This window comes from Thermobia domestica, chromosome 4, assembly GCF_964235325.1.
Source record: "Thermobia domestica chromosome 4, izTheDome1.hap1.1, whole genome shotgun sequence".
NCBI classification, from domain to species: domain Eukaryota; kingdom Metazoa; phylum Arthropoda; class Insecta; order Zygentoma; family Lepismatidae; genus Thermobia; species Thermobia domestica.
Window position 1 is genome coordinate 189,423,665 of NC_137457.1, and position 576,716 is coordinate 190,000,380.

General features: G+C 34.3%; 1 long non-coding RNA gene across 1 annotated transcript; it reads left to right on the forward strand.

The window, feature by feature from the left end:
• The first annotated feature begins 124,953 nt into the window (after nt 1–124,953).
• LOC145683418 (uncharacterized) lies at nt 124,954–460,855 on the forward strand. Its single transcript, XR_014131085.1, has 4 exons — nt 124,954–125,020; nt 263,438–263,522; nt 366,270–366,293; nt 460,835–460,855. It is a non-coding gene; the product is annotated as an uncharacterized LOC145683418 (long non-coding RNA).
• Nucleotides 460,856–576,716: the final 115,861 nt, after the last annotated feature.

The following is a 576,716-nucleotide window of genomic DNA, read 5'->3' on the forward strand; positions in this document are numbered from 1 at the left end:
CGCATTTCTGGTGATGCTCAAAACGTGGAAGTAGGCGAACAGAACGGTACAAAATACACACTAAACGATGCGAAAGAACCAACCCCGAAATTCGATAGTGGCGGAACAGTGAGCCATTTAACTCCCACTTTAAAGCCCCGTTTAACTCACCTCGGGTGATGCACAAGACGAGAAATAGGCGCAGAAAACTTAAAAAAAGGGCACTAAACGATGCAAAAGTAACGATCTAGAAATTCGATAGTGTCGGAACAGTGGGTCATTTTCGTCACACATTGGAGACTCATCTTGGCACACTTCTGGTGACGAACAAAACGTGGAAATAAGGGCACGAAACAGCACGAAACATTCACTAGTCGATGCGAAAGGAAGGACCACGAAATTCGGTAGTGACGGAGAAGTGGGTCATTTTCGTCACACTTTGGAAGCCCATTTTGACACACTTCTGGTGACGCACAAAACGTACAAAACAGGCACTAAACGATGCGAAAGAACCGACCCCAAAATTCGATAGTGGCGGAACAGTGAGCCATTTAACTCCCACTTTAAAGGTCTGTTTAACTCACTTCCGGTGACGCACAAGACGAGGAAGTAGGTATAGAAAACTTTTTTTAAAAAATAGGCACTAAACGATGCAAAAGAAACGACCTAGAAATTCCATAGTGTCGGAACAATGGGTCATTTTGGTCACACTTTGGAGGCCCATTTTGACACACTTCTGGTGACGCGCAAAACGTGGAAATAAGGGCACGAAACGGCACGAAACATTCACTAGTCGATGCGAAAGGAAGGACCACGAAATTTGGTAGTGGCGGAGGAGCGGGTCATTTTCGTCCCGCATTCGAGGCCCATTTTGACCGTCTTCCAGTGACGCAAAAACGTCGAAATAGGCGCACAAAAGGGTACGCGGTGTGAAATTAACGACCTCGAAATTCGATAGTAGCAGAACTCTTGGTTATTTTCATCCCATCTTGGAAGCCCATTTTGACCCACTTCCGGTGACGCACAAAACGTGGAAATAAGGGCACGAAACGGCACGAAACATTCACTAGTCGTTGCGAAAGGAAGAACCTCAAAATTCGGTAGTGGCGGAGCAGTGGGTCAATTTTGTCCCACCTTTGAGGCCCATTTTGACCATCTTCCAGTGACGCACAAAACGTCGACATAGACGCACAAAAGGGTACGCGATGTGAAATTAACGACCTCGAGATTTAATAGTGGCGGAACTCTTGGTCATTTTCGTCCCACCTTGGGACTCATTTTAACCTACTTCCCATGACGCACAAAACGAAAGTAGACGCACAAAACGAAAGTAGACGCACAAAACGGCACAAAATGATGTGAAGGAAACGACCTCAAAATTCATTGGTGCCGGAAGAGCAATAATTTGTTCCGTCATATTTGTAGACCCATTTTGACCCACTTCCGGTGATGCACAAAATGTGGGAATAGGCGCACAAAGCGACACAAAACACGCACAAAAGATGCAAAACAAAGTACCTCGAAATTTGTTGGTGGTGGAACAAGTTAATGACGCCGTGAGCACCAATATAAGTATATACTGTAGTTCTTACCAGGGGGCGCGGTGGGTCAGTGGTAGAACGTTCACCTCCGGTGCTTGAGGTCCCTGGTTCGATCCCAGCTCGCGCAGTTTGAACTTTGTGGTTGACAAACACCGTGCTCGTGGATTTTCTCGGAGTTCTCCTGTTTCCTCCCACTTTCTTCCTTTCATTCATTTCCCACCATCACCGTCTCCTTTAGCCTAACCGGCATAATCGTGGGACGTAAAACTAAAGATTTCATATCATTTTTTGTAGCTCTTACTACCAAGGCTGAGCCGACTGCACGGTCCAATTTTTTAGCCAAAGTAGAAGCCCAACCGGAATAGTGATGTCAACCGGCCTGGCTCGGTTCAACTGAGCGTACAGCTTGAGCTGGCTTGGTTGGGATTACTCATCGACTGGGCTCAATTGAGCCAATGGCTTGAACCGGCTCGGTAAAGACGAGTTATCGACTCGGCTCGATTGGAGCCAATGGCTCGAACCAGCTCCGTTGAAACGAGTCCATAGGCTGCGTTCGAGTTAGCTTAACTGAGCCAATGGCTCGAACCGGCTCGGTTGGGGTAAGCAATCAGCTCGTTTCGGTTCGGCTAGTGTGAGCCTTCGGCTCGAGCTGGCTCGGTTGGATGAGCTGTTGGCTCGGCTCACTTTTCGGTTCGGCTCGATAAGTGAATGAGCTGTGAGCGAGCCGCTTGAGTCGTTGACAACCCTAACCCCGGGTCGAGCAGTTTTAAACATGTTTGGCTGGAGTCCCATAACTTCTAACAATTTTTGGCTCGAGCCCGAATACTTGCTCCTCCTGAACTCAAACCAAGAACCTCGTGACCGATGTCCTTGCCTCCTGAAGATTTCTTGACTACCGAGATCGATAGTTATCTAATTTTACAAACCGCCTATATTCCATGTTTATACAGGTACACGGTGTTATAATAATAATTAGTTATAGTAGTAGTAGTAGTATCATTGATAATTATATTGTCTATGTAGGATACTTGAAGATAGTAGTACTTGGAACTACACAAAGGATTTAGCTCGAATTGGCTCGACTCGACTGGAAACTCGATCCGAATTCGAGTCGAGTGGGGAAATTTTTCGAGCCAAGATCTCGAGTGGAACTCAAAGATGTCTGCTTCGAGTCGAATCGAGTTTTAAAGAAAACTCGCTCGAACTCGCTCGTGCTCATTCCTATTGTATGCATGACGAGCATATAGAGTTCTTTCGAGGGGGATAGAACCATAAACATAATATATTTAAAAAATACTTAGTTTCACGGCTTTCTTCCCAGAAGGGGGGGAAGGGATGGTAGGTATGCAGCATTTCTTATAAGTACCTTATTTAAAATATGTAAAACAGTAACAAGTGGACAATACAATATACACACATCTTCTTATCTTCAGTTTTAATTGCAGATTTCAATTGCAATTAACAATTACAATTAACAATTACAAGTTTCAATTGTCAATTGCAATTAACAATTGAATGTTTCAATTGCACCCTTTGCAATTGACAATTAGCAATTAAAAGTTTCAATTGCATGGTGACCAATTAACAATTAACAATTGACGAAAATTTAATTGCAAATTTTATGATTGAATTCAATTGCAATTGAAATTATTTGTCAATTACAAATTGAAATCAATTGCAATTGATTTTCAGAGCAATTACTTTCAATTGATTGATGAATTGCAATTGATTTCAATTGATTTTGCCCAACACTGCTTAAAATTATAAGTTTGGATACTGACAATGGAATCTCCTGCTAACTTCGTTCTCTATGGGAAAAAAAGATTTCTTAAACTCTGTCTTCTGATCAAAATTCAAGCTGAATAGACAGCCGTTAATATCAAAAACTACTTCCGTTTAGGTTTGTTCATTTCTCACAATTACATTAAAATTATTAGTAAGAATGAACTTCTTTTCGGGATCCATACTAACCACTCAATTTTTTAATTTAGAAAAAAATAATCATTTTTGTTATTTTTGGATTCATTTCTGAAGTAAAACCGATGTATTTTATATCCATTATCTAAATCTTTCAAACCTTCATACTTACCAAACAGCTTATATTTTTTCATGCCCTTCAACACTTGCCTAGTATCATCATTATATCTTTGTGGTAATAACGTCTTATATTTCTCATCTAAATGTACTAAAACTCTTTGACCATTACTTGCGTTTGAATCAAATTCCATAATGTTATCTCGTACGATTTACCTTTTTCTAACTCATCTAGGCGAAGGAATCTCAATGCTTTAACGTCATTTTTCTTATTCAAATAAATAGCCATACCTTATTTGTTATAAGGAAAATGTTCGTTTAATGAAAAATTCATAAAACCGTTTTCCATTTGAAATTTACGTGCAGAACTCAAAATTTGGATAATTATCTTTTAGACCAGTGTATTTGATTTTTATTCCATTTTAATGATCTCATCAATCATTTTATCTGTTAAGTGTTTTGTAAATCTAGGTGGAAGAAAGACCTCAAAAAATTCGCATTCAACTAAAATGCTCTTACCAAACTTAGTTTTAATATTTTCCATTTTCACAATCTTATATTCTGTATCTAATTCTAATTCCCTTAATCGAATAATTTGTTCCATTTTCACAATCTTATATTCTGTATCTAATTCTAATTCCGTTAATCCAATAACTTGTTTTTGCTCAAGACTTCCAAGTTTACTTAAAAGCTCGATATGACTCGCCATCGTATTTAATACATGAAAATCAATGATCACTCTTCAATTTTTATCTTTAACAAAACACTTTTTAATCATTTTTGCTAATTTTAGAATAACGTTTATGGAAAACCTCAATAAACATTACAAAATACATTTAACTATCTAAAACTCTTCTATTACTTTCTCATTCTTAGGACCATATGTAAAGTTGTTTTGTCCAATTAAAATAGCATAGCATATAGTATTATCAGCCACAGCTTCTGCAAAGTCTACTACAATCTTTATGATTGTTCTCTCATTTACCGATACATTCTTCCTTTTACTACAATAAATCACATACATTGGCCTGTTATCTATAAACTCTTTAGGACCATAGTACATTTCGGTATTACCACATGTTATTCTCTAAAATGCAGTATAATCTTCGTACATCTTAAAATAATCTTTTTTAACAATGTCTAAGTTTCTTGATTCTTTTGGAAATATCTCATTCCTTCCATTGTTAAGATAGATATTCTTTACCTTACAATGATCGAACTTACTTGCATCTGCTGTTTGTTTACCACTTCTATCAGTTTGGAATATTACGACTACGAAATCAGGCATATCAAATTGTCTAGAATTAAATTGAGTAGTAACATCGAACTCCAAGAAAGAACCTACGACAGTCTTCTGAACGCACTGATAAGTGTGGAATGAAAACATGATTTTAGGTTCTTTAAGAATATTCAACTTTAAGTGGCTTTCGTAATTAAATTCGTATTCAATAATATGCATTCTTATCTCAATATTCTTTATTGTTTTTTTCATCATGAGTAGCTGTTGCACCTGCTCCTGTTTCAGCCCATTTGTACAAGACATCGTTATTGTTATTAGCTTTTGTAAATGTTATTCTCAATCCACCTTTCCACATAACCTCTTTATAATCACTTAAAAAGCCTGGAATTAATCTTAATGGATACAAAACGCTAAAGTTCTTTCGTAGACCAAGTGTATCATCTCTTTCAAATCCTGCTTGTTTTAGATATTCAACTTCTGCTTTGGAAATGTTTAGTGTTCCAATAGCTGTAGATGTTATTCCAGGTAGTTCAATTTTATCTAGGACAACTCCATGCTTTCTAACCTCAATTTGGGAAAAGAAGAATGGTAAGAATTTATCTACAAGTTTTATAGTATCATTTGCATCAAATGTTCCTCCAGCTTATGCACCAACAACTTCAAAAGTCAAATGACAATCTGCTTTGTATTGATGTTTAAACCCATCCTCCACCTAAAAATCAAACTCAATATCCTTGTTAGCTTCATTCAAATTATTAAAAGTTCTTGTGTTAGGTTTAAAACTCTGTAACTCATAAATCTCAATACTATCCATTTATTACAAAGAAAATCTTCAAACAACTGTTTTATGAAATGTACCCATAAAAGAACTATGCATAATAAAATTTAAAATAACATTTAAACTTATAATTCCTATCCTAACTTAACGTTAGCAGTCATAGCAATACCAACTCCAAAAGCAGCTAATCGTTCACCAACGGATGCATAACTACTAAATGCTTTATTCCGTGCTTTAGTTTCTAGTTCCTTATCTGTAATATGACATGACTCTGTATCTTTATCGTCTCTTTAGTTTATATCGTGTTCTTTACAAGCCTCATCTAATGTGTTAATACTTTTATCTTCTCTTTCTAACCTTTCTTGTAGCTTAGTGCCCGGACCACATTACGAAAATACAGGAATTTTTAGCTCAACCGGTAATTTATTAATTAAGTCATTTACTAACCTTTTTACAAGTTTCTCATCATTCCAGAATCGTGCTGGTAATGTATTTAAGATCTTAATATAATAACCTATACCCTTCGGATCATTAGGAATAATTTGCGAAAGTTTATTATTAATCATACTCACAATACCTACCTTCTCATTATAAAAGTTTTTATTACCAACCTTTTCTTCTCCATCTATAACTATTAACCGATCAATTAACTTTCTCACATCGTAGATCCATATATATTCTTTAGGTAAGTCGTTATATATTTTTATTCCTTCTCCAGACTTTGTGTTTTCTTTCTTGTTGGTGTTGGAGGTAAATATAGCTTAATATAATCATCCCAAAATATGCTTGATAATATTATTATACTTATCACCTCTATTAGAAACTACTTTTTATCTCGATTATATTTTTGGACGGGAGCATCTGATTCTATTATTATTTAATTGTACTGTTCAAAATCGACATCATCATAATCTTCAATGGTTTTATAGGTATTCATCGTTAACAATTCCCATAGACCCTCTGTTCCTTTATGAGTATTACCATTAATTATCAAATCGTCACCACTCACTTTAACTTCAGAATTTCTTATCTTATTTATTATTTTCCCATGTTCTTCAACAGCTCTTGTTCCAAGTACACTATCAATTCTTTTACTACCAAATTTTGTTGCAATCTTACCAAATGATTGTGTTGCTGTTAAAGGCTCTATTCCTTCCACTTTGTCTTTAATTTGTTTTCTAATTTGTTTTATTTCTCCTGTTATAGGTGTATCACTGCTACTTGGAGAACTATCATAAGTTATCTTTTAGGTGTTTCTAGTAGACTAGGATCTATTGAAGCCATCTTATGTACAGCTGGAACAAATCCAGTTATTATAATTTTGTTCTGCTACTTCCTTGATCTTGCTAGAAAACGAACAAACGTCAATAAACGTCAAAGAACATCAATAAACATGAAAAAAGTCAAACGTTTATAAAGTGTTTTATTTTGTTCCTATACTTACCATTGTTTACCTTCCTTGTCATATCAATTACTATAAAACCATAATCTTCTTGCCAACATTTTGTACATATCTCTTTAAATTTATCATAAGGTATATCTCTTCCAACAAACTAATTATACACATGTTTAAGATTAGTATCATCTTGTCTAAATACGCATAGGAAGTTAACGTTATCTCTTATAAGCTGTCTAGGTACTTTTGAATATGTCTGTGCAGGATAGAAACAGTCTAAATGTCTATGTCAACCTCTCGTAAAGTGATTTCTAACAGTATCTTGGTTCTCTAAAATGTAATCGTCAAACACAACAACAGAGTATTTTTCACATTCATCAATAGGTACAATACAATAATTACTGCTTAAGAACGTTGCTATTTGCTCCTTGAACTTTAGTTCGGTTTTTTTTCAAATCGTTCTTTTAATCGTTCATACTTTGGCTGATTCATGCTTTTAGAATATATGTAGAAGTAATTATTGTTTAACAAACCTGGCTGTAATAAGAAGTTAAGTAACAGAAAAGACTTACCACAACCAGATGGACCCACAATAGGACATCGAGTGTCATCAGGTATAAGTTCTCCATTTCTTTTCTTAGCTGTTGTTTCTTTTATCATCTCCTTTACATCCCAATTAATAGTTTTCTTACTCATTTATTATAGACAAAATCGTTAAATCACTTAATGCCAATACCTTTTATGATCTTATGTCTTTAATTTGTTCTCTGATCTGATGCAACGTATCTTTTATATATTCTTCATCCATTTCGCCATTTAATATTATTATCATCTCTAACTGTTCTTTAAATGTGTTAATACAAGTGTCAATGGCGTTATTCATCTTTTTCTTTGCTTACGTTTAACTTAGAAGACAAACCTGTTATAGTAAAACTTCCAGTTGCAAGAGACGTTTTAATATTGAATAAATTGTTAGAGGTATAAAAATATTAATAAATCCAGTTGTTGCAGAAAGCATAACTGATAACGTAATCAAAGTGTAGTATGCATATCTAACAATTCGTAGTTTTCTCTTTTTCTTCTTTAAACTGTATTCTAACTTTTGAATGATATCTTCTATTAACTTGATTACTTTCTCTCTTGGAATATCTCTAGGTAAATCGAATTCGTTCATTTATTATATAATAAGTGGCTAAGATATTAATGTTAACTAGTGATACTTCTGTTTTAAAGAAGAAACTCCATTACCAATTAGACAACAGTAACAACTATTTAAGTATAGGACTAGTTGGGTTTTACACAACATACTTAACTCCAAACATTACACAAAGAAATAATAAATTAACATTTTGTAGCGATGATAATATACTTTCAGAGCTGGACTCTCTTATGGTTCAACCTGGTCAATATAATTTAAAAGTATTAGAAGAATAAATTCAATCAAATCTTCCATACTCCACCGATTCTTTTAAAGATATTAAATTTACTGAGGACAGAAAGAACAATATAGTTAAAATATTTAACAGACATTGTGACATAATTTTAGATACCATTAATACTGTATTAGGTTTTAGTGAGAAAAACTTAGCTAGTAACATAGAAAATGTTGGAGATAAGGTACCAAAGTTTCATCTGTTCGATACAATTAATGTTCACTCTAATATAGCAAATGGTATGTTTGTTAAAGATAAGGAGTACACACATAGAGAAACAGGCATAATAGCATCATTTAAAACAGATACTGAGTATAAAAATAGTATTATTTACGAGCCTGCTTATCCATTATTTTTCCCTGTATCTAAAGACAAGGTTGATAATTTTGAGATAAGGATAACAGATGAGAATGATTCCTTAATTGATTTTGGTGGAGCTGCATCAACTGTACTTTTACAAACTAAGATTTTCTCTTAAATAAATAGGAAGATGTGTTCTATTAAAGGTTGTATGTTTAGTGTTCCTTACAACGAACTAAAGGATTTAAATATTGATCATGTATTAACAAAGAAACAACGATAAATCTAAGAAAATTAAAGAAGGTAAAGGAATGGATTTAACTCTAACTACAGCACAAATGAAAGAGATTAAGAAAGAGCATGTGGGTGGTTTTATCTTTACAATTCCAGCCATTCTAGCAGTTTAGAAGCAGTTGGTTGATTAGCAGATGGTGCAGCAGCGATTACTAAAACTTTACTTGATGCTAAGAAAAATAAACAAGAATTTGAAGAACAAAAAAGACACAATAAGGCTATAGAAGAAAAACAAGGAACAGGTAAACAGAAACAGGTAGAAGTACTAAAGAAAATCAAATACATAGAATATTATGATGATGTCTTTCTAATACACTATCATCTTACCGATCAAAAATCATTAAAATTACAACATATGGGAGAAACACTTATAAACGAGTTCGAAAACTTACACGAGGTCTTTAAAGAACTGTTTCCGAAAAGAGTATTGTTTATTAACTTAAAATGTGTTTTTACTATCTGTTGAAAAAGCATGATGTTCATGTTGATATTGATTTTAAACACTCACCTAAACAATTAGAGATGTTAAAGAAATGTTTTGAAAAATTAGGATGGACATTTCCTTTATAATAAAATGAGCATGGATATATTTGGTAATGTTGCAGATAGAAAAGGTGATGTTAATATTAGTGAAGAAAAAATAAAATTGTTGGAGAATTTATATGATATTGTAACCGTAAGTCAACTTAGATAATAGAAGCTCAATTAGAGAACAATAGAAAACGATTTTAAAATGTATTAGAAACGTTTCAAGACACATACATAAAGAACGATTTTCAAAAGATCAGGATGGATACTACTAAGCTGATTATGCAGAAAGAAACCATATCTCTTTTATATCGATTGAGAGCTAAAAACGTTTAGGAACCAATCTTTAGAATGTTTAATCTCTCTAATGGCTACAAATTTCTCTATAATGGCGCGATAATAAACATGGAATTATGTTTGGATAAATACTTTTTAGAGATATATTTGAGTGATGCTTTGATTGAACAGTTTCCTTTTAGCTTTAAAAAGAACGATATAATTACAATTAAACCAAATAAAAATTCTGCTATGGAAGAAGGACAATTATTCTTTATTGTAATGTACATAGAAAGAGAGCTTTCGTAAAAACATTTGCTATACAATAAATATGGATATTTTTGGTAACATTAAAAGCAGAGACAAACATTTGCTACAAAAAAGAGCTTAAATTTAAAATAGAAAAAATTTTTACATCAAATAACACATCCTGGTTTGATTTTAAGAACAAAAGATTGGTTAATGTATCTAATGCTATTGATAAACAAGATGTTGTAACATTAGAACAGCTTGAATCAGCAAGACAAGAATTTAATTTACATACGCGAAAAGAAATTGTAGAATTACCATATCGATTGGCTGAAAATGTTGTTGGGAAACCAGCCTTTTTTGTATATAATTTAGCTGCCGCCTACCAATTTCTTTATAAAGGTAGGATAATGTATATAGAATCAAGTTTTAATAAATATCTTCAAGATCTATTTTTAAAAGAGACACTAGTTGAAAGTTTTCCATTAGATTTTAATATGTATGATCAGTTAAGAATTAGGCCATCCAAATATTCTAAATTGAAAGAAGGTAAATTATTATTGATTATTATGTATATAGAAAGAGAAGATGAAGATGAAAAGCGAATCAAGTGATGATGACGATAATGTTAAGAGTTTAGTATTAGGTAATGGTGATGAATATTGATTTTTTGTTGATTTTCTATACAATAAATAATAACGTTAATGTATTGTGTTAAATGTGAGAAATCAACAGATACGAAGAAAGATAACATTAGAATTGAACAAACAAAGAATGGAAGATATCTAAAGAAAGGTATATGTAGTATATATGGAATTAATAAAACTCAATTCGTTAAAAAGAAAGATTGACTATTTGAAGGTAAAGGTGTTAGAGAAGACATTATAGAAGAACTTCAGAAATCATCTAAAAAAAGTTTGAAAGACTAAGTGTGGTTGTAAAAGGTATCAATCATCTTTGGCAATGTCGATCATCTTTGGCGATCTTGTAGAAATGGATAGCGGAATATTAAAATGTGTTTCCAGATTAAATAAAGACTATATGTATTTGCTAACGATTATAGATGTGTTTTCGAAATATGCGTTTGCTATTCCTGTTCAAGATAAGAGTGGTAAGAATGTTACAAAAGCATTTGAATCCATATTAAGAACGAGAAAACCTAGTAACTTACAAACTGATCAAGGCAAAGAGTTTTACAATAAAGAATTTAAGAAGTTGATGGGGGAAAATAAGATTAATCATTACTCAACCTATAGTGGTAAGAAAGCTTCTGTGGTTGAAAGAGTCAATAGAACACTTAAACAAAACATGTGGAAGAACTTTACAACACAAAGAAATTATAAATGGATAGAGATATTACCAACATTGGTTAGTGAGTATAATAATAGAGTAATAGAACAATTGGCTTAAAGCCTATAGAAGTTAACAAGAAAATGAGCGAACAATAGTGGAAAAAGTATATAACAAAGAATATAAGCGTGTTAAACCCAAATATATATTAGGTGATCATGTTCGTATAAGTAAATCCAAAGGGTTATTTGAAAAAGGATATACACCTAATTGGTCAAAAGAAGTATTTGTTATTAGCGAAGTTATTCCATCTAATCCACCTACGTATAGTTTTAAAGATTTAGAAGAAGATGTGCAAGGGAGATTTTACGAACCAGAACTATTAAAAGACGAATCATAAAGATGAATACTTGGTGGAAAAGGTGTTGAGAAAGAAACGTCCCAAAGTATACGTTAAATGGTTAGGATTTGATGATTCACATAATAGCTGGATAGATAAAAGTTGTGTTGTAATGTAAATATAAATGTCTTCTATGGATTAATAATCATAAAAGGCTAGTTTGAATGAGATAAGGGTAACGAAACGTTACTCTTCAAACAACAAAGGGGGAGATTCGTTCTTATTAAACAAATTATTCCAGCCATCTAGCTGAAACACAAGTGGAACAATTCGTTCCTATTAAACAAATTATTCTAGCTTAAACAATCATTCATTCTAGCTTCATTTAAACACAACCATCATTCATTCTTGCTTAAACACAAGTGGAAAGCTTCGTTCCTATTAAACAAATTATTCTAGCTTAGACAATCATTCATTCTAGCTTCATTTAAACACAACCATCATCCATTGTAGCTTAAACAGATGTGGAACAATCGTTCCTATTAAACAAATTATTCCAGTCATCTAGCTTAAACACAAGTGGAACGATTCGTTCCTGTTAAACAAATTATTCCAGTCATCTAGCTTAAACACAAGTGGAACAATTCGTTCCTATTTAACATACAAAGGGTATTCTTACATTCGATAAATCTAACTGGTAACGAAATAAAGTTAAAAATAATGATTTTCTATATAACAAATATGAGTACTATTGATAGTTCTCCTAGTTTAAACGATATTTGCTACGAACAGATTAAAGACAATTACTGGTATGGCATTTTTGGTGATTTCAAATTGGTTATAGATAAGAGTAGAGGATACTTTAATGCCACAAAACTATGTAATGATGGAGGTAAGAGATTTCAAGATTGGATAATAAATAAAGAATCAAAAGAACTAATACAATACTATAATGAAAAAATTAACAACACAACGGAAAAGAGCAATGGAGCACTTTTGCTCTGTTGCTCTACATATTTGGTAAAAAAAATGAGATAAAGAAACAACATCGATCATCCCAGGAACATATGTATATAAGAAAATAGTTCTCGCTATAGCTTTATGGATATCACAAGACATCTATGACAAATGCTATGATATTATCGAAGACTATTTTGTTTCTAGTTTTGAACAGATTCAAGAAGACCAAAAAGAGCTGCAAATAAGAGTAGGGAAAATAGAAAAAACAATGGAGAGATTGAGAATTCAAAACGAGGGTTTAAAAGAAATTGTAGCACAATATACAGACGATAATTCAAAAGATAATTGCCTAATCATATTCAAGAAGAACAAACTTAATGATCCTTTCCCTTATTATGCTATCAGATGCCAAAAGAGAAGTTTATATAAGCCTCTTAATGAAGCAGAAGAAGAATATCCGAATCATGTAATAATATACGAAAAGTTTAGAGATACTAACAGTATTAAGCTATTCAACCTAATGCAGCAAGAACTAGATATTCGTAAAGATAAGGGTAATGAGTTTTGGACATCCTTATCAGAAGAAGATTTGGTTAAAGAATTTGTTATTTTATATGATCAGTTAATATATGATAATGAAGGTTACGACTTTTATGGTACATTAGCCATAAAAGGTAATTAGTTAAGCATTAAACAAACCATCTGTTGTAACAACGTATTCTAAATTGAATATACTATCTAAATCGGAATTATCATGATATCTTCTTATTATAACTCTCCAATCCACGAAATGTCTAAATAAATATATAAACTCTACAGAGAGGTTTTGACAAATTGAAATGTTATGCCAATGAACACTGTCTTTGAACTCTGCAATAAATCCTTCTATTAAATTCTGAAACATTGTAATCATTGTCCAATCTACTTTGTTAGAGTAATCTCTTATAAGGTTTTCTGTTAATTGTTATTTACTACATAAGCAACACAATAAAGTTTATCTGCATGTTTTCGTATAAAGGCTTCAGAGAGTTTGCTTTCATAAGATATACCACCAAAATCAAATTTATCTATAAACTCATTAATAAAATCTTCAGATAGGTTTTGATTTAACGATACTTCTTTCTAATGAACTCTATCTGCACATTCTCTTGTAAAGTCTTCTGATAAGTCTTGGCTTTCCGAAATAATCTCCCAATCAACTTTATCAGCCAATTCTCTTATGAACCCTTCTGATAAATTTTTCCATGAACATATTTCACTCAAATTAACTTTCTCCTGATATTAACATATGAAGTTTTCTGTAATGTGATCATAGTTATATTCCTCCTCATAATCATCTTAACCTGTAGATAACCATTGTTCGTCAGTCAGTGTATCTAGCATCTCATTGGCAAGTTCATAACGTTTGCATAGAGAATGTTTTGTATAAGATACGAGTTCTTTTCTTTATTAGCTTTCTTCAACAAATGATCTAACATACCTATGGACATGCTAAAATTTATTTTGTTTTTACATTATAACCACCAATATCTAAATGTTTACATACAGAATCAAATATAGGTTTGTAAGATAATATTTCCTTAGCACTAGTTATATTCACCTGGTCGTTTTTATTCTTAGATTTTTCAAATTTATTTCATTTTTGGTTTTCTATATAATAAATATGGGGAAACATTTTGATTTATTACATGATAGACTTAAACTAATTCCCGAAGATCTTAAACTCTTAGCAGCACTACTAGAGAAGCAAGCACTGTTAATAGAAAAGCAAATACTGTTAAAGGAAAAAGAATTATTAATAACACTACAAAAAACACCTGATTTGAGTAGTGATGAATACGAATATAATAGTGATGATTATGACGATGAGTAAGTTTACAAAAATGATTCAGTTGTAAAATATGTATATGTAACTTTGATGGGTTATTCCCATGAAAACTCTATAGTAACATATCAAGGAAGCATAGGTAAGTAATGGCAGTCGCGTGCAGATGTTTAAATGATGTGTTAGAAAAAATGAATGAAAATGATTAAAAGTATTTTGGTGAAGATAAAAAATTGAAGAGTGATACTAAGATTTTCTACAGAATAAATAAGATGAGTAATTATAATAAATTTTCTGTAATAGAGTTAAGACGACAATGTAAAGAAAAGGGAATCAAAAGATATTCACGATTACGAAACCATGAACTAATAAACCTTCTTAAACAACATGACATTGAACAAACCAGAAGACAGATTAGAAATATATTCCCATTTGAACAAGAAGTAACTGAAGAACCGAAACATTGCACCAAATTAAATACTTACAAACTAATTAAACAAGTATGTACCATTAAGAGCTTCTTCCTATATTGAACTTCCTAAACCAATTAAAAGTAAAAAAGCAATAATTAATGTTAAAAATAAAGATAATAGATGTTCCTTGTATTCTATTGCAAGCTATTTAAATCCAGTTGAAATACATCCTGAAAGATCTTCGCATTATAAAAGGATCGTTAAAAAATTACAAAAGAAATATTGTAATGATATTGATTTTCCTGTACAATTAAAAGATATAGTTAAGTTTGAAAGAAGAAATAACATTTCAATTAACGTGTATAGCTATGTTAAAAATTTTAAGATCTACCCACTTCAAATCACAAAAAATAAGCAGGAAACTCATATCAATTTATTATATGTAAAAGATGAAAAAACAATCATTTTTGTCAGAAGAAACCTTGTCAAGACTAATAAGAAGTCAAGTAACAAAACACGAGGAAAACCTATACTTCTGTGACAGACGTTTAACGAAACACTTTCGAAATGAGAAATAGCTACAAAACCATGAGCTGCATTGCAAAGAGCATGAGGCTGTTAGAATAGAACTTCCAAAATTATACGACAATGAAATAGAATTTCAAAACTATAATCGATCATTAAGAATTCCATTTGTGATAATTGCTGACTTTGAATTTATCTTATGTAAGTTAAAAATAGAGCATAATTGTAGTAAAACAGTAAAATATCAAAAGCATCAACCAATGAGTTTTTGTTACTATGTCAAATATTCAAATGGAAACTATAAAGCCCCTGTTATTTATATAGGTCCAGATACTGCAAAAGTATTTATTGAAATGTTACAAAAAGAAGCAATGAAAATTATGGAAATATATAAAAGGATAGTTAATATGAATCCGATTACCGAGGAAGAAATAGAAGCTTATAACAATTCGGATACGTGTCATATATGTAAGAAAAACTTGAGTGACTTACCACCAGCCGTTGAGAAAATATATATATATTAAAGAAGAAAATACAGTTCTACAAGGATAGAGATGATATGATTGAAAAACTAAAAGAATGGAAATATGAATTAAGAAAATGTTCGTATAAGATAAATAAAAATAAAGCAAAAGTAAGAGATCATGATCATTTAAATGGAAAGTTTAGAGGTGCAGCTCACAGTTATTTCGATTTAAACTATAAAAATCTTAATTTTGTTCAAGTATTTCTTCACAACTTAACTGGCTATGATACACATTCGTTCATTAAGGAATTAGCTTATGATACGCACAAAATTAAACTTATCGCAAATAATGAAGAAAGGTACATAACATATGAAAAATGTATGAAAGCAGGACCAAAAGATGGAATACATTTAAGATTTGTTGATTCATTTAAATTTATGTCAAAGAGTTTAGCAGAGTTAACTAGTAATTTAAAGTTACAACAAATTCGAGAAACGTTAAAGATTTTTCCGATTGATAAACTTGATCTAGTTATTATTAAAGGTGATTATCCATATGAGTTTGTTGATTCATTTCAAAAATTGAAAGAACCTGTTCCGTTTTCTCCATACAAATTTACAAACAGATTAACAGGAGAAAAAATGAGTCCTGAACGCCATAACCTTCATGTACGAGTTTGTAAAGAATTCGATCTGAAGTTAACGGAAGACTTAACTGAACATTATAACAAAACAGATGTCCTTCAATTAGCAGATATATTTGAAAACTTTAGAGATGTGTGTTTAAAGGCATATGGATTAGATTCTGCATGGTATTATACAGCTCCTGCCTTATCGTGGGCTGCAATGTTGAAGCTGACGAAAATTAAGTTAGAAATATTAACTGATTATGATAAAATACTAATGTTAGAAAAAGGTATAAGAGGAGGAATCTCACAATGCAGTAAAAGATATGTAAAAGCAAATAACATATAAATGACGAATTATAATAAAGATGAGAGCTCAACATATTTAACATATCTAGATGCAAATAACTTGTATGGTTGAGCAATTTGTCAATACATGCCTTTTAAAGAGTTTAAGTGGGTTAAATCTTACATAGATATAATGAACATTCCAGATGATTCGGAAACAGGTTACATACTAGAAGTAGAGTTAGAATATCCGAAGTATTTACACAACAAACATTCTGATTTACCATTAATTCCAGAAAACTTGTGTCCATCAAAATCTAAACAATCAAAACTACCAACGACACTTTACAAAAGGAAAGATATGTAATACACTATAGGAACTTACAACTATATATGTCACTTGGGATGAAATTAAAAAAAGTGCATAGAGTATTAGACTTCAAACAATGAGACTGGTTAAAGAAATACATTGATTTAAATACAAATATGAGAACGCAAGCTAAAAATGAGTTTGAAAAATATTTTTATAAGCTTATGAATAACTCAGTATTTGGAAAAACAATGGAAAATATTAGAAAGAGACTGCCCATACAATTAGAATGTGATCCTGAAAGACTAGAAAAATTAATTGCAAAACCAAATTTGATTACAGAACAATATTTACAGAGAATTTGTGTGCTATACATACGAAAAAAGAGCGATTGATATTTAATAAGCAAATATATGTTGGTATGAGCGTATTAGAACCATCAAAACTATTAATGTATGATTTTCACTATAACAGGATGAAGCCGAAATATGGAAACAATATAGATTTATGTTACATGGATACTGATAGCTTTATATATGAGATTGAGACTGATGACTTTTACAAAGATATGGCATAAATAATTGACCAATTACACACGAGATAATACGAGGATAATAACGTATATGGACTACCACTAATAATCAAGAAAGTAATAGGTAAGATGAAAGATGAGAATAAAGGTAAGATAATGACAGAGTTTATTGCGCTCAGAGCGAAGATGTATGCTTATAGAGTAGAAAATAAAGAAAAGCAAAAGGGTAAAGGAGTAACTAAAGCTGTAACATCAAAGGAGTTGCAGTTAATGATTATAAAGAAAGCTTATTTAAAAATATAAAAACATATAAAGATATAAACCGCATTAGAAGTTATAAACATGATATATATAGTATAACCATTCATAAGCTAGCATTAGATTCTCCAGACGATAAAAGATGTATATTACGATATAGCGTAAATACATTACATTGGGGGCATTGTAAGATAAAGTAAAGATGTAATTACGTATATAGTATAGTGTAGTTTTAGATATAAGTTTTTTGATATAAGTTTTTATGATTTTAAGTGTAGTGTAGTGCAGCTTTAGATGTAATTTTTTTATGGTTTTAAATGTCATAAAAAGCCTACTCATTCTCACTTTAACATTGCAGTTATGGAAATACTTTGCGCTCTTTAACTTTATATAATTAGTTAGGTCCTTCTGTGCTGGTCAAACTACTGGGAGGAGGAAAAGTGTCTGCAGAACCTATTCTTCTTACATAAACAAAGGGAAACAATTCGTTACTCTTACATAAACAAAGGGGAAAAATTCGTTACTCTTACATAATTATGTATAGTTTAGTGTAGTTTTAGATGAAAGTTTTTATGATTTTAAATGTCATAAAAGCCTATTCAATCTCACTTTAGCATTGTTGTTAAGGAAATACTTTTCGTTATGTATAGTTAGTTGGACCCCTTATGTAAAATGCTTTTGTGCTATTCTTCTGTTCTGATCAAAAATTATAGAAAAATTAAAAAGTGTCCTAGAACATACATACATACATTACTTATATATATAAAAAGAACATTATAATAAATCAGAATATGAGGGCAGATAATAAATAATATGAATTTCAGTAACTCTCGGGTGAACCTAAGTAGACGATAGTTTTCTGAAAATAAAATACGAAATTTTTCAACCCTCTAGTTTTAAACCAGATAACGTTCTAGTATCGGGATACCAGCTTCAGTAATGCAGACAAAAGCACATGCACGAACACCAGGGGCCAGATTAAGGGAGGAGCTTAAGGAGGCTATAGCTCGGGTCTTCCAGTTGAATATGAGCCTGCAATCTGATCAAAATCTCAACTGGTTTTCTAAAAAGAATCATGAAGATATAATCATCATCATAAAGTAAAATATGACCAAAAATATTAATCATATTACCTTAACTTTCCTACTGTACTTTGAAAGAAAGTTATTAGGTGAAGTCAGCAGGGGGCACATATTTTTTCTAGCCCCGGTCCTACAGCTAAGTTAATCCAGCACTGACTAAACCTTACGTACTACGGAAAAGCATTAGAAAACTAAAAATATTTCTATTCTTTTCACAGTTAATCTATATTAAAATAGACTCTTAATGTGTTATCGCGATACACGGAAACTGAAATAACGCTCCATTAAAACAAAAATTTTTCTTCTGTTGTGAACTTTAAAATTCCTTACATATAGCACTAGTGCGCAAAAATCCGAACAGTGGGGTGAGTGCATTAAATTGATTTGGCTATGTATTCTTATGGCTGTGTGGAACCTGGGTACATCATTGCGGTCCAGAGTCCAATCAACATAGCGTGCAGTGGCGGCACCATGATATCCACCCCCAAGAAATTCAAGATAATGCAATCAGCTGGCAAGCATATGGCAACATTCCTTTTCCTAGGAAGGAGTATAGTAAGGGCATATACTTCATTGAATATCTCGAGGTTCCAACGACAATTACAAGTGACTATTATTCAGAACTGATTCCAAAAGTTAGGCAGGCAATCAAGGGGAAACGCAGAGGAATGCTACACACGAAAGTGCTGCTGCAGCAGGACAATGCTCCTACTCACAAAAGTCAGCTTTCCACCACCGCTATTGCCGATGTCAGGTAGGAAATACTTGAACACCCTTCATACTCTCCAGATATTGTCCCAAGAGACTTTCACCTGTTCCGCAAGATTAAGTATCACTCGAGAGGAAGAAAATGTGTAAAAGATGAGCATGTTACGCAGGCTGTCCGCCAAAGTGTTTTTTTTTTTTTTGCCCTTTCCTAAGTAAATTTTCTCATCACTGGAATAACACCCATGCCCTGTACAAAACAATTTCGTGGTTCACCTCTCTTCCAGGGGTCTGGAGGATCGTTCCTACCACTTGCTTTCTTGATAATATTATTAGTTCTGTGGGTTCACTTAATAGTATGCATGCTTGCGATAGAAGAACACAAATTTATCGAATTAAAAATTTTCGGATTTAAAAAAAAAGGTTGAATCATTATATAACAATTAAGAAGCAGTTCTTATCAACAAACACAAAGAGAACCATTACGGGAACCAAGTTTTGCTTCTCATCGTTCTCTCTAAGTAGACCCGATACAAAGAATGTATAAATTTTATTACATTTAAGTCAGATATACGACTAGTGTTCAAATGGAAAAGTGAAACATGACACTGAGTTTATAATCGAAGTTTTTGTTCAAAAGAAATTACCAGACGCTTAGGCACAACTATCTCACTGTATTATGAGTCGAACGATATCCTGTTCCCAGGCCGGTAGCCTGCCTAAAATATGTAGGAGGCCCGGTCGAAGTTACGGGGCGGATCTAACCATATCATATTTCGTCATAATATTAGAGTTCATTTACAACAAAATTGTAGGTTATCCCATAAAAAATTAGGGCGACCACCATGACCCCCTTGGATACTGGTCTGCCTGTGACTGTGACAGCAACCAGTACTCCACTGTATCCTTCAGTTCGTCGTCCGATTTTAAGCGCTGGCCTTCGAGATGTCTTCTTTACCGGAACAAACAAATGAAAGTCGCAGCAAGATATGTTTAAACTGTATGGCAGATGCTCAAGCTGCTCCCACTTCAGGTTGTTCATTACATTTCGTGTGACCTACAAGCCGTGTGGACAAGCGTAATCGTGGAGCAGAATTACTCCACTTTCTCACTGAGTTGTTGGACATACAGTCTCTCACCCTTATACAGTCATCATCCGGCGATGAATATAGACCAATTAAACCCATTCTCCAGTCAGAAATCGGATAATCCCCCGCTGCTTTTCAATCGTCGATTTTTTCATTGTCAACTATTATTTCCTCACACGCACTGCCGAGTCAATTCGACTTGGACGGAACACATAATTACCTGATTCTCTCCTGCATCATGTGAGAGGTGCCCACGCAATGACGCAACCAGGTCGGACATTAAATTTTCTCCTTAGATGTAGCAGTACTTTATTCCAAAGCGATATATTCCTATTTCAACATACGGTGTTTGGTATTTACTACGTTTTGTACCTTCACATTTGAAAATTCCTTGTATATATAGCTTTGAAATACGGAACTTAACAATGAGACCGCGAATGCATTTTTGGTGTACGTGGTCCAACACACATTGTATGTCCTTCGCGACAGATTGTGATTGTGGGTTCAAGTCAGTTTTGCTAACTTCAAAGGTTATAAAATCCCATTTCGCGGTGTAAAAATTCCCATTCTGCTCATGAATTTCCCACATTATACTAATTATAAATTTACGAAACTTGCAAAGGAAAAAACTAGAACTGAATGATATTTTCTGCGACATATAATTATCCACAAATATGATTTTATACGTTTGTGAAATAGCTTTAAAGAACGATTTTCCTTAAATAAAGCAATTTAACATGTTGACTAAAACAAATATATTTTGTTTTCAAAACTTATTATTTCTGCCACTCCTTTGTGTCATCATCTTCTACTGGATGTAACGACAAAAGATATGAAAATAACAAGAAAAAAATAGAAAAATATCTTCACTTCCCAGTATAACTAAAAAAACTAGCTAATTCTATGGCCTATGGAACCCGGAGGTTCAATCCCGCGTTCACAAATACTCTCCACTGACTTATATCTTCAGCTAACTGCATCCAGTTTCTACTTTGTATTCCAATCACTGTGAGATCCATCTTAATATTGTCCTCCCATCTGCGCCTAGGTATTCCTAATGGTCGTTTTCCGAATGGTCTTCCAGTCAAAACTTTGAAAGCGTTTCTACTTTCTTCCATTCTAGCTTCATGACGTGCCCAACTAAAAATAGCACAATAAAGAGAAGAAAGATACAAGCGTTAGCCATCATCTATACCTATACTTCCGTATTTATGCGTAATAATTGTGCAGGATTGATTTATATAATTTACGATTGATTATATGTAAATAGATTCTTGCAATATAATGACGTTTAATGTACATTGTATCATAAAGAAAAGTGAGCATTGTAAATATCTTAATTAGTCTGTTCTTTTTTCTCTATGAAAACCTAAAGCAACAAATTGGGAAAATATTTTACTGACATGTTGTAATAGATTCAATCTTTTTGTGAGTTGACACATGACTCTGAAGATACTTTCTGTGTCATATTTCTATTTCTTTCCACTAAATTTCCGATGATTCCACTAAGTTATTTAAAATTCTAGGTCTTTTTAGTGGACGATGGAAATTTGTTTATTAATTTCCCGTTTTTAGAGGGGAGTGACTACTATTTGAAAAAATATAAAATAAAAAATAATTATATCCCTGTAACTTTCAAAAGAAAATATTTGTAGATAACCTCAACACTGTCTCGATTTACAGATTATATTTGGGAAGTTATTGCATTTTTTTCGTTTCTGATATACTCATAATCAAATATCACTGGTATGTTGCCGCTGTAGTACAGTCCTGTCTTGCATTGTCATAATTTTGTTTACGTCCCAGATATAATATAGTAACATCGATCATCCCTAACTCCATTTGTTTCAAGTCGTCCTTCTAAGTATTTCAATTTCATTGATAGTTAAATTAGTGTTTATAGCGTTATTATAGTTAACGCCGTCAGAAAAAACACTCTTTAACGTCGAAATACTTTCTTTGATAAATTGTTTTCTAAAATCTACCTAACAAGTGGGTTACTTTAGTTAATTGGCATTACGACTATAATAAGTTTAAAGATAAATATATGTTGCCTGTATCTTTGTGGACGAATGGCAGAGTGGCTAGAATGATTGCACAGTAGTCTGGGTATAGAATCTCCTTAGGTATTATTGTATCTTATGAGAAGTTAGATTTCGCATACGGTATTTATAATGTCAATCTAAAGTGTTTGATTCGATTGAATTTCGGTTAATATGGGAGTCATTACAAAAATATAAAACGGTGATATGATTCTCATGCCTCCACGTATTATTATGACAAATATATCATCATATTATAGCTACGGCAACCAGTGAATTGCTGCCAAAATATCTATTCTGAGCTTGAAACATAACGGAAATTGAAGGTATTATTTGTAACTTTGCATTTCATATAGAATCCTACACTCTCAGTTAATCTTGTTTTGTTTACAATTTGGGCACCACATTTCTTCCAGGGTCGTACTGTACAATTATCAGAAATTATCAGGAACACGGTATACTCTTACCCAAGATTTCTTATATTCAAGTAAGAGCCTTACTGGGTGTAGCCATGAAAATAAGTGCCACTGACTAGCAGCTGAATGACCGCTGTAAGCGTAATTTAAACTTCTGTACCGTTGAGTTACACCTGTAGGATGTGTGATGTATCTACTTGTTAATGGAAACTGTTCGCGAAGAAAATGAGTCTCACCCAATGGATAAAATTATGTTTTCCAATATACGATAACTTTCTAAGCTGACTTTAAAATCCCAAACTCCCTGGCTTTCTAAGTTTTTGATCATGTTTGAGACCCGAACCTACTCTTTTGATGACGATTTCACAGGTATTTAAAATATTTAACTGACAGTTATCGCTAAAATTAGAAAACAGCTGACAAATTTGGGTTTATTAGATATAATATTTCCCAGTCATTTGTCCATAGCTATTATTTTACCAGACTAATTACAATCGTTTGCTTTTCTCTTTTTTGATAATACTACCACTTTTACTGATTGAGTGAGACTCAAATCTTTACATCCAGAATACTCTAAACTATCAAACATTTTCTAATCAGATTGTCGAAGATTCTGCAGGTGGTTATAATGATAAGCCCCTCAGAGTACGACATTCATTGATGTCGATTAACGATGATAATTGTAGTGAGAGTATATTAAAGTATAAATTTTGACGCTACTACTATAATAATCGAACGTAATTTATTAAAGATCTTTCAACGATGGTGTTCGTCCCTACCACCTGCTACAGCAATGGTGCCAAATTAGAATATATATATTTAAGTAAACAAAACTATAAAGTATGATTTAACAGAAAAAACGTACTTGAAACTACACCTGGGTACTACTTTAGCAACTAATCATTACTCGGAGTGAATTCTTGATCACCGATCACTTATTGTGAATTGTGTTACATGTTTCCTAATGCACATCGTTCACTACAATATTAGTAAGGTTTTAAAGTTATGAATATTGTTAAATTTATAATAGAAATGCATCACTATCTGATGATATATGTTGACGATGTTTATGATATATGTATCTCTAGACGTCATTATGGTATAATACTTGGCTTCTATGTCTCCGTTCCGTATCTAGCAATACGAATACTAACATTATTTGAATTCGAGAAAAATATGTGTTTAAGCTACAGTAGCCTCTTTTAATAGCCTTGCTACTATGAGAAAAATTTCCTGTCAAGAATGATTTTGGTGTATTAGATGTTAGACCAACACTCTTATTTAACAAATACCGAATACCAGAAGTCGTGTTACATGATTACATTGTTTACAAAACTTGAGTTACAATGTCATATTTTTAAATTAAACATCATTTGCCATGTAATCGGAACACAAAATTTATAGTTACAAAATATAACAATTTCAAGAGAAGTAAATATAACAATTAGTGTTGTAAATAGAAAAAAAACCGTTCGTATCTTTTCAGAAATGTACGTTTTTTTAGAAAAAAAAACATTGCTACTCGTTTTTTTCTAAATTTCGTTTTTTTTTTCAAATAGTCATTTGTAATGCATCTTACGTCTATTTCAGTACTAAATATGTTTATGTAGGTATAATCACCATAAAATGCAACATAAATTAAACGCTAAATACTGATACGCTACAAATATTTTACAATTTACATGAATACCATACCTATTAACAATTCGGGTTTCAGCAGTTTTCATCAATATCTACTAAGAAATAAAAGTAGAAATGAAATTTTGTGTTTTCGTGAAAGCAGGCCTTTAATAACTACGAAACTAATGTCACGAACAGTATAAAATTCAAATAACTTGTCTAATTGTAATAACTAATACTAATTTGCCATAGTATTTTTCTAAATGTCATATATAAATAATTTGTCGACTAGATATATATGATATGCAGAGCCGGTGTAACGGGATAGACGTACCTCCCGCAAAACATACCCCCCGGTAAAAAAGTACTAGGATAGATATACCCCCGGTAAAACAGTCCTGGGACAAAAGTACCCCCGGCAAAAAAATCCTAGGACAAATGTACCTCCCCGGTAAAATAGTCCCGCAGATAAACATACTCCCCGGTAAAACTGTCCTAGGACAGATATACCCCCCGATAAATCTATCCTAGGATAGATATACCCTCCGGTAAAACTATCCTATGACAGATATACCTCCCGGTAAAACATCGCCAAAAGAGACAACAATCAAATTTTTCGATGAATCTTATTCACAAAAGGAAAAATTGTTCACTCACAATAGGGGGTAAATCTATCCTAGGATATTCTTACCCCCCTGTCGGTTTTCCTTAAACTCAAAGAAAATGAAGACAAAAGATATAATATTAATACCATATTGAAGTGTACATCTACATCAGTGAACATATACCGGGGGTAAATCTATTATAGGATATTCTTACCCCCCTGTCGGTTTTCCTTAAACTCAAAGAAAATGAAGACAAAAGATATAATATTAATACCATATTGAAGTGTACATCTACATCAGTGAACATATACCGGGGGGTAAATGTATCCTAGGATATTCTTACCCCCCTGTCGGTTTTCCTTAAACGCAAAGAAAATGAAGGCAAAAGATATAATATTAATACCATATTGAAGTGTACATCTACATCAGTGAACATATACCGGGGGGTAAATCTATCCTAGGATATTCTTACCCCCCTGTCGGTTTTCCTTAAACTCAAAGAAAATCAAGACAAAAGATATAATATTAATACCATATTGAAGTGTACATCTACATCAGTGGACATATACCGGGGGGTAAATCTATCCTAGGATATTCTTACCCCCCTGTCGGTTTTCCTTAAACTGAAAGAAAATCAAGACAAAAGATATAATATTAATACCATATTGAAGTGTACATCTACATCAGTGAACATATACCGGCGGGTAAATCTATCCTAGGATATTCTTACCCCCCTGTCGGTTTTCCTTAAACTCAAAGAAAATGAAGACAAAAGATATAATATTAATACCATATTGAAGTGTACATCTACATCAGTGAACATATACCGGGGGGTAAATCTACCCTAGGATATTTTACCCCCCTGTCGGTTTTCCTTAAACTCAAAGAAAATGAAGACAAAAGATATAATATTAATACCATATTGAAGTGTACATCTACAGCAGTGAACATATACCGGGGGTAAATCTATCCTAGGATATTCTTACCCCCCTGTCGGTTTTCCTTAAACTCAAAGAAAATGAAGACAAAAGATATAATATTAATACCATATTGAAGTGTACATCTACATCAGTGAACATATACCGGGGGGTAAATCTATCCTAGGATATTCTTACCCCCCCGTCGGTTTTCCTTAAACTCAAAGAAAATGAAGACAAAAGATATAATATTAATACCATATTGAAGTGTACATCTACATCAGTGAACATATACCGGGGGGTAAATCTATCCTAGGATATTCTTACCCCCCTGTCGGTTTTCCTTAAACTCAAAGAAAATGAAGACAAAAGATATAATATTAATACCATATTGAAGTGTACATCTACATCAGTGAACATATACCGGGGGGTAAATCTATCCTAGGATATTCTTACCCCCCTGTCGGTTTTCCTTAAACTCAAAGAAAATCAAGACAAAAGATATAATATTAATACTATATTGAAATGTACATCTACAGCGGTGAACATATACCGGGGGGTAAATCTATCCTAGGATATTTTTACCCCCCTGTCGGTTTTCCTTAAACTCAAAGAAAATGAAGACAAAAGATATAATATTAATACCATATTGAAGTGTACATCTACAGCAGTGAACATATACCGGGGGTAAATCTATCCTAGGATATTCTTACCCCCCTGTCGGTTTACCTTAAACTCAAAGAAAATGAAGACAAAAGATATAATATTAATACCATATTGAAGTGTACATCTACATCAGTGAACATATACCGGGGGGTAAATCTATCCTAGGATATTCTTACCCCCCTGTCGGTTTTCCTTAAACTCAAAGAAAATGAAGACAAAAGATATAATATTAATACCATATTGAAGTGTACATCTACATCAGTGAACATATACCGGGGGGTAAATCTATCCTAGGATATTCTTACCCCCCTGTCGGTTTTCCTTAAACTCAAAGAAAATGAAGACAAAAGATATAATATTAATACCATATTGAAGTGTACATCTACAGCAGTGAACATATACCGGGGGGTAAATCTATCCTAGGATATTTTTAACCCCCTGTCGGTTTTCCTTAAACTCAAAGAAAATGAAGACAAAAGATATAATATTAATACCATATTGAAGTGTACATCTACATCAGTGAACATATACCGGGGGGTAAATCTATCCTAGGATATTCTTACCCCCCTGTCGGTTTTCCTTAAACTAAAAGAAAATGAAGACAAAAGATATAATATTAATACCATATTGAAGTGTACATCTACATCAGTGAACATATACCGGGGGGTAAATCTACCCTAGGATATTTTTACCCCCCTGTCGGTTTTCCTTAAACTCAAAGAAAATGAAGACAAAAGATATAATATTAATACCATATTGAAGTGTACATCTACAGCAGTGAACATATACCGGGGGTAAATCTATCCTAGGATATTCTTACCCCCCTGTCGGTTTTCCTTAAACTCAAAGAAAATGAAGACAAAAGATATAATATTAATACTATATTGAAGTGTACATCTACATCAGTGAACATATACCGGGGGGTAAATCTATCCTAGGATATTCTTACCCCCCTGTCGGTTTTCCTTAAACTCAAAGAAAATGAAGACAAAAGATATAATATTAATACCATATTGAAGTGTACATCTACATCAGTGAACATATACCGGGGGGTAAATCTATCCTTGGATATTCTTACCCCCCTGTCAGTTTTCCTTAAACTCAAAGAAAATGAAGACAAAAGATATAATATTAATACCATATTGAAGTGTACATCTACATCAGTGAACATATACCGGGGGGTAAATCTATCCTAGGATATTCTTACCCCCCTGTCGGTTTTCCTTAAACTCAAAGAAAATGAAGACAAAATATATAATATTAATACCATTTTGAAGTGTACATCTACATCAGTGAACATATACCGGGGGGATATCGGTCCTAAGATATTCTTACCGCCCTGTCGGTTTTTCTTGAACTCAAAGAAAATAAAACAAATCTCATTTTTTCTTTGAGTATCATGTGGTGTTGTTTGATTCCTTGGACGTTTGTATTTCCTATACACTGGAAAATTTGACATCCAACTAGGTGTTCTTTTCGTGATTTTGGTTTCTTTAGTTCAGGTGCATAGTCAAGTGGACGTCATTCCAGCAGGGTCATACGTACACTGTCCAGCTAGAGTAATGTATCCGATTGTTTGAACAATTCTTTCAACAGTTCTCTCGCCGTTTGAACAAGTCTAATATATTATTTTATGTTTCCTCTCACGCTAGTGAACTCCTATAGTTATTGCTTATGAGATGTGTTGTCGTTGCTTGTCAGTTGATTGCCTTCTCTTGGCATTCGTCGTGTTGCAGGTTTTCTGAAAGCAAATGCTTTGCTCACACGTTATTAACTTTTAGCAATTCTGCTTCACTGTGGTTATCTTGTACTAATTATACTAAGCGGATACTGTAATATTTTAATGAAATCTTAATTTATCTGTCTTCTAAGTTTGGGCTGCTATCTTGTCTTCTTCTTAATGTAACGTTTGTAATGACGAGCAGTGCATATTACAATTATAATACATTTAAATGTTCTTCTGTGTAATGTAGCTACGTGATACTTATTCAGTTCTTGTAAACTTATCTCCGTGAATGATGATTTTCAATGTCCTGAATCAGAGGTGGACTCTTCCGCCGGGCAACCAGGCAAACGCCCTTTTCGTTTCCCACTTTATGGTACCCATTTCTCACGAGAAATGTTTAATAATGAAAACCAAATGAATAAATTTTCCTGATATATTTAAACTATTTTTCTGTATTAAAACAAAATAATTCGCGTATCTCGTGAATCTGTTGATAATAACTTTTCAAGGCGCGAGAAAAAATGAAATGAAATCTTTGAGTTTTACGTCCCACGGTTATGCCGCGCGAGAAAGATTAACTGATCTGAAGTTACAAATGTATTAGAAGCTTTAGTGCGTTCTTAATCGAGCATCAAAACGAAATAGCACTTTTCTTTCAAGTATCTTTATTTCAAACATGCAAAGTATGTAAAATACCGTTCCTCACACGGGAAGAATACGTTTACAGAAAAATATTTGGAAGGTATTATGAAAACTTTTCTCCCAGTATTGTGTAAAATGTAAAAAAAAAAAATCAACTTTATTAATTGACCCATATGATACAAATGTAACAACCGGTGCAGCGAATATTCCTTGAAAAAAATTGTTCTGTCTTTCTCGCTTAGGATACACATTTCAGTCAAAAAGAGCCGAAAAAATCCCAGGTCGACCCAAGTACTTTGGTCAAAACTTTATTTTAAACGGTTAAATCACTTCCTCGCTTTAGCCATTTCGTATGTATAAAATGAGAATATATTAGAAATTGTCCAGGTTTCCCCTTTCGAAACATAATTACCGAATACTTCGAATGAGTTAACCAATATTTAGAAAATAGTTTTTAAGCAAATCCATATATTTGTTATTCTGTGAATAAATACAGGGAAATTTTAATATTATAAATACTGCTCACTTTCCTCCACTTACGAGCCGAAGTATCAAAAATGCCAAAATACATATTACATTTTTTTTAGCTAACTTTTTAGTTGCCAAATTTCGCACTTACGCTTTAAGGAAATTTTTACATTTTTACATTTTTCTCGATACATAATGGGAACGTTACCATAGAAAGACCGAGGTGTAATCTGACACATGGAAGACCAAGAGGGTCAATTTTTTGCCCGAGGTTGTAGAAACCATTTTAACCATTACTAATATAATTTCAAGTTGTTTAATGACCTACTAATAAGTATGAGTTTTAAAATTATATTGAATCTTCTGAAGTTTTATTTTAATACGAAATATTTCAAATATATATCTTAGTACAGGCTACAGACATTTGTTTAGCAGATATGAAGTGCCATTAAATACATTATCATTTGTGGACAAATTACAATACTAAATCTGCCAGTGTTATGTTTGATCAATATCTGAAAGTAGATTTTATTAGCTTAACCATGAATTCAATGAACATACAAGATTACATAGATATTACTGGAGTAATACCGTAGTTCTCTAATCAATTCTATGTTGCTTACAAATGTATTGACCAATCACCCGCGCTACATTTTTTTTCGTAAATTACCATGATAGTATACATTCGAGTACAGCGGGGAACACTTCTAAATGGTACACCTTAGCCGTAAATCTCCATATGGCTGTACCATTTAGAAGTGTCCCCCGCTGTACAACTAAATTTAAGTTAGGACTAACAGAAGAAAACAAAAAATAATCAAACATGTTCAAAAATTGATTTGTTCAGAGCAAAGAGAAATAGGAAGTGCGGGCAAATTTGACCCGCCTTGGTCCTCCTAGAGTTAATATGATAGGAATTGTACACCTTTTCCCCTTAGGAGTGGAACTTCGAAAACGCTGCACACGTATTCCATTTTTTTCTTTTTGGTAAGAGTTCAAACGAATTACACACCTCCAGCTTAAGTAAATCCTTATATTTGTTATTTTCTGAGCGGATAGAGGGCAACTTGCTTAAATGCAAACATTCACATGTCCAACTTTAATCAATGCTATTACTTGATATTTTTTGAATACATAGTGGGTAATTTTAATATTCAAAAAAATATTCCCTTTCTTCCCATAGGCTCGAAATTTCCATAAATGCTTAAACACGTATGCCACAATTTTTAGATAGTTCAAATACCAAATTTAATACTTCCAAATTAAACGAATTCTCACATTTGGTATTTTCTGATTAAATAATGAGAAACTTTAATATTCAAGAAATTGCCCCTTCTTTTAGGAGCGAAACTTTTTAAAACGCTGAAACACGGATTTCATTATTTTCAGTTAAGAGATTAAATGCGAACTTTTTCACCCACAATTTTCACGAATCCTTACGTTTGATGTTTTCTGAATAAATAGTGGCTAATTTTAATATTCAAGAAAATATATGCTTTATAATTTTAGGTGCGACACCTTAAAAAATGTTGAAACTATAATTTTAGGTAAGAGAGTAAATGCCTAATTTCACATCTGCAACTTAAATGAATCCTTACATTATTTATTTATTTATACATATTTATGAGCATTACTCTCATCTACGGCCTTAAGCCCGTCAAGTATGAGAGAGGACGCCTCTAGGCGAGCGCAATATCCGGGGGAAAGGAAGAAAGGATTGAGGAAGGAAGGAAGCAGCCAGGGACCTGAATGTTAGGTATTATCCAGCTATTTGCCTTGTGTAAATGAGGAAAAACCAGGAAAAACGTCCATCATGATGGCTGGCCCGACAAAGCTGTTATAAACCAACCCTATGAACATCAAACCCGTGACCTTCGCACCAAAGGCGAGAGAGTTAGTAACTACGCTACGCGGGACCACACGAATCCTTACAGTTTACATTATCTGAATAAAGAGTGGTAAATTCTACTGTACTTACAGTAATTTTGCCTGGACGATAATGGGTCATTCAATTGTCCTCTTTTATATCTACGTACGGATGGAAGAGTTCTTATGCTATAGTTACTACTAGTAAAATCAAAAGTAGTTGCAAACATAATATGAGAGGTCTATAGCAGCAAATGTCTATGAATGGCGCAATACAGCCCCTCTGACCAACTGGTATGGCTCACTCAAAATACCTGTGCTATCTCCCTTTCCGTGGAAATGGTCCAACTCTGTCCACAATAAAATTAAACCACTTCAACCGTTTAGAAATAAAAACTAATCTCAAGTGTGCTCAGTGCCGGATTTAGGATTCATGGGGCCCTAAGCTGTTGAAAGTAATGAGGCCCTTTATACAGGTATATCTAGTCTTTCTTTTTCAGCGATAAATATCGCCATGTTGGGGACTTTGAATATATGCTATATGGTTATTTATGAACCTAATATATATATATATATATATATATATATATATATATATATATATATATATACATTATAAATTTCTGAAACAAAATCCATCATTTTGACTTTCCCTGTACATAACATTATTAACAAGACACTATGTGAAGAATGAGTCAAGAGGATGACGGCTGATTTGAATCTTATTCGGGGCTCTTTTATTTTGTTTACCAAGTCCTTACTATAGTGCTTTACCTCCCAACCTTTTTATATCAACATTTTATACCAATCCCAGCGCTCCTTTCTCTCTTCGTGCTATATATACGAAAATAAAATCACAGAATAAGGAAAGAATGGGTACGATATGAAGAGAAAATACGTCATTAATAATTATGCCACAAAAATATCACGAGAACGCGGTTTATTAATTAGAACAATTAGGTTGAGCAAATGAAGAAACAAATTTTCTTCGAAAATCAAAAATCTTTGCTCTTAAGACTTTTATTTCCGAAAAATAAACAGAGAAAGCAAATAATTCAATGCACGTGTATTGATATCCTAGGGGGGCTCAGCCCCATATATAAAGCGCCGATTTCTCTGTAAATTTGGGGGGGGGGGCATTCAGATGTAGAAGATATATATATATATATATATATATATATATATATATATATATATATATATATATATATATATATATATATATATATCAAGATTTAAAGACAAATTCGAGATATAAAAAGTATTTTGCCGCTTAGAGTTGTCCAAAAGACAATTGGTACAAAGGATATTTCGTACAAAAGACAATTGGTCCAAAGGACATTTCGTCGAAAAGACAATTGGTCCAAAGGACATTTCGTCTAAAAGACAATTGGACCAAAGGACATTTTATCCAAAGGACAATTGGTCCAAAGGACATTTCGTCCAAAGACATTTGGTCCAAAAGACATTTGGTCCAAATGACATTTCGTCCAAAAGACAATTCGCCCAAAGAACATTTCGCCTAAAGACAATTGGTCCAAAGGACATTTCAACCAAAGACATTTGCTCCAAAAGGCAATTGGTCCAAATGACATTTCGCCCAAAAGGCAATTGGTCCAAAGAACATTTCGTCCAAAGGACAATTGGTAATTGGGGGGATGCGGCACAGGATCGACACGGCACAGGATCGACACGGCATACGACCGACAATTCAGCTCAGAAACCTGTTTCGGTCCTGTGCCGTGTCGATCCTGTGCCGTTTCGGTCCTATGCCGTGTCGATCCTATGCCGTTTCGGTCCTGTGCCGTTTTGCTCTCACGCCGCTGCTCTGAAATAATTTAACTTTTAATCATGTGCCTAAAAAAATAATATTTTTATTATCTGTTTAATCTTTGCTCTTACAAATTATAAACTCATGTCGATTCTATGCCTGTGCAAGTTATATGCATAGAATACGTACGATCGAAACGGCATAGAGCCGACACGGTATAGGATCGAAACGGCACAGGATCGACACGGCATAGGACCGAAACAGCACAGGATCGACACGGCATAGGAACGAAACGGCACAGGATCGACACGGCACAGGATCGACACGGCGCAGGACCGAAACGGCATAGGACCGAAACGACGCACGATCATCGCCACTGCGTAGGATCTATAAAACCAAACATTTATTTCTCATAAAAGCAATCAGAGCCCTGTCAATTGATTTTAGAATATAAGAATTTTAAGATATTTACTATATGAATATTAATAATTGTGAGTGACAAAAGAATGATAGTGCTAAACGGACAAAATATAATTTCTTGTGTGCTTGGTCAAAAGCATTTCTATATGTATGGAATACTTATATTTATTTTTATTATTATTATTATTATTATTATTATTATTATTATATTATTATTATTATTATATTATTATTATTATTATTATTATTATTATTATTATTATTATTATTATTATTATTATTATTACGTTTTAACTCGTTTTGAAATCATGGCCTGATTACACTAGAAAGCGAAAGCCATGAGAAATGTTAGCTAAGTATTAATATGGAATACTTTTAATGTTGCTCATTAGAGGGAACACTGCTCGCATGTCTTCTCGTCTCGATATCGAGAATACAAGAGATTTTTTAATAAGAACCTCAGTTGGGAAGTAATAACTGAGCCGATGGCTCGAGCCGGCTCGCTTGGGGTGAACCATCGGCTCGAGCTGGCTTGGTTGGGATGAGCCATCTGCTCGGTTCGGCTCATCTGGGCCGAAGGCTCTAGCTGACTCGGTTCGGTGAGCTGTTGGCTCGGCTCAGTTCTCGGTTCGGGTCGATAGTGAGTGCGCTGTGAGCCGAGCTGCTCAAGTTGTTGACAATTGTATACTCGGGGCGAACAGTTTTGAAGATATTTGGCCAGTGCCCTATAACTTTTAACAATGTTTGGCTTGAGCCCGAATACTCAACCTAAACCCTCAACCCAAATTCATAAGCTCGTAAACAATATCCTTGACTCCTAGAATTCACGACTACCGAGGTTAGCAATCAACTAGTTTTTCAGTATTCAAATACAGACCGCGTATCTTTCATGTTTATTCACAGTGTTGTTATAATTATAATTATAATTATTATTTATTATTATTATTAATAATAATAAAAGTTGTACTAGTAGTAGTACTAGTATCATTGATAACCTATATTGTCTATGCAAGATACTTGAAGAGAATACTCAAAACTACACACCAGATTTGGCTCGACTCGACCCTAACGCTGGTATAAACGAGAAACCAAGCTCTCTTGAAGCAAAGGAAAAGAATTCTAGGTGTAAATAGAGGAACCGGGCTCTATGTACCGCCTGCACACTTGATTATAAAGAATTCTCCATATGACCCCAGGGATTCCAAATATTGCGTGAATACATTTGGGGCAAAAGTAAGCTGCATTAAACGGTTTCCTCCTCGTAATATGTAATTCCGTGGAATATGGTACTTCTGTGCAGAGAAGCAACAAAAGTGGAGAAACAAGGGATGTTGTACACGTTGCATAAGGATACCAAGAAGTGCGCTGGAACAGTATACTTGATTTATCCGTTAGGTGAATCTTCTCCCAGGAATACTTTTGATGGCGTTTTCCCCTTCCTTCGAGTTGGCAAACCTCCACTTTTCCCTGAGCTATGAAAAACTTCATTGCTATTTTGAATATACCAAAATACTATCCTAGTGTAGACCACTTACATTTTGATTTTGTCATTGCTGGAGAAATTTTCTAAAAGGAAGCTCGTTGAAAGTACATTTAAAAAAAGGATAGTCTTTTTTCGACATTCTAATGTACAGATGGTGATCAGAAAAATGGAAACACTTGTAGTTGGCAACACGTCAGATGTATGGGTTGGCAGTGGTGTCGTGCGCCCGCAGCGCCGGACCGCTGATGGTGGTGTGTTAGGTCGGTCTCCATACTACGTCAGGCGCAGTGGAACAGCAGTGTCCAGTGGCTGCAGCAGACGGAGGTAGTGTAAAATGTGAGACCTCTCAGATTTTCAAAGAGGGCAAATTATTGGTGCGCGGTTATGTGGAGTGAGTATGACGGCAGTGGCTACTGTGTTAGGTGTGTCGCGTGGGACAGTGTCGAAGGTGATGACAGCCTACACACCACACGGGAAAACTACATCGGATAGGGATGGTATCGAGACGAGACGAGACTTTGTACAGTCTCGGTCTCGTCTCGGTAGATAAGTAGCGGTCTCGGTCTCGATCTCGTCTCGAGTCAAAAATCGCCGTCTCGGTCTCGTCTCGGTCAGCAGATGCTTGTCTCGATCTCGGTCTCGGTCTCGGTTTCGTCTCGGGTCTTGTCTCGAAAGTCTCGAAATAAATAGTGTGAAATTAAAATTGTGAAAGAATTATTATCGTACATTCTGTCGTTTTCGCTTCTTATTTTTTTGCCTTCATTCTTGATTTAGAATTATGGTATGATGTACCTCTTCGTAGCTAATTTGCTATCGCTAATGCTTTCCATGCGTGTGTTCCAGGTTCAATCATCAGTGTGGGTATAACATACCTGGGATAAAACCCTAATAGTATCCATATTTCACTTTCAGTAATAGACTGTCTCATATAGCCTCAGTACTGCCTATACAGTTAAAATATATTAAATTAACTCCAGTACTATACAGTAGTTTATTTCCTTCCTTTGAAACAGAGTTGTTCAATACCTCCTAACGGATAACGCAACACATAGCAACACGAATGTATTTAATTGTACCAAAATTGAAATATTACAATTTCTCAGTTACTATCCAATACATTCTGCTTTGACTGTCATTTTAAAAACAGAATATAACGGTCTTTATCTTAACAAATAGAGTAAATTATTACTACAATATATTTTGTTTCAAATTGATCAAATGCTTTATTACCGTTTCACAACTCAGTGTTTAATTGACACTTTAAAACAGGCACTTCCTTAACCTTGTGGTGGAAGCTACGACACTCATCTTTGCTGTCTGTGGTCTCTGGTTGGATCACCAAACAAATTAGATTCAAAGTCCGATGCTTCGTATAGTATGCGTCTCGTATAGTATGCGTATAAGTACATTCTGTTTTCTTATACAAGTTCATAATGTCGTAATGTATTACATAAGCATATATTCAGTGTCGTAACATAGATTAAGCTTATTCCTGAGCTCTCAGCGCTGCATGTTATCTTTATTAGAGAAAACTAATCATGCGTTCATTACGCTGAAATTTTATATTGATTGAAAATTACTTGCGAAACATGGACACACGTATTATATAAGTATATAGGTAATTCGAGCTATCTGTATCTATTTTCTCTGTCCCGGCAAAAGAAGTGATTCTTAACTTTCTAGATTTCTTTTCTATTAATTTTCGTAGTTTTGCTGCAATATGAAGGATCAACAATATATTTTTTTTTCGCTGTACGAATTTCGTTAAATTTTGGATCCGTTTTTACCCTACCTTACCTAGTAAAAGTATATATATATATATATATATATATATATATATATATATATATATATATATATATATATATATATATATATATATATATATGAATTTTAAATTTTAGAGGAAGACTATGCTAAGTCACTTTTTGGTCGAAATTGAGTTAACTATACTTTTTTTTAATATACTATGTTCTTTCCAGTGGTGTAATAATGTAAGCCTAAAAGCAACCTATTACTTTGTAACTGCTTAGTATAGTTTGAAAACAGTACTATAGGTCTTAGTTAAGGAACCGGATTTTCGCTTCTCCTGTAAAATTGCGAAATTGTGACTTGGTTTAGTTTACCTCTGAGGTCCAGATATAATAAAGTCATAGCCATAATCATAATCAACCATTATCAATCCACTGCTGGATGAAGGTCTTTCCAAGTCTTCTCTACAACTATCTATCTTGACCAATTCTTTTTCAGGTCACTCCCCAGTTGTTCTTGATTTCGTCAAACCTTCTTGTATAAGGACGTTTCCTAGGCTGTTTCTATCTCGTGGTATCCTGTCTAGAATTGTTTTCGTCCATCGATCATAATTTCTTGCAATATGTCCAGCACATTTTCCAGCCCATGCTAAAAATAATTTTATTAGTACCAGTCATTAATTGCCAAATAATTCTTTCTATTTTATACATTTGGCCTACAAATAGTTCAAATCCGCTACTCTTTGAGCACTGAAACGCTAGTTTTTGATCTTTGTGTTGAATCTGACAATACTGACTCAATGATTTAAATCAACACAATATGAGGACCTCTATTTGGTCTAGCGGCTAGCACGCTTGACTTCGTTTCGCGTGGTCCCGAATTCGATTTCCGGTGGGGGTACAGTTGAACGACCGAAGTGGTTCGGATTCCATTATAATCATTAGCTCCACGTCTGCTTTAGACGCTCTAGCATAATCGTGGAACGTTAAACTAAAACAATCCAAACCAAAAATCAACACAGTGTGTATTACTAACTGTAAGTCCTTAAATAATTTGCATATAGCTATATGGTATGGATCGAGTTTGAGGTGGTCGGTAGTCAAACAAAAAAACAAGTGAAATGTAAGTAGGGTGTAATTAGAACTTTTAATTAAATATGGTTTTGTGTATATCAGGCCTAAGGCTAAGGGGAACAACTAGGGTTACTAAAAAGTTATCAGTTACATTTAATTTCAGTTACAATTTGCATTTACATGTATTGCTGGAACCAAAACTTTGACATTAACATTAACATTATAAAGACTGTGAAAAACATCGTCTTTTGAAAACATTCTTGTACCATAAAACAAATTACGTGTAATTTTAAAATATTTTGCAGTTTAGCTACGTTATTTTCACTGTATTTAGAATAATATCTAGCATTTATTTAAGATGGCAACACTGCTTAAAATAATGGAACTGCGACTTGTAATTAAAACCACCAGAAACTATTGTTGTAATGTTATAGAAGCAAACTAAAGCACCAATCATTATAAAAATTTAACATAAATACGATATTTTAAGCAGTATAACAATCACTATCCAAGTGTTTGGTATCTCTGAAACGGTTTGAAATAACAATTGTTGTAAATGACATTATGATCACTTAACTTTTTCTGAAGACTTTACTTCGAAAACGTGCTGACATATCACGTCTCATCATGTAGATTCTTCCAAAAGACTTATTTTTTTCATTTCTTATAACTTTGTTCCTTCATTCATTCGAAATGCATTATGCCATGATCATAGTATTTGACGCTAAGATACAAATAATGAGCATTGCACCATTCCATTTGAGTTATTAGTCATCTCAAAAATGTTGATGTTAGTGATACTGTATTGTCCTTTGTTACACGGAATAATGTATGTGGTATTGTGGTTTTATTTAATATCTAAATTAGAAATAGGTAATATTTACGTAATGCAATTTGAGAAAATAAAACTTTATTTTGCGTTAGCAACACTGCTTCTTTATCTAGTGGTATTGAAGGGTATCTAGAAGAATTTTTCCTTCAATATTTCACACAACATGGTACAAAATTTCAGCATTTTGAATATATATATATACACGTGGATCCAAGGGGCTATATTCCCCCTTAACGCCCAGTTATACACTGAATAAAATGAGCTTCATTCCTGCTTTAAACTGGATAAAGAGGCAAAGTATGGTCCCTCCTCTCCCCTCCCGGCCCTCAAGCCCCTCCCTTTATCATATCCTAGATCTGCGCCTATATATATATATATATATATATATATATATATATATATATATATATACAGAGAGAGAGAGAGAGAGAGAGAGAGAGAGAGAGGAGAGGAGATTATGTACAACAGCAGTGGATTTTATTTCGGGAGAGGCTTGAGGAACGGGTAAGAAACCTTTGTGTTATACGTGTAATGCGAAAAAATGATCATAAATATATTTCGAGAGGGGCTTGAGCCCCATACCTACCCCCTAAATACGCCACTGTACATCAGTCAACCGTTCCCATATTAGCTCACACAGCAACGAAACAAATTTTGAGTAAAGGCAAAATAACTATCAATATTCGAGACGAGACCGAGACTTTCGAGACTGACCAAGGTCTCCTCTCGATTTATAGAGGTCTGTCTCGATCTCGGTCTCGTCTCGGTATGTAAAAGTCCGTCTCGGTCTCGGTCTCGTCTTGGTATATAAAAGTCCGTCTCGGTCTCGGTCTCGGTACCATCTATAACATCGGGGAAGCGGTACAGTGGGCGGAAGAAAATCATGAGTAACAGGTCACGCCGGGTATTAAAGCGCATTGTCACGCAGAACCTTCGTGCCACTGCGGAGCAAGTGACGGAGGAACTCAATAAGCATCTCCCCCAGCCTGTTTCGACAATCACAGTCCGCCGCGAATTACATGACATAAACTTACGGGGTCGTGTTGCACGGGCCAAACCGCTCATCAGGGACCATAACGCTTTCGCACGCCGCAAATGGTGCCGCGACCATGCAACTTGGACCGTTGAGGACTGGAAACGTGTGATATGGTCGGATGAGTCATCCTTCACCCTATTCCCAACCACGGGCCGTGTTTATGTGTGGAGAACGCCCAAAGAAGCTTATGATCTGCAGTGTCTCCGCCCAACTGTGAAACATGGCGAAGGCTCGGTGATGCTGTGGGCTGCCATATCATGGTTTTCATTGGGTCCTGTGGTCACACTTAGCGGACGAATCACTGCCAACAATTATGTCGCAATTTTAGGAGTCCACTTGCATCCTATGGTCCGGATGTTGTTCCCGGACAATGACGCCATCTTCCAGGATGATAATGCACCCATTCACTCAGCTGGCGTTGTTGCAGCGTGGTTTGAGGAACATCGGGATGAAATTCAACACCTCCCCTGGCCCGCCCAATCCCCAGATCTCAACATAATTGAACATCTGTGGTCCGTCTTGGAAACACGACTCCAGCGATGATTTCCCCTCCATCCTCTCTCACAGAACTGACTGATGCCCTGCACGAGGAATGGTGTAAAATTCCACTTGCTACCATTCACGACCTCTATGCCTCCATCCCCCGTCGCATCAAGGCTGTTCTGAAGGCGAAAGGTGGCCCGACACCATATTAATCTGGTAAGTTGCAATTTCGTTCAGGTGTTTCCATTTTTCTGATCACCATTTGTACCTTAGAGCTGTATGGAATACCTACACGGAGGAATACCTACGGTACTATCGTCCCTTGTGTGTCAATTGCGAGTGGCTTGCAGAAGGCTGTTTTGCAGTTTTATTGTGGAATGGCATCAATTAGCATGGCTGAGTTGTAATAAGCATCTACGCAACTTGTGAGTGATATACATAGTCAGATGCTCTACTGTTACACGTGTAATTGCTGTATAACAGAATGGGAAGTGCTGCGTTCAACGGTAGAGGGTTGTGTCCAGGTATTTAAGGTCGTGTAAAAGTGTAGACGTTGGTGTTTAAGTAAAATTGATTGTGTTAACCTGTACACGCCTGCGCAATGGAAGATTACAATGTCCACGAGCTGGCAGATATGCAACTCATTTATGGAGTAGCAAGGGGCAATAGCCCAGAGGCGAGGCGTTTATATCGAGACCGTCGCCCTCAAAAGAGAGTAACTTTCCTTGTATTTTTCCACGCCTCCATATTCGACTTCGAGAGAGGGGTCCCTTCAGTTTCTCGTACGTGAAATCGGAGGAAATAGCCCCATATGGACAGCTGAACTTGAAGACAGCGTACGTCGAATGATCAGAGACCGTCTTCAAACTATCATGTGTATGGCGTAAAAATCCACATGCAACTCTAGTAAACGATCAGCAGCAGAAATTTGGTGTGGTATGGTGGATAATTTTGTGGTAGGATTTTATTTATTACCGGCCTGCCTGTGTGGGAGTACGTATCTTTTATTTTTACGTAATTTTCTCCCAAAATTGATAGAACATGTGCCCTTGAACATAAGACAGCAGATGTGATTTCATTATGACAGTGCACCTGCACATTTTAGTCGAAGAACTTGTAGCTCGATTTAATATAGCTGCGGCAATCATCTACGAAATTTCAGATGTGCTTGACCACACGCGGAAAAATTTGCTTCGCCGATGTCATCTTTGCAATGCGGTCAACGGTCGACAATATCAGACTGTGAACTGTTATTCTTCATAGCTGTCTCGTGTACACATACTGCATTGCACAAATACTGTACAAGGTACCTCTGAGTTTTTCACAGTTATCCTACCTTGTACGAAACAGAATAAATCGATAATTTGAAATTGTATTTCTTTCTTTCCTTCTGCAACACGCGCAACACCTTGCGTATCGTCGAGTTTCATTCCTTCTGTACTCGTAGTTATCTTCCACGGATTTACGCATTACGGGAGAAACTCTTTTAATGCAGCTTACTTTGGCTCAAATTATATTCACATAATTTGTGGGAATCACTGTTGTTATGTGAAGAATCCTTTATACTCTAGTTCATCATACATAATCTTTTGCCCCTGACTGTCTTATGCACAGTCGTTATAAACCGACTCTGGATCAAAGTTATTTTTTCCATTTTTACACACTCTTAAGTTGAACAGGAAGCCGTTCATTGATCATCCGTTACCATTAGCATAGAAGTTATAATTGTGATAAGCTAAAGACTTCGTTTCATTTAAATTCTTCTTCCGAGTCCAGGAATCACCTCCAGACGTTCATTACATTAATTAAGTTACACCCTATATATATATAATGATAAAAAATAATACCGATATTAGTGTCGATGAAATATTATTTGGAGTCACTCAGACGAACAGTAACACTTCCAATGCAATTTAAATCCATACTCAGATACCATTGCCCTTTATGCTCAAAATGAAACTATTCTCCCCGTGCGAGGAACGGGTATTCTGTTAATAATTTATTATTAAACATCACACCATAAAATACAAAGTGTATCACGTAATGTACACGTTATATTGTTACTTGCTTAATGTATAAATGGAGGATGAAGGACTATTATTGGATCAAAAGATCTAATATATTTCAGACAAAAAATTTCTTGAAGGCTTTATATCTGGAGAACAACATATAGTGTACCCAAACCTAAACTATGACTGAACTCACAAGGAAGGGTCACGCAGTGGTTCTGCTGAGATCCGAACGAGACAATTCTTTGCATTTGAAATGCTATAACTAGATGAATCCCAAAGTTATACGTGCCACCGGGAGGAATATCGTCAGTTACAACATATTTTGTAATGTAAGAACTACAAAAAAAATTACATGGCAGAATAGTTTGAAACGAGTCATTTGTTCGGAAACGGTTGGGTAAGTGGAAAGGTCAACACGTATCCCATCATTTTCAACGACAATATTTTTGGGGTAAAAAAAACTTTGTCCCAGGGTCCCCCGCAGGGTCCCAGACGGGGTCCAACTCAAAATTTTCAAATGGCAAGGGGGGTTAAGTGGCACATCATTTGAAAGCTGTTGTAAAATGAAAGAAAACGCAGCAGGTCTCGACTCTCTACAACAACCCTGTGCAAAATGGTCAAAGTGTAAACAAAAACTTAATTGAAAAGTCCATGGTCACCCCTATAAATCGGAAATGGTGAGACAAATGTGAAAACAGAAAAGGATGTTTGGTATTATTTTCAAAGTATAACGATTTAAGTGAAAACGTCTTGTCCCAGGATCCCCACATGGTCCCAGGTGGGGTCCAACTAAAAAATTTCAAATGGCAAGAGAGGTAGGACATCGTTTGAAAGCTCTTGTTAAGTGAAAGAAGATGGAGCACGTCTCGACTTTCTACGACAACCCTGTCCAAAATTGCGGTGGGTCAAAATGTAAACCAATTGGAAAACAATCCAAGATGGCCGCTTAAAACCTATATCGAAAGGATAAGCATACCAAACTGCTGAAGCTAGGAAAACAAATTTGGCATTAATGTTGATTAGTAAGTGACTAAAATATGCAAAATGTTCAAAAACGCGACATCTTGAGTTCAAAATGCCGCACTATGTATCGAACGCATATCCAGCTCACACCACTGGTGTTGGAGAAGTGAACGATTATGGTTAATAGTCCACAAAATATCAAAGAGTATAATCGGTAATCCAATATGGCTGCCAGCGTGAAAAATGAGTTTGTATATAAACATGTTATTTCTTGGAATACTGTGATCAAGCCAACAAAGTTTGACGCAGTTCGATGTACTGAAATGACTTACATATGTTTGGTACTACTTGCCAATCTTGCAAATGATTTTTTTTTATTTGGTATTGTTTGAAGTATTGAGATCAAACCAACGAATGACATACAAATGTAACCATCACGAATACGTTACAATAGAGCCAACAACTTACTGGTGCAGCAAGTTCTTTCTCTATGAACTACGTATGACAAAATTAGAAAAATACCCGAAGGTATTCAACTTTTTTTTTTTTTTTTTTTTTTTTACTATGAGTAGGAAGTCATAGTTGTGTGTTCATCGCATATTCGTTATATTCAAGTAAATAATGCCGAGAGAACCGTGACGAACGTGCATTAAGAAGAAACCATATATGTGTTGTTACCGAATGAAATAACAGTTGAAGTGAATCGAAATTCAATTGTTCTTTAGTCTTCCTAGTATTTCTAAATACATAATAGAGAAAAATAGAGATTTAGATTTGTACTGTTATGAATGGCATAGGTTTTAAGCGGCCATCTTGGATTCAAGGTGGCCATAGTTTTTCAATTAAGCTTTTATTTACATTTTGACCGCCACAATTTTGGACAGGGTTGTCGTAGAAAGTCAAGACTTGCTCCATCTACTTTCATTTAACAAGATCTTGCAAACGATGAGCTTCTTAACCTCTCTTGCCATTTGAAACTTTTTAGTTGGACCCCACCTGGGACCCTGTGAGTACCCTGGGACAAGACGTTTTCACTTAAATTGTTGTACTTTGAACATAATGCCAGACCCCCTTCCTATTTTCAAGTCTCACCATTTCCGATTTATAGGGGTGACCATGGACTTTTCAATTAAGTTTTTGTTTACATTTTGACCCTCCGTCATTTTGCACAGTGTTGTTATAGAGAGTCGAAACTTGCTGCATTTTCTTTCATTTTACAACAGCTTTCAAATGATGTGCCACTTAACCCCCCTTGCCATTTGAAAATTTTGAGTTGGACCCCGTCTGGGACCCTGGGACAAAGTTTTTTACCCCAAAAAGGTTGTCGTTGAAAATGATGGGATACGTGTTGGTCGAGTTTTCCACTTACCCAACCGTTTCCGAACAAATGACTCGGTTCAAACTATTCTGCCATGTAATTTCTTTGTAGTTCTTACATTACAAAATATGTTGTAACTCTCAATATTCCTCCCGGTGGCACGTATGACTTTGGGATTCATCTAGTTATAACATTTCAAATGCAAACACAATTGTCTCGTTCGGATCTCAGCGGAGCCACTGCGTGACCCTTCCTTGTCAGTATGATGTGCTTAGTGCCTGAAAAATACGAAAACTCGATTTAGGGGCCATTCAAAAATTCTGTTGCCCTTGATCCAAAAAATCTAATATATTTCATTCAATAAAAAATAAATCTTGTACGTCTTATATCTGAAGAACTACATATAGTGCAGCCAAACCAAAACTATCACTTAACTCAGCATGATGTGCTTATTCCGAAAGAAATACGAAACCTTGGCCGTGTCCAAAAGTACATAGTGCACACTTCGAGGATGCACACTAAATAGTGTACACTTCGTCAAATTAGCTTTTGATCCGCACTTGATTCCAACGCCTCATAGTGGCGGAACATGGAACATTGATAAAAAAAGAAGGGAGAACTTCGCGTACTAGAAAAAATAAGCATGCTTTTTTTAGATGAATGATTTTCCAGTTATATTAAATATAAATATATCGTACAGATTGACAATATGGGATAACCGTACCTGCAAACATTTGTCATTTCGGATCTTTCAAGTGCAGATTAACAAGAGCGGAGCGTAAATTATATATATATATATATATATATATATGTGTGTGTGTGTGTGTGTGTGTGTGTGTTGTCTTATGTGCACAATAAACTCGTAACAACATAGAAACCACTAAATTATTGGCGATGTTCTATTTATTAATTCCCGGAAGAACAGTAGCACTGGTGGTTAGGGCGCTGACAACACTATTGCGAAGTAGCTTAGGAATTTTATTGCAAGCGAAAGTAGGCAATTTGCAAGAGCGTTAGGACACCAAAAGTACTGAGATAGCGCTATTTATAACAATATGGCTCAAAACTATTTGGGAGAAAGTTCATATTGGGTATAAATGCTTCTTGTGCGAAATATGACACATACTGTAGTTGTCGTAGTTCTAGTGTATTGCTCCAGTTACAGATATACTGATTGGACTATTTCTACCATACTGCGCTAGTAATGAAGTTCCTTAGATTTACTTTTAGATGTTGTGAAAATTAAGAGACAGTTTTATGAAAAAATACAGTATGTCTTATGTAATTGCTCTCATTGTTCAACTATACGGAAGTAATTATTTGTTCATAATCGTTTCATAGTGGGTACAGTAATGGGATTATATGAATTAAGAGGAAGGCTAGTCTTTACTTTGGCCATTTCATTCAATGAATCGTTCAATAAACCGATTCGTAACGAAGACAGAAAATAACGTGCTCTCCGGGGCTCTAACCCGCCTTCACTTGCTAACGCTCACTAGGCAATACTATGTGAATTAAATATTAAACTTTGGTACAGAAGGAACCAACCTATAGCTATAGCTACTAACTTATATGTATGGGCTAACAGACAAATTCTCAAAACTGGTACCGGAAGATCAAATCACTGAATCGAAGAATCGAAAAAATGAATGAAATGGCCAAAGTAAAAACCTATCAAGAGGAATTTGTGAAATTTTTGATAAATGTATGGAAAGAAATTTTTGATATGTATTTCACTTTTGGGCAGCTGTCAGAAATGCAAAATGTACGATAATTGGCATATTAGTCTCTCACAAGTGCAAGGAAATATGAATGGAATTTGGAATTTGCTTTGAATGGAATTTGTTTAGAATAAAAACTAGAAAATTAGGCCTATCTACCTACAAGATTCACATTGCAGCTGCAGCTGTAACTGTAGCTATAGAGAAATGAAAAATCTAGGTTATCATTATTCTATACTAGAGCTTAATATTTTAATTCATACGGAATTAATATTTTTCATTTGCGTGCAAATAGCTTTATTACCGATAGTCTAATTATCTCAATTAAGCTACATAAACCATGTAATATTTGAACACAAATGTCTTTATAGCATTATTAAAGAAACTCTTTGGTTGCTTTCCCTTTGCATGCTGAGAACAACGTAAATAGGTTTGTTATTTGTGTAACATTTTTATATTTCACTTGTAATATCACTAAATTGTATATTTGTCAAGTAAATTATTATTATATCAGCTCACAAATAAATTCAACTCAACAAAAATATTAAAGATATGGCTTTTAAAATTTTAATAGGTTATTTTATTAGATATCGCCATGTTAAGCACACAAGTATACTAACATAGTGTACATCCTCGCACACTACGCACTATGCACTCGCAGACTTGTGAACTTGGACCTTTTGACTCACACTAGGTGACGTCAGTTCCGGAAATAAGCGTACTTCAAATGTGCACTTGTATCTTTTGGACACGGCCCTTGATTGAGGGACCGTCCAAACGTTTGTAGCCCCTGATCCAAAAAGTCCAATATATTTCATTCAATCAATAATTTTATTGTATGTCTTATATATGGAGAACTACATATACTGTAACCCAACCCAAGATATCACTTAACTCAGTGTGATATGCTTATTGCGTAAAATATATGAAAAGTCGATTTAGGGACCGTCCAAAAATTTTGTGACCCGTTATAAAAAAAAATCCAAAATATTTCATTAATCGAAATTTTTCTTGTGCTCCTTATACCTGGAGAACTACATATCTGGAGAAAACTCGATTTAGAGACCGTTCGAATATTTTATGGTAACTGATCCAAAAATTAATATTAGCCAAGATCATAATATTTTGATCCATTTTTTAGATCATTCCTAAAATTCTTGTTTTTATCCAATCTTTCTTTTAAACAGTATCACTCTCTTTGTTCTCAATTTGAAATGTATCAAGCAATTATAAAGCATTGCTTATTATCCAATTTGTATTCGGTGTAGAGCTTCAATTTTCTCAAAGTTTCAAATAAGATAATGAAATATGATTTACTATCGGAATTCGTGTCAGGTATTATTATTACTTTTATTGGTGTTTTCCTTTCTTTCAATTGTTAAATCAAGAAACTTCCTTGCACTGTCATAAAATATGTGCTCTTTTCCAATAGCATAATAAGTGCTCATATAATTTTAAACTTTGAAATTAAGAATTGAATCAGTACAAGAAGTACAATTTGGATAACGAATGATTTATAATTGATGTTTAGTGGCGTACTGAAGGAAAGGGATTAGGGACTTTGAAACCCCCCTTGAGCAAGGTATTATGCAAAATTAAGTACGTTTATCATATTAGCACGTTTATATATATAAACACTTGATATATAAACTTGTGTTCCTAAAGCCCCTGAACCCCCTAAACATTTGCGTAGAGTACTGATTGTGTTTCTCTTATTATTTTAACCGTTTTATGCTTTGAACGAAATTTGAAGTGCAGGGACTCTGTGAAGGTGACCACCTTTACGATCAAAATTTCTTTAATGGTTCTCAGTTTTTCTTCAAAACAATCAATAACGAACGTAAAATAAATGATTGAGTTTGATTTAGAATCGAAATTTGAAATACCACCAAAAAGTTGGCCCACCCAACCTTATTTTGCAAATGCCTCTTAATAATTTTCAAAACAAACTATTTTCTCTTCAAATCAATCAATAAGAAAGGAAAACACGTTATTAGCTTGAGTATTGAATCGATATTTAAGAGCAGAAAAACAGTATGAAGTTGACCAGCAAATGTATCTTGCAAATAGATATATTTTACTGGTTGTTTTGAAACAAGTGATTTTTTCTTCAAAATAAGCAACCCGCCCCGAAACAAATTACCTACATCAACATTATTTCTTAATTATATTCTTATGTTTTTCGAATCAAATTACTTTTCTTCCAAACAAGCAAAAACAAATCCATATCAAACGATTGATTTTGGTCTTGAATCGAAATTTGTACGTAAAGGAATCAGATTGAATTTGATCACATTCTGAATTTATTTTGTAAATCTCTTTCTCTATTTTTTCGAAACAAGCGATTTGCTCTTAAAAACAACCAATAAGAAACGCTTGGCTTCGGTTTTGATCCGAGATTTTAAAGTGGAGCCAATATGAAATTCCATCACCCATTTTTCTTGAAAAGACTCTTTATGTTTTTCGAAACAGACTATTCTTTTTCAAAATAATTAATAGCATACGCATATCAAACAATTGATTTTGATTTTCAATCAAAATTTTAAGTGGGGAACAAGGGTAAATTTGGCCATATACCAACTTTATTTTGTAAACATCTCTTTATGTTTTAAGAAAGATACGATTTTTACTATTTTTTCTTCAAAAAAGTCAATAACAAACGAAAAACAAACGATTGGCATCCGATTTCATTTCGAAATTTGAAAGGAGGCAACTTCACATAGGTGCATTGATTCCCTTAAAAAAATCCAAATTTCAAAACGCAAATTCTAAGCCTACAGTTTTAAAATTGCAGTTACATGTACATACTTCAACTTAGTATACATAAAAAATTACAGCATTATAAAAATATCAGACAAATAATATTATTTATTCGGTATTGAAAACCTCGAATCAACTATTGGAGTTATTTAGCGTCATTTTTTTTTAATATCACAAAATTAAAGGTGTGGGACATGGATATATTACGAACAGTATTTTTATACAATTTGTATATATATATACATAATTTTTTAAAAATAGACCATTTAGAATTATTTATCCTTACAATTTTTTATATCCACAAATTCAAGGTGAGGGATATGCGATATTGATATATTCAGAAAGTGTTGACCACCCTACAGAATGTCGATCCTATGCCGTTTCGGTCCTGTGTCGTGTCGATCCTGTGCCGTTTCGGTCCTACGCCGTGTCGATCCTATGCCGTGTCGGCCCTACGCCGTGTCGGTCCTGTGCATGTAACCCGGTAATTGGTCCAAAGGCCAATTCGTCCAAAAACATTTGCTCCAAAGGATATTTCGTCCAAAAGATAATTGGTCCAAGGGACATTTCGTCCAGAGATGTTTCGTTCAAAGCACATTTCGTCCAAAGGACATTTGGTCCGGTAACGCTTGGGGGTCTGGGGTTTCTTTCTATTAGAAAAGTAAAAAAGTGATGCCTATAACATTATGACTCAGTAGCTTCTTATTTCTAAAGGAAATTTGAAATAGAGATTTATCCCGCAATTTTCATTTCGATAGAACAAATATAATCTGAGATATTCACAAAAACGTAAACGCCTGAGTTCAAATGTCCGAACAACAGAAATGAGGAAAAGGTTGGAGTGTGAAGTATGTTGCTGCAATAAGTGCTAATATGACATCTAAAGTTTTAATGTTGTGAACAGTGATGAAAACTTTCCGATTCATAAAAAACATACTGCACTTATTCCTACATCGTTGTTTAGCCGTGATGTGAGCTGGAAAGCTTTCTTCCATATTTTTCCGGAAAATTTTCCGTTCTAAAAAGTAGCAGTGATCAAGTAACGATTCCTCAGTAATCATAAAATTGATAGAATTCATGAGTAGAAATGGTAAAAAGTGAAAGATCGTTTAAAGAATCTGAAAATTTTCATGGCTCAGAGAATATTCAGTACTATGTAGGGACAAGTGAAACAATTTTTCATGAATAGAAAAATTGGTAGCCTATATGAAAAAATTGTAAAACCTTTTATGAGTCGGAAAATTGTCATCATTTTGAAGCAAAAAGTAAATCGAAAAGTTTTATTGCTTTGAAGTAACAAGTGAAAGGAATTTTCATAGATCGGAAAATTTTAATTCTGATATACAAACAACTGAAAAAACTCTTCACAAGCCGGACAATTTTGGACATTTTGTACAGTGATGTTAGGTAGAAAATTTTCCACTATATTTAACTGCACATTCAGCTAGAAATTTGAATTTTTGTACAGTAAAGTTAGTTAGCAAGAAATTATAATTCACCAATAAGATTTCGGGGACCGGAACATGTTCTAAAATTTCAAGTTGGGAAGGAAAAATTTACATAGTGTTTCTCATTTTCTCTCTCTCTCTCTCTCGTCTTCCTCTCTCTCTCTCCCTCTGTGTATGTGTGTGTGAGTGTTTTGTGCGTGTGTGTGTAAAGTACAGGGAAAACACACCGAGTTCGTAGAGTACAAATATCACGCTCTATTATTTAAAATTTAAATTTATTAAAAGTGATCAATATTTAACGATTCATAAAAAAAATATCTATTTATTCAAACAACGTTGTTTAGCCGTAAAATTAAATGGTAATAAATATTTCCAATTGGGCTGGTACACCTTACTATGCTATTAATATTATATGTTTTGTCTTCATTTTCTTTGAGCTGAAGAAAATCAGACAAGGGGGTAAAAATATCCTAGGATAGATTTACCCCCCGGTATATGTTCACTAATGTAGATGTACACTTCAATATGGTATTAATATTATATCTTTTGTCCTCATTTTCTTTGAGTCTAAGGAAAACCGACAGGGGGGTAAGAATATCCTAGGGTAGATTTACCCCCCGGTATGTACATTGAGGTAGATGTACACTTCAATATGGTATTAATATTATATCTTTTGTCTTCATTTTCTTTGAGTTTAAGGAAAACCGACAGGGGGGTAAGAATATCCTAGGATAGATTTACCTACCGGTATATGTTCACTGATGTATATGTACACTTCAATATGGTATTAATATTATATCTTTTGTCCTCATTTTCTTTGAGTCTAAGGAAAACCGACAGGGGGGTAAGAATATCCTAGGGTAGATTTACCCCCCGGTATATGTTCACTGATGTATATGTACACTTCAATATGGTATTAATATTATATCTTTTGTCTTCATTTTCTTTGAGTTTAAGGAAAACCGACAAAGGGGTAAGAATATCCTAGGATAGATTTACCCCCCGGTATATGTTCACTGATGTATATGTACACTTCAATATGGTATTAATATTATATCTTTTGTCTTCATTTTCTTTGAGTTTAAGGAAAACCGACAGGGAGGTAAGAATATCCTAGGATAGATTTACCCCCCGGTATATGTTCACTGATGTATATGTACACTTCAATATGGTATTAATATTATATCTTTTGTCTTCATTTTCTTTGAGTTTAAGGAAAACCGACAGGGAGGTAAGAATATCCTAGGATAGATTTACCCGCCGGTATATGTTCACTGATGTAGATGTACACTTCAATATGGTATTAATATTATATCTTTTGTCTTCAGTTTCTTTGAGTTTAAGGAAAACCGACAGGGGGGTAATAATATCCTAGGATAGATTTACCCCCCGGTATATGTTCACTGATGTAGATGTACACTTCAATATGGTATTAATATGATATCTTTTGTCTTCATTTTCTTTGCGTTTAAGGAAAACCGACAGGGGGGTAAGAATATCCTAGGATAGATTTATCCCCCGGTATATGTTCACTGATGTAGATGTACACTTCAATATGGTATTAATAATATATCTTTTGTCTTCATTTTCTTTGAGTTTAAGGAAAACCGACAGGGGGGTAAGAATATACTAGGTTAGATTTACCCCCGGTATATGTTCACTGATGTAGATGTACACTTCAATATGGTATTAATATTATATCATTTGTCTTCATTTTCTTTGACTTTAAGGAAAACCGACAGGGGGGTAAGAACATCCTAGGATAGATTTACACCCCGGTATATGTTCACTGATGTAGATGTACACTTCAATATGGTATTAATATTATATCTTTTGTCTTCATTTTCTTTGAGTTTAAGGAAAACCGACAAAGGGGTAAGAATATCCTAAAATAGATTTACCCCCGGTATATGTTCACTGATGTAGATGTACACTTCAAAATGGTATTAATAATATATCTTTTGTCTTCATTTCTTTGAGTATAAGGAAAACCGACAGGGGGGTAAGAATATCCTAGAATAGATTTACCCCCCGGTATATGTTCACTGATATACATGTACACTTCAATATGGTATTAATATTATATATTTTGTTTTCATTTTCTTTGAGTTTAAGGAAAACCGACAGGGGGGTAAGAATATCCTAAAATAGATTTACCCCCCGGTATATGTTCACTGATGCACATGTACACTTCAATATGGTATTAATATTATATCTTTTGTCTTTATTTTCTTTGAGTTTAAGGAAAACCGACAGGGGGGTAAGAATATCCTAGGATAGATTTACCCCCCGGTATATGTTCACTGATGTAGATGTACACTTCAATATGATATTAATATTATATCTTTTGTCTTCATTTTCTTTGAGTTTAAGGAAAACCGACAGGGGGGTAAGAATATCCTAGGATAGATTTACCCCCCGGTATATGTTCACTGATGTAGATGTACACTTCAATATGGTATTATTATTATATATTTTGTCTTCATTTTCTTTGAGTTTAAGGAAAACCGACAGGGGGATAAGAATATCCTAGGATAGATTTACCCCCCGGTATATGTTCACTGATGTAGATGTACACTTCAATATGGTATTAATATTATATCTTTTGTCTTCATTTTCTTTGAGTTTAAGGAAAACTGACAGGGGGGTAAGAATATCCTAAAATAGATTTACCCCCCGGTATATGTTCACTGATGCACATGTACACTTCAATATGGTATTAATATTATATCTTTTGTCTTTATTTTCTTTGAGTTTAAGGAAAACCGACAGGGGGGTAAGAATATCCTAAAATAGATTTACCCCCCGGTATATGTTCACTGATGTACATGTACACTTCAATATGGTATTAATATTATATCTTTTGTCTTCATTTTCTTTGAGTTTAAGGAAAACCGACAGGGGGTAAGAATATCCTAGGATAGATTTACCCCCGGTATATGTTCACTGATGTAGATGTACACTTCAATATGGTATTAATATTATATCTTTTGTCTTCATTTTCTTTGAGTTTAAGGAAAACCGACAGGGGGGTAAGAATATCGTAGGTAGATTTACCCCCCGGTATATGTTCACTGATGTATATGTACACTTCAATATGGTATTAATAATATATCTTTTGTCTTCATTTTCTTTGAGTTTAAGGAAAACCGACAAGGGGGTAAGAATATCCTAGGATAGATTTACCCCCCGGTATATGTTCACTGATGTAGATATACACTTCAATATGATATTAATATTATTTCTTTTGTCTTCATTTTCTTTGAGTTTAAGGAAAACCGACAGGGGTGTAAGAATATCCTAGGATAGATTTACCCCCCGGTATATGTTCACTGATGTAGATGTACACTTCAATATGGTATTAATATGATATCTTTTGTCTTCATTTTCTTTGAGTTTAAGGAAAACCGACAGGGGGGTAAGAATATCCTAGGATAGATTTACCCCCCGGTATATGTTCACTGATGTAGATGTACACTTCAATATGGTATTAATATTATATCTTTTGTCTTCAGTTTCTTTGAGTTTAAGGAAAACCGACAGGGGGTAAGAATATCCTAGGATAGATTTACCCCCCGGTATATGTTCACTGATGTAGATGTACACTTCAATATGGTATTAATATTATATCTTTTGTCTTCAGTTTCTTTGAGTTTAAGGAAAACCGACAGGGGGGTAAGAATATCCTAGGATAGATTTACCCCCCGGTATATGTTCACTGATGTACATGTACACTTCAATATGGTATTAATATTATATATTTTGTCTTCATTTTCTTTGAGTTTAAGGAAAACCGACAGGGGGGTAAGAATATCCTAGGATAGATTTACCCCCGGTATATGTTCACTGATGTACATGTACACTTCAATATGTTATTAATATTATATCTTTTGTCTTCATTTTCTTTGAGTATAAGGAAAACCGACAGGGGGGTAAGAATATACTAGGATAGATTTACCCCCCGGTATATGTTCACTGATGTAGATGTACACTTCAATATGGTATTAATATTATATCTTTTGTCTTCATTTTCTTTGAGTTTAAGGAAAACCGAGAAGGGGGTAAGAATATACTAGGATAGATTTACCCCCCGGTATATGTTCACTGATGTAGATGTACACTTCAATATGGTATTAATATTATATCTTTTGTCTTCATTTTCTTTGAGTTTAAGGAAAACCGACAGGGGGGTAAGAATATCCTAGGATAGATTTACCCCCCGGTATATGTTCTCTGATGTAGATGTACACTTCAATATGATATTAATATTATATTTTTTGTCTTCATTTTCTTTGAGTTTAAGGAAAACCGACAGGGGGGTAAGAATATCCTAGGATAGATTTACCCCCCGGTATATGTTCACTGATGTAGATGTACACTTCAATATGATATTAATATTATATCTTTTGTCTTCATTTTCTTTGAGTTTAAGGAAAACCGAGAGGGGGGTAAGAATATCCTAGGATAGATTTACCCCCCGGTATATGTTCACTGATGTAGATGTACACTTCAATATGGTATTAATATTATATCTTTTGTCTTCATTTTCTTTGAGTTTAAGGAAAACCGACTGGGGGGTAAGAATATCCTAGGATAGATTTACCCCCCGGTATGTGTTCACTGACGTACATGTACACTTCAATATGGTATTAATATTATATCTTTTGTCTTCATTTTCTTTGATTTTAAGGAAAACCGAAAGGGGGGTAAGAATATCCTAGGATAGATTTACCCCCTATTGTGAGTGAACAATTTTTCCTTTTGTGAATGAGATTCATCGAAAAATTTGATTGTTGTCTCTTTTGGTGATGTTTTACCGGGGGGTATATCTGTCCTAGGATAGTTTTACCGGGGGGTATATCTATCCTAGGATAGATTTACCGGGGGGTATATCTGTCCTAGGACAGTTTTACCGGGGAGTATGTTTATCTGTGGGACTATTTTACCGGGGAGGTACATTTGTCCTAGGATTTTTTTTACCGGAGGTACGTTTGTCCCAGGACTGTTTTACCGGGGGGTATATCTATCCTAGTACTTTTTTACCGGGGGGTATGTTTTACGGGAGGTACATCTATCCCGTTACACCGGCTCTGCCATACTTGCAACACGTGCATTTGCGTGCAGCGGCAAGTTTGGATGGTCCGGCAAAAATCTGTCATAAATATATTATTTAAATTAAATATTTCTTGTTGGAAACAGACTTCATGATGATGGTAGTTACATTTACTAAGCTGATCTTCTATTTGAATACTACATTCATAAATTATGTTTAGGTTGCATTAGTTTAAGGCCACATGGACAATGCTAAAGCAAATGGTCGAATAAATCCGAGCACAAATTGCTTGATTGTTGTCAAATGCAAGAATTCAATTCTCGAATAGTAGTGAATATCTGTTCCATTTAGTAAGTTATCAAAGTTTTGATATGACAACTAGTCTTGTTTTTGTCAGAAACAAGTTCCTTATCATTGAAGATAGAAACAACTTTTTTAAAAAAATGTTAACAAATATAGAAGAGAATTCAAGAAATAAAGATAAAAGAGCTAGTTGCACTGGAATTGCAAACTGATACATTGAGATTGAAGCTCGATAGTGAATTCTATAAAAAGGATTACCATCTTTCCTCTGCAGGTGTGTTTGCTTTATCTTTCACTAACATAATACCGGTAGATTAATATTTAAAAAAACAGACACAACGGGATTGCATTTTTAGTAAGTATTTAAGCCTTTCTGAGTGCAACTTCACTTACCCTCACCTTTGTTGTTCATGCTGGAGTAGCATAATTAAAATCATGACTTTTAAGATTTGTTCTTTCTGGAGAAAGAGGGAGGCGGCAAATTATGCTATTGCACGAGGCGACAAATTGACTAGGACCGACCCTGATGATATGTATATAAAAGACATGAATATAGGATTACACAATTTTAAGTAATGCAGGGTGTTTCAAAATTAATATTAGGGTTTTGAAACTTTGTAGTATCTATTACAATTAACTTACAATTATAAATATTATATCAAATGAAAGAGCAACTCAAACAGTTTTGTACGCACGCATGTACATGCATTGTTTCTTCTGTCTGCCGTTAGAAAGAGCAAGCAGCAAAGATGTAGACTAGAGAGCAGAATGTTTTTTGTGTTTTAATAAAAACTGAATCTGTACAATGCAACGGTCTGCGTGAAGAATATTAAGGAGACACTTGCAATTACGTCCTTATCGTTTGCAGTTGCTACAGGTCTAAAGCCTACAGACTACGGTTTACGTGCTAATTTCGCAAGTGAAATATTGTTGCATAACAATGAAGATTTTCTGGATCGTGTCGTCTTCAGTGATAAATCGACATTCCACCTAAGAGCTAATGTGCACTCATAATGTTTGTATCTGGCCGTCAGCAAATCCTCAGGAGATGGTACACTTGAAACGAGACTCCCCTAAATTGAATGTGTTTTGTACCGTATGGCGGAAAGTTTATGGGCCTTTCTCGCCTATCGACTAGATGTGTGCCGTGTGACGAATGAATATCACATTGAACACTAGTAGCAAAGAGGTGCTCTTTTACTTGATGCATTGCTTTGAGGTGCTCTTTTACTTGATGCATTGCTTATAATTGTATGTAAAATGTAATAAGTACTACGAAGACTTAAAACCCCAAAATTCATTTTGAAACACCCTGCATTTCTCACCAACAGTGTTGGAACTCAGATGTAAAAAGGAGTGAAAATTTTCCTTATAAAGTTATTGTTTACAACAACGATATTATTATTAGTCGAGACTAACAACGATATTATTATTAGTCGAGACTATAACTACAACAACAACACGAGTTAGTAGTCAAAAAAATGTAATCTAATGTATACTCGATGGCCCAGGTGGCCAAAGTGGCACACACGGGTGCGTCATTTGTTTAATCCGCTCCTGTGTGGACATTAATTAAGATATCGGGATATTATTCTTGCAAAATATGGTTGCACTATAGTTTATCATATTAATTTTTTTCTTCTGGTGTCGAATTTCCTTCTCAAATTTCACCCCAGTCAAAAATTCAAGAATTTTCTAATTTCGAATTTCCTTTACTTCTTTTTTCCCTGTAGCTTCCTTCAGGCCCGTAGCCAGCCCAATAATTTAGAGGGGGCCCGGTAAAAGTTAGGGGGGGCCCGACACAATAATATTATACTTCATCACCATATTATAGTTCATTTGCAAGCCTACCGTGAAATTTTATGGGGACCAGCCAAAATTTAGGGGGGGCCCGGCCCACTCTTGCCCCCCCATGGATACGGGCCAGGCTTCCTTCCTTGTAGAAAGACCTCCTTAAGATTTGCCAGGTAGATACCTCGGATGGATACCTAACTGTTGACATTAATTGGACGGGCCTGCGCGCAGTGTTGCCAATTAGGGAAATTAAATTTTTCCTAAGTTTGGGCAAAAAATTAGAAATTTTTGTTTATTAATCCGTACCTACACGTCCGAGTGCAAGTCAACTTACGCCAATCGAACATTTGTCCTTACTTAACAAATGCAAATACAGATTGTTACAACGGGTTAATTAGGGAACGCACGAAAATTTCGTATTTAGGTTTTAACACTTAATTTTTCTAGTTTTTCCTTACTTTTCTGTTTACCGTAATATATTTTTGGTAATTAGAAGTTTTGTTCCTTAAATATCGTCATAATACTTGTAGGATATATTAGTGGTGCACCAATGTTTAATTTAAGATAGTTTGCATCTGTCTGGTCGCAGTGTTACCAGGTACAGAAAATTTTAATTCCAGATTTTAGGGGGAAATTTTGGAAAAATTATCTGTTTTGTCTCTATTATTTCCCTCTTGTTGGCTATATCGGACCAAACGTACCAATATCTGGAAGTCTCGTCTTTGCTCTACACAACGCACTATAGAAAGTTTCAATAGGATAATTAGAGGAAGTACAGTTGAGGTTTACAGTACACCTTGTTCTCTAATTGGGAAGATGACTGTGATTTTTTAAAGGTAGAATGAGATATTTTTTATTGACATGCCTACTTTATTAGATATCGTCACAATACTTGTAGGAGGGATATATTAGAGGGATACCAAAACTTATTTTAAGATAGTTTGTGTGTGTCTGATAGTAAGTAGTGTTGCGAGCTACAGAAAATTTTAATTCCAGATTTTAGGGGCAAATTTTGGAAAAAAAATTCCCTTTTTTATTTCTATTATTTCCTTCTTGTTGGCTACATTCGAACAAACGTACCAGTATCTAACAGCCACATCCTTAGCCTACATAGCGCACCATAAAAAGTTTCACTAGAATAATTAGAGAAAGTACAGTTGAGGTTTATAATAAACCATGTTCTGTAAATGGTAAGAAACTGGAGAATTTCTGAGGTAGAATGATATTTTTTTTAAATTTTCTTGCTTACTTTGTTAGATATCGCCATGATACTTGTAGGATATATTCTTGGAGTACTGAGGTTTAGTTTTAGATAGTTTTCGTCTGTCTGATGGCAGTGTTTCCAGGCAAAACAATTAATTCCCGCTTTTAGGTAAAAAATTTGGAAAATTTCCCTTTTCCCCTCTATTATTACCTTCTTACTGGCTACATTGAAACAAACGTACCACTACCTGAAAGCTTTCTTTTTGCCCTACAGAACGCACCATAAAAAGTTTCAATAGGATAATTAGAGAAGCTGTAACCCCGGCATATTTGATTTTTGCTTGTGAGGCGTAAAAAGTGTCAAAATTTAATGTGATGGCAGAATTTTTTCTTTCCCTCTTTGGATGCAAGCAAGCGACTTCAGGATTTCACTGTACTTTGTCAACACACCAAAGATTTTTTTAGGTGACTTGAACCCATATAGCAGCAGTGGTACTAGATACAAAAAAATTTGAAATTCGGTTAGGGAATTTTTTGTAAATTTTCACCCCTACATTTCCCTCAATAATTTCCCACCCATTGGCAACACTGCAATGCAACTTATAGCAAAAAATAACCACATCCATTTTCTAAAAAATGAAGACTTAACCATATCAATCGAATGAATGGTTTTTGAGCAATAAGTCACTAACTGGAAATGTAGGAAAACGCCAAAAATGACCTGGGGCCGAAAGGAATAATCACACAATTTTGCTAGTATATATGTACAAAGAAACAAAAAATTTGTAAGTTACGAGGGCTTCGAATCAAGTTCTGTTGATTATTTCAATAATCTGCAACGTAAATCAATAAATAATAGTTGCCAGAAAAAAAACAGAGATTTGAAAAAAAACATGAAAAAGAACGATGTTTTTTATTAAAAAAAACTTCACAGAAAAAAAACGTTTTTTTACAACACTAATAACAATAGAACTGAATTGATGTTTTGTCATTTATTTTCAAAACAACAGTGTGCTAGAAGAGTTAATGTTTATAATTGTCATTCTCAAGCATATCAAAGAATTCCTTAAATAAACACAACAGTTGTTTGTTCGGCAGAGAGACTTCTAGTAGCATTTTACATTATCACTTGTGTTCTGTGAGTATGGCAATGCATTATTTTATACTTTATTTCATTAAACGTTTCATATTCTTAAAGTAACTAATAATTTTTTCATCATTGATATGGATTACTTGCGTGAAATATTATATATATAGGTTCTAGTTCACTCGTTGAAAATTGTTCAGGATAAGTAGGTGCTCTTGAATATTGTTTTAGTTTAGCCAATAGTCTTCATAGTGTTATTCAAAAAGTATAAGATTTCTGCGTTTCGTTTATTGACTTACTAAATAAGGGATTAATTTCGCCTCTTGAGAGTGTCTGGTGTAAAGAAAAGTCACTTAACTGAAATCACGCTTTCTTTCGACTTCACATTTAGGTTTATCCTTTACGTTTTACCCTTCGTTGGAGTTATTTTGTAATTGTTTCCTTCCTGAAAATTTGCTTGATTTAGCGATACATTCATTGTTTTGTGAACAAGGTAGAAAATAAAAAAGAACCAAGTGTGTACTCAGAAATATTCAAAGTTCTTTATCAACGTGAAATTATAATTTTACGTGTCCATTTATACTTAATGGTCTTTATCAATATGAAACTACAATTATTTTGATATTTTTCACTTTTTCTGAGAATAACCAAACGAAACTTTTATTATTCATACTTTTTATAATGATGATTAATAAGAAAATTTAGGTTTGTGTACTTTGTTTGTTCCTCTTGTAAATCATAAGCGTTATTTTACCTGCAATCTCATATCAATGTTCAATATTCCCAATATACATAATCTTTAATATGTGAGATATATGTGGTATAATGTTTTATGCTTATATGTAGACATTATGTTGTAAATAAATAAATTTTATCCAACTATATTTATTATGAAAATAAAATATGCACTTTCACTTAATTACTTCACTACTCGCGCACAAATAACTTTGTAGCTTATTAAACACTAGCAGCGTTCACCCCGCTTCGCTGCGGTCACCCCGGAACGCAATAAACGTTGTTACTTAGATAATTTTTACAGCGCCTGTCATTTATGTTAACCCGCCGAGTCACATGGTCATGCGGGTTGCATATAAATACGTTTATTTTTACCTATGATGAACTAATAACAAAGGATTTGTACGTATGGACACTTGAATGGTCAATTATCTCAAGACACTGGTAATTAAAAATTAAAGTGATATGATAAAAACCATCTAGGGTCCAAATCTTAATAACCCTCCAAAAATGAAAGAAATTGGTTCAGCCGTATTAGCGTGATGAGTTCACAAAGGATTTGTGCGTTCTCTTTTATATATATAGATATTATATCAGGCTGTCATAATTTGCTTTTATTTTCTTACTTCTGAATTCAGTTTACTATACTGATTATAAATATTTCATCTATACAGGTTGCAAGCTGGTCAAAATGGCTGTTAACCATAATATCATATAATTTGTTACTATGTTTGATTTACGTAATAGTGTCAGTTACGCCGGTCAAATCTTGTGCACTTTCCAGCACTCAAAATTATTTTTATGACTGTCCCAAGAAGACAATTCACCATTTACTAAGGCCAACTTGTATGTCTCTAGGTTTGCGTATGATGTGCAATCAATTGAAACATCAAATTCAAACACAGCTGTGGCAGTACATTTCTTGTTTTTCAAATGGATACTTAGGTAACGACATCGTTCCCAACTCCGCAACTTGAAAGTGCTGCATCTAATGTTCACGAAGTTCGTAACGTACATCCTTCCAGTTATGAAACTCAAATACTATGGAAACTCAAGTACTCATCTACTTCCATTTCTGAGTTTATGTATATAGTATGTTTATAAACAAGACAAAAAATCTTAAATAGGTGATTCTTCACTTCAAAATAAGCAAAACGTTCATTTGGACATGTGGTCAAAAGTGCATAGTTTCAGAGCTATGACCGTCTACGCCGTACAAAGATGAACTTTGGGAGCGAACAGGTCCAAAATTATTAGCTATTGAGATCAGGCGGCATTTTATATTTTTAGACTTGTAATCTCTAGCCCGCGGATTCTTCAGTGGTGGTGCAAGAGTATCCAAGTTAGGAAATAAGAGATCCTTTATATTCCGTTAGAACACAGGAGTCCCATACATGACAGAAAGAAGAACGTACCACCAAGTAACAAATGTCATTGAAAGACCGTCAATAGTTTGATCCAAGTCAAGACAACAAAAGAGTTTCGGTGTGTGTTGTGTGAAGTTGGGTTACTACAATTGGAGCTGAATGTAGTGGATAATATGAATGAAACGTTATCAATATCTGCACGTACATGACCAAAAGTCATTGATTTGTGTGCTAAAGGAGACTGACATTAATAACACGGTTAATTGATTCAATGAGGATTTGCGAGAAAATGCTAGTATCTCAGCAAAAAAGGAGCAATAGGTGCAATGTTCTTCACCACAAACTCACTTGGCCGTTCCTTGGCACGTAACGAACACCTTATTGTTTACAACGTATGGGAACTGATGACGCATGTATTGACTTCGTAATTGCTGGTTTGCGCCACTATGTGTGTGAAGGAAAAAATTCAGCTTCTAACTGAAAGAGAGAATTGTGCATTTAAGGTTACATCCGGTGGGTATAGATTCATTGACAAATATGGTATTCAGCTGCTACGATATCTTGTCTGTTATGTCATGTTGTCGTTGTAATGATGCTCCTCGCCTCTTCTAATTGGAACGACATTTGTTTCACAGTATATAATGCTCTCAAAAAATATGATATCTGTTTGTTGTAAAAGAAACTCTCGTTGAAATGTATGAAGTTGGATTACTCTAGAAGCTTTCAGGAACAGAATGACAAAGTAGTGAAAGTATGATATGAGCTTTTACTAATAGCTAAGAAAATAATCTCATACTATTGGTGAGACTATGTATACTGACTACTAAATTCTCCCCAAACTGACTATTGAAAGCACCCACTATTGTACTTGGTAATAAACGATAGGCAAAATTGGCAAAATATAACCTTCAACAACACTGTGAAACTTAAAGGTAATGAAATTACATTGGGTAATTTCAGGTAGTTGATAAAATAAAAAAATCTCCATTGATTGGCCTCCACTGTGATTATTCCACGGATACATCTCAATGTTTTGTTTTAGTATTTTACTATTGGTCCGTAAATAACAAGTGGTTAATAGAAGAAATTCGGAAACATTGGAGATAATATACGTAGGTTCTGTTGTCTTCTCTGCTATTAGTATATTCTTGTTGAAAATAATTTAACTTGAGACAGGTTTGTAGCAATATGAAAAGTTGGAGTACCACCAATGTTACTGTTACACGTTCCTTATCTGTATTTATAAATCTAGCAAAGCACAGAAATCTCGCAATTGCTGGTGCGTACTGCCTAAACTAACTGCAATCGTTAGTTGCAAGAATACTACCAGAGAACCTCAAGAAAATACTATCATTAACTATTAATGTTGCTAATTATGTTAAACGAAGTTCTCTGAATTCTCCTGTCCGCAATGTTTTATTTGACAACCTGAGTGGTGAACATAAACGTTTACTTCACCGAAGTTTGTTTGTTATTGAAATGTATATGATAGATATGCCGTAAAGAGTTAAATAGTTATGAGTTTAGGAAAAGATTACCATTATTCTTCTTTTACTGATGACATAGTTGTACTTTCTCTTTCGATTCTTACGAACTTCTTTTAAATTATTAAATTATATCCATCACAAACTCAAACGTAGAAACATGAATGTATTTAATTTTCTGTAACTTAACACCAAATATCAGCAAATTATGAAGGAAAAGCATTCTAAGAAATTACAATGAGATTTTCCTCTGATCGTGGGAGGTACATTTGAGATTTCATCCTAAGCACTGAAAAGTCTTTCTGTACTAATTTGTGATGATTTTCCTTAGAAAGGTTTACTTAATTATTAATGTTCTATAAGTTAAAATCTTTAAATGGAAAAGGAAAGACAAAATACTATTGTATCATTCTGAAGTTTGCTAAGTCTAAAGTGTAAAATTTATTATTTTTTCATAATATTGCCTTTATTTCAGTAACATTTTCGTAAATCCTGCCTTGCTCTTCATGCCTCGTCAGTACTTGCTTTCGGTTTGAAACAATTAGACTAATGCATCATCATAGTCAGACACAGTAAATCGAACTATTTATTGTAAATTTTAGAAAAGCGTTCAGGTTGTGAATTTATTAGTATTTCACACCACGCTGTAACACAAAGACTTAAACATTGTTAATTGTATAACGTTAAACACTTTTAAACAGAGGTTTTGTGACAAGAACCAACTTTGGTTGAAGAGTTAGCATTATAAAATCATTAATGCAGATATCGAGTTCCGGAATACAAAACTTTTGAATTTGGAGATTTCCCAATTGAAGAAAATAAATATTCCATAGCCAAACATATTAAAAATATCAAATATGATACAGAAATTTTATAAGTCTCTGGAAAGAAACTGTATATGTTCTCAAGGACTAGAAAATGATAAATTGGAATACCAAAATTGAGTATCTTCAGAATTTATTTCACGCTTCCTTCCTCTAGGAGTTCAATCCATTAGATGACTATCAAATCTACCTCCTACTCCTACTTCAAGCTGTGTGTAAGATACAAGCTCCAAAAAATCTTCTGGAGTTTTTGTCGGATCTATCTCAAGCCAACTGTCTCTTACAGCACACATCAACTCTGGTCATATGTTTTCCATGGGATTGGAACTCTGCTCCACGAGACTGCCAGTCAATTGAGTTGAATTTAAGCTGTCCGACGAACCATTACTCAACCACAATCGAAAGTATATATTGCATAGTAGTCTTGCTACAACTGAATTACACCATGATGCTGAATATACTCGAACAGATGTCTCGATGATTTTACTCATAATTTCTAACAACCGAGGACAATCCAGATGTCCATCTATAAGTACAATCATTTATAGACTTGGTCGAATAAATAAAAGATATTGATTTCCCACTAAAGCTAAGTGATACTTCAAAAATTGAAAGACGAATCGATATATCCATTAACGTATACATACAACGAAAATCATATGGTGTACATTTTGTATGGTACTCAAAAGAAGAAAGTCACCCCTGTGATTCTATTATGTGTAAAAGAAGGAAATAGAATACACTAATGATGGATCAGACTTAAGTAGATAAGTTAGTAATCAGACAACTAAATGGAGAGCTCGAAAACACTTATGTGATATATTCTTGTTATACTTTTACTCAAAACATGCAATAGATAAACATTAGGAAGATTGTTGTACTCACGAATCTGTTAAAACAGAAATTCCAGCAGAAAATACATATTTTGAATTTTAGAACTACCAATATACGATGAAAATTCCATTTGCGATTTAAGCTGCTTTTGAATGTTTCCTGAGTAAGACTATGGAGTATCAAGAATGTTATGCAGAAGACGTACCATTTACGAAAAATGTCAACAGCATAAGCTATCCGGATTAAGTTATTACATTGTAGAAACTGATGGAACAAAAACAGATAAGTTTGTGCCTGAGATTGTACATAATCTGACTGGACATGCTTCTCACTTGTTTATAAATGAGCTAAGGTGTATTAAGGAACAAATATTTTAAATATCTGATAAAGAGCAATGATACATATCGTTCAGTAAAAAAGGTTGCAGCTATCAAATTAAAATTCATAGATTCCTTTAGATTTCTAGCATGTAGTTTAGACAAGTTATGATGAAACGTAACAAAGAAACAAATGGTTAACACCGAACGCTTCTATCCTGACGAAGAACATTTTTAACTTGTAATAAAGAATGATGTTTATCCATATGATTTGCAAGTGATTGGAGAAGTTTAGAAATAGGAAATAACCACTAAAGGAAGCATTTTTCACCAAGCTTACTAACACACATATATTAGTGAGAATGCAAAGAATGTGTGGGAGACAATTAAAGTTAATAATCACGGACACTATCATAATCTATATATAAAAACGCATATGTTGTCATTAGCAGATGTGTTTGAGAACTTTATAGAAACATGTCATAAAGCTTATGGTTTTGATCCTTCTTCGTACCACCGGGTTTAGGTGTTGATGCGATGTTAAAAATGACAGATATAAAATTATAGTTATTAAGAGAGTACGATATGGTGTTAATGATAGCGAAAAGAATAAGTGGCAGTATGAGTCAATGTTCAAAAAGATATATAAGGGCAAACAATAAATATATGGAAGATTATGAAGAGAATAAAAGATGGTTTTACCTAAAGTATTTAGACGCAAACAGTTTGGATTTAAGGGCTATGAATCAATATGTACTGTGTAAAAGATTTAGACGGTTAAGTGGGGAAGAAATAGAATAGATTTGACAAAGATTATATATAATTCCGATACTGGTTATATATCAGAAATAGATCTTGAGTATCCAAAAGAATTACATGACTATCAAAAAAACTATCCATTAGCTCCTCTAAATATATCTCTACCTGCTTCAAAACAATCAAAGGTATTAACAAGCCCCTCCGTTCAAAAATATGTGAATCACTATCGAAATCTAGGACAAGGTTTTTCACTTGGAATAAAGTTAAAGAAAATACATCGGGTAGCAGAAATTGAGTAATCAGATTAGATAAAGAATTATATAGATTGAAAAGCACATATGATAACTATAGCAACAAACGCGTTTCAGAAAATAGTTCTATAATCTCATGAATAACAGTGTATTCGGGAATACATTGGAAAGTATTAGAAAGATATGTAAGCCTATAAAAGTAGAATGTGGTTTAGCAAAAGTGGAAAAACTAATTGCTCATCCGAATTCTAAAGATTGAATTTTATACATATGGAAGCTATGTGCGGTTATGATGAATAAAACGAAATTTACTTTTAATAATCCTATATATAGTGCAAAGGGTATCTTATAGCTACCAAAGTTTATAATGTATAACTTTCATTATAATGTAATAAAGCTAAAAATGAAAACAAGATCGTAGTATATTATACAGATCCAAAAATATTATATTTACCATATTCATACAAAAATATACAAAAAATGTGAAATATTTCTTGATTACTTCGACACAAGTGATTAATCTCAACATAATAGATACAAGAAACAACATATGAATAACAAAATACTTGGTAACATCAAGGATGAGGTTAGAGGCACAATAATATAAGAGTTTTTTTTTACGTTTGGGAAGTAAAATGTACTCAATTAAAGCACCTCAATAGATCTAACAGACAATGACGTTATGATAAATCCCATAAGGAAAAATCTTAGAATGCGGAAGGTATTAAGAAGAGTGCTATATATAGAGAAGGAATAGAAATACTGTTTGTTCAATAAAATGTAAATTTAATTTTGAACATTGATCAAATAGAACCTATTTTATTAAGGATTTTTAATTAAAAGAATGTTAATTTAATTAAAAGTTATAGGCATGATATATTAAGCGTAGAATAAATAAGTTAGCATTAAGTTGTATAGGTTATAAGGAATATGTTTCAAAGGATGCGGTATCTACTATATGGTGGCGACTTTATAGTAGAGAAGTACATATAGATTAGTTATAGTTTTAGATATTAGTATTTATTGATATCATAAAATATGTTCTCCAGTGATATAGTATCTGTTAATATATTATGGAGCTTAACCCTTCATTCAATGGCGTTTTAAATTTGTTCTAGCTCAATAAATAACAATGCTATAATGAATCAGAAATTTTGGAAATTTTTGGCTCTTAAATTTGTAATAAGTCGGAAAAGTGCAATTATTTCTGTCTTAAAATTGTATGTCGTTTATGATAGAATTTTTTAAAAAAAAATTTCGACTAGGGTAAAAAATAAAGATTTTAACAATATGTCATTTACACATTAGGTTATGAAATTTGTTAATCCATACAACAAAATCATTCCAAATATAAGAATCCCTGTTAGTTTTTAATGTTGAACATTGACCAAATAGAACCTATTTTATTAAGGATTTTTTTAAATGTGTACATATATGCAACTCATATTTTTCTCAGAAAATGCCATAATCTTTATTTAAGGAGATATCACATTGAAACTTAGGGGTTAGAAATACCTATCTTGAAAATATTTGGGATATATGTGACATTTTCTAAAGTGAGTTGATAACACTAACATTTTTTATAAGATCGCGATGTATGTTTTCACAATGTATACGTTGCTATTAGCAATTGTATAGGAATGATGTTCATTCTTAAGTAAGTATAGACATCGTGATTAATCGATGTTGCATGATTACTAGTACAGCTTCCATATAAAAGAAAGAAGGTGAGATTATTTAAGATATTACTTTGTTTATTATTGTAATACTGCTTCGCTGAAAGCGCTATCTGGTAGCTGCTTCGGTTGACTGAGAAAGTTTACGTAAGCTCTGATGTTTTTATTCTGGTTAGTTGCTTCATGTGTTTTAGCTGGTTCGAAGAGACTGATTACGTAAGAGACGATGTTGTCTAATCTTATTAGACTGCCTCATTAATAGAACCATCTGGCGATTGCTCTGTAGCGAATGAAGGGGAAAAAATGTGTTCGCGGTTTGCGTGAAATATTTTGCTTGTAGCAAATCACATTCTGCTCATAAGTTGTTTGAGAGTCAGGATTGCAACGAAATATATATGTTCTCTTGCTTTCCTCTTCAAGCAAACTGAATTATAAGTGTGTGTATCTGTTAGCATTAGCATATGAGATTCCTTCAAAACTCAGGGAAATATTATGATATTTAGATCAAATGAAAACTCTTTAAAAACAAAAATGTATTTTCTTTGTGATTTTATTAACTACAAAGTAATAATTGAATTCTCTATTTCCAGTGATCTTTAGTGGCAATTTAACAAATTATGTTGAACAATTTAATTGTTTACATCAGCAATATCAGAGACGTATTTAATAAAGAGTATACATTAGAAATCTTCAAAAGCATGAATGAGGGACATATATCATACAAGTCTATGCACAGAACATTTAACTTCGTTGCACATTAGGAATTGTAATCATGTAAATGCTTTTACATTATCCTTCTGTGTTGAATATTATTAGTCAAATTGCTTTGAGGGGGTAAGTTCGGTTAGTTATAGCGCCAGCACTGAGCTTGATGTGCAGTTTGCCTTCTAGTTCTATAATTTGTCTTGAGTCTTACATTTACTATTATTTAAACTAAGATATTAGGATTTAACAACTTATTCTGATATGTTCACATCTACTGAAGCAAACTTATGTAAAAGTCAATAGATTTTTTTTTTCAATATTTTATCAGTTCCGGAATTAGATATTCCTCGTTCAATCTTATCATTGACTTTCACTTCTCGCACAAGATCTCGCAATTGTCTTAAATTATCATCACTAAGAGAACTAATCTGCAAAAATTTTTTTCTAACCATCTTCTAAAAATATCTCATATTGAACAACTACACTTTGGAAACAATTGAAGTATTTTTCTAAACGAAGGTATAAAGAAACAATTTCTTCCAAGTAATCAAAGCAACATGGATAAAAATGGAAAAGACTATCGCTATCTAGGGACATCGTTTCTTCAAAACACCTTTATCTTCTTCATATTTCGTCAGACGGGATAAAGGTTTGCCTAACTGGTCTCCATCTTAAACTCCTTATTGAATCGCAACTGCAGTATTACTTAGACTAATATTATCCTCTTGAATTTGCCAATCTTTTTTCTTCACGTTCCGGGACTTAAAAAGTAGTTTTTTGAAAATAATCTTGGTACTGTCCCGAACGACCACGAACGGTCATTCTTGATAAACACCCTATTAATTGTTTATGATTAATAGATCATCCAAAAAGATTGTTTGTGCATAAGTCTGACATTTTTTCTATAGAGTCTGAAGATTTAAATCTCGAATAATGACACAACTATTTGGATCAATTAACAATCCGAATCGCTTAAAAATTTCGCCTTCTTTGATTACTTGATATAAATATAGAGTAGGTATGACTAGACATTTAACCACAATCCTTGATCGAACACACTCATTATTTAAACGATTTTGTTCAAATCTGCTATGATTAGAGATGCAAGGGCTCGGAAAAAAACCGGCTTTTTTGAAAAAAAACTCGGTTTTTTCTGCTTTGCTTTTTTGCTTGGGAAATTTTAGGCTTTTTTCAAAATACTGCTTTAAATTGATAAAAAAGACTTTGTACCGCTCCTCTATAACACAAAAAATAATTTAATTAGTGGTTGATGCTGATAATAATATAAAACATCGAAAATAAACTATGAATTTCGAAAAAATATTTCAAACAATTTTTCTTCAACATATTTACATTGTGAATTCCACAGGATTAACCAATGTATATAATAAGAATTTTTTAACTTCCTATATACAAAAGTAAGCAGAGTTGGCAAGAACCGTGGTTGTTTTAGAAAATGCCAAAAACCCGTTTTGGGGGGGATGTTTAAACCAGACTTTTTTGGTTTAAACCAGGCTTTTTTGACTTAGATTTTTTGCTTTATGTATTTATATTACATATTCACAGAAATAGCCTAAGTTTGTTTCGCCTTGATGTTATTATGCAACAGGGGGGTTATGCCGGAAGAACTCCCATAAGCTTAAAGAAGTGCGGTCAGTAAATTTCATAAATTTCTTAAGTTGAGAATCTCCCGCCCTAGTCATTGGGAAAATCCCGTCATTACCTGACATGTAAGACAATAACGGGAAAATCCTGTTATTGCTTTGCATGTAAAATTTAAAGGTCAACGTACCATAATCAGTACGCTAAAACTGAGGTATTAAATTACAAATTTAGTACCGGTACGTAGATATCATTGAAAGTCCAATCCAAGCTAATGTTGGAAAGTACGTAGGCAATCGATAAATTTTGCCAATTTCTATCAATATATTTAAGCAATATTGGCTTCTTTATAAAACAACACGCATTTAGGCATGCAGAAATATACAATTTGGTTTGTTTCGTATATTTAGGCTTAACATCCTTACGAAATACCGAGGTTATCAAGGAGAAGACTTCTGCTTAAACTAACATCCGAACCGCTACTTGGGTTACGCATGAAAGAAGGTTTGTGGTTCGACCGAGAATTGAACATGGGACACCTTGATTAAAAGGTGAAAGGGAAATTAAACTATTGCAGGTGGTTTGATATCTGGAAACGTCACCATGAAGTTCACACGATTCGCATTTTTCATTCTTTTTATTTTTGTGGTTTAAACCAGTTATTAAAAAAAAAAGTTGGTGTAAACCAGCCAACCCTAAAAGTAAACACTTCTTTTTAAAGAATACACAAATAACTAGCAAAATAGTATGTAGTATTTTTACTTCAAAATATTCCATACCCTCTTTTTGAAACAAAATAAAATTAAAATAAAACATAAGAGAAATACTTAGATTTATATGGTACACTTAAAGGCTGCACATCTAGAGCTTTTGGTTCTGTATATTCTTGAAATTCTACAGTTAAGTTTTATAGAACCATCATCACAGTTTACCCAATCCTAAAGTTTTCTGAATTTTTAACAAGAGGGATTCAACATATCATTACGGAACTCCCCCCCCCCCAAAAAAAGACTACGGAATATATTTAAGTTAAGCTAAATACAACTGCACAACAAACATAACTGAGTGATTAGCTTTTGCGCTTCTATCGGAAAGTCCGGGATTCAACCAGTATTCGGCCATTCTGACAAAGCTTTTCTTCATTCCATCTGTGAATGTAGAAATAGTGCGTGTACTGTGAGTTGGGCGACTTCCTTTTTTATTCTTTTTAAATCGTTATTATTACTAATTACCAGCAGTGACGGGTTTGCGAAGGTTAGGGGGGCGGTCTTTTGGACTGAAGCCCGTTCCCCAAAGTTACGGAATGTCTGCAACAAACGAAATATCAATTATTTATGCCTTTACTCATAAACTTTAAGCTCCCGTCAAATAAAAATTACAAATGTTTAAAAAAAACTAAACATTAGTAAGAAACCCTTCCCAAAATACTTTTCTAAATCCGCCACTGATTCTCAGTAGAAAATGATTTTTAAAGTTGTATCCGGAAGATTATTGCTAAACATATAAACGAAACGAAATATTAGTTATGCCTGTACTCATAAACTTCAAGCACTTCCCAATTAAAATTAGAACTTTTTAGGAAACGAAACAATCAGAAAAACCTCTCCTAAAGTACTTTTCTAAATCCGCTGCTGATTATTTGTATAAATTGGTATTCAAGTTTGTGTCCGGAAAATTATTGCTAAATCACTTCACAGCTACAGTATAACAGAAATGTGGAAGTACGGTTTGACGGATATATTGAAAAAACGTACACTTTGACGGATAAATAGAAAAACGGGCAAGTTTAACTTTTGCGCTAGAAGCTAAAGTTCTAAAAGCTCTTAGAAATGAAACACGGATGACAAACTAGAGAAGAAAAAAGATGTCGATAACTCAAAAGTTAAAATAAAGTTAAATAGCCTCTAAAATTACCCTCAAATACTACATTCTTCATGTTATCTTTAATTCGTAAAACATGTGCTCCATCCATCTTGATGGTGAATTTCAGAGCGAAATATCACATTCAGGTCATGGAATTCTTATCTAACTATAGAATATACTATAAGAAAGCTGTTTAGATAGAAAAATCATGAAGTTGAAAAAAGCCAAAATTTCCAAAATTCTCGTTTTTTTTCCCAAAAAAGCCGGCTTTTTATGTGAAAAAACCATCGGTTCAAAAAAGCCGGCTTTTTTGCATCTCTAGCTATGATTTAATCGAACGCTTTTAATTCCCAGTCTGAGTAATGAACAATGCGCTGTACAATCTAAAGATAACTGAGTCGTTAGCAGAAACAATGTTCTCACAATACAGTTACATGGTAAAATGTCAGCAATTTAAATTTTCACAGAGCAAGTTAAATTTATTATCATTATAGTTTCATCATTCGTAGAAAATCGTACCACGAATGTCGGTCCAGAGATTTTCCCTTAAACTCTCTTACAAACAACTGTCAAACATACTTTTTGACCAGACAGTATGTTGTCGGGTTAAATTACAACATAATATCCAAACAAAAAAACCTCCCTACTATTTAGAAACCTATAGGGAAGGACGAAACAGTATCAGTAATTTCAGAAGGGAAAACTTTATGTCCTGGATAATTCGATAGACAAGATATGATCCCCTGTTCCTGAGGTTTTAAAATATTTTTGTTAATTCCCGACAAATTACTCTGAAATGATATACTATGCCTGAAAACGTTCCAAAAATTAAAACCAAGAGATGACTTAACTATTTTATGATTTTGAGTTTTATCATCCCGTAAAATTCCAATTTACTACTTGTCTTAAATAAATCTTTTCAATATATCTAACAATTATATTCGACTTTTGGAATATAATAATCGAGCAATCTATATCGCATTGAGGAGTTCATGCCACTCAGGGAGTTTATGCCACTCAGATTCAAACCCAACTAACCATAAAATATGAACGGAATACATTATTGACCTACGAAATGGCCTACTAAATTAGTAAGGCCGTGTCTACGATACATTTTCTGATATTAACGCATGTTTACAAACTGGCATAATAAATAGTGATACAAATCTTTTAAAAATCTTTTCCCAAATCATAGAAATTTCAAGTGTTTTATTTGCTTTGAAATATAACCTGTAGGGATCATCAGCACAGAAAAGGTAGTACGATTCAAAAGATCTCCAATAGTCTTCTTTTCTGGAAATATTTCTGCTAAAATTTCGCTAAATTTGTTAAATGTATATTTGAGAGTTATATTACTTTCAACTCTAATGATGTATCATTTAAACGACAAGTTGTTTAGTATACATCAAATAATTGGCTTTTGGAGCAGAAAATTTATTGCATTCTGAAAATGTGGGATTCAAAGAGTTAACCACATTGTACAATAAACGAGATGTTTAAGTGTTTAACTAATTATTGTAGCAACTTGTTGAAAACAGTTACGCATTCCTAAATATCAATGACAATTAGCTTGCCTTCTATTATCATAAGCATACTGTCTCTGCTCCTCAAACCCAACAGGAATAGAAAATTGGTCAACATTTTTTACAGTATTGACATATACCTGCTAACTTGTTTTCGATAAGTTAGAACAACCTATGTTATTATGAGAATGTTTACCTAGATTCCCAACCTTGAATAATTTTAAACTCTAACATTAGAAAAATAGGACAGACTCATTGGTACATCACCAAAGCTTAATTATCGGGAAACGCTGTAGATCTATAGTTCAATATTCATTAAGGTCTTCCAGGGTATCAATCACAAAATCATTATTCTTTGAAGAAGATATGAATAATACCGTAATTATAAATTTACTCATGTAAAAACCAATAACTAAATACCATAGGAAGCTACAAAAACAACAAGTTTTAGTAGTATGGAAATAGATGTACTGCCGAACCAATTTACATGGTATTAATCAAAACAATCACTACATTTCTAAAACAATTTTCCAATCCCATCACCCCACAATATTCAACGCATACCAAAAATCCTGTAGAACATACTTTGTATTAATACACATAATCTATATCAATTAATATTACAGCTCCTAGCCAGTATTTACAATCTACTGCTCTTATCATAGCAATAAAAATCGATTTAAATATGAAAATGAAAATTGATAGATATTCCAAATTTTTGCAAACTCAAACCCATCAAAAGGTAGTTGAAGGACGAGGAGGATTCGTCTGTTGGATATACTTGAATGCGACTGTAAAGATTCTAGTTCACAAATGTCTTACCTCTATACTTCGTAGGCCTATTACCTTGACAACACAAATTAGCAACATTTTCCTTTACTCAAAGTCATCTAAATAGAATTATGTATCATATTGGGCAATGCGAAAAACTCTCTCTCTCTCTCACACACGCACACACACACCTATACACGTATTTGTGTACTTGTTAGCTCCGAGTTGGGAACCGCCTTTTTGGAACCAAATGTGCATAAAAAAAGTAAAGGTGATACAAAAACGAGAGTCAGATCAAAATCAAGATTAAACAGTTTCGAAGGAAAAATGCTAACACATATAAATAAATAAGACTTGCTGAGCATGTTAACGCGTAGCAGTTTTATGTATTTTCCTGCTAAGTACTTAGACGTTCAAATAGGCGCATTTCAAATTGAGTTTCGGATAAATAAACCGGACTTATGATTTGGCTCTTGTACTTACCAGATCCAACATGAATTTAAATGTATGCCACATTTGATACTTTGAAAAACAACTTAATTACATTGAAACATGAGCACTCAGTGAAAAATTTGCACATTAAAAATGACTGTTACAACTTTGTTTCCAAAGTTTGTATGTAAGTTCTAGAAATTGAAAATGTTCTTATTATCCTGGTCACTGTGTAAAATAATTCTTGTGGCCATCATTCTTACATTACTGAATGTGTCTCTAACAAGGAAACTTACGGAAGTGTAAGCCACAGATTTGAATGAAACTTTGCAGATCTGTAGAACATCGAAAAATAATCAACATGTATTTTTTTTATTTGGGCAATGGTGCGAGTTTGAGGATATAAACAACCCTTAGAACGTTAGAGAAGGTCTTGAAGCACAGAGAGTAAAAATCATTTAATGTAGAAGAAAACATACTCCCGGGAGGGGGTTAGGACAACTGATTCAGAATCTGACGTCAAAATTAGGAAATTCAAATTGGCGGATCAAATATGGTGATTACAATTACAAAATCTTCTGGTTTGAAAAGGTTTGCGGTAAGCCAAGAACAATCATAGTTGGGAGGAGTTAGTGCGAGAAGGTTGCAGACTGATTTGAAACACCTTTCCGTACTTATTGTTTCCGCTGGAAATGTTTTTGATTTCAGTTTAGAGTCCCTTTCACCAGCGAGGCTATATGAGACGTGAACCTACTGATTAAGGTGAAAATCGAGTCACATGAGGTCAATAGAATAGAACCCGCGTCTTGCGCCGAACGTGCATATGCCTTCTATATAATAATAAGGAAAGCGTGTGTATGTCCAGCGTTTCTCTTGGAAAATTGCCAACATGTGAGGTGGAAGTGGTCGAATCAGAATCACAATCTAAATGGTCTATTTTTAAAATTTTTATCCGAGAACTAGAATTGAATCTAAATTATAGATATAGTTCTTTTGATTACAGCGTGCTAATAGATAAGTAGTCCCCCATCTCTTTCTGGCTTTTGAATCATATCAATATAGGTAAATGAAATGTACAGGTAACATACCGAAATAGAACATTTCTATTTAATCACAGATAATTTCAGTAAAATTAGAGTTGCCATCCTTTCGGCGTTTGCCGGGCATGTCGGGCATCTTGTGATCTTTCGATATGCCCAGATGTCATTTCAATTATTTTTGTATAGTGCAACATTTAATCGTCCTTCTCTTTGTTAAATAATTTGCTTTAAAAACTAGTATGTTTCTCAATTGCCTTAGAAAGCTGTCCTTAATTGCTTTTTAATCAAATCTTTATTAAAATTAATTCTCGAAAATGTGTCGAAGTCTAAACTTCAAATTTGATCTCCTCTAACTTGGAAACTAAAACCCTGCACGTAGCTGCGTGGCCCAGTGTTAGAGCATCCACCTCTGGTGCTTGGGGTCCCGGGTTGAATCCCAGCCCCGACCAAGTAAACTTTGTAGTGGACAAACACCATGTGCGTGGATTTCCTCCCACTTTCCTTATTCCACCATTTCATACATTACTCATTACTGTAAACTTTAGCCTAACCGGCATAACCGTTGGACATAAAACTAGGGATAGGCACGAGCGAGTTTGAGCGAGTTTTCATTGAAATTCGAATCGACTCGAAAGAGACATCTTTAAGCTCGACTCGAGAACTATTGTAGAAAAATTTCCTCCAACTCGACTCCAAACTTAACTCGAATTCGATTCGAGTTTCGAGTCGAGTCGAGCCAAAACGAGCCAAATCCAGCCAAATGCTAAGTGTGTTTTCAAGTACTTTCTTTAAGTGTCCTACGTACTGAATATAATATCAATGAAACTTCTACTAATATAACATAATAATAATAATAATAATAATAATAATAATAATAATAATAATAATAATAATAATAATAATAATAATAATAACAGTAACACGATGCATAAACATGAAAAATAGATGGTTTGTATCTGAATATTAAAAACTAGTTGACTGCTGACCTCGGTAGTCGTGAAGTCTAAGAAGCAAGGACATTGTTCACGAGGTTCTGGGTTTGAGTTCCGGAGGAACAAGTAACCCAGCTTCAATCAAAAATCGTTGAAAATAAGAGGGGGCCAGCCACACATGTTCAAAACTGCATGGTCCGGGTTTACGGTTCTCAACGACTCGAGCTGCACGGCTCACAGCCCATTCCCTATCGAGCCGAGCCAATAGCTCACCCATACAAACCAACATGAGCCGAAACAAACCGAGCTGATAGCTCACTTGAGCCGAGATAGTGCCTCATCTCAACCAAGCAGGCTCAAGCTGTTCGCTCAGTTGAGCCGAGCTAAGCCGGTTAACGTCACTACACGGGTTGGGCTTCTGCTTCTGCTCAAAACTATCACTGTATATATCTGAGCCTTGGTGGTGAAAACTACAGTATATACTTACATTAGTGCTCGCGATATTTGACGCTGTCTCGTTATAAAAATCCATTGTCGTTTTGTTAATGAAGACGAGGCGAGATGCGAGCAGTATTTCATCTCGTGAGCAACACTAAAAATATTCAACATTACTTCTTACATTTCTTATAGCTTTCGCTTTTCAGTCTAATCAGGCAATGATTTGAAAACGAGTTAAAACGAGCTAAACGAGCGAGCCATTTTGCAAACTCGACTCGACTCAAATTCGCTTCGAATCGAGTCGAGTTTTAGCTCGACTCTTGGCCATCTCTACGTAAAACTCAAAGATTTCATTTCTAAAAGCGAACACATCATAATATTTCATATGAGTACAACATTGACAAGATTTATAACCATGTCAAGTTAGATTCAGGTCGATGAGTTTGGCTGAATTCGCACCCTTGATCTTTTAGAAAATAATCAATGAAAGACGCAACGATAAATAGAAGTTTTTAAACTGTTTGCGTTATTTAAGTACTTAAGCATATAGAGTAGGCTTAATAACTCATTACATGTGATAGTTCTTTGTGTAGAATGAAAATTTAAAACTTGGTGATGAGTGGTGATGGACATTTTTTTTTAGAAATAACAATAGCGTTGAAATCTCCAGTGAGCTTTATCAACTTATCAACTTTATTTTGCGATTTTAGCAGTATTGTAATACAGCGAGTAAAGAGTGTGTTCTTTAATCAATGCTTAGTGAGAAAGAAAGCTCATTAACACAGTCAGTTACGGGATCAGTCATTGTACTAAAATGTAAGTAGTTTCATGCACATGACTTATAAAGAATTTTACAAATATTTGTTGCTGCAACATAATGCAATACTACGGTCAAAAACTGCTGCCTGAGGCAACTACAATTTTGATCCAAGAACCAATGAAGATTCAACATAATCCACACGATTATAAGGGAAAAGGTTTTTAAATTTACATGTGAAATTATCCATCTTTTTAATAAGAAGTCAACTATTTTCTGAAAGAATGTCCACTGTTCGACCATTTCATGGAATAATCTTACAAAATGGAAGAAGAAAGAATGAAATTGACCAGTTGGTAAGTGTATTTATATCGTATAGTCCAATCAAAACATCCAAAAGGGTCATTATAATAAATCAAAATATGAGGGCAGATAATAAATAACAGGAATTTCAGTAACTCTCGGGATGAACCTAAATAGGCGATATTTTTCTGAAAATCAGATACGAAATTTTTCAACCCCTCTAGTTTTAAACCAGATAACGTTCTAGTATCGGGATAGCAGCTTAAGTAATGCACACAAAAGCGCATGCACGAATACCAGGGGACAGACTAAGGGAGTGGCTTAGGGAGGCTATAGCCCCGGTCTTCCAGTTGAATATGAGCCGGCAATCTGATCAAAATCTCAACTGTTTTTTAGAAAGAATCATGAAGATATAATCATCATCATAAAGTAAAAAATGACCAAAAATATTTTATTTATTGAACAAATTCCCAGATATAGCATAACTTTGCCATTTTACACAGGGACATGCTAACAAAAGAAAGAAAAAAGAACAACAATAACAACAACATAGAAAAAAGTGTGTAAAAGTAAAAGTATTCCGTTAAATCTCGTTTAATTGCTCTTTCAAACACTGGGTAGCTCGAAAAAAATGTCCACATAAGTTGTTACTTGATTATAACAGTTTGGTATTCTAGGTATTCTATAAAAATGAGACCTCTGTATAACAGCCAACCTAGGACGGGCAAGATGGAATAGGTGGGTATTCCGGGTGATGCGGGAAGGGACACGTAAGGATAGTTCCTGAAGTAATATTTCCGATCTTAAGCTTCCATTAACTATTTTATGTAGATATTTCAGGTGAGAGATAATTCTGCGTACTTCAGGAGTCTGAATATTAAGATGTCGCAAGAGCTCCTTCTTAGATAATATTCGAAGTGCAGGAACACGAAAACGGACTATAGCGATGAAGAAATTGAGAACAGAATCAAGTCTGGAGAGATGTGTAGGTGCTGGCATGGCCCATATGGGACAGCAGTATTCGATCTTGGGCGCTATTAAAGTCTTATAAAAATTTGCTAATGATGAAACAGTGCGTAGTTCGGTGAATCGATAGAGAAGTCCCAACATGCGCATTGAATTCTTTAGAATTGAGGAGATGTGGTCAGAGAAGGTGAGTTTTGAATGAAAGATTACACCAAGATCGTTATGACTAGCAGAATGTGTGATAGGGGAATCGTTGATATGGTATGTGGAGGGAACAGGAGACTTTTTCAAAGTAATAGTAATACTGTCACATTTCTTACTGTTGAGTTTCAAGTGCACACATTTCACACCAACCTGTAAGGTGATTTATGTCTTCCTGTAGAGCAATTGTGTCATGGAGACACGATATTTCTCTGTATAATTTACAATCGTCAGCAAAAAGCAGAACGCCACTAGTTTGAGCTGATAAGTGCATATAGAGATCATCCATATACAGGACAAACAGCAGAGGCCCAAGTACACTCCCGTGAGGCACCCCTGAGATCACAGGTTGGGGGTTAGAAGTCGCCCCTGAAAAAGCAACTCTCTGTTTGCGATTAGAAAGAGAAATTTGCCATGTACATTAAATCTATTGGAGAGTTTATGAAGAAGATGAATGTGACTGACAGAATCAAAGGCCTTCGAAAGATCAAAGTAGATAACATCTAATTGAGCATTGTTATTCATATATTTGACTGCACATGAAAGAAGAGTAATTATGTTTGAGATACTTTAGCGTTTCGGTAAAAAGCCGTGCTGAGAACTATGGATGTAAGGTGAGGTGAATTTAAGTAGCCTGTCTTTGATTATTTTTTCGCAGATAATTGATATTACAGAAAGAAGAGATATTGGCCTATAGGAGGATACATGATCTTTAAGTCCTGATTTATATATTGGGGTCAAGTGAGCTAGTTTCCAACTGGTGGGATAAGACCCTTCCTTGAAGCATCTATTGAATAAGATAGATAGAGCAACCGCAATAACTGAAGCAGTTTTGTTGAGAAAGAGAGGATTAATTTTATCAGGTCCAAGTGATCTATGTGGAGATAACGATAGCAAGAGAGCCAGAGCTTCGCCTGGGGTGATAGAGAGAATGCATAAGGTGTCCGAACAGACGGGGTGGAGAGGGAGGAGATGGGTTTTAGAGGGAAGGGAAGTAAAAGTTTTCAGAAATAGTTATTGAAGAGGTCGGGTCTTTGATCATCACCCGCTTCAGTATTTTCATCTTGAACTGTTGCCGGTATGCCCGGAGATTTTGTTCTAGATTTAATTACAGACCAAAAGACTTTAGGGTTACAAACAGTAAAATCACCAATTGAGTCCATGTATTCAAAATATTTACGCCGCTGTACCTTCTTGGCAAGACTTCTAATTCTAGTAAATATTAAACACATTCCCATAACTTTCCTACTGTAATTTGAAAGAAATTTATTAGGTGAAGTCAGCAGGGGGCACATATTTTTTCTAGCCCCGGTCCTACAGCAAGGTTAATCCAGCCCTGACTAATACCTTACGTACTGCGGAAAAGCATTAGAAAACTAAAAATATTTCTATTCTTTTCACAGTTAATTTATCTTAAAACAGACTCTTAATGTGTTATCGTAAAATACGGAAACTGAAGCAACGTTTCTTAAAGAAAAAATTTGATTCTCTTGTATACTTACGCAAAAATCCGAACAGTGGAGAGAGTGCATTAAATTGATTTGGCTTTGCATTTTATGGCTCTGTGGAACCTGGGTACATCATTGCGGTCCAGAGTCCAATCAAAATAGCATGCAATGGCGGCATCATGATATCCACTCCTCAATAAATTCAAGATAATGCAATCAGCTGGCAAGCTTATGGCAACATTCTTTTTTCCAGGAACGGGTATAGTAAGGGCATACAAATCATCGAATATCTCGAGGTAGCAAAGACAATTATTCAACAGACAACAAGTGACTATTATTCACAACTGATTCCAAAAGTTAGGCAGGTAATCAAGGAGAAACGCAGGGGAATGCTACACATGAAAGTGCTGCTGCAGCAGGAAAATGCTTCTACTCACAAAAGTCACTTTTTCTCCACTGCTATTGCCGCTTTCGGGTATGAAATACTTGAGCACCCTTCCTACTCACCAGATCTTGTCCCAAGCGACTTTCACCTGTTCCCCAAAATTAAGTAGCACTCTCGTGAAGAAAATTTCCCCTAAGATGAGCATGTTATGCAGAAGGTAAACCAAAGTGTTTTCTTGTTTTCTTTTGGTCCTTCCCTAAGTAAGATTTCTCATTACTGGAATAACACTCAAGCCCTGTGCGAAACAGTTTCTTGGTTCAACTTTCCTCCAGTTGTCTGGAGGATCGTTCCTACCACTTGCTTGCTTGATAATATTATTAGTACTGTGGGTTCACTTAATAATACGCATACTTGCGATAGAAGAACACAAATTAAAATTTTACGGATTTAAAAAAAGGTTGGATCAATATATAACAATTAAAAAGCAGTTCTTATCAACAAACACAACAGAGAACTTGTAGAAATAACTTCCCAAGATTAACAACAAAACAATTAGCCCTTGGGTGTGTTTGTATCCCACTTCGTAAAAAGAAGATGAATCGAGGATCGAACCACCTTCCTTACCACATGCTCTTACATAGGTCTGAGCCTACATAAAAACTAAACTTATTTATATTTGTAGTTAAATTTCACAAAATATACTGCAAATTGTATCATTAGCTCAATATATTTCTGTTCTTTTTCAATACATAATTTCAGCTTTAACGTTTGTAAATACGTAGATGCAAGATTCATTACTCATAAATTATTTCACGTAAAATAATCGAATAATATAGTATTATTTACTCTGTTCCTTTTTAGTATCAAATTTTAGTATCAAATAATAACGAAATATGTATGTTTCTATATCACATTAACACAATTACTTAACACTAGATTAACCGAAAAAAATACAAACACTAAGGACCAAGCGGTAAACATTAACTCTTCATTATTTTTGAAGATGGAAGCTGATTATTGAAGTTTCATTGTATATTTTGCGTGCTATTATTTGTGGCATCCGATGTTCAAATTGGCAATCATAATTTTAATGGTTAAACTACATCATAATAAGTAACCAGTAAATAATTTTCTACATAGTATAGTCGAATTTCCTTTTCCTACAGTGTTTTAAGTATGTAACATATACAAATGTATATTTTTACGATAAGGAAAATAAATTGAAAACATCTTAAATCTGTTTATTGATTTTAAACTTGTAGCAGTTTTAGAAGTTTATACTTCGAAAGAGAAAAAATGCTCTTAGAAACCATAGTGGTGGCGGAATGACGGAAAGCATGGAAATAGCTGTAAATTAATACTATATAAGTTTATTCCTAGTTTTATTGTAACTAGTTACAAAATGTATATGAAACAACAACAAGTTAGATATGAAATATTCATGAAGTATTTTCCTTTGGCTCTAGTCCACTTTCAATTCAATTTCAACAAGTTCAATTTCAAATTTCGCTTTACTAAAGTATAAAGTATTTTACTTTATTTTACTAAAGTTCCTTTGCATCAGTCCAATTAACAGCCATTATAGGTTACGTGAGATGACGACCCATTAGCACATGTTCGAACACGTATTACGAAAGAATTTGAAGTTGCCGAAAATCACTTTCATAGTGTTACTAGCACAAAAAGAAATATATAAACACAAGACATATAATAATAAGTATTTTAAACATCAATAAATACAAGTTATAGAATAGAGGACTAAGATACGTAATTTTAAAAATATGTCATGGCACAAATACGAAGTGAAAAATTCCCACGAGATTTCTTTTCTCTCCTTTTTCAAATAGCCAAACGCATAGCCTAAAAATTAATTTCTACTTATTAAGCCAAACCTGTTCTTAACAATTTATATCTTTTAGTTAAGTTTATAGCCGAAATAAAGTGACCTAATTCACATTTTTTTTATGGAGAGGAAAGCCCACCACTCTTGAATGTGTAGATTCTCATTCAGCAATGGCTGACGTTCTTTCCGCATCGAGCAAGAAGGTTTCTTAGTTCCGAGAATCGCCACTAGAGGCGGACGCATTACAACTAGGAGTAAGCGTCCTCATTCTATAACCAAATCTTATACACTCTTTCTCTCTTCTTCTTATTATACAATTTTATCCATTTATGTGTCGATTACGTTACATAAAAATCCCCTGTCCCTGTTTAAAATATATATGCATAAATACATATATATTTTGACTACAGTAAGTTAATCGGCACATAAATGACAATAAACTAAGACCATTGCCAAAAAACAAGAAAATTATACATACAGTAAATCCAGCGACGACCACTTACAACTTATGCACATACAATACTTAGATGAAATCATATGCCGCGGTATTATGACAGGGTGATACAGTATTTCACTTCTGACAATCACTAAGACACTAAACACTTTACTCCCAGATATCTGCAAAATACAAAAATAAGAAACACATAAAATACTGCGCAATAATTTACTATTACATTTTAAAATAATTATCCAACGAATTACATTTTATGTTTGGCTTGCTTAATTATAAGGTTTGACATGATTTACATTTCGTTGAATGACACGTTTAGGATTAGCAACATCTTGTAACTAAAATGTGTTCAAATTGGGTTTACTTAGAACTTTAAAAAGACCTTCGAATGAAGGACTTAACTTAGGCGTAAAATGTTTAATAATTGAGTCCTTTTGGAACTTCTTTAATAAGACTAACTGATTTCTATGGTAATTTGGCAAATCTCTGGTTTTAGAGTAACATCTCTGTTTCCTCTGCCAAGATCGATCAACATTCTCTACAAGTTTCCACATTTTCCCTTCTTTGTCAGGAGTACCATCTAGTTCTTCTAAATTTAATTCCCGTAGAGCATCCAAAGCTGAAGACAACTTACACCCAAGATAGATCTCGGCCGTCTCAAATCCAGTTTATTCTGAGACACACATGTTGAGTTTATACTGTATTTTCCTGATGTATTGGGCCCAATCTCATTGATGCTCATTAACATACGTTGTCAAAGTGTTTTTAATCTATCGAACTTGCCTTTCCGCCTGGTTGCTACTAGGTGAGTAAGGAGCTGTAGTTGTGTCCTGAATACCAAGACTAAAAAGCTGATGCTTCATGTAGAAACTTGTGAAGATCTGCGCGCAATCGTGGACGACTTTATTAGGGATTCCCAAAAGAAATTAAAAGTTTTCTAACTTACTGCAAATAAACGTTGAGCTTACAGACGTCAATGGCTCTATCATTACAAACCTAGACGCAGCATCACAAACGATAAATAAATGCCGAAACGGTCCCGAGTTTCGGAGAGCCCCAGCGGTATCAAAATACCAGCAATGGTTAGGTTTGGTTGTTTTCCGGGAGTAATAAACACCCTGTTTCTTCCTATTACCATCTTTACAAGTTTGACATCACAAGCATCCCTGGACATACTTCCGAACGTCGAGGAATTAATTTTTCCAACTGCATCGTTAGGCAATCTTGGCTGCTGTCCGAGAAAATCCGGTGTTACATCCGCCCACTTCATCTTCGTGAAAGAATTTCATAATGCTATGTTTCATGGCTTCCGGCACCAAAATCCTCCATACTTGATTCTTACGTCCTTTGGTTTTGACAAAAAGAATACCGTCATTTATTTTGTATTTATCAGCAAGTTGACCTTGTTTAACTTGTTCCATAATTCGCTTTATTTCTTGATCTTCACTTTGTAAGTCCTTGAGAGGACGACTAAACACAGGTGCGTTCCAAAAAGTGGCTAAAGATAAATTTACGGTTCGTCCTTTAAAGTCTTGAATTTCATGATATTGATCATCAAAATTATGAAATTCCACTCCATTGTTAACTCTAGACCAGAAATCTGCCAAAAAGTTTTAAGACGTCCTTAAATAAATAATTTTGAATTGAAATCGCGATATTTTTAGATTAAAGTTCCATATTTCCTCATTCTTTTATGATTGCGCAATAACCATGTTAAAGAAGAGTTGTCAGAGAAAATAGTACAAGGTTTAATTAAACACATCTCAAATTTCTGAGGCGCCATACATAAGGATTTAAATTCACACTCGAAAATATTTTAAGACCAGTCTGACTCGGGAACAGTTTTAGAAAATAATGCTACAGGTCGCAAACATTTTTCCTCATCATATTGTGAGAGAATAGCAGAAAATCTTTTAAATCAGCTGTCAAAGTGAATAACAAAAGGCTTATACATATCAGGCACACGCAAAATTACATGATCTACAAAAGCCTGTTTTACTCGTTGCAAAGATTCCTCTTCTTGTGGTCCCCAATGAAATTTTATTTTCACAGAACGTAACTTATGTAAAGAAGCCATAATTTCGGAGTAATCTGGTATATACTTTCTATAATAATCGAAGTGACCACAAATACGATTAACGCCCCTCCTAATTTTAGGCTGAGGTAATTTTTGAACCGCTTCTACACGCTCAGGATCTATTTTAGTAAAACCGCCTTCATTCCCTAAAAATTTTATCCCTAAACAAATTCATACCCTAAAATTTTATCTTAGTTTGAAATAAAGATAATTTCTTTTTTGACACTATTATACTCCATTTACGCAATCTTTCTAAAACTTCTAATATTTGCTTGTGAGTTTCTACATCTTTGGCGTGTATAAGAAAATCGTAATAAAACACTTCGCAATTATTACCTATCATATCACCAAATATTTTATGCATAAAGCTCGTTAAAACGAATTTACTACATCCAAACCCCATCGGAAGTTTGCGATGAACAAACAAAGGTGTGGGAGTGCAAATGGAAGTATATTTCTTGCTATTTTCTGAAATATTAATTTGAAAAAAAAAACTTTTCCGTATATCAAGCCGGGAAAACAGGGTATCTTGGCCTAAATTGGCTATAGTAGCCTCTACGTGTGGACTAGGAAAGCTGGTCATCCTAACCTTTTTGTTAATTTCCTAGAAGGCAACAACTAAACGTTTAGATTTATCATAATTCGTCACCAAAAAACATGGAGACGAATAAGGAGAATAGGGGACCTCTTCTAAAACACGCTCCTTTATTAACGCATCAATATGGGCTTCAAGTTCTTTCAATTTACTCCCTGTAACTTGATAAGGTTTAAGTCTAACGGGGGTGGGATCCTTCATCTCAATTTCATAAGTAGAATCCTTAATTTCGCCCAAAGAATTCGAAATAACATCAGGATAAGAACTATATAAATTTTGAACATATTCTACCAATTCAGGATATTTATTTTTCAAACTACATGAAATTTCAATATTATCTACCTCATTATTCTCATCCTTAACTAAATTATTATTTTTATTAGTATCCTTATATAACTCCCTGGAATTAAAAACATTATTGTAACAACATAACTAATTATGAATGGTGCTACCTGCGGTTTGTCCTTGGACCTGCTCCTTCTCCCTCCTTCCTTCCTTGCAATGGTCCTCATTTAAACTCAGTATGGTGTGACTAGCATTGTTCCTTTTCCCTTGGACAGGCGCCTTGGTTTTGGAATGGGTGGATCTTGATTGATTATGCACAACTTTGGACTTACTGGAAGAAATATCTGAATGCACAATTTTAGAAGGCACTAAATCTTCCCTCCAGTGTAAAGGCACTGTAAGGTTCAACGTAGTTGTAACAAGTATCTTTTGAGATATGTCTATAATAACTTTGTTATCTAAGATGAACTGATTTCCCAATAGAAGATCGAAATGCGTTGAGTTTGTCACATAAAACCACAAGTGAAAGTCAGTATTAATAATTTTGATTGTAATTTTAACCTTTGGGTGAAGCGTTACCACTGTCTCACCTATTCCCACTGTAGTGAAGTTGCTGAGTATAATGTTTACCTGTACCCTATTACGTATAAGGTTTAAAAAATTTTTTACTAATCAAATTGACACAAGACGCCGAGTCTATTATACAGGAGTTCGAAACACCATCCACTGTAACAGGAATAAAGAACACTTGTTTGTCCCTTTCAAGATGATTTATTAAAGTTCCAGGCATACGTTTCTCTTGAGACGTGAATTTAGATAAGGAAGGACAGGAGTTCTGAAAATGTCCGACTTGATTACACCGGAAGCACTTAACATTTCTTTCTGAGCGTGATTTTTGAGTTTGAAAATTTCTATCCGAGAAATCCATTGATGTAGAATAGCTCGGTACACCCTGAGCAAACTTTACATTACCCATTAATTTACAGTAATCTTTATTGTATTTGATAAAGTGGTCACAAGACTGTGCAATGGTCATTAGTTCAGATACGGAAGTAGGAATCTGATTTGCAAACTATTTAACATAAATATGTGGTGGAACTAAATTAGTTACTATATCGAAAAATATTTGATCTTCATAATGAAGGCCGAAATCATTGGCAATACTTAGTTTCTCTTGCAAGAAGGTATACATATTTTCATGTTCTAGTATTGTTCTATAAAAATAACGACTCACAAATTGCGTTCTACTAATTGTGAATACAAACCTTGCAAGTAAACTTGAACAAATGTGTCCCCAATCATTGGATATATTTAAGAAGGAATACAAAGTGTGATTAAATTCGCCACGTGTTTGCTCTAAACTAGCGACCAAAACTACATCGACAGTCATTTTCTACTGACTAATTATTTCATCAAGACGCACAAGAAATATAAAGGAAGAATGACTTTCTGTTCCGTCTACTACAGGTAAAGAATGTATTTGCTTCTGTAGTGCTATATAAGCGCTTTGTGATACATGCTCTCGGAATTCACATGCTAAGGCACGTCTAGAAATAATAAGACCAAAACTATCGTTACCCAAAATAGGCCTATCTGTTTCAAAATTATTACGCCCAAGTTTATTATTTCCGTACAAAATATTTTGCAATATATTACTGCTTCTAATATCAGCATAAGGTTGTTTTATGTGAGTTTCAGCAGTGTCATATCTAAGTACATCTGTGCCACGAGGTATATTAACATCTACGTTTGAATCTAATTTTTGATTTCTTTCAAGGCTAAATCTTGGAAAATGTGAATCAGATTCGGACAACACAAAACCATGAAAGTGCGTTTCAGGATAGTGAAGATTTCTCACATATGATTCCTTAACTGAACCCACCTTACGTATCCTAACCCTCTGCCCTTGCAGAATATTAGATGTTTGAGCATGAGGACCCATTCGCATCTGAGAAAATGTGGACATTATTTTATGAGGTTTATATTGGCTAGCCCGTATCAAATGCGGCGCAGAATCGCACCCACTAATTTGCCGTTCGTTACAATAAAAAAATAAATAATTCCCCTGTGAACAATTGCCCTCACATTGATTCAAGAAATTTAATAATTCACATGCATCCCTTCCTGGCACATGTTCCGAAACTGGCAATCCTGTTTGAATTCCTATGTTACAACTTCTTTTCATTGTCTCTACTCTACGGCAGCCTTCATCTTTACCTGCACTCAATTCAGATCCCTCTACCGTACATTCAAATTGAAAAATGTTAACATTAAGTCCCTCATCCGATTCAAATATATTCTCATTAAAATCAGAAAAATCTATAAGTAAATTATTACACTGTGCCATGTTACCTTACTCTCCTATATATATTTTATTTTTTGATATAATTAGTCAATGCTTCTCTATTTCCATGCACGCCTAATGTGTAGCCCTTTGCTCCAAAGCTATCACTAGGCGGATTGCTGACTGCGAACTTAAATATAATTTGTATGTAGCAGTTTTAGAGGTTTATACTTCGAAAGAGAAAAAAATGCTCATACAAAACACAGTGGTGGCGGAATGACGGAAAGCATGAAAATAGCTTTAAATTAATACTATATAAATTTAGTCATAGTTTTATTATAACTAGTAACAACATATATATGAAACAACAACAATTTAAATATGAAATATGCAAGTAGTATTTTCCTTTGGCTGTAGTTCAGTTTCCATTCAATTTCAAATTTCGCTTTACTAAAGTATAAAGTATTTTCCTTAGGTTGTAGTTCAATTTCAAATTTAATTTCACTTTACTAAAGTTCCTTTCCATCAGTCCAATTAACAGCCATTATAGGTTACGTGAGATGACAACCCATTAGCACATGTTCGAACACATATTACAAAAGAATTTTAAGTTGCCAAAAATCACTTTCATAGTGTTACTAGCACAAACCAAATATATATATAAACACAAGACATATAATAATAAGTATTTTAAACGTCAATAAATACAAGTTATAGAATAGAGGACTAAGATACATAATTTTAAATATATATCATGGCACAAATACGAAGTGAAAAATTCCCACGAGATTTCTTTTCTCTCCTTTTTCAAATAGCCAAACGCATAGCCTAAAAATTAATTTCTACTTATTAAGCCAAACCTGTTCTTAACAATTTATATCTTTTAGTTAAATTTATAGTTGAAATAAAGTGACTTAATTCACATTTTTTATGGAGAGGAAAGCCCACCACTCTTCAATGTGTCGATTCACATACAGCAATGGCTGACGTTCTTTCCATATCGAGCAAGAAGGTTTCTTAGTACCGAGAATCGCCACTAGATGCGGTCGCATCACAAGTAGAAGTAAGAGTCCTCATTCTATAACCAAGTCTTATAAACTCTTTCTCTCTTCTTATTATTATACAATTTTATCCATTTATGTGTCGTTTACGTTACAAACTAAACATAAAAGATTTTGTGTTTTGCAAAGAAATTTGTAGGAAAATGTTTTAGATTAGCACCACAATGTCTTGTATATGTGCAAAATTATAATACACGAAATTATACTCAGACGAAAACTCACACGAAATTATGATACTCACACATTTTTAACAAGAAAAAATACAACTATATTTAAGAAATATTTGAAATATTTTTTTTCATCACAGAACACCTACTGCGTAGTGATGGAAGTAAGTTTGTATGTTTTATACGCAAACTATTTGCATATAAATCAACCATCTTTCTGTCGGAGTCTTTTCCCAAATAAAGAAACTCAATAAGAAACACACTTCTTACAAAACGTTTGCTTCTGATTTTGCTGATATACTTCAAACTCCACAATTCTTGCTTATCTTGCTTATATTCATATTAGGACTCTATAATAGAACTTGACATTGTTTTCTCTTCCTGCACTGTGGGTGCTCCTCATCATCCAAGAGATTGTCAAACTCGTGTTGATGCTCAAGTTTAGTCAAACATTCTTCGAACTGTCTAAGAAATTGTCTTCTTCTTATATATCTTTTCGTTACTTCCTTATGAACAATCCACGAATTCAGAAATCCTACATAATCCACATTATATCACATGAACAGGCAGGGTGATTTTACAGACCACTCCAGAACAGTATGGTCAATGACATTGAAACATATTTGTTGTAATGAAGTACAGCCTCACGTTCCTTTCCCTTATTTTGTGACACAAGAACTGTGCTATGCATTGTACTGAAAATAACTCACATTCTTGGTCATCTTGAATTTCTATATTGTGAATGTTATATTGTTACATCCTTTGTAAATGCCACTAGTATGCAATTAATTATCATTTTGAAATCTTTCGATTGAGATCAATTGTAAAAACTAATGTATTATTATTGACTTTAACTTACTCACTCTAGTGAGCAAAATTTCATATTAAAGTATATTGACAACCCAGCCACTCAGTGCCTAGTTTGGGGATGCAATTTTGAGTGCAACTGTATGCCTTCCACTCACCATCTAGAATGAGTGGGATAGATCGAATATTCATATGCGAGAGGTTTACCAAATGGGGATAAATACAAATGAGAAAACGTTAACTTCATTAAATTGATATCACTATATTTCTCATAAGTAGGATTTGACTGTAAGATTTCGAGATGCTTTTAATAACGGATATTAGGAACGTTTGCCAGACGAGTATTGCAAAGATCGAGTATTGAGCCTTTGAGCCCTGAGAAGGTGTATCACATACCTGAAGTTTCTGGTGTCGCTCCAACGATGCCCTGATGTCGGACGTAGCTCCTCTACGACGATACTCCTTAGTACTGGACGGTGAGGACGAGCATTGAGGTATGGAATCCTCTCAATTGCTTATCTGGACTAGACGTTCTACGAGGTACGAATTATGTAGTTTACGATGACTTTCCTTTGGCTGTCATCTGACTGTCTGGCGATTTTCAACTAAGTTCTCCAAGACTTAATCATGGACTAAATTCAACTGCTCCTGACTGATCTCAATCGAACTGATCTTCACTGACTCGATCTCCAAGACTCGACCCTGAACCTCTCTCATCCTCTGGTTTTGTTGAGCCTGGTCCAACTTCTGTCGTCTGCTTGTCGTCTGCTTGTCGGCTGCTTGTCGGCTCGTGTGACCCCTTTTCACATGGAAAACAAATTCCTTCCATGTGTCAAGACTCAAAAACTGCAACTCTCGACACACTCTGATTTCTCGATTCTAAGCAATTTCCGCACATCCGTGATTTCGTGAAATTTGTGAAATCTTACAGATTCTCTTTCTACAATGCACAGAATCTGGCTAATGCGAGAATAGACGCATTGTCTGCATTACCTTCCTGCATTGCCAGACTCTCGACGAAGACATTTTATTAACATTCTATTTACAACATTATGCTGACTCTGGGTTAATAACATTGTGCAGCTTGCATTATATCTCATACATAACATTCAATCACCTTAACCTTAATATACGATTCATGTAACGTAAACATTAAAAATAAAATTGAAAATATACAAAATTATTAACTCGAAAAACGAGTATTGCCACATGGCCCCCCTTAAAATCTTGGTTGCTTCGCAAACCAAAGTAGACCTCGTAAGAGGGCGATTTTTTATGAACTCCCTGTACAACATACAAAATAAATAAATAGTAAAACATAAATGTGAATTTGAAATTAAATAAGACATGTGTAACTCTGCAAAATAGTAATCTAAACAATAATTGATATTCCTTCACCTAAAACATTAATGTTATATATATATATTTCAATCTTTAATCATTTACTTAATTAATATAATTATATGATACAAAACTTCAAAAATGTATTTACAAAGTATATGCTCACGACATCTAGTGAGTTTTCAGTGAATTACTTGCTCATCACATTTGCACAAGCACTCTGTGCAAAATTACATATATGTTCATTTACAGATACTCTTGGTTAATCTCTCTTCGCAACAACGCTTTTAGGTTTCTTATTACAAAAATTTTCCACTACTCTTGCTGTCCATACGAGCCAACTGACGCATTTATTGGCCGTATTAGTAATGGTTAATCATCATTCATTTCCATTGCCATTTGGTTGGAAATCTAGAAAACAAAACTTTTAACACAGTATTAAAACATAGTGCGCTGATATTTTTATCGTAGCACTGTAAGAAAACTGAAAATATAATTGTTTTATTTTCATCATAAAATTTAAACACAGATATTTTAAAGTTGAGGGAAATAAAATCTTGCTGCAAGGCGTTTGCTACGCTGCTCAAGTTCCAACTTGGTAACTGCTGTTTCATCATTTTTCGACCAAGGTTAAGATTATTTCCGCTCCAGTAACTCTGTTTGCGCGTCACTCTTGTACGGATAACACTGGATGTTAATATGCACTACCAAATATTTCGTTATTTCTCTTAAAATATTGTGTTTTTATAGCACAACTACATCACACGACGTGTGGGAGTTTTTCTACCCGTGTCGAATGTTTATTGGATATACCAAAATCGTTCCAATCCGTGACATGTACTTGCGGGATTTCGTGCGGGATTTCATGCACTACACTAGTGTTAACGATACTCAAAGTTCATGCTACTACTTAATCTTGCTATACTCAATCTGGCTTTTCCTTTTGTTAACCAAATATTAAAATGTGATAAAATATTAAAAGTGATAAAAATATTACTGATATTAAGTGATATATAATTAAGTGGATATAATTACTTCATGGACATAAACAAAGGATTATATAATGGACTACACACTGGATTAATATTCTATATGGGTAAGTACAAAATTTTACATATTTAAACACGCGAATATATATTTAAACACTATGTATATTTACCTATACTTAACCTATAATTATTATTATTATGAATCCTAACACTTGATAACTGTATACAAAAATTGATTGAGATTCAGGGAAAATGATGGATTTCACATTTCCTTAAAATCCTGGAGGCTTTGGTTGTTAAAAACGGCTGCCTGACTAGCCGTCTCATCCCAATCAAAATTTGGCTACAGCTAACACATTTATTATTATTCTATCTACATGTTTTTATAAAAATCTGACTGCTTTTAAAATTTTAAAAATTTGATTCTTCTCCATACTCAAATTCATTAAGACTTTCGTGACGTGGTTCTTTTTTTTTCAAATTGTAGACGTAACTATTTATTTATTTCACTAGATTTATAACAATAGACTTCGTATTTAGTTTATTATTATTTATTTATTTATTGCCTAATTACTTCGTCGTGGGTGGCCATTCCCACAACAATATCATTAGGATAAAATTCATTTCATTATTAATTATTATATTATTAATCTTCTCTACTCATTTATTAAATTATTATTCTCTATACTTATTACTATATTAAAATATTAACATATTAGATTATTTAAATAATGCCGACAGGGCCTATAACTGTGAGAAGGAATTCCTCGAAGTGAGTTTAATAACTGCTTCATATGTCCAACTCGGAAACGTACTATAACTTTTCAGGGCTACTCTGTGCAGGAAAAACGTCTGCTTGTCCCCGATAATATTTCTCTTATTTCTATACTCTTGCGCTTTATTCATCTATATCATATTCATATACTTATTCTTTGAGTACTCTAGCGCTTAATATATGCATATATATATCTTCTATAACTATATATTCGACGATGCATGCTATATTCTCTATAAATATTCATTATTTATTACTACTCTCTTATTCTTATTTATTCATTAATCTTTATTTATTATTTCACTCGTCTTCTCCATATTCACATTTGTTATTATTATTTTAAGTCTACGTTATGTATCTACGCTCGCTTATTTCTTTACGTCTATCGTCTTTAATTTCCTACATTTCTAGAATCTATTTTCTACTAAAATTTCCTTCTTCTCACTACTCACATTCCTAGAAACCAACTCTTTTCCTCTTTCCTTCCAACTAATACAAATGAAATGATTAAACTAGACAAATTCTTACATGATAAATACCAGAATATCACTATATTCCGCTTTTACTATTTTAGATGCACTCCGAACATCTATTACTATTCTGACTATCCTAATTATACTCTAGGATACCGAATTAACTACTTACTAATTTATTACTAGCTTAATTTTAATTTACACTAAGGGACTTGGCTAAAAATGAAGGATCTCTCCACAAAAAAAAATTTGCACTGCTTTGCGCGTGATGTACGAGTCAACACCTGTGTCTCTTTTCAACAATCACGGAAGACTTATGTGGCTTAATAAATAAAATATTCTCATCGAAGTTGGTAATCGCCCAATTCAACTCGAAGAGAATGGGATTTCCTTCCTGATTAGAGTTTCCCCTAATGAAAGGTTTCGACTAATTTTCAGGGTTTCTTAATTTTTAGCTTACATATCTAGCTTAAATCTACTTCAATTGCATCATTCATTTCTTGTTTTTTTTTCATTCTTGCCTTTCTTATATCTAATGTCCTAAAACAATACTAATGACAAAATCATTCATATTTTCATTTTCTTTTTTTTCTTTTCTCCATAGTCTTTCCTACTTTTAATCTATTTATTACATCACTAGATTAACCACTATATGCCTTAAAGACATACTTCATTAAAATAAATTGATAGTTAGATTTCTATTCACTTTTGTTACTAAATATTCTTATGACCTACATATTCTCCTATATATTCTAATAATATTCCTAATCACTAATTAATAATCCTATTCAAAACATGCACTAATACTCTAATCTATATATAATCTTCTAAATACTAATAATACTAATTCTATTTACAATAATCCACTCTTAATAATATTTATTCACCAACCACGGTGTCCTCTCTTTAAATAGATTCGCAAAAGCGGCTAAATCCAGCAAGGATTTATCGCTTGCAACAATAAACTTAGCTTGTTTATGTAACCGACCTAAGGTAGATACGAAATCTGCTACCTTAATAGCTTGAGTACAATTGTAGGTAAACCTAAACCTATCTAGCCATTTGTTTACAACATCCTGGCTCGCACCATTCGAAAACAACGCATATATCTTATACTTAATTTTATTCTCCTTAACTGCGAAAAACACAGCATTTCTAATGAGAGTATTTGTCTCGGAAATTCCTGACAAAATGGATAAGTAATGGCGTAACAATCCTAAATTCACTAATTCCTCCATATCTAAGTTTTTCTGCGTGAACTCAATTAAATAATAGTTCTTATAGGCGTATCCTAATACGTTCCCTCGAAATTTTTGTTCTTTTGTTTCGTTGTACGTTGGACTGTACTCTGTAAAATGTTTAAGAACCCCTAGATCTAAACTGTAATATTTAGATTTGGTAAATATTGAGACAGGTTTCCCGTCGTCTCTCATTACCGGGTAATGTTCTCTATGATTCATGCTTAAAGAAAGCATATTTCTACAACTTAATAATACTCTTAATATTACACTAATACTCTTTATTGTTATGACAAGAATGACACATTCTCATTCCACTAGTTTACACTCCAGCGCTCGCCGCTGTATTCGTGTCCTTGACTCAGTGTATCTGCTGCGAAATGCTTCGCTCAGCTTCGTCGCTACTCGGAACCATTCGGCTTTCACGCTCTCAGTGGCCCGTGCGATTCTCTCACTCACATCGGCTACAGCGATGCTTGTTTCGTTGTGACAATTCTTACGTTCTATTTCTCCTTTAAATAATATTTGTTTGATAATAATTCTACTATAATCTTTAAATCCTATAACCATGTATGATATTATTATTCCTGACCTTAAACCAAAATATATATATATGCAATGAAATCTACTATACTAAAATGTAAATATTAACACTTTAAATGTAAAATTATTTTCATGAAGATTCGAACTGAGTACCGCAAAATCATGTACTCGCGTTTGTTCATGCTGTTACCCATCCTAACCTTCAGAATGGTTTGTAAATAACACTAGGTATCACTTGTTATTATTCTTGCGTTACTGTTCAACAATTAATTGGTACATTTTTATCTTTCTTAACATTTTTAGAACGAATGGGCGGGATGGGTGGGCTTTTAATTTACTTGCACTTAAAATTACGTACTGTAACATACTTCACCATTAATGGGCGGGTTGGGAGGGAATAACATTTACTATGATTTCCAAAATAAACTCTTTACGCAATATTTCTCTAGAAAAGACCCAGATCATCTCCGCCATGACAACCCAGCCACTCAGTGCCTAGTTTGGGGATGCAATTTTGAGTGCAACTGTATGCCTTCCACTCACCATCTAGAATGAGTGGGATAGATCGAATATTCATATGCGAGAGGTTTACCAAATGGGGATAAATACAAATGAGAAAACGTTAACTTCATTAAATTGATATCACTATATTTCTCATAAGTAGGATTTGACTGTAAGATTTCGAGATGCTTTTAATAACGGATATTAGGAACGTTTGCCAGACGAGTATTGCAAAGATCGAGTATTGAGCCTTTGAGCCCTGAGAAGGTGTATCACATACCTGAAGTTTCTGGTGTCGCTCCAACGATGCCCTGATGTCGGACGTAGCTCCTCTACGACGATACTCCTTAGTACTGGACGGTGAGGACGAGCATTGAGGTATGGAATCCTCTCAATTGCTTATCTGGACTAGACGTTCTACGAGGTACGAATTATGTAGTTTACGATGACTTTCCTTTGGCTGTCATCTGACTGTCTGGCGATTTTCAACTAAGTTCTCCAAGACTTAATCATGGACTAAATTCAACTGCTCCTGACTGATCTCAATCGAACTGATCTTCACTGACTCGATCTCCAAGACTCGACCCTGAACCTCTCTCATCCTCTGGTTTTGTTGAGCCTGGTCCAACTTCTGTCGTCTGCTTGTCGTCTGCTTGTCGGCTGCTTGTCGGCACGTGCGACCCCTTTTCACATGGAAAACAAATTCCTTCCATGTGTCAAGACTCAAAAACTGCAACTCTCGACACACTCTGATTTCTCGATTCTAAGCAATTTCCGCACATCCGTGATTTTGTGAAATTTGTGAAATCTTACAGATTCTCTTTGTACAATGCACAGAATCTGGCTAATGCGAGAATAGACGAATTGTCTGCATTACCTTCCTGCATTGCCAGACTCTCAACGAAGACATTTTATTAACATTCTATTTACAACATTATGCTGACTCTGGATTAATAACATTGTGCAGCTTGCATTATATCTCATACATAACATTCAATCACCTTAACCTTAATATACGATTCATGTAACGTAAACATTAAAAATAAAATTGAAAATATACAAAATTATTAACTCGAAAAACGAGTATTGCCACAATATTGATAATACATTAGTTTTTACAATTGGTCTCAATCCAAAGAAAATTTCCGAGTGGTAATCCTTCAAAAATACTATATATATATATATATATATATATATATATATATATATATATATATATATATATATATATATATAAAGGTGTGTGTGTGTAAGGTGTTATTCCAATAACAATGACTTCACACACCTTAACCTGAACGAAATTGCCGCTTATTACATACAAATAAAATATGTTTTCTCTGTCCGCTACTCCGTCTGGGGATATTGCGACATAGCGCCCTCTTCTAATGACGTGAGAGTCTCCAAAATTGTTACACTTAGTCTACCATAATAATGACAAAAAGTTCAGAAACTTTCATACTTTTAAGTGAAATGGTTAGTTAAGAGCAATGGTGAAAGTAGGAAAAAATGAAATGAAATGTTATATTACGCAAGTTTTACTTGCCATAATTATGCCGGTTAGGCTAAAAAAGACGGTGATGATGAGAGATAAGTGAAATGGTGGAATGAAGAAAGGGAGGAAACGAGAGAACACCGAGCAAACTCACGAGCACTGTGTTTGTCCACCAGAAAGTCCACACGGCGCGACCAAGTATCTAACCAGGCACTCCAACCACCGGAGGTGAACGCTGTACCGGTGACCCACCGCGCCCTTCTAAAAATAAAAAAATGGTCAAATTGACCTCTTCTCCCTTCTATTGTTTAGCGTAATTAGAAGCTAACAAATAAAACATATGAACGTTCCTGACTACCAAGTACTGGCTACGTAATTATTATAGGCTTCTTAAATATTTTGTGGATATGATTTAGAATATCACGATGTATTGCATGATTCGTAGGGAACTGTTCTGTGCGTTAACGGTTTTCCGAGTGGTAATCCTTCAAAAATACTATTAAATATTTTCTTCTTATTCCTCAGCTATGAAGAGACATTTAAAACTTATTGTTGAAATTTGTAATAATAATAATAATAATAATAATAATAATAATAATAATAATAATAATAATAATAATAATAATAATAATAATAATAATAATAATAATAATAATAATAATGCATGTTTATGCACGTCATTGTACTAACCCTGTATTTTAAAATTAATCGTATTCAATGACAACGTAAATTCTAGGCATTCTGCTTTAAGGTTTTATTTTTAATCGTATTGAGGATTTAGACTGTGGAACATATTTTTAATTTGCTTAAATTTATGATTTTTTCTTTCACTTTTTGCTAGCAACACTCAAAATTGAAAATTATTTACTTCATGTTTCGTACCTACCCACTGAGAAAAACACATTTATTCATTACGTGTATTTCATATAAAAAATGTCAAAATATTTATTATACAATCCAGCCATTGTTAGGAGTGATAATCGTTTATTATTCTTATAAAATATGTATTTCGCTAAATCATGCTCTGATAAATATCTTATATAACCATTACAATGCTGGCAGTACTCAGTAGCCAGAGATCAGCCATTTATCTCGTAATATAGAATGTGAAGGTTGCGCTTTTGAAGTGCCTAGTTTCAATATGTAGATGAAGATGTTTCCTTTGCCATTATCCTAAAAATTGTCTAATGAATTTCATAGTCAAAGCATGAAATCGAGTTATCCCCGACACCATGTCCAATTCAGTCACAAATTATCGCAATCGTTTCTACACCTTTTCTACAGAAATGTACAGGCCAAATTTTCGTTTGTACACAATTAGGGGCGCCGCCAGAACGAAAACAAGTGGGGGCTGTCTAAGTGGTAGTCCCCCACTATGTCCAATTGAATCAGAAATTGTCACAATCGTTTGTACAGAAATCTGCAAGCAAAATGTTCGTTTTTAGACAATTAGGGGCGTCGCCAGAACGAAAACAAAGTTTGGGACTGTCTACATGTTAGCCCCCGACACCATGTCCAATTCAATCACAAATTATCACAATCGTTTCTACACCTTTTGTACAGAAATGTGCAGGCGAAATTTTTTGTTTGTGCACAATTAGGGGCGCCGCCAGAACGATAACAATATGCGGGCTGTCTAAATGGTAGCCTCTCCACCATGTCCAATTCAATCACAAATTGTCGCAATCGTTCCTACATCGTTTGTACAGAACTGTGCCGGCGAGATTTTCGTTTGTACACAATTAATGGCGCCGCCAGAAACAAAACAATGTAGGAGGCTGTCTAAATATTAGCCCGTCCACCATGTCCAATTCAATCACAAATTGTCGCAAACGTTTCTACATCGTAAGTAGGGTGGAGACACTTGGCGCTGTTTTTTTTCTACTGCGCATGCGCAAACCCTTGACGCTGATTGGCTGGTGCAGGTCACGTGACCCCGCCCCCTTGGCCACGCCCCTTGACGCTGATCGGCTGGCCACGCCCCTTTACGCTGATTGGCCAGGACCGGCCACGCCCCTTGACGCTGATTGGTCGGCGCCGGACCCCGCGCACATGCCGCAAAAGATTCGTTCCCTTTTATGAGCACTTTACGAACAAATAGCAGATCGATAACACATAGCACATATTACCTAAGAGTCGTTCCCTTTTATGAGCACTTTTAACATAGCAGAAATTACATAGAGACTACGAACACATAGCAGATCGATAACACATTTTTCATCCACCTATTTAACATAGCACCTATAACATAAGAGTATGTAACGTAGCAGGAGTGTATTCGTTCCCTTTTATGAGCACTTTTAACATAGCAAATATTATACAGAGACTCGTTCCCTTTTATGAGCATACTTTCCACCCCTTATTTACACATAGCAGAAATTACATAAGACAATGTAACATTGCAGACCTAATAAAAGACTATGGCTTATTTAACATAACATAGCAAAGATTCGTTCCCTTTTATGATCAGTCCTTTTAAACATAGCAGAGAATAATTGGGGTGTATTCGCCCTCCATTTTGAGACCAATTTTTGACCTATTGCGCATATGCGCAAACCTTTTCCGATTTCGCCGGAGCAGATTGTCGTTCTCTCTTACGAGATTAAAAAATAACAACACACACACACAGCAGCAGACCGTAGACTGTTCCAGTTCAGGAGCAGATTACGGCTATGCGCAGAAACATAAAATAAGACATAACACCCCCGTTCTCTTTTACGAGCACTTTATAGCAACATAATAGAGCAGAGAATAAAAAGTAACCACACACACACACACACACTTGAATGCTTATGCGCAGTAAAATTAAATTTCCAATTAATTACACATTGCACGCATGCGCAGAAAAAATTACAGTCACATAAAAAACTGTTCCAGTTGCAGTGCCAGTTCCGGTTCAGGAGCCGATAACGCAAACTGTTTCCATTCATGTTCCGATTCCCCCGGAGCAGACTACGTGCAACAAGTAGGCCGTAAAAGACTATGACCTATTATTCATTCCCTAAATAACATAGTATACACCAACGCTTGGTTGCGTATGCCAAATCCAATTTAGTATAAATAACACCAATGCGCAAAAACATTTACATTTCCGATTTGGATAATACTCAGCATATGGGGGTTTCCGACCATGCTGATTACGAATACCACACTTACTTCTACCTGGGTCTTATAGTTTATGTGGGAGACGTCGTTTGTATGACACTTAAAACGTAATAACTCAAAAACGGAGCCACATATTGAGGTCGTGTTTCCACATTTAGTAATGGGTCACCAGCAACTACAAGTTCCAAAATAATGACCATCGAGGTCAAAGGTCAACATACTTAAAACCTAATAACTCAAAAACGGAGCCACATATTGAGGTCGTGTTTCCACATTTAGTAATGGATCACCAGCAACTACAAGTTCCAAAATAATGACCATCGAGGTCAAAGGTCAACATACTTAAAACCTAATAACTCGAAAACGGAGCCACATATTGAGATGGTGTTTCCACATTTAGTAATTGGTCACTAGCAACTACATGTTTCAAAATAATGACCATCGAGGTCAAAGGTCAAACTCGAAAACAAAGCAACATATTGAGGCTCGGTTTCCACATTTTAGTGAAAGGTCATCAACTACTACGTGTCCTAAAGGTACTTACCACGGTGGTAAAAAATCAGACTCGTAAACGAAGCAGCATATTGAAGTGGTGTTTCCACATTTAGTAAATGGTCACCAGCAACTACATGCCCCAAAAAGGTTAAATATTTAAACCGGAATATCTCGTAAATTGTGCTTCGGAAAATTTTGTGCCAAGCTGAAAAAGTGAAGGAGGAATAAATTTGTTTAGCCTATTGAATTTTGTACCAACGAGAAATCTCATTTGTAACTAGCTCAGAATTTCTGTACCTGTTTGGGTTATTCAAAATTTGGATAGACTAAGAAAGCAAGATATACCATTTCAACCAGCTGAGAATTTAAAGAAACAAAGGGAACCTACTCAATTTTCTATCAACGAGAAATGCCATTTCGACTACCTCAGAATTTATGTGCCTTTTTGTGCTAAGGTCTATTTTAACTCATCTTGTACTATTTAAACGGACGAAAGGATAAATTTGAAAGACCTATTAAATTTTGTACCAACGAGAAATGCCATTTTGTCTAGCTCAGAATTTTATATCATTTTTTACTACGCCAATAAACGAAGGAATAGAATATTTAGTTTTGTACCAACTAGAAAAAAAGAAGTGAAGAATGAATAAAATTTAGGTGGACTATTTTCTGTTGTACCAACTGGAAAAGTGAAGATGAGCTACTTTAACTAGCTTAGAATTTTATATCATTATGTACTGTTTAAAAAAACGAAAATTGACCATTTTAAGTAGCTCAGAATATATGTAACTTTTGAACTACTGAAATGTTCTATTTTCTGTATCGATCAGAAAAATCGAAGAAGGATCATTTTAACAAGTTCATAATTTCTGTAACGAAAGAATAATTTCGATGTTCTACTTAAACTATTTAAACAAACGAAGGGATAAATTTGAGTGACCTATTCAATGTTGTACTATTGAGAAATGCCATTATAACCGGCTCAGAATTTGAGTGGTCTATTTAGTTTTGTACCACCGAGAAAAACAAAGCAATTGCACCATTTTGGAGTATTCAAATGAACAAAGGACTTACATATTGTGTCAACTCAAAATCAATTAAACGAAGTAATGCATTTGAGTGAGCTATTTAATCTGAAACACCGAAGCAGGATCATCTTAACTAGCTGAGTATTTTATACCATTTTGTATTATTTCAACAAACAAAGGACCATTTTAACTAGCTGCGAATTTTATATCATTTTAAACTAGTCTAATAAACTAAGGCATAAATATAAGTGAGCTATTTAATTTTGTAGCAACCAGAGAAAAACCGAAGAAGATCCCTTTTTAACTAGTTCAATATTTCTGCACAATTTTGTACCACCCCAAATTTTATTTTTGTACCAATCAGAAGAAAATCAAAGAAGGGCAATTTTATACTTTTTGTACCATTAAAAAACTGAGGATAACTTGAGTAGTCTAAGGTTTTGTACTCATTCGAAAAAAAGCAAAGAAGAACCATTTCATACTTAATGTTGCCATGGCTATAAGGGAAGGAATAAATAAATATGGGTGTCCTAACCATTTATATCAGGCTTAGATTTTTATGCCCTTTTTTGTAATATTTGTACCAAACAGAAAAAAGCTACACAAATAAACAAAGGAATAAATTTTTAATAACCACAAAAAGCGGAGCTCAGTCGGATATACAATTTCAGTGACCTATTCAATTTTGTACCAACGAGAAATCTCATTTCCAGGCCATGTTTTACCATTTAAAATAAACGAAGGGTTAAATTTGAGAAAGCGAACATGGACTCAGAATTTTATATCATTTCGTAATACTCAAATTTGGATGGATTATTTAGTTTTGTACCAAGCAGAAAAAGAAAACAAAGGTATAAATTTGTACTGCCCGGAAAAGCGAAGAAGAATCACCATTATAACAAGCTCAGTATTTTTATACCATTTTGTATTACTCTAATAAATTTGAGTGGTCTATTTCATTTTTGTAATAATCAGAAGAAAAGTGAAGATGATACATTTTATACCTTTGTAAAGGATTTAAAAAACGAGTGGTTCATTTAGTTGTGGTGCTACATTTTTATATTTTTGTGTCATCCAGATAACAATTTAAATTGCCTCTCCCGTCACTATATGGGTATTGACGTGTGTTTAGCGAATTAGGTTGAGAAAATACTAACGGCGACGCTAAAGTACAGAAGTTTCCCGATCAGTAACAACATATTTGAATGTAAGATTTAACCAACCCGAACTGCCATTGGTTAGAGACGAGAGTTGCGCCATAATTGTGTAGAACAGACTCCATAGCAATTAGCGTTCTAAAGAAAACTGATGAAGGACGACAAATCATGACAGCATGATTGGTCATTTTTGATCACAGCAGAAGGAATCATATCAAAGTAAATATCAGCTCACCAAGGAAATGAAAAGTTTTCAAAGTTCCATGTTGCACACCATCTATAAAGAGTGCCGAATTATTCATTCTGTTGCTGCAGATATTTATGCAACGTTACGAATACGTTACCTAACATTTGTATTGCTAGTATAGTGAGGGTCCTAAGGTACTACCGATTGCTCGACGATTCAATTAATTTTTAAACTCTTTCCTCGTCTAAGGTAAAATATATGATACTTATTAAGTCCAAGAAGACAAATATATATTTTTGCTTTTATGTATTTTATTATAATGGAATATAAGTTTATGGAGTATATTTGGAAAACAATAGGACATATATCATGACGTTATATTAACGAATTATTTTATATTGCCTTGAAACATATTACTAAACACGAAGAATGCATAGAATGCTTTTATTGTAGGTATATAAGTATGTGCATCACAATTGAAAAAACTATTTATTTGATTTGTTTTTGCTGAAAAGCAGAAAAATGACTAGCTTGGAAATTGTTTATGTTTCACCTACAGAAAATGAATTTCAGCGTAAAAACGAAAAACCAATACTGTTAATCCCGCCGTCTGACCCCGATTTGCCAGATGAATTACATGATAAAGTGAGAGTCATATATCCAACACAAGAAATAGACGAAGTGTATTATTTTAGACGCTATAATAGATATAATGATGAAATACTCCCGGAAAGTGATGATGACAGTCTATCAAATATTACCTGTTTTGAAGTGGAAGCTAATGAGTGCGGGTGTACTAGTGAAAGTATTAGTGATACATATTTATACAATTATTTAATGAGTATACACCAAATTCAGTATTATTATGCGAAGCATGTTCTGAACATAATGAAAATGAAAAAAGATCACAACTGTTTGCTGCAGTATGATTACGAACTATTACAAAAGGTGGGGACGATCTTAATTAAACGTGAAATGAGAGAGAAAATCTATAAACTTTATTTAAAGAAGCATTTTAAAAGTTTTAATATTAAGAACACTTATATTTTGGAGAAAAAAAATAATCTAGTATATGAATACATTACAGAGTGTGATTATTATACCAACGAAATAGTATAAATGTTTTTAGAAAAAGATAAACAATTATTTAATTCTGTAAATGAACACTGAGACACTGTAGCATATGCTGTGTATGATTGTATATGAATAGACGAACATATTAGGGCTAAAATTACAAAGGGTTACAGAGAAATAGGCTGTTAAAAATACTGAAGTACAGGCAACTGAATTGTCAGTGAGAGCAATGTATTGTTTCCTTTAAAAGAAATAAATAAACTGATCTGAATGAAACAAAAATATAAAAATGTAGCACCACAACTAAATGAACCACTCCTTTTAATCCTTCACAAAGGTATAAAATGTATCATCTTCACTTTTCTTCTGATTGTTACAAAAATGAAATAGACCACTCAAATTTATTAGAGTAATACAAAATGGTATAAAAATACTGAGCTTGTTATAATGGGCCTTCTCCCCTTTTCTGTGGTTGGTACAAAACTAAAAGGGGCTATAAAAGTAAATAGGTTTAATCCTTCGCTTATTTGATTAGTACGAAAGGATATAAAATTATCCTTCTTCGTTCCTTCGTTTATTTGTATAGCACAAAAAGTATAGAAATTCTGAGCTTATTCGTTCGTTTGTCTGAGTAGCAGAATATGGTCTTTCTTTGGTTTTTCTCTAGTTTTGAGTAGTACAAAATGTACATAAATACTGAACTATTTAAAAATAGACCTTCTCCGCTTTTTTTAATGCAAACAAAATTTATTCATTCTTCAATTTTTCTACTTGGTACAAAATTGAATAGGTCACTCAAATTTAACTTTTCGTTTATTAAAATGGCACAAAAAGATACAAATTGACCTTCTTTGCTTAACCCACACAAATGTATTCCTTCGTTCCTTTAAGTATTACAAAATGATATAAGATTTTGAGTCTGGTTAGTAGAAATTTATTTCTTTGTTTGTTTAAATAGCACAACATGGTCAAGAAATTGGGTAGACCACTCAAATGTATAGCACAAAAAGTTATAACATGCTGAGCTAGTTAAAATGGTCTTTCTTCGCTTTTTTGGTTAGCACAAAAAATATTAGTTAAATGGTATTTCCTTGCTTTTTTCGGTTTGGTATAAAACGATCCTTCTCGCCTTTTTTCTCGTTGGTATAAAAGGAAATAGGACACCCGTTTTGAAATTGCAAAAAATATAGAATGCTGATTCTTCTTCGCTTTTCCGGGCAGTACAAATTTATACCTTTGTTTTCTTTTTCTGCTTGGTACAAAACTAAATAATCCATCCAAATTTGAGTATTAGAAAATGATATAAATTCAGAGTCCATGTTCGCTTTGTCAAATTTATCCCCTTCGTTTGTTTAAATAGTAAAACATGGCCTGGAAATGAGACTTCTCGTTGATACAAAATTCAATAGGTCACACAAATGGTATATCAAGCTGAGTTTCTCTTTTTGTTGTTATTACAAATTTATTCCTTTGTTTATTTGTGTAGCTTTTTTCTGTTTGGTACAAATATTACAAAAAAGGGCATAAAAATCTAAGCCTGATATAAAAGGTTAGGACAGCCATATTTATTTATCCTTTCCTTATATGCATGGCAACATTAGGTATGAAGAAGCTGAGCTACTTAAAATGGTTCTTCGAATGAGTACAAAACTTAGACTACTCAAGTTATCCTCGGTTTTTTAATGGTACAAAAAGTATAAAATTGCCCTTCTTTGATTTTCTTCTGATTGGCGCAAAAATAAAATTTGGGTAGTACAAAATTGTACAGAAATATTGGACTAGTTAAAACTGGGCCTTCTTCGTTTTTCTCCGGTTGCTACAAAATTAAATACCTCACTCATATTTATGCCTTCGTTTATTAGCCTAGTTTAAAATGGTCATTTTTTGCTTTTTCCTTTGTTTGTTGAAATAATACAAAATGGTATAAAATACTCAGCTTAGGTTTTCCTCTGGTTGTTAAAAAATTAAATAGCTCACTCAAATGCATTACTTCGTTTAATTGATTTTGAGTTGACACAGATTATATGTCCTTTGTTTATTTGAATACTCCAAAATACTGCAATTTCTTTGTTTTTCTCGGTGGTACAAAACTAAATACTCCATTGTTTATTTGAGTAGTAAAATTATATAAAATGGTCCATCTTCGCCTTTTAGACAACTCAAATTCTGAGCCTGTTAAAATGGCATTTCTCATTGGTGCAAATGGAATAATTTACTTACATTTATTCTTTCGTATATTTAAATAGTTCATTTTTTCTCGTTGGTATAAAAAGTAGAACATCGAAATTATTCTTACATAAATTCTAAACTAGTTAAAATAGTCAATTTTCGTTTCTTTAAACAGTACATAATGAGCTAGTTAAAGTAGCTCTTCTTCTCTTTTCCGGTTGGTACAAAAGCAAATAATCCACCTAAATTTTATTCATTCTTCACTTCTTTTTCTAGTTGGTACAAAACTAAATATTCTATTCCTCCGTTTATTGGCATAGTACAAAATGATATAAAATTCTGAGCTAGATAAAATGGCATTTCTCGTTGGTTCAAAATTGAATAGGTCATTCAAATTTATCCTTTCGTTTGTTTAAATAGAACAAGATGATTTAAAATGTATATCGTTAAAATGTATATCGCTAGTTAAAATGTATATCGTTGCTATCTTTCTCGAAGTAAGCCAGTTATATTTTTTCATTCTTCACTTCTCTCTGCTTGGAACAAAATTTAATAGGTCACACAGGCTTTGTTTAAAGTTATTAAAGCTTAAATAATTGACCTTTTACCTCGAGAGTCAGTACTTTTGGAACATGTAGTAGTTGATGACGTATTACTAGACTTGGAAACAGCATCTCAATATGTAACTCAGTTTACGATTTATTAGGTTTTAAGTATTTTGACCTTTGATTTCGATGGTCATTATTTTGGAACTTGTAGTACCTGATGACCAATTATTAGATTTGGAAACAGCATCTCAATATGTGGATCCGTTTTCGAGTTATTAGGTTTTAAGTGTGTTGACCTTTGACCTTGATGGTCATTATTTTGGAACTTGTAGTAGTTGATGACGTATTACTAAATTTGGAAGCAGCATCTCACTATGTGGATCCGTTTTTGAGTTATTAGTTTTAAGTACGTTGACCTTTGACCTCGATGGTCATTATTTTGGAACTTGTAGTAGTTGATGACCAATTACTAGATTTGGAAACACAATCTCAATATATTGATCCGTTTACGAGTTGTTAGGTTTTAAGTATGTTGACCTTTGACATCGATGGTCATTATTTTGAAAGTTGTAGTACCTGATGACCAATTACAAAATGTGGAAATACCATGTCAATATGTAGCTACGTTTTCGAGTTATTAGGTTTCAGGTATGTTGACCTTTGACCTCGATGGTCATTATTTTGGAACATGTAGTACCTGATGATCAATTACTAGATTTGGAAATACCATCTCAATATGTGGCTCCGTTTTCGAGTTATTAGGTTTTAAGTATATTGGCCTTTGACCTCGATAGTCATTATTTTGGAACTTGTAGAACCTGATGACCAATTACTAGATTTGGAAAAAGCATCTCAATATGTGGACCCGTTTTCGAGTTACTAGGTTTTAAGTATGTTGACCTTTGACCTCGATGGTCATTATTTTGGAACTTGTAGTACCTGATGACCGATTACTAGATTTGGAAACAGCATCTCAATATGTGGATCCGTTTACGAGTTATTAGGTTTTAAGTATGTTGACCTTTGACCTCGATGGTCATTATTTTGGAACTTGTAGTACCTGATGACCAATTATTAGATTTGGTAGCAGCATCTCAATATGTGGATCCGTTTTCGAGTTATTAGGCTTTAAGTATGTTGACCTTTGACCTCGATGGTCATTATTTTGGAATTTGAAGTACCTGGTGACCAATTACTACATGTGGAAACAGGACCTCAATATGTGGGTCCGTTTACGAGTTATTAGGTTTTAAGTATGTTGACCTTTGACCTCGATGGTCGTTATTTTGGAACTTGTAACACCTGATGACCAATTACTAGATTTGGAAACACAACCTCAATATGTGGCTCCGTTTTTGAGTTATTACGTTTTAAGTGTCATACAAACGACGTATCCCACATAAACTATAAGACCCAGGTAAAAGTAAGTGTGGTATTCGTAATCAGCATGATCGGAAACCCCATATGCCGAGTATCATAAAAATCGGAAATGTTTTCGCGCATGCGTGTTATTTCTACTGAATTGAATTTGGCATACGCAACCAATCGTGGGTGTATACTATATTATTTAGGGAATGAATAATAGGTCATAGTCTGCTCCAGGGGAATCGGAACATGAATGGAAACAGTTTGCGTAATCGGCTCCTGAACCGGAACTGGCACTGCAGCTGGAACAGTTTTTTATGTGACTGTAATTTTTCTGCGCATGCGTGCAATGTGTAATTAATTGGAAATTTAATTTTACTGCGCATAAGCAATCAAGTGTGTGTGTGTGTGTGTGTGTGTGTGTGTGTGTTGTTATTTTTTATTCTCTGCTCTTTTATGTTGATATAAAGTACTCGTAAAAGAGAACGGGGGTGTTATGTCTTATTTTATGTTTCTGCGCATAGCCGTAATCTGCTCCTGAACTGGAACAGTCAGCGGTCTGCTGTGTGTGTGTGTGTGTGTTGTTATTTTTTTTATTCTCTGCTCTATTATTTTGCTATAAAGTGCTCGTAAAAGAGAAAGGGGGTGTTATGTCTTATTTTATGTTTCTGCGCATAGCCGTAATCTGCTCCTAAACTGGAACAGTCTGCGTTCTGCTGTGTGTATGTGTGTGTGTGTGTGTGTGTTCTGGTACCATTTATAAAGAAAACGGCAGTTCTGCTCCGGCGGAATCGGAACAGTTTTGCGCATATGCGCAGTAGGTCAAAAATTGGTCTCCATTCTCTGCTATGTTGAAAAAAGTGCTCATAAAAGGGAACGAGTGCACGCCTGCTATGCTATATAGTCTTCTGTAATATGTGCTATGTCATTTGTTCGTAGTCTCTGTGTAATTTGTGCTATGTTAAAAGTGCTCATAAAAGGGAACGAGTCTTATGTAATATGTGCTATTTTAAATAGGCGGATGGAGAATGTGTTATCGATCTGCTATGTGTTCGTAAAGTGCTCATAAAAGAGAACGAATCTTATGTGGCGGTGTCCGGCGCCGACCAATCAGCGTCAAGGGGCGTGGCCGGAACCAGCCAATCAGCACCAAGGGGCGTGGGTGGGGAGCGTGGCCAGCCAATCAGCGTCAAGGAGCGTGGCGTAGGGGGCGGGGTCACGTGAAATGCGCCAGCCAATCAGCGTTTGCGCATGCGCAGTAGGAAAAAAAACAGCGCCAAGTGTCCCCACCCTACTGTCGTGTGTACAGAAATGTGCAGGCGAAATTTTTGTTAGTACACAATTAGGGGCGCCGCCAGAACGAAATCAAAGTGGGGCCCGTTCAAATGGTATCCCCTCTACCGTGTCCAATTCAATCACAAATTGTCGCAAACGTTTCTACATCGTTTGTACAGAAATGTGCAGGCGAGATTTTCGTTTGTACACAATTAACGGCGCCGCCATAACGAAAACAATGTGCGGGCTGTCTAAATGGTACCCCCTCCACCATGTCAAATTCAATCACAAATTATTGCAATCGTTCCTACATCGTATGTACAGAACTGTGCCGGAGAGATTTTTGTTTGTACACAATTAATGGCGCCGCCAGAACGAAAACAATGTGGGGACTGTCTAAGTGGTAGTCCCCAACCATGTCCAATTCAATCACAAATTGTCGCATTCGTTTCTACACCGTTTGTACAGAAATGTGCCGGCCAAATTTTCGTTTGTACACAATTAGGGGCGCCACCGGAACGAAAACAAAGTGGAGACTGTCTAAATGGTAGCCCCTCACCATGTCTAATTCAAGCAAAAATTTTCGCAATCGTTTCTACATCGTCTGCAGAAATGCGCAGGCGAAATTTTTGTTTGCACATAATTAGGGGCGCCGCCAGAACGAAAACAATGTGGGGTTGTCTAAGTGATACCCCGCACCATGTCCAATTCAGTCACAAGTTGTCGCAATCGTTTCTACATCGTTTCTACAGAAATGTGAATTCTAAATTTTCGTTTGTACACAATTATTGGCGCCGCCGGAACGAAAAAAAAGTGGGACTGTCTAAGTGATAGCTCCCACCATGTCCAATTGAAGCACAAATCGTCGCAGTCATTTGTACATCGTTTGTACAGAAATGTGCAAGCGAAATTTTCGTTTGTACACAATTAGGGGCGCCGCCAGAATTAAAACAAAGTGGGGTCTGTCTAAATGGTATTCCCCCATTTCCAATTTAATCACAAATTGTCGCAATTGTTTCTAAATGGTTTGTACAGAAATGCGAAAGCCACATTTTCGTTTGTACAATATTAGCGGCACCGTCAGAACAAACACAATGTGAGGGCTGTCTAAATGGTAGCCCCCCACCATGCCCAATTCAAGCACAAATTGTCGCAATTGTTTGTAATTCGTCTGTACAGAAATGTGCATGCGAGAGTTTCGTTTGTACACAATTAGGGGCGCCGCCAGAACGAAAACAATGTGAGGGATGTCTAAATGGTAGCCCCACCCCCATTTCCAATTCAATCACAAATTGTCACAATCGTTTCTACATCGTTTGTACAAAAATGTGCATGCTAAATTTTTGTTTGTACATAATTAAGGGCGCTGCCAGAACGAAAACAAAGTGGGGGCTGTCTAAATGGTAGCCCCCACCATGTCCAATTTAAGCACAAATTGTCGCAATCGTTTGAATATATTTATGCAGAACTGTGCAGGGGAGAGTTTCGTTTGTACACAATTAGGGGCGCCGCCGGAACGAAAACAAAGTAGGGGCTGTCTAAATGGTAGCCTTCACACCATGTTCAATTCAACCACAAACTGTCGCACTTGTTTGTACGGATCTGTACAGAAATTTGCAGGCGAAATTTTCGTTTGTACACAATTGCGGGCGCGCCAAAACGATACCAAAGTATGGGCTGTCTAATTGGTAGCACCTCCCTACGTACGATTCAAAAGAAAATTATCTCAATTGTTTGTACATCGTTTGAGCAGTAATGCGCAGGCGAAAGTTTTTTTCTACGCTATCAGGTGCGTGGACAGAAAGAAAAATGGGGGAGTTGTCTTAGTGCTAGCCCCACCATGTTCGATTGAATCACAAATTGTCGCGATTTTTTATACATCGTTTGTGCAGAAATCTGCAGGTATAATTTTCGTTTGTAATAAATAATATATGGATGTGAGTATTTTTAATATCTGCGATCAACGTTAACCGGTTTGAATAATGGTTGCTGAATTTGAAAATGGTACCTATTTCACTAGTCGAAAAAAAATCTTTTTCTCTGGCACACGGAAGAAAATGCCTGATTCTAATAGAACTTTTCACGTAGAATTCGAATCTGCAATCAGTTTTTCTCCATCACCCTCAGTTTTCGCGTGACAGAGGTGTTTTCGGAAAATTTCCTCTCAAATTTATTTTCTTTTTCTTTTTTCCTTTTTTTAAACAATGTTCATACTTGTAGCATGGGTACCTTAGGTATATAAACGCACAAATTATATTGTATTTTATGTTAGCTTGTTTTATACTTAGTAAGCCCTCTAAGTTTCATAAGAATAGCATTATTCTATCTAGAGAAATAAACATATTTATATAAAAAATATGCTATGTATACTGTTCATTTTACAATATTCATTAGTGCAGATAAAATCACATATAACTTCGACTAACATTACAATATAAGCACGGTTTATATCTTATTGGATTTGAAATAAAACATATTTTCAATGATGTATACACCGTGTCACAATTTTATATCTACTTAATAAATAATACAAACGAAGTAAGTAGTATCTTCTTAATAAATGGACACTTACTTACCTCAACTAATATGTTTTAGTTGTCGACTTTCTTCTGTGTTTGGTTTCTGGAACATCTCTTTTAAGTGTCCAACTAGCATTTTTGAACTCCACTGTCACTGGTATCTCTTTTCCATGGAGGAAATGTCCTGAGGAAAATGTTCCCCCTACTCATCACTAACAGCACCAAGGTTTTCAGGAAAGAAATGCAGGTGGGAGTCTAGAAAGTGAACTTTAAGGGACATGTTGCAACCCATTTCATTGAATGATTGCCGGAAATCACTCACAATTTCACGGTAATTTGGGGCTTTCTTGTTTCCTAAAAAATTCTCTGTTAAACATTTAAATGGACACCCAGCTGCTTTCTCAACCAGAGTTAAGAGATCCTCAAATTTTTGGTCACGAATCAAACATCTTATTTGGGGGTGTACAAAAATCCCTAGCGTCACTAACCCGAGGAATTTTTTCCTTGAGGTAACAAGATCCTGTCCATTGCCCTAACAAAGTTGTTTAAGAGCCCCAACTTTATGTGAAGAGGAGGTAGAATTATCTAATCAGGGCTCACCAGTGAGGAATAAACTACATTCTTCTGTCCAGGAGTTAATACATGCTTTGGCCATTCCTTCCTGATGTAATGTTCCTTTGTTCCTGCTCTCCCATTCGCAGAGGAAACAACAATATTTCGTATAACAGAGCTGCAAACCCATTAACAAAGAAATGACTTGTAAATCACAGCAAACGGTCCACTTGTATTTCTCATACTGATTTTTTTCTAACACTATTTCGATGTTTTCATAGGTTTCCTTCATATTAGTTGCATAAGCCAAAGGCACTGAAGGAAATTTGTTGCCATTGTGCAAAAGGACAGCCTTAAAACTAGTTTTCGAAGAGTCAATAAGCAATCTCCACTCTGTACTTATATGTGCATATCCAAGTGTATCCATCACAGCACAGACATTATTACAATAGACTAAATCACTTTCTTGAGAATAATAGTTTTGAAACTCTGTATGGAGGTTTCGAAAAATACACACTTTAGTGTCACGATGGAGCAGCTTCTAGCCTTAAGTTTAGAATCAAGAAGTTCTATCCGTGTCTTGGAGAGTTTTAAATCCCGTACGAGGTCTTTTAGTTCACCCGGAGTTATCAGATGGGGATCCAATGTAGATGTGCTTCCTACATAAGTAGGATCATTTTCTTCATTTGGAACTTCAATAGTTGCCTCAAGTACGTAATCCTCATTTACCGTAAGATGAGGAGGAGGTACTGGTACAGGTAATTCTGCACTGTTTGGAACTGGCCTAATTGCTGATGGCAAATTAGGGTACTGTACTGTATGGTTAGATTTACTGCTTATTTCTTTTATCTGTGTCATACAAAAGTAGCAGTCTGAAGAATGATCTTTTGGTTCCCTCCAGATCATCGGTACTGCGAAGTTCATGTTTCGTCCACCATTTGCCCACCCAGTCAGACGTTTCACGCAAGTACAACAAATGTAGTGAGGAACCCAGTTCTTATCCTGGTCTCCTACACAGCAACCAAAACATAACTGATAACACTTCCTCACAAGTGGAGTAAAACATCGACGTTGTGATTTAAATATCAGCTCCCCACATACATAACAGAAATTGTCCGGTTTATTTACACACTTCCTCGACATCTTGTATCCTGTAAGGTATCACACACACACACATACACAGGAATCTACACTCCATCAAAATCCCTCTAGAAATTCCCTCATACAAAAATGGTGACATGGTGTACACATCATTGAAAATGTTTTATTGGAAGTCCAATGAGGTATAAACCGTGGTATATTGTAATTTTCGTGGAAATTATATGTGTTGAAGACCGACCCGACCCGACTTGTGACACGAATTGACTGACCCGACCCGAAAACCCGACCCGAGCTGACCCGATTGGCCCGACCAAAAGTGACCAGAGTGAACCGACCCGAGGTGACCTAACCCGACAACCGACCCAAGTGACCTGACCTTACAATCTAACCAGTTTGAGAGAGCTAGAACCTTACAAAACTGCCACCAGAAAAAAATGCTGACCAATTCTTATGCATAAACCATTGTTTCGGCTTTTTTTTATTTGTAGTATAATTATCCTCCTCCTCCTCCTCCTCCTCAGTGTTCTGCTATTAATGACAGGCCAGTTTCCGTGAACTAGGTAAGAAGCTTCCATGTTTGCGATTTCCCGCTAATATCTGCCTCGTAACCCAACATAAAGTACCACCCTCTTTATTACAATCTATCAATTGCAACCTTCTTACACACTCTCGCTCTCCTGATTATACTCCCTTTACTACATCTCTCAGAATGCAATCACTTAGCAAGATCGAAACTTGTGATCCGTCCATTTTTTCGTTTCATTATATCGTCTAATATTGCTCTCGTCTCTTGCATTTTTTCAGCATTTCCTAATTCGTTTTCCTCTCTATCCTGCTAACCTTCTTTATTTTATTCCACATCCAAATTTCTAAGGTTAAAATTTAGGCAATCAACTTCAAAAATCAAAATAAAATTTGATTGGGTTCTGAAGACAAGTTCTGAAGGCTAAAAGAATAAAAGTTCTGAAGACAACATTATTTTCTAGTAGGGAATGTATGTAGAACTTCTTTTAATATTTTTTGCTGTGTAACAAACAAAAACTTCATCACATTAACATTCCGATTTTTCTATTTAAAAACAGCGTTGCTGTCTGATAGAATCATAAGGAACTATTGCACTGAAAGATCATTCTGTAGGGAATTACCTTTTATTTTTTTCTTGATTAATTTATCTAGTAGATATTTGCAACGTTATATAAAATTAGCAAGTATTTTGTTGCGGAGAAAGTCAAATCACTACCGCAGCAATAATAATAATAATAATAATAATAATCTGAAGGTGACCAAGAAAGTTCTGTCTCTTTGTGGACGTCTGAGTTCAATTGGCCCTCACACCGTGAGTTGAATGCGAATGGATATAAGGCGAAGGTCAGTTGTTGGACGAGACGAGACGAGACAGAATTTTCATGAAGAGGTACGAGATGAGACAGAGCTCTTTCATTAGAAACATATGCACTTTTCGAGACGAGACTACCTTCACGACACATTTTCGAGACGAGAATGCCCCAAACCTGGTCTCGTGAGCAACACTAGTAAGTACATAAAACATACTACTTGGTTGTGGCTGTTCAGATACACCGTGAACGTGCGTAAGGACTGAGTGAACATGGGGCCTTCACAGAGCGTCATAAGGGCTTGTTTGCTGTACGAGTTCAAATTGCTGCTCCGCGGGGCGGAAGATATGACAGGCCTTTGGTGAGGATGTCGTGACTACGCGGAGAGTGCAGTGGTATGACGGTTTAAGGACGGTGACGAAACACTCGAAGACGCGCCACGTGACGGAAGACAAACAGATATTCAAAATACAGATCTTCAGGCAGCAATTGAGGCGAAGATAGAAATGTGAGGAACTGGAACTACATTTCAGTGTGAGTGGAGAAACCATTCGGCACCAGCACCATCAACTTGGGAAACACTGCAAGTTGGGTTGATGGGTCCTACATGATTTGACTTGGAGCCAGAAAGCAACGCGAGCAGACACCTGTGTTTCTTTGGTATCTCGTCTGAGGAAGGAGCAATTTCTGGACAGGGTGTTGACATGTGATGGGAAGTGGGTCCTGTACGAAGCTCCACGGCGCCGTGATTGTTGGTTAGCATTCCATAAACAGGTTCAAGAACAGCCCAAGCCAGCACTACACCAGAATAAGGTTCTCCTGTGCATTTTGTGGACTGCTCGAGGCATCGTCCATCGGGAACTGCTACCAGCTGGTCAGATCATCAATGCAACTGTGTACTGTCATTGTGTACTGTCTGAATCCAGCAGTTCTGAATCGCAAAGGGGTCCTCCTGTTACAAAGCAACGCTAAGCTCCACGTGGCTAAAATGACCCTGTACACCATTCTACGCCTTGGATGGAAACACAATTGGATCCGCCATACTCCACGGACATTGTACCGTCCGATTATCACCTGTTCCATTCCTTGGACAATCACCTTGGAGAACGCCAATTCAAATCGCTAGTAGAGGTTCAATATGCACTTGATACCTTCTTCACTTCACGTCCCACCAAGTTCGACTGCGATGGAATCCATAGCCTTCCAGAACGTCGGCAGAAGGTCGTCGAGGTTGATGGAGACGATTCTTGATATTCCAGGTACTTCTTAGGTTACATATCAATGTTCGAAGGTGTTGGTGAAAAGCCGGCGGAACTTTCTTGGGCACTCTTAAAGTTATAATAATAATAATAATAATAATAATAATAATAATAATAATAATAATAATAATAATAATAATAATAATAATAATAATAATGTATCCTGCCCAAAGGCAGATGTTTGACCCGAAGGTCCATGGTTATTGATTTCAGCTCGTACCAAGTAAGTTTTCTGCTGGACAAACACCGTGTGCATGGGTTTTCTCGTTGTTCTCCCATTTCCTCCCACTTTCTTCATTCAACCACTTCAATTATTTCTCATCATAACTGTCTCTCTTAGCGTTGGTGCATAACGTGGGACGTTAACTAGATATTTCCTTTCAATTTCACTTAATGTGACATTTAACTTGACATAGAAACGCAGAAAGGAAAAAAGTCAGTAGTAATATTAATTACAATTACAATGCCAAATAGTTAATATAGGGTTAAATTAAAATTTTATTACTATTTCACCTTCAATTAGTCACAATTATCATTCATTCACCAACTTCGAATTGAATTCTACAACAAAGCTTCTTATAGTATTCCGTATAGAAAATAAGTGAAGAATGTGACGACCCGACCCGAGTGACCCGACACAAGCTAACCCGACTGACCAGACCCGACCCGTTTGAGAGCACTATCAGAGTGGTACAATGTACAGTACAATTTATTTTGTATAGTTATCATACTTTAAGACTACCATACTTTTTGAGAACAGAAAAAACGGGACATCTTACAAATTAGTAGTAAATATTGCATTTTGTATTAATTTTATCTTTCGAATTCTACTACAGTATCGCACTAGTTATACAATTTAAAATAATGTATTAATATAGTCCATACTTAATCAACAGTGTTAAAAATTATTATATTTTAGAAGCCAGAAGCTGTTATACAATATAAACACAATCAGTGAACATACAATATTTAGGCAAAAATTATATTTTCAATATTATTACACATACCATCTTTACATGCTCTACATGTCTATAAAGAAAAAAATCCAGATTTATGAAGTTGTTTCCAAATTTCAATAGACTGATTTATTTTTGTTAACCTAAAATGCGAACTAAAAGAAAGCAATTCGCATAATTGTTTTTCTGAAGCAGAAAAAAAATGTGTTTTCGGAGCTGGTCTGCAACGTCACAAGAATGCGTTGCCACCTCGGGATGTACATTCTTACTTTTAGTGATAAGAGTGCTACTTAAGAGGGTTTAAACATTGCATGTTATATCCGGGCAAGCAGCGATTGGAATAATAATAAAAATTAGAATGAAATTGTTCCTATAGTATTGTCGGAATTGAAAGCAAAAGGAATAAGTCCATTTTATTATATTTTCAGAAATTTTGATATGTAATTAATAATAATAATAAAGAAAGAAACAGGACAAGAAGGAAAATTTCTGCATACCGGGACAAATTTTAAGAAACCGGGGCGTGTGGTAGCCTTACATACTTATTTACATGCGGAGTGTCAGTACGGAGCCACTACGTAGCAGAGTTGAAACAAAACCTCGTAAATAGGTTGCCAACTCAGGAAAACAAAATTACCGGCACACCCTCAAAATTCTCTGTACAAATGAGTTGAGTTGAGTTGATTTTGAGTTTAACGTCCCTTTTCAGCAGCGAGGCTATATGAGACGTGGACCTACTGATTAACGTGGAATCCGAACCACATGAGCTCCCGCCGGGAATCGAACCCGGGTCTCCCGCGTCAAAGGCGCGTACGCTAACCGCTTAGCCACAGAGGAGCTCAACTCTGTACAAATGAGAAACTGAAGACTGTATTGATCGTTATTGTATTTACCAGCAATTGCCACTTGTTTAAAATTATCAAAACAGATGAATAATACTGGATATTTATCTTTATGTAACAATAGTTGATTCATAAAATGAAATTTATTCTATAAACTTACACTGCAAACAAAGGAAGTTCCTTTAAAAAGTCATTTTCTACTCTCAATAAATGTAAAATTCTTTTACAATAAAATATAAGTGTTATCAAATTTCATATGTTAAATAAATAAAAAAACTGCCATACATTAAAAAAAAATATCGATAATGTGTAATACAACGGAAATTTGTGTTTGTAAAGGCCCTGTTGAAAAATTTCGATGTTTAATGTTATATTCTGGATTGCAGAATGCAAAATACCGGTCAGAAGGGGGCTAATAAGAAGTTTGTACCAGTCACCGGCCTTAATCAAAATCACAGCAAATACCGGCCAGTTAGCAACTCTACTCGTAAATCAGAATGCTTAATGCACCAAAATACTTCACCATGCATTCTATAGTTTCTGCAAAATGAGTTTAATGAAGATGTTCAAATAAAACAAGATTCTGTGATATAATTTTCCTTCTAACAGTCTACTTTGTGAATTTGTTATATCTTCCACTCATCAATTTCCTGTACGAGATGAGAATAACGGTTTCTGCGCAAGATAGAAAGAAAAAAAAAATTTTTTTCTCATAAGGATTCAACTCACGTAAGAAATAATGAATAAGTTTAATAATAAGAGCCGAGTTTAATAAACTAACTCAGCAATAATGATTGTAAGTATAAATATAAATATAAAAAAAAAAACAAAAGAAGAAAAACATTTAATTCCATCATCGTTAGAATAAGATCAATATAGTGAATCACACCATAGTGTGAACATACCAAACCACACAATAGTGTGAACAAAGTCCTGTTAGAAAAATACTCCATAAATGTGACACTTTTTTTAATGTTTCTACCATTTATACAGTCCCCCACATTGTTTTCGTTCTGGCGGCGCCCCTAATAGTGTACAAACGAAAATTTCGCCTGCATATTTCTGTGCAAATGATGAACAAGCAATTGATATAATTTGTGATTGAATTGGATATGGTGGGGGCTACCATTTGGACAGCCCCACTTTGTTTTCGTTCTGGCGGCGCCATTAATTATGAACAAAAGAAAATTTCGCCTGCACATTTCTGTAAAAACGATGTACAAACGATTGCGAAAATTTGTGATTGAATTGGACATGGTCGGGGGCTACCACTTAGACCGCCCCCACTTTGTTTTCGTTCTGGCGGTGCCTTTAATTGCGTACAAACAAACATTTTGCCTGCACATTTCTGTACAAACGAAGTACAAACGATTGCGACAATTTGTGATTCAATTGGACATGTTGGTGGGAAGCTACCACTTAGAGAGCCCCCAGTTTGTTTTCGTTCTGGCGGCGCCCCTAGTTGTGTACAAACAAACATTTCGCCTGCACATTTCTGTACAAACGATTGCGACAATTTGCGATTCAATTGGACATGGTGGGGGCGTATTACTTAGAAAGCACCCTACTTTGTTTTCGCTCTGGCGGCGTCCCTAATTGTGTACAAACAAACATTTCGCCTGTACATTTCTGTAAAAACGACGACAGACGAATGCAACTATTTGTGATTGAATTGGACATGCTGGGGGGGTATTACTTAGAAAGCACCCTACTTTGTTTTCGTTCTGGCAGCGTCCCTAATTGTGTACAAACAAACATTTTACCTGCACATTTCTGTACAAACGACGTACAAACGATTGCGACAATTTGTGATTGAATTGAACATGTTGATGGGAAGCTATGACTTAGACAGCCCCCACTTTGTTTCCGTTCTGGCGGCGCCCCTAATTGTGTAAAACAAACATTTCGCCTGCCCGTTTCTGTACAAACGAAGTACAAACGATTGCGACAATTTGTGATCGAATTGGACATGGTGGAAGGGGCTACCACTTAGACAGCCCCCCACTTTGTTTTCGTTCTGGCGGCGTCCCTAACTGTGTACAAACAAACATTTCGCCTGCACAATTTTGCACAAACGATGTACAAACGATTGCGGAAATTTGTGCTTGAATTGGACATGGTGGGGGGCTACAACTTAGACAGCCCCCATTTTTTTCTGTTATGGCGGCGCCCCTAATTGTGCACAAACAAGAATTTCGTCTGCGCATTTCTGTACAAACAAAATACAAACGATTGCGACAATTTGTGATTGAATTGGACATGTTGGTGGGGGGCTACCAGTTAGACAGTCCCCCATTATATTTTCATTCTGGCGGCTCCCTTAATTATGTACAAACAAAAATTTAGCCTGCGCATTTCTGTACAAACGAAGTACAAGCGACTACGACAATTTATGATTCAATTGGACATGGTGAAGGGCTACCACTTAGACAGCAACCACTGGTTTTTCGTTCTGGCGGCGCCCATAATTTTGTTCAAACAAACATTTCGCCTGCACATTTCTGTACAGACAATGCACAAACGAAAGCGACAACTTGTGATTGAATTGGACATGGTGGGGAGCTACCACTTAGACAGCCCCCATTTTTTCTGTTCTGGCTGCGCCCCTAATTTTGTACAAACGAAAATTTCGCCTGCAGATTTCTGCACAAACGAAGTACAAACGTATGCGACAATTTGTGATTCAATAGGGCATGTTGGTTGGGGGTTACCACTTAAAAAACCCCCAATTTTTTTCGTTCTGGCGGCGCCCCTAATTGTGTCCGAACATACATTTCGCCTGCACATTTCTGTACAAGCAAAGTACAAACGATTGCGACAATTTGTGATTCAATTGGACATGGGGGGTACCACTTAGACAGCCTCCTCTTTGTTTTCGTTCTGGCGGCGCCCCTAATTTTGTTCAAACATTTCGCCTGCACATTTCTGTACAAACGATGTAGAAAGGATTGCGAAAATTTGTGCTTAAATTGGACATGATGGGGGGCTACCACTTAGACAGCCCCCAGTTTGTTTTCGTTCTGGCGGCGCCCCTAATAGTTTACAAACTAAAATTTGGCCTGCAAATTTCTAAACAAACGGTGTACAAACGATTGAAATAATTTGTGATTGAATTGGACATAGTGGAGGCTACCATTAAAACAGCCCCCACTTTGTTTTCGTTCTGGCAGCGCCCCTAATTGTGTGCAAACGAAAATTTTGCCTGCACATTTCTGTACAAACGGTGTAGAAACGATGGCGAAAATTTGTGCTTAAATTGGACATGGCGGGTGGCTACCATTTAGACAGCCCCCACTTTGTTTTCGTTCTGGCGGCGCCCCTAATTGTCTACAAACGAAAGACTTACCTGCACATTTCTGTACAAACGATGTACATAGGATTGCGACAATTTGTGATTGAATTAGGCATGGTAGTGGGCTTCCATGTAGACAGCCCACCCACTTTGTTTTCGTTCTGGCATAGCCCCTAATTGTGTACAAATAAACATTTCGCCTGCACATTTCTGTACAAACAAAGTACAAACGATTACGAAAATTTGTGCTTGAATTGGACATGGTGGGGGGCTACCACTTAGACAGCCCACAATTTTTTCTGTTCTGGCGGCGCCCCTAATTGTGTACAAAGGAAAATTTCACCTGCACAATTCTGTACAAACGAAGTACAAACAATTGCGATAATTTGTGATTGAATAGGACATGTTGGTTTGGGGCTACCACTTAGACAGCCCCCAATTTGTTTTCGTTCTGGCGGCGCCCCTAATAGTGTATAAACGAAAATTTGGCCTGTATATTTCTGTACAAACAATGTACAAACGATTGCGGCAATTTGTGATTCATTTGGACATGGTGGGGGCTACCATTTAGGGGAACTCCCTCGAGAGGAATCACTCAACTTATTTATTGCAAAAAGCAGAATTTAAAAATTCGCATTTGTAAAAAATTATAGTGTGAAGTAACAGCCGTTCTTATGTACGTACTAATATTGATAAGTTCCACTACGCGATCCCAATTAATACTTCATATACCCGCGCCACACACACACACACATTAGCATATGTACACACGAAATTATACCTGGTAGTATCTACACGCTTACGCCGGAAAGTAGAAACAAAAACACACACCCACAGAGAGGGAGAGAGAGAGAGTGAGTGAGAGAGAGAATATCTTGTTGTACCTTTATACTGAATGTACCATTACTCACAAAATCAGTTAAAAAAGAAAAAGGAAAAAAGTTGTAAATGAAACTTTCAAAGATTGGTACCACTGCTGCGTGTCACACATGAGATTGTTCCATAATGATTGATTCGTAATGATGTATATGGGTTTCTTAATGGTAGTATAACAAAATGCCTTCAAATTGACCACTAAATAAAAAGTGAAATTTATTTCTCAAATTTTGTAAAATCGAAGTTGGTGGGCATTATGGGAACAGTCTACAACAACAATATATGCAAATAAATATTAATATACTTCACGTTTTCCAGTGGGTGCAAGAAAGCTTCGAATAGTATTTGTTGTCATAAGCATTAGCTGATGTAATTATCTGTATATATATATAAGGAAACAAAACTGTAAAGTATGTTTTAACAGAACAAACGTACTTGAAACAACACTTGGGTACTACTTTAGGAACTGATCATTACTCGAAGCGAATTTTTACTCACCAATAACTTATTGTGAATTGTATTAAATGTTTCCTAATGCACATAGTCCATTACAATATTAGTAAGGTTTCAAAGTTATGAATATTGTTAAATTTATAATAGAAATGCATCACTATATGATGATATATGATGACGATGTTTATGGCATATGTATCACTAGACGTCATTATGTTATAATACTTGGGTTCTATGTTTCCGTTTCATACCTAGCAATACGAAGAATAACATTATTTAAATTCGAGAAAAGTATGTGTTTAAGCTACAGTAGCTTCCTTGAATATCCTTGTTACTATGGGAAAAATGTCCTGTCAAGAATGATTTTGGTGTAATAGATGTTAGACAAACATTTTTGATTTAATAAATACCGAATATCACAAGTCGTGTTACATGATTATATTGTTTATAGTTACAAAGTATAACAATTTCAAGAGAAGTATATATAACAATAGAACTGAATTGATGTTTTGTTATTTATTTTCAAAATAACAGTGTGTAACAAGAGTTAATGTTTATAATTGTCATTCTCAAGCATATCAAAGAATTCCTTACATAAACACAACACTTGTTTGTTCGGCAGACAGGCTTCTAGTAGCATTTTACACTATCACTTGTGTTCTGTGAGTATGGCAGTGCATTATTTTTACTTTATCTCGTAAACTTTTTCATATTATTAAAATAATTAATAATTTTAATAATTAATAATCATTGATATAGATAATTTGCGTGAAATATTATATATAGGTTTTAGTTCACTCGTTGAAAATTGTTCAGGAAAAGTAGGTGCTCTTGTCTATTGTTTTAGATTAGCCAGAAATCTTCATACTGTTATTCAAGCCGTATAAGATTTCTCCGTTTCGTTTATTGACTTACTAAATAAGTGATTAATTTCACCTCTTGAGAGTGTCTGGTGTAAAGAAAAGTCACTTAACTGAAAAAAACCTTTCTTTCGACTTCACACTTAGGTTTATTCTTTACGTTTTACCCTTCGTTGGAGTTATTTTGTAATTGTTTCCTTCCTGAAAATTTGCTTGGTTTAGCGATGCATTTATTGTTTTGTGAACAAAGTAGAAAATAAAAAGGAACCAAGTGTGTACTCAGAAATATTCAAAGCTCTTTATCAACGTGAAATTATAATTTTGCGTGTCCATTTATACTTAATGGTCTATATCAATATGAAACTAGAATTATTTTGATATTTTTCACTTTTTCTCAGACTAACCAAAGGAAACTTTTATTATTCATATCTTAATAATGATGATTAATAAGAAAATTTAGGTTTGTGTACTTTGTTTGCTTCTTTTGTAAATCATAAGCGGTATTTGAACTGCAGTCTCATATCAATGTTCTATATTCCCAATATACATGATCTTAAATATGTGAGATATAATGGTATAATGTTTTATGTTTATATGTAGAAATTATGATGTAAATAAATAAATCTTATTCAGCTATATTTATTATGAAAATAAAATATGCACTTTCACTTAATTACTTCACTACTCGTCCACAAATAAATTTGTAGCTTATTAAACATATAATATCATGCTGTCAACATTTGTCTTTATTTTCTTACTTCCGAATTCAGTTTAGGGGCGGATTTTACATTACAATAAAGAAGGCACTGCACACATACTCACTTATATTTCTTCAATTTTAACAGCAAGAAATGAAAACAATACAATGAATAGTCTTTATTCAGAAAGGAGATGAATTGTCATACGAAAATCTTTTAATTATGGTGAATTGAAGTTGACATTATCAGGCTCTTAGTACAGCCGATCAGTTTACAAATATCATTTAGTGTAAATTAGTAATAATAATATGATTTTTTTAGCTGTTTAAAAGCAAAAAATCAGATGAGAGGGAAATATGTTAACAAACAATATTCTAGGACTTTATTTCGTTAATTCTAAGCCAATATCAGGAATAGGAGTTACATTTCAATATAAGATAAAGCTTGGTCATAACAAACAATACTTCCTTAGTGGTACTGAAAGCAAAACAGGAAACGTTGTGATATCTGATACATTCGACAAACAGAACTGCTTGCTTCCTAATATTATGAAGAGAAATTTTACTTAGTAAGCCAATTAAATTTTGCAGTCTCCTTTTATATGGTTATTAAATATGTTGGTGATGGAAAGTACTATACTGATTAAAAATATCTCAGCTATACAGATTGCAAGCTGGTCAAAATGGCTGTTAACCATAATATCAAACCATTTGTTACTATGTTTGATTTACGTAATAGTGTCAGTTACGCCGGTCAAATGTTGTGCACTTTCCAGCACTCAAAATTATTTTTTATGACTATCCCAAGAAACAACTCACCGTTTACTAAAGTAAACTTGTATGTCTCCAGGTGTGCGTATGATGTGCAATCAATTGAAACATCAACTTCAAACGCAGCTGCTGCAGTACATTTCTTGCTTTCCCAAAGGATACTTAGGTAACTACATCGTTCACGACTCCGCAACTTGAAAGTGCTGCATCTAATGTTCATGAAGTTCGCAACGTACATTCTTCCAGTTATGAAACTCAAATACTGTGGAAGTGACATCTACGTCCATTTCCGAGTTTATACATATAGCGTGTTTATGAACTAGACAAAAAATTTCAAATAAGTGATTCCTCACTTCAAAATAAGCAAAACGTTCATTTGCACATGTGGTCAAAAGCATAGTTTCAGAGCTATGACCGTCTACGCCGTACGGAAATGAACTTCGGGAGCAAGCATTTTCAAAATTATTAGCTATTGAGATGAGTCGGCATTTTATATTTTTAGACTTGTAATTTCTAACCCAAAATACTTGATTCGGATTTTTCTACGGTGGCGCAAGGGTGTCCCAGTTAGGAAATAAAGGATCCTTTATATTCCGTTAGGACATACGAGTCCAATTCATGACAGAAAGAACAACGAACCACCAAGTAACAAATGTCATTGAAAGACCGTCAATAGTTTGATCCAAGTCAAGATAACAATAGAATTTCAGTGTGTTGTGTGAAGTTGGGTTACTACAATTGGAGCTGAATGTAGTGGATAATAGGAATTAAACATTATCAATATCTGCACGTACATGACCAAAGTCATTGATTTGTGCGCTAAAGGAGACTGACATTAATAAGACAGTCAATTGATTCAATGAGGATTTGCGAGAAAATGCTAGTATCCCAGCAAAAAAGGATCAATAGATGCAATGTTCTACACCACAAATTCACTGCCGTTCTTTGCCACGTAAAGAACACCTTATTTTTTTTACAACGTATGGGAACTGATGACGCATGTATTGACTTCGTAATTGCTCGTTTACGCCACTATGTGTGTGAAGGAAAAAATGCAGCTTCTAACTGATAGAGAAAATTGTGCATTTAAGATTACATCGGGAGGGTATAGCTTCGTTGACAAAGATGGTATTCAGCTACTACAATATATTGTGTGTCGTGTCATGTTGTCGTTGTAATGATGCTCCTCGCCTCTTCTAATTGGAACATTTGTTTCACAGTATATACACATACTCTCGTTGAAAGGTATGAAGTTGGATTTCTCTAGAATCTTTCACGAGCAAAATGACACAGTAGTGAAAGTATGATATGAGCTTTTACTAATAGCTAAGAAAATAATCTCATACTATTGGTTAGACTATGTATACTAACTACGAAATTCTCCCCAAACTTCGTATTAAAAGCACCTACTATTGTACTTGGTAATAAACGATAGGCACAATTCATAAAATATAACCTTCAACAACACGGTGAAACTGAAAGGTAATGAAATTACATTGGGTAATTTCAGGTAGTTCATAAAAAAAAATCTCCGTTTTTTGCCCTCCACGGATACATGTCAGTGTTTTGTTTTAATATTTTACTATTGGTCCGTAAATAAAATGGTTAATAGAAGAAATTCGGAAACATTGGAGACAATATACGTAGTTTCTGTTGTCTTCTCTGCTATTAGTATATTCTTGTTGAAAATAATTTAACTTGAGACAGTTTTGTAGCAATATCAAAAGTTGGAGTACCACCAATGTTACTGTTACAGGTTCCTTATCTGTATTTATAAATCTAGCAAAGAACAGAAATCTTGCAATTGCTGGTGCGCACTGCCTAATCTAACTGCAAACCTTAAGTACAAGAATACTACCAGAGAACCTCAAGAAAATATTATTATTAACTATTAATGTTGTTAATTATGTTAAACGAAGTTCTCTGAATGCTCCTGTCCGCAATGTTTTATTTGACAACCTGAGTGGTGAACATAAACATTTACTTCACCGAAGTTTGTTGGTTATCAAAATTTATTATGTTAGGTAAGCCGTAAATAGTTAAGTAGTAATGAGTTTAGGAAAATATTACCATTTTTCTACTTTAAATGATGGCATAGTTGTACTTTCTCTTGGGATCGTAACTCTCTAGTCATGGTTCGCAGCTAGTGATTTTCTGTATGGATCCACCATCTGATTTTGGATATTCTTTGTTTTACCTGCGTGTCTCCTTTATGATAGTGACATTCTGTAGTAGAGTTAAGGAGTATATGTAAAGAGAGGGGGATAAGAGCTTATTGGCGACTAAAGTAAACATAACTTAATGATCGTATTAATAAATATAAAGATGAACTTATTAATCGTATCAAAAAAGTATGAAGACAAACAAACCAGATTGGAATTAACCCAAACATTTGCATTTGAAAAAGATTTATTTGAAGAGTCGAAACAAGAAACATTTGAATCACAGTCAATTAATGTAAGTCTTGAAAATTCAGCGTTCAAATCAAGATTACAAACATGGGATTTAAAACATATTAAAAAGAACATTATTCTCTATAACAATGTATCACTCAACACTAAAGGCTTTAATAAGTAGACTGAGCATCATTTAAAAACATTGCTCGTTGATAGATAACATTATAATAAACTGACAATATAAGAAATCAAAGACATTCAGAACTGATCCTTTAGCACTATTAACAAAAAGATATTCCAGTCAATCAATGTAAAAGAATTCGTAGCTAATCCTAAAGAAATATAAAGAACAATAATAGTATGGATGAGTTCTAAACTAGAGGTTCTGGATGGATACATATAAACTACATAGAGTTAGCACTTAATAATTATGCACCTTATAGAAGATCATCATACATAGAACTACCAGATGAAATTAAAATTAATCAAGTAGTTATTAATGTAAAAAAACGAAGATGTAAAATGTTTCATACATTCAATTACTTCTGCAATACTTCATGTCAAAAAAAAAAAAAAACAGAACGACCATCAAAGTACAAGCATTTAAAGACTTGGTCGAAAAATGTAAAGATATTGAATTCCCAGTAAAGCTAAGTGATACTTCAAAAATTGAAAGGCAAGTCTATATATCCATTAACGTATACATACAACGAAAATCATATGGTGTACATTTTATATCATACTCAAAACAAGAAAAAACACCCTTGTGATTCTATTATGTGTAAAAGAAGGAAATATAATACACTAATGGTGGATCAAAGACCTAAGTAGATAAGCTAGTAATCAGATAACTAAATGGAGAGCTTGAAAATAATTATATGATACATATTTGTTATACTTTTGCTCAAAATATGCAATAGATAAACATTAGGAAGATTGTTCTACTCACAAATCTGTTAAAACATAAATTCCAGCAGAAGATACATACTTTGAATTTCAGGACTAGTAATATACGATGAAAATACCATTTGCGATTTAAGCTGATTTTGAATGTTTTCTGAGTAAGGCTATGGTGTATCAAGAATATTATCCAGAAAACGTATCATTTACGAAAAATATCAACACCATAGGCCATTCGGATTCAGTTATTACATTCTGAAAACTTATGGAACAAAAACTGATAATGTTGTGAACATAGATGAAGATCCGGCTAAATGGTTCATAGGAATGTTAAAGAAAGTAGACAAACATTTATTAAATATATATCAACAAAATAATACTTTACCCTTAACACGTAAAGAGAGAAAAGAATTCAATGAAGCTGAACATTGTTCTTACTGCAAAGTAGAATATACTAAAGAAAAACATATAAAGTTAGACATCAATAATGATATAAATTGAAAGTTTGTAGTTGCATTATGTAATAATTGTAACTTAAACGTTATTGTACCTAAGTGAGATTGTACATAACCTGACTGGATATGTTTCTCACTTGTTTATAAATGAGCTAAGATATATTAAGGAACAAATAGGTTAAATATCTGATAAAGAGCAACGATACATATCGTTCAGTAAAAAAAGGTTGCAACTATTAAATTAACATTCATAGATTCCTTTAGATTTCTGGCGTGTAGTTTAGACAAGTTATCATCAAACTTAACAAAGGAACAAATGGTTCATACCCAACGCTTCTATCGTGACGAAGAACAATTTAAACTTGTAATAAAGAATGATGTTTATCCAAATGATTTGCAAGCGATTGGAGAAGTTTAGAAATAGGAAATGACCACCAAAGTAAGCATTTTTCACCAAGCTTACTAACACACACATATTAGTGAGAATGCAAAGAATATGTGGGAAACATTTGAAGTTAATAATCACGGACACTATCATAATCTATATATAAAAACGCATATGTTGTCATTAGAAGATGTGTTAGAGTACTTTATAGAAACATGTCTTAAAGCTTATGGTTTTGATCCTTCTTCGTACCACCGGGTTTAGTTGTTGATGCGATGTTCAAGATAACAGATATAAAATTATATTTATTAAGAGAGTACGATATGGTGTTAATGATAGCGAAAGGAATAAGAGGCAGTATGAGTAAATGTTCGAAAAGATATATAAGGGCAAACAATAAATATATGAAGGATTACGAAAAGAATAAAAATTGTTTTATCTAAATTATTATTTACGAAAATACTTTGTGGGAGACATCGTAACTTAGTGGTAGAGCGTTCACCTCCGGTGCTTGGGGTCCCTGGTTCGATCCCAGCTGCCACCGTGTGGACTTCGTGGTGGACAAACTTCGTGCTCGTGGGTTTTCTCGGGGTTCTCCCGTTTCCTCCCACTTTCATCATTCCAACATTTCATTCATTTCTCATCTTCACCATCTCCTTAAAATAACCGGCATAAGCGTGGGACGTAAAACTTAAAGATTTCATTTCATTTATTCAAACACTTTGTATTTATGGGCTATGAATCAATATGTACTGTGTAAAAGATTTAGACGGTTAAGTGAGGAAGAAATAGAATACCTTTGACAAAGATTATAAACAATTCCGATACTGATTATATACCAGAAATAGATCTTGAGTATCCAAAATAATTACATGCTATCAAAAAGACCATCCATTAGCTCCTCACAATATATCTCCACCTGCTTCAAAACAATCAAAGCTATTAACAAGTCCTTCTGTTAAAAAATATGTGAATCACTATCGAAATCTAGTAAAAGGTTTGTCACTTGGAATAAAGTTAAAGAAAATATCTCGGGTAACAGAAAGTGAATAATCAGATTATCTAAAGAATTATATATATTGAAACGCACGTATAGTAACTATAGCAACAAACGCGTGTCAGGAAAACCTTCTATAATCTCATGAATAACAGTGTATTCGGGAAGACAATGGAAAATATTAGAAAGACATGTAAGCCTATAAAATAGAATGTGGTTCAGCAACGGTGGTAAAACTAATTGCTCATCCGAATTTTAAAGATAAAATTGTATATACACTGTGGCTATGTGTGCTTAGGATTATATAAAACGAAATTGGCTTTTAATAATCCTATATATAGTGTAAAGGGTATCTTATAGCTACCAAAATTTATAATATACAACTTTGATTATAATGTAATAAGGCTAAAACATGAAAACAAGATCGTAGTATATTATACAGATCGAAACGTATTATAATTACCATATTCAAACAAATATATGAAAAAAATTCTTGATTACTTCGACACAAGTGATTACTCTCAAGATAATAGATACAAGATACAACAGATTAATAACAAAATACTTGGTAACATCAAGGATGAATTTAAAGGCACAATAATATAAGAGTTTGTACGTTTGAGAAGTAAAATGTACTCAATAAAGCACCTTAAATGGATCTAACAGTCAAAAGATTTTGTGATAAACCCCATAAGGAAAAATCTAAGAAAGTGGAAGGTATTAAGAAAAGTGCTATATATAGAGAACGAATACAAAGACTGTTTGTTCAATAAAATGGAGTACTTTTAGAATGTTATATTTAATTAGGAGTTATAGGCATGATATATTTAGCGTAGAATAAATAAGTTAGCATTAAGTTGTATAGGTTATAAGGAATATGTTTTGAAGGATGAGGTATCTACAATACGATGGCGTCATTATAATAGAGAAGTACATTTAGTTTAGTTATAGTTTTAGATATTAATATTTATGGATATCATAAAATATGTTCCCCAGTGATAGAGTATCTGTTAATATATTATGGAGCTTAACCCTTCATTCAATGGCATTTTAAATTTGTTCTAGCTCAATAACTAACAATCCTATAATGAATAAAAAATTTTGGGATTTTTGGCTCTTAAATTTTTGATAACTCGGAAAAGTGCAATTACTTATGTCTTAAAATTGTATATAGTTTTTGATAGTGTTTTTTAAAATTTTTTCGACTAGTGTAAAAATTAAGATTTTATAAATGTGACATTTTACATTAGGTTATGAAATTTGTTAATCCATACAAGAAAATCATTCGAAATATAACAATCCCTGTTGGATTTTAATTTTTAACATTGACCAAATAGAACCTATTTTATTAAGGATTCTTTTTTTAAATGTGTACATATATCCAACTCATATTTTTGTCAGAAAATGCCATAATCTTTATTTATAGAGACATCACATTGAAACTTAGGGGGTCCAAATAACTTGAAAATATTTGGGATATATGTGACATTTTCTCAAGTGAGTTGATAACACTAACATTTTTTTATAAGATCTCGATGTATGTTTTCACAATCTATACGTTGATATTAGCAATTGTGTAGGAAAGATGTTCATTCTTAAGTAAGTATAGACATCGTGATTACTCGATGTTGCATGATTACTAGTACAGCTTCCATACACAAGAGAGAAAGTGAGATTACTTAAGATATTACTTAGTTTATTCTCGTAATACTGCGTCAATGAGAGCGCTATCTGGTAGCTGGTTCGGTTGACTGAGAACGTTTACGTAAGCTGTGATGTTTTATTCTGGTTAGTTGCGCCATGTGTTGTAGCTTGTTCAAGAGATTGATTACGTAAGAGACGATGTTGTCTAATCTTATTAGATTGCCTCATTAATAGCACCATCTGGCGACTGCTCTGTAGCGAAGGAAAAGTAACAAATGTGTTCGCGGTTTGCGTGAAAGATATTGCTTGTAGCAAATCACGTTCTGCCCACAAGTTGTTTGAAAGTCCGGATTCCAAAGAAATATATATGTGCTATTGCTTCACTCTTCAAGCGAACTGAATTATAAGTGTGTGTATGTGTGTGTGCATCTATTAGCATTAGTATATGAGATTCCTTCATAACTCATTGAAATATTAAGAGATTTAGATCAAATGAAAACTCTCTCAAAACAAAATTTTACTTTCTTTGTGATTTTAAACACTACAAAGTAATAATTGAATTCCCTATTTCCAATGATCTTTAATGACATTTTTAACAAATTATGTTGAACAATTTAATTTTTTACATCAGCTTTATCCGGGACATATTTAATAAAGAGTATACATTTGCAATCTTCAAAAGCAGGAATGAGGGACATATATCATACAAGACTATGCACAGAGCACTTAACTTCGTTGTACATTGACAATTGTAATCATGTAAATGCTTTTACATTATCTTTCTGTGTTGAATATTATTAGTCAAGGTGCTTTTAGTGGGTAATTTCGGTTACTTATAGCGCCAGAATAGTGAGCTTGTTGTGCGGTTTGCATTCCAGTTATATAATTTGCCTTGAGGCTTACATTTACTATTATTTAAACTAAGATATTAGGATTTAACAACTTATTCTGATATTTTAACAAATACTGAAGCAAACTTATGTAAAAGTCAATAGAATTTTTTCAATATTTTATCAGTTCCGGAATTAGATATTCCTCGTTCAATCTTATCATTGACTTTCACTTCTCGCACAAGATCTCTCAATTGTCATAAATTATCATCACTAAGAAACTAATCTGCAATAATTTTGTCTAATCATCTTCTAAAAGTATTTTCTAAAAAATTGAACAACTACACTTTGGAAATAATTGAAGTATTTTTCTAAACAAAGGTATAAAGAAACAGTTTCTTCCTAGTAATCAAAGCAACATGGATGAAAATGGAAAAGACTATTGCTATCTTCGGACATCGTTTCTTCAAATCACCTTTATCTTCTTCATATTTCTTCAGACAGAATAAAGGTTTGCCTAACTTCACGCCATCTTAAACTCCTTATTGAATCGCAACTGCTGTATTACTTAGACTAATATTATCCTCTTGAATTTGCCAATTTTTCTTCTTCACTTTCCGGGACTTAAAAAGTAGTTTTTTGAAAATGATCTTAGTACTGTCCTAAACGACCGCAAATTGTCATTCTTGATAAACACCCTATTAATTCTTTATGATTAACAGATCGCCCAAAAACGATTGTTTGTGTATAATTTTGATATTTTTTCTATTGAGTCTGAAGATTTAAATCTCGAATAATGACACAACTGGTTGGATCAATTAAAAAACCAAATCGCTGAAAAATTTCGACTTGTTTGATCATTTGATTTAAATATAAAGTAGGTATGACTAGACATTTAAGCACAATCCCTGATATAACACACTCATTATTTAAACGAGTTTGTTCAAATCTTTTATGAATCGAACACTTCTAATTCCTTCTCTGAGTAATGAACAATGCGCTGTAGAATCTAAAGATAACTGAGTCGTTAGCAGAAACAATGTTCTCACAATACAGTTACATGGTAAAATGTCAGCAATTTTAAATTTTCAAAGTGCAAGTTAAATTTATTTTCATTATAACTTCATCATTCGTAGAAAATCGTACCACGAATAACTGTCAACCATACTTTTTGCCAGACACTATGGTGTGGGGTTAAATTAGAATATAATATCCATAAAATACAAATAACTCTCCTACTATTTAGAAACCTTTAGGGAAGGATGATACAGTATCATTCATTTCTGAAGAGAAAACTTCATGTCTTGGATAATTCGATAGACAAGATATGATCCCCTGTTTCTGAGGTTTTACAATATTTTGTCTTAATTCCCGAAGAATTACTCTCGAAAGTTATTCTATGCCTGAAAGCGTTCCAAAAATTAAAACCAATAGATGACTTAACTATTTTATGATTTTGAGTTTTGTTATCGGTCATTCACCTATTAAATTCCAATTGACTACTTTGCTTAAAATAAATCATTTCAATATATCTAACAATTATATTCTACATTTAAGAAAATAATCATCAAGCAATCTATATCGCATGGCGGAGTTCATGCCACTCTGGGAGTTAATGCCACTCAGATTCAAACCCAAATAACCATAAAATATGAACGGAATACATTTTTGAACTATGAAATGGCCTACTAAATTAGTAAGGCCTTGTCTACGATACATTTTCTGATATTAATGCATGTTTACTAACTGGCATAGTAAATAATGATACAAATCCTTTAAAAATTTCTTCCAAAATCATACGAATTTCAAGTGTTTTATGTGCTTTGAAATATAAACTGTAGGAATCATCATCATCGAAAGGTAGTACGATTCAAAAGATCTCCAATTGTATATAAAATATTTAAAAAAATGATAACTATCATCTCAAGAATAATCTTCATTTCTGGAAATATTTCTGCTAAAATTTCACTTTATTTGTTAAATGATTATTTGAGAGTTAGATTACCTTCAACTCTACTGATGTATCATTTATACAGCAAGTTGTCTAGCATACTTCAAATAATTGGCTTTTAGAGCAGAAAATTTATTATTAAATACATTCAGAAAATGTGGGATTCAAAGAGTTAACCACATTGTACAATAAACGAGATGTTTAGGTGTTTAACTATTAATCGTTGGAACTTGTTGATAACAGTTACACATTCCAAAATATCTATGACAATTAGCTTGTCTTCTATTATCATAAGCATACTGTCTCTGTTCCTCAAACACAACACGAATAGAAAATTGGTTAACATTTTTTACACTATTGGCATATACCTCCAACTTGTTATCGATAAGTTAGAACAACCTATGTTATTATCAGAATGTTTACCTAGATTCTCCAACCTTGAATAATTTTAAACTCTAACATTAGAAAAATAGGACAAACTTATTGGCACATCACCAAAGCTTAATTATCGGGAAACCCTGAAGATCTATAGTTCAATATTCATTAAGGTCTTCAGGGTATCAATCACAAAATCATTATGCTTTGAAGAAGATATGAATAATACCGTAATTATAAATTTACTCATATAAAAAACAATAACTAGATACCATAGGAAACTAAAAAAAGTTTTAGTAGTATGGAAATAGATGTACTGCACAACCAATTTACACGGTATTAATCAAAAGAATCACTACATTTCTAAAACACTTTTCCAATCTCTTCATCCAACAATATTCAACGCATACCAAAAATCCTGTAGAACATACTTTGTATTAATACACAAAATCTTTATCAATTTAAATATTACAGCTCCAATCAGTATTTATAATTTACTGCTCTTATCATAGCAATAAAAATCGATTTAACCCATTAGTGCACAAAGTTTATTAGCTATGTTTGTCATATTATTTGGCTGTTTTTCATGCAGGGGACTGCAATGAACAGATTTTGATTAATATATATTTTGGTTACGTCATAATAGGGTAGTTACGTAACATCCGATAAATCGGACGCTGTGCACGATAGTCACTTAAATCGTTAGGACTCGATTTATAATGATTCTGTACTTTCTTAAATGTTCTTACAACGAAATACGGTAATATACATAATTTTGAATAACGAAGAACGCATTGAAGAACGCATATATAAATATAATTAGAAACGAAGAAAAAGAAAAGAAAATTTATATACACATTAGAGTTTTACAGGATTGTTCTCAATTCATATACATTGTTTATTCTTACATTACATTATCATTTTACTGATGATACGGATAGAAGTATTTAGGATGAAGCCCTCTAAGGCACTTATGAACTTAGACTTTCCTAAGCATTTATTATAAGCACATTTTCGTCCAGGTTTGCTTACTATTGGCCAATGATCATAGCGATCATTGTGCTCATCTTGAAGGGCCTTTTTTATTGACTTTCCTTGTCGAAACGCTGTTCCATACTTCATCAATAAAGAAATAGCCTTCTAAAACTGAGAAGTGAAACAATGTATTTCTTGGGTTGAAGCTTCTTTGACAATAACCAAGAATTCACAACTGAAACAAGTCGGAAATATGCAAATATTGGCCAGTATCATTTTTGCTTCCTTGTTCTTGTTCAGTACGATACCAACTGATCTAGTGAATCTACTCCTTCAATTCCTTTATTGTAGCTGGCTATATTGTTAGGCTACTCCACACTTATCCTTGACATCTTTTCCAGAGACCACCGAATTGTTGAACCCAACAAAATTTGTTCGTAGCTCGTTTCCACCATAACTGCATTGCTGTCGTTCAACCTAACAAGGCTAGTCTTTTCGTTGCTAGGATAATCATGTGCAACTCCTGGTTCTTTCTTCATTTCTTTGATTTCCTTAGTGGGCAATTGCGGATTCGTCCCTGCTGAATTGTACCTTGTGCACGAATACCCATATTACTCAGATGATTCATGAGATCTATGGAAGTAAAGTAATTGACGAATAATATTTTATACTTTGCATTACGTGGACTGCTTGCCGAAGTTAGCAAAGATAATACGACACTAATCTTTTTCTTTTTCTGTATTCAATTGGAAACACATGATATAACCTGAACTGCTAAAATGATTCAGTTTTGGTACCCTAACTGGGTGGCTTTCCTCTTATAAATTGTTTTGCATAAGTAACGTACTTTCGTCAATTGAAATTTGTTTCCTCAAGGCCGCAACATTTTTGGAACTAAGACGAAACTTTGCCTACATTTAATTTCAGCTTGTATAAAGGATCCGCATCAGCGACTCGTTAGCATCGTTGCTCAAATGAAGTTACATTCTATATTACGTTACATAAACATTTAATAATTAGAAGTAATTGTGATATTCCTACGTAATTGTAGATATTCATTAAAAAATCAATCCATATAATGTAAAATGGTTCTGAAATTAACCAAAGACTCAACACAAGCAAAATTCAAATATGTATTACCTAGTCAAATATTTAGCTTGTAGTGAATGCATATGTCCCTCATGCACAGCGTCCGATAAATCGAACGCCTACAATTTACATCTCACCTATCTCGTGCTAATGTAAATCATAACTAAATATGTAGTTAGTAATAAATGTTGGTATCTATACTTTAACTTTTATACAAAATTTAAAGCTTTACGAACAACTGTATATTTATTTATATGTAAATAGTCTAACCATCCGTGAAACAGCATACTGCCTCACCGCCATGTTTTGTTCTTCGACAAATGAAGTACAGACAGTCAATGTTATCGAGTCAACCACAGAAAACGTAGAAAGAATAGATAGTAGAATCACAAACTACTAAGAATTAAAGGGCTAAAAACAGACAGTTTCTTCGAAAAATGGAGAAAAGCACGCGTCCGATTTATCGGATGCTGTGCACTAATGGGTTAAATAAGAAAATGGAAATTGATAGATATTTAAAATTTTTACAAACTCATACCCGTCAAATGGTAGTTGAAGGACGAGGAGGATTCGTCTGTTCAATATATTTGAATGCGAATGTAAAGATTCTAGTGCACAGATTTCTCAGCTCTATACTTCGTAGACCTATTACCTTGACAACACAAATTAGCAACACTTTCCTTTACTCAAAGTCATCTAAATAGAATTATTAATGATATTGGGCAATGGAAAAACTCTCTCTCTCTCTCTCACACACACACACCTATACACGTATTTGCGTACTTGTTAGCTGCGTGTTGGAGAACCGACTTGTTGGAACCAAATGTGCATAAAAAACTAAAAGAGATACAAAAACGAGTGTCAGATCAAAATCCATGAATTGTATCCAGATTTGCGGTGGGAAAATACTTATGTCACTATTTCTGGTAGTTTCTTGGGAAATACGTGTGGTGCCGTACTATATTTATTGGATCCTGTTGCCAACATCACCTGGAAGATGTAAATAGTACCGGTACCAATAACATATCTGGAAGATCTAATGTTACACACACACACACACACACACACACACACACACACACACACACACACTATTAACATGCTTCCACAGTATTGCAGGCGTTATGTAGACCTCTACAGTGTTGCAATATTTCAGTTACCTATAATGTAAATAATAGCACAAAGCAGAAAAGTACACTCAGTTCTAGGGCAATAAGTCTACAAGAATTTGAAAGTATGTGAAAAGAAACCACATAGTTGTCTATATTTATATTACCAGATATTCGTCAATTGAACTTTCTACACCACCCGTTAAATTTGTACGTTTACCGGGAGACTGTACGTTTGGTCTCCACTTCGATTTATCGAATTAGAAGTGGGTATTTACAACAAGTTCTACCGGGAAAGAAACAACGCGTTCGTAAACGGGGCGAGAGGCAGTTTGAGGTTTGCGATGACTTTGTTAATAAACGATGTTTGCTGCATTTGTTAATAAACGCTCAGAATGTTGTATCCATCTTTACGATTTACACTCCCCCCATTCAAACAGTTCCTCTGCCTTCTACGTGACGATGACGTAGAAACATTGTCACGACACTGAGACTCATTTTAAGTCACATTCCCCGATATAAAGGAAAAGCATAAGATCTCAACTGTTTCGAAGGAAGAATGTTAACACAGATACATAAATACGACTTGCTGAGAATTTTAACGCGTAGCAGTTTTATGTATTTTTTCTTAAGTACTTAGACGTTTTATTAGAGGCATTTGAAGTTGTATTTCGGATAAATGAACCGAACATGCGAGATATGTAAGATACATGCGAGATTTGTAAGATACTGTATTTTTATCAAATATTTTAGACGTTGACCCCTCCCCTTAGTATACGCATTTCAGTGAAAGTGATATGATGAAACCATGCTCTAGAGTAGTTCTAAATATTTTCAGTAATCCTCCTCGAACATTCTATGATGATGAGACAGCGAACGCCGATTTGAATGCCGAGAAATAAGTAAATTAATTCCTCCTTCCTTTTGCTTACAAGGAGAATTTCGAAAACTCTGAAATACGTATTCCATTGTTTTTAGTTCAGAGTTGGTATACCAATTTTCGCATTTTCCATTTAAGCGAATTTCACATTTTATGACATTTTCTGAATAAATAGTGGTAAATTTTAATATTATAGAAATCATCTCTTTTTTCCATCTTTAAGAGGGGAATTTTCGGAAACATACTTTCAGTTATTTTTAGTTAAGAAATCAAAGCCAAATTTCACACCTCAAACGTAAGCAAATGCAGAAATGTTAATAGGTAGACACTATCCTCCATCCTCCTCTTAGGACAGAATTTTCGAAAAAGCTAAACTTTTTGGTTTGTTTTTAATTGAGTTTAATTTTCAAATTTCACGTCTCCAATATAAAGAATTCTTACATTTATCATTTCTAAAAATAAATGAAATAAAATATAGTTGAGAAATTAATGTTATACGAATTACTTCTTTCTTGTTTAGGTGCGGAATTTTTCAGAAACTGTGAGAAAAATGTTCAGTTATTTTTAATGGTTAGTTTATATGCCTAGTTTCATCTTCCTTACCTCAGGGATTAGCAAGATACACTATCCTATTTACGCCCCTAAGGACACATATTTCCCAAAATCTTTCTTTATCCCTTGCTTTCGTCAAAAAGAGTATTCTTTCTAATTATAGTATTATGGCTTGGTCGATAATAATTAGTAACTCACTTATATTGTTTTATATACAGTATACATTATTAATATTTTTATTATAATTTTTGTTGCTTTTACTGATGATTTGAGAATACAATGCTGCAACTAAAATTGCAGAAACAGTCAAAGACATGTGCAAATGATGTGGGTGTGAAGTATGTAGGGATTAAGAATATGGGCGCTTATAAAAAATGTTGGAACAATTGCCCTAGAGGATCCCAAAACTTTAATTCAGAGAACACAGCGTCTTGTATCATTTCCCACTTTATAACACTACAACGAATAATCTATAAGAGCATTGCACTTTTGATAAATTACCTCACTGAACAGTAATAAATGATCACGGAAGGCTGACATGAAATGGAGGCTTCACACTAGATTTGCTTCTTCCTTACATAACTAAACATTAAGCATAATCCGGAAGTATCATTATAGATAAAGTGAGGCTGTAGAAAAAATGAACTTTTCCTCTAATAGTGAAAAGAATACCGTCAAATGGGGTGAATAGAAACATGGGGGTGAATAGAAACAAAACTCCCAGATTAGTTTTGGATTTATCTGGACGATAAATTAATCAAGAAAACTGAAATTTCTTAACATAGTCTTATACGGCTAAAGTGTCAAGGGCAGAGACAAAATGTTTTACTGAGTTGGGAACACTGAGGTAGACGGCAGTAGCATTAATGTGTTTCTGAAATCTTACACGGTATTTTAGCGCTCCTTAAACTTTCTTGGTAAGTATGACATTTTCATATTTGTTGCATTTGAACATATGCCTATTTTGTAGTTTGTTGTTTCATTTACTGACGTTCATAGTAAAAGTTTTCCTTTTGTAAATTATTTTTAATCAAAATTTAACTTTACTGGGTTATTGCTATGATTTTTAATTAGTGGGGTGAATAGAAACACTTCTTGGAAAATTCTTGAAATTCCTCAAGGAGTGGAAAATTCTTGAGGAGCAGAAAAAAGGACCTGATAGGAATGTATCAACCATCTCTAAGAACAAATTTCCAAGTCTTCTGAAAAAAAAAAAAAAAAGTGTGAAACTGAAGAAGGAAAATATCAGGGCTGGATTTGAAAAGTGTGGAATTTTTCCTCTTTGTCGAGACCAAATACTGAGGATGTTGCCAAAAAAAGACAATGAACGAGAAGAAACAGAACAGCAAAAGTCATCTCAGACTGTAAACCGTTCCCTTATGGATCTTCTCAGGAGCATGAGAGAAGATGAAAAAATTAAATAAGGGAAGAAGAGAGTACGAATAGATGTTTCTGGTAAGAGTTTTGGTTTGTTTTCTGAAAATGATACATTTTCATCAAATCACAACGAAACTCAACCTACCTTTGTATTGTCGGAAGAGGAGAAAGATAACACTCCAGAAGACAAGATTCCAGACGATCACGAACTAGATGATGGTTTTCTAAAGCTGGTGATTTTGCTGTGGTAAAATGAGAAGCTAAAACTCGATAAGACTATTCAGCACCCAAGTGCGAAAATGGGAACATGATGCATATGTGGGAGTGTTTTATAAGAGAGCACATAAACAATGAAATTTTCAGAACGAAAGTGTTGGGTTTTATTAGGAGTTCGTCAGCACGCTTTAAGTATATGATAACTTTCGGGCCCCTTCGTGGCTAAGCGGTTAGCATACGCGCCTTTGGCGTGGGAGACCCGGGTTCGATTCCCGGCGGGAGCTCATGTAGTTCTGATTCTACGTTAATCAGTAGGTCCACGTCTCATATAGCCTCGGTGCTGAACGGGACGTAAACCTCAAAATCAACTCAACTCATGATAAGTTTCCCTGATGATTTCAGTGGTTTAAATCTTATTCAAATATCATCAAAACTATATGGTCGTTTATACCTATATTGTGCATTGTATTGTTTTATAAGTTTGTAACTTATGTAATACTGGTCTTATTGAACTAATATCTTGCAGGTATCAAATAAATAGTTCGTTTCAACAAATACGCTGTTTCTTTTTTACCTTTCCAATAGTATAAAAGAAACAACAATGAAAATAAAGTAATTGTTTCTATTCACCCCATGGGTAGGGGTGAATAGAAACATTAAGAAAAATCAAGGTGAAGAAAAGTGGAGTTGATAAATTAATATGACGTTTACTGAAATTCATTAGCATATTAAGACCTTTCTTTTGGAATAATCTGATACGCGAAATCTTTAACATTACCAGACTTATATTCTCATATAGCCAAAAATGTGTTTCTATTCACCCCATTTGACGGTAACAGAACATGGACGCAATAATAATAATAATAATAATAATAATAATAATAATAATAATAATAATAATAATAATAATAATAATAGTAATAATAATAATAATAATAATAATAACAATTCAATTTCTTACACATAGTATTCAAGAATAGATAGAGAAAACTGCAGTCTGGTAATAATTATATTAACCAGATTAAAACGTATTAGACACTTCTCAACCCAAAGAGGAAGAGAAAAGTTGAAAGTAAGAGAGGAATAGTAAGAAAAAAATGCAGTTAGTCGTGATTTGAAAAATGGAATCAAATATTGGGAATTAAAAGAGGAAGATGAAGATCGAGAAAGATGAAAGAAGAATTTCCAGACCAGAACCTAAGAAAACACACAATCACACTCACATCTCCCATTAGTCTCAGTACCTGCCAACAGGTACAATACTTACTACTACTACTACTACTACTACTACTACTACTACTACTAATAATAATAATAATAATAATAATAATAATAATAATAATAATAATTAACCACGATAGCTGCTGCGACTAAGTTACTGCGTACGATAGCTCTTGAAACAAAGCATTTTTTTTTGCAAACTATGGGTAGAGTAATTATTTCGGAAGACCTAGTTAATTGAAGTGATCCATAAAGTGGTAGAAATCAACCATTTCCAAGTTTTAACGTTGACCATTATAAAACAAAAACCGTTTTCGGCAATCGATTAAGCATTCCAAGAATACCTTTCATCCCCTTTCGTTACCAACCAAAAGTAGTAGAAATAAACCATTTCCGGTTTTAGGTTAACACTATAAAGCAAAAACAATAAATAGGGACAAGCGGTTTCCTGTAATGGCAAATGCTTTAGATTGGATCTGGCAAGAGATTACCGAGAAATAAATTACCACAAGCAAATCAAGCCCAAAACTTGGCCAAGCTCGAACAACAAATGTATCTAGAGATCTTAATTAGGTTGAGGGCTGCCACCACAAATTTTGTTCCGATTCGGCCAATAGTTATAAAAAAATGTTTATGGCTAATTAAGTAGTTATCAAGAAATAAGGTATGAAATGCAACCCATGTCCACCCTGTTCTTGGACGAGTTTTACCACGGAATTACCAGTCCTTATTTCTCAGGGAATATGCTAGTAGCTCACAAAATTTAGTAAACATCCGGCTAGTATTTAATTGAAAAATAAACTCTAGTAAAAACCGTAAAGAGGATGACGCAATATGTTCTCAATTAATACGGATGTATCATATTTCTTTCACTTCTAGTATTAATAGAGAGATTACTGTCAAGATGCAATACTCTTGGGGTAATTAATGAATTACATACAATATCTTCCATATCTACAATCTATAACACTCAATTTATAACCGGAAGTGATTGATATATGCCATTTATGCATTTAGTATAAAGGGTAGAGTCGAGATAGGATACGTTTATAGAAAACCACTTCTCCTTATATGTTATATTATCTAATCTATTGGGATCAAAACTAAAACCGGAAGTACTTGGGTTTTGCTACTTCCGGTTTGGAGTTTAAGAGAGATAATAACTTACCTGTTCCCACAACGTTAAATTGATTCCATAAAACTGCTTCTCCCTATTTCTTATAGTTAATGCTCCATTTAAATTAAATTGAAACCGGAAGTTATAGCTCATTTCTACACTTTCTTTTTACTAGGGTGTTAGGTACGAAAATAAAAGTTACTCCTGGAACGCTTTATCGATTGCCGAAAACTGCTTCTTACTATCTATTATCGTTTTCGCTCTATAGTGATCAACGTTGAAACAGGAAATGGCTCAATTCTGTTACTTTCAGAATTTACTAGCTTGTTAAATGTGAAGAAGGTTATCCTTGAAAACTTAATTGATTGCCAAAAACATCTTCTCGTTATCTATTATTGTTTTGCTCTATAGTAATGAATGCTAAAACCGGAAATGGCTCACTTCTATCATTTCCAGTTCTACTAGAATCTTACGAAAAAGATGAGGGATTCCCTTGAAACGAATAATCGCCGAGAACAGCTTTTCGCTATCAATTACCGTTTTTTTTTATATTGATCAACGTTAAAACCTGAAATTACTCATTTCTACCATTTTGTTTGTCAAATCACCTCTATTAATGAACTCTCTCAAGTAAATAACACTATCTACTTATTGGAAGAAATTTCTCATCCTTTCAAATGTTATCGTTCGAAGTAATAACACTACCTACGTACTAACTTTATGGTATTACAATTTCCACTACGTGATCGTAATAATAATAAAATCTTAAAGAGGGTCATGTTATATGTATTTTCTGTAGTGGTTTGGGAACGAGAAGCTCTAGTATATTTATTTCATTTCCGATTTGAGCAGAGGGATTACTGCCGAGATGGAATACACTCTTGGAGCACTTAATGAATTACCTTAAAAAAAGCCTTCTCGCTATCAATTTTATAACGCTCAATGTTATAACCGGAAGCGATTGATTTCTACCACTTCAAGTTTTAGTACAAAGATTAGAGTCGAGACAGATCATATTCTTGGGTCACTTAACTGATTTCAGAAAAATTCTTCTCGCTATTTAGTATCGTTTAAATCTGTTGTAATCAACACTAAAATGGGAAGTAGTTGAGTTTTGCTACTTCCGACTTGATTAGAAGTGTAAGAGAGAAGATGATATTTATTCCCACAGCGCTATATTAATTTCTAAAACAGCTTCTTCCTATCCCACTATCTAGATTAATTTGAAGCCAGAAGTCATAGTTAGGATAATTTCTGTCTCTTCAGGTTTCTCCAGGATGTTAAGGATGAAGCTGAAAGTTATACTTGATAACCTTTATCGATTGCCGAACACTGCATCGTACTATTTATTACCATTTCCGCTCTATAGTGATCAACGTTAAAATCGGAAATGACCCATTTCTACAGCTTCCAGTTGGCGAATCACCTCCATTAAGGAACTCCCTCGAGAGGAATTACTCTACATATTTATTGCAAAAAGCAGAATTAAAAAAGTTATTCGTCCAAAGTTATCGTGTGAAGTAACGGCCGCACGTGTGTACGTACTAATATCGATAATTTCCACTACGCGATCCCAATTAATACTTCATATACCCCCGCCACACACACACACACTAGCATATGTACACAGGGCTAGTATACCTGGTAGTATCCACAGGCTTAGGCCGGAAACTAGAAACACACACACACACAGAGACAGAGTGTGTGTGTGTGTTTGTTTCTGTGTGTGTGTGTGTGTGTGTGTGTGTGTGTGAGAGAGAGAGAGAGAGAGAGAGAGATAGATAGAGAAAAAATCTTGTTGTACCTTTATACTGAATATACCATTACTCGCAAAATCAATTTTAAAAAAAGAAAAAAGTTGTAAAGGAAACTTTCAAAGATTGGTACCACTGCTGCCTGTAACACATGAAATTGTTCCATAATGATTGATTCGTAATATGATGTATATGGGTTTCTTAATGGTAGTATAACTAAATGCCTTCAAAATGACTACAAAATAAAAAGTGAAATTTATTTCTCAAATTTTGTAAAATCGAAGTCGGTGGGCATTATGGGAACAGTCTACTTTAACAATATATGGAAATAAATATTAATATACTTCACGTTTTCCAGTGGGTGCAAGAAAGCTTCGAATAGTGTTTGGTTTCTTAATGATTAGCGGATGTAAATAGATATATAGTGTATTTTAGGGGACTTCCGGTCTTGATCCCACGAAATATATATATGAATAATTTTCATTTTGGACGTGTGGTCTTAGGTACTCAACTGTGTTTACATTTCTCATTTTAGCGTTTTCGTATATGAATTATGGACATGGTGGGCTAGTAAATGTGACAGTGATTTGAAAAGTGACAGGTCGTCGGATAATCTCTTGTCTTCCTAATCTCTTCACAGTAGAAATTTATATTTATAAAATTTCTAATATATTTTTTAAAAAGGAAGAAAAACTATAACTTTCCGCATAGAGGCTCGAAGCGTAGCCCTTCGTTTCAGAAATGTATGTAGCAGTGCTAAACCCGCTTGACCACAGACACAACTTACAAGAAATTGCGTTATAATATTGATAATAGAATCGCTCCAGGCATAGGGTCCTACTTGGAGATTTAAATATCTATTTTCTGTCGTTTTCAGCAATTTCTACTTAAGATAATGGTTGATTTTGCATATTGGAACTGTGCATGAGGTGTGCAATCAATATTAATCTCAGAGATAAGTAGTTTGATTTAGTTCTTACCTTTTCACATTGCTCGGATGCTAGTACGGTTTGCAGCTAGTGTCTATATAAAGAACGGAGGGAAAATGCAATTCTCTGTGTATAGATCTGGGGGAATTGTGATGGATCTAGGTTCATTTTTTCGGACTTAGTTTCTGAACGAGTTTCCAGCTTTTTGTGAACAGGTGTGTACAGAGGCAGCACAAAGGTCACCCCAAGAAATTGAAGAATTATTGGGATATTTTATGAAATGTTGACTGAGGCAAGTTCACTAATATTTAATACGATATTTCAACTAGGAGGAATATTAGAATATATTCGAAGTTATAAGAACATCGTTAAAATTATAAAAAGGAAAGATGCACATATTTGATTGATCTACTTTGTCTCAGTATAGAATTGGCTATCGAGGAAAAACTGAAATTATTTAAAGTCCATAAAGTTTAAAAGTTATGTTTTCTAGGGTAATGAATAAATAGAGATCACGCATGGGCATGGGGTAGCGTGTGCGACTTTCGCATAAGAGACCCGGCTCCGAGTAGCGGCTGGAGCACAAGCAGTTTGGATCTCACGTTAATCCGTAACTCCATGTCTCATGTAATTTTTCTACCGAAGGGTTGCTAAACTGAAACCCAATAATAGAAAGAGATATTAGATGGAAGCTATTTATTGGGAAATAATTCATGAAAGGAGAATGTAGGAGAAAACAGGATAATGCCGAGAAATCTCACGGGTACGATGGTATCCACTACAAACTTTTATAGTCTGGAATCGAACGAGGTCCATCACCATCGCTTGACATAGGAAATAAGGTGTTTCTCACTATCAAATGTTTTACAGCGCAGTTGGGCCTTCAGACGTGTTTTGTTTTCAGGTTTCATCCTGGGTAATGTCGCCGTCAAAACACTGTTTTCACTCTTTAGTAAAGGTCGTCATGAGACCCTCGCACACATCCTTCCTCATCTTTTTCATTTCTCTTGTCAATAATCTAGGCACCCTACGTGCACAGATTTTTCTGTACCCTAGTGACTGTACCACTGATATCACACTACCGCTTGACAAACCAGTCATTTCTGCAAGCTGTCGTGTCGTCATACGTCTGTCATTTTGCATGATTTGATTAATGTTCTCCTTATTCATATCACTCACTACCGTCGATGGTCTACCGCATCTTGGATTGTCCAGTAGAGAGAAATCACCTTCTTTAAACCTCTGTAACCACCGCTGGATATTGCTGCGATCCAATGTGTCCTCCCCATAAACACGGAGTAACTTCCTGCGAATAAATGTGGCAGAGTCATCGCCGGTCTTGAAGAGGAACTCCATCACCGACCGTTGTCGCAATCTAACATCTACTTCACGGTCCATTATGGCTTAACTGTAAGTAAAAGAAAATACTACTTTTATATACCAACATATAGCTAAATGTTCCAAATATGTTCACAAAAAATCATGCTTCTCTTGCAACAAATAAAAAAAAAATAGAGAGACTATTGTGCAAAACTTTTTGAACAACCTTTGTAACAGTGAAATTTGATATTCGACAGTTAAATGTAATAATATTTAACTTGGATATCAAATCTCGCGGTTAGTTTTCTTGACTTTGGATATGTTCAACTTACATGTGTTTTCGTGATAATTCAAACTTTCAACATACGAGTATGTCTCCTAGATTTTCGTAAATAACTATGAAGATTATCCTAAATCATCCAAATAATTACAGATAAGAACCACTAAAGTTTATAATTGACTTTTGAGAATATGCTGGCCCTAACTGATATATCAAATCTCTACCTTTCCATTTCCAAAATTATAACAGACTTCAAAATGGCGGATGTCAAGATGGTGCTGGAGGTTCTTGATCTACTCTGCCTATTCTTTTTTGCCAATATGTGAAACTACCTCGGTTTGCATTGTGTATATTTCACTATTTTCAGGATTCATTAGTTTATTTGATGTATTTCAATAACATAGCATAGCCCTACTCCAATAAATTTTGACCCCCTCCGTTTCTTATGACGTTCAGCACCTATAACTTTGCATATATACATATTTCCACATCCTCTATGAGTCGCTCTACGTCTCATCCCGCAACTCGATTAATCCATTTGGACCCCTTACTTGTCAGACATTGTCTTATTGATGGAGGAACAGGGAAAATAATTCTACAATTACTGACAAGTAACACTTCCCAAGTGTAACACTCCAATTTTGATAAAATTTGCCAGGTTGATACTACACATAAAATAAAGGAATACGTGTTTTTTTTATTATTTTCTGCGGAATACTGTGTTAGGGGCAAAAGTCCCCACCACAAATTTTGAAAGTTGACGCCCGAAAGGCAAAAACAACTGGATCGAAGTGAACGTAATTGTGCAGAGATATTGTAGATATAAAATGGGGATATACGGGTTCCTTATTTTCCTGAAGAAAAAAAGAAAAATCGTTTAGACGGGACACAGACCTCTCCATGAATTTGATCGTGAAATAACGAAAGTGTTAATAACAATATGTCAGAAGTGCTTGAAGGAGACGAAAAATTCGAACTACACATTGTGTACGAAAAATACACAATAAATAAACGAATACATCTTCTTTACTTTCTGTGGAGAAACGGCTTTAGGGGCAAAAGCCCCCATCCAAAATTTTGAAATTTGAGGTCAAAATGGCAAGAAGAAGTGCACCGAATTGAACGACATTGTGCACAGATTTTGTAGATGTAAATGAGGTAAGTGGGTTTCGTATTTTTCTAAAAAAAAAAAAAAAAAAAAAAAACGTTTAAGTGAAGCACGAACCTTCTATACCGTTGATTAGAAAATATAAAAAGTGCAATTAAGCATACGCCAGAAGTTCGTAAAGAATATGGAAAATTGCAACAAAACTTCGTATAAGGGTAATTTGCAAAACAATAAATGAAACGTGTTTTAATATTTGTGGAAAAACAGTGTTTAGGCCTAGACCCCATCCAAAAAGAAGTAAATAATACCGTAAAAGCGCAGGAAAGAGTGGTCCGAAGAAAATCAATAAATATAGACTCTACATAAAATAAGATCTCAAGTATCACAGATCAACATCAAACTAGAAATAAGTCGACACATATTTTTGTTTATGCGCAAAAATACTGTAAGGGTTAAATGTGCCCCCTGAAATATTATAAAATACGCTATACACGTTGTTCTTGTAATTGATATGCCAAATTTGAAGAAATCGGATGGAGACACGACACTTTTGAAACACGAAAGGGTTATTTTACATATCCAGTTTCTACATACAATAACATTCGCTTCGGTCCATTCCACTTGCCACTCAACTCCTCAGTCCACTCAACCACTCAACAGTTTTTTTTCCTTCAGGAGAACAAGAAACACGTATTCCCTCATCTTACCTCTACAATATTTGTGCACATTTCATTCACTTCGGTCCACTTCGTTTAGCCATCTGGCCGTCAACTCTCAAAATTTTGGATGGGAGCTTTTGCCCCCTAAAACCGTTTTTCCGCAGAAAATAAAACCGGTATTCGTTTATTTTATGCGCATTGTCCATACACAAAGTTTCGTTGCAATTCTTTATATCGTTTACAATTATCTGACATACTGTTACTGGCACTTCATATTCCGTGATCAAAGGTTTCGAGGGGTGCGGGCCCCAAACAATCTTTTTTTCTCAAACAATACGAAAGCCGTATTCCCTCATTTTACGTCTGCAATATCTGCGTCAAATTTCATTCATGTCGGTTCAATTCTTCTTACCTTTTGGGCGTCAAGTTTCAAAATTTTGGCGTGGGTTCTTTTGCCCCCTTAAACAGTTTCTCCACAGAAAATAAAATACCGCATTCCTTCATTTGTTGCGTATTGTCCATACACAAAGTTTCGTTGCAATTCTTCGTGTCCTGTACACTCATCTGACACACTCTTACTAGAACTTTTGGTATTTCGTGATCAAATGTTTGGAGTAGTTAGGTACCCCACCCAACCGCTTTTTCCAGAAAAAATTGGAACACCGAATTCCTCCATTTTATGTGTACAGTTCCACTCACAATAGTTCATTTATTGTTGCCTTTCTGGCGTCAACTTTCAAAATTTTTGGTGGGATCTTTTGCCACTTAAAACCCTTTCCCCGCAGAAAATAAAAGCCCTTATTCATTTAGTTCTTGCGGTTTGTCCATACGCAAAGTTTTATTGCAATTCATCATGTCCTTTACATACATCTGACATACTCTTACTGGCACTTTTGATATTCCGTGATGAAAGATTTGGAGGGGGCCGAGCTCCACCTAACTGTTTTTTCCAGACAAACGATACCCGTATACTCTCCTTTTATGTTTACAACATGTGTGCAAAATTTTTCATTCATTTCGGGTCACTTCTTACCTTTCGGGCGTGAAATTTAAAAATTTTGCGGTGCATTCTCTTGCCCCTGAAACTGATTTTCGACGGGAGATGAAACAAACCGTATTCTTTTATTTTTTCGTTTTGTCCATATACAAAATTTCGTTGCAATTCTTCATGTCCTTTACGCACATCTGACATACTGTTGCTACCAATTTTGATATTTCGTGATCAAATGTTTGGAGAGTTCCGTGCCCCACCGAACCCTTTTTTTCAGGAAAATATAAGACCGTATTCCCTCATTTTATTTCTACAATAACTGTGTACAATTTCGTTCCTTTCGGCTCACTTCTTTTCGCCTTTCGGGCGTAGACTTTCAAAATTTAGGTGGGGGCTTTTGCACACTAAAACCGTTTCTTCGCAGAAAATAAAAAAAACAGTTCTTGTTTATTTTTTGCGTATTGTCCATACACAAAAGCTTAGTTGCAATTCTTCATATTCTTTACACAGATCTGACATATTGTACTAGCTCTTTGGATATTCCATGATCAAAGGTGTGTAGGTGTTCGTGCGACAATGAACAATTTTTTCCCTAAAATATGAAACCTGTATTCACTCATTTCATATCTACAATATCTGTGCACAATTTCATTCACTTCGGTACACTCCTTTTTGCTTTTCGGCGTCATTTTCCGAAATTTTGGATAGGGGCTTTTGCCCCCTAAAACCGTTTTTCCGCAGAAAGTAAAAAATATCGTATTCGTTTATTTTTTGCGTATTTTCCATACACAATGTTTCCTTGCAATTCTTCATGTCCCCTTAAACCGTTTTTCCACAGAAAATAAATAAAACGTATACCTTCGTTTTTGCACATTGTTCATGCGCATAGTTTCGTTGCAATTTGTGATGTCCTTTACACGCATTTGACATACAGTTACTAGCACTTTTGATATTTCTTGATCAAAGGTTTAGATGGGTCCGTGACCCACCTAACTGTCTTTTCTCGGAAATACGAAACCCGAATACTCGTTTTGTGACTACAATATCTGTACAAAATTTCATTCATTTTGGTTCACTTCCTATTACTTTTCCAAAGTACTTTCACGAAGTGTCCCCATCAGGATTTGTGTTGTGTTGTGGTGATCAAACCAGGAACCCTAAGCACCAGAGGTAAGCGATTTATCATTGAAACATCGTGTCACTTCTCATCTAGTTCAAGTCGTACATTAAGTTGTAGGTTCACATATAATAACCTATGCTCATAATGTAGATTGATTTCAAAATAATCCAACTTCACTACTACAAGGAAAGCAAAACCAAGTGGATGAGGACACTAGTGACTTATAACTTTAACATCTTGAGCACAAAACTCTTGGATATTAATTTTGTTCCTAGCAAAGATCAGTGTTTCTTCGTACTTCAGCACTATTTCTTTTGCTTATTGTTACGTGAACACGTTTCGCTTCCCTCATCATCGCTTGTCTTCAACGTAGTATAGCAATAAATTCGAAACTAGGCACCGCAGAGTGTCGCAATAAATAATTAATTTCATTTTAAATTATTATTTGCATTTTTCATTTAAAAACTTCATCATTTTTATATTACAAACATTTTTCATTTGGTGTGGGCAATGGATGGGTCCTAGTAAATATTAGGGAACCCACTCCCACACTGCACAAGCTACAGCAATTATTATAATACAAAGCAGTAGATGAATAATGTTTCTCAATTAATAATTGTTTCTCAATTTGCTTCCGAACTAATAAGAATTCTTTCCTATTATCCTTGGATATCAACCCACAACAAATTTCCTGTACATAGAAAAAGTGCACTTCACAAAAAATAATTTAAAAAAATGCTACGACATGTTCGGTTTATTTTTAGTAAAGAGTTAGCATAGTTAATTTTAGCTCCCTAAGATCAACGGCTTGTGAGATAGTCAAATTGTTGCAAAAATTGTAAAATCCACTTCCCCTTAGGATATATATCATAATGAAAGCGATATGATAAGTTCTCAATTTTTATTAAGGCCAACATATATAACAAAAGTCATTTCATTTGACTGTCCAATTTGTCCGTGATTATCAATGTGTACTACAAGTGACTAAAAATATATATTTTCCAGTAATTAGTTAGATGGTGTGTGTATAAAATGACTATGGTCACCAACATTGTACAGTATAATTTCTAGCTACATTTCGTCATTATTAAAAAGAAAATTAGCGTGGGCTCTCTGTGTGGGGAGTCATCACCATCAATATCAAAAAATATTATTATAGGATGTTTGTAAAGTGACGAACTGTGTTTAAAAGGTCCTTTTTTAAAAGGATGCATTATAGTTACCATCATTTTTTGCGTATTTATTAATATATTCTATATGAAGTTTTTATTCTTCTTTTTCATAATATTTCATAATATTTTTTAAAAAAAGATCAAAAACTATTTTAATTCAAAGATGCAATCATATAATTCAAATAATAATTTCAAAAATTAATAAGTTCTCTCTTTCGCCAATTAAAACAAGTATGTGAATAGCATATTATTATTATTATTATTATTATTATTATTATTATTATTATTATTATTATTATTATTATTATTATTATAGGACTTTCTTGCAATGTTTTTTAAATGGCCTATCGTGCTTAAGACAGAGTTCTACAATAAAGAATTTAAATACGAACATTTATTTTATTTAACAAACATTTGAAGTATGTCAATTCATTATTATTATAAATAATATTTATAGTATAGAAGAAAAAATATGTTCTATTATCTTTTTATAAAAATCGTTAGTACACAAAATTAATCCTATCATATTGAAGCGTTTTAAAGAAACACAAAACATTTTTTCAATTTCAATTTATTTTTATTACTATATGGGCTAAATTTATTACAACACTGTTCAATATAAATAAAAACAAATTACTTTTCCTCTTTATGATTAGAAGTCCAACTCCCGGATACCCTCCAAAGGTTGAGTATCTATTTCCCCCCCACTATGGTTCAAATAAATCAACTATAATTGAATCTATGAGTTTTTTGAATTGCTTTCATTTCCAACTTCACTTTTATTTTCGCTTTAATCGTTCACCACCAATGCTCACATCAAAGTTATTATCAAGAAATACACTTTGAAAACTGATTTTTATTCTATTAGTACTGCAGTGGTCATGCATTCGACTATTGTAGAACAGGTGCTTTATTTTTAGAACCTTGAACAGTTGGCAACTCGCTCGACCTTGAGCGGTTATGAACCTTTCTCCACAACCTTCTGTACTTTCCAGTCTATTTTTAACGCTTGTTCTTGTTGCATTTGTTACATGATCTCTTTATTGTTCTACTATTGTAAATCGCGCGACTATTGGCGTACTAGCTTCTTTCGTATTGGCGATTAACTGTGTTTTAAATTTGCAAGTTATTTTTCTGAAATATCTGCTTGTATATATTTGAAATATCAGAACATGATAGGGAACAGGTGCATCTTTGGTTAGAAGAAGCAAAACGTTACTGTGAATGTGTATTTGGGATCGAATACATGGAGAAGGTTGAGGAAGATTTTGTTGGAGAAACAGTTGAGTGCAATCATATCGAAATTATACGACAAAATTTATCGGGTAAAGAATAATAAAACATTCCAGTACAAGCTAGTGTTAAAGGTATGGGTCCTGCTACACCATCTTCTCTTGACACACGTGCGTTTTGTATATGTAGAGAGCAAACAGTAGAACCTTCTCACAGGTATGTACATCCCATAATGTAAAAAACTCACGTACTCCCTATTTGGAAATAATATAAGCTTTTCAAAGAATTGGCCTGCAGAACATGATTTTAATGGCTACTTTATGATGAATTGATGATGAATGTACCTGGTGTTAATACTCTTAATATATATTGAGGGAAAATATGGACAATAAGAATACAAGGTGCAAGAGTTTCCTACATGATATAGCTTTTGAGTTAATCAAACCAGCAATAAGGCAACGTTTGGCCATGGTATCCTTGAAGAAAAAGCTTCGACGCAGAGGAAGACTTCTGCTTCGCTTCAGCGAAGGATTTCCATTAAAACAAGGAAATGCGTAAGAAATGATTCCTTTCGGCCATTCTCGCAACAGGTCAACAAGAAAAATCTTTTGGAAAATGCCAGTGATGTGTGTGAAAATAACGCTACAAAAGTGTGTGTGACGATTGGTTGTACTAGAGAATTCATTAGTGGAACACGCGAACACTCACATAACGGTGGAGGACGCGACCAATACAGTGTTAATAATTCTCTATTCAGCTACATATATATGAATTCCGGTAAGTCCTCTACATGTAAGACATTGCGATTGTACATTATTGCCAATAATATGTGTACAGAAGTCAAAATGTTCACGTAGCAGACATTGCAGGGTTTACTGTTTTTTACAGTATATTCAATTCAGTAATATTTACAAGAAATAAAGCCAATCACTTGAATTTAGGAACCATGTGTTCCGAGGAGCATGAAGTGTTCCTTTCTTCCGTAACATCGCTAATTTTTAAACAATTTATTTTCATTAGTTAACCACCAATTCCTTTTTTCTTTCAACAGATTTTATAAATGTAATTTCCACATGAGTATTTAAATAGTCGGAAACAAACGGGGTAAAATGTACAAGTCTCTCCCACTGCTACAAATTTACCTTCATTCTAAACACAACTTCCTTACAAACACGAATCACTGGTTCAGATGTATCACTATCATGTCCAGTACTAATCATTTTGGTTTTCGTTGAATTAATACCATACACAACATTTAACAAGTACTCTTTCTTAGTAGCAATTTCATGCACAAGAACTCAAAACATGCTACTTCATTAGTTGATCAACACAAAATGAAGTCACTATGCATAGGGGTGTCTGTGAATGCATGACGGGGAGGAAGAAGAGAAAGAAGAGGAAAAATTATTTCGGTTTTGTATATACATGTGCCATACACTTACAAAGAATATACAAATTCAATAGATTCAAAATTGTGCATATTACGTCAAGAAAAATTAATCTTTATTTCTTTATATGTTAAATATCCATTTCCACTTTTTAAATGCGTTAAAAATACACCATTATCTGCTTCCAATTTTTTGTATGCAGCTTGCTAGTAAAATTACATTTTCACCTCATTCGTATGTTACGCATGCTTTCCTGCCATTCTCACAGTTTACAATACGAAATTTTACGCTAATCTCTAAATCTCCCATTTTTGTGAAGGGTTCCAATGATGATGCATTAAGGTTTTGTAATAAATTATTTGTCGTTGTCATCTTTATTTTGAAGTTTCTTCCTTCTCAACAGCTGCTAATGGAATGATCTACACAATACACACGTGTACCCTCTACGTTCCGTTTCCGATGTCATCTTCCTTTCATTCGTTACTTTTCGACACGTGATGATTCTACTATTTAGGTATACAACATTACAAACACACACACACACAAAGACTCACTCAGCTTTAGCAAATAGTCATAATAGGCATAGCAACGACCAATTTTCACGAGAAGAAGAAGAGGAAAAATAATGTTTTACAGACACCTAAGAGCATGAACGGTTCCTACAACTTAGAACTATTCACATAAAGATTTCAAATTTCCACAAAAAGAAGAAGACGGGTGAAAAAAGGCATGTTTCATCTTGTTTATACATCCAGTTGGCATCCAAGAGCATGAACATAGGCATAACATGTTATGCCGTACATATCAATCAACCACCCAACGCCAAGGGAACGTTCCCAGGGCGAAACTTTTCCAACGGGGATGGACGGCCGGACCTCTACTTCAACATAAATCTCCAAATGAAGTGGCAATCGTTATTAGCTTTATCCTTCAAGACGGTGGATGCAGTGCAACATTTATGAGCTCTGAGGCATCGTGCCATTCTTCTGAAATTAGAGTGGGGTAAGATAGACTGGAGGTAGTCCGCCAAGACGACCATTTATCGAAACCCTACTAATCTGAGATGGATTCGCCATGGAAAGCTGTATTCGGTCCAAAGCTTCCGAACTTAAAGAACAAACGAAATGCAGTGAGTGATGAAATTAGATGCATGATGGTGATCTTTTGAGTAGCCACCTAGGAAAGAACAAATTTCTGGACAAACTAACACCACTAGAAAACTTTGGCTGGTTTTATTCTGGAATAATGCTCGAAGAAATGCCGCAGAGAAAAGTCGGAGATCCTTAAAAGGAAGAAGTTCCAAAAATCTCAAAACTCGAGCAATTACCGTTACAGCAGAGATAATCGCTTTGGATCGTATGTTCTTTCTACATATAGGTATCGCCTTCCAGGTATATAAAAAATGTAGGGTCACTGGCTGTGAGTATTTGCACTGTTTTTTATATTTTGTATGTGCAAAGCTTCATGCAGTATACATGTATTTAGCATTTATACTAAGAGAGGAATATTGTTATATTTTTTTTTCTAATCGGACACAATAATAATTTTCTAAACCTATGAACTATCTCGCAACTGTTAGATAAATAGCAATCTGATGACTAGTGTTTAAGATATTACAATAACAGATAAAGAGAACATATGGCAGGAAACTGTCTCAGAAAACTAACAGATTTGTAATACTGTTATGAAACCATGATTCTTTCCTGTTCATGTTATGAAACCATAGAACTTTGTTCGTTACTTGGTATACATGTCAAATTTACAGCGTAAAGATTTGCTAATATAAAAAAATAGAAACGAATGGAAATAGTCACAGTCAATAACGATTTATTTCTCATATTTTAGGAATGCAATATCCTTGGTGTTGGATTAACCTACAGTTAAAACGCTAAAATGAATTTACAGGTAAAATCTATTGTAAAACTCAAGAAGAGTATGATCTACAGAATTTTGATATGTACGCTTCAAACACATAATCTATGTAAATACTGTAAGTACGATGGGAGTCTTTTGAGATGTCGCCCATGATTGACATTACACTTATTCAGTGGAGCTCTACATGCATTCATCTTACCCAACATTTGACCTTAATCCCTCTCTTCGTCTCAGAAAACATGGCATTTCTAGAAATTTTCTATCTTCAATTTTCGCACTCTGCCCTCATTTATCTCTCACCTTGAATATGATCTCCCACTATAATCCCTCTCTTTCTCTATTACTTTTGGTGGTGAATCCAGTGCTAGCAATCATTTTCAGCAATTGAATTCACAAAATGAGAATGGTTCCTCGTAAGACACTTTTTATAGGTTTACCTTAGCACCTAACCTTGTGTGCTACCTCCACTTCCTATTGCTTATTAGACAAATTCTCTTTCTTGAAAATATAACCGCTAAACGGAAAAGTCACTAATGGATCATAAGAATACTGCAGATAAACGCTCGACGCTTCACATGTATGTTTTTATTTTAAATAATATGAGGAATAATATATTAGTAAAGATGAAAATTGATAAGCAAAGTATGATCTTGTAACTCGGTAGCGAACACTGTTTTGAATGCATATTCTTCTTGGTATACTTACGTACGTAGGTATTACATAGGAAGAGGGCCCTTTCACCCTGTGAAAATTCCTTACAATGGCCTGAACGACTGATTAGTGAAATTGTTTAATATGGTACAGAATAAAAGGCTATGTTACCGTTAAATGACAATATTGCTATCGCACATGAAATAAAGACATGGAAGATACTGATTTGCAACGATCTGCAACTTCCCAAATTGAAAAACACTTTCAATTATATCTGTGTAATGAAGGCTATAAGTTAATGACGCTGTGAGTTTCGTAGTAATTGTTATTGCTGTTATTTTATCTCTGATATATGTTGAAATTGAAGCAAATGATACATTAATGTATTATTTTCACTCAGATAACAAATTAAATCTCATCAAAGCAAGCAGCGGAGACAGTCTCGTCATGAAACCTTCAATAACTCAACCGATATTATTTTAGGACAAGTGCGATTTATATATATGCATATATACACACAAACGAAACGCAAATACACCTAAACTTAGTCCCATATCAATGTTTAATTAAACATTGTATCACTCGACAGCAATACCTATATAAACAATAAACAACAAAATTCAAATGGCGCAATTGGCTGAACCTTTCAAACTTAAAGTTGCGAAAATCAAGAAATGAAGCCTACATTAATGAATAGCTCACCTACTTTTACTATGCATGTTCTCTGCAGCCAAGTTTGTTTGGTAGATGCAAATAACAATATATTCGAAATGTCCTTCAATAATTGTTTAAAGCAGTAAACCTATAGTCTAAGACATGGTAATTGGCGAGACATTAACATCACCACACACACACTGTTCCTGTTATGTATTCTATTTCTTCCGGGAGCACTGTAACTGGGTATCATTATCTACAATACTCGCCAATCTATACATAAGAAAATAAAGAGAGAAATAAAGTTTTTCTCCCTTCAATCTCTATTTCCTTTTCTTAATTTCGGACACGAAACTTACACAGTACGAAACTTACGCTAAAAAAAAAGAAAACATTTTTAAACGTCAGTGTCCGCTGTTAAGCCATAACCCGCTCTTTTACTAGATTTCCTTCCTTCACCTTAACCGTTTCCATCGTCAGCTGGTTTAGAAGCCGATTCACCTGCACGAACACCTCCAATAGTGCATTACCACCTGCAATTCTCCCTTCACTGCAGTAGTAGGTAACACAAACAACAGAGACGTTCTGGTGACTGAGAATTAGAAAAGCGTCTCAATTTTCTCACAAATATAGCCCTGTGGCAAACTCTAAAGAAGAAAATAAACTAAATTGTCAAAGAATCATCTTTTATTTATCCTGAGGGCTATGGATGACATGAAAATTACAAAATGTTTTTACTTAAGCAAAACTAATGATAAGAAACAAATACCAGAGAAAAGGACTTTCCCTCCTTCTTCAAAAAAAATCTCGTAAAAATACATTACATAATGTAAAGGCTTAATACAAAACGCTAACAGCAGAAAAGTAAACATACACAGTAAACGAAGAGACAGACAAATACAGAATAAGGGACGCCAGCGGCGTACAGGGCTTGCGGACTTCCCATACAGTATAAAGAGATGCAAACTCAATAATAATAATAATAATAATAATAATAATAATAATAATAATTATTATTATTATTATTATTATTATTATTATTATTATTATTATTATTATTAAAAACACGTTTCCCTTTTAAAAATCTCCTATTTTGGCTAAGGGCATGTCTGCATATAGTGGTCATGTGTTCACAATTTGTCAATGAGCTGTTCGAAAGGCCAATAGGAACGGAAATCTTCGAGGGAGAGGAAAAAAATAATTTCTTAACATAAATACTGGGTTAAAATTCGAAACACTTGCTTTTGACAGGTGTTTTCTTTCAGGAACATAACACTTCTGATGGATAAAAAGTTACAGTATACAATATTGCAAATTTTGAAGTGTATTTATTTACATTACAATTTTTGATCATATAAAAATGTAGTTAAAAGATATTATTGTGCAAAGTAATTTTTATTTTCTCATCCACCACAAATTTTAGGTGCCCTTTTATCTCGCCCCCGAATATCGATGTGGAAACTTTAGGATATTGATATATCGATGTCGATACATTCGCAATATCCAATCTTAATGTATGTAACTATCGATATTGACAATATCAAAATATCGACATATAACACAGGCGTAGATCCCAGAAATGTTGCAATAATAATAATAATAATAATAATAATAATAATAATAATAATAATAATAATACGAATACATAGAGGATGCTCGAAATATTCATTAAGTCACTTTCAAAGTGGATACGAAACTTCGCGTTCAAATAAAATAAACAACTTCCAGTAGAACTGTACATCTCCGAGACACATCTCGGATAATGTCCAACGTTTAACACATGTTTTGTTTCCGCGAGGTTGTCAATTCGTTAGTGTTCATTGGACCTACTGATCTGAAATACATTCTATTAAACCCACAAGGTAGCGTAGGTCATATGTTAAATTCCAGACTACTAATGAGAACTGAAAAAAAGAAAGAAAGAAAACAAAGAAAGAGAAAATGAATGAGTGCTACTTTACTGCTATTTTTTTTTATCTGAAGCGCATATATTAAAGTCTAAACTGTATCATAATGAAAAGTTAAAAATGTTCAAAAGGAAAATTGGTTGTTGCTTTTAGATGAAGCAGACCTTGCACGTTTCAAATTGCAAATGTAAGTTTAAAAAAATGTAAATGGTCAAGTGGAAGAAAAGGTCATGCCTTAACTCCGCCATTTTAAATAATAAATAAATAAATAAAACCATTTTTTTTTGTCAAAATAATCGAAGTAAAATGTTGTTTTAAAATAAGTTGCTAACCATAGATTTATTCCAATTGTTGTTGAAGATTGCTACCTTCAGTATTTATTAACTGAATAACCATAAATGGAACCATTTTGTAGCCATCTCCGAAGATTTGTCTGTTCGGAACGTCCAGTTTCGATTTCGTCTATTGGGGATGTAACGTTATAATTCGCTAAATTGGTGCCATTATTTTAGGCGAAAAAACGGCCCTTCCTGCCGAGAAATCGGACCGTGATTTTCCACATGGAAGTGTTGTGTGATAACACTACGCTACGATTACTCTACTAAAACTTTGCTTAACAAATGGTGTGGGGTTTCTGTCTGAGAACGATATCACGAAAAGTGCTGCAGATCAATGAAGTGTTTCGAATGTCAAGTTAATTTCTATGCTCTTTCTCAACCAACATTCGTGAGTCGTCTCAATCATGATATAGGTGTTTGCTTCCACATTCTTAAGGATTGCTCGTCTAGAATGAGAAGTCGATTCATCACGATCACTTTGTTAAAACAACTACTTGGGAGTGAACTTTGTTTGAACCTAGGTTGGATAACTGTACTGCTTGTAAGTCCGCTACCTTTCCCCTACACTAACATGCCACATGAAGCTAAAACCCAAATATTACTAACTTCGACTTCTGAACGAAAATACTTCTTCCCGAAATTTTATTTACACCAAAATGTATCTGCCGGACGCATTTTTGATGATTCCAAACGTTTCAGTATTCGCGCCCAATCCTGTATTATTTTCGTGCGTTACCCTAGCTATCTGTTTTAAGTTGGTCATTTAAAATGTACAGATGAACTTGGGCAAGTCATTAATTTGTCCATTTGATGTCCAGGAGAGAACCCAACCAACTCCTGCGAGGCTTCTACCCCGTTCCTATTATTATTATTATCCTTATTATTAATAATAATAATAATAATAATAATAATAATAAAATTACTTTTGCTACTTTTACTATGGATCACTATAATTAAACTGCAATTTTGCTTTAATAAAAAAGTATTACGGAAATTTAAAAAAATATAAGAAATCATTGTTTCGGATTCATCCCACCCCCAAAACATTTTTTTATTACTAGTATGTTGCGCAAGTCCGCTCGGCCAACAGCTTTTAGCGTTATTTTCCTGTTGTATATAAATCATGCCTCTTGATCGTATCTGTATCGGCCAAGAATATCGGAGGATACCTCAAACGTTTATTATTATTATTATTATTATTATTATTATTATTATTATTATTATTATTATTATTATTATTTCTTACGCTTTAAAAGTTATACGTTATTTTTTTCGTTTCGAAACGTATTCCGAATTTTTCTTATGATGTTATATGGCAATAATCTTTGGCATGGTTTACATATCCTGTTTTAAATACTTATATATATATATATATATATATATATATATATATATATATATATATATATATATATATATGTTTGTGTGTATGTGTGTGGGAAAATATCAATTTTAAAATACTCATATATACATATAGGGAAGAATAAAATGAAAAACAAAAAGAAGAGTTTGTAAGAACTATTAAAAGAGACTACAGACTTTATTAACGAATTAAAAGAAAACCAAGATGTAGAAGAGTACGCACGAAATAAAGAGAGTACGCAAGTTCCTCCAATGGAAATAGTTGATGTTATCGGTGTACAAGAAGAAGATTATGATGATGAAAGAAAGAAGAAGGGAACATGTAAGGAATAAGTAAGAATGCCAACAGATGTAATTGCTCTAGAAGAAAAAGCAGAAGAAGAAACAAAGAGATGCAGGTAATGAAATTGAAATAGCAGAAGAACATGAAATGACGAACATTGAAGAAGAAGAAGAAGAAGAAGAGAGATGCATTTAATGAAATTGAAATAGCAGAAGAAGAAGAAGTTGTAATATATGATGAAGGAGAAGGCAAATCTAAAGAACTATTAGAAATATTAGAAAATACAGGTAAGAGAATGATAACATAAGAAGAAGAAAAAGAAACATCCGCTTGTATTGAAAAAATAAAAGAATGTTAGAAGAAGAATATTTATTTATTATTTATTTCGACTTATTTTACATGAAGAATTGCAAGAAAAGGAAGAAGAAGAAGACGTCGAAGAAAGAGGAAACGAGGAAGACTTCTTAAATCTTACGTTTCCACAGATAATACAATCTTACAACGAGGAAGAGAAGATTGCAGAAGGAGAAGAGTTTTATGAAAAGCAATTACAACCTTATCTTAAGAATTTACTTCCCAATCCTGGAAAAAGAAGAAGTATATCTATCTTTTGTTGAAATATTATCAGGCGTTAATACTTAACATCAAGAATTAGAAGTTGATTCAGACAAAGAGAGAAGAGAATGGATGAATTGATATATGAATTTGAAGCAGAACGAAACAAAAATGTACAAGTGGGACTTGGAAAAATAATCGAAATCGGGATAACAACAGATATAATAGAAGAACTTTAGAATAGAGTGTAGAAGATTCAATATGCAGGCTACAAAGTAAAGAATTTCTTTAGCCCCTCACGTGCAGATGAAAATACTTTTACGACAATTGGAACAAGTTTACTGGCTCTAATCAATTATTTGTTAGGTAATGTGAATGAACATGATTACGTAGGAATAACAACCACAAATGAAAGAGGACATCGACCTCTTATGTTATCGTCCAGAGAAGCAGAAAATCTTTTAGCAGAAATCCTATGAACGAGTTATGATAAAGTACTGCAAAGTAATGCGGCTTTTCTTATAAACGAAAACTTCATCGTGAACTTTTATAATTTCCACATGAAAAGAGGACAAGGCAAATGTTTGCAACAGCATATAATGAATACTAATAAATATGTAAATGAAAAATGGGGTATTACAACAATTAAGAACACAGGTACAAAATGTTTACAACATGCAATCGTTGCCATAGGATAAAAGAACACAAGGGGAGAAATGAAACGGAATTCAGAAGGTATGAAAATCAAAAGCAGCAAGAAGCAGCAGAATGTAAAGCTGCTGATCTAGACCTCAGTCTTTGTCTTCGAATTCCTGAAATTTGTAAATGTCAAAAACATAAAATTACAGTGTATAGGAGCTTTCAAGGAAGTGATGTGATGTTTGAGGCACCACTAAGCGATAACGAGATAACATCTTTAAATTTACTTTTCATAGATAATCATTACATCGTCACTGAATGCTTGATATAATGTTTTAGTTGTAGTTATTCCGAAAGTTATCATATGAAATATGAAAACAAACATGCACATTTGAAACGTTGTACAGTTGTATGTTACCTTTGTCATCAACAACCACCATGCGACTTTAAAGAGGGTCGTATTACATGCAATAATTCTAATCGAGAGCTTTTGTGGTTAGCCATGCTACGATTATCATAAATCAGCTGCTTATCAAAATGAAAAGCATTTATGTTCAATTGTGAAATGCGTTCAGTATTTTAAAATTTACGTAGTGAAAGAAGGATCTCACGTATATGGGGAAACGTATTGAAATATTTACTATACTCTACTATTACCTAATCACGAATATTATATGAAAATGAATGAAAGAAGAAGATCAAAGAAGCCAATCAAAAAATCATCATTGACAACAAAGATATGATTGTATAGTATGATATTGGATGTACACAAGATACTAAAGTAGAAGATCTGGAGGCAAGCATATATGAACATATACGTAATGTCTTGGTTAGTCAGCATATATATTACCATTGTTATAAAGATAACAACATGGAAAAATATTATGTCATTTGTGGAGAACGTGAAAATATATTTGATTTCGAAAATATAATGGAAGACTTTCTAACACTTCTGCAAAAACGACGTCCAAATATTATTAAAATAAAATGCATTGCTTAAAACTCCAAAAGATATGATGTACATTTCATCATTAAGACCATGGTTGAGACGATGAATTGGACTCTAGAAGTGACAATGAATGACAATGAATGATAATCTCTTAAAGTAGGTAATATAACCTTCATAGATTCACTAAGTTTCTACCGATGCCTTTAAGTTAATTAAGTAGTGCATTTGGTGTTCAATCCTGCAAAGGCTATTTCACACACACTTTTTCAATCGATGTGAGAACCAATAATATGAAGTTACACTTCTAGAAGTTTGGAATTATGGAGCAGTTACGATGAAATTAGACGAAAGACTCAAGTTCCTGAATGATATACAGAATACCGGAATGACACCCTTAAAATGAAAGAAGAACTCATAATGTACTGGACTGTAAAATTACTGTGTACAGGATATCGAAGTTCCACATGAAGCACTTCTCTCCCTTTTTAATATATTTGAGTTTGAAATGAATCTAAATCCCTTACTTGGATGTATTACTATCGCTAGTGCATGTAACTAAGTGTATCGAAGAATTCCTTAAAGGAAAATACTATTGGTATCATGCCAAAAAGCGGCCATCGATGGAGAGATGTGCAATCAATTGAAGCAGTACAATGGTTGGTTTGGGAAGAAAAAGAAACAAAAACAAACGTTCAAATTAGCAATGCTGCACTACTAAGAGAAAAAGAATTGCACCAATGAAAGCAGATGGAGAATGGACAGACCAGATACAGAAATAATTCACGTGTGGGAGTATGAGAAAAGCTTTCCCGGGGTTGTATTTTTGGGTGCCCTAATGAAAGAGATGAACCAATATACAACAATGCTTCATACACCATGGAATTTCGATGTGTCTCGACTAGGGAAACACACAAATCTACCGGCATGGGAGAAATTTTGTAAATCTTTTTCTTCTAATAACACACCACATGAACTTGCTGGAAATCCAAGACGTTTGTTATATATTTTACGATGAACTAAAGCATTACACGTAGCTTCATCGCAAAGCGAAAACGTCTGAATCCTTTGTACAAGATAATGAAGAAGAAGAATAAGAAAAGGAAAAAGTAGTATCTCCTATAAGGAAAATGAAACGTGAGTGTAAACGTCCAGTATGGTCAAGATCGAAACCATAAACGAATAGCTAAGCAAAATGTACAACATCACCTCACATCCTGCTTCTGTTTCAACTGCTAATAATTGTTAATAGCTACAAAGAAGAAAATTCCTTACATTATATAAATGGTTACTGAAGCAATTAACATATCCGTTACACAAACCAGTACGTCGTGGTTTTGAAAGAGATTTTTTATGTAATGGAATGGTTGCTGATGAGGTCGGAAGTGTTAATACTGATCTTCAGTCTCTTCATAAATTTAATGACGGATATCGTTTTATCCTTACAGTCATATTTGTGTTCAGTCCATATGCCTTGTCTCTGCCATTAAAATCTAAAAATACAAATGATGTTCTAAAAGCATTAAAAAATGTTCCTAACACTAATATCAATTACATTTCGAACAGATAAGAGAATTGATTTTACTAATAGAACAATACGGAAGTACTTAAAAGAAAATATATTACAACTAAATATCCTGATATAGAGGCTAGTATTGTAGAACCTTTTTACAAACTCTAAAACAAAAAAAGCTGAAGTATTTCACAAAATATCAAACGTATAATTATATAACTGTATTGACTCTCCTTGTCAAATCATACAATGAAAGTTATCATTCAAGTATTAAGATCTCACCTGCAAATTTTTCCCAAGGTAATCTATTACAAGTATGGCATAATCAGTATAAAAAACGAAGAAGAAGAATATTACACATATCTGAAATCAACTTAGGATTGGTGATACAGAACGAATTAGGAATATGCAACAAGGCCAAAGGGTTCCAAGTTTATGATAGGACTTCCATCTACAATATATGTATATTGTGATATAATTCAATCCGTAATTTTTGGAGATACAGTAGCACAATTATTAAGTATCACAAATTTGAAACCTGTGAATCATACATTTGGAAGTAAGTGCTATGGAAATTTTTAATCCTCCACATTATGTGTCTATTGAAAAGATGCACTTCGAGCACATCAAAATAGATATTAGGCATAGTATAGGCTCTCCACTAGTATTTACGTTTAGAACTCTATGCGTTAAACTCCATTTTAATCAGTGCGACAAAATCAATTATGAATAATCCTTATTAAATAAATATCAACAACGAACTCTTTCAGGAATTAGAAACGTTTATGCTGGATCATTTTGTAGAGTTGGACATGGAATTGGAAGTTGCATTGGAAGATTATTTCGTTCTGTCATGCCATTAGTGTAACAAGAAGCTAAAATAATTGCAAAAGAATTATTAATATCTGGAACAAACTTTATTAATGATGTCATAATTGATAAAGGACCATTACCGAATCTTCCCATCAACGAATGTGTTAAGCGATAACTATCTTACAACTAAAAGATAAAAACAAACTGAAATGAATGATACAATCAGTATATCAACGAAGAAAAAGATGAATTGCACATCATTCCGTCTTTAACTCTTCATCATTACACATCATCAAGTGGAAGAAGAAGATGAAGAAGTGAAAGAGTAAAAAAGGGAAACGTACACACTAAGCGAAGAAAAATCAGTCTTATAAAAAGACGAAATTACCAGACGATATCCTAAATCATCATGGGTTTCACATACAATCAATTTGCGAGTGTGTAAAAATTGAACTAGATATTTTTCACTTGAGTATGACTAATTCAAGATCGTGCATTTTATGTCCAGATAAATAATTCTTAATTCATTTATACGTTAAACATACATTTTCACTTTGTAAATACGTTAATAATACACAAAATCTCCTTCAACGTTTTCAGTACAGTGTTCTGGTAAAAACACTTTTTCGCTTCCTTCAAATGTAACAATGCCCTCCTGCTATATAAAGTTGTAATTATTTCACAGTTTACAACACGATGTGGCACGCCAATCTCTAAATAACGCATTTTTGTAAAGGGTTTCAATGATGCCACATTAAGCTTATCTAACAGTTTCATTGACGTTGCCATCGTTATTTTGACGTTTCTTCCTTCGCAACAGCTGCTAATGGAATGATCTGCACAAACATAAACGTGTACGCTGTACGTTTCGTTTCCTACGTCATCATCCTTTCATTCGTTAATTTTCTTGCGTGATCCTATTACTTTACACATACTACATCAAACACACACAAACTTACACACCACACACAGACTCACATACACACGTAGCTTAAGCAAATAGTCATAATACACCTAGCAACGAGCAATTTTTCCGAGAAGAAGAAAGTGAAAAATCATGTTTCATCTTGTTTATACAGGCACATAAGAGCATGAACGGAACCTACAACTTAAAACTATTCACGTAGCAACGACCAATTTTCACTGAACGAATAAGAAGAAGAGGAAAATAAAGTTTCTTGTTATTTTTACACACCATAAACGTCTATGTTCACATACGGCACGTCCAATTTTCATATAGGAAATATTCCCACGCCGTGACCAAGCACCTCAACTCGTCTATTACTCTCAAAAGAAAATGCGAAGTTTTTTCGTTATGTCATGTTTATTGTTAACAAGAGCTTTTGTATATTTTTCTTTGACAATAACTGAAGTATTGTCAACATAGAGTATAATTGTGGTATCTATATTGCTAGGTAGATAGTTTGTATACAGTAGAAACAGGAGTTTTCCTAGAACCGAGTCCTGTGGCACTCTATACTTTCTTTCTCGATAGTTCGGTTAGCATTTCATTTGAGTATTACCTGTATTTCTTATAATTTCGACTGATTGCTTCCTATTTTCTAGATAAGATTCGAATGATTTGACACAGTTTTCACTATGCTGTAATGTTCTAGTTTTTTTTTCAGTAGAATGTCACATTTTATTACATAAAATGTCTTACTTAGATCGTAAAATATACCGAGTACTTAAGCTTTTTTCATTTATTCCTTTTACTATATGGTTTATTAAGCTATATCGGAGATTTAGATGCTTTTGTCAGGCACAAAGCCGTTTGTTCGGTCCTATAGGATTCTGAGGTTTAATGGTCTGCATAAGTTAATCATATATTTGAGTAAGTTAAACATTTCCACCTTTGAAACTAATATAAACTACTTGTTTAATCATTATTTAAAAACTTACATAAACTGATCGCGATAAATCTCCTAAAATAAGTACATATAGCAATAGAATTTCGGACAGTGTTGCGTAATTGATATATATTGTATTTTCTCACTGTATGATTCTCTTTTACACTTAAAAGTCATGTACTGCATTTCAAAATAAAAAGACTTGGAATTTCTGTATTACTTAGAGCAGTTGATAAATATTACCTTTTTATTTGATTGTACATGAGTTATGATTCAAACATTTCATGTTAGTCCTTAAAGAACTCTGACAGTTCCTTAAACGTACTCTAAATTTTAATATAAACTTGTTTGAAATTTTATTATACCAAAACTCTATTGTTTATGTTTTCAAGTGCATATTTCTTGATTGTGGTACACTTTCGGATGGTTGTCTTATATTTTTCTTATTTTATCCAAAATCCATTTTCATTATGGAGCGTTTCTGATTAGATTTAACATTCTATTAACTCGTAATTGGCATGTATGTTACCGTACGCTTATTAAAGACAGCATAATATAGTGCAATTATTCGATTCGAGATTATATGATTTGGATAAGTTGTATATCTCTATGTCTTATACAGTCCCTTACTTAACGACACTCAGAAATACAATACCACCAATATTAAACATGACACTAAAGAGACCGAACTTGTAAATTTGAATTAGAATGCAAATCATCTCCTACAGTAAAGAATCATAAATTTTAGAAATAATATACTACATGTTTCTCCGTTCTTCTACTGTTGTTCAATTATATCCAGAAATATGTAATGTTGAAGTTTACGTATTTATTTTCTCCTTTAATTGAAAACGAACTTAATTATGTACTTTGATGCTAAATATGGTTATGAAGATTATACATTGATTGTACGTATTAGAAAAAATTCGGTAAGATATAAATACATTATTATATCTCAGTCATAACTACTTTAATCTTCATTATGGTTTTTATTTCAGGCTACTTGGTTTGTGGTTCATCTTGCAAAACAGTAGTTGTGTGTATTTCTATGTATTAAATTTTTACGACAATGAAGATAAATACGATTATTAATTAATTAACCCGCTCGCTCTCTTTTATTCAGACGCTCTCGATTCCATGAGCTGTTCCCAAATAGATTTTCCCATCGATCCCATGTTTCATACCTGACACTAGAGATTTTTGCCCCCAGTTTGACTCAGAGATCTGACATAATCCTGCCGGGAACCCTGTGCTTTAGTTTCTACGTACCTTAGGTTAAATGATTTGATAACTTGTGTACATTACAGAAATAGAGTATAAAAGAGATACTTGACAAATGTGTCATTGCAAACAATGTATGGCGTGTATATGAGGACATCGTTGCGATAACAAAGTAAAACAGTGAAAACTACTTCTAGAAAATATGAAACAAATGCTGGCCAGTCTAGAGTGAAATGTACTTGAAAAAGACTATTATGCTTTGAAGGAGAGCTTCGAGCTGGGCGTGTCTTTTCTAATCGCTAAATACCAACGGCAAAATTTGTGAATAAAACATGTAGAACATTATGAAAGGCATGAGTAGACAGGCAGCAGCACATAGCGACCTGAGCTACAATATACAGCGAAATAGTAACTGGAACCACTCAGTCTCCCGGCTAAGTAGCCAGTCAGAAATTCAAGATGACTCCTTGATTTAGAGATAACGTACCATGAAGAAGAATGCACAATGCAGAACTACCACCACAGAACTCACAGGAAAAGTATTGTTTTGCGGTTCAATATGAACAAAAGTGAAGGGCTTTGATAGGAAGTGATATATTCTTACTTACAATTACAAGTTGTAATAAGTGTAAAATAACAAACTTTATGAGCGGATTAGTCGGTACGCCCATTAGAAAATGTGACCGAAGTAGAAAAGAAACGGTGTGCTCAATGCGCAGACGTACCCTACACTTTGAAGTAAAAATAAATTTATAAATGTATGCTATAATGGCCATTTTATAAGTAACCCACAATGCGACAAACATATTTTAAGATCTTGAAGCTAACGTAACACGGAATGTGAGACAAGTTCTAAATCATAAAAAAATGCGAAAATCAAACTTGAGTATATAAGACTCTGCAGCAACCAGAACGTAGATATCAATAACCTTCTACTAAGTGACATAAGAACACTGTTTGTTGTAAAATGTTCATTGAAGGCAGTCAATTGTGATTCGAAATGAGTTGTGATGTATTCATATTTGAATACAAAAATTGGGAAGTATATAACACTTTGTTAGGCTGTTCGAGAATTGCCACCTGCCTAATGCTTTTTATTACTCCCGACGGTTGCCAGTCCTTGGCGGATTAATATTACTGGCACAGCAAGTTTTCCAGCTAAGAAAACATAGAGCACTGTACGAACCCGGGATCCCAAGCACCAGAGGTGAACGCTCTACCACTGAGCCACCGCGGCCCCTTGCGTGCATTTTGAGACACGTCTTGAGTGCGCTAGTACTTAATATACAGGAGCAGTATATCTACGGATTCACGGTTCGACCCGTGGCCATTATGTATCTTCAAGTTGCCAATAGAGTTTCTATATCATATATGCTAATCAGATGATAATCAGACATTGGTTGGTCGGTTATCTCGAGGATTTCTCCTTCCGCGGAATCGGGGAGAGTGTCATTAACTAAAAAGTGCAACTGATCCATGCAAATCAAGTTGAAAATGATGTATTAGCTATTTGATTATTTTTCGCTGGTATTCGAGGCCGAGATTAATGTCGACGCAGCTTATCGAGAGCGAAATTAAGTGATCAATGGTAGGTTACTGTGACGATGTGCAGACTCTTTTTAATTATTTAGCTCGTTTTATTCCACCATAATGTAGAGATCTGCTCACGCTAATTCTGTAGCGGATGTCACAAAGAAATATACTTAAATTTCACCATTATTTTCATGGGAAAAGTTGGTTTTAATCTAGGGGAATGACAACATTATTTATAAAAAGTAAGTTTATTACATAACTAAAATGGTAATATATAACAACATTTGATTTAGTGATTCAACAAAAGTAATGGAATATCTGATAGTTCATTTGATAGATTGATACCTTAATGTATATATATGTATTGATTGACAGGCTAGAGATTAAAATATTAAGTTAGAAGAAACGGAAGATGAAATACAAGTATGTGACAACAGTTCTTAATCTTGAAAGTTTTATGGTAGGTACACAAATCATTTTGAAGTACCGCATGACATCTCTAAACTTGAATTTTATGATGCAACAAGAGATTATACATACCTTATGGTAGTATTCTTGTAACTCTTAGAACTTTGACGATGATTCTGTCTGGTCACAACCAACGTCTCGAACCTATGCACCTCTGGACCTCGGAACTTCTGAACTTCTGAACCTCTGAACAACCGTTTGAAACCTTGAGGTTCTTTTATATTATTCTCGAGGGTCACACCCAAGCCTCATATCCGTCAGTACATCCGTTTTATCATTTCCACAAATATGGAAACTTATTGCTCTTTTGCATTTTGATTGGCTCTTAGAGACTGCCGCACCCAAAATACGTGGCGTGACACACATGTACATACGTGTACTGTCACAGCCGGAAGAATTCAATAGCGTGATCTCTAGACTTATCTTCTATAGATTTCATAACTATATAACCAATTTCAACATATTAATGCGGTGTCACGTTGCCAAAATCATGATTATGTATCCTGTAGGATGACTACGAGTAACCTTCGACAAGTAAACTTCCTACAAAATTGCGCAGCAAAATCAACATTAGTCACCTTCAGAAGGTTTTACGTATTTCCTTTTTCTGTTGCTAGCTTGTAAAAAGTCAATGTCTTTTAAAATGCATATTAATCAAAATAATCTTTTTCAATTCCTTCAATAAAGAGCAATGTAACCATATTTTTGAACTCAGCGTCACATTCCCACTGCTTCATAACTTTCGACCTCGAAAATCATCAAGAAGCGATCGTTGAAGCTGGAACACAGATATCCTTACTTTTCGAGTAACCCTCGTAAAAAAATATTATATTGAAAGAAAAAAGTTTCGCAAAGTGAAGAAAGCATAGGTCATGTATACTTATGAGTCTGTTGTCAGCATTGTCGCATTTCATCTTTTCTTAACAATAATACAGAGAACGTTTATAACAAAATGGTGTCTCTGTTCCTTCACATAACACAACTAAAATGAAAATGCATGTGATTATGAATGAGTTACATCAACTAACAAGAATAATTTAGTGATTATGAATCAGTAATATCAACTAACAAAAATATTTTATTTTGACACATCATATAACATTACCGATGTACTATATCAAAGTAAAGATGAACAACATTTCAATGTGCTAAAATTTGCAAGAAGTCACCCGAATGAAATATTACACTAAAGTTGAAAAGTCAATGACATATTGAACATGCTACATTAAGAGAAAAAGTCAATTTTCTCAATTGTCACAAATGCTACGATTGCAAGAATGCAACAGGAGAACAACCTACATAATGTTCATTAACAACTAACAGTTCTCAGTTCTAAAGATTCATTACTAAAAAAACCTTGCATAAAAACCTTAACGACAAGCATCCACATTTTATTGGAATTGTAATATATGCAAAAGGACAGAGAGTAAAGTAATGACAGAGAGTGTAATAGACTACTGGACAATAACAGGGAACCGTTCGGTTTACCATGCTAATGGTGATTTTGTAATGTTCAGTACACTATCTTAAATTCAATTCAGTTTCTTTAGTACAGTAGATTTACTAATGGCAAATTCTGAACTTTAATAAAAGTGAGTATTAATATACGGTTACGTACGTTAAATACTACAATCTAGTGAGATGTGCACCATCTCATACTCAACGAAATAGGGTCCCATTAGAAATTTAACACTACACAAGTAAGTAAGAAATAGTATTGTTATAATTAGTAACAATGTAATATACTCAGGAGCACAATAGTTTTCATTATTTCGTTACATTACACACATATTTTAATTTCAATATTGTGCTTATGAAGTGATTGAATGAAATAAGAGAACATAAACCATTGATTAAAAGATTGGCACCTAAGATGAATGGAAAAGAAGATATGCCAATACATAAATTGTGGTAATTACATAGCAAGACAGCCTTGTTTCGTTGTTTAGTAATTGGTAATGAGTAATTAGTAACTATTAATGGGGTCAACTATTAATGGGGTCAACTATTAATGGGGTTTAAATAGGGATCTCTACAGTTACATAGCTCGTAGAGATTTCTATTTAAACCCCATTAATTCTTACTAATGTTAGCAGTAATAAAATTAAATGATCATGCAAAGTATAAAGCATGCATAAAGTATAAAGGTAGGTGCATAAAGTATAAAGCATAAAGTAAGTACGATATGCAGACTCATTTTAATAATTTAGTTCGTTAATTTTTACACAAAGATGAGATCTGCTCGCACTATAAGTTAGCGGATGTCGCGTTAGTAATATACTTAAATTACACCATGAACTTCAGGGGAAAATGATTAATCTAGGGGAAATGACAACATTAAATTTAAGATATTTAGTTTATTATACAACTAAAATGGTAATATACAACAACATTTAATTGAGTTATTTTACAAAAGTAATCTGATATCTGCCTCTTCATTGATGTTTGACTACATTAACATAGATTGAATAACTGATTGGACATTCAAGTATTTAAGTTAGCAAAGATGGAAAATGAATTACGAGTATGCGACTTTTAGTTCTTAATCGTGAGAGTTTTACTATCGACTGATGAATCATTTTGTAGTGCTGACTGACATATTATTACCTGAACTCAATATAGCAATTGTGCATGTACATACCTTGTATAGAAGTCTTGTAACACCTTGCAACTTGGTGTCCCGAATGTCTGAGTTACTATACTCCTAGTCACTACGTCGTTGCCGCCCGAATAATAATTATCTAGACCTTGAGGTCCCTTTTTATTATCTTGCGAGGGCCACACCCAAGCCTCACATCAGTCATCACATCCTGGTCGTCAGATTCACAAATATGGAAACTTGTTGCTCTTTGCATTCTGATTGGATATTAGCAAGTAACCTCACCCAAAAATTATGGCGTGATCCAGCACACACGTGGATGGCGTGACTGTTACCGCCGGATGATTTCAATAACAGGATTTCCAGAATTATCCACATCTATTTATGACTTGTCCAGAGATTCTTAACTATTAACCAAAATTTCCGCAAATGCGGGGTCACGTTGACAAAATTGTAATAGTTCATCCTGTTAGTAACCAAGCATAAGTAAACATCCTATAAATTTTTGCGCAGTAAAACAACCACAGTCACCTTCGAGGTTTTGCGTAGTTCCGTTCTCTGTTACTAGCTCATGATAAGCTAAAAGACAAAACCGTCCTGTAAATGCACATTAATCCAAAATAGCCTTTTTCAATTCCTTCAATAAAGAGCAATGTAACCATATTTTGAATCCGGCGTCACATTCCCACTGCTTCATAATTTTCGTCCTCGAAAATCATCAAGAAGCGAGCGCTAAAGCGGGCTGAAGTAACCATACTTTCTGAATGACCCTCGTATTAAATGAAGATTGTGCAAAATAGAGAAGTGAATTGTATGTCATGCACATAAAATGAGTTGACTAATATGAGTTTGTTGTCGGCATAGTCGTAATTCACCTTTTCTATACAATAAGATAAAGAACATTTGCAATATAAATGATATTTTTCGTCTCCTCAGTAAAATAACTCAATAGACGGATACTTAAGTATGAAAAACATCAAGTGAATAATCATAGAAATTGGCATAACATATAGCATGTTGAAGTGGCACATTATTATAACATATTGCTGCTGTATTAAGTTAAGGAAGTACGATATTAAGAATAAACGTTAACAACTTTTGGAACATTGTGTCGGAAACATTTGGAATTTCTACAACTGCAATTAATGTCCTTAAGAAAATACTACATAGATAATGAAGAGTTGATAATAAGTTGAGCATGCTACTGTGACTGAGTGTGACTGACTTACTACATTGACTGACTTGAAAACATTTGGAATTTCTACAACTGCAATTAATGTCCTTAACAAAATACTACATAGATAATGAAGAGTTGATAATAAGTTGAACATGCTACTGTGACTGAGTGTGACTGACTTATACATTAAGGTTAAGATGAAACAAAAAGAACAGTTATAACTTGCTTGCTACATTCATATAAGTTACTGAAGGAATTACCACATAATAGGCTAAAGGTTAATAATAGGTCGAATATGCAACCTTGCAAGAAATTACGTAACTGAAATACTACATATATTGGAAGTCAATAATATTTTGAATCATACGTTATTAGCAAAAGTTAATAGTACAATAATCTATTATTAGTGGCAAAATACTGACTCGAGTTCAAAGGTCAAATAATTAAGTCTAAATAATTTGTAAACGGAGCAACGTATTGAGGTACTGTTTCTAAATTTAACGATAGATAATCAAGTACTACCTGTCCTAAAGTGCTGTCCATCGAGATCAAAGGTCAAATATTTAACACCGAACATTTTGTAAATGGAGCAACATATTACCTCCCGTAACATAGCAAAGACTATGTTAAACTATTATCGCAGCCTCACTATTCAACATCGCAGAGGTTAAACAGAGGTCAAGAACACCAAGTTTCGCAGGATCTGTATGTAATATAGCAGTGCTCATTTTCCTTTACGGGGTAGTAAAACAGTGAATTTTTCAGACCAAAGAATTAAATGGTAACATGTCATGTATAGTTCTAAAGTTAATAATTCATAAGTACTAAACGATTGAAAATCCTTTCTATATGTCAGTTTTTATCACATTATAGAACATGACTTTCAAATGTTAAAGTGCATTACGTAACCAAGAATGGGCTGAAATAATGCTATTTATTAAAACCAAACAACAATAGTTAGAATTCCTTAATTAAGTTTTATATATATATATATATATATATATATATATATATATACAAAGTAGCTATGAGGTTAATTAAGAATACTTCAGAGAAGAGGGGATGCTGATGGGATTAGCCAGTCATTTATGAAAAATAAGAATTAAAAGTGGTTCAAGCTGTTTGCGCAGACTTGGCTTTTTTGTATTCCCATGTCATAAAGTTTTGCGTAAATATAATGAAACAATTAGTACATATTAAAATATCACATATCACTTTAACAATGAAAATAATTGTAATTGTTTATTTTTCTTAAATGAAATTCAAATATTACATAATTATTATGTCAACTTTTTAAACGTAATTAACTTGTAAATGGAGCGATGTATTGAATAACCGTTTTCACATTCAGTAATAGATAATCAAGTGCCACATGTTCCACTAGCAACTGCCATTGAGATCAAAAAGTCAAGTATTTCAGTCTAAATAACTTGTAAATGGAGATATTTATTGAAGTGCTGTTTTCACATTTAAGAAACGGTCATCAAGTACTACATGTCCAAAAAGTACTGACCATCAGTGTCAAAAGTCAAATATTTAAACCAAAATAAATTGTAAACGCAGCAATATATTGGGCAGTAGTTTTGACACTTAGCAATAGATCATCAAGTACAACATGGTAAAAAGCAATGACCATCGGGATCAAAGGTCTAATATTTAAACCCGAATAACTTTTAATAGCAGGAATGTATTGAGGTGCGTTTTCCTCATTTAACAGTACATCTTCTAGTACTACATGTCCAAAAAGTACTGGCCATTGAGGTAAAACATCAAATACTTAACCCTAAATAACTAGTAAACAAAGTAATGTATTAATATTCTGTTTGCAAATTAGCAATAGGTCATTAAGTATTACTAATAGCAGAACAGCTCACCATCGAGGTCAAATGTAAGATATTTAAATCCGAATTAATTTGAACCGTTGAGGCGATGTTTTCACATTTAGTAATACGTCATCAAGTACTACATGTCCCTGAAGTAATGATCATCAATTAGAAGGGCAAATATTTGAAACTTAGTATTGCACTTTCAAAATAGTAAATAATTTATAAATATCAAATAGTAAATAGTAAATGGTAAATAATAGTACAACCTGCGCTTCGTGATTCCGTGTGCTAAAATTGCAAGTTCATATTGGGTAAGGATCATTGTGAACAGAATTATCATGACCTGTGATGTAACAGTGTCGGCAGCCGGGAAATAGACAGCATTGGTATTAAAACAGAAGTTCATTACCATTGAAATTTGCATACCCAACTACCTTCTATCAACCTTTTATCAGCAATATGCTCGTTATCTGCATTTTGAATATTCATTTTTAATGTGTTCGCATCGTGTACTAACAACCGAATGGCACCATCAGATTACGTATCTCTCCACATTAGGGTGGGCCGAAAAAGCTCATTCTTTTTATTTCGAAGTTGTGATAAAAGTTCCGAATTATATAGACAAAGAAAAATAAAAAAGATTATCAAAATCGGTTGACTTCTTGCGGTCGCGCATAGACAATAAAATTTGACAAAATATGAAAAAAATCATTTTTGCGATTACCTTTTTTTTAAATTTTTTAATTATATGTTTTCGTAATGTGTTAGTTTTTAACGTCTTCAAATAGAGCCCAGAAAGATTGTGTTTTAATTTGGATTAGATCAGTTGATACATTCCAGTCGCCCATAGGGCCTAAAATTTGTCAAAATATTGAAAATGTTACTTTTTTACAAGTTTTAAAATATCTTTAATATACTGGTTTTAAACATAATACTTAGAGCATTTTTATTTTTGAATATAAGAACAATGTGTTTTATTAAGATGCCAATAAATTAACAACTTCCCATTGCGCAATGATCCCAATGCTATAGAAAAACAGTACCTAAAAAGATAGTCTTGTGACATGATGAGTGATAACAGTAACAAGGTGCATGGTACTTTTTGACTTGCTCTATATTTAAAAAGCTTAAATATTTATTTAAGCTACAATGTAGTTTTTAAACAATAAACTTACTTTTATAAAAAAGAAACAGAGTTCTGAATAAATAGTGCATGTTAGTTGAACCTGTCCAGTGTTCATTAGTACTCTTCTCTATTTCTTAGCCGAAGGTACTTTGAAGACTAAGTTGCTGGTGAATTTAGGCATGGATAATCTGAACAGCAGAGTGGTTCTTATTAATGCATCTCGTGATTCAGCTTCACAAACTTTCCCTGAGGCTCCCGTGACGAGTTTTACACAACGTTATACAGCCTGCGTGTGAACTGAGAATTGCTGGAAAGTAATATTCCGGTCAGGGATTAGTCACTGCCGATGTGCAAATTGATTTCGTCGTCACTGATGTCTGCCAACAATGGGGGAGAAGATAATTCGCAGTCCATCCAGTTGATAATTTCTGAGTATTCTTGCGCATTAAAGTTGATTTTTGGTGGGACGAATGTTCTTACTGTTCTCCTTCTTGCATCTTTCTGCCTTGACTTCAGAATTCTTCGCAGTCCGAGCTCTCTTATGTGTTTTCTGTTATCTTGAGTCATGGCTAACAGTAAGTGTTTTGGGTGGGCGAAATAACATTCCTTTTGTTCACAGGGACAACAACATCAAGAAAAGGTTTTGGCAAATACCTGGTAGACTGTACTGCTTGGTAAAAAAGTTTCGGGCCGTCTGTAAAGTGTTTACTTGTTTTGATAGTAAATCATATTGGCACGTATGATTTTAATATAAACAAAACTAGTTTTTGAAGTTCATGTGAGGGGCTTTCTTCACTAATGTACAATCTGAGAGTTCTGTTTGCTTTTGTCAACCACCTCGAATGTGGTAAGTGCCCAGGATCTCGCAAGCCAAATCTTCATTACAGATTCCTGATTTTATTGACTTTGATATATCAAGTAGGTATTCCTGATCTTTGCTAAGCACGTATCTGTCTATCTCTGGGATCTAACAATCAATACACTGGAAGTTAACCACCGGAAATTTTTGGCAGCCTACTAACTTTTCACCGATTGGCCCTTTAGAAGTACTACGATATGTTGTCTTGCCATCCAGGTGCTCAAACCTGTGGCGGAATGGTAACTCATTAAAATGAAGTACGCAAATTGCCGATTGCACAGGTTGCCTCAAATGAAGTTCAACTCCGCGAACCAGACCAGTTTTCCAACCTGCATTCACAGCAGTACCATCACATCCGATAACAATTAGATTTTCAAGAGAAATACCACGCTCAGACAGGTAAGAGATTACATACTTGACAGTGGCCAACGTACAGTGAGCCGGGTTCTAGAATCAGCGAGTGATACTCTTCCTTAATGATTCTACGAAACCTTTTTGAATGAGCTTGCTCTATCACCAACGTGTCGTCCATTCTTCCATCTAAATAGAGACCTAACAGTGGAAGTTCGTCTGATTTATTACACAATGCAGCCTTAACATTTTGCTTTTACCTCCTTATTTTGTTCTTATCTATATCCTGGAAGGAATCTCAATCAGTAACTACGCCAAAGTCGTGCAAACCACTTGATGCAATAGCTACTGTGGCGCGACCGGAAATACCATAATGGTTTCTTAATATGCAGTAGATTTTAACTTAACTTTCATCCGTCAAATAGGTTTACATTTTTTTGTTTGTACTAGTGTGTAATCTTGGTCGCTATCACTGTCCGAGTCCGTACTAGGAAGTCAACGTCCTTCATCTTCAGTTTTGACTAAAATTTAAAGCAGAATGTGAGCATGAGAGTTTTGACACATCCTCTACATATAAATGACTGTCACGTAACTTCCTTTCCAATGCTTTGTTACGCTTCTTTGTTTCACATATGTCTACCGCTCCAATTTTTCATATTCTGTGTACTCGCAATGAGTAAACAAATCTTAGCTCAATTGAGGGTATTTTTTTATTTTTCTCAACTACAATCAATAGTTAATTTGCACTGGCACAAATTTCGATTTTTCTTGCAAGTGCAATCAACAACGATAAAAGTGAGCACTTTCGTTGAAATTCATCAACATACTTTTTAAAAGAATCTTTGATTTTGTCTGGTGTATATGATTTCCTCAGGCTGTAATACTTATCATGCAAAGTAGTTATGAGCTGCGTGATTCTCTTATCTCTAACTGTAGGGATAGATGATTTTTCATATAAGCTGATTACTTTGCTAGTAGCTGATTACTCTGCTAGTAGCTGATTACTTTGCAACTGGCAGCTTGTTTAAAACTAACGCTCTTATTATTAGTTTGTAGTGCTAAATTGTACCTTTCTTGAGAACAAAACCAAATGGTTTCCTCGTCCGTAGGCAGTTTGTTTCTTGGCAGGTCTTTTGGAGTACCAAAAATGGGTCAATCAAATACAGGTCTTGTTATTACTTTCCTCGGTACCGCCATGGCGTCACCGTTTCGTTACATCACAGAGTCAACACACAACAATGTCATAACACAAAGCGCCAAGAGTTGCAGAACGAAAACAGCGAGATCGAACTAAACACTAACGCACTGCAATCACAACTGACAGCTGAAGACTGGCAAAACAATGGAGGGTGGCAGATGGCGTGATCCTAGGAATGCGGAGGAGTGGAGTGGAGGGGAGCGATATGGTCGTTCTCCCCACACAGGCGAGTGACGTTGTCTGGCTTGCACGAGAGTTTCTAAGCCGTTGGAAGACTGGAAAGCATTGACTGGACTGGATGGGTGGACAGTTCTTTCCTTTCTTCCTCATTATCAGTTCGTGTGAAAAAAGATAACGGCTATTCCATTTAAATAGGGTTTACTAAGTATTTGTCAAATACCAAAAATCCGTAAAAAAATGTAACTTTTTAATTATTTTGGAAAATTCCTCCGCTATTCCGCGACCGGAAGATATCAACGGATCTAAACCAAATTTAAATACAATGTTTTAGGCTCTATTTGAAAACGTTAAAAACTTTTACATTACGAAAACTTCTAATTCAACAATTTTGAAAAAAATAATCGCAAAAATGAATTTTTTTTATATTTTGTCAAATTTTAGGGTCTATGAGCGACCGGAAGTTGTCACCCAATTTTGATATTTTTTTTATTTTTCTTTGTCTATATAATTAGCAATTTATCCGCGCTATTACAACTTCGAAATAAAAATGAGTTTTTCGGCGCACCCTACTCCACATATGCCTTTTATATTGAATAATATCTATGGTGTTGGGTTGTAGAAACTTTTTCCAAAACAGAAGATAACATGCACTAGCGATACTTAATGTTTCGCAAAAGGAATACACATTAGATATAGCTTGAAATTCGATTATAAACTTTAAGCAAACATCGAGCAGTACAATTATATTATCAACATAATATTTTATTAATTGCTGCTTTAAATCTATGCCTTTATCACAAAGTCGTTCTCTTTCCTCTTTGTAGCATTCTTCAAATTTTTGCTTCTCCATTTTGAAACTATTTACATTATAATATCAAATGTTGGGTAGAGCACCACAATAGTTTAGTTTATCCTCCGTGTTGAAAAAGTGTGTGAAGTGCACCTTACCAACAGGTAAATCAAATGCATCGCTTAATTTATTCAGTCATTGGAAGAAGGTGTGAACTCTCAATAATTTTCTGAAATAGATACTCCACTACAAAAAAATTACACCTTGCATAATTACACGGGGTACTCAATTTTCTTGAAGCATCATTCCCCGCAAAATAAGTTGCGCTTCGCAACCCATGGCCTTATGTACAGTACATACTATTTTATAAATTCTAGGCATTCTTAACCCTGAATAATCCACAAATTGTTGTATACAATCATCACCACAAAAAAATTCGGTGGGCTCTATTTCATACACTATACTTCTGTTGCTTTATTGTAGCAATTATTACATCTCTGCTGACACACAATCTGATTAGGCTCATACCCTGATATACACGCTGTTATTTCCTTATGCTGGCGACACTCTAAATCGTAGAATATTAATAACTATTTTTATGAATATATACAAATACCCACATGTATCTGATTGAAATATGTGTAACTCTCTTTCATGTTTTCGTTATTTTCGTGTAACCCTTTGGAACAGTCAGATCATGAGCCAAGCGATAATTATCATCATTTTTTCCTATTACAGGGCACGTATTTCGTTTAATGTATCGTGGGTGCTGGAGATATTCAGCTCCACTCGGCCCTTACCAATGAGTAGTTCAGCATGGGGAAAATATACTACATATGGTCCTGGTACAGGAAATATGTATTCGATTGAATGATCTTCGATTGAACGAATTGCACTCCATAATTTACCGGCATTCATACTTTTACCTTCTCTAAATTATAAATAAGATGATTTATGAGGATGGTTTTGATTGATAAAAGCAACACCCATCCGATGAAGAGTATGCACATTTTTCATTAAATACTCTATAAACTCTCTTATAGATGTTCCAATCTATACACTGGGTTTTCACTCTCTAGAGAAGGATTAATTTCAATGGTGATTAAAGTGAAATTATCTTTAAACTGTTTATAATAATGGTGATATTCGGATATTATAGTAAATATTTTCATTATTGCGAAACTATAGAATCCTAATTACACTTTTCTATAATATATTATATTTAGCTCTCAATGTGTTTGAAGAATCAGAAAATTTAAACGAAAGTTAAAATAATTCTTCAAAGTTTACACTATTATATATATATATATATATATATATATATATATATATATATATATATATATATATTATATATATATATTTACTATTACAAAAGCGCAATAAAAATTTAAAATATTTGCCCATGTACCTGATGGTCATTACTTTTGAAGCATGTATTACTTGATCTATTATTAAATGATAAAACACCCCATCAATACGTTGCTTAGTTTACAAGTTGTTCGAGTTTAAATATTTGACCTTTGAACACAATTACCAGTACTTTTGGTACATTTAGTACTGTTAACCTAATGTTAATTGTGGAATAAGCACCCCAATACGACGACCCGTTTAAAAGTTATTTCGGCTAATATTTAACCTTTGACCTCGATGGTCAGCAATTTTGCGCTTAGTAGTACTTAGTGAACTATTTGTAAATGTAGGTAAAGCTCCCCAATACGTTGTTTTCTTTGCAACTTATTTATTGTTGTTCTTTACCTTTCACCTCAATGGTCAATACTTTTTAGACATGTAGTATTTGATGACATTACTAAATGTGAAAAGACTACCTCAATATGTTACCCCTTTACAAGCTATTCAGTTTTAAATACTTGACCTTGAACCTCATGGGTGAGCATTTTATGACATGTAGTAGTTGCAGACATATAGTTAGATGTGGAACAGCACCTCAATACGTTGCTCCGTTTAAAAGTTATTTAGACTTAAATATTTGATCTTTGACCTCTATGGTCAGTACTTTGTTACATCTAGCACTGACGATCTATTTATAAATGCCAAAAAGCACTTCATTAGTTTGTTCCTTGTAAAGTTAAACCGAGTGAAAATATTTTACATTTGACATCGATGATTAGTACCTTTCGGACATGTAGTACTTGATGTCCTATTGTTAAATCTGAAAACAGCAGTTCAATACATGTCTCCGTTTACAAGTTATATTGGTTCAAATATTTCACCTTTGGCCTTAATGGTCAGTACTTTCGGGGACGTAGTACTTGATGAACTGGTTTAAAAGTGAAAACCGTACTTCAATACATCGCTCCGTTTACAAGTTAATTAAGTTGAAATAGTTGGACTAGTAACTATAAAATATTTCCATTTTAAATATTTTGGCTTAAATGAATTGCACTATTTTAACCTTTTCCTGGTTTGAAATACACTTGTAATTATTATTATATAATTATTTTTACCCAGAATAACGACGGGCGAGAAACATCCAGACATGAAAGTACTACACTTTTAATTTAACGCGTTTACTCATCTAAAATGTCAGTAGTAGCATGTTATGCTCACTACGAGCTCAATTCTTCCCTCCCAGTACTTTGACCAGCGCAGAAGGACCCAACTAATTAAATAAAGTTACAAAGCGCAAAGTATTTCCATAACAACAATGTTAAAGTGAGATTGAGTAAGGTGCTTTGAGCATAGGACTTTATGATCTTATAACCATAAAGTTTAAATGATTAGAAAATACATTTACAATTTAAACAATCCTCATTGCTGCATAAAGACTTCGAGTTAATAAATGTAATTTTATAACAAATTCGATTATTATATTCATTCTGGTATATATGTAATTTTCCGTTTTTAATATTTCTTTTAAGATGTTCATAATGTTTTTCATATCTAGATGGTAGTTTTAATACAGCTTTTTCTTCTTCTTCTTTGTGTGATAAAACAGCATAAATTTCTCCATTAATAATTACATAATCAAAAACATCCTGTAGCCCTTCTAAATGAGTACCTTTAACTATAGTATATTTAAAGTTTGGTTTATTTTTCTACATTCTATACATTTTTTAGCATTTGGATATCTTGGTTTATTTTAAATTATTTTGACATATTAAGCATGTTAAGGGTGATAATGTTTCGTACAGACATTCACGACAAAGATATTTTTTTTCTATATATTTAAACTGAGCTTTATATTTTTCTTTCTTACATTTCTCACAAATTTTAGTTTTACTATTTTCTTTATGTGTTTTAGTATTATTATGCTTTTCTATATCTAGTAAGTATTTGTTACATGGTTCACAAAGTGTCTTATTCGTGATTGTAAAATATAATAATTTTTATATTTAAATTTCATTTTTGTTATATTATCCCTGTGAAAACTTTATAGTTATATCACTAAGGTTATACTTATATCTAAACCTAAAACTAACTTGTACCTAACTTACATCTACATTTCTTCTATCTTATAATGTCTCCATGGTAGAGTATTTACCCCATTCTTTAAAACACATCTTTTATCGTCTACACAACTTAAAGCTAACTTATTTACTTCTATTCTCTACAAATTGTGCTTATAACTTCTAATCAAATTCATCTTCTTATAATATTCTTTTTGGTTGAATAAACAGCCTTTATAATCGTTAAACGATAGTTCTTTACTAATAACATTTTTCTTAACTCCTTTCGCTCTTTTACAACATTTATTTTTTTCGAACCTGATTGAATACATTTTTGATCTTAAACCAACAAATTCTTCTATGATTGTTCCTTTAAGTTCATCTTTCATCTTACCAAGTATTTTCTTATTAACCTGTGGTATCTTATATTTGTTATGTTTAGAGTAATCACTCATATCGAAGTAATCAATATAATTTTTCATGTCGTCGTACACATCTTCTGTTTGAATATGGTATATATAGCTATCGGTATCTGTATAACATATTTTTATTTTGGCTTGGTATTTTCGTTTCATCACATTATAATGGGAACCGTACACTAAATATTTCGACAAATATAAAATTGACATACCCACATAAAACGGTTTGCTAAATTGCACTTTAACTTTGTTCATGTGAACAGCTACAAACTTTTCCGTAAAAACTGTAGTACTCTTACAACTTGGTTTTGCTACAAGCTTCTCGTATTTTTTCTCATCACTTACAAGTTTAATATTAACTCCCTTTCTAATATTCTGTATAGTCTTCGCAAATACTGAATTATTCATGAGCTTATAGAAGTCTTTTTCAAAATCATTTCTTGCTTTCGTTCTCATTTGAGTGTTTAAATCAATATATTTCATTAACCAATCTGATTGTTCGAACTCTATTACTCGATGTATCTTCTTTAGTTTTGATCCAAGTGAAAGACATTGTTTTAGGTTTCGATAGTGAATTACATATTTCTCTTTGTCATATAGGGTTGTTAATAGCTTTGTTTGTTTTGAACCAGGCAGACATATGTTTTGAGGAGCTAGTGGATAATCTTTGTGATACTTATGCAATTCTTTTGGATATTCAATATCAACTTCTAATATGTAACCAGTATCAGAATTATCAGTTATATTTGTAAAATCCATTTCTCTTATCTCATCTTCACTTAACCATCTAAATCCCTTAAACGGAAGATATTGACTCATCGCCCACCCATACAAGTTATTGGCATCTAGATACATTAAGTAGGAATCTTCCTTATTCTTGTCATAATCTTCAATATACATATTGTTTGCTTTTACATATCTTTTTGAGCATTGGCTAATTCCACTTCTTATACCTTTCTCTACCGTTAATACCATATCATAATCTGTTAATAATTCTAATTCTATATTGGTCATATTTAACATTGCATCCCAAGCTAAACTTGGTGCTGTCATATACCAAGCACGATCAAGGTCATAAGCTTTAAGACATGTTTCCCTAAAATTTTCGAATATATCTGCTAATAATAATACATCCGTTGTTAAATATAAATCATGGTATTGTCTGAGATTCTTAATGCCGAATATTTCCCATACTTTCTTTGCATGTTCATAATCTTCATCACTTATATGTGTGTTCATAAGCTTGTTGAAGAATGCTTCCTTTATCGGTAATCTTCTTTCTCTAAACCTATTTGAATTGCTAACATAATCATATGGGTAAACACATTTTCTTATTACAAGTTGAAACTGTTCTTGATTAGGATAAAAGTGTTGGGTATGTATCATTTGTTCAGGTTTCAAATTCGATGACAATTGTTCTAAACTAGAAGCCATAAATCGAAATGAATCTACTAATTTCAATTTAATAGTTCCAACCTTTTTACTGAATGATATGTATCTTTCTTCGAAATTGGGTCTTAGATCTATTTCTTCTTTATTACATCCAAGCTCTTTTATAAACAAGTGCGAGTCATATTCTGTTAAGTTATGTATGATCACTGGTACAAACTTTGATATTCTAACTTTTAAATTGCAGTTGTTACCTAGAGGTGCTACAAATTTTGCTGTTTTATGATGCTTAACTTTCGATTTTCTTTAGTATACTTCTGCTTACAGTAATGAAAACATTTAGATTTATTGAACCCTTTCCTCTAACTTTTTGTTAATGGTAATTCGTTATTTTGTTTGTATATGCTCGATATGTGCTTGGATTCTTTTGTTTACAGTCTTATAAATTCCTTAGCAGTGTTTTACCTCTATACAAAACTAGATTGATTTTACTTCCATCGCTCTTTACTACATAAGAAAATCCAGATGGCTTATGTTGTTGATATTCCTTCGTCTATGATTCGTTATCTGCATAACATTCTTGAGAACTCATAACTTTATGTAATAAGCATTCCAAATCAGCATAAATCACAAATGGCATTTTCATTGTGTATTGGTAGTTTTTAAATTCAACGTATTTACCTTCAGGCATTATTATTTTTACTGGCTCATTTAACGAAAAACCTTGCTCATGTTTATTTAAAGCGTCTTGGGAGTAAAAGTATAACAAACATCTATCACATAAATATTTTCGAGATCTCCATTTAGTTATTTGACTACTTACTAATCTACTTAGGTCTTTAATCCAACAATAATGTGTTTTAACTTGGTCTTGATTTTGTTCTTTTATATAGAATAAATTGACATGATTTTCTTTCTTGTTTTACGTGTGATATAGTATATAGATTGAATAGTCTTTATCATACGCATAGACATTTATAGAAATATTAAGTAATTTTTCAGCTTTTGGAATATCGCTTAGTTTTACAGGAAAATGAATATTTTTTAATTTTTCTTCTAAGTATTTAACAGGTTGCTTGTAATTGGAAGGTCGTTGTGGATCTTTATTAACTGGGTATAGTGCAGAACAAACTGAATATAAGAAACATTTTTCATCTTTGTTCTTTACATTTATGACTGCTTGTTTATTTTAAATTTAATCAGTTAATTCTATGTATGTTGATCCTCCATATGGTGTATATTTGACGATTGCTAGTTGTAAAATGTTAATGTTTATAAGAGCCCAGCCAGAACCTCTAGTTGGAACTCATCCATTCTTGTTCTTAATCTTTGTTTCATCTTAGTTATTTCTTGTTTTAAATTACTTGATGATATATTTCTTGGTTTTCAGTGTTAAAATAGAAGTTTTCAGTTTCTTCTCCTTTCTTATATGTACAACGTATATAAAGACTAGCTTTCAATGAACTATGTTTACTTAAGCTAATTTGTAATCTGTTTAATATAGCTTTAGATGTTGCAGTAATATATTGTTCGAGTGGATCTTGTGGATTATAATCTGTTTTCAATCTCCATGTTTCTAATCTTGATGTTAATACAATATTTTGACGTTTTACATGGATTGGTATTGATTCAACTCTAATTCTTGGTTCTTCAAAAACTTCTTGTTTAAATGGGAATATATTTCTAATATGTCTTCTGCTTTGTTCATTGTCATGTTGTTTATGAAGATCATAATAAAGAAAAGGATTACTACGTTTGTTCTTCTTGTACAGGGTGCGGCACGTAAAACCGGCCCCTAAAGTGAACACAGAGAATGAAATGTAATGTATTCAATCTGATTAAATACAACACATAAATGAAATGTAATGTATTGATTATGACTACTCACCTTCACAGCAGCCTTCACAGCAAATGCTGAAAGTGTCCTCCGCCCACTTCAACACACATGTGAGTACGATTGAGGACATTCATATATACCCTTGTCAGTTCTTGTGTTGTAATGCTATTGGTGACATTCTGGATCCTGGTCTTGAGTTCTGCAATTGTGTGTGGATTTGTTTCGTATACTCTTCTCTTTAACAGTCGCCATAAGTAAAACTCACACGTGGTCAAGTCTGGTGACCGAGGAGGCCACAAGCCTTTGCTGATTGTCCTCTCTGGTGTAAACATCTCATGCACAAGGGACAATGATGCAGCTGATGTGTGGCATGTTGCACCGTTCTGCTGAAAGTAACATAACTGATGCTTCTCTTCGGTCAAGTGTGTATAAAACTCCTCCAGGATTCCCATATACACGTCACTGTTCCCTGTCGTCTCAAAGAATATGGGCCCAATAACGCGTGTGGCGGAAATGGCACACCAAACACCAATCTTCTCATCATGCAAGGGTACCTGGTGGATTGCGTGTGGATTTTCTGTCGACCAATACCGGTTGTTTTGGGAATTTACGTACCCAGACAGGTGGAACCACGCCTCGTCATTCATAATGAGCATTAGTGGATCAAAGAAACCACTGGCAACATTGCTCAACAGCCATGAACAGAAATGCACCCTCTTCTGCAGGTCCGGCTCCTTCAGTTCTTGCACAACACTTATCCGGTACGGTTTGAACTTCAGTCCCCTTAAAACACGTCTGCAACTTCTCTCACTCGCATGAACCTGTTGACTCAGTCTCCTGGTTGACTTTCGAGGACATCTTGTCTTTATCTCCTCCACCTGCATCTTTAATTCAGGTGTGCAGACAGATGGTTGTCTATTCCTGGGATCATTTTGAACCGATCCTGTACGCCGCCAATTTTCAATCAATTCCTGAATGGTGCTTTATGCTGGCACAGAACGTCCTGGAAATTTCTCCCGAAACAAATTCTTTGTTTTCACAAAAGACCCAGTGAGAATGAACCCTTCAACAATGGCAACACGCCCGGGTATCGAATACGGCATTATCACACACTGACACTCAACCGGCTTAACACTACGAGGCCTTTTTCTCAACTGGTTTTGACAAGTTTCACTGGCTGCGGCTGCACGTGACTGCTGCAGGTCACGTAAGTCGACCCGACCTCGACACGCCATCTCTTGGTAGGAAGGTAGATTATTTAAGTGTTGCCAAAAACACAATATTCCAGAATATTACGACAGGCCGGTTTTACGTGCTGCAGTCTGTATAAGATTAGGCAATTATCTTTCGAATTATCATCTGTATATGGTGCTGTAATTTCTTTTAACCTCTCGTTTTGAATTCCCAATTTCTCCATTGTTTGATCTATTTCTTCTACTCTTCTTTGCAACTCTTCTTAATCTTCTTGAATCTGTTCAAAACTAGAAACAAAATAGTCTTCGATAGTATCATAGCATTTGTCATAGAAGTCTTGTGATATCCAAATGGCAATAGAGAGAGAAATCTTTTTGTATACATACGTTACTGAGATGATTGAAGTTGCTTCTTGTCTCCACGTATTGTTTTACTAAATATGTGGAATAGCAACCACCGGAATTCCGGGAATTGAATTTTTCATCATAATAATTTATTAGTTATTTTGCGTCTTTATTTTCTAACCAGTGATCGAACCTGTTACCAGCATCTTGATACAACTTAGTAGCGTTGAAATATCCTGTACTCTTGTCTATAATCAATTTAAAATCACCAAAAAAACACCATATAAATAATTGTCTTTAATCTATTCGTAGCAAATATCGTTTAAACTAAGAGAACTATCCATAGTACTGATATTTATTATATAGAAAATCATTATTTTCAACTATTTCGCTACCAGCTAGTTTTATCGAATGTAAGAATACGCTTTGTTTATTTAAGAGGAACGAATCGTTCCCTTTGTTTTAGGTGTCTGTGGTGTATTTATTTAAGAGGAACGAATCGTTCACCTTTGTTGTTTGAAGAGTAACGTTTCGTTACCCTTATCTCGTTCAAACTAACATTTTATGGTCATTATTCCATAAAAGACAACATTTATATTTACATTACAACATTACTTTTATCTATCCAACTATTATGTGAATCATCAAATCCTAGCCATTTAATGTATACTTTATCACCTTTCTTTCTTAACACCATTTCTACCAAATATTCATCTTTATGGCTCGTCTTTAATAGTTCTGGTTCGTAAAATCTACCTTGCACATCTTCCTCTTCTAAATCTTTAATTCTATACTTAGATGGATTAGGTGGAATAACTTCGTTAATAACAAATACTTCTGTTGACCAATTAGGTGTATATCCTTTCTCAAATAATCCTTTCGATTTACTTATACGGACAGAATTACCTAATTTGTATTTTTGTTTAACACGTTTATATTCTTTCGTATCCACTTTCTCCAATATTGTTCGTTCATTCTTCTTGTTCACTTCTATAGGCTTTAAAGCAATTGTTCTATGTACTCTATTATTATATTCACTAACCAATGTTGGTCATATCTCTATCCATTTGTAATTCCTTTGTGTTGTAAACCTTTTCCACATGTTTTGTTTAAGTGTTCTATTAAATCTCTCAACAACAGTAGCTTTCTTACCACTATAGGTTGAGTAATGATTAATCTTATTTTCCTCCATCAACTTCTTAAATTCTTTATTATAAAACTCTTTGCCTTGATCAGTTTGTAAGTTATTAGGTTTTCTCGCTCTTAATATGGATTCAAATGCTCCTGTAACATTCTTACCAGTCTTATCTTTAACAGGAACAGCAAACGCCTATTTCAAAAACACATCTATAATCGTTAGCAGATATTTATAGCCTTTATTTAATCTGGAAACACCTTTTAATACTCCGCTATCCATTTCTACAAGATCAGCTTGCCAAAGATCAATGATACCTTTTATAACCACACTTAGTCTCTCAAAGTTTTTTCTAGATGGTTTGTGAATTTCTTCTATAATGTTTTCTCTAACACTTTTACCATCATGTAGTAAATCTTTCTTTTAGCGAATTGAATTTTATTAACTCCACATATACTACATATACCTTTCTTTAGATATCTTCTATTCTTTGTTTGTTCAATTCTAATGCTAACTCTCTTCGTATCTGTTGATTTCTTGCACTTAACACAATACATCCTGTTCATTATATAGAAAATCATGTAAGTTGTCTTTCTAGGTACATAATAACAGATAGCAATTGTCCTTCTTCGAGAGTTGAATTTTTATCTGCTTGAAACGTAATTATATCACCATTTTCAACGTCTAAAGGAAAAGTTTCAACTAAAGTATCGTTCAAAAATTTAAGGAGATAGTATTTACCTAAACTTAATTCCATATGCATTATTTTCCCATTATAGAGAAACTTATAAACATTCGATAGATTAAATATTCTAAAGATTGGGTCTTTAACATTCTTAGTTCTCAATCGAAATAATAGATTTATAGTTTCTTTCTTCATAATGAACATATTTGCTTGTTTGTTTGATTTTTGGAAATCTTCTTTTGTAACAATTTTATCTATATTATTCTTTCTAACAACATTCTTTAACTATGTTGATATTTCTGCTTTGTGTTTATTGAACTCTGATATAGGAACCTTTGCACTAAACAAAATGACTACATTATTATTAATCTTTTGGATTTCTTCCACATATTCTTTCCGGAAAGTGTTAATATCATCTACCTTTATTTATGTATCTTGTAACGTTTCTAATACATCTTCAAATCGTTTTCTGTCGTTTCCTAATTGTGCTTCTATTGACTTAAGTTGACTTACGCTAAAAACATCATTTAAATTCTCCAACAATTTTAATTATTCTTCACTAATATTAACATCACCTTTTCTATCTGCAACATTACCAAAGATATCCATGCTCATTTTATTATAAAGAAAATGTCCATCTTAATTTTTCAGAACATTTCTTTAACATCTCTATTTGTTTAGGTGAGATTTAAAATCAATATCAACATAGACATCATGCTTTTTAACAGATAGTACAATACGCATTTTAAGTCAATAAACAATACTCTTTTTGGATACAGTTCTCTAAAGGCCCGGTGTAAGTTCTCGAACTCGTTTATAAGTGTTTCTTCCATATGTCGTAGTTTTAATGGTTTTTGATAAGTGACGTGATAGTGTAATAAATAGACATCACCATGATATGTTGTGTATTTGTTTTTCTTTAGTACTTCTAGAACATCTTTTGTTGATTTTAAATCTTTTGATAAATCTCTAAATTTATCATTTGACACTTTGATCACATCTTTGGAAATAATTCTATCCTGTAAAGCTTGTAAACGAGAAAACTGTAACTTAAATAGTTTTGTAGTATGATACCATGGTTTTCTTGCACAACCAGCTTTTATTTCTTCATTATTACTGTAAACCTAACCACTCTCTACAGAACAATCATTGCAAATGTAGCTATTCATACTTTTTGTTAATGACTTACTAACACAATTACTGCATTCTAATGGTCTAAGGCTATAATTTGACAACAACTCCTTTAAGGTAATTATTGGACGTAACTTTTCCAACACTTCATCCGTGTACGAAAATTTAGGTATTAATGTTCTCCATAAATCAATAACTTTATATGCGTTGTTTCTATATTTTAAGTCTATCTCACTAACATCCTGAAAATACTGATAAAAATTATATCTATCTTGTGCATCTAGCTCACCCTCCTGCTTCTCAAAATAATCTAAAAACCTATTTGTATAGCTTCCATATTTATCTTAAACAAAACTTTTATGGACACAAACCATAAAAGCACTTAAACTTAATAATGTTTAATCATTTTTAATCATATACATAAGGTCACTAAAAAAATACCCTTGATTTAGACGATTTAAAACTTTAACAAAAAGATGACCACATATAACTGAATTAAAGTCTTGTAATCGTTCGACATTCTAAAATAAGTTTTCGGTACCAAGATATTGTGCTAGTTGTTTAGGAGGAACCACGCCATAAGAATCGAACAGTACTTTTCGTTGTAATCTTTCGAATAGCATATCCAATGAGTAACAATGTTTTCTGATTTATCGAAGTTAACTATACCACACTCATTTACATAGGGTTTTTGTGGAAGTTCGTCACTCATAAATGCACCTCTAAATCGTTTTATCTTTAATTATTTAACCAATCTCTCTATATCGAAGTTGGTCAATGGTTTTAGTTTTTTGACTTCTTTGGTTTATTTGCTCCTTTTTTGTCTTCTATAGCCATATTGTGCCTTTTTTGTTCTTCAAGTTCTTGTTTATTTTCGTTAGTATCATGTATAGTTTTAGTAATCGCTGCTACACCACCTGCTAATGAGTCAACTGCTCCTAAAGCTGCTAGAATGGCTGGAATTCTAAAGATAAAACTACCCCTATGCTCTTTCTTAATCTTTTTCATTTGTGCACTACTTAGAGTTAAATCCATTTCTTTGCCTTCTTTAATTTTCTTGGATTTATCGTGATGTTGTTCCTTTGTTAATACGTGACCAATATTTAAATACTTTAGTTGACTGTACGGAACACTAAACATACAACCTTTAATAGAACACATCTTCATATTTATTCAAGAGAAAATCTTCGTTTATAAAAGTACAGTTTTTGTATCTCCGCCAAAATAAATTAAGGAATCATTCTCATCTGTTATCCTTATCTCAAAATTATCAACCTTGCCTTTAGATATTGGAAAAAATAATGGATAAGTACGCTCGTAAATAATACTATGTTTAAACTCGACATCTGTTTTAACCCTACAACGGCCAACCTATTTTCCTAACATAAACAGCCAAGGTGAGTCCGATGGACTCACACTGTTAATATTGTGTTATCAGATCTTATATTGTGTTATTGAGTGTAAATTCGTATAATATTTTGAAGTTTTTCCGACGGAACATACAAGTATAGCAACCACGTATTCTTATAGTGTTTACAAGCTCGTCAGTGTTGCCATCTGTTGTAAAATTTACGTGGAAATAAAAATTATTTTCTTGTATTGTTTAAATTGTAGTGTAATTATAAATTTTAGTAGAAACAACTTTTGCTAACTACTAGAATTTCAAGAAACGTTTTTTTCAAAGTACTGTAAGTTATTAGAAACAATATAAGTAAAGCAATTGAAGGGGTGGATTCCTAAAGAGCCTAAGTCAATTTTCGTCAATTTTCAGATATTGGTTCTATTAAGTTCCATTTCAGCATCTTCGTATATTGAGCAGGCTTTCATGACAAAACTACATAAATCAAATTAGTTGTAGGCAAAAGAAAATTGAGTTACTATGCAAAATGTCCTTAGTCAACAGCATTCTCTGAAGTTATTTTGTGAGTCATGCCTACAAACACTTATAAAACTCTTTCTATAGATGATAATTTCACCGTTATCTTACGAAACGTAGATAATTAAAATTTTCTTTTACGTAGATGACTTTTCTTTCACGGAAATAGAATGATGGAAACGGACACAAAATATCGTCTCCTGAAAAGCTTACTTTTTTGACTTAGACTCTTTTGGAATTGAGCTCTCCATTTGTTGGTTTGGAATGTTCTCGTAATTTCTTGGAACTACTGAAGGAACTTCGTTTTACTTGTTTGTTGATTTACATTTTTTGCAGTATCTAAGAACAACCGAATCTTCAGAAGTCACACGCTTTTGGCAGGTCCTGCATGATTCCCTTTGCAGTTGTCCTTTTCGCGCATCACACAAGTAAAAAATCTTTTCTTCTTTCTTTCCCCAACCTTATCTTGGTAACATGACTTAGCCTATATTAATAGTTTTGAACTCGGCAGCCACAGACTAGATTGATTTGTCAAGACCTACAACACGTCTATTGCAAGTATGTGGCTGGATGAGACTTTCTGCTATTGCAGTAAGAATACCCTTTCTGTAATGTACTCCAGACGAATAGGCTGCAACAGTGCATACATGAAGCATATTCATAAAAAATAAATGGTCATACATTAGTTTTTCTTTGCCATGAATATTCATGGGCCAATTGGTCTCTTCCTTCCTTCAGTTTGGTAAGAATTCTGGTGCAAAGAACGTCTTTTGTTTTTCTCTGTTCCCACTAGTGTAAGACCATTGCGAAGGAATGTGTTGGCGAGATCAAAATGTGTGAAATAATTATCAGATGTGATATTTTTTTCTCCCAGAGTAAGACTCTGCCAAATGCAAGGCCACATTTTGTCCCAAGTTTTTGGTTGTTATTTTCTTTCCTAACGTAAGGTGTACCATATAAAAGGATAGTGTGTTTTGGTATCTGCTATTCCTCATACGTTCATCCCACAATTACCTGGTTTCAACGGCATATATTGCGTAAATACATATCTACCTGCGAATGAAACAAGCTGTTCGTCAACATTCAAATTTTCTCCAGGGTCATAGTGGCTATTCAAGCATTGGTTCATTCTTTCACAAACTCCACGTATTGACGCCAGTTTATCTTTATTTCTTCTGTCACTTCGTGTTGTTTTGTCATCAAATTGGATAAATATGGGCAAATGCTTGAACCTGTTTTTACTCATCGCACCGCGAAATATTGGTGGTCCATACTTTTTGTCCCATAGTAGTTCTATGTTCAGATCTTTGACTTTCAGTCGACCAGTAGTATACAAAGGTCCAAGTAAATACTTCAATTCTCTCTCATCGATCGGATTCCACTGATTCTGCATGTTGCTTCTTCATGGGTATACCGAACGATAGTCTTCACACATCGTCTTGAATAAATAATAACAGAGCGTTTAAGAGATCTTCGATTATTTTGTTTGCAAAAGAAAACTTATTTACTCCTACCTGATGATGTTCTGAGATTTCGTCTTCTCTGATCTAAGATTTCGTCTTCTGTGGTCAAGGAGGTTCAGAATATCATGCGGTTCCGTCCTTTTCAAACAAAATCTTTTCATTACTTTGGCACCGATTTCCAACATCTTCAATCTCAGAATTACTAATCGTACCAGAAACTTCTAATGATTCACTTTCCCAATCACTTACGCTATCTTCAATTTCACTGCTCATAATGTCTTCGTCTTCATCCCCAACAAGTGGTGATTAACTTGTACAATATTTGAAGAAGCAGCCATTTCTGGACTTCCATTAGCACTAACACACACTACAGTTTCACAACCTGCACCACAACAAGAATCAACTGATACAAATGTAACACATAATTAATAATTTTAAGACAATTAACTATATTACAACTGTGAACCCAAATAGATGAAGCAATTTAGTAATGAGTCCGTTGGACTCATGTTGGCCTTTTGTGTTACGAAATTAGAAATATATTTTAAAAACCTACCCTAATGTATATTTTTTCAATTAAAAATTGTATTCACACTTTACATTACCTACCGATAGCATATCTAAAAAGAGACATCTATTGAGCAAGAAATAAATTGCAGCTGGATAAAAATTATACGCGATGAGTCCATTGGACTCACGTTGGCCGTTTAAGGGTTAAATGATGCTATAATTCCTGTATCTGTATGTGTGTACTCCGTATCTTTAACAAATATACCATCTGCTATATTACAGTGAAAATTAATTGAATCGAATGGGTGAAACTTTTGTGCCTTATCTCCAACATGTTCTATTTTACTAGCCAAGTTTTTCTTACTAAAACCTAATACAGTATAAATGGTATCTAAGGTTATATCACAATGTCTGTTAAATATTTTAACTATATTGTTCTTTCTATCCTCAGTAAACTTAATACCTTTTGAAGAATCGATTGAGTATGGAAGATTTGATTTAATATATTCTTCTAATTCTTTCAATTTATACTGATCAGGTTGAACTATGAGTTGCTCTGAAAGTACATTATCATCGCTACAGAATATTAATTTATTCTTTCTTTCTGTAATGTTTGGAGATAGATATGTACTGCAAAACCAAACTAGTCCTACACTTAAATAGTTGTTACTGTTGTCTAATTCGTACTGGAATTTCTTCTTTAAAACACAAGTATCATACGTTAACTTAAATAACTTAGCCATTTATTATATAAGAAATGAACGGGTTTGATTTAACTAGAGATATTCCAAGAGAGAAAGTAATCAAGTTAATAGAATCTATCAATCAAAAATTAGAATACAACATAAAGAAGAAAAAGAGAAAATTACGAATTGTTAAATATGAATACTACACTTTATTATGTTATCGGTTATAGTTTCTGCAACAATTGGGTTTAATAATATTTTTATACCCGTAAAAATTTACTCAATATTAACAACGTCTCTTGAAACTGGAAGTGCTATTATAACAGGTTTGTCTTCTAATTTAAACATAAAAAAAAGAAAAGATGAATCATAGTGAAATCACTGTCATTTGTATTAACTCATTTAAAGTACAGTTAGAGATGATAATAACATTAAATGGCGAAATGGATGAAAAATATGTAAAAATACGTTACATAAGATCAGAGAACAAATTAAAGATATAAAATTATAAAAGGTGCTGGCACCTAGGGCTTAACTTATAATATAAGGAAGTGACGATTTATCGGGTCTGAATCAAAATTTTCTCTATAATAAATGAGTAAGAAAACTATTAATTGGGATGTAAAAGAGATGATAAAAGAAACAACAACTAAGAAAAGAAATCGAAAACTTATACCTGATGAAATTCGGTGTCTTATTGTGGGTCCATCTGGTAGAGGTTAGACTTTCCTGTTATTTAACTTCATATTTCAGCCAGGTTGGTTAAACAATAATTACTTTTACATATATACTAAAAGCATGAATCAGTCAAAGTATGAACAATTGAAAGAACGATTTGAAAAAGCGGAACTAAAGTTGAAGAAGCATATAGCAACGCTCTTAAGCAGTAATGATTGTATTGTACCTATTGATGAATGTGAAAAATACTCTGTCGTTGTGTTTGACGATTACATTTTAGAGAACCAAGATACTGTTAGAAATTACTTTGCGAGAGGTAGAAATAGACATTTAGACTGTTTTTATCTTGCACAGACATATTCAAATGTACCTAAACAGCTTATAAGAGATAACGTTAATTTCCTATGCGTATTTAGACAAGATGATACTAATCTTAAACATTTGTACAACGAGTTTTTTTTAGAGGAGATATGCCTTATGATAAATTTAAAGAGATATGTTCTAAATGTTGTCAAGAAGATTATGGTTTTATAGTAATTGATCTGACAAGGAAGGTAAACAATGGTAAGTATAGGAAAAAGATAAAACACTTTATAAACGTTTGATGTTTTTTTCACGTTTTTTGACGTTTATTAACGTTTTTTGATGTTTTTTTGTGTTCGTTCGTTTTCTATATAATAAATGAATGAGAAAGAAATTAATAAGAATATTAAGTTAAAGGAGTTTTTGATAAAGGGCTTCAAATCTTGGAAGAAAGAAAGGGCAGGTATATGCGATAAATTTAAGACGCAAGTTCAACCTGTAATTGATGCTATCCAAAATTTAGGAAATGAGATCAAAGTCGTAGTAGAACAAAAAAAATTTTAATAACTGAACTCGTTCCAGCTGTACATAAGACGGTTTCAATAGATCCTAATTTACTAGAAACACCTAAAAAGATAACATGATATTTCTCCAAGTAGTAGTGATACACCTATAACAGGAGAAATAAAACAAATGAGAAAACAAATAAATGACAAAGTCGAAGGAGTAAAGCCTTTAACAACAGCACAATTATTTGGTATGCTTGCAAGAAAATATTATAGCAGAAGAAATGATAGTGTATTTGGAATAAGAGCTCTTGAAGAAGGTGGAAGAATAATAAATAAGATAGGAATTTCTTAAGTTAAAGTGAGTGGTGATGATTTGATAATTAATGGTAAACCTTATAAAGGATCAGAAGGTCTATAAGAATTGTTAACGACGAATACTAATAAAAGCATTGAAGATTATGATGATAACGATTTTGAGCGGTACAAGGAAATAATAATAGAATCAAATGGTGCCTTCCAAAAACATAATCGAGAAAAAAGTAGCATCTAATAAAGATTCTAAATACAATAATATTATCAAGCCTATTTTCGATTATTATATTAAACCATATTTACCTCCAACACAAACAAGAAAGAAAACACCAATGTCTGAGGAAGGAATAAAAATATACAACGAATTACCTAAAAAATAGATATATTGATGGATGATTTGAGAAAGATAATTGATCGGTTAATAGTTTTAGATGGAGAAGAAAAGGCTGATAATAATAACTTTTATAATGAGAAAGTACGTATAATGAGTATGATTAATAACAAGCTTGAGCAATTTATTCCTAATGATCCGAAAGGTATAGGTTATTTGATTAAGATCCTAAATTCACTACCACCACGATTCTGGAATAATGAGAAACTTGGAAAAGGATTAGTAAATGATTTGATTAATAAACTTCCATTTGAACTACATATTCCATAATTTTCGTACTGTGGTCCAGGAACTAAGCAACAAGAAAGATTAGAAAGAGGTGATAAAGGGATTAACCCATTAGGTGAGGCTTGTAAAGAATATGATATATACTACAGAGACAACGACGATACAGAGTCAAGACATATTGCAGATAAGAAACTAGAAACTAAAGCATGAAATAGAGCATTTAGTAGTGATGCATCAATTGGTGAACCATTAGCTGCTTTTGGAGTTGGTACTGCTATGAATGCTAAGGTTAAGTTAGGATGGGGATTATAAGTTTTTAAATGTTATTATCTATAATTCTTTTATGGGTACATTCCGTAAAAGCGTTGTTTCAAGTTTTTCTTTATAATAAATGTATAGTATTGAGAGTTACGAGTTACAGAGTTTCAAACCTAACACAAGAACATTTAATAACTTGAATGAAGCTAACAAAGATATTGAGTTTGATTTCGATGTGAGGGATGTGTTTAAACATCCACACAAAGCAGATTGTCATATGACTTTTGAAGTTGTTGGTGCATCAGCTGGAGGAACATTTGGTGAAAATGTTACTATAAAATTTGTAGATAATTTCTTATCATTCTTGTTTTCTCAAATTGAGGTAGGAAAGCATGGAGTTGTTATAGATAAGATTGAGCTACCTGGAATAACATCTACAGCTATTGGAACATTAAACATTTCCAAACCAGAAGTTGAATATCTAAAACAAGCAGGATTTGAAACAGATGATAATATTGGTCTACGAAAGGACTTTAGCGTTTTGTGCCCATTAAGATTAATTCCAAGCTTTTTAAGTGATTATAAAGAGGTTAAGTAGAAAGGTGGATTAAGAATAACATTTACAAAAGCTAACAACAATAGCGATGTGTTGTAAAAATGGGCTGGAACAGGAGCAGGTGCCACAGCTCCGCATGATGTAAAACTAACAATAAAGAATATGGAGATAAGAATGCCTATTATTGAATACGAATCTAATTACGAAAGCCTGTTAAAGTTGAATATTCTTAAAGAACCTTGAATCATGTTTTCATTCCATACTTATCAGTGTGTTCAGAAGACTGTCGTAGGTTCTTTCTTGGAGTTCGATGTTACTACTCAATTTAATTGTAGACAATTTGATATGCCTGATTTCGTAGTTGTAATGTTCCAAACTGATGAAGTGGTAAACAAACAGCAGATGCAAGTAAGTTCGATCATTGTAAGGTAAAGAATATTTATCTTAAGAATGGAAGGAATTAGGTATCTCCAAAAGAGTCAGGAAACTTAGATATTGCTAACAAGGATTATTTAAGATGTACGAAGATTATACTGCATTTAAGAGAATAACATGTGATAATACCGAAATGTACTATGATCCTAAAGGGTTTGTAGATAATAGACCAATGTTTGCGATTAATTGTAGTAAGAAGATAATGTATCGGTAAATGAGAGAGCAAACATATAGATTGGAGTAGACTTTGCAGAAGCTGTGGCAGGTAATACTATATGTTATGCGATTTTAATTGGACAAAAGAACTTTACATATGAACCTAAGAATGAGAAAGTAGTAGAAGAGTTTTTGATAGTTAAATGTATTTTTGTAATGTTTATGGAAGTTTTCCATAAACGTTATTTTAAAATTAGCAAAAATGATTAAAAAGGTTTATGTTAAAGATAAAAATTCAATAATGATCATTGATTTTCTATATAATAAATACGATGGCGAGTCATATTGAGCTTTTAAATAAACTTGGAAGTCTTCAGCAAAAACAAGTTATTGGATTAAGAGAATTAGAATTAGATACAGAATATAAGTTTGTGAAAATGGAAAAGATTAAAACTAAGTTTGGAAAAGCATTTTAGTTTAATGCGAAGCAGTTTAGTTTAAAGCATTTTAGTTTAGTTTAAGGTCTTTCTTCCACCTAGATTTACAAAACACTTAACAGATAAAATGATTGATGAAATCATTAAAGTTGGATTAAAAATCAAATACACTGGTCTAAAAGATAATTATCCAACTTTTGAGTTCTGTACGTAAATTTCAAATGGGAAGCAGTTTTATTAAATTTTCATAAAACGAACATTTTCCTTATAACAAATAAGCTATGGCTAATTATTTGAATAAGAAAAATGACGTTAAAGCATTAAGATTCATTTGCATAGATGATTTAGAAAGAGGTAAACCGTACGAGATAACATTATGGAAATTGATTCAAACACACCGTTATGGTCAAAGAGGTCTAGTACATTTAGATGAGAAACATTAGACGTTATTACCACAAAGATGTAATGATGATACTGACCAAGTGTTGAAACAGATGAAAAATATGTTCTTTTTTAAGTATGAAGGTTTGAAAGATTTAGATAATGGTTATAAAATACATCAGATTTACTTTAGAAATGAATCCAAAAAATAACAAAAATGATTTTTAAAAAATTTTCTGAAGTAAAAATGGAGTGGTTAGTATGGATCGCAAAAAGAAGTTCATTTTTTCTAATAATTTCAATGTAATTGTAAAAAATGTGCAAACCGAAAAGGAAGTAGTATTTCAAATTATCGCTTGTCTCTTCAGCTTCTTTATGATCAGTGGACAAAGTTTAAGAAATCCTTGTTTCCCATAAAGAACGAGGTTAACAGAAGATTCCATTATCAGTATCCAATCTTGTAATTTTAAGTCTTTTTTAAATTATAGTTAATTGATTTTAAGAGTTTTATGGTACAAAGCCATAAAACTAAGACTTTTAGACATACAAAACGCAATGTTATTTGAATTTTAAAGATCCATATATAAATAAGGGTGTTATTTGAGTTTCTGAAATAGTATCCCTAGAGTTATGCAATCTGCAAGACATTCAAAAGATAGTAAATTTATTTCTCTATAGACCGTCGTTTGAGTTTCGAAAATCGGTTAATACATAACGGAAATATAGCGGTTTCGAAATACTATCTTTAAAGGTAGGCAACCATTTGGACACTCAAAAATTTATAGATTTATTTCTCTACCGAATGGCGTTTGAATTTTGAAAATCGGTTAATAAACAACAAAGATATAACGATTTGTAAAATGGCACCACATCAATACGCCACTGATGACAGGGTTGGTTATCGTGTTCAAAAAATTGTCATGTTTACCTTATTTGGTGGTAATTTTTAAGTTTCAAGGCTTAATTCATAATTTTAACAATTCTGAAAAAACATGTTAAAAATATAATTCCAACCCTGTTTTTAGAATTTGTCTCACACATTAGGATTTAATTCTAATATTCTGATATGACTGAGTGCTGATGAAAAAAGGGAGAAAGAGAGAGACGCGAGCGCTGCATGTGGTCCTTTTAGTTGCTAACTCCACCGACGAAGATTATGACGGCGAACATGCATTCGCTTGAAAGCTGGCCGTTACGAGAGGAAAGTTGAGTGACGAATACGTCGTTCTGAGCTATGCTTAGCCGTTAAATCCAATGTTATCTATATGGGAGGCGAAGAATATATCGCCGTTACTTCGCTGTTATCATTCTCTCTCTCTGTTTCTATTGCACAAACCTCTTTGTCGTTCAGGGCTGGTACTGGAATCGTTCAAATGAATCAGCGACAGATCACCTGTTCCAGATTAAATGCTACATTTGTTATATTCCTTCTCATTGAATTTTTAAAACTAATTATTAACGGATTTTCACGATTCAAGTGTCAAATGAAAGCTTATGAACTGGAGATTAAGATGCAATAAATATATTTTGTGTAGGATCCCATTGCAATATTTTAGATGTAAGATTTTATGATTTTAAATGTCATAAAAGCCTATTCAATTTCACTTTAGCATTGTTGTTATGGGAATACTCTGCGCTATGCAACTCTATATAATTAGTTGGATCCTTCTGCGCTGGTCAAAGTACTGGGAGTGGAAAATTGCGCACGTAGTGAGCATAACATGCTACTGTCAGTTTTCTTGTTTTGTTTCATTTTAATAATATCACATAAATTTTAGAAACATTGTTATATACACATGCACCAATTTGAAATACGTATTAAATAACGTATTTTCCTCTTTGGAGAATAGAACCAGACAGAGAGAGGTTACGTCTACTACGTACAATTCTCCACAACACAATTCTCGAAAGTACGAAAGAGAAAAGTTACATTTGCCAAGCACTATTATTTACTCATTCATTATTAAAAGATTATTTAACCATTCTGCAGAACACATTAGCAGTTAACAAGATTGTATTTTGTAAAAACGCTAATATTCGTTTTACACCAGCGATTATCTTTTAAAATATTTCCTTCATTTCACATAAAGAACAATCTCCCTGGCAAGCGGTAAATGCTCGAAGCTTTAATGCTATACTACATAGGGAATGGAGAGGTGGTTACGAATCAGCTCTGCTATGTTACACAGGAAACGAAATTTAATTTCCTACATACATTGTTACGTAATTGTGTAATTTTACTTAAGGATTTAAAAGAAATTTCAGTGTCTAAAAATTAATTTATTTAAATTTTCCAACTCATGTTCTTGAAACTGACAGTGTGTGAGATTGGTTATGCATATATGGAAAACAGAAACCCTTGCGAGGAATATATAAGTTTTAGTGATAACTCATACTCCTGTTTATTCCAACGACGGAAGTACATAGTTACACCAAGTCAAAAATATTGCCAGTTATATTAATATTACCTTTCGTCAGACGTGTTAGTCTGTATGAAATATTCGTTTTATTACAAATAATGGTTGAGCATAACTTTCTTTTGTCGGGTATAGACCGAAGTAGGTTTCCGTTGCAATATCTCCTAACTTCGAATTCTGACAAATTTTTGTTTTTAAAATTTCATACATCGGTATTGTACTGATATTTCTAATGTTTATAATCGTATATGACATATTTTATGATGATTCATAAATTACATAATTTATTCGAAACTCTCTTTTATTTCTGTAGTTATCATATAAGGGCGAAATTTAAAAGGATATAATATTTGAATTATGAATGTAATATTAATGGAACAAAATATAATATATCATATTAACTACAGGAAATACAAGGAAAATAGTATAGGACAAATACAATAAATTTAACTATAATGTAACAATGCAATCACTAATGTATTACAAGTCTACAATAAAATATAAAAATTTGCAACGAAATAAATATGAAGTTTTTAATACTCAGGCGACATTCCTAAAGGAGAAAAATCAGAATGATATTTAACTTTCCAGGGTCAGTACGAAGTGTGAATTTTTCCTGGCATCCACCCATCATTCAATAGGGTCCAACTAGTAGTCCCCAAATCTTGTCAAAAAAATGTAATGAAATCTTTGAGTTTTACGTCTATCAGTTATGCCGGGTAGGCTGAGGGAGTCGGTGATGATGAGTAATGAATGAAATTGTGGAATGAAAAAGTGGGGGGAAACGGGAGAACACACGGTTTTTGTCCACTACAATGTTCACTTGGCAGAGGCTGGGAACGAACCCGGGATCCCAAGCACCAGAGGTAAACGCTTTATCTCTGAGCCACCGCGGCTCCCCTCATCTTTTGAATTACAATGGAGATATCATTAATGTTTACCGGATCCGATATGAAAGGCATGATCCCCAACTCTGCTTACCTCATTGCGATGAAGAGTTATTGTGGAATAACAGTACAGGTAGGAAAAATCATCTGAACCAAACGGATATTTTAACAAGGGTGCGCCATTTGCTTCCTTGTAGTAAGTGTGGATAGTTGCATAATGAGTTTCTATCACGTACATCATGCACAGTTCAACACGATGGTATCATGCACACTATTTCACATAATTGTGCATGATATTAACCATTTTTCTGACCTTTATGTATAAGATGGGATTTTATCACTATTTCTACCTATGTGAATCAATTATCTAGAAAGAACCTGAAAGGGAACGTTTAACTTTAACTCTCTAATTTTTATTCAAACTATTATAGTTCAAGAAATGGTCACTGCTTTGCAGGTTGTGTCCTTTCGTCTTTTATCAGCAACAGCTTAACATATTTCTATAGTTACGCCGTAATTGATTCCTCATTCGTTAGGTCAAGAGTAGTCTCGTTTCACATTTAGGAAGCTGGTTGGACGTATTGCCGCAGTTTGGCTTATTTACTTTACAGGTCCTGCTGGAATTTCACTTGCCCAGTAGTCTCTTAATATCGCAAGTGTTTCTCGTGCTCGGTGCAACGCAAGGTATAAACTTTTAAACTGTTTCTGAAGTTGCAATTTTATCTCTGTTATTTAAACTCACTGAGCGGTCAAACAGAAGTTCTGAGCGCATACCTCTCATCTAATGATAGAATCAGTTTTCTCATCTCCCGTGCTCTGCAAGCACATACCAGAGCGTTGAGGTAAGCTCACCTCCCGCCTACGATCGCCGTTAGGGAGATGTCTGGGATGAGCACAACTAGATCACCGAATCCCAAGCTGTGATTTCGGCCAGGAAAATTCCAAATAAAACCCGGACCCTACATATGGCCGACGGTGCTAGCTCATATTCTCTACTTAAATACATGCTTACACTGAATACCTTGTTCGACGTATACATTTAGGTACCCTGGTATCTTATTATTGATCCAATGTTACGTGTTATATCACAATTTGAGTTTGATGAGAGCTTCTTCCCTTATCGTGAGAGCTTCTTCCCTTCTACTGGGATTGGGCACCACTGTGTTTTACCTAAGACATTTTTCTCTAGTCTCCACTTACTTTCACTGAAAGGAGTAACAGACATTTTCCTCCCGATTGAATGGTCTAAACAATATGGGACTTCATCTAATAACGACAGAGGTACAGTATATATTAACGGGGCAAATGGCTGAAGTAGACCACTAAGTAAAAATGGTTATTTTGAGAGTTTCGAGACATCCTTTAGTAGCGTTGCTTAATTGATATGGGGCTAAGCATGTTTTACGTATTTAGTTACCACATACACGTTGTTGAAAGACTACCTTCTGAAAATAACTGTAAGTGTAGACCACAATTGGGAGGGAATTACTTACAAAGCCCAATGACTGATATTGACTGCCTTCCGTTCAAGGCAATGGGCATTTGGAAGAGGCAGGTTTTCCTGATATTTTCGTGGGTTTTGCACACGGTTAGTGTCTAGGATCTAGGGTGAAAGGTTTCAATATCTTTCTTTCTTTTGAGGTACTAGTGGGTGCTAGGAAAATCATTTCTACTCCTGAACCCAAGACACGCATGAAATTCTCTTTTAGAGATGTACATACTTAAACCTCCCAGTAGGTCGTTGAATCTGTATTTGAAGGCACGCCAATTCCTCTCTTTCATTCTTGTAATTTACTAAATTGACTTATTTAGCGGACACAAGGGCAAGGTTACAACGATATATTCTTATTATAATGGTATTGTTAATCTGTACCTATTTTGTCAATACATGATCCAGTTATCGTTGATTTATTCTTTTTGTTTACACAAACATATTCCATCTATATCCGTCCATTTCGTGTATCATGTCGATAATAGTCTTTACAATGACAACATGTCATGTCAATAATAATGTTTTTTTTTTCTTTTAACTATATATAGGCTATATGTTTGATTATTGCGCCTCTGATCATGTATTGACAAAATAGGTACAGATTGATTATAATAAGAATATATCGTTGTATAAAATGTCGCCCAGAACGGGAATTCCGTAACAGTATTACAGTGAAGGAAAGAACACTGGATATTTTCAAAACATTCACTTTTTGAATAGCCCTCGTATTAATTATTATTACATCAATATAAGTAGTTTTCACTTCTCTTATTTCTCCATATATATATATATTAATTCATTCATAACAACATTTTATTTTATTACAAATCACATATCAGGAAAACGTCGATTCATTAAAAATATTGTTTATGGGTCTATTCAAAATTATAACTAACTGATGACTTGCGCAGAGTTACTAGTTAATTATTCCTTTTTACATCGAGCGATAACATTCATATACAAATAACATTATTTATAATTAATATCGTCATCATGTCAAAACGAAAACAAGATCAGAAGGCAATAATTACATTTAGAAGCTTCAATTTAAGATCAATGTCATGATTTCAATTTAACACAATCAAATCTCTTTTGAACACGTAAGGTAAAATAAAGATAAACATAACACTCAAAGTTAGTACAAAGATAAAATAAATTAATCACATCATAACATGTTGCATAAATATAAAGTCCAAATGAAGTACTCATAACACAACTCGTAACATCCAAGAGAATAGATTAAGGATTGTTATCCAAGTTTAATTTAGTTAACACATCAGGGTTGACTAAAGTTTTAACTAGCTTTAGCCATTTGTTTCTCATGATTTCCGAAGGTTGCCATACCTTCAGTTCATCAATATTGCGAAATCCTATAGATTTGCCTGTTTTAGCATCAATCAATTCAAACACTTTAGGATTAATTTCCTTAACACATAGGTAAGGACCGGCATAGACATCACAAAACTTGTAAATCCGCTTTAAGCTAGCATTGCTCTGTGGATGGAGCTTCAGAAATACCATGTCGCCAATTCTAATCTGATATTTATTTTCCTGTTCTTGCTTCACCTTTTCATTGCGTCGTTGAAATTTCTGAGATCGACGAGTTCGAACCATACTTATCAAATGTGAGGGTTCCAAATCCTCCGAATCTCTTAATTTTATATCAAAATGATGTTCAATAGAGTATATTGTATCGGTTGCGTTATGTATATTTGCCGGAGCCACATCGAGCGAATCGGAGATAGAATAATTTAAGAAATAGGTAATTTGAGTAACATATTTTATCCAATCTGAATGTTTGTCTTTACACAAATGTCTGAAAAGTGTCCCAAAATGGCGATGAACATTCTCTACCACGGAACTGCTAGGATGATATGGGGTAACAAAATGGACCTTGATACCCGCATTAGTCATTGACCTTATAAATGAGTCGCTACGAAACTGTGAACCGTTGCCGCATAGAATATGTTCTACCGGTCCACAATGAGGTATGTATATATTCAATATACGGTATATAATGGCTGAAGACGTCGCTTTTCTCAAAGGGTAGGCCACAACATAACGAGAAAATATATCCATCACGGTAAGCAAGTAGGATTCTCCAGAAGATGCCCTTGGTAAAGGACCATATAAATCTATAGACAGGAAATAGTGAGGTTTATCAGGTAGTATTGAAAGCATCGGCTTATTGACAGCACGGTTATTATGTTTAATACGCATACATTCTTCACAATCACTAATATAAGTTTTAATAGTACTTCTGAGAGATTTCCAATAAAAGGATTTATTAATCAGATCGAAAACCTTTCGGTAAGCAAAATGCCCAAAATCGTCGTGATACGCCTTCAGTATCTTAGGAATTAATGCAGGAGGAACGCAGATTTTCTTGCGATTTTTAAATTTAAAGTCTTTAATCAATAACACATCATTTGAAAGCACGAACGTGGTATTCCACCCTTTGGGACAATTACAACCTGGGGCACATGACGACAGATGGTTTATAATTTTCATATAATCCTCGTGATCTCTTTGATTCTTTATCAGGTCTTCTACATCTACATGAGCAATTTCGTCCTGAGAATCTTAAAGACGTTGATACTCAAGATACGCTGTTCTTCACCAGGGAATATTCTTAACAATGCATCCACGGGACCATTATTTATCCCTTTCACATGCTGTATTTCGAAATCGAAGGACTGGAGTTCTAACGACCATCTTAATAATATATTGTTGTACCCTCGTATACTGCGTAGATAACGTAGCGAACTGTGATCGTTGATTACCGTAAAATGGCACCCACTAATGTACGGAGCAAACTTCTGGATTGAAAAACGTACTGCTAGCAGTTCAATTTCAGTTGTGGTGTACCCCTTTTCTGCTTTCTTGAGAGTCCGACTTACACAATGTATGACAGCGGGATTTTCTATTGTAGGATTAGGTTGCCTAAGAATTCCAGATATATCCGCTAGAGAACCATCACACTGTACAAAAAAGGCATATTATAATTTGGGTGATTTAAACGAATATTACGCATTATACTATCCTTCAGTTGGTTGAAACTTCGTTCTTGTAACTCGCCCCACTGCCAAGGCATTCCCTTTTTTGTGATAGAGAACAAAGGTTGTGCAATTTCAGCAAAACGGAGAATCGATTTTCGAAACCAATTGAATAATCCTAAAATTTGGCGTGTTTGTTTTACATTGGTTGGCGGAGGTAGACCGCTGATGGCCTGAACATTGGACTCACCGAAACACAATCCTTCTGAATCGATCTGGTAACCAAGGAATTCTATCGAAGTTTTGAAAAATTTTGATTTTTCTAGATTTAAAGCGAACCCAGACAATTCTAAGCGTTTTAGCACAATATCTAGATATTTCAAGTAATCTCGGTAATCTTTTCTCATAATTAAAATATCATCAGCATACACTATAACGTTACTCCTCAGGTCTTGACCCACGACTTGATTTAAGCATGATGCTAATGCCGCACTTCCATTGATCAAACCAAAAACTACTCGGTTATATTCGTATAGATGTCCTTCGAAGGAAAAGGCCGTGTAAGGTCGAGATTCCTTATCCAAGAGAATTTGGTTATACGCCATGACCAAATCGAGATTACCAAAAATAACGTTCCCTTGCAAAGTGCTCAAAAATTCCTCAACTGGGGGATATCTAACTTGTTGTAGCTTTATGCACGTGTTCAATTTACGCATGTCTAAAACTATTCTCAGACGTCCATCCTTTTTTGGTACTACGTGAATGGGATTCAAGTGAACACTTTGAGACGGGCTAATTATCCCGTCACGCAACATCTCTGAGATTTGTTTCCTTACATTTTCCCTGAATCTGTAAGGAATTATATACGGTTTAGTAACAATAGGATTTTTGTTCTGTACCTCAAGTGAATAGAGGAAATCTTTGCAACAACCAGGACGATTAGAAAATACCTTTCGATGTTTATACAAAATTTGTACAAATTCAGAAGTTATATCTTGATCTTTAATTTCCAAATCATGTAAAATCTTTTGAACATAAAGGTCGAACGGATAAGTTTCCTCACGTTCGTCAACAAAATTATCTACCACACTGCATTGTAACGAGCTTTCATCTATACAAGAAATTAATTTTTGTGTTACGCTGTCAGGTAATCCAGGTAAAGTAAATGTTTGATTCTCAAAGTTTAAAATTACACGGAATTGTGTTATAAAATCAAGACCAATTAAAAGATTTTCATTCAATTCATTTATCACTAGAATGGGAAGATTAATATCACGATCTTACACAGTCAGTACAATATGAGTTTTACCCATGACTCGCTTTTTATGTTTTCCAGTATAATCAACTAGTATCAAATTTTCAAGCTTTTCCAATCTAGGATTAGAATATTCCTTAGCAATCCTATTCCAAAGTGAAAAGGACAACAGTGATGCGTTAGCCCCGGTATCAATTAAAGCATTTAGAGAAATTCCATTACCTTCACAGGAATTCTAGCCGTACAGAACGATTTCAAAAATACAAAATCATTATCATCATTATATGAATCATCAATGTCATCATCGGTTTGCCAACAACAATTTGCAATAGGTAAATACTGATATAAGCAACGCCTATTTACATCTAATTTATATTTATCATTACAGTTATCCATAAATAAATTACCATTATTCTCAAATAAATTATTAGATGAATCTCGGGACAAACAATTACGAGAATCTTCAGCTGATATGGGATTAACCACAACCATACCAGCAGGTTTTAGTTTAAATTGGGGTTAACAAACGAATCCATTAGAGTGCATTGAACACCACAATCTTGGTTATTCTCTCTTGATCCATTTCCTGTTTCATTTATTACTTCGGTCCTATTTCGACAGTTCCTGCCATCTCGAGATCTCCAATTAAATCTGTTTTGAGTCACATTGGCATGCATCACATTGTTACCGTAATTGCGTCTTCCACGAAAGTTTCTTCTGTTCGCCCAACTGTTCCTTGGATTACCATAATTCGTTCCATTTCTACCGCTGGTATCGAATCTTCCATTAGCTCCAGTTCCAGTACGCATAACAAATCTTTTACTAATTCCAATGCCAGTATTATCACGTGATCTCTCATCGCTGCGAAGATTTTCGGTATTCTCATTAGTTATATTCAGGTTTCTGACGGGAATCGGATTAGGCGGATTACGGTTACTTCCGCTAGGGTTCGGGAATTGATTCTCAAAGTTCTGAACTAAGATTATGAGATGATTGAAGTTTACGCATTGAGCTGACAACAGAATTTGTTGTAATTTATACGGCAATAAAATGCGTACGGAAGCGATTATTCTGGATTCGGGCTGAAACGGATTGACGAGTTTGAGTTCATTATATGCATTGATTGTAAAATCCGTAAGGGATTTATCGACCCGAGGTGAATAGTGTCGAGTTCGCACCATCGAATCGCGGTTAGCTAACAAGAAATCATTTTCGTAATTAGCTAACAGGGCCCGTTTGAATTCTTCGTAGGATTTTATATGGTCGCGAATAGCTTTAAACCACAAGGAACAAGGGGGAAGTAACCGATGTGGTAACAACTTCATAAAATTAGATTGAGCTATGCCCATAATTTCACACTCTGCTTCGAATTTTTCTAAAAACGAGCTTGCGGTTTCGTCACACTTACCGCTGAATTTTGTCATGGCCTTGATTTCGCTGACCTTGACATTTATTTTGCTATCGTTGTGGTTTCGTTGATGTTGGTAATGATGTATACCCCTTTCACGCTTATTTATTTCATTCTTCCTTTTGCGATCACGATCTTGGAAACGTCTTCTGAGGTTTTCCGCAGCCAAATCATCATCAGTGCAACCTTTAGAGGAAGATGATCTGTCGGTTTCCATTAATGGAGTTCTCGGGCAATGATACGATATTTCCTGTTGATTGGGAACATCCAAAACTTCCTTATACACAGGATTATTGTGGTTACCTTCCCTTTCTTGTAATAACCTGACTTCCTCTTGTATGTTGGTTATTTGTATACTATGTGAGTCGACCTTGGCAGTGATACTCACTATTTGATTTTTTTGTTGGTTTGTAGTCGACTCTAGGACTTCGACGGCTTGCTTAATTGATTCAGTTTCCAGGATTAGTTAATCTTGTCTGCTTTGCCAATTATTGCTGAATTGCTGGAACCTGGTATCTATTTTACGCGTTACATCATTGGTGATTTTGATAATAACCTCATCAGTCAGTACATGTAGATCCTCTTTCAAATTACGCTGTAGCCTATCGAAATTTTCATGGATACCCTGAACTCCATCTGCAAGAGATTTGTGTTGGGTCAATATTTGCTCGAATTTTTCATCATTCGATTTCTTCATATGCTCCAGGATCTCATCATTCGATTTTTTCATATCCTCCAGCTTCTCATCATTTGATTTCTTCATATGCTCCAGCATCTCATCATTCGATTTTTTCATATGCTCCAGCTTCTCATCATTCGATTTCTGTATCGATTTCTGTATCTGTTCTAGCTTTTTATTTTGTTGTTCGTATTTAGCATCTAGTAGTTGACTAATCATATCAATAAGATTAGAATGAGAACGTTCGGACACAGTTACGGCATTTCCAGGCATGGTTTCATCTAAAGTACTGGGCACTTCTTCAATCTCCGAATCCTGCATAATGCAAGTTCTTTGGATTTTCTTTCCACTTCTCAAAGTAGTGAAACTCATAAAAGGTAAAATATATGTATGCACATAAACTCCGTTCTTACTATCCTTCGGAACTAAAGGTTTTCGGTATAGTCCCGGGTCTACGGCACCAGATAAAGCGAATAAAAAATCACTTTAGCCCTAATTCGCAGATATATCAAGTTATTACAATAAACATATAAATTAATAGCTACTAACCATGTTATTTAATGCTTCGAAATAACCTCACTCGTACCCAGTTATCGTTGATTTATTCTTTTTGTTTACACAAACATATTCCATCTATATCCGTCCATTTCGTGTATCATGTCGATAATAGTCTTTACCATGACAACATGTCATGTCAATAATAATGTTTTTTTTCTTTTAACTATATATAGGCTATATGTTTGATTATTGCGCCTCTGATCATGTATTGACAAAATAGGTACAGATTGATTATAATAAGAATATATTTTAATAAACATATCAACTTCAGATCAATAAGTCATAAAATTATACGTACCAACTAACGTCTATATTTATTCTGTTTATACATACACTATAGATCAACAGCCATCCATTTCGTGTATCATGTAGATAATAATGTTTACCATGACAACATGTCATGTCAATAAATATGTTTTTTTCTTTTAACTATATATAGGCTATATGTTTGATTATTGCGCCTCTGATCATGTATTGACAAAATAGGTACAGATTAACAATACCATTATAACAAGAATATATCGTTGTAAGGTTTTGTTGTTAGCTTGCTAGGATATCCGAAGCCTCACCTCCGCTGATGTTCAATAATGATACATACTGACAATAAATGAATGGTTTCTGTTGAGGAGAACATTTGTGTTTGATACCTGCATAGCACATTGTTCCTGCATGATTGGATACAAAACAAAAAAGTACAATTGTCCATCAGGCCGTTTAAATATCAGAGGTATTGAATATCAAATTATTTTCAAATGGGAAGGTAACAGATCAAATGTTTGTATTACGTCATTTTTCACAAGATTACAAGAAGTTAAAACTTTTTTTCCTATCATAAAGTATTCACTAATTATCGGTTTGTCTTTGCTCTGTTTCAAATTAAGGACATTTAAATTGACAAGCCTCTGTCAAAATTGAGTGTTTGCACAACTCTTGTATATCTTATTAAATGGTCGTTATGTTCTAGCCTCGATTCAGCTCATGTACTCTCCGTTCGCTTAGTCAAATGTGAAAATTGGTAATCGTAATGTAGTATACTATAGGGTTAGGATTGTTGGTGCTATAGGTTGTAGCCAAAAGCATAAGGAGATAAAGACAATTTGCCGATTTTCAAAGCACCACCTACATAACATGAAACTAATCCACGTAGATAACATAAATCTCGTCAGAAATTGAAAGTGCTTTTATCTGGAAGATCCTTAGCATAAACCATCCTCAAAGAAAACTACTGACAGAATCTATGTTGTATAAAATAATTATTCAGAGTTTTGCGTATCATAGACAAAGAATACGCCTATGATAATTGCCCAAAAGTAGAATAACAGACGAAATTTTTTAAAACATGTAATCACCCCTGACACATATTCCCAAAACAACTTTTAACTAATTAAATAACTTTTCTCAATTTGTTCCCTTTAAAATAAGCATTTTTACAAGTACAATAATCGACTGAGATCAGAATTTGCTGCCTGCTCTTACATAATCTATTAGTAGTATTGGGGACACTCTGCCGAACTTTTGATTATTTTTAATGAGGGGCCCCAAGGCCCGGGGTCAATGACCTAGGGGTACATAGGACCACCCCCTCTAAATTTTGGCAGGGGTACCATGGCCCACCCCCTAAATTTTGGCAGGGGTACATAGGACCACCCCCCTTAAATTTTGGAAATTGCCAAATCTAAAAATTGGGTGTGGTAGCCTAGGACCACAGTATGTACCTCTATCAGTATTGGGTGTCTATGTCGTTCCCTTTTATGGGTAAAAAATTGCCAAAAATTCAAATTTCGGGGTTTTTTGACCTAATTTATCTCCTTGGATGAGGTCCTATTACCTTATATAGTTATATGGGCGTATACAGGGGTTCATTACCTTTCATAAGACATGGGTATATTAATGCACCCCTTGAAAAATTTGGGAGGGGTACCTTGGCCCACCCCTTAAATTTTGGAAATTGCCAAATCTAAAATTGAGTGTGGTAGCCTAGGACCATAGTATGTACCTCTATCAGTATTGGGGGTCTATGTCGTTCCCTTTCATGTGTAAAAAAATTGCCAAAAATTCAAATTTCGGGGGTTTTTGACCTAATTTATCCCCTTTGATGAGGTGTTATTACCTTATATAGTTATATGTGCGTATACAGGGGTCCATTACCTTTCATAAGACATGGGTATATTAATGCACCCCTTGAAAAATTTGGGAGGGGTACCTTGGCCCACCCCTTAAATTTTGGAAATTGCCCAATTTAAACATTGGGTATTATAGTATAGGACCCTAATATGTATTAGGTTAAATTTGGGTGGTCCACCTCATTCCCTTTTAGGGGTACAAAATTGCCAAAAATATAAACGTAAGCAATACGTTATACCACGTGTTTGGTTTTTGGCCTAATTTATGTGCTTGGATGAGGTCCTATTAACTTATATAGTTATATGATCATGTATAGGGGTCTATTACCTATCATAAGACATAGATACATTTGTGCACCCCGGGAGGGGTACCTTGGCCCACCCCTTAAATTTTGGAAATTGCCCAATTTAAACATTTGGTATTATAGTACAAGACCCTAATATGTATTATGATAAATTTGGGCGGTCCACCTCGTTCCCTTCTAGGGGTACAAAATTGCCAAAAATATAAACGTAAGCAATACGTTATACCACGTGTTTTGGTTTTTGGTCGATTTTATTCCCTTTGATGAGGTGTTATTACCTTATATGTTTACATGAGCGTATACAGGAGTCTATTACCTTTCATAAGACATGGGTATATTGATGCATCCCTTTAAAATTTTGGGAGGGGTACCTTGGTCCAACCCTTTAATTTTGGAAATTGCTTAATTTCAACATGTGGTGTCATAGTACTGGATCCTAATATGTATCATGATAAATTTGGGTGGTCCACCTCGTTCCCTTTTAGGGGTACAAAATTGCCAAAATATAAACGTAAGCAATACGTTATACCACGTGTTTGATTTTTGACCTAATTTATCTCCTTGATGAGGTCCTATTACATCATATAGTTATATGGTCATGTATAGGGGTCCATTCCCTATCATATAACATAGGTACATTTGTTCACCCCCGGGAGGGGTACAATGGCCCACCCCTTTAATTTGGAAATTGCTCAATTAAACATTTGATATTACAGTATAGGACCCTAATATGTATTAGGTTAAATTTAGGTGGTCCACCTCGTTCCCTTTTAGGGGTACAAAATTGACAAAATATAAACGTAAGCATTACGTTTTACCACGTGTTTGGTTTTTGGCCTAATTTATTCCTTTGGATGAGGTCCTATTACCTTATATGGTTATATGATCATGTATAGGTGTTCATTCCCTATCATAAGACATAGGTACATTGATGCAGCCCTGGAGGGGATTCGGTATCATAGTACATGCCTCAACATGTATCATGAAAAATTTGGGTGGTCCAGATCGTTCTCTTTTAGGGGTACAAAATTGCTAAAATATAAACATAAGCAATATGTTGTACCATGTGTTTGGTTTTTGGCCCAATTTCTCCCCTTTGATGAGGTTTTATTACCTTATATGGTTATATGGTCATGTATATAGGTTCATTACCTTTCATAAGACATGGGTATATTAATGCACCCCTTGAAAAATTTGGGAGGGGTATCTTGGCTCATCCACTCGGTTTTAGAAATTGTTTAATATAAGCATTTGGTATCATAGTACAGGTCTTCAATATGTACCACTATAAATTTGGATGGTCCACATCGTTCCCTTTTCATAGGTAAAGAACTACCAAAAATCAAATTTCGGAGGTTATTGACCCCTATTTAGCACGTTATATGGGTATGTAAAGAGGTTTATTACCTTTATATGTTTATGTTCCGTTTTAAATTTGGGAATTATCAAATAACAAAATTCGGTAAACGTTTTCTAGGACCCATTGTAGATGTTGATGTTCCTCTTATGGCCAAATATTCAAAATTTAAATGTTATTGACCGGCTTTATTATTGAATAAGTACAGGATTTATTACTTTTTTTTATAAGACACAGGTGTATTTGTGTACCAATCTTAAATTTTGGAAGGGGTACATTTCTTATTGTCGTATCAATAATTGGTAATTGTTCTTAAAATTGGATAGTATCTCATTCATTGGGTAAATGATTGTCAAATATGAGTATGATCACGTGATCGGTTATTGACCTATGATGGATTAGGAGTCCAGGACATTGGTACATTTAAACTTTGTAGGATAATTTGAGAATGCGTCATTGGTTTTGATTATTCCCGCCAAATATAAACGTAAGCAATACGATGTACCACGTGATTGACCTTGATGAGGTAGTGTACAGGGATTCATTTCCTTTGTTGTGGTACTTCTTAAGTTTGAGTACACGTTTCTAGAAAACAGTTGGTTCTACTCAGGTAAACAATTGACGGACATTATTGACCTTATTGAACATATAATGATATGATTAACTCTAAGACTTAGATATGATTAACTCTAGACTATCAAGAGAAGTATTCTTTAAATTTGGGAATGGTGATAAACAGAATTTTAACATAAGGTGCGAAATTTGAAACAATACATTGAACTTTAGTCACAGCTCATAGTCTAAGATCATTGGTGGTGATTGATTTGACCTTGAGCTTTAGAAATCTGATAGCTAACCTTATTGAATCTTATGACTCATAGACGAAAGGCAATACATGCTACAACAGTTTGAAATTTAATCATAAGGTGATGTGATCTGACACTAGCAAAGTTATTGTTAATGCAATTTGATTGGATGATCACTATCTTTCCTGCAATCTGATTGGTTGATCACTATCTTTCGTGCAATCTGATTGGTTGATGATTTTCAAATCTTTGCTGTATTCAGTTTTTAAGTTTTGTTTAACATTTAAAAATCTTGGTTTCGTTCAACATTTTGCACTCACTGATAAATATGATCAAAACCGTTTATTTGTTAATCGAATAGTTAAAAACCGGATAAAGTTTGACGGTTAACCGTGAAACGTAAAAATTTTTAGTTTGAAATTTTTTGGGTTGAAACTTTTTGTTTGAAAATACTTGATTTCAAATTTTTGTTTGATTTTTTGTTTCAGAATTTTGTGTGAATTTTTTGTTTCAGAATTTTGTTTGAATTTTTTTGACAACTTTTGTTTTCAAAATTTTTTGTTTAAAAATTTTTCGTTTGAAATTTTTAAAAATTTTTTCGTTTCAAAATTTTGTTTAAAATTTTTGTTTGAAATTTTTCGTTTCCAAATTTTTTGTTTGAAATTTTTTGTTTCAAAATTTTGTTTGAATTTTTTTCGTTTCAAAATTTTGTTCGAATTTTTTTCGTTTGAAATTTTTTTGTTTGGATTTTTTTCGTTTCAAAATTTTGTTTCAAAGATTTTTGTTTGAAATTTTTGTTTCAAAGTTTGGTTTGACATTTTTAAAGTTTGTGCACTCATTAGTAAAGAACCGGAACTGTTTAGAACTAAAACCTTTGGCAACATAATGGTGCAATAGTACACATCAGAATATGGGGTTGTACTTGAAATGAAAAAAAACAATTCATTGAAATGGATCATTTTATTACACTCCACATACATCCATACCAGATAGTGGTTCTGGATATTGTCGATACAATGTATTTTGAACTTCTTGCACTAGTTTGTCTTTAGCATATAATTTTAATTCCAATTGAAGTCTCTTAAGGTCTATTGCAATATCAATTGGTGGAAACTCAATGTCCATTTGATCACAAATAAACTGTTTATCAATACAGGTATGCACCTACGAACGATGTTGACAACCATCACAATATCTAGATACATGTTGTACAATATGCATGACACATTTTTCAAAATAGTACTTTTTCAGGAATATACTTGTTTTGTTGCACACTTCCACTGCATGTTTCACACACTGAAATACGCCGATGAATTTGTTCCATTCTGTTTGCGTTAGATACACCATGTTGCGATGGGCATGAAATGTACTCTTTTTACGTAACAGCATCATCTTCTCTTCGAGGACTGTACGCAGCACCACTTCATGATTTGAGCCTAATGATTTGACTATGGTCACATTTAGCTCATCATGAAAATAATCGTTCATTTGGTCGATTCGTGAACATAATATTTGCCACTCTTCACAGGTCAGTTGTACACCAAATTGTTCTGCTTTGCCCAATCGAATCACTGGTTCAAATGTTCTAGCACTGATACCAATCATCACATGTTTTGTTTGAAATATATTTATTGGATAATAGCTTGCGAAGATGAACTCTTTATCGTTAGAAGTACACATCTTTCCTCCTGAAAAGCACTTGCTCAAATGATTTCGTGGGATGACAGTGTATTGGTTGATTTATAGAACTACGGCTGACGTCATTGGTAAGGAATGTGCTGACGTTTGAATTCATGGTTTCATCACAGTTGCTGACGTCATGCCGATCAACCAAATTCATACAACTATGTCTGATGTCCTGACGTTTGAATTCATGATTTCATCACAATTGCTGACGAATCTGGCTGTGTACCAAATTCAAGTTGATGACTTCGACCCAAGAATCCTTTGTAACATAAAGATACAGATCCAGTATTTAAGAAACGTAACAGTTCTTCTTGTTTTGATGCTTCCATGGGTAAATATCTTGCTGGTAAAATTATATTCTTATCATTTTCAAGCTTCACTACGATTCTTAATCCAAACTTTGTAGGGATCATTTGGCTAGCTAAGATTCTATAAGGTACATTCTGTTGTAAATCAGTAATCTTGGTAAATAATTTCATCACATCACGTGTGTTTAGAAACTGCAGACAAGTAGCCATGATGATGTTATCATGAATACTAACTCGAACGATGCTTATATATGATGCAAAACTGATGACGTTGCATTATCATGTTCTGACGTGTACTATTGCACCACAATGTTGCCAGAGGTTTTTGTTCTAAACAGTTCCGGTTCTTTACTAATGAGTGCACAAACTTTAAAAATGTCAAACCAAACTTTGAAACAAAAATTTCAAACAAAAATCTTTGAAACAAAATTTTGAAACGAAAAAAAATCCAAACAAAAAATTTCAAACGAAAAAAATTCGAACAAAATTTTGAAACGAAAAAAATTCAAACAAAATTTTGAAACAAAAAATTTCAAACAAAAATTTTAAACAAAATTTTGAAACGAAAAAATTTTTAAAAATTTCAAACGAAAAATTTTTAAACAAAAAATTTTGAAAACAAAAGTTGTCAAAAAAATTCAAACAAAATTCTGAAACAAAAAATTCACACAAAATTCTGAAACAAAAAATCAAACAAAAATTTGAAAGCAAGTATTTTCAAACAAAAAGTTTCAACCCAAAAAATTTCAAACTAAAAATTTTTACGTTTCACGGTTAACCGTCAAACTTTATCCGGTTTTTAACTATTCGATTAACAAATAAACGGTTTTGATCATATTTATCAGTGAGTGCAAAATGTTGAACGAAACCAAGATTTTTAAATGTTAAACAAAACTTAAAAACTGAATACAGCAAAGATTTGAAAATCATCAACCAATCAGATTGCACGAAAGATAGTGATCAACCAATCAGATTGCAGGAAAGATAGTGATCATCCAATCAAATTGCATTAACAATAACTTTGCTAGTGTCAGATCACATCACCTTATGATTAAATTTCAAACTGTTGTAGCATGTATTGCCTTTCGTCTATGAGTCATAAGATTCAATAAGGTTAGCTATCAGATTTCTAAAGCTCAAGGTCAAATCAATCACCACCAATGATCTTAGACTATGAGCTGTGACTAAAGTTCAATGTATTGTTTCAAATTTCGCACCTTATGTTAAAATTCTGTTTATCACCATTCCCAAATTTAAAGAATACTTCTCTTGATAGTCTAGAGTTAATCATATCTAAGTCTTAGAGTTAATCATATCATTATATGTTCAATAAGGTCAATAATGTCCGTCAATTGTTTACCTGAGTAGAACCAACTGTTTTCTAGAAACGTGTACTCAAACTTAAGAAGTACCACAACAAAGGAAATGAATCCCTGTACACTACCTCATCAAGGTCAATCACGTGGTACATCGTATTGCTTACGTTTATATTTGGCGGGAATAATCAAAACCAATGACGCATTCTCAAATTATCCTACAAAGTTTAAATGTACCAATGTCCTGGACTCCTAATCCATCATAGGTCAATAACCGATCACGTGATCATACTCATATTTGACAATCATTTACCCAATGAATGAGATACTATCCAATTTTAAGAACAATTACCAATTATTGATACGACAATAAGAAATGTACCCCTTCCAAAATTTAAGATTGGTACACAAATACACCTGTGTCTTATAAAAAAAAGTAATAAATCCTGTACTTATTCAATAATAAAGCCGGTCAATAACATTTAAATTTTGAATATTTGGCCATAAGAGGAACATCAACATCTACAATGGGTCCTAGAAAACGTTTACCGAATTTTGTTATTTGATAATTCCCAAATTTAAAACGGAACATAAACATATAAAGGTAATAAACCTCTTTACATACCCATATAACGTGCTAAATAGGGGTCAATAACCTCCGAAATTTGATTTTTGGTAGTTCTTTACCTATGAAAAGGGAACGATGTGGACCATCCAAATTTATAGTGGTACATATTGAAGACCTGTACTATGATACCAAATGCTTATATTAAACAATTTCTAAAACTGAGTGGATGAGCCAAGATACCCCTCCCAAATTTTTCAAGGGGTGCATTAATATACCCATGTCTTATGAAAGGTAATGAACCTATATACATGACCATATAACCATATAAGGTAATAAAACCTCATCAAAGGGGAGAAATTGGGCCAAAAACCAAACACATGGTACAACATATTGCTTATGTTTATATTTTAGCAATTTTGTACCCCTAAAAGAGAACGATCTGGACCACCCAAATTTTTCATGATACATGTTGAGGCATGTACTATGATACCGAATCCCCTCCAGGGGTGCATCAATGTACCTATGTCTTATGATAGGGAATGAACACCTATACATGATCATATAACCATATAAGGTAATAGGACCTCATCCAAAGGAATAAATTAGGCCAAAAACCAAACACGTGGTACAACGTAATGCTTACGTTTATATTTTGTCAATTTTGTACCCCTAAAAGGGAACGAGGCGGACCACCTAAATTTAACCTAATACATATTAGGGTCCTATACTGTAATACCAAATGTTTAATTGAGCAATTTCCAAATTAAAGGGGTGGGCCATTGTACCCCTCCCGGGGGTGAACAAATGTACCTATGTTATATGATAGGGAATGGACCCCTATACATGACCATATAACTATATGATGTAATAGGACCTCATCAAGGAGATAAATTAGGTCAAAAATCAAACACGTGGTATAACGTATTGCTTACGTTTATATTTTGGCAATTTTGTACCCCTAAAAGGGAACGAGGTGGACCACCCAAATTTATCATGATACATATTAGGATCCAGTACTATGACACCACATGTTGAAATTAAGCAATTTCCAAAATTAAAGGGTTGGACCAAGGTACCCCTCCCAAAATTTTAAAGGGATGCATCAATATACCCATGTCTTATGAAAGGTAATAGACTCCTGTATACGCTCATGTAAACATATAAGGTAATAACACCTCATCAAAGGGAATAAAATCGACCAAAAACCAAAACACGTGGTATAACGTATTGCTTACGTTTATATTTTTGGCAATTTTGTACCCCTAGAAGGGAACGAGGTGGACCGCCCAAATTTATCATAATACATATTAGGGTCTTGTACTATAATACCAAATGTTTAAATTGGGCAATTTCCAAAATTTAAGGGGTGGGCCAAGGTACCCCTCCCGGGGTGCACAAATGTATCTATGTCTTATGATAGGTAATAGACCCCTATACATGATCATATAACTATATAAGGTAATAGGACCTCATCCAAGCACATAAATTAGGCCAAAAACCAAACACGTGGTATAACGTATTGCTTACGTTTATATTTTTGGCAATTTTGTACCCCTAAAAGGGAATGAGGTGGACCACCCAAATTTAACCTAATACATATTAGGGTCCTATACTATAATACCCAATGTTTAAATTGGGCAATTTCCAAAATTTAAGGGGTGGGCCAAGGTACCCCTCCCAAATTTTTCAAGGGGTGCATTAATATACCCATGTCTTATGAAAGGTAATGGACCCCTGTATACGCACATATAACTATATAAGGTAATAACACCTCATCAAAGGGGATAAATTAGGTCAAAAACCCCCGAAATTTGAATTTTTGGCAATTTTTTTTACACATGAAAGGGAACGACATAGACCCCCAATACTGATAGAGGTACATACTATGGTCCTAGGCTACCACACTCAATTTTAGATTTGGCAATTTCCAAAATTTAAGGGGTGGGCCAAGGTACCCCTCCCAAATTTTTCAAGGGGTGCATTAATATACCCATGTCTTATGAAAGGTAATGAACCCCTGTATACGCCCATATAACTATATAAGGTAATAGGACCTCATCCAAGGAGATAAATTAGGTCAAAAAACCCCGAAATTTGAATTTTTGGCAATTTTTTACCCATAAAAGGGAACGACATAGACACCCAATACTGATAGAGGTACATACTGTGGTCCTAGGCTACCACACCCAATTTTTAGATTTGGCAATTTCCAAAATTTAAGGGGGTGGTCCTATGTACCCCTGCCAAAATTTAGGGGGTGGGCCATGGTACCCCTGCCAAAATTTAGAGGGGGTGGTCCTATGTACCCCTAGGTCATTGACCCCGGGCCTTGGGGCCCCTCATTAAAAATAATCAAAAGTTCGGCAGAGTGTCCCCAATACTACTCTATTAGGGTGACAAGATTCAGTGGTATTTAACTTCCTTTTCAGTTGATGGCTCGTGTTTTTTATCGGTTTCATTTAATAATGTTGAGCATCCACCGTATTGTCAATTTATTTCCTGCATTTCCTTGATATATATGTCTAATAACTAATTTCGAAAGTTCGACGTGCTTACTAATTACGAAACATCTGATGAACAATGCAGGTACTTTGAGAGTTATCTTCACATCTGTACACGATTTCGTAGCTCCAATATCAAGTTTATTTCTCATAAAATGCTTAATTCCTAACCTTTGGTATGTTTTATAACTATTAAGAATAAGGGTTGTGCCCATGTGGTACCTTAAAATTAGCAACCACTCGAACATAAATGTCCAAAAGTCTATAATATAATGTCACGCTCCTCTTACATCACCAACACAGTCAAATAAAAAAAACATATAATAATTAGTGATATATTTGTGATAGTGCAAAGAATAAGCGGACTTCAGAGATAACACATTGTACATGTCAATCTTCATATTAACATCAAAAATGACATTGGGGATCGAATACAACATGATGACAACAGCTGTTGGATGCAATATGTTTAAGAACCTGACACATCCCCCAAGCTTCGTCTATGAACATTGTGGGCCACAGTTTTTTATTCTGTCAAGGCTGTAATATGTCTTTGTCTCATGGATTTGATGTATATGTTGTATGAGACACACTTTGAATAGTTGTAGATTATTCAGTACTTTTGAATTATATAATTGTTTTCTTTTCAAAAAGGAGCACCACGCGTATGAGAAATCATTGCAAATTTTTCTGAATATGTTAAATATGTTTCTTGCGTATTGATATCTTGCGTGTTGACACCTAAGCCATACTGATTTTAGTTTTATGAACTATAAAGAATGGTCATATTATTCAAAATCTTTGGTGTATACGTATGTGAGCCAAGCAAGAGCCTAACAATGGTTAGTCGGGCCATATTTGCTTTAATTTCGAAGTCAGTATAAAATGTATATACAATCGATGTTTTCAACAAAATACCGGAATTCTGATAGGAACCCCTTTCTTCACAAAGACGCAATTCTCAGCTAAAATTGTGTATAGAATATGAGAGTGCACACAAATGGCAATTGTATGTTGGTAGTTAGTTTCTTGTTCCCGAAAACCATTCATCGGATGACAACATGTTCGTAACTGAAAGAATAACTTATTCACCACCGTCTTGCCTTCATATTGCTGTACACATCTATACCGTGAATTATCTGTAATATGACATACTTCACCCCATATATTTGAGCATTTTCATGATGGGAGGGCCACCTCAAGCGTAATGCAACGACGATATATGTGTAAGATGCTGATTGCTTAACTAGTACACAGAATTGAAATATATGCAGAGAAGAAATGGAGCACAATACAGTGTTACAATCTACTACGCGAAGTTTGGTTGTCTTGAGATACTACATTTTCAACCATATATATAAGCTAATGCCTTGTCATTTGGTGATCGTTCTAATTTCAATTTACAACATTTCAATGACAGTAATCATTGCAGCTAACGAACAACTTTCAAGTTCTGAATATTTCGAAATATATTTTACGTTTAAAATTTGTAGATATAGATTTAATCAATGACCTAAAGTTTGATCATGATTGTACTAGTATATCAATGATATTTGGTTTGTGAGGTTAGATCTACCAAGTGTTTGGAGAATCTGTCTATGAATCCGATTTCATTAAATAATTAACTGAATTGTCTAGTACTAAAGGTATTATATAATGAGTTTAGGAACAAAATAATGTTGGTGGCAACTTCAAAAAATTTTTCGGGTATGTAGAATATAGAGATACTTCCACTACAATAGTTCACATTGCAATATATTACATTCTAAGTTTTCATTAGTTATGTCCTAAATTTCACAATTTAGTCGTACTAGGAATTTTGCTCCGCCAAATGCAATTAAGAAGAACACTTGTAAGAGCTAATAATCCTTCCATTCTGAAATTATAATATATTACACGGTTCAGTAATAAGAGGGAAGATTTATTTTCAACATATTTTCTACTCATACGAATGAAATGATATGTATTTAATGTCGTGAAAGAGTTATTAACCAATAACCAATTCTGAAAATGAAATTACGTAGCCTATTGCATAAGAATTTCGGAATTAGAAACAACTGAAAGTTTATGGGTCACTAAGAATTAAATAAAATTTAGATGCTGAAGCAGTACAAATTTTCAAGTTTGCTGAATAGGATATATATATATTGTTACACAGTTATGCCTCGAAGTCCTAAGCCGGACTCAAATTATGGGGCGAGACGTTCGCGCTTTTCAAATTGTGTGTGCAGCAAGGAAAAAAGAGAAAGGGAGAACGGAGTCAGGTGAGGCTCTGATTGTATTAGCAACCTGATGCCTCATTGACACCAACCCACACGCATGTAATAGTGGTATGACCCTGGCTTTGATTTACTCAGATCACAGCGCCGGGTCCCGGATGCCAATTTAGTTAATACCACGCAAGCGTTAAGTACATGAAAAACATTATGTATTTGGAGCTATGCGTGAAATAAAAATGTAAAAGTAAATGTAAAATAGATATTTCAACCCCGGCGTGATGGGGAAAAAATCATAGAAAAACTAGACGTCTTAGCCACTATTGAGCATGCGCGTGAAGAAGTTTCTCCAAGCTCGTCGAGGCTCGTGACGTAGCTTTCGAGCGACGTCAGACTGGCAGAAATGCGTGGGACGAAGCGCCTATATAAGCGAGGCCTGTTCGCCGGCTCGGGTGATTCTCCAGCCTGCCGTCCACGAGAGTGTGTCTCCCCTTGTTACGGCCGCTCGTCGTCAAATCAGGTATGTGATTATTTTTTCTAAGTTCCCCCCCTCAACTCGGGATGAGCACCTTGAGAATGTTTAGTTACAAATATGAAGTTATTTTCAACTCGAGACCAAATTCCCTCTTCGAGAATTAACACTTTTCCTTTTGGGCCAATGCAAGTTGCGATGTACGAAGTTTCAATTTCACTATTTTCAATAAATCGCGGCTTAGCATAAAAACCTTCTAGCACCCATTGGGTATTGAAGGGGTTGTGCCCATAAATGTGTTGTAGTAATAACTTCAAGTTGTAATTCCAAATAACCGATTTGTAAGATTCATCTGTATCCTCATTTTTATTTTTTTTATTCTTATAAATAAAATGTACAATGGAATGGTCTCTTTAATTTAGTCAAGCTATCCCTCCCTATCTAGATTCAGCTCACAGTCTTCATATGTTACTTGGGTTTCGATTTCCAGTACAAGCTCTACTACTGAAATACGAGTCTCCCCCCATTATTGAGACTTTTAGTGCACTTTTTCATCATCTTCGAACCAGTAGGCCGAAGACGTTTCGATACTGAGGCTTAAAGGGTGTTAGACTCAGAACCAACTTTGACATACTGGGTGGAGAGTAGAGGAGTGATCTCAAATACGATTTCACAATGAAAGTGTACACAAATATAAATGCCAATCTCAGAAAACAACAACACATAACAGTTTTATGGTGTTCGGTGTTCGCCGGGTAACGAACTGTGTGTTCTTGAATCTCTAAACAAATCTCTGGTGCTCGTTCACTTTATAGGGGAACCAAACATCTCAGTTGCAGTTCAGGGCAAATCGCGAGTGATTTTTTTTATCGAAGAGTTTTCAATACATAAAAGTGTAAAGTGTACGCGAAGTCTTTCTTTTGACTTGTCAAGTGGTGTATCTGTAATATGTAAAGTCAGTACAGTTCAGTGGCGTACTTGAACTAGCCGGTGTTCAGCTTATGACTCTGATATACAAGTATAATTTTTCTGCTCTAAGTAGTGCGTTTTACAAGGAGTGAAGTAGCGACGAAAATTTTCTATTCTCAACTTCTCTCGCTTTAAGTTGTTATAAGTCAGCGGAAGAGTTGCTAGGTTCCGCAGAGCAAGACTCAGTTTACCTCCCGACGTTTTCTTGTGTAGTGATGGAAATGTAAAATCGGGACGCGAGTGTTCAGACAGAATTCAGCTTTTGTCTCATGTACTTGCAAAACCCTAAATCTGCTTATGCTTCTGCTAGCTTTGGTAGGATCACAGTCAGTTTTATCTCTGGGCAACAGAACCTCCCGTTTTACGGGATGAAAGTTCGACTCGTTTGTCCGGCGATAAGTGGCTAATATCCTTACCACTTATTTGGGGAGGATCACAGGCAGTTTATCCCTAGACAGCAGAACCGCCCGTTTCACGGGAAGAAAGATCGACGGTCTGTCTGGCGATAAGTGTCTAAAATCCTTTTCCCATGCAAAGCTTGGGGGTCATGGGTATCTTATTCTCTTGGTTCAACACGGCCCCTTGCACTAGGGGTGCACGCCCGACGGTTGCCTAGGAATAACTGCCTAAAACTCTCTTTTATGCAAATGCAACAACAAAAATCAAAATGCAGGTACATGATCCAATGGTTGGATGTTAGTAATCCCCCTTGTGTGCATTTAAAAAAATGATGAAGTTTAAAAAAATGAAGTTTAAAAAAAAGAAAAATTAATCAAAGAATAGAAGTAAAAAGTAAAATCATCATAAGTGAACAAATAAACATTTTCTGTTAAAAACAGCTGTCTAGTCACTTTCCGTTTCCCGTTCTAAAAAGTAAAGCAAAATTTATAAAGAAAGGGAAGTTGAGTAGTCAAGTTCAAAGGAAGTTATATAAAGATATTGAAATAATAATAAGTATTTTAATACGTAAAAAATTTGACGTAGCATTTCCGAAGGAAGTAGCTATCAGTGATTAAATTCCTATCATATCAGAGGAAATAGGTTGATTACCCACTGCCCTGGTTTAAGAGGCCACTGACTTGAAAAACAGATTTATTCATCAAGAATGAGTTTCGCGCAGAAAATAAAGAAAAGCTATTAGATTTAGGGCAATCCCATTGTCCTAAGACAACCACGGGCAAACACCGTTATATTTTGGATCGGTGGAATAATTATTATTGTATTGAATGCAATAAAATAAAAGTTCATGGGCATTCTCCTCCTCAATTTGGCCGTTGGAAAAAGAATCCATTACCGAGATACTTGGATACGTGGAGTCAGCCCAGATATCTTGAACCAACGACCGCTAGCCCGCAAACTCCCGACGCTCCGGCGAGTGGTTACGATCTAACGCCACTTGCCGCGTCTAGCCCTATCCCGACTTAAAAGATACAGAAATACAAGGTGCTGGTTTAAGTGAAAAACCGACGCCAGCTCCGAGGACGATATATGTAATTTCAGATACTGACGAGACCCCACCGGGGGTAGATCCAAAAACTCTAGTGAATGAAGTAAATTTAAAAGATGTACTCGAAATTGCAGAGCTAATAACTGCAGGTCAGGAATGCCCTCAAGCAACAATTGAGATAGAAACAACAGCAGGTGTAATACCTGATGTCCCCTCGAACCAAAGTCCCTTAGATAATAATAAGTTAGCTGATAAGGAAAATAGATTAAGTAACTTAGTGTTAAGTTCAGGGAATAAAGATATTGGTCTCTCAAAGGAACCAGATAGCCCAGTAGCGCTATATTTTCCTATTAAATACGAATTGTCAGATCCTACAACGCCGTTAGAAATGCAAAGACCGACCTTCCAATCTTTTTATGCTGGTAGTAGTGATGAAACAGTTTATGCTGAGATCGGTCCTAGAACTATGTATGCTAACTTAAATACTGAATCATGAATCTCAACGTGTAAAGAACCAATTTATGAAAATATTGGTCTCGAACCCCAGACTTCAACGAATAAAGAGCCAATTTATGCAAATGTAGGAACCGAACCAAGGGAAACGAAAATTGAGAGTCCTGACGAGAATAATGAAAGTGAATCGCGCTCTCTGACACAACCTAACGATGAAGCGTTAATAGACCAGATTAAGCATTCATTACAAACGGAACTGTCCCCGGCAGTAGAAAACTTAATTCGACCTTTAACTAAACAACTACGAAACAAGAAAGTACAGGTCACAGTTGTTCGTCGCCAAGGTGACGACGAAGAGAAATTAGGTATTCTGTTTCAAGCTGACCCCTCAGCCCCCTTTGAAGATTTATTACCTGAGGAAAATGTAGTTGGAAATTTTGATATGGAAATACAGACCGACGATTTTAACAAGAAAGATGTTAGCGTTCAGACTGAATATAAGTTTCCTAAAATGATCCGGATTGACACAGATCGTGAACTTAAGGTTATTCGGACAACCGCTACTCAAACCAACCCTGTCATGTTTGAAAATAGCCTTACCCTCCAAGAGAAACTGCAATATTTGGACAGTATAGATAACATACTCAGTGTAGTTAGTAAAGTTAGGTGGTTAAACGGAGATATTAGTAGTGCCGATTCAGATGGGGTGAATCGTTGAAAGACGATAGGTTGGGATACGACCTACAGAAATTACAAAACGAAGAAATAGCCCGATTTCAAGAAGACAACCCGGAGTCTCCTCCTGCGTCATCCCTGGAGGATGAGTCAAAACCTTCATGGAAATTAGAAGAACTCCGATATGACCATTGGGATCCTCCCACGGTTTCTACTCCCCGAGCAGCGAACCAAGACCCTCCCACAGAGAATGCTGATCAGAGAAATGGCCTCGTCGCCCCTGCTCCAGTTGAGAGGAGGTTAGACGATGCTTTTCCCTCAGTTTGCTCCGACCACCAGAAGCCAATTGAAGAAGACAATGATTCCTGGTCAGAGAGTAGAATAAACGAAAACATTGGTAAAATATTTGATTACGCGGAATTTGGTGCGTCAGTAATTTGTTTAGATGAAGTGGAAAATAGAGACGATCCCTCAACCTCTCCAACCCAAAGTGAATCTATCAAACAAACTGATAGTGTTAAGAATATTGGTTTACAACCTTCAGCTAGTGCTAGTTCTAAATTTAGTTCCTATAACGAAACTGGTGAATCACCTGCGACCAAGGAAATGAAAAACTACCAACAAGAGGAAAAGTTAGATCCCTTAAAGATAGTGTTTCTTTCGCCACCTAGCAGCATAGTTACACCCACGACCCCTGTGGAGAAATTAGAGTTTAGCGAAGGGGAAAAGTCAGAAAAATCAGTACTCAGCGAACATGATAGATCTTATACATCAGAATTTAGTCCAGAACAAACCTCTGAGTTAGAAAATAGAAGCGTAACTGATACCGACTATAGGTCCGTTTCTGAAAATTTCAACACCTCAGCTTCTTTAGAAAGGTCCTTAGATCTGAAAGATGAGCCAGTTTCACATTCATCAAGTAAAGATAAGACCTCTGACAAGCAAAAATCAAATTTTTCGCCCTTTTTAAAAGTAGACCCTGAGGATAAGCCTTGTATAAATTTAAAATCTGAGCAAGAAATTAAACCTAGTCCGGTTACCGAGCCATCTATACCATATAGTTTTGTGAAACCTAAATTTACAGATACAGTTAGGACAGACCAAGTTAGCAACCCTCCTCCCGAGGGTGACACTCAAAATTCTACTATTGGTGCTAAACCACAAGCATTCAAGATCTATCCAAATGTTGAAATTCCCTCCTTCTCTGGTAATAAACATGAATGTGTGGAACTTTTCCTGCAAGAATATGAATTAGTGGCTAGCATATACGAATGGTCAACCCTAGAGATAGTAAATTACCTTCCGTATTGTCTGAAAGGGGAAGCTTTCTCCTTCTATTTAGTAGACCTTACAAACATTTCACCTTTAAACTATAACGAGATGAAGGAAAAACTTAAAAAGGCTTTTCCTAGTATTGAGTATACTGCAAGATTAGAATACGACGTTGATACAAGAAAACAACAACCCAATGAAAGTACTTTAGCGTTCATTTATAAGTTAATAAAGGATTTGAAATTCTTACGAGGTTGGGTTAATGAAAGTGAATTGATGAGTAAGCTTAGAATGAGTTTGTCGCCAGACATCCTAAATAAGCTGATTCTTGAATTGGATGATTGCGATAATCTCGAACAGTGCCTACAATATCTTAGAAAATTTCACACAGCACAAAGATTAGTTAGTCAGAGAATTAGCCATGACGTAACATGGGAAAATGACCGCTTGGACTGGTCAAGCATTAAAGAACAACACCAACCTGGATTTGTACAGATTAGTTCTTGTTACTCAGACGAAGTAGTAGCAGAACCGGGTTACAAAATGTATAGGAACAATCACCAAAATACCTATGGCCTTGGCCATGGGCAGGCGCAGCTTTGTACAGTCAAGACAAAAATAGGAGACAGCTGGGCGCAAGATCTTATAGACACAGGCTCGGAAATTTCGCTGGCTTCGAAAACCCTCTTACCCCCAAGATTTCCACTAACTGAAAGACTGAAGGGTTATGTAAAGCTTCGTGGCGTAGGTGCCCAGCCCACAGATTACATTCCTGTGGTGAGAATAGCTTGTTGTTTCAAGGACCACTTGAAAACAACCAAACGAAGATTTCTAGACGTAGCTATAGTTGACCCACAGTTTTGCGCCTATGATGTCATTTTAGGGATAGATTTCCTGCACAAGTATGTCACAACAATTCATTCCAAATACTTGGAGCTAGCAGATAAAGACGGGAATCACGTTGAAGACCTATGGTTCACAGTCCCAAAAGGTACATATGGGCATCGTCAAGGTGTGATTCATACCTTAGACTTAAAACATGTTGAACGATTCCCACCGTCAGTAGGAAAAAGATCATGTAACGACTCCCAATCAATACAGAACGATAATGCTAGACAAACGGCTTTCTCTATCCCCCCTCATAGAAACAAACCAACTTATAGGAAACGGAACCTCCCACTTAGGAGTAAAGATCCGTCTCTAAAATTGGTCACCGGAAATCCCATAAATCCCGTTGTTAGTGTACCTGATAAGAGACAAAAACTCCATACTGAAGAAATTACCTCTCGAGTATTCGTGTGTTCCAGGGAAACTACAAAATTTCCCTCGGAGTCTACGAATAAAACGAATAGAAAAGTCAATAGACGTAAAAAGGCAAGACGTAAACGAACTAAGAAAAGCAAGGTATCTTCCAGTGCTCCTGAGCTGGAACGTACAAATTCGCTTGACCTAGAAAAAGAGGAAAAGAATCTTTGCAGCCTCGACCCTCAAAAAGGCCCTACTGGAACTTTGGTAGCTAGTTATACAGAAAGTTCGGGTACAGAGATTATTCCCAGAAAGAAAAAGAAAGCGTTTTATGCGACAAAATATAGCAAAAAGAACCAACACTCTGTAAAGCGACCCCTGGCCTCACAGGCGCCTTATGAGCCTGTAGAGGACCAATCAGATAGAGGACAGTTAGAAACATTAGAAAAACCTTTGACAACGCAAGGAAGTGTGTGAATGATCCAGCAGCTCTCTCTGACCTAGAGAGTTCTGCTCAGGATCATAGTAAGAAAAAGGTCGTGCCAAACCCCTTGGGGTTAAGCGACGAACTTTTTGATATCTATCCGGACACTACATACAAAGTACAACTTCCAGCAAATGTCCGCGTGCCGTCGAAGGCTTCGTATGACATAGAAATTACTGCACCAACCGGGAACGTGCATATTTGGGAATTCTTACTTTCCAAAGGAATTCGATATTGGCACTCCTGTTTGATCCCCAGAGGTCCAGTTTTTACTGACAATGGAAATATTACTCTGACTATTTTTAATAGTTCAGATCGAACTAGATGTTTGTCTAAAAACCTTTATTTAGGGAAACTTGTTCCCCAGGTCGAGTCCTTAAGTGACGAGACGGACAGTGACGTACAGGCCGTTCATCAGATCATACACCTTACTAACAAAGATGAAACAGACGACGTGGAAGTCCCTGGACAACCCCAGAAAGTCCCCCAAACAAAGGAAGAATTAGCTCAAGTACTAAATATTGGTCCAAACTTAAACCCAGAAGAAAGAAACCAATTACTGGACTTATTGATGGAATATAGGGATGTTGTAGCCTGGGACAAGTCTCGTTTGACTGCGGATACCGATAAATTTATGTGCCCCTTAGAGGTCATTACAGATATACCTGTTTCTCACCCCCCATATAGAGAAACACCAAAACCGAGAGAGATAGTCGCAGAAGAGATCCAGAGAATGTTAGACAGCAATATTATCCGGGAAAGTAAGAGCCCATATTCGGCACCAATTGTGATAGTACCTAAAAAAGATGGCTCCCCGCGCATATGTACGGACTTTAGAGGGTTAAACAAGATATTAAGGCCCAATTATACGCCAGTGCGGCGCATAAATGAGATACTAGCGTTCTTAAACGGGACCAAATTCATAAATACTTTGGACATGCAAAATGGATACTATCAAATGCTTATCCGTACGTGCGATATAAAGAAGACTGCATTCATCTGCAGCCGGGGAAAATTCGAATTTTTGAGACTACCATTCCGTCTAAGCACGGCCTCGGCCCTTTTTCAAAATATGATGAATGTTACATTTGGTGACATTATGTGGAAGTATGTAATCTGTTATTTAGACGATTTGGTTTGCCCTAGTCCTTCCTTCCCAGCTTTAATAGAAAGAACGAGAATTATTTTATCTCGACTCCGGGAGGCCAACTTAAAACTCAACCCTAAGAAATGTAACTTTGGTTACGAAGAAGCCTCGGTGCTTGGTCACACCGTCGGTAGACGAGGAATTTGTGTAGTTCCCGCAAAAACGGAAGCTATATCAAAGGTACCATACCCCACTACAGTCAAAGAAATACGTAGTTTTATTGGACTTTGTTCATTTTACAGAGCTTTTGTCCAAGGGTTTTCTTCTATTGCAAAACCACTCATTTCATTGACTAAAAAGAATGCCAAATTCGAATTTGGAGAAACCGAGAAACAAGCATGGGATACCTTGAAATCTTGTCTTATATCTGCTCCCGTCCTTGCCCACTTTGACCCAAATCAGGATGCCATAGTCTATTCGGATGCCTGTCGAGACGGAATAGGTGGATACGTTGCACAGATTAAAGAAGATAACAAAGATCACCCAATAGCCTATTTTTCGAAATCTTTGTCTCCAGCGGAGCTCAACTACTCCACGGTTGAGCTTGAAGCGCTAGGAGTTACTAAGACGATTTTGCATTTCCACTTTCTATTGGCAGACCGTCCCTTTATTGTGCGGACCGATGCTCACGGCATATGTTACCTCAGAAATAATAAGATGCTAAATTCTCGTTTCATGCGCTGGGCCATCCGTTTGCAACCCTATCAATTTACGATTGAACACGTCAAAGGCCGCAATAATGTGACCGCCGATTTTTTGTCAAGGTGTCCGTTAAAGGATGAGTTACCCTCAAAATTTGGTCAAGAAGAAGATTCTGCAGACGTGTGCAACCTAGTGTTATGTCCCAAAATAGATATAAGAAAAATGCAAAAAGAGGACGATAGAATTAGGGAACTAATACAAAAGAAGAAAGATAACCCCACTGATCGTGCCCTAAAACCCTATGTTGTAGTTGACGATGTTTTGTATCGAGTCATGAACAAAGATAAGAAACTAGTGATACCGGAAAAGGCTATCCCCGACATTTTACAAGAGGACCATTCGTCTCCGCTGTGTGGAGGCCATACGGGATTTTCCCGCACTTACTCTAAAGTGAACGAACGTTACTACTTTCCTAATATAGAGAAAATAGTTAAGGAATACGTGCGCTCGTGTGACGAATGTCAGAGGGTGAACATCCCTAGAGAAAAGAAACAAGGGTTTCTTCACCCTTTACCTGTAAAAGAGGAATTATTTTCCCGTTGGAGTTTAGACACTTTTGGCCCGCTACATAGTAGCTCAGGCTACAGTTATATCCTGGTTATGATAGAATATCTTAGCCATTTCGCAATATTATTTCCGCTACGAAATATGAAAGCTCCGACAGTGGCTAGAGCCATGTTGGACGAGTTAATCACGCGTTTTGGCCCCGCTAAAGAGATATTGACGGATAGAGGAACGAATTTTTTCTCAGCGATAATGGCCGAACTAAATGACTTATTCGACATTAAACATGTTCGAACTGCAGCATTCAAACCGTCAACAAACGGACTGTGTGAGCAATTTAACTCTGTCATTGCCAATTTTCTAACAGCCTACTAAGTGGGCGGAATATGTCCGCTTGTGTGCATATGCTTATAATATATCAACCTCCCCTATTAGGAAATACTCCCCATATGAGATTGTCTTTGGTCAAAAGGCAAGATTTCCCACTCAGTTGGACACCCAGTATCAATTTACTAAAATACAGGAACATCAAAAACAACTAAAGATAATCCGTAAGTTAGCCCAGCAGGCTATGACACATGCACAGCAGCAGACTAAATTACGAGTTGATCGCACTAGACAACCGATTAAGCTAAAAGTTGGGGACTTAGTATTGTGTAGAGATTATCTACCTAAGAAGGATATTTCTCCTAAGTTGACACCCAAGTTTATGGGACCGTATTACCTAAGGAGTATTTCTCCCACAAATGCCTGTAAAATTGAATTAGTAGCAAACCCTAACCACACTCAGATTGTAACTATTGAAAGGTTAAAGAAGTATTTCCCCAGAAATAACTCACGCGAGCCGGAAGTTTCTAGCGATAGTGAGGACGAGGAATGTTAAGCGTATCATATAGGTTGCCCATGAGACCTAGTCGCCTCAACTTAGACGAATTTCAAAAAAAGAGAGAAAAAATCTTGAAGTATATATTATTTATTGAGTGTGTCGAATATCTCATATATCACATAGACCTCTAAAAAGTGGAGTACACGTAGTCAAACATGACCTCTGGCATTCCGGGACACGTGCATACAGTGCTATAGATAGAGCCTAAAGGTATACATTGGGAAATTGTGAAAAACAAAAACTATTTGTATACTCTTCAACAGTCAGAAACCAAACGTTACTTCCTGTGATCCATTCCCCTCTCCCTTCGATGCTGTAAAAGGCATTTGATACCCATGGCCTACTATGGATAATAGGCACTCATCTTAGTCGGCGGCGCTAAAATTGATCTGAGGAGCAAATAAGACATTTTTAGAATCTTGGCCCTCCCATAACTACCATACCAAGGAAACGTTAGACGCGTCACAGAAAAAGTTATGTCGAGTTGATACCAAAATAAATGTTTTGCCAACATATTGGGATGAATACTTTTTTTTTGTTCTTTGTGTGAATGTGGCCGGCCACGAATGAGTTACCCTTCTTCTTCTCCTATAAGACTCCCAATATGCTGACAAATATAGAAAACATATAAGGAAAACAGGTGTTGACATAGCTGAAAAGAAAAATTATTATTAGTATTCAGAACATTTATACATACATGCGTAGCTCCCTGTATAAAGTATACTCAAATCCGACTTTAAGTATACGTCGTTGCAGCTGCAAACTCCTCATTCACATTATAAGAAACCATCCGTTGCGGCCGCCTGATTATGTTACTTCTTTCTCTCAAGAAACTCGCCGCTCTCCCTCTTCGTGTCTAGGAATGCATTAACCTGGAAAATAAAGCAAATTCAATATTGCTTGTTTTTGGTTTCTCCGCTATAAAACTAACTCCTACCTATGATAAACGCGTTAATGTTTACGTGTCGCTTTCATTTGACCTGGGTTATCTACCCGTGTAACACAAAAAAGAAAGGGGACTTGATCCTCCCCCCACCAGATATTAACATAGGCTACTCCACACAATGTCTTCCCCGTTTGTTTTTTCTTTCAGCTCAATTAGCGATTGTGATTATTATTTTTTATTTTATTTTTTTCCGCGTAGTTCGGGCGGGAAGCATATAGGTTACATTTAAAAAAATAAACTAAAAATAAAAACCAAAAATAAGGAGAGATACGCCTTAGACTTTGACATGTTGCTTTCTGTTGCTGCTGTGGACCCCATATACATATATATATATATATATATATATATATATATATATATATATATATATATATATATATATATGCGTGAAGTTTTCCTGCAACCCTTCTGGGTGAACACAAGTGACCTTATGTTGCTGTAAAAATGGCCAATCTCTTAGCAAGGACCAATCTATTGGCAAACTACGGCAATGTACTAGCATACTGCGCATATTGTACATAATGCATTTCCAATTATATATGTATCGGCCATTCATTGGTTTTTAAAGAATGTAAATAGCTACCTGTGTACTATACTTCACTACATTTAGTCAGTAAGATTACACTACCTTTAGTTATGTTCAGTTCATGTTGGATTATGATCAAATATTATCAGTTAAGATCATTAAAACTGATGCTCATTCTAGAACAATGTTTTCAATTATAAGGGCATTAATAATATTTATCAAATACTAGATAGTATCACATTGTATCATTATTTCATTGTGGCAAGCTAAACTTAGGTTAGTGTTAAGGCTACCATATGTATGTCATAAGAACATTTGGGGGTAGATCGATCCCCCCCATTTTTTATATGTCCTCCCATCATTAGGTAATGGGCTAGAACCCGCTGATTGTAACTAACTTGATTATATTATTATCGCCATGTTATGTAAAGTAACAATTACAAAAATGACATCATTGTGGGCTATAGTAACTTCCCAGATGTTGTCCTACCACTACACCACTATATTCGTGTTTTTCAATCATCCTTGTGTAACTGCCTTCATTCAAGTTAAAATCTTCGCTTGGCTTGATTAAAAGGCACACAACGCTATTACTATACCGCAGAATAGTATTAAACCACGCTCTCACTGGTACGTTAAAATAATAATAATAATAATAATAATAATCATAATAATAATAATAATAATAATAATAATAAAGACATTGGAAGCGAATCAGTACGTGTACATCATTTCGTAATTAGTTTCAATAATCGAATAATAGAATCTTTCATAAATTACAGGACATATAGTAAGGACACTCGAGCTCTGGCAACTTGTTTTTAATGAATCTGGTATAAAGTAACTTAATTTGAGTCAGAATAAAACTTATGATTATACCCAACAAAAGATTTAAAAACTACCAGTCACGAGACTTTCAAAATTTGTTGGCCCCTTCCATAAGCGGCCCTGTTTAATAGGTGGAAAATACCGCATCACAACAGCGCACAGCACCGTTGACACACGTTAAGTCAAAGTCAAATATTCCATGAGAGTGATATTCGAACTTTAGAATATAAATATAAGAACGTGACGGTAATTATAACTTTAAAACTTAAAAAAAAAGTTAATCAAATATGCTTAATGAAATTTTCTTTAAAATTGTTCGCGGATACTTCCTCAAAACCCGCCTCTCATTCAGCGTTAAAACTAAAAGCAAATCACCTCTTATCAGGTGACGGAAGTGAATCCAGATGCTAACAAGGACTCAGGATGTGGCGCGTAGCGTCAACATCGAAGAATACACAAACATTTACAATGAAAGAAAATATAGAAACAATTAAAAACAGGGGAACAAAATTGCAACAAAGCAAATAATATGAATGTTACAAGACAGATTATCACGATTGGTTGACACCGTAGTATCAGTTGAGCAATTGGTTCTTAACGATCCCTGGTTCGATCCCCCGATGGATCATTTCTTTTATCCTATATCTAAATTATCGCTCCGCACGAGCTCAAGTTATATTCGAACTGGTTATGAAAAGTAGGTTAGAATTAAATACTTTCAATAGACGCTTAGTTTACCACATATCATCACTATCTACACTAGGGGTCCCGAGTTCGAGACCCGGAATGTTTGTCAAAATTAATATCATTGTCAAAATGATCTCACTCTCCGGTGACTATTGGCATTTACGCAATTGTATCCAACTGTGAAAGGAAACAGATAAGTCGGAGATCGAGTCCCGACTCACGCACTTTTTGTATGAGTGACACGCACAAAACATCGTTTTTTATTTTTCCTTAGGGAAACACTTAATAAATTCACAGGTAATGCAAAACGCACTTCTTATAATCACCGTTTAACAGTAACTTTGGTCACTATCTTTCGTTGTGGCTTCCACTTAATTCAGTAATAATAAAAATCGGTATGGGATACTCCCAGGATACGAACTGCGATTTTGTTGCACACTAGGGTTCAGCACTAAACTAGGATTAACACTCAATGGCTAAACGAATTGGTAACTTGACGTGAAGTAATTGAAGACACATGCTTCAAGAAGAATACAATAACAATACAGGGAGATAGTACTTACCCCGTAACAGGAGACCTCCCCTTATTGTCTTTGGAGACGTAAGTCTTCCCTTCTCCTTCCTTTGCGTTCTTCGAGCAGAAGATGATACGTATACTCCAACAAGCTGAAAAATATGAACCACAAAGTTAAGAACTTATTTAAACTCCTTTGTTACTATACCTAATAATCAGATACATTGTAACTATTACTTAAATCCAGTAAAGTTTTAACTACCAAGTTCTTTAAATATCGACTAACAAGTAGACGGGACACTACGAACATATTCAAGTCACCGGAATCAATCTATAATACTATTTTTGTGTGTGAGAATTTTTCGTTTCAGACCTTTCCTTTCAGAAGCCTAACAGCAGAACCTGCCCAGGTGAGAGAAGTGAAAGGACCTGCGCATTGGAAATAACTGAGTATTCATTTTCCTTTTTATATTTTTGTTAAAAGTTATTAATTTTTAATCATTTGATTATCAATTTACTTGGAGATAACTGACGATTCATTTTCCTTTCTTATGCTTTGTTATAGGTGAAAGTTAATATTTTTTTAATCACTTGAATATCAATTTACTTCAAAAAAGGAATTGGACATTCTCCTTTGTTATTCTTGCTAAGCTACCTACAAAAGAATGCAATATAATGAACAAATCATAATGTGCCCAAGATAAGACTGCCTCCTCTGAGGGCCTCATTTGTCAATAATTAACCTTATAGGGCTGCACCAAAGCTCAAAACCCTACGATATTAATCCAAGAAATTAATAGTAATCGAGATATCGTATTAAAAAAAGAGAGAAAATCAGCATACAATTGTGAATAGGATATGCACGTTAACTGAGAATTTCTCAATGCTTGTTATGACCTATTGTGAGATACGTCTTATCTTGAACACTATGGATACACAAGGTGTAATAATGTGTACAACTAGAGATGAATTTCAATTATGAAATTTTACATGCCTAAAATTTATATCAGTCTGCTTGAGATATTTTAAAATTTTTAGCTCAATTAATTGACATAAATTTTGAAGATACTTTGGAACTAATTCTCCTAACTAGCATACTTGCAAAGGTATAAAGAAAGCTAATTAAATCTTGTTTCATCTAAACTCTGCTTAATAGTGCTATCATTAGTTAACTGAGTTATTTAAAAGCATTGCATCAACTTGTTAAGTTTTATCTTTGTTAAAATTCAATTTAAAAAAATGTAGATAATATTAACATTTCAAGGTATAAAGGACCGTATACAACACACTTTTTATACTCATGCATAGCCACTCAAACGACTGACCACTCCTATCCTGTAAATTAGAAATAAATACAAATATACTTATCTGACAATGCTGAGATGTCCCTGGTCTGAAGCCGGCGACTGCAACAGTATACTAGATGTGTTCTCTCAGTTGCGATGCAAAACCCCCTTTTCTTCTCTCTCTCCGAACATTCGTCAGCTGAGCTGATAATTCACAAGCCACATATCATTATGCCAAGCTGTATAATTAGCTAACTTCCGCCACGCTGAATCAATTCAAACTTCCTTTAACACTCTATTCCTCGACCTGACTACATCTGAAAATAAAATATACGGCAAATGTATGTCAATAAGGCAATGTATTGCCTATATTGTAAAGCACCTTGGATTTACTCACCATATGATTCATCACCCATTAATCATTGCTGTAAATGAAAAGTATATTTTAATAATCCACTTTCCTCCATCATTATTATTCCACTCACGAAGAAACAAACCAAGTTGGTAAATCAATCCATTTGTGAAAAACTTGTTCTACCATGATGTTATCTTTATCTTCGCATCATCACCGCTCAAACACAAGAGGCATCCTAATAGTAATGTGTGGTCAGCGCACATACACGTATTTCCAGACCCTGATCTAATTTGTTCATGGTACAAAAATTGATTCTTAACCTCATAGTGATATTAATACAATCATATACATTATTTAAACAGGTATCTATGTCTAGACTCTGACGATGTGTGGTCAGCACACTCAGGATAGCTGAATGAAAAACATTTGTCTTATTCGATTCTCACTTTCAGATAGCTCATTATTGGTAACCTTCGCAGGTTCCATCAATCACTGTACCTTTCCTAAAATTGATGTGTGTTCAGCCCCGCTAAAATATATATATAATGAACAATTACAGGAAGGATTCAGTGGACTTCCTATATAAACAAGTACTCTGCCTAAGCCAAGGTTATTATGTAACGCATTAATGATAATGTAAGCTAATAGTCTCTTTGATTGCAGATCTCTATCCATTGCCTCCCCAGTGTGATGTCTAGAGTAATCCCCCCACAGTCCTGGTAGCTGGAGGTACCCAAGGATCCAGATCACAGCCTGTCGGCCCCATCCGGGGCTGATCCAGAGGGACGATATGGAAATCGATTAATGTTATTGTTCGATCCATCACTGTTTGCTAGTGGACAACAGTTATCTATAATCTGAACTCCCATCCGGATACAGAACTTTCTCTGTGCCACAAAATTTATAAACTTCTGCAGTGACAAGGAAATCTCGTTTATCTACGGACAGACTCCCATTTACCCACCTCAGTTCATTGCTTACAGGTGAAAAACTCTTCTCGTACCAGGACAAACACAACATTTGGACAAGTGATAATACTCAAAGTAAAAGGAATAAAAACTCTTTCAAATCAGCGTTGTGACAAATCATAAGAAGATTGTAAGCAACGTTAAGAGTGTTTAAAACTTTCTCAACGTATGAAATAACTCAATTTCATTGTAATAACCTCAATCTAATGTACCAAAAGCCATGGAAAGTTATTGTCGGAATTGGTCCTATTGTTTGGTCAAGTAAAAGCACAAATTTGTTTTCAGACAATTGAAGAAGCCTATATGTGAGTATGGAAATCGACTCCCCACATTCTCATTCTACTATGTTAAAGACCGTAATTTTTGGAACCTCTGTATATTTATCTTTTGGCAAAACCCGAAGCAAAAAAGAAAAAAAGAACGAGGAAGTATTTTATTAAATTACCCATTGCACATTGAATTTAATCATATTTGCATTCAACTGTTACTCAACAACAGGATACATACATGTCACCATGTATGTATGTAGGATTATTCTCCGAATAACTAAATCACTTACACTATGTGTTTAAGATTTAAAAACAGAAAAGTTCACCACAAACGGAAACCTATGGTTGTTATCAGTCAAGGTTAGTTGAATTAAAAGAAAAAACGGAACATACTTCCGGTGTGTTTAAAAAACATATCAACCATAGCTTATGTTGTGGTTAACTTTTGTGTTTAAAATCTATCTTATAAAACAACAAGAACCACCAACAGGATGGAACATGATGTAACTTTACGTCGTAGACTCCTTTCCTATACAAAGAAATCCCTCTCGATTTCGTTTTGTATTTAAAAAAAGAAAAGGAGAGAGATAGAAAATATGAATGCTAATACCAATACTACTCTTAATAATAATAAGAATAGGAATACTAACAATACTAACCTATAGACCCCCCCCCAAACATCCCCCCTAATTATAAAGAAACGTTATACAGTCCCCTGCAAAACATGTACTCTGGTATAGTAAATGTAACTGCATCCCTGATAATTAGAATTTGTATCTGCTATTACCATAGGCCATTAGGGCATAAACTAACACACTAACCATAGGGTCCGTCCTTCAACTATTCAGTCTCCCCCTTGCTAACAGAACCTCTCATGGAAAAGAAATCTAGAGTTGTTTGTATGTAACCCCTAGGTGCGATGAAGTGCGCTCATTAGTTCGTTAATTTCTGTATATTGCCAATATACGTAAATGTCAATGTGTCTAGTGTATTGCATACCACACAGGATGAGAGAAACCAAATCGAGGTCGCGATAGCAAACAGACTGAGTAGAAGTTTATAAAAACACATATACATACTGTGATCACTTGTGTAGGACAGAACTAAACAGTAAGTTTGTAATATATTACACTTATTGCAACCAAATGTAGAGAGCAATAGCTAATAATGTTAGATTTATTCTTCGGTAATATTAGGATGAGAGTTACTATAAAATGTGTATACACGCACTTGAAACATTTATTAAGCATTGTGTTTTAATTGCTAGTTGCTAGCTATTCGTGTTATTTTACATACGCGATTTAAGCATTTAGTATGCAATCGCTTCTATATTACAATAAATATATTACAGGATATGTAATGTTGTACTCAAATACTTTCCAAGTTATATTTTTCTTATATGTCATGAATATGCAATATTCACTCAATTCTGGTTTTAAAGGAAAGTAGAGTATCGCCTATGCTGTATTAATTATAAATGATATATTGAAACAACCTAATGAATTGCGTTCACAAATTGTAAGGCACAACCCCACAATATTTTAAGAATTAAGGCAAACACAATCGAGTGTACTATTCTATATCATTGCATGTTTCCCATTTGGCTTATACCATAACCAATGAAGACTGCTCTTGTAATTTTATCGTCCATCTCAGTCAAACTTTAAAGCGCTTCACGCTAAATTGTTTTCTTTGAATGTATTTAATGTTGATTTTCTTTAATTTTTAACTGAATCATATTAGTAACCTGAGACAATCACATTTAACACGTATGACTATAATTATAGTCAGTATAGTAAATATAATGGTACTTAGCAAATCAGTAAACTCACAAATTCTTAATTTTCTTTATGATACTAAAGTCGTACTCGTAAATGGTTCAAAGGCATGTTTAATACTATGGTTAGGAATTGGTTTTTTTTTAAATATACTATTGTGAGTTCACACGAAACCTCTTGACAATTTTAAGCTAGAAGGATACCAAGATTGTAAGGTTTCATTCTACAAATTTCAAATCATAAAGATTCGTACTAAGCATGGTTATTTTATCTACTATTTTGTTAGTAGAACTATTGTAGCATATAAACGTAGTATAGTCAAAACACCTGAAATCTTACAATCCCGTTCTCTTGCAATTTATTCGTTCATGATCTCTGAAATTCTCAAGAAAGTTTGTCTTGAGCTCCTTACGTAAGGCCCGTTCTATATTAACACTTTATATCCCAGCAACTTGCCTTGGACAACCGTTTCCGTATTTGGATATAAATATCAGGAAGATAACTTTCAACATTTTTTTTATTTTTTTTTTACCGAGGTCGGCGGATAACTGTTACACAGTTATGCCTCGAAGTCGTAAGCCGGACTCAAATTATGGGGTGAGACGCCCGCGCTTTTCAAATTGTGTGTGCAGCAAGGAAAAAGAGAAAGGGAGAACGGAGTCAGGTGAGGCTCTGATTGTATTAGCAACCTGATGCCTCATTGACACCAACCCACACGCATGTAATAGTGGTATGACCCTGGCTTTGATTTACTCAGATCACAGCGCCGGGTCCCGGATGCCAATTTAGTTAATACCAAGCAAGCGTTAAGTACATGAAAAACATTATGTATTTGGAGCTATGCGTGAAATAAAAATGTAAAAGTAAATGTAAAATAGATATTTCAACCCCGGCGTGATGGGGAAAAAATCATAGAAAAACTAGACGTCTTAGCCACTATTGAGCATGCGCGTGAAGAAGTTTCTCCAAGCTCGTCGAGGCTCGTGACGTAGCTTTCGAGCGACGTCAGACTGGCAGAAATGCGTGGGACGAAGCGCCTATATAAGCGAGGCCTGTTCGCCGGCTCGGGTGATTCTCCAGCCTGCCGTCTACGAGAGTGTGTCTCCCCTTGTTACGGCCGCTCGTCGTCAAATCAGGTATGTGATTATTTTTTCTAAGTCCCCCCTCAACTCGGGATGAGCACCCTGAGAATGTTTAGTTAGAAATATGAAGTTATTTTCAACTCGAGACCAAATTCCCTCTTCGAGAATTAACACTTTTCCCTTTGGGCCAATGCAAGTTGCGATGTACGAAGTTTCAATTTCACTATTTTCAATAAATCGCGGCTTAGCATAAAAACCTTCTAGCACGCATTGGGTATTGAAGGGGTTGTGCCCATAAATGTGTTGTAGTAATAACTTCAAGTTGTAATTCCAAATAACCGATTTGTAAGATTCATCTGTATCCTCATTTTTATTTTTTTTATTCTTATAAATAAAATGTACAATGGAATGGTCTCTTTAATTTAGTCAAGCTATCCCTCCCTATCTAGATTCAGCTCACAGTCTTCATATGTTACTTGGGTTTCGATTTCCAGTACAAGCTCTACCACTGAAATACGAGTCTCCCCCCATTATTGAGACTTTTAGTGCACTTTTTCATCATCTTCGAACCAGTAGGCCGAAGACGTTTCGATACTGAGGCTTAAAGGGTGTTGGACTCAGAACCAACTTTGACATACTGGGTGGAGAGTAGAGGAGTGATCTCAAATACGATTTCACAATGAAAGTGTACACAAATATAAATGCCAATCTCAGAAAACAACAACACATAACAATATATATATATATATATATATATATATATATATATATATATATATATATTGACAACATGCTCAATTCGTGCCTTGAAATGGAGATGCAATACTTGACCTTCCACTCACCATCTAGAATGAGTGGGTACGTTACGGTTTTCTATGCGAGAGGTTATTGCATAAAGCATATTTCTTACGGGAATTAAATTAAAATGACAACTCATAAGTTCAATGAATGACTAACAGGTATATTTTTTATTTGAAAGTGTTGCTTGTGTAAATGTCGTGGATAAAATCGGATATCTAGAAACTTTGCCAGAAGAGCAATGCATACCAAGCACTGAGCATTTGAACACTGAATTTGAAGTCACACATACCTTGATTGATGTCTTCGGTTGATGATCCCTGATGGCGCTCTCCTGGGTTGATTATTAGATGTCGATATCGCCAAGTTGATATCGTAGCTGACAGGTGTCTCTAGGGTCAATAAATGGTCCACCTTAGAGATAGCGTCTCAATCCAATGTTCTGCTATAACTAACGTTAAATGTTAGTTGGCTGAAGATCGTCGCATTGAGACTGAAGACTGGAGTCTCAATGTTGTGATTGACTTTGTACTTTCAAATCACATTCAAAACTTAGCAGTGTTTAACTTCTCCTTCTCGCGACTCGGTACTACTCGATGAATCGGCTCCGTACTACTCCATCGATAGGCTCCGAACTTCTCTCTCTCAAGAAAGCTCCTGTTCTCTCGTTTTGTTTCAGAATTCACTCCAGGAATTCGGTGGCGTCGTCTGACGTCAGGCACGTGTGACCTCCTTTCTTTGGAAAAACAAAGTTCTTCCTCATTTCGAGAATCAAAAACTGCAAAACTCGGAATGCTCTCATCTTATGATTCTAGGCAATTTCTACATATCCGTGAATGTGTCTCGTGTTCACAAACATTGTACAAATGCAACTCATGATTTTACAAAATGTTATTGCCGACGCATTTTATAAATTTATTTCCTGCATTCGCAGACTACCAATTATGTATTATTGTTTGTTTTTATTCGCTGACGGCAAAATAGTATAATTTTACAAACTTGCATTGACCTGAATTGTCTGTTATTTTCCTTCACCAAACAACAATTTTAATATCTTACATAAATTCAATATTCCTAAAATAAATAAAATTAATCATTAAATTATGAATTTTGTTAATTAAAATACTGGCTCTGCACATGCTTCTTCTTGAAAAATTGGTAGCTACGCTATCAAATTAGATCTCGTTGGAGATCGTGAATCAACAATCACCCTGTAGATATATAACAAAATATATGAAAATAAATGACAACTGAAACATAATACTGACAAAATAAATAAAGAAAATATATCAACATAAATAAATATTTATAAATCAATTAAACCGTTTCCTAAACCCAAAATTTACTTAATATAGCAATGTTTAATAATTATTTAATCATTTCATTCGATTAATATACAACATACAAAATATACATTTAAAAGTGTACGCTCACCCCATCTCGTGAGTGTAATTCGAAACAGAAGAAAAGCATAATCACTCTGTGCTCTGTCCTAATTGCAACTTTGTTAGTTTTGCAATTAAGCTTTATCTGTTGCCATGTTGGTGGCTGAAAATTTTCCGTTCATTGTCCATACTTGCCAACTTGGAAACTTGTTGACAGTATAAGCAAAGTTTTATTTTCACCTTTCCACTCATATTCATTCTTCATTTTTTTAAAAACTAAACTTTTACAGTAATAATAATATTATATTCACTATTGTGACACTTTGATTAACTGAAATACGTAACACCACATCATAACTTTATTTTTTTTTTAAAAAAAACTGAACACTTTATTTTCACTGACGAAGAAGAAAATTCTTCTGTAGATCGTTTGCAACGCTGCAGGTGACTTTGAGCGGGAACCGCAAAATCAGCAGTTTTTAACCAAGGTTAATCTGAACTTCCGTTGCCACATCCATTTGGGCGTCACCTTGGTCTAATGTTAACACGTTGTCGAAAACACACTGAAAATTTAACTAAATTTTCCAAAAGTTTTGCGTTTTACAGTACTATTACATCACACGCGAAGAAATAATCCCAGTTGGTGTTTATCAGGCATTCCCTTTTATCGAGTTTTTCAGGATTTATCACGAAAACGTTCGATTCCATGGTCGTGACTTGTTCCTTTTGTGTTTTGTGGTGTTCATCTTTCCCAGTGGTGTGGTCCTTTTGTGTAACCTTAATTTCAGTATAAGTGCTAGTGCCTGAATATCTTTTGCTACAATCTGGCAAATTATGAAATATTGTGTTATTAGTGTTTTGTGTTGTGTTATTAAGTGGTGTTCTATTCTTCTTTAATATTGTGGCATAAAGGGGAGAAAATTGTGAATGAACGTAAATTTCAGAGTTGTCTTTACCACTTATATCTAACTCTATACTAGATTTTACAGTACCTTTACTATTTCTATTTTCGTATTTTCTCTTTAACTTACGTAATCTTACTAAAATATTACTCGTAATAATAATTACAATAACTAATATACTTCCTAAAACTATCGTAGATGTTAAAAATAAAATTGTTTCGATGTCCATTTTCCTTGTTTTGGTTTTAGTCTGAAATAGACGAGAAATAGACAAAGTCGGGATAGGCCTACATAAAATTTGTAGAAAATTTTATTTGCTTTAATTATTAAATAATTATTATTTCTAGCTTGTGTCTTCTTACACTTTTTGCGACTATATTTCGCGTGTTATTGAAGCAGGCTTATAATGTTCTCTTCTTTGTCTAACACACTTGCTACTTTCGTAGTAATATTCGTGAAAGACCATTGAAACTATAAATGTGTGTAAAAACGCAGCTGCTCGTGAGCTAAAGATCTGTTTTACACTTAAAATCTCTTGTTTTCCGCTGTTTTCTTCATTAAAAATCGTAATAAAATTTACTCGTCATAACTCCATATATTTACACTTATATATCTTCTAACGTACGTATTTCTATTATTTAAACCTTCTTTTAATAATCTATGTACTTAAATATCGTTAATTCTATTTAATGTCTTTATTTTTCGTAATTTAAAATCATGTATATTTGCTTTTACGCTCACCAAAGCTTGCTCGGTAAGATGCGAAGCATCTCCTGTGGCTGGATAATTTTCGTAATCACTCGGGCTTGCTCGGAACTGTTCGTTGTCGTCTGCAGTCTTCGCTGGCTCTTGAAGTGGAGAGTAGATATAGCCTCTCAACGGGTCTTAGTCAATTTTTCACCTCTTGGCAGTCGGAACTCCCTGATGGTCTTCTCGCAAATGAATACAGACTCATTTATGATTATTGCCTGTAGCGCTTGCAATATACTTACAATAATGAATTAAATGATTCCAATCATTATTTTTACTTAATATCGATTGATTGTTATCAATTATATCAGTAATATTTTATATTATTTTCTCTTCTTTTCTTTTTAAAAATAATTATCTGCACGGAAAATAAACATTAAATATATGAAACTCATTTTATTTAACTATTCTTCTGTACACCTCGTGTACTATTTCTCGTTGTATCTATGCTTATTCATAGATATTAACCCTTCGGTTCAGAATGTAAATATTATAAAAATCTAAATATTCTGTATTTGCTAAAATAATCGTAGTACTTATTTATACATTAACTATTAAGACAATAATACTAATCTATTTATCTATTATCTATTTTTATCTATTATTAATTATTTATTACTATTATTATTAATTTTTTTATTATTTTCTACTATTATTTTCCTTTATCCCTCTTGGATATTCTTGACTTTATCTATCCTTATTTGATGTTACTATCCTAGATTTATCTAGGTTATCTATTCTAATCTATTTCTATCCCTATTTTTTTCTGTTTTACACCTGGAACGTAAATGGGACATCGTTCGGTTTGGTACTATGATACGATCTATTATTTCATTCGGTCGGGTACTATGAACTATTATGAACTATAGACTTTATTTACTACTATCCCTTCTTACATTTGGTGATGGTCTTTACTGTTGGTGATGGCTGTTTGGCGAGTACCTAATGCATGTTTACTATACAACATTAATACCTTCTACCTGTTTGTTTACATTTTTTTAACAATTTACCAATCCAGTGACTTCACTGTTTACAACAAAAATTTTTCGTGAGTTATCGTGCACTAGAACATGAATAAATTTTCTATTGTTTCCTACTAGTGATATTATTATTGTTGTTGTTATTATTATGCTACATTACTTTCTAGTTTATATTTCCTCAGCGATTTATACAATTTACAATATAATATAATTACTGCAACAACAGAAATTACTCAAACAAATATGATAGCTGCAATTACATACATTATATAGTCTGTTTTCATTATTAATAGTGGTACAGTCGTATCCACTTTTAATTTCAACAAATTTTCAGCTAGAGTATTTAGTTCTTCAGAATGTAAACTAAAATTTAACTGTTTCTGCGTCCAATTTCCTATTAAATTTAGATGTTTATTGTTGACATTAATTACTTTTTTCGTCGGTATGGCTAATTCTCCAAAAATTAAATTGTCAAATTGGCTGTAATTAATAAAATATCAACAATTGTTTCCAGACCTTACTTTCGTTGAAGTAATTTCGTGATGGTTGCCTAATTTAGTTATGTATTCCTCTAATAGTGACGATTACAATACTCCAGCATGAGTATATCTATATACTACATTCCCTAGATATTTTTCTGTTCGCTGTTGACAACCATGTAGTGATCCATTGAAAAGAATATTATTAAGACATTTTGCTTCATCATCCAATGTTATTTGTTCGCAAAAATAAAGAAAGCTCTTAATATCACATTTGGAACGTTCCAAAGTGTGATATTTACCATTAGCCAAATATACAACCTCAGGTAATTTATAATAAATACGGAAATTCCTAGTCAAGTATCACATAGAAATAACATTAAACATTCTCGACACAGTGTTTTCGTAGAGATAGGCGTTTTCAATAATAAATCAATATTATTTTCATTATAATGATACTTCATCAAATAAATTGATGAAACTCGGTAGAACATTCCTATGTCTGATCAATATATTGAATGTTTTAAAATGTCATGGGTGCTTATGAATTTATTTACATCCGAATTAGATAAAATGTGATAGGATAATTGGTTGTTTAATACATCGTTGATTATTTTAGTCACTCTTTCTCTAGCCATGTGCGAAAATAAATTCGTTAAAATTTTTCTCTGGGCTTGCTGCAAGTAACAATACATTTCTTGCAGTTTGCTGCTCACATTTTCTAATACATGATGAACTTTTACTACAACTCCATGAATTATGGAAATCTCTTGGTTATACGATAATTTTAAGTTATGAATTTCCTTAGCTAACAAATTCTCATGCTCACATAATTTCTGAACTGATGATGATAATTGTTGCGTATGAATTAAATTATATGCTGATAACCCAATAGAACTGAATCCTAATAAAAATAACCAAATCGATCGTTTGGTTCTCGTTGAGTCGATACACTTTGAACTACCATTAACAAATACAAAATGACACGGGATAGAATTAATGATGTTATTCCTAAATTGTTTCTCTCTTTCAGCGTAGTCTTCCAAAATGTCGTAAGATTCGCTACATACTGTACGCATAGGCACTGCTTCATGGAAATTTACATGCATTCTGATTGTTGTATATGCCATGTTAGAACCATGAACCGCCAAAGCGTCTTGTGATAATGCTATCCCTACGTCTTGCATTGTCAATTGATGATGATCAGTCTTTCCATATTGAAATATAAATACCCAATTTAGAATGATGAATAATATTCTTGATTCCATTTTACAATTATTTCCTTTCGAATCTCGTATAACAAGTCTGAAATTAATAAAATCTAAAATTACTTCTTTTACCCTATTTTTATTTATTTATTTATTCATTATGTTTAAGATTATTTTAACGATTTATTAACTTATATGTACTTAATATTTTACTTTATGTTCTAGGCACAAACTCGATGTCTACTTAATAGTACATGCGTATAGCATATATATAATTATTTAAAAATTCTAGTAACTACAATCTCAAAAGTGTCTATCGATTCGGGAATTTTCCAATGGAGATTAGCATTTCCTCCAATCTCGGGAAAAGGGTTTGGTTGAGAAAAGTGTCCCCTGTCTGACACTTCATCGGTAGACCCAATTTGTACCATAGTTACAGTAAACCCTAAGTTAAATATTTTTTTTAAAAATTTTACTCTTCGCCATCTGACACTTGATCAATATGACCAAACTTTTCGTCTTTACTAACAACGAATAATTTCAATCGTCTTATGTCTATAGTATCAATTTTAGTTTCACCCTTTTCAGTTTCGTACCGAACTTTGTATGAATTGTTATTGACTTTGTCAATAATTACACCTTTAGTGTTATACGATTACAGAAACATGCAGGTAGTCATGCTCTAGGCATTTCTCTTATCAAGACTATTTGACCAATATCAAAACTCGGTTGATCAAATTTCTTTTCGATTTGTTTCTTCTGGGATCTAAATTTCCTTTGTAAATCTTTGTACGCAAGTTGACGTGCCTCTTTTATGCTTTGAAGTCTCACTTCGTTTTCAACAAACTCGCAAGGGATATCTAAATCCTTTTCGAGAAATGTTCGCGGTTCGGCCCCATGCAACAAATAGTAGGTGAAAAACCAGTACCATCATGCACTTGTGTATTTATCGTAAATATTAAACTAGGTAATATTTCGTCCCAGTTCACAAAATCTTTATCTATATAGTGTTTCATTAAGTTGTAATGATCCTATGGCCTTTTCTGCGCTACCAATAGAATAATGAGCACTCGTATTGGCAAAGTGTAAGTTCATGCCAAATTTTTCCGACATTTCCTCTAATATCCTCCTTCTGTGGGATGATAACCTATCCAGATGGAGCTGGGATGAGACTCCATGTTTAGTAATGAGATCCTCGAAGATCACTTGAGCCACAATCTCCGCTGTTATCGCCGGTACTGCTCTAGCAATGATGAATCTCGTAGCATTATCCACAAACACCAAAATATACTTATTTCTATTATTACGTGAGATCTTGAATGGTCCGACCTCATGCATTACTACGGATTGAAACCGTGCATATGACGGATAAGTTTGAGCATGAAACGGGACTCTACCTGTTTTCCTCTTCTGCATCTGACAACTTATACACTGGCCCACTTTATCCGTAAAAAAATTCTTCATATTTGGGAAGTAAATTATCTTCAGTGCTCTTCTGTAACACTTTGTATACGAAATGTGTCCACCACCATATATTGAACAATGTAAATTCCTAAATACTTGTTCTCTCAGAGTATATGGAATACACAAAAGTAATTTCGCTCCGCTAGCCATACGCTGTGTTCTATATAACTTATTATCTTTAACCGTGTACCATCTGGCTTGTTTCTCTGCTTCAACATCTGCCTCTGCTGGATTTTCAATGACTTTCATTATTGGACCAAAAAACGGAACTTGACGTTGCAATTCCGCTACATCAATATCTTTATCTAAAGTTAAATTTACTTGTAAATCCTCCGTGTTTATATTTAATGTTTCCGAATCTACATCGTCAGTTGTTGCTTCTATGTCTGTGTTCCTGGACAAAATATCACTAGGATTATTTTCTCCAGGACAATGCACCGGTGTATACTTGTATTGAGCCAAGTCAACACTCCATTTTACAAGCTTTGGTACTAATTTCGGCGATGTTTGAAGATATTTTAGTGCTTTATAATCGGTATACAATTCAAACTCCTTATTAAACAAATAGTAGTTGAAAGCTCGCAAAGAACTAATCACAGCTAAAATTTCTAATTCTACTATGTGCCTAGTTTTCTCCTGCGGTCTTAGCACACGACTGTAATACGCCACTGGTGTCCATTCACCATTCGATTGCTTTTGCATAAGGACTCCGCCAATTGAATTTGTTGATGCATCAGTGTACACCCTTGTGTCTAACTCCTCCCTAAATGGAACTAACAATGGTGCATTCATCAACGCCGATTTTAACTTTTCAAATGCCTGTTGGTATGTCTCATTCCGCTCAAATTTGTGTCCTTTCTTTAAAACCGGTTGGAAAATTGATGTTATTTTAGCGTATTCTTTACAAAACTTTCTAACATAATTTGTTAGTCCAAGAAATGACTTCAACTGTTTCACATTGTTTGGGGCTTTGCACCCTTTAATAGTCTGAACAATTTTTGGGCTCACTTCATAACCTGCATCGCTTACTATATGACCAAGGGCTAAAATTTTCTTCTCAACGAACTGGCATTTTTCTACAGACAACTTGAGACCATAATGTCTCAACCTCTTAAACACAGCCTGAAATATTTCAACCATTTTCCCTTGTTTATCCGTGTATAGGAACACATCATCCATATAGTAGGATACAGACTCAGAATTAACGTTGGCTAAGGTCATTGCCATTATTTTAGTATATATAGCGGGTGCCTGCAAGTATCCCATAGACATGACACGGTATGAATAAGCTCCTACACCTGGTATGTTAAAAGCAGTGTAATCTCTAGACTCTTCTGAGATAGGAATTTGGTGGTAAGCGGATACCACATCTAAAATGCTGAAATATTTATGTCCTCCCATACATGTTAATATCTGATGGATGGGTGGCAAAGCTATGCTATGTAATTTGACACATTTATTGAGGAACCTACAGTCCAAGACTGCACGGATACCCCCTGAAGGTTTCTGTATAAAAAGCATCGGAGAATTGTAAGCGCTAGAACTTTCCTCGATAATGTTTTGTTTAAGCAAAATATTAACTTGCTCTTTGACCTTGTCCTTAAGTGCTATCGGGATGGGATATTGATGTCTCCTTAACGGTACTTTAGTCTCTAATTCTATGTGGTGTTGAAAATGTTTAACTTTGCCTAACTCGTCCTCTTTCCAAACAAACACATCTGCGTACTTGAATCATAAATTCTCAATCTGTTCCTTAATTTCAGGTCTTGTTTCTTCTCCGAATTTTAATCTAGACTTGTCAAAGTTCTTCCTTGACCTTAAAACACCTTCTATTTCCTCATCCGACAATCCTTCTTGTTTTAACTCTTCCTCATCTATACATTCTTCCGCCTGTCCTAGCGTTACATTCGTTCTTAACATTACAAATTTGTTAGATGGATTCCCTATCTCAATTTTGTTATTTTGCTCCGATAAAAGTACACGCGGGATCAAAACATTATATTGGCGCTCTATATTCCTATCGGGCTCTAACAAGTACTCCTTGTTATTCCATGAATTGATTAAATTGACCTCTACTGTGGTTTTCGTTCTAGGTAACAACCGTACCTGGTGACCTAAAACCCATTTCGGTCTAATGCTGTATCTTAAACCAATCGATGCATTTTCTGATACTGATACAGATTCCTGTTCTTCCGTCTTTCTAAACCGTGGTTTCCAAAATCTCTGTAGCGTTAACTTGTTTTCTCCATAGTTAATCTGACAGTTCTGACTTTTCAGAAAATCATTTCCGATCAAAACCTGATATGGAAAATCTTTCACTGCACGAAACTCTAAATGAATTGTTTGACCTGCCATCTTAAACTTTAAAATTGCTACCTCGTTTACCACTAACAAATTCTGTGTTATACCACGTATTCGTGTCGATTTAGAAAGAACTTTAGCACTCGGTGGAAATAACCTTTCATTGATGATCGATATTTGAGACCCTGTATCAATCAACGCCTATTGTTTTCACCCATCTACTTCTATCGGTACATATATCATATCGTTCTCATTTACTATAGAGGCTACAATTTCTCTAATTTTCCTCTTATCTCCTGTAAATGCGCCTCTGAGATTTACAGTATTACTTACTTTAAATTCGGTGTATTTTGAGCATGGTAATATGTTGTTCCGTTCACCTGATTCGGTACAACCGGTACATACTGCACTTGTTGATTCGCCTGTCCTTGATTATTGAACCACGACTGACAACTATTTCTATTTCCACAACAATTTCCACGTTGTTGCCAAAAATTTGTCCTACGTGCTCCACGAATTACCACGCCAATTATTATTATTCATGTATCCTCTCCTATTATTATAATTACCATTTCCTCTATTTGTATTAAAATTACCATTGTCTCTATTCCAACTTCTATTGCCATTGTTACGGTAAAAGTTACGTCCTCTACTTCTAAAATTCCTATTGCCTCTATAATTGTTTCCATTCTTCTGTTCTTTGGACACACTATCTTGTATATTTTCCCTATCCTCATGATCTTGAAATTTAGCGGCTAAAGTTGTAACTTTTCAATCTTCTTCTCTAATTCGCCTAATTGGGTTATACTTTGGGGCTCCTGCTTAACTTTAACTTCGTCTCTATTCCTAATGTCCTTCTTTAATAATAACTTGTTTACTTTTAGATCACTGTCATCATCTTCTACCTGCTCACGCATTTTCTTTAATAGATCCTTAACCGTGACCTTTCCATTTTCTCTTTTTACGCGTTTGTCAAACTTGCATTTATTCTTCTCTATTTTCTGAAGATCTTCGACAAACTTATCTATTGTAGAATATGAAATTGTCCCTACTTTCTCCATAAAATATGGCTGAAGGCCTCCTACAATTATTCAGATTTTCTTTTTATCATCCATACTTGGATCAAATCGCTCACACAACACCAACATGTCATAAACATAGTTAATAATAGGCTCATCCTCAAGATGCAACCTTTCTCTAATCCTTTCCTCCATGTCCATGGTAACGTTAGTCCTAGTAAACTCTTCGATAACGTTTTTCTGAAGTTCCTTATAAGCTATATCATTTACATTCTTCCGTTTTAAAAACACCTTTATCCATTGCCTTCTGTTTCCCTTAAATAAACTCGGCAAAAGCTCTTTCCTTTTATCCTCATTTACACCTGCCATTTGACAAGCGTCGTCAAATTCGTCGGAGAACCCTACTATATTACTGTCCGTTTTCAAGTCAAATTTAGGTAACTTATTCACATCGGAATAGAACATTACGTTAGTCGTCATTTTGCTTTCTCTCGAAATATTATTTTCACTACTAGATTGATTATGGTTTACTATACTACTTTCAATAGGAAAAATAGAATCAAAATCTTCCGAATATGATTTCGTTACAGGACTAGATGGAAAATTCTCTACCGGTCCTAGTTTTAAATTCGGTTTTGCACCCTCTTGTTCGGTTACTTTTACTTGTTTCTTTCTACTCGAAGTCGCAATATTAAATATACTTCCAACTTGTACACTTCTAACTGCTTTTTGTGAACTTGTGCGAACTAAGTCGTCACTCATTTATCTACTATTACAATTAATTACTTATTATTATTCTTATACCACTTATATTTTCGAGCATCTAAATATCAGAAAGGGTGGGTGGGTGGGAATTATTCTTATTAATAAAACCAAACACTTAATCCTTAACCATATTTCGTAAATGACTTACTTATAACTACTTAACATTAAAACTAAAACGCATCTTAATATAATTCGAGAAAATACTAGTGAGGGTGGGTTGGGCGAGACTTAATATTCACTACGTTTATGACAACCTCTGTTAACTACTCCTGCTGAGATTCGAACTCGAAGCATACTCTACCATGACAACCTATGTATTGCACTGGGATAGCTACAAAATGGCATAAGCCTCACAGCATCTCCACTATGACAACCTGCTCAATTCGTGCCTTGAAATGGGGATGCAATAGTTGACCTTCCACTCACCATCTAGAATGAGTGGGTACGCTACGGTTTTCTATGCGAGAGGATATTGCATAAAGCATATTTCTTACGGGGATTAAATTGAAATGACAACTCATAAGTTCAATGAATGACTAACAGGTATATTCCTTATTTGAAAGTGTTGCTTGTGTAAATGTCGTGGATAAAATCGGATATCTAGAAACTTTGCCAGAAGAGCAATGCATACCAAGCACTGAGCATTTGAACACTGAATTTGAAGTCACACATACCTTGATTGATGTCTTCGGTTGATGATCCCTGATGGCGCTCTCCTGGGTTGATTATTAGATGTCGATATCGCCAAGTTGATATCGTAGCTGACAGGTGTCTCTAGGGTCAATAAATGGTCCACCTTAGAGATAGCGTCTCAATCCAATGTTCTGCTATAACTAACGTTAAATGTTAGTTGGCTGAAGATCGTCGCATTGAGACTAAAGACTGGAGTCTCAATATTTTGATTGACTTTGTACTTTCAAGTCACATTCAAAACTTAGCAGTGTTTAACTTCTCCTTCTCGCGACTCGGTACTACTCGATGAATCGGCTCCGTACTACTCCATCGATAGGCTCCGAACTTCTCTCTCTCAAGAAAGCTCCTGTCCTCTCGTTTTGTTTCAGAATTCACTCCACGAATTCGGTGGCGTCGTCTGACGTCAGGCACGTGTGTCCTCCTTTCTTTGGAAAAACAAAGTTCTTCCTCATTTCGAGAATCAAAAACTGCAACACTCGGAATGCTCTGATCTCATGATTTTAGGCAATTTCTACATATCCGTGAATGTGTCTCGTGTTCACAAACATTGTACAAATGCAACTCATGATTTTACAAAATGTTATTGCCGACGCATTTTATAAATTTATTTCCTGCATTCGCAGACTACCAATTATGTGTTATTTGTTTTTATTCGCTGACGGCAAAATAGTATAATTTTACAAACTTGCATTGACCTGAATTATGTCTGTTATTTTCCTTCACCAAACAACAATTTTAATATCTTACATAAATCCAATATTCTCAAAATAAATAAAATTAATCATTAAATTATGAATTTTGTTAATTAAAATACTGGCTCTGCCACAATATATATATATATATATATATATATATATATATATATATATATATATATTATAAAAAGGAAAATATGTTTTATTATTTAGAAAGTTATATATTTTGCACTTTACATATCTACTGTTCTTATTAAGATATTCATATTGATATTATAATCTTTAAGATGTCTCATCTTCTAGTATTTTCTTTATATTTAATAAAATATAGCTAACAGTTGGTAATACATAAAATCGAATTTTTCATATATTTCCAGGATGTGGTTTTCAATAACCCTAAAAAATAACTTCTTGTAGTCTCCCACGGAATTTTCTTCCTCTAAAAGCACCATTCATAAGCAAAACACAAAGCTCCATCTCCATAATTTAAGAAAAATTTAAATACACAAAGTAATGTAATAATTGCAGTTTAAAGAAATGCTGGATAGAAAGTAAGAGATTTCCGCGTACACCTAAGAACTTATTCATGAAATGGAGTAATGGGAAATAACCTTCCACTCACAACTATGCCCGATCAATAATGCTAAAAGAATGTTGCTCGTAAAGGAAACAGAAATTTTTAACAGCAAATATTTTATTCACACCAGACATTTCACTGAACTGTATATGTATTCGGACTTTTAGAGATTTTATGCAGTGTGCTTCGTATTAAAATATAGTATTAAAGAAAACTAATACTAAGCAAAAAAATATTAAATAAAATTAATATTCAAATTATACTGTAAATTTTAAAGACATTCATTGATTTTAATTATATGGGATAGCATAATGTAATACATTCAAAAATAGAATTATCACATGTTAGGGATAACACATGATGTGTGAATGTTTGTATGGCTCGTAAAAATGTATCCATAAGAAGTTTTACATATGTTTCTAAATGTTACATATTAGTTGTAGATTTAGAAATCTCTTTGTGACATGTTTATAATAGTGTAAATCTCATGTTTTACTTCTAGTTGGCGCAAAAAATGGCAGTGACAAAAATGATTACTGTACTTTTCCTTATGAGCCATTTGGCCGTATGTGTTCCTCATGTTTATGGTAAGTCCTTCTACAGTCTTATTATCCATTCTTTCGTGATCTAACAAAAAATTCTTCCTTAAGCTCTGACTAAACCTATTTAATATCTACATATATATTACATCAAACTTGCTGTTACAACTACTAATAAAACCTTGAAGATCTTAAGCACTGAATCAAATCTTCCGCAATTTTTATAATATAAACATGAACTTTAAAATGAATATGCCACTTACTTAAGGCAGTGATCACGATTTCTGAGGAAGGGTAAGCTAATTTGTACCTATATAGAATTTTTTCATCTAAGTCTTATATAAACTCTTGTGTATTGTTGTGCGAATACCATTTAACGTTACAAAGCATCAAGGGTAAATATGGATTTCTAATTTTGAGATACTTTCGTAACAGTCTTGATGGACACTCTGAGAAATAAAACTGCAACTGCAAATGAAATAGATCTAACAATTGCTTGCCACGGTTTATGATCCTTAAGATTAACTTTTCAATGTTATTCAGTATGTACTGGTATCGCTTGAATTTATTCTTTAGAATTTAGTCAAATGTTAACTTTATACATTATTCCTTTCATAGTTTTCCGAGAGTAATGAGGGATAGATTAATTAACAACACCTAAATGGGATATTTGGTAATATAAATACTATACTAAATTATCAACATTTAGTATGAGAACATTTTTCTCTTCTTAAACTAGTAATTATAAGCTTTTCGGATATTTTTCTCACTGCGGCCAGTTTTAAATTGTTAGAATTGGAAGTCATGACATTGAATCAAACTGATCTACACATGAAACCACGTGATCATCAGAAAATAGAGAGCGCATTATGACGTATGTGTGTGGCATAACTGAAAAATAACATACTTGATGATAAAACATATTTAGCAATATTCACCGTTGTGCTAATTAGTTTTGTTTGTATCTGAAACATGTCCTACAAGATACATAAGATTTTATATCGGTTTCGGATACATCCGCATTTAGTTATTACAGTAGCAGCAAGATCCCAGTTTTCGGGTTATCACATATCAGATAATGGGGACTATCCATGTTCTACTATATCAAGAAAAAAGGCTAAAATCACAGGTCAATAAACCAGGGCTATAGGTGGGCTGATATACTCATTCTCGGGGGAAGGACTTAATAAGTAGATACAATCAGCAGTTTCTTTGTTCTAATAGTGATCTAATATTGCTATCCAAAAGAATCATACAATGATGGACGAGACCAGGACGTTTCGTACCATGGCATACTGAAGGTTTAGAGATATATTCTACACACTCATTATTCACTGTTAATTTTCATATAATTAATCAGTTGTGTGCCGTATATGACATAAACTACAGTGTAATACTCTACTGAACAAGTCAATCACTTAAAAGTTTTCTTTTGTTGAGAAGAATGATACTTCTATTTCGTGGTGAAAGCTTCCTTGTTAGAGTAAACAGAAATATTATCGTTTAATAATCCGCGATTACCCAGTGAAGGAAATTAGTACCCTTCTTTGATTTACAATGCAGGCTAAATGGCGATGTCGTTATGCTACTTTTCGTATGACTCTTGAAAAATGATACTGTCACCAATTTCGCACACTTCACATAGTTTCAGACAGTGACGCTAGTGTTGTACAAACGCCATATTTCACATCCAGTTCAGCTGATGTAATATGTATTGGAGTTCCTTGTTGACTATTACACTTAATAGTATTAGGACGGTTGATATAACTTGTTACCGTTCTGAGTATCCCTGTATTCACGAATACCATTACCAATATTTCTTCGCCCTTCTTTGAAATGAGGAATTCACTTTACTGCATGGTGCCTTGAAACTAAGGCGTACCTAAACACCTCGGCAATCGGCCTATGAACATTAGCATGAGTGGCAATTCTATCTCACACAAGCTGCAATGGAAATCTCACTTCTATCCAAATGAATAATCTTCTGAAGTGTCCGCTTTGGGTGATTACAGTGTAAGGATAGATTTTCATCCAACCTGAAAAAGTGCTAAGAAGTTATTAATGTAGAATTTCATTCTCGTTAAGTTACAGTGAAGACAACAAAACGAATGTATGTGGTAATCCTTTTCTCGATCCCTCTGTTCATTTTGCGAATATAAAAGTGTAGGTATAAAATATGGATTAGAGTCTGGAATTGCAGAAATCTCAGATAAAATAGTCGATTTAATAACAATTTGAGAGTGAGGAACTAATATGCAATTTGAAAGTAATCCTAAGCAAAAATACGAAATGAGACATGATAAAAAGACGCCTACAAAACATGTCTTTTGAAATAAACTAGTATTTTTAATATTTTTCTAAACGCATTTGCAATGAAATTTTAAGCTATATCGTAGTATGCTATTTAAAAAAAACATGAAGTAGTGCACAATAATATAATTAAAATATTGTACCTTAAGTACTCTCAAAAATTACAGGAAAGAAGACAATCAGTGTGCAAAGGTTGATTGCATCCCAAAAATCATCTACGAAAAATATATACATATGTTATATTTGTATAAACAGCCATTGGATCTCTGGAGAAGTGAGATATTTGTAACAACATACTAGCATTGTAGTACGTACCACATCTTTGGAATGGTCAGTGTTTTGGTTAAGTAGTATATCTTCGTAGTTGGATATACAAGATCATTATTTACGATCAAGTAATGATCACCAAAACAAATCTCAAAAGCATCGTAAGAACATTTTTAGGGTCTAGATCAAAACCCCCCCACTCAAGAAATGTCAAAACACCCACACAAACGGTCATAACCCCCACACAAATGGACAAATCTCCCAAACGCACGAACGGTCAAAACCCCCACAGCCAAAACCCCCACACTCAAGAAATGTCAAAACGCCCACACGATCGGTCATAACCCCCACAGAAATGGACAAATCTCCCAAAACGCACGAACGGTCAAAACCCCCACAGCCAAAACCCCCACACTCAAGAAATGTCAAAACGCCCACACAATCGGTCATAACCCGCACACAAATGGACAAAACAGCCACACATAGCAACGGTCATAATCCCCACATAAATGGACAAAAGTACCACAAAATCGGACAAATCCCCCACACTCTGAAATGATCGTCATTTCACGTCTTTGTTGCGGCTCTTTATGACGCCCAAGAAGAATAGTTGCAACATCAGTTTAAGTGGAATAAAAAATGTTATTAAAAAGTACAAGGGCAATACATGAGTATGAGGGTTTTGTCAATTTGTGTGGCAGTTGTGACTATTTCTGCATGTGGGAGTATTGTCCATTTGTGTGGGGGTTTTGTCCATTTATGTGGGGATTGTGACCGTTGCTATGTGTGGCTGTTTTGTCCATTTGTGTGGGAGTTATGACAGTTGGAGGTTATGACCGACTACCAGTGTGGGGTTTTGGCTGTGGGGGTTATGACCGTTGCTATGTGTGGCAGTTTTGTCTATTTGTGGGGGGTTATGACCGATCGTGTGGGCGTTTTGACATTTCTTGAGTGTGGGGGTTTTGGCTGTGGGGGTTTTGACCGTTCGTGCGTTTGGGAGATTTGCCCATTTGTGTGGAGGTTATGACCGTTTGTGTGGGCGTTTTGACATTTCTTGAGTGTGGGGGTTTTGGCTGTGGCGGTTTTGACCGGTTCCCCATTTTTAATCACAATTTACTACCGCAATGAATTATCGTTTTGCAATAACATGTTATTTGTTTCACTAGAGAAGAGGTTTCTCTTCTTTTGTGATAAACATTTTTCAAGAAACTCAAACTCTTTGTAAGCTATTTCGTTGTTAATAAAACAAAAATTCATTATAAAGTGGATATCATATTGCTGTGTCGTAAAATTGTAAAAAAATGAGAAAATGTAAGATATTACATTTTATAGCATGCAAATTTTCCATTCCCGAAACTACACGAAACTGATGACATCCAAATTGAGATACAGATGTTTCAAACATTTAACACATTTGAAGAAAAAGTAGAATAGAGCTAGGATAAAAAATGAAGAATGAAATAAGGAAATAATAGCACAAATTAATTACACTGGAATTTAATGTAAATAAATTGATTCAATTAAATAAATTGGTGATCATCAGAGTTTCTTTAGCATTCTTCTCAACGTGGATACTGAAAGGAATAGGAACGTTCCTATTCTCGAACGTTTTCACAGCAAATTTTCTACTCCTAAGCGCAAAACATCTTTTCACGTGAATCGTTTCGAAGACATAAGGTGGCTTCGGTTCGATGACGAGGGTACTCCCGCTTTGAGTCTGGAAATTTATCAACTGGCTGCATTGAGATATATTTGACAATTTTGATAAAAAAAACTGTCGAAAAGCCATGACTCTCGGTCTTTTCCTCACGAATCACTAACAGTAGTGCTTTTCCGTCGGAGATGCATGTGTTCGCAATACATGTCAAGTAAACCAGGTGAATACGGCATTAAGATCTTCTGGTTGTGTGATAATGAGAACTTTTATGCCAAATATGTAGTAAATTTGGGACGAAAGCCAGGAGAAACAGTTCAAACGACTATCGTCAGCAACGTCGTGAATACAGTGTGCTACACGCTACGGAACTCCGAGAGATATCACAACTGATCAGTATTTCACAAGTATTTAGCTAATACACTCTTGGTGTAAAGGTAACTATAGTTAGCATAAGAAAGAAACACAGACTTGAAATACCACATGCTCTTGTCAATACGAAGACAAGACAGCGTTGCACGTCAGAACTGATCTTCATTCAGGATGTTCAAGATGTGATCCAAATAAGCAACGTGCCGAGAAAACAAGAATTTAATTTTACTCAGCACCACGCATAATGATACAGGTGTTGACGAAGAGTAGTCCAGGAGAAAATCGTATAATTTTAAAACGAAACGAAGAGGGAGTTGAGAGAATAAACAAATTATTTCAAACATACTGTAATCTTCAGTCATAGTTTAGGTGGTATATATTTTTGTATGGTCCGAATAATTTTTAACCGTACTGTGTATTATTTGGTTTTACCGTATAATTTTAAGAGTACTTACTAAATCTGTTTTGCTTTTTGTGTAAATAAAAATTAATCTAGAAGTTTCAGAACTATTAAGGAATCTATTATTTCAGGAAATAATTTATTTTATTCATATAATATTTTCTTCGTAAATGTTTGTGTATTGGCATTTCGTTTGGATGATTATAAAAATTTCCGTTCTTATTTCGATGTAATTCATAGGTTAGCAGTTTGATAGAATTTTCTGAATTTTTCCACCAAAACGATAGTTCGTAGGATATTTCAGACCCCTTCGTCCCGATGAGATACCCTTATTCTGGTAAGTTGCGGTTTGATACAGTTTTCACTATTTTTCATTAGTTTATATTTTCCGCAGCGATATTTCTGCACCGTGATTGGGAACTAAATTGCACCTCATTGTTCTGGCACGAATTTAGCTCATTCTTTGTAGTCTAGATGCGTGGCATAAACAGCCTTTATTTCACCTCCGTAAAAGATGCCAAATTTTGGAGATGAATCTACAGGAAGCAGGTAATAATAACATAAATAGCTAGACAAACAGATTGGAAGCTCATTGGTGTGCTAATCCATTGGAATTGTATCGGAAATATAAGGCGGTACTATGAAAAGTTAAGTTGCATGTGAAGATCGAGATATTTGATTTCATGGAAAGGTGTAAAATGCCAGTGGATTAATTTTTGGATTGTGTGAGTTCTTCAAACTAAGATTTGGTCATTTGTAAACTTTTAAAATATTCCCTTTACCCTCCCAAATTCAGTTAGTTTGCTGTAGCCTGTCTATGTACAATTTTGTGTGTGTAGTTTGCATTTTTTTAGACATGGTGTTATAGATAGGTTTGGTAGCGGATGGGTTAAGTCTTAAAATGTTAGAACATACTCTAACAGGGACTTCAATTTTACTCCTGATTTGATCCAGCTTCCAGTGTAGTATGAGTTGAATAAATTCGTGAAGGTCCTTGCTCTTGGAGAAAGGCATCTCCTTGGTCTCCTTTGATAAGTCCCTCCAGGGTCATTAAAAAAATATTATAATTGGGAAAATGGGTTAATTATGGTGCAAAAGTCACCTGGCTCTAATTATCCGCCTGTTTTTTAGCATGAAAGCCAATTAAAAATCTGGTGAGTTATGGTAAATTGTTTAGTGTACAGTTGTGCTAGATGATTTTGTGTAGTAATATGTGTTATAGTACATTACTGGTTACCTATCTTGAATAGTATTATACGTTCTGTAGTTAAATAATTAACAATAAATGAAATTATACTTTACTTTCGTGTTTAACTACAACTCATTATTCAGAACGCTACTCCATCGTTATATCTTACCTTCAAAATTTTCCATTCTTTGCTTTCTACAAATAATCACTTTGTTGATTTCGGATAAAAATATATTTATAGATAATTACAGTAGAGAATTACAAATCATTTTGCACAGTAACTTTGATGATAGAAATGTGACTAAATTAAATAATACTAAATTTCATTTGTGTACATAGGTCATTAAGCTGCTAAATGTAAATATAGGGTGTTGCTCGTATTGGAAGAACTGAGTCTTTTTTATGCGAGTTTTCATGTTTAGGTCAGTACTTGATAGTTTCATTTAATGGCGTGTAGGCTCTCATGTACAGAATATGACTGCTTTATACAAGTTTTGGGCGTATTTAAAGAATCGGGTGTCTCAAAATGAATCTACGATATGTAATGTGAATTAATAAAAGTGAGTAATAATAATAATAATAATAATAATAATAATAATAATAATAATAATAATAATAATAATAATAATAATAATAATATATAGATAATATAGTGAGTATAAATAAATGATAGGATACCTAAATATATATGTGAGCCCATTTTATTCTTTTGTCAGCAGTTAAGGTCGTGACTGTTTATGTATGATAGTAAATGTTTGAGCAGGCCACATCAAACGTTCGTATGAAAAAGAGTGTTCTGTACAAATGAAGAACAATGTTTAAAGGTTGTAACATATTGGTTAATCGTAATTATTTAAAATGAGGCATAGAAGTGTCATTAAGGAATCGTAGTGCCAGAATTATCTCGCAAACTTTTATACAATTTTCCCTCGTTTACACATTTGTAACCAGACGGTTACAATCGTCTGAAACTATACTTCATTTATTTTCATCGCTATCACCAGTCGGAATCAAGAAATCACCCTGTACAAACTTTTAAAGTATTCGTTCTTACGCAAATTATTTCTTTAGTTTTATTGCGAAGAAATAAATGTTGGCAATGAGATGACAATTTTCTTCTTCTATCTCTGTTTCTAACCGAAAGTATAGTACTTTTTTCCCTCACGTTTGCAAAGAAGCATTATTTCCAATTTTTTGTAAAATTTCTGCCAATCTAGTATAGAAAAAACCATACCGTGTGATTTCATTTTAATCCTCGCTCTTGAGCATATACCTACATCTTAGAAAAGTGAGAGATCCGGTTCTAACTATTTTGGTAGCGAGTTGGCGCTAGCTATCATTCTTCTTCGTGGCTACGATCCGGTGAGCGTTATTGATACACGACGGTAATGAGGACGCTTGCAAAATAAAAGGTTACGTCTATTTGGAAAAATTAATTAAACAGTGACAAGCTATAATGGTGAAAAAGGGGAAATAACTGTTGATATTGCAAAATTTGAAACAGGAGCTATAAAAATGTCCTCTTGAAAATTATCAATTGTAGTCGGACCGACATATTAGTTGAGAAAGGGAAGCCAAGTGCCCAGTGATATAAGTTGACAATATTTAGTGTTATACCATTAAAGTGATAACGAAGGTTTCTTCGATATTAGTGATTTTGGTTTTAATTTTCGAAGTTTCGTCAGAAAGCTAAATTTTCCAATTTAACGTAGCCTGTATTGGGGGTAAAAAGTTCATGTAGTTAATTATAGAGTTTTAGTGTGTGTTAGGACTATGGCGGTAGAGTATGTTTTCGGATTGAAAATATTCATCCTCTTTATGCAACATTAATTTCACAACGATCGCTCCTGTACGTCGGGATGGGTTGAAAGAAATTCGGGTTAGCCTCTGAAGGGTTCCTTTCACTCAGGAAGGGCCTGGGAAGAGTAGAAGTTTTCATCTAGGTAATAGTGATGTACATTAAATACCATTGCCCTCCCTCCGCCACGAAAGCTGACCTTACGAAATGAAACTATAATCTTTTAAATACAGGTTAGTAGCTAAAAATTTTATTAATTAACCTAAAGTAGTTAAGTTCCCACAATTCATGTATACGTGTATCTATATTTTAAGTGATATGTGTATGTATAATAAATTGCATGTAACCGTGTGCTGTATGTTCAGTGTGTATGTGATGAGAATGCGTTTTGTTGACTTGTGAATACAGAAATAGAAGTGAATTAGTATCTGCTAAGGAAAAATCGTTCATCTCGGAATGTGGGAGATTTATTTCGTTTCTTTATTCTTTAAATTGCTCATTTATAAGCAATAGTGATATTAATAGATACAAATTACTAAATCAATACGCCTGGCTATGGTCCGTTGAAAGTCAAACTGCACGTAACAAGCAGAATACAAGAATAGTTTCAAGCGTCATATATCTAGTATTATCAGTAGTACAGAGCTAGTCGTTTTCGTTATTTGTTTACAAAAGCTATGCAGCAAAGTTAAGATAAAAGGCAATCTTAGAAACACTTATTTGTTCCATTTTTCATGAATATTTGGTAGTTAACACGAATTGAAGAAATATATATATCTAGCAGAACAATAGATTGATTTATCTGGTAAATCTTACTCGTTTAAATGTTTTAGTTTGTTTAAAAATCGAAAATTTAAACTTTCGGTCTTGCGTTAACTAGGTGATACTAGTTCCGTGGTGTAAACAGAAAGCTATATCGAGCTGATATCGTAACATTATATTGTTGCAGTTTTAAAATGTATTTACTGTTTTGAGTCGAAGTGTTAGTGGTGATATTTAGATTATATGGAAGAAATACATTTTTCTAACTTATAATTTTGAGTTCATACGTATAAAAGATGGAAGTTAGGTACTTAATATATAATTAGGAGAGTTTCAAGTGTTAGGTTATCCAATAAGTGCAGGTTTAGTATAGCATCTAGACGTTTTGGCGTAACTATTACTTGAATTAGGTTTCTCTAATTTACCTCGTCCGTTAGGAAATGGTTTTCACAAAACCTAAGAGATAATTACATATTATATGAAGACCATAAATAGAACCTTTTCGACGTAGTTTAGTTGATTCTATAGTACAAGGGTGCTAAGAAACCCACGTATGGTTTGTTTACTTTCCGGTGTCTCGAGGTGTTTACCTATAAGGTATACTATGTACAACGGTGGACTGAAGTATCGTCCTCCTCAATTTTTTTGAATAAAGGCGTCGTAGTAGAATTGAATTGTAGAGTCTTTTGTGATAATTTTCTTTAATTTAAGGTTACTTGTATACATGTGAGGGAATATGTGGTATGTTGGTAAAAGGGTATGAACGTCGCCCTATGTTGCTAAACTTATGCAGTGAAATGAGTAGTAAGATTAATGGCTACTATATGTTTCGGGTACCATTTCTGATCATAAATTCCGTATATTAATATTTTTTAAATCGAGTCAGCGCTAACGTTTAGTACCACATTTCTGAATTAATTGAAAGAATTAGTTATTAATATTGCAAATCAAGATAGCTTTCTGGTGTGATTACGGCGGTAATCACCTTAGCAAATAAAGATTTATTGAGTTAGGCAGTTCGGCTGCCAAAATGCGTAGACATTTCTCTCTTCTTTGAGAACTATGTTCTCCCTATAAACGTATTAATCGGGGCACAGACTTGCTTACCTTCTTATCAGGGGACTTATCAGCGTGGCGCTATTTTAAGCTCGCCCTGTTTCGGTAAAGAGTTATGTTTCGGCCTTGAAATCGACGCTTGTCTTAATTTTTTTGATCCAACTTACCTGGCAGTGGTCTATCTTATTTCTATATTTTTTATTTACCTTCCTCGCTTCCACTTTACAAAGCTTACAATTAACTTTTATAAGAAAAATTATATTTTAAATTTTTTTGAAAAACCTTATTTTAAATCTTAGTAGTTTTCAGGGAAATATTTTTTTGTTGTTTCACTGACCGTGCAGAGTGTTAGCCCGTAGGATCAGATGCTTTTTGTGTATGTTCGAGGGACAGTTATAAATAACTTTAAATTTCGGTTTCATCTTTGAGATTTCCTTGCACTAGTTGTCGTGCATCCGGAGCGATGATATTTTAATCCGCCAGTCTTGGTAGAAGCTAAATATTATTTTTTAAAAATACCTTCTTAAAACGTGTCTCCTTCTGGAGCGAGTCACCTAATTTTTTTTGCAAAAAATTGTAGGTCCCACTTAGAATCCAATGGTTCATAGTTCAAAATAGCATAATTCGGAGATGAACTCAGTAGTTTAGAATTGTGGGCCCACAAATACATAAGTTTATAATTTTGCAGTGATGTGAATTTTCGGTAATAGAAGATATATCGATTTTTTTTCTTTCCTGAGATACTATGTTAACTGTGCTAGCATGAAATATGTTTATCATTAAGTCATCAAGTTCCAAAATATCTCAATTCCATTTGCGATTACTTTATCAACGTGCTATTAAATGTTTTTTTCCTTTCTTTTGGAATGTATTGTACTTTAGGATAGTCCTCTTATTGAATGATAATATTTATTTTTTGTTTTGTCGGGATATATGTCTATATGTTTAAATATATAAAGTAGGCAAAATGATTTACTATAACTCGTAATACAAAGTTGTATTCTTATGCACGCGGAAAGAATATGAATAGATGAATATATGAATATATCTCGAAATATATATATATATCAGAAAACTTTGTTGATTTATTTTGTGAGAATTTTAAGTATATGATTGAGTAGAGTTTCTTAACAAATAGCGTGCCTATCTTCGATAATGTCAGAAACGGTCCCGACCTTCTATTTTTTTCTTTCTTTAATAAGATGCTATATTCAGTAATACTAATAAATTTGTATGATCTATGTTATAAATGTGTTTGTATTAACCTTATGTGTTTAACACTCTCAATATGACTAACATGCATGTAATAGTTTGGATAAGATAGCAGGCTATGATGAAAATTTTTCCTTGACGAACTTAATAGTAACAAAGTAACTCAGTGATCCAACATTAACTTCATTCTCACGTCTTTTTCTATGGATATAAATCTCCGAAAAGGTCGACGATATATCTTTAGTGTAAAAAAAGCTTCAAAATATTTCTTTCGAAATTATAACTAATCTAACCCAAAGTGATAGTGTGACTCCTCAGATGTCCCCAGTGTAAATCGTTCCGAAAAAGAAAAAAAATTAAAATTCGTCACTAGGTCTGTACCTATTGCAAAACAATATATAAATATTGGTATTTGTACCGAGTAATTTGTATTCCCTGAAGATATGGTGAAATATTGAAGTGATCCAAGGTCAAAGTGACCTTTGCCAGCATAATAGGATAAATGTTTTTCCAATGAGACAGGAATCAATAACATTAAATATCAAACTATGAGTATGGGTGAAATAAATTGAAAGACCATTTGATATAAACATTCACATACGAATTTCCGAATATTTTCTTCAGGAGAAGTGATGCACATAAGAACTACGAAATTTATTAGAACCTTTTTTTAACTTTCCACATTTTTTCTTGATTAAATCCTTATAAAATGTGTAAAAGAATCTTAAACTATCTACAACTATTTAATTGGTTTATGTATACGTAGTCACAGAAAGCTAGTGCATCATACTTGGATTTTTTTTGTATTTCATAATAATTAGATTGCTACCAAATTTTCAAGATGTACATTATTTCAAGTTGTAAGGAATAATGCTAATAATAATAATCCTATAGCGATTTCGTGAGATAATATGTTTCACAAAATTGATGTGAACAGTAGTTGATATTTAGTTTCTGACTGACCTTTTTGTTATTGTAATAAAACCTTTGTTACCATGTAGATAGATTTCATTTTATTGCTTAATGTATCCTCTAAGTTTTGGTTTATGTCATGAGTGAGAGTGGTGTGTATGTGAATGTCATTTTAGGTTAAGAAGTACATTTAGTTATATGTGGGAACCTAATTTAGGTAATATTTGTTTTGTCAGCTGAAATCTTCGATATATCAGATAGCAAGTAATAAGTTGTTGGAAGTGACTGATGAAGTTATCTGCGTAGTAACAATGGAACTACAAGATTTTTCTAGTAAATCTCCTTGAAAAAAATCATAATTAGTAGATGATATAGTTTATCATTTCCGACGAATTAGTCTATCTGCAACAAATCAAAGATGATTTTTTTTTATTTGATCACTAAAGATGAGTTAACATGTGTCGGATTGCATTGGGTTTTCATCCTAAGTTTGACCTTTCTTTGGGAGGTCTCAGAACTGATTTTTTTCTTCTTTTTCTTTCCCGGATTTATTTCTCATTTTGTGTCACGGGTGTTCAAATGATTTTGTTCTAATTCTCGTCTTTCTCTAGTTTTCTTTCATATCTTTAAACTTTCTTCTCGTCCTTCCTCTTTTTCTTTTTTTCTTGTCTATACTTTTCCTATTTTCGAACTCCTCGTAATCAATAATGACGCAAATATTGTTGTCTTTCAGATACACGGTCAAAATTGAACTAATCCAAATATTAGTCTTGATTAGAAAGATAATTATCATTAAGCTGATGATAAATACGCTTGTTAAACAACAATATTTGACAATTGGTCATTGCATGACTTACGAAGAGTTTTGGCGACCGTTTTTTCTAAAAAGTAGTTTTCACTACACATTACAGTAATTCATGTCGACTTCATAGGTAGATATTTTTATGTGTTAACTGCGTACCCGGTCTGCCAATATGAGTGGTGTTTTACAAGTAAATACTATTGTATATTTAACCCTTTGGGGATCCGATGGTACAATTTGTACCATACGGGTGTTTCATCGTACATTACGTTATAACTCTCCAATTTGAGCTTTTTCGTCCGTTTTTTTTCTTTTTCAAGTCCAGAGGCATTGTAGAAGAACTTACGTATGGTTTCACAAGTTCCTGCGTCGAGACATAGGAGGTGATGACGTCATAATTCTAAAATATATATTTTCTTTTATTAAGCCTATGTTCATTATTTTTTGGCTGGCTTATTTTTGCACGTAGAAGATTGAAATTGAGCACAAACATTCCGTCCACCGAGTAGTATTTAAAAGATTTTTTCACGTTTCTGCGATCAAACAGGTGGGATCCAGAGGGGCTAAAATTTGAAAAGGGGGATATTTAGACCAAAATTATACCTTTTTCTGGGATTTACCCGCCTTAGATACATGATGGAGACATGTGAATGGTGCCGCCTGAAAGACAGTTCTATTCTTAAGAGAATGATTGGCGGATTATAGCCCTAGGGTAAATAAAAAATGTCTCAGGAAATTTTTTAACTGAGATCATGGTGTTTTTCGGTAATTTGGGGCATTGTGGGGATTCCTGATAAAATTTCTCCAGCCCTTAGTGTTCATTATAGAAACTTGAAATTTGGCACACCCATTCTGTAAACCAAGTACTATTTATCAGATTTTTTTAGATCTCTACGTTCACATAGGACCGTTCCAGAGGGGCCCAATGTGAAAAGAAAATTTCCTTTTGACATCATTTTTCCCTCTCCTGGTATGAGCATGCAAGTGGTACCATTTGAATACCAGCTCCATTCTGAAGAGAATGAGGTATAAACCATGTTCCTAGGATAAACAGTGACGATGCAGTAGCTGCTTGACTGAAAGTCTAAAAAAAACCAAGACTCCGGATCCTTTAAGATCAACTACAGAACAGTAAAACTGATTTGCAATTAAATTGCAGTTCACGTGTAAGTGTCCAACCTCCGACTCGCGATAGAATTTTTTGCTGTTTGAGATTTTTCCCCCAACCTCAGTTTTCTAAGTTGACTTCGTTACCATTCATAGAAGTAGCGGGATAAATAAAAGTGAATATTATATTAGGTTTATTACAATAACTATTTATTGATCCCTTACCAGATTCAATGTTCACCCTTTTGTTTCTTGTATAGCTATTACTAATTCTATTTATTACAATATTTTACGTCCGAGAAGTTGCCTCCCCCCCCACAGAAGCTCTAATGATATCTTCTAGTGCAATCGTCAGTGCTTCGTTAGTGCTTCCTGGAACACCAACTCCCAACATTAGTGGTTCAATAGTTTGGACGCTAGAAGCAAAAAACTTTGAGGGTGCAACTTCAAGTTAGCCCCCCAGAAAGCACTAACGATTCAACCTAGTGCAATCGTTAGTGCTTCCAGAAAACACGAATTGTTTCGTTAGTGCTTCACAATTAGTGTGGGTATGGCCAGTTATATGTCACGAAATTCCCATAAGCAATACATGGTGAATTTTTAATTGGCATAAATTTCCGCCAAATTCAAAACGCTAGTGACCTCTTCTAGTGCAATCATTAGTGCCTCGTTAGTGCTTCTTAGAACACCAACCCCAACATTAGTGCTTCAACAGTTGGGACGCTAGAAGCAAAAAAAAATTGGGGTGGGGCCAACTTCACGTTAGCCCTCCCAGAAAGCACTAACGATTAAACCTAGTGCAATCGTTAGTGCTACCAGAAAACACTAACGGTTTCGTTAGTGCTTCACTATTAGTTTGGCTTTGGCGAATTACATGTCACGAAACTCACGTAAGAAAAACATTGGGAATTTTTTATTGGGTCAAATTCATAGCAAATTCAAAAGCGCTAAAGAAACTTTCTAGAGTAATCGTTAGTGCTTCTTAGAGCACCAACTCCCAATATTAGGGCTTTAATAGTTTGGACGCTAGAAGCAAAAACTTTTGGGGGCAACTTCACTTTAACTTCCCCCAGAAAGCACTCACGATTAAACCTAGTGCAATCGATAGTGCTTCCAGAAAATACTAATAGTTTCGCTAGTGCTTCACTATTAGTTTGACTTTGGCGAATTACATGTCACGAAACGCCCGTAAGAAATACATGGAGAATTTTTCAGTGGAACAAATTCCCGCCAAATTCAAAACAGCTAATGATATCTTTTAGTGCAATCGTTAGTACCTTGCTAGTGCTTCTTAGAACACCAACACCCAACATTAGTGCTTCAATAGTTTGGACGCTAGAAGCAAAAAACATTAAAGGACAAACTTAAAGTTAGCCCCCAGCAAGAACTAACAATAAACCTAGTGCAATTGATAGTAAATGTTGGTAGTCCTAGAAAACACTAATAGTTTCGTTAGTCGTTATTATTAGTGATGAAACTCACGTAAGAAAAACATTGGGAATTTTTCGTTGAGTTAAACTTCCGCCAAATTCAAAAGCACTAATGATCTCTTCCAGTGCAATCGTTAATACTTCTTAGAGCACCAAATCCAAACATTAATGCTTCATTAGTTTTTGTTGCTAAGAGCAAAAAGAAAAAAAAAGAGGGCTTATTTCACTTTAGTTCCCCAGAAAGTACTAATCCATAGTGCATCGTTAGGACTTGTAGAAAACAGTAATAGTTTTGTTTGTTTCTCTATTAGTTTTGTTTTGGGGGATGAAATTCATTATGTTTCTATTTTTTTCGTGTGAAAATGTAATCTTTTTTCCTTGGTTCATATATAAACAGTCATTTTATTATTTTATTTTTTTCTGCATTGTTTTACGATACGATAAAATTTAACTACAATCCTTCGCTAATTTTAGTATGTTTATTTCAGTTAGTTAAGTATGTAAAATGGTGTTTACGGGTTTGGGAGCATAACTTTAATTGACTTTTACAATAGTATTATTTCTTTGTGAACTTTAGGCTTCATGATTCAAAGTTGTATACAATGATGAAAATGCTAACAGGACTGTAATTAAAACAAGGGAAGTCTCTTTACAGTTAATTAATGTGGAGTAATTAATTAATTTGAAGTAACTGTTATTGATTAACCCTTTTCTTGAACAATTCTTCTAAAGAGGTTCATGTTGTCACCTCCGTTGCCCTAACAGACATATCCTACGTTAAATACAAATTGTTAACAAGGTTACCAGCAACATACGAAATTTAATACCATACAGTGTTCTACTAATTATTCAATATACACAAACGAAATAAAAACAAAGAAGGCATACTTCAATAATTATAAATGTATCAACTCAACTGTGATATGTATACACAACCCCAAAAGTGCATTACGACCTGCAATTCTCCTTTTTCTAAAATAGCAGGCAACCCAAACAGCCCGGCGGTTGGGTTGGTTGCAACTTCGAAAGGCGTTGGACTAAACCTGCTGGTGGATGACATCTAGGATCATGCCAAAAGTTTAACACACACAGTTTCTCTCCCCGTGATTCGGTGGCAAATCCTGATATTACCGTCATCCGTCATCCGGATATTATCCGTCAGCCGTTATCCGATTACCTCGAAACCGCGGTAGCCAGAATTAGCCCAGGATACTGGACTTATATTAAGAAAATGAAAATCTCAGGAAAATGCATAAGTATTTTAGTCTTGTAGCTCATAGTCCGTACCAAAGTACTGATGGAAATGTGGCCAATGAATTATGACTATTTTGTAGAACATTCCACTTTAATATAACAGGAAATCCATCTTCCGGCATGCTTGGTTGTGAAAAGCTATAGAGTGTATTGGTATACTTTGTAAGGTATATGTACTGTCGCTGATTTGTGATAACAACCTGAAACAGAAGTAAAAGGTAAATTACAGTAATAGTTTTCTCTTAATAGTTTTGTATTGAAGGGGAGAAACGGAAAACCTACTTTTATCTTAACTTTTTTTTTTAAATTTCTATTCGGTTTCACACCCTTCCCCCTTTAACATTGAATACGGAAATGGAGAACTTATTTAGAATTTGATTGTTGATTCCAGTATATTTCAAGCATTACCTCTCGGACCTAGGCCTGTGTTATGTCGATAACGGTATCGTCGAAATCTATATTATCATATATGAACATTCGATATCGCAAATATATGGACATGAATATATCATTCTAAATTTTCGATATCGATATTCGTGGGGACGAGGTAAGGAGCCTCTAAGCCTTGCGATGGATGAAGAAAGTAAAGTTAATTTTTACAATCATTATATCTTTATTACCGAAAATTGTAATGTAAATACACCCACTTGAAAATTTGCAATATTATATGATATAATTTCCTTGACGCCAAACGTTTTCTGTTCCCTGAAAAAAAGAAAAAAATCACGTGCAAAAGCAAGTGCTCAACTAACATTTTACATACTCAACTAACACAATTAAACATACTAAAATTAGCAAAGGATTGTAGTTAAATTTTATCGTATCGTAAAACAATGCAGAAGAAAATAAAATAATAAAATGACTGTTTATATATGAACCAAGGAAAAAATATTACATTTTCATACGAAAAAATTAGAAACATAATGAAATTCATCTCCCAAAACAAAGCTAATAGAGAAACAAACAAAACTATTATTGTTTTCTGCAAGTTCTAACTATGCACTATGGATTGCACTAGATTTTGTCGTTACTGCTTTCTGGGGAACTAACATGAAGTTAGCCCTCTTTTTTCTTTTTGCTCCTAGCATCCGAACTAATGAAGCATTAATGTTCGAATTTGGTCCTCTAAGAAGTATTAACGATTGCACTGGAAGAGATCAATAATTCTTTTGAAGTTGGCTGAAGTTTAACTCAACGAAAAATTCCCAATGTTTTTTCTTACGTGAGTTTCGTCACTAAAAATAACGCATTAACGAAACTATTAGTGTTTTCTAGGACCACCAACAATGTACTATCAATTGCACTAGGTTTGATTGTTAGTGCCTCCTGGGGGACTAACATCACGTTTTTCCTTCAAAGTTTTTTGCTTCTAGCGTCCAAACTATTGAAGCACTAATGTTGGGTGTTGGTGTTCTAAGAAGCACTAACGATTCAACTAGAAAAGATCATTAGCGATTTTGAATTTGGCGGGAATATGAGCCAACCAAAAATTCCCCATATATTTCTTATGGGAGTTTCGTGACATATAACTGGCCATAGCCACACTAATTGTGAAGCACTAACGAAACTATTTGTGTTTCCTGGAAGTACTAACGATGCACTAACGATTGCACTAGAAGAGCTTATTAGCACTTTTGAATTTGTTGGGAATTTGAGCCAATAAAAATTTCCCCGTGTATTCCTTATGGGAATTTGGTGAAATATAACTGGCTATAGCCACACTAATTGTGAAGCACTAAAGAAACAATTCTTGTTTTCTGGAAGCACTAACGAAGCACTAACGATTGCACTAGAAGAGATCATTAGTGCTGCAAAGGGGAGCCAACTTCTCGGCCGTCAATATTTTGGAGCTAGAGCTCTTGCGGGGTTGTGAGCTCTTGCTAGAATTTGGCAAACAACTTGCTAGTACAAACTTATTTTACTTAATTTACTTTTAATTATGACTACCAAATTTAGGATTTTCTTTAGTTTCCGACTTTACATTATTTTCTCTATACTTAAACTCTTCTCCGTTTCTGAGGGGTCAGATATTTTTTGTATTAGACATTTCTAAATTAAGAGACCACACATACTTTCCGGTATATCCGGGATCTCCAATGGATTGGCCCGATACCGTGAATGGTAAGATTTCCATAAATCTCTTATCTTATCTGTGTATCCTGGTCACAGACTCACACTTGCACTTGTCAACGTAATTCATTCTACGCAGCTGCTTGTGGTCCCGGGTTCGATCCCAGCCCCCGCCAAGTGAACTTTGTGGTGGACAAACACCGTGTGCGTGGGTTTTCTCGGGGTTTTCCCGTTTCCTTCTACTTTCTTCATTCCACCATTTCATTCATTATTCATCATCACCGTCTCTTTTATCCTAACCGGCATAACCGTGGGACATAAAGCTCAAAGATTTCATTTCATTTTTCATTCTACGCACTTAGTAAACCAGCTGTTCAGACATATTAAATTGCTGTGAAGTTAACGATTTTCTCATATTTTTCTTAGATTCGACATCTTTTCCTTGTAGTATCTAGCATTCTATCTTATCTTCCTCTTCTGTGCTCATATGTCTCTTTTCTAACTATCTTTCTACTCTCTTCTCTAAGATAGTTTCTCAAATTTAAACCACTGTTTAACTTGTCATTTCCTATAACCATTTAACATATGATTTGAAATGAAATATTAATTTGGAGATGTCACGAAATATAATTCTATGATTATTTCATTTCAGCATATATAAAGGGACCGTTCCCATAGCTAATTCACCCGCTGTAGTTGTGAACGATCGATCGGTAGATTTTTAACTTTACTGCCTTCGTTTCCCCACCATTCCTGACTAAATGCTTCGAGCTTCACCTTTGTAGTACACATCGTGCTCGTTTTCGTTCAATGCAGTCACATAAAGATGAATTTTCTATGTAAATATATGGACCCACGAACGATTGTTACATATTAATGTTTTTCATCTCTATTGCCAACTACGAAAATATTTACTACCAAGATCAGTTCACGTACCTGCCTGATACCTTCAATGTCTATTATTTCGAAATATGTAAGTATGTTTAGAGTATCGCGCAGTTACCCATCATATGCACGACTTTATTTCGTGGTACATGATGTAGTGGTGCAAACTTGGAATTTTATTGAGCAGGGTAATTTGTTTTAAATTGTAAGGAAATGGCTAAGTATATGTATACTGAATTATAAATAAGTGATGTATGTGCGATACTGCAGAGAATCATATGATGTCGAAAAACTTTAACTAATGTAAATAAATTATGTAAATTTTGAAATTTGCAAGCAATCCAGTATTTGGTAGGATATTTTAGAGTCCTTTCGTAGCGGTGACCTACAAATTTTCTACCAAACTCCGGTTTGATCCAATTTTAACTATTCGTCATTCTGCCACGAAATTTTCTCTGCTGTGATTGGGGACTATATTCCACCTCAGTGTTCTGGTTCGCCTTTACGTCGTTCTTTGTCTTCTATACTGTGTGGGACAAACAGTCATTGTTATATTGTGAGTGAAATATTTTAGTATTGTTTAAGAGCAACTACAGAACTGTAAAACTGATTTGAATTATAGTTCGAGTGTACTTGTCCAACTTCCAACTCGCGATAAACCTTTGTTGCTGTTTGAGATTTTTTTCCAACGTCAGTTTGTTAATTAGAGTTCGTCACTGTTCATATGGGGGACTGGATGAATAAGAGTGGATTGTATAGTAGGTTAACATCAATAAAGATTTATTAATTCCTTACCATTCCCCATGGTCTCCCATTCTTTAATGTATAGGTATTGCTATTTCTCTTTATAACAATACTTTGTAACGAGTATAATATTAGGGCTCTTGCGGGAATGGGACCTTTATCAAGAATTTGGCCAACAACTTTCTAGTATAAAATTATCTTATTTAATATATTTTCTAATTTTTAGCTTACCCATTTAGGATTTTCTTTAGATACCTACTTCTACACTATTTTCTAGATACTTTAAATTAACGCTTCTTAGTTTCTGATAAGTCAGATATCTTTTGTATTAGAAATTTCTCAAATTATTAAACCATACTAACCTTCCGGTATTTACTTGATCTTCAACAGTTTGGCCGGATACGTTGAATAGTAGGAATTCCATAAAGCTCTTGTCTTTGTGAAAATTCTATCCACGGCGCGGACTCCCACTCGCACTTGGAAATATATCTTACGCTACTCATTTAGCAAACCGCTGGTTAGGCGTACTAAAATATATATATATGGCTCTGAAGTCGAAGATTTTCGCATACTTTTTAAGATTCGACAGCTCTTCTTTGTAGTATCTAGCATTAAATCTTATCTTCCTCTTCTGTGCGCATCCTCTTCTTTTCTAACTATGTTTCTACACTTTTTTCTAAGATTTTTATCAACCTTCTCCCTACTGTTTTAACTTGTCGATTCCTATTGCCATTTACCATATTTGATTTGAACTGAGATATTCATTTGGTAATGTTGAAAGATAAAATTTCTAGGATTTTTACTCTCGACATATATGAAGTGACCGTTTCCATTGCTAGTTGACCCGCTGTAATTATGTGCGATCATCCGGTAGGCGATTTAACTTTGCTTCCGTTTCCTCCACCACTCCTAACTAAATGCTCAAGCTTTACCTTTATAGTTTTCATCGTGTACATTTTCCTTTCAGTGCAATCACATAAAGATGAATTTTCTGTGTAAATATATGGGCCCACGAACGATTGTTAACCCTGCAATACGCGCGGGCTCTATTGTAACCCAGCGTTTTTGTCTTCCTTGCAGCAAAGTAGTTTGAGATGCTAACACAAAGAGTGTCTGTGTACCTTTCTATCAACTATCATTCTGCGTGTTTAGTGTGTGGTCGAACGTAAAATCGAAAAGAGCTCAATGTTATTCTCCTTGCAAGTTTCATGGGCTACATCTGTAGCCCGCGCGACTATTGCTGCCATAAGTGTTCCAAAACGTCGAAAGCTTTTTCATCATAGCTTTAGTGTTGACCATATTGTCAATGAGTTTGCAAAATGCCAGTTTTGATGAGGAATGTTTTCCAGATTGCGATAATGATGGTGAATAAAATTTTGACATGGAAGAACTGCACAGAAATAGTAAAAATTCAGAAGATGTTAATGAGAATTCCGGGTGGCAGGAATCACTGATACTTGTAGATAATAGTGATAATAAATACAATTCTGATCTGAAGTAAATTATCATGTAGCAAAAGACAATTTCAGATGAAAAAACTCCTACTCGTAGTATTTGTACTCGTGTTCATGATATTTTGCTTCGTTTTCCTGGACCTAAAGGTGATATCAGGTCTGCGTTGTTGTAATTTGAACGTTTATAATTGTTTTTAGATGCAAACGTTTTCAGACTTTTAGTTGATTGTAGCAATATTTACATTGACAGTGTTAGAAAGAGATTTGTACGTGACCGTGATGCGAAACTTACAGACAAGACTGAAATAAGTACCCTTCTTGGCATTTTGATGCTTTTGATGAGTGGTCAATGCTTAAAGGAAAGTGTCCATTGACCACTCAATCACTTGTGTGTAGAACATGCTTCGAGGATCTTGAATAGGAAAACAGAAAAAGAAAAATATATGAGAGTAAATAGCGTATGTCATTATGCAAAATCGTAATCAAACTTTTGATAGCAAGAAATCAGAAAAAATATTTCGATAAAAATGTATGTTTTGACGATAATACGTTTATCTGTAAGCTTTGTTTGTAGAATTTTTATAAAATAATGCGTATTTTTAAAAGAATTCCGACATATATGTTTACGATGAAGAAAGGTTCGGAATGCACCACATTTGTGCATTTATTGCTTAATACAATATTGCTTTTGCAGTCCTACTCGTGTATTACTTTTGAAAGATAAATGGCGTTGATCTTCTTTGTATATGCATAGCTTTCAAGTAAATCTATTTCTCAAATTTGGCATAAGATCCTTAAAACAGTTTATAAATATATTTCTCTGCAAGAAAGATAAAAATGTTAACTAACTAGCCAATACAATCAAATAAAAACCAATGGGCTACAGTGGTAGCCCGCGCGACTATCCATGTCACAAAAGTCCGCGCGCCTGTTGCAGGGTTAAATGTTAATGTTTTTCAACTCTACTGCAAACTATGAAAATGTTTTGTACCAAGATCAGTTCAAATACGTGCCTGATATCATCAATGTCTATTATTTCGAAATATGTAAGAATGTAAGTATGTTTAGAGTATCGCGCAGTTACCCAACTTATGGTCGAGCTTATTTCGTGGTACGTGGTGTAGTTTTGCAACCTTAGAATTTTATTGAACGGGGTAATTATAATGTGTAAGGAAATTACTAAGTATATATATATTGAATTATAAATACGTGTTGAATATAAAAGTGTTATATTCAAGAGAATCGCGTAATGTTGTAATATTTTGACTAACGTAAATAAAGGGTCTTGTTACCCACCCCGAGCGGTTGGGTTTGTTGTTATAATTTCATAAATTGGCCGAATAAAAAACCTAAGTTTTGAATATACCGCCATATATTTAAAAATCATCCTTTGTTTTGTAATATGAGTGACTTATTGGCGTTTATTAACATATCAATATTATCTCATTAATCGCATGCTGCATATAAAAGTATGGTTTTCGTAATTCGGAACTATCATCAAGTATATCACCAATCCAGTGACCATGGAACCTTACTATATACTCGTATATGAATATCCCTGTCATGCGCAAATCTTTAAAACCCAAACACTATTCCATCTATTTGACAGTAATCTTAGTTCGAACGTGATTAGTAATGTCTTTAATACCATACGAAGTATCATTCAACTCTTAACACAGACGTCCTACGAATTCGTGAAATTTTTTTTTCCCTAAATTGAATAAATGTCACTGCAATGTGAGACTAAAGATGTGTCAAATAAAGATGGACAGCGGGCATGGACGCCAAATAGGTGAATACTGACACGTGAAATAAAACATTATCTAAAACGACGATAAAAGGACTAGTTTGACAATTAAAAAAAACTCTTAATATGCGAGGTAGATTTAATACTAACAATGTTTATTCTGTAATTTTTCTTTCCACTTTCGAATTTTGATTGAGATAATTTAACGTTCTATATACTTTTAGCATGTAACTAATATCTTTCCTAGTGTTTTGCTCTTAATATGTGTAATAAATATTATAAAACTGTAGCTAGATGGTAGTTCCATTCCAAAGTAAATAATAACCTATTTACCCCCATCAGGAAAGAGGGATTGCCGCCGTCGATGGTGGCGGGCCGCCGGAGGCAGCCGGCACCCGTCCGCGATGGCACGACCATCTACTTGTTCAAGGTTGCCGACATTTTGCCGAGGCGGCAAGCGGTTGAAAATCGTCAAGTAAAATTCCCTTTGCCGAATGTTGCCGACCGTCAGAGCCGGCAAAACAATCGGAAAGGCCTCTTTCCGACCGTCTGCCGACTCCTTATGCCGGCCTCTTTTCGACGGCGGCGCCGGAACATTTACTGCGCCTTTACGGTTGTTTGCCGACTGCTCGGCAAGACAATCTTCCGACGGCGGTGCCGGTGCATTTAATACTCATTTCCGGCTGTTTGCCGACCGCTCGCCAAGGCAACTATTCGTCGCGGTCGAAAGTCGAGCTGAAAGATGTCGGCGTCCGGCGCCGGCAATCCGACCGCGGCATCTGGTCGGCATGGACAAATTGTCCGACTATAGGCGGCAGAATCCTGATGGGGTACATGTACCAACACATTATCCGAAGTGTGTGGAATCTTGTCTGGATTCAGGTCTGGAATCTTCAAAACTACATTATTAATCAAGATATCTTTTAAGTTTTCCAAGATTTTTTTGTGATCATTAGTCCAAACAAATTTCGAGTTTGTTTACTTTAACTCACTGAATGGACCCATCAATCCTTTCATCTTAGACGCAAATTTTGAATAGTAGCTAAAGAACCCGATAATCCTTATTAAACCCCGTCTATTTCTAGGCGATGGAATATTCCTAACGGCTGCGACTCGTGCTGGATCAATCTCCATCTGATCCCCAGAAATAATATATCCTAAATAATTTACCTTTTTATAAACAAACATAAACTTATCGGGGGAAATGGTAACGTTATATTCTCTATATCTTCCCATTACCTACCGGATGGTTCCCCTGTAACTTTCTAAATCAGATGAAGATATCAAAACATCATCAAAGTAGATTTTCACTCCCTCACTTTCTAAATCACCAAGTATTTAATTCATAACTCATGATAAAATGTCACTTCCTGTCTTTGTCCCTACCGGAACTCTTGTGCATTGATAGAGACTTTTCGGTGTAACAATAGTAACGATCTCCCTTGAGCTATCATCAAGCTGAATTTGGAAATATGCTTTTTTGAGATCGAATTTCGTATGAAATTGTTTATCAGCCAACCCTGTTAAACATTCTTTCAAATTTTGAGAAGGAAAAGGATCATTAACTATAAGATCATTAGCTGTTACAAAGTTACCAACTAAGTGTCATTTTTGTTTTTGACCAAACACAACTACTTGCGTAGTTGGAATGATCCACTTGAATCAGAATACCTTGGTTAATCAGTTCCTGAATCTGTTCATCGAATATCTTCTCCTTATGTTTCAGAATTGGAAAGGGTGTTTGCTTAAAGAGTTTCTCTTCCGATAATTATAAACGACCATAATAACCTTTGATGCACCCTACTCTTTCATATATCACATCAGATTCTTTAGTTATCTACTCAATGAACGAAATAAAACCCGGTCCCGATATTTCCAGGTTTCGTCAAAATTTGTTTTTTGCACCTGCATTTCCATTGGGTTTTTCACCTGTTGAGATCGTTTCGGTATCACAGATTTACGAAGCACAGATTCACTAATGTACTTCTTTTTTGTTAATAAAGAATTGAACTTTTCAGCCAACTAAACATCTACATCTCATGTCTCTGACGCACTATCCTTTAAATTGACGACCACTTCTTCCTTCTTGTTCTTCATCTGTGTTTTATCTAAAACCTCTGTCCTCTTTTTTGAATCTTCTGCAACACTAACATCCTTGACATCTTTACCCAACCGTTTGGTTCTCTTCTTCTTCTTCCTATTCTTTCTCTGTGGTAGCGGCTTATCAGCAAAAGGGAATTGAGAATCTTTCCCAAAGTCCAATTCAGTAGTCAACGTATCTTCATTCTTTGCCTCTACGCTGTTATCCCTAACCATCGACACCATGGCTAAGTCCACTGGAGTGCGAGAATTCTCATCATCGCTGAAGATCTTCACACCATTTTCGTTATCTTCCTTCACTACTCGATCAGAGGAATATTTCACACTTTCGTCCTGTTTCTCAGAAGAAACACCAGAATTCTACCAAACACTGCTGGTATGATTACATTCGATGAGGTTTCGCAGTTCTAAAAGCTGTTCCGAAGTTGATACCTCAATTTGCAAAGTTGACTTTCTAATTGATTTAGTTCAGGTCGCACAGCACACCTTTGCAACTCCATCTCGACGAATTAATAACCGCTCGAAAGGACAGAGAAGTTTGACCAGATTCACTGTTTTTCCCTTTTGATTTATGGGTGCCTTTTTTTCTGGAGTCCTAAAGTGGTTCACCGAACCTCCTGATATAAATCCACTTTCGCATCTTCCAAATGAATTTTGTCGATAATAGAGCCTGTATTCGCTTTTTCCCTCGCTTTAGAATCATAACACGATTCTGATAATCAAGGATAGCCAAAGTTGCTTGCAGAAATGGCATGCCCAGAAGACAATGAAAAGGTAATTTTGAAACAACCCGAAAAGTTACAGTCTGAAAGAAACAAGATAGATTAATATTCAAAACAATTTCTTCATTCGTAACAAGCTCGTGGCCTGAAGGGGCATTCATAGCTCTTTCCTCCACTTCTTGAATGAAATCTTCTACCTTGCATCGGCTTACCAAATTTTTAGCAACAAGATTAAAACTAGACCCACCATCAATGCAAATATTTGGTACGTTGTCATTTACTTTACCGGAAACAAAGGTTGCTACCATCCCATCAACTTCTGATGGAATTCTTCGAAAATTCTGTCTAAATTTCCCAACCGAACGATCTTCATTTCCAAAACTACTTCCTGGAAATATTGAGCTCCTAAATGTCTTGCTCATAGAACTCGGTTTACAATTACGCATAGTTATTCCAGATTGTTTTGACTTTAAAAATCCATCTCTAAATTCCGAACCTTAACTTGTCATGGCTGACATTTGTTTCCCCCTAGATGTTCCAACAAATTTATTATATTCTATTTCCTCCCGGTATCGTTGAACAAATTTCTCGGCAATATTTAATAATTCTACTCTAGTTGTCGGAAAAGCATAATTCAACAACGGTTTAATTATTGTGTAAAAGCAAATAACGTACGGCTTCTTTCCAGACTTAACGTACATCCTTCTGTCTGGATATTGAAGCAGCCACTTGTCTAATGACGGAACGCGGCATAAGTACATCGGAAAGTGCAGGGACGCATATGCGAGTGAGTCCATATGAATCACTTTTTGATGCGTATTTTGTAGCAATAAGAGGGATCACTCAGGATCCTAGTCTTTTTATAGCGAAAGAAACTAGCTTCCTCTGTATCAATGAAACGCCGCTTGGAGAGCCTCTTACACATGACGAAGTACATTTTCTTCTCCGACCTGCATTTCCTTTAACACAACTTTCTATTACTCACTATTAAAATTGCACACTATGAGGCGGAAACGCACATTTTATATCAGTCTGGCCATTATACATTAGCTATGGCTCTGGATCGCATATCCTCCCACCTACGACATGATGCAGTTGTCTTCTACTTTGGATCCACATGCACCACTCGGTTGTGTTTCGCTTGGCCGACGCACTATGTACTTAATTTACAGAAGCATTGCTCATCTGATTGGTATACGTGGATCTCTCGGTCAGATTTTGATATTTCCTTGACGTGCCCTTTAACATTCCATCAGGGGATTGATCCTATGGCCTGCAGCCATACTACTTTATATTATATGTATAAATTATACGTTAACCCGGCTTGTCTCGTCACATACTGAAAACACCTCTCCCCACTTTCGGGACAATAGTTCTACGCATTGACAAGTGCTGAAAACTAGATTTACCCTTATCCCTGGATACTGGAATTTTCTAACAGATATTGGAAAACGTCTGTGGGTCCAACTTACCGGCTTAGTTTTTTCTCATCAATTGTGTTTCATTTCTCGCCCGATTTTCGTTACGTTTTTTCTGGATCTAAAACTCCGTGAACATCGCCAGCGCCTGGTGTTGCAATACTGGGTGCAGATTTTTAGGTCTTGCTCAGCAAATTTCGTACAAGACACTTACTTGCAATATGGATGTAACTTTTGGTTTTCGGTATCTATCTTACCTGATATTACTTTATGCCTACGTGTATTTTCCCGCCGTTCTTTAATTTATGTCCCTGTCATTGACAAGACTTTGCGCTACTGATATTGCACAGGGTTTTTTGTGCCTGTGTGCAGGTCCACATTTTTAGCGACCTAATAAGGCTCTAACTGCATAAATTAGTACTATGCATGCCACACAAATTAGCAATACTCGCTACATAGTAATATATTGAATCTTATTTTACTAGTTCCGTTTGGTGCTATTACTAACAAAACCGGATATTATTTGTGACCAAACTTGTGGTAGTGCCAATATTCTCCTAACGCCATACTTCCTTTATGGAAACATATCTACTGTCATTTATCTACGCCTACTTTTCTCTGGCGGAACTTCTATACTTGATGTTCGTGATGCTTTTATTTACGTACTACATGCGCAAGGTTCATCCATTTGAGGATTCGTTGTATTCAGGTCTAGCATATTAGCGCATGTATCACATATTCCATATGTTGTGGGCCTGCTTTGTACCCTGCAATTACGCACAACTGTGAACAATGGCCAGTGGATCTTACAGGCTACTATATGGCTGTTATGCGCCCTATCGCTGTGGACTTTCACTTCAATAGGCGTGCAAGTGGGCTTAAGTTCGCACCGGTTCCCTCTGTAGTTCCTTCTGCTTGGGATCTAAGTCTCATCCCTCCTCTTCTAGGGTATCTCCTCACTAGTAGTCATACAAAGCGCACGTGAGCTCCTTCATTTATACGGCTTCCACGTTTTTCATCTACTGCTTAGCCTTTTGTTCCTATTTCGAACTGTTTCTCGAAATTATTTCGAATTTTTTTTTCTCCGGGGAACTTCTGGCGGGTATGTTCCATATGTTTACAATTGACGTGGCACAGAGGGTGCTACTCTATGGATGTTATAAAAAATAAATTCGAGTTAACTACATTCACCCAAGAACAGATAAGTAACACAAATGATACTACGATTGACCTCGTTAATACATAACATACGACTAACCACATAAGAAATACGATAAGGTTTTATGGTACCAGTCGCACAGTAACACAAATATGGTAACGTAATAGCAATAAGAAACTAGTTAAACATCAAAACACTAAAAATCATAATAACATACTAACGACTATGGCATATATTTTATTAGGATCTAACTGCTTTCGACGTTAGAGGCCTGGGCTGAAAAAGAAAAGATTATATATTCTCTTATCCAAGTGCTGAAAATAAAATTGGCTTTAATATACTGTTCTACACCTGCTTACTGCTCTGTTTACTGTAGCGAAATGTGTTTCGTTTTCTATCATCGGCTTCCTGTTGCGTCGCCTCTGCTTGACTTATATTGTACTTCTGTCAGCTGTAAATAGGAATATGTACAGTCTTTCAATGTATATAGTAGTTGTAACAAACAACCTGTAAGTAGAAAAACAAATGCACATGCAACTTGCATTGTGAATACTTGGAAACAGAGTAAATATGATATCCTATCATGTGGACTGTGTAGCATAAGTCCCGTTGTGGACTTGACTTAATGTATATAATTAGTAAAATATTCAGGTATCTGTACTATGTTACAAATAAACATTTTATTTTTATTTATTTGGGTATAGTTTAATAGTTATAATAGTATACTGTGTACTGTTATTCGTAAATATTATATTGGAAAATTGTTGATAGTTTTTAAGGATAAGGAAAGAGCATTTATTGTATAGAGTCTTAAAATTAATTAAGATGAAATATCTATTTTAAGAACAAACCTATGGCTACAACAAGCAACAAGTGTACCATAATCTGAGTATTTTTCTCTGATTTTAACTTATTAAGATTACTACTATAAGGGACAAAAGTTCTTGATATGTAGTTGCTTGTTAGAAAATCAGCGAATGAAATTAAGTACGTAACGTGACTCAGCAAATAAGCTGAAAAATCAACATTGGGCAACCTAATGCCAACATAGTATGATAGTAACTTTACCTTTATCTTGTGCCACCCGAACGCCTCTTCCGGATTGGGAATAACAATTGAGACTCTTGCATTACATCTTGCACCTTGATCGAATAACGACTTTTCATTACTGTTGTTACTGTATGCTTCTCGTATGGTTTAATGCGTAAGGTAATTACAGTTCCTTCTCAATTGGTGATGGTAGTTTTAAGTATTAAAAAATACGCATTGTTGTGAAGGAAGAATCATGCTTTAAAAGCTTTTATGTAACGGGGTATATAATAAATTCAGCCTTTTTTCTACCCTTCTACCTGTTTAGTGATGATTTGGTTTCAATGCATATTACTTCTTAAAGGTTACACTTAATGTCTGAACTGGTGCACCCGTTACTGTTGTTAACCACAAATTGTATAATTTTTGTTTTCGAACAAAACAAAAGGTTGGAATTAATACAAAATGGGGCATCCGCCCACTTCTATCCTTTTGGAGTTGCGCAGTAGCCCTGAGATATATCCAGAGTCAGTTACGAAGTATAAATTTTACAACTTAGGTAGAGAAACTACAAACATAAGGTTTAATACAGTTTCCATGAAGTGGAGTAACACCAATTAACAGGAATTAGTTACGACTAATCAAGGACGTAGTCTAGTCATTACTATTAAAGCTTTAAACGTTTAACAAATTCAATAAAAATTGGATAATGTTAAAACACAACATGCATTTCAAAATAGAGGTCACGTCCAATCTTTCAAACACTTTGAATTACTATTAGGGACATAAGATTCAAAATTCAATCTTATGACCACTAAAGTTTCCCTGTTGTCATGTTGTTATCCCATTTACTAGCTATAAGCAAATGTTTATATTACTTCTCAATGTTTGATGAAACAATAATAAATACCTAGTCTCGTAATAAGTACAGGGAAAGAGAAGGACCTAAATTATTAAAAATCTAAATAACCACGAAACACATTCATGCAATTGGTAGAAAACAAGAAAGTTATCATTTGTTATTCTTCTCTACGAACCACTGCACTGTGTTGACTTCTTAAAAGGCTAGATTGATTAATTGTTAAAAACACACCGTATACTGACGGAATCGTGGGTGAAAAATACAATAAGTATTTTAGAAACTATTTACGAGTCCGCTCCTCCTAGGTACATGAAGGGTTAGATGACGCGTGCCATCGGTTACGCTTACTCCTCATATATTGGTAACAATACATTCAACACACAAGGATATGACTAAGTCAGACACTAAACCAACCTACTTAGTAATTCATAAAATAATCTAAAAATACAGGGTCCAACGTATGGCCCCGGCCGTTTTTGTAATAAATTTTTAAATCGTGACACTCATATCGAAATTGTTTTGAAGCTTTTGTAAAATTATTTATCACGCAACGTTATACTTTGTACTTCCACTACAGACTGTAAGTTGAAGTAAGACTCTCACTTAAGAGCGGTGGAAATTATAATACCAAGTTTCAATTATAAACGTAGTATGTAACGGAATGATTTCGAATTGGTTATATTGAAAATTATGTTGAGGTCTATGCTTCAGAAAGAAATCACTGAATTCACGACTGGGCCCTCCTCTTATGTCGCAGTTAAACTTTCACAATCGACAAGACGATAGTTATTTTTTTCTATTCATGCAAAGTATTATTACCTCACGTACTCATACGCACTGATCAAAAACATTCATTGCTAGGAGTCTGTGATTTTTGTTTTCGGAGGTACCCTCTTCCAGGCCTAAACAGACTAATGTACGGTCAACTGTAATCCCTGCTAGCCGAAATACAGTCACTTTATAAACACTGTTTCATTACAGTTTACGAAGGTTTTTAAGTATAACTCCAAAGTGCCGCGAAGTCCGTCTTTTCGTCTAGGAAGGAGGAAGGCACCGGTGTTCGAACCTTGGTACCAATAGTTTTAATTCATAATAATCATCCCATTCTTTATTACAGAAGACGAACGCAAACCACATCCACTGCATCTAAAAACCCGTTTATTCTCCTTTTAGAGCACTCATTAGATTTCACTCACAGTGATTCATTATCAGAAAGCGAACATAAAAGATTAATAAGCAATCACCAAAGCATACTGAGCGTTTCTAGTTCTCAACAGCTTACAGAACTATAAGGTGGAACTTTTCATTATTCGAAATAATTGGTGTAAAACCTCGCAATGAACCTTGCACTAAATACAAGTAGTTTAAATACTTTCTCCACAAGAGTATGTTCACAATACAAGCTTCTCGCCATTGCTTCGAGTTCCTCCTTCGACTCCCGCCATAGGTTCAGATGAGTTTTACAAATTGTAATAATTCCTCACTTATTTCTTTACTTTGCCACAGAATCATAGGGCACACAAACAAACACAGAATTATCACGATTCACTGGAGAAATTAGAATCCAATTAACAATTCTCTGGGAAATTTTATCACGATACGGCTTTGTACTGTATATCGAACCACGACCCCGTTAATAACGATAAGAAAAACAGTAATACTCACCTGAACACTTTTTCATGTCTCCCCTTATGGCGATGTAATACAACTTCCATGAAATGATCAAAAGATAACCTGAATAAATCACCCGTCCCCACCTAGTCGAACTCCGGCAAGAATTGAGCCCAGCTTCCGCTGGAGAATCTGAAAAAATATAACCACTGAGAATCAAAGTCTTATATTGATAGATTTGCAACATATAATACAAATCTATGCTAAGAAGTGCATAAGACGCATGCTGAAAACTTTTGGCCAAGCCATACGACAATCCGTCATCTGGAGAAGTCTCTAGCGAATATTTTGAATAAATTATCTTCTGAAACACTCGAGCCAAATTGACAAAAACTGGATCATGAAGAACTGCGCTAACAGAAGTATGGAAATTGAATCATGAATTTAATATTTAGTCGTATAATAATAATAATAATAATAATAATAATAATAATAATAATAATAATAATAATAATAATAGTGCCACGATGCCAATGTATTCGCAACGTCAGTTCACATTATTATTAAGACTAATCCTAGTACTTTAAGTGATTAACTAAGTAACCCTAACAGATTTCGTAACGAGACAGATATAACCATAAAAATAAATATTGCCGGAAGAAAGAGAGGATAACGATAGTAAGTATTCAGCTATACTTTAGTACTAAATGTTATATGAAACTGCCTAGGAGTAAGTCTTTGCAAATCACCTACTTCAGAGAGAAAACAGAGAGGTGAACAAAATCGGGATGGGCTCCAAGGATCTTAGATAATTAACCTCACCTAATGAATTACAGGAATTATGTAATAAGTATAACATATTTATTTTCTTTTCCTCTATATAAATTAAAAAATGAAAGGTACATGTGTTATTGAAAATTAATGAAAAGAAAATGTAGTTCTGTGGTAGAAATCAAGATTGCTAGAATTTATAAATGATAGAATGCAATATATAAGTGATAGTTTTTTTTTTGTTTCTCCGAACAACATTTGCTCCGCAAATATTGAAAACAAACAAATTTTACGCATTTTAGGTATTAAATTTTGCAATAAATACATATTGGAAGCCAGAAGGAGTGTTTCAAAATTACATCTAACTCAATTCTATTAAATTCGGAGTATTAAATTCAGGTTCCTTTTTCTGAAGCTGAGTTTCTTAAAGAAGTAAATGTTATTTATTTCCTTTAGTAATAAGTATCAAAGTTCAGATAGTTCAAGTAAGTTTGTTTCGAGAAAAAATCATACAAATAGCTATGAAAAGTTTTTAATGATTAGGAATTCGAATAGCACAAAGTAATTGGTCTCAGATATAAACAATAATTGCGAAAAGAAGAAAAACTGTACTTAACTGATATTGATACAGATTTATCCCCTTGTTGACATCCAAATAAGAACGTCTTTTTTGCGGACTACAGTTTTAACAATCAATGGAAACGCCTCAAATAGTTTCCTATTGCGAGCCCCCCAACCCTCTGTGAGAAACATACTAACCTTTCCGCTGCCGGAACTGTTAATGAGCAGACTTGTTATACGCATAGACCAAATAAGCTAACTGCTAGCTGCGTAAATAAAATCTATCCTCGTACGCACAAGAGTATTAACTCTTTACTCGAATTTGGGATTGTTTCTCAAACTGGGCTTTGTGATCTCATTTAAGTTATCCATACAGACTAAAACTGGCTCACCTAAGTGATGTGAGTTACATAAACCATTAATGCAATTAGTATTCCGTTCTTCTCAATAAGTGAATGGGTTGCACATTTAGGCCCCCTCTTTCCTTTCTTTGGCTCAATCTAAAGAATAAGCATACAAATACTTACCTTATTCGTCTCCTTATGGGAACAGCCGGTCCACATGGAAATCAATCCGACTAATTTAATTCGAACCACCTCTTTGACTGCCATAAGTATGGAGTGAAAAGAAAAATTGTTTCCTCCAAAATATCCATTTCACCTATCCATAAATACCAGGAATTACCATGGTTAGATGCCCAACAAATTCCTGTTGTTCCTCTTCTCCTCCTCCTAAGCTGAAGTCCGAAATGGAATAACACAATAATCAGATCCTCACTAAACGGTTAGTAGTCAGCGCATCCTTTACCATCAAAATATTAACCTTCGTTAGGAATAAAGAAAGTGTAATAAGGAAAACAAATTTTGCTACACAATTCTTGGAAAGGGAACTAATGTAACTCAAATTTCATGAGTAAGGTGTGGACAGCAAATTTTTTGAAAGGAAACCAAGAGAATTTTAACCTTAAAGGAAAAATAAAAAGAAATAGTTTGGCACTTTGCAAAATATGCCTTACTGTCGAAAAGAAGTAAAATTGAATCCGTAAAACGTTGTGTGGTCAGAACTCCTACCATCTGTGCTCATTAATAATAATAATAATAATAATAATAATAATAATACAAACTTATTTAAGCTCTCCATTGGAACATCGTTATGTTTCGATATAAACAACTTCGTCAACAGCCCCTCACTAATGTGTGGTACGCACATCCTTCAAAGTTCAAGATTACGTTCCCATTGGCTGAACATATTGCACTCCCGATTACAGATAATACCTACATGTATTTGTCGAAATTCGAAAAGAACGTACTTGCCGTGATACTGTTCACGCTGATTATTTTTAACTATACAAAATTTTTATACGGGGTATCTTCTACCCTAATGACCCTATAAGTTGTAGAAAAAGAAAAAACAAAAAACGAATACAATATTGGTGGCAATAGTCACAGCCATTAATAGCAATTAATCGAGCGAATGAAATAATGGCCATCCCATGGGTCTTCTCTTGTCTTCTCTCCTGTACTCATTACTGGTGTCATACTTAAGACCAATGGCAGTACGCATGTTACAAGTTACCTTGTTTCAGGAGACCATTCCATCGAGCTGTACAGATGACTGCTGAGCGACCCAAAAGTTCCAGGACCTGAGATGACCCGTTGAACTTAGAGACAGAGTCTAAAAAGCTGATATTTAGAACGGTTCGAGGGTAGCAGAGCAGAAAAGTTTATCACCGTCCGCCTGACTACTGCACACAAAAAGGCCTAACCAAAGAAACAGATATTCATCGTCAGAGACTGTGACAATTCTATCCTTTCTTCAATACAACATGTCGCTCCCGTACGTAAAAGCATTTCTTACTTGTGTGAACCAAGAAGGTTACCAGATGTTAGCTGAATCAGCGGCGATGAAGTTTAATACACCTCCATACTCCAAAACTTAACCAGTCCAAAACTACTGAATGCATCATCGCAGAGGTTACAAACCTTAATACTGTTGTGGTCACTGAGACAGTATACCGTAAACTAAGAGGTCCTTATGCCAGAACTTATATTTAACTATCCAGGACAAAAGAATTAAAAACTCTAAATTTCCGATAGAAGGGACAACAACGCTATGCTCTGAAAGCAATACCCCGTGACCCTATTAAATGTATATCTACTGTTGTGAACATAAGGAATAAAATAATAATGACACTAAGTAGCAGTGTCAACTCACCCCCATGAAAACTGAATAACTTAGTAGGATCTCTAGTAACCGATTCCTGGAAGTAGACATTATTGTTACTTTCAATCATGTCATCTATTAGAAACATCTACACAAGAATTATTTCTTGTCACCCGTGTTTTGCTGCTTCATAATTATACCCATATTTAAAGGAACTAATATTCAGAAACTTTTAATATAAACTTCCAGTGTTCCAGTTCGTTCGACAAATTATTCCAGTTATATTTACTTCTACGAACTATCAAACCCAGAAGAGAAAAACATGAGGTTGAACTCGAAATGGATGGAATGCAACATAGAACTACCCTTCCGCATCTTGTATAGCCTCGATGTTGAAGCAAAGGACAGTGAACTAAACCGAATTTGAATGAATCTATTGTACGCGTTTCGTCAATAATGTAATTAATTGGATCATATATGTGTCATTACTATTCTATTGTCTTGCTATCTATTGGTATTTTTTTCTTTTATAGCCGTAAGGGAACATTACGCTATTGGGCTGTTATAAAAATATTATAATGTATATATACTTTTTGTTACATCACTAAGAGCCTCATACTATGTTCATCGGGGATTGATCCCGTAACTTCCCACATATGCATCACTAACCAGTGTGTCACTATGTACGGAAATCAGAGATAATAACCTATGATTGTATATATATATCTTGTTTTTCTAGATGGTTTAATATGAAATAAAAGAAGTAAAGTTTATCTTGAAATGTATATTTTTAATGTGGCAATGTTATTAAAAATAAGTGTCTTAAAAAGGGCTATTTTATCAACTTGTTGTTAGCAGTTAGTCGGTAAAGCGGAAACACTACATCCTGTTCGTAACCGCAGTAACTTGTGTGCTAAGAATTGTTTCCGCACAACAAAGATATGTATTCATTTAACAAAGCAAAAGTTTCTGCTAGCTTGAATATACCACAATAACAGAAATTTAATCTAGTGTTAGAACTTTTTTTCTTTCTTTTGTCATGCGAGAAATGACAAAACCCCGGACTTATAGGCGATAATACCTTCCGACCGCGTTTATTGATGAAAAACCTATTGTATAAAATAATAATAGGCAGTAATCATAGACTGTTGCCGCCTACTTATCAACAGTCGTGGTCACGGGTTGAAAGCTGATTCACTCGTATGCACCAATTAGTATTTTTATAAACATCACAATGCAATGAGTACTCAACAATTCAGGTTGCCTGCTAAACATTCATTATCCTCATCCTATTAGGTTTATTATTATTACCTTGTAGTTTTAAAATTAAAAGATGGATGCTGAAGATAGAACTTGAAATGACAGAGAAGGAATCCATTAGTTCGTTAATCGATTCCATCTCACTACACCTATAAGGTGTTAATACAGAGGTTATCCCGACATGAAAATAACTGATTGTTCAATGTGAGCGTTAACAATTTCTCTCAAAATCGATTTTTTTATTACGATAGCTTCAACTCAATACTCTTCAGGATACTTATGAAGCTCGAAGTTGAACTGTGATAATAAAGAAAGTAATGTTATATGATTATCTATTGGAGTAGTGATTCAAAAACATGGAAATTTCTTGTTCAGCCATAACTACTCGCATGATTCAAATAGCATTGCTTTCGAAAGTCTTACCATACTATGGTAGTTAGTTTTATTCAGCCTATGTATAACTTAAAAGTTAACTGTAGAGCGGTACACCCGCCTAACGGTATCATTCATACAGAGCCATATATTCTGTATAACTTAATTTCACTACACAATATTGTAAATTAAAATTATACCGTCCCTCACCATTATGATGTGTAGTAATGCTCTTAAAATGTTAACATTCGGAAGCTTGGTATAACTTAAGCGAATATTTATATATTACAATACTCATCAGTAATCCATCGGTTGTTACTCTTTGTAATAGCTATCAATACACATCCATACTCAAGCAATGACATGTCAATCCTTAAGGCTTCGTCCATTTCGCGATTAATTCTTTGCAAGTAGAAACCAAGAGGAGTAAATAAATGCAGGGAACCGATTAATTCTAATCCTAGGTAGTATTGTTTTTGTTCATACCTTAACCACAGTCCCTGAGTTTGTTTTCCAAAAGGAAAATAAATAAAAGTGTCAACTGCTTGATTGGTTTTAATGATTGATGAAAGGTCAATTAAAGATAATTATGAAATAGAACCATGAGTAAGGAAATACATTGATGTAATTGGTTTCAAGTTACCCTCTAATGTTCAATACTTATCACATGGGACGTAGTATCACTTTTTGTCTCAGACAAATCACAGAAGTAATTAATTTTTTTCCAGTTGCGATACTAAAACCTTAGATTGTAGCTAACAATTATACACTTGGTTATGTTTCCAAGGTTCTATATAGCCTAGTTCAAACAATGGGAACCACAATTTATGTACAAGAAAATGATAGTGTAATGGGGTAAAACTTACGATACATGACCTACAGGTAATACGTTTGTGTGTTTCGTTCCAGAGTACACATTATGTTTGACCTCTCATTACCACGTCTGCTCCTCGCCCGAAAATAAACGTGTACAGACCTCATAATAAACACTTAAGTTTGTGCCGTAGTGATCTTTACTTTTGCGTATTTATTGGTATTATAGAGTAAATTGAATGCAAAAGGATCTAATTGAAAATTAGAAACAGCGCTGTTTCATTCTAGAGATTTTTTCGGTAACCTATTCACATTCCTTTTTCCTCCCTGTTTTCCACTACAATATATTTATTGGGATATTGAGTTTGGTGTTTTCTTAATTTAAGTGATCTGGCATTAAGGTTAGAGTCTTTTGTTAATATGTCATGTGATTGCTATACTTGAATTTGATTGGTTGTTTATCCTTCCGATGAAGGAGCCTTGAAAATAAGTGATTGGACTCGTCACTTGTTGTCTTCGCGAGGTATGTGTAATGCCATATTTAATATTGCGTGTAGTACATTTTATTTGTGAATTTAAAATCATATACTGGGTTTTCCATGAGTATATAAAAACATGTAGATAGAAAATTGTCAAATATTCAAATTCAACCATCAGTTCAAATATTGTCATTGAATCCCTGTGATACAAATAATTATATTTCAAATATGGTTCGTGATGAATATGACTTGTAAGGCAGGAGCCATCTTGGAATTTCAATTCATACAACATGTGCGTGATGAATTTTTCAGTAATTTTAAAGTTCTTATGGTTTTTGCATGAATCAAATTTATTTAAATCTACTAGTGGTTGAAAATATTTTTCAAAATCGGACAAAACTTTTTCGAGTTTCAAAATTAGTTGTTCTATTCAACATTACGTATTTTTGTTTTTATCAAAATTAAAATTTGTTAATGCTATCTGAATTCTTTTTGCGTTGTTTATCAAGTAGTGTTATTATGTTCCTGCAACCTCTGAAGACATATTATTATTTGTTGTGCTTTAGCATACCATCCTTTTTCAGTAGCCTACATGTTTACGTGCGTTAAGCGGCGTTGTGAACCACATACCTGGCCGGGAAACTCTTCTCGGAGGGGCTATTTGTTTGTGTAGAGGGAAGGGAACGTGAAACTTTCTTTCCTGATTTTCAAAGATTTAGTTTTTCTGGAAAGGGACGGTAATTGTAACCTTACCCACCTTGGCTGTTACAAAACAAGAGAACTAGTCTTATTTTTATGGTATCCTTTAAAAGTTTAGAGTCAGTTATAGTCTTCATTGGTAATAGAAAAGCAGGGGGATTGAACCCAATTCTTGGCACATGTTAGTCAATATCTCTGCTTACTTGTTTATAGTCATTATGGCTGTTGGTGGTGATAGCACCCTCTTTATGGATGATATAATACCTTTCAACGAAAATGAAAATGTAGATCATGTAGAGTAAAGAAATGTCGAATCAATATTTTTGAAAGAAATTGCTACAATGAATCCAATTGACCAAAGACAGGTCGTATAAACGTTATCAGAAGAAAAAGGAAAATCATTGCTCTATGGATTCCTTGCAAATAAAACAGCTGACCCACAGTCTTCTGTTCACCTTGATAAACAGGAAGTAGCTAATGTTGTACCTTTGAGTAATACAGTACTTGTTGTATCAAATGTTCATTCACCTTTTGCTGGTTCGCAAGTTGATAAGAATGTGCAAGGTCAGCAATATAACTTAACTTCTTCGAATGCTTGTTTTTCAAAACTAGAACAGAATTCCGCAGGTTTGGTACTTCGTTCTTTCTTTGATAATTTACCAAGTTGTGATGGTTCTAGCCCTATAGTATTATATGAATTTGTTAAACATAGAGACGAGTTTTATAATGTAGACCGTTTTCCACTCCCGACATTACTATATTCCTTAAGAGGAAAAGTATCAGGTCTTTTAAAAAAATGTATTACTCGAATTGCCTAGTCAGCTTTGTACCTGGGAGCTCACACGATATTATATTTTTCATAATCTATTGTCGGAATGTGCTATAAAATCCATAGTTGTTGAATATATGTATAAGCCCCAAGGCCAGGCAGAGAACTTGAAAGACTTTGTTAAACGTTTGGTCACAGTGGACCGCTTGCTTAAATTAAATTGTGGTGATGAGAGATTAATAAGTTTCATTGCCAGTAGCGTTCTGCCCCGAATTAAAAGGAGGTTATTTTATAACCAGAAACCTAAAACTATGAGTGAATTACACCGATTAGTTAACGATTATACCTTTCATGAACTCTTTTCTAAACAATTTGATTTTAACGTGTGCTCTCAGGGTTGCCAATTGTGAATAAGAACTTTACAAATAAACAAAAACAAAAAAATGTTGCGTGCTTTCTTTGTGGCGATCCGCATTTAAAACGGAACTGTAGTTTAAATAAAAATTCATCTTCATCCATGTCGTTTGTTGGAAATAATGAAAAGAAAATGTGCTCGGTAGAAGATAGTGGGGGCGTTGCCTTGGTGAACCTTAAAGTTGGGGATTTTTCAGTCGGCTCTGTCTTAGATTGTGGACGCACGGCTAATTTAATTAGTTTAGACCTTTTTAATAAAGTCAAGAACTTAGATGGAGTCCGTGTTAATTATAAAGTTTGTTTTCGTGGAAAAACTATTAACAGAGAAGCATTAGTGTTACGTCCTTCAGTGTTGCTACCCTTAGTTACAGATGGATATAAGTTTCAGTGCAAGTTTTATGTGATGAAAAATCTTGAGTATCCAATTGTATTGGAACTCGATTGTTTTCGTCGAGAGGGATTATGTATTGACTTTGATAAAAACACGTTATACTGGACCAAGTCAAAAATAAAAGTTCCCTTAGTAAAAACTTCTCCCCCTCCCCTCTTACTTGTAACAAAAGGAAGCCTGTTGCTCGTTTCTTTCCTTCCAGGGAGGGTAGTGTGAGCGAAACTGCCGTTAAACTTTACTTGGGAGATTCTTCGCCTCATTCCTGTATGCCCTGGATTTGTAAGAGAAATTCTGACAACGGAAGCAAACATCTTAGTAGTAAAGATTTGGATGCAACCAAAGGATAAGGAGCCGTAAGCCTTCTAAGCCGACCAGAAGCGACACAGTGGGACTACATGGTTACAGGTACTCTTGCCGCGAAAATTTTTCTCCCAGGACATTTCATTTTTCTTAATCAAATGTAAAAAGAAAAATAAATGTTACTTCGGACCCTAATTTTGAGAAAAATAATATTTCAACGTTAGATAATGAGCCCGTGCCTGGGCCGTCTTCGCGACCTGATGCTTGTAATGTAGTAAATGACGATAACTTCTGTGGGAAACGTGTGAATTTTGATGTCAATAATGTAAATTATAATAATGAAATAGGGGGCGATCTATTGTTATGTATGTTAGAGTCAGGTGATGAAAATAAGTGGGATATTACTGTAGAAGAGAGAAAGAAAATGATTGATGGTATAGATAAAAAGTTATTGGAAAAAGATAAGTGTTTAGGGGCTTATGTAGATAGGTTATTGAGTAAATACGATGATGTCATCACTTATCGTATAGGCTGCATAAGTGATTTTATATACCATATCCAAAGATAATCAGATGAAGTGATACGTGAGAGACAGTACCCTCAGCACAAGGAATTATCCCATATTATTGAACAATTATTGGAAAATAATGTTATTCGTTCTTCACTCTCTGAGTTTAGATCTTGTTTTCTTGTTATGAATAGGGATTCATCTTCCAGGTTAGTAGTAAATTTTGGTCGGGTGAACAATATCAATTGTGGAGATGGTGTCCCGTGTCCGAACCTCGACGAGTGTATTAGTTCGCTTTCTGATGCTAAAATTATGTCAATATTTGATGCCAAACGAGCTTTCGTCCAGGTCCAATTGTCCCCTGAGAGTAGACAGCTCACCGCCTTCGCTGTACAAGACAAATTATATGAATACGAATGTGCACCGATGGGAATCTGCATTGGGACGCAGGCTTTAATGTGGGCTCTTAACGATATACTGGAAGACTTGAGAGGAAAGGGAGTTGAATTCTACGCTGACGACAGTGGTGTGTATGGACGTTCTATTGAGGAACACAATTCCATGCTGGAACAAGTTCTATCTCGTTTTTCGAACGGAGGCCTCACCCTCTCTCCCGACAAATGTAAGATATTGAGGACAAAAATTGAATTTTTGGGCTTCTGGATCGAGGACGGTGAGATTAAGATGTTACCCAAAAGGTTACAGGCAATTAGGGATATTAAACCCCCTCAAAACCGACGTGGCCTTGTGAAGATTTTGAGCGTTTTGAATTTGTATTCTCGTTTCTGTAAGGACTTCGCGGGCCTTATCGAACCCTTATCGAGAATGCGTTCTCCACGTGAAAAATTTGTCTGGGGACCCGGAGAGGACTCGTGTTTGGAACAAATAAAGCGAACTTTTGAAAAACAGATTATTTTGTCCATTCCCAATGTAAATAATAGATTTTATTTGCATGTAGATTCGACGTTGAGATCTCAAACCGCAATTTAGTCTCAGAAAACGGACGAGGGCTTGTTGAAATCAATTTGGTTTTTCAGTAAGACTTTAAAACCGCTGATTTTAATAGAACAATATATATATATCAATTGGAATTGCTGGCCATATATAATGCGGTGATGCGTTTTCGCTCATTCTTGAGTAACGAATTTACTTTATTTACAGATAATAATGCTCTCGTACACATGTTACTTAATCCGAAGAATTTAGGTCGGTATGGCAATATAGTACCGAATCTATTCGAATTTAAATACAAAATTGTGCATTTTTCGAGTGCAAAAAAATTCCAAGTGGATTTTTTGACGCGGATTTATGAAATCAATCCCACGGATGTAGATGTTGATCCTTGTTCCATTAATTCCGCGGAGAATTGTATGTTTAGTGTATGGAGTTTACCATTGTCACATACAGATATTGTACAACATCAACGAACAGAAGCTGATACTTAAAATATCTCTCGACAGGTGGTTGGACATGGTGGGAATACCAAGATTATAAGATCGTGAAGGATATCTTGTATCTAAATACTAATGCAAAATATTCACCTTATAAGGTTTTGGTTCCCTGTTTACTTGTCCCTATGTTATTAAGTTATTACCATTCAATGTTATTTAATGGGGCTCATCTTGGGATCCTGAAGAGTTATAAGAAAATTTCCTAGTATTTCACTTGGAAGAACATGTACGACGAAGTTCGAGAGTATGTTCGAGGGTGCCATGCGTGCCAACTCCCGAAGGCTAAAAATTATTTTCCTCAAGGGCAGTTGATCTCAGAATATTGTTCTGAAGTGAATGGCCATAACTACGTGTATTTGGGTGGGCCACTCCCGTGTAGTTATGGATACCGGTACATTCTACTTTGTCTCGATAATGCGTCTCCATTCCTTCATTTAGTTCCTTTACGTAATGCAACGAGCAAGCTTGTTATCAACGCCTTGAATGATTTTTTTGTCGTTTCGGATTTTGTCGTCTCTTACTTGCGATAGGGGTCCGCGTTGTTCTTCCGTAGAATTCAAGAATTTCCTGTTTGGAAATGGAATAAAACATATTAGGAGCTCTTCTTACTTTCCTGGTGGAAACGCAGTCGGGAAATATGTGAGATTAGTAAAAATTAGCCTGAAATCCTTTTTAAATGGAAAAGGAGAGAAATGTGCATATTTTATAAACCAACCGCAATTTTCTCTAAATACTGCTGAACATTCAGAATTGAAATTTTCTCTATATAGATTATTTCTTGGGAGGGATCCCATTGATACCTTGATGGTCAAGTGGAAAATTTTCTCTGAAGATATTGATGGCTTTAATAATGCCACTATGTGGGAGCAAGGTTTAGAAAACATGCCAAAGCTTGGGAAGAGAGACGAAGGATATACAATAAGCGTCCTGTTCCTGTCACATTTGATTTCGGTGATCGTGTTTTGATCAAATCACATCAAAAGTCATCCCTACAGGATAAGGTTACAAAATCATTAGCCTTTAATTGGTTTGGTCCTGTTACTGTAGTTGCTAAACCTACGGCAAATAAGTTAAAATACAAAACAAATAATAATAAAATAGTCGTGACGCATACTCCTTTAGTTAAGCTCTATAGAGAGCCGAGAAATGCATATCGTGGAACCTTGTAAATTAAATTGTTGTTTCTTGAACTGTATATTTATTGTTCATGTTCGTCATCATTCATTCGCAACTAACTCTTTTCATCATCATTTCAATTCCATGTTCATTACTATATTGTATTATGCATATGTGCTTTTTTGGATTAAAATGAAAAATATTCTTAAGAATTTTTTGAGGGGGATGTTGTGCCGTAGTGATCTTTACTTTTGCGTATTTATTGGTATTATAGAGTAAAAAATGCAAAAGGGATCTAATTGAAAATTAGAAACAGCGCTGTTTCATTCTAGAGATTTTTTCGGTAACTTATTCACATTCCTTTTTCCTCCCTGTATTCCACTACAGTATATTTATTGGGATTTAGAGTTTGGTGTTTTCTTTATTTAAGTGATCTGGTATTATGGTTAGAGTCTTTTGTCAATATGTCATGTGATTGCTATACTTGAATTTGATTGGTTGTTTATCCTTCCGATGAAGGAGCCTTGAAAATAAGTGATTGGACTCGTCACTTGTTCTCTTCGCGAGGTATGTGTAATGCCATATTTAATATAGCGTGTAGTACATTTTATTTGTGAATTTAAGATCATATACTGGGTTTTCCATGAGTATATAAAAACATGTAGATAGAAAATTGTTAAATATTCAAATTGAACCATCAGTTCAAATATTGTTATTGAATTCCTGTGATACAAATAATTATATTTCAAATATGGTTCGTGATGAATATGACTTGTTGTAAGGCAGGAGCTATCTTGGAATTTCAATTCATACAACATGTGCGTGATGAATTTTACAGTAATTATAATGTTCTTATGGTTTTTGCATGAATCGAATTTATTTAAATCTACTAGTGGTTGAAAATATTTTTCAAAATCGGACAAAACTTTTTCGAGTTTCAAAATTAGTTGTTCTATTCAACATTACGTATTTTTTTTGTTTTTATTAAAAATAAATTTTTTAATGTTATTTTAATTCTTTTTGTGTTGTTTATCAAGTAGTGTTATTATGTTCCTGCAACCTTTGAAGACATATTATTATTCGTTGTGCTTTAGCATACCATCCTTTTTCAGTAGCCTACATGTTTACGTGCGTTAAGCGGCGTTGTGAACCACATACCTGGCCGGGAAACTCTTCTAGGAGGGGCTACTTGTTTGTGTAGAGGGAAGAGAACGTAAAACTTTCTTTCCTGATTTCAAAAATTTAGTTTTTCTGGGAAGGGACGGTAATGGTAACATTACCCACCTTGGCTGTTACAAGTTGATGTTTTAATCTGGTTTCAAGTATAAATTATTGCAAAGTATTGATGTACTACATCAAGGGGTTATTTAATTTTCTAAAGTAACAACAGTTGTTAAAAATTATTAAAGACAACAATTCTTTTTGTAATAGGTTTGGCACGTGGCTATTTATTTTTTAAAAAGTACATATCCTTAATATGAATTTTACAAAGTTGTTTTAGGAATTTTTGTTTTGTTTGAAGCTTGCCACTCAGTTTAACACTTTGAGGCCGAATGTGCATATTACTAAAAAAAACTTCCATAAACGTAGAACGTTATATTTTTTATTTTGTTTTTTTAAAGGAAAGTTTCAGGCAGATGTTAAAATTTAAGGTATCCGGTAACTCTGATAGCTGAGTTTTGATTCTGTAGTTTGAAATATGAGCGAGAGGCAGTGCTGTGGTGACAGGAAGCATGGGAGCAAATATTTTTCGGCAATGTTTTATTTAAACAATGCCTGACAAAACTGTTCCTGGCCTTTGTTGGCTGTAAGACTGCAAAGCAGCGAACAGAATCTGCCCACGCGTTGTGGAATGTGGTTCAATATGATGCCATAATGTGAAACATGGTAAATGATGAAATAGGATGATACACGTTGAAATATTGTAACACAGCGCGTATATTTTAGTATTTTTTTTGTTTAATTTTCTATTTCAACTTAATCATTTTATGTTCTAGTAAAATTCAGAAATTATTCATTGAATCATTTCAGTAAAATGAAATTAACAAAGTATTGGATAACAACATCCATTTCATAAACACATTACATCGTAGTCAATTTTATGTAATAGTTATAGAACTTTGGTATTGAGGAAAACACAATTTGGCGAATTGTTATAAATGAGAACAATAATTTAAAATACTCATTACTTGAAAAAATAAAGAAATTTAATGTAAGGAAATCTTGTAAAATGTTTGCTACACTGACACAATTTCGGGTATGTCAAACTTCCAGTTTCGCGGACATAGGCATTCTGGGGATTGTAATCGCTGATCAACAATGAGGAAACTGAGAAGTTTCCTGGAACATAAAGTACAACGCATCTCTGACGTAAGGGTGAAAGAAGCAGATTCCAGAATCAAGGAAGCGGTACAAAACCAGATGATCGCTGGTCTCAGGGAGAAGAGCGAGAAGAGTTGGAAGAGAGCAGTCAAAGGCAGTCGGAGCCAGAGTCAGAAGAGGAGTGGTAGTCGTAGTCGAGAGAACTTCAGAAAGTCAGAATCTTACGAGATTCACGAAGTTTACCAAAAAGAATTTGACAATGTTTACAGAGTCGTTCTAAGTGAAGTGGAATTTGTTTAAAGTATATTAGCTTATTGATACCACGAAGAAATGAGAAGTCACGAATGGCCGCCCAAGGTTTCCAACCTAGGACACGTAAGACTCAGCAAGCTGGAGAACGTTGAGCAAGCTGACCATACGGGACTGGGTCTACAGAGCTTTACAATCAACTATACGAAGGAGGACATCCTTGAACTCAGGAGGTATGTGTTTCTTATGTTGTCAGCGGCACAATGTGTAGAAATGCCGTACTTGAGATCTGGCAGAAATAACTTACCCGAACACTAATTATTCCCGTTTATTCTAGGTGGTGAACACAAGGGAACCTTTTTGAGTCCAAATTCATTTCATCCCCACGATTTAGGCCCGGACACAGGCGAGTTCACAATATGATGAAATAGGAGCCGCGAGAGTATAAAAGAGGTGTCTGATCTTGCCGAGGTCCTCACTGGGGCCGGCAGTCATCCTGTGATAGTCAAAGTCCCTAGTCGACGATCATCGGTTAAGGTAGCAGCAGCCGTATTATTATTTAAGACTCAGGTATACTGCCGAACTTAGAAGTTATTTTTGAGTTCGTCACCAACATGTTTTAACTAAAAGTTTTTAAAGAAGCGATAACATGCCCAGCACGCCAAGGGTTGAGCATGCATTAACACGTTACTTGCTGGTCGAGTCCAAGTAATTCTCGAATGTCTCCTCTTTTCTCTTCACATATTTTTAGATAATAGATGAATTTTGTAATTAACTTCGCGAACTGAGGAACATTTTATAGGTTAGAAACATGTATGTAAGATAATACATTTTCAGTTAAACATAGCGCAATACTAGAAACAGTCTGGTTACTGTGTATGTGAGTCTCTTGTACTTCTTTTCTCTTTGAGTTATTTTGTAATAAATCCTTTTTCTTATGGAATTCTTATTTTTATATTAATTTTTTATTGGACTCGTCTAATGAATTAGGTGCAAGCTAAGAATCCTCACATTTGTACCGGGCGATTCAGGTACAGTCTTACAGTTAAACCTCCGATGTACCAACTTCTATACTACTTCTCTTTCAATAAGGTACAATTTACTTAATTCCAGACTAGTGGCCGCAGAGAGCGCTCAGTTCGAGGATAAACACGGATTAGTATAACATCCGTCGGCTAGGAGTAAGAATACGAGAAACAGAGAAGTTGTAATATAATCACTCATAGAAGTGAGAGTTTTCTGAAGTCTTTCTTTAAATGGGAAAAGTATAGGTTCATTCCATCGAAGCTATCCTGTGCTTTCGGTCGCCCAGACATCACAATTGTTCTTTGCACTTATAGTTGTCCGAAGACCTACAGGTGTCATATGTACGCAAGAAGTTTATGGTTATGAATTCGCAATGCATCGTACTCATATTTGTCAAGTTCAGAAATCGGGAGAAAAAAGGCATGTGTAGAATGTTAAGTGGGTGCAAAAATAATTGATACTGGTAAGACACATGTTCATTTGTTGTTCGTGCACAACTCGCCTTTAGCGCTAGTTTGGCATAAAGTGTTTGTTGTAACTGTATAACACTTTTAGGTCTCGTATTGAAAATGACTCACAAATTATGTTGTCTGTACTGACTCCGATAAGATAATTCTGTGCTTCTTTTGTGTTTCTTTTCTTTCCTTTGTTTTTTCTGAGACGCCAAACCTGTTGCTTTGATGGTCACACGAATTAAAGTGTTTCTTGCGGATAGAATGGTTTACGAAGTTGACTATATATTCTAATTTACGATAGAAATGTGTTAAGTACTTTGTATGATAATACAATATATAATTGGTAAACTGTCAGAAAAATACGAAAATAACGTTACACCTGTAAATGTACGTTAGCCGAGAACGTAAATACTGACAGTGTTAGTTACAAATTTCCTCGTGGTTGAATTTCATTACATTTGAGGTTAAAAGCAGTACTGCAAAAAGACAAGGGAATTACCGTATTTCCCGTATTCTCTATATCCAGTTCATAGTTTATATACGCAAATGAGTTGAAATATTTGAAAACATGTTAATTGAGTGCTAGAGTGTTCAACTTTAGGAATACAAAGCTGTATTAATCTTCCCTTTTCTTTTTATTCGCGGATTCCAATTGAAGAAAATTAAGACTGCATGCTTTGTGAGGCCATGGTGATTAATATTGTGTTTCAACTATTATTGCATAATAAAATTCCGTCTTTTTAACAGTCAAACATAATATGTGACAATAAGTTAAAACTGAATGAAATTTATTTAAAATAATATATTTAGTTTTACGTATCACGCATATACTCTTTTATGTTAAAGTAGATGAATGATTACTCAAAAGATAAATGATTATGAAAGAATTGGTGCACATAAAAAATGTGGAAGGGAACAGGAGAACCTGGAGAAAAACTCATGAACACGTTTTTCATCAACGAACTTACTTCGAGTGATATTGAACTACGGACCTCACGTACTACTAACTCATCCTGCTTATTGAAGCTATTACATGATTTTTTCTTTAATATGGATGTTCTTCAAGATTGACAGGAACACACCGATTGCCCACAACAAGTGAAGAATGTTTGTAATATAAAAATAGAGTATTTTTAAATGAACAATGCAAATAATAATTTGAAAGAAATAAGTGTTCACTGTGACAGTCTGCAGGTCTTTTTTGAATTTATTGCTAGAATTTGTTGAAGACAATCAATGATATGAGAAGCGAAAAGTGCCATTTTCAAGCTCACGTAACGATAAGCAAAAGAAATAATGTTGACCTACAAAGAAACACTAACCTTTCCTATATATAAAAATAAATCCCAGAGTATGTTATAGATAATACGTTAAAGTTGTAACTCACAGGGGTCTCCATCCCCAATGGCTTGTTTCTTAGTAAATTATTTGTAAATCAGTCTTCCTTATGAACTTGTAGGCTCGTAATATATGGAACTACAACTTAATGTACAACTTCAACTAGATTAGAAGCGGCACGTTGTCTGAATGATGGAGCGCTTACCTCTGGTGCTTAGGGTGCGAGGTTCGACTTCCGATCGAAAAGAAGTGGTAAAGCAATATACAGGCACATCAATTATTTATTGACTTTAGAAAGGCCTACGACTCGCTTATGATGGAAACATTGTATAACATTATTACAGAATTTGAAATACCGGAAAAGTTCGAGTAATTTAGATATGTTTAAATAAATTCTAAAGTAATAAACTTTTGTTCACGAGCTTTCACTTTGAGAATGGTCTGAAACAAGGAGATGAGTTGACGTCATTATTATACAATTATTGTAGTAGATAGATAATGGGGATTCTGCAGACAAATTTATTATTAGCCCATTTAAACTATATGTCACCCTATCATCTCTAATAACTTCTAATCTACCCCCTAATAATTTGTAGCGCACTCCCTATCCCAAATAACTTCTATCACATCTCAAATAACTTCTATCTTACTCGTAATAACTTCTAATGCATTCTATCACTAAATCTAGTTACAAAAAATCACTAAATCTGTTACAAAAAAAATCATTAAATCTAGTTACAAAAAATCACTAAATCTAGTTACAAAAACAAAAAAAATCACTAAATCTGGTTATAACCGGTTTTGACTTCAAAAATCATTAAATCTGGTTATAACCGGTTTTGACTTCAAAAATCATTAAATCTGGTTACAAAAAATCACTAAATCTAGTTAAAAAATAAAAAAATCACTAAATCTAGTTACAAAAAAGTCACTAAATCTAGTTAAAAATAAAAAAATCACTAAATCTAGTTATAAAAAATCACTAAATCTAGTAAAATAAAATTAAAAAACACTTTTATGATATTACCATAAAAGTTAACTAAATTCTACATAATAGTTACAAATTAGTATATTTAAAATTACAAGTTCGGATATTGATAATGGAATCTTCTGTTAACCTCGTTCTCTATAGGAAACAATGACTTCTTAAACTCTGTCCACTGATCATAATTCAAGCTGAATAGACAGCCATTAATATCAAAAACAACTTGAACTTCGGTTTGCACATTTTTAACAATTACATTTAAATTATTAGTAAGTATAAATTTCTTTTGAGGATCCATTCTATTCACTCTATTTTTTACTTCGGACTACATATTTTTAATCATTTTTGGATTTACATACAGAACTCAACAGTTGGATAATTATCTTTTAAACCAGTGTATTTGATTTTTATTCCATCTTTAACGATCTCATCAATCATTTTATCTGTTAAGTGTTTTGTAAATCTAGGTGGAAGAAAAACCTTGAACTCCTCACACTCAACTGATATGCTCTTTCCAAACTTAGTTTTAATCTTTTCCATTTTCACAATCTTATATTCTGTATTTAATTCTAATTCTCTTAATCCAATAACCTGTTTTTGTTCAAGACTTCCAAGTTTGTTTAAAAGTTCAATATGATTTGCCATATTTATTATATAGAATTTTTTCTAATAGTCACGAATTTCGTTAAGTATGTCATTGATTCTGTTAACAATATCTCTTACATTTTCATCTGTTAATTCACCATTCATGAGCTTAATTACATTAAGCTCATCTTTAAACAGCCCAATTCGATTCACCAAATTTTTATAATATTCTTTCTTTGAAGCTATATTAAACCGTGTTGATAGACCAGTGATAACAGCAGAAGCCGAAGCAAATGCAGTTGTAATAATTGAATACACTGTAACAGGAATAAATACATTGATGAACCCTGTAGAAGCTGATAATAGAATTGATAACGTAATAAGAGTAGTATAAACACATTTTATTCTCTTGAACTTCCTTTTGTTTTTCATTAATAACTTCTCAAGATTTAATATAGTATCTTCAATTAACACAATTAAATTCTCACGTGGAATGTTATCTGGGATAGTCATTTTACTAAATAAGTTTTTATGATATTGTCATAAAAACACTTACAAACTAAACAAATCTAATAAACATATAATTGATTTATATCTTCTCAATTATTTTTTCTTTCTCCACATCAAACTCTAAATTTTTCTTACCAATCATAACAACATAGTAGTTGTTTTATCTGGTACATCGCTTTCAAAATTAACAGTCAGTTTCAAATTAGTTCTATCACTTAGAGTTACTGATTTATGTTTGCTTGTACTAATTACGAACATTGGCCTATTTTCTAAAAATTCTTTAGGATAATAAAACATCTCAGTATTTCCAATTGTAGCTCGCTTATATACCGTATACATTTCATAAACTTTCAAATATTTATGTTTTGCAAAATCTAAGTTTAAAGATTCTAATGGGAAAGATTCATTTCTAGAATTACAAAAATGGATATTCTGAAATTTACAATGATCAAAATAGCTTGAATTTCTTTCTTGATTATCATTTCTATCAGTTTGGAAAAAGGCAATCACGAAATTAGGCATATCAAATTCACTTGAGTTAAATTGTGTTGTTAAATCGAATTTTAAATATTTGCCACTAACTGATTTCTGCAAACATTATTACGTGTTGAATGAAATAGAAATCTTACCTTCTTTTAACATATTAGATCTTAACAAGGTGGCATAGTTAGGTTCATAATTAACAATAGGCATTCTTAACTCCATATTTGTAATCTTAATTTTACCTGGATGCGGTTGATCATTCTCATATGTTCCATCCTGCTTCTTTGTTTTCCAAATAGCAAATGCATTATCATCAGAACCACTTTTTTAAATGTATATTTCAAACCTCGTTTCCACATAATATCTTTAAAATCTGAACAAAATCCTGGCAAAAGTCTTAGCAAAAACACTATTTCTTCATCTGTTCTTGCCCACGTAACTCCCTCCCATCCACATTCATCATAGTGATTTGCCTCTGGTTTTGAAATCGTACATGTGTTTACAGCTGTTGAAGTTAAACCAGGATAATCAATAATATCCAATATCTGTCCATGCTTACTAACTTGAATTTGAGAAAACAAATGTGGGAAGAAATTATTAATAAACCTAATATTTTGACCAGTAGTATATTCTCCATCAGCCTCTCTACCTCTAATTTAAAAAGTTACATAAATATCAGCATAATAAGGACGTATAAAGCCATCACCCACATCAATATCAAATTCAATAGACCTGTTTGGCTTATTTAAATTCTCGATTGTTTTTTGATTAGGTTTAAAGGATTGTAATTCATATGATTCTATCTTATCCATATTTATTATAAAAAATATTTGTAATCGTTTTATGAATTAAGTCCATAAAATAAACCCATAAAAACTTAAATATAACTTTTCCAAATATCTTTATTCCTATTCACCTGACTAATAATTTCTGAAAAAGTATACCCATCTGTAAACATTTTTAACACTGTAATGCATAAATGTCCACAAATTACCTCGTTAAAATGTTGTATGCGGCTCCTATTGTACTCTATATTATGACCAAGATATTTTACGAGTGTTTTTGGCGGATTACCTCCAAATGAATCAAACACATACTTTCTATTTCCTTTTTTCCAATAACAAATCCAATGCGTTCCTATATTTTTAGACGTATCAAAATTAACAATACCACACTCATTCTTCCTTGGTTGTTAAGGCAATTCATCACTCATAAATACACCTCTAAAGTTTCTTATCTTAAGTTTTTTAACAAGTTGTATTAGGTCTAAATTACTTAAAGGTTTAATTTCTTCTTTTTCTTTACTGTTTTGGAGTTTACGTTTTTTGAAATCTTACCACCTTGTTTTTCTTCCATTGCTAAGTTATGTCGCTTTTGTTCCTCTAATTCCATTTTATTCTTTTTGCATCATCTACAGTCTTAGCAATAGCAGCCGCACCTCCAGCAACAGAACCTAGAGCACCTATTAAAGCTAAAATCGTTGGAATAGTAAATATAAAACCACCATAATGAACTTTATTATCATTTGTCTTCATTTCTTTGTTTATTTTCTTAAGTTGTGGTATAGAAAGAGATAGTGATATACGTTGTCCTTTACTTAGTTTTGCTTCCTTTTGTTTGAGTTGTTTGTTAGTTAAAATGTGATCTATATTTAATTGTTTAAGTTCCTGATTAGGAATCGTAAATGTAAAATCTTTTAACTGCATATTTATTATATAATTAAAAGCTTTTTATGAAAAATATCCATAAAAAGTACATATAAGCCTAAAACTAAAAAATACTTATAAACCTAAACCAAATCTTACTTTTGTATTCATCACTAAAGCAGTTCCAAGAGCAGGTAGTTTTTCAGTTATTAAATTAGCATCTTTATCAAAAACTCTTTCCCAAGCTTTATTTTCTAATTCCTTATCTGCAATATGTCTTGATTCTGTATCTTTATTATCCCTATAGTATATATCATGTTCTTTACAAGCCTCATCTAATGGGTTAATACCTTCATCACCTCTCTCTAACCATTCTTGAAGTTTTGTACCCGGACCACAATATTGAAATCCTGGAATATGCAACTCAAATGGAAGTTTATTAATCAAATCATTTACTAATCCTTTTCCATACTTTTCACTATTCCAAATTTTTGGTGGTAGCGTATTCAATATCTTTATCAAATAACCTCTACCTTTTGGATCATTAGGTATAAATTGTATGAGTTTAGAATTAATCATATCCATAATACCTACTTTCTCATTACAAATGTTATCATTTCCAGATTTTTCTTCCCCATCAATAACAATCAAGCGATCAATCAGCGATCAATAACAATCAAGCGATTATATACCTTTATTCCTTCTCCAGATTTTGGTGGCCTTTTTGAAGGTGTTGTTGGTTTTATATATTCATCCCAAATAGGTTTGATAATTTCTTTATATTTTTTACCTTTACTAGATTTTTGTTTTCTTGTACTTGTATCATTATTATGAAATGCAACACTAGAATCAATTACTATTTGTTTATATTTTTCTAGATCGTCATCATTATAATTTGTTGGATTATGTTTTGTCAATAATTCCCATAAACCTTCTGTTCCTGTATAATGTCGATTATTAATAACTAAATCATCACCATGAATTTTAACTTCTGTATTTAATATCATATGTATAATTTTCCCATCTTCATCATATGGTTGTATTCCAAAACTTTTATCATCTCTAGTTGCACAATATCTTGAGGCAATCTTACCAAAATGAGTTGTTGCTAAAGATTCTATTCCTTCTACTTTATATTTAATTTGTTTTTTCATGTGTTTTATTTCTTCTGTTATAGGCGTATCACTTTCATTTATAGGACTATCATACATAGGTGGTGTTTCTAATAAGCTTGAATCCACTCTCGCACTTTTATGTACAACTGAAACTAACTCTTGAATTAGATTTTTATTTTCTTCTGCTACTTTTGATATATCTTGCCCTAAATCTTTAATTGCATCAATAAGAGGCTGATCTTGTTCTTTAAATTTTCCATACTTACTTCGATTACTTTGTTTAATTTCCTTAAATCTCTTAATAACTTCTTCTTTTAACTTAATATACTTCTTAGCTTTATTAACATCCATTTATTATATAAAGAAAAATAAAAACATAACATAACATAACATAACATAACATAACATATACGTTCACCTGCATTCATATACGTTTAGTTTACACTTTTAGAAATTCTTAAATTTTATTTCTATATTTACCATTATTCACCTTCCTAGTCATATCTATTGTTAAGAAACCATGTTCTTCACTCCAACACTTATTACATAATGATTGTAATTTTTCAAACGACATATCAGATGCAACAAATTCATCATATATATGTTTTAAATTTACATTGTCCTGTCTAAATATACAAAGACAGTTTAAGTTGTCCCTAATTAATTGTTTTGGCACTTTAGAATATGTTTGTCCAAGATAGAAACAGTTCAAACCCTTATGACGACCTCGAGTAAAATATTCTCCAACGTGATTTTGTTCTTCTGATATGAAATCATCAAATACTACCACAGAATAGTCCTCACATTCATCTAATGGAATAATCTCTTCATTGTTTTCTTTTATTATTGCTACTGTATCTTTAATATTACGTTCTATGTCTCGAAAAAGTTGTATTAAGTGTTGGTATTTAGGTTGATTTAAACTTTTAGAATAGATATAAACATTTGCATATTTTAACCATTTAGGTGCTAACAAAAAATTATCAATCATTAACGTCGTTTTACCACATCCACTAGGCCCAACTATTAAACATCTTATATCATCAGGTAACAACTCACCATTCCTCTTTCTCCTCGCTGTTTCTTCTTTTAACCTTACTTTAATATCCCAATTATCCATATTAGTTATTTATTATATAATAAATGAAGGTATTTAATTTAAATGGTTATTCATCTGTATTAAACATGTCATTGCATTACCCATTTGAAAACGATTTAGAAGTAGCTGTTGCAGGATTTTATACAACATACTTAACTCCAAACATTACAGAAAAAAATAATAAATTAACGTTTTGTAACTTTCCTGGCTATTCTGATCTTGCAAAACAACTTATAGTTCAACCTGGTCAATATAATTTAAAAGAGTTAGAAGAATATATTAAATCAAATCTTCCATACACTGGTGATACTTATAAAAATATTAAATTTACTGAGGACAGAGAGAAAAATAGAGTTAAAATATTTAGCGAACCGTGTAATATAACCTTAGACACCATTAACACTGTATTAGGTTTTAGTGATAAAAACTTGGTTAGAAACACAGAACATGTTGGAGATAAGGTACCAAGGTTTCATCCGTTTGATGCTATAAATATTCACTGTGATTTAGCAGAAGGTATGATTTTAAAACACAATGACACAACACACAACGAAACAGATTTAACCGCAACATTTAGAACAAATGCAGAGTTTAGAGAACCAATTATATATGAACCTAATGAAAAGATATATTTCCCAATACATCACAATAAATTTAATAATTTCAAAGTTTCAATTAAAGATGAGAATGGTGATTTGATTGATTTTGGTGGAGCTCGTATAACTGTTTTACTTGCTGTTAAATAATTTGAATTGTTATATAATAAATATGGATATCTTTGGTAATACTAAAACGAGGAGTACAAACCTCAATCATGTAAGTGAAGTTTTTACACCAAATAATATAACATGGGTTGATTTCAAAAACAAAAGACTTGTTAATGTAGGTGATGCAATTGACCAACATGATGTAGTAACTTTACAACAGCTAGATTTAATAAATTGTAATGTTAATAGTCAATTGGAAGGTGATAGAAACAAATTTGAAGATGTATTAAAAACATTACAAGACACATATATAAAGAAAGATGATTTTCAAAAGATTAGGATGGATACTACTAAATTGATTATGCAGAAAGAAACTATACCCCTAATATGTCGATTGAGAGTTAAAAATGTTAAGGAACCAATCTTTAGAATATTTAATCTCTCTAATGGTTACAAATTTCTCTATAATGGGAAAATAATGCACATGGAATTAAGTTTGAATAAATACTTTCTAGAGATATATTTAGGTGATACTTTGATTGAAAATTTACCTGTAAACATTAAAAAGGGTGATATAATGATGTTTCAAGCAAATAAGAATTCAGCTATGGAAGAAGGGCAACCATTGCAAGTTATTATGTATATAGAAAGAGAGCTTTCATAAAACCATTTGCAATATTCAATCTATATAACAACATTCTAATTCAATCTATATAACAACATTTTAATTCAATCTATATAACAACATTCTAAATTGAATTATACAGATGAATTATAAATTTTTATATAGATTGAATTATTGTTCGAATTATAGACTAAGTTATAGAATGTTATATTGATTAAATTATATAGATGAACAGTGTTTGAATTGTAGAAGTTATTATATAGATTGATTATAGATTGAAGTTCATGATCAATTATAGTATTAATCAACAAATACCAACAACAGCATTAATTATAGTATTAATCAACAACAGCATAAATTATAGTATTAATCATCAAATACCGATACCCGTTAATTATAGTATTAACCATCAAATATCGACACCCGTTAATTATAGTATTAATCATCAAATATCGACAACAGCATCAAACAAATATATGCTTGAATTATAGTTTGAATTAGGCCGATCTTTAGAATGATGTTGTTAGTTGAATTATAGTTTGAATTAGGCCGATCTTTAGAATGATGTTGTTAGTTGATATAGTGTTTCAATTATAGATTGAGGTTAATAATTTTCCATATAATAAATAGTATGATGTATTGTGTTAAGTGTAAGAAATCAACAGATACAAAAATAGATAACATAAGAATAGAACAAACAAAGAATGGAAGATATATTAAGAAAGGTATAGGTGTTGTATTTGGTGTTAATAAATCTCAATTCATTAAAAAACCCGATTGACTATATGAAGGTGAAGGTATTAGAGAAGATATTATAGAAGAAATTCATAAACCATCTAGAAAAAATTATCCTAGGTTAAGTGTTATTGTTAAAGGTATAGATGATTTATGGCAAGCAGATCTTGTGGAAATGGATAGTGGTGTGTTAAAAGGTGTTTCAAAATTAAATAAAGGTTATAAGTATTTGCTAACGATTATAGATGTGTTTTCAAAATATGCATTTGCTGTTCCTGTTAAAGATAAAAGTGGGAAGAATGTTACAGAAGCATTTGAATCAGTGTTAAAAGTAAGAAAACCTAATAATTTACAAACAGATCAAGGGAAAGAGTTTTACAATAAAGAATTTGAAGATTTGATAGAAAAAAACAATATCAATCATTACTCAACCTATAGTGGTAAAAAAGCTTCTGTTGTTGAAAGATTTAACAAAACACTTAAACAAAATATGTGGAAAAAATTTACTGTTCAAAGTAATTATAAGTGGTTAAAAATATTGCAAGGTTTGGTTGATGAATATAATAACAAAGTACATAGAACAATTGGTGTGAAACCTGTAGAAGTGAATAAGAAAAATGAGCATGTGATATCGAAAAAAGTATATAAGAAAGAATATAAGTCTGTTAAGTTAAAGTACAAGATTGGTGATTATGTTCGTATAAGTAAAATTAAAGGTTTGTTTGAAAAAGGTTATACACCAAATTGGTCAGCAGAAGTGTTTGTTATTTATGAGGTTATACCATCTAATCCACCAACATATAAAATTAAAGATTTAAACAATGAAGAAGTTAAAGAAAGATTTTATGAACCAGAATTTTTGAAAACTAAATATAAGGATGAGTATTTGGTTGAAAAAGTATTGAGAAAGAAAGGTAATAAAGTGTTTGTTAAATTGTTAGGGTTTGATAATTCACATAATAGTTGGATAGATAAGAGTAATGTAATATTATAAATGTTATATTTTATGATTATTTCATAAAAGGTATAAATTGTTTATTAAATGGTTATGGTTTAATAATTTGCATAATAATTAAATAAATAAAATTAATATAATATTATAAATGTTATCTTCTATGATTATTTCATAAAAGGTATAAATTGTTTATTAAATGGTTAGGGTTTAATAATTCCATAATAATTATATAAATAAAAGTAATATAATATTATAAATGGTATTTCATAAAAGGTAATAAAGTGTTTATTAAATGGTTATGGTTTAATAATTTGCATAATAATTAAATAAATAAAAGTAATATAATATTATAAATGTTATCTTTTATAGTTATTTCATTAAAGGTAAATAGGATAAGAAGGTAAACGATAATTATGACGATGAGTGAGTTTATGAAAATGATTCAGTTTTTATCATATTAATAATGACTTTGATGGGGTGATCCCATAAAAGCCCTATACTAACACAACACACTAATATATGTAGACAATGGCAGGAGTGTACAAGTAGTAGCAGTTATGTTAGGAAAAATAAGTATGCTAATGTTTGTATATATAACATGAAAAAAATATTATGAAAATGAACTAAAAATTTGGTAAATATTAAAAAACGATACAGTACTTTTTCAAATAAGATGAATATAAATAATGTTAATTTTACTGGTGAGGAGATGAGGGAGATGTCGATTGCAAAACTAAAATTAATATGTAAAGTCAAGAAAATTCGTAACTATAGTTCTTTAAATAAGAGTGAATTAATCAAAAAAATCGAACAATATCAAAATGAACCAGATGAATTGAAAGTTATATACACAATGAAAGTTGATGAATTAAAAAACCATTGTAAAAGGAAAGGAATAAAAGGTTATTCTAAATTAAGTAAGGCTGAACTTATTGACCGTATTAAAAAATTTGAAGATGAACAAAACAGATCACAAATTAGAAACATATTTCCATTTAAACAAGATGTTTTTGAAGAATCGAAACCACAACGAATACCAATAAAAGTAGAAACAAAGGAAACAGCAATACAGAAACGATTACAAACTATCACAATTGAAAACATAGGAGGATATAAAGATCCGGTGAAGTTTTTAAATATAAGTTTTTAAATATTAACAAAATCAAGGAAGAATTAAAGCACCACCCATTAAAAGTCAACCTTGTATTCATTTGTGATTATATTAAAGATAAAGAAGTACAAGAACGCAATTTTAAAACTATGAATGAAAGAATATTACAATCAACTGACTTAGATGAATATATAACCCATGCTAAACAAAAACTATGTAGAGAGATGGAGGAATTTCAAGGTAGAGGATCAGGGTGGACATTACATCAAATTAAACATTTAGAAATCAGACTAAATAAATATGTACCATTACGAGCTTCTTCCTACATTGACCTTCCTAAACCAATTAAAGATAAGAAATCAGTAATCAATATTAAAAATCAAGATAATAAATGTTTCTTATATTCAATTGCAAGTTATTTAAAACCTATTGATAGATGTTCTCAATATCAACGGCCTTCACACTATACAGAAATTGTGAATGAGTTACAAGATAAATATTGTAATGGTATTGAATTTCCTGTACAATTAAAAGATATAGTAAAGTTTGAAAAGAGAAGTAACATATCCATTAACGTGTATAGTTATGATGATGAACATAATATATACCCACTTCAAATCACAAAAAATAAGCAGGACAAACACGTTAATTTATTATATGTAAAAGATGAAAATAATAGTAATTTTTGTTGGATAAAGGATTTATCGAGATTAATAAGAAGTCAAGTAACAAAACATAAGGAAAAATTGTACTTTTGTGATAGATGTTTGGTAAGACATTTTAGAAATGAGAAGCAATTACAACAACATGAGCTATATTGTAAGGAGCATGAATCTGTTAGAATAGAACTTCCAAAACCATATGACAATCAAATACAGTTCCAAAATTATAATAGATCATTTAGAGTACCATTTGCGATATATGCCGATTTTGAATGTTTGTTATGTAAAATGGAAGTAGACTATAATTGTTCTAAAACTGTGAAGTATCAAAAGCATTTACCAATGAGTTTCTGTTATTATATTAAATACTCAAATGGTGTGTATAAAAGTCCTATTAGTTATTTTGGTTTAGATGCTGCAAAGGTGTTTGTGGAGAAGTTAAAACAAGAAGCAATAGAAATAAAGAAAACATATAACAAAAAAGTTGAAATGAATAACCTAACTAAAGATGAAAACGAGATATATAATAATTCCAATAGTTGTCATATATGTGAGAGAAACTTGAATGATTTACCACCAGCAATTGAAAAACAAATAAATATGTTAAATAAGAAAATACAATTCGCTAAAGATAATGATAGCATGATTGAAAAGTTAGAAGAATGGAAACATGAATTAGGAAAATGTTTAAAGGATATAAATAAAAATAAAGCAAAAGTAAAAGATCATGATCATTTAACTGGGAAGTTTAGAGGTGCAGCTCACAGTTATTGTAACTTAAGCTATCGAAATCCTAATTTTATTCCAGTATTTATTCACAACTTAAGTGGTTATGATACTCACCTGTTTGTTAAAGAACTTGCTTATGATAAGAATGAAATAAAACTAATTGCAAATAATGAGGAAAAATATATAACATACTCAAAATATGTGAAGGTTGATAAAAAGAATAGAATTAATTTACGATTTCTAGATTCATTTAGGTTTATGCCAAGGAGTTTAGCAGAACTAGCAAATAACCTTACAAAAGAACAATATAGAGAAACGTCAAAGTACTTCCCTAATGATTTGTTAGATTTAGTAATTAAAAAAGGTGTGTACCCATATGATTATATTGACTCAATTGAAAGATTAGAAGAAAAAAACTACCTTCAAAAGAAATGTTCTTTAATAAACTTACTAAAACCCACATCAGTGATGAAGATTACGAGCATGCGGAAAATGTTTGGAAGTTATTCAATATTAAAAATCTAGGTGAATATACAGAACTTTATAACAAGACAGATGTATTAATATTAGCTTATGTATTTGAAAGTTTTAGAGATGTGTGTTTAAAAGCATATTGTTTTGATCCTGCTTGGTATTTCACTGCTCCTGGTTTATCGTGGGATTCAATGTTAAAGATGACTAAAATTAACTTAGAAATGTTGACTGATTATGATAAAATATTAATAATAGAAAAAGGTATAAGAGGTGGAATTTCACAATGTAGTAAGAGATATGTAAAAGCAAATAATAAGTATATGAAAAATTATAACAAAGACGAACCTTCAAAGTATTTAGCTTATCTATTTAATAGATGCAAATAATTTATATGGATGGGCTATGAGTCAGTACTTCCTTACAAAGACATTAAATGGGTTCAACCTTACATAAACAGATTGAATATTCCAGATGATTCAGAAACTGGCTACATATTAGAAGTTGATTTAGAATATCCAGAATACTTACATGATAAACATACAGATCTTCCATTAGCTCCAGAAAATATGTGTCCACCAGGATCGAAACATTCAAACTTATTAACAACGCTTTACAATTAAAAAGATATGTTATTCACTACAGAAACTTAAAATTGTATATGTCACTTGGGATGATATTAAAGAAAATTCACAGAGTATTAGAGTTCAAGCAATCAAACTGGTTAAAGGAATATATTGATCTAAATACAAATATGAGAACAAAAGCTAAGAATGATTTCGAGAAAGATTTTTGCAAGTTAATGAACAATAGCGTATTTGGTAAAACAATGGAAAACATTAGAAAGAGGCCATCTATTACCTTAGAATGTGATCCAATGAGGGTGGAAAAGTTAATAGCGAAACCGAACTTTGATTACAGAACAATATTTACTGAAGATTTGTGTGCGATACATATGAAAAAAGAAAAATTGACCTTCAACAAACCTATATATGTTGGTATGAGTGTGCTAGATTTGTCAAAACTATTAATGTATGACTTCCATTACAACATTATGAAACCTAAATACGATATCGATATAGACTTTTGTTACACGGATACTGATAGTTTTATATATGAAATTAATACAGATGAATTCTACAAAGACTTAAAGGAAATGGTTGATCTATTTGACACAAGTGATTATGGAAAGGATAATCAATATTGAATACCACTAGTAAACACAAAAGTATTAGGAAAGATGAAGGATGAAAACAAAGGTAAAATAATGACGGAGTTTATTGGATCAAGATCAAAGATGTATACCTTTAAAGTTGAGAATGAAGAGGAGAAAAAAGCGAAAGGAATAACAAAATGTGTAGTAGCAAAAGAGTTACAATTTGATGATTATAAGCAAACCCTATTCAATGATGTGAAAACATATAAAAATATAAATCTAATTCGAAGTTGTAAGCATGATGTGTATACCATAGCTGTAAATAAGTTAGCATTAGATTCAAGTGATGATAAAAGATATACACCGTATACTAGAGGATGGTATAAGTACATTAGCTTGGGTGCATTATAAGATATAGTTAAAATGTATTTATGTGTAGTTTAGTTTTAGGTCGTATTTAATTAACTTTTATGTATAGTTTAGTTTTAGGTAAAATTTAACTTTTATGTCTAGTTTAGTTTTAGGTCATATTTAGTTAACTTTTATGTATAGTTTAGTTTTAGGTAAAATTTAATTAACTTTTATGTGTGATGTAGTTGATAGGTGTTAGTGAGTAATTATGTATAGTTTAGTTTTAAGTAAAATTTATATTTTTAAGTCATAAAAGTTGTTTTTGTAATTTTATCCTTAGACATAGGCAACCAGTAACGCGCTAGAAAAAAATTATAAGAAAATGGAAACCATTTACCGTTTGAATTTTTAAAATCGGTTAATATTTGAAGTTACAGCAAACTGAAAATTTCGGGAATTTTTTACGGGTTTATTTTTGAGTTTTCGGGAAAATGTTATTCTTTAAAAAAGTCTTAAAATTTTATTTAACTTATGGAAGTATTTTTTATTTTTTAGATATGTTGAAATTTTGTAGAGATATTGAAAAAGGGAAACATATCCTGAGGGTTATGCAACCATCTATGCATTTTTAAAAATTGGTTATGTTATTAGTATTCATTTGCCGTTTGAATTTTTGAAATCGGTTAATTAGGGACCGAGGTATTAAATAATAACGTTATGATAATCAGTGTTGCCAACTGATTTTTAACAATTATCATATTTATTAGTAATGGGGTGAATTCATCCCTATATGTTTTAAAGCGATATTTTGAAAAATTAAAACCCTGGAACGTTCCGAAAAAATATATTGAGTTGGCAACCCTTATATGACGTAGTCTAACAGCTATTATACAACGTCATCGGTATACAGCTCCATCTCACGAGTGCTACCTAAAAAGTTCTGTTGGTGTTAGGATAAGGAAAGAGAATCGGATTAGATGGTCCTGTGCTGGTACTGGAATCGTTCAAATGAATCAGTGACAGATCACCTGTTCCGAAGTTGTATGTATTCATTCTCATTGAGTTTTTAAAGCTAATTATTAACGGATTTTCACGATTCAAGTGTCAAATGAAAGCTTATAAACTGGAGATTAAGGTGCAATAAATATATTTAGTGTAGGATTCCATTGTAAGTTTTTTAGATGTAAGTTTTTATGATTTTAAATGTCAAAACCGGTTATAACCAGATTTTGTAACCAGATTTAGTATTTTTTTTGTTTATGTAACCAGATTTAATGATTTTTTGTATCCAGATTTAATGATTTTTTCAAGTCAAAACCGGTTATAACCAGATTTTTGTAACCAGATTTAGTGATTTTTTTGTTTTTGTAACTAGATTTAGTGATTTTTTGTAACTAGATTTAATGATTTTTTTTGTAACAGATTTAGTGATTTTTTGTAACTAGATTTAGTGATAGAATGCATTAGAAGTTATTATTAGTAAGATAGAAGTTATTTGAGATGTGATAGAAGTTATTTGGGATAGGGAGTGCGCTACAAATTATTAGGGGGTAGATTAGAAGTTATTAGAGATGATAGGGTGACATATAGTTTAAATGGGCTAATAATAAATTTGTCTGCAGAATCCCCATTATATATCTACTTATTGTTCTGGAGTACATTATATACCAAATCTAAGACAATAATTGAGTCCTAAAGCTGATTGGTATTTACTACAATATGTCGTACGCTGATAGATCAATAGAAAGAAATGCAGAAATCTTAATTAACTTTTGAAATGATATGTGTTTCAAAGTAAATACAGAGAAACTAAATACAAAGTATTTAGTCGGGATCGTACTACTGTATTTTATGGATGCCATAACATGCCAAATAATACTTTCTACAAAACGGATACTTTCAAAATCCTAGGATATCGAGTAAATTTGTATCGACTGAAACCTGTGTTTTCGGGTTGTATTCAAATTAGTTCTGTTAAATTATTGGAGACTTTTCTAATCCGAATATTCTCTCACAGAAATGATTAGTCGAATACAACTCCTTCGTCGATAGGATGTTAGCGTACACACCTTAGGCATGAGATACAGCATTTCATTCCATGCGGAAGTTATTAATGTTCAAATTCACGTCTAGTGAAACATTGATTCATAAAAGAGAGGAAATTTATGAACAAGTATGGCATATATTTTGATATCGACAATATTTTATACCATCCAATGTATCAGCAATAGCTTTCCTTAAGTTATTACAGCGTGACAAAAGGTAGAACTGCAAAATAGTATAAGTATAATTAAACAAAGCAATTTTGAATCGACTGAAATCAGAAATTTCGTATACTATTCAGTTAAATATATTTTATCGTCACGATTTCAGTTAATGAAGTTGAAGATTAAAATTTATACAACAATAATCACGCCTATTGTGCTATATGGTTGTTAAAACATGATCACTAACTCTGAAAGAAAAACGCAGACTGAAAGTATTTGAAACAAGATTCTAAGAAGAATATGCGGACTACAAGAGGAACGGACTTTGTAATGGTAGAAACTTCATAACGAGGAAATACAGAATTTATACCACTTATCAAATCTTGATAGGGTTATCAAGTATATGACTTTTCACCTTACCTACATTCATGTGTAATTTCATTCCTCTCTTTAAATGTTTTTGCATACTGTTTATGTATATAGAAATGGTCAGTATTTCTTTCAAGTGTGCATTATCTTGTACGTCAGAATTATTCCATACGAGAAAGAGAGAAGTTGTAATATAATTACTCATAGAAGTGAGAGTTTCCTGAAGTCTTTCTTTAAATGGGAATAGTATAGGTTCATTCCATCGAAGCTATCCTGTGCTTTCGGTCGACCAGACATCACAATTGTTCTTTGCTCATATAGTTGTCTGAAGAACCTACAGGTGTCATATGTACGTAAACAGTTTGGGGTTATGAATTCGCAATTCCTCGTACTCATGTTTGTCAAGTTCAAAAAGCGGGAGAAGAAAGCATGTGTAGAATATAAAGTAAGTGCAAAAAAATTGATGCTGGTAAGAAATATTTTCATTTGTTGTTCAGACAAATCTCGCCTTTATCGCTAATGTGCCATAACGTATTTTGTAATTGTATAACTGTTTTAGGTCTCGTATTGAAAATGACGACAGAAACTATGCTATCTGTACTGACTCTGATAAGATAATGTTGTGCTGAATTTTTTGTTTGCTTTCTTTTCTTTGTTATTCCTGAGACGCCATACATGTTGCTTTGCTTGTTACACGCATTAAAATGTTTCCTGCGGATCGAATTGTTTAAGAATTTGACTACATATTCTTATTCAGGATAGAAATATATTAAGTACTTTGAACGATAATACAGTATATAATTGGTTAACAGTTGGAAAAATACGAAACTAACGTTGCAGCTGTATATTAACCGAGAACGTTACTACTGACAGTGTTGATTACCAGTAGAGTAGCGTGGTATTCCGAAATGGGGATGCCAAAATTAGTCACGTGAGCGATACAATACTACTAATATTAGCAATACATAGCTATACCGATGGGAAACATAGGGTTATAAAAAATTTTGAAGGGAGGCCCCCTAATTGGTGGCCTAGTGGGACATACCGAAGCAAGTGCGTGGATTACGTTAGAAGCCAATAAGAAATTGTCTCAGGTTCTTCTTGCCACTACCGCTGTGACGAGAAAACTCAGCCCCACTGTTGTATAAACATTGTTTCCAGCATAGTTCCCATGGGCAGCTTCTTTCTCCCTATACCATACTTCAATCTCGTTCTTGAAAAAGTCGCCCCTACAAATTTGTCATCTTGGGTCCGGAACTCAGTCCCCCATTCGTGAATATGGCCTGAGTGTATACGTATATCATTTGAGGAAGCACTTAAACCAACCTTGGGGGCCTGTTTCTGTGTATGTATTTCGTTGTCAGATATCAGATACTGGAGGCAGAAAATGTTTTCAACATTCGGGGAACGGGTAAGACCGTTTCCATTTTTTAAAAAAAGCGATTTTCAAAATATTCATGAAGTTGAAAAACAATGCTATGGAGGATCAGAAGAGCAGAGTTATCTTCGACATTGGGAGGAGAGCAGATTTGAGGGAGGAGAGCATATCTGAGACTTATTCGGGGGGAGGGGAGATGAGACTCATGTTACGGTAGATGAATCTGATTACTGAGGTGAACCTGTTGTATATTATATACCAGGCGATGTAGATGAAATTGTGATACGTATCAGTATTACAAATCGGTACCGTGAACACATTTTGAAATCTGAATACATCCATATTTATAAATGATATGTTTCTATTTACGCATCCACAATGATATACATTAAAATTTCCCCCAAACTATGAAAAAAATCAACTATGTATGGCGCAACAATACTCTTATTTGAGCAAAATGATGATGATCTCAGTAGCATTATAGGAATCGTTACAGGAATTAAACAAATAGTTGAAAATAGACTAACAATAGTTAATGACAACGAAATAATAAATAATACGATTCTTTTTTAAAAATGAAACAAGTCAAGGGACCTCAATTCCATCTCACTTTCCTTTGTGGCATTCGGATACAAATCATCACACTTTCAAGTCGGATGGAGAGAACATGTCCCCCTCATCTCCCCGGGATATGTGCCAATGACTGCAAGGCCCAAGCAATCTTTGCGAGGGGCGGGGAATGCTGGCTCTCTTGCTCTACCAGATCGGTGACCGTGATGCTTGTGCGTGTGAGCTCCCTCAAAGATTTTCTGGCCACGCCACTGGACATACTATGTATTTATGATGACGATAATTAATTTGCCTTTAATTACGATTAAATTACGATGCATTTAATTACGATAAACCCTAACTATTTTTTTATACTATTATTTACATAACCGGCATGCTTCAAAAAGGCATTGAAGTAACCATATCTGTTTTGTTCTATCTCCTTGATGTTAGCGCTCATACGTTCTGTACAGAAACTATAATTTAGTTCAAGATATATAGAGTTGGAAATACTTGAATACGCCAGCGTATATTTAAAGCAAAATGTTGAGTTGCAATGGGGATGTAGAGGAGTGGAAAGCAAGTAGTTGCGCATGCGCATTCGACAGAAAGCAGACGAAAACCCCATTGCTTGCAGTAGGCCTGGATACCCGAGGAACATAGCATACGACAAGAGGAAAGACACAAAAGGTGTATCTGAGTGACGCGCATGCGTAGCTTCCACTTGTCAAAGTAAAGTGAGAGAGGACATCCAGAAGATTGCAGTGGAAATAATTGTGATAATTACAAGTAAACAATTTATATACAATGAGATGCGTATTTTTTTGTTATTAACAGGGAATGCCGGGCGCTCCAGATGGCTCCAATAAGAGAGTGGGACCTACGTCATATGGTTGCGGCCATCGAAGCAGTCAGAAAGGAAGAAATGGGATCGTTTAAAGCAGCACGAGTGTTTGGGGTGCCACAGACCACGTTTGAGCGATATGTAGCTATGAAGAAAATACTAGCCAATAGGAAGAAGACCGGTATTCCCTATAGAACTGGTAAAGGACCTAGCAGGTTATTGCAAGATAATGGAAGAGCGTTATCATGGACTCACCAGACGGGATGTCAGACGTCTGTCCTATCAACTAGCGATGAGTAATGGCATTCCTAATTCGTTTTCACAGAAAGACGGAGCAGCGGGGAAAAAATGCTGAACAATTCATCGCTCGAAATCCAACACTTTCGCTTCGAAAACGTGATGGATTGTATTTCGCTAGCTGTGGCACAAGAATCGGGTGAAGTAAACAGAGAATGATACAGTACAATTCTCACATTATCTTTTTGCTGTTTTATCCTTTCTTTCATTCTCTTTCCTGTTTCAACTATATATAATATTTTGGAGTCCCCACACCATGCCCTGTAGATGACTCCTTCTTCCTCTTCATTAATCTTTTTGAGCCTTTTCGATTTTTCTTCTTCATTGATCTTAATAAACCGTCTCCACTCTTTCTATAAGATAAGACCCCTACTTTGTTCAATAAATTTTTCAGTTTCTCCGTTTCTTCTCCCCTACATTCTATACCATGCCATTTTCCACTCTCATCCTCTTCATTCTGCTTTCTTCCTCTCTTCCTTTTCCTGCGTCCTTCTTCCTCCTCTAACTTCTTCTTGCTGTAACCGATCTTCTCCAAATGTCTGTAGACTTTCTCTATGCTCTCCTTCTTCTTCGTCCTCCAGTATTTCAATTCTTCTTATATTTGTTAATAAAATTCTCTTCGTAGCCTATCCACGTCGCTCTTCTTATGACAGTACAACCCCGCTGAGCACTGTTTCTGGTACCACCTCGTAACCAGTGCTTCTCCTTGTTTTATCATGTCGTGCCTGGAAAGTTTTTCTTCCATTTTCTTCCAACTCCACGACCAAGTTTATGCCTTTTTCTTTATTTTCCATACTATCGTAGAAGTTCTTTAATTGTCCCCTAGTTCCTTTCCTCAAGCCTAGACAGTCATCCACATACCTTCAAAACATGATCAAGTTTTTACCCACTTTTTCTTTCACATTTTCTCCCATTTGTTCATAGCTATTTCTGCCAGTACTGGGCTTTATTTTTATCACCTTCTCTCTTTTTATACAATAACTGTTTTCCGATATTACCTTCAAAGTCTTAACTACCTTCTCTTTTGTCCATCCTTTTATACTATTTCATCCCATCTCTTCCTCTATGACACTTATTACCGTTTCTCTATAAGTCTTGCTATCATGTTTTTCGTTAACCGTTCCGCATATTTTAGTTTTGGAATTACCGCAGCACATAAATTAAAAGAAATAGTAGCAAACTCAAGGTCAAATATTTAATTCTGTATACTTCTGGAACCGTTCTACATATCGACATTCCGTTTTCAGATTCGGAATTACTGAGGTACATAGATTATACGAAAAAGTAGTCAGCTCGAAGCTATGCAAGGCTACACGGACTAGTGCAGCGGTTGTTTAGAAGTTTAAGGACTGTGACGAAACACTCGTCGAAACACATGCCGGAACACCAACACATGTACAAAATGAAGATCTTCAGGCAACAATTCCGTCGAAGATTGGTCAGACATGTGAGAAATTGGGATTACAATTAAGCGAAAGTGGGAAATCATTCCGCAGCACCTCTATCAATTTGGGAAACACTGTTTGGTTTACTGCTCGCGGCATCGTGTTCGTGGATAGCTACTAGCTGGTCAGACCATTAATGCAGATTTATACAGTCATAAGTTGAACAGTGCTTAAGAAAAACTCTAAGAGGTCCTTCTGTTACAGGAGAACGCTGAGCTCTAAGTGGCTATGGATGACACGGGACCCCAATCTAATTGACCACTAGGATAGGAAACAATAAATCATACGCCATACTCCCGGGAAATTGCTCCGTGTGATTATCATATGTTCATTCTTTGGAAGATTACTCTCGATTACGCCAGTTTAAATCGCTAGTACAGATGCAAAGTGCTCTTGATAACATCTTCCCTTCACGAGCCTCTAGTTCTAACGGGGTGAAATACAAGGCCTTCCAGAACGTTAGCAGAAGTTCTACGATGCTGATGGGAATCCTTCTTATTTTTGATCTTCCAGGTACGTATTAAATGACATATCAATATTCGAAGGTAAAGGGTAAAAAGCTAAAATCTTTCTTGGTTACCTTTATATCATCTACAGCTGCTAGTAATGTGAAATCTGACAATATATGGAGCGCTTTAAAGAAAGGAATACGATCTAACCCATTCTTTTTATACCAAGACAATTTCGTTGTCTATTTTCACCTTGTTCAACTGCCTATTGGCATTTCTTGGGTGAATGAAAATTTTAGTAATATAGATGAGTGTATAAAACATATGCTAGGTATTGTTGTAATTAAAAATCAGTCTTATTATTGTCTGAGCCAAACACTGGCTGTGGCTATACGGCTTGTTGAAAATCAAGATAACAAGAGAGATAGATATTAGCAGCAATACTCAACAAATATATTTAATAAGGTCTCTGAATGGACTAAAACACTGGTGTTAGTTTAGGGAATGGAGCATCCCACCCTAATTAAAGAAATTTCAGTCCTATTTAATATCATTAATGACCGGTTGACTGGGGTAAACCTTTTTCGAGGTGCAAGTAAGTATTTTAAGTATGGTAAGTATTATGGTAAGTACGTCATGGGAAATACTTTGGATTCCACGATATTTTGTATTGGAGAATATGTTTTGAATGGAAAGGGGTAGGTTTGACACACCAATTTAGGTTAGAATCTTCCCACAGATGAGAGAAAGATCTCATTTTTAAAAATCTATCTTCATTCGTTTGCAAGAGATGGTGTTAGGTTTGAAATTTGTATCTTGTAGACCAAAGTATCTGTACAAGCAACGACACACTTAGAAGTAGTAAAGTAAAAAGCTTGCAAGTGTGTGTGTTGTTTCGAAATGTGCAATGATTAAGGGGTTGACATATTGGCAGTCATCTTGGATCCCGCTATGTTGGATATCACACAATATTTTAAATGGAAAAGAGTGTCTTTGGCACATCCATTAAGGTTTGAATTTTCCCAAACCATGAATGAGATTAATTTTTTAGCAATTCTCCGTCTTTTGCGAGATAGATGTGCTATGTTTGACATTTGTGTGTAGTAGACAAAGTTATCAGGACAATCTAGTTATAATTTGGCAGAGAAAATCAAGATGTTGCAAAAACTGCAATGAATGAGGATGTGGACATTGTTGATCCTATACATATTCAGATATTATCAAAGAAACTACTATAAAGGTCCTCTAAAGGTATTTTATCCCTCCGAGTTAATACAGTTAGTATTTAATAGCAAACACACACGTTTTGTAACTTTCTTCAAGTGTTTCGACATCGTTGTTACAATTTTCCTAGTATAGTGAGGGGAAATACTAATCCACGCTCTACGTAGTTGTTCCAAACCTTCTTTCACTGTAAATCGTTCATATTGACCATGTTTTGCAATTCTTTCCAAATATTCTCAATGGGGTTAAAGTCGCTACTGTGAGATTGGGTTTGGCGTACTTTTGGGCAGTTTTAACACAATAATTTCTTTATAACATATACTTTGTTAGGGACCAATATCTTCATAAAATTAGAAATCCTCCTAAAAACGTTAAGATATACATATTTTATCAGAATCTCATCAATACACTCTAACTCCCAACGTCTTGTGAATATATATAACTCAAAAGCTTTACCCTTCCTTCTCCGTATTTTACAGCAGGTTGGAAGTTCTTGACATTAATATTTGTACTTACTTGTCGAAAAACTATTATTATATCATCATATTTATGCAGGATTAACTTAATTTCGTCGACAAATAACACGTTCCCACGACTTTTTTTTTGTTATTTTTGAAAGCTTTAGAAAATTTCAGTATCTTATATTTCTTAATTTAGATAATACATGGTTCCTTTCTAGCAATGCTACCATTATATCCTCCCCGTAATAATTCTACATTGTGCAATACATTGACCAGACAAAACATTGTTACCACCTACTACTATTTGAAAGAAGGCGTTGAACCCAACCGAATGTTAGAAACTGGACATTAAAAGCATTAAACTCAATAGCCCTAAATTAACAATTAGTCACTAGTATAATTACTGTTAAGATATCTTATACTTACTATTGACATATGTGGTAATTTCAGAATATTTTACAAACGAAAGCAAACGTACAGAAACCCCAGACTGCACAATACACGTACAGTATCCGTATAGTACATGTACAATTGCACGGATGCAACGTGTGCATCATCTGTATAAATGCACGCCTGTACATGTGGTGCACATATACATCACAAGTCCTATTCAACATCTTCACGTGCACAGGACATGTGCAATGCACACGTACACGTCATGCACAAGTGATATACACCTACCGCGCAGGTGATTTACAAGTACCACGTATTCGATTTACATGTAGTGCACAGGTGATTTACATGTAGGACAGCGGTGATTTACACGTAGCACACAGGTGATTTACATGTAGAACAGAGATAATTTACAGGCAGTACCCAAATGATTTACATGTAGGAAAGAGGGGATTTACACGTAGCACACAGGTGATTTACATGTACCACAGAGGTGATTTACACGCAGTACCCAGGTGATTTACATGTAGAACAGAGGTGATTTACACGTAGCACATAGGTGATTTACATATAGGACCGAGGTGATTTACACGCAGTACCCAGGTGATTTACATGTAGGACAGAGGTGATTTACACGTAGTAAATGTACAATTGCACGAATGCATCATGTGCATCATCTGTATAAATGCACGCTTGTACATATGATGCACATAAGCGTCACAGGTCCTAATCAACATCTTCACGTGCACAGTACATGTGCAGTGCACACGTCTTGCACAAGTGATTTACACCTTCCGCACAGTTGATTTACACGTAGCACGTATTCGATTTACATGTAGGACAGAGGTGATTTACACGTAGCACACAGGTGATTTACACGTAGTAAATGTACAATTGCACGAATGCAACATGTGCATCATCTGTATAAATGCACGCTTGTACATATGATGCACATAAGCGTCACAGGTCCTAATCAACATCTTCACGTGTACAGTACATGTGCAGTGCACACGTCTTGCACAAGTGATTTACACCTTCCGCACAGTTGATTTACACGTAGCACGTATTCGATTTACATGTAGGACAGAGGTGATTTACACATAGCACACAGGTGATTTACACGTAGTAAATGTACAATTTCACGAATGCAACATGTGCATCATCTGTATAAATGCACGCTTGTACATATGATGCACATAAGCGTCACAGGTCCTATTCAACATCTTCACGTGCACAGTACATGTGCAGTGCACACGACCTGCACAAGTGATTTACACCTTCTGCACAGTTGATTTACACGTAGCACGTATTCGATTTACATGTAGGACAAAGGTGATTTACACGTAGTACATGTACAATTGCACGAAGCACGAATGCAACATGTGCATCATCTGTATAAATGCACGCTTGTACATGTGATGCACATAAGCATCACAGGTCCTATTCAACATCTTCACGTGCACAGTATATGTGCAGTGCACACGTCCTGCACAAATGATTTACACCTTCCGCACAGTTGATTTACACGCAGTTGCCAGGTATTTTTACATGTAGGACGGAGGTGATTTACACGCAGTAGCCAGGTTTTTTAACATGTAGGACAGAGGTGATTTACATTCAGTACCCAGATTATTTTCATGTAGGACACAGGTGATTTCCTCGTAGTGTAGAGGTCATGTAACAGCATATTAGAGATGCAACGAAAAAAAGTTTATATATTTGGTGCCTTACGCAGTTCAAATACAACATTGTAAACGTCTTCTTGAAAAGTAACTTAGAGTTGCATGTAACGACAAAGCAATTATATATTTACCCAAAATTACTGACTCGTGCACTACTATACCGCACAATTAACGTTCCAGGCCAGTAATCTCAAAGTTCTAGATTCCAATCCCCCCTCAAAAGGCAGCTACAAGCATTTAGACAATATTTTTCTTTGTTTCTACACATCTATTATTATAGACTTTTTATTTTGCTATGCGGCATATTAAGTATCGTACGATTAGGGCCTGGAAGTTGAAGACCTTACTTAAAAATATATTTAAAAAAGCCTAAACATATTAAGAAAATGACCTAAAATTTAAAAAAAATACTTAAAATGTGATAAAATCAATAATGATATACTTAATGTGTATAATATTTAAATAATACACAATTCTGGTGATATGTTGCACAGCAAAAAAAAATGAACTTTTAATTTGCATTTTCATCGCCTTGTTTCTGCTGTTCATTTTGAACTACTTTGGAGGGCAATCCTCGCAAGCATCTACTGTCTGGTCATACCTACTATACCTGCTTCAGTCATTCAAGGGTTCCTATTGTCAGAGATGAATCAAATTTATTTAGATTACTTTAGAAAACTATGTTTAAGAGTTTCTAATTCAGAATGGGCAGCAAAACTGTAGTTGAAAAAAGGTCAAGTACCAAAACCAGCTGTTAAGACTTAAAGGGTAATGGGGACCAATAATCCAAATATGACTTAAAACTAAGCATTTCCAGGCCTAAAATGACCCAAAATGAACATATATTATGGTGTTCCTTACTTTCGGGCACTTGGGAAAAACTGTCTTTAACTTCCGAGTCCTATATATGATACTGAAAATATTAAGAAAGAAAAAAACTCATACTTGCCTGAATAATTAGGTTCTGAACTTATAAACAGTTGTAGTTTGCATATATTTTTTTCTTTTAATACAGTGCTTTGTTTGTCAACATAGCTTTTACATAGTATGATTTTATCAAAAGCCATCATGGAGCTATTTCAGATTTAAAATATATGCATGATAAAGCATATACAGTAAGTGGCCTCAACTCAATTACAAGTTAAATTAGATTTTGAAAACATCCAAGTGCAAAAATGTTTATATATTCTATTAACCGTAACTTGGTGCAACTCCGCTGTAATTTTATGGAAATAGTAGGTATTACAACATTGATAACAACTGATTATATATATCTATACATTTATTTCTTATTAAACATAAAAAGTAATCTACAAGATGGTTGTAGTTTTTTTTCTTTTAATTTACTTTCTCCGATAATTCCTTGGCCTCAGTCCTCTGCATCCTGTAAAGAGAAGTTTTAAAAGTAATACAGTAAGTGCAGACACTAAATCAATCTGTTTAAACTAAATCACAGTAATATTCTTAGCATAGTTTGAGATTAAGAATTTAGATATGCTGCATCCAAATTATACATGCCATACCATTTTCTCCAGAAACAAAGCTAAAGACTATCATCTAAGCTCAATAAATCACCACCATCAGCATCTCTGAAATAAGATTTCTTAGGGTATTGAATCAATTCCAGTAAGAGTATTTAAATTAGCAATTTGAAAACGAGGCTGACTTTTTATCGACAGGTGGCAATCCTGTGCAAACGTGTGATGAAAACACGGGTAGAATATCTCATGAGTAAATGATACTAAATGCACTGACCTTGAATGACATTGACAAGTGTGGGTTTAAGTACACGTAAAACTAAGTTATTATAACAGGAGTAAATGTATGAGCACGCTTGTTCACCCCGTGCTCATTCGTACGGACAGTGAAGGATGAGAGTACACTGAAGACTGGATGCAGTAAGAACTATGAGAAGTGAATTTGGTAGAGAAATTGAGGTGAATGTCCATGGATGATCGAAACACTACACTTCGAATGCCTTCTGAAAAGTTCAAAATGAAGACGAAAGCTGTGAGGCAACGCATAACGAAGAAAAATTTAGCACAAATGGAAGTTTTATGTTACCTAAACTAGGAAAAGTGGGTTGAAAGTAAGAAACAATATTCTGAGAAGCAAACAAGCTGAAAAAAGATTTATTTTTGTGGCATGAACAACCAATAAAAAACGTTGCCTTTTCCATATTATCAATTGTATATAACTGGGTGATCTCTATCACCTTATGCAAGATAGGCAGAAGTATATACAGTAGTGCACTCTGTATTCCTCTCTGCGAGTGACCGAGGATGGTTTAGAGTACGAAATGCAAATAAGTTACGTATCTGCCCTTGAAATTATATTCATTTTCATACAAATTAGACGTTATGGGGGTTCAGATCCGACGGACTTCCTGTCAGTGCGCCCCTGACTTATATGACTCACAGTGAAACAAGTTTATAAATCTTAATGTTATCAAGTACAATGGCATTATTAATAAATTTATTTAGATATTCATATTTCAAGTCATGTTACTAGATACTGAGACACTGGAAGACTAAGTACTGCTTAAAATTTAACCCAAAATATGCAAAAACACCGTGGCAAATTTGTGTAAGAAAAAAACATCCTATATCCTAGATAAGCGATCGGCAAAATCCATATTCTCTGTCTGGGTGCCTGCAAATCGCGGTGAGGTGAGGTGATTTTAGTTTAGAATCCCTTTTCAGCAGCGAGGCTATATGAGACGTGGACCTACTGATTAATGTGGAATCCGAACCACATGAGCTCCCGCCAGGAACCGAACCCGGGTCTCCCACGCCAAAGGCGCGTACGCTAACCGCTTAGCCACGAGGGAACGCGGCCTGCAAATCGCATAGAGCAATGACGGGACATCGGATTATCCTCCTTCCTAACTCAGCGTTGCAATCCTGATGTTTTTTTTAACTAACATAATGTAAATTTTGAATTTAAACAATACTAGTAACGGGACAATACAAGTAAGATTCTTAAGGGGGCAGACTACTAAATATTTTTGAAAAACTAATAATTTTTCTTTTGACCGTTTTTCGTAAGTGGAAAGAGGTAATAAAATGTAACTTACCACAATAATAGATAATGTTATTCTACACCCGAAAACACGAATCGGAAGAATTTTCAGTGTTGCCATCAATACAAATTACAGTGTGACCAGAATTTGAATTACTCAAAAATCTAGGTACAGGCAGCGGCTAGAAAAAATGAACTCAACGGTAGTTGATGACTTATCATGCTGTCTATGTTCCTTGAATACTACTTTTTAAATAATGTTTCTATTTATTTTGTAATGACTTATTTATTTTGTAATAATTTATGTAACGTTTTAAAAATAAATAGAAATATTATTTAAAAAGTAGCAAACAAGGAACATAGACAACATGATCAAGTCATCAATTACCGTTGAGTTAATTTTTCTAGTTGCTGCCTTCCCCTAGATTTTGGAGTAATTCAAATTCTGGGCACACTATAATTTCTATTGATGGCAACACTGAAAATTCTTCCGATTCGTTTTTTCGGGTGTAGAATAACATTATCTATTATTGTGGTAAGTTACATTTTATTACCTCTCTCCACTTACGAAAAACGGTCAAAAGAAAAATTATTAGTTTTTCAAAAATACTTAGTAGTCTGCAGCCTTAAGAAACATTTCTTTTACTATCAATGAGTCAATTTCTTTTTATCATCAGGTGGTACAGTGTTCCACATAAATATCGCAACTCTATAATAGTACAATACTTTATTTTATGCATTTGAAATCAATATTTCGCTGGTTACCTGCCTATCAGGCGTTAGTTTAAGGTTAGATTGATTATGTAGCAACCTGCAGAACATTGATTTCATATGTGTTGCATAAAATAAAATCTTAAGACTGTAGTCGAGTTGCGATATTTATGTTGAACACTGTACAACGAAAAAAAATGAAATGTTCCTCTCTTTTCCGTCGATATTTACCTTCAAAAAAAAAAGAAAAAAGTTTGTTTGTGTCATATATAACTTACTAAAAAAGTCTAAAAATTTCTAATAGTTTGTAAAATACCTAATCGTTTTCGCACAATAAGAAAAAAGTTTTAAAGATCATGAAATCTCAAACACCCCCGAATGGCCTAGTTTTGTTCTAGTGTCCCCTTTGGAAATGAGAACGCCGCTGGAGAGCGTTAATATACACGTTGAGAATAGGTGCGTATAAATTATAGAGAATAAAGTTGAAAGAATGACTACGTCAAAGGATTAAAAACAAAACAACTTTGACTTCATTTTTAGTTGTGTTTCCAACAAAATGTTACATATGTACGAAATACTACTTTCACGTTATTTATGTTTCCTCCTTCGAGGACCTTCGGGTCAATTTGATTGTGGGTCAAGATAACCCATCGGCCCTTATAGGTAGAAAAATTCTAGTGCTAAGTTGAAACTGAGTGAACATGCGAAGTGTAGCACATCACAATTCCTTCATATTCAGCTTCAACATTTTTTCTTCATTATTCCCTTAAAACAACGAATAATATTTGTTGTTCATTGTATTTTTTTTTAATACGCACATATCAAGTTTTAGGAAGTTTTCTAGTCCATTCTTTTCCCAATATGTGGACCCCTTCTGTAACACTAGTCCTTTTGTCAAGACCTAATTGAACTATTCTAATATTAAGATAAACTAGTGATACTGTACAATTTTCTCAAACAAGCCTGGCCTCCCACAATGACATGAAGGCCTATTAGTAGAGACACGATTTTGTGGTAAATAAGAATTCGTAATTTCCTTATAAAAATATGCGTAAAGCGGGATAAAATATGTGAATAAAAATTCAATGTAAGAACACTATTTTCCTTAAGAACACTATTTTCCTTGGCAATTACGATCAGTTAGCTTTTATTTCCACTCATCAATCATCATGACATGAGCTCATGCATGACTATATGAAACAATATTTTAGCTTTTAAAAAATAACACTAAGCATCCTCATTGAACGGAAGTGTCATTTGGGGGGCAGTTGCTCAGTGGTAGAGCGTTCACCTCTTGTGCTTGGGGTCCCTGGTTCGATCCCAGATCGCGCCATGTGAACTTTGTTGTGGGGAAACACCGTGCTCGTGGGCTTTCTCGGGGTTCTCCAGTTTCCTTCCACTTTCTTCATTCCACCATTTCATTAGTGTCATCACAGTCTCCTTTAGCCTAACACACATAACTGTGGGACGTAAAACTTATACATATCATTTTTCAAAAGTATCATTTAAAGAACACACACATATAGAGAACATTAATAGAAAACATAACTTTAGTATTCACAGTTTACTTATGCAAATAAGACGTAAGCACTGTTTTAATGTTTTCCGGTGTTAAATTTGTTCTTTTGTCGGTATGTCGTAAGAAGAAAGAACCCTGTCCACATCAGCATTTGAAACTGATATGTACACTCATGTCCAAAATGATTGTCGCATATCTATAACTATCTTTTTGTAAGAATATAATTTGATAACTATGTTGCAGGACACTTTTAATATTGATACTATTTGTATAATCGGAAAATGTATATTTGGGGTAAATTTCATAGGAAAAGAATTATAAATACGAAAATTAGAATGAGCAAAACAAAATGTCTCTAAATGGAGAAGAAAGTTTTGTTTTCGTTTTATTATTCTTATTTACTGCTCTTTTGACACGAAATTTGCCGCATACATGTCTTTACCGATTATATACATACTAACATTATAAGAAATATCGACAGAATTCGTTATCAAATTATATTCCTAGAACAACATATTTAAAGACATACGACAATAATTTTGGACATGAGTGTACATTAGTTGGAGACAATTTCCAGCAATTTCTGAATGCTCATTTAACATATCGCGCAACGCTCCTTCCACACTATCCACTTCAACAGTCGGCACCGTTTGGACTTCATTTTGTAATTTCATGTAAAATTTCAAAAATTCATAGTGGTCTATTCTCTCAAAAATGGGAATTTTCATCACATTGCTAGAAAACTTACCATCAGGTTTTGCAAGTTTGAGCTGGGGAAGATGATATAATAATATCAATGTCATAAGATATCTCCAGCTGGATCCTTTTTAAGCATGTTAGCCAGTGTGTTGCTGCATGCCACCCCAACTTCCTTGAACTTCTTTTCGGCACTCTTCTTTCTCTGTTCAATCAACTCACCTAATTCTTTATTAGTTTCTTCCTTAAATATAAGTTGTGCCACAAGTTTATATTCGGACATTAGTTCATTTATTTTTAGAATAACTTTATGGGCCAAAGGGATGTTGGAATTTTCGAAGCATGTTATCAAGTCAGAAATAATGGTAATGAATAAATGGTAAAAGCATTAAAAAAATTATCACTTGCGTAAATTTCGTGGAATATCACGACTTCTTGCAAATTTCGCTAATTCGGCAGAATTTTTCGTTTAATCACGAGCATTAAATGGCCTAACAAATAGTGAAAAAACATATTTTAGGTACACAACAGTTTCATACCAAACTTATACATTTCGCGTTTTCGCGTGTCACCAAAAAATCGTGTCTCTACCTTTTAGTAACTTTACCCTTTAGTAACTTTCCAAGCCAACTTATCCAATTGATTATTTTCTGTACTTAATTCAAATAGTAAAACCAAGCGAGCAATATTGAGTGAAGACGGGTCAGTAGCCCCCAGGGCACGTTTCTTCTATTACAAGTCGATGGAGAGGGGGGGGTCAGTATTCTAAGAACATTGATCTCTAAACTTAAGCCGGAAAAGATTTACTTTGAGTCGCACAGTGACTTCAACACCCGTTCTTCGGCTGTCAAGGGTAGTCATTTGTCCAAATTATCATAAAGGTGGAGGGCTAAAAGTTAAGCCATACCAATTTTAAAAATTTACAGGTATAGAATTTGTTAATTTCTCTGCGAACAAGAAGTATATGTGAGGTGAGCACAATTTATTTTAATGCAGAAACTGATTGTATTTATTTGTTTGTAGTAGACTTTTATGAGGGACTATGTCAGGAGGCGCAAAGGGACTATTTCGCGGAACGGTAAATCTTTGACCGGCCTTCCAACTCCAACTTGTATGGGTTAACATAAATGCCAAGGTAGACGACAATGAGCCCTGTAAGAAGAAAATTTACTTCGGGTCACAGAGTGACTTCAGTCGCGACTAACCCGCCCTACTATTACTACTACTATTTCTTCTACTAATTTCGAGAACAGAACATAAGCCCTGCGGGGCTTCTCACCCGCCCTACTCCTAGCGACCCAAAGTAAAGAGTTACCATAAGTCTTCTAACCCCCTTCTCTCGCAGCAGGGTTGGCAAAAACCATGTATTTTATTGAAAAAACAACAACAACAACAAAAGGTTTTTTGGTTTAAACCGTTTTTTTGTTTAAACCAGGTGTTTTTTGTTTAAATAATTTACTCTATGTATTTATATTAGATATGGACAGAAATTAGTTTGTTTCGCCTTGGTGTTATTATGCAACAACAATGTTATGCTGGAAGGGGTCACATAAGCGTAAAGCGGAATCCAAACCGCTTCTCGGCTTACATCCAAGAGAAACTGTCCATTTGGACACGAAACCGGGGATAATTGGTCACAAATGTGATTGCCGACTCACTCACGAAGGACTCTTGATAAAAATACGTTGTACTGATCTTTACATAGGCCTGCTTGTTAATAGCTATAATTGTCAAGAGTCATTTCAGAAGGACTAAAAGACAAACAGTTACACAAATAAAAACATTATACAGAATTATATATATAAATCGGGAAACTCTGCCTTAGCCACTGGGAAAATCTTGTTATTTAAATGTATTTGTGTGTAACATTTGAAGGTCAACGTATCATAATCACTACGCTAAAACTGAGGTATTAAATTAAAAATTGGGTATGTAGATATTCAATAAAATTAAAACAAAGTGAAATCCAAGCTGATGTTGGAAGCTACGTAGCCAGTTGATAAATTTTGCCAATTTCTATCAATATGTTTAAGCAACCTTGGCTTCTTTATAAAACAAGTAGAAATATATAATTTGGTTTCATTTCGTATGTTTAGGCTTAAATTCCTTATGAAATACCAACGTTATCACGGAGAAGACTTTCGCTTAAAGAGACCTCAAATTGCTACTTGGTTTACATTTGAAAGATGGGTTCGACCAAGAATTGAACACGGGACCCCTCAATTAAAAGGTGAAAATTAGATAAACGTAATTCGGATGATTTGATATGTGGAAACGTCACCATGAAGTTCACACGATTTAAACATTTTTCGTTCTCTTTTTTTTGGGGAGGGGGTTAAACCAGTTGTTTTTTTTAACCACCTTGGTTTAAACCAGCCAACCCTGCCTCGCAGAGTTATATTTTGTGAAGTAAGTCACAGTGGAGATGTTACATGTGTGACCTACAGTAAAGAGTTGCCCTTAAGCCATATCCTGAATCAATTCGAGCTATATTCAGATATTCTTTTTAAATATTACATGTTGCAGTAAGGTCTTCAAATGCTTGTATGGGTTCACTCGAGCAGACGGTTCTACCGAAAACAAAATTTATAGGTAAAATACGATGTGAAATACTTTTCGTAAAAGAAGCAGAGTGTAAATATAAGTAATTTCTGTCAGTAGATTATCATATTGAAATACATTTTCAATGGTAGTGAACGTATTCTACATGTAACTATTTACTGAAGCCGAAGAATACAAGAATGCGAAGAAGGTGAATATAAACGGCGGGAATGTTCCGTTCCTGTTAGCAATGGACGACTGCGATAGATGTAATGTAAGCATACGATTTTATTACGAAGAATTGTGTGATAAAGAGCGTCGTATTATAGTTTTTCAAGCGTCATGGTACGTTGAAACCTACAATCAACTGTGCGAAGTGTAGAAAAGTAAAAATTCAGAGCAGACGAATTTCTCCTCGCAGCAGACCATTTGTACGCGGGAAAGCAGTGAAGCCATTTTGAAGTTAAGAATTACTGCTATTATATAAGTGCTTTTGAAGGTAAAAATTATTGCATATATTTAATGTATATTTCCACTATCCTCGTTTATGCGTATGCCCTTGTTGCTGACCCGCCCTACGGACGCACCCTTTTGCTCCGCTCCGGCCTCCTGCTGCGCTCCTGCCCTGATTCGGTTAGATAGCATTCGTGCTCTTTAGTGGCCACCTAGACAAGTTGGTTCGTGGTTTATGCACTAGCTCCTCATTTAGTGCATGTTCTGCAAAAGGAAACCGGAAAATGCAATAAATGCGAGTAAATTTGGTAGAACCGTTTGCTCGAGTAATGCCTTTATACATTTCTTAAAAGATGGCTCAAGAAAAATACATGCATACTATCAGGTTCTACTTTAACTATTACTCCTAATTCCCATTCTGGATTAGGTAATGATACTAGCATACCTTGCTTGTGATTGTAAATTATCTCGGAGGTTCTGCCGTTGGAACACTACCTCCTTTCAAATGTAGGGTTATGTATGCATAATTTATTTCATGTTAAAGGGACTACGTGATAATAACTCTTGCAGACCTTTCTTTAAAGAGATGCAAATCATGACAGTGCCTTCAATGTATATTCATAGCTGTCTCATGTATATTAAAGAAAACTTGGAAAATATCAGTACCCGAAATAAAATTCATTGATATAACACAAGATACAGAGATGACCTCGATACACCATATTTCAGGTTAAGTAAAACACAAAAGAGTTATAAATACACTGCGATGAAGATGTATAATCTTCTACCTACAGAAATTCGTGCTATGTGTAATAGAAACTGAGAAACACTGTAAATATTGGCTCATTCAAACAGCTGTGTAAGCGTTTTAGAATTTGAGAAAGAAATAAAAAATAAAAAGTGACTAGCTATATACCTATATATTCAATGTATATATTTTGTATACTCTCTTGACGTTATCTATTGCAACATATGTTGTTTAACGACAATAAAAATGTTCTATTCTATTCTATTCTATTCTATTCATCTGTCCCCTCCAAAAACATAAAATGTCAACTAGTAAATACTGCTCGTGAAGAACAGGATGCATGTGTACTACCCGTTTCAGATAGGATTGCCGTTGTTTATGGTGACAAAACACAGAACTAAGAAGTAAACAGAACGCAGCTCACTATATAAGACGTGACGGCCCACTCGTGATTCAGTAATATGCAGTGTTGAAAACTCAGTACGTTTTTGAAGAAAAGATGGTACGTTCTTTGTGGAAACAAGCATAGTTTAAGTTAGCATAGGAGTATATGTATGGGCATGTGAGTGACAAGGATTGTTTGCTTCAACTGCTCTCCCTCCCCCCTCTCTCTCAAAGCCTATCTCTTTATATTTCTATCCATCTGTCTATCTCCCGCGCTCTCTCTCTATTTTTCTGTCATAGTCACAGAACTCTCAAGCCGGGGCTTGTTGCCAGTGTTCGAATTAACGGCGGATACCGGGGAAATCACTCTCTCGTGAAATCTTATTCCCGGCTCATATAATGAAAATAACACAGCATTCCTGACGGGAATAATTAACCCGTCCTAGTGTAGATAAGATTTCCTCCTCTCGTTTAAAAAAATAATTCGAACACTGCTTGCTAGGGCCTACTACGTGCCAAAAACCAAACTGCAAACGAGTTGATTTTGAGTTTAAAGTCCCTTTCAGCAGCGAGGCTATATGAGACGTGGACCTACTTATTAACGTGGAATCCGAACCACATGAGCTCCCGCCGGGAAACGAACCCGGGTCTTCCACGCCACAGGCGTGTACGCTAACTGCTTAGCCACGAATGAGCTCCAAACTGCAAACGAATACAATTATGTTTGCGTATCAGTTACACAAAATCAGAGCGCAGTTTCTAGGGCTGCGTGCAAGAAAATAACATCATAGTTATAACAATGCAATAACAATACTTTTCATGACGTCGCTATTTAGTTTTATTGTACAATACCAAACTGCAACATAAAACAGGTGCAATTGTTCATAACAACTAATAAGAATTTCATAGGCCTACCTAACTTTGCTTTTGTCCCAATGTCATTGTTTCATTTTTTTTTGGGGGGGGGGTAATAAGTGACAACGAATATTAGTGTCGTAATTCGATAGCAAATCATTTATTTCTATGCCCCTTTTCAAGTTTATATGCCTTCAAAATAGTACATTGTCATTATATTACTACAGTATAGTTCCTAGCGTGAAGGATGTCTTGTGTTAAGCAGAAACAACACCCAGAGTTCAAGTAATTTTGACGCCATGAACTAAATTTGCCTAGAAGCCTTGAAAGGGTCTTTCCTAGTAAGATAGTAAGGTAGCACGTTTCATAACATGTTCCGTACAGGGGCGTCATTTCAGACTTCGCTTGGGGGGGGGCAAGATCACCACCGACATAAGACTTTCACGTTTTGTACTAGTATCTTAGTAGACAATCTATTAAAGTATATGTAATCTTCAAACTCTTGGGGGGGGGCAATTGCCCCCTCCTGCCCCCCCTAAATGACGCCCCTGGTTCCGTACCTTGTGTTGGAACGTGACGCTTTGTTGTTTTTTGTTTTCGATATTATGCATTAGCAACACTCTCCAATACAGAGACAGGCGGCACATGACTCAGTGTTGACTACATCAGCGCCCCCAAATAAACAACAGCACTCCCGGATGAAATAGGTAATATACGGCAACATTAATGCTTGTTTTATTATTTAAACTGGTGCTTTATTAAATTTTACAAATTCACACTAAAATTAATTTCATCACTCACCTGACTATAATATAATGTTGAATTATTCGCCCTCAATCACATGGAACAAACACCACCACACGACAGCTCGTACCCGACCACACAAATGAGCGTGCATGGCTAATACACAGCTCCAACCAATGCGCATGCGCGATTTGAAATAAAAATTAATTTAAAAACGAATAGAGAAAAATAACATTTTACTTGCAAACAATAATAATCTTATTAAGATTATTATATTTACATATCTTGTTGTATGCATATAATCAGACACATGTCTATTCGGGTCTCACGTCATTTATTACATCTAAGCGAACACTGCACACTCTTTATGTTACTGAGAGAGCCTATTTATAGCGTGTAGATTTATCTGATTGAATATTTTTTATTCGAATGTACTTAAGCCTTCGAAAAATGCAGGTTACATTAAATTGTTTATTTAGAATGAGTAATATAATATTTTTTTTTAAAAAAATTGAACTTTCAATTAAAAATACTATAGCCATATTTAATGTAAATATTAGGAGAATGAAACTAAGTACACTTGCACGGTATTATGAATGTGTCATACACATCTGCAGTAGCTGTGCAAATGCACATGTGCACACAACGGCTTAAGCACGGGTTATTTAAATGTGTGCTTCATCCACGCAACAGCACTTGTGCACATGCACGGCCTATGTACGTGCGCTGCATCCACGCAAATGCACATGTGCAGATAACGGCTTAAGCACAGGTTTATAAAAGTGTGCTTCATCCATACTAATGCACATGTGCATATTCACTTCTTAATCACGGGTTATGTGCGTGTGAATCATCCACACAACTGCATATGTGCACATAACGACTTAAGCACGGGTTATATAAATGTGTGCTTCATCCATGCTAATGCATATGTGCACGTGCACTTCTTAGTCACGGATTATGTGCGTGTGCTTTATCTACGCAAATGCACATGTGCACATAACGGCTTAAGCACATGTTATATTAATGCGTTTTACATCCATGCTAATGCACATGTGCACGTGCACTTCTTAATCACGGGTTATGTACGTGTGCTTCATCTACGCTAACTCAAATGTGCACATAACGGCTTAAGCACTGGTTATGTAAATGTGTGCTTCATCCATGCTAATGCACATGTGCACATGCACTTCTTCATCACTAGTTATGTGCGTGTGCCTCATCCATGCAAATGCACATATGCACATAACGGCTTAAGCACGTGTTATATTAATGCAAATTTCATCCATGGAAATGTACAAGTGCACAAGCACTTTTAATCATGGGTTATGTGCGTGTGCTTCATTTATGCAAATGCACATGTGCACATAACGGCTTAATCACGGGTTATATAAATGTCTGCTTTATCCATGCGAATACATATATGCACATACACTTCTTAATCACTGGTTATGTGCGTGTGCTTCATCCGCGTAAATGCACATGTGCACATAACGGTTTAAGCACGAGATATACAAATGTTTGCTTCATCCATGATAATGCACATGTGCAAACGGCTTAAGTACGGGTTATATAAATGTGTGCATCTTCCATGCTATTGCACATGTGCACGTGCACTTCTTAATCATCGGTTATGTGTGTGTGCATCATCCACACGACTGCACATGTGCTCATAACGGCTTAAGTACGGGATATATAAATGTGTGCTTCATACATGCTAAAGCCCATATGCACGTGCACTTCTTAATCACGGATTATATGCGTGTGCTTCATCTACGCAAATGCACATGTGCACATAACGGCTTAGGTACGGGTTATATAAATGTATGCTTCATCCATGTTAATGCACATGTGCACGTGTACTTCTTAATCATTGGTTATCTGTGTGTGCATCATCCACACGACTGCACATGTGCTCATAACGGCTTAAGTACGGGATATTTAAATGTGTGCTTCATACATGCTAAAGCTCATGTGCACGTGCACTTCTTAATCACGGATTATGTGCGTGTGCTTCATCTACGCAAATGCACATGTGCACATAACGGCTTAGGTACGGGTTATATAAATGTATGCTTCATCCATGTTAATGCACCTGTGCACGTGCACTTCTTAATCACTGGTTATGTACGTGTGCCTATTCTATGCAAATGCACATATGCACGAAACGTCTTAAGCACGGGTTATATAAATGTGTGCTTCATCCATGCAAGTGCACATGTGCACATGCATGACTTAGTCACGGGATATGTGCGTGTGCTTCATCCACGCAAGTGCACATGTGCATATAGCGGCTTAAGCACGGGTTATATAAATGCGTTTTACATCCATGGAAATGCACATGTGCACGTGCACTTCTTAATCACGGGTTATGTACGTGTGCAGCATCCACACAAATGCACATGTGCATATAACGGCTTATGCATGGATTATATAAATGTGTGTTTCATCTACGCAAATGCACATGTGCACATAGCGGCTTAAGCATGGGTTATACAAATGTGTGTTTCATCCATGTAAGTTCACATGTGCACATGCACGACTTAATCACGGGTTATGTGCGTGTGCTTCATCCACGCAAATTCACATGTGCGCTTGCCCGGGTTCTGTATGTGTGCTTCATCCACGCAAACTCACATGTACGGCTTAAGCACGGGTTATGTATGTATGCATCATCCACACAAACGAACATGTGCACATGTACGGCTTATGCATGGAAAGTGCACATGTGCCGTACAGGTAAGTGTTGTCTGGGACGTTAGGAACGCAACAAATCCCTCTTTATTATTTTCCTGTCCTATTACTTTCTTCTACTGGAAATAAATATCAAACGTTGCACACACTTATCTCGTAAATCAATAGCGGTCGGTCAAAAGTTGATTCAGATTATCATTTGTAGGAAGATTCTAGTCTAAATTTGTGACACAAATACACCTTTCTATTTGAAAATATGGTATGGTACATAATATGGGGAAGTCAAGTTAACTGCCATGATAATTTAATTTAGTTTTAACACCAACTTGTAACATTTACTTTTCCTTTGTCACTTTGTCTCTTTGTTACTGCCCTGTCACGATGCTTTTTTTTTAATCAGATACACATGTTAAACACCCTGTCTCATAAGCAGATGACTATGTGTCAAATATGAGCTCACATTCTCATTTGTGTTAATAAAGCCTATATGGAAGTGTAAAATCATAACTTTACCATTAAAAACTGTGCGATCTGCATTATGGCGGAAATTATGAATGCTTCCACGCTGACTACACTCCAAATCAATGCAGTTTATGAGATAATACCAATTGCAATATTTGATTTTTTTGACATGGGCCACTTTTTACTTGGTCCGTTTTGTCCTGGGCCCTTTTCACTGTGGCCTTTCTGTTCTCGGCCTTGAGTCCGCGCCCTTAAGACATGGAATATGATAAAATACAGAGGCTATAGGCATTGTTCAAGTAGTCTACACCTAAAAGGTGCTGCTACATGTTGCAAAAATAGAGAAGATTTCAAACATCCAGCACACGCACAAATTAATAATTACAAAGGGGATTGTACAGTGAATATATCTAGAGTCCGTCCGGACCCCAGGTCATAGTGATAAATTTAAACGCTAATAACTCTATAGAAGTATTACAATACGATTATATATATATATATATATATATATATATATATATATATATATATATATATATATATATATATTTGTGTGTGTCTGTGTGTATGTGTATACAGTGCAATCACTCAACCAGTTCTCATTGGTTCACTAGAACATTTTGTTAAAATTCTCTCCAACTCTAGATCTAGCACTTACGGAAATAAATGATTCTCTAGTATTATTTTTTATTTTCTTCATTCTCTCGTTTGCCTAGTTTTTCTACGTTTAAAATAGAAAACTCTTTTGTCATTGAACTTCTAACTTGAATCGGATAATATTTGGAATTTGAAAGAAATGTCTTGAGTTCCAACTTTTAGTTTCCTGCAAGCTGACTGGAAAGAATAACAAGGTAAACTTGTACATTTGAATGAGGGAGGCTAATGATCCACCAAACGATTTTCAGATGAAAGAGGAAATATTACTTTCAAGTGGCCGTTTCACGATTTCATTATAATTTTTCTTTCTTACTTTTTCAAAAGTCTCGTTTGCTATTTTGAAATGGAATGCCAGAAATAGCGAATATTGATTTTAAAAAAATGAGTGGTGGAGAGTCGTGATAGAAATAACAGAGGAAAATAAGAACGCTTCTTTATTTTGTATAAAACTTTATCCTGGAACCTTAATCATTCACTAAGAAAAATTGTGTGTAGCGTTTAGTTTCGAACAAAATATGCACATACGCGTGTTTGACTTGGGAGACCGGGACTCAATTGTCGACGGGAGCTCAGGAAGTTATAATCTCAGCTCAAGCTGTAGGTTCACGTCTCGCTACTGTAAGAGATACTAAACAAAATCAATCAACAATATGTAGAGGTTACTGGATTTAAACATCATCGTGAATTTTTCTTTAATTAAGTCGCTAAAACCTAATATAAAAATTAGAACGTTTCTTCAATGTTTTATTAATTTTTAAGTTCTACTGAAATTTTCTGGAGTTTGGTACTTATACTTTGGATCCTTGGGTTGGCACCGTTGAACAGATGCTGTAGTTGAAACATGCCATCTGCGCCTTCTACTAGATCTCATCAATGGAAAGAAAAATTCGACCCAAATGCAAATACCATTTCCAGTAAAAAACATGTTTCATTTCCTATCAGAAAAGCAACTTTAGTGTTGCGCTGACGGAAACATGACACACAACAGAGCATCAAATGATACGATGTCTTCTTTCACTGAAATAGGAGTCACTTTTACTGCTATTTTTCAGTTGCCTGAAGAAAACGAAATTAAGTGAAGTATCTTAGTTTAACGTCTCACGATTATGCTTTTTAGGCTAAGGGAGAAAGCTGATTAAGGCGAGTGAGTGATGATGAAAAGAGTGGTGGAATAAGAAAACCCAGCAACACAATGTTGTATACCACAAACTCACACTGCCGGGGATCGAACCAAGGATCCCACAAATCAGAGTTAAGAGTTCTACTACTGAGACATCGTGCCCCCTGATGACTAGAAGAAATATCTATTTTAGTTGGCAAGAAATTTTGCATTAAATCGTGAACTTGCGTGATTTCGAAAGGGAAATTTGCTATTACGAAACTGACAAGTCTCTGCTATGGTAGTTAATCTACTATTATCTGTTTCTTTTTTTGTTTCAGTTTTGTTTTCTGTTTATGCATCGAGGCTAAGAATATCATTGATGATGATAATAATTAACCAAATGGTGGGATGAATAAGGTGGGAGATCCTCTATAAAACACGCATATGGTGTTTTATCATTGTAAAGAAGACTTGACACAAGGTGGGATCGAACCACTAGGGATGGTAGGGGTGGGATCGAAGTACTAGGAAAAGAAGACAGTGCAGTTTCGGTTGACGAGTAGTGGTCTCAGTCGCGAACTCGTCTAGGATCGAAAATCATCACATCGGTCTCGATTTCATCTGCATCATCATATTTTTGTTCCGATCTCGTTCTCGGTATTCCATCGATATTCTCGAAATGAATTGTGAGAAATTAAAAATGTATACATTTTTTCATAGTACAGCATAACATTTTATAGTTTTCTGTTCATTGTCGACTATAGAGCTAATCGTGTAGTCCAAATACTTCTTTGTAGTTAAGTTGCTTACAAACGTGTTTTCTGTGATTTGTTCGTGGGTTCAAGAAATGATATCATGATCTTGCCCATTTCTTTCTGGAATTTCTCCACCTACTCTCTTTCAATCTTTGAACTTTATTTACAGTTACAAAGTAAATTTGGTATATATATTGTTAATTATTATTATTTGCACGTGCAATCACAGTGAACCAAAAAGAATTTTCTTTACATGCGTTTATCAAAGGAGAATTGTTAAGCTGGACCGAAAAATGATATTGCAAAATTGAACCCTAATAATTTTGGTTTCCAAGATTAGGTTTAAAATTATTTTGGTAATATAGTATCTGTTTCTTTTAAATAATTATCGAGGAAATAAAATATATTGAATCCTATCTCAAAACTATGTTATGTTGAAAATATTTCGATATATTGTATAGGTATATAGGTTAAAAGTGATTTGTTGTGGTGTTTACGCCCGTTTCTTCCACGTACACGTAGATGACTACGACCATCCAAGAGCTATTATTTCACTATCAAACATTTAATAAAATGAAACGAATTTCGTGTACTACTACTATGAAGTTACTATGAAGAAGTTTATCAGCAAACACATGAGCTCTCATAGTGAATCAAATTCCATAAGTAGCTCAGCTAAACTACAATATCCTGAGGTACACACGAATAAATAAACAATCATACATCACATATAAATAAAAAGTAAACGAAACCGAATCAAAATACAATCAATGACGATGTAAACTAAAACGTATACGAAATCGAAGGCCAGGTAAAGGTACTAAGCTAAATAAAAATAAAAGTGCATGCGATGAAAATTTATTAAGAAATACATGAACTTCTCTATTGTAGCAATGATAGGTAGAAGGGAAGCCATTTACTTGTTCACATAATTTCATCCGATAAGTGTATCAAAATAACTTGTTCAGCTAATCTCCTCTAACAAAATAAACAACTTTCATCGCACAACTCAGTACTTTCAAGTTCAAATTGTCCTTCTATTTCATAGTTAGTGATTGCAACAAACTATGATCGCTTGTATGTGAGTTTCTAGACGTTTAATTATTTTACTTTTTTCTTAAGAACGATATTGATCCTACTATTTCTTAAAGTCACAGTCACTAATGACATTACATCAAATTTGAAACTTACTGCTTAACTATGCCTTCTTCTGCTCATGAGCTCCGATCGATAATTAATCGATCACCTGTATCACTGATAGATTCAAGTTGGTGCACTCGCTGGGAAATATAAAATCTTTTGTACACCATTAATCATGAATGAGTTTTCTTCATTTCAAACACGCAGGTACCGTTATTAACCCTAACATGTACGTCCTATTTGATTTTCTTGCTTCCTTTCTTCCTTCTTTTCCTCGTTTAGGGATATCATTTATGGTATCTGACGAGCTAAATATGCAAACAAATCGGAACCCTAAATCCTAGATTAAAAATATGAATCATGAATCCTAATCCAAAAATAAGTCAATAAATAAAATCGTATCACTTTGAGTGAAGCTTTCTTTTCCTTTCGTATTCCGTAGAGAATCGACCCCTGGTTACAGATAGTAATAATTTTAGAGCAGTCTCAACATCTAAGTCCCCGGGTCGATTTTCATTGAGTGCACGAAACGGGAGAACCCTCGAAAAAATCGATGAGCACAACAAATTTATTTAAACAGGGATCAAATCAGGCACCTCACAGATAAGCTAACCTTTACTAATCTTTTTCTCTCCTCCTATTGTCCCACAGCTATTGCAAACTTATGTGCTATGCAAAACTTCTATTATCCTTTTTTTCGTTTAAGTTTGTAGTCACAGAATCTGTTCATATCCTTTTTGAATCAAAAGTTAATATTTCGGTTAAAATTTTCTTGTAGGCCTTAAATTTAGAGAACTACAATACTATCTACAGTATATATTACTATTTAGAGTATATGCACACTTTCTTTCCCTATCTCTAATGCTTACCTCAACGGGAGGATCCGAGTTGCCGAGTGAGTGATGTTCATTGTTCGCTCTCACTCAACACCAAATCTACAATTCGCTTTTTAAAGTACACGGATAATGAATAAAATAAATAACACTACCCATATAAAAATACTCATATTGTGTCTCTCTCTCCAAAAGTCCAAAATTTCTTACGTCATTACCACTGAGAGGCATATTCGCTCAGGGGATGATACCACTCAGGGGCATACTCACTGGTAAGACTAAGTATGTATATCACTCAAAACAAAACCAAAACGGTGTATTCTAATACGCATTTACTTCCATTTCCGTATTACTGGAAAAATAGACATAGCAACATCCAGGAGAACTTGATTCGAGACATCATATGCTATGACAGTAGCAACTAAATCTCGTAACCACGTCTTCAAAATAGTGAACACAGTCATCATAGGCTATAGTACCTAAGACGTAGGAATCCAAGGCCAAATTAGACGGAGTCTGGCAACACTCCGCTACGTAGCCCTATTCTGTCGTCAGATGGTAATTTCAAATTTTCTCTGTTAGTGATGCTCAGGGATCAAACTCAATGCTGTTGTTTTCAAAATACACTTACTTAAGAGTACTATGAATGAAATAAATTTTCAGTACATATATTCATAATATGGAGCTGTGAAGATCAAAAATGTTGAAAGGTGTGTAAAAAGAATTCAGTGTGGTTTATGTGGGTACTCGCGAATTGATCAGTGCATGATAGTTCAGGTAGTGGATTGTTGATTTTAATATTTGAATAAGACTGCTTTGTACAATCTTGAGCATAATATTAGAGTAAGGTGTCCAAAAAGGAATATACGTTATAAGTGTGAATAAGTTTAAATGAATAAGAATAATATAGACATATATATTTTGTAGTCAGTGTGATTAAATGAGAGGACACATGTAAATTTATTTGGCCAGTAGTATACTTTACCACAAGATATTTATTATATACAGAGGGAGATGCTAAAAAGCCGGATTTTTAGAATCGATGGTTTTTTGCAGATAAAAACAGGCTTTTTTGGCCAAAAACAGAATTTAGGAAATTTTGGCTTGTTTCATTTTCATAATTTTTCTATTTGAATAGATTTCTTATATTATACTCTAAAGTTAAATAATATTTCATGAACTAAATACCATATTTCGCTCTGGAATTCACCATCATGATGGATGGAGCACATGTTTTATGAAATAAAGTAAACATACAGTACGTAGTATTTGAGGGCAATTGCAGAGGATATTTAACTTTAAGTTCTGAGTTATCGACATTTTTTCTTCCCTACGCCATTTCTTTTTCAATCATCCGTGTTTCATTTCTTAAAGATTAGCAGGCCTACTCTAGCTCCTAGCACATAAGTTAAACTAATGTTTTCCAATATATCTGTCAGAGCGTACGTTTGTGAGTATATGTGTCAGAGCGTACTTCCATATTTTTGTTATACTGTAGCTGTGCAATTATTTAGCAATAATCATCCGGATACAACTTTGAATACAGTTTTATAGAAATGCTCAGTATCAGATTCAGAAAAGTATTTTGGGGGGTGTTTCTCTGCTCAATGTTTGTTATTTCTAAAATTTCCTAATGTTTATTTGGGAGGAGCTTGAAGTTTATGGGTATAGACATAACTAATATTTCATTTTATTTGTATCCAGCAATAATCTTCCGGATACAACCTTGAAGACCATTTTATACTAATAAACAATGGCGCATTTGGAAAAGTATTTTGGGAGGGTTTTTCCATATTAATGTTTAGTTTTAACGATAAAGGAAGTCGGCCAGGATTCACAGTGCACGCACTATCTCTACATTCAAAGATGGAATTAAAAATAAAACATTTGTCAAAATGCTCGAATTCGAGGTTGAATCCCGGACTTACCGATAGAAGTGCAAAAACTAATCATTCACTCATGGTTGTTGTGCAGTTGTGTTTAACTTAAATATATTCTCTGTATATATGGCTTATGGAATCCGAAGGTTCAATGCCGCGTTTACAAAAGCTCTCCACTGACATCTATCCTTACCCAACTGGATCAAGTTTTTGCTTTCCATTCCTATTTCTGCGAGGTCCATCTTACTGCCCTTCCATCTGCGCCTAGGTCTTTCTAATGCACGTTTCCCGATTGGATTCCTAGCTAAAACTTTAAAAGTGTTCCTACCTTCATTCATTCTGGCTACATGACCTACCCACCTGAGCCTCCTAGACTTGATGTACGTAACGATGTTTAGTAAACCGTTTAAATTGTGCAGTTCTTCGTTATGAAGTTTCCCCCATGCCCGTTCCTCTTGTGTCCGAATATTCGTCTCAGGATATTATTTTCAAATATTGTCAGCCTGTGTTCTTCCCTCATCGCAAACGATCATGTTTCACAACCATACAGAACAACAGGCATGCATATCGTTTTATATATTTTAAGCTTTAAATTCTTCGACAGAATTCTCGACGACAAGAAATTTAAACTGAATAATAACACAAATTTCCTTATTTCAGTCGACATTTAATTTCTTTGTGGATATGATTTTGGTCTGTTAATATAGATTCTTGATATTTGAAGGTATCCACTTTGTCGAAAGTATTATTTGATATTTTAGCGCATCCACAATTAACCGTATTACGATCCCGGTGAACTTCCATGTATTTAGTTTTCTCTGGATTTACTTCCAAACCGATGTCGCTGCAAGCGTTTAGTAAGGCCTATGCATTTGTTTCTATTGTTCTCCCATCATCCCCTATTAAATTTACATAATCAGCATACACCTTAGCGTGGTGAATACCATTCAGCTGAAGTCCTGGTTGCTATCTTTAATTTTCCTTATAACGTGCTCCGGAACAATGCTGAATAATAATGGCGATAGCGCATCGCCTTCTTTCAAACCATTCTCGACGTTGAAGCTCATGGACAAGACTTTTTCTACTCGGACTTTACTCTGGGATTCATTTAAACACATTTTAATTAATCCAACTAGCTTTTTCGGTATTCCGAATTCTGTAAGAATTGTACAATACTTCCCTCTTATCCGAGTCAAAAAACCTTTTTTAAAATCAATAAGCAGCTGATGTACTGGGTAATGTATTCCATTTTCTTTTCAACTATTTATCGAATAGTAAATATCTGGTCGATAGTTAATGGATTTTCCTAAATCCACACTGATAAGCTCCAATAATTTCATCTGCGTATGGAATCAATCTTGTTAATATAATGTTAAGAGAAATGGCTCGCTAATTATTACAGTACGTTTTCCATTGAAACAGTGATTGATTTTTTCTCCTCTTCTTAAATGTATTCCATAGTTTTTTTTTAAACAAAAAAATGAATTCCTGTCCTTAAAAATTCAGAACCTTTCAGGACTGGGTAAACTATGATGGTGGTGATAAGCCTAGGAAACCACATGATAAGATGAACAGTCTATTACGCATATTATCTATGAACTTGCCCGGTACTTGCGCGATTCTAAACAAGCTTAAGGAACAGTCAGTGCATTATAGAATTTGAAATTTAACCTCTAGCCCTACTAGTAGTGATTTATGAGCGCTTCAGGCTAAAAAACCAATGTCACCTCTGTTCCTTTCCATATAATTTTCTTTCTTTTTTTCCTTTTTTTCAAAAACTTGTTTTGGGCAGCTTTGCCCTTTTTTCGGTTGTCTATAGAAATAGCAGTCATACTCCCTGGAATTGTTGATTTTCGGTTGGAACAGTCGCTTCCTCTCCGTCGTGAACCTCAGTGTTAGATTCGAAAAACAAAAATAAACTCGAAGACAGTAAATGTAAAAAGAAAACAGCAGCAGTAGTTTGTATTAAAAATTTGGAACGAACAAAAATATTGTATCTAAATAACGTATTTGTGTTAAATGTACTTCATCATAATAAGAAGTTCTATATTGTTCTCGTATAAGATGCTATAAATGCTCTACTTTGTAATAAAACTAAAAGTAATGTCTTTGAAAGATGGTATTAGACTTGGCAAAAATTGGTTTTTTGGGGTCAATGTAATATTTCATACATACAATATTTTTATTCAATTTTCAGAAATTAGTGTGTTGGTAACATACAAAGCGTACAGTACATGTAATCAGTGTACAATATTAAGATATTTTATTGATAATTGTTTTTTGGACGAGTTAACTTCAGGCATATAATCATTCTATTCTTTTCTATAAAGTAATTAATATAAATGTGTACACAAAGTATGAATGTTGTTTGACAATAGTAAGGTATTTCGTTGAAAAAAAAAGCTTTTTGTAGGATCATTTTAATTTTAGATATATAGTCATTCTACCTGTTTTCGTAAAGTAATTAATATAAATGTATCAACAGTATAAATGTCGTTAGTGTTAGTAATGTAGTGAAATACTTCGTTGATAACTGTTTCTTGTAGAATCATTTGAATTTTATCCTTATAGTCATTCAAGGGGGTTCCATAGTCTAGTAGTTATAGCATTCGACTCCTGATCGTCAGGTTCTAGGTTCGATTCCCTGCTAGAATACACAAATTATTGGCGTCTGCCCATCGTCGTGAGGCAAGCTGGGTAGCATGTGATTAAAAGACATGACAGTCTATATAATCAATATAAATATATACACAGTACAAATGTTGTTTGACAGTAGTGAGGTATTTCGTTGATAATTTATTTTTGTAAGATGTATACTATTTTTATAATGGCAGAATGTGTGTATACTATTTATAGGATGTAGACCTATACATTTCTTTGTATAGACTTTTATAATGTATAATGAATTTTTATAATCAAGAGCAAAAGTTTAAAACCTTAGAATGGGCGAATCTTGCCACAAAAGCGAGATGTACCTGTAGAAAGATTATTATTATTATTATTATTATTATTATTATTATTATTATTATTATTATTATTATTATTATTATTAATAATAATAATAATAATAATAATAATAAGGGAAGGAATGAAGACGTACTAAAGGAAGCTAGTGAAGGACGACAGATCATGAAGATAATAGGAAAGAGAAAAAACAGCATGCTTGCCTATCTTATTCGACACTCCGATCGGACCACCGTGTTGATACAGGAAAAGGCAGAAGAAAAACCAGGAATTGGAAGACCAAGGATAGAAAAATCTAGAAATTTTACGTCCCACAGTTATGCCTGGTAGGTTAAAGGAGCTAGTGATGTTGAGAAATGAAGGAAATGGTGGAATGCAGAAAGTGGAAGGAAACGGGAGAACCCCGAGAAAACCCCCACACATGGTGTTTGTCCTCCACAAAGTTCACTTGTTGCGAGCTGAGATCGAACTAAGGACGCCATGCATTAGAGGTGAACGCTCTGCCGCTGAGTCACCGCGGCCCAACCAAGATGCAGTTACGAAGGAGGGACCTTATCAAATTATAAAACAGCTTTTCCAGGGGAGACAAAAGTTTTAAAATTTCCTTCTTGCGCATCAACCTATGATTGAAGTGAGGAAGATTATTATATTATTATTATTATTATTATTATTATTATTATTATTATTATTATTTTATCGAGAATGTACTACTGGGTTTCCTCCTAAAAAAATACACACACTATTTCCAACTATAGTTATCCTACTTTTTACAAATTTGTCTAATTCAATATTGGTTTAAATAGTAGTAGTTTTCAAGCTACATATATGAGTTCTTTGACTAACTGAATAGTGCACGCCCCTTCTGGCTCACTCGCCACTATTTAACATTAAATTTCACATGCCTCGATATATTTGCATAAGTTTATTATTTCCAAAATAAACATTACGTAAAAGGTCTATTCAAATTGATATCAAGTTCTTCTGATATTTGTATATTACGCATATCTTTCTTAATTTGCATTACTCACATTACCCCAGAGAACGAACAAATTTTAGAGTTATGGTTTGAAATTCTCTTACAATAATAAGCAAATATACGAGGAAAAATTTACCATTATTGACGATGCGGAGGGGAGGAGATTTTCTGGACTAGGAAGGAATGTGTGCGGGTGCAGAGCAGAGATCTGCACGGGTCGGAATTTTCAGCCCGGGCCCGGTCCATGAATTTACAATGTGAGGCCCGACCCGAGTCCGAAATATGGTTTAGCATTTAGGCCCGAGCTCGGCCTGAGGTCGTGTGATAATCAAATGAGCCCGAATTACAGAAACTTAATTATTAATGCAAAATTGTATTTTTATTTACAGCAATTCCAGGTTTGATTTTGCAGTTGTGTTTTAAAAGTCCTCCAGAAAGAACGGTGCAATTTGTATCGTTTTACACTACATTTACAAAGTTAGGCCCGAAAAAGTCCGAGACATATGGTTGTATATTTAAAAATTCACAGCCCGAACCCAGGGGCGTCATTTAGGGGGGCAGGAAGGGGCATTTGCCCGCCTGAGTTTGAGATTTATATAGATTTTATCAATAGAATAATAGTAAGTCAGTGAAAAACGTGAAATTTTACATATATCAAGGGTCATGCCCCCCAAGCCAAATCTGAAATTACGCTACTGCCCGAACCTCTCCCGGGCCTGAAGTGATACATGCTTTGTAGGCCCGAGCACGTGCAGACCTCTAGTGCAGAGGCGTTTCAAGTCGTGGGCGACTGCCCACGGCCTTGCATCTTTAGGGACCTCGCAAAGGCCAACGAGCCTAAATCGATTTGGCACTCACTTTTGTCGATGCAACAATAGAAACAAGTATGAATTCGGACTTACTCGCAGAAAAACAATACATAAGGCTTCAAACTAACTTTTCATCTATTCGTATATATTAGATCGCTAGCATACGCGACAGGCGGCGAGTTTATTTTAAGATTGCAATAATGAATGTGTATAAGTCTTTATCGTTGAGATGAATTGTTTTCGATAAATTTTATTATAATTAGCAATTTTTTAAAAAGGGGGCAGGAAGGACTCGTAAACCTTACTCGCCTTCTGTGCAGATGGTATGGTCAAAATCAATACTGGATAGTGAAAGTGTAAGTGTAAAGGTTAATACGGAACAGAGAAACAAAAGAGAACTTCTTCAGAAGGAAATTGGGAGGGGAGGGGAGGGGAGGAGAGTACAATACTGTGACACTTGAAATGCGTCTTGATCTGTATACTTCAACAAACTTTTCTTATTAGATTACGGAATTTCTAGTTTCTTACTCCGATTATTCAAAGTATTCAAATGTTCTCGGAGGGAGTGACCGCCTCTCCCTTTAATCCGTCCGTGGTGTCATTCAGTTTTGCTTTTTGCTACTAATTCAAAATGCTTTCCGAAATAAGTTGTCTTCTTGTGACTGCATGGGGTGGAAGAAACAAACGAACCGTGAAAGGAAGAAAGAAGTGGTTTCGGACTCTTCCAGTCCAGACCATTCTAACCACTGATCCCCTCTGGAGCATACTTTTTATTCTCTGTTGCCAAACTTACTGAACAATATATTGCAATTAATCTAACGCATGTAACGTAAATTGGAGACCATGGTCGGATTTATATGGGTCTTGTGTATTTGTATTAAAAATTTCAAGTCATTACCTGCAATACTTTGTTAGAAATTACCATATTAAAATTTACATGTTTTCAAATGGGAAGTTAGAAACATAAGCGAAGAGGTAGAAGACCTCCTTAAGTATCTTCTGTAGCCTATATACATATTACCGTAGTAAGGTACTCATACTTATTATTCATATGCTATATTTAGGGTCAAAAAGCGATTTGAAGTGTGTCGTAGAAAGTGATAACGAATTATTTATATCCCATCATTGTAAGACGAATGGAAATGTTAGAAAGATATCCTAAATTTATCCAAAACTCTCCTCTTTGTACTTTAGTGGGTATTATGCATAGATATATCACCGTTAAACATGTATTTTACATTTTCATCGAAAACAATTCAAGTAAATTCTATGAATAAAAATGCCGTGAGTGAGTATCTGGTTAAAACTTCATGTATACTCTAAGTATTTGAATATTACAAAGCAATTTTGAACATCTTAGAATATATTGATATCATGGTCAATAAATCAGAGAATGACAATAAACACATTGCTTTTGCTTGTTCGAATTGACCTATTTGACTCCCATGGAGAAACACACAGTTACGAATCAAAGTGGTAGTATTATCCCTTGGGATTTACTCATCTCAGCCGACACATTTACTAGAGGTGCTTAATGTGTTTAATTCATAATCAAAACATTTTATTGTCCCAACAACGATCCTACCACTATTCCTTACGTAGTAGTTTATTCGTTTTTAATTTCCAACTTTAGCTGCCCGTATCAAAGTGGCTCACTACATTATTGTTAATAATCGAAATAAAACGTTTACAATCATTAATTTCTTAGAAATAAATTAATTCATTACATTTACATTACTTACATTAACTTCTTAGTGTCTTACTTAGTTTTCTTAAACTATTAAAATATTACATTTTTGTTAACATCCACTCCTTGTACGAAATAAGTGATTCCTATAATTACAGGTCGTCTACCAATATTCGAATTAGGTAAGAACTGTTTAAGTTCATTCAATATTCTTGCTTGCATGTAACCTAACTACACAATAAGAATGTGTGACTAAAACTAATGCGAGATGACACGATTGGAACGGTGAATGTTCAGGTATTAAGTATAACTAATGAACAATGTTAATGAATAAGATTACTATAAATGTCACAAATAAGAATTGTCACTTATATTTAACTTAAGGTTCATTTCCTTTACTACTTTAGAGACGTGGAAATAACTGCTTACATTTTGAACTTCGTGAAAGCAAAGGTGGATATTCGTATATATCATATAGTATACATTTAACAATAATTGTTTATATATATATATAAGCCAAAATTATTATGTTGTTAACAAATTTCTATAGGATCATTTTGTACTCACAGTTCGGTGGATAATAAATGTAATAGCTCCTACTAAATAACTAAGGTTTTAATAGTTCCGTGTATTATAATCTTTCTATTCGTTTAGTAACTTCTAGTAATTTATAGAATATCAGTAACTAGGATCATTTCTCAAATGCTTGAAGAATATTTACAGACATGTTCAAATTCTTAGACTCAACACTCAGTTTCTGAATATTTAACTGTTCTTACAATATAACGTCAGAAAACGCGTTTGAACTTGGTCCAAAGTACTGATCTGTAACTTTTCTAATTTCTTGTGTTCATGACACATGCTTTTCATTATCAATACGCGTACGTGATATTCAAATATGAATGCTATACAGAGTGTGTATCAAAATTTGAAACAACAAATGAAATGGAATAATTACAAGAAAATGATCTCTCAGACACAGATTAACATTCGTATGAAATCTGTTATTCTTTATTAAGTCTTTTATTCCTTGTGGCATGCTATAGACGAATTTGGTACATTTTCATTTCAATTCAGCGTCATGATACCACAAATTGTTTATTTTTTCGATCAATTGATGTTTTATTGTAATATGCTTCTTCTTTTAGTCTTCCTTCATGAAGTTCCAAGGGTTTTCAATCGAGTTCATATTAATAGTATTGCTCGGCCACGGAGGAACATTAATTTCGTTGTTGTCGAAGAATTTTCTCAGTTTCGCACAGGTGGCATAGTGCTCCATGATGCATAAATATGAAGTGTGCGTCATCAAATCAGACTGCAGTCTGAGGAGGCAGTTCTTGAATAACTTGTAGGTATTGATCATGCTTCATTGTTCCCTCCTTTATATACGATTTCTGAGGCCTGAAGACAAACATCACACGCAAGATCATGGCTGAAGTAGGATGCTTCATAGTTTGTTGAGTCATTCCAACTTCAATTACTCCCCGAATCAGGTTACGTCAATAAAGCGGAAGTGACCTATGAATCTTAACCAAAAGTATACAGTATGAATCCTCATAAAACACAAATATAAACACACTTAGAATGTATGAACGTCATTACAAAAGGACAAAAGTACGATGTAATTAAAAAAAAATAATTATTCAGTTTCAACTCGTTTGTTTAGTACTTTTAGGATTTTTGTTAACTTTTGTTACCGTGGCGTAGTATCGTCTTTGATCGCTTATTTAGGTTCTATAACAAATATTTAAGACGTTTTTTATTTGTCAAATGGTGGATGAACCACATAATACCCAAAAGGCGTTTTGGAGCCGGCTGGTCAACTTGGCCTTTTTACTTTTTCTTAAGGCAATTTCAAAAATTTTTCACGCCTTTAGTTTTCAAGATACCAGAAGAAACTTTGCATACGGATTGTGTGTACCATTCGGTATCTCTCAGTTTTTTTCTTTGGAGACATGCGATTGGTACCTTATACACAAGAAAATGACGTTTGAACCGTGAACATAGGCATAATGGCATAGGTATTATTACTATAGGCATAATAGTAATAAAGCAGTAAATGTTTACAATATATATATATTGGCGGATCCAAGGGGCTATAGCCTGTAACGACCCTTTCCTCCTAGTCACGCCACACAAATCCAAATTGAGAGTCTTAACAAAGAAGAAAAAAGAAAAGAATTTTTAATTCAACAATCGATTTAAACTCGAGTAGCAAACCCGAAAGAAGAGTCTTGGCCGAACAGACACATAAACCCAAAGTCGCCGCGACAGGCTGGACGGATTGATTTTCCTTGTGTTCCTTGTGAATATGTCAATGCGTAGCGCAAAATAAACAGGATATACAAATAATCATAAATAATGGAAGAACCAGATTTCAAATTTTCAATAACAAACTTTATTTCAAAGAGTTGGTTGTGCATATATACTAATACGTTAGATTAATCTATATGTACAAAGCAACAATAACAACAGAAGTAAAATTTAAAAAAAATATAAATATATATATATATATATATAATCCGCGTAGTAATACGTAAGAGATTTCCAAATTCAAACTATAATTTAATTTGATTCAAATATATATTGATTATTAATTTCATTGCAATACCTAATAGCAATCTCGATACCTCGATATTAATCTAAATCCGTTTGAGTATAATACAAAAGTCAAAAGGTAATTTCTCAAAGTAATAGAAAAATTTAATAATAATACAATAAATCTGAAGCTAATAAGTCTCAACAATCTTATATCAATTCTAATATTCTATTCAAAGAATTTCTTTCTTAAATATTAAGTGAAAGTTTCAATGTTGACTCGAAATCTATGGTTCAATTACTTTTGTCACCGACTGTACAACAATCGCTAATTGGTGACATCAAGAACTATCACAATTAATCTTATGAAATTCTTTCGAATCAAATTCTTATTCATAATACAATACTCTTTACTAAAATTGTACCTAGTCCTATAATTTTAGATCGAGCACTTAAGACTAAAACTTTCCAAAGAGCATTTAAGTCTGAAGGTTCATTGTGTGATATTTTGAGTATCATAAAGATTAGTAATTGTGGAATCAGTATATTACGTGATTTGGAAATCAAGTATTAAATTTCAAGTTTGTACAGCCTCGGCTCCAATACTCCTGTAATCATTCTGCTTAAAATAAGAAAAGAAGCTGAACAGAAATACTTGCTTCTGAGAAACTGCAATTATTTTCATATCACTAAGCACCTTTTTCCACACTTTTCACTCCTTTTGCCGTTATGCCCAATATATTCATTGTCCCAGTTCAACTTCACTGTTAAACATAGACATAGACAACGACACCAAGCAACGACTGCTACACGTGTGTTCCACAACCGTCACCACACATGCAACCATGAGTATACGATCCGTCCTGGCTGACCATCTACAACCATGAATTAACGATCCGTCCTAGCTGATGAACCACGAGTTCACGATCCGTCCTGGCTGATGAACTAAGAAAGAGTATGCGGGCACAAGGCAACCGCATACCGCGAAGCTACGAACGATCACGTGACGCGCTAGCAGACATGAATGATTTCCATTTCAGTTCTAATATACGCGCACTCCTACTCTTTCCTTTCTACTTTTTTTATTTAAAAAAACTAACTGAAAAATACAAAGATTAAATATATATACAGATTAGATTTAACTTGTTTCAAAGAATACTATAACATAATGTAAACATATATTCCCTTATTTTCTATTTTTTTTACAATATCTTGCTTTTCATATGTCGTCATCAACATGGGACGAGTCCATTCAGTCGCGAGCCGGGGGTGTCCTCAAGGCGACTCGTTACAAGCCCTCCTTTGACGCTCAGATACACACTGGGTAAAATGGGCTTCAATCCTGCTTTACACTGGATAAAGGGGTAAACTATGGTTTAGCCCCTCCCTTTATCATATCCTGGATCCGACACTATATATATATATATATATATATATATATATATATATATATATATATATATATATATATATATATATATATATATGTGTGTGTGTGTGTGTGTGTGGGTGTGTGTTTGTGTATGAGTTGGTGAACCCGACAATCTTTGTAGGTCGATCGGTCTACACTGCAGGACTGTGAGCAATTTTTGCAAATCGAGCATTTTTTAGTAGTTGCTTGAACTGTTTTTTACTTTTAACACGTGCAGGACCCTTATAGAGACCCCCCGAGAGTTCTTTTGCATCCGCTTGTTTATACGGATATAGACGATTGTGTGTGTAAAGTGTGTGTTCAGACTGAAAAATTTCGTTTCTCGATCGGTGTGTTTTCGGTCGCAGTGCCATTTACGTGAGTCTTCCAAGCAGGAACTTGAGCAATTCAAACACCCTGTAGTTGCGTTCACCATTGTTGCCAATCAAGTATTTGTTGAAATGATAAAGAAAATTAGCAGATATAGCAGAGGAATTATTCACAGTAAGAAGTAGGATATGAATATTACGTAAAAATAACCCTATGCCTAAAATGTTTTTATTAGAACGGAGGGGAGGGAGAGGTATGTATATACAATTCTATATTATAAAAATTAGGGTGACTATGTTTGTGAGTGTTAATCTATTGAACTGCCCGACCGATATCGATCAAATTTCCAACCTAGATGCGGCTCTGGCCTGGGAGTATTTTTAGCTGTTTACGTTCTTAATAGATCTTAGGGTTGGGGAAGGAGGGGGACATAGAAAAAAATAAATAAAACTTAATAACTCTTGAACTAAAAGACCGATCTTGATCAAATTTTCAATGTAGATAAGGTTCGGGACTCGGATGACTTTTATCATTTCATTTTAACGGAGCAACATAGGGGAGATGTGGAAATATATAAACATCAATAAATATAAATATAAATGTGACCATGTTTGTGAATTATTAACTTTTGAAACGCCCGATCGATCTCAATCAAATTTCCAACATATATGAAATTTAAATCTGGAAGATTTTTATGATTTCATTTTGACAATAGATTTTTCGGGAGGGGCAGGGGGAAGGGGAAATATATGAGAATTAAAAAAAAAACAACTCTTAAACAACCCTACCGATCTCGATCTAATTTTCAACATAGATAAGATTTGAGCCTGAGACGCTTTATTCATTTCACTTTTACAGTACAAAGAAGGGGAGGGGGAGGGGACATATATATAAAAATAAATAAAACTTAATAACTCTTGAACCACCCAACCCATTTCGATCAAAATTTGAAAATAAAGTTCGGGCATGGGATGTTTTCTTCTTTTCACTTTTACAGTGCAACAAAGGGGAGGGGGAAGATATATATGTAAAACAAAAGTAAAAGTAAAAGAGACTGTCTTTGTGACCTCATCACCCTTAAACCACCCGATTGACCTTGAAAAAATCAACTTAGATGAAGTTCGCACCTTACGTGTTTTTTCTTATATAACTTTAGTGGTAGAACTTAGGGGAGGGGGAGGGGAGAAATCTATAAAAATAAATTAAATTTAATAACTCTTGAACCAATCAAATTTTCAACATATATGAAATTCAAACCTGGGAAGCTTTTTATCATTTCATTTTGACAGTAGATTTTAGGGGTGGGGCAGGGACAGAGGAAATACATGAAAATGAGTAAAATTAAACTCTTCAACCACCCTACCGATCTCGGTCTAATTTTCAACACAAATAAGGTTTGAGCCTGAGATGCTTTCTTCATTTCACTTTTACAGTACAAGGAAGGGAAGGGGGAGGGGACAGATATATAAAATAAATAAAACGTAATAACTCTTGAACCACTCAACCGATGTTGACCACACTTTCAACATAGAGTTCGGGCATTGGATGTCTTTGTCATTTAACTTTTACGGTGCAGCCTGGGGGAGGGGGAGAGGAAGGGAGCAGATACATAAAAATCAATTCATATAGGACTAAAAGTGACTATTTTTGTAACTTAACTCTTGAATTATCCGATCGTTCTCAATCAAATTTTCAAGATACACGAGGTTCGAATCTGAAAACAAATTTGCAATTTCACTTTAGCGGTAGATCCTAGGGGAGAGGGAGGAGAGGGGGACGTATAAAATAAAAACTAATAAAATCTAATAACTTTTGAACCACCCAACCAATCTTGTTCAAATTTTCAACATATATGAAGGTCGGATCTTCGGAGTTTTTAATCGTTTCACTTTGACGAGCCGACGTAGTGCATAAGGAGGAGGAGATATATGTAAAAATTAAAATAAAAATGACTGCATTTGTGACTTCATCACTCTTGAACCACCTGACCGATCTCAATCAAATTTTCAACATACATGAGTTTTGGGGCGGTGATTGTTTTGGGCTATTCATTTTCACGATGCAACGAAGGGAAGGGGAGGGGAAAGATAAATTTCAAAATGATCAAAATGACCGAAATTAGTGTTGAATCCATAGGTTTCGGGGTTGACGAGAGAAATAGTGACACTTCTGATTCTGCTTCAGACCATGTTCAGCCCTGATAGTAGGAAAGGAGGAGAGTACAACGTAGTGGAGGGGAATAAACATTTAAAATGATAGAAAATGACTAATATTAATGGCGAATTCATAGTTTTACGAGTAGCTGAGATTAACGGTGAAAATTCTGGTGCCGTGTGTCGCATCAAGGAGGAGGGGGACCGGGAGCTATATATAATAATAATCGAAACTCACCCATATTAGTGCCTAATCCACAGTTTTCGAGATCATTAAGATGAACAGTGACATTTGCGATCCGGTTTAAGTCTAACATCAGCTCCGACACTTGGGGAGGGAAAGAAAGAGATATATAAATATGATAGAAAGTGGCTACTATCATTGTCGAATTTATAGTTTTCTGGATCCCTTATACGAACAGTGGTACTTTCGATCCCGTTTAAATTCAAATTCAAATTCAAACCCTCAACTTGGGGGAGGAAAAGGTTTAAAGATAATCGAAAATGACCGATATTAGTGCTGAATCCACAATTTTCGGGGCCACTGGGATGAATGGTGACACTTCCAATGACACGGGAAGCAACATGGCGGAAAGGGATATAATGATCGAACACGACAGATATTAGTGTTGAATCTATAGCTTTTGGGATCGCCGAGATGAACAGTGACACTTCTGTTGTTCCAATCCAAATTCAGCCCCGCATTTTGGGAGAGGGCAAAGGGAGATAAATCAAATAGATAAAAAAGAACCCATATTAGTGTCGAATTCATAGTTTCCTTAGTCGCTGAGATGACCGGTGACACATCCGATGCCCTGCCGTGCAACATAGAAGAGGAGGAGGGGATATATATATATATATATATATATATATATATATATATATAAATGGTTAAAAATTTCCGATATTAGTGTTTGGTCCATAGTTTTAGAGCCGCTGAGATGAAGAATGACTCTTCAGATCCCGTTTAAACCAAATTCAGCAACGTAACTTGGGAGAGGGGTAGATAATAAAATGATCGAAAACGATTAATATTAGTGTCGAATTCATGATTTTCGGGGTCTCTGAGGTGATCAGTGATCTTTCCGATGCCATTTAATTCGATTACATTAAATACGAAAACAGCATATTTCATGGGTACTAAACACATGAGATAAGGAATTGTACATTTAAATTTTCATTTTACCCAGTAAAGCGGGTAAATAAATGCAAGTAAAACTTCATAGCTTTGGAACCACCGAACCGATCTCATTCAATTTTTCAACATGAATGAAGTTCGAACCTAGAATGACTTTTATCATTTTAGTTTGACGGTATATATATCATACCACCCGGTAAAGGCATTTTTCTGTTCGTAGTGCATGTAGACACTTGAAACAAAAAATGAATCACTGCAGACGACAAACAAGAAGTATCACCCTTTTCCTAAACTTTTACCGAAGTTGAGCATTGCGGGTCTTCACAGGTTGGCCTAGTGTATCATCTTGCAACACGAATCAAGTTTGCGGACAGAGAGTCGGGTCTGTATATATCTGAGAGTTCAATGATTATTGTCATATAATATGTGAATTATCACTTAATATTGCATAAGGTTTTTTAATTAACAGAACAAAATGAACAATTAAAATATTTTTCAATGCAAATAGTCAAAGCATCCAAAAATAAGAATAACCTGAGGCCAAGGTTGTGTAAACTAAAAAGCAAACTTTCCCATAACAAGCTATAGCGTAACACCTAGCTGACCTCAATATGTGCATCTGTGATCTGATCTATTGTTTGCAAAAAAAAGTTAAAAACAAAATATCTGGTGATATTCTGGTGGACAAATACACGGATTTTTCCAAACCTAAACAGAAAAACAAAAATAACCTTTATATTTGTATACATAACAATAATAGTTATCAAAAAACTATAATTTGGACATTTTAAGATTCAAAAATATAGTGCCAACTAGTTGTAACAAACATGGACATTTACGGGTATAAAAAGAAAAAATTTATAAACCGAGAATCATTCTTTTGGAATCATTCATTCGGAATCCACCATTTCGGATTCACTTCGTTCCATTCATAGCTTCAACATGAAGTCTCTGAGTAGCTGTCGGCAGAACATTAAATATAAACTCAGAAAGAAAATATAACTAAAGTAGGGTATAATGTGACAGGTCAAAATTATTTATTAGCAATTTACATGTTTTTGTAGTTATTGTATTCTTCTTTTCTTTAGTACCGTAATATATTTGTGCATTTGACTTATGTGTGATTGTTTCTTTTATTCTGAATATTAATTAATTACATGATGCATTCTTATTATTTTTATTCAATCTCTTTTATTTTACTATCTGTCACATCTAAATAAAATGTCATGGATCATTTGGGTAATGGTCTCCATGTGACAGGCAATACACTATAACTCTAATCCCACTATACTACCCGTTCCATTATTGTGGTATACTTTACACTTTACAAAAATCAATTTTTTAATTATTTTTGTATATATGTTATTATATATAGCAGTGCACGCTAATCTATTGAAAGGAATATCCATGCGACACACGTTTCAATATGCCTGTGAAACAAGCTAAAGCCGTAAATTAGTTTGAAATAAATAATTGCTAGCTTATTCTCAAATCGGTGTTATGGATGCAATTACAGTAGCAACACTATGCGGCTTAGCTGTAATGCTTTTGCCTCTACCGAAGTCGATGGTGATAAGTAACTTAAGATTAGAAAGGTAAGATTTTCTATCCCACAGCGGCCTAGAGTGGTGATTTAACCCCCTCCATGAGAAATTTTAGTTCGTGACGTAAACGGTTTCGTTGGTGTACCCGTGATCATATGAAGACGCTAGGCGTTTAAATAATACTTTCAAATATTATGATTAGATGGATGTCCTGTTAAATTATTAACACATGCAAAAAAGGAAAACATTTATTGTGTTACAATCTGTTACACACAAGAAGACAAAAAGAAACACAGGATTGGTACTATGGAATTGTCAAATTATGGAGCCCCTTATCTATGGGACTTTAAGGAAATTGAAAAAAAAAACAGTCAGTGCACAAGCCCACATTACATTTGAAACATTTCGTACGAACTGTGCTCGAAAACAATGTACCTGCACAACGTCTACGCTCAGAGCGAATCACTAAGTGGTCTCTTCCATCAAGACGAACATCTTCGCTTACACGATATTGTTGACTGCTGTACTTAGAAATAGCTGGACGTCCTGCACCTAATGGTACGGTCTTATATTTTTTCAAATAAGTTTGGACGATGTGCCTTCGAAATTCTAAGTGTGAGATGTATATTCTGGTTTTTCTCAACAAAAGCCATGCATTTTGTACCAATACGTTAATCATCCAAGAGAAACGAAACACAACCACTTTTTGGATCCGATCCCAATACTACAATATGATATATTCTGGTCTATTTGATCAGTAACTCCCATGTGCTTGTTGTATTCTCCGAAATAATACAAAAACGAGAGCGGCAAAATATCTTATTCGTCAATCAATGTAAAATTATCCTAGTTGCAATTAAGAGAGCTTGTGTGCTAGTTTTATGACCCATCACGCGTATGAGAATTTTGAAAGATTTTCTTGTGTGATTGGCCTCGAAGGTCAATCGGCTTTTCGGGTGGAGCAAGATTTGGTGGTAGCCTGAGGAGAGATATAAGGTGGTTATGTATTGCTTGCCTTTGAAAGTGTTTAACACATACTCAGTTGACTGGAATGGCACCCACGGGTATTTAATGCACTGCTGTAAATTAGAAACAATTCTAAATGCGTTCGTGTTTGGTTTCTTGACAATAATCTGTGGCGAGGCGAAACTAGTATCTTACGTGGGTGGTATAATTCTAGCATTAATAAGTTCTTGAATTTGTTTGTCTGCCTGATCTCGAACATGCATTGGAGCAGGGAGACTTGTTCTGGAACACAGAGGATTTAGGGATTCTTATTTTATGATTGTAGCCCCTATAATGTTCAGTGCAGTCCGGAGTGTATAAAACATTTTTATATTTGTATATTAACTCGTGAATGGCCTGTTCCTGTGACTGGTCTAAATTAGGAATAGTATGAAAAACATCAATTTTGAAATTTTTTTATCTATAGTTCAAAGAATTCTCAACCTCCTCTTTTCCTGTACAATTCTTATTTTCTTCTATTGAGCTAGCTTTCAATGTTGGAAAAGATTAATCCTGACATGCCACAAGATCCACCAGTGGCGTATTTTTCCATAAAGTTACAGGCTAAGTATTTGAATTGGAAATTACCAGTCAAGTTGTTTACGTCTAACCTTTGCTCAATTGTTTGTATTTGTCAAGAAGCCGTGGAAAAATGGTACGAAGAAAGATGTAGAATCGTCAATCTGACTTTTTGCTATTACCGGAATAAATGCGTGGAAAAGTGGAACCAAAGTAATGCATTTGTCGATAAACAAGCAAGCTTGTATTCTTTGTCTAAGTATATGAGTCTTGTGTTGTAATAAAATGTTTTTCTGGTTCTTTTCCGGTAATGTTGGCTTTTTATGATTTTTAAATAGAGATATGAGATTCCTTGTTAAATCGATTGTAACATATAAGCATTGAAGCAAGTGTAAACCAAAACTAACTGGAATACATGATTTCTTCATCATACCAAAGTAATCAAAGAATATCGTTTGCCAACTTTGAATGATACCATTGCTACATATTTCAAGTTAATAATTATATTTCATATCCCTTTAACCGCTGTTTTATGTTGAATTAATTGAACATCATGAAAAAATATTCGAAAGGTCAGATAGAAATGCTGGATTCGGTGTCCACTAGCAGTGATTGTCTCCGCAATTTAGTGATTATTTATAGGATTTGTTCTGTCATTAGAATTGCTTGATCTTTGACTCCTGGGCAGGGGTTGGTCCTACTCGCTTTTTGGACGTTTAAAGTAGGTGGAATCACAGTGCCTACGCTCCCTGCATATTGCAAAGTCCAGTATTTGATCTTCTGTTGTTGATTTTGTTGGAGGTTTTGTGGTGACCCCTGACTTCTCCATACTTCTCCCCGTTCTAATAGTTTTTTTGCTTCATTGCTTCTTCTCTTAATTCCCCTTTCTATTTTGGTTATGCAAGCTGGTTTGTTCAACTATTAAATACGGCTCTGCCATTTCATTGGCCAGGGAAGAAAAATCGTTTTAAACAGTAGTTTTCTGCTGGTGTGGATATACTACGACGTTGAGGTTAGACTTCTGATCTTCTTTCTCTAATTGTGGCTGTGATTATATTAGCGAAGCGGTAATATGCGGAGAGGATTATATTGAAAAATAGGATGTTGTTTAGGTACTGCTAAATTGACATTAACTTTATCCTGTAATGGTTCCTGAGACTCAGGTAGAACATTTATGTATATACAAGTATAGTGTGACAATAATATATCGAATTGAGTTTTTTGCAATAGTGAAATGAAAACTGCACCGAAAGAAAATATGTCTATGGGCTTCTTCGTGGCTAAGCGGTTATCGTGCATGCCTTTGGAGTGGAATACCCGGGTTTGATTCCCGGCGGGAGCTCATGTGTTTCGGATTCCACGTTAATCAGTAGTTCCCCTCACATAAAGCCTCGCTGCTGAAAAAGATGTTAAACTCAAGATCAACTCAACTGAAAGTATATGACTATCAAGTTGCCAGCACAAATGTCAGTAGTCGAGCAGTAAAAGTTACACATTATTATTATTATTATTATTATTATTATTATTATTATTATTATTATTATTATTATTATTATTATTATTATTATTGAATAGAATCTTGCAATTAGTTTTTGTTCCCGGAAGATGGGAAAGTCAACTACGAAATCTCATATGTAGTTATATAATGCTTATATAAAGCATTGTGTAGCATGAGTTGCGCAATATTTCGTAGGGCAGCGAGTGTTTGAAGCATGTCCGTAAGACAGAAAATCCAGAGAACAATGGTGTACATGTAGATGCCACGGATCAAGTTCTGTTCGTCACTAATTTTGTATTCCAACGGTCTCGCAAGTCTCTCATTAAATTAACAATTGAATCCTTAGGGAGCATATATATGGATTTCATGAAGAGATCAAAGTAGAAAATATTCTGTAAGAGTACTGTAAATATGTGAGACAAATAGAGAAAAAAATATCAGAAAAGTTAAAGTTAATGAATGGAAAATTGAAAGTAATGGTCCCACTTAAGCATTAATAAAATCTGAACTAATATAGTGGTTCGGATTGCACCTTAAACTATAAGTCTCCGTCTCATACAGCCTCGGTGCTGAAAAGAAACACTAACCTTCATCGAACAAACAAACGGGTAGCAACCTAATTTAGTCTCGCTATTCGATTTCAAAATGAAATCTTACAATTTAATTTCAAACAATTATGCCAGTTAGGTTAACGCAGGCGATAATTAAAGCAAGTGAATGACGATGGAAGAATTAGTGGAATGTAAAATGAAAATGAAATCTTTGAGTTTTACGTCCCACGGTTATGCCGGTTAGGCTAAAGGAGACGGTGATTATGAGAGATGAGTGAAATGGTGGAATGAAGAAAGTGGGAGGAAACGGGAGAACCCCGAGAAAACCCACGAGCACGGTGTTTGTCCACCACAAAGTTCACTTGGCGGGGGCTGGGATCGAACCCGGGACCCCAAGCACCAGAGGTGAACGCTCTACCACTTTTTTTTCTAATAGTATTTATTGAGCACTTACATAATAGTTACAGTAATAACAATTAGAAAAATGCAACTAATAACAAGAAATATAAAAAATAAACATACCAGTAGTTAAAGCAAAAAAAAATAATAATAATAGATCGCCTGATAATACTGAGCAAACCAGCGATGACGTTGGGGAACAGGTATACGCAAAAGAGAATAAGATAACCAAGAAATGTATAAATCCGGGGAGAAATCCGTAGAAAGATGAAGAAAGAGATCAGCCGTTGTAATTGTCAACCACACAACAAAATTATGTTTAACTGGAGGGAAGTAAACAAAATCGGGGCGCAAAATCATATTGTCACAAGTTATATAGTCGGTACTAGTGCGAAGGATTCTGGCAAGAATCTGAGTATATTTTTGCCAAAGAGGGTATATCCTAGTACAGGTATGAAGACGATGTGAGAGGGTATCAGTTTGTCCACAAATGTGACAGAGGGAAGCAGGGGAGATGCCCAGCGTATAAGCTCGTGCATTTGTTAAAAATAAGTTATGCACCAATAAATACCAAAGCGAACGTAAGGGGGAAGATAAAACTGGGGAACCAATGTTACGCCAAATTTGAGGCCAGTTATTATTAGGAAATTTACGTACTATAAGCGGAACGCAAGAGGGAGAAGCATAATATTGATATAATTGTGAAACGGTCATATCTTCAAGCTGAGCCCGTGCGATAAGGCCATATGCAATATCGAGAACTACCGTTTTTAAATAAGGATAGGTCTGTGACCATCCATTAACGGAGACAGGAGCAGTAAGCGTCACGTGACTCAGACAGCGCATGATGTATTGTGACGAAAAGGAATTGCTAAAAACACAAAGCAGTTTACAGGTTCTATGAAGAAAAAGACATCTGGCCTGTAAAGCAATGTCCTTGATACCAAGGCCTCCAACAGAAGGTCGACTGCAAACTACCTGGCGATTTACCCGAAGAGTATGTTGATACCAAAGAAAATATAACATATGTTTGTTTACTTTGTTAAGAATAGCAACCGAGGGCGGGAAAAGTTGCATAATAAAATATAAAAACTAAGAGCATAAACCTGAATAAAAGTGGCACGTTCAAAAAGGGTAAGATTTCTTGTTTTATGTTGATAGAATAAAGTAACCAACTTAGAAACAACAAGATTATAATTTACCGAGATGGTATGTTTAACGGATGGATACCAGGTAATACCAAGAATTTTATGACAAGAAACAGATGTGAAGGGGGAAACAAAAGACGTATGTGCTTGGTCGGAAAGGCATAACAATTTGGTTTTCTCAACATTGAGGGTCGCACCTGAGGCTTGACTAAATAAGTGCAAATTATATTGAATCGTATCAAGGTCACTTTGAGAATGAAAAAAGAAGCTAAAATCATCAACGTACGTTTGTAGTTTGAGAACCGCCTTATTAAGACAAATGCCATCAATTTCACGATAAATTTTACTAATAAAAGGCATTACTGCAATGCTATACAAAAGGGTGGATAAACGACACCCTTGGATTAGACCACGTTCAAGCCGAAATGAAGAAGTAAGCGCTCCATTAAGTTTCAATTGTGCCGTACGATCTCGATAAAGAGCACAGAGCATATTAAAATAAATGGTGCCCAAATGTAATGCTTCCAAAACACGAAAAAGATAGTCATGATCAATTTTATCAAAGGCCTGGGAAAAGTCAGTACTTAATATTGCTGTGGCGCGAGTGGGATAACGCTAAAAAAAAGCGATGGTGTCACGAATATTTGCTAGTGCAAAATATAGGGGGTGTTGGACATCATGACCAAATTGGGCAAAATGTAAAATATTTGGGAGGAAATTACGTAAACGAAAGGCAAGAACCTTGGTTAAAAGTTTATAATCACAGCAAGTAAGACTTATAGGCCGGTACTGAGTGACACAAGGGGACTGAGACTGCTTCGGAAGTAAAACGATAATACTATGCGTAAGAGAGGTCCCTAAACGTAAGTTGACACGAAAATCATTAAAAAGTTCGGTAAAAAAAGGAATAAAAATATCAGCAAAAGTTTGATAAAATTCATAAGGAAATCCATCCACACCACTAGATTTATGTTTTGGCGTGGTCATTATAACATGCTTGATTTCATTTTCAGTAAAAGGGGCATTCAAAACATCTTGAGCTGCAGGTTCTAAGGGAGTCAACTCAGAAAACAAATCATCAGGGCACGGAGAAGAAGGATGTCGGCTATAAAGACGGGTATAATAACGGGTAAAACAAGGAACAACATTGGTTCCCAACCATAAACGACCCTCCTCATCTTGAATCTTACCGATTAGCCGTTGTTTGCCCCGACGTCTTTCAGCAGTTACTTGAACCAGACCGGGAGATTCAGTGGGCTGACGCGAAATAAGTTTACTCCTCACACTAATACCGGATAACTTGGTGCGATGCAATGATAACAGAAAAGCTTTCACCTGTTTAATTTGTGATAAAACAGGAGCCCCTTGTTGATAAGCAAGATGGTACTCATGCAAAAGTCGGTAATAATAATTATACTGTTCATGAAAGTTTTTACTTCGCTCACGACAATAGTCTCGACAGAGACGTCTAAGGGTAGGTTTACCCCGAGAGTCCCACCACTGCATAATGTTACGCTTACGTAAAGATTGCTCGCTTATTTCATTCCATTTTTGTCGAAGAAGTGCTTGAAAGGATGGATCAGACAAAATACTAGTATTAAGATGCCAAGAAAAAGATTTTCGTAGATATTGTGTTACAGGTAAATTAACAGTTAAAATAACAGAATGATGATCAGAAAAACAGACTGGGACCAGTTCTATACTTTGAACATGAGGAAGCAAGGATGCAGAGATGAAAAAAGCATCGATGCGAGATGCTCCTTGAGAATGAACATACGTATAACCCGGGTCGTGAGGGTGAAAGTGACGCCAAACATCCACGAGACCAAATTGAGTAAGAACATGAAGCAAATTAGTGGAAGGGGTACGGTTCTGTAAGGAATCTTGAGAACCGGGAACTTCATTGTGATCACCTCCCCAAATAATAGATCGAGTACCAGCATGCAATGCAGTAGCAACGTCATCGCTGAAACAATTATTACGTTGAATACGGTTTTGCGAGCCTGATGGACTATAGGAATTACAAAGGTGTATATTTTCCAAATTGCCAGTAATAATGCGACCATCAGGATAATTATAAACCTGATCGAGGTGTAAATCACTGCGATAAATAAGTGCAGTACCTGTGCCCGCTACAGTTTCATTACTAATAAAAGTATAATTATATAAACCGTGTAAATCAGTAATTTTAACCTCTTGGGCAAACAAAATATCAATCATTCTAGTATTAATAAAGGCAGCAACTGCATCCTGTTTCGTAGCGGAAGAAAGTCCGTTAAAGTTTATAGTACCAATCCTAACACCATACATAATATGGAAAATAGAAAAGTAAAAATGTAAAACATACGGGAGTAATATACAAAATGCAAAGCCTATGAACGAAGCAGATAAATTACCACACCGCAAAAATTTAAACTCCAAAAAAATTAACCAAAAATTAAGACGGCGTTTCAGCATTTTGGTTGGACGTAAAGGAATGTTCATTAGATGCAGGGGGCACCTGTGGTTGCGAAAGTTGTTTAGATCGCGTGCGGAGAGCAATACTAGGTTCATCAGACAGAGATGAGTCAATCACTTTCTGAACTTTAGGAGCTTTACTGTCAAGGAGAGGGCGTTTCTTTTTCTTCGACGTATCCAAAGGTACCATCTCAACATTCATCACACTAGGCAAATTTGTGGTGGGAATAACAGAAACACTAGGAGAGGTAACAAGTTCCGGACTAGATACTGCAGCGTGTTGTTCATGTACTGAGTGGTCACTTGAAACGTTCACTGAGGGCGTTGAAAGAGACGAGTCCACTACTAACGACATCGCAGCAGCAGCCTCTAAAGTATTATCCGAACTTACCTGATTCAATCCAGAAGTAATAGAAGGTAGTATCACACCTTTGCTGGAAGCATCAGCAGGCGAAAAAGTTACAGTAGATTTCTCTAAAGAAGGAGCTCCAGGGGTACTAAGTGAGGGAGGGGTATTTTCCACATCACCATCAGCACTAATAGTCTTGACTAGGGAAGAAGTAGAAAGTACAGGAAAAACACTGAAGTTAGTAACATCTGGAACAGCTTTAAGTTGCACTGGAGGCGGAGCCAAGCGTGAATTTGACTCGGAAGGTAGTCGAGAACCTCCAGAAACTGGAACAGTCACAGGAGCACGTTTAGGCAGTCGTTTATCACATTGCGATATCAAATGCTGATCACTATCACATCGCGCACAAGTTTTAATTTGTCCAGGATATGTCACCCATAAACGAAGACCATGGACTGTGACATATGACGGAATGTTCTTTTTGAGGACGATCTTAAGTAATTTCCGCCCGTTACGCACCGGGTAAAAATGTCCAGTAGAGTAGAGTTCATCGGTAAGACTTAGAATTTCCCCATAGGAGAGAAAAACTTGTTTAAGGTGTAAATCGGAAAGTTCCATTGGAACCGCATGAATGCGGACCAATTTAATCAAATATGAAGCCGAATCAATAGGTAGGTTATACGAACCTACCGCATCAGAATACTTAACAGTATCTGTAAATTCATTTAAAATGCGTTCACAATCTTCCTGAGTTTTTAATTTAATATATAATAGCTTACGTGGAAAATCCATTTCTATGCTGAGCACAGTTTCCAACGGTAACCCAAAGGTATCCCTAATCCACTCATGTAAAATAATAGAAGTCGGCACATTTACCACACTTTGAAAACTGATACGAAGTGTATTGAGGCGAATCGTGTTCATATCGAACTTAAGTCAGAAAACTGGATTCCAAAAGAACAAAAAAAAATGCTATGTGATAATAATAAGAACAGGTGAAAAGTACAATTAAATTCAGTCAGATAGCACACACACAAGAAAGAGGAATCGACACACTACACTAGCAGTAGTAGCTGCTCGAAAGAAACACCAGTGACTTCGAGCGAACCACGCCGAGAACCAGCTCACTCGGCTACCAGCCACGAACTACCGAGCTTTTTGGTTTCCTGGTCACTCACAACCACTGAGCCACCGCGCCCCCCAATTAGTGGAATGAGAATGTGGAAGGAAATGGGAGTACTAAGAGAAAAGCCATAGAAAAGATGTTGTCCACCACAAACTATCTACTCCACGGATTGATTCAATGCACTATTCCATTAGAAATCAAATGAAATTTCTAGTTCTTTATTCCTTCGTTATTCTCTATAGCTTATAATCGACGGGTGATTAATGAAAGCGAATGATTATGAAATAATCGATGGAAAGGAAAATGTGAAAAGAAATTGAGCACCCAAGAAAGTCAACAGCAATTATCCATGTGATTCATTTGCTATAATGTTTACTAGTCTTATAGCAATTGTTCTAATTTCATTGCTCACATTTACTCACTTAACTCGCATTTTACATATTTTACAAACAATATCTTTTTTTGTTTATTATTGTCTTCGTTTGTTACATTTACTCATTTTGAAAATTCACAGTTGGTTTGGGTGCTCACTTGTACGTGCCCAGTCAAGGTCGAGATACTGTATTCTGGTGCCTCTGGAAATGTAGCTTAATCATTGACGCAACTCTTGGGGGCGTATCAGGAAAATAGCTCCATTGGTAAAGCAGATATGAGTGCATACCCGGTTTTCCTATGGCCCAGCTTCCATACACCTTTTGCACATATAGGTGTTTGTGTGTGTGTGTGCCTAAATTCAGACTTTCAACAATTATTCCAACCTTTGTTTCCAGATACAAGATAAATATTTTGAACACGTATTATAAGAAAGTATAAGAACGCATTACTTACAAAAAATATTCAGATCCCTACGGCAGAGTTTTTGGGTGGGATTTAATAAAATGTTCGAGGTTTTTCCCGAATTTTCCAGTTCAGGTGTATTATACGGACAAGTGAGTGGTAGCGTTGAAAAATGCTCGTAATACTAAAGTAAATGGCGTTTTTGGCCACGTGCTCATCTTGACCTGGTTAGTCTTGAACCTGCATTATTCATAAGACATTCGTTACTTACTACTCTGTATGTTAGTCACCTGTCTGTCTTGGAAGTTGACTGCATTAAAGTAATGTTTGCCCTATGATGATAATGATAAATTTACGTGCTTATCTTGGCCACGCAAAATACCGTTTTTTTTAATTTTCATATTCCCATATGAGAGGCAGATGGCTATATTTGTGACTGGAGACAGGGAAGCATAGATTCCCACATTTGTTCTTGGAAGTCAATGGCCAGAACACTACCCTGATAAAGGGGTGGGGAAGGAAGATGCGAACAAGAAAAGGCACGAAGAGGAATACAGGAAACGGTTTTGATATTTCTGTACCCTGTATCGTTTGGTAAAACCAATTGCTATATCGGCTCCTTTCATCAGTGAGAGGCTTTAGTAAGTCCAGAAAGTTCTCAAGGTTAAAGCTAACTATCTCAATTCTCAACTATTGGCACGTGACGCCTTGTCGAAAGACAGCGAAGGTTTTGACATATGAATTCTCTTATGGAGTACAGAGTGTAGTAATACTTGTTAAAGCATATAAGAAATAATTGTATTTATAGTTTGTTAAGGTATGCAAATATATTGTTCAATATAGAAAACATTTTTGAACACTTATTACTGTTATGTTTTTTCTTTAGGAATCAGCTTTCTTGTAGCCTAAGTAGCTGAACACATGTAGCATACAAAGAAACCTGCATTTTCATCAACATCAACACACTGATCGTGGGCCCATTCTTAGAATTGCTGACACATTATCCAACCGTCACCTCAAGCAGGCTTTCAATATAAGTCATGACAATAGATACACTCAGATCCAGTACCAATTTTTAGTATTTTGTAGTACCGTCCCTAGAACCTAAGTGGGTGTCAATTAAATTACAATCCATGTAGACTACTAGTGTGTAATATAGATTTCGATTTGTACAAGGTAACTTCTGTTTTGGAATTTTAAATGATATGGGCGCTGAAGCTTAAAGTATATAATTAATTTTAAAACACCTCATATTTTCGGTATTTTGTAGTACCGACTGTAGATAATAAGTGGGTATCAATTATAATGGAATCTGTGTAGATCATTACTTTATAACTTGGATTACAATTTCAATTAGGTCACTTCTGGTTTTTGTGTTTTAATTGGCATCGTAGCAGGACCTTAAAGTATAAAATTATTTTTAAAACTCCTTGTATTTTCGGTGTTTTGTAATACCGTCCCCAGATTCTAAGTGGGTGTCAATTATGTTGAAATCTACGTAGATTATTCCTGTGTAATTTAGGATTCCACTTTTAAAAGATCACTTCCGGTTCTTGTGTCTTATTTGTTATTGGAGCTGGAACAACAATTGTAAAATTAGTTTTAAAACACCTCATATTTTAGGTCTTTTGAAGTACCGTCCCTAGATATTAAGTGGGTATCAATTATGTTGTCGATGAAGATCATTATTACATAACTTGTATTTCGATTCATGTAAGGTCATTTCCGGTTTTTGTGTCTTAATTGGTACAGGACCTGGACGTTAAAGTATAAACTATTTTTTAAAACATCTCGTAGTTTCAATCGTTTGTAAAGCCGTCGCTAGATATTAAGTGCGTAAAGAGTACAGTGAGCATAATGTAGATCATTATTTTATAACTTGGATTTCAATTTCTAACAGGTCAATTCCGATTTTTTGTCTTAATTGGTATGGGAGCTGTGCATAAAAGAACAAAAATATTTTTAAAAAATTCTATTTTCGGTTTTTTGTTGTACCGTCCCTAGATATTAAGTGGGTATAAATTACGGTTAAATTGATGTAAATCATTACTGCATAACTTGGATTTCGATTTGTATAAGGTCACGTACGGATTGTGTGTCTTAATTCCTATAGGGTTAGACCTAGAAGTATAGAATTACTTTAAAACACCTCGTATTGACAGTCTTCCAGTACCGTCCTTAGATATTAAGTGGGTACAAATTATAGTGGAATCGATGTGGATCATTATTGTGTAACTTGGATTTCGATTTTAAAGAGCCACTTCCGGATTTTGTGTCTTAATTGATATGGTGGCTGGACCTAAAATGATAAAATTATATTTGAAAACACCTCGCATTTTCGGTCTTTTGTAGTACCATCCCTAGATTCTAAGTAGATGCCAATTATAATGTGTTCTATGTAGAATATGACTGTATAATTTGGATGTCGATTCGTATCAGGTCACTTCCGGTTGATGTTTCTTAAATGAAAACCTAGCTGAACCTTGAAGTTTATAATTACTTTTACGAACACCTCGTATTTTTGGTCCATCTTAATGACGTGTCCACATTCTAAGTGGGTTTAAATTATATTTAGATTTATGTAGATGAATATTGGATAATTATTGCTACGATTCATCCGCAGTCATTTCTGGTTTCGATGTTTTCTTTTCAAAATTACTTTTTCATTGTGTTGTTTAATCAGAACTTACTGTTTGACCATTGTTGTATCCTCGTCGCCAAAAGAGCCTTTACATCGCCGTGACGGGTATGTGACCACGCAGTACTCTAAGGAAGGGATGGTTGCATAAGAAATTTTGATTAATTTGCAAGAGTTTTTATTTTGACTAGAGAAATAACGTAAGTATAGGGAGTAAGGGCATAGATTTAAAGCATCTGTGCACTGTCATCTCTGAAAAGATTTGTATTCTCAGTTTTTCAAATTATTGTCTTATATGTTAAGTTGAAAACTGCTAACAACTGCTACTAGCGCTTTTGACTCTTCAGGAATATACTACGACATGTTCGGGCTTGAATTATTTCATTCGCCTCACTGTAATTATTTGAGAATGGAAACTGAATGCGCTGAACGTGAATATGTTTCGTTGTCGTAAAGCAAGGGCCGTAATAAATGTAGATAAGGCTCTTATTATTATATAAAACACATAAGTATTTATTCCGTGTATAGAATAATATAATACAGTAGGCAACATCATAATCACTAACAACCGCAGAATTTCTTCCAACGGGGGGTGGGGGGTGGTAGACCGATATAGAATGTTTTGTTTTATTCCCTATATATATTAACAGTCATAACATTTATCATTGATAGCGTATATCGTCTTTCGCCGTTGTAGCCTATTAGTCAGAACATTCATCTCCAGATATGATGTCGAAAGAAAAAAATAATTTGATATGAACAGTGATGTGATTAATTTTGCTGCGCCCTGGATCGATCTATCTTCGATTTACTTATATTCTCCCTGGCCAACTGCCCTAGGTATTTCAGCTGCTGCGTTATATATATGGTTCCATGTCAGAAGAGCCCGACAAAAGAGCTAATACCGAAAGTCCAGAGTCAAAACGGTCCGCGACAAAAGAACCCGAGTCAAAACGGCCCTGCTTCAAACGGACCCGTGTTGAAAGGGGTCCTGCTACAAAGGGGCCCGAGTCAAAATGGCCCATGTGAAAAGGACCCGGGTCGAAACGTCTCCGCAACAAAAGGGCCCAATTCAAAATGGCCTGAGTCAAAAGGAACCACGCTATAAAAGAGCCAGACTACAATGGCCCCGCAACAAGAGTGCTCGAGTCAAAAGGTTTTGCAACAAAAGGGCAGGAGTCAAAGGGACCTGAATCAAAACGACTCTCATCAAGAGGACCGGGCAAAAGGGTCCCATGGAAAAAGGGCCCTAGTAAAAAGGGACTTGCCTCAATTGAGCCCGGCTGAAAGAGAGCCCTGCTACAAAAAAGCTCGAGTCAAACATCCTGGGCTAAAAGGTCTCCGCAACAAAAGGGCCTGAGTCAAAAGCGGCCTAATCAAAACGACCCTCATAAAAAGAGCCCGGTTCAAAAGGGACCCACGACAAAATAACCCGAGTCAAGAGGCCCCTTGTCAAAATATTGCATCGCTGCAAAATGGCCCGAGTCAAACGGCATGGCTTCAAAAGGGCCCGGTTCAAAAGGCCTCAGCAAAAATGGGCACGAGTCAAAACGCCTTACATCAAAAAGACCTGAGTCAAAAGGGTTCGAGTCCCAAGAGCGGGCCAGGGTCAAAATGGGTCCCGCTACAAAAGGACCTGAGTGAAATGGCCCCGCGTCAAAAGGTTTCCACAACAAAAGGGACCGAGTCAAAATGGGCGGAAACGAAACGCCCCTCATGAAAATGGCCAGGATCAAAAGAGTCTAGCTACAAAAGAGCCCGAGTCAAAACTTTCCCACTTCAAGTGGGATCGGCTCAAAAGGTCTCCGCAACAAAAGGGCAGAAGTCAAAAGTGGACCCGCTACAAAGGGCATGATTCAAAACGGACTCGCGGAAAAAGGGTTTGGTCAAACTTATCCGCAAGAAAAGGGCAGGTGTCAAAAGGGACCGAATCAAAATGGCCGCGTCAAAAGGGTCCCACGACAAAAGAGCCCGAGTTAAAAGAGACCTGCCTGAAACCAACCCGGGTGAAAATGTGCCCCGCTACAAGAGGGCCCGAGTTAAAATTGCCCTCGTCAAAATTGCCCGCGTCAAAACCTCTCCGCAACAAAAGGGTTTGAGTCAAAAAGGCCCTAATCAAAACGCCCCTCATTTAAAGGGCCCGTGTCAAAAGGGTTCCACGACAAAATGATTCGAGTCAGAATGCCCCGCATCAAACGGGCCCGAATCAAAACACCCTTCATCAAAAAGGCCCGGGTCAAAAGGTTTCCACTACAATGGGGCTCGAGTCGCAAGGGTTCTGCGTCAAACGGGCCCGGGCGGAAAGGAGCCCCGCTACAAAAGGACCCGAGTTAAATGACCCCCTGTCAAAAGGGCCTGCGTCAAAAGGTCTACGCAACAAAAGGGTCCGAGTAAAAAGGGACGAATCAAAATATTCCTCATGAAAAGGGCCTGGGTCAAGAGTCCCACGACAATAGGCTCCAAGTCAAAAGAAACTGCGTCAAACTGGCCCTGATCAAAAGGGGCAGCACTACAAAAGGGCACGGGTCTAAAGGGCCCCGCGTCAAAAAGGCAAAAGTCCGAAAGATCCCGCGTCAAAAGGGCCCGGTAAATACGGTTCCAGGGGTAAAAAGCTTGAGATCAAAGCAAAAGTGGAGATCAGGTATGCACAAGAGGATTGTGTCCTTTAGTAAGTTGAAGTGTTTGTGCAAATGAAGGAAATATATCTGTGGTTATTAGTAACAAAATTGGAAATTTAAATGATAATATTAATTTTGTTTGTGTGTTGATTGTTTTGGAACAAACAATCGCTATCGCTTAAGTCGTTCTCCATGAAAGTTTGCTTGCACTCCCCTCATAGTCGGACTGGGTGTATTAGGGCCTAGGACGCGGTTAACACGGAGGGCCCTCAGACTATAACACCAATTTCTAAAATAACGTACAATCAGTGGAGCAACGAGCTATGAACTCGGGGGCAATGCCCTGTCCGAAACAAACCCGGTCTATCTTATACAACACCGCTGCAGACAAATTTTGGTGAAATTTCAAAATAGATCAATGCATAAATGAATATCGAATTAAGTCAAAGCACTATACGAAAGGAGAAATACCCAGTGAAAACACCTACATGAAGTTCCTAGAGTAATAAAAGTTAGTAAAAAGTGCGTCATTTTGTGGAAAAATAAAGCTGTTCAAAATAATTTTTATAGCGTAAATTTTAAAACTTGTAAACGTTAATAATAGGGAATTTGTGAATTGGAATTTTCATTTTAAGGTTTTCTAGCATGTTAATAATAAGGATAAATCAATTGCTTGTAATGAGGGGAATTCAAAATTTCAATTATGTCCACATCAAATAGTGCAGCACGTCGTTTGGTGACTACTGTACTGGATATTCTTGGCCCCTCCCGAAATAAAATCCTGGTTGCGCCACTGCGTACAATAAACATCTGTGATGAGCCATCGCGTTATGCAGTTGTAGATTCGTTGTTACTTGATAGTTTTTGCAAGCTATAATTTATCATTGTCATTGGAAATATGATGTCACAGCAAGCACAGGATTTCCAGAAACATAAACTTTCAAGAGAATAATTTACAATTATTATTGTATTGCCACACGGGTTGTTGAGTTGAGTTGAGTTTAGTTTAGCGTCCATTTCAGCAGCGACGCTATATGAGACGTAGACCTACTGATTAACGTAGAATCCGAACCACATGAGCTCCCGCCGGGTCTCCCACGCCAAAGGGCCACACGGGGTGTCTAAAAATTCCCCTGACATGAATAACTCTGTTATTATCAGAGTTACAACAAAATGTAAGAGGAGAAACCGCCTATAAATATAATGTTTTTAATAGACAGTAACTTCATTCATTTATGTTGTGGGTCCTGGTAAATTGTAAAATGCATTTTCATGTAACATTGGGCGTATACAGAGTGTACAGCCCAAACGGCTTGACCGATTTTAAAAATTCTTTCCCTTTATATTAAAAACATCATATTTGGAGACCGTTTACCCGCCTATATTTTGTTGTAACTCTGATAATAAGAGATTTACCGTATGTCATGGAACTTTTGAAACACTCTGTATAGTAGCTGAAACCCTAAAAAAATAGCGAATAACTTTTATGGAATGAATGAATATGGAATGAACAGGACAGGTTACTAAAAATTGTAACACTAAACAACTAACAATATCTTTTGACTGTGGAATGAACAAGACAGTTTTACTGAAAATGATAAACACTGCTGAACCACTAAACAACTAATAATTTTAAAAAGTTAAATTCTTTGCAGTTCAGCTTATGAATTGCGGAGTTCCTGAATAAGTTCGTTCACAGACACTAAATTTAACATGCGTCTTTCCATATTCATTAGCAAAAATTTGTCCAAAATGTCTTCACACAAACTAGCTCTGAGACTTGTTTACTCTAACTTTAACTTTCAGAAGCACCTTCCACATGTCACTTGTGAGCATGGTAGGGACAACGCATGTTTGTATACAATGTATAAATTATTAAAGCAACCAGATTGACAGAAATTGGTACAAAATTTTCCCTGCACATGACAAACAATTTTTATACAAGGTGTTTGCAGCATCATTATCACTCTTACCGTGAATCCCCTCCAAAGATGTTCCATCTCCAAACAGCATGCTCAGATGCATAATCAGCATCATCTTCTACGGATTCAGGGGCATCATTCTCTTCAGGATCATCAAAAACCAGAACGTTTTGTGACAGTGAAAGACACGACAGAGAATTGCTGGAGCTCTTGGTATATTTTCTATTATTTTATATTTAGTTTTTCTTCGCAAGAACTCTGAAAGCTCTTGGGGATACACCATTCTTCATGATTTCTGAAAAGTGCTTGGGTTCCAGTATTTGGAGTTATTTTAGCTGCTGGCATCTATCACTGACACATGTAACAGCTGTATTCAGAATTTTCGTTGAAGTTTGTTATTCTGAATAAATATTTTCACTTACATTTAAGTTCATTTCCAGTTCATCTGCTCTCCTGGCATTTTCTTCTTCTTTAAAATTCTTCTGTGCAGAAAGTCTTTTTCCATTGCTATTTCTACACCAGATTGCGCAAGCTGTTGATTTATATTCACACAAAATATTTTTGTATTCTCGTAAAGCATTAAACAGACAACTTTTGCCTCTATTCTATTCTGAAGCTGCTGCTGCAAATTGTCTAGAAGTCTCCAGGTTGTAAGATAGTCCAATCTGTGAGACTGCAGGTATTTTGAAACAGGCTCCGTTTCCGTAAATAAGTCCTGAAACACAGAAGTCCTCATTACAGTGTTCAATTCTGTCCATTTATTCAGCAAAGTTTAGCTTAAAATTTTGATTTCGCATTAAAACTCCTGTCCTGTACAGCATTATTGACAAACAATAAAACTGAAAGAAATATTGATGATAGACTGTCGTCCTCGTCTTGGCTTCATGTTTCGTAGCGAAACTCGTTATTGTGCAGTACTGCATTCAGTGCCTTGTTTCTGCTCCATCATTGTGTTGTACCAAGTTGTTGAACGTTTCGTAGTCTGTGATGTCCTTAGTGGCTTGCATGAATCATTTTCTTACGTGTACAAACATCCTTTCTTTTGTAGTATTCAGATAGAACACGGCACTGGTTTCAAATAAATTTGCAGCTTCAGGGATCTACTCTGTCGTATTTGTCATAACCAAATTAAGAACATAAGCCATGTATTGGGTGTAAATGATTTCAGGATTATCCTTCTCCAGTAATGCTTTAACTCCTTAATAGCATCCACTGAAGTTAGCAGCTCCATCAAAAGAGCAACTTACAATATCAGACATCAAAACATTTTTGTCACAAAGTACTCTTTTCATTTCATTATAAGTAACTTGCCTTGTAGTGTCACTGTTTACCACTGGCGTCTCTGGCATATACAATTGTAGAGGATATCAGGCGTAGAGCCTATTTTGAATTCTCCCTGTATGTTGTTATTATTCTTCAAACAAGAAATTGTAATTATTAAATAATAAAGAAGAGACTTCCCTATGTTGTCACCTCATCCCAATAAAAATTTGTGCTTACCATTCTCTTCTTAGTTTCCGTAACTTCATCAAAACAAACTCAGCCACGCCGTTTCAGCAATTAAACTTCCCTATTAACCAAGATAATTGTGATGAGCTAGTCATCCACGTGCGGAGCACCAGGAAGAAGCGAAAGCTAGGAAGTAGAACAAAACCAGGGGACACGGAACCCTCGGTGTGAGAAGTGTGACAGAAGCCGCCAGAAACACACTTTGGACACCTATTCAGAAGAGTCGTCGTAGCAGCAATTGAGAGACGGTTGGCACGCCTGGGCCCTTACCATCCACTGCATGACAGAGGTGTCATTCTGAAGAGGCCAGGACATCTGGAAGCTGTTGCCTGAGGTCGAGAGGTTCTTCACTCTCGAACGTGAGGTCCGGGATCGATACCAAACGGAAACACTCAACGGATTGGAGGATAAGGCTTCACCCAATAATTGAAGAGGCTCATCATATCGAAATGGCTGAGGTACAGTAAGACCCTTTCCTTTCCTAACCTTTGCGTCTCTATGATCTCTTCTATTAGAAAACATGCATTTTATTTCATTCTCCTATTCTCGTAAAGCATTAAACAAACAACTTTTGCCTCTATTCTCTTCTGAAGCTGCTGCTGCAAATTGTCTAGAAGTCTCAGGTTGTAAGATAGTCCAATCTGTTAGACTGCAGGTATTTTGAAACAGGCTCCGTTTCCGTAAATAAGTCCTTTAACACAGAAGTCCTCATTACAGTGTTCAATTCTGTCCATTTATTCAGCAAAGTTTAGCTTAAAATTTTGATTTCGCATTAAAACTCCTGTCCTGTACAGCATTAATTAATTACTGGGAATTAATTACTTCAGCGCTGTACAGCTCAGATCCCCACGTACTTTCTCTCTTGCCATGCGAAGTGCTATCCCCACATTCTTTTAGCAAAGAACTGATAATTGGGACAAATAACTGTGGTTTTAACCCCACAGTACAGTACAGCAAGACAATTTGGGAAGGATATCAAACAAAGTTATTTAAGTGGTACAATCTAGCCCAACATGTTTATTATCTTTAATTCCAATTGTTATATTTCTGCTTACCATTACGGACCTCGTGAGACATATCAAGAACTCTGTTATAATTGTTACAAAGCCTGAATATTATATGACAAATAAATATAATTATTATTATTTATATGTTATTCTGTCGTTACTAAATAAATTAAATTAGAACAAAATATTTAATATCTTGTACTTCAAAATATTGGGGGGACGCGTCCGCCTCGTCTCCCCGCCAGAAACGCCCAAGCTGTTTACGACAACTGCTAACAGACGCTCAAATACGTGACCGTTTATAACGTAGAGAATTACTATAGCCAGATGATTAAACCCTGAAACATCTTGGATAGAATCAACCATTATGTTGAAAATGACCGTTTTCTTGGAGTCTTCCACTGTTTTCTCCTGTTATTTTATAAACGTTTTGATAGAAAATAAATTTTTCAAAATGCGTTTTTTTTTTCATTTTTGAATTATCAAATATAAACGTACAAGATGTGTTAACATCCGTAAAGAACCAATCAGCCTGTGGTTAAATATGAACCCAGCTACAAACCAGGTACCAGTCTTAAACCTTGAAAGGGTCGCAACTACCCAACATTATGAAAAAAAGGTCCCAGGTCCAAACAGCTCAACATGATGAAAAACATGCCTAGGACCGCAACTGCTGAATGAAACGAAAGAAGGACACCGACTGCCCGATATAATGAATAAAGGGCCCAGGGCCCCAACTTCTCAATGTAGTGAAAGAAGGCCCCAAGTGTCCAATATATTGAAAGAAGGTCCCAAGGCCCCAGGTACTAACTAAATCACAGTTTCTGATAATAAAAGACCATAGTGAAAGATAGCCTAGCCGCAAATCTAGTAACAAAAGGACCCTATTGTAAAAGATAACTTACTGATTGATGGAAGGATGGAAGAGGAGTGTGTGTTGGTAGAATAATAACACTGAGCTACCGAATTATTTAGCTCTCTTTTGTTTTAGCTTTTCTTTCTTTCTTTATTCTTTCATCATTGTTTTCTTAGAGAACCTAGACCGCGATTGCGACCTAAGGGCCCTGGCCAGTATGCCCCAAACTACCGTCTTTCTGAGTTTGTATTCTCGTGACATAGCCCAATCAAACTTTATCTATTGCTGACTTTCCCCTTACTTCTAAATTCCATTTCTACTCCTGGATCAAAGTATAAAAATACATATTAATATGAAAAATATTCTGTGGAAAACATTAGTTTAATTTTGCTGTGAGAAGACATATTGGAGATTATTTGAGATTATCAGTGCGGATTTAAACGAAATCGATCAACTATCGACCAAATATTTACCATTCGCCGAATACTCGAAAAAAAGTGAGAATATAATATCCCGGTACACCAACTATTTATTGATTTTAGAAAGGCGCACGACTCGGTTAGGAGAGAAACATTATACAACGTTCTTACAGAACTTGGATACCGAGAAAGCTAATTAGATTAATTAAGATGTGTTTAAATGAATCCCAAAGTAAAGTCCGGGTAGGAATTTTTTTGTCCACGAGCTTTCACCTCGAAAGTGGCCTGAAACAAGGAGATGCGTTGTCGCCATTATTATTAAACTTTATTTTGGAGTACGCTATAAGGAAAATCAAAGATAGCAACCAGGACCTACAGTTGAATGGTGTTCACCAGGTTACGGCATATTCTGATGATGTAAATTTAATAGAATATGATAGGAGAGCAATAGAGATAAATGCAGAGATCTTATTAAACGCTTGCAGGGAGATGGGTTTAGAAGTAAATGCAGAGAAAACTAGATACAAGGAAGTGCGTCGGGACCGTAATACAGCAAATTATGAATGCGTTAAAATATTAAATAATACTTTTGATAAAGTGGATAGTTTCAAATATCTAGGATCAATATTAACAGAAGAAAATCATATTCACGAAGAAATTAAATGCCGAATAAAAGCAGGGAATTCTCGTTATTATTCGGTACAGAATCTCTTGTCGTCGCGAATTATGTCGAGGAATTTGAAGCTTAAAATATTTATACAAAACGATAATCATGCCTGTTGTTTTGGGTGGCTGCGGAACATGGTCACTTACTCTAAAAGAATAACATTGACTGAAAGTATTTGAGAACAAGATCCTAAGACGAATATTCGGACCAAGAAGAACGGGAATGGGAAATAGCGGAAACTTCATAACGAGGAGTTGCATAATTTATATAGTTTACCAAACATTGTTAGGTTCGTCAAGTCTAGGAGGCTTAGGTAGACGGGTCATGTAGCTAGAATGGAAGAAAGTAAAAACGCTTTCAAAGTCTTGACTGGAAGACCAATCGGAATACGACCATTAGGAAGACCTAGGCGCAGATGGGAGGACAATATTAAGATGTATCTCGCAGAGATTGGAATACAAAATAGAAACTGGATACAGTTAGCTAAGGATAGAAGTCAGTGGAGAGCTTTTGTGAACGCGGCATTGAACCTCCGGGTTCCATAGGCCATAGAGTTAGTGAGTGAGAAGACATATGTGGATCTGTATACAGGGTTACTGAAAAGTATTGGGACAGAACAATAATAACGACATGTCAATTGCATTGATTTGGAATGTGGTCACCATGGAAGGCATCTTGAATTCCACCATATTTCATATCACACAATATTGTTTTAAATGTAAAAGGTTATGATTTTATACTTCAACTTAGACTTGAATATTCCCACAAATGAGAATATGAATTCATTTTTGACACTTCATCTGTTTGAGACAGGGTGTGGTATGTTTTACATATGTATCAAATAGGGAAAGTATTATGACTGGGCTGTAACAAAGAGACGCATAGACGGAGGAAAAGCAAATGTTACAATTTGGCATTGGTGTATAAACTGCGTTAAATGATTTAGTGCACATCATGCAAGCCATCTTGAATTCCAAATATTGTATACCACACAATATTTTAAATAGAAAGAGGTATGTGTTGAGTTTTGATTTAGAGTTTAACGACCCGTTCAGCAGCGATGTTATATGAAAAGAGGTATGTGTGTCACATAAGTTGATGCTAGAATCTTCGTACAAACTACATTCATCGTCCGTTTCAAAAGCATCGGAGTCTACATTATTTATTATTTCCATAATTTCTTCGGACGAAAATACGCCACTATCATAAGAACCACGACTAGTCGCGGTGGTATTCATAAGGTATGGCCTTTCTCAAAAAATCTTTTTTTCGATTTTCGAAAATTTCATTTCTCGTTTTTTCGTTCGTTTTTCGAAAAAAAAATTTTCGTTTTTCGGAATCTTTTTAAATTTCATTTTTCGAAAAAATTTGTTTTCTGTTTTTTCGAAAGATTTTTTGTTTTTCGTTTTTCGAAAAAAACGTTTTTCGAAAAAATTCGTTTTCCCTTTTTCGATGATTTTTCGTTTCTCGAAAAGTTTTTGGAATTCGTTTAATGATATTGTGGGAGGAAATGGGAGTATCCCGGGAAAATACACGGACACGTTGTTGTCTGCCACGAACTTACTTGGCCTGGGATCAAATGCACAAGAGGAAAGCGTTCTAACACTGAGCTATCGCGTTCCTTGGATTTGGATTTAATGAAAGGTTAGTGTGTAGTGCCCACTATTGACGAAATTCATCCATTCATGCCCAAAATTAGCAGGGTGTATGGTTATAGACTGCAATGTATTTAGTACACACGTTAAATATTATGGTGTTTGGGACTTTCGTTCTAGAGTTATTGCTAATTAAATTTGTGTTTTAAGTTAGTGATATCAAGAAATTTCACTAAGTCGCGTTTGATGAAACTCGAATGATCATGATGAAAGTTGTTAGGTTCGTAAATATTGACAATCTTAGTATGCATGGAAGCACATATAAAATATTATGCTGTACAGACTTTTTGTCCCTGAGTTATTAGCTATCAATGTTAGGTTTGGAATCAGTAAAATCAAAAAATTTCATTAAAGCGCGAAATATGGAACTCATCCCATTTTTACCAAACTTGGTAAGGTGGTAGATCTTGACGCGCTTAGTAACTATAAAGGTAACCAAGAAAGATCTGTCGCTTTTTCACCCAACACCTTCATACAGCGATATTTAACCTAAGACATACCTGGAAGATCAAAAATAGTCTCCTTCTGCCAACGTTTTGGAAGGCCATGTATTCCATCGCGGTAGAACTTGGTGGGCCGTGAATCGAAGAAGGTATCAAGTGCATTTTGCACCTCTACTAGGTATTTGATCTGGTGTCCTCTAAGCTGATTGTCCAAGGAATGGAACAGGTGGTAATCGGACGGTGCAATGTCCGGGGAGTATAGCGGATGCAATAGTGTTTCCCATCCAAAGTGTAGAATGGTGTCCCGAGTCATCCTAGCCACGTGCGGCTTAGCGTTGTCCTGTAACAGGAGGACCGCTTTGCGATTCAGAAGTGCTGGCTCCAGAGTCTTGAGTTTTTTCTTGAACACGGCTCAACTGCTTACAGTGCACAGTTGCATTGATGCTCTGACTAGCCTGTAGCAGTATTTTTTTCTCAAAATACTGTCCAGAAAAATTGGACTTGAACTTAGTTAAATCAATAAATCTCATTAAAACGCGTTAATCTCATCCGATATTGGCCAAAGTTGATATGGTCATAGACTTTAACGAGTCTGGTACGCGTGCGAGCTCAGCATGAAATACTGTTATCCACAGACCCTTGGTTCTCGGTTCTTGAGGGATGTAAATTACAAATAATAATTCACAAAGGTAAACAGCGTAAAATTTATATTTTACAGAATATTAAAAAAAATATTTACTAATAGTGATTATTAATGTGTTATCGATAATATGGCATTAATGCTGAATAGCCGAACCAATATGAAAATCGAAAAAATGGAGCAAAATATAATGCATTCGGTTATATTTGGTTGGATTACATTAAGTTACGTTAGATTTTGTAACTAGGTGCGCAGTTTTATTATACGGATCCATAGTATAAGTAGGAGTAGGAGTAGCAGTAGTAGTAGTTGTAGTAGTGGGAGTAGGGATAGTGATATTAGTAGGAACGGGTTATAAGCCCCACATGGGTTTGTTGGTTTCTGTTCTCGACATGAAATGGGCAAATTAAAGATTTGCTCAAATTTATCTATACATTTTACAATCTATGGATCATTATAGTAAAACAAGTGTACCTCTCTGCGAAATAGTCCATCCGCCTCCATATACAGTGCCGCTTACAACATCAAAAACAACCTGCAAATACAATCACTATCTGAGCTTTTCTTATTCCCCTTACCTGACTTTCAATCACTTTTCCTCATAAACTTAAATAAATTCTCCAATTGACCCGGTAAATTTCCTGAAATTAGCCCGACGATATATTTTATAATCTAAAAAAAAAGACCAAAATACCAAAGAGAAAAAAATATCAAATAGAAGGATCATGTATAAACTGATCGTGATAACTGAGGCAACTCTGTAATAAATTGAAATTTAACAATTGATTTTAACAAATATGAAACATGAAGTGATTATATGTACTGATACAAAAGACTTCTCACTAAGATCCCCCATTCATTTCTCTTATTTTCTATAACTAATTAAGTCAGTATCAAAAACAATGTGATTGCTTTCAAAAATACGAAATTTAATACTAACAAAATACTATTGAATGGCTTATTTGTTCTAAAGATGTTTTATATACGGTAGGACAAAGAACTAAGTATCTGACTATAATAATCTCATCAAAAGAGAATTCAAATTTTAAATAGGTGGGTCTTCGTTTTCGTATTAGTTTTTACTGCTACTAACTTCAGTAGAAAAATACTACTAAGATGAAATATTTTTTATTTTATTGTTTGTTGAAGTTCAACGTCCCTTTTCAGTATCGAGCAACACTATACAAGACGTGGACCTACATTTTAAAGTGGAATACGAACCACTATAACACGTTTAATGTTTCCCACTCGGGACCCTGTGCATCAAAGTAATACGCTCTAGCCACTAGACCAGTGGCAGGGCTTGAAATCTTTTCTTGGAATTATGAAATTATATATTTAAAAGAAACGTTTGTCGCTTTCTAGTACATCTCTCGGTCTATGAGAAAAAAGATTGTAACCAGAGATATAGTAAGTATTTATCACTTTCGGTTGCATTAAAGTTAGAGATGGAAATTACCAATATGGCACAGAATCCATATCAAAACTGCTTCCGGCTATCGTTTTTTCTTTACTATGAAATCGGAAATGGTAGCTTCTCACTATTTCCTGTTTACATAGGTGGATAGCGATCGATATGACAATATTCGAATCCTGGATTCATATATATAAACATATCTCATTATCTCTTATTATTTTTTCTCTATGGTAATCACTATTGAAATTAGAAGTGGTAGTAAATTTCTACCACAGAAAAAAACTTGGAGATAGTTTACTGCGAAGGTACTAAATTCATGCTTCTCGCTATTACCATGCTTGCTATATGGTGATCAATACTGAAACCGGGAGTTGTGATTAGGGGCGGATCCAGGACGGACTTCTGGCGGGGGGTATAATACTGCTACTTAGAGCTATTTTTACGAGCTCCAACTCTGGGATGAGTTTTATTTATATATAAAATAAGAGTGTTCTCTTCTGGGGGGCGATCGAACCCTGGATCGCCCCTGATTGTGATACATTTTTCCTACTTCCTGTTTTTGTAGAGAAATAAATGAGTTTCGTTTCACGGTGTAAAACTACGGCAGACTTGCAATCCATGCGAATTGAATATTCAAACTTCAGTACAACAAGTAGCACAACTAAAACTCTTGGTTGGAATAAATTAATAAGATCAAAGACAGAATTTGTTCCTCTGATGCTGGATCCGTATCAAAAAGCCATTATTTGCTATCACTTATCGTTTTTGTTCTATTGCGATAAAGATTGAAAGCAGGAATGGATAATTTGAACCACTTCCGGCTTGAATAGAGGGTTTAGGGGGGAGACGGAATCTATTTCTAAGATGCTAAATCGATTTCAGAAAACTTCTCGATATCTTTTATAGTTTTTATTCTATGAATATAAGTATTGGAACCGAAAGTAGTAGTAAATTTCAAGCATTTCCGGTTATAACAGATTGAAGCAGGTTATGACGATATGTTCTGTTCCCTGAATTGATTCCATAAAATTGCTTGTCCCTATCTATTACAATTTTTGTTTTATCGCGACAAGTGTTAACACCGGAAATGGTTAATTTGAACACTTTCGGTTCAATAAGGTGTTAACGAAGAAGGTGGAATCTATTCTTGGGATGCTGGATTATTTTTTTAATGCATCTCGATATCTCGGACCGATTTTGCTCTAAGGAAATTAGTATTACCTATAAAATCAAAAACAGTAATAAACTTCGGCCATTTTGCCCTTGTGGAGTGTTGCGGATTGTAATTGTATTTCCTCTTGAGAACCTCAATCGATTGTAGGTGACCCACTTGTCGCTATTTATTACCAATTTTGTTCTGTGGTGATTAATGTTGAAACTTGTAATTATTACTTTGAACCACTTCTGGTGTGAGTAGAGATCAAGGGAGAAGGTGGGGCCTATTCTTAGAACGCTTAGTCGATCGCGAAAAATCGCATCACTATTTCTTCAAGCTTTTGCTTTATAAAAATCAGTATTGAATCCCTATTGAATATACTAGTAAATTCAACCACTTTCAATTTCGATAGTATTATGCGTTCAGATGATATATAGCTTATATACTCTTGAGAGACGCTGTATCGATTCGTTTTTTTAAAAAACACACTTGTGGCTATCTATTACTATTTTTGTTCTATATCGATCAATGTTAAACCGAAAATGATTATTTTAAACAACTGTCGATCTGAATAGAGGATTAATGGAAAAGATTGGCCTATTTCTAGGAAGTTGAATCGATTGCAAAAATCTACATCTCGATATCTTGTAACTCAGTATTGAAACCGGAAATAATAGTAAATATAAACAATTTCTGGTTTTGATTGAATGTTGTGGATAGTTGTATGCTGTCTTAAGACGCTAAATTGTTTGCAATAAATCGCTTCTTGCTATCTATTACTCTTCATTGTATAGCGATACAAATTAAAACCAAAAATGGTATTTGAACCACTTACGGTTTTAAATGGAGGGTTAATTTAGGAGATCGCAAATATTTTAGGTGCTGTAAATCAGCCGCAAGAAACGACTTCTCAATATTTCTTACTGTTTTGTTCTGCTACCTCTCGACAGACAGACTGACAAAGCCATTCTAAAGACTTCCGACACTTATGCATAACTTAAGCTGCAAGTGTAATAAGGGCGGCATTGAATATATTCTTGGGACACTGAATTGGTTCTGGAAAACAGCGTCTTTCTATATGTTATCGTTTGTGTTCTGTGTTGATCAACAATGTAGGAGAAAGCGATAGATCTCTACCAGTTCTGGATTAAATAAAAGTCAAATGCATTAGATGAATCTATTCGTGTTGCAAACCTATGCTTCTCGCTATTTCTTACCGCTCTTGCTCTAATACCAGCTGGCAGACGAACGGATGGATAGGCAGACAGATGAACATAGCCGTTCTATAAGACTTTCTATACGTATGCATAGTATACTATAGCTTGGAAGTATTAACAAATGAAATAAATTGAGTTTGTTTTACAAAAATTATCAGTTTTCCGTTTCTCGGTAGTTTTCGTTTTCCGTTTTCCGAAAAAGTAGTTTTTCGTTTTTTCGAAAAAAATTCGTTTTTCGTTTCTCGAAAATTTTTTTCTATTTTAGAAATAATTTTCGTTTTTGAAAAATTCGTTTTTCGGAAAAGTATTTTTCGAAAAAATGTGGCCATCCCTAGTATTCATAGCCGAAAGCTGAACTAAAAAGGGGAAGTGAATGCTAAGCAAGCTACAAGAAGGATGTTGAAACAACGCTTCCACTGACTAATAGAAAAAGGAAAACAAAAACATCTACAGGTTTTTGCCTTTTGAGTACTCCTATCTTTTAGGGAATATATACTTGACAGAGCATGCCTTTTAAATCTATGCCAGACGTGACCTGTGCGCATGCGGGTGAAAAATATTCGTGAAAAGTAAACAGAAGAGACTAGTTGTATGCTTCGGCAGTCAACTTCGTGTTCAACTGCAGGAACAGACCTTCATACCTACTACTTGAATGAATGCCTTGTAACAAGAGGGCAACTATAATTACCCATAGGTCTCTTGCAGCTACACAGCGAGCTGTGTGTGTTCTGTGTCACTCCCTCTCTGCCCCTGACTGTGTTCTCGAAAATATTGTTAGCTTTTCATGCTTTGGGGGAAGGGGTAAGACACCCTTGCACACCTTCGAATATAAAATGATCGAAAGACGACCGATATTAATGTACATTTCAGAGTTTCAAGCAGTGGCGTATACTGGTTTGAAGGCATGGACTACCACTAACCTTGCATATTATTATTATTAATAATAAAAATGGTAACAATAATAAAAGTAATGTAATAATAATAATAATAATAATAATAATAATAATAATAATAATAATAATCACAATATGCATAACAATGAACAAAATGTGGTTGATGTGATTTCTTTGAGCTTCTGTTTTGAGACCGTTAATGTTTTCCACTCTAAATGAAATTCCATTATACATTTGCGCAGTTAACTTCTTCTGGATTGCGTTCGTAAGATGTCAATTTTTACCAATTCACTCACTTCCCTCAAGAGTCGCCTCTGTTACTGACCTTGGTTGTCATTCCGTATCAGTCTACACAAAAATTCTGCATACATCATTATAATTGTTATGTTTATTATCACTATCTAAATCTAAAATTTTGCTTTGTGTTAACAAACGATACTCGGGCTCTTTTGTTGCGGAGACCTTTCGACTCGGGCCCTTTTGATGAGGGGTGTTTTGATTCGGCCTTCTGGCTCGGGCTCTTTTGTTGAGAAAACATTTCGACCCAGGCCCTTTTGACGCGGGCCCGTTTGACTCCGGCTTAATTTGACCCGGGTCCGTTTGACGCAGGGCCCTTTGACTCAGGTCCCTTTGTCGTGGAACCCATTTGACCCGGGTTCTTTTTATGATGGGGCGTTTTGATTCGGCCCCTTTTGACTCCAGCCTTTTAAACCCGCGCACTTTTGGCGCACGGCCGTTTGACACGGGCACTTTTGTAGGGGGACCCCTTTGGACTCGGCCCCTTTTTATGTGGGTTGTTATGATTCGGGCCCATTTGTTGTGGAGACCTATTAAACCGGTCCCTTTTGATGTGGGGCCGATTACGCCCCAGGCCCATTAAATGTAGGGCATTTTGATTCGGGTCCATTTCTCGTGGGACTCTTATGACTATGGCTCTTTTGATGAGGTCTGTTTTAATTCGGGCCTTCTGGCTAGGGCCCTTTGTTGAGGAGACCTTTCGACTCGGAAACTTTAGTAGAGACCTTTCGATCTGGGCTCTTTTTACGCGGGGCCGTTTGACTCCGGCTTTATTTGACCCGGGTCCGTTTGCGCAGAGCCTTTTGACTCAGGTAAGTTTGTCGTGGAACCCCTTTGACCCGTTTAATGTAGGGCATTTTGACTCGGGTCCATTTGTCGTGGGACTCTTTTGACTATGGCCCTTATCATGAGGTGCGTTTTGATTCTGCCTCTTTTTACTCCAGCCCTTTAAACCTGCGCCATTTTGACGTATGGCCGTTTGACTCGGGCCCTTTCGTATCGGGCCCCTTTTGACTCTGTTCCTTTCCAAGAAGGGCGTTCTGATTTGGGCCCTTTTGACTCGGCGCTTATGTTGTCTATACCTTTTGATCCGGGCCCTTTTGATGTGGGGCCGTTTTCACTCGGACCCTTTTGTAGTGGAACCCCTTTTGACCCGGGATTATTTGACGCAGGGTCCTTTGACTCGGATCCTTTTCTCGTGGGATCCTTTCAACTATGACTCTTTTTATGAGAGGTAATTTGATTAGGCCACTTGTGACTCGGTCCCTTTTGACGCAGGGTCGTTTGACTCTGGCACTTTTGTAGCGGAGTCCCTTTTGACTCGGACCCTTTTATGAGGATCGTTTTGATTCGGGCCTTTTGACTTGGGCCCTTTTGTTGCAGAGATCTTTTGACTCGGCCCCTTTTGACCCGGGTCCGTCTGACTCAGGGCCATTTTGACTCGGGTCTTTCTGTCTTTGCCCTTTTGTCTGGCTTTTCTGACAAGGAACCATATATATAACGCAGCAGCTGAAATACCTGGGGCAGGGGCCTGGAAGAGTATGAGTAATTCCATGATCGATCGACCCAGGGCACAGTAAAATTTGTTAGACAACTGTTCATAACTATTTCTTTCTATTCCCTCGACATCATGTCTGGAGATGAATGTTCTGACTAATAGGCTACAGTGGCGAAAGACGCTATACGCTACCAATGATAAATGTTATGACTGTTAATATATATGGGGAATAAAACGAAAAACTCTATATTGGTCTACCCCGTAGGAAAATGTCCTTCGGGCGTTAGTGATTATGATGTTGCTTAGTTACTGTATTGTATTGTTCTATACACGGAATAAATACTTACGTGTTTTATATAATAATGAGAACTTTATTTACATTTATTACGGCCCGTGCTTTACGAGAAACATACTCACGTTGAGCGTAATCAGTTTCCGTTCTCAAATAATTATAGTGAGGCGAATGAAATTATTCACGCACAGATTTAGGACTTAGAATAGTGTCTTGCGAACATGTCGTAGTAAATCCCTGAAGAGTAAAAACCGCTAGTAGCAGTAATTAGCTCAGTCGTTTCTTATAGTCCTTTAGTGAATTACATAAATCTTACAGGTGTTGTATCTGTTTCTTTCTCATCTGTATACATCATGTCTGGAGATTAATGTATGGACAAATAATCTATAGAGGCAATTTTTAAAGTAACATGATCTACGCTATCAGTGACAGATGTTGTGGTTTTTAACTTAACATATAAAGCAATAATACGAATCTTTTCAGAGATGACAGTGCACTGATGATTCAAATCTGTGCCTTTACTCCCTATACATACGTTATTTCTCTAGTCAAAATAAAAACTCTTCAAAATTAATCACAAATTCTTATGCAACCATCCTTTCCTTGGAGTACTGCGCTGTCACATACCCGTCACGGCGATGTAAAGGCACTTTTGGCGACGAGGATACATATAGCCGTTCAATTGATACATTTATAATTATCGAAGTATGCCTTCTTCGTTTTTATTTGGATTGTGTATATTGAATAATTAGTAGAACATTGCATGGTATTAAATTTCCTATGTTGCTGACAACCCTGTTTACTATTTGTATTTAACGTAGCAGATGTCTACTAGGGTAACCGGGGTCTTCAATACCTGGACCGAAAGGTTCGAGGTACGAACTGCGTTGGTGCATTTGCCAATCTTAGCAGTTCATTCTCAAAATATTCAGTTAAATCACGTGTAGATACATGCAAACAAAATATGGAAAAGAATTGATGGTTATTTTAGTCCACTGTCCACGACATACGGGCCCTTGCGATAACTCGGGCTTGTGAAAGTACAGATAACGAACTTGAAAACGGTGTGGCTGGCGACGATCTGACGCGTGAACAATGGTCTACGTTGATCTGCTCTAATCTACTGCAATATTTCCATAAACGATTAAGAAAGCACTTAGTTCAGTACCAAATCACTGTAGAATATACACTGTGCATATTAATAAGTCAGGCAGAAACACTGAAAAGGTTCGTCGCTCTCTGAAACATTCACACCACAATGCAATGTTTTAAATATATATATGAAAAATCAATGAAATATTTCTTTGTCCAGTTCTGTGAGAAAGAAGAAATTCCCACCGAAGAAAGGAATTATTTGCGTCGCAGAATAAAGTATAAATCGAAAAAGTAATCAATGTCTTTTCAAAATATAGAGAGCGTCCACAAAAAATACTTCTATATCATGGTGGCGGTTATATCTGTATTTTGCAGTAAAATTCCTGATTCTATCGTGTATGGACCTGCTGCTTAATTCTTTTTTTTAACATTTTTATGTAATTACTTATTTCTTGATTGGTTGTTTCTTCCATAATTTCGTCGTTAATTGGTAACATTTTCATTCCTTCACTGATTTGTTTGTGCACCTCGTCATCGTCTTCTTTTTCGTCCGTAGGTAAAAATGTTTCCATTAAAAATTTTATGGTCCTTTCTTATTCTTCAGTAAAACTTCCGTCATCTTATCTTAAGGCTCAGAGAGTTGTTGGCTTATTTATTTTCTGACTAATTATTTTTTATGGTTCAACCCAAATGCTTAGGATTGTATTTTCTTTAAGGTAGTTCTTCCAACTATTTACTTTTATTTTTTAATTTTCTTTTCATATATTTCTTTTTGCTCCCTGTATTTTCTTAGTCGTATTTGTTTCAATTCTATTTCCCACATATCTTGATATAATTTCCTAGCTCTTCTCGTTTCTAGTTTTAAGTCTTTTAGTTCATTATCCCAAAAGGAGTTGTTTTTATTTGATTTTCCTTTTAATGTTCGTGATTTAGTTGAACTTTTAATTTTCTTTAATTATTTCAATTTCCAATGTTTCAGCTATTTTATCAACATCGCTATCGCCTTAAATTTGTGGCAGGCAATTTGTCTCCCAAAATTAGTTCAATTTATTCTTTTTGTGTTATATATTACAGTTTTATCGTTTTTATTTAGATTGTTAGAATTTGTTCTGCTGCTTATATCGAATAGTATTACATTATGATCACTTAGCCGCGTCTAATACCCTCCAATTTGTTAATCTGTCGCTGAGTTGCAATGTTGTTAGTGTTATATCTACGTTTGATTCGCCCCCTTGTCTGCTCCTGTACTTGGGCGGATTACATTCCTCATTTATTACTACCAGATCATTTTCTGCTATCATTTCTTCTACTTTCTGCCGTCTGTATATCTACTGTGCAAAATTGGAGATTTAGCATTAGCGTCAGCGACTATGTCTTCGGGTTTGTAAGTGTCACAGAATTTGGTCATGGTGTTTAAAGACGGTCCTGTGTCAGCATTTTATGGAATTGGAAAGATCTCTTCTTGGGATGAGTAATCGAAAATGGCAGATATTACAAAAGTTTTCAATATATTGTCAACTTCTATGGAAATACACGTAGAAGACCTCCAAATGATCAAATGGTTTATGGTCCTTATGAATCACATCACAAGCACCACCAACAGGGTAAATGAGAAAAGTAGAATTTTGTACTCCGAAAGAAAAACATCAACCGAAAATATCCCATCAACAGAAGATGTATTAGAAGTACATGCGAAGTGTGAGATTCTGCAGACAATGATTTGGAAACAGTTTCTTGAAGTCAAAATGGAAATTCGAGCATTTCCCTTTTTGGATGGAATAGGAGCTCCTCTGGTGGTAAGAACCATTCTGGATAACGATCACAGAGGTTTCAAAAGTCTGTTCTGAGCGGATCTGCTGTCACTGCAAAGAAATGTGCGCAAGAAACTATATGTGCGAAAGAAACAATGTCCTTGTGCTTAACTGTGCGATTGTTATGATAATGCGCTGAATAAACGCATATTCTTCAATAGTTAGGTTTTATGTTTGAAATGTTTCTACAGCAAGCAGTGATAACTGCAAATCTCACTATTAGTGTATTTTTTTCTTGTGGAAACTAAAATGTTATTTTAGATTAATAATTTCATGCTCTGATGAAAATAGCAACGATAACCTTTTCCAAGTTTGTAAGGTTATTAATTAGTTGCACTCTGTATTTAAGAGATCTATTTTTTAATTATCCAAATGTATTTAGTGACATAATATCGGCAAAGTTTGACAACTTAGAAACTGTGTATGCCATAAGATAAGTAATTCTTTGAAACGAGTGATAATAAATCAACTAAAACTTGAAATCACTGAAGCAGAGATTATCAAGTAAGACTATTTTTTCTTTCATATTTTAAGTTAAAATAAGTCTGTTCCTTTGACTTTCTAGGGTAAAGATGATTAAAATATTTTTATAAGTTGTCTCTTTGCCATCATCAATTTTAATTACAACCTATAAATAGAGAACAGTACACTACACATGCAATTTTATTTAGAAATAATATACACTCCATAAAAATTGTGACAGCTTCAACATCAACAAAAATACTTCAAAAACTTTTTTCTCATTTTTGGCGTTGAGAAATAAATGTTGTCCCCATTCTCTTCTAAATTGGCGGGAGTGCTAAAATAATCCCAATACCGGCAACTTCACTGATGATTTAGAATTTGGTCTTCTAGGTATGTTTTTGAACCTCATTAGAGAGTTTCTCGTTTCCTTTACAACCGAGGAAGGCAAATTTAAAAAAAAAATCAAAACTTTTCCATTTTCGGGACATTTGAGAGGATACAATGCATACCAGACCTAAGCTAGTTTCTTCACAAAAAATTAAGGTCACAATCCTCCTAATCACAAATAAATGGATAAGGGGGGAGACTACTAAATATTTTTTAAAGCTAACAATTTTTCTTTTCCCTGTTTTTCGTAAGTGAAAATAAATAATAAAAATTAACTTACAACAATAATAGATAATGTTATACTACACCTGAAAATACGAATCTGAAGAATATTCAGTGTTCTCATCCATAGAAATTACAGTATGGGCAAAATTTGAATTTCCCAAAAATCTTGGTTAAGTCAGAGACTAGAAAAATAAACTCATCGGTAATTGGTGACTTATCATGTATCTGAGTTCCTTGTTAACTACTTTTTAAATAATAATTTATTTATGTTGTAATAACTTATGTAAACTTTTACAAAATAAATAAGTTATTACAAAATAAATAGAAATCATATTTAATAAGTAGTTAACAAGGAACACAGATATAATGATAAGTTATCAATTACTGTTGAATTTATTTTTCTAGTCTCTGGCTAAACCAAGATTTTTGGGTAATTCAAATTTTTCTCACACTGTCATTTCATTGGATGGGAACACTAATTATTTTCCGATTAGCATTTTCAGGTTTAGTATATTATTATCTATAATTGTGGTAAGTTGGATTTCATAATTTCTTTTTACTTACGAAAAACAGGCAAATGAAAAATTGTTAGCTTTAGAAAAATATTTATTAGTCTGCCCCCCTTATATTGTCCGAAAGGTATGCTTTAATATGGAGTCTTTGCGCGTCTAGGTCTATTTCCTCCATTGCACCCTATGCTTGGAAATGAGATACGATTTGTGTCTCGACAATTTTTGACTAAAATCAAGTTATAGATACATTGTGCAAAATTTTATACTGGTATCTATATAAGAACTATCTAATGACTAAAATTATGTACTATTACTGTCTATCTAATTTTGTCTTATTTCTTAAAAACTTTCTTTGTGTTTTTCTCTGTGTCTCTTCTTTTTTCTTAAAATGTTCCCTAATTTCAGATTGTATTTGTTCAAGTATGTTAAGTATTGCAGCTTGCTGGTGTGTCAAAATGAAAATAGAATCACCTATCACAAGTAGTAAACGTTAATAAAATTGAAGCAAAATACATATATTAAATAACACTGTGCGTATACACAAAAGTGGAATTTTCCTATTGTTTCCGTTGGAACATCCTGCAAGGAGAGAAAATATTATTAACATAATTTTCTATTCAAATATTAGTAGTACTTTTTCACGTGACAAGCTTTTCCATGCTCAAATTCCTGAGTGTTTAGGTCTGTAGTTTGAGGGAAGCTAAATTGCTACCTATAGTTAACTTTTTCTACAGGCTATTGCAATAGTCTCTAAAGAAACAGTTGAAAACAACTTGGTTCAGAATTCACGTCCTTTTCAAGGCCAAATTCAGAAATGTATACAGTAACCACACATGGGTAGCCCCAGTGATTCGGAAAGCAAGGTTTGACTGTTTTTTACCTTTGTGCACATGTGCACTGACAATCTGATGACTGTAGATGTATCATACACATATAAATAAATACAAATATATATATATATATATATATATATATATATATATATATATATATATATATATATATATATATATATATATATATATAGATAGATAGATAGATAGATAGATAGATAGATAGATAGATAGATAGATAGACAGATATTGGGGTTGAGAAAAAGACTAATTTCATACGAAGTCTTTTTGCCTTCGGGACAACATACTGAAGAAAATCGATGAAAAATAATGCCCTTTTTTACACATATTCCTTGTTCTCCACAGAGGTTTCTTTCCAACAAATTTATTTAACACATTATTGAGTCCATATGAGGAGTGAATTTTCAAAACATGTTATATCCAAAAATGTCCGATTTTGAATTCAATATGGAACAGTATACTTTGGAACCTCTTACGATTATTTTCTGTGGTAAATTCTGTTTTAAATATCACCTGCCATAATGTTTCAATGTAAGAAGCAATAGTTTTTCGCCATTTCTGAAGAATTCTACCAAATGGATTTTGCATGTTTTGGAAATACATTCCTCGTATGTAAACTATAATATATTGAAAGGAGGCTTTCAGGTGCCTCCCTGCGTTAGTACCAAGCACGAAATCCCGGCTTCTTCCAACGTTCGGAAAGATAACGAAACAATATTTATTGTAGGCAGTGACTTTTAAAATTTGTTATGGAAATTTCACAAATTTTATATTCATAATCAATACAAATATAAATATGTTACATTAAGTAGAAATGACAGCACGTCTTTTTTCCCTGTGGGAAAATGAAGCTTGCTATTCAGCTTGAGTAAGTGTTGCACACGAACTTCAGGACTTCATTGTATAACGAATGTTCATCTGACATATTACTACTACATATTACTAACATGTAGATAGTTTAATTGAAAAGAAATACAAATTAGTGATTTTGGAGATTGGCCATTCGAATGCAATTCAGAAATATTATAAGTATAGTTCCTACCATAATTTAGATAATAAAGCGTCAGTGAGTCAAACTTTGCATATTTCTTTGAATGTAGGAATTTCGTATTTAAAAAGGATTCTAAGCGTTACAATCATTTATATGATAAGAATATACAGAATAGTATTAGTAGACAAAATCATGAGGTGGTAACTTCATACAAGAAAAAGCTTTGCTGTTCTCAAACACTCTTCTAATGATATAATCATTAAGTACAATTGATAGTGGTTCGATAGAATTATTCTTGGCACCAGCGTGCTTGAAGCACACCGTCATGCAAAAGAAGAGTAGTAGTTTGTCTCTTGCTATAAAGCGTTTAGAGTGAAGAAAGAAAGTAACTTTACTTTCAGTTGAATAAAATACTAATTTCGCATGATTCAAATTCGACGGAAATATACAGATTGACAAATAATTAAGTTGTATGGTCATAAGACTCTAGCATTAGTTTTACTTTTAGTGATCCGAAAGAAAAAATATCAAATTTTATAAATAGTGTAAGCAAAGAGTTCGATGTTTATCCCTTCAGCATATGTTTCATGATCTACAAACATTTCTAAATTATATGTGTTTGTTGAGGTTTGAAATGTCCCTGTTAGATGGTAGCACAGAGTAGTGGGCACAAGTCCTATGAACAGATAGATATGCCATGCGATAATCGTCCACCACTCAGTGTAACTTCTGTATAAAGCAGCAGATTGTATAATGAATTAGTATCAATGTGGGATTAGAACCAATAGCCGTTAAGAAGGACCCTACACAAAGTTAATAAAGTGACACCAGCCATAGAGCGAGATGCGAACACATCTTAGAAATTGCGCTGAAATTAATTGTTAATTAATATCCCAACCCTTACATTTTAATAAGGGGTAGCAATATATATCAGTGATTTGATTCGACAGGACGCAAATGTCCGACGGCTCAGATGGACAATGCAGGCTTAATACCCAGTACAGGGCATGACTCAAGGCCTGGTTGAATATATGCTAAGAACAAACAAAGTTCGTTTACTCCTTACCTTTACAAAAAAAAATAATAAATAAATAAAAATAAAAACATGAATGTAATGAAAACTAAATACAAATCAAGAGGTATTGGATTATTTTTATTTGAACGTCCACTTAATCGGGATTAATATTTTCTACGGAATTAAAACTAGAGATGCAAAAAAGCCGGCTTTTTTGAATCGATGGTTTTTTTCACATAAAAAGCCGGCTTTTTTGGGAAAAAACGAGAATTTTGGAAATTTTGGCTTTTTTCATTTTCATGATTTTTCTATCTAAATAGCTTTCTTATAGTATATTCTATACTTAGATAAGAATTCCATGACCTAAATGCCATATTTCGCTCTATAATTCACCATCAAGATGGATGGAGCACGTGTTTTACGAATTAAAGCTAACATGAAGAATGTAGTATTTGAGGGCAATTTTAGAGGCTATTTAACTTTATTTTAACTTTTGAGTTATCGATATTTTTTCTTCTCGATATCATTTCAGTTTGTCGTCTGTTTCATTTCTAAGAGCTTAGTACTCTAGCCTCTAACGCAGAAGTTAAACTTACGTTTTTCTATATATCCGTCAAAGCGTACGTTTTTCAATATATCCGTCTAACCGTACTTCCACATTTCTGTTATACTGTAGCTGTGCAACGATTTAGCAATAATTTTCCGGATACAACCTTGAATACTAATTTATACAAATAATCAGTAGCGGATTTAGAAACGTACTTTGGGACGGGTTTCTCTGATTGTTTCATTTTCTAAAATCTAATTTTATTTAGGAGGAGCTTGAAGTTTATGAGTACAGGCATAACTAATACTGTATTTCGTTTCCTTTATATATTTAGCGATAATCTTCCGGATACAACCTTGAAGATCATTTTATACTGAGAATCAGTGGCGGATTTAGAAAAGTATTTTGGGAGGGTTTTTTTCTTACTAATGTTTAGTTTTTCTAAACATTCGTAATTTTTATTTGACGGCAGCTTAAAGTTTATGAGTAAAGGCATAACTAATAGATATTTCGTTTGTTTTAGACATTCCGTAATTTTGGGGAACAGGCTTCAGTCCGAAAGACCGCCCCCTAACCCTCGAAAAACCGTCACTGCTGGTAATTAGTAATAATAACGATTTAAAAACAATAAGAAATGAAGTCAGCCAACTCACAGTACATGCACTATTTCTACTTCATAGATGGAATGAAGAAAAGTTTTGTCAGAATGGTCGAATGCTGAGTTGAATTCCGGACTTCTCGATAGAAGCGCAAAAGCTCCAGTCAATCATGTTTGTTGTGCAGTTGTATTTATCTTAACTTAAATATATTCCGTAGTCCTTTTTTTGTGTGTGTGTTGGTGGGGTGGGGAGAGTTCCATAATGATATGAAGGGTGTGAGCCAAGAACATGGTAACTAACAAATTTTCAATTGCTGAGTTACGCAGCATCAGATAGGCAGCAACGCATACTACTTCGTTTAATCCCTCTTGTATAAACTTATGTGAAAAATCAGCTTTCCGACGTTCAAAATGGATTGTGCAGCAGAAAATTTCTAATTTCTTAAAATAGTAAAATTATGGGTTACCATGTTCTTATCTCACACCCTTCATGTTCAATCCCTCTTGTTAAAAATAAGGAAAAATTGAGGACTGAATAAACCGTGATGGTGCTTATATAAAACTGTAGAATTTCAAGAATATAGAAAACCAAAAGCTCTAGGTGTGCAGCCTTTAAGTGTATCATATAAATCTAAGTATTTTTCTTATGTTTTATTTTAATTTTATTTTGTTCCAAAAAGAGGGTATGGAATATTTTGAAGTAAAAATACTACATAGAATTTTGCTACTTATTTGAGTATTTTTTTAAAAGAAGTATTTACTTTTAGGGTTGGCTGGTTTACACCAGCTGTTTTTCTTCTTTTTTAAAAAAATAAACAACTGGTTTAAACCGGAAACAAAATCAAAGGTACGAAAAATGCGAATCGTGTGAACTTCATGGTGACGTTTCCATACATCAAACCATCTGCATTAGTTTTATTTCCTTTTCACATTTTAATCAAGGTGTCCCATGTTCAATTCTCGGTCGAACCACAACCCTTCTTTCATGCGTAAACAAAGTAGCGGTTCGGATGTCACTTCAAGCGAAAGTCTTCTCCTTGATAACCTCGGTATTACGTAAGGATGTTAAGCCTGAACATACGAAACGAAACTAAATTGTATATTTCTGCATGCCTGAATGCCTGTTGTTTTATAAAGAAGCCAAGGTTGCTTAAATATACTGATATAAATTGACAAAATTTATCGATTGCCTACGTAGCTTCCAACATTAGCTTGGATTGTATTTTCAATGATATGTACGCACTAAATTTGTAATTTCATACCTCAGTTTTAGCGTACTGATTATGATACGTTGACCTTTAAATTTTACATGCAAAGCAATAGGATTTTTTCCGTTATTGTTTTACATTTAGAGTAATGACGGGATTTTCCCGATGGCTAGGGCGGGAGTTTCTCAATTTAAGAAATTTACTGACCGGACTTCTTTATGCTTATGTGACCTCTTCCAGCATAACCCCGTTGTTGCATAATAACACCAAGGCGAAACAAACTTATTTCTGTCAATATGTAATATAAATACATACAGCAAAATATCTAAACCCCCCAAAAAAAAAACTGGTTTAAACCAAAAAAGCCTAGTTTAAACTCCCCCCAAAAAACGGGTTTTTGGCATTTTCAAAAACAACCATGGTTCTTGCCAACCCTGCTTACTTTTGTATGTAGGAGGTTAAAAAAAATCTTATTATATACATTGGTTAATCCTTTGGAATTCACAATGTAAATATGTTGAGAAGTAAAACTGTTTGAAACATCTTTTCGAAATTCATGGTTTATTTTCGAGGTTTTATATTATTATCGGCATCAACCACTAATTAAATGACTTTTTGTGTTGTAGAGAAGCGAAACAAAATCTGGTTTATCAATTTAAAGCAGAATATTCAAAAAAGCTCAAAATTTCCCAAGCAAAAAAGCGAAGCAGAAAAAACCGAGTTTTTTTTCCAAAAAAGACGGTTTTTTTCCGAGCCCTTGCATCTCTAATTAAAACATCACATTGAGTAAGCTCTTTCGCTGCCAACTTGATTTGAATAGCTCAAGTCAACGTGTCACCTACACTTTTCCAACATTCAGCCTTGCAACAAACTAGCTACATCTAACGGTAACCAAAGAACACTACGCCAATTAAGTGTCATGGTCAGAGGTCAGTGTCAGATCAAGATCACTGTCAGGTCAAAATCAAGTCACCTTGAGAACCCATTTGACATGATGAGGTACGGACATTGTGTTTTTTCCAGAGTATTCAAATGGGCTCTCAAGATGACATGTGACCTTGATCTGACCGTGACCTCTGACCTTTACACTTGATTGACGCATATTTGGTCGGCTTGCAACATAGAATCATGCCATACAGCTTTTTCTTTGTTATCACTTCCATTTGCGTTTTTTCAGGCTTTTTCATAATTTGACATTGCAGTTCCATAAGGAAAAAATCAAAATTTGACCTTTGACCCTATATCTTTTCAACCTTTAGTATAAGTGACGTGCTTCTATTGTTAAAAAAACGTATGTCTTTCATCTAAAGTTACACCAAATTGCACTGCTTTACCTCATACCACTTTTGCAAAGTGAATAAATGATATTGACACATGAATTAATCAACCCTCTCTCTCTCTCTCTCTCTCTCTCTCTCTCTGTATATATATATATATATATATATATATATATATATATATATATATATATATATATGTTAGGTTGTTCCAAATTTATATGGGGAAAATTTTTAAGAATTTATTTGGACTCAGCCCTCAAAATGGTTCCATATGGAACCAAATTAAGCCAGTAGAAAAATTAGATCCATTGAATAATTTTAAATGGTGCAACAAACGATCTAAAATTTTGAATGCGTTTACAATACATAGTGTATGGGGTAAAGCTGGAATAAACTCTCGTAATTTAAAAAAGGCTCAAGGGAATGGAAATATATCTTGGATAATGGAACTAGAGGAAGAGACCAACCTAATCTTGTATACATTATCATGCCGGCCGTCTTGAAGTCCTCCATTTTGAATTCAGGTCAAAATTTTTAAATAGGAAAAGGGTCATGTGACATCCTTTTGAGGTAGCATTTCACCAGATGCACAAATCTGGTATTATTTTCAAGTTACCTATATTCATGTAAGAGCTATTACGTGTAAAAAACAAAATGCTTCATGTAATGTTATTTTATTGCAGTTATGGAACACAGATATGTAAGAATTTCGGAAGTATTTTACATAAACTGAAACGAACTGCTTGTTTCGATTTGAACTACAAATACTTTTTTTTCCATCAAGATGATTCATAGACCATTACGAGGAAAAAGGAAAATCATAACTTGGAAGAAATTGAAATATCCCTTATTTATGTAGTATCGTTTTTGGTAAGTTATGAATCTTATTTGCTACATATTTCACTTTGTCGCATATAGGAAAAGATTGTCTGTGGGCCTTTATTATCTGCAAAATAAACTGTTTGTTCTAACCATTTTTTGTAAGAACCTTGTTGTAATCTTCTATTGGTTACACTCCCCTTTTTACACACCGTATGTTACATGGGTGAATTAAACTATTGTCTTTCTTTCAAGATAGTCATTGTTATTTGGCCATGAAGTCTGATCACACTCAAGAAACCTTTTGGGTATTTTAAATCTCTCGAGATAAAATTTGATTGTTGTAACAAAATCACTGATTTCTCTTTTCACAAGAATTTTTGTGGTATCATCTTCTGCGTCAAGTCTCTTTGCTGCTTCACGGTTTCCCTTATAGTTTTAATTCTTTCAATTTTTTTGTTTTTCCAATATGGTAACCTCATCATCAAAAAAACCCAATCCTACATGTTCCTTCGTCAAGTACCAGAGTCGGCGTGAAAATTTTTGAAAGAGCCACTTCTGATAATTCAGCATCTACTTGTCTTTAACTGTACAAATCTTTCAAAAATTGTAGATCTTGTAATGGTGAATGGGATGTTTGATCACATTTAAGCCAACTGTGAACATATAGTTGGAACAGACAGTCCATACTCTCCGAAGACTCGTTTCTGTTTGCTTCGTTAAACGAAATTGTTGGCGAAAGAGAAATATTTTAAATAGTAGCTTGCTTTTTCTATCCACCTTACATGGTGAATTGCTCCAGGCAAACGAAAGAAAACTCCTCAAGGAGGTATGCCACCCAAGAATATGATGGTCAGTTCTAAAAATTCCCTGTAATCTTCTCTGCAGTGTCCTGCTTCTACAAGTTTGATAGCAAAATTCAACACTTCATTTCTTACATCGGAAATATTGTTTGTTACATCATCATCATCAATTCCTGGAATAAAGTTAGTGCAATCTATTCTAAACCACTCGTTCTGAAAACACTTCAATAGGAGAACGTCCGGTCCAAATGAAAAACGAAACACAACAGTTATCAAATACACATTTTAAAACTAATTCATAAATGTAGTGTTTACAAGGAGCTACTATTTAGGCTATTTTGAAGCTACTGCTTTAGCAGATTGCACTCACCGTTGACAAAATCCATATTGCAAGGAGTAGTGTCACAATAAACTACCTGCTCGAACTTTACCAAGTTCCATTCTTCAAGCGAATGTACTATAGTAGAATCAATATGTTCTTCTCTTCATAACGACAAAATGGGAACGCCAATTAGCTTCTCATGACCATCTCCTGTAATAATCATTGATAACCTCCCGGCAGTCTCTCTGCCAGTCAAATTCAGCAATACCTTTTCGTTCTAATGCACAAATAACGCATTTGATGCACTCTGAAATTGTTTCTTGTAGTTCTGTACAACTTCACTACCGGTTTTCTCTCAGCATCGGTGAATGGAAGACCCATTTATTGCTAGTTCCACTACATTATGGCCTAATACTTCTGTCGTCGCTGTCAGAATATGTATTGCTGCTCTATGAGTGATCTTTTATCGATTCAGAGCAACACCAGTCTTTGAGTAATAAGATTACTTTTTTCCCCTTTTAAATCTATTGGACGGTTCGGGCACACACACATTCGTATTTACAGTTTCTCTAACATTCTCAACTGGGTTTTCCTCTTCATTACTTGAACTGCTCCATGCCTTTGGCGTATAAAGTTCAAACAAATCATTTTCAGAAGTGCATTTTCTTTCGCGTTCCTCTTTCGTTTGAAGCCGTGCATATCCCTTTCGTTCTTTTCACGCCAAAATCGTGTCTTTACTTTTAGTCGTGTAAGAACTATTAATCTGAAAAGGAAAAATCGTTTCACAGGTAATAATTCTTACATGACTAAAGCTATCTTTAAAATAATTCCAGATTTGTGCTTTTCGTAAAACGATACCTCACAACTATATATCACATGACCCTCTTTCTATTTAAAAATTTTGACCTGAATCCAAGATGGCGAATTTTAAGATGGCCAGAATGGCAGTACTATACAAAATTAGATATGTTTCTTCCTCTATTTCTATTATCCAGGGAATCTTTGCATTACCTTTAGCCGTTTCTAAATTATATGAGTTTATTCCAGATTTTTCCTATATACTATGTACTGTAATCGGACTCAAAATCTTAGGTCGCTTGGGGGACCATTTAATATTATTCAATGAAGCTAATTTTTCTCCTGGTTTAATTTAGTCCAATATGGAACCATATTAGGGGGTGAGACCAGCCCGATCTGAAAATTGATATTTATGGACAATCCATATATATATATATATATATATATATATATATATATATATATATATGATTATTTTTGCTGCACCCATTACATTTCGGACGATCGGCGCAACCACTAAAGAACGTGGAGTATATTGATTTCGAAGTGCGAATATGGTCAATGACACATACTGTCAAAATAAAAATCAGTTTTCATATCCAAATTTCCAGATAAAAGTATTATTTTTTATTTCATAAGTAAAGTGGAATCCGTTCATATTATATGCTTATGAAACCCGAAATATACAGTCCAACCTTTGCATTTGCAGTATTTCTTGCCAATTATTTTAGTTTCGGAAAAGTTCAGAGAGCAATTAAAAAAGGACGGACAAGTATTTTTGTTCATTTCTTTTCTTTCTGTTTTTTCTTGGTATTCCTTGTTATTCTCCCCTTTCTGTATCCACCAAGGTTTAATTTGTCAGAGAGTAAGTAAGATATAATGCAAACTTCTATATCAGGACAATAATTGCTTCCATTGCGTAAGGTCAACCCGACCCATTTGAGAATTAATCAAAAACATCCCAAGCAATTTTCGCACATCTAAAATTTTACTTTTTGTTTGAGCAACCCTTGACACGCATGCCAAACATTGCATGCCGATGACTTTCTTGTGAAATACCAAACAAGTTCTTCCTAAAGTTATTTACATTTTTTCGAGATATCTCAGTCGAAAATTTTAACTCAGAAGAGAAAAGTACAGTTTCATGACCTGGATGTTCTGGGTAGATATGACAAATATAATGTACCTAGATTTCTATATGGTTGTCAGTACAAAAAAAATCCTAGGAAACCATTAGTACTGAAGATGAAATAAGAGATGCATATACATACATACATACGTACTATTAGAAAAAGAAAAGTATAGTTAACTGAAAATTGCTGTATCCCTTCAAAACCCGGAACAAACAAAATTAAATAGAAGGTAAAGTTATCTGTCTTATCGTAATTTCATTGGAAATTCAAACTATCCATTACATCAAACGTAACAGCTCAGCTACAACTTAAAGACAAATATTTCGAAATTTCTAGCGTATATCCATATTTATTTCTCGTGGGGTAGTGCTAATATGAAATCTATTACTAGGCCTTGATACAAAATGTATGCAAATATTGGTTCGAAACATTCAAAAAAAAAATATCTTTCAGGGGTGGAAAAATTTTGTATCAGAGATTTGGTAGACTTAAGCAAGAACTCTCAAAAAGGTTGTCCACTCATGTGTTTGTATTATAAATAAGTGTTGGATATGATGTGCAGTGCGCTGAGGATCTGATTTCTAATCGAGTGGCCGGGTAAAATCCCCGGTGGGTATAGGAAAAAATTTTAGCTTAGGCCAGTATCTCTAAGAGATTGACAGACTCTGGAAGTGACCAGTTGGGGCCGTTTTGGTATCCTCAAGACTAATTCCTATCTAGAGAGCCTATCTAGAAATGCACGGGGAATAGCGGTTACGCTGACCATACACACCTCTTAGATAGCTGCGTGGCAGTCTCTGGTCTTAAAGGAGTTTTGCACTGAGTAGTTTCGCTCGGTTTCGAGCTATAAATAGAAAGGTAGGTTTAGTAATGAGCTAACTGCAAGCCAGTTAAGTTTGCTGTTTTTTTAATGTTGTTAGTCTTCTGCTATACAGTATGTTCGTGCGCTGGTTTTCTACCGAAGACGAGCTTAACTTTAACTATATTTTTAATTGAAATATAGTTTCTGTAATGGCAAATCTTATGTTTGAAACAAGGTACAGCGCATTAAAATTAAGCAATCCTTGTAAAGGGAGGAGGTATTGCATTTGTGTGGGTGACATAAACATTTTAGGAGAGGATAAACAGGACAGATCTTATAATTTTGAATGTACTGATCACGAATCTGTCCTTTATTTTCAAGTAGTGTCTAAAGAAAGACAGTTTTGGTGGGAGAAATTGAAAAATACGATAACTATACGAAATGCAACTTGTATTACAGTTTCTAGCAATACAACTTATATTACATTTTCCGGAAATGGAACTTATATTCTGATTACAAATATGAATTTTATTTTTCAGTATCGTCAATAGAATGTATCTTTTTGCGGGATCAAAGCGAAAACACATGATAGCTAACAGAGAAGTCTTCGGTCCACAAATGATTTTCGGGGCGAAGGAAAATAAACTCATATTATAGATGCAGGTTCGTTGATTATATGTATGAAAATATGGCCTCTATTTTTCAGTGGCGTAAAAAAAACTCTTTCCGAGGGGACAAAGTAGTTAATTATCGTAATGTCCACTGTTTTAGAGCTCCGTGTCTACAAACCATTTTTCTACCCATGAAGGAGCTCAGGAACTAATCACCAATCTTGAAAGAAAATGAAAAAAAAAGTAGTAGTAAACAAAGAAGAGCAGGTAGAGGAGTCGCTAAAATTAATTCTCTTTAACGAGGGCGATTACGAAACATCACCTACTAATTGAAATCCTGACGCGGCGTGAAAGATGAATCATTCTAAGTGTTATTAACGACTACTCAATTTTGGAATGCTTCGGAATAGACACATGTTCCTCTATAACACCCAGGCCTAGCTCCAGGCACTACGTTCGTGGGGTTGCCCAGACCTAGACCAGGAAAGGAGATAATTGAAATCATTCTTTGTACTGTTATTCCAACCGGTGATTGATAACCATCCAGCATCTGAACTCTGTTCTCTAGGATCGACCACACATATGAATTAGCCAAGAAAGAAAGAAAAAAAAATCAAACTTATAAACTCAATATAAATTTATGTATCGTATCAATAAGAGTTTCAACTTCCTGGAAGAAAGATGTCGTATTTAGGCTCATCCTGCTATTTTCGTTTCACTCCTAGAGCCGATTTAAACCATTAGTAGCGGTCCTTCATGACCTAGGTTATTTACCTTACCACATATATTAAAACATGACACATATATTATAGATGTTAATATAACAAATGATATAACTAAAATTACTTAAATTAAATCTATCATGCATTCACACGCTCACTCACTCAGGACAGTGTATATATGTTTAAAGGAAACCAACTAACTACAAAGATACAAATAATTTATTACATCCATAGTGGAAAAAAAAGAAATAATTATAAAAAAATACTAAAAGCACAAGTTCTTGGTTATATATCAATAGAATACATAGGGTTATACTTTAGTAAGTCTTTATACATTTGATCATATTGACAAACGGAAAAAAATAATTACAGGTATCATATCTTAGGCATGCTAAAGCAAAATTATGATTTGCGACATACGCAAAGGAAACACTTATTTCACTTTAAAAAAATATGGACAAAGAGGAAAGAAAAGAAAAAAAAACTTTGAGGTGTACTAGAACTTATGAGTCTCTACCTCACATTGAGCAATAAAATATTAATAATTCTGAGCGTTCAAATCACAAATCACGCACTACTCGTAGTGTCCAAAAACATTTCGCTCCATTTAACTTAGTTTGTGTTTATATATATATAACTATTAGTTTATAAAAACCATTCATCAACTATATTTAGTTTGTGACTCTTAGCAGTTTATATCTGCACTCGCACACTGCGACGTTTAAACCCATCTAGGTATTTTAAAATGACTTTCCGCCAGAGGATGCTTCTCCTCTTAGACAGTCCATTTCCAAACTTATTAATTGGATAATTTCAAGTTATTTGTTTAACGCTGGGACACGTCATGAGACCTTTCCTTTATCCAGGGTCACTTTTGTATATATGTATACATGGTTCGGATTTAAAACGATCCTCCACAGGTGTACGGAGTATAATTGATTTAAATCAAGGATAAAAAAAAAACTGGTCAAGTTACAGGATACATATGCAGGTGAGAGGGATTAAAGGTACACTTTCCACAGTGGTTTTAGGTTGGTAGTTCAGGGATAATATTCATTATGATGTGGGTTACGTTTAGACCTGCCGTTACTTCTTAATACATGCCATTAAATAATTACATAGGTTATCATTTACATCTATTCAGAAGAAAAGGAAAATTATTTGAGTACACGGCGGTATTCTTGACAAAATCTATATTCGTCGGAAAACTTACTGGTAAACTATAGCAACCAATACACGTTAGGGGGGGGGGCAGACACGAGCGCTCTTACATATATCCATATAATACATTTAATATCATACTTTACTTTAACATCATATCCACATACTAAGCACATGTACATTTCGACGTATTCATTTCTCTCTCTATATATATTTATATTTAATAATCGCGCACACATTTTAAGTAATAACCCCAACAATAATTTTAGAAAAGGTTGCAAACATTGTACAAGAAACCAAATGACTTCCGACATTACATATGGAAAAGAATTGAATTTTTTATCTGATACCGCGCGTCTATAAATTTTAACTTTCGTATATTCAATTAGTGCTTAAATAATTTAAAAAAAAAACTTTGTGAGGCAGGCACGTAACACAGAACATTCCTAAAGATATAACTAGATAACCTAAAATACAATTTCTGGGCCCATGTTAACTACAAGATAAACGAAAACCAAAACAGAAAGGAATGTGACCAATAGATCAAAAAAAACTTTAGAGGGACGACGGTGAAAGAACATAATTGAAGTGTCGTCAAATACGAAGTCTTTATTCATTTCGGCGATAGGTCAAAATGTGATGGAGGACCCAATCATTATCTACTTTATCCATGAATCGTGTCTTGCAGCGTCTCAGCTGGTAATTTCAGATCAGAGTTGTACGTTAAATAAATCGTAAGCGAAAAGTTCAAAATCGGGAGGGAAGGTTGAAATTTAAAAAAAAAACTCTAGAGAAGAAGTAGAAGAAGTATAGGTAAAAAGAGAGGAGACAGAACACTACAACTACGAAAGATAAGGGGTCGAATTTACGTATACAACATACTATAACCAAATATTCTCTTTTATGCCAAAAAGGGTTCGGCTTACCAAATAAATAGCCGACAAAGATGTCTGCAAAAGTGAGACAAGTCTGTGTCCCCGATTGGATTTTCGGAAAGACAAAGGCTTTAGGGAAATCCCACCACTCACCGTATCCGGTCAACACCCTTGCAGATCCCGGAATCCTCCGGAAGGTTAGAGACGGCGCTAATTTAGAATTTCAAAGAAAAAAATTCATCCAACCTCTCGGAAAGTAAAAGAATCCAGAATAGTAATGAAATTAGAGTAATAGCCAAGATATCCCTAATTAGTGATTTGCCAAAATAAAAAAAATAAATAAACTGAATTTTGGATCGGTGATTTCTATTGCCAAACTTCACCGATAGCTCCTCTTCGCAGGATGCGCTAAATTCTGAGGCATCGATTAATTTCCATCACTATCTAGTTAAAAAACTAAGAAAAGAAAACGAAAATATTCAAGGGGGGATGGGTCGATGCCCAGGTACGGTATAATAAATTTTTAATAACTAATTATTTTGATTTTGTAACCCTGTCAGAGCTGTCGCCTTCATGAATATTGTAAGCTAGCCCGAGTAGGTAACGTGAAGAAAAAAAAATCTCACGGAGCAGGATATTCTATTTTAAAACCGACCAGAAAATATAATTCACTACAGCCCCGTTCTACAGCTACTATTGTCTTTTGCATAATTGATTATTAAATATGTCCAGTCAGCGATTATATGATGCTACCCATGCTATCAGATGGTATTACTATGGTTGATCATTACTATAACACATCAAACTACAAAGTATTACCATAGTCCGACTATATATCGCCCTCCGGTCCGCGTGATATTCCGGTGCAGGGCTCAGAACCTGAGATGCTTGTAGCTATACGTATCTATTCAATACGTATACGAATATATATCAATACGTGGCGAAGTTTGCACTGGGCTACTATATATTTAACTATGTGGGTATCCTATCTTCTATATTCATCTACTACAATATTCATATACTTCATATTCATATTCATATTAATATTCATATAATATTCATATCATCAACTTTTTCATTTACTACGACGCTATATTCTACAAACACCCTGTCTCCTCTATCTACGCCCAGCCTATATACACATTTCATCATAATACTTTAAAATCTATAGTCACTACAAACATTTCCCATTCCGATCACTGCACGACAACCTCACTCGAACTCAAGACTCTTTCACCACACACACAATACTATGTAATACCTGGTAGCTTTATTAAGAAAGAAAAAAATCATATGTATGTTCACTGAAAAATAGAATTATCTACGATAATATTTAATGTTTATGAAATTCTGACAACAATGAAATTATTCTGCAGCCACAAAAAAAATGAACATTTAATATAATTTCAAAGCGAAGAACTAGTATCATATCGCCCGACTTCTGTTAAGAAATTACGTATTGTTTATTTACTTAAATATTTCGATTTCTAGACTAAGTAGAATGTTGTAATTTTCAGAATATATTAATTTTGGGTCACTTAACCTAACTGTACATCCATATGGGCTGGGAATTATACCTTCTAGGTTTTATTTCGAAAAGAAAGGTCAATTCCATGGAAACTAAATCACTAAGAGCATCGACATAAGAATGACGGTTAGTACTGACTTGTGACACTAGGGGCTAGCGACGATATGATCAACCCTTGAACCACTGAATGTGACCTTGTACACGGAATTATTGTACTATATTACGTTCACTTTCAAATATTGTTTATAAGTTCATTTAATGACGGAATAATAAAAAAATTATCGCATAGTAAATACTACACTGTCCATATTTAATTATCTCACACACTCTTTCATCACTTAACTGCCATCACTACTACTGATACTACATTACGAACACATACATGCCACATCCATACTACACACTACATTAATACATGTTATACTAATAAATATACACAGACAACATTCAGATTTTACCATTTTAAATCGGCTCTATCGGTTTACGAAAGGAAAAGGGAAAGAAAGGAACAGGGCCAACTGGCCCTTGTATTCACTAAATCACATTCTTAATTCAACCTGTTTAATCAATGCCCCGAGGGGACATATCAAAGTGTTGACTAACAATAGGACCCCTGCCCTGAAGGGGCAGGAACCCGGAACAAACTACATCTTCAACTCATCCCGCTGGAAGCCGTACCCCCAATTTGGGAGTAGACAGGAGCCCTCTTGAAACTTTACACGTGCATTATGATTACTATCCTAACTACAAAGAAATTAAATACCGCCATGTTACTAATAAATAAATACAAAAAGAAATCACATCTGCTACATACACGAACACAAACGGCAGTGGGGCAGGCCTTACGTAACTCGAAAAGAAATAGTTTTTAGGATAAGAATATTTTAAGGGAGAAAACACTACTCCTCCGAAACTGTTTGTGGATCCCTGAGAACAACTCGCAAACTGATGCACTTCGCAGAACCTGTCCATCACTAACTATATCTGCAAAACATGGCGTCACCGAGTTATGCTTCCTATTTTAGTTCTTCAGTCCGTTTTTTTACTATGAAAATCTAGCAAATTATGGCTCCGTAGCTTCCTGCTTACGCCCCTTCAATTATCAAACTAAATTTACCTCGTTAATGGAGCTTTTCTAGCTCATTTCTGTTTTTCTGAGCTGGAAGATCCGAGTCTGGCTGTTGTCAGCAAAATTTTCAGGCATGGAATGGGAATAATCGCGCTCTAATATCATAGCGTGGGTGAATCCTCCAATCAAAACAAAGCATTTTTGGCGGTGGGGCTTTGAAACGAATAAAATTTGGTAAAATCTGGATTAAACTAGATTTCAGAAGGACCTAGGTATCTAAAAGAGAGGTGAAGGGTGGTCCTGAAAATTCTGTCGAATTTTAGATTGGTTATTTGATCTGAAAAGTTCCGTCCAATAGTGGACCTATGTTTTCAGATCGCACTGACACCGTAAGAATTGTAATAATCCATTTACATATCCATATACAAGACTTATAACTAATTTAATATATAAATAAAGATATTGATTCCCAAAACTATAATTCCTAATAAATTTTTTACAGTTTTCCATGTTAATTTGAAATAGAATAACAAACAATATTACGAATTATATGAACAGCCAGAAATTTTTTGTTAAACGTCAAGTACAGTCGGTGCAAAAAATTTCGGGCACCCTCCTATTAAAAACATCATCACATTAGACTGTAATGGCATATTACAATCTCACCTTTTACGTTTCATTAGCTTCAACGGAAAGACAAATTTGAGGGAAGGGAAGTGAAAAGATATGATTATTAATGAAAACTTATTACGTCGATAAAACAATTTTCCAGCAACTGAAACCTAAACTATATTACATTTTACAGTGCTCTGGCTACAAGTATGAACGTTATTTTTCTAAACTGTGTCTAAAAAATCACATTGCTCGGAGGGCGGGTAAAACAAATTTACGATAATTAATTTTATTGCAGAGCTCTCTGTCTACTAAAAATTTAGAGAAATTGAAACAATGCTGATCTTGTAGATGCAAAGGCTCTCATTACAAATTTAACTTTGCTTTTCAGTGACGTCATTAGAAATCAGTTTTTAATTGGGCAAAGTGATAAATTAAGGTAATTTTCATTCTTGCGATGATGAAATCGAATAGGTCTTAGTAGTGAATAATATACTTCGGATAATTTGACCTGGAGCGACTGTTACTAGGCGGTTGTTACTAGTAATATTTAAGCCTAGACATGTATTGGGGCAGTATTGCTAAGTAGTAGGACCCCATGGGAAAATGTTCGAACTGGGAACGTTCCGTTATAACATCCGGCTAGTAACACTCGCCCCAGGTTACGTTTGCTATCCGATGGACGGCTACCGGATGTATAAAGAATATGAAATATGATTTTTTCCTCTTCAGCTCGTGAATTTTAGTTGTTGCTAGGTATATTTGAGCCTGGACATGTATTGGACTCGCACCCTACCCAAAGTCAATTTATAACGTTGTGCATTTTCATTTCTGAATAGCTAAAGATGTAATGGATGAGGGAATGACTTCCAAAAATTTGCGTATTGTATGTGTCTGTGATTGATTGATTGATTTTCGTTTCACGACAGAAAATACTGAATGAACGAAATGTCTTAAACTATTTAATGTTAACTCACAGAGAATCGAAAATCACCTCTCATCGAGAATCCAACCGGGACTCGTAAGATGTGTTTTGTAATCAGAATTATTCTGGAGTTTAAAAAATTGACGTTAGTCCTACAGCGGAATGAGAATATACGAACTCGGTGAAAACAAATGGAGACGCTTTTGTCAACAACAAACTCTCATTCGATCCAGGGAATCCCTGAAGAAGAATTGAGCGTTTTACCAGTGTGCTATCATGCATCCTGCAACTCATTGTAATTGTCACTAAAAGCACAATAAAAGTGATAAAAAAGAAACATATTGCTCTAGCGTGCCATAACTGTGAAAAGGGAAAAAAAGAAAAGAGAAAAACAGAGTAAGCTCTGTAACAAATGAGATGTATGTAGTAAGTCGTGAGTGGGAACCCTTCACTCCTGGTGGGGATATTCATGAAGCTTAGGCTTATGTCTAATTATATTGGAATATATTATCAATTTCTTAAGTTCGAACATACTAGATTCGATTGAAATGAGAAAACTTTTTATCGGACTTTGAAGAAAATAAAAATAAAATAAATAAATACATGACCGTGTTTATTATATATGGAATTCCCAGTCACTATCCCCTTTTCAGTTTTATTAAAAAATAGAAGAAGTAAAGAAGAGAAGAGAAAGTTAGGATAAAAGAGAAGAAAAATAGGGAAAGTAATAAGATGAAAAAAGGGAACTGTTACTGGATATTTTTGAGAAATATGGTAAAGGAAAGTGAATAATTATCGAATTGGGATTATTTCGAATAGCTATTGGGTGAATATTTGGTATTAAGGTGATCGAAGGTAGACACATGTTAACCCATACCTCTCAGACCTAGATCCAATTAACTCCAACTACCGAATTATCCCAATCTAGCTCTGAGACAGATGAGAAAGTTTAATTTAACAGTTTATTAAATATTTCCAAAATTCTTGACGAGTATCTAGTACTTGAGGTATAAACGATGAAGCGGACGGCATGTTAGAATTGACCACAGGGAAGAATAAAAAAATTCAAAGTAATACATATATTTGTCGAAGATTTTGACTTTCAAAGTTCTCTCATGATGATCATTCGTTCAGGCTACTTCGGTCCTTTTTGCTTCCTTTATAGAGCCAACTTAAATTAGGTTAGTATTGACTTTCAACGACTTGTTGCCAACTACCATTAATTATGGTAAGTCACACATATATGTCAAAAGAATTGGTGCACTTAATACTAAACCTACATTTCACTCACACACACATTCATACAGGACAATGTATACTTAAGGTTGCATTTAGTGTAATTAAACTAACCTAACTACATCTCTATAGACATTTATTACATTTCAAGAAAAGAAAACTTAGTTTGACATAACAGAAAAAGTTTGATTCATGAATTAAATATATATATATATATATATATATATATATATATATATATATATATATATATATATATATATATATATATATATATATATATTAATAATAATACATAGGCATGCACAGAAATCTGTTACTTTCAACAATATCAAATAACACATTTCTCTTGTAGAAATATTAAAATATTGGATTACATTTTTAAAAAAATCGACAAAACGAAGGACGAAGAGAGAAGGAAAAGAAATCAAAGTTAAACATTAAACATATTTCAGGTTCAGTACAATGAATACATATCATAGTGAAAAAAAAATATAATTGGTTAATTAATCTTAAAAAAAACTTTGGTAGCATTTTATTGAGTCTCTGTCCCCAGAGGAGAAATTTCGACAATTTTATGAGTCTTTGTTCTCACGTCGATAGTAGCTCCTTTTTCTACTCCCTTTATACACTGTGATTGGTGTCCATGAGTGTATTTAATCGTTTGCCTTAACTACAGACGAAAGAAAAAATAGTTTCTTCATATTATATATATTTTCCATTTCGTCACTTGACGCAATTGGTAGAAAAATTTCAAAATTTATTAAGATAAAAAAACTTATCGAATCCAATCCCAGACATTGGGACCATATTTCCATAATACTATATGTCTCAATAGAGCTAGGTCTCTGGACCTATCTAGGTCCTATATTCACATTACTAAATTATTAACCAAAATCAGTTCCTTGAATTTAAGATCACTAAATTTTTTTTAGTATAGATCGTTGAGTCAAAAGGTTTTAGTCACTGAACTGACGAACGAAAAATAATTAGGTTCCCGATCGTAGGGGAAGGATTTGCTTCATAGTTTACTGATAGAAGAATTTGTTGATGGGGCGCACTGTTTCGTAGTTTACTGATTTCACTATGATCTCGCAAAATAAATTTGGATAAGGATTAGGGTTATTTTTACTTTTCTTACGACCTGCTACTTTTACAGGCCAGGCAACATTTGACATAGTATTAAAAAATTAAATAGTTACAAACATTACTAACAAATCAGTAAGTGTCATTAATTATAAGTTACGCGGTAATACTTTACATCACAAATAATTGGTCAATGTCGGGTGTCAAAAATCTATGGCAACCTTAAACTATTAAGGTAAATACCGAGCCCTTTACATACATACTCGCATATATATATATATATATATATATATATATATATATATATATATATATATATTCATATTACTCAATATAATATAAATTCACTTTAATATCCATCTTAGTATTTCGTCGACATTTAAATTCTACATAACCTTTTTATATTCAACAAGTATTCACGCTTGTTTGGCTCAAAATAAACAAAAACCCTGACTAATAAAATTCTTTTTTTCATAAGGTTGCAACATTGAACTTTATATATAAACCCGACAATCAATAATAATTCAATTTTACTAAAGATCCGCGTATAAAGAAATAGTTGGTGTTATTTAATAAGTTGACATAAGAGGTGGAAATACAACAAATAGAGCAAGCACGTAACTTTTCAAACTATTTAAGTACATATATATATATATATATATATATATATATATAGATAGATAGATAGATAGATAGATAGATAGATATATGTATGTATGTATATACAGAGAAAAAAAGGAAAAAATCAAGATTATTTGAAACCAGTGGGCCCAAACTACTAATACATACATACCATATAACCAATCAATAGAAAGAAAACGAGAAATCAGTCGTCAATGGGTATAATTTGTACGATCGATGAATAACAAGTAAGTTTCTAGGAATCTGAAACCATAGTGTACCTTCTCGTCAGCCCCTCAAATGGTGGATTGAATATCGCGAAAACGGTCCTGAGTCGTGCTGAAATACCTCCACGAATTGTATTCCTCGATGTCTCAGTTAGTACATACGATCAAAATAATTGGTATGAATATTGTAAGTTATCATTAGTTTCACAACCGGGGGGGAAGGTTGAAATTTAAAAAATCCTTTAGAGAAGTAGTAGAAGAAGGATAGGTAAAAAGAGAGGAAACAGAACACTACAACTATGAAAGATAAGTGGTCGAATTTGCGTATACAACATACTATAACCAAATATTCTCTTTTATGCCAAAAACGGGTTCGGCTTACCAAATAAATAGCCGAAAAAAGAAGTCTGCAAAGTCGAGACGAGTCTGTGTCCTCGATGGGATTTTCGGAAAGACAAAGGCTTTAGGGAAATCCCACCACTCACCGTATCCGGTCAACGCCCTTGCAGATCCCGGAATTCACCGAAAGGTTAGAGAAGGCGGTAATTTAGAATTTCAAAAAAGAAAAAAAATCATCCGACCTCTCAGAAAGTAAAAGAATCCAGAATAGTAATGAAATTAGAGGGAAAAAATAGCTAAGATGTCCCTAATTAGTAATTTGCCAAAATAAAAAAAATTAAAATAAACTGAATTTTGGATCGGTGATTTCAGCCACCAAACATCACCGATAGCTACCCTGCGCAGACATGCCAAAATCTGGGACGTCGTTAATTTCCATCAACTTATTAAACTAAGAAAAACAACGAAAATACTCAAGAGGGGTCATGGGTCGACGTCCATGTACGCGATGGACATAAATATAATTTAGGAGCGGTTGATTTGACCAGATAGTTCGATTTAAGTTGTTAACTATGTGAACACAGCACGTTAAATACGGTAAGCAACGAGAAGAAGAAAAAAATCTCGGAGAGTCAATGAATGTTAAAGGTACAAATGACCAAACCTGTACTTTTCGTTGATCACCGGATATAGCAGTTATTTTTCTTAATTATCATTTCTGTCGACCTTTAAAAGTAATTCCCACATGATGCTACCATATCTGATGAAAGGCTTAAGATCCGGGGCTCTTAGTATGAGGTACTTAAGTGCGAAGTAACATACAATTCCTAAATAGCAAACTCGGTTGGATGAATGTACTGGTGTAGAATTCAAAACGAGAGAGATTTTCAGTAAAACATATTCATATTCTTCATATAGAATATACACTGGGCCTATTCATTTAAGTACGGGTGTCCTACCATCTCATTCATATTTTATATCGTATTATTACTATATCATTACATTAATTCATTATTTACACATTTTCGCGCGAAGTAATATTTTACAGACACCCTACTAAATACATTTACACGCAGTTCATACACATATTTACATTAAGCACTAATAAACATATAGTTATCACGATCCGTCACGCTTAAACTACTACACGATAACATTCATCGAACCACGGACTCTTTGTTTCGCAGCACCCAAATTGTATTTACTTCGCAGTTTTGTTTAAAAAAAGTCACACACTGAAAGTAAAATTGTCAACGATGATTTTATTTCTGATGTGCTGATAAAACTAAAGCAACAATGGAATTTTTCTACAGCCACGGGAAAAGAGAATTTAATATTACATTTTGAAACAAACAGTGACATCATGTGGGCTATTAAGAAAATAGGCGTTCTTGATTTCAGTGGATATTTCGATTACTACTTGACCTAGCGAGCTGAAATTTTCTCATACGAGATCTCATGCTATTTCATCAAAACGTATACTCATTTGAACCGAAAACCATGTCCACGAAATGTAATTTAGAAATAAGGGGCCAAAATCAAACAAACTAAATCACTAACTCGTGCAATGACGTAATGTCAACAAATAACTGATTACCGGAAACGGACACGATGGCGCTGTAGTGGAGACATAATTTACCGTGTACTGAAATATATACTTGTACTTATGAATCAGAAATCTAATATTTACTCTCGTTTAGTGTGTTTTGAGTTAGACAAATGGTTCTAAATTGACGTATATTTAATACACTGTCCTAACAGTAGAAATCACGCACTCACGCAGAACTACTAACTACACACACCACTATAAATAACTCACATAAAAACTAACTAGACAAGCACCATTTAATTACATGCATATTCAGGAAAAGTACTCCCTTGCTGTTATATAGAGTTGCCTCTATTAAACTTTATGGGGCAAAATGAGAAGAGTTAACCCTAGGTCCAATTGACCTGACCAATTGTTTACTAAATGATTACTAAAGATTGATGCCCTGGGAGCACCTTAACGAGGCTTATTGAGGGACCCTTCCCCTGAGAGGGGAAAAGGCCCTAAAACAAACAATAACTAACCCATCCCCCGCTAGAAATGGTTCAATTTGGAAAGAGAAATAGGAGCCCCATTTTGTTAGCTTAAGCTGCCATTCTGCTTATTAGTATTACAGTTATGAAACCTACTAAGTACATGCACTTACTGATTTAAAAAAAATCACATTTACAATATACACTATAGAATGTACGAAACCAGGTCTATTTCCCTAATCCCTAACTGAATTTTAAAGAAAAGGAAAGTAAAATCACTATTTCACTCTGTCTATTTTAGCTTCGATGACGAGCAATATGGCGTCTGTAAACACAAATTTGGAACTTCACTCAATGGCCGCTTCTTTACCAAAAATTGTAGATTGTTCTGGGCTCCTAAACCGTTGTCAGTCTTTAGCTATTAAATTACATTAAATTTTACCTTGATTTTCCTTGGAAATTTGAGTCCTTCCCAAAAATATGCGGAACGAAAATCACAAGCTGTGCGTCCAGATGAGTTCTTGATTATTATGATAACATTGCGCCGAAAACGACAGGGATTGGAAAATTCCACCAATAAGGTCGGAGTCTTCCAGCCGCGGAAATTACAATGCGAATAGAAATTTGGCAAATCCAGATATAACCGGATCTGAAAGTGACTATGGATTAGTGAGAGGGGGTGAGGGAAAGTTTAGGTACCTGGCCAAAATCTACATTGGTCTAAAATTAAGAAAATTTATATCCAATGACGGAACTATGTTTCGGTATGACGTCAGAATGGTAAACCTTGTAACTATTCAACTTGTATATGCGAAAATGGGATTTACAATTAATCAAAATATAAACAGATATATTATTCAGTTAAAATATGGTTACTAACGAAACCTTTCGATTCATTACATTTAACTTGAAGTAAGGAGAATAAATAAATTGTGTAATTAAACAGAAATCGAAAAAAATTGGGTGTGCAGATCTGCAGAAGACTAAGGAATCTGGACTCACTCCATTCGGTCTGTGAGAGACTAAAAGGTGTGAAGTTTATACAGTCTGGAGGAGACAAGGTCAATTCAAGATATCAAGATATTTGCGTATTCGTCCTTTCCATATCATCTCTTTCCAAGTATTCTGCTTTGCAATTGTGAAAAGAGAAAGAAGAGACAGAACTTGAGATCCGGTCATGTTCCAAAATTTCCTTCATTGCCTTCATCCCTTATCTTTTACTTGTCTTCGCTTTGCACGAGTGTTACTTACTATATTTATACTTCACCAAAATATACGGAAAAGAAGAAAAATTAAATGAAAATAGAAAATCGATATTACGGTAATGATTTTCTTAATCATTATAGCTTATAAGTCTAGGTACAAACGACGTTGATAACGATCTTGGATCAGTTCAAGAATTTAAAACATAACTTCTGCCTTATTTCCAGATTTTATTCTCCATTCCTTCCTTATTTATTTTTCAAATCGATGTGGGTTCATTCTTGCACAAAAATTAGAAGCTCTAGTTTTCTGTACTCCAAAACTGTTTCAAACGTCTGATCGATCTTTTTCCACAACAGTCAAAACAAGGAATCTAGATAACTCTTAGAGTTCTTTAGTATTTGCGTTGCAGACGGTTTTTCCTGAATTTGTTTATTTGTGTGTGAGCAATAAGATTTACTTTGCAGAAATTTTAAGAAAGTTTGAAATATTCTATTGCGCTAAGTATGTCCTCATCATATTCCAAACTGCAAGCAACAAGAACAACGTTGAGATCCTGTTGCCTTTTAAGAACAGGATGTATTAAGGTCTACTGGATATTTCCGTTTCCACACTTTCTTCCATTGCTTCCTGTTTTTAAAAGGCAAAACTTTTTCATCATTATTCACTTACCCTAATCATCCCTACACTTCAGCAAAAAGGAAGGGACGTTAAACTGAAAGATTTCTTCTTCAACATTGCACACTTTTTTCCAGTTCAACTCTAATATTAAAAAATGTAGTTGCGTTTCTGTTCTTATGATTAGCTTTCGAATTTTCACACGGTGTTGTAATGATAATAATAATTAAAACGAGACGATATTTATTAAATTATTAAATAAGATCAAAAACTTCTTTTCACTTGATTTCGAATCTGAATAGAAACGACAAGAAAAGCGAATTACAATTTTATATTGGAAAAGTTGAGCAATCTACCGCTGAACTAACATGCCTTCAATTTTTAAATTCATTTTCATATATATCATGAACTGGAAATAAGGAAGACTTACTATCAGAAATACCCAAATGTTAAAGATCTTATTCCTAGCTTTGGTATAGATTCCCGAGAATAACTGCAACCCTCATTAAATTGTGAATCCAATAGGCACTACTTGTTAATCCCTTAGTTTTATCTCCTTTATCTCGCTTATTATCAGTGGTAGTGTGTCCAATTTTCGTGCATGGGGTCTTTGGTTCCATCCCAGAACACTGCAAGCGAATAACCATCGTGTGCGTTTGTGTTCTCGACATTCTAAATACAGAAGTTGATTAAAGCAAATATATTCATAGCAAAAACTATCTTTGTTTACATATGAAATCCTCTCCTGAGTATTTATAGTTAGCAGTCATACCCCTGATGTGACAGATAGAGATATAATTCTCAATGGGAACTTATCTGATTCGAAAATAAAATGAAATCTTTCAGTTCCGCGAATATGCCCTTTAGGCAAGGGAAACAAATGTTTAAGGTAAGTGAAAGACGATGGAATGAGAATGTGAAAGGAAAGTACTCCAAGAAAATTTATGTTTACGACTTTCTTCACCACCTATCTCCTAGCTCAAGATCAAACCAGAGACCTTAAGCATACTCTACCACTGAGACACACTGCCCCTCATCTAGTTCGAGTCGTGCATTAAGTTGTAGATCCATGTATTACTAGTCTAGATGACTCGAGAAAATTATCTTTGTCTACACTCGAAACTCGAGTCGAATTCCAGTCGCAGTGATCAATTTCGTAAGAGGTCGTTCGTGCACATCTGATAGACTGTAGTCAGTATTGTTACATGATTTCAAAACGGATTAAAACGAACTGAAGGAGCGAGCCATTTATCAAACTCGAAAACATTATGTTTGACTCGAGTCCCGGGAGGATTCGTTCCCGGGCTATCAATAAATTGCATACACATAGTTAACATATAGAGTAATAGCATGGTAGGAGATGTTTCGGGTTTGATTCCCGCAAAATTATAAGTAATATATAGAATAACAACATGCTTCAGGTTCGATGCTCGAACAGTGCATATATAACGCAAAGTCATATATTATACTAATTTGAAAGTCATTTCGAAGTAGTTGTTATTATTATTAATTATAGTTCCCGTCCCACCCACCCTTGCTGTTGTATTTAAGTTATAATTACTTCTAAAAGTAAATTACATAATAGTTTCATGAATGTACATAATAAAAACGCAAAGAAGGTGTTTGTTTCAAGCGCAGACAGCTGTGGAAGCAAGGTATGTTACATTATCGCTGGTGACTCCGAGCGTTTCCGAAAACAACCGAATGTTCACGAATCAGGGATAATGCGCTCATGGGATTCCATCATAGCATCGTCTGTGTTAAGTCTTGCGTATAGCAGTTAATAATATTAAAGAGAGTAAACTAGTGTTATTTGTGGTCATAATTAACGTGAATTAGCCCTAGTTTTTACATTAATTCTTGTTTACTTCTAAGTAAGAAATTAAACCAACCACCCACCCTTACTTCTAAGTTTTATTGTTTGCGTTCATACTTAGTATATATAATGCTTTCATTAAAGAATAATCGTAGTGTTCACTACCCAGTAATGAAGAGTAGTAGCAAGCCGGCCACAATGTTCTCTAAGTCGAGGTTTTATTACTTAGACTTAAGGGTACTAAAACACTTCGTCCAATATAGTCCGACGTATGGTGAAAATAATCAATCTACTTTTCGTAGTAATATTTTAGGATTAAAATGTAAGCGTTACTACATGGTTCAATTCACAGACCAGAACTTTAGTCTTGACGATCTAGTAGAACTTGGTTTTAGGAGACACTTTTTGTCAGTTATAACAGGCATTGCTGAAACTAACACGATATTGCGAGAATCAATATTCTTCGCATTAAAGACGGATCAGCTTAACTATAAGATCTGCGCTCTGTTTACATCTAGAGCTGACCAAGAAACTGTAAACAGATGGCTAGATAGATTTAGAAATAGATTTGATTGTACACAAGCTATTAGAATAGCTGATTTTATCACTACCGTCTCGCAGTTTGAGAAACAGACATAGCTTGTTATCGCAAGCGATAAGCTGTCTTTAGATTTAGTTGCTTTCGCTACTTTATTCAAAGAACAAAATCCATGGCTATCCAAGTAAAGAAACAGTGAAACGGGACAATATTGTAAATAGTTTTGTGTAGGATATTATTTTTACGTATAAATATTAGTGGTAGTATTTAAGTCTCATTATATTAAAGCTAGATAAGAAGTATTATTTGAATTATTATTTGTATTATTCCTAGGATTATTGTTATTAGTATTAGAGTATTAGGATTAGAATATATTAGAAATATAATTAAGAATTTATTTTGGTGAATAGGGATATATTGTTATTTTCAGTAATTAATTATAGTAAGTTTGAAATATAGAAATTCGACTATGTCTCGAAGACACACATATATAGAACATATAAATAAGAATGATTAGAAGACAACTAGAATATAATAACTAGAGAATTAAGATCAATTAATAGTGAAAGAGAATTTATTTTGAAGAAAAGAAAAATAGTAATTAGGTCCATGATTGATAATATATGTGAATATGGAGAAGAATCATGGACGAAAATTGAATAATTTTTGCTATCTGACAGTAACATCATCTAGATTAAATACATAGATAAGGCAAGAAAGAACAAAAATATTAAGAAATGAATGGTGCAAATTTATGTTAATAGGGAAGCTAGAAAAGAACGAAATTAGAATTGGTAAAAAAACACGAATTTTTGACCAACCTTTCAGAAGGTTTAAGTTCTAATTAGGAGGGAAGTCCCATTCTCGCCGAATTAAAAGTGGGCGATTATCCAAAACGTCGACGAGAATATTTTATTTATGTAGTCTCGTAAGTCTTCAGTGGCAAAGTTCAAAGAGACACAGGAGATGCCTCGTTTGTGACTTGAATGCAGTGACCAATTTTTTTAGGTGAATCCTTCTTAGTTAGCCAATAACCTAATGAATACTAAAAGTGAAATTTATATTTAAAAATAAATTACCAAGGTTTAATATGATAAACATCCTAGAGTGTAGGAGTAAGATAAAGATAAATGTAACTTTTTGAAATAGAAAATATTTCTAGTAACGTGACGTATGCTTGCATCATAGCATATAGCTTTATATCTAGTGTAAAGCTTAGTTTGTAGAGTATTTGAAAATCTAGCTGGTTATTTCCATTAATTTGTACCTGGTATGACAGAAGTGATGAAATAGAGAAGGATTTGAAAAGGTAAGAGACTAAGAAGAAACGTAGCTATAGAAATAAATAATTTAGATAAAGTAGAGATAGCATATAGATAAATAAACTGAATTTTGACTATAAGTATGTGATTATGATTATGACTAGTGTATATCCCGACTTAAACAAGTAAGATAAAAGCATATAAAATAAATATAGTTATTGAGAAGAATAGAGAAAATGATGCTATTGATAAGAGATAGAAATAAATAGATATAGAGATATAGAAGTAATAAGAAATATATAGAGAAAATAAGAAGTTATATAAGCATGCTAGAAGTAAAATATTGAAGAGTATAAGAGATTATGAATAGTAAAAGAAGAAAAGAAAATAGAGTTAGGGATATAAAACAGACATAAGTATGGAGCTCCTTCGTGGCTAAGTGGTTAGCGCACGCGCCTTTGGCGTGGGAGACCCGGGTTCGATTCCCGGCGGGAGCTCATGTGGTTCGGATTCCACGTTAATCAGTAGGTCCACGTCTCATATAGCCTCGCTGCTGAAAGGGACGCTAAACTAAAATCAACACAGACATAAGTATTTCTGCTAAGATACTCCCTAAACAAGCTAGAAACTTTCCGAGACGGATTTAAAAGTATCTTGTTCATGTGACAGGTTGAGGAGTTCCGTTTCACAAGATAGGCCTTGTTGGCAATATTATAGAATAAGTATACGATAAAGTAAGATTAAGAACGCGCGATGATTTAATAACACTGCTTAGACTTCAAATAAGAGATAAATGATTAAGACGTTAGCCTAAGTTATGTTGGTGCTGGTTGGCCACCATCACGAATGACTAAGCTATTATACTGGTTTTGAATAAGTTAAAATACGGATTAGACTTTGATTTTATTGAATATACTGATTAGACGAAGAATATTATACTAATTTAGACATTAAGTGACTGATAGTTGAACTGGTGAAATTCAGCTTATCCATAATTACTTTGATATTGAGTCGAATTAAATTGATAAAGAAAAAATTAGTATGGAAAAGAATGGAGTTATTTTAAATTACGGAGACAAAACTCAGACTTATTATTGTTCTATATATATATTATAGCTTTTAATAAATTTGTAGATAGTGAAACAAGATAACTGGGAGCAAATCACGTTTAGGATGCATGGCTAGTCGAGCAGCCGTCGAATGACCAATGCTCTTTCGAAGACTGAGGAAATGCAGGTTCCCATTGTTTCATCACCACTGAATCTTCAAACGGGTTTTGGTTTCAGTTATCAAGTGATAGGTGTAAACAAATATTTTATATTGATAGTTAGGTAGGATGAGCATATAAATAACTTGTAAGTAAAGATATACGTTGTAATAACATTATTAGTTAAAATATTGATATAAATAATATAGATTGAGGTACTCACCCTGTAGTATGTCCCATTGTAGAGGATCGTGTAGAAGGTTTTTGCACATAGTTCAAAGTAAATAAACGTTTCTGACCACACATCATTACACACTTTGCCAGATTCAATCAAAGCATACTCAAGCATTAGCGATATTAATGGGTAGAAGTAACACATTACCAACCACAACAAAATAAGAAGTCCACCACCTTGTATCCAGACCACCAAGAGATAAAATTAGGTCACTGCACTAATTTCCAGCCAAGGAAACCGAACATTTTAGTGAACGAAACCGATAAATTCAACAAAAGTTGGATCACGAAAGTCGACGGCAAGGAAACATTTTCCCCCCGCGATGTGGTGGTAATTTAAGCGTTTAAACTCACTAAAATACATCAAAATTTTGTGTGTGGGATCACCGTGTTTAACTTTCGAGCAACCGACGCCTAAATGAGAGCGAAACGTGGACGTTTGAATCAACCTTGATTGGAAAAAAGCTGATTTCGCGCTTCTCAAAGTCAAGATCATGCTTGCAAACTGTCTTGAAGAGAACTTTCATTCTCTGCAAAGTGAAAATCTAGTGAAACTTTTTTTAATTCAAAGATTTAGTAAATTTGTGATATTGAAAAGCGTAGTGATCAGTGTCATATGCATATAAATAATTATTTAATTAGTGTTTAATCGTGGAAAAGCTGAAAAGAGTGAAATAAAAGTCTTATAAATAGTTTAATAAATCAAGGATGGAAAGACAACATGTGCCTGAATTGGCAAGTCTGTATACAGCATCCGCTGACAGAGACAGTGGAAAACATTTAACACAAAAACGTTCTAAGCAACAGAATGTAAGGTAATTTAATTGCGTACCTTGAAAGAATTCTTTGTGCAATTAACACATCGAATATTCTTACTTGAGATAGTTCTCACCTCAGTCACTAGATGGTGTGAGGATTCAGACTTAAAACTCTATACGCACATAATTTATTTTCAATGATTAAAGATTAATTGTATTAATGAAAATTAGGTTTTGGGAGATGTTATTATTAACCACAAATATTTATTCATGATATTATATATATGTTTCATATTTGTTGTTTAAAATATTTTTGTACAGTTTTATATATTTATATCCTTTATTATTTTTATATACAGAGTGTTTTAGGTTGGAACGATCTCTTGCGAGATCTAATCTGTTAGTGGAGCTAACAGGCTTTCAGCAGGGGGATTGTGGCAGAGTCCATATTTCATATTCATTTTTAAGTATATTTTATGAACTTCATTTTTATTAAAGATTTATATTTTGGGTTTAAGGATTGTAGAATAATAAAAGAATACGGAAACGATTATTATCAGCATAACACACTACATAAATGTAGCAGTCATTACTTTCATAATCTTGTGTAACAAGTTATTTAGAGCACCATTTTAGCAAATTGTTTCATGTCTGGGAATTAAGGATTAAAATCTCATAAATATTTGAATGAGAAGAATTAATAAAATCCAATGTAAGTGCATTTGTAAAATGATTGTCAACATCAGACACTTTCACGGGTATGTCAGAATTGCCAAGAATCGCGAGACGAAGCATTCCAAGGATTGCCAGTTGTTGATCACAATGAAGTAACAACCACGTTTCCTGGAGAAAAAGAGCACACGCCTCTGACGTCGTGCAGCAACGGCGAATTCCGGCCGAGGGGAAGTTGAACAAAACCAGAAGGACCAGAGGTCTCGGGGGAGTTTCATGGAGAGTGGATTAGAGAGTTGTCTGGAGAGAGCTTCTGCAGAGATTTTTCGGAAGGAGGAGCCTGAGGCAGTGCGATGGTCATCATCGGTTTGGTGTGTCTTAAATCACATTAATTCAACGTTTAACTGACGAACATTATAAGTTAAATACGTCACGAAAATTAGTTGTTACGCTCGCCTATAGTAGAACTTCAAATGAATACAGTTGAGACTACACCTTGATTGTGATTCGAACCATCAACCCACATCGTGGAGATAATATCAAAGGCGATACCTCTCAGCCAGCAGCCCGTCAAGGAGAGAGATAATTGAGGACCAGCATGAGAGGACAAGCAGACAAGAAGCCAAGAGGTATGTGTTGCTTTCAATTCATTGATCAACAGCTCAATGTTTGGTATGCGATGTGCGCTCTGGCAATACATCTAATTACCCGTTTTTAATACACGACATTCACACTTGCAAACATTTTATTATGAGAATACACATTTCATTCATTATCGTATTTCTGAGTTATTCCAATACTACAATCTCCATAAGATTATGTGTCAAGAGTTTACCTCTCGCTTATTAGTCAACTGCATACCCACTCATTTCAGATGGTGAGTGGAAGGTAACTTCTTCAGTTCACCTCAACATCCCCGTATTTCAGACACGAACTGAGGAGGTTGGCAATATATTAATGATTGACTCCAATTACAAGTGCAAACCTTATACAGGGTGTTACGTAAGGATTATAGCGAAATCAAATATTGGTGTCTATTTCAGGATCACTCAGTAGTATGTTTTTAAGCGGAGGAGTGTTACCTGAATATATAGACTAGATCGATTTTTTTAGTTTTGTATTAAACGATTAATTTCAAAAGGTGTCTAGAAAGCGAATTCACGGAAACAATACACTTTTAGAAACATACAAGGTGAATTGAAAAGAAACACAGGAACTACTTGTAAAATAGAAATGTATATCTGTGACAAAATATTTGTGAAGGTAGACAAGGCCTTTAGTACTGACGTCACATAAAACAACACTTTTGTAGTTAGGATAGTCCAGAAATAGAGAAGAAAAAGATGAAAAGTGAAAAACAAATTGTGTATAAAAACTCTGGTAACATTTACCAGGGGGAGTTGCACTAAACGACGAGACTATACGACCGTTCTCCGAAATCGTTAGTCGCGAATAACTTTGTACGTCTTGTCACTCTATTGTTGGATGTTCTATTGGAGACTAACCATGTAAGTTGGAATTAATCTTTATTGTTTTTTGATATCCATAAGATTATAACGAGAGATAGCGTTAGTCAAGATTACATCCCTCAAGCACCTTAGGCCATTGTGCCAGGACTTGTATTTATATTGGTATTTATATTTGCATTTGTAGACTCATATTCATTCTATTTAATCAAATTATTTAATTTAATAACATTTCATTGAAAATGGACAGAGTTAATTAATGACATATTGAATTAGGTTTGTAAGTATTTATGTGAGATAATTGGTTCCAGTTTCATGCCGACATTCAGGTCGCGCACTAATATAGACTTTGATATAGTTGTATGGGCCAATTAAGCTCAATCTGATTACTTCACTTAATTGTAAATATAATGATAGATTAGAAATGTGTGTTAACATTGAACTTTACTAGTTGTTATTAAAATCCCCATTCTCTCTCACGTGACAAGGTAATTAGCACGTTAGATCTAAGTTATATCAAGTTACCAAAATAATTACCTCATACAAACCATTATACAATGAAGTAATCACAAATAATCACGTGAAAAAAATGTGTTACTCTACTACAAATTGGAAGTTAAATTTCACAAATGTTTCGAAGTCTGATTCTGATTGTGAATGATTTCTATTTGCCAAATTAGTAATTGAGATGTCAAAAGTATTAGCACCTTCATCTGCGAGGGATCCTCTTTTCTTCCGCAGCTATCCTCCCCCGTTACACTTGATAACTGCGGCGTTAGTTTGTCATCTGTGCGTATGTAATGTCATCATTAGGAGAGAATTCTTGGACTGTGTCGATTCTGGTTATTTCCCGTATGCCGATCATTATTACTATTACCATTACCGTTAGATCTCTGATTATTCTTATTCCTACCATTTGAATTATAGTTATTATTGCGTCTTCCCCTTCTCCAGGAACCATTCCTATTGCAGTTACTGTTTTCGTTCCTTCCATTTGGAATGATTCTCGACATTTGCATTTCAATAAGGCCTGTAATCTCTCCGGTTTCCATTATCATTTCGATAATATGGCTGCCCATTGTACAATTATTATTAATATTTCTATTATTATTTCTTGGGTATCTTTCACTTGCTTCAGTATATGTTAAAAGTCTGTTTGGCACCCATTTTCAACAAATTTTGACATTCTATTAGCTTTCGCTTGTCTAACAAAATACGTCTTCGATGGTGACGCATATTGATTGAGTTTGAGTTTCCTCTGATAATGCGGCAAGTTTCGACATTAGCTCGTGAAATGTTTTGCACATATGAGTAGCAATGGTACGAGATTCAGTTAGAGGAAGGCGACTGACCACTAAATTCACCAACTCAGCCTCATCGGACTTGTGTGTGATTTCGTAATAGTCATTTATTATGTTCCAAGCAAAATTAGTTAATGTCCCATGTTGTGCCTTATTATAGTGACGTGATTGGAAGTTCATTTTCCAGACCTCTCAACTTGGTTGTTACAAGACTCCTCACAAAACAAAAGCTCAGAAACTTCATAGGTCTGAATCTTCCCTTTGAAACTTCTAAACTAAGCAAGATGATGGGATTTTAATCGTATTGAGCTACTTCAATCCCTCGCGGTCCGCTGTTTTAATGAGTTGAAACACTGACGCAATTTCTGAATAAAGACGCCTTTCGGATTACCATCATATTGAGGAAAATGCTCTCGATCCCGGGGTTTTATCCTAAGTTTTCAAGGTTGCACTTCACTGACCTAATTATTTGCTTGATTGAAATGTAGAAGAGAATTATCCTGTCTAAGATTACCTGTCAGATTAACACCTGATGACAGTTTAAAGGGATTCGTCGAAAATGCGTTAGCTGAGGTACGGTTATTGAGATTCGACTGTAGGGTTCCAACTCCACAACTTGAGGTTTATCCCGTTAAGAGTACAGTTTCACTCTGAAAAGTGGGAATATTATTTGGTAGTGGAAAGTAATGTCCACTTGTCTGCCATCCCGGCTGATATGGAGATGGGCAAACATGAGGCGTAATGCCAGCGACAGTAACACTCGGAGTCACCAATGTAACCGTCGATTTTACCTCAGTTCTCATAGCAAACTTCAGTTTATTTACTCTATTAGCAGGCAATCCCTAAATAATCTACTCATCTTTGTCGAATTACTGATGGATCCGCTTGCGAGAAACCTCTGCTGTGGCAGCAACAAAAGTCTGCTTCAACTCTAACTTCCTCAATCGATTGTCTATGTCACGAATACTTTTACTAGTTTTGTTTTGATTATCATCTAACCTTTCTTGTATCTCCTGATTTGAAATTTGAATTCGAAACAACTTAGTCAAAGCTTGAGTAGATAGCGCCTGTAACTCGTGAATGTCCTTTCGAGTAGAGGACATTTCTTCCATATATGTGTCAATGCTGGAAGCGAGATCCTGAACTACATCATCGACTCTATTAACATTTGATTGAATGTGCGTTACCTCAAGATGTAACTCGGATATCATGCTATCCTGCACACCAACTCACTTTTCAATCTCATTTACTCGTTTATCTACCTGATCTATATTTTCACTTAAATTGTTATTAAACTTCTCTTCTACATCAAGACACGCTGGTAATTTAGCAAATCTTGTATTTGTCGATTTCAATCCCTCATGTAAATCAGACCTTACTTCTTTAATAGAAGTCCTAGGATTTTCACTTTTTGCCACACATTTTCTTAATTTTGTAACAATCAGCTTGCACCTCTAGAAGCTGTGCACCTAAGTTCCCGATTTGATTTCTCATCGGACCGCATCTCGTCCATCCGGTTGTTCGTAATTTTACTTCCTTCTTGAAATTGCTTAACCATCGAAATCCCTTGACCCAGACCTTCAGTTGCCATTAAGACTTTCTCCTTATGGGAGTCCCATATCCGAACGATTGCCGTTTTTGATTCCATTAGGTCTTTGATCACGCTTGCCAGAATGCACTAGGTCATCCTGACCACCACACGTAGAAATACAATTAGTCGTACGATCTACTATTGGAGTTGATAACTGCGGTTGTACAAAACATACAAACCCGTTGGTATTAGTTAAGTCCCCATTTGATATCGTTACCATTTCCTGTGGCGGACTTAGACGCGTTTTGCACACACTGAGGACGCAGCCAGTTCGGATCATTTTGCAGCTCCTCGAGCCGTTCCGAATTGTAAGAAATATCAACGCAATTGAAATGATACGAACCTTTACAGTCGGTACTGGTACATTCTACAAAATGTTTACATCCTTCAGGTTCATGAGACCAGCATTTACGACATAATTGTCTGTCTGAACTTTGACTCCTGCTGGAGCTCGCTAGTTCATTGGAAATCTTTGATAACGCCATAATATAAAATGCAACACAAGCAATGCATGCATATATATATATATATATATATATATATATATATATATATATATATATATATATATACAATTACCATAGTATACTATTTCATAGAATTGCCTTATTACCAACCATGCCAGACAGATAACTTTTATTTAGCTCCCTAGTACTCCCATTTCTTTGTGCTCTTGCACTTTTAGATATCCTATAAATAGATTCCTCTCACACGTGTGTTTTCACAACAAATAATATTGCTCTACCATCAGCTTCTCATTTCAACACCGTGACTCAATTTCACATTCTTAGTGTATTCATAACTTCCACGGACGTCTTCTGGTCCCGCGCTTCACGGTAGCTAGGAAATTTTCGTGTCCTGTCACGGCCGCCAATTTTGAAACACTCGTCTCCTCCAATCTCGCTTCGGTTTGCTTGCTAGCCTGGTGACACTCTGGTTCTGACAAACTCAGCCGAACTTCATCCGAAGATAATGTAAAATCCAGTTGACCGCCTACTTAGCATACTCACAAGCAAATCCGTGAGAATGGAGGTGGTTTCAAAAAGGGAAGTTAGATATAGGGAGGAAGAAAATAGGAGATAGCAAAGGTTACACTAGAAAAAAAAACTACTAGAAAAAGATAAAGAGGGCGAAAGGAAGAGAGATGGTGTAATGTAAGAAGAACGGGGAAAGATGAAAGAAGAAGTTTACTCTAAGGCATGAAAGAAAGGATAGTCGGAGAGGAAGGCAAAGATCCCCGAGATTATGTCGATCTATAAGTTTGGATTTTCATTAACTTAATTACTGAATAAGTCATTTCGGATATCTTATAGAGGCTTTTTCACTCTAACTTGAGAAAACATTATTTACTGTGTCGATATTCAGTATTACTTAATTTATTTTATCTATTGTATCTACATCACATTTACATCAGATTATTTATAAACACACATGTTCGAGGTTACTTTCATAAACAAAACACTTATCATTTACGTAAATATATACGATTGAGAAAAGAAATATCATTTCTTCTAATATATCTAAAATAATGTTATATTATTACCTTATGTTTATATCAATAAATGAAGTTTATTCTCTGAGCTTTATTCTCTTTATTTTTAACCTTATATTAGAAAACTATACATATACGTAGAAATATTCTAATTATAATTAAAAAAAATTAAGAAGATACGAATTAAATACATGACTAAAAACTTTCCTTTTATTTCTATTATAAGCTCACTGCGCTACTGTATTCCAATACAAAAATGTTTATATAAAAATACTTGAAGTCGATAGGTATTTGCGATATCACAACACAATAATAGAATATGTGTATATTATAATGGCAGCAATCATTGAAATTATCGCAGTTCGTACTTAATATACTTATCAACTTTAGCTTTGTTTACGAAAGTAGTTGTTCAACCTTTATTTATCATTCAGTTATATATTATTTCATAAGGACAAGTTATAATATAAAAGGAAAAAAATATTCTCTATATACAGTCCTGAGTGGTAGGAATATTGAACACGTTGAATTGTATATGTAACTTCTTAAAATCATTACAATTGCGATAAACAACAGTAAAAGTGGTATTATTTATGTTACACGTTAGATATTAGATATTCGAGTAGTTATGGGGCGTAAAGCACTTGGCGCACCGTGTTTAGAATGCTTAATGATTCATGGTTATAATTCATACTAATATATAAATAGACAGTATAGAACAGTCTTTAAATGAACAATTATTCCGATCCGAGTTTAATATTTAAAAAGGTAAAAATAAAAATTAGAAAAAAATTAAAATGCTTTTAATGTACATAAGACGAATATTATTCTTTGAATTTAGCTCGTGTAATATCACAGTCATTTAGTATCTCACGAAAAATATTTCCAGTTCGTTAGTCAATATTTTACCCAATATGTAACGACCTATGTGCAGTAATTCTGGTAAGTTATTATTTATACTTGAATAAAATAATCCACATTGAATCTTTCGTTTGTGAATTACTTCGAAGCGAAGTAATATTTCTTCGAAATTAATTGTTTGCACAGTTTAAATCTCCTTATCATAAATTGGTTAAATGATTGTAGTCAGATTGAGTTACTATCATTTGAATCGGTGAACAAACACCGTTAGCTGAATAGTTCGAGTTCCTAAATGTATTGACATTTTGATGAATATGGTTGTTCGATGAATATAATGAATTATTTCTAGATAATATTATGAGCTGCTGTTACACGTTAGTCGATATAAAGATCTACGAGGCAGAGGGATAATACGCACTTGCACTAAATTCATATGGTAGGTCTGATTTAATAAATTTACTGGTAAATTTACTATTTTGTACTGGATTGACTTGCACTCAATGGTAACAGAACTGACGGTTTACAGATCTTTACTCCTGATATTTAATTAACGTGGATTCCCTGACGACTCGTATTACATTTCACCAATGATATTTTTAAGTTATTATCATAATACAATTTATAGCAACAAACAAGATTTCTTAAATAGATTTCATCATTATTATTTTGTATTTATAGATGGAAATCATGACGACGCATCAAAATTCCATGCACGGTAGTCAATGATAACTTTCATTTATTTCGTTTAAATACTCGAGCGCATTCGGATACAAGTGAATGTCAGTATTTTAGACACAATGCTAAATGAAGCTATAACTTTAATCAGAGACAACGAACTCTCGCCTGTTTACTTTTATGACTACATTCTTTTGCATCAAACATGTCTCACTGTAGAAAATAGTATAATAACCAAATATATATTTTTTAACAAATCAGGCATAACTATTTGCTTTTTAACTAAGGGTCCAAATCTTTCATTACAGGAGATGCTAATTGTTCATAAAGATTAAATAAAACATCACTTGCTCACATCATTCAATTCTGAGAAATACGTGACGTAGCAGCAAGTGATCTAATCCACATTAGGTTACGTCTATATATATATGTAATAGAGTTAGTATTCAGGAGCTTGTATATGATCTATCATACTGGAAAACACTTTAAAAGAAAAATGCCGACAAAGAAGAATAAGTAAAAGAAATATGCTTCATAAACATAAATCCTGGTGCTAAACCTTAAAAGTGGAGAAAATTGACGAAAGTTTCATTATGATACTTTTATATCAAACAATATATATATATATATCAAAAGAGTAAAATAACACTGATATTCTGCTATGGATAATTTACACTTACTCTTCAATGTAATAAGTTACACTAACTCTTCAGTAAAAGTAGTCCGGCTTCAAGATACATTGATTATTAAATAACTAGTTTTCACAAAGTATTTATAAAATTTTTAAAGAAAAATATTATCCGCCTTATCTGATCATTCACTTTAATAAGTGAACTGAGAATTATTATTATTATCGGTTGGATTCATAAGTTGGTGGCAATTTATGGTCAATAATACCGAGCATTCACCATCATTACTTCGCTTTTATAGTTTCGTCTCTTAATATTAATAGAAAGGACTCAAATGTTATTGACTTTGGTGAAGAGCATCTTTTTCGATTTATTATTTGTTTTTGTCAATTTACTCTAATTTTCCCAAGTGTGCAGTAAAGGTATTCAAGGTCAATTATCAGATATTTACACAAAATACGAGTTGAGTTGAGTTGATTTTGAGTTTAACGCCCCTTTTCATCATCGAGGCTATATGAGACGTGGACCTACTGATTAACGTGGAATCCGAACCACATGAGCTGCCGCCGGGAATCGAACCTGTGTCTCCCGCGCCAAAGGCACGTACGCTTACCGCTTAGCCACGGAAAAGCTCTATACAAAACACGAAGATACACTATGAATTCAACTTTAAATTTTAAAAAATATATATGCATAAATATGCGAACTGAAATCTTAAGTTATGATAACTTATTAATGGCAACAATGTAATTCAAACAGGGATGTCATTTCTAAATACTCATATAGACTCACAAAAATACCAATCTGAAGTAGGCAAGAGAATGAGCTGCACTGCACTTGCCGAAGATGATCTTGATTTTAAGATTGCCCACTTCAATGGGCGCAGAAATCAAAAATAGCCACTAAATAGCGAAATATTTAAGACTATTATTCACACTCACGCAGTATAAATGAAATATTATGAATATGTAACATTAATCCTTCAATTGTTACTCAATCGTCTCTAACATGAAAGCGGAAAGAAAAAATGTTGGGTTGAACTAAAACTGTAAATATTGATGTAGTTTTTATAAACGACTCATGTGAAATAAGATACTTCATATGTATTTACTGTATAAACTATCTGTTATGAACTAGACCTCATCTATTAAGTTACGGACGTTCTTTTTTAGATAAAATGAACGGTGAATTTTGAAATCCAGAGGAAGTAATGTAACGTGGTCTATCAATTTGAAGAATTTGGTTGTAATCACTCGCTTAGACATACACAGTAGATATTAGATTATTTTCACTTGTTTTTTTGGTAGACTACACCTTGATAAGAAATATTCTTAGCTTATCTCGATTATTTAGATGAAAATCAACCTGTCAGGTTACACACTATTACGACGAATACTCTCATGATGATATTGAGTGGAGCATATCAGGAAAAAACCAAAGCACTATATCCAAATAAACCATAGAATTCTGTATTCCATGAATTTCAGAAGCGAATAGCCCGAAACTCAAAATATTTTAAACGAAGTATTTCACAATTACCATGAATTGTAAGAAAGAGGTACATACAGCTGCACTCTAATCCACTCAGGGACTAAACAACATATATAAGATTCGTACTATTTGTAATATGTCGACGTGAACTTACAATGCAACTACACAGACAATGTAACAGTCACAACGTAAACAAAGGGAGCAACTGGTGCCTACACGTTAAAAGCTTATTTCACTCAATTACTAAACCACAATATTATTTATTAGACAACACTCACTACTATCATTTCGAGCTATGCATAATTATACTAGCAATTTAACTATCCATCATTCTATAAAAACCTTTTTTAAATAGAGGATAGCTACACTTAAATATGCTTAAACAGCTTAAATTTAAATAACTGCATATACATTACAATATTGGCACACCCACGTACAAAATTTTACTTCTTCTGCATAGCAATTGGCTAATTTTTATTGAGGATGCTAAAATTTGATGTAGTATCATTAATAACAGCTAACAGGAATGCTGGTTCTGATAAATAACTGAAGGCCACTTCCACTATATATACGCATCGGCCATGACACAGTAAACTCGAAGCCACAAGGGTTGTACTTCATATTCCAATTGTTAGCTGTCTATATTATGATTTTATATTTCAATTTATAAGGTGTTATTGACAGATGCTACCACGTCATTACTTTATTACTCTAATAGGATAACACAACTATATGTCCTCTAACTTTACTATTAACTATTTTAAGGAAATCAAAATTTCTAGAGCAACCCTCTCTTGAGAGGAGAGAAAACAAGTCGGAGATCTTCTGAAGAAAGTATCATAGCTACACATTAATTATCGGTCAATAGTATAACATACTTGATTTCAGATATGGAATATATATTTCATAAATAAACATGAGAATTTAAGTTCCAAAGTTGGGCGTCCGTTTCCAGCAAAATTTTTAAATCTTACACGAAAGATATGGATAATTTGATTGTTTGTGTGCTTGATAATATATGAGAGACTCGAAAAATCTGTTTATTTGTTACGTGTAAGCGGCTATAAACATGGGACTATATGGCGAGCGGAGGGAACTGCTTGGTGCAAGGTAACCTAAAAGTTATATTGTGGGAAAGAAACAAGCATTTATGTTATCAACATGGCGAATGTATAAGGGCAATGAACTAACAATTTTAACATTTGTGAAGCAATACGTTGATAACGAGCAAAATCTTTTAAAAGTTTGTGAAGAGCAAGCATAACGAACCAATTAAAGATTGCAGAAAGTGTGCAAAGGAGATAACAGCGAAAAAAACGTGGCGAAAGCGGACGCCCAACTTCGGAATAAATGCCGAATTTACTAAATAAACACGATTACACAAGAAGAAATGACACTTATATACTAATTTAACACATGCATATAAATATTGAAGACACTCAAATGGTATTGGTTGCTATTTAATTCAGCTTAAAGAACAAAACTTAATTGTTATCATTTCGGAATTCTACCTACAAGAGCGCATGTTGACATTTTGTGGGAACACTAGAGGTGATTCAAGACGTTAAAGGATTTTGATTTATTTTGTCGCCCTATCAAGGAGCAACCACTGATAGCAACTTCCTGCATAGCTAGCAGTTCGGCAAACGAACTTACTCGCACATTATAAAGTAATACGTAAAAGTTTCAAACTCCTAACTTACACTAATTAATTTGCTATCTGGCATTTACGATATATTGTGCATTGTTATGTCAACTAAAGGAACATTAAGATCTATAAGTTTCTCGTAGTTGGTCTACCGCTGTACATACAGGTTACGTTTTGTATTTAAATGTCCTATTTGTCAGTCATGGACTGTAGTTGCACAAGAAAGCACTTGACCAGATGAAAACATATAGATTTATTCCCAATAATCATGTAGATCAGCATTGGTAACTTCTTTTTGACCATAGTTCTATATACATTTTTATATACGTTTCACATACATGGAGCATCTAATTTTACTTATAGTTGTTTACAATTTAACAGTTACAGGAAAGCACCTTCACTCATTAAACAAGATTGTTCAGTACAGTACGATAGTTCATGATTTCTTCTTCCTTTTTTAACCATTCGTTACTCTAACCAGTCAAGCGATCTCCATATCAATAGTAGCGCGTGTAGCAATTTCCGCTCTTCCAACCTTTCTTTTTTAAAGAAAGATTGTATAGCTTTTATCCCGCTAACTATTGCTCTCTGGCAGCGATTGAGCAATCCAATGAGTGAAACTAAGGAAACCGTTAGGCCTTCATAAGTTAAAAATAACGCAAAAATTGAAATATAGAATTTCGATTGAAGTTTTATGATTGCACTGAAAATGGGGTATAAATATTACGCAAATATGTGTTGATACGTCACAATCTCAGCGACTACGAAAACTACGCATTTGACACTAGTATCATAATTTTAAATTATTATTGTAATAGTCTCGATGGTTCCTCTATTATGGGCAAATTTCATACCTCATAAGGTCTAAATTTCAAAGTACACGAGATTTTAAGTTTCGGCATTGAACTCAGTAACCTCCAAAACTATTGATTTGATTCTATCGAGACATCTGTGATAATTTTTACGTCTCGGTATATCTCCCCTCCAGTGACTCCCTACCCGTAGCCCAATGGAGTGAATTTCCAAGTTAAGGCTATCGCAGTTTTACCATTGATCTCAACGATCGCAGAGACTGAGTTTGACACTAATATAGGTAATTTTGGATTATTTTTACATGCTCGGTATCCCCCTCGGTAACATCGTCCCACAGCGGAATTGGGTGAATCTATAGGTTATTACTATCGGAGTATCAGCATTGGTTACAGCGATTGCAAAAACTATTGATTTGTCAGTAATATCGTTTATTTTTAAAATTACTTAACATGTCTCGATGATCGCTCTACAATTGAACATTTTCGTAACTGGCGAGTGCTAAATTTCAAAGTGGACGAGATCTTTCGTTTCACCATTGAGCTCAGCAAACTGGATTTGGCATTAATATAGGTAATTTTTGAATATTTTGGTTACTACGAAAGTTTTGAGATGTGAAATAACTTACGTACTTAAAATCAATTTAACACTTACATTTTCTCAAAGCTTTCACCATTGCACTGTATACACTTTTGCATTCTCGGAAACCACTTTTGGAAGCAATGTTGCCAGTCTTTTTCTTCAAGTATTGAAAGTTCATTCTTGTTAGCCACTACAGCTTCTTCGGGACTGCAAAATCTCTTCCCACGCATGCGACCTTTGATCCTGGGGAACAGAAAAAAATCACACGGGGACAGGTCAGGGCTATACAGCGGACGAGTCATAAGTTTGACCTCCGTAGATTCCAAAAACTGAATTGTGATGTTGACTGGGTGTGCAGACGCGTTGTCATGATGAAGCAGGATCCCACGCAATGCAGTTCTTGGACGCCGTTCCCGAAGCTTTTGGAACACTTTTGTTAGGCAAACAGTAGTGTACCACTGAGCAGTAACAGCCCTTTGTTCTTCAAGTGGAACAGTTGGAGCATGGCCAGATTTGGAGAAGAAGGTTGCGACCATCTTCTTCCCCACACCTCGCGGTCGCTTCACTTTCGTAGGTGGATTTTCGTCTGGAAAGATCCAAACTGTAGACTGGCGTTTATTTTTAGGGTCAAATGGATAGATCAAAGTCTCATCACCAGTAACAATGTCAGAGACGCGTCGAGAATTGCCTCCATCAAATCTTGCAAGCATTTCTTCACACCATTCCACACGCATGCACTTCTGGTGTTCAGTCAAAGTTTGGTGACACTCAACGAGATAAAACCTTCCTGAGCTGAAGATGATATTGAAGAATTTTTGTTACTGCTTTCGATCCAATGTTCACTGTAGATTCAATGTCCTTGAAAGTTGTTCGAGGATTTTCTCAAATTATTTGTTCCACAGCTGCAATGTTTTCATCTGACACAGCTGTTGCCGGACGTCCAGCTCTCCCTTCATCTTTAAGCGATGTCCGGCCTCTTCTGAATTCACCAAATCACCGAAAAATTGTAGCACGGGAAGGAATAAGGTCCCCAAATGCCTGCAAACGGTGAAGGAATTGTGTCTTGTTCAAACCACTTTTGGAATCGTAAAGGACCATTGCCCGAAAATGTTCCCTTTCGAGCTCCATTCTAGACAGCCAAATACTGCTAAGATCAACAAACAAGTGAAGGCGGTACGGCCACGCCGATAAGGAGACGAGTTAAAACTTGCTTCGCTTCTTCGCTCTGGATACCACTACCTAACGCAATTGTTGGAATTCAAATACTGTGCCACAACAATACGTATCTCAAAACTTTCGTAGTGAATCTTGTACATGTGCCGGTATCCCCAGATATGAGCCCTGTCTGCTGTTCAATGGGGTGAAATTGCAAGTTAATGCGATCGCAGTTTTACCATTGTTGGGAGCGACCGCGGAAACTATGAATTTGGCACTAATGTCGGTCATTTTGGATTACTTTTACATGTTTTGGTTTCCCCCCGGTATCCTCGTAACGCAGCCAAAATGGGTGAATTAAAAGTTACTGGTGGTGATATCACCATTTATCTCAGCGACCATGAAAACTATGGATTTGACACTAATATCGATCATTTGTGATTATTTTTTCATGTCTCGGTATGCCACCTACTAGTGACCCCTAGCCTGTAACCGCCCAGGTTGAAATTTCTGCTTGGAAATTTTTGCTGGGATAGCATGAACTGCAGATTTTCCCACAAATCTAGCATCAATTTGTTCCTGAACTTGCAAAAAGGTCCAGCATTTTTTTCGTATTTGTGACAACTTGCACCATGTGATGCTGGATAATCAATGATTATTATATGGATTTTATGCTCGTTCAAGCTAGAAAGCATAGTATGGTGGATTTATGAGCTGGTTCTACCAAGAAATTCTAGCATGACATTTTGGATTAGTATCCTGATTCCAGCAAGAATTTCTAAATAATTTAAGTGGATTTTATTTTGGTTCTTCCAAGATATTCTAGCATGTTTGTTGGATGTTATGAAGGTTCTATAAAGAAATTCTAGAATGGTTTTTGGATTTATATGCTGTTTCTGGGAATTAATTCCACCATCTTCTAGTGGATTCAAATCCTACTTATGAAAGTGCTGTATACCTTACCCACGGTATTCTTTTCATAATGATTACATTATAGGATAATAATCTTTTCAAACCAGAATCCCCTCTACACTTGAACTCATGAGTTACAGTCGATATAAACTTCAAGCATTGTATCAAAGACTATCGAGAGTGTAAACAATATTTAGAACTTCTTATTTCAAGTATGTTAAAGCCAATTGTACTCACATCTCAATAGTAAACACACTTTAAAACAATCATAGGTATTTTTACACAGAAAAGTCGCAATCTGTATGCCAAGCCTCTACGTAAAATATTTTCATCTCTTAAATTCGGAAAACAAAGTACAGTTTCCATTGTAAAAAAAATACACTTGAAGATGCATTTCCACACTATATCATGTAAAAATATATTGTGGAATAGAAAACATTTTACTATCAAACATGTATATAGTTTTGAAATTCAAGAGTATAAATGATTTACTAGAGAATAATTGGATTTACTAGAGGATAAATGGATTTATTAAATTTACCATTTTGATTCTGTCCGAGAATGTTGGAGAAATTTTCTAGAAGAAACCTCGTTGAAATTACATCCAAGAAATGGGGAAATAATCTCTTGACGTTCTACTGGTAAGGTACATTAGAGCTGGATTGAATACGTACACGAAGGAAAGATAATGTGAGACTTTTGCGTACACGTAACCGCACGTACGTATAGCTCTTAGTGCGTTCACTAAGAGCATGATACTTTAGTCGCACACTACAGGACTATCGTCCCCTGTGTGTCAATTGCGAGAGGCTCGCAGAAGGCAGTCTTGATGTTTATTTGGGGAATGGAATCAATTGTGAGTGAGATACATAGTCTGATGACTTGGTGTTACGTTTGAAATTGCTGGGTAATAGGATAGAAAAAGTTGCTTTCAACAGTAGATAATTGCGTCCAGATATTCAAGGTTGCGTAAAAATGTGGACGTTGGTGTTTAAGGAAAATTGATTGTATTAATCTGTACGTGCCTGGGGAAAGACAAATTACTCTGTCTACGAGCTGGCAGATACCCACCTCATTTATGGAGAGGCAAGGGGGAAATTGCCCAGAAGCTAGGAGTTTATATCGTAACTGTCGGCCTCAAAGGAGATTAACTTTCCTTGTATTTTTCCCACGCCCCCATATTCGCCTTCGAGAGGTAAGGTTTCTTCAATAGGGTGTCTTCATGTCGACAGTTGAATTTAAACACAGCATACTGGGAATGATCAGAGACCGTTATGAAACTAACTGTAGCCATGTTTAGGGCGTAAAGATACAAATGAAACTCTAGTGAACCATGATCAGCAAAGATTTAGTGCGAGCGTGCGGCGAGGTATAATGGAAAATTTTGTGATAAGTCCTTATTTACTACCAGCCCGCCTATGTGGGGTACGTATCTTTAATGTTTACGTAATGTTCTCCAAAATTGATTGAACATGTACTTTTGAACATAAAACAACAAATGTGATCCCAGCATGACGGGTGATTTTACCGGAATATGCAGACTACCTAAACGAAACATTCCCAGATCGTTGGATTGGGAGAGAAGGACCTGTGTTATGACCAGATCGTTATCCTCGCGCACCTTGATTTCTTTTTTTTTTTTTTTTTTTTGGAGCTATGAAACGCTTTTATATGTAACACCAGCCACGAATGCTGAAGAACTTGTTGCTCGAGTAATATAGCCGCGTCAGTCACCTTCGAAGTTTGAGGTGCGCTTGATCACACGCGGAGAAAATTGCTTCGTCGATGTCATCTTTGCAATGTGGTCAACGGTGCGAACAGTCATTCTTCATAGCTTTATCGTGTATACATACTGCATTTCACAATAGGGTGGGTCGAAAAATTGTAGCAATCGCTTCGCTATCTTATTGTAGCAATTGCTTCGAAAAGATGTTTCGAACCATCTGAAAAAGAATGGCTTGTTTGGATTTTAAACCACAAAGGCACGTACGAACACAATATAAAAAGCTCCAATTCTTTAAGCTCTGCTGAGGGATTTTCTGTACTAATGTACAACCTAATAATTCTGTTTGCGGGTGTCAGCCATCTTGAGTGCGACATAGGGACAGGGTCTCGATAGGACAAATTCTTTTGGACATTCCCCTGCATTTACTGAAAATTTGACGGTGTACTTCAGGGATAATGCAGTCAACTCAACAGTACAGGTAATATTTAACAGACAATAAGGAATTGATCGATCGGCCCACTAAAGGTTTTAGGACCTTTTGTTTTCTATCAACGTGTTGAAATAAGTGGCGGAAAGTCAACTCATTAAAATGGAGAAGACATACAGCCCACTGCAACGGTCTACCTATATGAAGTTCAATTTGGCGAATTACACCATTCTTCCATCCTCTATTAGTAACAGTACCATCACAACCAAAAACATCTAATTCGTCCAATGAAATGTCAACTTCAGTCAAGTAGGAAATTATGCTGGAAGCGATATCAGTAGAAGATTTAGATTTGACAATTCAGGGTGCTCCTTAATGAAAACAACTTGAAAATAAAGTAATTGGCTTTTACGTTCCAAGGAATGGTAAAGTTATTTTGAAATAAATAACATTTGAATAAATGATGTCCATTCTGAAAAACTGCTAATAAGGAATATTATCAAATTGGTCTTTTTTCGATATAAATTCAATCAGAGTAAAGTTTTAAATTGATATTAACAAGTTTTAAAATTAAGACAAGTGCTAATATTCAGTTTTGATCTTTAGCATTTACAAAAACGTTGACGCAATTATAAGAAAATTATTTTTGGAAGGACACTGGCGACAAAGTGTCTCACAATACTTGTAGCGAGAAAAATCAAATTTAAGGCATTAAAAATTATTTTCTAATAACTAAAATAACTAACTCTGGTATTTACTCCATAGGAAATAAGTTGATAGTTCATGTTTCAATAAAGTTTAAAGCAATTTATTTGTGATCTGAAGTATCTTAGAGCATCTCAACTCTTATAAATTAATTCCAGGTGAATCAGGAGAGGACCCAGGTAAGAAACGTTTAATTTTACTTAATTTTCTTTTATGAATTGACTTTACAATGTAAGAATGTGTAGCTAGAAAACTCCAAGATTGCTTTCGATAAGTACTCCCTGATATTTAACAGGTAATTGTAAAAGACAGGGTAAATAAACATTATTTATGAATATACAACTCAAATTAAGAATTTTACAATAATTTAATATTTAAGTTATGTTCAACTTCAAGAAAACTGGGTTCACCGTCCAATTGAACGGTATACTTGGCGACTGTGTATTCGAACCAGGAACCACCAATGCTTTGAGCAGTACATAGAATTCTACATAGAGTGTTCAAGTACTGCGGATTTAGTACGATCTATCTAAGTATCGATTTAGTACGATATATATAGTGAAAATACTCTCAGAACAAAATAAAACACCGTTCAAAATAAAATATATCCAAGAAAAATCAGACATATATACTTAATAAAAGATTCGACAAACTATGGAAATGAATTCCAAATATATGAAGAAGCAGAAAACGGGGAGCAACGGATCTATCAGATATAATCCATTATTTCAAAAACATTTTCCAAATTCATGGATGGAAGTTACAATGAATAAAATGCAAAGTAAAACGACATAGATTATGTCAAAATATGAAACTTTCAAAATCAACCACCCTTCTGAAAGAAAAAGAAATATCGGTGGTAAACAAATAGTAATAATAATAATATCAAAGTAACAAGATAAGTTAGTTTAATTGAGTTGATTTTCAGTCTAACGTCCAATATAACAGCGAGGCTATATGAGACGTGGACCATCTGATTAACGTGAAATCCGAACCACATGAGCTCCCGCTGAGAATCGAACTCTGGTCTCGTACGCTAAAGGCGCGTACGCTTACAGCTTAGCTACGAAATAGCTGTATAGATAGCTTAGTCTAAACGGGACGTTTTGGGAGCGTAAGGAAATGTATAAAGGAATCGTGAGTAGTATAAAAACTGAGAAATGTCCTGAAATAGGTAAACTGAAAAGAAAACCATATGGGTTTAATAACTGAAAAGGGATTGGATTAAAAATAAGTGTACTGTCTCCAATATGTGCAATATAACTGTAGGGTTAAAATAGAAAAAGTAAATTAACAGAACCAGCGTTTCCCTAGTACATTATGGTGTTTGTCTTTTTACATTATTGTAGCTCTTTTAACGTGTTATAAGAAAGAGTAATGTAAGAATTTTGGAACTGAAACATCTATCATCTATCCCAGTGTTGTTTTGTACACAAACCCCCTGGAGAGAAATGTCATGTGATCGATTTCTGTGTTCTTAAGAGAACTAAACAAAGTGAAACAGAATTTTATGTTAAAAATTTACAACTGAGAAGACTCTTTAGAATTTATAAAGTATACACGAAACATGCCTGCGTGTATTTCTGACTTTCATTAATGATATATTGTTATTGATCCTTAGAACATAGTGACTTAGTTATGGATATCCAGATAACTTCGAACTAACTCGACGCAAAGGCAATGAATCCAACATAAAAATTTAATGTGAAATAACATTGAATGATAATCTTACCAAATAATACTATTATTGTTGCCGTTTGTACAAGTATATATATATATATTCAAAATGCGGTACCCCTTTCAACGCGGGTAAGTCTATGAGCCGATAGTCTTCCAACGCAAACTGTACCTTTTCTAATTCCCAACGTCTTCGAAATCTCCTCTAGACGACGTGGTTTGTTTTGTTGACAGACTTTGAATCCAAAGGTATGCATCGTCCGCAGTTTATTCTTTGTTCATCACTACTCTAGAACGTAAATAACTTTTAGTTACCTTTTATCATATCATCACATATTCAGGAACAAGCTGATAGTGTTTTATGTGTATTTATATTATAAGAATTGTCATAATAATTTCCTTCATTGCATGTTGTAATATTTTCGCTACTGCATTTTATTTATTTTCATATAAAATCAACCCTCTTAACGTTATTTTCGAAAATAACTTATATTACTAATTTATAAGAAAAAGAACAAGAAATATATTTACCAGGACGGATAGAATTTTTTCAACTTTGATTTTTTTAAAATCATGAAACTAACTACGTACCAACTTCCGTCGCAAACCAATAGAGTATTTCCGAGTACACTTCAAATCATAACGGGGAACAACAAATTCACGAATCTTTTTCTGGCATTTCTACATTTTTGCGAGAGTTTGCTTTATTCCTTTCCAATGTATGTTTTCCGTATTTCACTCTTAGGGCCGGAAATCATCGGTAGAAGGAAGTGTTCGGGATGCGCAAATAATCCGGTGGTCTGAATGGGAACCAATTGTTAATCAACCTAATTTTCTTATATTCATGGGTAAAAATTTGAGAAGCAGATTATATTCATTAGATATCTAGCTGCTTCTGTACATGAAGGATGTTGACGAATTCCAAACCATAAAAGTGCGTAGACACGAATATTCTGCGAAATTTAACATTCTTGCTTGGATTTAGGGCATTGACGCCAGGGAGATCTTAGTATTCAATAAGCAATAGTTATCCACATTGACTGCACAGCCGGACCTGGTTTCTTATTGACTAGTTCTGAGGGCTAATTTCTGATGACACATTATGGCAGATTTCGAATAGATAATGTTACTTTTGATCACTACTGAGATCGGATGTTTTTACATCTCCGTTAGCCATGCTACTCTAATTGGGTGAAATTTCACATATTTTTTTCTCAGTCCCTATCTGGTCACATATGGGTCCCGAGAACGTATTTAACCATGGTGTTACACCATCCATGATATTCATCATATGTTCTAACGGTAATTCGTTTGAACGCAACAGGGAGGCAAAGTACAAAACTTTTTATTTAAGTTTTTTTTAAACACGCTACACCACCATTAATTCTTCTGATATTTACTGCTGTCATGTCGCACCCAAAAACCACGTATTGAAACATATCGACTTCACTGTTTTCTAAAATCTTTACAATTGATTTGGATATTTCACTTCTACGTCCTACCTCAGGGGTAACGTATCCTAAATATCGTGATCCTGGTTCCTCTAATATGGTTATATGGTCTTCATATTTTTCACCTCGATAATATTTTTGTACTTTCTTCTCCTGATACAATGTTATGTCCTATAGTCCGTCAAATATATGCTCTTAATCTTTCGTCCTTTAATATTGTCTTCTTCTTGCGAAAATTTGCCTAAGTACATTTTCCTCTAGTAATCTTGCATTTGTGCAAAACAAGTGTTCTTCTATCTCCAGTTCCGTATCCAATATATTTTAAAGCAGATGAAGCGATTAATGAACGTCACGTATCGAACGTGCTGTTCGATAAGCAGCAGAAAGGATGCAAGGGAAAGATATTCGTGTCTGATGTTGATCTTTGTTTGAAGATTTTGGCACAAAATCTGACACAGATGTACTGCCAAATTAGACTCTTTGACCTTTCGAATCTTCAGGAGATAAAAGAGCTTCCTTTACTATTATCAACATTCCTGAAGGGCCAGCCTCGTTAAGAGATGTTGAACTTATTTTCAGTTTAGCTTCCTTTGTAGCTATTTTTTCTCTTCTTACTACACGTGCTTTCATTAAATAACACCAAAACTCTAACAATATAATCCTCAAAATAGATAATAAAAGCACATTTCACACTGTGGAAAGAGGCTCTATGTTAAAAGAAGTGCAACCCCAACTATATTCCTATTTTTGGCAAAGTTGTGAGTAGGGGTGAGATGGGGATTCTGCGCCACCTCATCATTTCCAATAACAATCTAGCACACCATCAATAATAATAGCGCACTCCTAATAACAATAGCGCATCCCCCTACCTCCAAATAACTTCTAAACTACCCCTAATAATTTCTACCGCACTCCCTATTTCACAAATAACTTCTATCACATCTCAAATAACTTCTATCTTACTCATAATAACTTCTAATGCATTCTATCAATAAATCTAGTTACAAAAAATCACTAAATCTGGTTACAAAAAGCCACTAAATCTAGTTCAAAAAAAATCACTAAATCTAGTTATAAAAATCACTAAATTTAGTAAAATAAAATTACAAAACACTTTTATGATTTTACCATAAAAGTTAACTAAATTCTACATAATTACATAATACTTACAAATTAGTATATTGATTGTTACAAGTTCGGATATTGATAATGGAATCTTCTGCTAACCTCGTTCTCAATAGGAAACAATGACTTCTTAAACTCTGTCCACTGATCATAATTCAAACTGAATAGACAGCCGTTAATATCAAAAACAACTTGAACTTCAGTTTGCACATTTTTCACAATTACATTGAAATTATTAGTAAGTATAAATTTCTTTTGAGGATCCATTCTATTCACTCCATTTTTTACTTCTGACAACATATTTTTGATCATTTTTATTATTTTTTGGATTTACATACAGAACTCAACAGTTGGATAATTATCTTTTAAACCAGTGTATTTGATTTTTATTCCATCTTTAACGATCTCATCAATCATTTTATCTGTTAAGTGTTTTGTAAATCTAGGTGGAAGAAATACCTTAAACTCCTCACATTCAACTAAAATGCTCTTTCCAAACTTAGTTTTAATCTTTTTCTTTTTCACAATCTTATATTCTGTATTTAATTCTAATTCTCTTAATCCAATAACCTGTTTTTGTTCAAGACTTCCAAGTTTATTTAAAAGTTCAATATGACTCGCCATCGTATTTATTATATTAAAACTTTTTAAAAATCAGTTTCTAATAGCCTCGAATTTCGTTAAGTATATCATTGATTCTGTTAAAAATATCTCTTACATTTTCATCTGTTAATTCACCATTCATGAGCTTAATTACATTAAGCTCATCTTTAAACATCCCAATTCGATTCACCATATTTTTATAATATTCTTTCTTTGAAGCTATATTAAACCGTGTTGATAGACCAGTGATAACAGCAGAAGCCGAAGCAAATGCAGTTGTAATAATTGAATACACTGTAACAGGAATAAACACATTGATGAACCCTGTAGAAGCTGATAATAGAATTGATAACGTAATAAGAGTAATATAAACACATTTTATTCTCTTAAACTTCCTTTTGTTTTTCATTAATAACTTCTCAAGATTTAATATAGTATATTCAATTAACACAATTAAATTCTCACGTGGAATGTTATCTGGAATAGTCATTTTATTAAATAAGTTTTTATGATAATATCATAAAAACACTTACAAACTAAACTAATCTAATAAACATATAATTGATTTATATCTTCTCAATTATTTTTTCTTTCTCAACATCATACTCTAAATTTTTCTTACCAATCATAACAACATAGCAAATTGTTTTATCTGGTACATCACTTTCAAAATTAACAGTCAGTTTCAAATTAGTTCTATCACTTACAGTTACTGATTTATGCTTGCTTGTGTTAATTACGAACATCGGCCTATTTTCTAAAAACTCCTTCGGGTAATAAAACATCTCAGTATTTCCAATTGTAGCTCGCTTATATACCGTATACATCTCATAAACTTTCAAATACTTATGTTTTGCAAAATCTAAGTTTAAAGATTCTAATGGGAAAGATTCATTTCTAGAATTACAAAAATGGATATTCTGAACTTTACAATGATCAAAATAGCTTGAATCTCTTTCTTGATTATCATTTCTATCAGTTTGGAAAAAGGCAATCACAAAATTAGGCATATCAAATTCACTTGAGTTAAATTGTGTGGTTAAATCGAATTCTAAATATTTACCACTAACTGATTTCTGTAAACATTGATACGTGTTAAATGAAATAGGAATCTTACCTTCTTTTAACATATTAGATCTTAACAAGGTGGCATAGTTAGGTTCATAATTAACAATAGGCATTCTTAACTCCATATTTGTAATCTTAATTTTACCTGGATGTGGTTGATCATTCTCATATGTTCCATCCTGCTTTTTTGTTTTCCAAATAGCAAATGCATTATCATCAGAACCACTTCTTTTAAATATATATTTCAATCCTCCTTTCCACATAATATCTTTAAAATCTGAACAAAATGCTGGCAAAAGTCTTAGCAAAAACACTATTTCTTCATCTGTTCTTGCCCACGTAATTCCTTCCCATCCACATTCATCATAGTGATTTGCCTCTGGTTTTGAAATCGTACATGTGTTTACAGCTGTTGAAGTTAAACCAGGATAATCTATAATATCCAATATCTGACCATGCTTACTAACTTGAATTTGAGAAAACAAATGTGGGAAGAAATTATTAATAAGTCTAATATTTTGACCAGTAGTATATTCTCCATCACCATCTTTACCTCTAATTTCAAAAGTTACATAAATATCAGCATAATAAGGATGTATGAAGCCATCACCCACGTCAATATCAAATTCAATAGACCTGTTTGGCTTATTTAAATTCTCGATTGTTTTTTGATTAGGTTTAAAGGATTGTAATTCATATGATTCTATCTTATCCATATTTATTATAAAAATATTTATAATCGTTTTATGAATTAAACCCATAAATTAAACCCATAAAACTTAAATATAACTTCTCCAAATATCCTCATTCCTACTCACCTGACTAATAATTTCTGAAAAACTATACCCATCTGTAAACATTTTTAACACTGTAATGCATAAATGACCACAAATTACCTCGTTAAAATGTTGTATACGGCTGCTATTGTACTCTATATTATGACCAAGATATTTTACGAGTGTTTTTGGTGGATTACCTCCAAATGAATCAAACACATACTTTCTATTTCCTTTTTTCCAATAACAAATCCAATGCGTTCCTATATTTTTAGACGTATCAAAATTAACAATACCACACTCATTCTTGCTTGGTTGTTTAGGCAATTCATCACTCATAAATACACCTCTAAAGTTTCTTATCTTAAGTTTTTTAAGAAGTTGTATTAGATCTAAATTACTTAAAGGTTTAGTTTTTTCTTTTTCTTTACTGTTTTGGAGTTTACGTTTTTTGAAATCTTACCACCTTGTTTTTCTTCCATTGCTAAGTTATGTCGCTTTTGTTCTTCTAATTCCATTTTATTCTTTTTTGCATCATCTACAGTCTTAGCAATAGCAGCCGCACCTCCAGCAACAGAACCTAAAGCACCTATAAAAGCTAAAATCGTTGGAATAGTAAATATAAAACCACCATAATGAACTTTATTATCATTTGCCTTCATTTCTTTGTTTATTTTCTTAAGTTGTGGTATAGAAAGAGATAGAGACATACATTGTCCTTTACTTAGTTTTGCTTCCTTTTGTTTGAGTTGTTTGTTAGTTAAAATGTGATCTATATTTAATTGTTTAAGTTCCTGATTAGGAATCGTAAATGTAAAACCTTTTAACTGCATATTTATTATATAATTAAAAGCTTTTTATGAAAAATTTCCATAAAAAGTACATATATAAACCTAAATTAAAAAAATACTTATAAAGCTAAACCTAATCTTACTTTCATTACTTATAAACCTAAACCAAATCTTACTTTTGTATTCATCACTAAAGCAGTTCCAAGAGCAGGTAGTTTTTCAGTTATTAAATTAGCATCTTTAGCAAAAACTCTTTCCCAAGCTTTATTTTCTAATTCCTTATCTGCAATATGTCTTGATTCTGTATCTTTATTATCCCTATAGTATATATCATGTTCTTTACAAGCCTCATCTAATGCATTTATACCTTTATCACCTCTTTCTAATTTTTCTTGAAGTTTTGTACCCGGACCGCAAAATTCATAACCTGGAATATGCAACTCAAATGGAAGTTTATTAATCAAATCATTTACTAATCCTTTTCCATACTTTTCACTATTCCAAAATTTTGGTGGCAGCGTATTCAATATCTTAATCAAATAACCTATACCTTTTGGATCATTAGGTATAAATTGTGCAAGTTTAGAATTAATCATATCCATAATACCTACTTTCTCATTATAAAAGTTATCATTTCCAGATTTTTCTTCCCCATCAATAACAATCAAGCGATCAATCAGTTTTCTCACATCATCCATCCATATGTATTCTTTTGATAATTCGTTATATACCTTTATTCCTTCTCCAGATTTTGGTGTCTTTTTTGAAGGTGTTGTTGGTTTTATATATTCATCCCAAATAGGTTTGATAATTTCTTTATATTTTTTACCTTTACTAGATTTTTGTTTTCTTGTATTCGGATCATTATTATGAAATGCAACACTAGAATCAATTACTATTTGTTTATATTTTTCTAGATCATCATCATTATAATTTGTTGGATTATGTTTTGTCAATAATTCCCATAAACCTTCTGTTCCTGTATAATGTCGATTATTAATAACTAAATCGTCACCATGAATTTTAACTTCTGCATTTCCTATCATATGTATAATTTTCCCATCTTCATCATATGGTTGTATTCCAAAACTTTTATCATCTCTAGTTGCATAATATCTTGAGGCAATTTTACCCAAATGAGTTGTTGCTAAAGATTCTATTCCTTCTACTTTATATTTAATTTGTTTTTTCATGTGTTTTATTTCTTCTGTTATAGGCGTATCACTTTCATTTATAGAACTATCATACATAGGCGGTGTTTCTAATAAGCTTGAATCCACTCTAGCACTTTTATGTACAACTGGAACTAACTCTTGAATTAGATTTTTATTTTCTTCTGCTACTTTTGATATATCTTGCCCTAAATCTTTAATTGCATCAATAACAGGCTGATCTTGTTCTTTAAATTTTTCATACTTACTTCGATTACTTTGTTTAATTTCCTTAAATCTTTTAATAAGTTCTTCTTTTAACTTAATATACTTCTTAGCTTTATTAACATCCATTTATTATATAAAGAAAAAAATAAAAACATAACATAACATAACATAACATAACATAACATATACATTCACCTACATTCATATACGTTTAGTTCACACTTTTATAAATTCTTTAATTTTATTTCTATATTTACCATTATTCACCTTCCTAGTCATATCTATTGTTAAGAAACCATGTTCTTCACTCCAACACTCGCTACATAATAATCGTAATTTTTCAAACGACATATCAGATGCAACAAATTCATCATATATATGTTTTAAATTTACATTGTCCTGTCTAAATATACAAATAAAGTTTAAGTTGTCCCTAATTAATTGTTTTGGCACTTTAGAATATGTTTGTCCAAGATAGAAACAGTTCAAACCCTTATGACGACCTCGAGTAAAATATTCTCTAACGTGATTTTGTTCTTCTAATATGAAATCATCAAATACTACCACAGAATAGTCCTCACATTCGTCTAATGGAATAATCTCTTCATTGTTTCCTTTTATTATTGCTACTGTATCTTTAATATTACGTTCTATATCTCGAAAAAGTTGTATTGGATTAAGTGTTGGTATTTAGGTTGATTTAAACTTTTAGAATATATATAAACATTTGCATATTTTAACCATTTAGGTGCTAACAAAAAATTATCAATCATTAACGTCGTTTTACCACAACCACTAGGCCCAACTATTAAACATCTTATATCATCAGGTAACAACTCTCCATTCCTCTTACTCTTCGCCGTTTCTTCTGTTAACCTTACTTTAATATCCCAATTATCCATATTAGTTATTTATTGTATAATAAATGAAGGTATTTAATTTAAATGGTTATTCATCTGTATTAAACATGTCATTGCATTACCCATTTGAAAACGATTTAGAAGTAGCTGTTGCAGGATTTTACACAACATACTTAACTCGAAACATTACAGAAAAAAATAATAAATTAACGTTTTGCACTGAAGAACCTGAAGTTACAAGACAAGCCATAGTTCAACCTGGTCAATATAGTTTAAAAGAATTAGAAGAATATATTAAATCAAACCTTCCATTCTACACTGATGAATTCAAAGATACTTTTGAAATTACAGAAGACAGGAAAAGAAATAGAGTTAAAATATTTAGTGAGGTTTGTGATATAACCTTAGATACCATTAACACTGTATTAGGTTTTAGTGATAAAAACTTGGCTAATAACATAGAACATATTGGAGATAAACCACCAAGGTTTCATCAATTTGATACTATAAATATTCACTGTGATTTAGCAGAAGGTATGATTTTAAAAAACAATGATACAACACACAACGAAACAGACTTAATTGCAACATTTAGAACAAATGCAGAGTTTAGAGAACCAATTATATATGAACCTAATGAAAAGGTATTTTTCCCAATACATCACAATAAATTTAATAATTTCAAAGTTTCAATTAAAGATGAGAATGGTGATTTGATTGATTTTGGTGGAACTCGTATAACTGTTTTACTTGCTGTTAAATAATTTGAATTGTTATATAATAAATATGGACATCTTTGGTAATACTAAAAGGAGGACTACAAACCTCAATCATGTAAGTGAAGTTTTTACATCAAATATAACATGGGTTGATTTCAAAAACAAAAGACTTGTTAATGTAAGTGATGCAATTGACCAACATGATGTAGTAACTTTACAACAGCTAGATTTAATAAATAGTAATTTTAATAGTCAATTGGAAGGTGATAGAAACAAATTTGAAGATGTATTAAAAACATTACAAGACACATATATAAAGAAAGATGATTTTCAAAAGAATAGGATGGATACTACTAAATTGATTATGCAGAAAGAGACTATACCCCTAATATGTCGATTGAGAGTTAAAAATGTTAAGGAACCAATCTTTAGAATATTTAATCTCTCTAATGGTTACAAATTTCTCTATAATGGGAAAATAATGCACATGGAATTAAGTTTGGATAAATACTTTCTAGATATATATTTAGGTGATACTTTGATTGAAAATTTACCTGTAAACATTAAAAAGGGTGATATAATTACGTTTCAAGCAAATAAGAATTCAGCTATGGAAGAAGGGCAACCATTGCAAGTTATTATGTATATAGAAAGAGAGCTTTCATAAAACCATTTGTTATATTCAATCTATATAATAACATTCTAATTCAATCTATATAACAACATTCTAAATTGAATTATACAGATGAATTATAAATTGTTATATAGATTGAATTATTGTTCGAATTATAGATTAAGTTATAGAATGTTATATTGATTAAATTATATAGATGAACAGTGTTTGAATTGTAGAAGTTATTATATAGATTGATTATAGATTGAATTATAGATTCATGATCAATTATAGTATTAATCAACAACAGCATTAATTATAGTATTAATCATCAAATACCGACACCTGTTAATTATAGTATTAATCATCAAATATCGACAACAGCATCAAACAAACATATGCTTAAATTATAGTTTGAATTAGGCTAATCTTTAGAATTATATTGTTAGTTGAATTATAGTTTGAATTAGGTTGATCTTTAGAATGATGTTGTTAGTTGATATAGTGTTTCAATTATAGATTGAGGTTAATAATTTTCTATATAATAAATAGTATGATGTATTGTGTTAAGTGTAAGAAATCAACAGATACAAAAATAGATAACATTAGAATAGAACAAACAAAGAATGGAAGATATGTTAAGAAAGGTATATGTGTTGTATGTGGTACTAATAAATCCCAATTCATTAAAAACCCCGATTAACTATATGAAGGTGAAGGTATTAGAGAAGACATTATAGAAGAAATTCATAAACCATCTAGAAAAAATTATCGTAGGTTAAGTGTTATTGTTAAAGTTATAGATGATTTATGGCAAGCAGATCTTGTGGAAATGGATAGTGGTGTGTTAAAAGGTGTTTCAAAATTAAATAAAGGTTATAAGTATTTGCTAACGATTATAGATGTGTTTTCAAAATATGCATTTGCTGTTCCTGTTAAAGATAAGAGTGGTAAGAATGTTACAGAAGCATTTGAATCAGTGTTAAAAGTAAGAAAACCTAATAATTTACAAACTGATCAAGGTAAAGAGTTTTATAATAAACAATTTGAAGATTTGATGGGAAAAAACAATATCAATCATTACTCAACATATAGTGGTAAAAAAGCTTCTGTTGTTGAAAGATTTAACAAAACACTTAAACAAAATGTGTGGAAGAAATTTACTGTTCAAGGTAATTATAAATGGTTAAAAATATTGCAAGGTTTAGTTGATGAATATAATAACAAAGTACATAGAACAATTGGTGTGAAACCTGTAGAAGTGAATAAGAAAAATGAGCATGTGATATTGAATAAAGTGTATAAGAAAAAATATAAACGTGTTAAACCTTAATACAAATTAGGTGATCATGTTCGTATAAGTAAAATTAAAGGATTGTTTGACAAAGGTTATACACCAAATTGGTCAGCAGAAGTGTTTGTTATTAACGAGGTTATACCATCTAATCCACCAACATATAAAATTAAAGATTTAAACAATGAAGAAGTTAAAGGAAGATTTTATGAACCAGAATTATTGAAAACTAAATATAAGGATGAGTATTTGGTTCAAAAAATATTGAGAAAGAAAGGTAATAAAGTGTTTGTTAAATGGTTAGGGTTTGATAATTCACATAATAGTTGGATAGATAAAGAAAATGTTGCAGTGTAAATTTAATGTGTTTAACTTTTATGAATATTTTCATACAAGGTAATAAAGTGTTTGTTAAATAATTAGGGTTTATTAAATGGTTAGGGTTTAATAATTTTCATAATAATTAAAAAATTAGGGTTTATTAAATGGTTAGGGTTTAATAATTTACATAATAATTAAATAATTAGGGTTTATTAAATGGTTAGGGTTTAATAATTTACATAATAATTAAATAATTAGGGTTTTTTAAATGGTTAGGGTTTAATAATTTACATAATAATCAAATAAATAATTTGTATTAACAATTAAATAAATAATTTGCATAATAAATAATTAGAGTTTATTAAATGGTTAGGGTTTAATAATTTACATAATATAATATTAAAAATGTTGAAGTGTAATTTAATGTGTTTAACTTTTATAAATATTTTTATAAAAGGTAATAAAGTGTTTATTAAATGGTTAGGGTTTAATAATTTGCATAATAATTAAATAAATAATTTGTATTAACAATTAAATAAATAATTTGCATAATAATTAAATAATTAGAGTTTATTAAATGGTTAGGGTTTAATAATTTACATAATATAATATTATAAATGTTGCAGTGTAATTTAATGTGTTTAACTTTTATAAATATTTTCATAAAAGGTAATAAAGTGTTTATTAAATGGTTAGGGTTTAATAATTTGCATAATAATTAAATAAATAAAAATAATATATTATAAATGTTGTAATGTAATTTAATTTGTTTAAACATGAAAAATATTATGAAAATGAATTAAAAAATTTAGTGAATATAAAATTACGATACAGTGTTTTTCCATATAAAATGAATATGAATAATGTTAATTTTACTCGTGAGGAGATGAAGGAGATGTCAATTACAAAACTAAAACAAATATGTAAAGTCAAGAAAATCCGCGGCTATAGTTATTTAAATAAGAGTGAATTAATAAAAAAAATCGAACAACACCAAAATGAACCAGATGAATTGAAAGTTATATACACAATGAAAGTTGATGAACTAAAAAACCATTGTAAAAGGAAGGGGATAAAAGGTTATTCTAAATTAAGAAAGGCTGAACTTATTGACCGTATTATAAAATATGAAGATGAACAAAACAGATCACAAATTAGAAACATATTTCCATTTAAACAAGATGTTTTTGAAGAATCCAAACCACAACGAATACCAATTAAAGTAGAAACAAAGGAAACAGCAATACAGAAACGATTACAAACTATCACAATTGAAAATATAGGAGGATATAAAGATCCAGTGAAGTTTTTAAATATAAGTGGGAAAGTAGTTATTAACAAAATCAAGGAAGAATTAAAGCACCGTCCATTAAAAGTCAACCTTGTATTCATTTGTGATTATATTAAAGATAAAGAAGTACAAGAACGCAATTTTAAAACTATGAATGAAAGAATATTACAATCAACTGACTTAGATGAATATATAACCTATGCTAAACAAAAACTATGTAGAGAGATGAAGGAATTTCAAGGTAGAGGATCAGGATGGACATTACATCAAATTAAACATTTAGAAATCAGACTAAATAAATATCTACCATTACGAGCTTCTTCATATATTGACCTTCCTAAACCAATTAAAGATAAAAAAGCAGTGATTAATGTTCAAAATAAAGATAATAAATGTTTCTTATATTCTATTGCATGTTATTTAAAACCTATAGATCACCAATCACATCCTCAACGGCCTTCAAACTATACAGAAATTGTGGATGAATTACAAGAGAAATATTGTAAGGGTATTGAATTTCCTGTACAATTAAAAGATATAGTAAAGTTTGAAAAAAGAAGTAACATATCCATTAACGTGTATACCTATGATGATGAATATAATATATACCCACTTCAAATCACAAAAAATAAGCAGGATAAACACATCAATTTATTATATGTAAAAGATGAAAATAATGATCACTTTTGTTGGATAAAGTATTTACCAAGATTAATAAGAAGTCAAGTAACAAAGCATAAGGAAAAATTATACTTTTGTGATAGGTGTTTAACAAGACATTTTAGAAATGAGATACAATTACAAGAACATGAACTATACTGTAAGGAGCATGAATCTGTTAGAATAGAACTTCCAAAACCATATGACAATCAAATACAGTTCCAAAATTATAATAGATCATTTAGAGTACCATTTGCGATATATGCCGATTTTGAATGTATGTTATGTAAAATGGAAGTAGACCATAATTGTTCTAAAACTGTGAAGTATCAAAAGCATTTACCAATGAGTTTCTGTTATTATATTAAATACTCAAATGGTGTGTATAAATGTCCTGTTAGTTATATTGGTTTAGATGCTGCAAAGGTGTTTGTGGAGAAGTTAAAACAAGAAGCAATAGAAATAAAGAAAATATATAACAAAAGAGTTAAAATGAATGGTCTAACTAAAGATGAAGAAAATAGATATAATAATTCCAATAGTTGTCATATATGTGAGAGAAACTTGAATGATTTACCACCAGCAATTGAAAAACAAATAAATATGTTAAATAAAAAAATACAATTCGCTAAAGATAATGATAGCATGGTTGAAAAGTTAGAAGAATGGAAACATGAATTAGGTAAATGTTTGAAGAATATAAATATAAATAAAGCAAAAGTAAGAGATCATGATCATTTAACTGGGAAGTTTAGAGGTGCAGCTCACAGTTATTGTAACTTAAGCTATCGAAATCCTAATTTTATTCCAGTATTTATTCACAACTTAAGTGGTTATGATACTCACCTGTTTGTTAAAGAACTTGCTTATGATAAGAATGAAATAAAACTAATTGCAAATAATGAGGAAAAATATATAACATACTCAAAATATGTGAAGGTTGATAAAAAGAATGGAATTAATTTACGATTTCTAGATTCATTTAGGTTTATGCCAAGGAGTTTAGCAGAACTAGCAAATAACCTTACAAAAGAACAATATAGAGAAACGTCAAAGTACTTCCCTAATGATTTGTTAGATTTAGTAATTAAAAAAGGTGTGTACCCATATGATTATATTGACTCAATTGAAAGATTAGAAGAAACAAAACTACCTTCAAAAGAAATGTTCTTTAATAAACTTACTAAAACCCACATCAGTGATGAAGATTACGAGCATGCGAAAAATGTTTGGAAGTCATTCAATATTAAAAATCTAGGTGAATATACAGAAGTTTATAACAAGACAGATGTATTAATATTAGCTGATGTATTTGAAAGTTTTAGAGATGTGTGTTTAAAAGCATATGGTTTAGATCTTGCTTGGTATTTCACTGCTTCTGGTTTATCGTGGGATTCAATGTTAAAGATGACTAAGATCAAACTAGAAATGTTAACTGACTATGACAAAATATTAATGATAGAAAAAGGTATAAGAGGTCGAATTTCACAATGTAGTAAGAGATATGTAAAAGCAAATAATAAGTATATGGAAAATTATAACAAAGACGAACCTTCAAAGTATTTAGCTTATCTAGATGCAAATAATTTATATGGATGGGCTATGAGTCAGTACATGCCTTACAAAGACTTTAAATGGGTTCAACCTTACATAAACATAATGAATGTTCCAGATGATTCAGAAATTGGCTACATATTAGAAGTTGATTTAGAATATCCAGAATACTTACATGATAAACATACAGATCTGCCATTAGCTCCAGAAAATATGTGTCCACCAGGATCGAAACATTCAAAATTATTAACAACGCTTTACAATAAAGAAAGATATGTTATTCACTACAGAAACTTAAAACTATATATGTCACTTGGGATGATATTAAAGAAAATTCACAGAGTATTGGAGTTCAAGCAATCAAATTGGTTAAAGGAATATATTGATCTAAATACAAATATGAGAACAAAAGCTAAGAATGATTTCGAGAAAGATTTTTACAAGTTAATGAACAATAGCGTATTTGGTAAAACAATGGAAAACATTAGAAAGAGGCCATCTATTACCTTAGAATGTGATCCAATGAGGGTGGAAAAGTTAATAGCAAAACCGAACTTTGATTACAGGACAATATTTACTGAAGATTTGTGTGCGATACATATGAAAAAAGAAAAATTGACCTTCAACAAACCTATATATGTTGGCATGAGTGTGCTAGATTTGTCAAAACTATTAATGTATGACTTCCATTACAATATTATGAAACCTAAATATGATATTGATATAGGGTTATGTTATATGGATACTGATAGTTTTATATATGAAATTAATACAGATGATTTCTACAAAGACTTAAAAGAAATGGTTGATTTATTTGATACAAGTGAATATGGAAAGGATAATCAATATGGAATACCACTAGTAAACAAAAAAGTATTAGGAAAGATGAAGGATGAAAACAATGGTAAAATAATGACAGAATTTATTGGGCTAAGATCAAAGATGTATGCATTTAAAGTTGAAAATAAAGAGAAGAAAAAAGCAAAAGGAATAACAAAATGTGTAGTATCAAAAGAGTTACAATTTGATGATTATAAGCAAACCCTATTCAATGATGTGAAAACATTCAAAAATATAAATCTAATTCGAAGTTCTAAGCATGATGTATATACCATAGCTGTAAATAAGTTAGCATTAGATTCGAATGATGATAAAAATATATACTAGAGGGTGGTATAAGTACATTAGCTTGGGGGCATTATAAGATATAATTAAAATGTATTTATGTGTAGTTTAGTTTTAGGTCATATTTAATTAACTTTTATGTATAGTTTAGTTTTAGGTCATATTTAATTAACTTTTATGTATAGTTTAGTTTTAGGTTATATTTAATTAACTTTTATGTATAGTTTAGTTTTAGGTCATATTTAATTAACTTTTATGTATAGTTTAGTTTTAGATAAAATTTATTTAACTTTTATGTGTAGTGTAGTTTAGTTTTAGGTCATATTTAATTAAGTTTTATGTATAGTTTAGTTTTAGGTAAAATTTAATTAACTTTTATGTATAGTTTAGTTTTAGGTAAAATTTATTTAACTTTTATATGTAGTGTAGTTTAGTTTTAGGTCATATTTAATTAAGTTTTATGTATAGTTTAGTTTTAGGTAAAATTTAATTAACTTTTATGTATAGTTTAGTTTTAGGTAAAATTTAATTAACTTTTATGTATAGTTTAGTTTAGTTTTAGGTCATATTTAATTAACTTTTATGTGTGGTGTAGTTTAGTTTTAGGTCATATTTAATTAACTTTTATGTATAGTTTAGTTTAGTTTTAGGTCATATTTAATTAACTTTTACGTATAGTTTAGTTTAGGTAAAATTTATATTTTTAAGTCATAAAAGTTGTTTTTGTAATTTTATCCTTAGACATAGGCAACCAGTAATGCATGAAAATAATTGTTTTGTAGTCTAGTATTTATGTCCTCTTTACATTTCCTTAATACATTCTTACATAGTGAAGATTTTTGATTTTTTATAATTTTATCCTTAGACATAGACAACCAGTAACGCGTTAGAAAAAAATTATAAAAAATAGAAACCATTTACCGTTTGAATTTTGAAAATCGGTTAATATTTGACGATGTTGTAGTCAATTCAAAATTTCGGGAATTTTTTACGGGTTTATTTTTGAGTTTTCGGGAAAATGTTATTCTTTAAAAAAGTCTTAAAATTTTATTCTAATTATGGTTGTATTTTTATTTTTTCGATTTGTTGAAATTTTGTGGAGATATTGAAAAAGGGAAAAGTATCCTTTGGGTTATGCAACCATTTATGCATTTTAGAAAATTGGTTATGTTATTAGTATTCATTCACCGTTTGAATTTTTGAAATCAGTTAATTAGGAGCCGAGGAATTAATTAATAACGTTATTTGGGGGTGTCACTGTAAGTGTTGCCAACTCACTTTTAACAATTATCATATTTATTAGTAGTGGGGTGAATTCATCCCTATATGTTTTAAAGCGATATCTTGAAAAATTAAAATCCTGGAACGTTCCGAAAAAATATATGGAGTTGGATACACTGACTTTTTCTTTTTTGAACATTAATGTTTTAGCTATATTTACCACCTAGGTGACTATGATCAATAAGTTACTCACCTACTCAATAGATGGTGTGGCATGTAGTATGTTTCAGAGTAATAAAAGCTAGAGAGTTGCGGACAGATTTTGTTTCAAGAATTTTCTTCAAAGTGATGATTGTGAATCGAAAAAAACGGGACTGACAAGAAGCCGTGACACCTAGGACAGACAGCCTGGAGAGACAGCCAGGACGGACAGTTTTGGTGTTGTTATTATTACATACTCAGGAGAAAGAGAGAAGGAAACTGAATTGTAAATGTGTGCGTGTGTTGTGTTGGGTTGTATAAATACAGGCGGCAAAATGCTAAATTCGTTATTTTTTATCCGATTTTGATAATTCAAACGGCATTTAAAAGAGTATGTATCAGAGTTTAAAACGCAATTGTTCATTCTTGTTAAATGTTGTTAGATTTAGTGATTTTTTGTTTTTGTAACTAGATTTAATGATTTTTTGTAACCAAATTTAGTGATTTTTTGAAGTCAAAACCGGTTATAACCAGATTTTATAACTAGATTTAGTGATTTTTTAAAGTCAAAACCGGTTATAACTAGATTTTGTAACCAGATTTAGTGATTTTGTAACTAGATTTAGTGATTTTGTAACTAGATTTAGTGACTTTTTTGTAACCAGATTTAGTGATTTTTTGTAACTAGATTTAGTGATAGAATGCATTAGAAGTTATTATGAGTAAGATAGAAGTTATTTGAGATGTGATAGAAGTTATTTGGGAAATAGGGAGTGCGGTAGAAATTATTAGGGGTAGTTTAGAAGTTATTTGGAGGTAGAGGATGCGCTATTGTTATTAGGAGTGCGCTATTATTATTGATGGTGTGCTAGATTGTTATTGGAAATGATGAGGTGGCGCAGAATCCCCATCCCACCCCTACTGTTGTGCAAATCCGTTCATGATATTTTTCGGAGACGGAAAATTTCATCACAGGTCGGATGTCAACAGGGTGATCCTGCAGGGCCAATGCTATTTAGTTTAACAATTCACCCAAAAATTAGTACGTTACGTTCAGAACTATATGTGTTTTATCTTGATGATGGTACTTTAGGTGGATAACCACAGACAGTCATACACGACTTAAATGTTTATTTGTGGAATCCAGTAAGATAGGATTACAAATAAATACATTAAAATGTGAGCTATTTTTTACGTCGGAAACACCAGATCCCATCATTGAAGCTCAATTTCTAGCTGTGCTACCTGGAATACGAACAATACCAACTCATGAGATATGATTTTTGGGAGCACCATTACACGAAGATGGATATGATAATTGTGTGGAGGATCATCTAAATAGTTTTAAAAAATAAACGAGAAGTTGAAAAAGTACCAGCACATATAGCTTTTTTCCTTTTAAAAAACTGTTTAGATATTCGCAAATTGACTTATTTTTTACGTACCGTTCCAACATGGTTCAAGCCTACTAACCTTTTTCAACTAGATGACTTTTTGAAAAAAGTGTCTGCAATCAATACTCAATTATAAGTTAAATATAACTCAATGGGCACAAGCAAGCTTACCCATTCGTTTAGGAGGTGTAGGGGTACGGAAAGTTACAGATTTGAGTCTCCCTGTATTCTTGTCTACTTCTTATGGGGGGTTGTCGCTCGTCTCAAAAGTTCTTAATTTTCCAGTTGACGAAGTGAAGATTCCTCATCTAACAGAGGCATTAGAGATATGGAGAGGCATTTACAACACAATTCCGGCTGTAAAGGAGTCGCATATAAAATGGGATGAAATTGTAATCAACGATATAGCTGAAAGCGAGGTAGTTTCCCAAAATGATACTGATTCAGCTCGCCTCAAAGCACTGCGTCAAAAAGAGTCTGGAGTATGGTTGCAAGCCACACCCTCAAAAGACATCGGAACATTTTTAGAACCAAATATTTTTGAATTGTGTGTAGGTTTACGCCTAGGACTTAGTGTTTGCTATGACTTCACATGTGCGTGTCAAAGTCGGGTGGATTAGAAAGCTTTACACGCATTAAGTTGCATCAAAGTGGAGAGAGAATTTCACGTCACAGTGAATTAAATCAAATAATAAAACGAACCCTCAACAGTATAGACTATCCTAACATTTTAGACCCACCAGGAGTGAGTCGGAATGATAATAAGCGGCCAGATAGAATTACTTTGACACCTTGGAAAAGGGACCAGTGTCTAGTATGGGATGTAACATGTGTAGATACTTTTGCCCCACCTTACTTAACTAGTGAAGAAGCGGGAAGTGCAGCAGAGACAGCGTGTATGCGGAAACATTCTAAATATTCGAAACTTGAAAATGATCACATTTATATTGCGTTTGCCACGGAAACAATGGATGTTTTTAACAAAGAAGCAAGAATGTTTTTCAAGGAATTAGGATCAAATTTAATTAACAAACCAGGAGATCCTAGAAGTGGTTATGTTTTAACACAAAGGGTAAGCCTAGCCATTCAAAGAGTCAATGCCATTAGCATATTAAACTCTCCCCCATCTTCACACAAGCTGGATGAAATTTTTTATCTAAAACAAATATAAACATTTTTGAATGTTAACAATCACTACGTAAAAGACGGATACAGTATAAAATGATATTTTTGTTCATTAGTGTGTGATTGGGATTATGGCAAAATTTAAGTATAGTGGACTGAAACACTTATTAATAATGATGTGTTACCCTTCGTTTTTACAATTTTTGGTGTATATAGTAGCACAATTATGCTCAATTTCTACTGTTTGCTGTTTTAAAGATATTAATTTTGAAATACTAAATTTTCAGGAAATAATTTCTTTTATATATATATATTCCTTGGTAAATATTTGTGTATGGGCATTTCATTTGGATGATTACAGAAAATTTTACATTCTTATTTTGACGTAATTTATAGGTTATCATTTGCGTAGAATTTTCTGAGTTAACCCACCAATCAAAAATTTGGTAGGATCAAAAATATTTCAGACTCCTCTTCATCCCAATGACATACCAATATTCTGCTAAATACGGTTTGATCCAGTTTTAACTATTTTTTTTTCGTTTTATATTTTGTGCCGTGAAATTTTCTGCACAGCTATTGGGAACTATAGTCCATCTCAGTGTTCTTGCTCGTCTTTGTCGTCTGGATGCTACCGTGTGAGCTGTACCCATCGCCGCTGTCAAATAGTTAATTAAATCTAAAGTGAAACGAGTGAAGATACAGGTAACAATAATTTGAAACGATGTATGAACCTGTTGGAAGCAAATGTTGTCCTAATATATAGGAAATTTATCTGAAACAGACAGGAAAACTGTAAAATGTGAACATTTTTCTATCGGCATGTCAGACATTGCCATGATCTCAGAACAGGTTAACAGTGAGACAGAAATTTCGTTTTCCGGTTTTGTGATTGTTACAAACCAATAACTGGAGATTCAAAAGAGACTTCATTATTTTCCTTTCCCATGCATATCTCAGATAGGCTGCGGTAACCTGTCCATACATAGTTTTGTATGTGTAGTATATCTGATTTTTTATCTTTAATGGTATACGTAGACTTTCTGTTAATTAACTAAAATATTAAAATGTGAGAATAAGCTCCTGTAGGGGCTCATACTTACTCTTAAATTGATCTAGCTTCCAACTCAGCATGAGTTGATTAATTTTGTGATGGCTCCTTTCTCTTCAAGAAAGTGATCTTCCTTATTCTTCATTGATATGCCCCTCCGGGATAATTAATAATAATATTATAGTGGAAAAATGGGTTAGTTTTGCTGGCCAAGCCACCTGCCCTAGCTTTCCTACTTTTAAACATCACAGCGAATTAAACTGTGGTGATCTTTAGTGGATTGTTTAGTGTAGACATGTAGTAGGTAATTTTGTGTAGTAACATGTATTATATTTGTAGTTTTAGCTTGTTGTGATGTAGCATGTTTGTGTTAAGTGTTATTAACTTATTTAAGGACAATGTATTTATTAATTATTCATCTCTTTCGGTCAAACCTGATATTTAACTCGTCGCTAAATTAAATTCGTTGCAATATTACATATTTGCCCCTAATATGGAAAAGATAGTTTGATGTGAATAGTGCACAAACCGTTTTTAAGTACAAAGTTCATTGTTACCTTACAGCGCCCCCTAATAGCTAGTGAATAATGGCAGTCGTTTGTATATAAACATGTTAAAGAGATTTGTAAAGTTAAAATTACCATATTTTTCGTTCATATTTAGAATTATATGATACGGTAGCTACATTCCCTATGAGTAGCTAAATTAATAAAGTACATTTCTAGTTACCCATCCTGAAGAGTATTATCCGTTCTGTAGTGAAATAATTAAATAGTAAACGAAAACAGAATTACGTTTGCGCTTAAACACAAGCCATAATATAGAACGTTACTCCATTGTCAGATCATAGTTTTAAATTTTTCCCTGTCTTGCTTTCTGAAAATTTCCCATTGTTGATTTCGGAGTACAAGTATATTTATAAATAAGTACAGTACAGAATTCCGCGTGAATTTACACAGCAAGGTGAATATTAGAAATTTGAATAAAGTAAATAATACTAAATTCTATCTGCGTATATACAGTTATTACGGTACGGAGTGTAAATATAGGGTGTTGCTCATATTGGAAGAAGTGAGTCTGTCGGTTAATGTGAATTTTCGTGTATTCGTCAGTGCTTGAGAATTTCATATAGTGGCGTATAAATTTTAATGTTTGGAATTTGACTTATTTGAATAGTCTTGGACGTATTTAAAGAATCGCGTGTCTCATAATAAATCTATGATATGAAGTGCGAATATATATAACATGGAACATTGAAAGATTTTACTACTGATTTCTATATTTCTATTGTTTTAATTCATTACCATAAACATATGGTAATATAACATTTTACTTGTAGTACAAAAAGTTTTGTCCAGCGGCCATAGAACCCGTGATCTTTGGCATTTGAGTTCCAGATGCTACAGATTCTGCCACACCATCACTTGTTACATTTCCGCTACGTACGACATATAGTCGAAACGTTTAGACGGTTTTCATGTGTTAGGCTATTCACCTCTTCCAGTTAGCAATTCAAACACTTTAAATGTTCACTATCACCTTGAAAAAATGGCCCCGAAGTTCTTTTACCAAATTATGTTTTTTCTTTGTAAATTGAGTACGTCAGCGTTCATAGTGATGACGGGATGAATAAGAATGAATAGTATAGTAGGGTTTTACTACTGTGAAGCGTTATTTAGTCCTGTACCAAGCGTCAGAAACAATAATGTCCATAAATCGTCACTTCCATTATGTGTAAAGATATAGTGTTTGAAATTACTTGGTGCCACAAAATCTCGATAACCTTAGGAACTGGGAGCGATTTGCTAAATTTGGCTTATATTCAGTTGCCAGTACATTTTTATTTGGATTTTTTAATTTTTGGCTATCTCATCTAGGATTTTCTTTAGTTACCGACTTCTACATTATCTCATCTATATTTTAACTTAAACGATTCTGAGTTTCTGAGGGGTCGGGTATTTTTGTATTAGGAATTTCTTAATTAAGAGCCCACACATACCTTCTGGTATTTCCGGGATCTCCAATGGCTGAGAATAATACAGTGGCTAGTAGGGATTTCATAAAGACCTGATCTTTGTGGAAATCCTATTTTGGGCACAAACGTGCACTCGCACTTGGAGAGAATCTTAGGGTACGCATTTAGTATGCCAATTCTTTAGGCATATTGAAATATATGTTTGACTCTGGAGTCGACGATTGTTGCATATTTGTTGATTGGCCGCTTTTGTTTTCAGTATCTAGAGATCTACCCTATTTTCTCTCGTGGCGTGCCTCTCTTTCTTTAAAATATTTTCCATACCAATCACGGTAACTGCAACAGCTGCTGCTACTCCTAATAAAGAATAAGCGAGTTTTAATGTGAAAGAATGGGTGGCGTTGTAAAAGTAATGTAAGACTTTTGAAGAACTTTTGATCTTTTTTACATTTGTTTTGTTTCTAAAGTAAAATAAATTTATTTAATGCTTTAATTTTCATAATTTAACCATTGAATTATCAATTGATTAATTTTAAAATAATTATCTCATTCTAATGAACACACAACGTAGCTTCTTTAGTTGAGTGCAGACTGCATTGATTATTAAAAAACGCTTTCCAATTATAATTCTGGCTTAATCCTAAACTTAAATTCACTTTACACTTCATCAGTAAAGCAGTCCTTAATATGGATCTTTCAGTGGTTAATGGTGAAATTGTAGCAAAAACCGCCTGTGTGCAGTATTTTTTAATTGTTTGTCTAAAATGTATAATATTAACTTATAATTTACATTTCGTTATCTTTACATGGCTAGTCAAATGTATATATTTTTGTTAATCACATTCCAATCATACGTGCTATTTATTACCTGGCAGTAAACACGTTTTGTTCCCTAAAATGATTTACTATACGTTAATAGATCATAAGATGTTTTAAAACTGTTTGCAAACACATTTGCTTAATTTCTGCGATGACAAAACATTAGACTGACTATTAATATTTTTAACCTGGGAGATCATCCACAGACTACTGCCATTGGGTAATGGTTTCACCTAGAGCTTAAATAAAGCGCTACAAAGTAGGCTTAACGACGTATACGATAAACATCTTTTATTGCCAAGTTCTTCTGAAACATTACTGCGGCCCAGCGTTGATTGTAATAGTTAGATCCATGAATAAGCAACTTGAAAGGACGTCTATTTCTGAAATCGGTAACTCAACCTTTAGCATATTACTCGTGTAGAGAAAATGTTGCTGGTAATATATTGAACAACTAAAGTAAATAAGCAATAACTTTTGAAACGTTTGATATACATTCTGAAATTATAGAAGTGATAGTAGTCATAATGCACAGCTTCTCGTTGTAGTCGTTGTTATTACAACTAAATTCGTTTCCCATCAAAAATAGTGAATACATATTTTAATTTATGAATAGCGTGCATCCAAACACTTCCTTTCAAGAATTATAAGCATTATTTTATATCTTTGTCTAGCTTTTGTAGTGATGATGACTCTTTCCGTTAATTTTCATGTTCAATTGTAATATATTGCATATACACAATGTATATATCATAGTTAAGTCCAAAAGACGATTGTGTACGATTTTTTTGGTTTATCATCATTTTCAAACATATTCTTCGTGGGTACCATTGTTTGTCTACATTTTTTACATTGTTGCCTATGTAGGATGAACGCCCCGAGAAAATAGATTTATATTTCTATCTATCAATTCATCTTTTTATGTTGAGAGTCCAGCTGTATATAGGAGCATAGATGAGTTTGTTATCGATGTGTTTGATCATTTAACTGGGAGTTAATTCTATTTACAAGTTTGATAATACTAGATAGAATACCATGTAGTCGAGATTATACTGTTTGGAATGTTAAGTTTTGAATCATGTCTAGACCTGTATTTTGTAATATTACATTGTAAGTTTGGCGTTCTTTACTACTACAGAATTATTATTCGTGTGTGATAATTTGTAAATTTATATTTATGCTCATCCGTCGTTTCGTTTTATGTAAGTAATGAAACCGTATTATACTAAATGCTTAAATTCAGTTGAAATGTATTCACAAGTATTTATCAACAATTTTATATATACCTATTTTACCTTGATTTGCTAAGTCAAATGTATAAGTACGTTTCTACTTTTTTCATCCTAGCTCTTAACTACCATTTAACAATATAAGTGTTGAATGTAAAGTCTTATTTCATGACAGATTTCACATATTAAATATATAGACCTTTTTTACTATTACTTTTTTCAAGTTCAATTAGTATTTCCCATATTGAAATAAGTATCTCTGAAAGTTTTTTTCATAAAGTAGTAGGCTAACTTAAACTATCATTTACAACAGGATCACATTTTAAAAAATTGTGTTTTGTTTTGCTATTCTTTCTCATATATCCCTTGCTTCTCTTCTTCCGATTATAAAAAATATTATTATTATTATTATTATTCATGATAATAATAATAATAATAATAATAATAATAATAATAATAGGAATCAAATCATTAATGGCAGCTCCCATTATCCACGATCTTCCACTAACCATTTCGCCATCTTTCTCTTTTGATATCATCTATTAATTGCAGTATTTTTCACCCCTTCCCTCTCTCTTCTTCCACCAGTTCATCTAGCACATTCCTCATGATACATTTCTTTCTTATCCAATGTCCCAACCACTTTCTCTCCCTCTTCTTAATAATAGCTAAAATTCTTCTTTTCTCCCCTACGATTTCTAAATTCCTCTCATTCCCGCTCGACCCAGTCGCTCTTTACCTATTTACATCCACATTTCGAAAGCTGTAAGTCGTTTTTCATAATTTTTGCGTAATGTCCATGTTTAAGACTCATACAGTACAATACTACACGAGAAGTAGTTTATTAGCCTTTTTCTCAACTGTTTATTCAACGTCCCACAAAATAATATTTTCTTCCTCGCAATGTCTTCTTTCGCCATTGCTACCCTTCTTTTTATGTCATGTTCACATTTCGCGTCATTACTAATAATACGACTGAGGTAATGAAAACTAGCCACGTCTTCTATTTTCAACTATCCTACTTCTATATTTGACACAAACACCTTCGTCCAATCAGCATGACTTGTCTGACCAAGATTTATTTTAATCCCATATTTTCACAAGTTTTCTAACATCTTATTGACTTTCACCTCAGATTCTCCAACAACCGCAATCTAATGTGCAAATCGTATACACCTAATCATTCCTCCTCTTACTGAAATGCTGTCTTCACTTTGTATGCTCTTTTTGACTATCTCTTCAAGAGAGGTATTAAATAATGTAGGAGAAAATCTCATAATAAGTTTCTTATGAGTCTTTGATGTTTTTTCCCAATTAAAAATCACCACTTTCATATATGTATGTCTCCAATTACTTCACATCTTGTTAATATACATTATACGCTCGTTTATGAAGTTGACGTACGGACGCTGGCATTGGGCGTTGATGCATTATTTAGAAATATTTCTAGATAAAAGTTAGATCCGTTAAAGTGCTTCTTCTTATATTCACTCCTGTAGACTAGGTTGTTCATTTTCGCTTTCATACAAATTACAACAATATAGTAATCATGTTTTAAGCAATTATATCAAATTTCTTTGAATGCATCATATACACATTTCTTCCAACAAACTATATGAGCACATTATATCATTAGTATCGTGTTAAGAATATTCACATAAAACAGTATGTGTTTCATATATGTGTATGTAACATACATGATCATGGTGGCTTAATATTGTAAAATAGTGTTTAAGGCAATTTTGACCGATATATATATATATATATATATATATATATATATATATATATATATATATATATATATATATATATATATATACACACACTTTAAGAACATATTTGGAAAAATATATTTGCCTTTGGCGCATAATCCGGTTTTAGATTTCTGGATTGTGAACTCCGCGCTCGCTGTTTGGAACGGGGAGGCATGGATGTAACGGAGGAGGTTGGGAATGATTGTATCGGAAAATTCTTTAATTCGGTTAGCCTAATTAACTTAGGAATCCAGCCGGCTGAAAGGGACAGAAGGGGCTTCAGGGCTGAAAAAGTTATGCATGTATAATTAGAATAAATTATATCTTGTGTAACACAATAGTTACAAACAAGGAAGAAAAAGGAAAAGATAGAAACAAAGAAATATATAAAGTGTATAATATGAAAATATTCTTGGCGAAGCATTTCTTACAAAAAAGAAGCCGGCTGGATTAGCCATTTACCACGAGGTTGAAACACAGCGGTACTGTAACGTGCTCGAAGTATTCCCCATCCTCCTTATCTAACTCTCCTTTGTTGCTTTCCCCTCATCCCTCGCCGACACTGTTCCGCGTTGTAACCCCTCACTCCACGTCATCCCACCAGTCTGTTCAAGGTCAACTTTGAACAGCTGTTATATACGGAGTCGGTAGCGGTCTCGATCAGTTCCCTTTATCACTTCTGCATCGATGTTCGAGACGAACATACGTGCTCGAAGTAGTCTCCGACACTAGTCAGGTTTGGTGAACTTAGCATCTCCGTTGAGTATTTCTCCAATGTGTAGGTTTTGGACTTAGAATCGGAGAATGGCCTCACCCTTTACATAGCCAGGATCAGACACACTACTATGTTCTTTCGGTCTAGTTTATATCGCTTTGCCCTCTTTCTACTTGTTTTGTCTTTCTTCTCACTTTTTATGATTTTTACCCCTTTAGGCGATTTCGGAACGAGTTAAAGGAATAGTTGAAATGTAAACGTATTCTAGAAACTTGGTCGTTTGGAATAAACAATGAGTCAATAATAGATTTTTATATGGCTCAACTAATTAATCTTGACTTTTGTAAGAATTTAGTGTTTGTCTAATGTTCTCGTCTCTTGTATTCGTTCTGTATAACTATCATATTATTGTAATAAGCTCTACAATTCTGAAAATGTCTCTCTTCATTGACTTCTCCCACAACAGAATAAATACTGGGTAAGATTTATGTACTGACAACAAATAACTAAGTTACGACTTTGAAACGTCCTCTCTTTCAACCTTACTTCATACCAGCGAATGTATGAGAATAGGACTATCCGAGATTAAATAGGGATGTTATCTATTTACAGCCTCGTCTGGCTGGGCGAAGAAAGAGAGAAGGGATTCCTAACTCCCTATGAGGGAAAGATAGTAAGTGTGTGCTGTTTTATTGACTGTCAAATTTGATTGATTGACATGATAAAAATTTAGGTGGGATTATGAGACCCATCTTCAGTTTTTTTTTCAGAATGTAAACAAAAGAGGATAGTATTAAATAGTAATGGTAGGGTTGAGAACGGATATAGAACGTAAACAAAAGAAAGAACAGTAGAGGTTAGAACAGAAATTCCTGTGTAAATTGCTTTGCAGCTGTATGGATTAAGGAATAATTGTATAGATAAGAAAAGAGGTGATGTGGGGAAAAGGATTGTTGTTGACTTCGATACATGAATTGTCAACAAAAGAAAGAATAGTACCAGACGTTGATGGTGTGTTGGAAGAGAACGCGTATACAGTGCCTTGCAGATGGAAGATTACGAAAAAATCAGCTATGGACTGCAGATATAGACGGCATTATTATTATTATTATTATTATTATTATTATTATTATTATTATTATTATTATTATTATTATTATTTTATCATTATTATTAATAATCTTGTTTGAACACGGATCCCGGCGCGCGGTGACGGAAACGAGGGGCGCACGAACGGAAAACACCCGTGTCTGCGGCCGCGAGCACGTGACACCATTTGAAATTTTTGTTTAAATAATGGTTTTAAAATTTACATGTATAGTTTTGTTAGTAATGTAGAACCGTCAGTTTGTGGAAGACGTTATTGAGAAGCATAAGCCACACGTTGAGAATGATACTTCTTGGAAAAAGAAAGTAAAGATAGAAGACTATCCAGATTCTCCGGATTCAAGATTTAACGAAACGGAAATAGAAATATAGAACATATTAATGTAGAAGTTTACCCATGTTTATCATATGATAGTGAAGGGACACATGATTTACTCGATGACGAAGCGTACGAGTTTTCGGAGGATAACTTGGATTCTGAAGCGTAATCAGACAAAGCCATCGTATCAAATGTGGGTACGCCTCCACCTTCACCCGCTTCAGCGGAATTAGGCTGGAAGTGTGAGTGATGTGTTAACCATGTGGATTTGAACTGTATTAGAGACTACATTCTTAAATGGAAATCAAATGATTATTTGATATATCATTCATGCTATTGGGCTGATACATTTCAATGGGCTCATGAATGTTTAACTGTGATAATGACACTTTACGCATTAGTGTTTGCTCTGTGCTGGTGAGTCATCGTGTACAAGACGAATTGTTTGATATTTATGGAGACAATATACTATTGGACCATTAACAAGAGACAATTTTTATATACATTTGGTGAACTAACAATTGATATCAATGCAAAAGAAAATCTTTTGCGTACTTTACTTTAAAAACATAGATGATATTTGTATAGTGAAGTGTGTTAAGAAAACGTACTGCACAAAATGTTTTCCGGTAATAATTCTTGTGTATTATGTAGTGAAGGAAATATTAGTGAAGTTAGTATTTTAAATGCAATAAGTGTATACTTAAGTTTAAACAATATTTCTTTTGAACAATGCACATTCAATCTTTATCATTGCACATTTCTTCATGATATTGGAACTTTTGCTGTAGAACGTATATCCAACGAAATAACTCTTATTGAATTTCTTGAAGTGGTTGAGGAACAACATAGTGAAGTCTCGAGTAAAAGATTTACAAGAATGTTTAAAGAACACGGAATTTATTGCACATATTATACCGTTTATCTTAGAACGTAAACATGAAATTTCAAAATGTGTTCATGAATACATGATCGACATACAAAAATTTTAGTTTTCAAATTATAAATTTATTATTATTATTGAATTTTCTTAACTGTATGTGATGATACAGTAAATTTACATTGTTTAATAAAATCACCAGTAGAATACAATTTACTTGCGTTAGGTTGTCAGAAACAAATTCAATGGTTAACATTAAAGCTACACGGACAAACTTGGACATATAAATGCGGTTATACTGTAATACAGATACGTAATCATGTATATCAACTTTGTAAACAAGATGCAAAGTTTTATTGCAAAGGTGCAGAAAAACAATTTGGATTAAAAATATTTTTGCACTTGCTAATAATGTTGATTTGGAAAATAAACATTGTGCACATTAAACACATTGCATGCGAACGTATTTAATGATTATTGTAATTTTCATGAACAAAATATTAAATTTGAGAAACAACCATGATGTGCATATCGTAATTCACAATAGTCATCTATTTGGTAAATGTTTCAACGCACAATAACATTACCTAATACACTTCCAAAGTTGTGAAAGGATATAATATGTTTTATTCTTGTAAGTAAAAACACAAGTTTTAAAATTGCAAAAAGAAAATTTTATTAATATAATCTACTTGATTTTGTCTTTTAATATATTCGTTACATGATTAAATACAATTTTATCACTTTATTTAAGATTGATTTTCTTCTGAATAAATTTAATCATTCTTCAAAACTTTTCTTGCTTATAATATGATGAAGAAAGTATAAAACAAAATGTCCACACAAATTGAATTATCATCTTGGTATGCGGAACTATTCGTAAAATATACTTTGCAATTTTTGTTTTGAAATTGGTAATGCCAGGCTATCGAAGTAATAACGTCTTCCATTTTTATCAATGAATATATACACAAAATTTGTGCTGCCTGAATTTGAGCTGTCCAGTTTTATGATAAGTCTAGCCGGTGATTGCTCAGTTTTAGGCTATCAACTGTGTAAATTCAGTGCACATTTGCACCAGTAAATTCATCATGAAATAACAATTTTATTATATCATCGGTGTACATTACTTTTCTTTTTTCAATCACTTCATTCATTCACACACAGCAGAGTTAATGAAATATTCTCATGATTTAAAATATCATGTTCAAAATATAATTCATAGATTTTTAAAACTTTTCCAATAATGATGAGTGGTGCTATCGCCACTTTTGACACACTTCACGGTATAATACCTTTTAACTCTTTGAATAATAAGAAACAGGCAAAAGATACAATATAAAATGTCTAGTGCACATTGTACCAATAGAGCACATGTAATTAACATGCTTACAAGTGAACACTTATATCCCTAGTATTAAAATGATTTTTTAAAAAGTATTATCAGTATGTATACTTCTATTTTTACAGAATCTTTTCTATTTAAAAATTTGAATTACAGAATCAAAGTGTGAATTTACAACACATGTTATAGGTTCTGTTAAATATTCAGTAAAGGAAACTAACATTTACAAATTCATCGCGTACAAGGCCCACGTAAATCATTTAACGCTCTAACTTTATGAAGTACCTGTCCAATATTTTCCTGCTGTTTTACAATATCAACACAAACATTAAGAACGTTTGGTATATTATAATCTAAATTACATGAAAATTTTGCACGTGTTTCTACTGGAACTTCTTCGTTAGCATGTTTTCGAAAAACATTATCTTGAAACTCGGTCTTATTTCAATTTTTAAATTCAGGTAAATGTTGTAAACATTCTCTCACTCCAATTATACAAAAATCTTTTAATTGTAAAGGACGTTTAATTACATATTGTTTTTTATTTTTATGATATTTTAACATTAGTACATGCTCAGGAATCATCTAGAATAGAATGAAGAGAAGCATAATATCATCGTGTAATATTAATCTCATTAATTTCAAGTTCGTCATCAATGATGGATTGAATTGCAATGTTTTCATTTTCACGAGCATTGTAAGAACCAAATGTATAATTATTTATGTTAATGCAACATAACATTCTCCTTTACTTAAGGGAATAGGTTGTGCAACCTCTACTATATTTGAAGAAGTTATATTATTAATAAAAAATTCAATACTAGCACTTGTAGGAAGAGGAACATAGAAATCAGGTTTCATCGTCGGACTCATTTTCAAGACTGAACAAAACTTATATTAGTTATTGAATTCACACTTGACGGATATCCTAGCCACGTATTATACATATATCATATCTTTCTTTCGTTTTAATACTTTTTATAAAGATGTTTTGTTTGAATTCACATTTATTTTCGTAATTCTTGTATATAATATACACATTTAATTTCTTCACCATTCCAATATTTTAATTTATACGTAATATGTTTTTTTCTTAATACACTTATCAACGATAAAAATTTCTTGTGACCATTTTGGTAAATATCCCTTTTCTAACTTACATTTATATTTACTAACACGTACATAAACACCCGGATGAAATTTGGATGTTAGTTTCTCTTTACTAATTTTATCCACATACAACGAATTCCAAACTAGATCAACATTAGAATGATTTAAATCTGCAGGCGACATTTTAATACTACTATGATACGTATGATTAAACTTTCTTACAAATCGATGTATCATCTATATAATGATGTTTTTAACGGTAAAATAATGAAGCAATTTTTATGTTTTGTTCTTACAAATCTTTCTCCTAATGCACATTTAATTTCTGAATGTGCAGTATAATGATTAATTTCATATTCTTTAAATAAACGTTTTACATATCGAGTAAAAAATTTTGTACCTAAATCCGTTTGTACATTAAACACAGGTAGTTTAATTTTTATATTTTTCGTGATTGATTTTGCCATTCAGGAGCTGTTTTTGTTTTTAAAGGAACACAATAGCCGTACGTTGAGAAAATATTGATAAAACATAATATATATTTATTATTGTATTTAAACTTAGCAATATTTTGCATTACCGCTAAATCCATTTTTAATGTTTCATTTGGTGCACAAAGATAATATTTTTTATGTTCAAACACGTTATGTGCTGGTGCATGTAATGTATATGCATCTTGTGATGCTAACCAATCTTTAATTTTCTTTTTCGATAAATTTCTTTTTCCTTGCAAAATTTTAATGCTTTATAAAGAAGCAGGATTCGTATAAACATAACATAATTTTGACAATTTTACCATTCTTTACATTTTATAATCATTCAAGTTTTAAATACATTTGCCGCCATTAACGGAATTCTTAATTTTTAACTTTGCTACGTTATTTTACTATAGGCCTAGAAATAAATTCCCGGGGTAAATTAATATCATCTAATAAACTTTTGAATTCGTGAATGCCATCCGAACTTCTAGAATATGTACGGGTACGAACATCGTTTATTAAATCAATAATGTTATAACCTGGTATTATTTTTCCTTGAATACGCGCCGTTCCCGTTTGATCAAAATGAATTTTATCCGAACTTGTTAACAATAGATCTGTTAATAATAGATCTGTTTTCTTTCCTTGTGTTTTTGGTACTGAATGAAAAGTGTCTGACAGGAAGGGTAAAACAGAATTATTTTTTTCTTTAGATGATGTTTGGGGAACATCTTTTTCAATCATAGGTAATGGAATAGAATTTTGTTAAAGTGATGAAGTATAATTTAAAGCATTCTTGTAATGCCTGCTGATACAATTTCCATTTTTCAATACTTAGATTACGACGTTGTAAAATAGTATTCATTTCTTCATCTATGCTGTATTGATGTGAATCTATTCATTTCATATTTGCATGTATTTGTTGCAATGCATTTTCAAGAACTTATATTATTTTACGAAATTCTGACATATTTATCTTCCACACAAACTACTTGCTATTGTACCAAGTAATGGTCCTAATATTAATGGTAAAAACACACCACCTTTTTGTAATACAAATTATTTTTTCTTATTAAGTGCTCTACGTTGAAATCGCCGTGAAGAGGTTTTATCCTGACGACATTTCTTCCCAGGCGACACTACGTCTCGCTTAATTTAGACCAGGCGAGATTTCGCGAGATTCTGTGTCGCGAGATCAATACAACGAGGTTTTGGTCAGGCGAGATTTTGAGTATGCGATATTTTGGGGCGCGAGGTTTTGGCCCGGCGAGATTTTGGGTGGCAAGGTTTTGACCAGGCGGGGTTTTGGCCTGGCGAGATTTTGTCCCGCGAGGTTTTGGCCAGGCGAGGTTTCGGCCCGGCGAGATTTTGGTCCGCGAGGTTGTCGCCGCGAGGTTCTGGCCGCGAAGTTTTGTACCCAAACCTTTCATTTACTTCGGTCCACTTCTTCTTGCCTTTCGAGTGCCAACTTTCAAACTTTTGGTTGGGGCTTCTGCACCCTAAAACTGTTTTTCCGCAAAAAGAAAATACGTATTCATTTATTTCATGTGTAATATCTACCTGCCAAATTTTATCAAAATCAGTGTGTTGCACTTGGGGAGTGTTACATGTTAGTACTTAAAGAAGGTTATTGCTGTATATGATTTTTAATGGCGATGATATATATATAAGGTGCTAAGTAATGATTTATAATGTACTCAAGAGCGTTTTCAAAATCAGACACAGTCAAAGTCTGAGTCTGAAATACGTTGATGGTGATGAGTTTGCTTACTTAATCATGCTTTTCTACCCAATGGGATTAATATTTTTGTGAGAATGAAGATACGAAAATGAAAGGAGTGAAGAGATACGAGAGGACATACAAGTTGCTGTTTGCGCGGGAATATTGAAAGTGTAGATAAACAACAGGAATAATAACACTTTCGAACTTCAAGCAGTTGTAAAAAAGGAGTCAGCGAATTTCCTTTTTTAAAAAGACTAATCACTAACAGTGTATTTTTTATTCCTTTGATAGGCTATATGAAATTCTTCCAATTTGAAGGAATTTGTTGCAATCATTTCTCCATCAACTACTTGTATCGCCAGAATATTTTCTTTTGTGCATACGTATCTAGTTTTGTGGTTTTTGTATCAGCATACATACCAAACGTATACACATATATAATATACTGTATATGTGTGTATGTGTGTTAGTGTATTTTTAATATGTTAATTAATAACAAGCAACCTTAAATTCAGAACTATTCATTAAGAGATTAAGTAATTACTATTACTTCAAAATGTGTTAGCGAACTATATTTTGGATTTGAAATACAGCATTAAACATATTATTTAGCTCCATAGATCAATATTGAGAAATTCTCAGAGAAGGCTCCTTCTAAATTTCCATTACATTTCACAAAATATTTTTTACCGTAAAAGAATTGAAATTAAAATTCTATTTACCTACAGAATAAAATTACAAAAGTTTACAATTATTACTGGAAATTAATGCTATAATTCATTTCAAACATTTTAAAAACACATAGTTTCTAATGTACTGAAATTTAATTTCTTATCGATAGTATGAAATATTGCAAATAGTTGTACTGTAAGTTTCCATAACTGTTCTCCAAGAGGATTTATATAGAACCAAAGGGAGTTTTGTCAAGTTTAACAAAAATTCCAAAATAAACCTCTTGAAATCAGCTCTTAATTGTAAAAGAATACATAATGATTGCTTTTTGCTGTTCTAATGCTCTTTTAAGCAGCTTAATAAAAATTCAGTGTAGCATAATAACAAAAGCTACTTTTCTTATGTTAAAAAAAGCTTGGTAAGGTGTCTGTACTGGGTGAATAATTCTACTTCACCCCGGGCGCCGAAATCACTAGTTACAACTCTCGTTGACGTTATTTTTTTTTTAAAAAAAAAACTCTGTTAACATGTAAAATGTTCGAACGGAGTGCCTACAAAACGGAATACCGAGCTCATTCATGTTGTATGGCATGCTTTAACATTGACAAAGGCAAATAACTTTAAAACGTCGGCACAATCAAGCCCTTAAATGAGATATAAACTTCCTTTTCTGAACATTTGTAATCTGTTGGTTGAAATTGGTAAGGGTAATTTTAATTTTTCATTATTGGGTAAAGACAGGAAGATTGTGCTGGTATATTTACTGGTACAGTCAACTGCTTTCGAGCTTCTTTAAAAGTACGAGCAATTTCATGTGTTTAGGTACAACTCTTCCTCGTTGTTCAATCACTTATTTTCCTCCTTAATTATTCTTTCTTTTGGCTGGGGTTAAAATAATTGAAGTAAGTAATGTAAGTTGTTTCTCAAAATAATTTACTGCAAACATTACTACATAATTATTGTTCAAGTAATTAGGTTCTATTACTGACGGTTTTATTCAAAGTAACTTATAATCTTTCATACTGTGTGTAAATTGAAGAAACTTTTTCCAATAAGAAAGTAATTTATCAATACTTGTATTTTCATTTCCAGTATGTCTTTGTGATAATGTTTGTGACATTTTACATGTTACAAGCTTCGCTTACTTAATATACATTAATATCATCACTAAGCACATCAGAATGTTTTAATTTAGAAAGTTGAACATTCACATTCAACTTGATAAACTAATCCTATTTTACCCCGACCGAAGAAGATGGTTGTTTCGTTGACAGCTTTCATGACTTACTTACTTTTCTCGAGTAATCTTCATGAGTACGAAATTTTAATTGTGTTGTCCTCAGTACGCAAATTCAATGAAATCTCTTGTGATTACTGTATCTTGTTTTCTGGTTTGTTGAAGCGATTTCTGAATCTCAATTAGCCTTCACACTTTTGAAGACTTGGACTATGATGATTTTTTTTTCAAGAAAGGTCCCCAAATGATATAATGTCTGCACCAGAGATGGAGTAGGTCAGTGGGTCGTAGTCAGCAGGACGTGACCCACTGCTACCTACCACCCACCGTGACTCACTCTGACTCACCGACACACTCAGACCGACCGACTCACTCTATTCAGTCCATAGTAGACAGCATCTTCTGAACACTGATGAATGTGCCTGTATTTCACTTTCAAGGCCTCCTTTATATTCCTTTTTCATTTTTTTCTGTTTGCTTATCTGAGATGAGTATATCTATGTGAAAAAAGAACTTCAGGTATTTTTGATATTGATATTTGTAACTATTGTAACAACAATAGGACTTACTACCTGGCTTTCAAGATACAGCCTGTGAGTTTTTAGAGGAGCTATCTACTAAAAAAAAACACATTTTTGAATCACCCGTAATAAATGAATTATTACATAAAAACGAATGTAACCATGTGTGAGTGATGATCACAGACAAGTGGCAAAGCCAAATGAAATGAATTTTGGTAGATAGTTAGACCCTAATCCCAACTGGGATATTATCATATCACTTTTATTATAATACATGTACTAAAGGGGGAGAGAACGTCCTAGTTTTTACGAAAAGTTTAGTATCTCACAAGCTGTTCAACTTAGGGAGTGAAATTCAATATATTAACTCTTTATTAAAAATAAACAGAACGTGTGATACCAGTTTTTAAATTTCTCTTCTATGGGGGAGACTTTCTATATATATGGGATGGGTATATTGGGTAGTGGGTTGATTTGTAAAACTAATCAAAAACGATTGATATTAGTTAAGAAAAAAATAAGAAACAATTATTAATTGAGGCACAAAAATACAGTCTCAATTAATTAGAAAGCAGTAATAATTAGAAAGCAGTGATATCATATATTTTGTTAAAAAAAAGACTAATTTTCTTGCGGAGGGCGATAGGTAAATATAAAAGTTCGTAGTAAAGCTATACGTATTAGGGTAAAATTCTTAAGGGGATGACAATAGTTTCAAGAAGCAAAGAAATATGAAGTTTGTTTACAGGGTGTCCAAAAAGTCCCGTATCACAGATGAGAGCACATTTGTTCAATGTGCCCTCTGTTGAATTCTACCCATGTTTTGAAGCGGAATGGTAAAGGATTAAAATACGGGGGTGGGGCGGGACAATTTGGGCAAATTGCTTCCCTTATATATCTTTGGTGTCGTGAAAACATAAGCCCCGTCGCGAATCTATACGCTGCATTTTAACAGAGATTAACTGTACTCCCTGAAAGCGTAGTTCATCGAACTCCAAGTAAGCCTCGAGCTCTTTGACGATCAATACAGTTTGAATGAAATCTATTGTTCAAGTAGTTTAGTATGAGCAAGACGTAGTGTGCTAGGGCACCAACTTGCATGAACCATGCTTTCTTTATATGTTCTAATACCAAAGTGCAATATTCTTATCCATGTTAACGAAATGACCACACAATACTAGTTTCTATTCACGATCGTTGGGAAGGATAATTCGCAGCATAAATGGGTGTAGTTTACCTTTGGGATATCGTGAATGGCTGTGCGTCTTGTCTTATCCTCCTGTCCTCCCTTCGTTTTCAAATACCGTATTTACGCAATCCTGAAACGCGCATTTTTAATTATTTTTCATCCCCAAAATCGAGTGTGTCTTACGTTCGAGTTTGCAAGTTTAGCACTACATTTTGCACTGTCAGTAAGGCCCAATTTACAGCAGAAAACCATTGAGCTTTGCCGGAGATAGTTAATCTCGCTAGTCATGATTCTATGAAAAATGTGTACTAAGAATACCCACATTCTCCGAAAAATGGGAAATTGTTTTATACGGAAATTGGAAACTGAAAATGGAAGACGAAAATTTTCATTGTGTTTTCACATGTCTATTCTTAAAAGTCAATGCCGAGTAGTTTCTTTTCGTCTCAGATTTGAGGGCGTTTAGACTCGCGTAAATACAGTATCTAAAAATGTCCTGCAGCCCGCTTTAATTGAAACCTACGCTTGAAACTGTTACACTTTTATTCTTATGAACTTTTAGTTGAGATGTATATTCAACAATGTTTCCTATGACCACGGACTTTCACCCCAACGAAGCTATGTTGGGAACCTCGGAAACACTTAATATATACAGAAGTTAACATAATGTTTAAAATTGTAAAATTTTGTTCTCACACATTTTCAACGCAAATTCAGTTTTACCAATTTCTTGTGTATTGTAGCACTTTTGAATTATTCTGTAGATATATAAATGAAAGTCAACGTTTTACTTTTACATAACAGAAAATTACATTTGAAGAAAAAAACGCCATACTGTTTACCTCAGTTGCATATTCACCCATTTAAAGGAAAGCAAACGTTTTATTTTAAAAGAACTGAACACTGTTTGAAACTGAAAGAAATGTTTTCAAACCTCAGATGTTATTTCACTTAACCGATTTCAGGAATTTTGCAGAAATTTTAAAGTAACATGTATACAGGGTGTATCAGATCACCCGTCCCATTCTTTTTTTCAGCTTGTAGTGCAAGTATATACTTCAAACAACAAATAGTGATGCTTTCATATTTAGTTCTTCAACTAAGTCAAACTAGCTTCAGGTATTCTTATTATAATAATGCCATTAAGCAATCAGCTAACTGCTTCACACAGCATTTGATACATAGATTTGGTGTTCCAAATACTTCGCTGCAACAGAGACTGTCACAGCGAAAGCAAGGAATGAAATTACCTGTTGCGCATAAATTAGGAGTTGCGAAAATACTTTCCCCGATATGTATGGAAAAGAGCTAAAATGCCATGTGAAACAGTTAGCTGATCGTTTAATGTAATTATCACGGAAAGAATAATTGAAGCTAGTTTGACTTAGCTGAAGAACTAAATATCAATGACAGGTTCAACAAAGATAAACAGAATGCTGTGAAAGGTTTTAATACTGGTTTAAAAAGTAACTTCCCAATTTGTTTGTTAGGACACCTGTGTCTACAAGTATATTGAAATATTTGAGTTTTATTTCCCACGCCTATGCCGGCTAGGCTAATAGAGACGGCAATGATGAGAAATGAATGAAATAGTGGAATCAAGAAAGTGGGAGAAAACGAAAGGACCTGGAGGAAACCCACACACACGGTGTTTGTCCACCACAAAGGTCACTTGGCGGAGCTGTGGTCGAACCAAGAACTATATGCAGCAGAGATGAACGCTCTACCACTGAGCCACAGCGGCCCGTAAGTATATCGCGAACAACAACTTTTAATAAGGGACAAATTGAAAAGTTCTATACAAATTAATGCACACTGATGAAGAAATGTTCTTTTCCACCATCACGAACACTGAACGCTCTTGAGATTGGTGTATCGTGTGTTCATGTTAATCCCAAACTGATATGTGAAAAACGGAAACGAGTTCTGGGCAAGTTGACGTCGGGCTAGGGTTGCCAGACGTCCCGGTTTTCAATGAAAGAATTAACTGTCCCGAAAAAGGCTTTCAGGACGCGTGTTTTCGGTCTTCAAATTGAAAAAAATCAGCCCGCAAGAACTAGTATGTCTCACCTGAAAACGGAGGGTAGTATCTTAAACTCAAATGATGACGCAACAAAGAAAAGAGTATCTCTTCTATCATAAATGGGAGAGTGTGTCGTAATTGGCTCAATATTAAGGGCATGTTAAACACAAAAGCTCGGAATTTGGAATAAGGGACACCAGGCAGACCTCCTGTTACCTCTCCACATTTTTTATTCATCCTTTGTGGGGCTTCATTTGTGCTAAAAAGAATGAACTGGAAAATTGTAAGTAGCTACTAATCTGGAAAATACAGGTATAATCGATTCTTACCAAATGAGTAGGATCCGTGATCTTAATGGCTATATAGCGTGAGATTGGTGTCCCGGTTTTTCGCTTACTAAATCTGGCAATCCTACGTCGGGCGAAAGAGGTCGGAATATAACATTGATATTCTGCGTGAGAGCTACTGTTCAGTTTGTACTACCCCTCTTCATAGTCGTATTTCCGCGCCAGAGAATGAGTGAGGGACTGTTGGTTAATGCTCCACCTGAGAGTATTGCTGTAGCACAAAGTACTGATTGGATAAAGAACTCAAAGTGGTGAAATATGCGAGGGATCACGAGATTCACTGCTTAGTACTTCTCCACATATCACTCACAAGACTCAACTCACTGATAGGTATTTTATGAAACCATTTCAAGACGCATACAATGATGCTTGTTCACTGTGGATGCGCAAGAATACTGGATAAAGATATCCGAATACGATGTAGCGCATCTTGTTTCAGAGGCATACCCAAAAGGTATGTCACATCGACGTAGCCTTCACCGGCCTCTCAATCGATTTGCCTTCACCAGAATATATTCACTGAACCCTCAGATATTTACAGACACTGACTATTTGTCCGCAAACGTCCACGAGTATCTGATCAGCACTTTGTGTGGAAAGAATTGAGCACGTCAATCCTCACCACAATAAACGTCTGCAAATCAGGCGCCATGTTCAGTATAAACGGTTTCCCGACATCCTTGATGCAGTCTATATGGTTCCCCAAATCTCAACAGGACGATTAGCTAGGGATGCTGCCATGAGCCACATAATGATTTGGAGGATTCTGCACAATAACGCGTTAAATCCTTATAATGTTCGTCTGCACCAAAAACTCCGAGAAAAAAAATTTCCATAACCATATGGAGTTTTGTCAACAGGTGAGCGCCAGGAACCCATGTTTCACCAGAACATTCTGTGTACGGCTGAGGCGACCATCAAGATTAATGTAGGTCAACGTAGACAACGCTCACTACTAGTCCAGGAGAATGCTCACTGGGTACGTGAAGTTGACAATTAACATATCTGGAGTCTAAATATCTGGTGTGGTATAGTGGGAGGCCAAATTGGTCCGTGTTTCTTCGAAGGTACTTTAACAGTAGTATAATACGCTAATTTTTTGTCAGATGTTATTTGTGAGCTCTTGGAAGAGGTCTCATTAGCAACTCGTGAAATAATGTGATCACAAGACGGTTACTGTGCTCATTTTGCAAGAGTTGATGGACAAACTGTTGCTCATTTATTTCCAAACAGGCGGATCGGAAGAGGAGGCCGTTTCCTGGTCAACTCGTTCTCCGGTCCTGACTACTCTCGATTTTTCTTTTGGGGATGAGTCAAGTAGCTGGTTTAGCAAGAGCGTCCTACTACAAGGTAAGTCATATTGAACAAGATCTATAATGTCTACGGACTAAGAGGAAATGAAGTGTTAAGAGCAATCTACAATGTCCCGGTGCGCATTCGAATGTGCATCGCAAGTGCTGGACGATCCTTTGAACATTTATTGGGAGTTTTATTTGGGGGGAAGTACAATATTTTGGTGAGAATGTTCAGAACTTGCAGTTCATGTTATTCATTTTATATTATCTTCAGTTTGTTTATTTGTACTAGTCTTGACCAATTGTTTGTGCAATGAGTTCCGAAAAGTGGTTTATTAAAATATTTACATAAGTTAAGAAGACTAACAGAGTGGCAGTGATTTTGTAAGTTTGATTTTTTGGGGGGAGGGGGATCGTTGTTGGACTTTACATCCAAATTTGTTTCATACGTAGTTAAAAAAAAAGACCCTAACGAGATATGCCCTAACGTTTGATACTGAATGCTGTAAAGAGTTTTCAACAACTATTTAATAGAACATGTGATATCTTGTGTTCTTTTAGAGTCATTATCAACTAAAACTGTTGTTCTTAGTTGCAATTCAACAGCAAATAATACATAGATGCCAAACCGTAGAGTTTAATGAAAAATGTTCCTGTAAAAGTTTTTTTCTTTTTCAATAATACTTCCAAATAAATAGAAATTGGTACTACTCTCCATATGAAATTTTGGAGTTGATCCACGCGGAAGTATTCTCGCTACGCCACTGAATATGAAAGAATCACAGTTTGATTCTTCACATACGATTTGGTCATTCATTGTTTTTGTTTGAAGTGTCTACCTGCACTACGGAGTACCAACTGAGAAAAATGCGTGGGACGCGTTGTCTGATAGCAATTCAACAACAAATAACACACATAGATGCCAAACCGTATAATTTAACGAAAAGTGTTTCCTGCAAAATTGCTTGTTTTTCAATAATACTTCCAAAGAAATCGAAACTGATCCACTTTCCGTATGCATTTTTTTGAAGTTGATCCCCCGTGGATTCCCGCTACGCCACTGGATACGGAAGCAACACTATTTGATTCTTCACATACGATTTTGTAGTTAATTTTTGTTTGAAATGTCTACGTGCACTACGAGGTGAGAAAAGTGCCTGGAACGGGTGGTCTGATACTCCTTGTATATAGTAAAAAGCTGAACGAACAGAATAAAGAGCTCGTCGTTCCATCGGCTTAATACATGCATATCTGTTACCATTACTAGAGGTGCGTAAAACATCTATACACAGCTTCGCCGGAAGTCCATTTCATTGTAAGGCTAGTTGGACACCCAAGCAAACGTTGGTACTTCTGCTTGAATGGTCGCAGAAATTGCCTGAAACTGTACGCAAAAAAGCATCTATACTGGACTCCGAAGAGGTACTTGAGTGAATTGTCTCCAGAAGAACGCCAGTTTGGGAATAGGCAGAAATACATCAATTTTGAAAAAAAAAGTTGACTACGGTGTCATCCTCAATGTCTAGAGACGATATATCCAAAAAGAAATTTCTATACTCCAGCCGTTCTACCGGTTGCAAAAAGGATACGTTTTATGACGGTCCCCATATTGGTAGAGGGATTTGAATATATATATATATATATATATATATATATATATATATATATATATATATACACATTATATATACATTATATATATATATTCTAATAGTGCATATTCTAAAACAGTCTATATGATATATACAAAATAACAAGCATTCTGGTGGTATATGAATTATGCAGAAAAATTTGGCAATATCTCTCATAGTCAGCACCATTTTTAGTTTTTTTCAATCAGCGCTGTCTGTTCTCTACTTGTCGCACCAACACAGTTAGTGTGTGGGACCACTTGCGTGCGCCATCCCTATTTGCCGCACGTTTCAATTCCGAAAGCCCAGAGTAGCCCACCCGGTTTCCCGCCACGCTTATTTTGTGCTTTCCCTCACCGGTCGAAGTTTTCCAATCGCGATCGCAGGAAATTGGCGTTTAATACGGCTTGAAATTAACATTTGCTTGTTAAGAAAAGAACTCGCCAAGTAAGTGTATTCCAAATATGTTACTAGTATAATCAGCCTATGCTGATCAGTGATATTCAAATATTTCTTGAAAGTGACAGTGTGCTTTTATTCGAACTCATTTTGTGGAGTTCCGCTCGAACAGCACTTACGTTGTCCGTAAGGTGTTGTCGCAACAAGTAATTGAAATCCTACGGTAGGTAAGTTAAAACTTTGTTTTATCATACAAAATCTATATTAACTCGACATGCATTCTTATGCCATTACCGTTACACTTAAATAATATTCATAACAAAAACACACGTTCGTCCACATAGATACATCTAAATAGCAATCCACACAAATACACAGACAATATAAGCCCCACATACATACATAAACTTGAGACAGCGGTGACTCATTGGGAGATATTTCACTTCTGGTTGTCGGGAATCCCAGAACCATTTCATTCATTTCTAATTATCACCGTCTCCTTTAACAGAACTGACATAATCGTGGGAAGTAAAACCCAAAGATTTCATTTCATTTACAAATACATACACAGCTACAGTCATTCACTCAAAACATAAACAGACATAAATCCTGTCACATACATATTTACAGACACACATATATTCCACGCGTATACATATGTAAGCATATACAGACATAGACGCATGTATATAGAACTAAACCCTAAAAATACCCAAATATCTTCAAGAAACAAAGGAAAAATGTCAATGAAACTTCTACAGAATACTATATTAACTTCTTTCTACCACCCTTTCCTCCCTTATTATTATTCTACCATTCTCTAGTCGATTAGTTTAATCATGTCCTCTCCCTAAGTTTTTGATCTGCACCGTAAAAACTAACAGAATTAATTTAACATCTCAAAGCAACAAATATTCAATCACGCCCCTGCAAAAAGTGTCTTGCTACGCCACTACAAGAGAATATAGACTATTTTTCTATCTCCTTCATAAATACTTAATAATTCTACTATATGTTTTTTTAAAAAGAAAAAATAAACAAATTAATGAATATTGATTCCAATTTATTCATTCAACCTTTCCTCTTTACAAGGTGTCATAAAACACCACTGTCAACCGGAATTTCATTCACAGTTTCTTTACAGACAAAGGAAGGATGAAAAAATACCACGCTCATAAACTAAGCATGCTGTACCATTCAGTCATTGACAAGGTGTTAAATATCTCGCTGATAGGTGAAAAGAGGCACTTCATTCATGATCATCTCATTCAAGAATCCGTAGTTTCTTCTTCTTTTCTTCTGGATAGTATAAACAAACTCCAATATTCATTCCATGGTTCATTGAGTACGATGGTTTCCCCTTTTCTCCAAGAAACAGAAATACCTCCTTCTAATTTCTTAATCCCCAGTTTCTAAGATAGAAAAATGCCTATAATCCTCAGATATTTTATCATAAAATGAATACAATTTGCATCATAATATCATTTTTCTCTTGTATGAATTTCAATTAAATATAGAATAAATTTGTGTTCTAATAAGGCAACAACTGACACATATATGTATAAAATTATTGAGTACACTAAAGAGTGTTGAATTATGTATGCTAACAAGTTGAACTTCTATAGTAAAGTTCGGACATCGATTCCCCACAAACAATAAATTTATCATCTACTATATTACTCTTATTCTCCATCGTGCGTATGAAAATTCTCTCCCTTCTATAATATCAAGCAATCAATATATTTACCCGCATTTCACTGCACTTCCAGTCAAGTCCAAGTCCAGTCAAGTGAATTTTAAGTTTAACATCCTCTTAAATATGAAAGTTATATAAAAGGTAGACCAACTCATTTTTGTGTAATCGAAACCACATAATCTCCCGCCTTAAATCCAGCCCGTATCTCGAACGCAATCAAATACCATTCCCGCTAATACATAATAACATATATACGCTAAGGAAAACGTATGCCTCCCTATGTTCACAATTCATATCAACAAAAATAATAAAAAGTCTTACTTTAATAATGAATTAATCGCAGAACCAATCAGTTCATCAACAGCAATCAAATCAAATAAAATTATCAACACAACAAACAAACAAACACCAAGTCAGAACACCAACACAGAACTAATTAAATAATAAAATGTACATGCGCTTTGCGTGTGGTTTTAACCGCAAATTCCCCCCTCATTTTTCCCTTTCAACCTAGCCACGCTGGGGGATTTCTTTTCAATCTACCGTCCTTCCAGCAGAGAAAAAATAAAAATACTGTCAATTTAGATTTTAATTTTTTTCAAGATACATTTTGCACAACAAAACACCGGGTGTTCCACCTCTTAAAAGCAGAAAAGGTTTTCCTCTTTTCCTAAAAGGCACATAAATTCTGGCATTTTATACAATTTTCGTGGGTGGCTCGCTTCCAAAGTAATATCCGCCCGGCCTGTTTTTAAAGCTGCACTAAAAAATTTACAATAGTCCAGTGTGCATCATTTTTTTAACAAATGCTTCTCCTACATAAAGCATTAAGATGGCACACACACACACACAAAACATCGTAGGTGATCGAAATGGTTGGATTCTTATATTTAGGTTTACTTTTCCACACGACTAAGACCACACAGACACATTTAGTGAAGAAAAAAACTTTTTTCTTACATACTCTCTACATTACTTCTAACCTTTGGATCGGTTACTTCCCGACAAAGAACACTGACAATTGGTCTCATACCCCACCTCCTTTTCTCATATCAATCAATCAAATTTGAGTGAATAAAACCACATAGACCTACTAAGGTTCTTGATGAATATTGCCTTAAGCGGAATAGTATGTGTTCACGCTTTGCCACGAACACTCAATGTGTGGTTTCTATAACACGTTTGGTTACAGTGGAGCCTTTGAAACGTTAGTGTTCGGCCACCGGTTCACACTCAGTGGCCCGCGCTAACCATGTAACCAGCCAATATCCGTAACAGTTGCTCGCATGCGCCGTTGGGCATCGTTGTTCTACTCTTATACTTCTTATGTCGTTTACCCAGGTATGTTCATCGGTAGAGCCCTTTGCCGTTCTGACTCAGGAAAAGAGTTTTATTTTATTAATTTTATTCTTCTGTGTGTTAAGTGTAACAGTGCACATTTTATTTGCGCCGTTTTGTGTCTTATTTTCGTCACCGAGTGCATTACGTAAGGTAGTAGTTTTCAATAGTGTCGAAGCATGTATAATACATAGTATGTAGCTAGTGAACACTAGCGTACAACAAGGAATAATGTTCAACCTATTAAAAATACATATGAAATTACTAGTATAATCTGTAAGTAGTTTAGAATTTTATTTCTCAATTGTTAAGAGTATATGTTCATCGCATCATTAGGATTTTTGAGCTTTATATGTGACATCTGCTAACTCTCCTCAACCCGACCGAAACCTCTGTAGCTCCTGTTTTGTGATAATCTGAGATATCCTGGTTCTTTAGCGGGAGGAACCAAGTCCTTACAGTAGTTATTAGATTTTGTGTTCAATCTTCCTGTATGCTCTTTATTCCGCAGCCTTTACCTTTTCCTTGTGCGGGGACCTAACCAAGTCTTTGTTACCGCGATAATGGGGACTCGCTGTGGCTCGTTGTAATCTCACCAATGTACACCTATATATCTACCAAACTAAAGAGCAACGAGCTAAGTACGAACACACAAACTAATTTTCATCGTTCTGTTCGGAAATCCTATTCAATAAAGAGAACTGATTAAACGACGTAAAGTCGCTTTTAATTTCCCTATCTTAAATAGATAATAACATTCCCATAAACTTCACACTAGCTTTAAGAAAAATTAGAGTTTGGATAGACAGGAAGAAGGAAGTGTAACTATACCTTTCAAGTAGGACGAGAATTCTTTACGTGTTTATTTAATCTGCTCATACGTCAGTTGCCGCGCAAATAACTCTCGTGTACCAAATTGTGGTAGTTGTACGTACGTGCGTACAACAGGAAATAGTTACATCATAGCGCTGTTATATTGAGAGCCTTCAACAGATAGCAAGGACGATTTAAAAAGGAAAAGACCAAATGAGATTGGTGCGAAAATAAAGCAATGCTGGCGCAATATGGGGAAATCGCATTGCCCCTGTTTACCTTCCGACAATAGAAAACATCATTATATGTGGGATAAATATGAAAATGTGTATTGCTTGCTCTGTAACAAAGTTAGAGCAACAGGGTATGCTACTCCCGAATTCGGCCGGTGGTTACCTACTTATGCACCGAAATATATTAATACGTGGGATAGAACTTTGTATCTAGATCCTCCCGTTCCGACTACGGATGTGCAGGAGCCGCCTGCGACTGGTTACGAAAAAAACCCTTTAACGGCTTCTAGATTTCTCGTTAAATAATAATAATAATAATAAAATAAGAGGGAGAAGAGGGAGCATTTATACGGAAAATGATTTACTTAACTTCTGCGTATAAATGTATTGTTTAGTTTTTGACTTACCAGAAGGCTAGCGAGCTATAAAATTTTTAATACTACTTAGAGTGCCACTTGTGAGGGGTGGCGAAATTGGCTAAAAGGAGGAAGCGCGCTGGAGTATACACGAGCATACAAGTGTGAAATTGGGAACGGCTAACAATTCACCTATGAGGTCGGATAAGATTAGAATATAGTTATATTTAAGCGAACCACTAGTTTATCAAGTTATGGAACTAAAATCGTATTGTGGCAGTGATTCTCGATTTCTATAGATATAATACAATCAATTGCCTAAATGGTGTTAAAATTACATTATAATGGATTGTCCGTGGAAGTACTTTCTTCAATTTCTTGGTTAATTCATTCATATTTCAATTTTGACGATCTATTGGTTGGATTGAATTTTCCACGAGTGGACTGTTTGTGTGGGTGATCAAGGGAAATCAGTAATTCAACCGATTATCTGAGAGTGTTTCGTTAATACTGCTATATTTCGCAATCTAGTTAAGTATGGTATTACTCTCCCACTTCCAGATACTACTATGTATTTAAATATCTACGTAGGCAGAAATGTGGAGTCCTATGTAACGAAGAATTGCTGTTCGTAACTTAACCTGTACCATATATTAGGTAAGTTAAAGACTTACTTTCTAATATTGTATTTAATTTTCTCAATAAGTGAATTTCTAAATAATAGTTGTTTCAAATAATGAGTTTATATTCCGTGAGAATCATGTCATTGTATGTGGTGAGTTCACATTATATTTATTGAAATTACTTTCAGAAGTATAACTGAAATAGTTGTTTTGTAAGAACATTACTTATACCCTAATAATAATAATAATAATAATAATAATAATATATATATATATATATATTATTGAGATATTGTATATATATTTTGTATTCAATTGATACGATTCTTTATTATAACGAAAGTTTCTTTAAATTCTTAAAATTTTGTTTCTGTCTAGCATATAACCCAAGTCACTTCATTAGGTTGAAAAAGATTAGTGGTAAGAAGTCATTTTAATTGCATTACGTATATGGAAGTTAGTATTATAATGTGAATTTTAAGCAACCTGTTTGAGGTAAGATATTGGGCCATAGTTCCTCCAACATCCACATTTCACCTTTATTAGTCTTAGTATAAATTATGCCCGGGAGTATTAAATAATCATTGTGTAGTGGGGATTTGAGTATTTTATAATTCTAAGCACACTGACCTATTCAGAATTCGTCCTTTGATGAATTTTGTTACACCTGCAGGACTTGCGCTTAATACTACACAAAAAAAACGAAGAACCGGTTGCATTGCCTAGAACCATAATGCTTGACTGCGAAATAGACTACACTCCGCGGGGAATGAATTATAGGAATTTAAGAAATGAAAAGAATTTACAAGGGTAAATAGAAATGGCAGAATTAATTGTAGCTGCTCAGGTCGATCCTAGGGCCACCGTTGAGTTAGAATCTAAGCCAGGTGTTACCCCTAATATAGGCTCGAAAATAGTTAGTCAAAAGGGAACCGAATTATAAATTTAAATACTCAAACTCAGAAAATCGATGATGGTAGTAACAAAGACAACTTACTCTCTCTGCATATACCTATCACCCCGGAATCGATTTACTGTCCAGTGAAATATTAGCCATATGAGATTCCATCTCAACCTGTGTTAGTACAGTTTGACTTGGAAACTACTAATGTTGTTATTAGTAATGAAGTAAAAGGCACGCATGTAAGTGTTCAGTCTAACTTCGCTGAAGCGTGTATCGAACCCAGAACCTCTGAACTGGAAATATACAGTAAACGTAAGGAAAATTATTCATATTGCTCGAATAAAAGACAGGACTATGAGTTAGTAGAGCAGTTCCGAACATCAAACAGAACATCAACAAACTGAACTATCGGCAGTGATAGGAACCTTAATTCAACCACGGATAAAAGGAAGGAAAAATAAAAAGGAACATACCACTGTGGTGCGTTGCTCGGACCCGGGAGTAAAAGTAATATTACTACTTTTTCAGACAGATTCGATGATTGCTATTGAAGACTTATTATCAACAGAGCATGTAATAAGGAAGTTCGATATTGAAGTTCAAACTGATTCTCCCGTGCGGGAAACTGACACGATTTCTAAAACGGAACTTGATTTTCTTAAAATGATCAGAATTGAAAGAATCCTGACCTAAAATTTTTACGAAGCGTTACTACGCAAACTAACCAAGTAATGTTTGATCCAATTATGTCATAGGAAGCAAAACTGGAGCATCTAGACAGTATAGATAATCTGCTTGATGTAGTTAAGCGGGTTAAATGGTCAAATGGAAACGTTAGGACTTCCAAATCTGAAGACGACGATACCCTACGGCAATCTTGGTTAGAATATGAATAAAATCGATTACAAGCTGAGGAAGAGTCTCTCTCAGAAGAAGAAAAAGAGCATTCCCACAGAAGTACCCAGGAGTTAATTTCCACTTCTTTGAGTAATGAAAAGGCATCGTTAACTAGGTTAAGCCCAAAAGATGACCTCACATTTTAAAATTGGGACCCCCTCGTAGCGTCAACCACTCAGATAACATTGGGGTATCTAATGCTTACAAAGTAAGGATAGCGAAGATAAGGATGACGTCAACCTTGGCATTGAAACAAAATCGTTAGCTCCAGTGGATATGGAAAATAAGGATCATTCTTCCGCTCATTCACCCAACCAGGAAGAGGAACAAAAAGATGGAAACAATAGCTATTCATTGTCGGGATCAAGAGCCTTGGAAAATGTTAGGAAAATATTTTAATATGTTTCTTAGAGATTAAAAAATCATCTTCACACTCTTCTTTTTCGCCAAGTACATTTCAGAACTATAATAGTGCCAGACCTAATAGCAGTTTAGTATTTGCACCTTATACTAGTTCAAAACATAGTGCTAGCGAATCACTAACCACAAAAGAAATAAAAAGGATATTAGGAAAACGGAGAGTGTGACCCCCTCAAAAAAGTGTTTGGCTCTCCACCCAGTTGCCCAAGCTCACACATAGATAATGGAGTCAACACCTTTGATACAAACTTCAAAATCACCATCTCAGAATAGGGATGATAGTAGGTCAGACTCTGTGACGTTATCGACAGAAATAGAACCCCCCACAGTCAAGTCAGATGATAGGAAAACTGAATTCTCTCGGTATGAGAGTGATTCGAAGGATGTATTTAACAGTAACAAATCAGATTCAATCCCGGATACCAGTTCAAAACCAGAAATTAACATTAGTATAAAATCCGAAAGAGAATTTGCATAGTTTCATTACATAACCTTCGTCTCAGCCTAGTTTAGAATAGCCTAAGGTCTCAAATTTATACCTGAGGGAAAATTGGCAAACCCCACCGCCTGAAGGCGGTCCATAACCCGCTAGTGCGGATACTCATTCTCTAGCATATCATATTTACCCGGACGTGAAAATCCAGAAATACTTGAACAATCTAGATAAATATATGTGTTACTTGGGAAATTGAAAACTGCCAAGAGCGGACACATATATGAGGGAACAGCCAGAAATACTGTGGAAAAATTAAAGAATACATTAATTAGCGCTGAAGCGCGCCGTGAACCCCATTCCTCTGTTTCATTGTCCGTTGGATTACGTCAGTGCAGAGATTACAAAGCGCTCCCTCTTACCCTATAGGAATCGAATGTTTGACAGTTTTGGTATTGGCTGTTTAGGAGGAAGTTTGTTCACCGTAAAGATAATGATATGGCCTAACTGGGGTTCTGCACTGATAGATAGTGGGGCCATGATATCGTTCGCAAGGGACGATTTTCTGTCTAGACAGTATTAAAACCACCAGTTTATAAAGGGCTATACTCGGATAAAAGGGGTCTGCTCTAAGAACGAGTTATTAAGAGTAAAACACGTTCCGAGCTACTTCACGGATCATTTTAGCAACAAAATGCGACGATATTTGTGTTTTGCAATAGTTACGCTTCAGTATTGTTCACATACAGTAAAGCTTGGGATGGATTATTTACATAGACATATTTTAATTATTTTGCGGGACCATCTGGTCATTGCTGACTAGTTTGCGAATGCTCCTCAGGATTTTTTTTGAGCTGGTCACGGAACAGACGTCCAGGCGAAGAAGAAAGCAGAACGTTAATTACACTAACTTTAATCGAGTTCAGCATAGTCAGGACAAGTATGAAGGAAGGAAGACGAACAAACAATATGCAGGTCGACGGTGGAATTAATATTCAGACGCGAATGTAGAACCCACCCCGGACACCGCTACTCATACTATGCCAAGTTATAATTACCGTAAACGCGCTAATCAACATTACATTGCTAACGCTCCACACTCTGAGTGGACGCAACAGAATACAAGTTTCCGAAACGACGATACCACTAATTTGGATAATTCAAATACAAGTAGCTAAACGACGCAAACCTTGACACCGCACAAACTTTCTCGACGGCTTAAATGACTTCATTTTCCTCACACTGAACTTTGATAGTACTCACTCCCCCTGCTCATCTCACCAAAGAGATGCGCATGGAGGGTTACAACCACACCTTACGGAAAATCATGGCCAGACATTACAACTGACTGTAAATAGGACTACGGCATCTCCTGAGAGGGATGCACTATTATGAACAAACCCCAGAAATTGAAAGGACCACGTCCCAAAATTCAACTCCCCCGAGACTTCCTCCACTTTGCAGCCAGCTCCTTGGGACCCGTCGGTGTCACTAAAAGATCAGGAAACCACCGATGACAATGAAGAGGTTTTTGGTTGCAGTTTTAATGGGTCTATCCCAGCAGAGGTTACTGTGAGTCCTGAAGAGTACGCTAAAACAATACTTATCCTCCACCAATTTTGACCTCACTTAACCTAATTACCCTTCACCCTTCACATAATCGTCCCAACCAACACAGGGGCTCAGTTAACAATGACGGCAAATCCAACGCACATGAGTTGGATAGTCAAGGGACCATTACAACATATACTAACAATGACACATACCCGCAAGTAACACAAACTACTACTCAAAACGTGACTACAAAGGAAGAGTCTTTACGACCATCTTTTCCTAAAGAAACTAATAATGTTTCTCCCGCAGCGCAGGCTAATGGATTCGCTAATGAACCTTGGTATTCGGTTAAGGCAAATATCTCTTTAAGCCAACTGCAACTTCTGCTTTGGAAAATGACAACAAACACCCAACATTAGTAGTAGCGGTAGACGGTCTACCAATGAGGCGGTAGACGGCTTACCAATCTTCGATATTGCACTGCCATATAGCGCTCTCTTAGGTTATGCAAAAGAATATATAATGAAAATTGACATTCCTCGGCAAAGTACCTATTACTGGGACTTTCAACCTTACAGTAGTATCCAAACGTGATACCAGTGCGAATTCCCGAAATTAACAGTAATAAATCCCATATGTCAAATTAGCATACCGCTAGTAAGTCTAGGTTCAAAGGATACCGGTCAATTTCTACCTGGAGGACTGTGGTCGGATGACTGATTCTGACTCCTGAAGAGGACCCCATCCGGATGATTATACAGGAGAACAGGAAGTTATCCTACTTCATCTGAATTGTCACCTCCAGACACGCTTCGAAAGCCCCCGGAACGAGCAGGGAAGATGCGCCATACTTTTGATATACCAAGTCCCGTTACTCATTCTTCGCTTTTTGAATTTTCAAATAATTCTAATGAATGCGATACTTCTGATAAATGGGATCCTCTATCAGAATGTTCTTAATCTGAAGTAGATTGTCCTATACTTGATTCAGATGTAGATGAAGAATTTGCAGGTTATGCAAAATTAAGACTTATTAAAACCGTTGCAACGGCTAGGTTGTCATTTAACAAAGTATTCGACAAATACTTCGATCTATGAATAGCTCAATACTTTGCAGAGATGAGAGATTAACAAAGCAGGCAGTAAACCATTTACATCCTACACTTGTTATATAATGAAGGAAAGAACCAAACCACCCTGTAAGCCAGACTGGGTTGTAATGAGTGACAGAGAATAAAAATGTTTCAGCACAGGGTCTCAATTCTATTAATTACATAATAAGTTTTTCTCTTATTATGTAATTTTATTTTCGTCCTATTATTATTAAAAGGAAGAAAAGAAAAAGACGGAAATAATGGTCGTTAATTATTAAAGTGTGTGATAGAGATCAGACTCCTGATTTTATAAAGTGTTATCACATATTGTGTTATAGATGCGGTGGTACGATGCGCTACAAATACAGTTTTGGTATATATACACTGCTGTTCTTTAAAATAGCTTGAGCCTAAATTGAGATTCTAACAAACATGACCGAGTAAAATCGCGGGCTGCAGTCACAAAAAAAGAAACACTATCTACATTGAGTAACTAAGTCTGTATGGTTTTATACCAATCCGGGTACGTAACCAACCTTTGCAGCTAATCTCTCTAATATACGGACGCAGTCATGATACTAGGCACATATCATATTCCAAGTATATTTGAGGCGTATCTACAGTATTTCAATAAGTGAAATAAATACCTACATGCATTGGACAACTGATTCAGCGGGATGAATAAAGGGATATTTTATTTTCTTTCTTTTTTATTGCCTTCCTTTTCTCCCTTTATCTGATCTCAGTGGGGGAGGGTACCCACTGCGGCCAGCATTACCAACGTCTTTGAAAATGCGATAGCCGAAAGCTTCAAGACGCTCAGGAGGTCTGTTCGTCCAAATAATATTTTTATACATCCTTCATGACTGATTTATTGGTAATTCGTTAGAAATACTTAAATAACAAAACAGAGATTTTGGTCTCCGGTTGCACATAATTCGTGGTCCCAATACGCCTCTCAACACGACGCTCCTTGGTCCCAAAACCCTCCTTGGCCCCTTTCGTTTAGGGAATGACACAATAAATGTCAAACGTTTGTGGGACATATAATATTTTTCTATTTTCCTAGCAGCATGTATGTTTAATAAAATCTTGAATAACTTTACCCCAGTATACCACGTTTAATTAAAGCGAGTATTTAAAAAAATCAACAAATCATAAAACAACCCTCAGAATTAGGAATTGTAGGAATATTCGGTAAAGAGTAAGGAATCTCCTAGTTGGTAAGTGTCTTTGTGCGGAAATAGCTCATGGCTGCAAAGAAGAACCACCCGTAACTTAAGAGGAAGAGCAATCCACGGTTAGAAGCTTACGCGTGAAGGAGAAGGGAAAGAATCCCTGAAAACATGCATAATTATAATGTATCATTTGTTTTCCTTTGTGTGTTCTCGTTGGTGAAAGTCAGTGCTAAAAGTTCTTGAACATACTTCATAAAGAGTAAAAATAGCAGAATACTTCGATTGAAAACAGGAAAGTGTATTGCAAAGATTACAGTTGGATAGTAGATCATCACCCTAATATTGTTTCTATTTATTACTGAGCATATAGCAAACACTTGATAGAATAAATTGGAAATTGTTTAGAAACCAATTGGAATTGGAATTATAAAATAAACTGCTATAGAAAACTCTTGTAGATATTAGAAATATGTTTTCTTAAGTAGGCAATTTAAGCTGCATTTACGCGAATAAACAAACTAATGAAAGTCTTAAATCCTAATTCGAATCGCAAAAAGACGGATGGGGACAGAATGGTTTATTGCTGTGCGCTCACTCTCCTCACTAGGAATAACTGTACAAGAATCTGATATAAGCTTATAAGAATAAGAAAAAGATGTAAATCCGAGAACAGTAACAACTTATATGAGACAAAAGATAACGCTTATCTAAAGGATAAAGGATCACCCTCACTTCGAGCAGTAGGTCGCTGACTAAACCCTCGTGAAATGAAAGCATTAATTGTAATGAGAACAACTCAGCGCTCCTCGATCACTTTAACGGATAGAAACACATACACACGTGGTGACCAATTTATCGCGTTTCCTTCCTCGTCTTCCAATTGAACTGTCTGTGTACTGCGCATGCGCCAGTCAATTTCCATGAAAGATCATAAATAACCCTGATACTTTCTATAATATTTACAAAAGAACGTGTAATAGAATCTATATCAACAACATACATCATTCATCAAAGTAACGAAAACGTGTTCATGAAACAAATTAATAGATATATCAAAGTAAATTAGGTTTAAATTTTAGGCAATAGAAAACGTTATTCTGTAATAAGAACTACTACTCGAAGCCTTTGCTGCAATCACTAGTTGTTACCGTAGCCGAGTGGTCTAAGGCGTTCGGCTTACAAAGCACCATTCGAACTAAGTTAGAGTCTCCGCCGAGTACAGCACCTTTTTCTCCCTTTTTTTCACCTGTTCTCAATGTTTCTGTCTGTGTTCTTGTCGGATTCGATTAAATAGAATTTCGAATAGAGACCAATATATATGATAAATAATCATTTATTTCCGAATCTGCACTCGTACAATATACATTTTCGAGATTTTGATTTTGGAAATAAAGTGTATATAATATTGAATAGTAAAAATAGTAAAATAAAAAAATATTTGTATAAATATTGATTAATTAATTATAGTTATACATGGCTTTCCAATCAGGATTATACAGAGAGGACTTGCTTCTAAGTGCAATCCGAAAACAAATATTTGAGTTTTAATCTGACCGAAAGTTGGTAACTTAAGGATAATTTATACATGATTGGTATTGCAATTTTTATGCTTTTATTATAATCCTCTGTAAGTTATGATTTTACCAATTCTAAATGTAAAACGAGAAACAAGTGTAATATTATATTTGCTACAAAAAGCTTTTAAGCAATGATACTTTCAGGACGTGATTTGACGGAGAATTTGAGATCCCTTTCGAGCTAAGAAATTTCCGCCTTCAGGACCATATATTCGATCGTGCTCAATGCGGACTACCAATGTTTGCCCTCCACCCGCATATTGAAATTCCCCCCGAGGATAATTTTCTGAAGTCACCACTGTTTATAAATAGTTTTTCGTTACAAATCAGAGGATAATGGAGTAGTGAGTACACTTCATTTTTTTTTTTAGCTATGGATTTAAGATTCGCAATTCATACAATGTTCCGTTCTGATCGAATTTGAAACAAAAGAAGTTTTCAATGAGTTACTCAAAGAAATATTTTCAGCCTCCGGATGAAAATAGGAAGACACTTAAAAAAGAAACTACTTACTACCGGGTTTGAACACACAAACATGTGATTGATAGTGTATCGGCCCAAACCACTCGACCGTTTTGTATGCCTTTGCACATCTTCTTTTGCCTCTTGTGAAAGCAGTTTACTGTTCCATACTCGCTTTTGTTTATTCCGATACGACTATGAGTTCTCAGTAAATATTTGGACGTTACAGCTCTTGCAATGTATAAAAGTGTTTTTAGAATAAATCACAATCGATATTATGTCCTAATAACATACGTAAAACAGGTTGAATTCGTGAAATGATTGAGGTTGGAGTGAGCGTAAATGTTTTCATAGTTAGGAGCCTGGATATGCAAACCCGCTTAACGTGGGGATTTAATTTTGTGAAATTTGGTACATTAAACTACTTTGGTAAACTAAACTTTGAAAAATATGCAAAAAATTTACAAGAGCATAATAGTAACAACAGCAAGCATCTTTAGGTTGTGTCTCAAGGTGTTTTATAACTGCGTATATCTCTCTCTGCACCAGTACCTGCATCAGCTTATACAAACAAGTCATACTAATAGTACTAATAGCAATTGTACTAATTCTGATAATAATAATAGTAATAAATCGCTTAATTGCAAGAAATTTCCTATATTCCCGAAAACGGGATAAATGAAAGAAATCCTTTCTACTCTCTATCAGCAGAAGTAAGATACACCCCGAAATATGTCTTTATTAATTTATTAAGGAAGCAAATTTCTGATCGAGGTGTGCTGTCTAGAAGCAACGGCAAAATTTTCCGGCTATTATATTAACTTGAATCACAATTAACACTTCCTGAATTATTAATTCTTCATTAGGTAAGAAAGAAATTAGTACACTATTTAATAATAATAATAATAATAATAATAATAATAATAATAATAATAATAATAATAATAATAATAATTTTTAAATATCCAAGTGTGGGACTAACGTCCAGATTTGTATAACCAAATTATTTGTGATAAGCACTCATTTGTATAGTGCAGTATAAGAATAATGGCCACATAAGTATAAATACCACAAGGTATGCACTATTTTACCTTCATGTATGTGTAGCCATTAGCCTTATAATTTTGTCTTCAACTAAGAGACTTTCCTCACGAATATTGCAAACCCACCCCCATCTTTAGACAATCACACTTTCCACCTGTTCCACATTATACACACTAGGAGGGAAACCTTACAAGCAGTGATAGCGGATTCGAGTAAATGAACTGACAAATTACTTTGTTGTTTTATACCTCACTTACCCACGGCGCTGAGAAGGATGTTGAATTCTCAAATGTTCATCAGTGACAAATTGTAACTGCTTGTAATGTTCTCAATTAACTACTATGTTTGAATAAAAAGTGACGATTAATGTCTGGATTTGTATGTAATCACATATTCTTTCCTTCATATCTAGGTTCGTCAAATCCTGAAATGTTTGTGATTCACACCTGTAGGTTGCTTCAACTCAAGTTTCATATTACATATTTTACATATTTTGACCAATGTTACATATTTCTATGGTTTCTATATATTCTTTAGATAAAACTGTCTTAAATTTTGCGTTTACTGAAATTTTAATTTAAAATAAAAAAAAATAAACTCTCCAAGTGTGCAAGGCTTGCATCTAGACTCATTTTTGGCATGCCCATCTTTTCGTTTCTATACAGAAAGAGACATATTTCTCTCTTTTTTTTTTTTTTGTCAAACCATGCTTCGCAGAACATCTGATGATAAAAGAAATACAAGAAGAAAAAAGTAAAAAATCCTCCCTCCGGAGGTACATTAGCAGCGCCCTCTTTTCTCAACTCTGGAGGAAGACAGATCACGTGCCTGGCCAGGAAATTCCTAAAATGAAGTCTATTTGATTGATATCAGAGGTCGGACGGGAAAAAAGATGAAAGCAAATCCTGCAATTCAAGTTAAAACTGTATGCTAATGTGCTTTCAGAAATTTACTGTAAAAGTTCGTTCCAAGAAGCTGGCGACATTGGTAATACCATAGCAGGTAACCTAAGCTTTCAAAGAGCTTTGCTTCTTTAACTGATTGACAGGGGGACAGTACTCTATAGTATTGTAGTTGGAAAAGGCAAGTGTTTTGTATTGACCATCGATGTTAGAAATGGCTCCGGTTCCCTCAACTTTATCCGCGAAATTGCGATCGTGGGTAACTATCGATGATGCATTTACTACGGACGGTAAAGTGGTGTTGTGCCAAGTTTGTGATAAAAAAATGGATGTTCAATGAAATCTCAGTTAGAACAACATGTACGAACAGCGCTTCATGCAAGATATAAAAAATTACGAACTGCAAAGAAACAAGTACTCTTGACACAAATGCATCAAGATACTTCAGTGAGTGACTTTTTAAAAGACTCGTGCGGAGCAATGATAGCAGAAAACATTCTTTGGAACAAAGTTCAAGTGCCAAAATACCGTGCTTTTCTGGAGAAGTATTGCAGTCGTCTAATTCCTGACGAATCCACTCTTCGAAAGTGTTATCTCGAAGTTCGTTATAGGGAAGCTATAGATACAATTAGGACAGAAATAGGTACTTAATATATTTGGATTTCTGTGGACGAACAAAGAGACGTTTTCGGACGTTATGTAACAAATTTAGTGATTGGAAAGTTAAGTAACGATGCTCCATATAAATTCTTATTGAGAGTAAATTGCTGGCACGGACGAATCATTTCACGATTGCTTGCTTTGTAAACGATGGTCTTAAAGTATTGTGGCCGGGAGGAGTTCAGCGAGAAAAGTCCTTGTTCTGTATACCGATAGTGCAGCGTAGATGTTAAAAGCGGCTAGAGCACTTAAAGTTTTTTACCTTCACCTAATTCATTTCACCTGTATTGCCACACTCTTCAACGTGTTGCTGAAGAGGTGAGACAACTTTTGCGAAAATATAAACTAGTTTCTTCCACTAAAAAAATGTGTGTTAAGGCGTCACAACATCTTCAAGTTTACAGATGTCAACTGCCAGATGTGCCACTTCCTCCGGAACCTGCTAACGCGATGGGACACTTGTATACAGGCAGTACATTTCTACAATGATCATTTTCAACAAAATAAGCCTGATGTTCATTCATTTCTATCGGAGTCTGCTGTGTCAGTTGGCATTGCTCAGAAACGGTTTAATGACTGAAAACTAGCGTGTGATATCGCATACATAGACAGCAATTTTGGTGGCTACCTAGAAGCATTAAAAAGTTCGACACCGTTGGGCGACCTCTTCCGGAATCCATTAAAATCATGGAGGTTGCAAAGAGACTGTTGCAAGGTGTGTGTGGAGATGTAGGAAATAAAGCTCGGAAGAAACTAAATGCAGTGCTGGAATGAAAAACCGGGTTAGGACAGCCTATTGACAGTGTGAGATTCTCAGTGGTGAAACAGGAATCCCCTGAAGATATTTCCCCCAGCTAAATCCCACTGTTGAAATAAACTCTCGTACCTCATGTGATGTGGAGAGATCATTCTCTACATACAAGAATATTTTATCCGATCGCCGAGAAAATTTTATTTCTGATTATTTGGAAATATACCTTGTAATCCTTTGTGCAACAACACACACTTGAACTACCGGCACATCTTTTGTAAGTATTGTATTTCAAATGAAAAATGTTCATTAGTTGAAATATTCTTCAATCTTAGTTCAGCTGGTGTTGTTTAATAGATTTAGGACTGCTTTTCCTTGCATGAAATAAATATATATAAAACAATACATTTCGCCTTAAGTTACTTTTAGTATTTAAATTTGTTTATTGCGTACAATTCATTTCAAGATTGGGTCGTGGTACGGATGCGCATTTATTGTAAAAGGTTCTAGATTTGAAACGGGACCACACCACATGAGATTACTGACGTACAAATGGTATATGGATTATTATCCGGCAATCAGTCACGTCAGTGACGTATGGCTGGGTTAGCTCTTCAAGCATTTCACTTTATTGATGGACTTGCATTAAGGAGGATAAAGTGTAGTAGATTTTCGTTTCTATTTTCATAATTCGTTTAAATATTGCATACACATGGGCGTGTTAATGTTACATTTTCATAAATATTCTTGCTGTACTATACAGTGGGGTTACAACCACAGTTATTTGCTCAATTATCAGTTCTTTACTGAAAGAATGTGGGGATAGCTCTTCGCATGGCAAGAGCGGTACGTGGGGATCTGAGCAGTACAGCGCTGAAGTAATTAATTGGGGATGAATGAAATGTAATACATGTTTTCTAATAGAAGAAATCACAGAGACGCAAAGGTTAGGAAAGGAAAGGGTTTACTGTACCTCAGCCATTTCGATATGATGAGCCTCTTCAATTATTGGGTGAAGCCTTCTCCTCCAATCCGTTGAGTGGTTCCGTCTGGTATCGATCTTGGACCTCACGTTCGAGAGTGAAGAACCTCTCGACCTCAGGGCAACAGCTCCCAGATGTCTTGGCCTCTTTGGAATGACACCTCTGTCATGCAGTGGATGGTGAGGGCCCAGGCGTGCCAACCGTCTCTCAATTGCTGCTACGACGACTCTTCTGAATAGGGTCCAAAGTGTGTTTCTGGCGGCTCCTGTCACACTTCTCACCTCGAGGGTTACGTGTCCCCTGGTTTTGTTCTACTTCCTAGCTTCGCTTCTTTCTGGTGCTCCGCACGTGGATGACTAGCTCATCACAATTATCTTGGTCAATAGGGAAGCTTAATTGCTGAAACGGCGTGGCTGAGTTTGTTTTGGTGAAGTTACGGAAACTAGGAAGAGAATGGTAAGCATGAATTTGTATTGGGATGAGGTGACAACATAGGGAAGTCTCTTCTTTATTATTTAATAATTACAATTTCTTGTTTGAAAAACAAAATAACAACATACAGGGAGAATTCAAAATAGGCGCTAAGCTTGATATCCTCTACACTCCCTGCTCTATTTCTCCACGACGATTTTGAAAAAAATTCGGAGTGTTCTCCTGGAGAAGAGTGTTGATGACCCAAAGATGCTGTAGTAATTCTCCAATGTCCTTAAGATGGCGGTCAGGTATGAATTAATTATAATATGTTGTCGAAGGTTGCCCTCTGGCGGACGCTCCCATTACTACGTAGAAACTGAAGATGTAGAAGGATAGAATTCAAGGTTGCGCTGATTCAGATTTTTTTTACATGAAAGAAAAATAAAACGAATTAGTTAATAGTACTTCAGGAAGTGTGGTGTTATGCAATCTTGATGGGAGGTAAGTGTAATAATTTTAATATGGGATTATTAATATAAATTATGGCTGAGATACTAGTGAGGGGTTAAGTGGGAAGGAAAAAAATAACATTTGAAAGAAAAATTAATTGTAACTTGCTTATATACAATAATTATATGATTCCTTAACCTAATTGTGATATATAAAATAAATATATGAATATATGTAATATAATAAGATAAATTATAAATAATGAATAACATATAAGATAAATAATATATATATTATACATATGCAAAGTAAAATATCTCTAAGTTTAGGTATTCGTATAAGTTTGTGTTAGTTAAAATTGATATTCGTGGGAGTGTTAAAATATAGGAGGATACAATTAGATTAACTAATTTGGTTAGTAGCATTTCCTCTACTAAGTGCCTGAAAAGTCCGATATACCGCGGACTACTCGGTAACGGTGTATGAAGAGTAGCACTATTCCAGATTAGTTAAATGACTGGGATACCACGAGCTAAAATACGTTACACATAAGGGATGTAATTGTTTAAATACGATGCTGAGATATTTCTCGGAGTAAGTTCTAGCGTGGAGTGATGCAAGTCCTCGCGTGTTTCTGTCGAGGCGTTGTTTCTAGCAGTAGCAGGCAAAAATCTTGGAAAAGTACGATGAAGAGATGTTGGTTTCTTTTGTAATAATCGGAAGATTTTTATTAACACAAATAACATGAGAACTAGGGTTATAAAGATGAGCAGGTCAGTAATTCCTAAAAAGCTTTGAAACGCCGAAGATAATTCCATTGCTCTCACAGGCTTGGAACAAAATGGCAGAATTAACATTTTGTTTTGTTTGAGAACGTAAATTACGTAAATGGTGAGTATTAATTGCCAAAGAAAAATGATTCCGGGAACAAACCAGTTATGTTCAAAGATAGGACGTTCAAATGATGTTTCAACCAATGAAAAAGATGTTACATTCATGTGGCTAACAGATGAAATCCATAAATCATTCACTAATGTATTGACATTAAAGAAAACATTTGGTTTGAATTTTTGTCCAACGAGAAATAAATCATTGTTTACGATCATTGCCGGAAATAAATGTAGAAGTTTAGGTTTTGATAAATCATTATCGAAGCAGGGAAAATTTGTTTTTACGAAGAGATGCTTAGTGACTTCCAATTTGATGTTACACGGTAGAGTTATTTGTACAGCACCAAAATTCAAGTGATCAGGTAATGAGAGGTTGGTTGGGATACTATTATTCCATAGGGTAACAAATTTTGGAGGGTGCGTTAATAAGTATTGGTGGTCATCTAATTCCATTATTTGAACTGATGTGACTGATTCACATCGGAAATCGCAAGTAGAAGTAATATCCCTTACAGTTTGTCCTCTATATCCATGCGTAATACATTCTATTTGGTGAGAATTTGTAATAACGTGGTTGGGAATTTTACATAAGCGAGTAGTTCGAAACTGGCAACCAAGCATATCAGATCCTGTTATGGGAATTATAGTCTTTTTGTTTTGAACGGCTACAATGACAGGTTCCAAATTGACGACACATGTCTGGTTTCTAATTGCGAACGGTATACTTCTTACAGAAAAAAATTCAAAGCTAGAATCTTTTTCCATGATAGGAATTTTCAGTTGCAAAAATATGTAATTTTCTGTTATAGAACATGACAGCGTTGAAATGGTGTAATAAATTTCTAATAGGTTTCTATCAATGGCTAAAACGAACCCAGATTAAATAAGAGTAGATTCTAAAGCTAATAGTTGTGCATCAAGAACATCATATGGTATAGTATTGGCATTGAGTTTGCCATCTCTACAGCTTTCTACTAATAAATCATATTTATAAATTTCCAAAAATTTCAAAAATTGTGCCGTGATTTCATAAAATTCGGAGATAAAAGCATACGATTCAGCCGTCACTTTAGAGTCTAGCGTGTTAAGAGATTTGCCTAATCTTTTTTCTTGTTCTACGATGTGTTGGGAAAAATTTCTAATTCTCTGGAAGTTGTTTTGAATTTGAGCCTGAAAATTTGAAAGTTCTTGAGATGAGTTCTGTAAAAATATGTTATTTTTCATTAATTGTTTCTGAACTTGCAATACAGTTTCTTCTAACTTTTCTTCCTTTTGATGCAAAGCATCTACAGTTGATGATTCAGCTACATCACAACAATATCCTAGAAGATTGTCAATAAAACCCAATAACGCTCTCTTAGATTTCTTAGGTGCCGGCTTGTGAAACATAGGTTTCGGTATATGCAAAAAGTTTTTCAAAATGTGATCGTGTAATTGCTTAAGCGTATCTGCGGCTTTACATACATGAATGTGATAATACTGTTGTGTATTGCAGTGTAAAAATTTATACAACGTAGAAGAGTCTAATTTCTCCGGGAACACAAAACTAATATTGAAAGTTAATGGTACTGAGTGTTGATAGGTGACCATATTACTTAACTTTTTAAAATAAAATCCAGACGAAATACTGAATTCTAAAGTTGCTACTGTAGTGACAGCAGTTATCGTCACAAAAAGCAGAATGAGATATTTTGCCTGCAACAAAGTGAGAAAAGTGGCACATTAAAATAGAAATCATGCCTAATTCTACAATTAAATATAGATTTGAAGCAGTATTCCTGTGTTTACTTCTTAACTTCATGGTGAAGAGCTATGAGCAATAATAAAACAATATTAAAATTATCTACTATATACAGCACTAGAAACATTTGAGTGTTTCTTTCCCTTACTTCGTCTAATATGTACATATATTTTTATTTATTTATTTATTTCCATGTTACTTGAAGGTTCACTGATAGTGAAAAAACGACCAACAAAAAGGTCAGGAAAGAATATGAAACATATTCAAAGAACACTTGTCATGCAACCCACTACTCATACACAATAAATAATACTCAAAATAAAAGGATTATGAAAATATCTCACAGAAACTAAAAAGTAGTTTCAAAATTATCAAAAATAGAGTATCAATACTTCACTATACATTACTAACGTATCGTAATAATAAGATTAGCTTATTTACTCATATGCTCAAGCTCTTTTTTTTTTTTTACACCACAGGAAAATATTCATGCATCAAATGTTCGTAGATTCGTTTATTCTGTACATCGTAAACACAGAAAATAATTTTATCTATGGAATCCAAATTTTCCTCCAAGAAATTCCTCACAGTTCTTAACGGCTATGTGACATGCTGGTGTTTTAGGATATAAAAATGCACCTGTTGAAATTGTGGGCAATGCAACTGTACGAAAATCATTGTTTAAAACACTAAATAAGATTTTCTCGTAACAAGACTGTAATGATTTGCTATTTTCACCTTTAGGTCCACAAGTGTGTATTACGTGTTTAGCTGGAAGATTGAAGCCTACTGTAATTATGCACGAACCTTCTTTTAATTTCCCAATGCGTGCACATTCTTGAGTTAATTGTGGCCCTGCTGCTAAGTGTATTGCCCTGTCTGCGCCCCCTATGGGTAGTAAATCCGTGTTGCTTGGGTTTACAATGCCATCACCCTGAAGTTCTACAATGATTCCATGGTACAAAGCTACTTTAGAATTGATCTCAGTGTTCACACCAAATTTTGAAGGAACTTTACGTGCATTATGTAGCGTACGTCTGGCTGTAACATCCCACGCCGGTAAATGGAGCATAGAAATGGCATTAACGATATTTAGGCACGTGTAATTGTTAGTTTGATCATCTTTTTCTTCCTTTCCCTCTTTCCTTCCAGTGAATTCAATAATAAATCTAGATGTTGGTAAGCCTGTTTCGTCTTCATCATTCCATGGAGACAGCGGATTCCGGTCCTCTTCATCTTCTGTACAGTTCTCTTTAGGGGGTACGTTCTCTCCTTGAATGGCTGAGTCTCTGGCTTCAATATCGTCACTGGTGGGAGGCTTCTTGCGTCGATGGTCGTGATCTCCTAACTCGTCCAGAGGCGACGGAGGGTAATATTTCTTAAGACGGTCAACCGTAATGGAGTCTATCTTCTGTCTTCCTGTGCCAGTAGTGAATTTAACGAAGTAACTATTTTCGTTATTCTTGCCCTGTATCTCACCTGGTCCAATGTATTTCCCAGTGAAAGCACGTGTCTGGCCCCGTTTCATATTATCTACATATATCCAAACAAGATCTCCCTTCTGAAATTGCACTTGCTTATGACGCTTGTCATATGATTTCGCAGAAGTTTGGAACCTTTTGAATAATTTTTCAGCAGCCTGCTCTCGAATATCATTAAGATGAGAAAGCCTGACTGCGTTGTCTTGAAATTGACACTGTGTGTCAAACATAGCTTGATGTATTAACCTTGGTTTGAAACCATGGAGTAATTCAAAACTGGAGTATCCCATACTTGTGTTAATGGAAATATTATGGCTGAATGTAACCTTGGGAAGTAACTCCACCCAGTTTCCTGAATTATCTGGGTCAATGTTGAGCTTCAATTTTTGTTCCAAATTACGTATTGTTACCTCAGCAAGCCCAATAGAAAAATGTGCTTTCACGTCTGCAAATTTCAATGTAACACCACAAATATTGCACAATTCCTTAAATATGGCGCTTGTAAAATCAGCTGCCCTGTCTAGGCAGAGTTCATAAAATAACCCATATTTTAAAATGACGTCATTAAAAAGGAATGATGCCAAAGTATTGGCAGTGGTGTCTGGAATACTAGCTGTTATACAAAATCTTGTGGCTTCATCCACACAGACTACAAAATATTTGTGTTTCAAAATATTGTTAGTGCAATAAGGCCCAGCTACGTCCAAATATAGCCGGTAAAAGGGCATAACACTAGGGTGAGTTTGCAGCTTACCATAACTCAAGCCAACTCTTTTCTTTAACATTTGGCAGTGAAGACATTCTCTACAGCGTCTATATACAAAACGTTTCATATCAGGAAAATATACACTGTTAACTAATAATTTATATGTTTTACTAAAAGCAGAGTGATTGGCTCCCAAAATCTCCTCATGACACTTCTTAAAAACTGTTTCCCGCAATGACAAAGGAATGGCAAGCAAGTAGTTCATACCCATAGGTGTTTTGTTTTTTCTGTAAAGAATGTTATTGCGCAATTCGTAACAGGAAGCTTGTCTTTCATACTGATTGTCTTTAGATTTGCCCTCAAGCCAGTCAATAATGTGCTTAAGAACATTATCTTTTCTCTGAGCTTCGCTAATATTAATATCGGTGTTATCTTCTAGAAAAAAAACACAGGGATCCTCTGAACTTAACTTTTCATCTTCGAGATCTCTTTTATTGGAAGCAAAACGACTGATATTATCAGCTTCTATATTGGCGGTTCCTGAGACATGGGATATTGTAAAGTCAAATTGTTCCAGTTGAGAAAGCCACCGAGCTAGCTTGCCACTAACATTTTTAGATTGCTTCAGGAATGTGATCGCTCTACAGTCCGTTTTTAGAAAAAAAAATGTCTTCCGATAAGCCAGTAACGAAAAGAACGTAGTGCATATAGCACCCCAAGAAGCTCAATCTCATATATTGAATATTTTTTTTCTGTGGCGTTTAGAGACCGGGAACCATACCCAATAGGAACTAATTCACTGTCAGGGTTATCATCAATTGGTTGCTTAGCAACCGCCCCCACCCCAGATTTACATCCATCCGTGTACAGAAATAATGGTCTGTTGGGGTGATAGTTCATTAAAGTTGGTGAATTTATTATTACTTCTTTGAGTTTTTCAAAAGCATCCTGTTGTGGCTTTTTCCAGCTATATTTAGCATCACGCTTAAGTAATTGTAAAAGAGGAGCTGAAATTTCACTGAAATTCTTTACAAAGCGTCTCACAAAACTACAAGTGCCGAAAAATGATTTGAGTTGTTTTTTAGTTTTAGGATGTTTGTAACATGTTATAGTGTCAATCACTTTGTCAGATACAGAAATACCATATTTATTTACTTTATGTCCAAGAACAACTACAGAAGTCTGTACAAACTTGGTTTTCTTTGGAGACAATTTTAAACCTCGCTTGCGAAAAGCATCAAAAACTAATGTGCATAATTCTAACATTTCCGGTATGGTGTCGGATACTATAAAATAGTCATCTAGGAAGTTCAATATATGGGGCGATGGAATATCGGCTAATGTCAGTTTTATGAGCCGGTTCAACGCCGCAGAAGAACAAAGTAATCCTTGAGGAACCACATTATAATGAAAGGATCCCTCCCCCGGAACAGAGAATGCTGTGATTGGTTTGCTATCTTCTGTAATGCGGATTTGGAAGAAGGCATCTTTTTGGTCACACATTGTAATAAATTTCTTTCCAGAAACACGATTTAACACGTCCTCCATGCTAGGAATCGGAAAAGAATCCACCCTACATTGGGCATTTACAGCCCGAAAATCAGAAACAAAACGACAATCACCTGTTCGTTTTTTAACTAAGAGAATAGGTGAGTTCCATGGGGATATAGTTCTCGAAATGATTCCTCTTTGCAATAAATTGTCCAGCTGTTTTTTAACTACAGCGCGCAAATGGTACGGTATAGGTAGGGCTGGTTTGCAAATGGGCGTGTGGTCTTTGAGTTGGATTTGATATTCATAATCCTTAGCAAAACAAAAATCTTGATCGTGCCACATAAAAATATCACTATAACGATAAGTGAGATCATAAAATTTCTCTTTATCACTTTCAGAAAGTTCGGGATTAACCTGAATTTGTGAACTGTCAAACAGTTTTCTTTTTTCTAAAATTTCCGGTGACAATTCCTCCTGAATTTGACCTACTAGATAAGCAGAGTCTTCCTCTGATATTTCTTCAAATTCTTCGGCTAACCCTATTTCTTGACCCTCGTTTAACGTTATGTCTTTAACAGTAGGATTCGTAATCCATACACAAGGCTGAGATGGTGACAACACACAAAAAGGAATAAAAATTTCTAATTTATTCTGCAAAGAAATATTTGGCACTAAAAGGTTCTTATTCCCTCCTATGTCATAACGTTTAGAGAGAGAAACTCGAGTATGCGTTTTCGCTGGAAGCACTATTCGTTCAGAAAGTGTGTAAATAGCTTTAGAAAGAGACGCTAATTTCTCTTTTAAAGTTTCAGAAATTACACCCTCATTGTTATTACGTGGAAGCTGGTTTACAGGTGGTTTCCCAAATCTATTAACTGAAAATATATTGTTTTGAAAATCCAGGAAAACATTATGGGATGTTAAGAAATCCTGACCAAGCAGAGGCTTAAATGGAAACCGAGGAAATATTCTGAACGGATGCGTAAAGCTCTTTTTTCCTATGAAGAAACGCAAAAAAACAATATGAGATACTTCAGTTGTGTTGCCCGTCACTCCCTTTAATTTTGTAGTAATTGCTATTTTCTTTGCTCCTTTAGGAACTAAATTTTCAGGGAGGCAAGAAACTTGTGATCCTGAGTAGATTAACAATGGAGTGTACACGCTCCCTGCTCTAATATTAATGTATGGGAGTTCTGATTCCTTGAATATAGGGACTTGTAACACAGAATGACGAATAGTTGTGTCCCGACCAACTATTCCGTTTCTTCGTTTAAACATGCGCGACAATCTCGGGCTATGTGATTTAATCCTTGGCAGCGCCGTGCAGACAATAGGAGAACGTGGTGGTTTAGAAGTTCCCACAGCGGGGCTTGAACCCTGGTCACTCGAGTTATTGTCAATCGCGTTACCCCTGTCACCATTACTCCCTTGATTTTGAGCATAATTGTTGTAGTAGCGAGCTTGGTTTCTCCCTCTACCTCGGCCTCTTCTTCCTCTGTTATTACCACGAAAAGATAAACTTGCATTTCCTGTGTTTGTCGATTGACCTTGATTTGCAGTGAGAGACGTAATATTTAAAGAAAGTTTCTCTAACTGTTGCTGTATTTGCTGCAGTGCATTAGAGTCAGGGACCTGAGAGTTTACATGCGCGTCAGCATTTTTCGGAGCAGAAATTTTCTCAACAGCTCTGGACTGTGTGGCAGGCTGAGAGCAAGAATGCGTATTCATCGGGTCAACATTCGTATTACTAGAAACTAATGAAGACTGCAATATTGACGAATTACGCTTAATGTATTTCTCGACGGTTTTCCGTTCTAATAAGATCTTTGTTTTTTCCTCAGTTATTAAGTCTGATATCAGTTTTTCAACTGAATCATATTCCTTACGCATAACGGCCCTAAAATACTCAGCTTGCAAACCTTCTATGATTAATTGTGTTTGTTTCGCTGGGGGGGCTTGAGGGTCTACCCTCAAAATGAGGTTGAGTTTAGAATAAACATAATCAGATATGCTTTCAGTTTCTCCTTGTTCGCGAGCACGCATTTCACTTTCTGTCAACTGAGGCATGGTGTTGCTCCCAAAAGCTTCTAATAATTTCGCTTTGAACTCATCGTAAGTCCAATTAGCAAATTCGGGTTTTTTGGAAGTGTTGTCCATCCAAAATTCAGCCGGACCCTTCATCAATGTACATAGGATTAGCTTTTTTCTTATACCTGTCCAATTATTGATGGAGGCAATAGCCTCGTATTTCTGCAAATACCGCGTGATGTCTTCTCCTAATTTAGCATAAAATGGTTCGGGCCTTACTATCGTATGAATCGAGGTCAATGAACCTTCTACATTCTCACTATTATTCTGGGCCATGTTTAAACTGTCCGGTGTGAAAGAATAAAAAATACTTGAAACTGGGGTAGATAAATGCAAATTGTCTTTAAGATTGGTATAGAAATTTCTAGTAACTGGAATGGCAATCGGTGATGAACAAATTATAGGTTCAAAGTACTGTGTAGTGGAAATATCGTTTAGATCATCAAAAGGCTGTAGATACTGTTCAGCTAATAATCGAAACATGCAGAAAATGCTAAGTAAACATGCATATAAAATCAGTGTCACCACAACATACTTAAAGTTAAAATAAACCCAATCTTTGCGTCACTTCAAAAAAATAAACAATAAGAAAGACATGGTTTGATGTAACAGAATTGTAACAAAAAAATGATATGATTAAAATCGATGGATTGACGTTAATTTTAAAGTCTTACGGTTCGGAATTTATAATAACAATGTCTCACAGAAGCTGCATTTCTATATTAGGAGGAAAAAATCCTAAATGCTAGGCAAAGGCCTCAAAAATCTTCACAAGGTGAAGGTCCACATCTCCACCATCTTGCTGTACTGTACTGTGGGGTTACGACCACAGTTATTTGCTCAATTATCAGTTCTTTACTGAAAGAATGTGGGGATAGCACTTCGCATGGCAAGAGAGAAAGTACGTGGGGATCTGAGCAGTACAGCGCTGAAGTAATTAATTGGGGATGAATGAAATGAAATACATGTTTTCTAATAGAAGAAATCACAGAGACGCAAAGGTTAGGAAAGGAAAGGGTTTACTGTACCTCAGCCATTTCGATATGATGAGCCTCTTCAATTATTGGGTGAAGCCTTCTCCTCCAATCCGTTGAGTGGTTCCGTCTGGTATCGATCTTGGACCTCACGTTCGAGAGTGAAGAACCTCTCGACCTCAGGGCAACAGCTCCCAGATGTCTTGGCCTCTTTGGAATGACACCTCTGTCATGCAGTGGATGGTGAGGGCCCAGGCGTGCCAACCGTCTCTCAATTGCTGCTACGACGACTCTTCTGAATAGGGTCCAAAGTGTGTTTCTGGCGGCTTCTGTCACACTTCTCACCTCGAGGGTTACGTGTCCCCTGGTTTTGTTCTACTTCCTAGCTTCGCTTCTTCCTGGTGCTCCGCACGTGGATGACTAGCTCATCACAATTATCTTGGTCAATAGGGAAGCTTAATTGCTGAAACGGCCTGGCTGAGTTTGTTTTGGTGAAGTTACGGAAACTAGGAAGAGAATGTTAAGCATGAATTTGTATTGGGATGAGGTGACAACATAGGGAAGTCTCTTCTTTATTATTTAATAATTACAATTTTTTGTTTGAAAAACAAAATAACAACATACAGGGAGAATTCAAAATAGGCGCTAAGCTTGATATCCTCTACAATATGTAACATATGGAATATTACATATTCTTATATAACATTATATATTTCCAACATTTTTAAGCGATTTTTCTTACATATTTATGTACATATTTAGGGGTTGATATTTCATAAAAAAACGGAATCTAGTGATGACACACTAGAAGACATCGAAAGTTACATCGTACTACAAGGTGTTGTTGCCTTGTTTTGAACATAAGTATAACAGTAAAGTTAGTTCTTGGTTGTTTTTTTCTGATTGTTGGTATGAGCACCTTTGACGGATTCAAACTGCCAGTATAATTCGAGATGGTTTTGTTCAATTGTAAATTAGAAAATAATCTGTGTAGTCTGTTACCATAAATAATCCTCCATGCTAAATTCATAACATTCCTTCATTCAATCTCTGTGTAGCGATTTCATAAAACGACAGGAAAAGTTTAAAAAAGAGTTTTAGCTAATACTGGCCGCGTTCAGTTCTTCTCAGGACGTTTGTATCAGCACTTCCGTTAAGCTTGATATATTTGCTTGTGTTTCTTATACGATGTATGTAGCTTGTAACAGAACTGTATGCAGACAACAAACTTTTGGAGGATAAAAATGATAAGGAAATGTTGGAGCGAGAAAATCATTTAAGTTTCGGTTGATCTACATACCACCCTTGTGGTGTCTCCCCTGTCCTCTTCTCTTCCTCATTCGAAATCCAGTGGGGAAATGCAATCTACTATATACAGGTGGAACCTAATATATACAGGTGCAACCTAATATATATACGCATCCACTTGAGGGGAAACGGGTGCATTTGACCAGTTATTTCACATTTCTCGTAAATGACGTTAATTGAGTATCCGATATTTAAAAAATACTCATCACGCGAAAGTGCGCGTATGGATTTGACGCATTCACTTACTATTGTTCCAACTTCTATGGACCTCTGTCTTGTCAATTAAATGAGTCTCCAAAATGGTGACTTTCTTTTATTGTCACTTCAGTCCAACGACTTCAGCATTGAATTGTTTATTATAGAATTCCTGTGTTGTTTTCACCTAATGTTTTCTTATTAATGGTAATACGTAAAAGTATTACTATTGTATTAGTTTTATATCACAACAAGATGGGCATTTGTTTCTTAAATGGTCCAAAGTCTACGACTAAAACTATAATGGCAGATAAAGGTAAATGAGGTAAAAGGTTCAATAATTATTAGTCAGTATGACTAGCAAAAAAAAAATTCTCTCAGAAGAGCGATAGAAGAAGTAGATATATCAGTTCATATACAATTTCACTCACATTTCCATAATATTGAAGATGCGACTAGCTAGAATACGCAGCGAAAGTTTAGGACATATAAAGGTTCGAACCCAAACTACAGAGAAACCGCAACTTTACTATACTTCCAACATACAAGATTCGGTTTGTCGACCATTAACATATTGCCATTTTTGTCCCTGCGTTCCTTCCTTTGGTATTCTAGAGAGCTCAAATTAAAGGATCTAAATCATTTAACAAAAGTAAAGTTAAAATTATTTCACTATTCTTATTTGTTTCTCTGTATAAACACACACTTCGTTACGCATGAGCAGGTTGCATTTTAGTAGAAATTGCAGTTCCAACTTCTACTCCCGATTCCGATTGAACACTGCAGTAGCAGCAGCAACAGACTACAGATGCCACAACATGGGGCTATGAACACACATTCCAACTCCTATTGAACATAGTAGATCAGTGATTATTTCCGCGTTTGCATTGGTTCGCACGCACATAGTATTCTCTTACACAAACACACTTGGTTTACGGAGCACTTAGCAGCGCGTGAGCAAACTGTTTAGACTCATGTTGGAGTACAAGTCCTGGTTCTGAATACAGAACACAAGAAAAGCTGCACCCGACTGGGCTACGAACAAAGCAGACTTTTTAAGATTACGCAAGAAAGGCTATGAGCATAATGCCTTTGCTGCTATGATTTGCACAGCAGCATCAACAACGTAACACATATTCTAGTAAGGCTATGAGCGCACGCAATGATGAAGAAACGGTATCTAAATAATATACAAAGTCCATCCGTTTCACTTGTTTATTCTTCTACGACGAAAACAGTGTAGCAGAGATTAGAAAGCATACATACATACACACAAAAAAATACGTGGTTCACGTAGCAATTGGTAGCGCATGACCAATAAAATTACAGTTCCAATTTAGTAGAAATAACAGGTATACGCCTAAAAAATACACTTCAGATTCGCGAATACTGTTCCAGTTCCGTTTTGGAAAATACACAGAAGAGCACGAGTGTGGCATTGGCGACTGAGTTTTTGCAGCCTTTTATTACTATGTCTGCAGCCTTTTGTTTATTAAACTGGTTACCTTCGTTCCAGTAATAACTCGTTTCTCTTTTGCGAAAATGCATATTATCCAAGGTTATTTCCTAATTTCTACTCTATCTTATTTACACAATAACTTATCAGAGACACACCATCGATTCTGCAAAGCGGTGTTGTATAGTCGACTAAAAATACTTCGATCAGGGACATCTTTAAACTGAAATGTATACAAATATTTACTAATATTGAAATTCATAGATACTATCTGCCCATTTTGTCTATCAGAAGGAACGTTTTCATGAAGGTCTTGAAGATCTTGATAAATCGTTCTGATATGTTTGCTTCAGAATAAGTTGCGAGATTTTCTGTTTTATTTCTAAATTGGAAAAAAAAAAGAAACTCGAAGAGGTTTCTGGAACAAAACTACCAGCATTGTCTGTAGATATTGATTGGGGAAATGCATATATACAGAATAATGAATACAGTTTACTATAAACTAATTTAGCAATGATATTTACCAATTTTTCCAACATGACAAAACCTTAAGCATTATGCGCAATATAATAATACGCAAATACCCATTTGATTTAGGAATTCTCCCTATAAGATCTAACATTTAATTATAGTTTATCTGAATGCATAGCTTCGAGTCTAACGTAACAATTTTCTTTTGGTGGTTTTGCTGTAGCTTCTGACATATTTCACAACTTTATAGAACATAATCAACTATATTATTCTACGTATACGTTTTCATTACCGTACCAATTGTCAATTTTGTCCCAGCATATTCACCTGTTAAGATCTGGTTGTGGAAATATTACATTAAAGCTCTTATCAATACATTAGATACGTTTTTCTTATATAGATGACTTACCACTCTATTTCTCTTCAATAATACGTTATTGTGGTTAAAAATCCATCTACACTTTGTCCTTCCTCTCTTGTAAAATATTTAACAATTCAGGATGTTTCTGATTTTTTTGTATATGTTTATGAGCGAAATGTAATTTCCATATACTTACCAAAGCTAAATAGTATGTTTTAATATTTCCGCATATTTTACTACTGATTAATTCGTTTCCATACTGACCATACATGCTCCATAAGTAATCTGCTATCACGTTATCGCCTGACCTTGTATGGTGGATATCAAATTTCAATTGACACAATCGTTTTATCAAAGAGTCATACTTCAACATGCGTTTTGGATTATTTAATAACATTGTCATGTGTTTATTATTTGCATAAATGGCGAATTTAAATTTTAAATAATGCCCGCAGTAGTTATAGTTTTTACTTAAAAATCAATTCAATTTAGTATATTTTCCTCTGATTATCAGGATCTAAGAGTATCTAGGAGAATACGCAATTGGAATGAGATTATTTTAATCATCATTTTGTCCGAACAATCCATAAATCGAACTACTAAACCCATTAGTAAACACAATAATATAGTAGGCAAAATGTGTGTAATTTTGTTGACCGCTTGGTATCTTGGAACTTTATATAGCATTCGTGTTAGTCATCGAGTAGATTTGTTTTTATTTGATAATTTTATTTCAGCTGTACTTTTACCTACATTTCTGGTCGTTGAGGAGAGTGGTGAAAAAAGTTCAGGAGTTAAAGTTTTTGCGTTAAGTGGAGAAATTTTACACTTTTACACATCATTTGACTGTAATTTTCCTGGTTACTTTTTCTCGACTATTATTTGTCAGGATTTTTTTCTGTTTGCTTTTCAGTTAATCTTTTAGAGGATAAACTGCTTTTCCTTAATTAGTTTGCTCTTTTCAGTTTATAGTTCCTCTTTGGTTTTCTCAGTTTGTACTCTTCCGGGTTTTTCAAAGGATTGTTTTAGTTTAGCGTGCCATTTAAGTTGTTTCAGTTTGGAGTATTTTTTCGTTATTAGTTTGGTTTAAAGGTTCGTTGTGTTAGTTTAGCATTTCACTTAATTTATTTCTCTTTAGAGTAGTTTTGCCTGATTAGATTGGTTTGGAGGTTGTTTAGTTTACTATACCGTCCCACATAAGTTGTTTCAATTACAACTATTTTTGAGTGTATATTTTGTTTTGGCTTAGTGTTCAACTTACGTTGCTTCAGTTTCGAGTATTTTTACGTCATTAGTTTGGTTTGTTGGTTAGTTGCTTTGGCGCCCGACTTCATTTGTTTCTGTTTAGAGAATTTTGAGTGATTTGTTTCGTTTGTAGGTTAGTTGCTTTAATTTAGCGTCCCACGTAAGAAATTTCAGTTTCGAGTAATTTTGCGTAAATATCCAAGTCTGTCAAAGCTTTGCTTTGTTTTACAGTAACGTATGCATTTAGTTCTAAGCGTTTCTAGTATATTTAATCTGTTACTTTAATTTGTTGAAGTTTCTGTTCGTTTTGTTTAACATCCGATTTGAATAGTTTCAGTTTGGAGTGCTTTTACAACATTAGCTTGTTTTTAGGTTTCTTTCGTTATATCAGTGTTCCAGTTATATTATTGAATTTCTGAGTTCTTTCCTCTTTTGGTTTGATTCGTTGAAGCACAGTTAGTCGTTTGTATTATCGACTGCTGAAGTTTACCCATTCATTAGTGTCATTATTGGTTTTCTGACGTTATTTTGCAGTCCAATTTGATTATCTTTATGTTTATTTGCTTTAATGTTTAAATCAACCTCTTGAATTTGACCATTGAAACTTTTTGTTGGAATTTATAGACACTGTTTGTTTACTTTGAATTGATACGTCTGGTTGTTTTAATACTTTGTTTCAGATTAGTGTCCATGTAGCGAATTTTATTGTTCTTGGCATACATAAGTTAGTTGGTCTGAAATCTGGCATCATTTTTATATAAATTTTAGCCAGGCTTTAATAGCTTCTTACGATTATTGCTGTTCAATGAAACTATTTCTTGGTAGTAAGCTTCAATCTGTTACTTTTTCGGAATTTGACATTTATCAGTTTTCTGGCATTAAATTCTTTTCCTTAGACCTTATTAACTTGCTTTCGCTTCTGTTTATAATTTTTTGTGGACTACTAACTTAATTCGTTTCAGTTCTTGATTTTGAAACTAGCGTCCCAATCTAAATTTCAGAGTGTTAAACACCACTCACTTAATTTAGTTTGCATTAATCTTAGTATTTAAAAGATGCAACTCGTTGATTAAAATTAATAATTTTGATTACATTCTAATGCAATTTAATTTCACCAATTATTAAACTCATATTATTTTTTGAGCTTGGTAACTAATTGCTGAAAGAATTAGAAAATCTGTGAATTATCAAATTTTATTTAGGAGAAATAGACAATTTGATTTTATCAGTTGAGTTTTGGCTTACTGATCATGTATATATTTCAAATTGAAATTTATTCAGTGGTAGAGATTTCTGTTTGATGGCGTGAGCAATTCAATTATACTAATTTCTTCCAAAAAATAATGGTTTCTGGTGAGACTAGTGATTGTTAATTATTGGAATTCTTTAACAACGAATTGAATGGGAATGGAATTATGAAAAATCGTATTGTGATTGTTGTGATTAATGTGCGATCCAGAAACATTCTCTGTGTGGTTTTTGTCTGAAAGTGAGGAAGTTCCTTTGATTGACGTGCTTGAGTTATATGTAGGTGTACATGATGTTTTCCAGGTAAAAGTGGTGAAATCCGTTTTAAAATTGGGTTAGTAGTTATCTAAATATAGCAACATGAAAGAAATAGGCCTATTGAACGTTAAAATTCGAAATCTTTTAACAATGAAATCCAGTGCAACGGAAATATTTCAAAAATCCTTATAAATGGAAAACAATATTAGTCAAGTAAATTCATTAACAGATATCTCCATTTCAATGGAAAATGATGAAATTTCATGCCCTCAGTGTCTAAAAAGGTTTCCAACCAGGAAAGGTTTGAATATACACAAGGCGAGAAAACATGTGATAACAGAATCTGAAGTTACTGCGCAAGATTTTGCTAAAGAACTTGCAAAATTAAAGTCAACCATATGGTTAATAAAGAGAATTCCAAGAGGAGCTCGAAATGCAGTCGCAAAGAGATTAGCATCCATAATAGAGACATGCGTAAATAGAAATGATTTCATCTCGTGGAAAAATTTGTTAACCTTTTCGTTTGTTCATCTAAAAATCCCTAAGGATCGCAGCGCGAAATCCATTACCCAGATTATTAAACGCAATTTAGATGAAACTGTGTCAACAGATTATTCATCTCGTCTAGGGAAAAAGCGCACTCTAAACTTAGCGAAAAGAATAGAAGCAAAAATTGCCGACTTTGATACCAGAGGGGCCCTAAGGTTGTTAAGCTCCGATGATATTTTGGCTCCAATGAACGAGGAAACATATCTCCATCTCAAAACCAAACACCCAGCTCCTTCCAGGAATTTTAATTTACCCGATCCTCCAAACGACCTTGATCCTAAAATCATAGTGGATCGTGGAATGGTGTCAAAAGCTATTTGTAGTTTCCCTAGTGGTTCTGCATCAGGAATTGATGGTTTGTCACCTCAACACTTAAAAGATCTTATTTCCAGATCAGCAGGTGATGCGGCATCATATCTGCTGGAGCAGATCACAAAGTTAATAAACCTCATACTGAGCGGAAATATCAATCTTGAAATATGCAAATATTTCTTTGGTGCTAATTTATGTGCGCTTCAAAAGAAGGATGGAGGACTTAGACCCATAGCTGTTGGATGTACATTTAGACGTTTAGCATCTAAGGCAGCAGTTTCCTCTGTGTATGACAAATGCTCCTCTTATTTGCAACCTCATCAACTTGGATTTGCGACTAAAAAAGGAACCGAAGCTATTATACATGCTACCCGCAGTTACATACAAGCACATAAGAATTCTAATTACGTCTTTCTCAAGATCGATTTCAAAAATGCTTTCAATTCTGTAGAAAGAGATCTTATGCTACAACAAGTTAAAGAAGTACTGCCTCAATTATATTAATTTTTTTGGCAAAGTTATGCTCAACCTTCAATCCTATTTTTTGGTGAACGAACAATTTTATCACAAGTTGGCTGTCAACAAGGTGATCCAGCTGGTCCAATGCTTTTTAGTCTGGCCATCCACCCAATAGTTCGCACTTTATCGTCTGAACTAAATATCTTCTACTTGGATGACGGTAGCTTAGGTGGTTCTCCACAGTCAGTTTACAAAGACATGAAGACTGTGATAGAAGAATCAAAGAAACTTGGTCTTGAAGTTAACCCGTCTAAATGCGAACTTTTTTTCACATCTGGGAATCCAGACAAAGAAGTCGAATCCCAGTTTCAAGAATTGCTACCTGGGATACGGACGGTACTCAAAAGTGAATTAACTCTCTTGGGATCACCTCTCCTTGATGATGGATATGAGGAAAAGTTTGATGAGCATTTAAATAGATTAAAAACAATAACTGAGCGTCTGAAGACTTTACCAGCTCATATTGCCTTTTTTCTACTTAAGAATTGCCTGGGAATACCGAAATTTATCTACTTTTTACGCACCACTCCCACATGGTCCATGCCTTCCAAAGTACTTCAGCTTGATAATTGCCTGAAATATGCACTTCAGTCTATCATCAATTATTCTTTGAATGAAAATCAATGGACTCAAGCAAGCTTACCAATTCGCTTAGGAGGTTTAAGCGTAAGAAAAGTCTCTGATTTAAGCCTTCCAGCTTTCCTGTCCTCATCTTTTGGAGTGAAGCCACTTGTCTCCAACATACTAAATATACCAGTTGACAAAGTGGAAATTCATCACCTGACGGAGGGATTGGAGATATGGAATGGTATATACAATAATGAGACTCCTGCCGTGTTGGACTCACAACAGAATTGGGATAAAATTATATTAACAGCAATAATTGATAAAGAATTGGTCCCTGAAAATACATATGATATAGCCCGTTTTAAATCCTTACAAAGAAAAGAATCTGGGGCATGGCTACAGGCAACACCGTCAAAAAATATTGGAACTTTCTTGGACAACAACACGTTTCAAATTTGTGTCGCTCTACGTCTCGGTTTAAATATCTGCCATAGTTTCAAATGTACATGTCAAGAACAGGTTGATGAAAAAGGCTTACATGCGTTAAGCTGTTCTAGGAGTGGAGGTCAAATTTCTCGTCATGGAGAACTGAATAATATAATAAGACGAGCTCTTGCCAGCATTGATGTCCCAAGTATTTTGGAACCATCTGGAATGTCTCGAGATGATGGGAAACGACCAGATGGAGTAACATTAACCCCTTGGAAAATGGGGCAACGACTGGTATGGGACGTTACATGTGTTGACACTTTTGCACCTTCCCATTTACCTTCAACATGTAAAGAGGCAGGAAATGCTGCTGAGATAGCCTGTAAACGAAAACACACCAAATATTCAAAATTAAAAGAAGATCATATATTCATCGCCTTTGCTACAGAAACTATGGGAGTTTTTAGCCGGGAAGCTAGGGAGTTCCTAAAGGAAATTGGGTCGAACTTAAACCTCAAGACGGGAGATACGAGAAGTGCACAATTTTTACTTCAGCGTATTAGTTTAGCAATACAGAGAGGTAATGCGGTCAGCATTTTAAGTTCCTTCCCTTCTTCAAAAATGGAAGAAGTTTTTTATTTGAGATGAACCTGAATTTATGAACACTTTCGACTGAAAAGTTTATAAACTAAATTTTATCAACTCCGTGATATTTTCTCCTGTTATTTCCAAACATGTGGAGGATGGACTTATTCGCTATTTTTAGTTATGAAGTTAATTTGTTCTATACACACACATACACACACAAAGTACTAGTTACATTTTCCATCATTGTTACTGTCATTATCCTTATTATTTAATTTGTAAAGTATATGTAGCAACCAGCAAGTAATGTGTACTTTACATATGCAAAAAAATATAGAAACAAATTAGCAATGTAAAAAAAATTGTTATTTATGACTATGTACATTATTACATGAAATTATGGGTATATTTTATTTTGAAATATATCTATTACTCTACAAAAAAAATTTGTAACAATCAAAACGTGTTCATTTTAGTGTTTTTTTAAAAGTATTTAAATATTTACGTTATTACGGACGAACATTCTAAACGAATTTATTGTATTATTGCACTATTTATATGGGCAGAGTGATTTAAAGTATTATTTATTATAATAATTTCCTTCAAATGTTACTTGAAATTGTTAAAGAAAATAAATTGTTATACTGAATTTGGTTGGCTTTGAATTAATATGTTTCTCGTATAAATCCTAAACAATTGTTATTTCCTGATTTTAATATTCATTTGTTAATCTGTTATTTTTATATTGAGATTTATCAGAGTTCCAGAAGAGTATGTGCTACTCAAAGCACAGTACCGTATTGTGATTGGCTGTATCGTCCTAACTGATAGTTCGTTATTCCGGACTTATTTTTCTTTTGAGATGTTTGGAGGAATTAGATAGTTTCTCGTTTCTTCTAGGCTTTTCACCATATGTTTTTGTCCAGCACCTAACTAGATTTGCGTTTCATGTCACCATATTATTTTTGTCTTGCATCTTGCCTTTTTTTAAAAAAAAAAAATTACTGTGCATGTGAATTGAAAAATTGAGGTTCGATTGGTCCAGTTAGGTTGTTATAAGTTTATTGTTAACTAACCAATGGTTTGTGTCTATGAATATTGGGAATTGATTTGATCGTTGAACCACGTTAATTAAAGATAGTCTGTCTCTAAAAAATGAAAGGTAAAAAAATCTTACCTTTTGAATGAACGGAAGTTTGAATAAATATCAAGTTTTGTATATTTGTTAGCACCTTATATTTGAGGGTTGATCTTTTTATTATTTCTTTATTATAATTAGTAGTTAGTGTTGCGTATAGTAGCTTCATTAATGTACATATATTCATTCTTTCTATTAAGTGTAATGATAATGTATTTCATGATTGTTGAATTGATACTTTCATATTTAATATAATTCTTGAGTGTAAAGATTTACTGCTGTTATTTTTAATTATTTAACATTTGATCAAATTTTAAAACTTGAAATCAAATTTAAAATGTCTGCGCGAGAACAGTCAGCTTGATTTGATCGTTCAAAAGATGACAATATAAACCTTGTTACTATAGATCAGACAGGGCACATGACAAATGATAGTTTAAGTAGGGTAGCTATGAGCCTGATCCCCCTCGAGGTCACGTTTTTAAGCTTTGTGATCGTGTGGAAAAAATTAGAGAATTTATAAATTAGAAGAATCTTTTACAAGGAACTTTAGTTGTCTTGCTCAGGCTCCGACAGCAGTTCACGTGGAGAATAGTGCATTAGCAAGAGACAACTTAGGTTTTTGTACAGGTACTAATCAAAATTGCTCTTTTAGCCTGTTATATTTAGGCAAGTTCGGTTTCAAGTTTCAAAGAATAGCTCAGTGTTGCCAACTCCTGATAGACCAACGAACAATTATCAGAGCATTTCTGATTACCATAAGAGAGTTTCTTTAGTTAAAAATTCGTATCCTAGAGACATGTTTCAAACCGTTAAGCCAATGCCTCATGATCATAGATACTTTGAAAGATTGCCGAGTATTTTTTCAAATTATGATAATCATGTTCATGTTAATAATGCAGTTGTTAGTACAACTCCGCATTATATTAGTAAATATTCTTTTCATAAATTTATTGAATGTTTTAATCAAAATTAAAAGCGATTAAAGACATTGATGGCAGATTTTTTTTAAATTGTGCTGATAAATGAAAAATTAGTGGGTTACTTTCTTGCCCGATGATTGTTGTCTATAGTATATTGTTAACACGCAGTGAAGGGGGTTTTCAGGAGGAAGTACATTACTAATAACTCTTCATGGGATAAAGAGTTATTAGTAATGATAGTAACTCTTCATTTAAAAGAAAATACTTACAGATTTGTGCCAAATAAAGTAAAACATTCCTTAGTATGTGAAAGATGGTTCTGAAAACACAAGTTAAATGAAGCAGGGGCTCAGTTAGTTGAAGATATTTATTACGCATCTCTTGTCTTGAGATATAATTGCAGTGAATCACAACTTATTAACACTTTGTTAAATGGAATGAATCCATTAGTTAGATTTAGGATCCTTCAGAAGCACGTGTCAAAATCATTGTCCGAATTAAAAGAAATCTGTAGTGGTTATTCTAAGCAATTTGTGGAACAACTTAAATATATGAAAAATATGGGAGCTAGATCTACTGCAAGAGTGGCAGGTGTTAATAAATATTAGACTTCTTTTGAGAATACTTAGAAAGAAATGTTCGTAAGTTTAAATCTATACGAAAGGATGTGGTTGGAAATAATGTCTCTGAGCGTGGTTTCGAATATAGGGATATTCCATCACAGTCTGACGAACCGATTGGTTCTTTTGATGAGGCAGTTATTAATAATGTTAAAAATCGGGTTTTTGCCGAAATGGATCTAAGTATAATTTATCAATTGAAATTTTTCTTAGGAAATTTGCATTTGAGGACTATTCGGTATTGGAGGACTATTGGAGGTAGAGCTGTGCCTCAAAACACTAGAGCTTCTTTGGGAACTGAATATTTAAGCAATATGGAGGTTAGTTTAACTTTGAATTTATCCGGGTCGTTTGAAAATGTAAAACTCAGAGTGGTGAAAGAACTTCCTTGTGATTGCTTACTGAGTATACCCTTCATGCGAATAATATCGTTTGTGGTTGATTACTCGAAGAATAAATTAGCATTACGTAACAACAGAGAAACAAGAGTTTTGTATTGTGGATTGGAAAGGACGTTAGCAACCGAAATTTCCGGTCAAGTGAAATCTCGATTTAGGTTCGGAACTCATTCTGCCGTTTTAATTTTCTAAATATTGAGGAAGGAAAAATAATAAAATATCTTCGTTTTTGTAGCAGAGTTACAACTCCTATTTTTCGTAACGATTGTGGGTTACAGTTGTACTTACGGATTAGTGAACGATACAGTTCGAATTGAAGTTAATGGGATGGTACTTTCTCACGATCTAGGCTTGCAGGAGTGTGTAGGATCTGATCCCATGTTGTCATCTTATGTTGAACGAAAACCTCTCGGGATCGATGCTACGACATTTAACAATTTTCGTCGATTACATCTAGTACGGATAAGCACGGAAATGTTTGATGATAGCAAAAAGGAATATCTTAAGATGGAAAGAGAATGTCACAAAGGATTTACTTGCATCGACCACGAGAAGAAAAGAAAGGTCAAAAGAAGGAAGAAGAAGTCGGGATTATCGAATATCAGGAAAGTCAATGTAATTTTCGAAATGTGAATACAGTTCAACCGCGAGAAGCAACTGAAGATGTTCTATTGATTTTTTCTGAGAATATTATGAGCCAGAAGGATATTTTTGAAGTGATTCGGAAGTTTTTTTACTTAGACCTTGGACTATTTAATAAATTTTATGATCTAGTTAGAAAAAATAATAGTCTCTCCTCAAAATTGCAAACATCGTAGTGAAGATTTAAAGCCTAATACATTCCCTCCCATTCGCGAAAAATTTGGACATGAAAATCAGTACTTAGTTAATGGCATTCCAGAATCCGTGGACGTGATTTGGGAGGAATTTCAGAATGTTATTTATAACGAAATATGGTGTTTTAAAAATTTTGAATGTAAACTATATATGAAAAAATCCAATCCTTTTAAAGACAACACGTTTCCTCTACCAAAGAATGAGGAAAAATATTTGAAAATTGTATAGAATTGATTTCTCAAGGGATACTTGTAGTTGTGGACCACTCGACATTTGATTGCAGCTGCTCTTTGCATAACAATCAAAAATACATAAGGAATAGTCGGACATTTCTGTACAGCAAATTTCTTAATTATAGTGACGTTTGTCAGCCTCCTAAATTAAAGGAATGTTTTACTAGTTTAGCAGACAAACGAGTGTTCAGTTTTTTGGACTGGCAGAAAGCTTATACGCAAATGCTCTTTCACAAAGACACAAGGGAGATACCACTATCGTCACTCCTAAAGGCAGATACCAATATGCGAGAGTCCAACTAGGAATTAATACTGGAAGTTTCATGTTGGCACGAGTTGTGGAGGAAATTCTAGGTGATATAAAAATCAAGGTGTAAGAGTCTAAAACACTTTGATGATTTTTAATGTCATCTGATAATATTGTGGACCATAAGAAAACTTTAAAAATGAGTACTAAAGACTTAGGGAAGATGGGATTACTATCTCGCCAGATAAAAATTCATTCTTTGCAAGAAAATTAAATACTTTGGGTTTGTCGCAGGTGGCAACACCATAGAAATCGACCCCCTTCAGAATAGCTGTTGTTGAGATATACCTTCTACAAGGACTAGAATGAGAGAAATGATGATTTGTTGATTACTTAATTATTTTTTGAAATTTGTCAGTGCTATGCAAGAGTTAATGCCTACCGTTTGTAAAATACGTTCCATTAGATATTCTTTTGAACGGACATTAGAGCATCAGAATACCTTGAATAATTTGAAGAAAATGTTGATAGACAATGTGGACTTTTAAACATCTGATTCGGATAAGAAATTTTTCTTGCATTGGGACGGGTAAGAGAAAGAAATGTAGGCTGTATTTCAGAGTATATCCTCAATAATCATCTCCTTCTAGTTGTCTTCTATTCAAAAAATAACGGAAGCCGACAAGCATCGTAGTATCTCGATTTTATTAGACTCGAATAAGCTTTGGAAGTATTTAGTCAATAATTTTCAGGTTTTTAGCGACAATAAATCATTGAGTTGGTTATTAGAGAATTCCAAACGTTTGTTAAACTACGGACTATTTGTAGAAACATTCTGTCAGTTCTAATTTACTGTTGAACATATAAGGTTTCAAGACAATTTGGTTGTAGGTTTTCTATACCGTATGTATAACTTTTTTTCGTTTATTCATGTGCGTGGTCTTGTTGAAATCGTCATAATGAAAAAGAATTTGCGAGTTGCTAAATCATGGACTCTTAGTCTAGTTAAATAACGCATTGATGTTCTAGAGCGACAAGACCCAGAATTAAAAAAAAATATATTGAAATATTAAAGTACGGGGAAATATCATATACCTTGTTCTGAATAATGGGATTTTAATTAAGAAGAACAGGACACTCAATTATCCTTATAAAATCATGATTCCTAGATCTACAAAAAGTAATAATTAAACACATTCACAATCATGTATTGTCAGGTGGTCATACAAATGTTTACAGAATATTACCTAAAATAATGAATAGATACACGAGGAACACTATCGTAGATGATTTTATAAATTATGTGAGAGATTGTCCATTTTGCCAGACGATAAAGGGAAATAACAAAAAGACAATTGGACCATTCTCGTCAATATTGGACTGAATTGCAGACAGTTATATATTAGACATTTTTGGCCACCTTGCTGTTTCAAACGGGTTTAAGTTCATTCTTCTAGTTGACGACAATGCTTCTAGAATTGTTTCCATTTTGGAGAAAATGCGAACCTTAACCTCGAGGTTAATCTGTATTAAACTGTTTAGAACATTCAGTAGAATTGGCGTTCCCTCTACAATTTCTTGTTATAATGCTTTCTTCTTTATTTCTCAGCAATTTGAGACCATTCTGTTTTCTCACGGGGTAAAGCATGTTAGAATATATCTTCATCGTGCTTAAGCTAATATTTCTAAGCGAGTTGTCAAGGCAATTAAGTACTACTTTAGAGCCTACTGCTCTATTTAACAAACAGAATGGGATCCAATTGTTCTGGAGAAGCAATTTTCTTGAAATATATAGGTGAACACTCTTCTCTTAAATCTATTCTTACGGAATATTTTTACGGACATGTGTCAACTCCTTTAGAAATTCAGTGGAAACTTAATAGTCCATATTAGACTTCTTTTGATAAATCCGAAACATGAAATTTCGAGCTTCAAAATAAGTAGAGGTATGGAAAAGAAAGGAAAAATTTGGTAACTAAAATTAGAAAACATGTAGTTTTTAAGGTTTGAGATCAAATATTGATTAAAACATATATTAACTTGTCTCAGGCTGATAAACGTTCAAAATCCCTAAGTGACAAGTGGAAGGTCAGTTTTTGATATGACAACAATTGGCACCTAGTGCTGTACTAGTTTCGAACAAAGATAATATTAATGATTCTTACAAAAGAATGCTCGCGACAGAGATTAAAAATTTTCCACGCAGAAATGTTCATTGAAAAATCCTTAATAATTAAGTCTTTAATTACTTCAATCCAATTTTCCGTAATCTTTAAAACTCTAAGTAGTATTAGAACTTCTTGAAAATTGTAATAAATGGAATTTTTGAGAATAAATTTTTGAAGCTAATACTTCTTTCATGAACAGTAAATTTTGAAATTATAAGGTAAGATTGTAAGAAACTTCCAACCAAGTTTTAAGTAACATCTTTAAATAGTTGACATTTTAAAGGTGTTTTCAAATTTTTATTGTTCAAGATATTAAGAATTCAAAAATTACTCTCTTTAACTATCTTAAATGTAAAGAATGTAAATTGTCTGGCCAAAGAAATATCTTATAGGTTCATTATTTATCACATGTGAATGATTTATGTAAAATGTCAAATTTTAATACATATTTTATTGATTTCTTGTCTTAAGTTTTTCAGTGTAACTATATTTGCATCCTAAGACGAGAAAAATTCTTAACATATTTTTCTTTAAGCTGGCCAGGAAGAATTGTGACAACCTCCATTTTTTGCCGCAATAATTTCTATGGATTTTCATTTTTGTATCAGGACTTTTGGTACGGCACTGTGTGACTCTAAAACCATGGGGTTTTATCGGATTGAAAAGAGACGTTTTGCTATAGGTGTGGAACGGACTATTTTATGTGAAATCATTATGAAAAGAAAAAGCTTTGTTTTTATTTTTTCTAATAAAAAGGAACAAAAGAATAGATAAGTTGCATTAAATATGAAGAAAGGTTGAACATAAAACACATATAAAGTAATCTATTTGTTTTGTAACGAGCATTATGTATTTTTACGCTGCTAAACAACTTTTGCACCCTTGAGCTCTGCCTCGTTGCTTGTGCAATGCTTTGCTCGTGCCAGAAGCTTGGAAGAATTGAACTTTGCCAAAGGTGCTGTTTGGTAGCACCGAAGCAATCCCAACCGTGTTTTCTATCTCTTACGTCACAAGTTGCAGTATGAAAGCTAAAGCGGGTTTGTGTTAAATCTAACAGAGATTCTTTCTAATTGAATTCCTTTCTATTTTGTGGATGTTCGCAACTACGACGCATGGATTTGTGTTCGACATCTTCGGACTTCTTTAAGCATACTCATTAATCACCGAGTGGCTTTGATTATGTTCGAAAATTTAAGGCAGCTGCATTTTCAACTAAATGTCTGGTCGTTATTGATAGAAATAGACAAGACATTGGTGTTAAAGTGTTTGCGGTAAGCGTAGAAACATATTTTTATATTTTTCTCTGACTGCCCTTTTTCGACTATTTTTTTGTTGACAATTATTTGTCACAATTTTTCTGTTTGCTTTTGATGTAATCTTTTGGAGGATAAATATCTTTTGATTAATTACTTTGCTAGTAGCAGTTCAGAGTTGCACTTTGATTGTACAGTTTGTACTATTTCGGGGTTTCGAAAGAGTTGTTTATTCTAGCGGCCCACTTAAGTCCTTTTTCAGTTTCGAGTATTTTTCCCTTCTTGGTTTGGTTTGATGGTTGTTTGTTTTAGTTTAGCTTTCCACTTAAGTTATTTCACTTTTGAGTATTTTTGTGTGAATAGAATGGTTGGGAGGTTGATATATGTACTTTACTGTCCCACTTAAGTGGTTTCAATTACAACTATTTTGTGTTTATAGTTTGGTTTTGGTTAGAGTCAAACTTACGTTGCTTCAATTTTAAGCATTTTTACTTCATCAGTTTGGTTTGTTCATTTGGTTTAGCGTCTCACTTATGTTGTTCCAGTGATGAGTATTTTTGCGTGATGTGCATGATTTCCAGATTGGTTTCTTTAATTTAGCGTCTTACTCATGTTATTTCAGTTTTGAGTAATCCTGCGTAACTAGTCGAATCTGTAACACGTTTCATTTGTTATAGAATAAAGTCCCCTTTATTTCTAAAAGATTCGAGTACTTTGCAGAGTTAGTTTAATTTGTTAATGATTCGTTGGTTTTTGTTAATTTGACGAGTGTAAAGTTAGCAGGACCACTTTTGAAAATTATAAATATATGCACACCATAGGTTTGTACTCCGTTTGTACCGGTCTGTACCGTAAAAATTTTCGTTTGTACCGATCTCAAATTCGAAAAAATCGAAAAATAAAGTCGTCCTGCTAAGTTCACGTGAACTTAGCAGGACCACTGATAAATCTCTAATAATTTGATGATTTTTCCGTACAAATCGTTTGCACCGGATTGTACCGTAAAAATTTTCGTTTCTACCGGTATCAAATTCGAAAAAAATCTATAAAAAATGTCCTACAAAGTTCGCGTAAACTTAGCAGGGCCACTGATAAATTACTACAAATTTGATGATTTTTCTGTACGTATCATTTGTACTGCGTTTATACCAGACTGTAGGTTAAAAAGTGTCATTTCTACCGGTCTCAAATTCGAAAAAAACGAAAAATAATGTGTTCCTGCTAAGTTCTCATTAACTCAGCAGGACCACTGAAAAATTACTACAAATTTGATAATTTTTCTGTAGTATTCATTTGTACTGCGTTTGTACCGGATCGTACTGTAAAACGTTTCATTTTTACCGGTCTCAAATTCAACAAAATCGAAAAATAAAGTGGTCCTACTAAGTTCACGTGAACATTGCAGGACCAGAATACAAATTTCTGCAAATATTAAGATTTTTCTGTTTGAATCGTTTGTTCTACGTTTGTACCGGATTCTACCATAAAAATTTGCGTTTGTACCGATCTCAAATTAGACAAAATCGAAAAGAAAATGATCCTACAAAGCTCACGTGAACTCAGCAGGACCAATGATATATTACTTCAAATTTGATGGTTTCTTTGTAGTCGTCGTTTGTACTGCGTTTGTAACGGATTGTACTATAAAAAATTTCGTTTGTACCGGTCTCAATTTAGAAAAAATCGAAACATAAACTGATCCTGCTAAGTTCACGTGAGTTTAGAAGGACCACTGATAAATTTCTACAAAATTGATGATTTTTCTGTACGAATCGTTTGTACTGTGTTTGTATCGGATTCTAGCGAAAAATTACGATTCTACAGGTCTCAAATTCGAAAAAATAATAAATAAAGTGGTTTTGCTAAGTTCACGTGAACTTAGGAGGACCACTGAAAAGTTACTAAAAATTTTATGATTTTTTGTACGAAACGTTTGTACTGCGTCTGTACCGGATTGTACCTAAAACGTTTCGTTTCTACCGGTATCAAATTCGATAAAATCGAAAAGAAAATGGTCCTACAAAGTTCACGTCAACTTAGCAGGACCACTGAAATATTACTACAAATTTGATCTTTCAGTACGAATCGTTTGTACTACGTTTATACCAGATTGTAGGATATAAAGTTTCATTTTTACCGGTCTGAAATTCGAAAAAATGGAAAAATAAAGTGGTCCTGCTAAGTTCACGTGGACTTTGAAGGACCACTGATAAATAACTACAAATTTGATGATTGTTCTGTAGTAATCGTTTGTACTGCGTTTATACCGGATTGTACTGTAAATATTTTCGTTTCTACCGGTTCAAATTCGAAAAATTCGAAAATAAATTAGTCCTACTAAGTTCGCGTGAAAATAGCAGTTCCAGAAGACAAATTTCTGCAAATTTTAAGATTTTTCTCTTTGAATCGCTAGTTCTACGTTTGTATCGGATTCTACTATAAAAATTTACGTTTGTACCGGCCTCAAATTCGATAAAATTGAAGGGAAAGTTGTCCTACAAATTTCACGTAAACTTAGCAAGACCACTGATAAATTACTAGAAATTTGATGATTTTTCTGTACGAATCATTCGAACTGCGTTTGTACCGGATAATACCGTAAAACGTATCGTTTTTACTGGCCTCAAATTGGAAAAAAGTCGAAAATTAAAGTGGTCCCGCTAAGTTCACGTGAACATTGCTAGACCAGAATACAAATTTCTGCAAATCTTATGATTTTTGTTTGAATCGTTTGTTCTACGATTGTACCTCATTGTACCGTAAAATTTTTCTTCTTTCCCGTTTTCAAATTCGATAAAATAAAAAAGAAAATGGTCCTACAATATTCACATGAATTTAGCAGGACCACAGAAAAATTTCTACAAATTTGATAATTTTTCTGTACGGATCGTTTGAACTGCGTTTGAACCGAATTGTATCTCAAAAAGTTTCGTCTACTGGTCTCAAATTCGAAAAAAATAAAACTTAAGTGGTGCTGGTAAATTCACTTGAACTTAGCAAGACCACTGATAAATTTCTACAAATTTTAAGGCTTAATCGTTTGTAGCGGATTATACCGTAAAAAGTTTCGTTTCTACCGGTCTCATATTCGAAAATAAAACAAAAATAAAGTGGTGCTGCTAAGTTCATGTGAACATAGCAGGACCAGAATACAAATATATGCAAATCTTAAGATTTTTCTCTTTGAATCGTTTGTCCTACGTTTGTGCAGGATTGTACTGTAAAAAGTATCGTTAGTTCCGTTCTCGAATTCGATAAAATCGAAAAGAAAATTATTCAGCGAAGTTTACGTGAATATAACTGGACCACTGAAAAATTACTACAAATTTGATGATTTTTCTGTAGGAATCGTTTGTAGTGCGTTTGTACCGGATTGTACTGTAAAAATGTTTGTTTGTGCTGGTCTCACGTTCGTAAAAATTGAAAAATATTTGTGGTCCTGCGAAGTTCACGTGAACTCGGCAGGACCACTGATAAATTTGAAAAATTTGAGAATTTTTCTGTACGAATCGTTTGTACTGCGTTTGTGTCTTATTGTATCGTAAAAAAAGTTTCGTTTCTACCGGTCACAAATTGAAAAAACGAAAAACAAAATGGTCCTGCTAAGTTCACGTGAACTCAGCAGAACCACTGATTAATTACTGAAATTTGATGATTTTTCTGTAGGAATCGTTTGTACCGCTTTTGTACCGGATTGTACCGTAAAAATTTCTTTTTACCGTTCTCAAATTCTATAATGTCGAACAGAAAATGGTGCTACAAAGTTCACGTGAACTTACCAGACCACTGAAAAATTTCTACAAATTTGATGATTTTTCTGTAGGAATCGTTTGTACTGCGTTTGTACCGGATCCAACCGTAAAAAGTTTCGCTTCTACCGGTCTCAACTTCGAAAAATAAAATGGTCCTGAAAGTTCACGTGAACTCAGCAGGACCACTGAAGAATTATTACAAATTTGATGATTTAACTGTTTGAATCATTTGCACTGCGTTTATACCGGATTGTATTGTAAAAGGTTTCACTTTACCGGTTCAAATTTGAACAAATCGAAAAATAAAGTGGTGCTACTAAGTTCACGTGAACATAGCGGCTCCATGGAAAAATTTGTTCAAATTGGATGATTTTTCTGTACCAATCGTTTATACTGCGTTCGTAATGGTCTGTACTGTAAAAATTTTCGATTGTACCGTTCTCAAATTCGATAAAATCGAAAAGAATATGGTCCTACAAAGTTAACGTGAACTTAGCAGGACCATTGAAAAATTAAAACAAATTTGATGATTTTTCTGTACGAATCGTCTGTTCTCCATTTGTATCGGATCGTATTGTAAAAAGTTTCGTTTGTACCGGTCTCAAGTTCGAGAGAAACTAAAATAAAGTGGTCCTGCTAAGTTCACGTGAACTCCGGGGGACCACTGATAAATTACTACCAATTTGATGATTTTCTGTAGGAATCGTTTGTTTTGCGTTTGTACCGAATTATACCGTAAAATGTTCCATTTCTGCCGGTCTCAAATTCGAAAAACTCGAAAAACAAGTGGTCTTCATAAATTCATGTGAAAATAGGAGAACCATAATACAAATATGTGCAAATCTTAAGATTTTTCTCTTTGAGGCGTTTCCTCTGCCTTTGTACCGGATTGCTCCGTAAAAATTTCGTTTGTACCGGTCTCTAATTCGAGAAAATCGAAAAGAAAATGGTCCTACATGGTTCACGTGAACTTAGCAGGACCACTGAAAAATTTCTACAAGTAGATAGGGAATGGGGATTCTGTAGACAAATTTATTATTAGCTCATTTTAACAATATGTCACTCTATCATCTCTAATAACTTCTAATCTACCCCTAATAATTTCTAGCGCACTACCTATCCCCAAATAACTTCTAGCGCCATATCAAATAACTTCTATCTTACTCATAATAACTTCTAACACATTCTATCGCTAAATTTAGTTACAAAAAATCACTAAATCTGGTTCAAAAAATCACTAAACCTAGTTACAAAAACAAAGAAACCGGTAAATTTAGTTACAAGAAATCACTAAATCTAGTTACAAACAAAAAATCGTTAACTCTAGTTATAACCGGTTTTGAATTCAAAAAAATCACTAAATCTAGTTACAAAAACAAAAAATCACTAAATTTAGTAAAATAAAATTACGAAACACTTTTATGATTTTACCATAAAAGTTAAATAAATTCTACATAATTACATAATTGTTACTAATTAGTATATTGAAAGTTACAAATTAGTATATTGATAGTGAAATCTTCTATTAACTTCATTCTCTATTGTAAATAATGATTTCTTAAACTCAGTCCACTGATCATAATTCAAACTGAATAAACATCCATTAATTTCAAATATTACTTGTGTTTGATCTTGTACATCTTTTACAATCACATTGAATGAATTAGTAAGAATAAATTTCTTCTGAGGTTCCATACTACCAACCCACTTTTATAAGATTAGTTTTATTTAGGTCGTTTTTATTATTCAAATAGGTAGTCATAGCTTATTTGTTATAGGGAGAATTTCATAAACCACTTATCACTTAAATTTACATACAGAATTCAACAGTTGGATAATTATCTTTTAAACCAGTATATTTGATTTTTAATCCATCTTTAACAATATCATCAATCATCTTGTCTGTCATATGCTTCGTAAATCTAGGTGGAAGAAATACCTTAAAGTCATCACATTCAACTAAAATACTCTTACCAAACTTAGTTTTTATTTTTTCCATTTTCTCAAAATTATTTTCTGTATCTAATTCTAATTCTCTTAATCCAATAACTTGTTTTTGTTCAAGACTTTCAAGCTTCTTTAAAAAATCAACGTGTTTTGCCATATTTATCATCTAGAATTTTTTCTACTAGTCACGAATTTCATTAAGTATGTCATTGATTCTGTTAACAATATCTCTTACATTTTCATCTGTTAATTCACCATTCATGAGCTTAATTACATTAAGCTCATCTTTAAACATCCCAATTCGATTCACCATATTTTTATAATACTCTTTCTTTGAAGCTTTATTAAATCGTGTTGATAGACCAGTGATAATAGCAGAAGCCGAAGCAAATTCAGTTGTAATAATTAAATATACTGTAACAGGAATAAACACATTGATAAACCCTGTAGAAGCTGACAATAAAATTGATAACGTAATAAGAGTAGTATAAACACATTTTATTCGCTTAAACTTCCTTTTGTTTTTCATTAATAACTTCTCAAGATTTAATATAGTATCTTCAATTAACGCAATTAAATTCTCACGTGGAATGTTATCTGGAATAGTCATTTTATTAAATAAGTTTTTACGATAATATCATAAACACACTTACAAACTAAACAAATCTAATAAACATATAATTGATTTATATCTTCTCAATTATTTTTTCTTTCTCAATATCGTACTCTAAGTTCTTGTTACCAATCATAACAACATAGCAAATCGTTTTATCTGGTACATCACTTTCAAAATTAACAGTCAGTTTCAAATTAGTTCTATCACTTACAGTCACTGTTTTATGTTTGCTTGTATTAATTATGAACATTGGTCTATTTTGTAGAAACTCCTTCGGGTAATAATACATCTCAGTGTTTCCAATTGTAGCTCGCTTATATACCGTATACATTTCATAAGCTTTCAAATACTTATGTTTTGCAAAATCTAAGTTTAAAGATTCTAATGGGAAAAAATCAATTCTAGAATTACGAAAATGGATATTCTGAACTTTACAATGATCAAAATAACTTGAATCCTTTTCTTGATTATCATTTCTACCAGTTTGGAAAAAAAGTAATCACGAAATTAGGCATATCAAATTCACTTGAGTTAAATGTGTGGTTAAATCGAATTCTAAGTACTTCCCACTAACAGTCTTCTGTAAACATTGATACGTGTTGAATGAAATAGGAATCTTACCTTCTTTTAACATATTAGATCTTAACAAGGTAGCATACTTAGGTTCATAATTAACAATAGGCATTCTTAACTTCATATTTGTAATCTTAACTTTACCTGGATGCGGTTGATTGTCTTCATATGTTTCATCCTGCTTTTTTTTTCAAATAGCAAATGCGTTATCATCAGAACCACTTCTTTTAAATGTATATTTCAATCCTCGTTTCCACATAATATCTTTAAAATCTGAACAAAATCCTGGCAAAAGTCTTAGCAAAAACACTATTTCTTCATCTGTTCTTGCCCACGTAATTTCTTCCCATCCACATTCATCATAATGATGTGCTTCTGGTTTTGAAATCGTACATGTGTTTACAGCTGTTGAAGTTAAACGAGGATAATCTATAATATCCAATATCTGTCAATGCTTACTAACTTTAATTTGAGAAAACAAATGTGGGAAGAAATTATTAATAAGTCTAATATTTTGACCAGTAGTATATTCTCCATCAGCATCTCTACCTCCAATTTCAAAAGTTACATAAATATCAGCATAATTAGGATGCATGAAGCCATCACCCACGTCAATATCAAATTCAATAGACCTGTTTGGTATATTTAAATTCTCGATTGTTTTTTGATTAGGTTTAAAGGATTGTAATTAATATGATTCTATCTTATTCATATTTATTATAAAAATATTTGTAATCGTTTTATGAATTAAGCACATAAAATAAATCCATAAAAACTTAAATATAACTTCTCCAAATATCCTTATTCCTATTCACCTGACTAGTAATTTCTGAAAAACTATACCCATCTGTAAACATTTTTAACACTGTAAAGCATACATGCCCACAAATTACCTCGTTAAAATGTTGTATACGGCTGCTATTGTACTCTATATTATAACTAAAATATTTCACCAGTGTTTTTGGTGGATTACCTCCAAATGAATCAAACACATACTTTCTATTTCCTTTTTTCCAATAACAAATCCAGTGCGTTCCTATATTTTTAGACGTATCAAAATTAACAATACCACTCTCATCCTTCCTTGGCTGTTTTGGCAATTCATCACTCACAAATACGCCTCTAAAGTTTCTTATCTTAAGTTTTTTAACAAATTGTTATAGGTCTAAATTACTTAAAGGTTTATTTTTTTCTTTTCCTTTACTGTTTTGGAGTTTACGCTTTTTGAAAGCTTACCACCTTGTTTTTCTTCCATTGCTAAGTTATGTCGCTTTTGTTCTTCTAATTCCATTTTATTCTTTTTTGCATCATCTACAGTCTTAGCAATAGCAGCCGCACCTCCAGCAACAGCACCTAGAGCACCTATTAAAGCTAAAATCGTTGGAATAGTAAATATAAAACCACCATAATCAAATTTATTATCATTTGTCTTCATTTCTTTGTTTATTTTCTTAAGTTGTGGTATAGAAAGAGATAGAGACATACATTGTCCTTTACTTAGTTTTGCTTCTTTTTGTTTGAGTTGTTGTTAGATAAAATGTGATCTATATTTAATTGTTTAAGTTCAGCATTAGGAATCGTAAATGTAAAACCTTTTAACTGCATATTTATTATATAATTAAAGATTTTTATGAAAATTACCATAAAAAGTACATATAAACCTAAATCTAAAAAATACTTATAAACCTAAACCAAATATTACTTTTGTTACTTATAAACCTAAACTAAATCTTACTTTTGTATTCATCACTAAAGCAGTTCCAAGAGCAGATAGTTTTTCAGTTATTAAATTAGCATTTTTAGCAAAAACTCTCCCAAGCTTTATTTTCTAATTCCTTATCTGCAATATGTCTTGATTCTGTATCTTTATTATCCCTATAGTATATATCATGTTCTTTACAAGCCTCATCTAATGGGTTAATACCTTTATCACCTCTTTCTAATCCTTCTTGAAGTTTTGTACCCGGAAAACAATATTGAAATCCTGGAATATACAACTCAAATGGAAGTTTATTAATCAAATCATTTACTAATCCTTTACCATACTTCCCACTATTCCAAAATTTTGGTGGCAGCGTATTCAATATCTTTATCAAATAACCTATACCTTTTGGATCATTAGGTATAAATTGTGAAAGTTTAGAATTAATCATATCCATAATACCTACTTTCTCATTATAAAAGTTATCATTTCCAGATTTTTCTTCTCCATAACAATCAAGCGATCAATCAGTTTTCTCACATCATCCATCCATATGTATTATTTTGATAATTCGTTATATACCTTTATTCCTTCTCCAGATTTTGGTGTCTTTTTTGAAGGTGTTGTTGGTTTTATATATTCATCCCAAATAGGTTTGATAATTTCTTTATACTTTTACCTTACTAGATTTTTGTTTTCTTGTATTCGGATCATTATTATGAAATGCAACACTAGAATCAATTACTATTTGTTTATATTTTTCTAGATCATCATTATATTTTGTTGGATTATGTTTTGTCAATAATTCCCATAAACCTTCTGTTCCTGTATAATGTCGATTATTAATAACTAAATCATCACTATGAATTATAACTTCTGCGTTTCCTATCATATGTATAATTTTCCCATCTTCATCATATGGTTGTATTCCAAAACTTTTATCATCTCTAGTTGCATAATATCTTGAGGCAATCTTACCAAAATGAGTTGTTGCTAAAGATTCTATTCTTTCTACTTTATATTTAATTTGTTTTTTCATGTGTTTTATTTCTTCTGTTATAGGCGTATCACTTTCATTTATAGGACTGTCATACAAAGGTGGTGTTTCTAATAAGCTTGAATCCACTCTCGCACTTTTATACACAACTGGAACTAACTCTTGAATTAGATTTTTATTTTCTTCTGCTACTTTTGATATATCTTGCCCTAAATCTTTAATTGCATCAATAACAGGCTGATATTGTTCTTTAAATTTCTCATACTTATTTCCATTACTTTGTTTAATTTCCTTAAATCTTTTAATAAGTTCTTCTTTTAACTTAATATACTTCTTAGCTTTATTAACATCCATTTATTATATAAAGAAAAATAAAAACATAACATAACATATCATAACATAACATAACATAATATATACGTTCACCTTCATTCATATACGTTTAGTTTTCACTTTTATAAATTCTTTAATTTTATTTCTATATTAACAATTATTCACCTTCCTAGTCATATCTATTGTTAAGAAACCATGTTCTTTACTCCAACACTTATTACATAATGATTGTAATTTTCCAAACGACATATCAGATGCAACAAATTCATCATATATATGTCCTGTCTAAATATACAAAGAAAGTTTAAGTTGTCCCTAATTAATTGTTTTGGTACTTTAGAATATGTTTGTCCAAGATAGAAACAGTTCAAACCCTTACGACGACCTCGAGTAAAATATTCTCTAACGTGATTTTGTTCTTCTAATATGAAATCATCAAATACTACTACAGAATAGTCCTCACATTCATCTAATGGAATAATCTCTTCATTGTTTCCTTTTATTATTGCTTTTGTGTCTTTAATATTACGTTCTATATCTCGAAAAAAGTTGTATTAAGTGTTGGTATTTAGGTTGATTTAGACTTTTAGAACAGATATACACATTTGCATATTTTAGCCATTTAGGTACCAACAAAAAATTAAGTTGTTTTACCACATCCACTAGGCCCAACTATTAAACATCTTATATCATCAGGTAACAACTCACCATTCCTCTTTCTCTTCGCCGTTTCTTCTGTTAACCTTACTTTAATATCCCAATTATCCATTTTATTTATTTATTATATAATAAATGAAAGTATTTAATTTAAATGGTTATTCATCTGTATTAAACATGTCATTGCATTATCCATTTGAAAATATTTAGAAGTAGCTGTTGCAGGATTTTACACAACATACTTAACTCCAAACATTACAGAAAAGAACAACAAATTAACATTAGTACAAATTAGATGATTTTTCTGTACCAATCGTTTGTACTGCTTTCGTACCGGTCGCTACTGTAAAAATTTTCGATTGTACCGTTCTCAAATTCGAGAACGACCACTGAAAAATTTCTACAAATTTGATTATTTTTCTGTAGGAATCGTTTGAACTGAGTTTGTACCGGATTGCACCGTAAAAAGTTTCGTTTGTACCTGTCTCAAATTCGAAAAAGTCGAAAAGAAAACGGTCTTACATAGTTGACGTGAACTTAGCAGGACCACTGAAAAACTACAACAATTTTGAAGATTTTTCTGTACGAATCTTTCGTGCTGGTGTGTACGGGATTGTACTGTAAAAATTTTCGTTTGTACCGGTCCGAAATTCGAAAAAATCGAAAAATAATGTGGTTCTGCTAAGTTCACGTCAACTTAGCCAGACCTCTGATAAATTCCTACAAATTTGAAGGTTTTTCCGTACAAATCATTTGTACCTGATTGTAACGTAAAAAGTTTCGTTTCTACCTGTGTCAAATTCGAAAAAATTGAAAAAAATTGGTCCTACAAAGTTCACGTAAACTTAGCTCACCACTGAAAAATTACTACAAATTTGATGATATTTCTGTAGGAATCGTTTGTATTCCGCTTGTACTGGACTGTACCGTAAAAAGTTTATTTTCTACTGGTATCAAATACGAAAAAATCGACAATTAAAGTGGTCCTGCTGAGTTCACGTGAACTGAGCAGGACCACTGATAAATTTCTACAAATTTGATGATTTTTCTGTAGGAATCGTTTGTATTGCTTTGTGCCGGGTTGTACTGTAAAAATGTTTGTTAGTAGTGCTCTCAAATTCGTAAAAATTGAAAAACAATCTGGTCCTGCGAAGTTCACGTGAACTCAGAAGGACCAGTGATAAATTTGTAAAATTTGAGTTTTTTTCTGTACGAATCGTTTGTACTGCGTTTCTGCCGGATTCTACCATGAAAAGTTTCGTTTCTACTGGTCTCAAATTCGAAAATAAAACACAAAATAAGGTGGTCCTGCTAGGTTCACGTAAACGTAGCAGGACCACTGATAAATTACAACAAATTTGATGATTTTTCTGTAGTAATCGTTTGTATTGCGTTTCTACTGGACTGTACCGTAAAAAGTTTCGCTTCTACCGATCGAAAATTGGGAAAAAATAGAAAAAAAATTGGTCGTGCTAGGTTCACGTGAACTCAGCAGAACCACTGAAAAATTAGTGCAAATTGGATGATTTTTCTTTCCCAATCGTTTGTACTGCGTTCGTACCGGTCTCTACTGTAAAAATTTTTGATTGTACCTTTCTCAAATTCGATAAAATCGAAAAGGAAATTCTCCTACAAAATTCACGTGAACATAGAATGTCTTCTGAAAAATTACTACAAATTTGATGATTTTTCAGTGCCAATCGTTTTTATTCCGTTTTTACCCGATCGTACGGTAAGAAATTTCCTTTCTACTGGTCCCAAATTCCAAAAAAATGAAAAATAATGTGTTCCTGCTAATTTCGCGTGAACCTAGAAGGGCCACTGATAAATTTCTAGAAATTTGATGATTTTTCTGTACGAATCGTTTGTACTGGGTTTGTACCAGATTGTACCGCAAAAAGTTTCATTTCTACTGGTCTCAAATTCGAAAAAAAATAATGTGGTCCTGCCAAGTTCACGTAAACTCAGCAGAATCACTGATAAATTACTACAAATTTGATGACTTTTCTGTAGTAATCGATCGTACTGTGTGTCTGCCCGATTGTACTAAAAAAATCACTTGTGCCGGTCTCAAATTACGAAAAATCGAAAAATTAAGTGTTCCTGTTAAGTTCATGTGAACATTGCGGGACCAGAATACAAATTTCTGCAAATCTTAAGATTTTTCTGTTTGTATCGTTTGTTCTATGTTTATGCCGGATTGTACCGTAAAATTTTTCATTAGTACCGTTCTCAAATTCGATAAAATTGGAAAGGAAATGGTCCTACAATGTTCACGTGAAATTAGAATGATCACTGAAAAATTAGTAGAAATTTGATGATTTTTCAGTACGAATCGTTCGTACTCCGTTTATACCGAATTGTAGGGTAAAAAGTTTCTTTTCTACCGGTCTCAAATTCTATAAAATCGAAAAATAAATTGGTTTTGCTAAGTACACGTGAACATAGCCGAACCAGAATACAAATTTCAGCAAATCTTCTGATTTTTTAATGAATCGTTTGTTGTACCGAATTGTACAGTAAAATTTTTCTATTTTCACGTTTTCAAATTAGATAAAATCGAAAAGAATATGGTCCTACAATGTTCACAATAACCTAGCAGGACCACAGAAAAATTTCTACAAATTTCATTATTTTTCTGTATGAATCGTTTGTATTGCGTTTGTACCGGATTTCTCCGTAAAACGTTTCGTTTCTACCTGTGTCAAATTGGAAAAAACGAAAAAAAAGTGGTCTACAAAGTTCACGTAAACTTACCTGAACCACTGAAAAATTACTACAAATTTGAAGGTTTTTCCGTACAAATCGTTTGTACCGGATTGTAAAGTAAAAAGTATTGTTTCTACTGGTCTCATATTCGAAAAAAATAAAGTGGTCCTGCTAAGTTAGTGTGAACATAGCAGGACCAGAATACAAATTTCTGCAAATCTTAAGACTTTTCTCTTTGAATCGTTTGTTCTACGTTTGTGCGGGATAGTACCGTAAATATTTTCGTTTTTATCGTTCTCAAATTCGATAAAAAAGAAAAGGAAGTGGTCCAACAATGTTCACGTGAACTTAGATCGACCACTGAAAAATTTCTACAAATTTGGTTATTTTTCTGTAGGAATCGTTTGTAGTGCGTTTGTACCGGATAGCACCGTAAAAAGTTTCGTTTGTACCTGTCTCAAATTCGAAAAAGTCGAAAAGGAAACGGTCCTACATAGTTCACGTGAACTTAGGAGGACCACTGAAAAATTACAACAATTTTGAAGATTTGTTCTGTACGAATCGTTCGTACTGGTGTGTACGGGATTGTACTGTAAAAATTTTCGTTTGTACCGGTCCGAAATTCGAAAAACTCGAAAAATAATGTGGTCCTGCTAAGTTCACGTGAACGTAGCCGAACCTCTGATAAATTTCTACAAATTTGAAGGTTTTTCCGTACAAAGCGTTTGTACCGGATTGTTACGTAAAACGTTTCGTTTCTACCTTTGTCAAATTCGAAAAAAATAAAAAAAATGGTCCGAAAAAGTTCACGTAAGCTTAGCTGGACCACTGAAAAATTACTACAAATTTGATGATTTTTCTGTAGGAATCGTTTGTATTCCGTTTGTACTGGACTGTACCGTAAAAAGTTTATTTTCTACTGGTATTAAATACGAAAAAATCGACAATAAAAGTGGTCCTGCTGAGTTCACGTGAACTAAGCAGGACCACTGATAAATTTCTACAAATTTGATGATTTTTCTTTAGGAAACGTTTGTACTGCTTTGTGCCGGATTGTACAGTAAAAATGTTTGTTAGTAGTGCTCTCAAATTCGTAAAAATTGAAAAACAATGTGGTCCTGCCAAGTTCACGTGAACTCAGAAAGACCAGTGATAAATTTGTAAAATTTGAGTTTTTTCTGTACGAATCTTTTGTACTGCGTTTGTGCCGGATTGTACCATGAGAAGTTTCGTTTATACTGGACTCAAGTTCCAAAATAAAACCCAAAATAACGTGGTCTTGCTAAGCTCACGTAAACTTAGCAGGACCACTGATAAATTACTACAAATTTGATGATTTTTCTGTAGTAATCGTTTGTATTGCGTTTCTACTGGACTGTACCGTAAAAAGTTTCGCTTCTGCCAGTCTCAACTTCGAAAAAAATCCAAAAATAAAGTGGTCCTGCAAAGTTCACGTGAACTCAGTAGGACTACTTAAGAATTATTACAAATTTGATGATTCAACTGTAGGAATCATTTGTACTGCGTTTGTACCGGATTGTACCGTAAAACTTTTTGTTTCTACCCGTCTCAAATTCGAACAAATCGAAAAATAAAGTGGTCGTGCAAAGTTTACGTGAACATATCAGCATCAGAATACAAATTTCTGCAAATCTTAAGATTTTTCTGTTTGAATCGTTTATTCTACGTTTGTACCGGATTATACCTTAAAAAGTTTCGCTTCTACCGGTCGAAAATTGCAAAAAAAAAAAAAATCGAAAAAAATTGGTCCTGCTATGTTCCCATGAACACAGCAGGACCACTCGAAAAATTAGTACACATTGGATGATTTTTCTTTACCAATCGTTTGTGCTGCGTTCGTACCGGTCTCTGCGGTAAAAATTTTCGATTGTACCGTTCTCAAATTCGATAAAATCGAAAAGGAAATTCTCCTACAAAGTTCACGTGAACATAGAATGTTGAAAAATTACTACAAATTTTATGATTTTTCAGTGCCAATCGTTTGTATTCCGTTTTTACCCGATCGTACGGTAAAAAATTTCCTTTCTACTGGTCCCAAATTCCAAAAAAATGAAAAATAATGTGTTCCTGCTAATTTCGCGTGAACCTAGAAGGGCCACTGATAAATTTCTAGAAATTTGATGATTTTTCTGTACGAATCGTTTGTACTGGGTTTGTACCAGATTGTACCGCAAAAAGTTTCATTTCTACTGGTCTCAAATTCGAAAAAAAAATAATGTGGTCATAAAATATGTTCCATGTTTATGCCGGATTGTACCGTAAAATTTTTCGTTAGTACCGTTCTCAAATTCGATAAAATCGAAAAGGAAATGGTCCTACAAAGTTCACGTGAAATTAGAATGATCACTGAAAAATTAGTAGAAATTTGATGATTTTTCAGTACGAATCGTTCGTACTCCGTTTATACCGAATTGTAGGGTAAAAAGTTTCTTCTCTACCGGTCTCAAATTCTATAAAATCGAAAAATAATTTGGACCTACTAATTACACGTGAACATAGCCGAACCAGAATACAAATTTCAGCAAATCTTATGATTTTTGATTGAATCGTCTGTTGTCCCGAATTGTACCCTAAAATTTTTCTTTTTTCAAATTAGATAAAATCGAAAAGAAAATGGTCCTATAATGTTCACATGAACTTAGCAGGACCACAGAAAAATTTCTACAAATTTCATTATTTTTCTGTATGAATCGTTTGTATTGCGTTTGTACCGGATCGCACCGTAAAAAGTTTCGTTTCTACCTGTGTCAAATTCGAAAAAATCGAAAAAAAGTGGACCTACAAAGTTCACGTAAACTTAGCTGGACCACTGAAAAATTACTACAAATTTTAAGGTTTTTTCGTACAAATCGTTTGTTCCGGATTGCAACGTAAAAAGTTTTGTTTCTACCGGTCTCATATTCGAAAAAAAATAAAGTGGTCCTGCTAAGTTCATGTTTCTGCAAATCTTAAGATTTTTCTCTTTGAATCGTTTGTTCTACGTTTGTGCGGGATAGTACCGTAAATATTTTCGTTTTTACCGTTCTCAAATTCGATAAAATCGAAAAGGAAATGGTCCTACATAGTTCACGTGAACTTAGCAGCACTACTAAAAATTACAACAATTTTGAAGATTTTTTCTGTACGAATCGTTCGTACTGGTGTGTACGGGATTGTACTGTAAAAATTTTCGTTTGTACCGGTCCGAAATTCGAAAAAAATGAAAAATAATGTGGTCCTGCTAAGTTCACGTGAACTTAGCCGAACCTCTGATAAATTTCTACAAATTTGAAGGCTTTTCCGTACAAATCGTTTGTACCGGATTGTAACGTAAAAAGGTTCGTTTGTACCTGTGTCAAATTCGAAAAAATTGAAAAAAATTGGTCCTTCAAAGTTCACGTAAACTTAGCTCACCACTGAAAAATTACTACAAATTTGATGATTTTTCTGTAGTAATCGTTTGTATTGCGTTTGTACTGGACTGTACCGTAAAAAGTTTCTTTTCTACTGGTATTAAATACGAAAAAATCGACAATTGAAGTGGTCCTGCTGAGTTCACGTGAACTGAGCAGGACCACTGATAAATTTCTACAAATTTGATGATTTTTCTGTAGGAATCGTTTGTACTGCTTTGTGCCGGATTGTACTGTAAAAATGTTTGTTAATAGTGCTCTCAAATTCGTAAAAATTGAAAAACAATGTGGTCCTGCGAAGTTCACGTGAACTCAGAGGGACACGTGATAAATTTGTAAAATTTGAGTTTTTTCTGTACGAATCGTTTGTACTGCGTTTGTGCCGGATTGTACCATGAGAAGTTTCGTTTATACTGGACTCAAGTTCGAAAATAAAACCCAAAATAACGTTGTCCGGCTAAGCTCACGTAAACTTAGCAGGACCACTGATAAATTACTACAAATTTGATGATTTTTCTGTAGTAATCGTTTGTATTGCGTTTCTACTGGACTGTACCGTAAAAAGTTTCGCTTCTACCAGTCTCAACTTCGAAAAAAAATCCAAAAATAAAGTGGTCCTGCAAAGTTCACGTGAACTCAGTAGGACTACTGAAGAATTATTACAAATTTGATGATTCAACTGTAGGAATCATTTGTACTGCGTTTGTACCGGATTGTACCGTAAAACGTTTTGTTTCTACCCGTCTCAAATTCGAACAAATCGAAAAATAAAGTGGTCTTGCAAAGTTTACGTGAAAATATCAACACCAGAATACAAATTTCTGCAAATCTTAAGATTTTCCTGTTTGAATCGTTTATTCTACGTTTGTACCGGATTGTACCTTAAAAAGTTTCCCTTCTACCGGTCGAAAATTGGAAAAAAATCGAAAAAAAATTGATCCTGCTATGTTCCCGTGAACACAGCAGGACCACTGAAAAATTAGTACAAATTTGATGATTTTTCTTTACCAATCGTTTGTACTGCGTGCGTACCGGTCTCTAAGGTAAAAATTTTCGATTGTACCGTTCTCAAATTTGATAAAATCGGAAAGGAAATGGTCCTACAATTTTCACGTGAAATTAGAATGACCACTGAAAAATTAGTAGAAATTTGATGATTTTTCAGTACGAATCGTTCGTACTCCGTTTATACCGAATTGTAGGGTAAAAAGTTTCTCTTCTACCGGTCTCAAATTCTATAAAATCGAAAAATAAATTGGTTTTGCTAAGTACACGTGAACATAGCCGAACCAGAATACAAGCTTCAGCAAATTTTATGATTTTTGATTGAATCGTTTGTTGTACCGAATTGTACATTAAAATTTTTCTATTTTCACGTTTTCAAATTAGATAAAATCGAAAAGAATTCGGTCCTACAATGTTCACGTGAACTTAGATCGACCACTGAAAAATTTCTACAAATTTCATTATTTTTCTGTAGTAATCGTTTGTATTGCGTTTGTACCGGATTTCTCCGTAAAACGTTTCGTTTCTACCTGTGTCAAATTGGAAAAAACGAAAAAAAGTGGTCCTACAAAGTTCACGTAAACTCAGCAGGACCACTGATAAATTACTACAAATTTGAGGGTTTTTCCGTACAAATCGTTTGTACCGGATTGTAACGTAAAAAGTTTTGTTTCTACTGGTCTCATATTCGAAAAAAATAAAGTGGTCCTGCTAAGTGAATGTGAACATAGCAAGACCAGAATACAAATTTCTGCAAATCTTAAGACTTTTCTCTTTGAATCGTTTGTTCTACGTTTGTGCGGGATAGTAACGTAAATATTTTCGTTTTTACCGTTCTCAAATTCGGTAAAATCGAAAAGAAAATGGTCCAACAATGTTCACGTGAACTTAGATCGACCACTGAAAAATTTCTACAAATTTGATTATTTTTCTTTAGGAATCGTTTGTAGTGCGTTTGTACCGGATAGCACCGTAAAAAGTTTCGTTTGTACCTGTCTCAAATTCGAAAAAGTCGAAAAGAAAACGGTCCGACATAGTTCACGTGAACTTAGGAGGACCACTGAAAAATTACAACAATTTTGAAGATTTTTTCTGTACGAATCGTTCGTACTGGTGTGTACGGGATTGTACTGTAAAAATTTTCGTTTGTACCGGTCCGAAATTCCAAAAACTCGAAAAATAATGTGGTCCTGCTAAGTTCACGTGAATTTAGCCGGACCTCTGATAAATTTCTACAAATTTGAAGGTTTTTCCGTACAAAGCGTTTGTACCGGATTGTAACGTAAAACGTTTCGTTTTTACCTTTGTCAAATTCGAAAAAAATAAAAAAAAATTGGTCCGAAAAAGTTCACGTAAACTTAGCTGGACAACTGAAAAATTACTACAAATTTGATGATTTTTCTGTAGGAATCGTTTGTATTCCGTTTGTACTGGAGTGTACCGTAAAAAGTTTATTTTCTACTGGTATTAAATACGAAAAAATCGACAATAAAAGTGGTCCTGCTGAGTTCACGTGAACTGAGCAGGACCACTGATAAATTTCTACAAATTTGATGATTTTTCTGTAGGAATCGTTTGTACTGCTTTGTGCCGGATTGTACTGTAAAAATGTTTGTTAATAGTGCTCTCAAATTCGTAAAAATTGAAAAACAATGTGGTCCTGCGAAGTTCACGTGAACTCAGAGGGACCCGTGATAAATTTTTAAAATTTGAGTTTTTCTGTACGAATCGTTTGTACTGCGTTTGTGCCGGATTGTACCATGAGAAGTTACGTTTATACTGGACTCAAGTTCGAAAATAAAACCCAAAATAACGTTGTCCGGCTAAGCTCACGTAAACTTAGCAGGACCACTGATAAATTACTACAAATTTGATGACTTTTCTGTAGTAATCGTTCGTACCGCTTGTGTACCGGATTGTACTGAAAAAAATTCATTTCTGCCGGTCTCAAATTCCGAAAAGTCGAAAAATGAAGTGGTCCTGCTAAGTTCATGTGAACATAGCAGGACCAGAATACAAATTTATGCAAACCTTAAGATTTTTCTGTTTGAATCGTATGTTCCATGTTTATGCCGGATTGTACCGTAAAATTTTTCGTTAGTACCGTTCTCAAATTCGATAAAATCGAAAAGGAAATGGTCCTACAAAGTTCACGTGAAATTAGAATGATCACTGAAAAATTAGTAGAAATTTGATGATTTTTCAGTACGAATCGTTCGTCCTCCGTTTATACCGAATTGTAGGGTAAAAAGTTTCTTCTCTACCTGTCTCAAATTCTATAAAATCGATAAATAATTTGGTCCTGCTAATTACACGTGAACATAGCCGAACCAGAATACAAATTTCAGCAAATCTTATGATTTTTGATTGAATCGTCTGTTGTCCCGAATTGTACCGTAAAATTTTTCTGTTTTCAAATTAGATAAAATCGAAAAGAAAATGGTCCTATAATGTTCACATGAACTTAGCAGGACCACAGAAAATTTTCTACAAATTTCATTATTTTTCTGTATGAATCGTTTGTATTGCGTTTGTACCGGATCGCACCGTAAAAAGTTTCGTTTCTACCTGTGTCAAATTCGAAAAAATCGAAAAAAAGTGGACCTACAAAGTTCACGTAAACTTAGCTGGACCACTGAAAAATTACTACAAATTTTAAGGTTTTTTCGTACAAATCGTTTGTTCCGGATTGCAACGTAAAAAGTTTTGTTTCTACCGGTCTCATATTCGAAAAAAATAAAGTGGTCCTGCTAAGTTCATGTTTCTGCAAATCTTAAGATTTTTCTCTTTGAATCGTTTGTTCTACGTTTGTGCGGGATAGTACCGTAAATATTTTCGTTTTTACCGTTCTCAAATTCGACAAAATCGAAAAGGAAATGGTCCTACATAGTTCACGTAAACTTAGCAGCACTACTAAAAATTACAACAATTTTGAAGATTTTTTCTTTACGAATCGTTCGTACTGGTGTGTACGGGATTGTACTGTAAAAATTTTCGTTTGTACCGGTCCGAAATTCGAAAAAATCGAAAAATAATGTGGTCCTGCTAAGTTCACGTGAACTTAGCCGAACCTCTGATAAATTTCTACAAATTTGAAGGCTTTTCCGTACAAATCGTTTGTACCGGATTGTAACGTAAAAAGGTTCGTTTGTACCTGTGTCAAATTCGAAAAAATTGAAAAAAATTGGTCCTTCAAAGTTCACGTAAACTTAGCTCACCACTGAAAAATTACTACAAAATTGATGATTTTTCTGTAGGAATCGTTTGTATTCCGTTTGTACTGGACTGTACCGTAAAAAGTTTCTTTTCTACTGGTATTAAATACGAAAAAATCGACAATTGAAGTGGTCCTGCTGAGTTCACGTGAACTGAGCAGGACCACTGATAAATTTCTACAAATTTGATGATTTTTCTGTAGGAATCGTTTGTACTGCTTTGTGCCGGATTGTACTGTAAAAATTTTTGTTAATAGTGCTCTCAAATTCGTAAAAATTGAAAAACAATGTGGTCCTGCGAAGTTCACGTGAACTCAGAGGGACCCGTGATAAATTTGTAAAATTTGAGCTTTTTCTGTACGAATCGTTTGTACTGCGTTTGTGCCGGATTGTACCACGAGAAGTTTCGTTTATACTGGACTCAAGTTCGAAAATAAAACCCAAAATAACGTTGTCCGGCTAAGCTCACGTAAACTTAGCAGGACCACTGATAAATTACTACAAATTTGATGATTTTTCTGTAGTAATCGTTTGTATTGCGTTTCTACTGGACTGTACCGTAAAAAGTTTCGCTTCTACCAGTCTCAACTTCGAAAAAAATCCAAAAATAAAGTGGTCGTGCAAAGTTTACGTGAAAATATCAACACCAGAATACAAATTTCTGCAAATCTTAAGATTTTTCTGTTTGAATCGTTTATTCTACGTTTGTACCGGATTGTACCTTAAAAAGTTTCGCTTCTACCGGTCGAAAATTGGAAAAAAAATCGAAAAACAATGGTCCTGCTATGTTCCCGTGAACACAGCAGGACCACTGAAAAATTAGTACAAATTGGATGATTTTTCTTTACCAATCGTTTGTACTGCGTGCGTACCGGTCTCTACGGTAAAAATTTTCGATTGTACCGTTCTGAAATTCGATAAAATCGAAAAGGAAATGGTCCTACAATTTTCACGTGAAATTAGAATGACCACTGAAAAATTAGTAGAAATTTGATGATTTTTCAGTACGAATCGTTCGTACTCCGTTTATACCGAATTGTAGGGTAAAAAGTTTCTCTTCTACCGGTCTCAAATTCTATAAAATCGAAAAATAAATTGGTTTTGCTAAGTACACGTGAACATAGCCGAACCAGAATACAAATTTCAGCAAATTTATGATTTTTGATTGAATCGTTTGTTGTACCGAATTGTACATTAAAATTTTTCTATTTTCACGTTTTCAAATTAGATAAAATCGAAAAGAATTCGGTCCTACAATGTTCACGTGAACTTAGATCGACCACTGAAAAATTTCTACAAATTTCATTATTTTTCTGTAGGAATCGTTTGTATTGCGTTTGTACCGGATTTCTCCGTAAAACGTTTCGTTTCTACCTGTGTCAAATTGGAAAAAACGAAAAAAAAGTGGTCCTACAAAGTTCACGTAAACTCAGCAGGACCACTGATAAATTACTACAAATTTGAGGGTTTTTCCGTACAAATCGTTTGTACCGGATTGTAACGTAAAAAGTTTTGTTTCTACTGGTCTCATATTCGAAAAATATAAAGTGGTCCTGCTAAGTGAATGTGAACATAGCAGGACCAGAATACAAATTTCTGCAAATCTTAAGACTTTTCTCTTTGAATCGTTTGTTCTACGTTTGTGCGGGATAGTAACGTAAATATTTTCGTTTTTACCGTTCTCAAATTCGGTAAAATCGAAAAGAAAATGGTCCAACAATGTTCACGTGAACTTAGATCGACCACTGAAAAAATTCTACAAATTTGATTATTTTTCTTTAGGAATCGTTTGTAGTGCGTTTGTACCGGATAGCACCGTAAAAAGTTTCGTTTGTACCTGTCTCAAATTCGAAAAAGTCGAAAAGAAAACGGTCCGACATAGTTCTCGTGAACTTAGGAGGACCACTGAAAAATTACAACAATTTTGAAGATTTTTTCTGTACGAATCGTTCGTACTGGTGTGTACGGGATTGTACTGTAAAAATTTTCGTTTGTACCGGTCCGAAATACGAAAAACTCGAAAAATAATGTGTTCCTGCTAAGGTCACGTGAATTTAGCCGGACCTCTGATAAATTTCTACAAATTTGAAGGTTTTTCCGTACAAAGCGTTTGTATCGGATTGTAAAGTAAAACGTTTCGTTTTTACCTTTGTCAAATTCGAAAAAAATAAAAAAAAAAATGGTCCGAAAAAGTTCACGTAAACTTAGCTGGACAACTGAAAAATTACTACAAATTTGATGATTTTTCTGTAGGAATCGTTTGTATTCCGTTTGTACTGGAGTGTACCGTAAAAAGTTTATTTTCTACTGGTATTAAATACGAAAAAATCGACAATAAAAGTGGTCCTGCTGAGTTCACGTGAACTGAGCAGGACCACTGATAAATTTCTACAAATTTGATGATTTTTCTGTAGGAATCGTTTGTACTGCTTTGTGCCGGATTGTACTGTAAAAATGTTTGTTAATAGTGCTCTCAAATTCGTAAAAATTGAAAAACAATGTGTTCCTGCGAAGTTCACGTGAACTCAGAGGGACCCGTGATAAATTTGTAAAATTTGAGTTTTTTCTGTACGAATCGTTTGTACTGCGTTTGTGCCGGATTGTACCATGAGAAGTTTCGTTTATACTGGACTCAAGTTCGAAAATAAAACCCAAAATAACGTGGTCCTGCTAAGCTCACGTAAACTTAGCAGGACCACTGATAAATTACTACAAATTTGATGACTTTTCTGTAGTAATCGTTCGTACTGCATGTGTACCGGATTGTACTGAAAAAAAATTCATTTCTGCCGGTCTCTAATTCCGAAAAGTCGAAAAATGAAGTGGTCCTGCTAAGTTCATGTGAACATAGCAGGACCAGAATACAAATTTATGCAAACCTTAAGATTTTTCTGTTTGAATCGTATGTTCCATGTTTATGACGGATTGTACCGTAAAATTTTTCGTTAGTACCGTTCTCAAATTCGATAAAATCGAAAAGGAAATGGTCCTACAAAGTTCACGTGAAATTAGAATGATCACTGAAAAATTAGTAGAAATTTGATGATTTTCCAGTACGAATCGTTCGTACTCCGTTTATACCGAATTGTAGGGTAAAAAGTTTCTTCTCTACCGGTCTCAAATTCTATAAAATCGAAAAATAGTTTGGTCCTGCTAATTACACGTGAACATAGCCGAACCAGAATACAAATTTCAGCAAATCTTATGATTTTTGATTGAATCGTCTGTTGTCCCGAATTGTACCGTAAAATTTTTCTTTTTTCAAGTTTTCAAATTAGATAAAATCGAAAAGAAAATGGTCCTACATAGTTCACGTGAACTTAGCAGCACTACTAAAAATTACAACAATTTTGAAGATTTTTTCTGTACGAATCGTTCGTACTGGTGTGTACGGGATTGTACTGTAAAAATTTTCGTTTGTACCGGTCCGAAATTCGAAAAAATCGAAAAATAATGTGGTCCTGCTAAGTTCACGTGAACTTAGCCGAACCTCTGATAAATTTCTACAAATTTGAAGGCTTTTCCGTACAAATCGTTTGTACCGGATTGTAACGTAAAAAGTTTCGTTTGTACCTGTGTCAAATTCGAAAAAATTGAAAAAAATTGGTCCTTCAAAGTTCACGTAAACTTAGCTCACCACTGAAAAATTACTACAAATTTGATGATTTTTCTGCAGGAATTGTTTGTATTCCGTTTGTACTGGACTGTACCGTAAAAAGTTTATTTTCTACTGGTATTAAATACGAAAAAATCGACAATTGAAGTGGTCCTGCTGAGTTCACGTGAACTGAGCAGGACCACTGATAAATTTCTACAAATTTGATGATTTTTCTGTAGGAATCGTTTGTACTGCTTTGTGCCGGATTGTACTGTAAAAATGTTTGTTAGTAGTGCTCTCAAATTCGTAAAAATTGAAAAACAATGTGGTCCTGCGAAGTTTAATTGAACTCAGAGGGACCCGTGATAAATTTGTAAAATTTGAGTTTTTTCTGTACGAATCTTTTGTACTGCGTTTGTGCCGGATTGTACCATAAGAAGTTTCGTTTATACTGGACTCAAGTTCGAAAATAAAACCCAAAATAACGTTGTCCGGCTAAGCTCACGTAAACTTAGCAGGACCACTGATAAATTACTACAAATTTGATGATTTTTCTGTAGTAATCGTTTGTATTGCGTTTCTACTGGACTGTACCGTAAAAAGTTTCGCTTCTACCAGTCTCAACTTCGAAAAAAATCCAAAAATAAAGTGGTCCTGCAAAGTTCACGTGAACTCAGTAGGACTACTGAAGAATTATTACAAATTTGATGATTCAACTGTAGGAATCATTTGTACTGCGTTCGTACCGGATTGTACCGTAAAACGTTTTGTTTCTACCCGTCTCAAATTCGAACAAATCGAAAAATAAAGTGGTCGTGCAAAGTTTACGTGAAAATATCAACACCAGAATACAAATTTCTGCAAATCTTAAGATTTTTCTGTTTGAATCGTTTATTCTACGTTTGTACCGGATTGTACCTTAAAAAGTTTCGCTTCTACCGGTCGAAAATTGGAAAAAAAAATCGAAAAAAATGGT